The sequence below is a fragment of the Oryctolagus cuniculus genome, chromosome 21, assembly GCF_051225735.1.
Source record: "Oryctolagus cuniculus isolate XC-2025 breed Fujian yellow rabbit chromosome 21, ASM5122573v1, whole genome shotgun sequence".
In the NCBI taxonomy this organism is placed as follows: Eukaryota; Metazoa; Chordata; class Mammalia; order Lagomorpha; family Leporidae; genus Oryctolagus; species Oryctolagus cuniculus.
In genome coordinates this window covers 47,000,307-47,577,022 of record NC_142887.1, presented here as the reverse complement: position 1 = coordinate 47,577,022, position 576,716 = coordinate 47,000,307, and the positions used below count along the sequence as shown (strand labels likewise).

The window sequence follows — 576,716 nt, the reverse complement described above, 5'->3', positions numbered from 1 at the left end:
CCTACTCAGACCCAGAAAACATTTATGGAATTGCCACTCAAGAAACCACAAATATTCTGAGGCATCCAAAACAATGACAGCAAGCTGGAATTGCAGCAAGCCAACAGCTGTGCCCTGATTGAAAAAGAACCTTCCTCTTGTGCCCTGAACTCAATATGCCAGCCTCAAAACCAAAGCTCACATCAGAAAATTCATTACAAACCATGATAAATCAGAAAAATGAGACAAAAGCCAAAGAAATGCACGAGTTCTTCGTGATATTTGGCTGGATTTAGACACAAGGAAACTGGCTGTTTAAAGATTCATCACCCCTTCCACAGACAGACTTTGGAATTCTGATTGAATTCACCTCAAAATCGCACTCACACTCAATTTGGAGGGAATTAGAATCTGTCCCCTCAGCAGAAGGGTTCCATGTCATTTTCCAAAACACAGAAACTCATCTTGGTCGAGTTGCCTGTAGATTTCTAATCCTGAAAGGGCAATTTGCTGTGTTTTTTTTTCTTTCATAATGGCTACTCTGTCAAAATCTTGCTTGTATTGCATCAGAATACAAAATTTGGGAAGGTAGAAGGCAAAACCAACTCAGACCCAGAAAACATTTAGGAAATTGCCGCTCAAGAAACCACAAATTGGCTGAGGCACCCAAAACAATGACATCCAGCCAGAATTGGAGGAAGCCAACAGCTGTGCCCTGATTGAAAAAGAACCTCCCTCTTGTGCACAAAAATTCAATATGCCAGCCTCAAAACCAAAGCTCACATCAGAAAATTCATTACAAACCATGATAAATAAGAAAAATGAGACAAAAGCCAAAGAAATGCAGGAGTTTTTAGGGATATTGGGCTTGAATTATGGCCATGTAAACGGCTGTTTCCAGATTCATCCACACCTCCCAACTGAGTGTCTTTGGTTTCTGAATGAATTAACAAAAAAATCGCAGTGAAACTCGGTTTTGGAGGCAATTAATATCTGTCACCTCAGCCATAGTGTTCAATTTTATTTTCGAAAACACAAAAACTTACCTTGCTCGTGTTACCTGTACATATATAAGCTTCAAACACATATTTGTTGTGTTTTTTATTTCATAATGGCTACTCTGTCCAAACTCTTGTTTGTATTACGTCAGAATACAAAATTAGGAAGGAAGAAGGCAAAACCAACTCAGACCCAGAAAACATGTAGGAAATTGCCGCTAAAGAAACCAAAAACAGCTGAGGCACGCAAAACAATGACAGCAAGCCAGAATTGCAACAAGCCAACAGCTGTGTCCTGTTTGAAAAAGACCATTGATCCGGTCGTGTTGCCTATAGATTTCTAATCCTGAAAGGGCAATTTGCTGTGTTTTTTTTTTTTCTTTCATAATGGCTACTCTGTCCAAAATCTTGCTTATGTTGCGTCAGAATACAAAATTTGGGAATAAGAAGGCAAATCCGACTCAGACCCAGAAAACATTTAGGAAACTACAACACAAGAATCCACAAATCAGCTGAGGAACCCAAAACAATGACAGCAAGCAGAATTGGAGCACGCCAACAGCTGTGCCCTGATTGAAAAAGAACCTTCCTCTTGTGCCCTGAACTCCATATTGCAGCCTCAAAACCAAAGGTCACATCAGAAAATTCATTACAAACCATGATAAATAAGAAAAATCAGAAAAAAAGCCAAAGAAATGCAAGAATCCATAATGATATTGGGCTGGATTTAGTCGCATGGAAGCCAGCAGTTCCCGGATTCATCCACGCCTAAAGCTGACTGCCTGTGGAATTCTCACAGAATTAACCCCAAAATCGCAGTGAAACTCGGTTTGGAGGCAATTAATATCTGTCACCTCAGCCAAAGTTTTCCATTTCATTTTCCAAAACAAAAAAACTCACTTTGGTCGTGTTACCTGCAGATTTAAAATCTTGAAACGCTATTTGTTGTGCTGTTTATTTCATAATGACTACTCTGTACAAACTCTTCTTTGCATTGCATCAGAATACTAAATTTGGGAAGGAAGAAGGCAAAACCAACTCAGACCCAGAAAACATTTAGGAAATTGCCACTCAAGAAACCACAAATCAGCTGCGGCACCCAAAAGCTTGAAAGCAAGACAGAATTGGAGCAAGCCAACAGCTGTGCCCTGATTGAACAAGACCATTAATCCAGTGCCCAGAACTCCATATTGCAGCCTCAAAACCAAAGCTCCCATCAGAAAATTCATTACAAACCATGAAAAATAAGGGAAATCTGAGAAAGCCAAAGAAATTCAAGAGTCCTTTGTGATATTTGGCTGGATTTAGACAGAAGGAAATTGTCTGTTTCCGGATTCATCCCCCCCTTCCAAAGACAGACTTTGGAATTCTGACTGAATTCACCTCAAAATCGCACTCTCACTCAATTTGGAGGGAATTAGAATCTGTCCCCTCAGCAGAAGGGTTCCATGTCATTTTTCAAAACACAGAAACTCATCTTGGTCGTGTTGCCTGTAGATTTCTAATCCCGAAAGGGCAATTTGCTGTGTTTTTTTTTTCCTTCATAATGGCTACTCTGTCCAAAATCTTGCTTGTATTACGTCAGAATACAAAATTTGGGAATAAGAAGGCAAATCCGACTCAGACACAGAAAACATTTAGGAAACTGCAGCACAAGAATCCACAAATCAGCTGAGGAACCCACAACAATGACAGCAAGCAGAATTGCAGCAAGACAACAGCAGTGCCCTGATTGAAAAAGAACCTTCCTCTTGTGCCCTGAACTCAATATGCCAGCCTCAAAATCAAAGCTCATATCAGAAAATTCATTACAAACCATGATACATAAGAAAAATGAGAAAAAAGCCAAAGAAATGCAAGAATCCATAATGATATTGGGCTGGATTTAGTCGCAAGGATACGGGCTGTTCCCGGATTCATCCACCCCTCCAGCTGACTGCCTGTGGAATTCTGACTGAATTAACCTGAAAATCGCAGTGAAACTCACTTTGGAGGCAATTAATATCTGTCACCTCAGCCAAAGTGTTCCATTTGATTTTCCAAAACACAAAAACTCACCTTGGTTGTGTTACCTGTAGATTTCCAAGCTTCAAATGCCTATTTGTTGTGTTTTTTATTTCATAATGGCTACTCTGTCCAAACTCTTGTTTGTATTGCATCAGAATACAAAATTTGGGAATAAGAAGGCAAATCCTACTCAGACCCAGAAAACATTTAGGGAATTGCCACTCAAGAAACCACAAATATTCTGAGGCATCCAAAACAATGACAGCAAGCTGGAATTGCAGCAAGCCAACAGCTGTGCCCTGATTGAAAAAGAACCTTCCTCTTGTGCCCTGAACTCAATATGCCAGCCTCAAAACCAAAGCTCACATCAGAAAATTCATTGCAAACCATGATAAATAAGAAAAATGAGAAAAAAGCCAAAGAAATGCAGGAGTTCTTAGTGATGTTGGGCTTGATTTATTCCCTTGTTAATGGCTGTTTCCAGATTAATCCACACCTCCCAGCTGAGTGTCTGTGGTTTCTGTCTGAATTAACACGAAAATCGCAGTGAAACTCAGTTTGGAGGCAATTAATATCTGTCACCTCAGCCAAAGTGTTCCACTTCATTTTCCAAAACACAAAAACTCACCTTGGTCGAGTTACCTGTAGACTTCTAAGCTTCAAACACCTATTTGTTGTGTTGTTTATTTCATAATGACTACTCTGCCCAAACTCTTGTTTTTATTGCGTCAGAATACAAAATTTGGAAAGGAAGAAGTCAAAACCAATTCAGACCCAGAAAACATTTAGGAATTGCCGCTCAAGAAACCAAAAGTCAGCTGAGGTACCCAAAACAATGACAGCAAGGCAAAATGGGAGCAAGGCAACAACTGTGCCCTGGTTGAAAAAGACCATTTCTCCGGTGCCCTGAACTCCATATTCCAGCCTCAAAACCAAAGCTCACATCAGAAAATTCATTACAAACCTTGATAAATAAGGGAAATGTGAAAAAGCCAAAGAAATGCAAGAGTCCTTTGTGATATTTGGCTGGATTTAGACAGAAGGAAACTGGCTGTTTAAAGATTCATCCCCCCCTTCCACAGACAGACTTTGGAATTCTGATTGAATTCACCTCAAAATCGCACTCACACTCAATTTGGAGGGAATGAGAATCTGTCCCCTCAGCAGAAGGGTTCCATGTCATTTTCCAAAACACAGAAACTCATATTGGTCGAGTTGCCTGTAGATATCTAATCCTGAAAGGGCAATTTGCTGTGTTTTTTTTTTTTTTCTTTCATAATGGCTACTCTGTCAAAATCTTGCTTGTATTGCATCAGAATACAAAATTTGGGAATAAGAAGGCAAATCCTACTCAGACCCAGAAAACATTTAGGGAATTGCCACTCAAGAAACCACAAATATTCTGAGGCATCCAAAACAATGACAGCAAGCTGGAATTGCAGCAAGCCAACAGCTGTGCCCTGATTGAAAAAGAACCTTCCTCTTGTGCCCTGAACTCAATATGCCAGCCTCAAAACCAAAGCTCACATCAGAAAATTCATTACAAACCATGATAAATCAGAAAAATGAGACAAAAGCCAAAGAAATGCACGAGTTCTTCGTGATATTTGGCTGGATTTAGACACAAGGAAACTGGCTGTTTAAAGATTCATCACCCCTTCCACAGACAGACTTTGAAATTCTGATTGAATTCACCTCAAAATCGCACTCACACTCAATTTGGAGGGAATTAGAATCTGTCCCCTCAGCAGAAGGGTTCCATGTCATTTTCCAAAACACAGAAACTCATCTTGGTCGAGTTGCCTGTAGATTTCTAATCCTGAAAGGGCAATTTGCTGTGTTTTTTTTTCTTTCATAATGGCTACTCTGTCAAAATCTTGCTTGTATTGCATCAGAATACAAAATTTGGGAAGGTAGAAGGCAAAACCAACTCAGACCCAGAAAACATTTAGGAAATTGCCGCTCAAGAAACCACAAATTGGCTGAGGCACCCAAAACAATGACATCCAGCCAGAATTGGAGGAAGCCAACAGCTGTGCCCTGATTGAAAAAGAACCTCCCTCTTGTGCACAAAAATTCAATATGCCAGCCTCAAAACCAAAGCTCACATCAGAAAATTCATTACAAACCATGATAAATAAGAAAAATGAGACAAAAGCCAAAGAAATGCAGGAGTTTTTAGGGATATTGGGCTTGAATTATGGCCATGTAAACGGCTGTTTCCAGATTCATCCACACCTCCCAACTGAGTGTCTTTGGTTTCTGAATGAATTAACAAAAAAATCGCAGTGAAACTCGGTTTTGGAGGCAATTAATATCTGTCACCTCAGCCATAGTGTTCAATTTTATTTTCGAAAACACAAAAACTTACCTTGCTCGTGTTACCTGTACATATATAAGCTTCAAACACATATTTGTTGTGTTTTTTATTTCATAATGGCTACTCTGTCCAAACTCTTGTTTGTATTACGTCAGAATACAAAATTAGGAAGGAAGAAGGCAAAACCAACTCAGACCCAGAAAACATGTAGGAAATTGCCGCTAAAGAAACCAAAAACAGCTGAGGCACGCAAAACAATGACAGCAAGCCAGAATTGCAACAAGCCAACAGCTGTGTCCTGTTTGAAAAAGACCATTGATCCGGTCGTGTTGCCTATAGATTTCTAATCCTGAAAGGGCAATTTGCTGTGTTTTTTTTTTTTCTTTCATAATGGCTACTCTGTCCAAAATCTTGCTTATGTTGCGTCAGAATACAAAATTTGGGAATAAGAAGGCAAATCCGACTCAGACCCAGAAAACATTTAGGAAACTACAACACAAGAATCCACAAATCAGCTGAGGAACCCAAAACAATGACAGCAAGCAGAATTGGAGCACGCCAACAGCTGTGCCCTGATTGAAAAAGAACCTTCCTCTTGTGCCCTGAACTCCATATTGCAGCCTCAAAACCAAAGGTCACATCAGAAAATTCATTACAAACCATGATAAATAAGAAAAATCAGAAAAAAAGCCAAAGAAATGCAAGAATCCATAATGATATTGGGCTGGATTTAGTCGCATGGAAGCCAGCAGTTCCCGGATTCATCCACGCCTAAAGCTGACTGCCTGTGGAATTCTCACAGAATTAACCCCAAAATCGCAGTGAAACTCGGTTTGGAGGCAATTAATATCTGTCACCTCAGCCAAAGTTTTCCATTTCATTTTCCAAAACAAAAAAACTCACTTTGGTCGTGTTACCTGCAGATTTAAAATCTTGAAACGCTATTTGTTGTGCTGTTTATTTCATAATGACTACTCTGTACAAACTCTTCTTTGCATTGCATCAGAATACTAAATTTGGGAAGGAAGAAGGCAAAACCAACTCAGACCCAGAAAACATTTAGGAAATTGCCACTCAAGAAACCACAAATCAGCTGCGGCACCCAAAAGCTTGAAAGCAAGAATTGGAGCAAGCCAACAGCTGTGCCCTGATTGAACAAGACCATTAATCCAGTGCCCAGAACTCCATATTGCAGCCTCAAAACCAACGCTCCCATCAGAAAATTCATTACAAACCATGAAAAATAAGGGAAATCTGAGAAAGCCAAAGAAATTCAAGAGTCCTTTGTGATATTTGGCTGGATTTAGACAGAAGGAAATTGTCTGTTTCCGGATTCATCCCCCCCTTCCAAAGACAGACTTTGGAATTCTGACTGAATTCACCTCAAAATCGCACTCTCACTCAATTTGGAGGGAATTAGAATCTGTCCCCTCAGCAGAAGGGTTCCATGTCATTTTTCAAAACACAGAAACTCATCTTGGTCGTGTTGCCTGTAGATTTCTAATCCTGAAAGGGCAATTTGCTGTGTTTTTTTTTTCCTTCATAATGGCTACTCTGTCCAAAATCTTGCTTGTATTACGTCAGAATACAAAATTTGGGAATAAGAAGGCAAATCCGACTCAGACACAGAAAACATTTAGGAAACTGCAGCACAAGAATCCACAAATCAGCTGAGGAACCCACAACAATGACAGCAAGCAGAATTGCAGCAAGACAACAGCAGTGCCCTGATTGAAAAAGAACCTTCCTCTTGTGCCCTGAACTCAATATGCCAGCCTCAAAATCAAAGCTCATATCAGAAAATTCATTACAAACCATGATACATAAGAAAAATGAGAAAAAAGCCAAAGAAATGCAAGAATCCATAATGATATTGGGCTGGATTTAGTCGCAAGGATACGGGCTGTTCCCGGATTCATCCACCCCTCCAGCTGACTGCCTGTGGAATTCTGACTGAATTAACCTGAAAATCGCAGTGAAACTCACTTTGGAGGCAATTAATATCTGTCACCTCAGCCAAAGTGTTCCATTTGATTTTCCAAAACACAAAAACTCACCTTGGTTGTGTTACCTGTAGATTTCCAAGCTTCAAATGCCTATTTGTTGTGTTTTTTATTTCATAATGGCTACTCTGTCCAAACTCTTGTTTGTATTGCATCAGAATACAAAATTTGGGAATAAGAAGGCAAATCCTACTCAGACCCAGAAAACATTTAGGGAATTGCCACTCAAGAAACCACAAATATTCTGAGGCATCCAAAACAATGACAGCAAGCTGGAATTGCAGCAAGCCAACAGCTGTGCCCTGATTGAAAAAGAACCTTCCTCTTGTGCCCTGAACTCAATATGCCAGCCTCAAAACCAAAGCTCACATCAGAAAATTCATTGCAAACCATGATAAATAAGAAAAATGAGAAAAAAGCCAAAGAAATGCAGGAGTTCTTAGTGATGTTGGGCTTGATTTATTCCCTTGTTAATGGCTGTTTCCAGATTAATCCACACCTCCCAGCTGAGTGTCTGTGGTTTCTGTCTGAATTAACACGAAAATCGCAGTGAAACTCAGTTTGGATGCAATTAATATCTGTCACCTCAGCCAAAGTGTTCCACTTCATTTTCCAAAACACAAAAACTCACCTTGGTCGAGTTACCTGTAGACTTCTAAGCTTCAAACACCTATTTGTTGTGTTGTTTATTTCATAATGACTACTCTGCCCAAACTCTTGTTTTTATTGCGTCAGAATACAAAATTTGGAAAGGAAGAAGTCAAAACCAATTCAGACCCAGAAAACATTTAGGAATTGCCGCTCAAGAAACCAAAAGTCAGCTGAGGTACCCAAAACAATGACAGCAAGGCAAAATGGGAGCAAGGCAACAACTGTGCCCTGGTTGAAAAAGACCATTTCTCCGGTGCCCTGAACTCCATATTCCAGCCTCAAAACCAAAGCTCACATCAGAAAATTCATTACAAACCTTGATAAATAAGGGGAATGTGAAAAAGCCAAAGAAATGCAAGAGTCCTTTGTGATATTTGGCTGGATTTAGACAGAAGGAAACTGGCTGTTTAAAGATTCATCCCCCCCTTCCACAGACAGACTTTGGAATTCTGATTGAATTCACCTCAAAATCGCACTCACACTCAATTTGGAGGGAATGAGAATCTGTCCCCTCAGCAGAAGGGTTCCATGTCATTTTCCAAAACACAGAAACTCATATTGGTCGAGTTGCCTGTAGATATCTAATCCTGAAAGGGCAATTTGCTGTGTTTTTTTTTTTCTTTCATAATGGCTACTCTGTCAAAATCTTGCTTGTATTGCATCAGAATACAAAATTTGGGAATAAGAAGGCAAATCCTACTCAGACCCAGAAAACATTTAGGGAATTGCCACTCAAGAAACCACAAATATTCTGAGGCATCCAAAACAATGACAGCAAGCTGGAATTGCAGCAAGCCAACAGCTGTGCCCTGATTGAAAAAGAACCTTCCTCTTGTGCCCTGAACTCAATATGCCAGCCTCAAAACCAAAGCTCACATCAGAAAATTCATTGCAAACCATGATAAATAAGAAAAATGAGAAAAAAGCCAAAGAAATGCAGGAGTTCTTAGTGATGTTGGGCTTGATTTATTCCCTTGTTAATGGCTGTTTCCAGATTAATCCACACCTCCCAGCTGAGTGTCTGTGGTTTCTGTCTGAATTAACACGAAAATCGCAGTGAAACTCAGTTTGGATGCAATTAATATCTGTCACCTCAGCCAAAGTGTTCCACTTCATTTTCCAAAACACAAAAACTCACCTTGGTCGAGTTACCTGTAGACTTCTAAGCTTCAAACACCTATTTGTTGTGTTGTTTATTTCATAATGACTACTCTGCCCAAACTCTTGTTTTTATTGCGTCAGAATACAAAATTTGGAAAGGAAGAAGTCAAAACCAATTCAGACCCAGAAAACATTTAGGAATTGCCGCTCAAGAAACCAAAAGTCAGCTGAGGTACCCAAAACAATGACAGCAAGGCAAAATGGGAGCAAGGCAACAACTGTGCCCTGGTTGAAAAAGACCATTTCTCCGGTGCCCTGAACTCCATATTCCAGCCTCAAAACCAAAGCTCACATCAGAAAATTCATTACAAACCTTGATAAATAAGGGGAATGTGAAAAAGCCAAAGAAATGCAAGAGTCCTTTGTGATATTTGGCTGGATTTAGACAGAAGGAAACTGGCTGTTTAAAGATTCATCCCCCCCATCCACAGACAGACTTTGGAATTCTGATTGAATTCACCTCAAAATCGCACTCACACTCAATTTGGAGGGAATGAGAATCTGTCACCTCAGCAGAAGGGTTCCATGTCATTTTCCAAAACACAGAAACTCATATTGGTCGAGTTGCCTGTAGATATCTAATCCTGAAAGGGCAATTTGCTGTGTTTTTTTTTTTTTTCTTTCATAATGGCTACTCTGTCAAAATCTTGCTTGTATTGCATCAGAATACAAAATTTGGGAATAAGAAGGCAAATCCGACTCAGACACAGAAAACATTTAGGAAACTGCAGCACAAGAATCCACAAATCAGCTGAGGAACCCACAACAATGACAGCAAGCAGAATTGCAGCAAGACAACAGCAGTGCCCTGATTGAAAAAGAACCTTCCTCTTGTGCCCTGAACTCAATATGCCAGCCTCAAAACCAAAGCTCACATCAGAAAATTCATTACAAACCATGATAAATAAGAAAAATTAGACAAAAGCCAAAGAAATGCAGGAGTTTTTAGGGATATTGGGCTTGAATTATGGCCATGTAAACGGCTGTTTCCAGATTCATCCACACCTCCCAACTGAGTGTCTTTGGTTTCTGAATGAATTAACAAAAAAATCGCAGTGAAACTCGGTTTTGGAGGCAATTAATATCTGTCACCTCAGCCATAGTGTTCAATTTTATTTTCGAAAACACAAAAACTTACCTTGCTCGTGTTACCTGTACATATATAAGCTTCAAACACATATTTGTTGTGTTTTTTATTTCATAATGGCTACTCTGTCCAAACTCTTGTTTGTATTACGTCAGAATACAAAATTTGGGAAGGAAGAAGGCAAAACCAACTCAGACCCAGAAAACATGTAGGAAATTGCCGCTAAAGAAACCAAAAACAGCTGAGGCACGCAAAACAATGACAGCAAGCCAGAATTGCAACAAGCCAACAGCTGTGTCCTGTTTGAAAAAGACCATTGATCCGGTCGTGTTGCCTATAGATTTCTAATCCTGAAAGGGCAATTTGCTGTGTTTTTTTTTTTTTCTTTCATAATGGCTACTCTGTCCAAAATCTTGCTTATGTTGCGTCAGAATACAAAATTTGGGAATAAGAAGGCAAATCCGACTCAGACCCAGAAAACATTTAGGAAACTACAACACAAGAATCCACAAATCAGCTGAGGAACCCAAAACAATGACAGCAAGCAGAATTGGAGCACGCCAACAGCTGTGCCCTGATTGAAAAAGAACCTTCCTCTTGTGCCCTGAACTCCATATTGCAGCCTCAAAACCAAAGGTCACATCAGAAAATTCATTACAAACCATGATAAATAAGAAAAATCAGAAAAAAGCCAAAGAAATGCAAGAATCCATAATGATATTGGGCTGGATTTAGTCGCATGGAAGCCAGCAGTTCCCGGATTCATCCACGCCTAAAGCTGACTGCCTGTGGAATTCTCACAGAATTAACCCCAAAATCGCAGTGAAACTCGGTTTGGAGGCAATTAATATCTGTCACCTCAGCAAAAGTTTTCCATTTCATTTTCCAAAACAAAAAAACTGACTTTGGTCGTGTTACCTGCAGATTTAAAATCTTGAAACGCTATTTGTTGTGCTGTTTATTTCATAATGACTACTCTGTACAAACTCTTCTTTGCATTGCATCAGAATACTAAATTTGGGAAGGAAGAAGGCAAAACCAACTCAGACCCAGAAAACATTTAGGAAATTGCCACTCAAGAAACCACAAATCAGCTGCGGCACCCAAAAGCTTGAAAGCAAGACAGAATTGGAGCAAGCCAACAGCTGTGCCCTGATTGAACAAGACCATTAATCCAGTGCCCAGAACTCCATATTGCAGCCTCAAAACCAAAGCTCCCATCAGAAAATTCATTACAAACCATGAAAAATAAGGGAAATCTGAGAAAGCCAAAGAAATTCAAGAGTCCTTTGTGATATTTGGCTGGATTTAGACAGAAGGAAATTGTCTGTTTCCGGATTCATCCCCCCCTTCCAAAGACAGACTTTGGAATTCTGACTGAATTCACCTCAAAATCGCACTCTCACTCAATTTGGAGGGAATTAGAATCTGTCCCCTCAGCAGAAGGGTTCCATGTCATTTTTCAAAACACAGAAACTCATCTTGGTCGTGTTGCCTGTAGATTTCTAATCCTGAAAGGGCAATTTGCTGTGTTTTTTTTTTCCTTCATAATGGCTACTCTGTCCAAAATCTTGCTTATGTTGCGTCAGAATACAAAATTTGGGAATAAGAAGGCAAATCCGACTCAGACCCAGAAAACATTTAGGAAACTACAACACAAGAATCCACAAATCAGCTGAGGAACCCAAAACAATGACAGCAAGCAGAATTGGAGCACGCCAACAGCTGTGCCCTGATTGAAAAAGAACCTTCCTCTTGTGCCCTGAACTCCATATTGCAGCCTCAAAACCAAAGGTCACATCAGAAAATTCATTACAAACCATGATAAATAAGAAAAATCAGAAAAAAAGCCAAAGAAATGCAAGAATCCATAATGATATTGGGCTGGATTTAGTCGCATGGAAGCCAGCAGTTCCCGGATTCATCCACGCCTAAAGCTGACTGCCTGTGGAATTCTCACAGAATTAACCCCAAAATCGCAGTGAAACTCGGTTTGGAGGCAATTAATATCTGTCACCTCAGCCAAAGTTTTCCATTTCATTTTCCAAAACAAAAAAACTCACTTTGGTCGTGTTACCTGCAGATTTAAAATCTTGAAACGCTATTTGTTGTGCTGTTTATTTCATAATGACTACTCTGTACAAACTCTTCTTTGCATTGCATCAGAATACTAAATTTGGGAAGGAAGAAGGCAAAACCAACTCAGACCCAGAAAACATTTAGGAAATTGCCACTCAAGAAACCACAAATCAGCTGCGGCACCCAAAAGCTTGAAAGCAAGACAGAATTGGAGCAAGCCAACAGCTGTGCCCTGATTGAACAAGACCATTAATCCAGTGCCCAGAACTCCATATTGCAGCCTCAAAACCAAAGCTCCCATCAGAAAATTCATTACAAACCATGAAAAATAAGGGAAATCTGAGAAAGCCAAAGAAATTCAAGAGTCCTTTGTGATATTTGGCTGGATTTAGACAGAAGGAAATTGTCTGTTTCCGGATTCATCCCCCCATTCCAAAGACAGACTTTGGAATTCTGACTGAATTCACCTCAAAATCGCACTCTCACTCAATTTGGAGGGAATTAGAATCTGTCCCCTCAGCAGAAGGGTTCCATGTCATTTTTCAAAACACAGAAACTCATCTTGGTCGTGTTGCCTGTAGATTTCTAATCCTGAAAGGGCAATTTGCTGTGTTTTTTTTTTCCTTCATAATGGCTACTCTGTCCAAAATCTTGCTTGTATTACGTCAGAATACAAAATTTGGGAATAAGAAGGCAAATCCGACTAAGACACAGAAAACATTTAGGAAATTGCAGCACAAGAATCCACAAATCAGCTGAGGAACCCACAACAATGACAGCAAGCAGAATTGCAGCAAGACAACAGCAGTGCCCTGATTGAAAAAGAACCTTCCTCTTGTGCCCTGAACTCAATATGCCAGCCTCAAAATCAAAGCTCACATCAGAAAATTCATTACAAACCATGATACATAAGAAAAATGAGAAAAAAGCCAAAGAAATGCAAGAATCCATAATGATATTGGGCTGGATTTAGTCGCAAGGATACGGGCTGTTCCCGGATTCATCCACCCCTCCAGCTGACTGCCTGTGGAATTCTGACTGAATTAACCTGAAAATCGCAGTGAAACTCACTTTGGAGGCAATTAATATCTGTCACCTCAGCCAAAGTGTTCCATTTGATTTTCCAAAACACAAAAACTCACCTTGGTTGTGTTACCTGTAGATTTCCAAGCTTCAAATGCCTATTTGTTGTGTTTTTTATTTCATAATGGCTACTCTGTCCAAACTCTTGTTTGTATTGCATTAGAATACAAAATTTGGGAATAAGAAGGCAAATCCTACTCAGACCCAGAAAACATTTAGGGAATTGCCACTCAAGAAACCACAAATATTCTGAGGCATCCAAAACAATGACAGCAAGCTGGAATTGCAGCAAGCCAACAGCTGTGTCCTGATTGAAAAAGAACCTTCCTCTTGTGCCCTGAACTCAATATGCCAGCCTCAAAACCAAAGCTCACATCAGAAAATTCATTGCAAACCATGATAAATAAGAAAAATGAGAAAAAAGCCAAAGAAATGCAGGAGTTCTTAGTGATGTTGGGCTTGATTTATTCCCTTGTTAATGGCTGTTTCCAGATTAATCCACACCTCCCAGCTGAGTGTCTGTGGTTTCTGTCTGAATTAACACGAAAATCGCAGTGAAACTCAGTTTGGAGGCAATTAATATCTGTCACCTCAGCCAAAGTGTTCCACTTCATTTTCCAAAACACAAAAACTCACCTTGGTCGAGTTACCTGTAGACTTCTAAGCTTCAAACACCTATTTGTTGTGTTGTTTATTTCATAATGACTACTCTGCCCAAACTCTTGTTTTTATTGCGTCAGAATACAAAATTTGGAAAGGAAGAAGTCAAAACCAATTCAGACCCAGAAAACATTTAGGAATTGCCGCTCAAGAAACCAAAAGTCAGCTGAGGTACCCAAAACAATGACAGCAAGGCAAAATGGGAGCAAGGCAACAACTGTGCCCTGGTTGAAAAAGACCATTTCTCCGGTGCCCTGAACTCCATATTCCAGCCTCAAAACCAAAGCTCACATCAGAAAATTAATTACAAACCTTGATAAATAAGGGGAATGTGAAAAAGCCAAAGAAATGCAAGAGTCCTTTGTGATATTTGGCTGGATTTAGACAGAAGGAAACTGGCTGTTTAAAGATTCATCCCCCCCTTCCACAGACAGACTTTGGAATTCTGATTGAATTCACCTCAAAATCGCACTCACACTCAATTTGGAGGGAATGAGAATCTGTCACCTCAGCAGAAGGGTTCCATGTCATTTTCCAAAACACAGAAACTCATATTGGTCGAGTTGCTTGTAGATATCTAATCCTGAAAGGGCAATTTGCTGTGTTTTTTTTTTTTTCTTTCATAATGGCTACTCTGTCAAAATCTTGCTTGTATTGCATCAGAATACAAAATTTGGGAATAAGAAGGCAAAACCGACTCAGACCCAGAAAACATTTAAGAAATTGCCGCTAAAGAAACCACAAATCGGCTGAGGCACCCAAAACAATGACAGCAAGCCAGAATTGGAGCAAACCAACAGCTGTGCCCTGATTGAAAAAGAACCTTCCTCTTGTGCCCTGAACTCAATATGCCAGCCTCAAAACCAAAGCTGACATCAGAAAATTCATTACAAACCATGATAAATAAGAAAAATGAGAAAAAAGCCAAAGAAATGCAGGAGTTCTTAGTAATATTGGGCTTGATTTATTGCCATGTAAATGGCTGTTTCCAGATTCATCCAACCCTCCAGCTGACTGCCTGTGGAATTCTGACTGAATTAACCTGAAAATCACAGTGAAACTCAGTTTGGAGGCAATTAATATCTGTCACCTCAGCCAAAGTGTTCCATTTTATTTTCTAAAACACAAAAACTCACCTTGGTAGGATTACCTGTAGATGTCTAAGTTTCAACCTCCTATTTGTTGTGTGTTTTTTTTCATAATGGCTACTCTGTCCAAACTATTGTTTGTGTTGTGTCAGAATACAAAATTTGGGAAGGAAGACGGCAAAACCAACTCAGACCCAGAAAACATTTAGGAAATTGCCGCTCAAGAAACCAAAAGTCAGCTGAGGCACCAAAAACATGGACAGCAAGCCAGAATTGGAGCACTCCAACAGCTGTGCTCTGATTGAAAAAGAACCTTCCTCTTGTGCCCTGAACTCAACATGCCATCCTCAAAACCAAAGCTCACATCAGAAAATTCATTGCAAACGATGATAAATAAGAAAAATGAGAAAAAAGCCAAAGATATGCAGGAATTCTTAGTGATATTGGGCTTGATTTATTCCCTTATTGATGGCTCTTTCCAGATTCATCCACATGTCCCAGCTGAGTGTCTGTGGTTTCTGACTGAATTAAAATGAAATTCGCAGTAAAACTTGCTTTGGATGCAATTAATATGTGTCACCTCAGCCAAAGTGTTCCATTTGATTTTCCAAAACACAAAAACTCACCTTCGTCGTGTTACCTGTGGATTTTGAAGCTTCAACAGCCTATTTGTTGTGTTTTTTATTTCATAATGGCTACTCTGTCCAAACTCTTGTTTGTATTGCGTCAGAATACAAAATTTGGGAAGGAAGAAGGCAAAACCAACTCAGACCCAGAAAACATTTAGGAAATTGCTGCTAAAGAAACCACAAATCAGCTGAGGCACCCAAAACAATGACAGAAGCCAGAATTGTACCACACAAACAGTTGTGCCCTGATTGAAAAAGAACCATCCTCTTTTGCCCTGAACTCAATATGCCAGCCTGTGGATTTCTAAGCTTCAAACGCCTATTTGTTGTGTTTTTTAGTTCATAATGGCTACTCTGTCCAAACTCTTGTTTGTATTGCTTCAGAATACAAAATATGGGAAGGAAGGAGGAAAAACAAACTCAGACCCAGAAAACATTTAGGAAGTTGCCGCTCAAGAAACCAAAAGTCAGCTGAGACACCCAAAACAATGAAAGCAAGCCAGAATAGGAGCAAGCCAACAGCTGCGCCCTGATTGAAAAATAACCATCCTCTTGTGCCCTGAACTCAATATGCCGGCCTCAAAACCAAAGCTCACATCAGAAAATTCATTACAAACCACGATAAAAAAGGGAAATGTGAAAAAGCCAAAGAAATGCAAGAGTACTTTTTGATATTTTGCAGGATGTAGACAGAAAGAAACTGGCTGTTTCAGATTCAGCCCCCCCTTCCACGGACTGACTTTGGAATTCTGATTGAATTCACCTCAAAATCGCTCTCACACTCCATTTGGAGGGAATTAGAATCTGTCACCTCAGAAGAAGCTTTCCATGTCATTTTCCAAAACACAGAATCTCATCTTGGTTGTGTTGCCTATGGATTTCTAATCCTGAAAGGGCAATTTGCTGTGCTTTTTTTTTTTCTTTCATAATGCCTACTCTGTCCAAAATCTTGCTTGTATTGCATCAGAATACAAAATTTGGGAAGGAAGAAGGCAAAACCAACTCAGACCCCGAAAACATTTAGGAAATTGCCACACAAGAAACCACAAATCAGCTGAGGCACCCAAAGCAATGACAGAAAGCCAGAATTGGAGGAAGCCAACAGCTGTGCCCTGATTGAAAAAGAACCTTCCTCTTGTGCCCTGAACTCAATATGCCAGCCTCAAAACCAAAGCTCAGATCAGAAAATTCATTACAAACCATGATAAATAAGAAAAAAGAGAAAAAAGCCAAAAAAAATGCAAGAATCCATAATGATATAGGGCTTGATTTAGTCACTTGGAAACCGGCTGTTCCCGGATTCATCCACCCCTCCAGCTGACTGCCTGTGGAATTCTGACTGAATTAACCTGAAAATCGCAGTGAAACACAGTTTGGAGGCAATTAATATCTGTCACCTCAGCCAAAGTGTTCCATTTTATTTTCATAAACACAAAAACTCACCTTGGTCATGTTACCAGTAGATTTCTAAGCTTCAAAAGCCTATTTGTTGTGTTTTTTCTTTCATAATGGCTATTCTGTACAAACTCTTCTTTGCATTGCATCAGAATACAAAATTTGGGAAGGAAGAAGGCAAAGCCAACTCAGACCCTGAAAACATTTGGGAAATTGCCACACAAGAAACCACAAATCAGCTGAGGCACTCAAAACAATGACAGCAAGCCAGAAGTGGAGCAACCAACAGATGTATCCTGTTTGAAAAAGAACCATCCTCTTGTGCCGTGAAATCCACATGCCAGCCTCAAAACCAATGCTCACATCAGAAAATTCATTACAAACCATGATGAATAAGAAAAATGAGAAAGAAGCCAAAGAAATTCAAGAATCCATAATGATATTGGGCTTGATTTATTCGCACGGAAACCAGCTGTTCCCAGATTCATCCACCACTAAAGCTGACTGCCTGTGGAATTCTGACTGAATTAACCTGACAATCGCAGTGAAACTCAAGAAACCAAATTTCAGCTGAGGCACCCAAAACAAAGACAATAGCGAGAATTGGAGCACACCAACAGCTGTGCCCTGTTTGAAAAAGACCATTCCTCCGGTGCCCTGAACTCTATATTGCAGCCTCAAAACCAAAGCTCACATCAGGAAATTCATGACAAACCTGATAAATAAGGGAAATGTGAAAAAGCCAAAGAAATGCAAGAGTCCTTTGTGATATTTGGCAGGATTTAGACAGAAAGAAACTGGCTGTTTCCAGATTCATCCCCCCTTCCACAGACTGACTTTGGAATTCTGATTGAATTCACCTCAAAATCCCTCTCACACTCCATTTGGAGGGAATTAGAATCTGTCCCCTCAGCAGAAGCGTTCCATGTCATTTTACAAAACACAGAATCTCACCTTCGTTGTGTTGCCTATGGATTTCTAATGCTGAAAGGTCGATTTGCTGTTTTTTTTTTTTCTTTCATAATGGATACTCTGTCCAAAATCTTGCTTGTATTGCATCAGAATACAAAATTTGGGAAGGAAGAAGGCAAAAGCAACTCAGACCCCGAAAACATTTAGGAAATTGCCACAGAAGAAACCACAAATCTGCTGAGGCACCCAAAACAATCACAGCAAGCCAGAATTTGAGCAAGCCAACAGCTGTGCCCTGATTGAAAAAGAACCTTCCTCTTGTGCCCTGAACTCAATATGCCAGCCTCAAAACAAAGGCTCACATCAGAAAATTCATTACAAACCATGATAAATAAGAAAAAAGAGAAAAAAGCCAAAAAAATGCAAGAATCCATAATGATATAGGGCTTGATTTAGTCACTAGGAAACCGGCTGTTCCCGGATTCATCCACCCCTCCAGCTGACTGCCTGTGGAATTCTGACTGAATTAACATGAAAATCACAGTGAAACTCAGTTTGGAGGCAATTAATATCTGTCACCTAGCCAAAGTGTTCCATTCTATTTTCCACAACACAAAAACTCACCTTGGTCGTGTTACCTGTAGATTTGTAAGCTTCAAACACCTATTTGTTGTGTTTTTTATTTCATAATGGCTGCTCTGTCCAAACTCTTGTTTGTAATGAGACAGAATACAAAATTTGGGAAGGAAGAAGGCAAAACCAACTCAGACCCAGAAAACATGTAGGAAATTGTCACTCAAGAAACCAAATGTCAGCTGAGGCACCCAAAACAATGACAGCAAGCCAGAATTGGAGGAAGCCAACAGCTGTGCCCTGTTTTCAACAGACCATTCTTCCAGGGCCGTGAACTCCATATTGCAGCCTCAAAACCAAAGCTCACATCAGAATATTCATTACAAACCATGATAAATAAGAAAAATGAGAAAAAAGCCAAAGAAATGCAAGAATCCATAATGTTATTTGGCTTGATTGAGTTGCAAGGAAACCGGCTGTTCCCGGATTCATCCACCCCTCCAGCTGACTGCCTGTGCAATAATGACTGAATTAACCTGAAAATCACAGAGAAACTCATTTTGGAGGCAATTAATATCTGTCACCTCAGCCAAAGTGTTCCATTTGATTTTCAAAAGCACAAAACCTCACCTTGGTCGTGTTACCTGTAGATGCATAAGCTTCAAAAGCCTATTTGTTGTGTTTTTAATTTCATAATGGCTACTCTGCCAAAACTCTTGTTTGTATGGCGTCAGAATACAAAATTTGGGAACGAACAAGGCAAAACCAACTCAGACCCAGAAAACATTTAGGAAATTGCTGACCAAGAAACCAAAATTCAGCTGAGGCACCCAAAACAATGACAGTAAGCCAGAATTGGAGCAGGCCAACAGCTGTGCCCTGTTTGAAAAAGACCATTCCCTCGGTGCCCTGAACTCCATATTGCAGCCTCAAAACCAAAGCTCACATCAGAAAATTCATTACAAACCATGATAAATAAGAAAAATGAGAAAAAAGCCAAAGAAACACAAGCATCCATAATGATATTGGGCTTGATTTAGTCGCAAGGAAACTGGCTGTTCCCGGATTCATCCACCCCTGCAGCTGACTGCCTGTGGAATTCTGACTGAATTCACCTGAAAATCGCAGTGAAACTCAGTTTGGAGGCAATTAATATCTGTCACCTAGCCAAAGTGTTCCATTTGATTTTCCAAAACACAAAAACTCACCTTGGTCGTGTTACCTGTAGATTTCTAAGCTTCTAACGCTATTTGTTGTGTTTTTTATTTCATAATGGCAACTCTGCCGAAACTCTTGTTTGTATGGTGTCAGAATACAAAATTTGGGAAGGAAGAAGGCAAAACCAACTCAGACCCAGAAAACATGTAGGGAATTGCCACTCAAGAAACCACAAATTGGCTGAGGCACTCAAAAAAATGACAGCAAGCCAGAATTGGAGCAGGCCGACAGCTGTGCCCTGTTTCAAAAAGACCATTCCCCCGGTGCCCTGAACATCATATTGCAGCCTCAAAACCAATGCTCACATCAGAAAATTCATTACAAACCTTGATAAATAAGAAAACGGAGAAGAAGCCAAAGAAATGCAAGAATCCATAATGACATTGGGCTTGATTCAGTCGCAAGGAAACCGGCTGTTCCCAGATTCATCCACCCCTCCAGCTGACTGCCTGTGGAATTCTGACTGAATTAATCTGAAAATCGCAGTGAAACTCAGTTTGGAGGCAATTAATATCTGTCACCTCAGCCAAAGTGTTCCATTTGATTTTCCAAAACACAAAAACTCACCTTGCTCACGTTACCTGTAGATTTATAAGCTTCAAACGCCTATTTGTTGTGTTTTTTATTTCATAATGGCTACTCTGCCGAAACTCGTGTTTGTATTCGTCAGAATACAACATTTGCGAATGAAGAAGGCAAAACCAACTCAGACCCAGAAAACATTTAGGAAATTGCCACTCAACAAACCAAAATTGAGCTGAGGCATGCAAAACAATGACAGCAAGCCAGAATTGGAGCAAGCCAAGAGCTGTGCCCCGTTTAAAAAAAAAAAAAACCTTCCTCTTGTGCCCTGAACTCAATTTTCCAGACTTAAAACCAAATCTCACATCAGAAAATTCATTACAAAGCATGATAAATCTGAAAAATGAGAAAAAAGCCAAAGAAATGCAAGAGTCCTTTCTGATATTTGGCTGGATTTAGTCGCAAAGAAACCGGCTGTTCCCGGATTCATCCACCCCTCCTGCTGACTGCTGTGGAATTCTGACTGAGTTAACCTGACAATCGCAGTGAAACTCAGTTTGTAGGCAATTAATATCTGTCACCTCAGCCAAAGTGTTCCATTTGATTGTCCAAAACACAAAACCTCACCTTGGTCGTGTTACTTGCAGATTTCCAAGCTTCAGACGCCTATTTGTTGTGTTTTTTATTTCATAATGGCTACTCTGCCCAATCTCTTGTTTGTATGCAATACAATATTTGGGAAGGAAGAAGGCAAAAGCAACTCAGACCCAGAAAACATTTCGGAAATTGCTGCTCAAGAAACCAAATGTCAGCTGAGGCTCCCAAAACAATGACAGCAAGCCAGAATTGGAGCAAGCCAACAGCTTTGCCCTGATTGAAAAAGACCATTCTTCCGGTGCCCTGAACTCCATATTGCAGCCTCAAAACCAAATTCACATCAGAAATTTCATTACAAACCATGGTAAATAATGGAAATGTGAAAAAGCCAAAGAAATGCAAGAGTCCTTTGTGATACTTGGCGGGATTAGACACAAGGAAACTGGCTGTTTCCAGATTCATCCCCCCATCCACAGACTGACTTTGGACTTCTGATTGAATTCACCTCAAAATCCCAATCACATTCAATTTGGATGAATTAGTATCTGTCCCCTCAGCAGAAGGGTTCCATGTCATTTTCCAAACCACAGAAACTCATCTTGGTCATGTTGCCTGTAGTTTTCTAATCCTGAAAGGCCAATTTGCTGTGTTTTTTGTTTTCTTTCATAATGGCTACTCTGTCCAGAATCTTGCTTGTATTGCATGAGAATACACAATTTGGGAAGGAAGAAGGCAAAACCAACTCAGACCCAGAAAATATTCAGCAAACTGACACTCAAGAAACCATAAGTCAGCTGAGGCACCCAACAATGACAGCAAGCCAGAATTGGAGCAAGCCAACAACTGTGCCCTGATTGAAAAAGACCATTCCCCTTGTGCCCTGAACTCAATATACCAGCCTCAAAACCAAAGCTCACATCAGAAAATTCATTACAAATCATGATAAATAAGAAAAATGAGAAAAAAGCCAAAGAAATGCAAGAATCCATAATGATATTGGGCTTGATTCAGTCGCTAGGAAACCGGCTGTTCCCGGATTCATCCACCCCTCCAGCTCACTGCCTGTGGAATTCTGACTGAATTCACCTGAAAATCGCAGTGAAACTCAGTTTGGAGGCCATTAATGTCTGTCACCTCAGCCAAAGTGTTCCATTTGATTTTCCAAAACACAAAAACTCACCTTGGTCGTGTTACCTGTAGATTTCTAAGCTTCGAACACCCATTTGTTGTGTTTTTTCTTTCATAATGGCTGCTCTGTCCAAACTCTTGTTTGTAATGAGACAGAATACAAAATTTGGAAAGGAAGAAGGCAAAACCAACTCAGACCCAGAAAACATTTAGAAAATTGCCACTCAACAAACCAAAATTGAGCTGAGGCATGAAAACAATGACGGCAAGCCAGAATTGGAGCAAGCCAAGATCTGTGCCCTGTTTGAATAAAAAACCTTCCTCTTGTGCCCTGAACTCAATATGCCAGCCTTAAAACCAAATCTCACATCAGAAAATTCATTACAAAGCATGATAAATAAGAAAAATGAGAAAAAAGCCAAAGAAATGCAAGAGAACTTTCTGATATTTGGCTTGATGGAGTCGCAAGGAAACCGGCTGTTCCCGGATTCATCCACCCCTCCAGCTGACTGCCTGTGGAATTCTGACTGAATTAACATGAAAATCGCAGTGAAACTCAGTTTGGAGGCAATTAATATCTGTCACCTCAGCCCAAGTGTTCCATTTGATTTTCCAAAACACAAAACCTCACCTTGGTCGTGTTACCTGTAGATTTGTAAGCCTCAAATGCCTATTTGTTGTGTTTTTTATTTCATAATGGCTACTCTGCCAAAACTCTTGTTTGCATGGCATCAGAATACAACATTTGCGAATGAAGAAGGCAAAACCAACTCAGACCCAGAAAACATGTAGGAAATTGCCGCTCAAGAAAACACAAATCGGCTGAGGCACTCAATACAATGACAGCAAGCCAGAATTGGAGCAGGCCAACTGCTTTGCCCTGTTTGAAAAAGACCATTCCTCCGGTGCCCTGAACTCCATATTGCAGCCTCAAAACCAAAGCTCACATCAGAAAATTTATTACAAAGCATGATAAATAAGAAAAATGAGAAAAAAGCCAAGGAAATGCAAGAATCCATACAGATATTGGGCTTGATTTAGTCGCAAGGAAACCGGTTGTTCCAGGATTCATCCACCCCTCCAGCTGACTGCCTGTGGAATTCTGACTGAATTAACCTGAATATCGCAGTGAAACTCAGTTTGGAGGCAATTAATATCTGTCACCTCAGCCAAACTGTTCCATTTGATTTTCCAAAACACAAAAACTCAGCTTGGTCGTGTTTCCTGTAGATTTCTAAGCTTCCAACGCTATTTGTTGTGTTTTTTATTTCATAATGGCAACTCTGTCCAAACTCTTGTTTGTATGCCGTCAGAATACAAAATTTGGGAAGGAAGAAGGCAAAGCCAACTCAGACCCAGAAAACATGTAGGAAATTGCCGCTCAAGAAACCAAAAGTCACCTGAGGCACCCAAAACAATGACAGCAAGCCAGAATTGGAGCAGGCCAACAGCTGTGCCCTGTTTTCAAAAGACCATTCTTCCAGGGCCGTGAACTCCATATTGCAGCCTCAAATCCAAAGCTCACATCAGAATATTATTTACAAACCTTGATAAATAAGAAAACGGAGAAAAAAGCCAAAGAAATGCAAGAATCCATAATGCTATTTGGCTTGATTCAGGGGGGTGGAGCCAAGATGGCGGAATATTGAGGGCGCGCACCGATAGTCCGGGAAAATTTAGTTTAATGAAAGGGGAGTTAAGGTAGCCGCAGAAAATAGAACCAAGAAAAAATTGCAGGGGAAACCCTTCTGGATGGAGTAGCCGTGAATCGGAGGACCTACTGGGAGAACAAGGTCACCCACCGCGGGGAAGCCAAGTCGCGGGACTGAGCCGCAGAAGCCCCAGGGTCTGTGCGCCAGTGCTTCAAGGGGAGTGCATGCCACACAGACAATAGCGGGGAGACTTGGGATGCTCTGGGCACCGAGTCCACACATCGGCGCTGGAAGGGGAGGTGAGCTCAATAACCCGAGACATTGGTGGGGAAACGGGGGTCAGAATCTAGAGGGGGGCCGGAAAGTGCAGCAAACTTACTACCGGAAAGAAGGGAAAAAAAAAGCTTCGGGGTTTCTCTTCCCCCTAACCTTGCAAAGGTTACAAGGCTGCAAGGCTTGAAGAATTCCCAAGAGACAAAGAGCAGGCCTCCTCTCTGGATTTACATATCAATGGGGAAGAGTTAAGGAACTGAGTCACTACAATTCAGTAGCCTAGCCAACCCAGTGGGAGTCCAGAGGAGCCAAAGACTGGAAGCTAAATACCATCAATTCTGCACAGCCCTGCCCTGCGGTGTTACTTACCCCCTGAATAAATAAAATAAATAAATAAATAAAAAGAGAGAGATTTACCAAGCATAACCTGAGGGTGTCACCTTTGCACACCCTTAACCAGGAAGAACCAGGCAGAGCTCTCAGGCCGCACCTATCTCAAGCCTCCAAGGCTCCTCCAACAGCAGGCAGTCCACTTAACACAGACACAGTATAAAAAAAAAAAAAAAAAGAAAAAACCGCACAGTGACACAAGAAGAATTAACTATGCCGAGTAACAAACACAGAAATAGAGGGAGCAAGATCAACGATGACACTATGATGCCTCCAAATAAGCAAAACACCCCAAGCCAAGAGTATGAAGATGATGAGATAGAAGAAATGCAAGATACGGATTTCAAAAAATTTATGATAAGAACATTTAGAAGTTTTCAAAAGCAAATCCTTGAACTACAGAAATCCTTAATGGACAAGATTGAAAATCTCTCTCGTGAAAATGAAATTTTAAGGAAGAGTCAAAATGAAACTCAGAAACTAGTAGAACAGGAAAGTGTAATAGTCAAGAGAAATCAAAATGAAATGAAGAGCTCAATAGATCAAATGACAAACACATTAGAAAGCCTTAAAAACAGAATGGGTGAAGCAGAAGAGAGAATATCGGACTTAGAAGATAGAGCACAGGAAAACATACAGTCAAACCAAAGAAAAGAAGAGGAAATTAGAAACCTAAAAAATATTGTTGGGAATCTACAGGATACTATTAAAAAAACCAACATTCGAGTTCTAGGAGTTCCTGAAGGCATGGAGAGAGAGAAAGGATTGGAAGGCCTTTTTAGTGAGATACTAGCAGAGAACTTTCCAGGTTTGGAGAAGGACAGAGATATCCTAGTACAGGAAGCTCATAGAACCCCCAATAAACATGACCAAAAGAGATCCTCACCACGACACGTGGTAATTAAACTTACCACAGTGAAACATAAAGAAAAGATCCTAAAATGTGCAAGAGAGAAACGTCAGATTACTCTCAGAGGATCTCCAATCAGACTCACAGCTGACTTCTCATCAGAAACCCTACAAGCTAGGAGGGAATGGCGAGACATAGCACAGGTGCTAAGAGAGAAAAATTGCCAGCCCAGAATATTATATCCTGCCAAGCTCTCATTTGTGAATGAAGGTGAAATAAAGACCTTTCATAGCAAACAGAAATTGAAAGACTTTGTGGCCACTCGTCCGGCCCTGCAAAAGATACTTAAAGATGTGCTACACTCAGAAACACAGAAACACGGCCATCAATATGAAAGAAGGGAAAGGAAGAACACCTACCAGTAAAAGAGCATGGGAAGCTCAAAGCATATACTAGAAAATATTTCCGGGAAAATGGCAGGGCAAAGTCACTACATATCAATAGTCACATTGAACATTAATGGTCTGAATTCTTCAGTTAAAAGACACCGTTTGGCTGACTGGCTCACAGAACACAACCCAACTATTTGTTGCCTACAAGAAACACATCTCTCTAACAAAGAGGCATGCAGACTGAAAGTGAAAGGTTGGAAAAAGATATTCCATGCCAACAGAAACCAAAAAAAAGCAGGTGTAGCCCTATTAATATCAGACAAAATAAACTTTAATACAAAAACTGTTAAGAGAGACAAAGAGGGACACTATATAATGATTAAGGGTTCAATTCAACAGGAAGATGTAACTATTATAAATGTATATGCACCTAATTACAGGGCACCGTTCTATTTAAGATATGTTAAGGGACTTAAAGTGAGATTTAGATTCCAATACAATAGTACTGGGGGACTTCAATACTCCACTCTCAGAAATAGACAGATCATCCGGACAGAAGATCAACAAGGAAACAGCAGATTTAATTGACACTATTGCCCAAATGGATCTAACAGATATCTACAGAACTTTCAACCCTACATCTACAGACTTCACATTCTTCTCAGCAGCGCATGGAACCTTCTCTAGGATTGATCACATACTAGGCCATAAAGCAAGTCTCAGCAAATTTAAAAGAATTAGAATCATACCATGCAGCTTCTCAGACCACAGCGGGATGAAGCTGGAAATTAGCAACTCAGGAAACCCCAGAAAGTATGCAAACACATGGAGACTGAACAACATGCTCCTGAATGAACACTGGGTCATTCAAGAAATCAAAAGAGAAATCAAAAACTTTCTGGAAGTAAATGAAGACAACAACACAACATATCAAAACTTATGGGATACAGAAAAAGCAATATTGAGAGGCAAATTTATAGCAATAGGTGCCTATATCAAGAAATTGGAAAGGTACCAAATAAATGAGCTTTCAGCGCACCTCAAGGACCTAGAAAAACTGCAGCAAACCAAACCCAAATCTAGTAGGAGAAGAGAACTAATTAAAACCAGAGAAGAAATTAACAGGATTGAATCCAAAAAAACATTACAAAAAATCAGCCAAGCGAGAAGCTGGGTTTTTGAAAAAATAAACAAAATTGACACCCCATTGGCCCAACTAACTAAAAAAAGAAGAGAAAAGACCCAAATCAATAAAATCAGAGATGAAAAAGGAAACGTAACAACAGACACCACAGAAATAAAAAGAATCATCAGAAATTACTACAAGGACCTGTATGCCAGCAAACAGGAAAACCTATCAGAAATGGATAGATTCCTGGACACATGCAATCTACCAAAATTGAACCATGAAGACATCGAAAACCTAAATAGACCCATAACTGAAACAGAAATTGAAACAGTAATAAAGGCCCTCCCAACAAAGAAAAGCCCAGGACCAGATGGATTCACTGCTGAATTCTACCAGACATTTAAAGAAGAACTAATCCCATTTCTTCTCAAACTATTCAGAACAATCGAAAAAGAGGGAATCCTCCCAAATTCTTTCCATGAAGCCAGCATCACCTTAATCCCTAAGCCAGAGAAAGATGCAGCACTGAAAGAAAATTACAGACCAATATCCCTGATGAACATAGATGCAAAAATCCTCAATAAAATTCTGGCCAATAGAATACAACAACACATCAGGAAAATCATCCACCCAGACCAAGTGGGATTCATCCCTGGTATGCAGGGATGGTTCAACATTCGCAAATCAATCAATGTGATTCACCACATTAACAGACTGCAGAAGAAAAACCATACGGTTATCTCAATTGATGCAGAGAAAGCATTTGATAAAATTCAACACCCTTTCATGATGAAAACTCTAAGCAAATTGGGTATAGAAGGAACATTCCTCAATATAATCAAAGCAATTTATAAAAAACCCACAGCCAGCATCCTATTGAATGGGGAAAAGTTGGAAGCATTTCCACTGAAATCTGGCACCAGGCAGGGATGCCCACTCTCACCACTGCTATTTAACATAGTTCTGGAAGTTTTAGCCAGAGCCATCAGACAAGAAAAAGAAATCAAAGGAATACAAATCAAGAAGGAAGAAGTCAAACTATCCCTCTTTGCAGACGATATGATTCTGTACTTAGAGGATCCAAAGAACTCTACTAAGAGACTATTGGAACTCATAGAGGAGTTTGGCAAAGTGGCAGGATATAAAATCAATGCACAAAAATCAACAGCCTTTGTATACACAAGCAATGCCATGACTGAGAAAGAACTGCTAAGATCAATCCCATTCACAATAGCTACAAAAACAATCAAATACCTTGGAATAAACTTAACCAAGGACGTTAAAGATCTCTACGATGAAAATTACAAAACCTTAAAGAAAGAAATAGAAGAGGATACCAAAAAATGGAAAAATCTTCCATGCTCATGGATTGGAAGAATCAACATCATCAAAATGTCCATTCTCCCAAAAGCAATTTATAGATTCAATGAAATCCCAATCAAGATACCAAAGACATTCTTCGCAGATCTAGAAAAAATGATGCTGAAATTCATATGGAGGCACAAGAGACCTCGAATAGCTAAAGCAATCTTGTACAACAAAAACAAAGCCGGAGGCATCACAATACCAGACTTCAGGACATACTACAGGGCAGTTGTAATCAAAACAGCATGGTACTGGTACAGAAACAGATGGATAGACCAATGGAACAGAATTGAAACACCAGAAATCAACCCAAACATCTACAGCCAACTTATATTTGATCAAGGATCTAAAACTAATTCCTGGAGCAAGGACAGTCTATTCAATAAATGGTGCTGGGAAAACTGGATTTCCACGTGCAGAAGCATGAAGCAAGACCCCTACCTTACACCTTACACAAAAATCCACTCAACGTGGATTAAAGACCTAAATCTACGTCCTGACACCATTAAGTTATTAGAGAACATTGGAGAAACCCTTCAAGATATTGGCACAGGCAAAGAATTTCTGGAAAAGACCCGGGAGGCACAGACAGTCAAAGCCAAAATCAACTATTGGGATTGCATCAAATTGAGAAGTTTCTGTACTGCAAAAGAAACAGTCAGGAGAGTGAAGAGACAACCGACAGAATGGGAAAAAATATTTGCAAACTATGCAACAGATAAAGGGTTAATAACCAGAATCTACAAAGAGATCAAGAAACTCCACAAAAACAAAACCAACAACCCACTTAAGAGATGGGCCAAGGACTTCAATAGACATTTTTCAAAAGAGGAAATCCAAATGGCCAACAGGCACATGAAAAAATGTTCAAGGTCACTAGCAATCAGGGAAATGCAAATCAAAAGCACAATGAGGTTTCACCTCACCCCGGTTAGAATGGCTCACATACAGAAATCTACCAACAACAGATGCTGGCGAGGATGTGGGGAAAAAGGGACACTAACCCACTGTTGGTGGGAATGCAAACTGGTCAAGCCACTATGGAAATCAGTCTGGAGATTCCTCAGAAACCTGAATATAACCCTACCGTTCGACCCAGCCATCCCACTCCTTGGAATTTACCCAAAGGAGTTTAAATTGATAAACAAAAAAGCGGTCTGCACCCTAATGTTTATTGCAGCTCAATTCACAATAGCCAAGACCTGGAACCAACCTAAATGCCCATCAATGGTAGACTGGATAAAGAAATTATGGGATATGTATTCTTTAGAATACTATACCGCAGTAAGAAACAACGAAATCCAGTCATTTGCAACAAAATGGAGGAATCTGGAACACATCATGCTGAGTGAAATAAGCCAGTCCCAAAGGGACAAATACCATATGTTCTCCCTGATCGGTGACAACTGACTGAACACCAAAAAGGAAACCTCCTGAAGTGAAATGGACACTATGAGAAATGGTGACTTGATCAGCATAGCCCTGACTGCTAATGGACAACTTAATACATTATCCCTCATAGTATTTTTTTTGTCTGTTCTACTTAATATGACTGGTTTAATTCTGTAATTATCACACAGTTATTCTTAAGTGTTGAAAATTAACTGAAATGTGATCCCTGTTAAACATAAGAGTGGGAATAAGAGAGGGAAGAGATGTATAATTTGGGGCATGCTCGGGCTGACTTGCCCCAATTGGTAGAGTTGGAAACATACCAGGGGATTCCAATTCAATCCCATCAAGGTGGCATGTGCCAATGCCATCTCACTATTCCAAGTGATCAATTTCAGTTCACTATTGATCATAATGAAAGGACTAAGAGTCAAAGGGAGCACATAAACAAGTCTAGTATCTGCTAACACTAACCGATAGAATAAATAAAGGGGAGAGTGATCCAACATGGGAAGTGAGATACTCAGCAGACTCATAGAATGGCGGATGTCCTAAATAGCACTCTGGCCTCAGAATCAGCCCTAAAGGCACTCGCATCTGGCTGAAAAGCCCATGAGAGTATTTCAGGCATGGAAAGCCAAGACACTCTGGCAAAAAGATCTCTGTGAGTGAGATCCCAGTGGAAAGAACAGGTCTTCAAAGAGGGAGGTACCTTTCTCTGAAGGGAGGAGAGAACCTCCACTTTGACTATGACCGTGTCTAAACAAGATAAGAGTCGGAGAACTCAAGGGGCTTCCATAGCCTTGGAAACTCATGACTGGTGCATAGGGAGATTACTGATGCCATAAACAGGAGTGTCAATTTGTAAAGTCAACAACAGGAGTCACTGTGCACTTACTCCTCATGTAGGATCTCTGTCCTTAATGTGCTGTACACTGAGGCTTAATGCTATAACGAGTACTCAAACAGTATATTTCACTTTGTGTTTCTATGGGGGTGCAAACGATTGAAATCTTTACTTAATGTACACTAAACTGATCTTCTGTAAAAAAAAAAAAAAAAAGAAAGAAATTATCAATTCCCAACTTGACTCTCACTGGGATTAAACATGACAATAGGTCTGATCTGATTTCATCATCATTTAAAAAAAAATCATCTATTATTTTTCACTTTATGTTTCTGTGTGGGAGCAAACTGTTGAAATCTTTACTTAAGGTATACTAAGCTGATCTTCTGTATATTAAGATAATCGAAAATGAATCTTGATGTGAATGGACGGGGAGAGGGAGTGGGAAAGGGGAGGGTTGTGGGTGGGAGGGACGGTATGGGGGGGTAAGCCATTGTAATCCATAAGTCGTACTTTGGAAATTTATATTCATTAAATAAAAGATAAAAAAAAATTAAAAAAAAAACAAATGCAAAAAAAAAAATAAAAGGATCTGTGCTATCAAAAAAAAAAAAAAGGAGAAAAAAGCGAAAGAAATGCAAGAATCCATAATGATATTGGGCTTGATTCAGTCGCAAGGAAACCGGCTGTTCCCGGATTCATCCACCCTCCAGCTGACTGCCTGTGCAATAATGACTGAATTAACCTGAAAATCGCAGTGAAACTCAGGTTGGAATCCATTAATATCTGTCACCTCAGCCAAAGTGTTCCATTTGATTTTGCAAAACACAAAAACTCACCTTGTTCATGTTACCTGTAGATTTATAAGCTTCAAATGCCTATTTGTTGTGTTTTTTATTTCATAATGGCTACTCTGCCCAAACTCTTGTTTGTATTGCGTCCAAATACAAAATTTTGGTAGGAGGAAGGCAAAACCAACTCAGACCCAGAAAAAATTTAGGAAATTGCCACTCAAGAAACCAAAGGTCAGCTGAGGCACCCAAAACAATGACAGCAAGCCAGAATTGGAGCAAGCCAACAATGTGCCCTGATGGAAAAAGAAACATCCTCTTGTGCTCTGAACTCAAAATGTCAGCCTCAAAAGCAAAGTCCACATCAGAAAATTCATTACAAAGCATGATAAATAAGAAAAATGAGAATAAATCTAAAGAAATGCAAGATTCCATAATGATATAAGGCTTGATTTAGTCGCAAGGAAACCGGTTGTTCACGGATTCATCCACCCCTCCAGCTGACTGCCTGTGGAATTCTGACTGAATTAACCTGAAAATCACAGTGAAACTCAGTTTGGATGCAAATAATATCTGTCACCACAGCCAAAGTGTTCTATTTTATATTCCAAAACACAAAAACTCACCTTGGTCATGTTACCTGCAGATGTGTAAGCTTCAAATGCGTATTTGTTGTGTTTTTTATTTCATAATGGCTACTCTGTCCAAACTCTTGTTTGTATTGCGTCAGAAGACAACATTTGGGAAGGAAGAAGGCAAAACCAACTCAGACCCAGAAAACATTTAGGAAATTGCCGCTCAAGAAACCAAACTCAGGTGAGGCACCCAAACCAATGACAGTAAGCCAGAATTGGAGCAAGCAAAGATCCGTGCCCTGTTTGAATAAGACCCTTCTTCCGGTGCCCTGAACTCCATATTGCAGCCTGAAAAGCAAAGCTCACATCAGAAAATTCATTACAAACCATGATAAATAAGAAAAAGGAGAAAAAAGCCAAAGAAATGCAAGAATCCATAATGATATTGGGCTTGATCTAGTTGCAAGGAAATCGGGTCTTCCCAGATTCATCCCCCCCTCCAGCTGACTGCCTGTGGAATGCTGACTGAATTAACCTGAAAATCCCAGGGAAACTCAGTTTGGAGGCAACTAATATCTGTCACCTCAGCCAAAGTGTTCCATTTGATTTTCCAAAACACAAAAACTCACCTTGGTGGTGTTACCTGTAGATTTCTAAGCTTCAAACGCCGATTTGTTGTGTTTTTTATTTCATAATGGCTACTCTGCCCCAACTCTTGTTTGTATTGTGTCAGAATACAACATTTGGGAAGGAAGAAGGGAAAACCAACTCAGACCCAGAAACATTTAGGTAATTGCCACTCAACAAACCAAAATTGAGCTGAGGCACCCAAAATAATGACAGCAAGCCAGAATTGGAGCAAGTCAACAGCTGTGCCCTGATTGAAAAATAACCTTCCTCTAGTGCCCTGAACTCAATATGGCAGACACAAAACCAAAGCTCACATCAGAAAATTCATTACAAACCATGATAAATAAGAAAAATGAGAAGGAAGCCAAAAAAATGCAAGAATCCATAATGATATTGGGCTTGATTCAGTGGCAAGGAAATGGGCTGTTCCCGGATTCATCCACGCCTCCAGCTGACTGCCTGTGGAATTCTGACTGAATTAACCTGAAAATCGCAGTGAAACTCAGTTTGGAGTCAATTACTATCTGTCACCTCAGCCAAAGTGTTCCATTTGATTTTCCAAAACACAAAAACTCACCTTGGTGGTGTTACCTGTAGATTTCTAAGCTTCAATCGCCGATTTGTTGTATTTTTTATTTCATAATGGCTACTCTGCCCCAACTCTTGTTTGTATTGTGTCAGAATACAAAATTTGGGTAGGAGGAAGGCAAAAGCAACTCAGACCCAGAAACATTTAGGAAATTGCCGCTCACGAAAGCAAAAGTCAGCTGAGGCACCCAAAACAATGACAATAAGACAGAATTGGAGCAAGCAAAGAGCTGTGCCCTGATTGAAAAAGATCCTTCCTCTTCTGCAATTAACTCCATACTGCAGCCTCAAAAGCAAAGCTCACATCAGAAAATTCATTACAAACCATGATAAATAAGAAAAATGAGAATAAATCCAAAGAAATGGAAGATTCCATAATGATATTAGGTTTGATTTAGTCACAAGTAAAGCGGTTGTTCCCGGATTCATCCACCCCTACAGCTGACTGCCTGTGGAATTCTGACTGAATTAACCTGAAAATCACAGTGTAACTCAGTTTGGAGGCAATTAATATCTGTCACCACAGCCAAAGTGTTCCATTTTATATTCCAAAACACAAAAACTCACCTTGGTCATGTTACCAGTAGGTGTCTAAGCTTCAAACGCCAATTTGTTGTGTTTTTTATTTCATAATTGCTACTCTGTACAAACTCATGTTTGTACTGCATCAGAAGATAACATTTGGGAAGGAAGAAGGCAAAACCAACTCAGATCAGAAAGCATTTAGGAAATTGCCGCTCAAGAAACCAAACTCAGCTGAGGCACCCAAACCAATGACAGTAAGCCAGGCTGGAGCAAGCAAAGAGGTGTGACCTGATTGAAAATGAACCATCCTCTTCTGCCCTGAACTCCATATTGCATCCTCAAAATAAAGCTCACATCAGAAAATTCATTACAAACCATGATGAATAAGAAAAAGGTGAAAAAATCCAAAGAAATGCAAGAATCCATAATGATATTAGGCTTGATTTAGTCGTAAGTAAACCGGCTGTTCCCGGATTCATCCACCCCTCCAGCCGACTGCCTGTGGAATTCTGAATGAATTAACTTGAAAATCGCAGTGAAACTCAGTTTGGACGCAATTAATGTCTGTCACCTCAGCCAAAGTGTTCCATTTGATTTTCCAAAACACAAAAACTCACCTTGGTCGTGTTACCTGTAGATGTATAAGCTTCAAACGCCTATTAGTTGTGTTTTTTATTTCATAATGGCTACTCTGCCGAAACTCTTGTTAGTATTGCATCAGAATACAAAATTTGGGAAAGAAGAAGGCAAAACCAACTCAGACCCAGAAAACATTTAGGAAATTTTTGAACAAGAAACCACAATCGGCTGAGGCACCAAAAACAATGACAGCAAGCCAGAATTGGAGCAAGCCAACAGCTGTGCCCTGATTGAAAAAGAACCTTCCTCTAGTGCCTTGAACTCAATATGCCTGCCACAAAACAAAAGCTCACATCAGAAAATTCATTACAAACCATGATAAATAAGAAAACGGAGAAAAAAGCCAAAGAAATGCAAGAATCCATTATGATATAAGGCTTGATTTAGTCACAAGGAAACCGGCTGTTCCCGGATTCATCCACCCTTCCAGCTGACTGCCTGTAGAATTCTGAATGAATTAACCTGAAAATCACAGTGACACTCAATTTGTAGGATATTAATACCTGTCACCTCAGCCAAAGTGTTCCATTTGATTTTCCAAAACACAAAAACTCACCTTGGTCATGTTACCTGTAGATTTCTAAGCTTCAAACGACTATTTGTTGTGTTTTTTATTTAATAATGGCTACTCTATCCAAACTCGTGTATATATTGCAAAAGATTACAAAATTTGGGAAGGAAGAAGGCAAAACGAACTAAGATCCAGAAAACATTTAGGAAATTGCCGCTCAAGAAACGAAAAGTTAGCTGAGCCACCCAAAGCAATGACAACAAGCCTGAATTGGAGCAAGCCAACTGCTGTGCCCTGATTGAGAAAGACCATCCCGCCTGTGCCCTGAACTCAATATGCCAACCTCAAAACCAAAGCTCACATCAGAAAATTCATTACAAACCATGAAAATGAGAAAAAAGCCAAAGAAATGCAAGAATCCATAATGATATTGGGCTTGATTTAGTCGCAAGGAAACCGGCTGTTCCCGGATTCATCCACCCCTCCAGCTGACTGCCTGTGGAATTCTGACTGAATTCACCTGAAAATCGCAGTGAAACTCAGTTTGGAGGCAATTAATATCTGTCACCTCAGCCAAAGTGTTCCATTTGATTTTCCAAAACACAAAAACTCACCTTGGTTGTGTTACCTGTGGATTTCTAAGCTTCAAACGCCTATTTGTTGTTTTTTACTTCATAATGGCTACTCTGCCCAAACTCGTGTTTGTATTGCATCAGAATACAACATTTGCGAATGAAGAAGGCAAAACCAACTCAGACACAGAAAACATTCAGGAAATTGCCACTCAACAAACCAAAATTGAGCTGAGGCACCCAAAATAATGACAGCAAGTCAGAATAGGAGCAAGTCAACAGCTGTGCCCTGATTGAAAAAGAACCTTCCTCTTGTGCCCTGAACTCAATATGGCAGCCTCAAAACCAAAGCTCACATCAGAAAATTCATTACAAACCATGATAAATAAGAAAAATGAGAAAAAAGCCAAAGAATTCCAAGAATGCATAATGATATTGGGCTTGATTCAGTCGCAAGGAAACCGGCTGTTCCCGGATTCATGCACCCTCCAGCTGACTGTTTGGGGAATTCTGACTGAATTAATCTGAAAATCGCAGTGAAACTCAGTTTGGAGGCAATTAATATCTGTCACCTCAGCCAAAGTGTTCCATTTGATTTTCCAAAACACAAAAACTCACCTTGGTCGTGTTACCTGTAGATTTCTAAGCTTCAAACGCCTATTTGTGGTGCTTTTTATTTCATAATGACTACTTTAACCAAACACTTGTTTATATTGTGTCAGAATACAACATTTGGGAAGGAAGAAGGCAAAACCAACTCAGACCCAGAAATCATTTAGGAAATTGCCGCTCAAGAAACCAAAACACAGCTGAGTTACCCAAACCATTGACATTAAACCAGATTGGAGCAAGCAAAGAGGTGTGCCCTGATTGAAAAAGAACCATGCTCTTCTGCCCTGAAGTCCATATTTGCAGCCTCAAAATAAAGCTCACATCAGAAAATTCATTACAAACCATGATAAATAAGGAAACGGAGAAAAAAGCCAAAGAAATGCAAGAATCCATAATGATATTGCGCTTGATTTAGTAGCAAGGAAACCGGCTGTTCCCGGATTCATCCACCCCTCCAGCTGACTGCCTGTGGAATTCTGACTGAATTAACCTGAAAATCACAGTGAAACTCAGTTTGGAGGCAATTACTATCTGTCACCTCAGCCAAAGTGTTCCATTTGATTTTGCAAAACACAAAAACTCACCTTGGTTGTGTTACCTGTGGATTTCTAAGCTTCAAACGCCTATGTGTTGTGTTTTTTATTTCATAATGGCTACTCTGCCCAAACTCGTGTTTGTATTGCATCAGAATACAACATTTGCAAATGAAGAAGGCAAAACCAACTCAGACCCAGAAAACATTAAGAAAATTGCCACTCAACAAACCAAAATTGAGCTGAGTCACCCAAAATAATGACAGCAAGCCAGAATTGGAGCAAGCCAACAGCTGTGCCCTGATTGAAAAAGAACCTTCCTCTAGTGCCCTGAACTCAATATGGCAGCCTCAAAACCAAAGCTCACATCAGAAAATTCATTACAAACCATGATAAATAAGAAAAATGAGAAAAAAGCCAAAGCAATGCAAGAATCCATAATGATATTGGGCTTGATTTAGTCACAAGGAAATCGGCTCTTCCCAGATTCAACCCCACCTCCAGCTGACAGCCTGTGGAATTCTGACTGAATTTACCTGAAAATCGCAGTGAAACTCAGTTTGGAGGCAACTAATATCTGTCCCCTCAGCCAAAGTGTTCCATTTGATTTTCCAAAACACAAAAACTCACCTTGGTTGTGTTACCTGAAGATTTCTAAGCTTCAAACGCCTATTTGTTGTGTTTTTTATTTCATAATGGCTACTCTGCCCAAACTCTTCTTTGTATTGCGTCAGAATACAGAATTTGGTAATGAAGACGGCAAAACCAACTCAGACCCAGAAAACATTTAGGAAATTGCCGTTCAAGAAACCAAAAGTCAGCTGAGGCTCCCAAAACAATGACAGCAAGCCAGAATTGGAGGAAGTCTGCAGCTGTGCCCTGATTGAAAAAGACCATTCCTCCGGTGCCCTGAACTCAATATTGCAACCTCAAAACCAAATTCACATCAGAAATTTCATTACAACCATGATAAATAATGGAAATGTGAAAAAGCCAAAGAAATGCAAGAGTCCTTTGTGATACTTGGCGGGATTAGAAAGAAGGAAACTGGCTGTTTCTGGATTCATCCCCCCATGCACAGACTGACTTTGGACTTCTGATTGAATTCACCTCAAAATCGCACTCACACTCAATTTGGAGGGAATTAGAATCTGTCCCCTCAGCAGAAGGGTTCCATGTCATTTTCCAAAACACAGAAACTCATCTTGGTCGAGTTGCCTGTAGATTTCTAATGCTGAAAGGGCAATTTGCTGTGTTTTTTTTTCTTTCATAATGGCTACTCTGTCCACAATCTTGCTTGTATTGCATGAGAATACACAATTTGGGAAGGAAGAAGGCAAAACCAACTCAGACTTAGAAAATATTCAGCAAACTGACCCTCAAGAAACCAAAACTGAGCTGAGGCACCCAACAATGACAGCAAGCCAGAATTGGAGCAAGCCAACAGCTGTGCCCTGATTCAAAACGAACCTTCTTCTTGTGCCATGAACTCAATATGCCAGCCTCAAAACCAAAGCTGACATAAGAAAATTCATTACAAACCATGATAAATAAGAAAACTGAGAAAAAAGCTAAAGAAATGCAAGAATCCATAATGATATTGGGCTTGATTTAGTCGCAAGGAAACCGGCTGTTCCCGCATTCATCCACCCCTCCAGCTCACTGCCAGTGGACTTCTGACTGAATTAACCTGAAAATCGCAGTGAAACTCAGTTTGGAGGCAACTAATATCTGTCCCCTCTGCCAAAGTGTTCCATTTGATTTTCCAAAACACAAAAACTCACCTTGGTTGTGTTGCCTGTAGATTTCTAAGCTTCAAACGCCTATTTGTTGTGTTTTTTATTTCATAATGGTTACTCTGTCCAAACTCTTGTGTGTATTGCGTCAGAATACAAAATTTGGGAAGGAAGAAGGCAAAACCAACTCAGACCCAGAAAACATTTAGGAAATTGCCGTTCAGAAACACACATCAGCTGAGGCACCCAAAACAAGACAGCAAGCCAGAATTGGAGGAAGTCTGCAGCTGTGCCCTGATTGAAAAAGAATCTTCCCCTTGTGCCATGAACTCCATACTGCAGCCTCAAAACCAAAGCTCACATCAGAAAATTCATTACAAACCATGATAAATAAGAAAAATGAAAATAAACCCAAAGAAATGCAAGAATCCATAATGATATTGCGCTTGATTTACTCGCACGGAAACCAGTTGTTCCCAGATTTATCCACCCCTCCTGCTGACTGCCTGTGGAATTCTGACTGAATTAACCTGAAAGTCACAGTGAAACTCAGTTTGGAGGCAATTAATATCTGTCACCTCAGCCAAAGTGTTCCATTTGATTTTCCAAAACACAAAAACTCACCTTGGTCATGTTACCTGTAGATTTCTAAGCCTCAAACACCTATTTGTTGTGTTTTTTATTTCATAATGGCTACTCTGCCCAAACTCTTGTTTGTATTGCATCAGAATACAACATTTGCGAATGAAGAAGGCAAAACAACTCAGACCCAGAAAACATTTAGGAAATTGCCACTCAACAAACCAAAATTGAGCTGAGTCACCCAAAATAATGACAGCAAGCCAGAATTGGAGCAAGTCAACAGCTGTGCCCTGATTGAAAAAGAACCTTCCTCTAGTGCCCTGAACTCAATATTGCAGCCTCAAAACCAAAGCTCACATCAGAAAACTCATTACAAACCATGATAAATAAGAAAAATGAGAAAAAAGCCAAAGCAATGCAAGAATCCATAATGATATTGGGCTTGATTTAGTCACAAGGAAATCGGCTCTTCCCAGATTCATCCCCCCTCCAGCTGACTACCTGTGGAATTCTGACTGAATTAACCTGAAAATCGCAGTGAAACTCAGTTTGGAGGCAACTAATATCTGCCCCCTCAGCCAAAGTGTTCCATTTTCTTTTCTTTTCTTTTTTTTTTCTTTTCTTTTTTTTTTAACTTTTATTTAATGAATATATGTTTCCAAAGTACGAATAATGGATTACTATGGCTTCCCCCCCATACCGTCCCTCCCACCCACAACCCTCCCCTTTCCCACTCCCTCTCCCCTTCCATTCACATCAAGATTCATTTTCGATTATCTTAATATACAGAAGATCAGCTTAGTATACCTTAAGTAAAGATTTCAACAGTTTGCTCCCACACAGAAACATAAAGTGAAAAATAATAGATGATTTTTTTTAAATGATGATGAAATCAGATCAGACCTATTGTCATGTTTAATCCCAATGAGAGTCAAGTTGGGAGTTGATAGTTTCTTTCTTTTTTTTTTTTTTATACAGAGGATCAGTTTAGTATGCATTAAGTAAAGATTGCAACAGTTTGCACCCCCATAGAAACACAAAGTGAAATATATTATTTGAGTACTCATTATAGCATTAAATCTCAATGCACAGCACATTAAGGACAGAGATCCTACATGAGGAGTAAGTGCACAGTGACTCCTGTTGTTGACTTTACCAATTGACACTCCTGTTTATGGCATCAGTAATCTCCCTATGCACCAGTCATGAGTTTCCAAGGCTATGGAAGCCCTCTGAGTTCTCCGACTCTTATCTTGTTTAGACAAGGTCATAGTCAAAGTGGAGGTTCTCTCCTCCCTTCAGAGAAAGGTACCTCCTTCTTTGAAGACCTGTTCTTTCCACTGAGATCTCACTCACAGAGATCTTTTGCCAGAGTGTCTTGGCTTTCCATGCCTGAAATACTCTCATGGGCTTTTCAGCCAGATCTGAATGCCTTTAGGGCTGATTCTGAGGCCAGAGTGCTATTTAGGACATCTGCCATTCTATGAGTCTGCTGAGTATCTCACTTCCCATGTTGGATCACTCTCCCCTTTATTTATTCTATCGGTTATTGTTAGCAGGTACTAGACTTGCTTATGTGCTCCCTTTGACTCTTAGTCCTTTCATTATGATCAATTGTGAACTGAAATTGATCACTTGGACTAGTGAGATGGCATTGGTACATGCCACCTTGATGGGATTAAATTGGAGTCCCCTGGTATGTTTCTAACTCTAAAATTTGGGGCAAGTCAGCTTGAGCATGTCGCAAATTATACATGAGAAAAAAGCCAAAGAAATGCAAGAATCCATAATGATATTGGGCTTGATTCTTTCGCAAGGAAACCGGTTGTTCCCAGATTCATCCACACCTCCTGCTGACTGCCTGTGGAATTCTGACTGAATTAACCTGAAATTCACAGTGAAACTCAGTTTGGAGGCAATTAATATCTGTCACCTCAGCCAAAGTGTTCCATTTGATTTTCCAAAACACAAAAACTCACCTTGGTCATGTTACCTATAGATTTCTAAGCTTCAAACGCCTATTTGTTGTGTTTTTTATTTCATAATGGCTACTCTGTCCAAACTCTTGTTTGTATTGCTTCAGAATACAACATTTGGGAAGGAAGAAGGCAAAACCAACTCAGACCCAGAAAACATTAAGGAAATTGCGGCTCAAGAAACCAAAAGACAGCTGAGGTACCCAAACCAATGACATTAAACCAGATTGGAACAAGCAAAGAGGTGTGCCCTGATTGAAAAAGAACCAACCTCTTCTGCCCTGAAGTCCATATTGCAGCCTCAAAATAAAGCTCACATCAGAAAATTCATTACAAACCATGATAAATAAGAAAAAGGAGAAAAAAGCCAAAGAAATGCAAGAATCCATAATGATATTCGGCTTGATTTAGTCGCAAGGAAATCGGCTGTTCCCGTATTCATCCACCCCTCCAGCTGACTGACTGTGGAATTCTGACAGAATTAACCGGAAAATCGCAGTGAAACTCAGGTTGGAGGCAATTAATATCTGCCACCTCAGCCAAAGTGTTCCATTTGATTTTCCAAAACACAAAACCTCACCTTAGTCGTGTTACCTGTAGATTTCTAAACTTCCAATGCCTATTTGTTGTGCTTTTTATTTCATAATGGCTACTCTGTCCAAACTCTTGTTTCTATTGTGCCCAAATACAAAATTTGGGAAGGAAGACGGCAAAACCAACTCAGACCCAGAAAACATTTAGGAAATTGCCACTCAAGAAACCAAAAGTCAGCTGAGGCACCCAAAACAATGACAGCAAGCCATAATTGGCGCAAGCCCACAGCTGTGCCCTGATGGAAAAAGAACCTTCCTCTTCTGCTCTGAACTCCAAATGCCATCCTCAACCAAAGCTCACATCAGAAAATTCATTACAAACCATGATAATTAAGAAAAATGAGAAAAATGCCAAAGAAATGCAAGAATCCATAATGATATAGGGCTTGATTCAGTCGCAAGGAAACCGGCTGTTCCTGGATTCATCCACCCCTCCAGCTGAATGCCTGTGGAATTCTGATGGAATTAACCTGAAAATCGCAGGGAAACTCAGTTTGGAGGCAATTAATATCTCTCACCTCAGCCAAAGTGTTCCATTTTATTTTCCAAAACACAAAAACTCACCTTGGTCGTGTTACCTGTAGATTTCTAACCTTCAAACGCCTATTTGTTGTGTTTTTCATTACAAAATGGCTACTCTGCCCAAACTCTTGTTTATATGGCGTCAGAATACAAAATTTGGGAAGGAAGAAAGCAAAACCAACTCAGACCCAGAAAACATTTAGAGAATTACCGCTCAAGAAACCAAAAGTCAGCTGAGGCACCCAAAACAATGACAGTAAGCCAGAATTGGAGCAGGCCAACAGCTGTGACCTGTTTGAAAAAGACCATTCCTCTGTTGCCCTGAACTCCTTATTGCAGCCTCAAAACCAAAGCTCACATAATAAAATTCATTACAAACCATGATAAATAAGAAAAAGGAGAAAAATGCCAAAGAAATGCAAGAATCCATAATGATATTGGGCTTGATTTAGTCGCAAGGAAACCGGCTGTTCCCGGATTCATCCACCCCTCCAGCTGACTGCCTGTGGAATTCTGACTGAATTAACCTGAAAATCACAGTGAAACTCAGCTTGGAGGCAATTAATATCTGTCACCTCAGCCAAAGTGTTCCGTGTTATTTTCCAAAACACAAAACCTCACCTTGGTCATGTTACCTGTAGATTTGTAAGCTTCAAAGCCCTTTTTGCTATGGTTTTTATTTCATAATGGCTACTCTGCCCAAACTCTTCTTTGTATTGAGTCAGTTACAAAATTAGGGAAGGAAGAAGGCAAAAGCAACTCAGACTCAGAAAACATTTAGGAAATTGCCGCTCAAGAAACCACAAATTGGCTGAGGCACCCAAAACAATGATACTAAGAAAGAATTGGAGCAAGCCAACAGCTGTGCTCTGATTGAAAAAGAACCTTCCTCTTGTGCCCTGAACTCAATATGCCAGCCTCAAAACCAAAGCTCACATCAGAAAATTCATTACAAACCATGAAAAATAAGAAAAATGAGAAATGAGCAAAGAAATGCGCCAGTTCTTAGTGATATTGGGTAGGATTTAGTCACAAAGAAACCGGCTATTCCCGGATTCATCCACCCCTCCAGCTGACTGCCTGTGGAATTCTGACTGAATTAACCTAAAAATCGCAGTGAAACTCAGTTTGGAGGCAATTACTATCTGTCACCTCAGCCAAAGTGTTCCATTTGATTTTCCAAAACAGAAAAACTCACATTGGTCGTGTTACCTGTAGATTTCTAAGCTTCAAATGCCTATTTGTTTTGTTTTTTTCTTTCATAATGGCTACTCTGTCCAAACTCTTGTGTGTATTGCCTCAGAATACAAAATTTGGGAAGTAAGAAGGCAAAACCAACTCAGACCCACAAAACATTTACGAAATTGCCGCTCAAGAAAACACATCTGCTGAGGTACCCAAAACCTTGAAAGCAAGACAGAATTAGAGCAAGTCAACAGCTGTGCCTTTTTTGAAAAAGACCATTCCTCCCATGCCCTGAACTCCATATTCCAGCCTCGAAACCAAAGCTCACATCAGAAAATTCATTAGAAACCATGATACATAAGAAAAATGAGAAAAAAGCCAAAGAAATGCAGGAGTTCTTAGTGATATTGGGTTTGATTAATTCCCATGATAACAGCTATTTCCAGATTCATCCACACCTCCCAGCTGATTGTCTGTGGTTTCTGACTGAATTAACATGAAAATCACAGTGAACCTCAGTTTGGAGGCAATTAATATCTGTCACCTCAGGCAAAGTGTTCCATTTGATTTTCCAAAACACAAAAACTCAGCTTGTTCGTGTTACCTGTAGATTTGTAAGCTCGAACGCTTTTTGTTGTGTTTTTTATTTCATAATGGCTACTCTGCCCAAACACTTGTTTGTGTTGCGTCAGAATAAAAAATGTGGGAAGGAAGAAGGCAAAACCAACTCAGACCCAGAAAACATTTAGGAAATTGCCACTCAAGAAACCAAACATCAGCTGAGGCACCCAAAGCAATGACAGCAAGCCAAAATTGTAGCAAGCCAACAGCTGTGCCCTGATTGAAAAAGAACCTTCCTCTTGTGCCCTGAACTCCATATTGCAGCCTCAAAACCAAAGCTCACATCAGAAAATTCATAACAAACCATGATAAATAAGGGAAATGTGAAAAAGCCAAAGAAATGCAGGAGTCCTTTGTGATATTTGGCTGGATTTAGACACAAGGAAACTGGCTGTTTAAAGATTCATCACCCCTTCCACAGACAGACTTTGGAATTCTGATTGAATTCACCTCAAAATCGCACTCACACTCAATTTGGAGGGAATTAGAATCTGTCCCCTCAGCAGAAGGGTTCCATGTCATTTTCCAAAACACAGAAACTCATCTTGGTCGAGTTGCCTGTAGATTTCTAATCCTGAAAGGGCAATTTGCTGTGTTTTTTTTTTCTTTCATAATGGCTACTCTGTCAAAATCTTGCTTGTATTGCATCAGAATACAAAATTTGGGAATAAGAAGGCAAAACCAACTCAGACCCAGAAAACATTTAGGAAATTGCCGCTCAAGAAACCACAAATTGGCTGAGGCACCCAAAACAATGACATCCAGCCAGAATTGGAGGAAGCCAACAGCTGTGCCCTGATTGAAAAAGAACCTCCCTCTTGTGCACAAAAATTCAATATGCCAGCCTCAAAACCAAAGCTCACATCAGAAAATTCATTACAAACCATGATAAATAAGAAAAATGAGAAAAAAGCCAAAGAAATGCAGGATTTTTTAGGGATATTGGGCTTGAATTATGGCCATGTAAACGGCTGTTTCTAGATTCATCCACACCTCCCAACTGAGTGTCTTTGGTTTCTGAATGAATTAACAAAAAAATCGCAGTGAAACTCGGTTTTGGAGGCAATTAATATCTGTCACCTCAGCCATAGTGTTCAATTTTATTTTCGAAAACACAAAAACTTACTTGCTCGTGTTACCTGTACATATATAAGCTTCAACCACATATTTGTTGTATTTTTTATTTCATAATGGCTACTCTGTCCAAACTCTTGTTTGTATTACGTCAGAATACAAAATTTGGGAAGGAAGAAGGCAAAACCAACTCAGACCCAGAAAACATGTAGGAAATTGCCGCTAAAGAAACCAAAATCAGCTGAGGCACGCAAAACAATGACAGCAAGCCAGAATTGCAACAAGCCAACAGCTGTGTCCTGTTTGAAAAAGACCATTGATCTGGTCGTGTTGCCTATAGATTTCTAATCCTGAAAGGGCAATTTGCTGTGTTTTTTTTTTTTTTTTCTTTCATAATGGCTACTCTGTCCAAAATCTTGCTTATGTTGCGTCAGAATACAAAATTTGGGAATAAGAAGGCAAATCCGACTCAGACCCAGAAAACATTTAGGAAACTACAACACAAGAATCCACAAATCAGCTGAGGAACCCAAAACAATGACAGCAAGCAGAATTGGAGCACGCCAACAGCTGTGCCCTGATTGAAAAAGAACCTTCCTCTTGTACCCTGAACTCCATATTGCAGCCTCAAAACCAAAGGTCACATCAGAAAATTCATTACAAACCATGATAAATAAGAAAAATCAGAAAAAAAGCCAAAGAAATGCAAGAATCCATAATGATATTGGGCTTGATTTAGTCGCATGGAAGCCAGCAGTTCCCGGATTCATCCACGCCTAAAGCTGACTGCCTGTGGAATTCTCACAGAATTAACCTCAAAATCGCAGTGAAACTCGGTTTGGAGGCAATTAATATCTGTCACCTCAGCCAAAGTTTTCCATTTCATTTTCCAAAACAAAAAAACTCACTTTGGTCGTGTTACCTGCAGATTTAAAATCTTGAAACGCTATTTGTTGTGCTGTTTATTTCATAATGACTACTCTGTACAAACTCTTCTTTGCATTGCATCAGAATACTAAATTTGGGAAGGAAGAAGGCAAAACCAACTCAGACCCAGAAAACATTTAGGAAATTGCCACTCAAGAAACCACAAATTAGCTGCGGCACCCAAAACCTTGAAAGCAAGACAGAATTGGAGCAAGCCAACAGCTGTGCCCTGATTGAACAAGACCATTAATCCAGTGCCCAGAACTCCATATTGCAGCCTCAAAACCAAAGCTCCCATCAGAAAATTCATTACAAACCATGAAAAATAAGGGAAATCTGAGAAAGCCAAAGAAATTCAAGAGTCCTTTATGATATTTGGCTGGATTTAGACAGAAGGAAATTGTCTGTTTCCGGATTCATCCCCCCCTTCCAAAGACAGACTTTGGAATTCTGACTGAATTCACCTCAAAATCGCACTCTCACTCAATTTGGAGGGAATGAGAATCTGTCCCCTCAGCAGAAGGGTTCCATGTCATTTTTCAAAACACAGAAACTTATCTTGGTCGTGTTGCCTGTAGATTTCTAATCCTGAAAGGGCAATTTGCTGTGTTTTTTTTTTTTTCCTTCATAATGGCTACTCTGTCCAAAATCTTGCTTGTATTACGTCAGAATACAAAATTTGGGAATAAGAAGGCAAATCCGACTCAGACACAGAAAACATTTAGGAAACTGCAGCACAAGAATCCACAAATCAGCTGAGGAACCCACAACAAGGACTGCAAGCAGAATTGGAGCACGCCAACAGCTGTGCCCTGATTGAAAAAGAACCTTCCTCTTGTGCCCTGAACTCAATATGCCAGCCTCAAAACCAAAGCTCATATCAGAAAATTCATTACAAACCATGATACATAAGAAAAATGAGAAAAAAGCCAAAGAAATGCAAGAATCCATAATGATATTGGGCTTGATTCAGTCGCAAGGATACGGGCTGTTCCCGGATTCATCCACACCTCCAGCTGACTGCCTGTGGAATTCTGACTGAATTAACCTGAAAATCGCAGTGAAACTCAGTTTGGAGGCAATTAATATCTGTCACCTCAGCCAAAGTGTTCCATTTGATTTTCCAAAACACAAAAACTCACCTTGGTTGTGTTACCTGTAGATTTCCAAGCTTCAAACGCCTATTTGTTGTGTTTTTTATTTCATAATGGCTACTCTGTCCAAACTCTCGTTTGTATTGCATCAGAATACAAAATTTGGGAATAAGAAGGCAAATCCTACTCAGACCCAGAAAACATTTAGGGAATTGCCACTCAAGAAACCACAAATATTCTGAGGCATCCAAAACAATGACAGCAAGCTGGAATTGCAGCAAGCCAACAGCTGTGCCCTGATTGAAAAAGAACCTTCCTCTTGTGCCCTGAACTCAATATGCCAGCCTCAAAACCAAAGCTCACATCAGAAAATTCATTGCAAACCATGATAAATAAGAAAAATGAGAAAAAAGCCAAAGAAATGCAGGAGTTCTTAGTGATGTTGGGCTTGATTTATTCCCTTGTTAATGGCTGTTTCCAGATTAATCCACACCTCCCAGCTGAGTGTCTGTGGTTTCTGTCTGAATTAACACGAAAATCGCAGTGAAACTCAGTTTGGAGGCAATTAATATCTGTCACTTCAGCCAAAGTGTTCCACTTCATTTTCCAAAACACAAAAACTCACCTTGGTCGAGTTACCTGTAGACTTCTAAGCTTCAAACACCTATTTGTTGTGTTGTTTATTTCATAATGACTACTCTGCCCAAACTCTTGTTTTTATTGCGTCAGAATACAAAATTTGGAAAGGAAGAAGTCAAAACCAATTCAGACCCAGAAAACATTTAGGAATTGCCGCTCAAGAAACCAAAAGTCAGCTGAGGTACCCAAAACAATGACAGCAAGGCAAAATGGGAGCAAGGCAACAACTGTGCCCTGGTTGAAAAAGACCATTTCTCCGGTGCCCTGAACTCCATATTCCAGCCTCAAAACCAAAGCTCACATCAGAAAATTCATTACAAACCTTGATAAATAAAGGAAATGTGAAAAAGCCAAAGAAATGCAAGAGTCCTTTGTGATATTTGGCTGGATTTAGACAGAAGGAAACTGGCTGTTTAAAGATTCATCCCCCCCTTCCACAGACAGACTTTGGAATTCTGATTGAATTCACCTCAAAATCGCACTCACACTCAATTTGGAGGGAATGAGAATCTGTCCCCTCAGCAGAAGGGTTCCATGTCATTTTCCAAAACACAGAAACTCATCTTGGTCGAGTTGCCTGTAGATATCTAATCCTGAAAGGGCAATTTGCTGTGTTTTTTTTTTTTTTTCTTTCATAATGGCTACTCTGTCCAAACTCTGCTTGTATTGCATCAGAATACAAAATTTGGGAATAAGAAGGCAAAACCGACTCAGACCCAGAAAACATTTAAGAAATTACCGCTAAAGAAACCACAAATTGGCTGAGGCACCCAAAACAATGACAGCAAGCCAGAATTGGAGCAAGCCAACAGCTGTGCCCTGTTTGAAAAAGAACCTTCCTCTTGTGCCCTGAACTCAATATGCCAGCCTCAAAACCAAAGCTGACATCAGAAAATTCATTACAAACCATGATAAATAAGAAAAATGAGAAAAAGCCAAAGAAATGCAGGAGTTCTTAGTAATATTGGACTTGATTTATTGCCATGTAAATGGCTGTTTCCAGATTCATCAACCCCCCAGCTGACTGCCTGTGGAATTCTGACTGAATTAACCTGAAAATCACAGTGAAACTCAGTTTGGAGGCAATTAATATCTGTCACCTCAGCCAAAGTGTTCCATTTTATTTTCTAAAACACAAAAACTCACCTTGGTAGGATTACCTGTGGATGTCTAAGTTTCAACCTCCTATTTGTTGTGTGTTTTTTTTCATAATGGCTACTCTGTCCAAACTATTGTTTGTGTTGTGTCAGAATACATAATTTGGGAAGGAAGACGGCAAAACCAACTCAGACCCAGAAAACATTTAGGAAATTGCCGCTCAAGAAACCAAAAGTCTGCTGAGGCACCATAAACATGGACAGCAAGCCAGAATTGGAGCAAGTCAACAGCTGTGCTCTGATTGAAAAAGAACCTTCCTCTTGTGCCCTGAACTCAACATGCCAGCCTCAAAACCAAAGCTCACATCAGAAAATTCATTGCAAACGATGATAAATAAGAAAAATGAGAAAAAAGCCAAAGATATGCAGGAATTCTTAGTGATATTGGGCTTGATTTATTCCCTTATTGATGGCTGTTTCCAGATTCATCCACATGTCCCAGCTGAGTGTCTGTGGTTTCTGACTGAATTAAAATGAAATTCAAGTAAAACTTGCTTTGGATGCAATTAATATGTGTCACCTCAGCCAAAGTGTTCCATTTGATTTTCCAAAACACAAAAACTCACCTTCGTCGTGTTACCTGTGGATTTTGAAGCTTCAAAAGCCTATTTGTTGTGTTTTTTATTTCATAGTGGCTACTCTGTCCAAACTCTTGTTTGTATTGCGTCAGAATACAAAATTTGGGAAGGAAGAAGGCAAAACCAACTCAGACCCAGAAAACATTTAGGAAATTGCTGCTAAAGAAACCACAAATCAGCTGAGGCACCCAAAACAATGACAGAAGCCAGAATTGTACCACACAAACAGTTGTGCCCTGATTGAAAAAGAACCATCCTCTTGTGCCCTGAACTCAATATGCCAGCCTGTGGATTTCTAAGCTTCAAACGCCTATTTGTTGTGTTTTTTAGTTCATAATGGCTACTCTGTCCAAACTCTTGTTTGTTTTGCTTCAGAATACAAAATATGGGAAGGAAGGAGGAAAAACAAACTCAGACCCAGAAAACATTTAGGAAGTTGCCGCTCAAGAAACGAAAAGTCAGCTGAGACACCCAAAACAATGAAAGCAAGCCAGAATTGGAGCAAGCCAACAGCTGCGCCCTGATTGAAAAATAACCATCCTCTTGTGCCCTGAACTCAATATGCCGGCCTCAAAACCAAAGCTCACATCAGAAAATTCATTACAAACCATGATAAAAAAGGGAAATGTGAAAAAGCCAAAGAAATGCAAGAGTACTTTACTGATATTTGGCTGGATTTAGACACAAGGAAACTGGCTGTTTCCAGATTCATCGCCCCTTTCACTGACTGACTTTGGAATTCTGATTGAATTCACCTCAAAATCGCACTCACACTCATTTTCGAGGGAATTAGTATCTGTCCCCTCAGCAGAAAGGTTCCACGTCATTTTCCAAAACACAGAAACTCATCTTGGTCATCTTGCCTGTAGATTTCTAATCCTGAAAGGGTAATTTGATGTGTTTTTTTTTTTTTCATAATGGCTACTCTGCAAAAACTCTTGTTTGTATTGTGTCAGAATACAAAATTTGGGAAAGAAGAATGCAAAACTGACTCAGACACAGAAAACACTTTGAATGTTGCCGCTCAAGAACCACAGATCAGCTGAGGCATCCTAAACAATGACAGTAAGCCAGAATTGGAGAATACCAACAGCTGTTCCCTGATTGAAAAGTACGATCCTCTTGTTCCCTGAACTCAATATGCCAGCCTCAAAACCAAAGCTCACATCAGAAAATTCACTACAAACCATGATAAATAAGAAATATGAGAAAAAACCCAAAGAAATGCAAGAATTTATAATGATATTTGGTTGGATTCCGTCGCAAGGAAACTGTTGTTCCGGCATTCATCCACCCCTCCAGCTGACTGCCTGTGGAATTCTGACTAAATTAACCTGAGAATCGCAGTGAAACTCAGTTGGAGGCAATTAACATCTGTCACCTCAGCGAAAGTGTTCCAATTTATTTTCAAAAACACAAAACCTCACCTTGGTCGTGTTACCTGTAGATTTCTGAGCTTCAAACACATATTTGTTGTGTTTTTCATTTCATAATGGCTACACTGTCCAAACTCGTGTTTGTATTGCATCAGAATACGAAATTTGGGAAGGAAAAAGGCAAACCCAACTCAGAACCAGAAAACACTTAGGAAATTGCAGCTCAACACACCAAAATTGAGCTTACGCACCCAAAACAATGACAGCAAGCCAGAATTGGAGCAAGCCAACAACTGTGCCCTGATTGAAAAAGAACCTTCCTCTTGTGCCCTGAACTCCATATGCCAGCCTCAAAACCAAAGATGACATCAGAAAATTCATTACAAACCATGATAAACAAGAAAAATGAGAAAAAAAAATGCAAGAATCCGTAATGATATTGGGCTTGATTCAGTCGCAAGGAAACCGGCTCTTCCCAGATTCATTCCGCTCTCCAGCTGACTGCCTGTGGAATTCTGACTGAATTAACCTGAAAATCGCAGTGAAACTCAGTTTGGAGGCAATTAATAACTGTCACCTCAGCCAAAGTGTTCCATTTTATTTTCCAAAACACAAAAACTCACCTTGGTCGTGTTTCCTGTAGCATCAAATGCCAATTTGTTGTGTTTTTTATTTCAGAATGGCTACTCTGTATAAACACTTGTTTGTATGGCATCAGAATACAAAATTTGGGAAGTAAGAAGGCAAAACCAACTCAGACCCCGAAAACATTTAGGAAATTGCCACAGAAGAAACCAGAAATTGGCTGAGGCACCCAAAACAATGACAGCAAGCCAGAATTGGAGAACGCCAACAGCTGTGCCCTGATTGAAAAAGAACCTTCCTCTTAAGCCCTGAACTCAATATGCCAGCATCAAAACCAAAGATGACATCAGAAAATTCATGACAAACCATGATAAATAAGAAAAAGGAGAAAAAAAGCTAAAGAAATGCAAGAATCCATAATGATATTGGGCTTGATTTAGTCCCAAGGAAACCAGCTGTTCCCGGATTTATCCACCACTCCAGCTGTCTGCTTGTGGAATTTTGACGGAATTAACCTGAAAATCACAGTGAAACTCAGTTTGGAGGCAGTTAATATCTGTCATCTCAGCCAAAGTATTCCATTTTATTTTCCAAAACACAAAAACTAACCTTGGTCGTGTAACCTGTAGATTTTTAAGCTTCAGATGCCCATTTGTTGTGTATTGTATTTCATAATCGGTACTCTGCCCAAAGTCATGTTTGTATGGCATCGGAATAAAAAATTTGGGAAGGAGGAAGCTAAACCAAATCAGACCCAGGAAACATTTAGGAAATTGCCGCTCAACAAAGCAAAATTGAGCTGAGGCACCCAAAACAATGACAGCAAGCCAGAATTGAAGCAAGACAACAGCTGTGCCCTGTTTGAAAAAGACCATTCCTCCAGTACCCTGAACTCCATATTGCAGCCTCACAACCAAAGCTCATCTCAGAAAATTCATTACAAACCATGATAAATAATGGAAATGAGAAAAAGCCAAAGAAATGCAAGCCTATGGAATCCAAACTGAATTAACTGAATTAACCTGAAAATCGCAGTGAAACTAGTTTGGAGACAATTAATATCTGTCACCTCAGCCAAAGTGTTCCATTGTATTTTCCAAAACACAAAAACTCTCCTTGGTCATGTTACCTGCAGATTTGTAAGCTTCAAACACCTATTTGTTGTGTTTTTTTATTTTATAATGGTTACTCTGTCCAAAATCTTGCTTGTATTGCATCAGAATACAAAATTTGGGAAGGAAGAAGGCAAAGCCAACTCAGACCCAGAGAACATTTGGGAAATTGCCACACAAGAAACCACAAATCGGCTGAGGCCCCCAAAACAATGACAGCAAGCCAGAAGTGGAGCAAGCCAACAGCTGTGCCCTGATTGAAAAAGAACCATCCTCTTGTGCCCTGAACTCCATATTACAGCCTCAAAACCAAAGCTCACATCAGAAAATTCATTACAAACCGTGATAAATAAAAAAAAAGTGAAAAAATCCAAAGAAATGCAAGAATCCATAATGATATTGGGCTTGATTTAGTTGGAAGGAAACTTACTATTCCCGTATTCATCCACCCCTGCAGCTGACTGCCTGTGGAATTCAGACTGAATTAACCTGACAATCGCAGGAAGCTCATGAAAAAAATTCCAGCTGAGTCACCCAAAACAATGACAGCAAGCCAGAATTGGAGCAAGCCAACAGCTCTGCCCTGTTTGAAAAAGACCATTCCTCCGGTGCCCTGAACTCCATATTGCACCCTCAAAACCAAAGCTCACATCAGAAAATTCATTACAAACCATGATAAATAAGGGAAATGTGAAAAAGCCAAAGAAATGCAAGAGTCTTTGGGATATTTGGCAGGATTTAGACACAAAGAAACTGGCTGTTTCCAGATTCATCTCCCCCTTCCACAGACTGACTTTGGAATTCTGATTGAATTCACCTCAAAATCACACTCACACTCAATTTAGAGGGAATTAGAATCTGTCACCTCAGCAGAAGCGTTCCATATCATTTTCCAAAACACAGAATCTCATCTTGGTTGTGCTGCCTATGGATTTCTAATCCTGAAAGGGCAATTTGCTGTTTTTTTTTTTTCTTTCATAATGGCTACTCTGTCCAAAATCTTGCTTGTATTGCATCAGAATACAAAATTTGGGAAGCAAGAAGGCAAAACCAACTCAGACCCAGAAAACATTTAGGAAATTGCCACATAAGAAACCACAAATCAGCTGAGGCACCCAAAACAATGACAAGAAGCCAGAATTTGAGGAAGCCAAAAGCTGTGCCCTGATTGAAAAAGAACCTTCCTCTTGTGCCCTGAACTCAATATGCCAGCCTCAAAACCGAAGATCACATCAGAAAATTCATTACAAACCATGATAAATAAGAAAAAGGAGAAAAAATCCGGAGAAATGGAAAATCCATAATGATATTGGGCTTGATTTAGTCACTAGGAAACCGGCTGTTCCCGGATTCATCCACCCCTGCAACTGACTGCCTGTGGAATTCTGACTGAATTAACCTGAAAATAACAGTGAAACTCAGTTTGGAGGCAATTAATATCTGTCACCTCAGCCAAAGTGTTCCATTTGATTTTCCAAAACACAAAACCTCACCTTGGTCGTGTTACCTGTAGATTTCTAAGCTTCAAATGCCTATTTGTTGTGTTTTTTATTTCATAATGGCTACTCTGCCCAAACTCTTGTTTGTATGCCTTCAGAATACAAAATTTGGGAAGGAAGAAGGAAAAACCAACTCAGACCCAGAAATCATTTAGGAAAATGCCGATCAAGAAACCACAAATCGGCTGAGGTATTCAAAACAATGACAGCAAGCCAGAATAGGAGCAAGTCAACAACTGTGCCCTGATTGAAAAAGAAACTTCCTCTTGTGCCCTGAACTCCATATGCCAGCCTCAAAACCAAAGCTCACATCAGAAAATTCATTACAAACCATGGTAAATAAGAAAAATGAGAATAAAGCCAAAGAAATGCAAGAATCCGTAATGATATTGGGCTTGATTTAGTCGCAAGGAAACCGGTTGTTCCCGGATTCATCCATCCCTCCAGCTGAATGCCTGTGGAATTCTGACTGAATTAACCTGGAAATCGCAGAGAAACTCAGTTTGGAGGCAGTTAATATCTGTCACCTCAGCCAAAGTGTTCCATTTGATTTTCCAAAACACAAAAACTCACCTTGGTTGTGTTACCTGTAGATTTCTAAGCTTCAAATGCCTATTTGTTGTGTTTTTTTTATTTCATAATGGCTACTTTAACCAAACTCCTGTTTGTATTGCGTCAGAATACAAAATTAGGGAAGGAAGAAGGCAAAACCAACTCAGACCCAGAAATCATTTAGGAAATTGCCGCTCAAGAAACCAAAAGTCAGCTGAGGCACCCAAACCAATGACAGTAAGCCAGATTGCAGCAAGAAAAGAGGTGTGCCCTGATTACAAACAACCATCCTCTTCTGCCCAGAACTCCATATTGCAGCCTCAAAATAAAGCTCACATCAGAAAATTCATTACAAACCCGGATAAATAAGAAAAATGAGAAAAAAGCCAAAGAAATGCAAGAATCCATAATGATATTTTGCTTGATTTAGTCACAAGGAAATTGGCTCTTCCCAGATTCATACCCCCCTCCAGCTGACTGCCTGTGGAATTCTGACTGAATTAACCTGAAAATCGCAGTGAAACTCATTTTGGAGGCAATTAATGTCTGTCACCTCAGCCAAAGTGTTCCATTTGATTTTGCAAAACACAAAAACTCACCTTGGTCGTGTTACCTGTAGATTTCCAAGCTTCAAACGCGTATTTGTTGTGTTTTTTTTTATTTCATAATGGCTACTCTGTCAAAACTCTTGTTTGTATTGCCTCAGAATACAACATTTGGGAAGGAAGAAGGCAAAACCAACTCAGACCCAGAAAACATTTAGGAAATTGCCACTCAACAAACCAAATTTGAGCTGAGGCACCCAAAATAATGACAGCAAGGCAGAATTAGAGCAAGTCAACAGCTGTGCATTGACTGAGAAAGAACCTTCGTCTAGTGCCCTGAACTCCATATTGCAGCCTCAAAACCAAAGGTCACATCAGAAAATTCATTACAAACCATGATAAATAAGAAAAAAGAGAAAAAAGCCAAAGCAATGCAAGAATCCATAATGATATTTGGCTTGATTCAGTCGAAAGGAAATCGGCTCTTCCCAGATTCATCCACCCCTCCATCTGACTACCTGTGGAATTTGAGAGAATTAACCTAAAAATCGCAGTGAAACTCAGTTTGGAGGCAGTTAATATCTGTCTCCACAACCAAAGTGTTCCATTTTATTTGCCAAAACACAAAACCTCACCTTGGTCATGTTACCTGTAGATTTCTAAGCTTCGATCACCTATTTGTTGTGTTTTTTATTTCATAAGGGCTGCTCTGTCCAAACTCTTGTTTGTAATGCGACAGAATACAAAATTTGGGAAGGAAGAAGGCAAAACCAACTCAGACCCAGAAAACATTTAGGAAATTGCCACTCAACAAACCAAATTTGAGCTGAGGCACCCAAAATAATGACAGCAAGGCAGAATTAGAGCAAGTCAACAGCTGTGCATTGACTGAGAAAGAACCTTCGTCTAGTGCCCTGAACTCCATATTGCAGCCTCAAAACCAAAGGTCACATCAGAAAATTCATTACAAACCATGATAAATAAGAAAAAAGAGAAAAAAGCCAAAGCAATGCAAGAATCTATAATGATATTTGGCTTGATTCAGTCGAAAGGAAATCGGCTCTTCCCAGATTCATCCACCCCTCCATCTGACTACCTGTGGAATTTGAGAGAATTAACCTAAAAATCGCAGTGAAACTCAGTTTGGAGGCCATTAATATCTGTCTCCACAACCAAAGTGTTCCATTTTATTTTCCAAAACACAAAACCTCACCTTGGTCATGTTACCTGTAGATTTCTGAGCTTCAAACGACTATCTGTTGTGTTTTTTATTTCATAATGGCTACTTTAACCAAACTCTTGTTTGTATTGCGTCAGAATACAACATTTGGGAAGGAAGAAGGCAAAACCAACTCAGACCCAGAAAACATTTAGGAAATTGCCCCTGAAGAAAGCAAAAGTCAGCTGAGGTACCCAAACCAATGAAATTAAACCAGATTGGATCAAGCAAAGAGGTGTTTCCTGATTGAAAAAGAACCATCCTCTTCTGCCCTGAAGTCCATATTGCAGCCTCAAAACCAAAGCTCACATCAGAAAATTCATTACAAACCATGATAAATAAGAAAAAGGAGAAAAAAGCCAAGGAAATGCAAGAATTCATAATGATATTGGGCTTGATTTAGTCGCAAGGAAACCGGCTGTTCCCGGATTCATCCACCCCCCCAGCTGACTGCCTATGCAATAATGACTGAATTAACCTGAATATCGCAGTGAAACTCAGTTTGGAGGCAATTAATATCTGTCACCTCCGCCAAAGTGTTCCATTTGATTTTCCAAAACACAAAAACTCACCTTGGTCATGTTACCTGTAGATTTCTAAGCTTCAAATGCCTATTTGTTGTGTTTTTTATTTCATAATGGCTACTCTGCCCAAACTCTTGTTTGTAAGGCATCAGAAGAGAAAATTTGGGAAGGAAGGAGGCAAAACCAACTCAGACCCAGAAAACATTTAGGAAATTGTCGCTCAAGAAACCACAGATCAGCTAAGGCACTCAAAACAATGACAGCAAGCCTGATTTGGAGCAGGCCAACAGCTGTGCCCTGTTTGAAAAAGACCATTCTTTTAGTGCCATGAACTCCATATTGCAGCCTCAAAACCAAAGCTCACATCAGAAAATTCATTACAAACCATGTAAATAAGAAAACGGAGAAAAAAGCCAAAGAAATGCAAGAATCCATAATGATATTGGGCTTGATTTAGTCGCAAGGAAACAAGCTGTGCCCGGATTCATCCACCCCTGCAGTTGACTGCCTGTGGAATTCTGATTGAATTAACCTGAAAATTACAGTGAAACTCAGTTTGGAGGCAATTAATGTCTGTCACCTCAGCCAAAGTGTTCCATTTGATTTTCCAAACACAAAAAATTACCTTGGTCGTGTTACCTGTAGATTTCTAAGCTTCAAATGCCTATTTGTTGTGTTTTTTATTTCATAATGGCTACTCTGCCGAAACTCTTGTTTGTATGGCGTCAGAATACAAAATTTGGGAAGGAAGAAGGCAAAACCAACTCAGACCCAGAAAACATTCAGGAAATTGCCGATCAAGAAACCAAAAGTCACCTGAGGCACCCAAAACTATGACAGCAAGCCAGAATTGGAGCAGGCCAACAGCTGTGTCCTGTTTGAAAAAGACCATTCCCACGGAGCCCTTAACTCCATATTGCAGCCTCAAAACCAAAGCTCACATCAGAAAATTCATTACAAACCTTGATAAATAAGAAAACGGAGAAAGAAGCCAAAGAAATGCAAGAATCCATAATGACATTGGGCTTGATTCAGTCGCAAGGAAACCGGCTGTTCCCGGATCATTCACCCCTCCAGCTGACTCCCTGTGCAATTCTGACTGAATTAACCTGAAAATTGCAGTGAAACTCAGTTTGGAGGCAATTACTATCTGTCACCTCAGCCAAATTGTTTCATTTGATTTTCCAAAACACAAAACCTCACCTTGGTCATGTTACCTGTAGATTTCTAAGCTTTAAATGCCTATTTGTTGCGTTTTTTCTTTCATAATGGCTACTCTGCCCAAACTCTTGTTTGTAAGGCATCAGAATAGAAAATTTGGGAAGGAAGAAGGTAAAACGAACTCAGACCCAGAAAACATTTAGGAAATTGCCACTCAAGAAACCACAAATCAGCTGAGGCACCCAAAACAATGACAGCAAGCCAGAATTGGAGCAGGGCAACAGCTGTGCCCTGTTTGAAAAAGACCATTCTTTTAGTGCCATGAACTCCATATTGCAGCCTCAAAACCAAATTCACATCAGAAATTTCATTACAAACCATGATAAATAATGGAAATGTGAAAAAGCCAAAGAAATGCAAGAGTCCTTTGTGATACTTGGTGGGATTAGACACAAGGAAACTGGCTGTTTCCGGATTCATCCCCCCATCCACAGACTGACTTTGGAATTCTGATTGAATTCACCTCAAAATCCCACTCACATTCAATTTGGATGAATTAGTATCTGTCCCCTCAGCAGAAGGGTTCCATGTCATTTTCCAAACCACAGAAACTCATCTTGGTCATGTTGCCTGTAGATTTCTAATCCTGAAAGGCCAATTTGCTGTGTTTTTTGTTTTCTTTCATAATGGCTACACTGTCCAGAATCTTGCTTGTATTGCATGAGAATACACAATTTGGGAAGGAAGAAGGCAAAACCAACTCAGACCCAGAAAATATTCAGCAAACTGACCCTCAAGAAACCAAAAGTCAGCTGAGGCACCCAACAATGACAGCAAGCCAGAATTGGAGCAAGCCAACAACTGTGCCCTGATTGAAAAAGACCATTCCCCTTGTGCCCTGAACGCAATATACCAGCCTTAAAACCAAAGCTCACTTAAGAAAATTCTTTACAAACCATGATAAATTAGAAAAAGGAGAAAAAAGCCAAAGAAATGCAAGAATCCATAATGATATTGGGCTTGATTCAGTCGCAAGGAAACGGCTGTTCCCGGATTCATCCACCCCTCCAGCTGACTGCCTTTGGAATTCTGACTGAATTAACCTGGAAATCGCAGTGAAACTCAGTTTGGAGGCAATTAATATCTGTCACCTCAGCCGAAGTGTTCCATTTGATTTTCCAAAACACAAAAACTAACCTTGGTCGTGTTACCTGTAGATTTCTAAGCTTCGAACGCCTATTTGTTTTGTTTTTTTTTTATTTCATAATGGCTACGCAGCCCAAACTCTTGTTTGTATGGCAGCAGAAAAGAATTTTGGGAAGGAAGACGGCAAAACCAACTCAGACCCAGAAAACATTCAGGAAATTGCTGCTCAAGAAACCAAAAGTGAGCTGAGGCACCCAAAACAATGACAGCAAGCCAGAATTGGAGCTGGCCAACAGCTGTGCCCTGATTGAAAAAGACCATTCCCCCGGTGCCCTGAAGTCCATATTGCAGCCTCAAAACCAAAGCTCACATCAGAAAATTCATAACAAACCATGATAAACAAGAAAAAGGAGAAAAAAGCCAAAGAAATGCAAGAATCCATAATGATATTGGGCTTGATGTAGTCGCAAGGAAACTGGCTGTTCCCGGATTCATCCACCCCTCCAGCTGACTGCCTGTGGTATTCTGACTGAATTCACCTGAAAATCGCAATGAAACTCAGTTTGGAGGCAATTACTATCTGTCACCTCAGCCAAAGTGTTCCATATGATTTTCCAAAACACAAAACCTCACCTTGGTCATGTTACCTGTAGATTTCTAAGCTTCGATCACCTATTTGTTGTGTTTTTTATTTCATAATGGCTGCTCTGTCCAAACTCTTGTTTGTAATGCGACAGAATACAAAATTTGGGAAGGAAGAAGGCAAAACCAACTCAGACCCAGAAAACATTTAGGAAATTGCCACTCAACAAACCAAAATTGAGCTGAGGCATGCAAAACAAGACAGCAAGCCAGAATTGGAGCAAGCCAAGAGCTGTGCCCTGTTTAAAAAAAAAACCTTCCTCTTGTGCCCTGAACTCCATATTGCAGCCTCAAAACCAAATCTCACATCAGAAAATTCATTACAAAGCATGATAAATCCGAAAAATGAGAAAAAAGCCAAAGAAATGCAAGAGTCCTTTCTGATATTTGGCTGCATTTAGTCGCAAGGAAACCGGCTGTTCCAGGATTCATCCACCCCTCCTGCTGACTGCCTGTGGAATTCTCACTGAATTAACCTGAAAATCGCAGTGAAACTCAGCTTGGAGGCAATTAATATCTGTCACCTCAGCCAAAGTGTTCCATTTTATTTTCCAAAACACAAAAACTCACCTTGGTCGTGTTACGAGTAGACTTATAAGTTTCAAACGACTATTTGTTGTGTTTTTTATTTCATAATGACTACTCTGCCCAAACTCTTGTTTGTATCGTGTCAGAATACAAAATTTGGGAAGGAAGAAGGCAAAACCAACTCAGTCCCAGAAAACATTTAGGACATTGCCGCTCAAGAAACCAAAAGTCAGCTGAGGCTCCCAAAACAATGACAGCAAGCCAGAATTGGAGCAAGCCAACATCTGTACCCTGTTTGAAACAGACCATTCCTCCGGTGCCCTGAACTCTACATTGCAACCTCAAAACCAAAGCTCACATCAGAAATTTCATTACAAACCATGATAAATAAGGGAAATGTGAAAGAGCCAAAGAAATGCAAGAGTCCTTTGTGATACTTGGCGGGATTTAGAAACAAGGAAACTGGCTGTTTCCGGATTCATCCCCCCATCCACAGACTGACTTTGGAATTCTGATTGAATTCACCTCAAAATTGCACTCACACTCAATTTGGAGGAAATTAGTATCTGTCCCCTCAGCAGAAGGAGTCCAAGTCATTTTCCAAAACACAGAAACTCATCTTGATTGTGCTGCCTGTACAGTTCTAAACATGAAAGGCCAATTTGCTTTTTTTTTTTCTTTCATAATGGCTACTCTGTCAAAATCTTGCTTGTATTGCATCAGAATACAAAATTTGGGAATAAGCAGGCAAAACTAACTCAGACCCAGAAAACATTTAGCATATTGCCACTCAAGAATCCACAAATCAGCTGAGGCACCCAAAATAATGACAGCAAGCCAGAATTGGTGCAAACCAACAGCTGTGCCCTGATTGAAAAACAACCTTCCTCTTGTGCCCTGAACTGAATATGCCAGCTTAAAACCAAAGCTCACATCAGAAAACTCATTACAAACCATGATATATAAGAAAAATGAGAAAAAAGCCGAAGAAACGCAAGAATCCATAATGATATTGGGCTTGATTTATTCCTATGTAAACAGCTGTTTCCAGATTCATCCACAACTCCCAGCTGAGTGACTAGGGATTCTGACTGAATTAACCTCAAAATCGCAGTGAAATTCGGTTTGGAGACAATTAATATCTGTCACCTCAGCCAAAGTGTTCCATTTCATTTTCCAAAACAAAAAAACTCATTTTGGTCGTGTTACCTATAGATTTCTAAGCTTCAAACGCCTATTTCTTGTGTTGTTTATTTCATAATGGTTACTCTGAACAAACTCTTGCTTGTATTGCATCAGAATACAAAATTTGGGAAAGAAGAAGGCAAAACCAAATGAGACTCAGAAAACGTTTAGGAAATTGCCGCTCAAGAAACAAAAAGTCAGCTGAGGCACCCAAAACCATGACAGCAAGCCAGAATTGGAGCAAGCCAACAACTGTGCCCTGATTGAAAAAGGCCATTCTTCCGGTACCCTGAACTCCATATTCCAGCCTCAAAACCAAAGCTCACATCAGGAAATTCATTACAAACCATGATAAATAAGAAAAATGAGAAAAAAGCCAAAGAAATGCAAGAATCCATAATGATATTGGGCTTCATTTAGTCGCAAGGATACGGGCTGTTCCCGGATTCATCCACCCCTCCAGCTGACTGCCTGTGGAATTCTGACTGAATTCACCTGAAAATCGCAGTGAAACTCAGTTTGGAGGCAATATATATCTGTCACCTCAGCCAAAGTGTTCCATTGTATTTTCCAAAACACAAAAACTCACCTTGGTTGTGTTACCTGTAGATTTCCAAGCTTCAAACGCCTATTTGTTGTGTTTTTTATTTCATAATGGCTACTCTGTTCAAACTCTTGTTTGTATTGCATCAGAATACAAAATTTGGGAATAAGAAGGCAAATCCAACTCAGACCTAGAAAACATTTAGGGAATTGCCACTCAAGAAACCACGAATCTTCTGCAGCATCCAAAACAATGACAGCAAGCTGGAATTGGAGCAAGCCAACAGCTGTGCCCTGATTGAAACAGAACCTTCCTCTTGTGCCCTGAACTCAATATGCCAGCCTCAAAACCAAAGCTCACATCAGAAATTTCATTAAAAACCATGATAAATAAGAAAAATGAGACAAAAGCCAAAGAAATCCACGAGTTCTTAGTGATATTTGGCTGCATTTAGACACAAGGAAACTGGCTGTTTCAAGATTCATACACACCTTCCACTGACTGACTTTGGAATTCTGATTGATTTCACCTCAAAATCGCCCTCACACTAATTTGGAGGGAATTAGAATCTGTCCCCTCAGCAGAAGGGTTCCATGTCATATTCCCAAACACAGAAACTAATCTTGATCATGTTGCAAGTAGATTTCTAATCCTGAAAGGGCAATTTCTGTGTTTTTTTTTCTTTCATAATGGCTACTCTGTCCAAATCTTGCTTGTATTGCATCAGAATACAAAATATGGGGATAAGAAGGCAAAACCGACTCAGACCCAAAAAACATGAAGGAAATTGCCGCTCAAGAAACCACAAATCGGCTGAGGCACCCAAAACAATGACAGCAAGCCAGAATTGGAGCAAGCCAACAGCTGTGCCCTGATTGAAAAAGAACCTTCCTCTTGTGCCCTGAACTCCATATTGCAGCCTCAAAACCAAAGCTCACATCAGAAAATTCATTACAAACCATGATAAATAAGAAAAATGAGAAAAAAGCCAAAGAAATGCAGGAGTTCTTAGTGATGTTGGGCTTGATTTATTCCCTTGTTAATGGCTGTTTCCAGATTAATCCACACCTCCCAGCTGTGTGTCTGTGGTTTCTATCCGAATTAACACGAAAATCGTAGTGAAACTTGGTTTGGAGGCAATTAATATCTGTCACCTCAGCCAAAGTATTTAGGAATTGCCGCTCAAGAAACCAAAAGTCAGCTGAGGCACCCAAAACAATGACAGAAAGGCAAAATGGGAGCAAGGCAACAACTGTGCCCTGGTTGAAAAAGACCATTCCTCCAGTGCCCTGAACTCCATATTGCAGCCTCAAAACCAACGCTCACATCAGAAAATTCATTACAAACCATGATAAATAAGGGAAATGTGAAAAAGCCAAAGAAATGCAAGAGTACTTTGTGATATTTGGCTGGATTTAGACAGAAGGAAACTGGCTGTTTAAAGATTCATCCCCCCCTTCCACAGACTGACTTTGGAATTCTGATTGAATTCACCTCAAAATCGCACTCACACTCCATTTGGAAGGAATTAGAATCTGTCCCCTCAGCAGAAGGGTTCCATGTCATTTTCCAAAACACAGAAACTCATCTTGGTCGAGTTGCCTGTAGATTTCTAATCCTGAAAGGGCAATTTGCTGTGTTTTTTTTTTTTCTTTCATAATGGCTACTCTGCCAAAATCTTGCTTGTATTCCATCAGAATACAAAATTGGGGAATAAGAAGGCCAAACCGACTCAGACCCAGAAAACATTTAGGAAATTGCCGCTCAAGAAATCACAAATCGGCTGAGGCAAACAAAACAATGACAGCAAGCCAGAAATGGAGCAAGCCAACAGCTGTGCCCTGATTGAAAAAGAACCTTCCTCTTGTGCCCTGAGCTCAATATACCAGCCTCAAAACCAAAGCTCACATCAGAAAATTCATTACAAACCATGATAAATAAGGGAAATGTGAAAAAGCCAAAGAAATGCAGGAGTTCTTAGTAATATTGGGCTTGATTTATTGCCATGTAAATGGCTGTTTCCAGATTCATCCACACCTCCCAGCTGAGTGTCTGTGGTTTCTGACTGAATTAACCTGAAAATCGCAGTGAAACTCGGTTTGGAGGCAATTACTATCTGTCACCTCAGCCAAAGTGTTCCATTTTATTTTCCAAAACTCAAAAACTCACCTTAGTCTTCTTACCTGTAGATTTCAAAACTTCAAATGCCTATTTGTTTTGTTTTTTCTTTCATAATTGCTACTCTCTCCAAACTCTTGTTTGTATTGCGTCAGAATACAAAATTTGGCAAGGAAGAAGGCAAAACCAACTCAGACCCAGAAAACATTTAGGAAATTGCCACTCAAGAAACAAAAAGTCAGCTGAGGAACCCACAACAGTGACAGCAAGCCAGAATTGGAGAAAGCCAACAGCTGTGCCCTGATTGAAAAAGAACCATCCGCTTGTGCCCTGAACTCAATATGCCAGCCTCAAAACGAAAGCTCACATCAGAAAATTCATTACAAACCATGATAAATCAGACAAATGAGACAAAAGCCAAAGAAATGCACAAGTTCTTAGTGATATATGGCTGTATTTAGACACAAGGAAACTGGCTGTTTAAAGATTCATACCCACCTTCCACTGACTGACTTTGGAATTCTGATTGATTTCACCTCAAAATCGCACTCACACTCAATTTGGAGGGAATTAGAATCTGTCCCCTCAGCAGAAGGGTTCCATGTCATTTTCCAAAACACAGAAACTAATCTTTATCATGTTGCCAGTAGATTTCTAATCCTGAAAGGGCAATTTCTGTGTTTTTTTTTTTTTCTTTCATAATGGCTACTCTGTCCAAATCTTGCTTGTATTGCATCAGACTACAAAATATGGGAATAAGAAGGCAAAACCGACTCAGACCCAGAAAACATTAAGGAAATTGCCGCTCAAGAAACCACAAATCAGCTGAGGCTCCCAAAACAATGACAGCAACCAGAATTGGAGCAAGCCAACAGCTGAGCCCTGATTGAAAAAGAACCTTCCTCTTGTGCCCTGAACTCAATATGCCAGCCTCAAAACCAAAGCTCACATCAGAAAATTCATTACAAACCATGATGAATAAGGAAAATCAGAAAAAAGCCAAAGAAATGCAAGAATCCATAATGATATTGGGCTTGATTCAGTCACAAGGAAACCGGCTGTTCCCAGATGCATCCACCCCTCCAGCTGACTGCCTGTGGAATTCTGAGTGAATTAACCTGGAAATCGCAGTGAAACTCAGTTTGGAGTCAATTAATATCTGTCACCTCAGCCAAAGTGATCCATTTGATTTTCCAAAACACAAAAACTCACCTTGGTCCTGTTACCTGTAGATTTATATGCTTCGAACACCTTTTGTTGTGTTTTTTATTTCATAATGGCTACTCTGTCCAAACTCTTGTTTGCATTGTGTCAGAATGCAAAATTTGGGAAGGAAGAAGGCAAAACCAATTCAGACCCAGAAAACATTTAGGAAATTGCCACTCAGGAAAGCTGAAGTCAGCTGAGGCACCCAAAACAATGACAGCAAGCCAGAATTGGAGCAAGCCAACAGCTGTACACTGTTTGAAAAAGGCCACTCCTCCGGTGCCCTGAACTCCATATTGCAGCCTTAAAACCAAAGCTCACATCAGAAATTTCATTTCAAACCTTGTTAAATAAGGGAAATGTGAAAGAGCCAAGGAAATGCAAGAGTCCTTTGTGATATTTGGCTGGATTTAGACAGAAGGAAATTGCCTGTTTCAACATTCATCCCCCCTTCCATAGACTGACTTTGGAATTCTGATTGAATTCACCTCAAAATCTCACTCATACTGTATTTGGAGGGAATTAGAATCTGTCCCCTCAGCAGAACGGTTCCATGTCATTTTCCAAAACACAGAAACTCATATTGGTCGTGTTGCCTGTAGAATTCTAATCCTGAAAGGGCAATTTGCTGTGTTTTTTTTTTTTCTTTCATAATGGCTACTCTGTCCAAACTCTGCTTGTATTGCATCAGAATACAAAATTTGGGAAGGTAGAAGGCAAAACCAACTCAGACCCAGAAAACATTTAGGAAATTGCTGCTGAAGAAACCAAAAGTCAGCTGAGGCACCCAAAATAATGACAGCAAGCAAATTGGAGGAAGCCACTGCTGTGCCCTGATTGAAAAGAACCTTCCTCTTGTGCCCTGAACTCAATATGCCAGCCTCAAAACCAAAGCTCACATCAGAAAATTCATTACAAACCATGATAAATAAGAAAAAAGAGAAAAAGCCAAAGAAATGCAAGAATCCATAATGATATTGGGCTTTTTTAGTCACAAGGAAACCAACTGTTGCAGGATTCATCCACCCCTCCAGCTGACTGCCTGTGGAATTCTGACTGAATTAACCTGATATTCGCAGTGAAACTCAGTTTAGAGGCTATTGATATCTGTCACCTCAGCCAAAGTGTTCCATTTGATTTTCCAAAACACAAAAACTCACCTTGGTCATGTTACCTGTAGATTTCTAAGCTACAAATGCCTATTTGTTTTTGTATTTTCTTTCATAATGGCTACTCTGTCCAAACTCTTGTTTGTATTGCCTCAGAATACAAAATTTGGGAAGGAAGAAGGCAAAACCAATTCAGACCCAGAAAACATTTAGGAAATTGCCACTCAGGAAAGCTGAAGTCAGCTGAGGCACCCAAAACAATGACAGCAAGCCAGAATTGGAGCAAGCCAACAGCTGTACACTGTTTGAAAAAGGCCACTCCTCCGGTGCCCTGAACTCCATATTGCAGCCTTAAAACCAAAGCTCACATCAGAAATTTCATTTCAAACCTTGATAAATAAGGGAAATGTGAAAGAGCCAAGGAAATGCAAGAGTCCTTTGTGATATTTGGCTGGATTTAGCCAAAAGGAAATTGCCTGTTTCAACATTCATCCCCCCTTCCATAGATTGACTTTGGAATTCTGATTGAATTCACCTCAAAATCTCACTCATACTGTATTTGGAGGGAATTAGAATCTGTCCCCTCAGCAGAACGGTTCCATGTCATTTTCCAAAACACAGAAACTCATATTGGTCGTGTTGCCTGTAGAATTCTAATCCTGAAAGGGCAATTTGCTGTGTTTTTTTTTTTTCTTTCATAATGGCTACTCTGTCCAAACTCTGCTTATATTGCATCAGAATACAAAATTTGGGAAGGTAGAAGGCAAAACCAACTCAGACCCAGAAAACGTTTAGGAAATTGCTGCTGAACAAACCAAAAGTCAGCTGAGGCACCCAAAATAATGACAGCAAGCAAATTGGAGCAAGCCACAGCTGTGCCCTGATTGAAAAGAACCTTCCTCTTGTGCCCTGAACTCAATATGCCAGCCTCAAAACCAAAGCTCACATCAGAAAATTCATTACAAACCATGATAAATAAGAAAAAAGAGAAAAAGCCAAAGAAATGCAAGAATCCATAATGATATTGGGCTTTTTTAGTCACAAGGAAACCAACTGTTGCAGGATTCATCCACCCCTCCAGCTGACTGCCTGTGGAATTCTGACTGAATTAACCTGATATTCGCAGTGAAACTCAGTTTAGAGGCTATTGATATCTGTCACCTCAGCCAAAGTGTTCCATTTGATTTTCCAAAACACAAAAACTCACCTTGGTCATGTTACCTGTAGATTTCTAAGCTACAAATGCCTATTTGTTTTTGTATTTTCTTTCATAATGGCTACTCTGTCCAAACTCTTGTTTGTATTGCCTCAGAATACAAAATTTGGGAAGGAAGAAGGCAAAACCAACTCAGACCCAGAAAACATTTAGGAAATTGCCACTCAAGAAACCACAAATCGGCTGAGGCACCCAAAACAATGACAGCAAGCCAGAATTGGAGCAAGCCAACAGCTGTGCCCTGATTGAAAAAGAACCTTCCTCTTGTGCCCTGAACTCAATATGCCAGCCTCAAAACCAAAGCTCACATCAGAAAATTCATTACAAACCATGATAAATAAGAAAAAAGAGAAAAAAGCCAAAGAAATGCAAGACTCCTTTGTGATTTTTGACTGGATTTAGACACAAAGAAACTGGCTGTTTCCAGATTCATCCCCCCCTTCCACAGACTGACTTTGGAATTCTCATTGAATTCACCTCAAAATCGCTCTCACACTCCATTTGGAGGGAATTAGAATCTGTCACCTCAGCAGAAGCGTTCCCTGTCATTTTCCAAAACACAGAATCTCACCTTGATTGTGTTGCCTATGGATTTCTAATCCTGAAAGGTCAATTTGCTGTGTTTTTTTTTTTCTTTCATAATGGCTACTCTGTCCAAAAGCTTGCTTGTATTGCATCAGAAAACAAAATTTGGGAATAAGAAGGCAAAACCAACTCAGACCACGAAAACATTTAGCAAATTGCCACACAAGAAACCACAAATCAGCTGAGGCACCCAAAACAATGACAGCAAGCCAGAATTGGAGCACACCAACAGCTGTGCCCTGATTGAAAAAGAACCTTCCTCTTGTGCCATGAACTCAATATGCCAGCCTCAAAACCAAAGCTCACATCAGAAAATTCATTACAAACCATGATTAATAAGGGAAATGTGAAAAAGTCAAAGAAATGCAAGAGTCCTTTTTGATATTTGGCTGGATTTAGACACAAAGAAACTGGCTGTTTCCAGATTCATCCCCCCCTTCCACAGACTGACTCTGGAATTCTGATTGAATTCACCTCAAAATCGCACTCACACTCATTTTGGAGGGAATTAGAATCTGTCCCCTCAGCAGAAGGGTTACATGTCATTTTCCAAAACACAGAAACTCATCTTGGTCGTGTTGCCTGTAGATTTCTAATCCTGAAAGGGCAATGCGCAGTGTTTTTTTTTTTTTTTTCTTTCCTAATTGCTACTCTCCAAAATCTTGCTTGTATTGCATCAGAATACAAAATTTGGGAAAAAGAAGGCAAAACCGACTCAGACCCAGAAAACATTTAGGAAATTGCCACTCAAGAAACCACAAATCGGCTGAGGCACCCAAAACAATGACAGCAAGCCAGAATTGGAGCAAGCCAACAGCTGTGCCCTGATTGAAAAAGAACCTTCCTCTTGTGCCATGAACTCAATATGCCAGCCTCAAAACCAAAGCTCACATCAGAAAATTCATTACAAACCATGATAAATAAGAAAAAAGAGAAAAAAGCCAAAGAAATGCAAGAGTCCTTTCTGATATTTGGCAGGATTTAGACACAAAGAAACTGGCTGTTTCCAGATTCATCCCCCCTTTCCACAGACTGACTTTGGAATTCTGATTGAATTCACCTCAAAATCACACTCACACTCCATTTGGAGGGAATTAGAATCTGTCACCTCAGCAGAAGCATTCCATGTCATTTTCTAAAACACAGAATCTCATCTTGGTTGTGTTGCCTATGGATTTCTAATCCTTAAAGGTCAATTTGCTGTTTTTTTTTTTCTTTCATAATGGCTACTCTCCAAAATCTTGCTTGTATTGCATCAGAATACAAAATTTGGGAATAAGAAGGCAAAACCAACTCAGACCCCGAAAACATTTGGGAAATTGCCACACAAGAAACCGCAAATCAGCTGAGGCACCCAAAACAATGACAGCAAGCCAGAAGTGGAGCAAGCCAACAGCTGTGCCCTGATTGAAAAAGAACCTTCCTCTTGTGCCCTGAACTCAATATGCCAGCCTCAAAACCAAAGCTCACATCAGAAAATTCATTACAAACCATGATAAATAAGAAAAATAGAAAAAAAGCCAAAGAAATGCAAGAATCCATAATGTTATAGGGCTTGATTTAGTCTCTAGGCAACCGGCTGTTCCCGGATTCATCCACCCCTCCAGCTGACTGCCTGTGGAATTCTGACTGAATTAACCTGAAAATCACAGTGAAACTCAGTTTGGAGGCAATTAATATCTGTCACCTCAGCCAAAGTGTTCCATTTTTTTTTCCAAAACACAAAAACTCACCTTGGTCATGTTACCTGTAGATTTCTAAGCTTCAAATGCCTATTTGTTGTGTTTTTTATTTCATAATGGCTACTCTATACAAACTCTTCTTTGCATTGCATCAGAATACAAAATTTGGGAAGGAAGAAGGCAAAGCCAACTCAGACCCTGAAAACATTTGGGAAATTGCCACTCAAGAAACCACAAATCGGCTGAGGCACTAAAAACAATGACAGCAAGCCAGAAGTGGAGCAAGCCAACAGCTGTGCCCTGATTGAAAAAGAACCATCCTCTTGTGCCCGGAACTCCATATTGCAGCCTCAAAACCAAAGCTCACATCAGAAAATTCATTACAAACCATGATAAATAAGAAAAAAGAGAAAAAGCCAAAGAAATGCAAGAATCCATAATGATATTGGGTTTGATTTAGTTGCAAGGAAACCGGCTGTTCCCAGATTCATCCACCACTAAAGCTGACTGCCTGTGGAATTCTGACTGAATTAACCTGACAATCGCAGTGAAACTCAAGAAACCAAATTTCAGCTGAGGCACCCAAAACAAAGACAATAGCCAGAATTGGAGCACACCAACAGCTGTGCCCTGTTTGAAAAAGACCATTCCTCTGGTGCCCTGAACTCTAAATTGCAGCCTCAAATCCAAAGCTCACATCAGAAAATTCATTACAAACCATGATAAATAAGGGAAATGTGAAAAAGTCAAAGAAATGCAAGAGTCCTTTTTGATATTTGGCTGGATTTAGACACAAAGAAACTGGCTGTTTCCAGATTCATCCCCCCCTTCCACAGACTGACTCTGGAATTCTGATTGAATTCACCTCAAAATCGCACTCACACTCATTTTGGAGGGAATGAGAATCTGTCCCCTCAGAAGGGTTACATGTCATTTTCCAAAACACAGAAACTCATCTTGGTCGTGTTGCCTGTAGATTTCTAATCCTGAAAGGGCAATGCGCAGTGTTTTTTTTTTTTTTTTTTTTCTTTCCTAATGGCTGCTCTCCAAATTCTTGCTTGTATTGCATCAGAATACAAAATTTGGGAATAAGAAAGCAAAACCGACTCAGACCCAGAAAACGTTTTGGAAATTGCTACTCAAGAAACCAAAAGTCAGCTGAGGCACCCAAAACAATGACAGCAAGCCAGAAGTGGAGCACGCCAACAGCTGTGCCCTGATTGAAAAAGAACCATCCTCTTGTGCCCTGAACTCAATATGCCAGCCTCAAAACCAAAGCTCACATCAGAAAATTCATTACAAACCATGATAAATAAGAAAAAAGAGAAAAAGCCAAAGAAATGCAAGAATCCATAAGGATATTGGGTTTTTTTTTTTAGTTGCAAGGAAACCGGCTGTTCCCAGATTTATCCACCACTAAAGCTGACTGCCTGTGGAATTCTGACTGAATTAACCTGACAATCGCAGTGAAACTCAAGAAACCAAATTTCAGCTGAGGCACCCAAAACAAAGACAATAGCCAGAATTGGAGCACACCAACAGCTGTGCCCTGTTTGAAAAAGACCATTCCTCCGGTGCCCTGAACTCTATATTACAGCCTCAGAACCAAAGCTCACATCAGAAAATTCATTACAAAGCATGATAATTAAGGGAAATGTGAAAAAGCCAAAGAAATGCAAGAGTCCTTTGTGATATTTGGCAGGATTTAGACACAAAGAAACTGGCTGTTTCCAGATTCATCCCCCCCTTCCACAGACTGACTCTGGAATTCTGATTGAATTCACCTCAAAATCGCACTCACACTCATTTTGGAGGGAATAAGAATCTGTCCCCTCAGCAAAAGCGTTCCATGTCATTTTCCAAAACACAGAAACTCATCTTGGTCGTGTTGCCTGTAGATTTGTAATCCTGAAAGGGCAATGTGCTGTGTTTTTTTTTTTTCTTTCATAATGGCTACTCTCCAAAATCTTGCTTGTATTGCATCAGAATACAAAATTTGGGAATAAGAAGGCAAAACCGACTCAGACCCAGAAAACATTTAGGAAATTGCCACTCAAGAAACCACAAATCGGCTGAGGCACCCAAAACAATGACAGCAAGCCAGAATTGGAGCAAGCCAACAGCTGTGCTCTGATTGAAAAAGACCATTCCTCCGGTGCCCTGAACTCTATATTGCAGCCTCAAAACCAAAGCTCACATCAGAATATTCATTACAAAGCATGATAAATAAGGGAAATGTGAAAAAGCCAAAGAAATGCAAGAGTCCTTTGTGATATTTGGCAGGATTTAGACACCAAGAAACTGGCTTTTTCCAGATTCATCCCCCCCTTCCACAGACTGACTTTGGAATTCTGATTGAATTCACCTCAAAATCGCTCTCACACTCCATTTGGAGGGAATTAGAATCTGTCACCTCAGCAGAAGCGTTCCCTGTCATTTTCCAAAACACAGAATCTCATCTTGGTTGTGTTGCCTATGGATTTCTAATCCTGAAAGGTCAATTTGCTGTTTTTTTTTTTTGTTTGTTTCATAATGGCTACTCTGTCCAAAATCTTGCTTGTATTGCATGAGAATACACAATTTGGGAAGGAAGAAGGCAAAACCAACTCAGACCCCGAAAACATTTGGGAAATTGCCACACAAGAAACCACAAATCGGCTGAGGCACTCAAAACAATGACAGCAAGCCAGAAGTGGAGCAAGCCAACAGCTGTGCCCTGATTGAAAAAGAACCATCCTCTTGTGCCCTGAACTCCATATTGCAGCCTCAAAACCAAAGCTCACATCAGAAAATTCATTACAAACCATGATAAATAAGAAAAAAGTGAAAAAGCCAAAGAAATGCAAGAATCCATAATGATATTGGGTTTGATTTAGTTGCAAGGAAACCGGCTGTTCCCAGATTCATCCACCACTAAAGCTGACTGCCTGTGGAATTCTGACTGAATGAACCTGACAATCCCAGTGAAACTCAAGAAACCAAATTTCAGCTGAGGCACCCAAAACAAAGACAATAGCCAGAATTGGAGCACACCAACAGCTGTGCCCTGTTTGAAAAAGACCATTCCTCCGGTGCCCTGAACTCCATATTCCAGCCTCAAAACCAAAGCTCACATCAGAAAATTCATTACAAACCATGAGAAATAAGGGAAATGTGAAAAAGCCAAAGAAATGCAAGAGTCCTTTTTGATATTTGGCTGGATGTAGACACAAAGAAACTGGCTGTTTCCAGATTCATCCCCCCCTTCCACAGACTGACTTTGGAATTCTGATGGAATTCACCTCAAAATCGCACTCACACTCCATTTGGAGGGAATTAGAATCTGTCCCCTTAGCAGAAGGGTTACATGTCATTTTCCAAAACACAGAAACTCATCTTGGTCGTGTTGCCTGTAGATTTCTAATCCTGAAAGGTCAATGCGCTGTGTTTTTTTTTTTTTTTTTCCTAATTGCTACTCTCCAAAATCTTGCTTGTATTGCATCAGAATACAAAATTTGGGAAAAAGAAGGCAAAACCGACTCAGACCCAGAAAACATTTAGGAAATTGCCACTCAAGAAACCACAAATCGGCTGAGGCACCCAAAACAATGACAGCAAGCCAGAATTGGAGCAAGCCAACAGCTGTGCCCTGATTGAAAAAGAACCTTCCTCTTGTGCCCTGAACTCAATATGCCAGCCTCAAAACCAAAGCTCACATCAGAAAATTCATTACAAACCATGATAAATAAGAAAAAAGAGAAAAAAGCCAAAGAAATGCAAGACTCCTTTGTGATTTTTGACTGGATTTAGACACAAAGAAACTGGCTGTTTCCAGATTCATCCCCCCCTTCCACAGACTGACTTTGGAATTCTCATTGAATTCACCTCAAAATCGCTCTCACACTCCATTTGGAGGGAATTAGAATCTGTCACCTCAGCAGAAGCGTTCCCTGTCATTTTCCAAAACACAGAATCTCACCTTGATTGTGTTGCCTATGGATTTCTAATCCTGAAAGGTCAATTTGCTGTGTTTTTTTTTTTTTTCTTTCATAATGGCTACTCTGTCCAAAAGCTTGCTTGTATTGCATCAGAAAACAAAATTTGGGAATAAGAAGGCAAAACCAACTCAGACCACGAAAACATTTAGTAAATTGCCACACAAGAAACCACAAATCAGCTGAGGCACCCAAAACAATGACAGCAAGCCAGAATTGGAGCACACCAACAGCTGTGCCCTGATTGAAAAAGAACCTTCCTCTTGTGCCCTGAACTCAATATGCCAGCCTCAAAACCAAAGCTCACATCAGAAAATTCATTACAAACCATGATAAATAAGGGAAATGTGAAAAAGTCAAAGAAATGCAAGAGTCCTTTTTGATATTTGGCTGGATTTAGACACAAAGAAACTGGCTGTTTCCAGATTCATCCCCCCCTTCCACAGACTGACTCTGGAATTCTGATTGAATTCACCTCAAAATCGCACTCACACTCATTTTGGAGGGAATTAGAATCTGTCCCCTCAGCAGAAGGGTTACATGTCATTTTCCAAAACACAGAAACTCATCTTGGTCGTGTTGCCTGTAGATTTCTAATCCTGAAAGGGCAATGCGCAGTGTTTTTTTTTTTTTTTTTCTTTCCTAATTGCTACTCTCCAAAATCTTGCTTGTATTGCATCAGAATACAAAATTTGGGAAAAAGAAGGCAAAACCGACTCAGACCCAGAAAACATTTAGGAAATTGCCACTCAAGAAACCACAAATCGGCTGAGGCACCCAAAACAATGACAGCAAGCCAGAATTGGAGCAAGCCAACAGCTGTGCCCTGATTGAAAAAGAACCTTCCTCTTGTGCCCTGAACTCAATATGCCAGCCTCAAAACCAAAGCTCACATCAGAAAATTCATTACAAACCATGATAAATAAGAAAAAAGAGAAAAAAGCCAAAGAAATGCAAGAGTCCTTTCTGATATTTGGCAGGATTTAGACACAAAGAAACTGGCTGTTTCCAGATTCATCCCCCCTTTCCACAGACTGACTTTGGAATTCTGATTGAATTCACCTCAAAATCACACTCACACTCCATTTGGAGGGAATTAGAATCTGTCACCTCAGCAGAAGCATTCCATGTCATTTTCTAAAACACAGAATCTCATCTTGGTTGTGTTGCCTATGGATTTCTAATCCTTAAAGGTCAATTTGCTGTTTTTTTTTTTTTTCTTTCATAATGGCTACTCTCCAAAATCTTGCTTGTATTGCATCAGAATACAAAATTTGGGAAGGAAGAAGGCAAAACCAACTCTGACCCCGAAAACATTTGGGAAATTGCCACACAAGAAACCGCAAATCAGCTGAGGCACCCAAAACAATGACAGCAAGCCAGAAGTGGAGCAAGCCAACAGCTGTGCCCTGATTGAAAAAGAACCTTCCTCTTGTGCCCTGAACTCAATATGCCAGCCTCAAAACCAAAGCTCACATCAGAAAATTCATTACAAACCATGATAAATAAGAAAAATAGAAAAAAAGCCAAAGAAATGCAAGAATCCATAATGTTATAGGGCTTGATTTAGTCGCTAGGCAACCGGCTGTTCCCGGATTCATCCACCCCTCCAGCTGACTGCCTGTGGAATTCTGACTGAATTAACCTGAAAATCACAGTGAAACTCAGTTTGGAGGCAATTAATATCTGTCACCTCAGCCAAAGTGTTCCATTTTTTTTTCCAAAACACAAAAACTCACCTTGGTCGTGTTACCTGTAGATTTATATTCTTCAAATGCCTATTTGTTGTGTTTTTTATTTCATAATGGCTACTCTATACAAACTCTTCTTTGCATTGCATCAGAATACAAAATTTGGGAAGGAAGAAGGCAAAGCCAACTCAGACCCTGAAAACATTTGGGAAATTGCCACTCAAGAAACCACAAATCGGCTGAGGCACTCAAAACAATGACAGCAAGCCAGAAGTGGAGCAAGCCAACAGCTGTGCCCTGATTGAAAAAGAACCATCCTCTTGTGCCCGGAACTCCATATTGCAGCCTCAAAACCAAAGCTCACATCAGAAAATTCATTACAAACCATGATAAATAAGAAAAAAGAGAAAAAGCCAAAGAAATGCAAGAATCCATAATGATATTGGGTTTGATTTAGTTGCAAGGAAACCGGCTGTTCCCAGATTCATCCACCACTAAAGCTGACTGCCTGTGGAATTCTGACTGAATGAACCTGACAATCGCAGTGAAACTCAAGAAACCAAATTTCAGCTGAGGCACCCAAAACAAAGACAATAGCCAGAATTGGAGCACACCAACAGCTGTGCCCTGTTTGAAAAAGACCATTCCTCTGGTGCCCTGAACTCTAAATTGCAGCCTCAAAACCAAAGCTCACATCAGAAAATTCATTACAAACCATGATAAATAAGGGAAATGTGAAAAAGTCAAAGAAATGCAAGAGTCCTTTTTGATATTTGGCTGGATTTAGACACAAAGAAACTGGCTGTTTCCAGATTCATCCCCCCCTTCCACAGACTGACTCTGGAATTCTGATTGAATTCACCTCAAAATCGCACTCACACTCATTTTGGAGGGAATGAGAATCTGTCCCCTCAGCAGAAGGGTTACATGTCATTTTCCAAAACACAGAAACTCATCTTGGTCGTGTTGCCTGTAGATTTCTAATCCTGAAAGGGCAATGCGCAGTGTTTTTTTTTTTTTTTTCTTTCCTAATGGCTACTCTCCAAAATCTTGCTTGTATTGCATCAGAATACAAAATTTGGATATAAGAAGGCAAAACTGACGCAGACCCAGAAAACATTTAGGAAATTGCCACTCAAGAAACCACAAATCGGCTGAGGCACCCAAAACAATGACAGCAAGCCAGAAGTGGAGCAAGCCAACAGCTGTGCCCTGTTTGAAAAAGAACCTTCCTCTTGTGCCCTGAACTCAATATGCCAGCCTCAAAACCAAAGCTCACATCAGAAAATTCATTACAAACCATGATATATAAGGGAAATGTGAAAAAGCCAAAGAAATGCAAGAGTCCTTTGTGATATTTGGCAGGATTTAGACACAAAGAAACTGGCTGTTTCCAGATTCATCCCCCCCTTCCACAGACTGACTTTGGAATTCTGATTGAATTCACCTCAAAATCGCACTCACACTCCATTTGGAGGGAATTAGAATCTGTCACCTCAGCAGAAGCATTCCATGTCATTTTCCAAAACACAGAATCTCATCTTGGTTGTGTTGCCTATGGATTTCTAATCCTTAAAGGTCAATTTGCTAGGGCTTCCGGCAAGATGGCGGAATAGGAAGGGAGCACACTGATAGTCTGGGGAGAGATAGTTTAATAAAAGTGGAGATACTGCAGGTTCAAGGAAGAGTAGGGGAGGAAACAGCAGAAGAAACTCTTCCGGAACGCGTGACTCACAGCGGACCTGCGTGGAGAGCGTGGGAGCCCACAGTTCGGGACATCAGTGGCAGACTCAACACACCAGCGCTGGAACGCGAGGTGAGCCGAACCTCAATAGCCCGAGACACCGGCAGGCAAGCGGAGAGAGGAGACTAGAGGGAACGACCCCCTGGGGGGGAAGTTCACAAGGCTAACTGGAAGAGAGAGAGAGAGAAAAAAAAAAAAGGGTGACTAGTACGGACACGGGTTTCTCTCTCTCCGCTCACCTCTCAAGGGCGAGCAAGACAAAGAGCAGGCGCCATCTTGGACATACGTCATAAGCAGAGCGACCTCAGGTCTGCACCGGCCCTGAGCCTAGCAGAAAAACCTGACTCTGGGCGGTGCGAATTAACAGGAGATTAGGAGCTAGTAAATTTGTGGTGCTACTGAACTGAGACTGTGAAAAAAGAGACGGTGGGGGAGAGAACTCACGGAATTCACGTGAGCACTCTCCAGAGACGCTACAATTCCGTAACTTTGGCAACCCAGTGGGAGGCTGAAGGAGAATTTGAGCCCACTCTGAGGGCTGAACAGATTCCCTGTGGGGATCTTGGGAAAGAGCTTCCGATCTCTGGCTCCTGTGGGTATATCATTTGCCTGCTAACTACCTCCAACTTCGTTCAGCTGTGCTGAATTACTTCCCTTTTGAATCAAAAAAAAAAAAAAAAAAAAGAGAGAGAGAGAGAGATTTACCACGCCTAACCTGGGAGTGTCACCTTTGGCACAACAAACAGAGCTCTCAGGCCACACCCATCTCAAGCCCTAAGGCTCCATCAAAAACAGATAGTCCACTTAATCTAGAGTCATAGTATAACAAGAAAAAGCACCACAGTGAAGAAACCAAATATCTCCAATATGCCAAATAACAAACGCAAAAACCGAGGTAATAAAAACAAGGAAGTCACCATGACGCCCTCAAATGAAAAAGACACCCCAATTCAAGATTATGAAGATGATGACATAGAAGTAATGCAAGAAGCAGATCTCAAAAAATTGATAAGAACATTAAGAAGTTCTCAAAAACAAATTCTGGAACTACACAAATCCTTAATGGACAAGATAGAAAATCTCTCTCGTGAAAATGAAATATTAAGGAGGAATCAAAATGAAACAAAACAACTAGTACAACAGGAAACTGTGATAGTGACTGAAGTGAAGAATTCAATAGATCAAATGAAAAACACAATAGAGAGCCTTACAAACAGAATGGGTGAAGCAGAAGAGAGAATATCGGACTTAGAAGACAGAGAACAGGAAAGGATACAGTCAGACCAAAGAAAAGAAGAGGAAATTAGAAATCTGAAACATATTGTCGGGAATCTTCAGGATACTATTAAAAAACCCAACATTCGGGTTCTAGGAGTTCCTGAAGGCATGGAGAGGGAGAAAGGATTAGAAGGCCATTTTAGTGAGATATTAGCAGAAAATTTCCCAGGTTTGGAGAAGGACAGAGAAATCCTAGTACAGGAAGCCCACAGAACCCCTAATAAACACGACCAAAAGAGATCCTCACCACGACACATTGTAATTAAACTCTCCACAGTGAAACATAAAGAAAAGATCCTAAAATGTGCAAGAGAGAAACGTCAGATTACTCTCAGAGGATCTCCAATCAGACTCACAGCTGACTTCTCATCAGAAACTCTACAAGCTAGGAGGGAATGGCGAGATATAGCCCAGGTACTAAGAGAGAACAACTGCCAGCCCAGAATATTATATCCTGCAAAGCTATCATTTGTGAATGAAGGTGAAATAAAGACTTTTCATTGCAAACAGAAATTGAAAGAATTTGTTGCCACTCGTCCAGCCCTGCAAAAGATGCTTAAAGATGTGTTACACACAGAAACACAGAAACACGGTCATCAATATGAAAGAAGGTAAAGGAAGGAAACCAAGGAAGGAAACCTCACAGCAAAAGATCACAGGGAATTCAAAGCATATATTAGAACTTATCTTTGGCAAATGGCAGGGCAAAGTTACCACTTATCATTAGTCACATTGAACATGAATGGCCTGAACTGTCCAGTTAAAAGACACCGATTGGCTGATTGGGTTAAGGAACAAAACCCATCTATTTGCTGCTTACAAGAAACACATCTTTCCAACAAAGATCCATACAGACTGAAAGTGAAAGGCTGGAAAAAGATATACCATGCCAACAGAAATGAAAAAAGAGCGGGCGTAGCCATCTTAATATCGGACAACATAAACTTTACCACAAAAACTGTTAAGAGAGACAAAGAGGGACACTATATCATGATTAAGGGATCAATTCAACAGGAAGAAATAACAATTATCAATGTATATGCACCTAACTACAGGGCACCAGTTTATCTAAAAGATTTATTAACGGACTTAAAGGGAGACTTAGACCCCAATACAGTAGTACTGGGGGACTTCAATACTCCACTCTCAGAAATAGACAGATCATCCGGACAGAAGATCAACAAGGATACAGTAGATTTAAACGACACTATAGCCCAAATGGATCTAACAGATATATACAGAACTTTCAATCCTACAGCTAAAGATTTTACATTCTTCTCAGCAGTACATGGAAGCTTCTCTAGGATTGACCACATACTAGGCCATAAAGCAAGTCTCAGCAAATTCAAAAGAATTAGAATCATACCATGCAGCTTCTCAGACCATAAAGGAATGAAGTTGGAAATTAGTAACTCAGGAATCCCTAGAGCACACGCAAACACATGGAGATTGAACAACATGCTCCTGAATGAACAATGGGTCATAGAAGAAATTAAACGAGAAATCAAAAACTTTCTGGAAGTAAATGAGGATAACAGCACAACATACCAAAACTTATGGGACACAGCAAAAGCAGTGTTAAGAGGAAAATTTATATCAATAGGTGCCTACATCAAGAAATTGGAAAGACACCAAATAGATGAGCTTTCAATTCACCTCAAGGATCTAGAAAACCTACAGCAAATCAGACCCAAATCTAGTAGGAGAAGAGAAATAATTAAAATCAGAGAAGAAATCAACAGGATTGAATCAAGAAAAACATTACAAAAAATCAGCCAAGCGAGAAGCTGGGTTTTTGAAAAAATAAACAAAATTGACACCCCATTGGCCCAACTAACTAAAAAAAGAAGAGAAAAGACCCAAATCAATAAAATCAGAGATGAAAAAGGAAATGTAACAACAGACACCACAGAAATAAAAAGAATCATCAGAAATTACTACAAGGACTTGTATGCCAGCAAACAGGGAAACCTATCAGAAATGGATAGATTCCTGGACACATGCAACCTGCCTAAATTGAACCAGGAAGACATCGAAAACCTAAACAGACCCATAACTGAGACAGAAATTGAAACAGTAATAAAGGCCCTCCCAACAAAGAAAATCCCAGGACCAGATGGATTCACTGCTGAATTCTACCAGACGTTTAAAGAAGAACTAACTCCAATTCTTCTCAAACTATTCAGAACAATCGAAGAAGAGGGAGTCCTCCCAAATTCTTTCTATGAAGCCAGCATCACCTTAATTCCTAAGCCGGAAAGAGATGCAGCACTGAAAGAGAATTACAGACCAATATCCCTGATGAACATAGATGCAAAAATCCTCAATAAAATTCTCGCCAATAGAATGCAACAACACATCAGAAAGATCATCCACCCAGACCAAGTGGGATTTATCCCTGGTATGCAGGGATGGTTTAATGTGCGCAAGACAATCAATGTGATACACCACATTAACAGACTGCAGAAGAAAAACCATATGATTATCTCAATAGATGCCGAGAAAGCATTTGATAAAATACAACACCCGTTCATGATGAAAACTCTAAGCAAACTGGGTTTGGAAGGAACATTCCTCAATACAATCAAAGCAATCTATGAAAAACCCACAGCCAACATCCTATTGAACGGGGAAAAGTTGGAAGCATTTCCACTGAGATCTGGAACTAGACAGGGATGCCCACTCTCACCACTGCTATTCAATATAGTTCTGGAGGTTCTAGCCAGAGCTATTAGGCAAGAAAAAGAAATTAAAGGGATACAAATTGGGAAGGAAGAACTCAAACTATCCCTCTTTGCAGATGACATGATTCTGTATTTAGGGGACCCAAAGAACTCCACTAAGAGACTATTGGAACTCATAGAAGAGTTTGGCAAAGTAGCAGGGTATAAAATCAATGCACAAAAATCAACAGCCTTTGTATACACAGACAATGCCATGGCTGAGGAAGAACTTCTAAGATCAATCCCATTCACAATAGCTACAAAAACAATCAAATACCTTGGAATAAACTTAACCAAAGACGTTAAAGATCTCTACGATGAAAATTACAAAACCTTAAAGAAAGAAATAGAAGAGGATACCAAGAAATGGAAAAATCTTCCATGCTCATGGATTGGAAGAATCAATATCATCAAAATGTCCATTCTCCCAAAAGCAATTTACAGATTCAATGCAATACCAATCAAGATACCGAAGACCTTCTTCTCAGATCTGGAAAAAATGGTGCTGAAATTCATATGGAGGCACAAGAGACCTCGAATAGCTAAAGCAATCTTGTACAACAAAAACAAAGCCGGAGGCATCACAATACCAGATTTCAGGACATACTACAGGGCAGTTGTAATTAAAACAGCATGGTACTGGTACAGAAACAGATGGATAGACCAATGGAACAGAATTGAAACACCAGAAATCAACCCAAACATCTACAGCCAACTTATATTTGATCAAGGATCTAAAACTAATTCCTGGAGCAAGGACGGTCTATTCAATAAATGGTGCTGGGAAAACTGGATTTCCACGTGCAGAATCATGAAGCAAGACCCCTACCTTACACCTTACACAAAAATCCACTCAACATGGATTAAAGACCTAAATCTACGACCTGACACCATTAAGTTACTAGAGAACATTGGAGAAACCCTTCAAGATATTGGCACAGGCAAAGAATTTCTGGAAAAGACCCGGGAGGCACAGGCAGTCAAAGCCAAAATCAACTATTGGGATTGCATCAAATTGAGAAGTTTCTGTACTGCAAAAGAAACAGTCAGGAGAGTGAAGAGACAACCGACAGAATGGGAAAAAATATTTGCAAACTATGCAACAGATAAAGGGTTAATAACCAGAATCTACAAAGAGATCAAGAAACTCCACAAAAACAAAACCAACAACCCACTTAAGAGATGGGCCAAGGACCTCAATAGACATTTTTCAAAAGAGGAAATCCAAATGGCCAACAGGCACATGAAAAAATGTTCAAGGTCACTAGCAATCAGGGAAATGCAAATCAAAACCACAATGAGGTTTCACCTCACCCCGGTTAGAATAGCTCACATGCAGAAATCTACCAACAACAGATGCTGGCGAGGATGTGGGGAAAAAGGGACACTAACCCACTGTTGGTGGGAATGCAAACTGGTCAAGCCACTATGGAAGTCAGTCTGGAGATTCCTCAGAAACCTGAAGATAACCCTACCGTTCGACCCAGCCATCCCACTCCTTGGAATTTACCCAAAGGAATTTAAATTGGCAAACAAAAAAGAGGTCTGCACCCTAATGTTTATTGCAGCTCAATTCACAATAGCCAAGACCTGGAACCAACCTAAATGCCCATCAACGATAGACTGGATAAAGAAATTATGGGATATGTACTCTTTAGAATACTATACCGCAGTAAGAAACAACGAAATCCAGTCATTTGCAACAAAATGGAGGAATCTGGAACACATCATGCTGAGTGAAGTAAGCCAGTCCCAAAGGGACAAATACCATATGTTCTCCCTGATCGGTGACGACTGACTGAACACCAAGAGGGAAACCTGTTGGAGTGAGGTGGACACTATGGGAAATGGTGGCTTGATCAGCATGGCCCTGAATGTTAATGAACAACTTAATACATTATCCCTCTTAGTAGTTTTTTTATCTGTTCTACTTAATATGACTGGTTTAGATCTGTAATTGATGCACAGTTATTCTTAAGTGTTGAAAATTAACTGAAATGTGATCCCTGTTGAACATGGTGGTGGGAATGGGAGAGGGAAGAGATGTATAATTTGGGACATGCTCAGGCTGACTTGCCCCAAGTGGTGGAGTGGGAAGCATACCAGGGGATTCCAATTCAATCCCATCGAGGTGGCATGTACCAATGCCATCTCACTGTTCCAGGTGATCAGTTTCAGTTCACAGTTGGTCATGGTGAAGGGACTGGGAGTCTAAGGGAGCACATAGACAAGTCTAGTACCTCCTAATGCTAACTGATGGAGTAAATAAAGGGGAGAGTGATCCAACATGGGAAGTGAGATACTCAGCAGACTCATAGAATGGCAGATGTCCTAAATAGCACTCTGGCCTCAGAATCAGCCCTAAAGGCATTCAGAGCTGGCTGAAGAGCTCATGAGAGTATTTCAGGCATGGAAAGCCAAGACACTCTGGCAAAAGATCTCTGCGAGTGAGATCCCAGTGGAAAGAACAGGTCATCAAAGAAGGAGGTAGCTTTCTCTGAAGGGAGGAGAGAACCTCCACTTTGACTATGACCTTGTCTTGTCTAAACAAGATAAGAGTCGGAGAACTCAGAGGGCTTCCATAGCCTTGGAAACTCATGACTGGAGCATAGGGAGATTACTGATGCCATAGACAGGAGTGTCAATTGGTAAAGTCAACAACAGGAGTCACTGTGCACTTACTCCTCATGTAGGATCTCTATCCTTAATGTGCTGTGCATTGAGATTTAATGCTATAACGAGTACTCAAACAATATATTTCACTTTGTGTTTCTATGGGGGTGCAAACTGTTGAAATCTTTACTTAATGCATGCTAAACTGATCTTCTGTAAAAAAAAAAAAAAGAAAAGAAAAAAAGAAATTATCAATTCCCAACTTGACTCTCACTGGGATTAAACATGACAATAGGTCTGATCTGATTTCATCATCATTTAAAAAAAAATCATCTATTATTTTTCAATTTATGTTTCTGTGTGGGAGCAAACTGTTGAAATCCATACTTAATGTATACTAAGCTGATCTTCTGTATATTAAGATAATCGAAAATGAATCTTGATGTGAATGGAAGGGGAGAGGGAGTGGGAAAGGGGAGGGTTGTGGGTGGGAGGGACGGTATAGGGGGGAAGCCATTGTAATCCATAAGTCGTACTTTGGAAAATTATATACATTAAATAAAAGTTTAAAAAAAAAAAAAAAGGTCAATTTGCTGTTTTTTTTTTTTCTTTCATAATGGCTACTCTGTCCAAAATCTTGCTTGTATTGCATCAGAATACAAAATTTGGGAAGGAAGAAGACAAAACCAACTCAGACCCCGGAAACATTTAGGAAATTGCCACACAAGAAACCGCAAATCAGCTGAGGCACCCAAAACAATGACAGCAAGCCAGAAGTGGAGCAAGCCAACAGCTGTGCCCTGATTGAAAAAGAACCTTCCTCTTGTGCCCTGAACTCAATATGCCAGCCTCAAAACCAAAGCTCACATCAGAAAATTCATTACAAACAATGATAAATAAGAAAAATAGAAAAAAAGCCAAAAAAATGCAAGAATCCATAATGATATAGGGCTTGATTTAGTCGCTAGGCAACCGGCTGTTCCCGGATTCATCCACCCCTCCAGCTGACTGCCTGTGGAATTCTGACTGAATTAACCTGAAAATCACAGTGAAACTCAGTTTGGAGGCAGTTAATATCTGTCACCTCAGCCAAAGTGTTCCATTTTTTTTTCCATAACACAAAAACTCACCTTGGTCATGTTACCTGTAGATTTCTAAGCTTCAAATGCCTATTTGTTGTGTTTTTTATTTCATAATGGCTACTCTATACAAACTCTTCTTTGCATTGCATCAGAATACAAAATTTGGGAAGGAAGAAGGCAAAGCCAACTCAGACCCTGAAAACATTTGGGAAATTGCCACTCAAGAAACCACAAATCGGCTGAGGCACTCAAAACAATGACAGCAAGCCAGAAGTGGAGCAAGCCAACAGCTGTGCCCTGATTGAAAAAGAACCATCCTCTTGTGCCCTGAACTCCATATTGCAGCCTCAAAACCAAAGCTCACATCAGAAAATTCATTACAAACCATGATAAATAAGAAAAAAGTGAAAAAGCCAAAGAAATGCAAGAATCCATAATGATATTGGGTTTGATTTAGTTGCAAGGAAACCGGCTGTTCCCAGATTCATCCACCACTAAAGCTGACTGCCTGTGGAATTCTGACTGAATGAACCTGACAATCGCAGTGAAACTAAAGAAACCAAATTTCAGCTGAGGCACCCAAAACAAAGACAATAGCCAGAATTGGAGCACACCAACAGCGGTGTCCTGTTTGAAAAAGACCATTCCTCAGGTGCCCTGAACTCTATATTGCAGCCTCAAAACCAAAGCTCACATCAGAAAATTCATTACAAACCATGATAAATAAGGGAAATGTGAAAAAGCCAAAGAAATGCAAGAGTCCTTTGTGATATTTGGCTGGATTTAGACACAAAGAAACTGGCTGTTTCCAGATTCATCCCCTCTTCCACAGACTGACTCTGGAATTCTGATTGAATTCACCTCAAAATCGCACTCACACTCATTTTGGAGGGAATTAGAATCTATCCCCTCAGCAGAAGCGTTCTATGACATTTTCCAAAACACAGAAACTCATCTTGGTCGTGTTGCCTGTAGATTTCTAATCCTGAAAGGTCAATGCGCTGTGTTTTTTTTTTTTTTCTTTCATAATGGCTACTCTCCAAAACATGCGTGTATTGCATCAGAATACAAAATTTGGGAATAAGAAGGCAAAACCGACTCAGACCCAGAAAACATTTAGGAAATTGCCGCTCAAGAAACCACAAATCGGCTGAGGCACCCAAAACAATGACAGCAAGCCAGAATTGGAGCAAGCCAACAGCTGTGCCCTGATTGAAAAAGAACCTTCCTCTTGTGCCCTGAACTCAATATGCCAGCCTCAAAACCAAAGCTCACATCAGAAAATTCATTACAAACAATGATAAATAAGAAAAATGAGAAAAAAGCCAAAAAAATGCAAGAATCCATAATGATATTGGACTAGATTTAGTCTCAAGAAAACCGAATGTTCCCGCATTCATCCACACCTCCAGCTGATGCCTGTGGAATTCTGACTGAATTAACCTGAAAATCGTAGTGAAACTCAGTTTGGAGGGAATTAATATCTGTCACCTCAGCCAAAGTGTTCCATTTTATTTTCCAAAACACAAAAACTCACCTTGGTCGTGTTACCTGTAGATTTATATTCTTCAAATGCCTATTTGTAATGTTTTTTATTTCATAATGGCTACTCTGTCCAAACTCTTGTTTGTGTTGCGTCAGAATTACAAAATTTGGGAAGGAAGAAGGGAAAACCAACTCAGACCCAGAAAACATTTAGGAAATTGCCACACAAGAAACCACAAATCGGCTGAGGCACCCAAAACAATGACAGCAAGCCAGAATTGAAGCAGGCCAACAGCTGTGCCCTGTTTGAAAAAGACCATTCCTCCTGTGCACTGAACTCTATATTGCAGCCTCAAAACCAAAGCTCACATCAGAAAATTCATTACAAACCATGAAAAAAAGAAAAAAGAGAAAGAAGCCAAAGAAATGCAAGAGTCCTTTGTGATATTGGGCTTGATTTAGTTGCAAGAAAACCAGCTGTTCCCGGATTCATCCACCCCTCCTAGCTGACTGGCTGTGGAATTCTGATTGAATTCACCTGAAAATCGCACTCACTCTCGATTTGGAGGAAATTAATATCTGCCCCTCAGTGGAAGGGTTCTATGTCATTTTCCAAAACCCAAAAACTCATCTTGGTCATGTTGCCTATGATTTCTAATCATGAAAACCCAATATGTTCTGTTTTTCAATTTCCTAATGGATCCTCGTTCTAAACCCTTGTTTGTATTGCATCAGAATACACAATTTGAAAAGGAAAAAGGCAAAACCAACTCAGACCAACAAAACATTTAGGAAAAAGTCGCTCAAAGTGAAAAATTGCCTGAGGCACCCAAAGCAATTACAGAAAGCCAGAATTGGAGAGAAACAACAGCTGTGCCCTAATTGAAAAAGACCATTCCTCTGGTTCCCTGAACTCCTTAAGCCAGCCTCAAAACCACAACCCACATCAGAAAATTTATTACAAACCATGATAAATAAGAAAATGTGAAAAATGCAAAAAAGAAAAAGAAATGCAAGAGTCCTTCGTGATATGGCGCTTGTTTTAGTACAAGGAAACCAGCTGTTTCCGGATTCATCCACCCCTCCCAGCTGACTGACTGTGGAATTCTGATTGTATTCACCTGAAAAGAGAGAACATTTATAAGTATATTGGGACTGTGGAACCTGTCATTTACCAATCACATGTTAGACTGAATCATAGACCAAATATAGGGAAGAAATCCTATGCATGTAAACCTTGTGGGAATTCATTCAGTATTAAATACCCTCCATCACAGCACTCATATTGTGGAAAACCCTCATGTGTGTAATGATTGTGTGGAAACCACTCACCAGAAGTCAGATCTCATTAGACATCAGAGAATTCACACAGGGTTGAAATCTTACAAATCTAATGACTGTGGGAAGTTCTTTGGCCAGAAGAAACACCTCATAAATCATCAGAGAATTCACACAGGTGAGAAACCTTTTGAATGTAATGACTGTGGAAAATCCTTTGGCCAGAAGGCAAACCTCATAAATCATCAGAGAATTCACACAGGTGAGAAACCTTATGAATGCAATTACTATGGAAAATCCTTTGGCCAGAAGGCAAACCTCATAAATCATCAGAGAATTCACAGAGGGGAGAAACCTTATGAATGCAATCATTGTGGAAAAGCCTTTGCTGAGAAATCAAAGCTCACAAAGCATCAGACAATTTGTACTGGGGGAAACCTTATGATTGCAATGACTGTGGAAAAACCTTTGCTGAGAAGTCAAACCTCAGAAAGTATCAGAGCCTTCACACCATGGAGAAAGCTTATAAATGAAATGACTGTGGAAAAGCCTTTGGTCCCATCCTTGCATACCAAGGATAAATCCCACTTGGTCTGGGTGGATGATCTTTCTGATGCATTGTTGGATTCAATTGGCCAGAATTCTGTTGCAGATCTTTGCATGTATGTTCATCAGGGAAATTGGTCTATAATTACTTTCTTTGTTGCACTTTTTTCAAGTTTAGGAATGAAGGTGATGTTGGCTTCATAGAAAGAATTTGGGAGAATCGCCTCTCTCTCAATTGTTTTGAATAACTTGAGAAGAATTGCAGTTAGTGCTTTAAATGTCTGTTAGAATTCAGCAGTGAAGCCTTCCAGTTTTGGGGTTTTCTTGGTAGTGATGGTCTTTATTACTGGTATCATTTCCATCTGGTTATGTGTGTGTTTAGGTTTTCTATATCTTTGTTGCTCAATTTAGGTAGGTTTTATGGATGGAAGGATGGTGGAAAGCCTCTTTGCTGTACTTCATAACTCATAAGATATCAGAGTATCCACACAGGGAATTTTCTACTTGACCTTTTTGTGCAAGTTATATCTCATGAAATATTAGAGAATTCACCAAGGGGAGAAATGCATGAATATAATACATGTGAATAGCCTTTGTGGTGCAAATCAGACCTCATCAAACATAAAAGAATTCTCATGGGGAGCAATTTTATGAATGTAATGACTCAGAGCCTTTTACCATAATTCAGCCCTCATTGTACATCATCAAATTCATATAGGGAAAAACTCCTTTGAAAGTAAAATCCCTTTAATTAGAAGCCATACCTCATAAGACAACAGGGAATTCACGTGGGAGAGAAACCTTATGGGTGTAATGAGTGTTGGAAAGCTCTGCCCAAATCTCTCCTTATATCAGAATGCACAACATATATATCTAATGAATGAAATAAATGTGAGAAAGTCATTTCACATAGGTAATGCCTCATAATCCATCATGGAATTTGAACAAGGGAGAGACCTTAACAATATAATGAATGTGGAAGAGCTTTTCTCCAAAATTCATGTAAGTATTGTGACAAAACCTTTTGCTGGAAATCACATCCTATCCAACAGAGACTCATGTAAAGGAGAAAGCTTATAAATATTATTAGAGTCAGAAGTCAATGGTACATCAGAGAATTGACACAGGTGGTTTCTTAGGCGTATACTGATTGTGCAAAAACATTTTCTTTATTTCAGGCTTGTATAGACACAGAATTCACAAAAGGTGATAGTCTTTGCATGCTGTAAATACAATAAAACCTTTAGCCAGAAATTAGACATCAACAGACTTCAGAGAATTCATAAGGAACAAAAGTCTATGCAATGAATTTGGAAAATGTATTTCTGTTATAAATCAGTCTTCAATTCCCATGAATAGACTCACAAATGAGAAAACATGCATGCATAGAAAAGTTTTGTACCATAAATTATCTCTAGATGGTAAACTAATATATCACACAAAAGAAAAATCATGAGTGTAATGGAATTGGGAAACCCTTTGCTATAAGGCAGATTTCCAGAAAGCTTAGCAAGATTACAGAAAAGTCTCTGAAAATGTAACATGTCTGAAAGATTTGTTGGCATCACAAACTGGAGGATAGCTCAAGTGCATGTGTTTTTTGTGCCTGGCATCCAAATTGATATCTCTTTTTCTTTGATGAATTCCTTGTTTATTTATTTAGCAGATTTAGAGACAAAGGATTCCTGTCCATTGATTTACTACTATATGCCCACAATTGCCATGGTAAAGTATATGGCAAAAACTGAGTGCTGGGGGCTGTGAATCTGATTCATCACTGATAACATTGAAGACATTGGTTCCTGGTTCTTATGCTGCTATGCATGGAAATGTTTCTCTAATTTCATTTTCAAATAGTTCATTGTTAATATAAAGAAATGCTTCTAATTTTTAAAATTTCATTGAAATAATTTGTGATTAATGTGTCCTAGTCATGCATTATTACAGGGTGTAGTGCAATATTTGCACACATTTATGCAGTAAAAAGTGATCAAGCTAAGCAACTACAGTTTTATTAAGTTTTTAAAGAGTTATTTATTTGAAAGACAGAGTTACAGAGAGAAGTAGCAGCAGAGAGAGAGAGAGGTCTTCCTCTGCCGGTTCACTCCCCAGATGGCCACAATGGCCGGAGCTCTGCCAATCTGATTCCAGGAACCAGGAGCTTCTTCCAGATCTCCCACTTGGGTGCAGGGACCCAAGGACTTGGGCCATCTTCTACTGCTTTCCCAGGCCATAGCAGAGAGTTGGATCAGAAGAGGAGCAGCCAGGACTAGAACTGGTACCCACATGGGATGCTGGTGCTTCAGGCCAGGGTGTTAGCCCACTGTGCCACAATGCTGGCCCCCAAGCAACTACAGTTTCTAATTCTTCTCCATGATTTGAGACTACCAGCTCCTCTCCTTCAGTTCTTCACACAGAACCTAATATGGTTGAATGTAGTCATCTCATTATATTATGGAACACCAGAAGTTCTTTCTGCCTCTTTGATTTTTGATACCTATTATCCAATCCCCCTCTATCCCTAGCTGCTTCCCTTCTCAGCCTCTAGTAATCACAGTTCTGTGTTCAGATCCATTATTTTCTTTCACTTCCACATGCGACAAGGACCAGGTGACATTTGTGTTCCTGCTTCTGGCTTATTTCAATTAATTTAATAATATTTTGTTCTTTTTTTGTATCTAAAAGAGGTTGCCCTGTCCATTGTTTTTCATTGATGGACAGCTAGATTGGTTTCACATCCTGGCTGCAGTGAACTGTGTTATAGTGGCTGTGTTATGGGAAAATTGCTGTATCTTTGATATGCTCTCCTCCTTTCCTTCTAATAAAATTTCCTTATTCTATATAGCCAAGAGCAAGATAACTCTCACATGGTAGGTCAATTTTTATCTTAGTTTAATTTTTGTTATTTATTTGAAAGAGTTACAATAGAGGTAGAGACACAGAGAGGTCCTCCATTAGCTGGTTCGCTCTACAGATGACTACAAAGGCCAGAGTTATGCCATTATGAAACCTGGAGACAGGAGCTTCCTCTGGGTCTCCCACATGGGTGCATGGGCCCAAGGACTTGGGCCATCTTCTACTGCTATCCCAGGAGATAGCAGAGAGCTGTATTGGAAGAAGAGCAGCTGGAACTAGAACTGGCACCCAAATGGGATGCTGGCCCTTCAGGCCAGGGCTTTAACTCACTGCACAACAGCGCCAGCCCCAATTTTTATCCTTTTTAAGGAATGACCATACTGTTCTGCATAACATCTGTACTAACTTGTGTTTTCACCCACCATATATGATGGTTTTCTTTTCCCATGTGCTCTCTAGCATTTGTTATTTTTTATCAGTTTGGCATAAAAATGATATAGTATTGTTCATGTTTTTGTGTATTTTGAAATCAGTTAATTTGTTTATTAAATCTTTATTATTTGAAAGGTGGATTTAGAGAGAGAGGGAAAGACATAGATAGCTTTCATCTGCTGGCTCACACCCCAGAGAGTTTCAACAGTTGAGCCTGGGGCATGCTGGAGTCAGGAGCTTCATCCAAGTCTCCCACATGAGTGGCAAGGACCTGAGTCCTTCGTCCATCTTCTGCTGGTTTCCCAGGTGTTTAGCAGTGAGCTAAATTGGAAGTGGAGATTCCTAAACTCAAAGTGGAACTCAGATGTTATGCTGGCCTCACAGATTGCAGCTTTCCCCACTTGGCCACAATGCCAGCCCCTCTATCAATTTAATTCCTCAAAAATAGCTCAGTAATGTTGGCATCTATCTCATTTTGTTTTTTCTCTGTTATTATTCAACTTATTGATGTCTTATTTTTGTTCACATTATTCCTCTCAATTGCTCTACCTGAGGTGAGTAGGGCTGCTGTGTTGCTTAAATGAAGTGTATGCTTTAGATTACTCATTTAATGAGTGCATGTCATTCACATAGCACTTCACTGAAGTTCTACTATGTCCCAAATCCTCTTCTAGGCACAGAATTTAGACCACTTTTCTCTTAGGCCCAGATCTTGCCTTTAACATACTACTTGGAATTTAGTAGCTCATGAAATCTGCAGACTGCATAAATGAATGAATATTTTGAGGGCTGTGCTTTTGTGGAGGAACTTCATAGGAGACCGAAGGAATAAAATAAATCAAAAGTATCCACAGTATATAGAATGTATACTATTTTACAAGTCACAGAGAAGAAGAAGAAGAAGGAAAGTAGTAAGACTAGAAAGTTTGTGGCAAGACTAACAGGCGCTGGTCAAGAACTTAATAAGCACATTAGGAAAGCAGTAAGGTTTCTTTTTTTTTTTTTGAGGAAAAGTTTTTATTTCTAGTGATGAAATTGGCTACAGAACATTATGAAAGTTTAAAAATACAAAGATAAATTGTCTATAATTAATAGATTCAAAATTTGACAATCAGTGAATATCATTATTAGTCATTACCAACAACAGTTATTGATTTGAAAGGCAGAGTGACAGGAAGAGGGAACCACTGCTTCACTCCCCAGACACTTGCAATAGCCAAAGCTTGACCAAGCCAAAACCAGGAACTGGGAATTCATTCTGGATGTCCCATTTGGGTGCAGGGACCCAAGCACTTCTGCCATCCTCCGTCTCCTCCCAGGGTGCACACTAGCAGAAACTTGCCTCAAAGCAGAGAAGCTACCACTCAAGCCAGGCATTTGTATATGGGATGTGGGTGTGTGGTGGTGATAGCAAGCCCTCATGGATAAAAAAAAAAAAAAAAAAGTTATTTCTATGCCAAGGAAATTACTCTGTAGTCTTTCTCTTATAAACTACGTATTGCTGAACCTAGATAATTTTTCCTTTATTTAACAATGACATGAAAATGTCAGTTGAGTTGGCTTTCCTGAAGACCTTGTTTCTTGAATATTAGTGGCTAGCTGAGATAAATTCTTTTCATCTCTTTCTCGCTTCGGCAGCACATGTGCTCGCTTCGGCAGCACATATACTAAAATTGGAATGATACAGAGAAGATTAGCATGCCCCTGCGCAGTAAGGTTTCTTTACCTCCCTGTAGGCTCTGCTCTCCAGAGGTGAACAGGGTCCTCTAAACCCACTTGCTGCACACACAAACACCTGAGTGTTGTATTCTCCCACAGGTGTTGGAGACTGATATGGTGTTCTGATTTATATTTACATAATGGCTAGTGACATCGGGCATATTCACATGTTTTGACCATGTACATTTCTTCTGAGAAATGTCTATTCAGATCCTTGCCTGTTTCTTCACTGTATTTTTTGGAGTTTTTCCAATTCATGTAAATGTTCTGGAAATCTGTAAACATTCAGAGTTTTAATTTTTCCTGCCATCTGTTCATTGTATCTACACTCTGATGTTTACTTTGTTGTGAAGAAGTATCTTAGTTGGATATACTCAAATGTCTCTGTTTTTATTTTTGTGACTATTGCTATTGGAATCTTACCCAAAAGCTATTGTGTGTTGACAATATTTAGAGTTTCCCTATGTTTACTTGGGTTTGGGTCTTATGATTACATTTTAATTCACTGTGAGTTCACTTTCACATAGTGTAAGAGATGTTGGAGTCTCTTTTCAGGCTTCTACATATGGATAATCAAGTTCCTCTGCACCACTTGTGAAAGAGATTCTTCTTTCTCCAGTTCATTTTAGTTCCTTTGTTAAATATGAGTTGCTGGTAGAAATTTGGGTTTATTTCTATGCTACCAAGTCTTTTCCATTGAACTATGTGTCTGTTATTATATCAGTGCTAACACTTCTTCTTTTTTTTTTTTGCAGTATATTTATTTGAAAGGCAGAGTTACAGAGAGGTAGAGGCAGAGAGAGAGAGAGGTCTTCCATCCACTGGTTTACTCCCCAAATGGCCACAATGGCCGGAGCTCTGTTGATCTGAATCCAAGTGTCAGGAGCTTCTTCCAGGTCTCTATGCAGGTGCAGGGGCCCAAAGACTTTGGCCATTTTCTACTTTTTTCTCAAGCTATACCAGAGAGGGGAATAAGAAGTGGAGCAGCTGGGAAACATACTGGCACCCATATGAGATGCCGGCACTGCAGACGGTGACTTTACCTGCTTTGTCATAGTGCTGACCCCTGTAATATGTCTTAAAATATGGTGTGATGTCTCCAGCTTTTTTTTGCTTTATAATATTGCTTTAGATGTTAAGCATCTCTCATGTTTCTATGTGAATTTTAGCATCATTTTTTCTAGCTCTGAGAACATCGTTGGTATGTTGATTGGGATTACATTGAATTTGCAAATTGCTTTTGGTAGTATGGATATTTTGGTATTATTCTTCCCATTCACAAACATAAGTTTTCTGTGAGACTTTCAAAAAGCCTTGACAAAAATTGGACTTTATTACACAAAAATTCATCACTTTTTGGGATCATTTAAATCCATAATTTTGCACTAATATTTGATAAATAATTAAAGACTTTGAGCATTTTAGTAGGAGAAATTAAAATATTTATCAATTTATTCAAATATTGTTTAGATGTGATATTCAAATATTGTTTAGAGCCATTGTCTATATTCCCTCTAAATTACGATCTTTTTGCTTTTTGCCTGTTAAACTTGTCCCTTGATTCAAGAACCCTTTTTAATGTAATGTAAACTGAAAATGTCATTTCATAAGCTAAAAAAAATGACAAAGAAGGAAAAAGAAGGGAGGGAGGTTGAGTATATAATTATGTTCTCCGAATTTTTTCTATAAAACATATTGAATCATTTAAAAGCTAATTAAAATTAAACTCAAAATTGGACCATTATGACCAATATTTAAAACAAGTGATTAAAAACTGTAGATGTCTTCAATTTTGATTATCATTCTTCTTTAGAATATCTGAAAGAAATCCGGCTTCTCACTTTAAAATATACCAGTGTGTTAGAATTCAGTATTAAATGACTTTGTTTAAAAGTTTTATTTAATCTATTGCTTTAAGTAGTAATACTATGGCCATTGTAAAACAAAATCCTTATCATTTTTCATAAAACAGAAAGGGCCTTTAAAACATCATCACTAAAAATATTAAGAGACCTAAAATATAACATTCTTAAAACCCAAGTGATACCATTCAAAATTTTCAAATATGCAGGGATAGTTCATGTCAAGTAACTAAATAATTGTTAAGTGTATATATGGAATAGCTTCTATAAATTCTTTTGGCAAGGGCTGGCACTGTGGCATAGTGGGTGAGGCTGCCACCTGCAGTGCTGGTATTCCATAGGGGCATCAGTTCAAGACCTGGCTGCTCCACTTCCTATCCAGCTCTCTGCTATGGCCTGGGAAACACTATAAAATGGTGCAAGTCCTTGGGCCCCTGCACCTGCATAGGAGACCAGGAAGAGGCTCCTGGCTCCTGCCTTCCAGTCAGCACAGCTCCAGCCATGGAGGCCAACTGTGGAGTGAACCAGTGAATGGAAGACCACTCTCTCTGCCTGTCCTTCTCTCTCTGTGTAATTCTGACTTTCAAATAATATAAATAAATCTTTAAAAATTCTTTTGGCAAATAGATGAAGCTACTTGTTATACATTTCAAATAAATAGCAAACATACTAGAAAAATATATTGAATAAAATTTAAGCAACTCATAGCTATACACAGAAATTTCTCACCATAACAACATAGCAACCACTAAATTTCCAAATTCAATTTTCCACAACTTAGAATCTTTAACTCCAGAAGGAGTACAAAATTGACAGAACAGTGGCCTATGTATCAGGATACCTAATGCTAATACAGAATTATCCCTGCCACAACTTACCTATGTGACCTTGAACAATTCACTTTACTTCTCTGGGCTTGGCATTTAGCATCCTCATGTGATAAAGGAGGCTTGGATAAGATCAGTTGTACTCTATCTTGAGACTTCAATGATCTCTCAGTTTCCAAACAGGCACCTTAAGGGAAAGTAAACCTTTAGATCAAAGCTTACATTTTTAAATCTAAATATATTTTAAACTCTTTCTACAACTAGTACAAAACAACACATTCAAATGTGTACCATGCCACTTTTCAATATTTGGGAATAATTAATGCATCATTTTAGAGCATTGTCTTGAGGCCAGTGCTGTGGTGTAGCTAGTAAAGCCACTGCATGCAGTGGGGGCATCCCATATGGAGGCCGGTTCAAGTCCAGGCTGCTCCATTTTCCATTCAGCTGTCTGCTATAGCCTGGGAGAGCAGTAGGAAGTTGGCCCAAGTCCTTGGGCCCCTGAATCTGCATGGGAGACCCTGAAGAGGTCCTGGCTCCTGGTTTCAGATTGGCATATCTCTGACCTTTTAGGTCATCTGGGGAGTGAAAAAGCAGATGGAGGAACTCTCTCTCTTCCTCTTGTTCACTATCTGTGTAACTCGGACTTCCAAATAAATAAATAAATAAATCTTTTAAAAAATCAAAAGAATATTGTCTGGCACACAGTGAACCACTAAGTACAAGATATTATTAGGAATATTAGATTGAAATATTGAAATAAACTAGGCAATAAGCCTTAAGATGCAAATTAATACCAAGAAATATAATCTCAAATTTCTGTGTTCAACAAGGTAGTCTCTTTTCACTACTAACTTTATACTAAATAAGATATTTTGATATTTTGTTAAGAGTAAATTTATCGGGGGCCAGCGCCGTGGCTCACTTGGTTAATTCTCCACCTGTGGTGCTGGTATCCCTTATGGGCAAAGTGTTCTAGTCCTGGTTGCTCCTCTTTCAGTCCAGCTTTCTGCTATGGCCCGGGAAGGCAGTAGAGGATGGCCCAAGTGCTTGGGCCCTGCACCCGGATGGGAGACCAGGAGAAAGCACCTGACTCCTGGCTTTGGATGGGCACAGCTCCAACTGTGGCAGCCATCTGGGGACTGAACCAATGGAAGGAAGACCTTTCTGATTTCTCACTGTATATAACTCTACCTGTCAAATAAAAAAAATTATTAGTTTTTCATAAAAACTGCAGTATTGAAAAAGTTCTAAAATCCCTCTAATTCTAAATGTCTGTGACTGCTAACTCATTAGCACATATTGCATTCTTTACATCTGGGTAATCATGACAATTCACTTTTAAATGATTAACAGATCTGCTGTTATATATAAATACATGCTTTTCCGAAAATCATACAATAAGCAGGCTACATACTTTACTTCAAGTAGAACTGCCATATCCAGTCCTACAATTGTAAATAAGACAGTTTCAATTGTTCAGCATTATCAATTATAAATTCCAATCGTGTAGCAATACTCATAAGAATTTAGGGGGCCGATGCTGTGGAGTAGCAAGTAGAGCTGTGGCTTGCAGTGCTGACATTCCAATTGGGTGCCAGTTCAAGTCCTGGCTACTCAAATTACTATCCATCTTTTTAGGCAAGTAAGACTTACTATCCAGCAGTAGAGGATGGCCCAGGCCCTTGGGCTCCTGCACCTGCATAGGAGACCCAAAAGAAGCTGCTGGCTCCTGGCTTTGGATTGGCAGAGCTCCAGCCATTGTGGCCAAATGGGGAGTGAACCAGCGGTTGGAAGACTGCTCTCTCTCTCTCCTTCTCTGTGTAACTCTGATTTTCAAGTAAAATAAATGAATCTTTTTTTAAAAAGGATGAAATAAAAAGGAAGATGAAGATTACAAAATTGTTTAATTTTTTTAATAAATATAAATTTCCAAAGTACAGCTTTTGGATTACAGTGGCTTCCCCTCCCCCAAAACATCCCTCCCACCCATAATCCTCCTATTTCCTGCTTCCTCTCCCATCCCAGAAGATTACAAAATTGTATGAAGGACATTTGTACAGTAAACAAATATACTGATTTCCAATGCAATATTTGAATACTTGAAGCAGGAAGGCTAAGTACTTCTTTGCCAAAATAACATGTTTTCTCCAGTGTAAAACCCATTTGCCATCCCAATACACAAAGGGATTTGGGGCAAGAAGGAAAAAAGAAGTCCACACATGCAGAAATTTTAAGCAAAACAAAATAGAGAATGTATTTAGTTTCATGTAAATCACATGAGAATTAATAGTATTCTACCAATTTGCAACAAATATTTTTAACTTTAATGAATGAATGAACTTTCAGTTACATAGCAGGAAACTTCTACCCTCTCCCATAAAACTGAAAGAGAAACTTTTTAAAAGTAAAAACTGATGAAAGAATTCTGCAATACATGTTAATGTTAAGTAGCCCAGCAGAGTTTATTTAGAAATACAAACACACACACAGAAAATAAATACATTAAAATCTTACTGAATAGTCCAGTAATAGTTCAGGATCCAATATGTGTGCAAAAGATTCTGGATTTCCCAGTCACTTTGTATAGGAAATGATGTGCTTTGCTATGTAGCATGTAACTTTAGATTCCTGAACACCTCCACTTTGCTTCTTACCCTGAGTCCCAGCAAATACAGGAACACAGCTGTTGAGTCATTCATTTTCTGGATTTGGGAATATCAAAGAATTAATGAGTATAGAAAGTTGTACAGCAAAGACCAAGAATATCCAAGGGAGGTCAGGAAAATCAATTGAACAAGTCAAAATACTATGAATGTATACTGAATGCTCTGTTTTTAATATGTCTTACTTACCTAAAAAGACATGAGGGCTATTGCTCTCTCTCTTAATACAACTAAGGAGAAGATATCACCAATGCTCAAGAAAAATGAATACACAGCAGAGCTAATACAAAATCCCCAAATTCCAAAATAGAAAAACTGGATATGCACTCCTTACACACACCCTGAAGTGGCAATGAAGTAGAACAAATCTAAAATTAGAAAAAAATCTTTTTTTAAAGATTTATTTATTTATTTGAAAGTCAGAGTTGCACAGAGAGAGGTAGAGAAGAGAGAGGGGTCTTCCATCCACTGGTTCTCTCCCCAGTTGGCTGCAATGGCCAGAGTTGTGCCAATCCAAAGCCAGGAGCAAGGAGCTTCTTCCAGGTCTCCCACATGGGTGCAGGGGCCCAGGACTTGGGCCATCTTCTACTGCTTTCCCAGGCTATAGCAGAGATCTGGATCCATATGAGCTGCCAGCACTGCAAGTGGTGGCTCTACCCACTATGCCACACCACTGGCCCCGAAAATTCTTGTCAAATTAAGAACATTTAACCTTTGTTTTAGAGTGCATTATTAAAATATCTAAACTGGGGGAATACATAATTTCTTTCTTTAGAAATCAGAAGAGAAAAAGAACACTTCAAGCCTACTGTGACACCACACAGAAGGAATGGAGAATCATGATCTCAATTAGCCTAGGGACAGAATAAAAGGGAGGGAAATAGGAACAACAGAATTAAGATGAATAAGCTTTGACAGCTGAGGGAATCTGAATGTAAAGAAAAGGCATGCAGTTAACTGAAACAATAGAGATAATTCTGAGAGGAAAAAACATTGTTAAGTCATATTAATGGGGCCAGAGCTGTGACTTAGTAAAGTAAAAAAAAAATCTAAAATTTGTTTTTAAATTATATAATTAAAAAAGATAAAAAAGATGTTCAATCTTAAGTCTCTACAGCATAAGATATACATCAATTTTCCCAGGTTCTATTTGCATTTATTAACAAAGTTTCATGGGTGTAATCACTAAAGTGGCTCCAATAAGTCTTTTTATAAAAATTATTTTTTATTTTGACAGGCAGAGTGGACAGTGAGAGAGACAGAGAGAAAGGTCTTCCTTTTTCTGTTGGTTTACCCCCTAGTGACCGCTGCCGCCAGTGTGCTGCAGCTGGCACATGGCACTGATCCAAAGCCAGGAGCCAAGTGCTTCCTCCTGGTCTCCCATGCAGGTACGGGGCCCAAGCACTTTGGCCATCCTCCATTGCACTCCTGGGCCATAGCAGAGAGCTGGACTGGAAGTGGAGCAACTGGGACAGAATCTGGCTCTCCCAGCAGGACTAGAACTTGGTGTGCCTGCACCGCAGGTGGAGGATTAGCTTATTGAGCCATGGAGCCTGCCTCCAATAAGTCTTAACCTGGGATGCAACTAAATTTAACAAGGATACTCAATAGGAATTTTAGAAGAATTCCAAAATATGTATCAGAATAAAAATAAATACTTTACTTGGTACATCTCATTTTAACTATACTATTGTCTAAATTTCCAAATGTCAGATGTACTAAAAAAATCCCCAAAGCAGCAGAGTTGGTCCGACATGATGAGGAATAAAATAAAGAAAATGAGAATTCGCAGATCCCAGATTAAAATAACCAAGAAGGCCCAATAAAAGAAAACTCAATGTCTTCATACACTAACATTTATTACCTCAGATTTATTTAACAAAAAGGTGATTATTCCAGCTACATCCTATTAGGTAGCCCAATTTTACCTGCTAAATCCATTTAAAAAAAGCACCTCATGATATATTACTAAAATCATATTGCTATATGCCATCCACCATGTCCACTGTACCTTATACCTAATGTTAACAGATCTGATGAAAATCAGTAGATAAATGATGTGTCTTAACCACGTGTGGGAAATGTCTTTTGTTCAACGTTTTTCCAAAAACCCCTCAGTCTCAGTTTGCCTTCACCTTGAAAAGACACTTCTGAGGTTTACTAATCAGTCCAGCTTCTTCGGGCCTCCCTCCAATGAAAGGGGCTAAAATCCATCAAAATAAACTCTAGGCACTGTCCTTGTGCTCCCAGTGACTTTTTCACTCTAGGGGCTCACAAACCTTCTAAATTCTTTAGATCACCTGTGATGTCCATTAGTTCTCAAAGACTATGATGCAAGTAATTTCCCCTCTTGGAACCTTGTTATTAACTGTGCTGTATGAGAAATGAAGTCTCCTACACACCTTGTGCTTATGATTCTCCAAACCATGTTGCCTGCTAGGACTTTGGCCATGAATATAGGACAGCAATACCTGAACATGATTACTGAGATCTCCTTAATAAAGGATAGACTGGGGCCAGCACTGTGGTGCAGTGGTGTAATCCTTTACCTGCAATGCTGGCACCCCATATGAGCACCAGTTCTAGTCCCCATTTCTCCTTTTCCCATCCAGCTCTCTGCAATAGCCTGGGAAAGCAGTAGAAGCTGTTCCAAGTGCTTTGGTCCCTGCCAAAATATGGGAGACCTGGAAGCTCCTAGCTCAGATTGGCCCAGCTGCAGACATTGCAGTCATTAGGGGAGTAAATGAGCATATGGAAGACCTTTCTGTGTCTCTTCTTCTCACTCTCTGTAAGTAAACCTGTCAACTACATAAATAAATTCCTTATATATATATTTACATTTATTTATATATTTATGTATATAAATATATTCATATATAAAATATATTATAATTTATCATACAATATATTATATAATATATAATTATAAACAGATAATATTATATAATTTACTATATGTATTTTATATATATATATATATTATTGAGATGACTTCAATAGCCAGAGTGTGGCCAGGTTGAAACCAGGAGCTTTTCCTCTGATGTGTGTCCCAGGAACCCAGGTACTTGGAGCATCTTTCACTGCTTTTTCAATCCATTGGTAAGGAGCTGGATCAGAAATAATTATTTATATATAAATAACAAATTCATATATAATAATTATATACAATTATATATTTATAATAATTATATGCAATTCTATATTATGTATAGAAATATATAGTATAATATATAATATATTATAATATATAAATATATATATGATGGACCAAAATATGGTATTCTCCATTTGGCAGAAGGGACAGGCTCCAATATCTACTGTCTATGACAGTATGTCAGCATAATGCAGGAGGTAACCCCTCTACCAAATAAGAAAAGCTATTTCAGTTCAGCTGGACATCATTCTGCTGACTGTTGACCTTATTACTGTTAGTCTGGATGCTTTCATTGGTTGCAATCCAGAGACCCAATTTTCCCATAGATATAAACATCAGCAAACATGAAAATTTGGTAAGAAAAGCTTAAACTGAGAGTTATGATTAATAACTATTTTTTTTAATTTTTATTTAATGCATATAAATTTCCAAAGTACGACTTATGGATTACAATGGCTTCCCCCCCATACCGTCCCTCCCACCCACAACCCTCCCTTTTCCCACTCCCTCTCCCCTTCCATTCACATCAAGATTCATTTTTGATTATCTTAATATACAGAAGATCAGCTTAGTATACATCAAGTATGGATTTCAACAGTTTGCTCCCACACAGAAACATAAAGTGAAAAATAATAGATGATTTTTTTTTAAAATGATGATGAAATCAGAGCAGACCTATTGTCATGTTTAATCCCAGTGAGAGTCAAGTTGGGAATTGATAATTTCTTTTTTTTTTTTAACAGAGGATCAGTTTAGTATGCATTAAGTAAGGATTTCAACAGTTTGCACCCCCATAGAAACACAAAGTGAAATATATTGTTTGAGTACTCGTTATAGCATTAAATCTCAATGTACAGCACATTAAGGATAGAGATCCTACATGAGGAGTAAGTGCACAGTGACTCCTGTTGTTGACTTTACCAATTGACACTCCTGTCTATGGCATCAGTAATCTCCCTATGCTCCAGTCATGAGTTTCCAAGGCTATGGAAGCCCTCTGAGTTCTCCGACTCTTATCTTGTTTAGAAAAGGTCGTAGATAACCCTACGGTTCGACCCAGCCATCCCACTCCTTGGAATTTACCCAAAGGAATTTAAATTGGCAAACAAAAAAGAGGTCTGCACCCTAATGTTTATTGCAGCACAATTCACAATCGCTAAGACCTGGAACCAACCTAAATGCCCATCAACGATAGACTGGATAAAGAAATTATGGGATATGTACTCTTTAGAATACTATACCGCAGTAAGAAACAACGAAATCCAGTCATTTGCAACAAAATGGAGGAATCTGGAACACATCATGCTGAGTGAAATAAGCCAGTCCCAAAGGGACAAATACCATATGTTCTCCCTGATCAGTGACAACTGACTGAACACCAAGAGGGAAACCTGTTGGAGTGAGGTGGACACTATGGGAAACGGTGGCTTGATCAGCATAGCCCTGACTGTTAATGAACAACTTAATACATTATCCCTCTTAGTAGTTTTTTTTATCTGTTCTACTTAATATGACTGGTTTAGATCTGTAATTGATGCACAGTTATTCTTAAGTGTTGAAAATTAACTGAAATGTGATCCCTGTTGAACATGGTGGTGGGAATGGGAGAGGGAAGAGATGTATAATTTGGGACATGCTCAGGCTGACTTGCCCCAAGTGGTGGAGTTGGAAGCATACCAGGGGATTCCAATTCAATCCCATTGAGGTGGCATGTACCAATGCCATCTCACTGTTCCAGGTGATCAGTTTCAGTTCACAGTTGGTCATGGTGGAGGGACTGGGAGTCAAAGGGAGCACATAGACAAGTCTAGTACCTGCTAACGCTAACCGATGGAGTAAATAAAGGGGAGAGTGATCCAACATGGGAAGTGAGATACTCAGCAGACTCATAGAATGGCAGATGTCCTAAATAGCACTCTGGCCTCAGAATCAGCCCTAAAGGCATTTGGAGCTGGCTGAAAAGCTCATGAGAGTATTTCAGGCATGGAAAGCCAAGACACTCTGGCAAAAGATCTCTGCGAGTGAGATCCCAGTGGAAAGAACAGGTCATCAAAGAAGGAGGTACATTTCTCTGAAGGGAGGAGAGAACCTCCACTTTGACTATGACCTTGTCTAAACAAGATTAATAACTATTTTAACAAAATTTCTCAGAACCCATCTAATCCAAACCTTGGACAATTGGAAGACATTGTACTTGGCCCACCCATAATCAAAATGGATTCTAAATCCTTCAACTGCAAGGAGAGTATCATAGACATTAATGCTCCAAACGGATTCAGTTCTCTGCTAATGTGTCTGGAAAAGCAGCACCGGGTGACTCAAATATTGGGGCTCCTGCACCCTTGTGAGAGACCTGGAAGAAGCCCCTGGCTCCTGATATCAGTCTGGCCTAGCCACAGTCATTGCAGCCATTTGAGGAGTGAACAAACCAGGAGGAAGATCAATCTCTCCCATTCTCTCCATCTAGTGCTGCCTTTCAAATTCATAAAAGGATCTTTAAGAAAATAGATCACTTCAATAAATTTGCCATTGCTCAGTCATGATGACTTTTACTACCTTCAGTTCTTTTTCAAAAGATTTATTTATTGGAAAGGCAGATAGAGGAGCTGGTGGTTGTGGTGCAGTGGACAAAGCTGCTATCTGTTACATTGGCATCCTGTATGTGCACCAGTTTAAGTACCAGCTATTCCATTTCTGATCCAGCTCCTTACCAATGGACTGAAAAAGCAGGGAAAGATGGCCCAAGTGCCTGGGATGCTGCCACGCACATTGCAGGAAAAGCTCCTTGCTGCCATGCACATCGGAGGGAAAGCTCCTGGCTTCAACCTGGCCACACTCTGGCTATTAAAGTCATCTCAAAAATGAATTAGGTGGTGGAAGATTTCTGTCTCTCCCTCTCTCTGTAACTCTTTCAAGTAAGTAATTAAATATTTTAACATGATAAAAAAGGCAGAGACACACAGAGACAAAGAGAGAAGGAAAGAGAAGCAGAGAGATCTCCCATCTGCTGGTTCACTTTCTATATGGCTACCACTGTGCAAGACCAGGTTCTCAAGTCGCCATTGAGGTTACAGTTCTCCAATTTGACGACAGGAATGAAAGAATTTGAGCTATTATACATTGCTTCCCAGGGATATTAACATGAAGCTGATTAGGAAGTGTAGTACCCAAAACTCAGATTAGCACTGCAATATAGGATGTGGGCATCTGTTGTGACTGCTAACAAATTGGAAATCCTAGAGTAAAAATCAACAGATTCCTGGACATACACAATATACCAAAATTGAGTCATGAAGACACATAGAAAAGCTAAACAAATCAAAAACCAAGACAGAGATTGGATGAGTAATAAAGACCCTCCCAACAAGCAAAAGTCCAGGATCAGACAGCCTCACTATTGAATTCTACAGGACTTTTAAAGAACTAATGCTTCTCAAACTATTCAACACAATTGAAAGAGAGACAATCCTCTCAAACTCCTTCTATTAATCCTGCATCACCTTAATTCTTTAACTAGAAAAGATACAGTGGAGAGAGAGTACTATAGAAAAATATCCCTGATGGGGGCCAGTGCCATAGCACACTGGGTTGATCCTCCACCCGTGGAGACGGCATCCCATATGGGTGCCAGTTCTGGTCCCGGTTGCTGCTATTCCAGTCCAGCTTTCTGCACTGGACTGGGAGGGCAGTGGAGGATGGCCCAAGTGCCTGGGTCCCTGCACCCGCATGGGTGACCAGGGAGATGCTCCTGACTCTGGCTTCCGATTGGACCAGCACTACCTGTTGGGCCATATGGAGCATAAACAAGCAGATAAAATACTTATGTCTCTCTGCCTCTGCCTCTCCATCTCTGTAACTCAATCTTTCAAATAAATAATTCTTTTGAAAAGGTCAACAAACAATAAAGGCTGGTGGAGAGGGAGAGAAAAAGGTACCCTAATCCACTGTTGGTGGGAATGAAGCTAGTGCAACCATTATGGAAGGCAGTATCAAAGTTCCTCAGAAATCTGAAAACAAACATACCATGTGATCCTGCCATCTGACTACTGGGAATTTATCCGCATGAAATGAAATAGAATATGCACAGGCATGAGTTATCTGTACCCTCATGTTTATTACAGCTCAATTCACAATAGCTAACATGGAATCAACCCAGATGTCCATCAACTGGTGACTGGAACAAAAATATGAGCTATATATACAGTGTAAAATACTATTCAACCATAATTGAGAATGAAATCCCATCTTCTGTAACTAAATGGATGAACTGGAAACAAGTATGCTTCATGAAAGAAGCCAGTCCCCAAAAGACAAATACCATATGTTTTCTCTGACTGGTGGTAATTAATATATAGACAACAAAAAGCAGCATATGAGTTAAATTGACATTTTGAGATTTGAGTATTGTTCATAGCACTTTTCTGTACTCTTTGATAGAGTACACAACATATACTCATTGATATTTCTGCTACTACTTGCTGAATTCTTTATTTTGTAGAGGGTTAAAGCTTGTGATTCTAAAATAAAATCAAAGCATGCAGCTGTCAAAATTAAAAGAAAATAAAACAAGAAGGAGGGAGTTGGAAATATGAGAACAAGGGAAGATAGGATAGGATGTTATCAGTTTGCTCTTCAATCTGTATATATAAATTACATGAAATTTGTTCACTTAATATGCATTTAAAAATATAAACTTAACACTGGAAGAAAAAGACCTGAGATCAGTGTTTTCTGGATTACCACTAATAAAATTTAGTCTTCATTTATGTCTGACCATATTTAATTTCTTATTTATTTATTTTATAAGAAAATTAACATCACCATTCCTAACAAGTCCATCCTGCTTCATGCATATCTATCAGTTCCCACTATGCTAATAATTTCTCATGAACTTAAATCCATATCATCTTAAAAAGATGCAATGTGGGGCTGGCGCTGTGGCATAGCAGATAAAGTTGTTGCCTGCAGTGCTGGCAAGCCATGTGGGTGCCAGTTCAAGTCGTGGCTGCTCCACTTCTGAACCAGCTCTCTGCTATGGCCTGGGAAAGCATTAGAAGGTGGCCCAAGTCCTTGGGGCCTTGCACACATGTGAAAGACCCTGAAGAAGCTCCTGGCTTCAGATTGACACAGACCAGTCATTGCGGCCAACTGGGAGTAAACCAGCTGATGGAAGACCTCTCTGTCTCTGTCTGTCTCTCTCTCTCTCTCTACCTCTCCTCTATTTGTGCAACTCTTTCAAATAAATAAATTAATATTTAAGAAAAAAGCCTGATTCATGTTATTATTTATGTGTTTTAGAGGCTTTGCAGATGTTGATTACATGTGCCATGAAAACCCATTAAAATGCAAATCCTATAAGAGGCAACTCCATGTGCACTAAACTGGTAAAATCCAGTGCATGTGTTGAGAAAAACACACTAGCAATACATTTCAAAAAGCTGTGAAATATTATAAGTGGCTGTCAAAAGCTAAAAATCTGACAATGACTCATTATGTCATTTATTTATATATAATGCTGAGAAAATCAGAAGTATTTGTTAAAACTTCTGCTAAAATGCACTAGATTTATAATTTTTAAATGCATCTTTCCTAGATGTAATGCAGTCCTGTACTACTTTAGAGTATCAGAAATTTAAAATGTTGGACCGGTGCTGTGGTGGAGCAGGTTAACACCCTGGTCTGAAGCGCCAGCATCCCATATGGGGGCCGGTTCAATACTCAGCTGCTCCACTTCTGATCCTGCTCTCTGCTATCGCCTGGCAAAGTAGTAGAAGATGGCCCAAGTCTTTGGGCCCCTGTACCCATCTGGGAGACCGGGAACTAGCTCCTGGCTCCTGGCTTCAGATCAGCACAGCTCTGGAAGTTGCAATCAATTAGGGAGTGAACACCAGATGGAAGACCTCTCTCTTTCTCTCTGTCTCTCCTCTCTGTCTGTAACTCGACTTGTACATAAATAAATAAATCTTTAAAACAATTAAGAAATTTAACATGTGAAAGGTTTTTAAAAAATGTATTTCTTTATTGTGAGGCAGAGTTACAGATATAGAGAGGAAGAGAAAGAGAGGTCTTCTATCGACTGGTTCACCCCTAAATGGCCAGAATGGCTGGAGCTGGGCCGATCTGAAGCCAGGTGCCAGAAGCCAGGAGTCAGCAGCTTCCTCCAGGTCTCTCACATGGGTGCAGGGGCCCAAGAACTCAGGGCATATTGCACTGCTTTCCTAGGCCATTAGTAAAGAGCTGGATTGGAAGTGCAGGAGCAGGGACTCAAACTGGTGCCCATGTGGGATGCTGGTGCTGCAGGTGGATGCTTAATCTACTATGCCACAGAGTGGGCCCAGGGAATGGTTTTAGGAAGACATCTTTCATGTAGACTAGGCTGCAATATTGCAAGGTAAGGTTTAGCTTTTATTCCCACACATCAGTATTCATCTTTTAGCAACTATAAATACTGAATATCATACATATAGACATAAATATAGGTAACTGAAGATTTTGTTGTCATTCTTTCTAATTCTCTTTTTAATGTCTGCTAATAGGTCATCTTATGGATTATTATATTGATGTTACCCATACACAACCATCAGGCATTTCCACTGTTGAATGTGTTTATGAGTACAGGTAGATTTGTGTGTACATGAATGCACATTTGATGGAGATAGCACTGACAGTAATACCGTGAGAAATCCTAACGCTGATTCCAAACTTTCTGTCCTCCGCAGAGATGGCTGTCATTGAAGTAGACCACAGGGCCCCTTTTGCTGTTATGGACTGAAATGTGCCTCCCTAAAACTCTAACACGGAAGTGCTAACCAGCAACATGACTCTACCTGAAGAAAGTGCTTTTAAGCAGATCAAATGGTAGATGTGTCTGTCACATCGGAGAAAGGCTTCTGGAAAAATCGAGCCTATTTAAGCACCTTGATCTGATATTTTCAAGCTCTACAACTCTGAGAAGTAAAATTCCATGATTTAAATCATATTCTCTGTGGTATTTTCTTAGCAAATTAATATATCCTCATTTCTGCCAGCATTTTCTATTGTCATCCAGAAGGTCCTAGTGATTAGCAGAGAAATATAGAAACTAAAAACTGTGATTTTAGATTACCAAGTATCTACTAACACAAAAAGATCCCAGAAGCCACCTACTACCATCGTCCAGGACCCAGAAAAAAAACAGGAAGGAGTCAAGTTGCAGGGCAGTAGAAAAAAGTGAATAATGAAAGATCACAGCAGAAGTAAATAAGGAAGTGTTTGGTGCTGTGGTGTAGTGGATTAAAGCCTTGACCTGCTGTGCATGCATCCCATATGTTGCTGCTAGGAGACCAGGTGCTCCACTTCCAATCCAGCTCCCTACTAATGCACCTGGGAAATTGGTGGAAGATGGACCGTGTTCTACGGTGCTGGCACCCACATGAGAGACTTGGAAGAAGCATCTGGCCTTTCCAATAAATAAATAAATCTTAAAAATATAGAAACAGTGTTAGCACTGTTGGAAAACAGACTCATAGTTCAGTGTAAAAGTATAGGCAGCTGAAATAAACCGACTTTTCTACAGGCAACTCCTATTTAACAAAGGAAAGAAAACAAACAGGAGAAAGAAGAACCCCTTTAGCATATGGTTTAAAGGAAAGTGATTATCCATATGTAGAAGCCTGAAAATATACCCAAAACCTCATACACTATGTAAAAGCAACTCAAGGTGAATTAAAAGTCTAAATATAAAACCAGAAACTAAGTAAACATATGAGAAACTATAAAACATAAGCATAGATAACAGTTTTGGGTAAGATTCCAAAAGCACAAGTAACAAAAATAAAATATAGAAATTTGAGCATATCATATTAAGATACATCTTCACAACAAAGTAATCAACAGAGTGAACATACAATGGACAGAATGGCAGGAAACATTGAAAACTCTGATTATGACAAAAGATTGATAGCCAGAACATACATATATAGAACTGGGAAAATCTCCAAATAAGAAGCAAAATGTACAGCTAAGAAATGGGCAAGGATCAAAACAGATGTTTCTCAGAAGAAGAAATCTCAATGGTCAAGACATAGATGAACATGCCCAATATCACTAGCCATTAGGGAAATGTAAATCAAAACCAATAGCAGACTCCATCTGTGGGAGAAGACAATGCTTGGGTTTTCATTTGTGCAACAAGTGGGTTTAGAGGACCCTGTTCACCATAAGAGGGCAGAGTCTACATGGAAGTAAGGAAACCTTAATGTTTTCCTAATGGGCTTGTTAAATTCTTGACCAGTGCCTATTACCTTTGCCGCAAACTTTCCAGTCTCACTACTTTCCTGCTTCTTCCTCTTCGCTGTGGCTTGCAAAAACAGTGTACCTTCTATATACGGAGGATACTTTTGTTTTGTTTTATTCCTCCTATCTCATGATGTTCCTCTAAGAAATCACAACCCTCCAAGTATTCATTAATTTATGCAGTCTGCAGTTTTCATGGGCTACTACATGGCAAAGTACTAGGTTAAAGGAAAGGTATAGGTCAGGAACTGAGCAAAGTTCACAATGATGAAGCCATTGGGGAAATGAACCTGATGGAAGACCTCTCTCTCTCTCTCTCTCTCTCTCTCTGCCTCTCCTTCTCTCTCTGTGTAACTCTGATTTTCAAATAAATAAATAAATCTTTAAAAACTAACAAAATATACTAAAAACCTGGTGGCAACACCTTTCTATCAGAACATGTGAAGCACTCAAACACAGTTTGTCCCAGAAAGTCAACCATAAGGGCATATCGTCTACTGCACTTGTGGACATCTCTGAGGGAGGTAAGGGGCACTTATTTCTTCCCCTCTTCTTTCTTACCACTCTCACAGTTATAACTTCTATCGATGCTTCCAAAGACCAGTCTCTATGAAATTGTAGAACTAATATCCTCCCATGTCAAAAGTGTCATGGGTTTAAACACAGAACCCAAAATAAGATAAGTAACTGGCCTTCTTAATTACACAGTGTGGAATGTAAGATTCTCAGTGGAGCACTGGGTAATATAAAGTGCTGGGCAGAGAAAAACTGTTACTTATCTGTATTTATGATGCTGTAATTCTCCTCTTTATGCAAACTCAGATTAAAAGAGCTCCCGTTAGTGGGCAGCACTGTTGCATAGTGGGTAAAGCTACTGCTGCCTTGTCAGCATCCTATATGGGTGCCGGTTGGGATCCTGGCTGCTGCACTTCCCATCCAGCTCTCTGCTGTGGACTGGGAAAACAGTAGAAGTTGGCCCAAACCCCTCATCTCCTGCACCCACCTATGAGACCTGGACAAAGTTCTGCCTTTCAAATAAATAAATAATTATTTAAAAAAACAGCTTCATCTCAGAAGGAGCTCCTGGCTACTGGCTCCAAATTGGCATACCTCCAGCTATTGCTGCCAATTGGGGAATGAACCATCGGATGGAAGACCTCTCTCTCTTTCTCTCTCTCTCTCTCTCCTCTCTGTGTAACTCTTTCAAATGAATAAATAAATCTTTAAAAAAGTAGCTCCAGTTATTGACAACACAGTAGACTTGCATTAATTTTGGTTCCCTTCTCACTTTGCAAAGGGATCAGTGGCAGGTCAAAACAGTTGACAGCCTTGCTAACAGGAGAAGAGATAGCTGAAGACAGAAAATGAAAAGCAGCCAAATACATCATCAAAGAAAGAGAAGTGGACCCCATCCAACACAAACCTTTAAAAGTGGATGCTCACAATTAATGAGTGAAACAGCTGCCCACTGAAATCTTGTCTAGGGAGGGAAGATGTCCTAAGTTCTGCTTTTGTAAACTCCAGTCATAAATCTGTCCTAATAAATCTGTCCCTGGCATCTCTTTTACAAACATACTGGACCCACTGACCATTGGAAATGTGGTTCTAATCATGTAGGCTGCCATTTAAACCCACCAATGCTGTAACAGCTAAGAAACTTGAATTTGATGCTCAATTCTCAGGAAATCATTCCAGCTGAGCCTAGGGCCATTAATAGAAACTCCTTGGATCCTCCACTGTCTCTGTGCCTGTTTGAAAGAAGGGAGATTTCCCACCCCATGTTTCTGGAACAGCTTCAAATTCCACATTGGAAAAATTTGATAATTAATACTTGAGAGGGATCAACACACAAAGCAGCTATTCACGCTTCACACTGCTCCCCACCAGGAAGATGAGGTGCAGGATGAGAGCAGTGGGGCAGATCCTAGACAGATCCTCCTGCCCACCCCTCTGCTGCCCCAGGCTCCCTCCTGAGGGCCATCCAGCCCCACCCTGCAGGAACCAGCCCAGGAAACATCAAGAGACCAGGCCAGACTGCATTCTGAGACCACCCACAGTGGGAACCCGGCTTATTTAACTGTGGAGATCAGGAGTCTTTCTGCCTTCCTTCCCTGTGAGTGCAGGTTCCCAGAACACTGCCCCCTCTCTCCTGTAACCACTAAATAAAGCACATTAGGGACAGTTTAGGTGAGGTACTGCAGGAGAGAGTCCGGGCACTTTGAGCCTGGGAAATAGAGGTGGGAGACAGAGCAGCCCGGGTCCCAGCCCTGACCTCGGGAGAAGCTGCCAGGATCACTGGCACACTTCTCCCACATGTGTCTCCGCCCCTTCCTGCATGCCAAACCTGCAGCAGAAAGTCCCTGGAGCAGGTACCCTTTCTTCCAGATACACGGGGAGTGAAATTGGGAGTGTGGAGAAGAGAGTCCCTGGCATGTGGGACCCACAGTTGGTGGATGAAGAGGGAAGAAGCAGCAGGAGGCAGGCTCAGGGTGAGCACTCGGAAACTGCCTGGGATCGCACGTGCAGAGCAGGAGTTGCAGTAAATGCCAGAGAAGGAGCAGCATAGCCCCCAGGGTTGACACTGATCAAGGAATGAACTCCCCTGGTCCAACTCTGAGCCCCAGGGACTGGCAGTGGCAGGTGCATGCCCACAGGTATTTGGAAAGCAGAATACCTCGGAGCTACTGGGAACTCTGGGAAATGGAGTCCAGGCTGCAGCATCCCTAGAGACACCAGCTGTTCCTCCGAAAAGCTGCAGTCAGGGGTGGGTGCCCACAACCAGAGGGCATTTGCTTTTGTTAAGTCCCTCCTTCCTTTCCTTCCCACACCAAAATCTCAGGGATCAGTTGCTGTTCCTTTCCTGCATCAAATCTGAAAGAGTGACACTCACTTCTGCTAACTGACCCCAAATCCTGGCTCCCTCATAACCTCTGTCTCTTCCAGAAAAATCTTATTTACTACTTTGGCCCTAGAAATCATAAATGACTATGATAGAATGTAACTTTTAACAGAGGTGTAGAAGGCATGGTTTAATATCCAGTTTTGAGAATACAATTTTCATTTGTGTTTTATTGATGTTTATACTTCTTTTAAGATTCATTTTTTTATTTAGAAGTCAGAGTAACAGAGAAGGAGAGGCACAGAGAGAGAGAGAGAGAGAGAGAGAGGTGTTTTCCATCTCCTGCTTCACTCCTCAATTGGCAGCAGCAGCACAGCGCTGACCCCTTATAGTTCTTTACAAATCATTTTACACTGTCTTTTTATTCATCTAGTAAAGAGACAGAAGAATGGACACAGAGCTAACTCTATCCAAAATATTGCTTGTATTGCATCAGAATACAAAATTTGGGAAGGAAGAAGGCAAAACTGACTCAGACCCAGAAAACATGTAGGAAATTGCCACTCAAGAAACCAAAAGTCAGCTGAGGCACCCAAAACAAGGACAGCAAGCCAGAATTGGAGCAAGCCAACAGCTGTGCCCTGATTGAAAAAGACCATTCCTCTTGTGCCCTGAACTCAATATTGCCGCCTCAAAACAAAAGCTCACATCAAAAAATTCATTACAAACCATGATACATAAGAAAAAAGAGAAAAAAGCCAAAGAAATGCAAGAATCCATAATGATATTGGGCTTGATTTAGTCGCAGGGAAACCGGCCGTTCCCGGATTCATTCACCCCTCCAGCTGACTGCTTGTGGAATTCTGACTGAATTAACCTGAAAATCACAGTGAAACTCAGTTTGGAGGCAATTAATATCTGTCACCTCAGCCAAAGTGTTCCATTTGATTTTCCAAAACACAAAAACTCACCTTGGTCATGTTGCCTGTAAATTTCTAAGCTTCAAATACCTATTAGCTGTCTTTTTTAATTCATAATGGCTACTCTGTCCAAACTCTTGTTTGTATTGCGTCAGAATACAACATTTGGGAAGGAAGAAGGCAAAACAAACTGAGACACAGAAAACATTTAGGAAATTGCCGCTCAAGAAACCACAAATCGGCTGAGGCACCCAAAACAATGACAGCAAGCCAGAATTGGAGCAAGCCAACAGCTTTACCCTTTTTGAAAAAGAACCTTCCTCTTGTGCCCTGAACTCCATATTGCAGCCTCAAAACCAAAGCTCACATCAGAAAATTCATTACAAACCATGATAAATAAGAAAAATGAGAAAAAAGCCAAAGAATTCCAAGAATGCATAATGATATTGGGCTTGATTCAGTCGCAAGGAAACCGGCTGTTTCCGGATTCATCCACCCCTCCAGCTGATGGCCTGTGGATTTCTGACTGAATTAACCTGAAAATCGCAGGGAAACTCAGTTTGGAGGCAATTAATATCTGTCACCTCAGCCAAAGTGTTCCATTTGATTTTCCAAAACACAAAAACTCACCTTGGTTGTGTTACCTGTAGATTTCTAAGCTTCAAACGCCTATTTGTTTTGTGTTTTATTTCATAATGGCTACTCTGCCCACAGTCTTGTTTGTATTGCGTCAGAATACAAAATTTGGGAAGGAAGAAGTTAAAACCGACTCAGACCCAGAAAATATTTAGCAAATTACTGCTCAAGAAACCACAAATCGGTTGAGGCACCCAAAACAATGACAGCAAGCCAGAATTGAAGCAGGCCAACAGCTGAGCCCTGTTTGAAAAAGTCCATTCCTCCGGTGCCCTGAAGTCCATATTGCAGCCTCAAAACCAAAGCTCACATCGGAAAATTCATTACAAACCATGATAAATAAGAAAAAGGAGAAAAAAGCCAAAGAAATGGAAGAATCCATAATGAAATCAGAGTTGATATAGTCGCAAGGAAACCGGCTGTTCCCGGATTCATCCACTGCTCCAGCTGACTGCCTGTGGAATTCTGACTGAATTAACCTGAAAATCGCAGTGAAACTCAGTTTGGAGGCAATTAATATCTGTCACTTCAACCAAACTGTTCCATTTCATTTTCTAAAACACAAAAACTCACCTTGGTCGTGTTACCTGTAGATTTCTAAGCTTCAAACGCCTATTAGTTGTGTTTTTTATTTCATAATGGCTACTCTGCCCAAACTCTTGTTTGTTTGGCGTCAGAATACAAAATTTCGGAAGGAATAAGGCAAAACCAACTCAGACCCAGAAAACATTTAGGAAATTGCCGCTCAAGAAACCAAAATTCAGCTGAGCCACCCAAAGCAATGACAGCAAGCCAGAATTAGAGCAAGCCAACAGCTGTGCCCTATTTGAAAAAGAACCTTCCTCTTCTGCCCTGAACTCAATATGCCAGCCTCAGAACCAAAGCTCACATCAGAAAATTCATTACAAACCATGATAAATAAGAAAAAGGAGAAAAAACCAAAAGAAAAGCAAGAATCCATAATGATATTGGGCTTGATTCAGTCGCAAGGAAACCGGCTGTTCCCGGAATCATCCACCCCTCCAGCTGGCTGCCTGTGTAATTCTGACTGAATTAACCTGAAAATCGCAGTGAAACTCAGTTTGGAGGCAATTAATATCTGTCACCTCAGCCAAAGTGTTCCATTTGATTTTCCAAAACACAAAAACTCACCTTGGTCGTGTTACCTGTAGATTTCTAAGCTTCAAACGCCTATGTGTTGTGTTTTTTATTTCATAATGGCTACTATGCCCACAGTCTTGTTTGTATGGCGTCAGAATAGAAAATTTCGAAGGAAGAAGGGAAAACCAACTCAGACCCAGAAAACATTTAGGAAATTGCCGCTCACAAACCACATATCGGCTGAGGCACCAAAACAATGACAACAAGCCAGAATTGGAGCAGGCCAACAGCTGTGCCCTGTTTGAAAAAGACCATTCCCCCGGTGCCCTGAACTCCATATTGCCGCCATAAAACCAAAGCTCACATCAGAAAATTCGTTACAAACCATGATAAATAAGAAAAATGAGAAAAAAGCCAAAGAAATGCAAGAATCCATAATGACATTTGGCCTTATTAGTCACAAGGAAACCGGCTGTCGCTGGATTCATCCTCTGCTCCAGCTCACTGCCTGTGGAATTCTGACTGAATTAACCTGAAAATCGCAGTGAAACTCAGTTTGTAGGCAATTAATATCTGTCACCTCAGCCAAAGTGTTCCATTTGATTTTCCAAAACACAAAAACTCACCTTGGTCGTGTTACCTGTAGATTTCTAAGCTTCAAATGCCTATTTGTTGTGTTTTTTATTTCATAATGGCTACGCTGCCCAAACTCTTGTTTGTATGGCGTCAGAATACAAAATTTGGGAAGGAAGAAGGCAAAACCAACTCAGGCCCAGAAAACATTTAGGAAATTGCCACTCAAGAAACCAAGTCAGCTGAGGCACCCACAACAATGACAGCAAGCCATAATTGGAGCAAGCCAACAGCTGTACCCTGTTTGAAAAAGAACCTTCCTCTTGTACCCTGAACTCAATATGCCAGCCTCAGAACCAAAGCTCACATCAGAAAATTCATTACAAACCATGATAAATAAGAAAAAGGAGAAAAAAGACAAAGAAATGCAAGAATCCGTAATGATATCGGGCTTGATATAGTCGCAAGGAAACCGGCTGCTCCCGGATTCATCCACCCCTCCAGCTGACTGCCTATGGAATTCTTACTGAATTAACCTCAAAATAGCAGTGAAACTCATTTTGGAGACAATTAATATTTGTCACCTCAGCTAAAGTGTTCCATTTTATTTTGCAAAACACAAAAACTCACCTTGGTCGTGTTACCTGTAGATTTCTAAACTTCAAATGCCTATTTGTTGTGTTTTTTATTTCATAATGGCTATTCTACCCAAACTCTTGTTTGTATGGCATCAGAATACAAAATTTGGGAAGGAAGACGGGAAAAACAACTCAGACCCAGAAAACATTTCGCAAATTGCCACTCAAGAAACCACAAATCAGCTGAGGATCCCAAACAATGAAAGCAAGCCAGAATTGAGGTAGGCCAATAGCTGTGCCCTGTTTGAAACAGAACATTCCTCTTGCTCCCTGAACTCCATTTTGCAGCCTCAAAACCAAAGCTCATATCAGAAAATTCATTACAAACCATGATAAATAAGAAAAAGGAGAAAAAAGCCAAAGAAATGCAAGAATCCGTAATGTTATTGGGCTTGATTTAGTCACATGGAAGCCGGCTGTTCGCGGATTCATTCACCCCTCCAGTTGACTGCCTGTGGAATTCTGACTGAATTAACCTGAAAATCGCAGTGAAACTCAGTTTGGAGGCAATTAATATCTGTCACCTCAGCCAAAGTGTTCCATTTTATTTTCCAAAACACAAAAAATCACCTTGGTCATGTTACCTGTAAATTTCTAAGCTTCAAACGCCTATTTGTTGTGTTTTTTATTTCATAATGGCTACTCTGCCCAAACTCTTGTTTGTTTGGCGTCAGAATACAAAATTTCAGAAGGAAGAAGGCAAAACCAACTCAGACCCAGAAAATATTCAGGAAATTGCCGCTCAAGAAACCAAAAGTTAGCTGAGGCACCCAAAGCAATGACAGCAAGCCAGAATTAGAGCAAGCCAACAGCTGTGCCCTCTTTGAAAAAGAACCTTCCTCTTCTGCCCTGAACTCAATATGCCAGCCTCAAAACCAAAGCTCACATCAGAAAATTCATTACAAACCATGATAAATAAGAAAAAGCAGAAAAAAGAAAAGAAAAGCAAGAATCCATAATGATATTGGGCTTGATTCAGTCGCAAGGAAACCGGCTGTTCCTGGAATCATCCACCCCTCCAGCTGACTGCATGTGTAATTCTGACTGAATTAACCTGAAAATCACAGTGAAACTCACTTTGGAGGCAATTAATATCTGTCACCTCAGCCAAAGTGTTCCATTTGATTTTCCAAAACACAAAAACTCACCTTGGTTGTGTTACCTGTAGATTTACAAGCTTCAAATGCCTATTTGTTGTGTTTTTCTATTTCATAATGGCTACTCTGCCGAAACTCTTGTTTGTATGGCGTCAGAATACAAAATTTGGGTAGGAAGAAGGCAAAACCAACTCAGACCCAGAAAACATTTAGGAAATTGCCGCTCACAAACCACATATCGGCTGAGGCACCCAAAACAATGACAGCAAGCCAGAATTGGAGCAGGTCAACAGCTGTGCCCTGTTTGAAAAAGACCATTCCCCCGGTGCCCTAAACTCCATATTGCAGCCACAAAACCAAAGCTCACATCAGAAAATTCATTACAAACCATGATAAATAGGAAATCAGAGAAAAAAGCCAAAGAAATGCAAGAATCCATAATGATATTGAGCTTGATTCAGTCAAAAGGAAACCGGCTGTTCCCGGATTCATCCACCCGTCCAGCTGACTGCCTGTGGAATTCTGACTGAATTAACTTGAAAATCACAGTGAAACTCAGTTTGGAGGCAATTAATATCTGTCACCTCAGCCAAAGTGTTCCATTTGATTTTCCAAAACACAAAAACTCACCTTGGTCGTGTTACCTGTAGATTTCTAAGCTTCAAATGCCTATTTGTTGTGTGTTTCATTTCATAATGGCTACTCTCCCCAAACTCTTGTTTGTATGCCGTCAGAATACAAAATTTGGGAAGGAAGAAGGCAAAACCAACTCAGACCCAGAAAACATTTATGAAATTGCCCCTCAGAATCCACAAATCGGCTGAGGTACTCAAAACAATGACAGGAAGCCAGAATTGGAGCAGGCCAACAGCTGTGCCCTGTTTGAAAAAGACCATTCCTCTGGTGCCCTGAACTACATATTCAGCCACAAACCAAAGCTCACATCAGAAAATTCATTACAAACCATGATAAATAAGAAAACAGAGAAAAAAGCCAAAGAAATGCAAGAATCCATAGTGACATTTGGCCTTATTAGTCACAAGGAAACCGGCTGTTCCCGGATTCATCCTCTGCTCCAGCTCACTGCCTGTGGAATTCTGACTGAATTCACCTGAAAATTGCAGTGAAACTCAGTTTGGAGCCAATTACTATCTGTCACCTCAGCCAAAGTGTTCCATTTGTTTTTCCAAAACACAAAAACTCACTTTGGTCAAGTTACCAGTAGATTTTGTAGGTTTAAACGCCTATTTCTTGTGTTTTTTTATTTCATAATGGCTAATCTACCCAAACTCTTGTTTGTGTGCCATCAGAATACATAATTTGGGAAGGAAGAAGGCAAAACCAACTCAGACCCCGAAAACATTTAGGAAATCGCCGCTCAAGAAACCACAAATCGGCTGAGGCACTCAAAACAATGACAGCAAGCCAGAATTGGAGCAGGCCAACAGCTGTGCCCTGTTTGAAAAAGACCATTCCTCCGTTACCCTGAACTCCATATTGCAGCCTCAAAACCAAAGCTCACATCAGAAAATTCATTACAAACCATGATAAATAATGGAAATGTGAAAAAGCCAAAGAAATGCAAGAGTCCTTTGTGATACTTGGCGGGATTAGACAAAAGGAACCTGGCTGTTTCCAGATTCATCCCCCCATGCACAGACTGACTTTGGACTTCTGATTGAATTCACCTCAAAATCCCACTCACATTCAATTTGGATGAATTAGTATCTCTCCCCTCAGCAGAAGGATTCCATATCATTTTCCAAACCACAGAAACTCATCTTGGTCATGTTGCCTGTAGATTTCTAATCCTGAAAGGCCAATTTGCTGTGTTTTTTGTTTTCTTTCATAATGGCTACTCTGTCCACAATCTTGCTTGTATTGCATGAGAATACACAATTTGGGTATGAAGAAGGGAAAACCAACTCAGACCCAGAAAATATTCAGCAAACTGACCCTCAAGAAAGCAAAAGTCAGCTGAGGCACCCAACAATGACAGCAAGCCAGAATTGGAGCAAGCCAACAACTGTGCCCCAATTGAAAAAGAACCATTCTCTTGTGCCATGAACTCCATATTGCAGCCTCAAAACCAAAGCTCACATCAGAAAATTCATTACAAACCATGATAAATAAGGGAAATGTGAAAAAGCCAAAGAAATGCAAGAGTTCTTTGTGATATTTGGCTGGATTTAGACACAAGGAAACTGGCTGTTTCAGGATTCATCCCACCCTTAAACAGACTGACTTTGGAATTCTGATTGAATTCACCTCAAAATTGCACTCACACTCAATTTGGAGGAAATTAGTATCTGTCCCCTCGGCAGAAGGAGTCCAAGTCATTTTCCAAAACACAGAAACTCATCTTGATTGTGTTGCCTGTACAGTTCTAAACATGAAAGGCCAATTTGCTTTGTTTTTTTTTTTTTCTTTCATAATGGCTACTCTGTCAAAATCTTGCTTGTATTGCATCAGAATACAAAATTTGGGAATAAGAATGCAAAACTAACTCAGACCCAGAAAACATTTAGGATATTGCCACTCAAAAATCCACAAATCAGCTGAGGCACCCAAAACAATGACAGCAAGCCAGAATTGGAGCAGGCCAACAGCTGTGTCCTGATTGAAAAACAACCTTCCTCTGGTGCCCTGAACTGAATATGCCAGCTTAAAACCAAAGCTCACATCAGAAAACTCATTACAAACCATGATACATAAGAAAAATGAGAAAAAAGCCAAAGAAACGCAAGAATCCATAATGATATTGGGCTTGATTTAGTCAAAAGGAAACCGGGTATTCCCAGATTCATCCACCCCTCCAGCTGACTGCCTGTGGAATTCTGACGGAATTATCCGGAAAATCGCAGGGAAACTCAGTTTGGAGGCAATTAATATCTGTCACCTCAGCCAAAGTGTCCCATTTTATTTTCCAAAACACAAAAACTCACCTTGGTCGTATTACCTGTGGATTTCTAAGCTTCAAACGCCTATTTATTGTGTTTATTTTATGGCAAAATGGCAAGTCTGTCCAAACTCTTGTTTGTATTGGGTCAGAATACAAAATTTTGGAGGAAGAAGGAAAACCAACTCAGACGAACAAAACATTTAGGAAATTGATGCTCAAGAAACCTCAAATCGGCGGAGGCAACCAAAACAATGACAGTAAACCAGAATTGGAGTAACCCAGCAGCTGTGCCCTGATTGAATAAGAACTTTCCTCTTGTGCCCTGAACTCCATATGCCAGCCTCAAAACCGAAGCTCACATCAGAAAATTCATTACAAACCATGATAAATCAGAAAAATGAGACAAAAGCCAAAGAAATGCAAGAATCCATAATGATGTTGGGCTGGATTTAGTTTCAAGGAAACCGGCTGTTCCCAGATTCATCCACCCCTCCAGCTGACTGCCTGTGGAATTCTGACTGAATTAACCGGAAAATCGCAGTGAAACTCAGTTTGGAGGCAATTAATATATGTCACCTCAGCCAAACTGTTCCATTTGATTTTCCAAAACACAAAAACTCACCTTGGTCATGTTGCCTCTGGATTTCGAAGCTTCAAAACCTATTTGTTGCGTTTTTATTTCATAATGGCCACTCTGCCCAAACTCTTGTTTGTATTGCGTCAGAATACAAAATTTGGGAAGGTAGAAGGCAAAACCAACTCAGACCCAGAAAACTTTTAGGAAATTGCTGCTCAAAAAACCTCAAATTGGCGGAGGCACCCAAAACAATGACAGCAAGCCAGAATTGGAGCAGGCCAACAGCTGTGCTCTGTTTGAAAAAGACCGTTCCCCCGGTGCCCTGAACTCCATATTACAGCCTCAAAACCAAAGCTCACACCAGAAAATTCATTACAAACCATGATAAATAAGAAAAATGAGAAAAAAGCCAAAGAAATCAACAATCCATAATGATATTGGGCTTCATTTAGTCGCAAGAAAACGGGCTGTTCCCGGATTCAACCACCCCTCCTGCTGACTGCCTGTGGAATTCTGACTGAATTAACCTGAAAATTGCAGTGAAACTCAGTTTGGAGGCAATTAATATCTGTCACCTCAGCCAAAGTGTTCCATTTTATTTTCCAAAACACAAAAACTCACCTTTGTTGTGTTACCTGTAGATTTCTAAGCTTCAAAAGCCTATTTGTGGTGTTTTTTATTTCATAATGGCTACCCTGCCGAAACTCTTGTTTGCATGGCGTCAGAATACAAAATTTGGGAAGGAAGAAGGCAAAACCAACTCAGACCCAGAAAACATTTAGGAAATTGCCGCTCAAGCAACAAAGGGCCGCTGAGGAACCCAAAACTTTGAAAGCAAGACAGAATTGGAGCAAGCCAACAGCTTTGCCCTGATTGAAAAAGACCATTCCTCCGGTGTCCTGAACTCGATATTGCAACCTCAAAACCAAACCTCAGATCAGAAAATTCATTACAAATCATGATAAATAAGAAAAATCAGAAAAAATCCAAAGAAATGCAGGAGTTCTTAGTGATATTGGGCTTGATTTATTCCCTTGTTAATGGCTGTTTCCAGATTCTTCTACACCTCCCAGCTGAGTGTCTGTGGTTTCTGCTGAATTAAAATGAAATTCGCTGTGAAACTCGGTTTGGAGGCAATTAGTATCTGTCACCTCAGCAAAAGTGTTCCATGTCTTTTTACAAAACACAAAATCTCACCTTGGTCGTGTTACCTGTAGCTTTCCAAAGCCTATTTGATGTGTTTTTTATTTCATAATGTCTATTCTGTCCAAAATCTTGCTTGTATTGCGTCAGAATACAAAATTTGGGAAGTAAGAGGACAAAACCATCTGAGACTCAGAAAACGTTTAGGAAATTGCCACTCAAGAAACCTCAAATCGGCGGAGGCACCCAAAACAATGACAGCAAGCCAGAATTGGAGCAAGCCAGCAGCTCTGCCCTGATTGAAAAAGACCATTCCTCCGGTGCCCTGATCTCCATATTGCAGCCTCAAAACCAAAGCTCACATCAGAAAATTCATTACAAACCTTCATACATAAGAAAAATGAGAAAATACCCCAAAATGCAAGAATCCAGAATGATATTGGGCTGGATTTGTTCGCAAGGAAACCGGCTGTTCCCGGATTCATCCAACCCTGCAGCTGACTGCCTGTGGAATTCTGACTGAATTAACCTGAAAATCGCAGTGAAACTCAATTTGGAAGCAATTAATAACTGTCACCTCAGCTAAAGTGTTCCACTTTATTTTCTAAAACACAAAAACTCACCTCGGTCGTGTTACCTGTAGATTTCTAAGCTTCAAACGCCTATTTGTTGTGTTTTTTGTTTCATAATGGCTACTCTGCCCAAACTCTTGTTTGTATGTGGGCAGAATACAAATATTGGGAAGGAATAAAGCAAAACCAACTCAGACCCAGAAAACATTTAGGAAATTGCCGCTCAAGCAACAAAGGGCCGCTGAGGAACCCAAATCTTTGAAAGCAAGACAGAATTGGAGCAAGCCAACAGCTTTGCCCTGATTGAAAAAGACCATTCCTCCGGTGTCCTGAACTCGATATTGCAACCTCAAAACCAAACCTCAGATCAGAAAATTCATTACAAACCATGATAAAAAAAGAAAAATCAGAAAAAATCCAAAGAAATGCAGGAGTTCTTAGTGATATTGGGCTTGATTTATTCCCTTGTTAATGGCTGTTTCCAGATTCTTCTACACCTCCCAGCTGAGTGTCTGTGGTTTCTGACTGAATTAAAATGAAATTCGCTGTGAAACTCGGTTTGGAGGAAATTAATATCTGTCACCTCAGCAAAAGTGTTCCATCTCTTTTTACAAAACACAAAATCTCACCTTGGTCGTGTTACCTGTAGCTTTCAAAAGCCTATTTGATGTGTTATTTATTTCATAATTTCTACTCTGTCCAAAGTCTTGTTTGTATGCCATCAGAAAAGAAAATTTGGGAAGGAAGACGGCAAAACCAACTCAGACCCAGAAAACATTTAGGAAATTGCCACTCAAGAAACCGAAAGTCAGCTGAGGCACCCAAATAAATGGCAGCAAGCCAGAATTGGAGCAGGCCAACAGCTGTGCCCTGATTGAAAAAGACCATTCCTCCGGTGCCCTGAACTCCATATTGCAGCCTCAAAACCAAAGATCACATCAGAAAATTCATTACAAACCATGATAAATAAGAAAAATGAGAAAAAAGCCAAAGAAATGCAAGAATCCATAATGATATTGGGCTTGATTTAGTCGCAAGGAAACCGGCTGTTCCCGGATTCATCCACCCCTCCAGCTGACAGCTTGTGGAATTCTGACTGAATTAACCTGAAAATCGCAGTGAAACTCAATTTGGAGGCAATTAATATCTGTCACCTCAGCCAAAGTGTTCCATTTGATTTTCCAAAACACAAAAGCTCACCTTGGTTGTGTTACCTGTAGATTTCTAAGCTTAAAACGCCTATTTGTTGTGTTTTTTATTTCATAATGGCTACTCTGCCCAAACTTTTGTTTCTATTGCGTCAGATTACAAAATTTGGGAAGGAAGAAGGCAAAACCAACTCAGACCCAGAAAACATTTAGGAAATTGCCGCTCAAGAAAAAAACGGCCGCTGAGGAACCCAAAACAATGACAGCAAGCCAGAATTGGAGCAGGTCAACAGCTGTGCCCTGTTTGAAAAAGACCATTCCCCCGGTGGCCTGAACTCCATATTGCAGCCTCAAAACCAAAGCTCACATCAGAAAATTCATTACAAACCATGATAAATAACAAAAATGAGAAAAAAGCCAAATAAATGCAAGAATCCAGAATGATATTCGGCTTGATTTAGTTGCAAGGAAACCAGCTGTTCCCGGATTCATCCACCCCTCCAGCTGACTGCCTGTGGAATTCTGACTGAATTAACCTGAAAATCGCAGGGAAACTCAGTTTGGAGGCAATTAATATCTGTCACCTCAGTCAAAGTGTTCCATTTGATTTTCCAAAACACAAAAACTCACCTTGGTTGTGTTACCTGTAGATTTCTAAGCTTCAAACACATATTTGTCGTGTTTTTTTATTTCATAATGGCTACTCTGCCCAAACTCTTGTTTGTATTGCGTCAGATTACAAAATTTGGGAAGGAAGAAGGCAAAACCAACTCAGACCCAGAAAACATTTAGGAAATTGCCGCTCAAGAAACAAAGGGCCACTGAGGAAGCCAAAACCTTGAAAGCAAGACAGAATTGGAGCAAGCCAACAGCTGTGCCCTGATTGAAAAAGACCATTCCTCCGGTGTCCTGAACTCGATATTGCAGCCTCAAAACCAAAGCTCAGATCAGAAAATTCATTACAAACCATGATAAATAAGAAAAATCAGAAAAAATCCAAAGAAATGCAGGAGTTCTTAGTGATATTGGGCTTGATTTATTCCCTTGTTAATGGCTGTTTCCAGATTCTTCTATACCTCCCAGCTGAGTGTCTGTGGTTTCTGACTGTATTAAAATGAAATTCGCTGTGAAACTCGGTTTGGAGGCAATTAATATCTGTCACCTCAGCAAAAGTGTTCCATATCTTTTTCCAAAACACAAAATCTCACCTTGGTCTTGTTACCTGTAGCTTTCAAAAGCCTATTTGATGTGTTTTTTATTTCATAATGTCTATTCTGTCCAAAATCTTGCTTGTATTACGTCAGAATACAAAATTTGGGAAGGAAGAGGACAAAACCAACTGAGACTCAGAAACCATTTAGGAAATTGCCACTCAAGAAACCTCAAATCGGCGGAGGCACCCAAAACAATGACAGCAAGCCAGAATTGGAGCAAGCCAGCAGCTGTGCCCTGATTGAAAAAGACCATTCCTCCGGTGCCCTGAACTCCATATTGCAGCCTCAAAACCAAAGCTCACATCAGAAAATTCATTACAAACCATGATAAATAAGAAATATCAGAATAAAGCCAAAGAAATGCAAGAATCCATAATGATATTGGGCTTCATTTAGTTTCAAGGAAACCGGCTATTCCCGGATTCATCCACCCCTCCAGCTGACTGCCTGTGGAATTCTGACTGAATTAACCTGAACGGAGGCAGTTAATATCTGTCACCACAGCCAAAGTGTGCCATTTTATTTTCCAAAACACAAAATCTCACCTTGGTCGTGTTACCTGTATCTTCAAAAGCCTATTTGTTGTGTTTTTTATTTCCTAATGGCTACTCTGTCCAAACTCTTGTTTGTATTGTGTCAGAATACAAAATTTGGGAAGGAAGAAGGAAAACCAACTCAGACCAAGAAAACATTTAGGATATTGATGCTCAAGAAACTTCAAATCGGTGGAGGCACCCAAAACAATGACAGCAAGCCAGAATTGGAGCAAGCCAACAGCTGTGACCTGATTGAATAAGAACCTTCCTCTTGTGCCCTGAACTCCATATGCCAGCCTCAAAACCAAAGCTCACATCAGAAAATTCATTACAAACCACTAAAATTAAGAAAAATGAGAAAAAGGCCAAAGAAATTCAAGAATTCATAATTATATTGGGCTTGATTTTGTCGCAAGGAAACCGTATATTCCCAGATTCATCCACCTCTCCAGCTGATGCCTGAGGAATATTGACTGAATTAACCTGAACGGAGGCAGTTAATATCTGTCCCCACAGCCAAAGTGTTCCATTTCATTTTCCAAAACAAAATCTCACCTTGGTCGTGTTACCTGTAGCTTTCAAAAGCCTATTTCATGTGTTTTTTATTTCATAATGGCTATTCTGTCCAAACTCTTGTTTCTGTTGTGTCAGAATACAAAATTTGGGAAGTAAGAGGACAAAACCAACTGAGACTCAGAAACCGTTTAGGAAATTGCCACTCAAGAAACCTCAAATCGGCGGAGGCACCCAAAACAATGACAGCAAGCCAGAATTGGAGCAGGCCAACAGCTGTACCCTGATTGAAAAAGATCATTCCTCCGGTGTCCTGAACTCCATACTGCAGCCTCAAAACCAAAGCTCACATCAGAAAATTCATTACAAACCATGATAAATAAGAAAAATGAGAAAATAGACAAAGAAATGCAAGAATCAAGAATGATATTGGGCTGGATTTAGTTGCAAGGAAACCGGCTGTTCCGGGATTCATCCACCCTTCCAGCTGACTGCCTGTGGAATTCTGACTGAATTAACCTGAACGGAGGCAGTTAATATCTGTCACCACAGCCAAAGTGTGCCATTTTATTTTCCAAAACACAAAATCTCACCTTGGTCGTGTTACCTGTATCTTCAAAAGCCTATTTGTTGTGTTTTTTATTTCCTAATGGCTACTCTGTCCAAACTCTTGTTTGTATTGTGTCAGAATACAAAATTTGGGAAGGAAGAAGGAAAACCAACTCAGACCAAGAAAACATTTAGGATATTGATGCTCAAGAAACTTCAAATCGGCGGAGGCACCCAAAACAATGACAGCAAGCCAGAATTGGAGCAAGCCAACAGCTGTGACCTGATTGAATAAGAACCTTCCTCTTGTGCCCTGAACTCCATATGCCAGCCTCAAAACCAAAGCTCACATCAGAAAATTCATTACAAACCACTAAAATTAAGAAAAATGAGAAAAAGGCCAAAGAAATTCAAGAATTCATAATGATATTGGGCTTGATTTTGTCGCAAGGAAACCGTATATTCCCAGATTCATCCACCTCTCCAGCTGATGCCTGAGGAATATTGACTGAATTAACCTGAACGGAGGCAGTTAATATCTGTCACCTCAGCCAAAGTGTTCCATTTCATTTTCCAAATCAAAATCTCACCTTGGTCGTGTTACCTGTAGCTTTCAAAAGCCTATTTCATGTGTTTTTTATTTCATAATGGCTATTCTGTCCAAACTCTTGTTTCTGTTGCGTCAGAATACAAAATTTGGGAAGGAAGATGACAAAACCAACTGAGACTCAGAAACCGTTTAGGAAATTGCCACTCAAGAAACCTCAAATCGGCGGAGGCACCCAAAACAATGACAGCAAGCCAGAATTGGAGCAGGCCAACAGCTGTACCCTGATTGAAAAAGACCATTCCTCCGGTGCCCTGAACTCCATACTGCAGCCTCAAAACCAAAGCTCACATCAGAAAATTCATTACAAACCATGATAAATAAGAAAAATGAGAAAATAGACAAAGAAATGCAAGAATCAAGAATGATATTGGGCTGGATTTAGTTGCAAGGAAACCGGCTGTTCCGGGATTCATCCACCCTTCCAGCTGACTGCCTGTGGAATTCTGACTGAATTAACCTGAACGGAGGCAGTTAATATCTGTCACCACAGCCAAAGTGTGCCATTTTATTTTCCAAAACACAAAATCTCACCTTGGTCGTGTTACCTGTATCTTCAAAAGCCTATTTGTTGTGTTTTTTATTTCCTAATGGCTACTCTGTCCAAACTCTTGTTTGTATTGTGTCAGAATACAAAATTTGGGAAGGAAGAAGGAAAACCAACTCAGACCAAGAAAACATTTAGGATATTGATGCTCAAGAAACTTCAAATCGGCAGAGGCACCCAAAACAATGACAGCAAGCCAGAATTGGAGCAAGCCAACAGCTGTGACCTGATTGAATAAGAACCTTCCTCTTGTGCCCTGAACTCCATATGCCAGCCTCAAAACCAAAGCTCACATCAGAAAATTCATTACAAACCACTAAAATTAAGAAAAATGAGAAAAAGGCCAAAGAAATTCAAGAATTCATAATGATATTGGGCTTGATTTTGTCGCAAGGAAACCGTATATTCCCAGATTCATCCACCTCTCCAGCTGATGCCTGAGGAATATTGACTGAATTAACCTGAACGGAGGCAGTTAATATCTGTCACCTCAGCCAAAGTGTTCCATTTCATTTTCCAAAACAAAATCTCACCTTGGTCGTGTTACCTGTAGCTTTCAAAAGCCTATTTCATGTGTTTTTTATTTCATAATGGCTATTCTGTCCAAACTCTTGTTTCTGTTGCGTCAGAATACAAAATTTGGGAAGGAAGAGGACAAAACCAACTGAGACTCAGAAACCGTTTAGGAAATTGCCACTCAAGAAACCTCAAATCGGCGGAGGCACCCAAAACAATGACAGCAAGCCAGAATTGGAGCAGGCCAACAGCTGTACCCTGATTGAAAAAGACCATTCCTCCGGTGCCCTGAACTCCATACTGCAGCCTCAAAACCAAAACTCACATCAGAAAATTCATTACAAACCATGATAAATAAGAAAAATGAGAAAATAGACAAAGAAATGCAAGAATCAAGAATGATATTGGGCTGGATTTAGTTGCAAGGAAACCGGCTGTTCCCGGATTCATCCACCCTTCCAGCTGACTGCCTGTGGAATTCTGACTGAATTAACCTGAACGGAGGCAGTTAATATCTGTCACCACAGCCAAAGTGTGCCATTTTATTTTCCAAAACACAAAATCTCACCTTGGTCGTGTTACCTGTATCTTCAATAGCCTATTTGTTGTGTTTTTTATTTCCTAATGGCTACTCTGTCCAAACTCTTGTTTGTATTGTGTCAGAATACAAAATTTGGGAAGGAGGAAGGAAAACCAACTCAGACCCAGAAAACATTTAGGAAATTGCCGCTCAAGAAACCACAAATCGGCGGAGGCACCCAAAACAATGACAGCAAGCCAGAATTGGAGCAAGCCAACAGCTGTGCCCTGATTGAAAAAGAACCTTCCTCTTGTGCCCTCAACTCCATATGCCAGCCTCAAAACCAAAGCTCACATCAGAAAATTCATTACAAACCATGATAACTAAGAAAAATGAGAAAAAAAGCCAAAGAAATGCAAGAATCCAGAATGATATTGGCCTTGATACTGTCGCAAGGAATCCGGCTGTTCCCAGATTCATCCACCCCTCCAGCTGACAGCCTGTGGAATTCTGACTGAATTAACCTGAACGAAGGCAGTTAATATCTGTCACCACAGCCTAAGTGTTCCATTTTATTTTTTCAAAACAAAATCTCACCTTGGTCGTGTTACCTGTAGCTTAAAACACCTATTTGATGTGTTTTTTATTTCATAATGGCTACTCTGTCCAAACTCTTGTTTGTATTGCATCAGAATACAAAATTTGGGAAGGAAGAAGGCAAAACCAACTCAGACCCAGAAAACGTTTAGGAAATTGCCATTCAAAAATCCAAATTCAGCTGAGGCACCCAAAACAATGACAGCAAGCCAGAATTGGAGCAGGCCAACAGCTGTGCCCTGTTTGGAAAAGACCATTCCCCCGGTGGCCTGAACTCCATATTGCAGCCTCAAAACCAAAGCTCACATCAGAAAATTCATTACAAATCATGATAAATAACAAAAATGAGAAAAAAGGCAAAGAAATGCAAGAATCCAGAATGATATTGGGCTTGATTCAGTTGCAAGGAAACTGGCTGTTCCCGGATTCATCCACCCCTCCATCTGACTGCCTGTGGAATTCTGATTGAATTAACCTGAAAATCGCAGTGAAACTCTGTTTGGAGGCAATTAATATCTGTCACCTCAGCCAAAGTGTTCCATTTTATTTTCCAAAACACAAAAGCTCACCTTGGTCGTGTTACCTGTAGATTTCTAAGCTACAAATGCCTATTTGTTGTGTTTTTCATTACAAAATGGCTACTCTGTCCAAACTCTTGTTTCTACTGCGGCAGAATACAAAATTTGGGAAGGAAAAAGGCAAAACCAACACAGACCCAGAAAACTTTCAGGAAAATGCCACACAAGAAACCAAATTTGGAGTGAATTAGAATCTGTCCCCTCAGCAAAAGGGTTCCATGTCATTTTCCAAAACACAGAAACACATCTTGTTCATATTGCCTACATTTCTCATTCTGAAAGGGCAATTTGATGTGTTTTTTTTTTTCTTTCATAATGGCTACTCTGTCCAAAATCTTGCTTGTATTGCATCAGAATACAAAATTTGGGAATAAGAAGGCAAAACCGACTCAGACCCAGAAAACATTTAGGAAATTGGCCCTCAAGAAACCACAAATCTCCTGAGGCACCCAAACAATGACAGCAAGCCAGAATTGGAGCAGGCCAACAGCTGTGACCTGATTGAAAAAGAACCTTCCACTTGTGCCCTGAACTCAATATGCCAGCCTCAAAACCAAAGCTCACACCAGAAAATTCATTACAAACCATGATAAATAAGAAAGATGAGAAAAAAGCCAAAGAAATGCAAGAATCCATAATGATATTGGGCTTGATTTAGTCGCAAGGAAATCGGCTGTTCCCAGATTCATCCACAGCTCCAGCTGACTGCCTGTGGAATTCCGACTGAATTTATCAGAAAATCGCAGTGAAACTCAGTTTGGAGGCAATTAATATCTGTCCCCTCAGCCAAAGTGTTCCATTTTATTTTCCAAAACAAAAAAAATCATATTGGCGTGTTACCAGCAGATTTATAATCTGTAAATGTCTATTTGTTGCATTGTGTCAGAATACAAAATTTGGGAAGGAATAAGGCAAAACTAACTCAGACCCAGAAAAAATTTAGAAAATTGCCGCTCAAGAAACCAAAAGTCAGCTGAAACCCCAAAACCAATGACAGCAACCCAGAATTGGAGCAAGCTAACAGCTGTGCCCTGTTTTAAAAAGACCATTCTTCCGGTGCCCAAAACTCCATATTGCCGTCTCAAAACCAAAGCTCACATCAGAATATTCATTACAAACCTTGATAATAAGGGAAATGTGAAAAAGTCAAATAAATGCAAGAGTCCTTTGTGATATTTGGCTGGATTTAGACACAAGGAAACTGGCTGTTTCCAGATTCATCAACCCCTTCCACAGACTGACTTTGGAATTCTGATGGAATTCACCTCAAAATCGCACTCACACTCAATTGGAAGGTAATTAGAATCTGTCCCCTCAGCAGAAGTGTTCCAAGTCATTATCCAAAACACAGAAACTCATCTTGGTCTTGTTCCCTGTAGCTTTTGAATCCTGAAAGGGCTTTTTGCCGTATTTTCTTTTTTTTCATAATAGCTACTCTGTCCAAAATCTTGCTTGTATTGCATCAGAATACAAAATTTGGGAATAACAAGGCAAAACCAACTCAGACCCAGAAAACATTTAGTAAATTACCACTCAAGTAACCACAAATCGGCTGAAGCACCCAAAACAATGACAGCAAGCCAGAATTGGAGCAAGCCAACAGCTGTGCCCTGATTGAAAAAGAACCATCCTCTTGTGCCCTGAACTCAATATGCCAACCTCAAAAACAAAGCGCACATCAGAAAATTCATTACAAACCATCATACATAACAAAAATGAGAAAAAAGCCAAAGAAATGCAAGAATCCATAATGATATTGGGGTTGATTTAGTTGTAAGGAATCCGGCTATTCCTGGATTCGTCCACCCCTCGAGGTGACTGCCTGTGCAATTCTCACTGAATTAACCTGAAAATCACAGGGAAACTCAGTTTGGAGGCAATTAATATATGTCACCTGAGCCAAAGTGTTCCATTTTATTTTCCAAAACACAAAAACTCACCTTGGTCGTGTTACCTGTAGATTTCTAAGCTTCAAACGCCTATTTGTTGTGTTTTTTATTTCATAATGGCTACTCTGTCCAAACTCTTGTTTGTATTGAGTCAGAATAAAAAATTTGGGAATAAGAAGAAAAAACCGTGTCAGACCCAGAAAACATTTAGGAAATTGCCACTCAAGAAACCTCAAATTTGCTGAGGCACCCAAAACAATGACAGCAAGCCACAATTAGAGCAAGCCAACAGCTGTGCCCTGATTGAAAAAGAACATTTCTCTTGTGCCCGGAAGTTCTTATTGCAGCCTCAAATCCAAAGCTCACATCAAAAATTCATTACCAACCATGATAAATAAGAAAAAAGAGAAAAAAGCTAAAGAAATGCAAGAATCCATAATGATATTGGGCTTGATTTAGTCGTAAGAAATCTGGCTAGTCCTGGATTCATCCACCCCTCCAGGTGACTGCCTGTGCAATTCTCACTGAATTAACCTGAAAATCACAGTGAAACTCAGTTTGGAGGCAATTAATATCTGTCACCTCAGCCAAAGTGTTCCATTTGATTTTTCCAAAACACAAAAACTCACCTTGGTCGTGTTACCTGTAGATTTCTAAGCTTCAAACGCCTATGTGTTGTGTTTTTTATTTCATAATGGCTACTCTGTCCAAACTCTAGTTTATATTGCGTCAGAATACAAAATTTGGGAAGGAAGAAGGCAAAACCAACTCAGACCCAGAAAACGTTTAGGAAATTGCCATTCAAAAATCCAAATTCAGCTGAGGCACCCAAAACAATGACAGCAAGCCAGAATTGGAGCAGGCCAACAGCTGTGCCCTGTTTGGAAAAGACCATTCCCCCGGTGGCCTGAACTCCATATTGCAGCCTCAAAACCAAAGCTCACATCAGAAAATTCATTACAAATCATGATAAATAACAAAAATGAGAAAAAAGGCAAAGAAATGCAAGAATCCAGAATGATATTGGGCTTGATTCAGTTGCAAGGAAACTGGCTGTTCCCGGATTCATCCACCCCTCCATCTGACTGCCTGTGGAATTCTGATTGAATTAACCTGAAAATCGCAGTGAAACTCTGTTTGGAGGCAATTAATATCTGTCACCTCAGCCAAAGTGTTCCATTTTATTTTCCAAAACACAAAAGCTCACCTTGGTCGTGTTACCTGTAGATTTCTAAGCTACAAATGCCTATTTGTTGTGTTTTTCATTACAAAATGGCTACTCTGTCCAAACTCTTGTTTCTACTGCGGCAGAATACAAAATTTGGGAAGGAAAAAGGCAAAACCAACACAGACCCAGAAAACTTTCAGGAAAATGACACACAAGAAACCAAATTTGGAGTGAATTAGAATCTGTCCCCTCAGCAAAAGGGTTCCATGTCATTTTCCAAAACACAGAAACACATCTTGTTCATATTGCCTACATTTCTCATTCTGAAAGGGCAATTTGATGTGTTTTTTTTTTTTCTTTCATAATGGCTACTCTGTCCAAAATCTTGCTTGTATTGCATCAGAATACAAAATTTGGGAATAAGAAGGCAAAACCGACTCAGACCCAGAAAACATTTAGGAAATTGGCACTCAAGAAACCACAAATCTCCTGAGGCACCCAAACAATGACAGCAAGCCAGAATTGGAGCAGGCCAACAGCTGTGACCTGATTGAAAAAGAACCTTCCACTTGTGCCCTGAACTCAATATGCCAGCCTCAAAACCAAAGCTCACACCAGAAAATTCATTACAAACCATGATAAATAAGAAAGATGAGAAAAAAGCCAAAGAAATGCAAGAATCCATAATGATATTGGGCTTGATTTAGTCGCAAGGAAATCGGCTGTTCCCAGATTCATCCACAGCTCCAGCTGACTGCCTGTGGAATTCCGACTGAATTTATCAGAAAATCGCAGTGAAACTCAGTTTGGAGGCAATTAATATCTGTCCCCTCAGCCAAAGTGTTCCATTTTATTTTCCAAAACAAAAAAAAATCATATTGGCGTGTTACCAGCAGATTTACAATCTGTAAATGTCTATTTGTTGCATTGTGTCAGAATACAAAATTTGGGAAGGAATAAGGCAAAACTAACTCAGACCCAGAAAAAATTTAGAAAATTGCCGCTCAAGAAACCAAAAGTCAGCTGAAACCCCAAAACCAATGACAGCAACCCAGAATTGGAGCAAGCTAACAGCTGTGCCCTGTTTTAAAAAGACCATTCTTCCGGTGCCCAAAACTCCATATTGCCATCTCAAAACCAAAGCTCACATCAGAATATTCATTACAAACCTTGATAATAAGGGAAATGTGAAAAAGTCAAATAAATGCAAGAGTCCTTTGTGATATTTGGCTGGATTTAGACACAAGGAAACTGGCTGTTTCCAGATTCATCAACCCCTTCCACAGACTGACTTTGGAATTCTGATGGAATTCACCTCAAAATCGCACTCACACTCAATTGGAAGGTAATTAGAATCTGTCCCCTCAGCAGAAGTGTTCCAAGTCATTATCCAAAACACAGAAACTCATCTTGGTCTTGTTCCCTGTAGCTTTTGAATCCTGAAAGGGCAATTTGCCGTATTTTCTTTTTTTTCATAATGGCTACTCTGTCCAAACTCTAGTTTATATTGCGTCAGAATACAAAATTTGGGAAGGAAGAAGGCAAAACCAACTCCGACCAAGAAAACATTTAGGAAATTGCCGCTCAAGAAACCAAAAGTCAGCTGAGGCACCCAAAACAAGGACAGCAAGCCAGAATTGGAGCAAGCCAACAGCTGTGCCCTGTTTGAAAAAGAACCTTCCTCTTGTGCCCTGAACTCAATATGCCAGCCTCAAAACCAAAGCTCACATCAGAAAATTCATTACAAACCATGATAAATAAGAAAAATGAGAAAAAAGCCAAAGAAATGCAGGAGTTCTTAGTGATATTGGGCTTCATGTATTCCCATGTAAACTGCTGTTTCCAGATTCTTCCACACCTCCCAGCTGAGTGAATGTGTATTCTGACTGAATTAACCTGCAAATCGCAGTGAAACTCACTTTGGAGGGAATTAGAAATTGTCCCCTCAGCAGAAGTGTTCCATGACCCTTTCTAAAACACAAAAACTCACCTTGGTCGTGTTACCTATCGATTTCTAAGCTTCAAACGCGTAATGTTGTGTTTTTAATTTCATAATGGCTACTCTGTCCAAACTCTTGTTTGTATTGCGTCAGAATAGAAAATTTGGGAAGGAAGAAGGCAAAACCAACTCAGACCAAGAAAACCTTCAGAAAATGAGGATCAAAAAACAACAACGCTGAGGCACCCAAAACCTTTAAAGCAAGACAGAATTGTAGCAAACCAATAGCTGTGCCCTGATTGAAAAAGAACCTTCCTCTTGTGCCCTGAACCCAATATGCCAGCCTCAAAACCAAAGCTCACATCAGAAAATTCATTACAAACCATGATAAAAAGAAAAATGAGAAAATAGCCAAGGAAATGCAAGAATCCATAATGATATTGGGCTTGATTCAGTCACAACGAAACCGGCTGTTCCCAGATCCATCCACCCTTCCAGCTGACTGCCTGTGGACTTCTGACTGAATTAACCTGAAAATCACAGTGAAACTCAGTTTGGAGACTATTAATATCTGTCACCTCAGCCAAAGTGTTCCATTTTATTTTCCAAAACACAAAAACTCACCTTAGTCGTGTTACCTGTAGATTTCTAAGCTTCAAATGCCTATTTGTTGTGCTTTTAATTTCATAATGGCTACTCTGTCTAAACTCTTGTTTATATTTCTTCAGAATAAAAAATTTGGGAAGGAAGAAGGCAAAACCAACTCAGAACCAGTAAACATTTAGGAAATTGCCACTGAGGAAACGACAAATTGGCTGAGGCACCCAAACCAATGACAGCAAGCCAGAATTGGAGCAAGGCAACAGCTGTGCCCTGATTAAAAAAGACCATTCCTCAGGTTCCCTGAACTCCATATTGCAGCCTCAAAACCAAAGAACACATCAGCAAATTCATTACAAACCATGATAAATAAGAAAAATGAGAAAATAGACAAAGACATGCAAGAATCCATAATGATATTGGGCTGGATTTAGTCGCAAGGAAACCGGCTGTTCCCGGATTCATCCACCCCTCCAGCTGACTGCCTGTGGAATTCTCACTGAATTCACCTGAAAATCACAGTAAAACTCAGTTTGGAGGCAATTAATATCTGTCACCTCAGCCAAAGTCTTCCATTTCATTTTCCAAAACACAAAACCTCACCTTGGTTGAGTTACCTGTAGATTTATAAGCTTCCAACGCCTATTTGTTGTATTTTTTATTTCATAATGGCTACTCTGTCCAAACTCTTGTTTTATTGTGTCAGAATACAAAATTTGGGAAGGAAGAAGGAAAACCAACTCAGACCAAGAAAACATTTAGGATATTGATGCTCAAGAAACTTCAAATCGGCGGAGGCACCCAAAACAATGACAGCAAGCCAGAATTGGAGCAAGCCAACAGCTGTGACCTGATTGAATAAGAACCTTCCTCTTGTGCCCTGAACTCCATATGCCAGCCTCAAAACCAAAGCTCACATCAGAAAATTCATTACAAACCACTAAAATTAAGAAAAATGAGAAAAAGGCCAAAGAAATTCAAGAATTCATAATGATATTGGGCTTGATTTTGTCGCAAGGAAACCGTATATTCCCAGATTCATCCACCTCTCCAGCTGATGCCTGAGGAATATTGACTGAATTAACCTGAACGGAGGCAGTTAATATCTGTCCCCACAGCCAAAGTGTTCCATTTCATTTTCCAAAACAAAATCTCACCTTGGTCGTGTTACCTGTAGCTTTCAAAAGCCTATTTCATGTGTTTTTTATTTCATAATGGCTATTCTGTCCAAACTCTTGTTTCTGTTGTGTCAGAATACAAAATTTGGGAAGTAAGAGGACAAAACCAACTGAGACTCAGAAACCGTTTAGGAAATTGCCACTCAAGAAATCTCAAATCGGCGGAGGCACCCAAAACAATGACAGCAAGCCAGAATTGGAGCAGGCCAACAGCTGTACCCTGATTGAAAAAGACCATTCCTCCGGTGCCCTGAACTCCATACTGCAGCCTCAAAACCAAAGCTCACATCAGAAAATTCATTACAAACCATGATAAATCAGAAAAATGAGACAAAAGCCAAAGAAATGCACGAGTTCTTAGTGATATTTGGCTGGATTTAGACACAAGGAAACTGGCTGTTTAAAGATTCATCCCAACCTTCCACAGACTGACTTTGGAATTCTGATTGATTTCACCTCAAAATTGCACTCACACTCAATTTGGAGGGAATTAGAATCTGTCCCCTCAGCAGAAGGGTTCCATGTCATTTTCCAAAACACAGAAACTAATCTTGATCACGTTGCCAGTAGATTTCTAATCCTGAAAGGGCAATTTCTGTGTTTTTTTTTTTTCTTTCATAATGGCTACTCTGTCCAAATCTTGCTTGTATTGCATCAGAATACAAAATATGGGAATAAGAAGGAAAAACCGACTCAGACCCAGAAAACATTCAGGAAATTGCCGCTCAAGAAACCACAAATCGGCTGAGGTTCCCAAAACAATGACAGCAAGCCAGAATTGGAGCAAGCCAACAGCTGTGCCCTGATTGAAAAAGAACCTTCCTCTTGTGCCCTGAACTCAATATGCCAGCCTCAAAACCAAAGCTCACATCAGAAAATTCATTACAAATCATCATAAATAAGAAAAAAGAGAAAAAAGCCAAAGAAATGCAAGAATCCATAATCATAGTGGCTTGAATTAGTTGCAAGGAAACCGGCTGTTCCCGGATTCATCCACCCCTCCAGCTGACTGCCTGTGGAATTCTGACTGAATTAACCTGAAAATCGCAGTAAGACTCGGTTTGGAGGCAATAATATCTGTCACCTCAGCCAAAGTGTTCCATTTGATTTTCCAAATCACAAAAACTCACCTTGGTCGTGTTACCCTTAGATTCATAAGCTTCAAACGCTAATTTGTTTTTTTTTTTTTTATTTCATGATGGCTACTCTGTCCAAACTCTTGTTTGTATTGCGTCAGAATACAAAATGTGGGAAGGAAAAGGGAAAACCAACTCAGACCCAGAAAACATTTAGGAAATTGCCGCTCAAGAAACCACAAATCGGCTGAGGCACCCAAAACCTTGAAAGCAAGACAGAATTGGAGCAAGCCAACAGCTGTGCCCTGATTGAACAAGACCATTAATCCAGTGCCCTGAACTCCATATTCCATCCTCAAAACCAAAGCTCACATCAGAAAATTCATTAGAAACCATGATAAATAAGGGAAATCTGAGAAAGCCAAAGAAATTCAAGAGTCCTTTTTGGTATTTGGCTGGATTTAGACAGAAGGAAACTAGCTGTTTCCGGATTCATCCCCCCCTTCCACAGACAGACTTTGGAATTCTGATTGAATTCACCTCAAAATCGCACTCACACTCAATTTGGAGGGAATTAGAATCTGTCCCCTCAGCAGAAGGGTTCCATGTCATTTTCCAAAACACAGAAACTCATCTTGGTCGAGTTGCCTGTAGATTTCTAATCCTGAAAGGGCAATTTGCTGTGTTTTTTTTTTTTCTTTCATAATGGCTACTCTGTACAAATCTTGCTTATGTTGCATCAGAATACAAAATTTGGGAATAAGAAGGCAAATCCGACTCAGACCTAGAAAACATTTAGGAAACTGCAACACAAGAATCCACAAATCAGCTGAGGCACCCAAAACAATGACAGCAAGCAGAATTGCAGCAAGACAACAACTGTGCCCTGATTGAAAAAGAACCTTCCTCTTGTGCCCTGAACTCAATATGCCAGCCTCAAAACCAAAGCTCACATCAGAAAATTCATTACAAACAATGATAAATAAGAAAAATCAGAAAAAATGCCAAAGAAATGCAAGAATCCATAATGTTATTGGGCTTGATTTAGTCGCAAGGAAGCCAGCAGTTCCGGATTCATCCACGCCTAAAGCTGACTGCCTGTGTAATTCTCACAGAATGAACCCGAAAATCGCAGTGAAACTCCGTTTGGAGGCAATTAATATCTGTCACCTCAGCCAAAGTGTTCCATTTGATTTTCCAAAACAAAAAAACTCACTTTGGTCGTGTTACCTGCAGATTTAAAATCTTGAAAAGCCTATTTGTTGTGTTGTTTATTTCATAATGGCTACTCTGTACAAACTCTTCTTTGCATTGTATCAGAATACTAAATTGGGGAAGGAAGAAGGCAAAACCAACTCAGACCCAGAAAACATTTAGGAAATTGCCACTCAAGAAACCACAAATGAGCTGAGGCACCCAAAACCTTGAAAGCAAGACAGAATTGGAGAAAGCCAACAGCTGTGCCCTGATTGAACAAGACCATTAATCCAGTGCCCAGAACTCCACATTGCAGCCTCAAAACCAAAGCTCCCATCAGAAAATTCATTACAAACCATGATAAATAAGGGAAATCTGAGAAAGCCAAAGAAATTCAAGAGTCCTTTGTGGTATTTGGCTGGATTTAGACACAAAGAAACTGGTTGTTTAAAGATTCATCCCCCCTTCCACAGACAAACTTTGGAATTCTGATTGAATTCACCTCAAAATTGCACTCACACTCAATTTGGAGGGAATTAGAATCTGTCCCCTCAGCAGAAGTGTTCCATGTCATTTTCCAAAACACAGAAACTCATCTTGGTCGAGTTGCCTGTAGATTTCTAATCCTGAAAAAGCAATTTGCTGTGTTTTTTTTTTTTTTCTTTCATAATGGCTACTCTGTCCAAAATCTTGCTTGTATTGCATCAGAATACAAAATTTGTGAAGGAAGAAGGCAAAACCGACTCAGACCCAGAAAACATTTAGGAAATTGCCGCTCAAGAAACCACAAATCGGCTGAGGCACCCAAAACAATGACAGCAAGCCAGAATTGCAGCAAGCCAACATCTGTGCCCTGATTGAAAAAGAACCTTCCTCTTGTGCCCTGAGCTCAATATACCAGCATCAAAACCAAAGCTCACATCAGAAAATTCATTACAAACCATGATAAATCAGAAAAATGAGAAAAAAGCCAAAGAAATGCAGGAGTTCTTAGTAATATTGGGCTTGATTTATTGCCATGTAAACGGCTGTTTCCAGATTCATCCACACCTCCCAGCTGAGTGTCTGTGGTTTCTGACTGAATTAACCTGAAAATCGCAGTGAAACTCGGTTTGGAGGCAATTAATATCTGTCACCTCAGCCAAAGTGTTCCATTTTATTTTCCAAAACTCAAAAACTCACCTTAGTCTTCTTACCTGTAGATTTCTAAGCTTCAAATGCCTATTTGTTTTGTTTTTTATTTCATCATTGCTAGTCTGTCCAAACTCTTGTTTGTATTGCGTCAGAATACAAAATTTGGGATTAAGAAGGAAAAACCGTGTCAGACCCAGAAAACATTTAGGAAATTGCCACTCAAGAAACCAAAAGTCAGCTGAGGAACCCACAACAATGACAGCAAGGCAGAATTGGAAAAAGCCAACAGCTGTGCCCTGATTGAAAAAGAACCTTCCTCTTGTGCCCTGAACTCAATATGCCAGCCTCAAAAGCAAAGCTCACATCAGAAAATTCATTACAAACCATGATAAATAAGAAAAATGAGAAAAAAGCCAAAGAAATGCAGGAGTTCTTAGGGATATTGGGCTTGAATTATGGCCATGTAAACGGCTGTTTCCAGATACATCCACACCTCCCAACTGAGTGTCTTTGGTTTCTGAATGAATTAACAAAAAAATCGCAGTGAAACTCGGTTTTGGAGGCAATTAATATCTGTCACCTCAGCCAGAGTGTTCAATTTTACCTTCGAAAACACAAAAACTTACCATGCTCGTGTTACCTGTACATATATAAGCTTCAAACGCATATTTGTTGTGTTTTTTATTTCATAATGTCTACTCTGTCCAAACTCTTGTTTGTATTACGTCAGAATACAAAATTTGGAAAGGAAGAAGGCAAAACCAACTCAGACCCAGAAAACATTTAGGAAATTGCCGCTCAAGAAACCACAAATCAGCTGAGGCACCCAAAACCTTGAAAGCAAGACAGAATTGGAGCAAGCCAACAGCTGTGCCCTGTTTTAAAAAGACCATTCCTCCGGTGCCCTGAACTCCATATTGCAGCCTCAAAACCAAAGCTCACATCAGAAAATTCATTACAAACCATGATAAATAAGGGAAATCTGAGAAAGCCAAAGAAATTCAAGAGTCCTTTGTGGTATTTGGCTGGATTTAGACACAAAGAAACTGGCTGTTTCCAGATTCATCCCCCCCTTCCACAGACAGACCTTGGAATTCTGATTGAATTCACCTCAAAATCGCACTCACACTCAATTTGGAGGGAATTAGAATCTGTCCCCTCAGCAGAAGTGTTCCATGTCATTTTCCAAAACACAGAAACTCATCTTGGTCGAGTTGCCTGTAGATTTCTAATCCTGAAAGGGCAATTTGCTGTGTATTTTTTTTTTCTTTCGTAATGGCTACTCTGCCAAAATCTTGCTTGTATTGATTCAGAATACAAAATTTGGAAATAAGAAGGCCAAACCGACTCAGACCCAGAAAACATTCAGGAAATTGCCGCTCAAGAAACCACAAATCGGCTGAGGCACCCAAAACAATGACAGCAAGCCAGAATTGGAGCAAGCCAACAGCTGTGCCCTGATTGAAAAAGAACCTTCCTCTTGTGCCCTGAGCTCAATATACCAGCCTCAAAACCAAAGCTCACATCAGAAAATTCATTACAAACCATGATAAATAAGAAAAATGAGAAAAAAGCCAAAGAAATGCTAGAATCCATAATGATATTGGGCTTGATTTAGTCGCAAGGAAATTGGCTGTTCCCAGATTCATCCACCCCTCCAGCTGACTGCCTGTGGAATTCTGACTGAATTAACCTGAAAATCGCAGTGAACCTCAGTTTGGAGGCCATTAATATCTGTCACCTCAGCCAAAGTGTTCCATTTTATTTGCCAAAACACAAAACCTCATCTTGTCCTGTTACCTGTAGATTTCTGAGCTTCAAACGCCTATTTGTAGTGTTTTTTATTTCATAATGGCTACTCTGCCCAAACTCTTGTTTGTATTGCGTCAGAATACAAAATTTGGGAAGGAAGAAGGCAAAACCAACTGAGACCCAGAAAACATTTAGGAAATTGCCGCTCAAGAAACCACAAATCGGCTGAGGCACTCAAAACAATGACAGCAAGCCAGAATTGGAGCAGGCCAACAGCTGTGCCCTGTTTGAAAAAGACTATTCCTCCGGTGCCCTGAACTCCATATTGCAGCCTCAAAACCAAAGCTCACATCAGAAAATTCATTACAAACCTTGATAAATAAGAAAAATGAGAAAAAAGCCAAAGAAATGCAAGAATCCATAATGATATTGGGCTTGGTTCAGTCGCAAGGAAACCGGCTGTTCCTGGATTCATCCACCCCTCCAGCTGACTGCCTGTGGAATTGTGACTGAATTAACCTGAATATCGCAGTGAAACTCCGTTTGGAGGCATTAAATAACTGTCACCTCAGCCAAAGTGTTCCATTTGATTTTCCAAAACACAAAAACTCCCCTTGGTCATGTTACCTGTAGATTTCTAAGCTTCAAAAGCCTATTTGTTGTGTTTTTTATTTCATAATAGCTACTCTGCCCAAACTCTTGTTTGTATTGTGTCAGAATACAACATTTGGGAAGGAAGAAGGCAAAACCAACTCAGACCCAGAAAACATTTTGGAAATTGCCGCTCAAGAACCACTAATCGGCTGAGGCACTCAAAACAATGACAGCAAGCCAGAATTGGAGCAGGCCAACAGCTGTGCCGTGTTTGAAAATGACCATTGCCCCGGTGCCCTGAACTCCATATTGCAGCCTCAAAACCAAAGCTGACATCAGAAAATGCATTACAAACCATGATAAATAAGAAAAATGAGAAAAAAGCCAAAGAAATGCAAGAATCCATAATGATATTGGCTTTTAGTTAGTCGCAAGGAAACTGGCTGTTCCTGGATTCATCCACCCCTCCAGCGGACTGCCTGTGGAATTCTGACAGAATTAACCTGAAAATCGCAGTGAAACTCAGTTTGGAGGCAATTAATATCTGTCACCTCAGACCATTTTATTATCTAAAACTCAAACACTCACCGTGCTCGTGTTACCTGTAGATTTCTAAGCTTCAAACGCCTATTAGTTGTATTTTTTATTTCATAATGGCTACTCTGTCCAGAAAACATTTAAAATTTCCGCTCAAGAAACCACAAATCGGCTGAGGTACTTAAGACAATGACAGCAAGGCAGAATTGGAGCAGGCCAACAGCTGTGCCCTGTTTGAAAAAGACCATTCCTCCGGTGCCCTGAACTCAATATGCCAGCCTCAAAACCAAAGCTCACATCAGAAAATTCATTACAAACCATGATAAATAAGAAAAGGGAGAAAAAAGCCAAAAAATGCAAGAATCCATAATGATATTGGGCTTGAGTTAGTCGCAAGGAAACCGGCTGTTCCCGGATTCATCCACCCCTTCAGCGGACTGCCTGTGGAATTCTGACTGAATTAACCTGAATATCGCAGTGAAACTCAGTTTGGAGGCAATTAATATCTGTCACCTAGCCAAAGTGTTCCATTGTATTTTCCAAAACACAAAAACTCCCCTTGGTCGTGTTACCTGTAGATTTCTAAGCTTCAAAAGCCTATTTGTTGTGTTTTTTATTTCATAATAGCTACTCTGCCCAAACTCTTGTTTGTATTGTGTCAGAATACAACATTTGGGAAGGAAGAAGGCAAAACCAACTCAGACCCAGAAAACATTTTGGAAATTGCCGCTCAAGAACCACTAATCGGCTGAGGCACTCAAAACAATGACAGCAAGCCAGAATTGGAGCAGGCCAACAGCTGTGCCGTGTTTGAAAATGACCATTGCCCCGGTGCCCTGAACTCCATATTGCAGCCTCAAAACCAAAGCTGACATCAGAAAATGCATTACAAACCATGATAAATAAGAAAAATGAGAAAAAAGCCAAAGAAATGCAAGAATCCATAATGATATTGGCTTTTAGTTAGTCGCAAGGAAACTGGCTGTTCCTGGATTCATCCACCCCTCCAGCGGACTGCCTGTGGAATTCTGACAGAATTAACCTGAAAATCGCAGTGAAACTCAGTTTGGAGGCAATTAATATCTGTCACCTCAGACCATTTTATTATCTAAAACTCAAACACTCACCGTGCTCGTGTTACCTGTAGATTTCTAAGCTTCAAATGCCTATTAGTTTTATTTTTTATTTCATAATGGCTACTCTGTCCAGAAAACATTTAAAATTTCCGCTCAAGAAACCACAAATCGGCTGAGGTACTTAAGACAATGACAGCAAGGCAGAATTGGAGCAGGCCAACAGCTGTGCCCTGTTTGAAAAAGACCATTCCTCCGGTGCCCTGAACTCAATATGCCAGCCTCAAAACCAAAGCTCACATCAGAAAATTCATTACAAACCATGATAAATAAGACAAATGAGAAAAAAGACAAAGAAATGCAAGAATCCATAATGATATTGGGCTGGATTTACTCGCAAGGATACCGGCTGTTCCCAATTCATCCACCCCTCCAGCTGACTGCCTGTGGAATTGTGACTGAATTCACCTGAAAATCGCAGTGAAACTCAGTTTGGAGGCAATTTATATCTGTCACCTCAGCCAACGTGTTCCATTTGATTTTCCAAAACACAAAAACTCACCTTGGTCATGTTACCTGTAGATTTCTAAGCTTCAAATGCCTATTTGCTGTGTTTTTCATTACAAAATGGCTGCTCTGCCCAAACTCTTGTTTGTGTGGCGTCAGAATACAAAATTTGGAAAGGAAGAAGGCAAAACCAACTCAGACCCTGAAAACATGCAGGAAATTGCTGCTCAAGAAACCAAAAGTCAGCTGAGGCACTTAAAACAATGACAGCAAGCCAGAATTGGAGCAGGCCAAGAGCTGTGCCCTGTTTGAAAAAGGCCATTCCTCCGGTGCCCTGAACTGCATATTGCAGCCTCAAAACCAAATCTCACATCAGAAAATTCATTACAAACCTTGATAAATAAAAAATGAGAAAAAAGCCAAAGAAATGCAAGAATCCATAATGATATTAGGCTTGTTTAATTCGCATGGAAACCGGCTGTTCCCAGATTCATCCACCCCTCCAGCTGACTGCCTGTGGAATTCTGACTGAATTAACCTGAAAATCGCAGTGAAACTCAGTTTGGTAGCAATTACTATCTGTCACCTCAGCCAAAGCGTTCCATTTTATGTTCCAAAACACAAAAACTCACCATGGTCGTGCTACCTGTAGATTTCTAAGCTTCAAAATCCTATTTCTTGTGGTTTTTATTTCATAATGGCTACTCTGCCCAAACTCTTGTTTGTATGGCATCAGAAAAGATAATTTGGGAAGGCAGACAGCAAAACCAACTCAGACCCAGAAAACCCATAATGATATTGGGCTGGATTTATTCGCAAGGATACCGGCTGTGCCCAGATTCATCCACCCCTCCAGCTGACTGCCTGTGGAATTGTGACTGAATTCACCTGAAGTCAGCCGCGGCACCCAAAACAATGACGGGAAGCAAGAATTGGAGCAGGCCAACAGCAGTGCCCTGTTTGAAAAAGACCATTCCTCTTGTGCCCTGAACTCCATATGCCAGCCTCAAAACCAAAGCTCACCTCAGAAAATTCATTACAAACCATGATAAATAAGAAAAATAAGAAAAAGGCCAAAGAAATGCAAGAATCCATTATGATATTGGGCTTGATTCACTCGAAGGAAACAGGCTGTTCCAGGATTCATCCACCCCTGCAGCTGACTGCCTGTGGTATTCTGACTGAATTAACCTGAAAATCACAGTGAAACTCAGTTTGGAGGCAATTAATATCTGTCACCTCAGCCAAAGTGTTCCATTTGATTTTCTAAAACACAAAAACTCACCTTGGTCGTATTACCTGTAGATTTCTAAGCTTTAAACGCATATTTGTAGTGTTTTTTATTTCATAATGGCTACTCTGCCGAAACTCTTGTTTGCATGCCATCAGAAAAGAAAATTTGGGAAGGAAGAAGGCAAAACCAACTCAGACCCAGCAAACATTTAGGAAATTGCCGCTCAAGAAACCAAAATTCAGCTGAGGCACCCAAAGAAATGACAGCAAGCCTATTTGGAGCAGGCCAACAGCTATGCCCTGTTTGAAAAAGAGTATTCCTCCGGTACCCTGAACTCCATATGCCAGCCTCAAAACCAAAGCTCACATCAGAAAATTCATTACAAACCATGATAAATAAGTAAAATGAGAAAAAAGCCAAAGAAATGCAAGAATCCATAATGATATTAGGCTTGATTTAGTCGCAAGGAAACCGGCTGTTCCCAGATTCATCCACCACTCCTGCTGACTGCCTGTGGAATTCTGACTGAATTAACCAGAAAATCGCAGTGAAACTCACTTTGGAGGCAATATATATCTGTGACCTCAGCCAAAGTATTCCATTTGATTTTGCAAAACATAAAAACTCACCTTGGTTATGTTACCTGTAGATTTCTAAGCTTCAAAGGCCTATTTGTAATGTTTTTTAATTCATAATGGCAACTCTGTCCAAACTATTGGTTGTATCGTGTCAGAATACAATATTTGGGAAGGAAGAAGGCAAAACCAACTAAGATCCAGAAAACATTTAGTAAATTGCCACTCAAGAAACCAAAAGTCAGCTGAGGCACCCAAAACAATGACAGCAAGCCAGAAGTGGAGCATGCCAACAGCTGTGCCCTGATTGAAAAAGAACCTTCCTCTGGTGACCTGAACTCAATATGCCAGCCTCAAAACCAAAGCTCACATCAAAAAATTCATTACAAACCATGATAAATAAGAAAAATGAGAAAAAAGCGAAAGAAATGCAAGAATCCATAATGATATTGGGCTGGATTTAGTCGCCAGGAAACCGGCTATTCCCGGATTCAACTACCGCTCCTGCTGATTGCCTGTGGAATTCTGACTGAATTCACCTGAAAATCGCAGTGAAACTCAGTTTGGAGGCAATTAATATCTGTCTCCTCAGGCAAAGTGTTCCATTTGATTTTCCAAAACACAAAAACTCACCTTGGTCGTGTTACCTGTAGATTTCTAAGCTTCAAACGCCTATTTGCTGTGTTTTTCATTACAAAATGGCTACTCTGCCCAAACTCTTGTTTGTATTGTGGCAGAATACAAAATTTGGGAAGGAAGAAGGCAAAACCAACTCAGACGCAGAAAATATTTAGGATATTGCCGCTCAAGAAACCACAAATCGTCTGAGGCTCCCAAAACAATGACAGCAAGCCAGAATTGGAGCAGGCCAAGAGCTGTGCCCTGTTTGAAAAAGACCATTCCCAGCCGGCTCCGCGGCTCATTAAGCTAATCCTCCACCTAGCGGCCCCAGCACACCAGGTTCTAGTCCTGGTCTGGGTGCGGATTCTGTCCCGGTTGCCCCTCTTCCAGGCCAGCCCTCTGCTGTGGCCAGGGAGTGCAGTGGAGGATGGCCCAAGTGCTGGGGCACTGCACCCCATGGGAGACCAGGAAAAGCACCTGGCTCCTGGTTCCTGCAATTGGATCAGCGCGGTGCGCCCGCCGCAGCACACTGGCCGCGGCGGCCATTGGAGGGTGAACCAACGGCAAAGGAAGAAATTTCTCCCTGTCTCTCTCTCTCTCACTGTCCACTCTGCCTGTCAAGAAAAAAAAAAAAGGAAAAAGACCATTCCCCCGGATCCTGAACTCCATATTGCAGCTTCAAAACCAAAGCTCACCTCAGAAAATTCATTACAAACCATGATAAATAAGAAAAATAAGAAAAAGGCCAAAGAAATGCAAGAATCCATTATGATATTGGGCTTGATTCACTCGAAGGAAACAGGCTGTTCCAGGATTCATCCACCCCTGCAGCTGACTGCCTGTGGTATTCTGACTGAATTAACCTGAAAATCACAGTGAAACTCAGTTTGGAGGCAATTAATATCTGTCACCTCAGCCAAAGTGTTCCATTTGATTTTCCAAAACACAAAAACTCACCTTGGTCGTGATACCTGTAGATTTCTAAGCTTCAAACGGCTATTTGTTGTGTTTTTTATTTCATAATACCTACTCTGTCCAAACTCTTGTTTGTATTGCATCAGAATACAAAATTTGGGAAGGAAGAAGGCAAAACCAACACAGACCCAAAAAACATCTAGTAAATTGACACACTAGAATCCACAAATTTGCTGAAGCACTCAAAACATTGACAGCAAGCCAGAATTGGAGGAGGCCAACAGCTGTGCCCTGATTGAAAAGAACCATCCTCTTGTTCCCTGAACCCAATATGCCAGCCTTAAAACCAGAGCTCACATCAGAAAATTTATTACAAACCATGATACATAAGAGAAATGAGAAAAAGCCAAAGAAATGCAAGAATCCATTATGATATTGGGCTTGATTTAGTCGCAAGGAAACCGGCTGTTCCTGGATTCATCCACCCCTGCAGCTGAATGCCTGTGGAATTCTGATGGAATTAACCTGAAAATCGCAGGGAAACTCAGTTTGGAGGCAATTAATATCTCTCACCTCAGCCAAAGTGTTCCATTTTATTTTCCAAAACACAAAAACTCACCTTGGTCGTGTTACCTGTAGATTTCTGAGCTTCAAACGCCTATTTGTTGCACTTTTTATTTCATAATAGCTACTCTGTCCAAACTCTTGTTTGTATTGCATCAGAATACAAAATTTGGGAAGTAAGAAGGCAAAACCAACTCAGACCCAGAAAATATTTAGGAAATTACTGCTAAAGGAACCAAAAGTAAGCTGTGGCATGCAGAACAATGACAGCAAGACAGAATTGGAGCAAGCCAACAGCTGTGCCCTTTTTGAAAAATAACCTTCCTCTTGTGCCCTGAACTCCATATTGCAGCCTCAAAACCAAAGCTCACATCAGAAAATTCATTACAAACCATGATAAATAAGAAAAATGAGAAAAAAGCCAAAGAAATGCTAGAATCCATAATGATATTGGGCTTGATTTAGTCGCAAGGAAATTGGCTGTTTCAGGATTCATCCCACCCTTAAACAGACTGACTTTGGAATTCTGATTGAATTCACCTCAAAATGGCACTCACACTCAATTTGGAGGAAATTAGTATCTGTCCCCTCAGCAGAAGGGGTCCATGTCACTATCCAAAACAAAGAAACTCATCTTGATTGTGTTGCCTCTACAGTTCTAATCCTGAAAGGCCAATTTGCTTTGTTTTTTTTTTTTTCTTTCATAATGGCTACTCTGTAAAAATCTTGCTTGTATTGCATCAGAATACAAAATTTGGGAATAAGAAGGCAAAAGTAACTCAGACCCAGAAAACATTTAGGATATTGCCACTCAAGAATCCACAAATCAGCTGAGGCACCCAAAACAATGACAGCAAGCCAGAATTGGAGCAACCCAACAGCTGTGCCATGATTGAAAAACAACCCTCCTCTTGTGCCCTGAACTCAATATGCCAGCTTAAAACCAAAGCTCACATCAGAAAATTCATTACAAACCATGATAAATAAGAAAAATGAGAAAAAGCCAAAGAAATGCAAGAATCCATAATAATATTGGGCTTGATTTAGTAACAAGGAAATCGGCTCGTCCAAGATTCATCCCCCCCTCCAACTGACTGCCTGTGGAATTCTGATTGAATTAACCTGAAAATCGCAGTGACAATCAGTTTGGAGGCAATTACTATCTGTCACCTCAGCCAAAGTGTTCCACTTTATTTTCCAAAACAGAAAAACTCACTTGGTCTTGTTACCTGTAAATGTATAAGCTTCAAACGCCTATTTGTTGTGTTTTTTATTTCATAATGGCTACTCTGTCCAAACTCTTGTTTGTATTGCCTCAGAATACAAAATTTGGGAAGGAAGAAGGCAAAACCAACTCAGACCCAGAAAACATTTAGGAAATTGCCGCTCAAGAAACCAAAATCAGCTGAGGCACCCAAAACAATGACAGCAAGCCAGAATTGGAGCAAGCCAACAGCTGTGCCCTGTTTGAAATAGAACCGTCCTCTTGTGCCCTGAACTCAATATGCCAGCCTCAAAACCAAAGCTCACATCAGAAAATTCATTACAAACCATGATAAATAAGAAAAATGAGAAAAAAGCCAAAGAAATGCAAGAATCCATAATGATATTGGACTTCATTTAGTCACAAGGAAACCGGCTATTACCGGATTCATCCACCCATCCAGCTGACTGACTGTGGAATTCTGACTGAATTAAGCTGAATGGAGGCAGTTAATATCTGTAGCACAGCCAAAGTGTTCCATTTTATTTTCCAAAACACAAAATCTCACCTTGGTCATGTTGCCTGTAGATTTCTAAGCTTCAAACGCCTATTTGTTGTGTTTTTTATTTCATAATGGCTACTCTGTCCAAACTCTTGTTTATATTGTGTCAGAATACAAAATTTGGGAAGAAAGCAGGCAAAACCAACTGAGACTCAGAAAACATTTACCGAATTTCCGCTCAAGAAACCAAAAGTCAGCTGAGGCACCGAAAACAATGAAAGCAAGCCAGAACTTGAGCAAGCCAACAGCTGTGCCCTGATTGAAAAAGACCATTAATCCAGTGCCCTGAACTCCATATTGCAGTCTCAAAACCAAAGCTCACATCAGAAAATTCATTACAAACCATGATAAATAAGAAAAATGAGAAAAAAGCCAAAGAATTGCAAGAATCCATAATGATATTGGGATTGATTTAGTCGTAAGAAAACCGGCTGTTCCCGGATTCATCCACCCCTCCAGCTGACTGCCTGTGGATTTCTGACTGAATTAACCTGAAAATCACAGTGAAACTCTGTTTGGAGGCAATTAATATCTGTCACCTCAGCCAAAGTGTTCCATTGTATTTTCCAAAACACAAAAACTCACCTTGGTCGTGTTACCTGTAGATGTATAAGCTTCAAACGCCTATTTGTTTTGTTGCTTATTTCATAATGGCTACTGTAAACAAACTCTTGTTTGTATTGCATCAGAATACAAAATTTGGGAAGAAAGAAGGCAAAATCAACTCAGACCCAGTAATCATTTAGGAAAATGCCGTTCAAGAAACCAAAAGTCAGCTGAGACACCCAAAACAATGACAGCAAGCCAGAAGTGGAGCAAGCCAACAGCTCTGCCCTGTTTGAAAAAGACCATTCCTCCGGTGCCCTGAACTCCATATTGCCGCCTCAAAAGCAAAGCTCACATCCGAAAATTCATTACAAACCAGGATAAATAAGGGAAATGTGAAAAAAACAAAGAAATGCAAGAGTCCTTTGTGATATTTGGCTGGATTTAGACACAAGGAAACCGGCTGTTCCCGCATTCATCCACCACTCCAGCTGACTGCCTGTGGAATTCTGACTGAATTCACCTGAAAATCGCAGTGAAACTCAGTTTGGAGGCAATTAATATCTGTCACCTCAGCCAAAGTGTTTCATTTGATTTTCCAAAACACAAAACCTCACCTTGGTCATGTTACCTGTAGATTTCTAAGCTTCAAATGCCTATTTGCTGTGTTGTTTATTTCAAAATGGCTACTCTGTCCAAACTCTTGTTTGTATTGCGTCAGAATACAAAATTTGGGAAGGAAGAAGGCAAAACCAACTGAGATTCAGAAAACATTTAGGAAATTGCCGCTCAAGAAACTGAAGGACACTGAGGCACCCAAAACCTTGAAAGGAAGACAGAATTGGAGTAAGCAAACAGCTGTTACCTGATTGAAAAAGACCATTCCTCTGGTGCCCTGAACTCCATCTTGCAGGTTCAAAACCAAAGCTCACATCAGAAAATTTATTACAAACCATGAAAAATAAGAAAAATCCTAAAAAATCCAAAGAAATTCAGGAGTTCTTAGTGATATTGGGCTTGAATCATTCCCTTGTTAATGGCTGTTTCCAGATTCATCCATACCTCCCAGCTGAGTGTCTGTGGTTTCTGACTGAATTAACATGAAAATCGCAGTGAAACTCGGTTTGGAGGCAATTACTATCTGTCACCTCGGCCAAAGTGTTCCATTTGATTTTCCAAAACACAAAAACTCACCTTGGTCGTGTTACCTGTAGATTTCTAAGCTTCAAATGCATATTTGTTGTGTTGTTTATTTCATAATGGCTACTCTGTCCAAACTCTTGTTTATATTGCGTCAGAATACAAAATTTGGGAAGGAAGAAGGTAAATCCAACTGAGACTCAGAAAACATTTAGGAAATTGCCGCTCAAGAAACCAAAAGTCAGCTGAGGCACCAAAAAAATGACAGCAATCCAGAACTTGAGCAAGCCAACAGCTGTGCCCTGATTGAAAAAGACCATTAATCCAGTGCCTGAACACCATATTCAAGCCTCAAAACCAAAGCTCACATCAGAAAATTCATTACAAACCATGATAAATAAGAAAAATGAGAAAAAAGCCAAAGAAATGCAAGAATCCATAATGTTATTGGGCTTGATTTAGTTGCAAGGAAACCGGCTGTTCCCGGATTCATCCACCCCTCCAGCTGACTGCCTGTGGAATTCTGACTGAATTCACCTGAAAATTGCAGTGAAACTCAGTTTGGAGGCAATTAATATCTGTCACCTCAGCCAAAGTTTCCATTTTATTTTCCAAAACACAAAAACTCACCTTGGTCGTGTTACCTGTAGATTTCTAAGCTTCAAACACCTATTTGTTGTGTTTTTTATTTCATAATGGCTACCGTGCCCAAACTCTTGTTTGTATTGTGGCAGAATACAAAATTTGGGAAGGAAGAAGCCAAAACCAACTCAGACCCATAAAACATTTAGGAAATTGCCACTCAAGAAACCAAAAGTCAGCTGAGGCACCCAAAACAATGACAGCAAGGCAAAATGGGAGCAAGGCGACAACTGTGCCCTGTTTGAAAAAGACCATTCCTCCTGTGCCCTGAACTCCATATTCCAGCCTCAAAACCAAAGCTCACAGCAGAAAATTCATTACAAAGCATGATAAATAAGGGAAATGTGAAAAAGCCAAAGAAATGCAGGAGTCCTTTGTGATATTTGGCTGGATTCAGACACAAGGAAACTGGCTGTTCCTACATTCATACCCCCTTCCACAGACAGACTTTGGAATTCTGATTGAATTCACCTCAAAATCGCACTCACACTCAATTTGGAGGGAATCAGGGTCTGTCCCCTCATCAGAAGGGTATCATGTCATTTTCCAAAACACAGAAACTCATCTTGGTCGAGTTGCCTGTAGATTTCTAATCCTGAAAGGGCAATTTGCTGTGTTATTTTTTCTTTCATAATGGCTACTCTGTCAAAATCTTGCTTGTATTGCATCAGAATACAAAATTTGGGAAGGAAGAAGGTAAAACCGACTCAGACCCAGAAAATATTTAGCAAATTACCGCTCAAGAAACCACAAATCGGCCGAGGCACCCAAAACAATGACAGCAAGCCAGAATTGGAGCAAGCCAACAGCTGTGCCCTGATTGAACAAAACCATTAATCCAGTGCCCTGAACTCCATATTCCAGCCTCAAAACCAAAGCTCACAAAAAATAATCATTACAAACAATGATAAATAAGGGAAATCTGAGAAAGCCAAAGAAATTCAAGAGTCCTTTGTGGTATTTGGCTGGATTTAGACAGAAGGAAACTGGCTGTTTCTGGATTCATCCCCCCCTTCCACAGACTGACTTTGGAATTCTGACTCAATTCACCTCAAAATCGCACTCACACTCAATTTGGAGGGAATTACTATCTGTCCCCTCAGCAGAAGTGTTCCATGTGAATTTCCAAAACACAGAAACTCATCTTGGTCGTGTTGCCTGTAGATTTCTAATCCTGAAAGGGCAATTTACTGTGTTTTTTTTTTCTTTCATAATGGCTACTCTGTCCAAAATCTTGCTTGTATTGCGTCAGAATACAAAATTTGGGAATAAGAAGGCAAATCCGATCAGAACCAGAAAACATTTAGTAAACTGCAGAAAAAGAATCCACAAATCAGCTGAGGCACCCAAAACCATGACAGCAAGCCAGAATTGGAGCAAGCCAACAGCTGTGCCCTGATTGAAAAAGAACCTTCCTCTTGTGCCCTAAATTCAATATGCCAGCCACAAAACCAAAAATCACATCAAAAAATTCTTTTCAAACCATGATAAATAGGAAAAATCAGAAAAAAGCCAAAGAAATGCAAGTTTTATTAGTGATATTGGGCTTGATTTATTCCTAAGTAAACAGCTGTTTCCAGATTCATCCACAACTCCCAGCTGAGTGAATAGGGATACTGACTGAATTCACCTCAAAATGGTAGTGAAATTCGGTTTGGAGACAATTAATATCTGTCACCTCAGCCAAAGTGTTCCATTTTATTTTCCAAAACAAAAAAACTCACTTTGGTCATGTTACCTATAGATTTCCAAGCTTCAAACGCCTATTTGTTGTGTTTTTTATTTCATATTGGCTACTCTGTCCAAAATCTTCCTTGTATTGCATCACATACAAAATTTGGGAAGGTAGAAGGCAAAGCCAACTCAGAAACAGAAAACATTTAGGAAATTGCCACTCAAGAAACCAAAAGTCAGCTGAGGCACCCAAAACCATGACAGCAAGCCAGAATTGGAGGAGGCAATCAGCTGAGTCCTGATTGAAAAAGGCCATTCTTCCGGGACCCTGAACTCCATATTCCAGCCTCAAATCCAAAGCTGACATCAGGAAATTCATTACAAACCACGATACATAAGAAAAATGAGAAAAAAGCCAAGAAATGCAAGAATCCATAATGATATTGAGCTGGATTTAGTCGCAAGGAAACGGGCTGTTCCCGGATTCATCCACCCCTCCAGCTGACTGCCTGTGGAATTCTGACTGAATTAACCTGAAAATCGCAGTGAAACTCAGTTTGGAGGCAATTAATATCTGTCACCTCAGCCAAAGTGTTCCATTTTATTTTCCATAACACAAAAACTCACCTTGGTCGTGTTATCTGTAGATTTCTAAGCTTCAAAAACCTATGTGTAGTGTTTTTTATTTCATAATGGCTGCTCTGGCCAAACTCTTGTTTGTATTGTGTCAGAATACAAAATTTGGGAAGGAAGAAGGCAAAACCAACTCAGACCCAGAAAACATTTAGGAAATTGCCGCTCAAGAAATCACAAATCAGCTGAGGCACCCAAAAAAATGTCAGGATGCCAGAATTGGAACACGGCAACAGCTGTGCCCTGATTGAAAAAGAACCTTCCTCTTGTGCCCTGAACTCCATATTGCAGCCTCAAAACCAAAGCTCACATCAGAAAATTCATTACAAACCATGATAAATAAGAAAAATCAGAAAAAAGCCAAAGAAATGCAGGAGTTCTTAGTGATATTGGGCTTGATTTATTCTCTTTTTGCTGGCTGGTTGCAGATTCATCAACAACTCCCAGCTGAGTGTCTGTGGTTTCTGACTGAATTAACATGAAAATCGCAGTGAAACTCGGTTTGGAGGCAATTAATATCTGTCACTTCAGCCAAAGTGTTCCATTTGATTTTCCAATACACAAAAACTCACCTTGGTCATGCTACCTGCAGATTTCTAAGCTTCAAATGCAATTTGTTGTGTTGTTTATTTCATAATGGCTACTGTGCCCAAACTCTTGTTTGTATTGTGTCAGAATGCAAAATTTCAAAAGGGAGAAGGCAAAACCAACTCAGAACCAGAAAACATTTAGGAAATTTTCACTCAAGAAACCAAAAGTCAGCTGAGGCACCCAAAACAATGACAGCAAGCCAGAAGTGGAGCAAGCCAACAGCTCTGCCCTGATTGAAAAAGAACCTTCCTCTTGTGCCCTGAACTCCATATTCCATCCTCAAAACCAAAGCTCACATCAGAAAATTCATTACAAACCATGATAAATAAGAAAAAAGAGAAAAAAGCCAAAAACATGCAAGAATCCATAATGATATAGGGCTTGATTTAGTCGCTAGGAAACCGGCTGTTCCCGGATTCATCCACCCCTCCAGCTGAAAGCCTGTGGAATTCTGACTGAATTAACCTGAAAATCACAGTGTAACTCAGTTTGGAGGCAATTAATATCTGTCACCTCAGCCAAAGTGTTCCATTTTATTTTCGTAAACACAAAAACTCACCTTGGTCATGTTACCTGTAGATTTCTAAGCTTCAAACGCCTATTTGTTGTGTTTTTTCTTTCATAATGGCTATTCTGTACAAACTCTTCTTTGCATTGCATCAGAATACAAAATTTGGGAAGGAAGAAGGCAAAGCCAACTCAGACCCAGAAAACATTTGGGAAATTGCCACACAAGAAACCACAAATCGGCTGAGGTACTCAAAATAAGGACAGCAAGCCAGAACTGCAGCCAGCCAACAGCTGTGCCCTGATTGAAAAAGAACCATCCTCTTCTGCCCTGAACTCAATATGCCAGCCTCAAAACCAAAGCTCACATCAGAAAATTCATTACAAACCATGATAAATAAGAAAAAAGAGAAAAAAGCCAAAGAAATGCAAGAGTACTTTGTGATATTTGGCTGGATTTAGACACAAGGAAACTGGATGTTTCCAGATTCATCCCCCCCTTCCACAGACTGACTTTGGAATTCTGATTGAATTCACCTCAAAATTGCACTCACAATCATTTGGGAGGGAATTAGAATCTGTCCCCTCAGCAGAAGCGTTCTATGTCATTTTCCAAAACACAGAAACTCATCTTGGTCGTGTTGCCTGTAGATTTCTAATCCTGAAAGGGCAATGCGCTTTTTTTTTTTCTTTCATAATGGCTACTCTCCAAAATCTTGCTTGTATTGCATCAGAATACAAAATTTGGGAATAAGAAGGCAAAACCGACTCAGACCCAGAAAACATTTAGGAAATTGGCACTCAAGAAGCCACAAATCGGCTGAGGCACCCAAAACAATGACAGCAAGCCAGAATTGGAGCAAGCCAACCGCTGTGCCCTGGTTGAAAAAGAACCTTCCTCTTGTGCCCTGAAGTCAATATGCCAGCCTCAAAACCAAAGCTCACATCAGAAAATTCATTACAAACCATGATAAATAAGGGAAATGTGAAAAAGCCAAAGAAATGCAAGAGTCCTTTGTGATATTTGGCAGGATTTAGACACAAGGAAACTGGCTGTTTCCAGATTCATCCCCCCCTTCCACAGACCGACTTTGGAATTCTGATTGAATTCACCTCAAAATCGCTCTCACACTCCATTTGGAGGGCATTAGAAGCTGTCCCCTCAGCAGAAGCGTTCCATGTCATTTTCCAAAACACAGAATCTCACCTTGGTTGTGTTGCCTATGGATTTCTAATCCTGAAAGGTCAATTTGCTGTGTTTTTTTTTTTTTCTTTCATAATGGCTACTCTGTCCAAAATCTTGCTTGTATTGCATCAGAATACAAAAATTGGGAAGGAAGAAGGCAAAACCAACTCAGACCCCGAAAACATTTAGGAAATTGCCACACAAGAAACCACAAATCTGCTGAGGCACCCAAAACAATGACAGCAAGCCAGAAGTGGAGCAAGCCAACAGCTGTGCCCTGATTGAAAAAGAACCTTCCTCTTGTGCCCTGAACTCAATATGCCAGCCTCAAAACCAAAGCTCACATCAGAAAATTCATTACAAACCATGATAAATAAGAAAAAAGAGAAAAAAGCCAAAAACATGCAAGAATCCATAATGATATAGGGCTTGATTTAGTCGCTAGGAAACCGGCTGTTCCCGGATTCATCCACCCCTCCAGCTGACAGCCTGTGGAATTCTGACTGAAATAACCTGAAAATCACAGTGAAACTCAGTTTGGAGGCAATTAATATCTGTCACCTCAGCCAAAGTGTTCCATTTTATTTTCGTAAACACAAAAACTCACCTTGGTCATGTTACCTGTAGATTTCTAAGCTTCAAACGCCTATTTGTTGTGTTTTTTCTTTCATAATGGCTATTCTGTACAAACTCTTCTTTGCATTGCATCAGAATACAAAATTTGGGAAGGAAGAAGGCAAAACCAACTCAGACCCTGAAAACATTTGGGAAATTGCCACACAAGAAACCACAAATCGGCTGAGGCACTCAAAACAATGACAGCAAGCCAGAAGTGGAGCAAGCCAACAGCTGTGCCCTGATTGAAAAACAACCTTCCTCTTGTGCCCTGAACTCAATATGCCAGCCTCAAAACCAAAGCTCACATCAGAAAATTCATTACAAACCATGATAAATAAGAAAAAAGAGAAAAAAGCCAAAAAAATGCAAGAATCCATAATGATATTGGGTTTGATTTAGTTGCAAGGAAACCGGCTGTTCCCAGATTCATCCACCACTAAAGCTGACTGCCTGTGGAATTCTGACTGAATTAACCTGACAATCGCAGTGAAACTCAAGAAACCAAATTTCAGCTGAGGCACCCAAAACAAAGACAATAGCCAGAATTGGAGCACACCAACAGCTGTGCCCTGTTCGAAAAAGACCATTCCTCAGGTGCCCTGAACTCTATATTGCAGCCTCAAAACCAAAGCTCACATCAGAAAATTCATTACAAACCATGATAAATTAGGGAAATGTGAAAAAGCCAAAGAAATGCAAGAGTCCTTTGTGATATTTGGCAGGATTTAGACACAAAGAAACTGGCTGTTTCCAGATTCATCCCCCCCTTCCACAGACTGACTTTGGAATTCTGATTGAATTCACCTCAAAATCGCTCTCACACTCCATTTGGAGGGAATTAGAATCTGTCCCCTCAGCAGAAGCGTTCCATGTCATTTTCCAAAACACAGAACCTCATCTTGGTTGTGTTGCCTATGGATTTCTAATCCTGAAAGGTCAATTTGCTGTGTTTTTTTTTTTTTTCTTTCATAATGGCTACTCTGTCCAAAATCTTGCTTGTATTGCATCAGAATACAAAATTTGGGAAGGAAGAAGACAAAACCAACTCAGACCCCGAAAACATTTAGGAAATTGCCACACAAGAAACCACAAATCAGCTGAGGCACCCAAAACAATGACAGCAAGCCAGAAGTGGAGCAAGCCAACAGCTGTGCCCTGATTGAAAAAGAACCTTCCTCTTGTGCCCTGAACTCAATATGCCAGCCTCAAAACCAAAGCTCACATCAGAAAATTCATTACAAACCATGATAAATAAGGGAAATGTGAAAAAGCCAAAGAAATGCAAGAGTCCTTTGTGAATTTTGGCTGGATTTAGACACAAAGAAACTGGCTGTTTCCAGATTCATCCCCCCCTTCCACAGACTGACTCTGGAATTCTGATTGAATTCACCTCAAAATCGCTCTCACACTCCATTTGGAGGGAATTAGAATCTGTCCCCTCAGCAGAAGCGTTCCATGTCATTTTCCAAAACACAGAATCTCATCTTGGTTGTGTTGCCTATGGATTTCTAATCCTGAAAGGTCAATTTGCTGTGTTTTTTTTTTTTCTTTCATAATGGCTACTCTGTCCAAAATCTTGCTTGTATTGCATCAGAATACAAAATTTGGGAAGGAAGAAGGCAAAACCAACTCAGGCCCAGAAAACATTTAGGAAATTGCCACTCAAGAAACCAAGTCAGCTGAGGCACCCACAACAATGACAGCAAGCCAGAAGTGGAGCAAGCCAACAGCTGTACCCTGTTTTAAAAAGAACCTTCCTCTTTTACCCTGAACTCAATATGCCAGCCTCAGAACCAAAGCTCACATCAGAAAATTCATTACAAACCATGATAAATAAGAAAAAGGAGAAAAAAGAGAAAGAAATGCAAGAATCCGTAATGATATCGGGCTTGATATAGTCGCAAGGAAACTGGCTGTTCCCGGATTCATCCACCCCTCCAGCTGACTGCCTATGGAATTTTGACTGAATTAACCTCAAAATAGCAGTGAAACTCATTTTGGAGACAATTAATATTTGTCACCTCAGCTAAAGTGTTCCATTTTATTTTGCAAAACACAAAAACTCACCTTGGTCGTGTTACCTGTAGATTTCTAAACTTCAAATGCCTATTTGTTGTGTTTTTTATTTCATAATGGCTATTCTACCCAAACTCTTGTTTGTATGGCGTCAGAATACAAAATTTGGGAAGGAAGAAGGGAAAAACAACTCAGACCCAGAAAACATTTAGCAAATTGCAACTCAAGAAACCACAAATCAGCTGAGGATCCCAAACAATGAAAGCAAGCCAGAATTGAGGCAGGCCAATAGCTGTGCCCTGTTTGAAACAGAACATTCCTCTTGCTCCCTGAACTCCATTTTGCAGCCTCAAACCAAAGCTCATATCAGAAAATTCATTACAAACCATGATAAATAAGAAAAAGGAGAAAAAAGCCAAAGAAATGCAAGAATCCGTAATGTTATTGGGCTTGATTTAGTCACATGGAAGCCGGCTGTTCGCGGATTCATTCACCCCTCCAGTTGACTGCCTGTGGAATTCTGACTGAATTAACCTGAAAATCGCAGTGAAACTCAGTTTGGAGGCAATTAATATCTGTCACCTCAGCCAAAGTGTTCCATTTGATTTTGCAAAACACAAATCTCACCTTGGTCGTGTTACCTGTAGATTTCTAAGCTTCAAACGCCTATTTGTTGTGTTTTTCTATTTCATAATGACTACTCTGCCGAAACTCTTGTTTGTATGGCGTCAGAATACAAAATTTGGGTAGGAAGAAGGCAAAACCAACTCAGACCCAGAAAACATTTAGGAAATTGCCACTCAAGAAACCAAAAGTCAGCTGAGGCACCCAAAACAATGACAGCAAGCCAGAATTGGAGCAGGCCAACTGCTGTGCCCTGTTTGAAAAAGACCATTCCCCCGGTGCTCTGAACTCCATATTGCAGCCATAAAACCAAAGCTCACATCAGGAAATTCATTACAAACCATGATAAATAGGAAATCAGAGAAAAAAGCCAAAGAAATGCAAGAATCCATAATGACATTTGGCCTTATTAGTCACAAGGAAACCGGCTGTAGCTGGATTCATCCTCTGCTCCAGCTCACTGCCTGTGGAATTCTGACTGAATTAACCTGAAAATCGCAGTGAAACTCAGTTTGGAGGCAATTAATATCTGTCACCTCAGCCAAAGTGTTCCATTTTATTTTCCAAAACACAAAAACTCACCTTGGTCATGTTACCTGTAGATTTCTAAGCTTCAAATGCCTATTCGTTGTGTTTTTTATTTCATAATAGCTACTCTGCCCAAACTCTTGTTTGTATGGCGTCAGAATACAAAATTTGGGAAGGAAGAAGGCAAAACCAACTCAGACCCAGAAAACATTTAGGAAATTGCCACTCAAGAAACCAGAAATCGGCTGAGGCATCCAAAACAATGACAGCAAGCCATAATTGGAGCAAGCCAACAGCGGTACCCTGTTTGAAAAAGAACCTTCCTTTTTTACCCTGAACTCAATATGCCAGCCTCAGAACCAAAGCTCACATCAGAAAATTCATTACAAACCATTATAAATAAGAAAAATGAGAAAAAAGCCAAAGAAATGCAAGAATCCATAATGATATTGGGCTTGATTTAGTCGCAAGGAAACCGGCTGTTCCTGGATTCATCCACCCATCCAGCTGAATGCCTATGGAATTCTGACTGAATTAACCAGAAAATCGCAGTGAAACTCATATAGGAGACAATTAATATCTGTCACCTAAGCTAAAGTGTTCCATTTTATTTTGCAAAACACAAAAACTCACCTTGGTCGTGTTACCTGTAGATTTCTAAGCTTCAAACGCCTATTTCTTGTGTTTTTTATTTCATAATGGCTATTCTACCCAAACTCTTGTTTGTATGGCGTCAGATACAAAATTTGGGAAGGAAGAAGGCAAAACCAACTCAGACCCAGAAAACATTTCGCAAATTGCCACTCAAGAAACCACAAATCAGCTGAGGATCCCAAAACAATGAAAGCAAGCCAGAATTGGAGCAGGCCAACAGCTGTGCCCTGTTTGAAAAAGAACCTTCCTCTTCTGCCCAGAACTCAATATGCCAGCCTCAGAACCAAAGCTCACATCAGAACATTCATTACAAACCATGATAAATAAGAAAAAGGAGAAAAAAGCAAAAGAAAAGCAAGAATCCATAATGATATAGGGCTTGATTTAGTCGCTAGGAAACCTGCTGTTCCAGGAATCATCCACCCCTCCAGCTGACTGCCTGTGGAATTCTGACAGAATTATCCTGAAAATCGCAGGGAAACTCAGTTTGGAGGCAATTAATATCTGTCACCTCAGCCAAAGTGTTCCATTTGATTTTGCAAAACACAAATCTCACCTTGGTCGTGTTACCTGTAGATTTCTAAGCTTCAAACCCCTTTTATTTAGTTTTTCTATTTCATAATGCCTACTCTGCCGAAACTCTTATTTGTATGGCGTCAGCATACAAAATTTGTGAAGGAAGAAGGCAAAACCAACTCAGACCCAGAAAACATTTAGGAAATTGCCACTCACAAACCACATATCGGCTGAGGCACCCAAAACAATGACAGCAAGCCAGAATTGGAGCAGGTCAACAGCTGTGCCCTGTTTGAAAAAGACCATTCCCCCGGTGCCCTAAACTCCATATTGCAGCCACAAAACCAAAGCTCACATCAGAAAATTCATTACAAACCATGATAAATAGGAAATCAGAGAAAAAAGCCAAAGAAATGCAAGAATCCATAATGACATTTGGCCTTATTAGTCACAAGGAAACCGGCTGTTCCCGGATTCATCCTCTGCTCCAGCTGACTGCCTGTGGAATTCTGACTGAATTAACCTGAAAATCGCAGTGAAACTCAATTTGGAGGCAATTACTATCTGTCACCTCAGCCAAAGTGTTCCATTTGATTTTCCAAAACACAAAAACTCACCTTGGTCATGTTACCTGTAGATTTCTAAGCTTCAAACGCCTATTTGTTGTGTTTTTTATTTCATAATGGCTACTCTGCCCAAACTGTTGTTTGTATGGCGTCAGAATACAAAATTTGAGAAGGAAGAGGGCAAAACCAACTCAGACCCCGAAAACATTTAGGAAATTGCTGCTCAGAATCCACAAATCGGCTAAGGCACCCAAAACAATGACAGCAAGCCAGAATTGAAGCAGGCCAACAGCTGTGCCCTGTTTGAAAAAGACCATTCCTCTGGTGACCTGAACTCCATATTGCAGCCTCAAAACCAAAGCTCACATCAGAAAATTCATTACAATCCATGATAAATAAGAAAACATAGAAAAAATCCAAAGAAATGCAAGAATCCATAATGACATTTGGCCTGAATAGTCACAGGGAAACCGGTTGTTCCCGGATTCATCCACACCTCCAGCTGACAGCCTGTGGAATTCTGACTGAATTAACCTGAAAATCGCAGTGAAACTCAGTTTGGAGGCAATTAATATCTGTCACCTCAGCCAAAGTGTTCCATTTGATTTTCCAAAACACAAAAACTCACTTTGGTCATGTTACTTGTAGATTTTGAAGGTTTAAATGCCTATTTGTTGTGTTTTTTATTTCATAGTAGCTACTCTGCTGAAACTCTTGTTTCTATGGCATCAAAATACATAATTTGGGAAGGAAGAAGGCAAAACCAACTCAGACCCAGAAAACATTTAGGAAATTGCCACTCAAGAAACCAAAAGTCAGCTGAGGCACCCAAAACAATGATAGCAAGCCAGAATTGGAGCAAGCCAACAGCTGTACCCTGATTGAAAAAGAACCTACCTCTTCTGCCCTGAACTCCATATTGCAGCCTCAAAACCAAAGCTCACATCAGAAAATTCATTACAAACCATAAAAAATAAGAAAAATGAGAAAAAAGACAAGGAAATGCAAGAATCCATAATATTGGGCTTGATTCAGTCGCAAGGAAACCGGCTGTTCCCGGATTCATCCAGCCCTCCAGCTGACTGCCTGTGGATTTCTAACTGAATTAACCTGAAAATAACAGTGAAACTCCGTTTGGAGGCAATTAATATCTGTCACCTCAGCCAAAGTGTTCCATTTTATTTTCCAAAACACAAAAACTCACCTTGGTCATGTTACCTGTAGATTTCTAAGCTTCAAACGCCTATTTGTTGTGTTTTTTATTTCATAATGGCTATTCTGCCCAAACTCTTGTTTGTATGGCAGCAGAAAAGAAAATTTGGATACGAAGACGGTAAAACCAACTCAGACCCAGAAAACATTTAAAAAATTGCCGCTCAAGAAACCAAAATCAGCTGAGGCAGCCAAAACAATGAAGGCAAGCCAGAATTGGAGCAAGCCACAGCTGTACCCTGTTTAAAATGACCATACTTCCAGTGCCGTGAACTCCATACTGCAGCCTCAAAACCAAAGCTCACATCAGAAAATTCATTACAAACCATGATAAATAAGAAAACATAGAAAAAAGCCAAAGAAATGCAAGAATTCATAATGATATTGGGCTTGATTCAGTCGCAAGGAAACCGGCTGTTCCCGGATTCATCCACCCCTCCAGCTGACTGCCTGTGCAATTCTGACTGAATTAACCTGAAAATTGCAGTGAAACTCAGTTTGGAGGCAATTAATATCTGTCACCTCAGCCAAAGTGTTCCATTTGATTTTCCAAAACACAAAACCTCACCTTGGTCGTGTAACCTGTAGATTTCTAAGCTTCTAACACCTATTTGTTGTGTTTTTTATTTCATAATGGCTGCTTTGTCCAAACTCTTGTTTGTAATGCAACAGAATACAAAATTTTGGAAGGAAGAAGGCAAAACCAACTCAGACCCAGAAAACATTTAGGAAATTGCCACTCAACAAACCAAAATTGAGCTGAGGCATGCAAAACAATGACAGCAAGCCAGAATTGGAGCAAGCCAAGGGCTGTGCCCTGTTTAAAAAAAAAAAACCTTCCTCTTGTGCCCTAAACTCCATATTGCAGCCTCAAAACCAAATCTCACATCAGAAAATTCATTACAAAGCAGGATAAATCAAAAAATGAGGAAAATGCCAAAGAAATACAGGAGACCTTTCTGATATTGGGCTGGATTTAGTCGCAAGGAAACCAGCTGCTCCCAGATTCATCCACCCCTCCAGCTGACAGCTTGTGGAATTCTGACTGAATTAACCTGAAAATCGCAGTGAAACTCAATTTGGAGGCAATTAATATCTGTCACCTCAGCCAAAGTGTTCCATTTGATTTTCCAAAACACAAAAACTCACCTTGGTTGTGTTACCTGTAGATTTCTAAGCTTCAAACGCCTATTTGTTGTGTTTTTTATTTCATAATGGCTACTCTGAACAAACTTTTGTTTCTATTGCGTCAGATTACAAAATTTGGGAAGGAAGAAGGCAAAACCAACTCAGACCCAGAAAACATTTAGGAAATTGCCGCTCAAGAAACAAAGGGCCGCTGAGGAAGCCAAAACCTTGAAAGCAAGACAGAATTGGAGCAAGCCAACAGCTGTGCCCTGATTGAAAAAGACCATTCCTCCGGTGTCCTGAACTCGATATTGCAACCTCAAAACCAAACCTCAGATCAGAAAATTCATTACAAACCATGATAAATAAGAAAAATCAGAAAAAATCCAAAGAAATGCAGGAGTTCTTAGTGATATTGGGCGTGATTTATTCCCTTGTTAATGGCTGTTTCCAGATTCTTCTATACCTCCCAGCTGAGTGTCTGTGGTTTCTGACTGAATTAAAATGAAATTCGCTGTGAAACTCGGTTTGGAGGCAATTAATATCTGTCACCTCAGCAAAAGTGTTCCATCTCTTTTTACAAAACACAAAATCTCACCTTGGTCGTGTTACCTGTATCTTCAAAAGCCTATTTGTTGTGTTTTTTATTTCCTAATGGCTACTCTGTCCAAACTCTTGTTTGTATTGTGTCAGAATACAAAATTTGGGAAGGAAGAAGGAAAACCAACTCAGACCCAGAAAACATTTAGGAAATTGCCACTCAAGAAACCACAAATCGGCTGAGGCACCCAAAACAATGACAGCAAGCCAGAATTGGAGCAAGCCAACAGCTGTGCCCTGATTGAAAAAGAACCTTCCTCTTGTGCCCTGAACTCAATATGCCAGCCTCAAAACCAAAGCTCACATCAGAAAATTCATTACAAACCATGATAAATAAGAAAAATGAGAAAAAAAGTCAAAGAAATGCAAGAATCCAGAATGATAATGGCCTTGATACTGTCGCAAGGAAACCGGCTGTTCCCAGATTCATCCACCCCTCCAGCTGACAGCCTGTGGAATTCTGACTGAATTAACCTGAACGAAGGCAGTTAATATCTGTCACCACAGCCTAAGTGTTCCATTTTATTTTTTCAAAACACAAAATCTCACCTTGGTCGTGTTATCTGTAGCTTAAAACACCTATTTGTTGTGTTTTTTATTTCATGATGGCTACTCTGTCCAAACTCTTGTTTGTATTGCGTCAGAATACAAAATTTGGGAAGGAAGAAGGCAAAACCAACTCAGACCCAGAAAACGTTTAGGAAATTGCCATTCAAAAATCCAAATTCAGCTGAGGCACCCAAAACAATGACAGCAAGCCAGAATTGGAGCAGGCCAACAGCTGTGCCCTGTTTGGAAAAGACCATTCCCCCGGTGGCCTGAACTCCATATTGCAGTCTCAAAACCAAAGCTCACATCAGAAAATTCATTACAAATCATGATAAATAACAAAAATGGGAAAAAAGGCAAAGAAATGCAAGAATCCAGAATGATATTGGGCTTGATTCAGTTGCAAGGAAACTGGCTGTTCCCGGATTCATCCACCCCTCCATCTGACTGCCTGTGGAATTCTGACTGAATTAACCTGAAAATCGCAGTGAAACTCTGTTTGGAGGCAATTAATATCTGTCACCTCAGCCAAAGTGTTCCATTTTATTTTCCAAAACACAAAAGCTCACCTTGGTCATGTTACCTGTAGATTTCTAAGCTACAAATGCCTATTTGTTGTGTTTTTCATTACAAAATGGCTACTCTGTCCAAACTCTTGTTTCTACTGCGGCAGAATATAAAATTTGGGAAGGAAAAAGGCAAAACCAACACAGACCCAGAAAACTTTCAGGAAAATGCCACACAAGAAACCAAATTTGGAGGGAATTAGAATCTGTCCCCTCAGCAAAAGGGTTCCATGTCATTTTCCAAAACACAGAAACACATCTTGTTCATATTGCCTACATTTCTCATTCTGAAAGGGCAATTTGATGTTTTTTTTTTTTTTTTCTTTCATAATGGCTACTCTGTCCAAAATCTTGCTTGTATTGCATCAGAATACAAAATTTGGGAATAAGAAGGCAAAACCGACTCAGACCCAGAAAACATTTAGGAAATTGGCACTCAAGAAACCACAAATCTCCTGAGGCACCCAAACAATGACAGCAAGCCAGAATTGGAGCAGGCCAACAGCTGTGACCTGATTGAATAAGAACCTTCCTCTTGTGCCCTGAACTCAATATGCCAGCCTCAAAACCAAAGCTCACATCAGAAAATTCATTACAAACCATGATAAATAAGAAAAATGAGAAAATAGACAAAGACATGCAAGAATCCATAATGATATTGGGCTAGATTTAGTCGCAAGGAAACCGGCTGTTCCCGGATTCATCCACCCCTCCAGCTGACTGCCTGTGGAATTCTCACTGAATTCACCTGAAAATCACAGTGAAACTCAGTTTGGAGGCAATTAATATCTGTCACCTCAGCCAAAGTCTTCCATTTCATTTTCCAAAACACAAAACCTCACCTTGGTTGAGTTACCTGTAGATTTCTAAGCTTCCAACGCCTATTTGTTGTGTTTTTTATTTCATAATGGCTACTCTGCCCAAACTCTTGTTTGTATGGCGTCAGAATACAAAATTTGGGAAGAAGGCAAAACGAACTCAGACCCAGAAAACATTTAGGAAATTGCCGCTCAAGTAACCAAAAGTCAGCTGAGGCACCCAAAACAAGGACAGCAAGCCAGAATTGGAGCAAGCCAACAGCTGTGCCCTGATTGAAAAAGAACCTTCCTCTTGTGCCCTGAACTCAATATGCCAGCCTCAAAACCAAAGCTCACATCAGAAAATTCATTACAAACCATGATAAATAAGGGAAATGTGAAAAAGCCAAAGAAATGCAAGAGTCCTTTGTGATATTTGGCTGGATTTAGACACAAGGAAACTGGCTGTTTAAAGATTCATCCCCCCCTTCCACAGACTGAGTTTGGAATTCTGATTGAATACACCTCAAAATCGCATTCACACTCAATTTGGAGGGAATTAGAATCTGTCCCCTCAGCAGAAGTGTTCCATGTCATTTTGCAAAACACAGAAACTCATCTTGCTCATGTTGCCTGTAGATTTCTAATCCTGAAAGGGTAATTTGGTGTGTTTTTTTTTTTCTTTCATAATGGCTACTCTGTCCAAAATCTTGCTTGTATTGCATCAGAATACAAAATTTGGGAATAAGAAGGAAAAACCAACTCAGACCCAGAAAACATTTAGGAAATTACCACTCAAGAATCCACAAATTGGCTGAGGGACACAAAAAAATGACAGCAAGCCAGAAGTGGAGCAAGCCAACAGCTGAGCCCTGTTTGAAAAAGACCATTCCTCTGGTGCCCTGAACTCAATATGCCAGCCTCAAAACCAAAGATCACACAAGAAAATTCATTACAAACCATGATGAATAAGAAAAATGAGAAAAAAGCCGAAGAAATGCAAGAATGCATAATGATATTGGGCTTGATTTAGTCTCAAGGAAACCGGCTGTTCCCGGATTCATCCAACCCTAAAGCTGACTGCCTGTAGACTTCTGACTAAATTAACCTGAAATTCGCAGTGAAACTCAGTTTGGAGGCAATATATAACTGTCACCTCAGCCAAAGTGTTCCATTTTATTTTCCAAAACACAAAAACTCACCTTGTTCTTGTTACCTGTAGATTTATAAGATTCAAATGCCTATGTGTTGTGTTTTTTATTTCATAATGGCTACTCTGTCCAAAATCTTGTTTGTATTGCGTCAGAATACAAAATTTGGGGAGGAAGAAGGCAAAACCAACTCAGACCCAGAAAACATTTAGGAAATTGCCACTCAAGAAACCTCAAATCGGCTGGGGCACCTAAACCAATGACAGCAAGCCAGAATTGGAGCAAGCCAACAGCTGTGCCCTGATTGAAAAAGAACCATTCTCTTGTGCACTGAACTCCATATTGCAGCCTCAAAACCAAAGCTCACATCAGAAAATTCATTATTCTGTCCAAACTCTTGTTTGTATTGCATCAGAATACAAAATTTGGGAAGGAAGAAGGCAAAACCAACTCAGACCCAGAAAACATTTAGAAAATTGCCTCTCAAGAAACCAAACACCGCTGAGGCACCCAAAAACTTAAAACAAGACAGAATTGGAACAAGCCAACAGCTGTGCCCTGATTAAAAAAGAACCTTCCTCTTGTGCCCTGAACTCAATATGCCAGACTCAAAACCAAAGCTCACATCAGAAAATTCATTACAAAGCATGATAAATAAGAAAAAAGAGAAAAAAGGCAAAGAAATGCAGGAGTTCTTAGTAATATTGGGCTTGATTTATTGCAATGTAAACGGCTGTTTCCAGATTCATCCACATCTCCCAGCTGAATGTCTGTGGTTTCTGACTGAATTAACCTGAAAATCGCAGTGAAACTCGGTTTGCAGGCAATTAATATCTGTCACCTCAGGCAAAGTGTTCCATTTTATCTTCCAAAACTCAAAAACTCACCTTAGTCTTCTTACCTGTAGATTTCAAAACTTCAAATGCCTATTTGTTTTGTTTTGTATTTCATAATGGCTACTCTGCCCAAGCTCTTGTTTGTATTGCGTCAGAATACAAAATTTGGCAAGGAAGAAGGCAAAACCGACTCAGACCCAGAAAACATTTAGGAAATTGCCACTCAAGAATCCAAAAGTCAGCAGAGGAACCTACAACAATGACAGCAAGCCAGAATTGGAGCAAGCCAACAGCTGTGCCCTGATTGAAAAAGAACCTTCCTCTTGTGCCCTGAGCTCAATATAGCAGATTCAAAACGAAAGCTCACATCAGAAAATTCATTACAAACCATGATAAATAAGAAAAATGAGAAAAAAGCCAAAGAAATGCAGGAGTTCTTAGTAATATTGGGCTTGATTTATTGCCATGTAAACGGCTGTTTCCAGATTCATCCACACCTCCCAGCTGAGTGTCTGTGGTTTCTGACTGAATTAACCTGAAAATCGCAGTGAAACTCGGTTTGGAGGCAATTAATATCTGTCACCTCAGCCAAAGTGTTCCATTTTATTTTCCAAAACTCAAAAACTCACCTTAGTCTTCTTACCTGTAGATTTCTAAGCTTCAAATGCCTATTTGTTGTGTTTTTTATTTCATCATTGCTACTCTGTCCAAACTCTTGTTTGTATTGCGTCAGAATACAAAATTTGGGAATAAGAAAGCAAAACCGTGTCAGACCCAGAAAACATTTAGGAAATTGCCACTCAAGAAACCAAAAGTCAGCTGAGGAACCCACAACAATGACAGCAAGCCAGAATTGGAGAAAGCCAACAGCTGTGCCCTGATTGAAAGAGAACCTTCCTCTTGTGCCCTGACCTCAATATGCCAGCCTCAAAAGCAAAGCTCACATCAGAAAATTCATTACAAACCATGATAAATAAGAAAAATGAGAAAAAAGCCAAAGAAATGCAGGAGTTCTTAGGGATATTGGGCTTGAATTATGGCCATGTAAACGGCTGTTTCCAGATACATCCACACCTCCCAACTGAGTGTCTTTGGTTTCTGAATGAATTAACAAAAAAATCGCAGTGAAACTCGGTTTTGGAGGCAATTAATATCTGTCACCTCAGCCAGAGTGTTCAATTTTATTTTCATAAACACAAAAACTTACCTTGCTCGTGTTACCTGTACATATATAAGCTTCAAACGCCTATTTTTGTGTTTTTTATTTCATAATGGCTACTCTGTCCAAACTCTTGTTTGTATTACGTCAGAATAGAAAATTTGGAAAGGAAGAAGGCAAAACCAACTCAGACCCAGAAAACATGTAGGAAATTGCCGCTAAAGAAACCAAAAACAGCTGAGGCACGCAAAACAATGACAGCAAGCCAGAATTGCAACAAGCCAACAGCTGTGTCCTGTTTGAAAAAGACCATTGATCCGGTGCCCTGAACTCAATATGCCAGCCTCAAAACAAAAGCTCACATCAGAAAATTCATTACAAACCATGATAAATCAGAAAAATGAGACAAAAGCCAAAGAAATGCACGAGTTCTTAGTGATATTTGGCTGGATTTAGACACAAGGAAACTGGCTGTTTAAAGATTCATCCCCCCCTTCCACTGACTGACTTTGGAATTCTGATTGATTTCACCTCAAAATTGCACTCACACTCAATTTGGAGGGAATTAGAATCTGTCCCCTCAGCAGAAGGGTTCCATGTCATTTTCCAAAACACAGAAACTAATCTTGATCACGTTGCCAGTAGATTTCTAATCCTGAAAGGGCAATTTCTGTGATTTTTTTTTCTTTCATTATGGCTACTCTGTCCAAATCTTGCTTGTATTGCATCAGAATACAAAATATGGGAATAAGAAGGCAAAACCGACTCAGACCCAGAAAACATTAAGGAAATTGCCGCTCAAGAAACCACAAATCGGCTGAGGTTCCCAAAACAATGACAGCAAGCCAGAATTGGAGCAAGCCAACAGCTGTGCCCTGATTGAAAAAGAACCTTCCTCTTGTGCCCTGAACTCAATATGCCAGCCTCAAAACCAAAGCTCACATCAGAAAATTCATTACAAATCATCATAAATAAGAAAAAAGAGAAAAAAGCCAAAGAAATGCAAGAATCCATAATCATAGTGGCTTGAATTAGTTGCAAGGAAACCGGCTGTTCCCGGATTCATCCACCCCTCCAGCTGACTGCCTGTGGAATTCTGACTGAATTAACCTGAAAATCGCAGTAAGACTCAGTTTGGAGGCAATAACATCAGTCACCTCAGCCAAAGTGTTCCATTTGATTTTCCAAATCACAAAAACTCACCTTGGTCATGTTACCCTTAGATTTATAAGCTTCAAACGCTAATTTGTTTTTTTTTTTTTTATTTCATAATGGCTACTCTGTCAAAACTCTTGTTTGTATTGCGTCAGAATACAAAATGTGGGAAGGAAGAAGGGAAAACCAACTCAGACCCAGAAAACATTTAGGAAATTGCCGCTCAAGAAACCACAAATCGGCTGAGGCACCCAAAACCTTGAAAGCAAGACAGAATTGGAGCAAGCCAACAGCTGTGCCCTGATTGAACAAGACCATTAATCCAGTGCCCTGAACTCCATATTCCATCCTCAAAACCAAAGCTCACATCAGAAAATTCATTAGAAACCATGATAAATAAGGGAAATCTGAGAAAGCCAAAGAAATTCAAGAGTCCTTTTTGGTATTTGGCTGGATTTAGACCCAAAGAAACTGGCTGTTTCCGGATTCATCCCCCCCTTCCACAGACAGACCCTGGAATTCTGATTGAATTCACCTCAAAATCGCACTCACACTCAATTTGGAGGGAATTAGAATCTGTCCCCTCAGCAGAAACGTTCCATGTCATTTTCCAAAACACAGAAACTCATCTTGGTCGTGTTGCCTGTAGATTTCTAATCCTGAAAGGGCAATTTGCTGTGTTGTTTTTTTCTTTCATAATGGCTACTCTGTCCAAATCTTGCTTATGTTGCATCAGAATACAAAATTTGGGAATAAGAAGGCAAATCCGACTCAGACCTAGAAAACATTTAGGAAACTGCAACACAAGAATCCATAAATCAGCTGAGGCACGCAAAACAATGACAGCAAGCAGAATTGCAGCAAGACAACAGCTGTGCCCTGATTGAAAAAGAACCTTCCTCTTGTGCCCTGAACTCAATATGCCAGCCTCAAAACCAAAGCTCACATCAGAAAATTCATTACAAACCATGATAAATAAGGGAAATCTGAGAAAGCCAAAGATATTCAAGAGTCCTTTGTGGTATTTGGCTGGATTTAGACACAAAGAAACTGGTTGTTTAAAGATTCATCCCCCCCTTCCACAGACTGAGTTTGGAATTCTGATTGAATTCACCTCAAAATCGCATTCACACTCAATTTGGAGGGAATTAGAATCTGTCCCCTCAGCAGAAGGGTTCCATGTCATTTTATAAAACACAGAAACTCATCTTGGTCGAGTTGCCTGTAGATTTCTAATCCTGAAAGGGCAATTTGCTGTGTTTTTTTTTTTCTTTCATAATGGCTACTCTGCCAAAATCTTGCTTGTATTGAATCAGAATACAAAATTTGGGAAGGAAGAAGGCAAAACCGACTCAGACCCAGAAAACATTTAGGAAATTGCCGCTCAAGAAACCACAAATCGGCTGAGGCACCCAAAACAATGACAGCAAGCCAGAATTGCAGCAAGCCAACATCTGTGCCCTGATTGAAAAAGAACCTTCCTCTTGTGCCCCGAGCTCAATATACCACCCTCAAAACCAAAGCTCACATCAGAAAATTCATTACAAACCATGATAAATAAGAAAAATGAGAAAAAAGCCAAAGAAATGCAAGAATCCATAATGATATTGGGATTGATTTAGTCATAAGGAATCCGGCTATTCCTGGATTTGTCCACCCCTCGAGGTGACTGCCTGTGCAATTCTCACTGAATTAACCTGAAAATCACAGGGAAACTCAGTTTGGAGGCAATTAATATATGTCACCTGAGCCAAAGTGTTCCATTTTATTTTCCAAAACACAAAAACTCACCTTGGTCGTGTTACCTGTAGATTTCTAAGCTTCAAACGCCTATTTGTTGTGTTTTTTATTTCATAATGGCTACTCTGTCCAAACTCTTGTTTGCATTGAGTCAGAATAAAAAATTTGGGAATAAGAAGAAAAAACCGTGTCAGACCCAGAAAACATTTAGGAAATTGCCACTCAAGAAACCTCAAATTTGCTGAGGCACCCAAAACAATGACAGCAAGCCACAATTAGAGCAAGCCAACAGCTGTGCCCTGATTGAAAAAGAACATTTCTCTTGTGCCCGGAAGTTCTTATTGCAGCCTCAAATCCAAAGCTCACATCAAAAATTCATTACCAACCATGATAAATAAGAAAAAAGAGAAAAAAGCCAAAGAAATGCAAGAATCCATAATGATATTGGGCTTGATTTAGTCGTAAGAAATCCGGCTAGTCCTGGATTCATCCACCCCTCCAGCTGACTGCCTGTGGAATTCTCACTGAATTAACCTGAAAATCACAGTGAAACTCAGTTTGGAGGCAATTAATATCTGTCACCTCAGCCAAAGTGTTCCATTTGATTTTCCAAAACAGAAAAACGCACCTTGGTTGTGTTACCTGTAGATTTCTAAGCTTCAAACGCCTATGTGTTGTGTTTTTTATTTCATAATGGCTACTCTGTCCAAACTCTAGTTTATATTGCGTCAGAATACAAAATTTGGGAAGGAAGAAGGCAAAACCAACTCAGACCCAGAAAACATTTCGCAAATTGCCGCTCAAGAAACCAAATGTCAGCTGAGGCACCCAAAACAAGGACAGCAAGCCAGAATTGGAGCAAGCCAACAGCTGTGCCCTGATTGAAAAAGAACCTTCCTCTTGTGCCCTGAACTCAATATGCCAGCCTCAAAACCAAAGCTCACATCAGAAAATTCATTACAAACCATGATAAATAAGAAAAATGAGAAAAAAGCCAAAGAAATGCAGGAGTTCTTAGTGATATTGGGCTTCATTTATTCCCATGTAAACTGCTGTTTCCAGATTCTTCCACACCTCCCAGCTGAGTGAATGTGTATTCTGACTGAATTAACCTGGAAATCGCAGTGAAACTCACTTTGGAGGGAATTAGAAATTGTCCCCTCAGCAGAAGTGTTCCATGACACTTTCTAAAACACAAAAACTCACCTTGGTCGTGTTACCTATTGATTTCTAAGCTTCAAATGCGTAATGTTGTGTTTTTAATTTCATAATGGCTACTCTGTCCAAACTCTTGTTTGTATTGCGTCAGAAAATTTGGGAAGGAAGAAGGCAAAACCAACTCAGACCCAGAAAACATTCAGAAAATGTGGATCAAAAAACAACAACGCTGAGGCACCCAAAACCTTTAAAGCAAGACAGAATTGTAGCAAACCAATGGCTGTGCCCTGATTGAAAAAGAACATTCCTCTTGTGCCCTGAACCCAATATGCCAGCATCAAAACCAAAGCTCACATCAGAAAATTCATTACAAACCATGATGAAAAGAAAAATGAGAAAATAGCCAAGGAAATGCAAGAATCCATAATGATATTGGGCTTGATTTAGTCTCAAGGAAACCGGCTGTTCCCGGATTCATCCAACCCTAAAGCTGACTGCCTGTAGACTTCTGACTAAATTAACCTGAAATTCGCAGTGAAACTCAGTTTGGAGGCAATATATAACTGTCACCTCAGCCAAAGTGTTCCATTTTATTTTCCAAAACACAAAAACTCACCTTGTTCTTGTTACCTGTAGATTTATAAGATTCAAATGCCTATGTGTTGTGTTTTTTATTTCATAATGGCTACTCTGTCCAAAATCTTGTTTGTATTGCGTCAGAATACAAAATTTGGGGAGGAAGAAGGCAAAACCAACTCAGACCCAGAAAACATTTAGGAAATTGCCACTCAAGAAACCTCAAATCGGCTGGGGCACCTAAACCAATGACAGCAAGCCAGAATTGGAGCAAGCCAACAGCTGTGCCCTGATTGAAAAAGAACCATTCTCTTGTGCACTGAACTCCATATTGCAGCCTCAAAACCAAAGCTCACATCAGAAAATTCATTATTCTGTCCAAACTCTTGTTTGTATTGCGTCAGAATACAAAATTTGGGAAGGAAGAAGGCAAAACCAACTCAGACCCAGAAAACATTTAGAAAATTGCCTCTCAAGAAACCAAACACCGCTGAGGCACCCAAAAACTTAAAACAAGACAGAATTGGAACAAGCCAACAGCTGTGCCCTGATTAAAAAAGAACCTTCCTCTTGTGCCCTGAACTCAATATGCCAGACTCAAAACCAAAGCTCACATCAGAAAATTCATTACAAACCATGATAAATAAGAAAAAAGAGAAAAAAGGCAAAGAAATGCAGGAGTTCTTAGTAATATTGGGCTTGATTTATTGCAATGTAAACGGCTGTTTCCAGATTCATCCACATCTCCCAGCTGAATGTCTGTGGTTTCTGACTGAATTAACCTGAAAATCGCAGTGAAACTCGGTTTGCAGGCAATTAATATCTGTCACCTCAGCCAAAGTGTTCCATTTTATCTTCCAAAACTCAAAAACTCACCTTAGTCTTCTTACCTGTAGATTTCAAAACTTCAAATGCCTATTTGTTTTGTTTTTTATTTCATAATGGCTACTCTGCCCAAGCTCTTGTTTGTATTGCGTCAGAATACAAAATTTGGCAAGGAAGAAGGCAAAACCGACTCAGACCCAGAAAACATTTAGGAAATTGCCACTCAAGAATCCAAAAGTCAGCAGAGGAACCTACAACAATGACAGCAAGCCAGAATTGGAGCAAGCCAACAGCTGTGCCCTGATTGAAAAAGAACCTTCCTCTTGTGCCCTGAGCTCAATATAGCAGATTCAAAACGAAAGCTCACATCAGAAAATTCATTACAAACCATGATAAATAAGAAAAATGAGAAAAAAGCCAAAGAAATGCAGGAGTTCTTAGTAATATTGGGCTTGATTTTTTGCCATGTAAACGGCTGTTTCCAGATTCATCCACACCTCCCAGCTGAGTGTCTGTGGTTTCTGACTGAATTAACCTGAAAATCGCAGTGAAACTCGGTTTGGAGGCAATTAATATCTGTCACCTCAGCCAAAGTGTTCCATTTTATTTTCCAAAACTCAAAAACTCACCTTAGTCTTCTTACCTGTAGATTTCTAAGCTTCAAATGCCTATTTGTTGTGTTTTTTATTTCATCATTGCTACTCTGTCCAAACTCTTGTTTGTATTGCGTCAGAATACAAAATTTGGGAATAAGAAAGCAAAACCGTGTCAGACCCAGAAAACATTTAGGAAATTGCCACTCAAGAAACCAAAAGTCAGCTGAGGAACCCACAACAATGACAGCAAGCTAGAATTGGAGAAAGCCAACAGCTGTGCCCTGATTGAAAGAGAACCTTCCTCTTGTGCCCTGACCTCAATATGCCAGCCTCAAAACCAAAGCTCACATCAGAAAATTCATTACAAACCATGATAAATAAGAAAAATGAGAAAAAAGCCAAAGAAATGCAAGAATACATAATGATATTGGGATTGATTTAGTCGTAAGGAATCCGGCTATTCCTGGATTCGTCCACCCCTCGAGGTGACTGCCTGTGCAATTCTCACTGAATTAACCTGAAAATCACAGGGAAACTCAGTTTTGAGGCAATTAATATATGTCACCTGAGCCAAACTGTTCCATTTTATTTTCCAAAACACAAAAACTCACCTTGGTCGTGTTACCTGTAGATTTCTAAGCTTCAAACGCCTATTTGTTGTGTTTTTTATTTCATAATGGCTACTCTGTCCAAACTCTTGTTTGTATTGAGTCAGAATAAAAAATTTGGGAATAAGAAGAAAAAACCGTGTCAGACCCAGAAAACATTTAGGAAATTGCCACTCAAGAAACCTCAAATTTGCTGAGGCACCCAAAACAATGACAGCAAGCCACAATTAGAGCAAGCCAACAGCTGTGCCCTGATTGAAAAAGAACATTTCTCTTGTGCCCGGAAGTTCTTATTGCAGCCTCAAATCCAAAGCTCACATCAAAAATTCATTACCAACCATGATAAATAAGAAAAAAGAGAAAAAAGCCAAAGAAATGCAAGAATCCATAATGATATTGGGCTTGATTTAGTCGTAAGAAATCCGGCTAGTCCTGGATTCATCCACCCCTCCAGGTGACTGCCTGTGCAATTCTCACTGAATTAACCTGAAAATCACAGTGAAACTCAGTTTGGAGGCAATTAATATCTGTCACCTCAGCCAAAGTGTTCCATTTGATTTTCCAAAACAGAAAAACGCACCTTGGTTGTGTTACCTGTAGATTTCTAAGCTTCAAACGCCTATGTGTTGTGTTTTTTATTTCATAATGGCTACTCTGTCCAAACTCTAGTTTATATTGCGTCAGAATACAAAATTTGGGAAGGAAGAAGGCAAAACCAACTCAGACCCAGAAAACATTTCGCAAATTGCCGCTCAAGAAACCAAATGTCAGCTGAGGCACCCAAAACAAGGACAGCAAGCCAGAATTGGAGCAAGCCAACAGCTGTGCCCTGATTGAAAAAGAACCTTCCTCTTGTGCCCTGAACTCAATATGCCAGCCTCAAAACCAAAGCTCACATCAGAAAATTCATTACAAACCATGATAAATAAGAAAAATGAGAAAAAAGCCAAAGAAATGCAGGAGTTCTTAGTGATATTGGGCTTCATTTATTCCCATGTAAACTGCTGTTTCCAGATTCTTCCACACCTCCCAGCTGAGTGAATGTGTATTCTGACTGAATTAACCTGGAAATCGCAGTGAAACTCACTTTGGAGGGAATTAGAAATTGTCCCCTCAGCAGAAGTGTTCCATGACACTTTCTAAAACACAAAAACTCACCTTGGTCGTGTTACCTATTGATTTCTAAGCTTCAAATGCGTAATGTTGTGTTTTTAATTTCATAATGGCTACTCTGTCCAAACTCTTGTTTGTATTGCGTCAGAAAATTTGGGAAGGAAGAAGGCAAAACCAACTCAGACCCAGAAAACATTCAGAAAATGTGGATCAAAAAACAACAACGCTGAGGCACCCAAAACCTTTAAAGCAAGACAGAATTGTAGCAAACCAATGGCTGTGCCCTGATTGAAAAAGAACCTTCCTCTTGTGCCCTGAACTCAATATGCCAGCCTCAAAACCAAAGCTCACATCAGAAAATTCATTACAAACCATGATAAAAAGAAAAATGAGAAAATAGCCAAGGAAATGCAAGAATCCATAATGATATTGGGCTTGATTCAGTCACAACGAAACCGGCTGTTCCCAGATCCATCCACCCTTCCAGCTGACTGCCTGTGGACTTCTGAATGAATTAACATGAAAATCGCAGTGAAACTCAGTTTGGAGACTATTAATATCTGTCACCTCAGCCAAAGTGTTCCATTTTATTTTCCAAAACACAAAAACTAACCTTAGTCGTTTTACCTGTAGATTTCTAAGCTTCAAAAGCCTATTTGTTGTGCTTTTAATTTCATAATGGCTACTCTGTCTAAACTCTTGTTTATATTTCTTCAGAATACAAAATTTGGGAAGGAAGAAGGCAAAACCAACTCAGAACCAGTAAACATTTAGGAAATTGCCACTGAGGAAACGACAAATTGGCTGAGGCACCCAAACAAATGACAGCAAGCCAGAATTGGAGCAAGGCAACAGCTGTGCCCTGATTAAAAAAGACCATTCCTCAGGTTCCCTGAACTCCATATTGCAGCTTCAAAACCAAAGAACACATCAGCAAATTCATTACAAACCATGATAAATAAGAAAAATGAGAAAATAGACAAAGACATGCAAGAATCCATAATGATATTGGGCTAGATTTAGTCGCAAGGAAACCAGCTGTTCCCGGATTCATCCACCCCTCCAGCTGACTGCCTGTGGAATTCTCACTGAATTCACCTGAAAATCACAGTGAAACTCAGTTTGGAGGCAATTAATATCTGTCACCTCAGCCAAAGTCTTCCATTTCATTTTCCAAAACACAAAACCTCACCTTGGTTGAGTTACCTGTAGATTTCTAAGCTTCCAACGCCTATTTGTTGTGTTTTTTATTTCATAATGGCTACTCTGCCCAAACTCTTGTTTGTATGGCGTCAGAATACAAAATTTGGGAAGAAGGCAAAACGAACTCAGACCCAGAAAACATTTAGGAAATTGCCGCTCAAGTAACCAAAAGTCAGCTGAGGCACCCAAAACAAGGACAGTAAGCCAGAATTGGAGCAAGCCAACAGCTGTGCCCTGATTGAAAAAGAACCTTCCTCTTGTGCCCTGAACTCAATATGCCAGCCTCAAAACTAAAGCTCACATCAGAAATTTCATTACAAACCATGATAAATAAGGGAAATGTGAAAAAGCCAAAGAAATGCAAGAGTCCTTTGTGATATTTGGCTGGATTTAGACAGAAGGAAACTGGCTGTTTAAAGATTCATCCCCCCCTTCCACAGACTGAGTTTGGAATTCTGATTGAATTCACCTCAAAATCGCATTCACACTCAATTTGGAGGGAATTAGAATCTGTCCCCTCAGCAGAAGTGTTCCATGTCATTTTCCAAAACACAGAAACTCATCTTGCTCATGTTGCCTGTAGATTTCTAATCCTGAAAGGGTAATTTGGTGTGTTTTTTTTTTTCTTTCATAATGGCTACTCTGTCCAAAATCTTGCTTGTATTGCATCAGAATACAAAATTTGGGAATAAGAAGGCAAAACCAACTCAGACCCAGAAAACATTTAGGAAATTACCACTCAAGAATCCACAAATTGGCTGAGGGACACAAAAAAATGACAGCAAGCCAGAAGTGGAGCAAGCCAACAGCTGAGCCCTGTTTGAAAAAGACCATTCCTCTGGTGCCCTGAACTCAATATGCCAGCCTCAAAACCAAAGATCACACAAGAAAATTCATTACAAACCATGATGAATAAGAAAAATGAGAAAAAAGCCGAAGAAATGCAAGAATGCATAATGATATTGGGCTTGATTTAGTCTCAAGGAAACCGGCTGTTCCCGGATTCATCCAACCCTAAAGCTGACTGCCTGTAGACTTCTGACTAAATTAACCTGAAATTCGCAGTGAAACTCAGTTTGGAGGCAATATATAACTGTCACCTCAGCCAAAGTGTTCCATTTTATTTTCCAAAACACAAAAACTCACCTTGTTCTTGTTACCTGTAGATTTATAAGATTCAAATGCCTATGTGTTGTGTTTTTTATTTCATAATGGCTACTCTGTCCAAAATCTTGTTTGTATTGCGTCAGAATACAAAATTTGGGGAGGAAGAAGGCAAAACCAACTCAGACCCAGAAAACATTTAGGAAATTGCCACTCAAGAAACCTCAAATCGGCTGGGGCACCTAAACCAATGACAGCAAGCCAGAATTGGAGCAAGCCAACAGCTGTGCCCTGATTGAAAAAGAACCATTCTCTTGTGCACTGAACTCCATATTGCAGCCTCAAAACCAAAGCTCACATCAGAAAATTCATTATTCTGTCCAAACTCTTGTTTGTATTGCGTCAGAATACAAAATTTGGGAAGGAAGAAGGCAAAACCAACTCAGACCCAGAAAACATTTAGAAAATTGCCTCTCAAGAAACCAAACACCGCTGAGGCACCCAAAAACTTAAAACAAGACAGAATTGGAACAAGCCAACAGCTGTGCCCTGATTAAAAAAGAACCTTCCTCTTGTGCCCTGAACTCAATATGCCAGACTCAAAACCAAAGCTCACATCAGAAAATTCATTACAAACCATGATAAATAAGAAAAAAGAGAAAAAAGGCAAAGAAATGCAGGAGTTCTTAGTAATATTGGGCTTGATTTATTGCAATGTAAACGGCTGTTTCCAGATTCATCCACATCTCCCAGCTGAATGTCTGTGGTTTCTGACTGAATTAACCTGAAAATCGCAGTGAAACTCGGTTTGCAGGCAATTAATATCTGTCACCTCAGCCAAAGTGTTCCATTTTATCTTCCAAAACTCAAAAACTCACCTTAGTCTTCTTACCTGTAGATTTCAAAACTTCAAATGCCTATTTGTTTTGTTTTTTATTTCATAATGGCTACTCTGCCCAAGCTCTTGTTTGTATTGCGTCAGAATACAAAATTTGGCAAGGAAGAAGGCAAAACCGACTCAGACCCAGAAAACATTTAGGAAATTGCCACTCAAGAATCCAAAAGTCAGCAGAGGAACCTACAACAATGACAGCAAGCCAGAATTGGAGCAAGCCAACAGCTGTGCCCTGATTGAAAAAGAACCTTCCTCTTGTGCCCTGAGCTCAATATAGCAGATTCAAAACGAAAGCTCACATCAGAAAATTCATTACAAACCATGATAAATAAGAAAAATGAGAAAAAAGCCAAAGAAATGCAGGAGTTCTTAGTAATATTGGGCTTGATTTTTTGCCATGTAAACGGCTGTTTCCAGATTCATCCACACCTCCCAGCTGAGTGTCTGTGGTTTCTGACTGAATTAACCTGAAAATCGCAGTGAAACTCGGTTTGGAGGCAATTAATATCTGTCACCTCAGCCAAAGTGTTCCATTTTATTTTCCAAAACTCAAAAACTCACCTTAGTCTTCTTACCTGTAGATTTCTAAGCTTCAAATGCCTATTTGTTGTGTTTTTTATTTCATCATTGCTACTCTGTCCAAACTCTTGTTTGTATTGCGTCAGAATACAAAATTTGGGAATAAGAAAGCAAAACCGTGTCAGACCCAGAAAACATTTAGGAAATTGCCACTCAAGAAACCAAAAGTCAGCTGAGGAACCCACAACAATGACAGCAAGCCAGAATTGGAGAAAGCCAACAGCTGTGCCCTGATTGAAAGAGAACCTTCCTCTTGTGCCCTGACCTCAATATGCCAGCCTCAAAAGCAAAGCTCACATCAGAAAATTCATTACAAACCATGATAAATAAGAAAAATGAGAAAAAAGCCAAAGAAATGCAGGAGTTCTTAGGGATATTGGGCTTGAATTATGGCCATGTAAACGGCTGTTTCCAGATACATCCACACCTCCCAACTGAGTGTCTTTGGTTTCTGAATGAATTAACAAAAAAATCGCAGTGAAACTCGGTTTTGGAGGCAATTAATATCTGTCACCTCAGCCAGAGTGTTCAATTTTATTTTCATAAACACAAAAACTTACCTTGCTCGTGTTACCTGTACATATATAAGCTTCAAACGCCTATTTGTTGTGTTTTTTATTTCATAATGGCTACTCTGTCCAAACTCTTGTTTGTATTACGTCAGAATAGAAAATTTGGAAAGGAAGAAGGCAAAACCAACTCAGACCCAGAAAACATGTAGGAAATTGCCGCTAAAGAAACCAAAAACAGCTGAGGCACGCAAAACAATGACAGCAAGCCAGAATTGCAACAAGCCAACAGCTGTGTCCTGTTTGAAAAAGACCATTGATCCGGTGCCCTGAACTCAATATGCCAGCCTCAAAACCAAAGCTCACATCAGAAAATTCATTACAAACCATGATAAATCAGAAAAATGAGACAAAAGCCAAAGAAATGCACGAGTTCTTAGTGATATTTGGCTGGATTTAGACACAAGGAAACTGGCTGTTTAAAGATTCATCCCCCCCTTCCACTGACTGACTTTGGAATTCTGATTGATTTCACCTCAAAATTGCACTCACACTCAATTTGGAGGGAATTAGAATCTGTCCCCTCAGCAGAAGGGTTCCATGTCATTTTCCAAAACACAGAAACTAATCTTGATCACGTTGCCAGTAGATTTCTCATCCTGAAAGGGCAATTTCTGTGTTTTTTTTTTTTCTTTCATTATGGCTACTCTGTCCAAATCTTGCTTATATTGCATCAGAATACAAAATATGGGAATAAGAAGGCAAAACCGACTCAGACCCAGAAAACATTAAGGAAATTGCCGCTCAAGAAACCACAAATCGGCTGAGGTTCCCAAAACAATGACAGCAAGCCAGAATTGGAGCAAGCCAACAGCTGTGCCCTGATTGAAAAAGAACCTTCCTCTTGTGCCCTGAACTCAATATGCCAGCCTCAAAACCAAAGCTCACATCAGAAAATTCATTACAAATCATCATAAATAAGAAAAAAGAGAAAAAAGCCAAAGAAATGCAAGAATCCATAATCATAGTGTCTTGAATTAGTTGCAAGGAAACCGGCTGTTCCCGGATTCATCCACCCCTCCAGCTGACTGCCTGTGGAATTCTGACTGAATTAACCTGAAAATCGCAGTAAGACTCAGTTTGGAGGCAATAATATCAGTCACCTCAGCCAAAGTGTTCCATTTGATTTTCCAAATCACAAAAACTCACCTTGGTCATGTTACCCTTAGATTTATAAGCTTCAAACGCTAATTTGTTTTTTTTTTTTTTTATTTCATAATGGCTACTCTGTCAAAACTCTTGTTTGTATTGCGTCAGAATACAAAATGTGGGAAGGAAGAAGGGAAAACCAACTCAGACCCAGAAAACATTTAGGAAATTGCCGCTCAAGAAACCACAAATCGGCTGAGGCACCCAAAACCTTGAAAGCAAGACAGAATTGGAGCAAGCCAACAGCTGTGCCCTGATTGAACAAGACCATTAATCCAGTGCCCTGAACTCCATATTCCATCCTCAAAACCAAAGCTCACATCAGAAAATTCATTAGAAACCATGATAAATAAGGGAAATCTGAGAAAGCCAAAGAAATTCAAGAGTCCTTTGTGGTATTTGGCTGGATTTAGACACAAAGAAACTGGCTGTTTCCGGATTCATCCCCCCCTTCCACAGACAGACCCTGGAATTCTGATTGAATTCACCTCAAAATCGCACTCACACTCAATTTGGAGGGAATTAGAATCTGTCCCCTCAGCAGAAGCGTTCCATGTCATTTTCGAAAACACAGAAACTCATCTTGGTCGTGTTGCCTATAGATTTCTAATCCTGAAAGGGCAATTTGCTGTGTTTTTTTTTTCTTTCATAATGGCTACTCTGTCCAAATCTTGCTTGTATTGATTCAGAATACAAAATTTGGGAATAAGAAGGCAAATCCGACTCAGACCTAGAAAACATTTAGGAAACTGCAACACAAGAATCCACAAATCAGCTGAGGCACCCAAAACAATGACAGCAAGCAGAATTGCAGCAAGACAACAGCTGTGCCCTGATTGAAAAAGAACCTTCCTCTTGTGCCCTGAACTCAATATGCCAGCCTCAAAACCAAAGCTCACATCAGAAAATTCATTAGAAACCATGATAAATAAGGGAAATCTGAGAAAGCCAAAGATATTCAAGAGTCCTTTGTGGTATTTGGCTGGATTTAGACACAAAGAAACTGGTTGTTTAAAGATTCATCCACCCCTTCCACAGACAGACTTTGGAATTCTGATTGAATTCACCTCAAAATCGCATTCACACTCAATTTGGAGGGAATTAGAATCTGTCCCCTCAGCAGAAGTGTTCCATGTCATTTTATAAAACACAGAAACTCATCTTGGTCGAGTTGCCTGTAGATTTCTAATCCTGAAAGGGCAATTTGCTGTGTTTTTTTTTTTTTCTTTCATAATGGCTACTCTGCCAAAATCTTGCTTGTATTGCATCAGAATACAAAATTTGGGAAGGAAGAAGGCAAAACCGACTCAGACCCAGAAAACATTTAGGAAATTGCCGCTCAAGAAACCACAAATCGGCTGAGGCACCCAAAACAATGACAGCAAGCCAGAATTGCAGCAAGCCAACATCTGTGCCCTGATTGAAAAAGAACCTTCCTCTTGTGCCCTGAGCTCAATATACCAGCCTCAAAACCAAAGCTCACATCAGAAAATTCATTACAAACCATGATAAATAAGAAAAATGAGAAAAAAGGCAAAGAAATGCAGGAGTTCTTAGTAATATTGGGCTTGATTTTTTGCCATGTAAACGGCTGTTTCCAGATTCTTCCACACCTCCCAGCTGAGTATCTGTGGTTTCTGACTGAATTAACCTGAATATCGCAGTGAAACTCGGTTTGGAGGCAATTAATATCTGTCACCTCAGCCAAAGTGTTCCATTTAATCTTCCAAAACTCAAAAACTCACCTTAGTCTTCTTACCTGTAGATTTCAAAACTTCAAATGCCTATTTGTTTTGTTTTTTATTTCATAATGGCTACTCTGCCCAAGCTCTTGTTTGTATTGCGTCAGAATACAAAATTTGGCAAGGAAGAAGGCAAAACCAACTCAGACCCAGAAAACATTTAGGAAATTGCCACTCAAGAATCCAAAAGTCAGCTGAGGAACCTACAACAATGGCAGCAAGCCAGAATTGGAGCAAGCCAACAGCTGTGCCCTGATTGAAAAAGAACCTTCCTCTTGTGCCCTGAGCTCAATATACAAGCCTCAAAACCAAAGCTCACATCAGAAAATTCATTACAAACCATGATAAATAAGAAAAATGAGAAAAAAGCCAAAGAAATTCAGGAGTTCTTAGGGATATTGGGCTTGAATTATGGCCATGTAAACGGCTGTTTCCAGATACATCCACACCTCCCAACTGAGTGTCTTTCGTTTCTGAATGAATTAACAAAAAAATCGCAGTGACAATCAGTTTGGAGGCAATTACTATCTGTCACCTCAGCCAGGGTGTTCAATTTTACTTTCGAAAACACAAAAACTTACCTTGCTCGTGTTACCTGTACATATATAAGCTTCAAACGCCTATTTGTTGTGTTTTTTATTTCATAATGTCTACTCTGTCCAAACTCTTGTTTGTATTACGTCAGAATAGAAAATTTGGAAAGGAACAAGGCAAAACCAACTCAGACCCAGAAAACATGTAGGAAATTGCCACTAAAGAAACCAAAAACAGCTGAGGCACGCAAAACAATGACAGCAAGCCAGAATTGCAACAAGCCAACAGCTGTGTCCTGTTTGAAAAAGACCATTGATCCGGTGCCCTGAACTCAATATGCCAGCCTCAAAACCAAAGCTCACATCAGAAAATTCATTACAAATCATGATAAATCAGAAAAATGAGACAAAAGCCAAAGAAATGCACGAGTTCTTAGTGATATTTGGCTGGATTTAGACACAAGGAAACTGGCTGTTTAAAGATTCATCCCCCCCTTCCACTGACTGACTTTGGAATTCTGATTGATTTCACCTCAAAATTGCACTCACACTCAATTTGGGGGGAATTAGAATCTGTCCCCTCAGCAGAAGGGTTCCATGTCATTTTCCAAAACACAGAAACTAATCTTGATCATGTTGCCAGCAGATTACTAATCCTGAAAGGGCAATTTCTGTGTTTTTTTTTTCTTTCATAATGGCTACTCTGTCCAAATCTTGCTTGTATTGCATCAGAATACAAAATATGGGAATAAGAAGGCAAAACCGACTCAGACCCAGAAAACATTAAGGAAATTGCCGCTCAAGAAACCACAAATCGGCTGAGGCACCCAAAACAATGACAGCAAGCCAGAATTGGAGCAAGCCAACAGCTGTGCCCTGATTGAAAAAGAACCTCCCTCTTGTGCCCTGAACTCAATATTGCAGTCTCAAAACCAAAGCTCACATCAGAAAATTCATTACAAACCATGATAAATAAGAAAACGGAGAAAAAGCCAAAGAAATGCAAGAATCCATATGATAGTGGGCTTGATTTAGTTGCAAGGAAACCGGCTGTTCCCAGATTCATCCACAGTTCCAGCTGACTGCCTGTGGAATTCCGACTGAATTAACCTGAAAATCACAGTAAGACTCAGTTTGGAGGCAATAATATCAGTCACCTCAGCCAAAGTGTTCCATTTGATTTTCCAAATCACAAAAACTCACCTTGGTCATGTTACCCTTAGATTTATAAGCTTCAAACGCTAATTTGTTGTTTTTTTTTTTTTATTTCATAATGGCTACTCTGTCAAAACTCTTGTTTGTATTGCGTCAGAATACAAAATGTGGGAAGGAAGAACGGAAAACCAACTCAGACCCAGAAAACATTTAGGAAATTGCCGCTCAAGAAACCACAAATCGGCTGAGGCACCCAAAACCTTGAAAGCAAGACAGAATTGGAGCAAGCCAACAGCTGTGCCCTGATTGAACAAGACCATTAATCCAGTGCCCTGAACTCCATATTCCATCCTCAAAACCAAAGCTCACATCAGAAAATTCATTAGAAACCATGATAAATAAGGGAAATCTGAGAAAGCCAAAGAAATTCAAGAGTCCTTTGTGGTATTTGGCTGGATTTAGACAGAAGGAAACTGGCTGTTTCCGGATTCATCCCCCCCCTTCCACAGACAGACCTTGGAATTCTGATTGAATTCACCTCAAAATCGCACTCACACTCAATTTGGAGGGAATTAGAATCTGTCCCCTCAGCAGAAGTGTTCCATGTCATTTTCCAAAACACAGAAACTCATCTTGGTCGAGTTGCCTGTAGATTTCTAATCCTGAAAGGGCAATTTGCTGTTTTTTTTTTTTCTTTCATAATGGCTACCCTGTCCAAAATCTTGCTTATGTTGCATCAGAATACAAAATTTGGGAATAAGAAGGCAAATCCGACTCAGACCCAGAAAACATTTAGGAAACTGCAACACAAGAATCCACAAATCAGCTGAGGCACCCAAAACAATGACAGCAAGCAGAATTGCAGCAAGACAACAGCTGTGCCCTGATTGAAAAAGAACCTTCCTCTTGTGCCCTGAACTCAATATGCCAGCCTCAAAACCAAAGCTCACATCAGAAAATTCATTACAAACCATGATAAATAAGAAAAATCAGAAAAAAAGCCAAAGAAATGCAAGAATGCATAATGATATTGGGCTTGATTTAGTCGCAAGGAAGCCAGCAGTTCCCAGATTCATCCACGCCTAAAGCTGACTGCCTGTGGATTTCTCACAGAATGAACCCGAAAATCACAGTGAAACTCCGTTTGCAGGCAATTAATATCTGTCACCTCAGCCAGAGTGTTCAATTTTACTTTCGAAAACACAAAAACTTACCTTGCTCGTGTTACCTGTACATATATAAGCTTCAAACGCATATTTGTTGTGTTTTTTATTTCATAATGGCTACTCTGTCCAAACTCTTGTTTGTATTACGTCAGAATACAAAATTTGGAAAGGAACAAGGCAAAACCAACTCAGACCCAGAAAACATTTAGGAAATTGCCGCTCAAGAAACCACAAATCAGCTGAGGCACCCAAAACCTTGAAAGCAAGACAGAATTGGAGCAAGCCAACAGCTGTGCCCTGTTTGAAAAAGACCATTCCTGCGGTGCCCTGAACTCCATATTGCAGCCTAAAAACCAAAGCTCCCATCAGAAAATTCATTACAAACCACGATAAATAAGGGAAATCTGAGAAAGCCAAAGAAATTCAAGAGTCCTTTGTGGTATTTGGCTGGATTTAGACAGAAGGAAACTGGCTGTTTCCAGATTCATCCCCCCCTTCCACAGACAGACCTTGGAATTCTGATTGAATTCACCTCAAAATCGCACTCACACTCAATTTGGAGGGAATTAGAATCTGTCCCCTCAGCAGAAGTGTTCCATGTCATTTTCCAAAACACAGAAACTCATCTTGGTCGAGTTGCCTGTAGATTTCTAATCCTGAAAGGGCAATTTCCTGTGTATTTTTTTTTTCTTTCGTAATGGCTACTCTGCCAAAATCTTGCTTGTATTGATTCAGAATACAAAATTTGGGAATAAGAAGGCCAAACCGACTCAGACCCAGAAAACATTTAGGAAATTGCCGCTCAAGAAACCACAAATCGGCTGAGGCACCCAAAACAATGACAGCAAGCCAGAAGTGGAGCAAGCCAACAGCTGTGCCCTGATTGAAAAAGAACCTTCCTCTTGTGCCCTGAGCTCAATATACCAGCCTCAAAACCAAACCTCACATCAGAAAATTCATTACAAACCATGATAAAGAAGAAAAATGAGAAAAAAGCCAAAGAAATGCAAGAATCCTTAATGATATTGGGCTTGATTTAGTCACAAGGAAACCGGCTGTCCCCAGATTCATCCATACCTCCAGCTGTCTGCCTGTGGAATTCTGACTGAATTACCCTGAAAATCGCAGTGAAACTCAGTTTGGAGTCAATTAATATCTGTGACCTCAGCCAAAGTGTAACATTTTTTTTTCCAAAACACAAAAACTCACCTTGGTCATGTAACCTGTAGATTTTTAAGCTTCAAATGCCCATTTGTTGTGTTTTGTATTTCATAATCGGTACTCTGCCCAAACTCATGTTTGTATGGTGTCAGAATACAAAATTTGGGAAGGAGGAAGGCAAAACCAAATCAGACCAAGAAAACATTTAGGAAATTGCCGCTCAACAAACCAAAATTGAGCTGAGGCACCCAAAACAATGACAGCAAGCCAGAATTGGAGCAAGCCAACAGCTGTGCCCTGTTTGAAAAAGACCATCCCTCCAGTACCCTGAAGTCCATATTCCAGCCTCAAAACCAAAGCTCACATCAGAAAATTCATTACAAACCATGATAAATAAGGGAAATGAGAAAAAGCCAAAGAAATGCAAGCCTGTGAAATCCTAACTGAATTAACTGAATTAATCTGAAAATCGCAGTGAAACTCGGTTTTGGAGGCAATTAATATCTGTCACCTCAGCCAGAGTGTTCAATTTTAATTTCAAAAACAAAAAATCATACCTTGGTCTTGTGACCAGTACATATATAAGCTTCAAACGCTTATTTGTTGTGTTTTTTATTTCATAATGGCTACTCTGTCCAAACTCTTGTTTGTATTACGCCAGAATACAAAATTTGGGAAGGAAGAAGGCAAAACCTACTCAGAGCCAGAAAACATGTAGGAAATTGCCGCTCAAGAAACCACAAATGGGCTGAGGCACCCAAAACCTTGAAAGCAAGCCAGAATTGGAGCAAGCCAACAGCTGTGCCCTGATTGAACAAGACCATTAATCCAGTGCCCTGAACTCCATCTTCCAGCCTCAAAACCAAAGCTCACAAAAAAAAAAATCATTACAAACAATGATAAATAAGGGAAATCTGAGAAAGCCAAAGTAATTCAAGAGTCCTTTGTGGTATTTGGCTGGATTTAGACAGAAGGAAACTGGCTGTTTCCGGATTCATCCCCCCCTTCCACAGACTGACTTTGGAATTCTGACTCAATTCACCTCAAAATCGCACTCACACTCAATTTGGAGGGAATTAGTATCTGTCCCCTCAGCAGAAGTGTTCCATGTCATTTTCCAAAACACAAAAACTCATCTTAGTCGTGTTGCCTGTAGACTTCTAATCCTGAAAGGGCAATTTACTGTGTTTTTTTTTTTTTCTTTCATAATGGCTACTCTGTCCAAAATCTTGCTTGTATTGCGTCAGAATACAAAATTTGGGAATAAGAAGGCAAATCCGATCAGAACCAGAAAACATTTAGGAAACTGCAGAAAAAGAATCCACAAATCAGCTAAGGAATCCAAAACAATGACAGCAAGCAGAACTGGAGCACGCCAACAGCTGTGCCCTGATTGAAAAAGAACCTTCCTCTTGTGCCCTAAACTCAATATGCCAGCCACAAAACCAAAGCTCACATCAGAAAATTCATTTCAAACCATGATAAATAGGAAAAATCAGAAAAAAGCCAAAGAAATGCAAGTTTTCTTAGTGATATTGGGCTTGATTTATTCCTAAGTAAACAGCTGTTTCCAGATTCATCCACAACTCCCAGCTGAGTGAATAGGGATTCTAACTGAATTAACCTCAAAATGGCAGTGAAATTCGGTTTGGAGACAATTAATATCTGTCACCTCAGCCAAAGTGTTCCATTTTATTTTCCAAAACAAAAAAACTCACTTTGGTCATGTTTCCTATAGATTTCAAAGCGTCAAACGCCTATTTGTTGTGTTTTTTATTTCATAATGGCTACTCTGTCCAAAATCTTGCTTGTATTGCATCAACATACAAAATTTCGGAAGGTAGAAGGCAAAGCCAACTCAGACCCAGAAAACATTTAGGAAATTGCCGCTCAAGAAACCAAAAGTCAGCTGAGGCTCCCAAAACCATGACAGCAAGCCAGAATTGGAGCAAGCCAACAGCTGTGCCCTGATGGAAAAAGGCCATTCCTCCGGTGCCCTGAACTCCATATTGCAGCTTCAAAACCAAAGCTGACATCAGAAAATTCATTACAAACCATGATAAATAAGACAAATGAGAAAAAAGACAAAGAAATGCAAGAATCCATAATGATATTGGGCTGGATTTATTCGCAAGGATACCGGCTGTTCCCAGTTCATCCACCCCTCCAGCTGACTGCCTGTAGAATTGTGACTGAATTCACCTGAAAATCGCAGTGAAACTCAGTTTGGAGGCAATTTATATCTGTCACCTCAGCCAACGTGTTCCATTTTATGTTCCAAAACACAAAACCTCACCTTGGTCATGTTACCTGTAGATTTCTAAGCTTCAAATGCCTATTTGCTGTGTTTTTCATTACAAAATGGCTGCTCTGCCCAAACTCTTGTTTGTATGGCGTCAGAATACAAAATTTGGGAAGGAAGAAGGCAAAAACCTCTCAGACACAGAAAACATTTACGAAATTGCCGCTCAAGAAAACAAAAGTCAGCTAAGGCACCCAAAACAATGACAGCAAGGCAGAATTGGAGCAAGTCAACAGCTGTGCCCTTTTTGAAAAATAACCTTCCTCTTGTGCCCTGAACTCCATATTGCAGCCTCAAAACCAAAGCTGACATCAGAAAATTCATTACAAACCATGATAAATAAGAAAAATGAGAAAAAAGCCAAAGAAATGCTAGAATCCATAATGATATTGGGCTTGATTTAGTCGCAAGGAAATTGGCTGTACCCAGATTCATCCACACCTCCAGCTGACTGCCTGTGGAATTCTGACTGAATTAACCTGAAAATCACAGTGAAACTCGATTTGGAGGCCATTAATATCTGTCACCTCAGCCAAAGTGTTCCATTTGATTTGCCAAAACACAAAACCTCATCTTGTCCTGTTACCTGTAGATGTCTGAGCTTCGAACGCCTATTTGTAGTGTTTTTTATTTCATAATGGCTACTCTGCCCAAACTCTTGTTTGTATTGCATCAGAATACAAAATTTGGGAAGGAAGAAGGCAAAACCAACTCAGACCCAGAAAACATTTAGGAAATCGCCGCTCAAGAAACCACAAATCGGCTGAGGCACTCAAAACAATGACAGCAAGCCAGAATTGGAACAGGCCAACAGCTGTGCCCTGTTTGAAAAAGACTATTCCTCCGGTGCCCTGAACTCCATATTGCAGCCTCAAAACCAAAGCTGACATCAGAAAATTCATTACAAACCAGGATAAATAAGAAAAATGAGAAAAAAGCCAAAGAAATGCAAGAATCCATAATGATATTGGGCTTGGTTCAGTCGCAAAGGAAACCGGCTGTTCCCGGATTCATCCACCCCTCCAGCTGACTGCCTGTGGAATTCTGACTGAATTCACCTGAATATCGCAGTGAAACTCCATTTGGAGGCAGTAAATAACTGTCACCTCAGCCAAAGTGTTCCATTTGATTTTCCAAAACACAAAAACTCCCCTTGGTCGTGTTACCTGTAGATTTCTAAGCTTCAAAAGCCTATTTGTTGTGTTTTTTATTTCATAATAGCTACTCTGCCCAAACTCTTGTTTGTATTGTGTCAGAATACAAAATTTGGGAAGGAAGAAGGCAAAACCATCTCAGACCCAGAAAACATTTTGGAAATTGCCGCTCAAGAAACCACTAATCGGCTGAGGCACTCAAAACGATGACAGCAAGCCAGAATTGGAGCAGGCCAACAGCTGTGCCGTGTTTGAAAAAGACCATTGCCCCGGTGCCATGAACTCCATATTGCAGCCTCAAAACCAAAGCTGACATCAGAAAATGCATTACAAACCATGATAAATAAGAAAAATGAGAAAAAAGCCAAAGAAATGCAAGAATCCATAATGATATTGGGCTTGATTTAGTTGCAAGGAAACCGGCTGTTCCTGGATTCATCCACCCCTCCAGCTGACTGCCTGTGGAATTCTGACTGAATTAACCTGAAAATCGCAGTGAAACTCAGTTTGGGGGCAATTAATATCTGTCACCTCAGACCATTTTATTATCCAAAACACAAAAACTCACCTTGCTCGTGTTACCTGTAGATTTCTAAGATTCAAACGCCTATTAGTTGTATTTTTTATTTCATAATGGCTACTCTGTCCAGAAAACATTTAAAATTTCCGCTCAAGAAGCCACAAATCGGCTGAGGTACTTAAAACAATGACAGCAAGGCAGAATTGGAGCAGGCCAACAGCTGTGCCCTTTTTGAAAAAGACCATTCCTCCGGTGCGCTGAACTCAATATGCCAGCCTCAAAACCAAAGCTCACATCAGAAAATTCATTACAAACCATGATAAATAAGAAAAAGGAGAAAAAAGCCAAAAAATGCAAGAATCCATAATGATATTGAGCTTGAGTTAGTCGCAAGGAAACCGGCTGTTCCCGGATTCATCCACCCCTTCAGCGGACTGCCTGTGGAATTCTGACTGAATTAACCTGAATATCGCAGTGAAACTCAGTTTGGAGGCAATTAATATCTGTCACCTAGCCAACGTGTTCCATTGTATTTTCCAAAACACAAAAACTCCCCTTGGTCGTGTTACCTGTAGATTTCTAAGCTTAAAACGCCTATTTGTAGTGTTTTTTATTTCATAATGGCTACTTTAAACAAACTCTTGTTTGTATTGCGTCAGAATACAAAATTTGGGAAGGAAGAAGGCAAAACCAACTCAGACCCAGAAAACATTTAAGAAATTGCCGCTCAAAAAACCACAAATCGGCTGAGGCACTCAAAACAATGACAGCAAGGCAGAATTGGAGCAGGCCAACAGCTGTGCCGTGTTTGAAAAAGACCATTCCTCCGGTGCCCTGAACTCCATATTGCAGCCTCAAAACCAAAGCTCACATCAGAAAATTCATTACAAACCATGAAAAATAAGGAAAATGAGAAAAAAGCCAAAGAATTCCAAGAATGCATAATGATATTGGGCTTGATTTAGTCTCAAGGAAACCGGCTGTTCCTGGATTCATCGACCACTGCAGCTGACTGCCTGTGGAATTCTGACTGAATTCACCTGAAAATCGCAGTGAAACTCAGTTTGGAGGCAATTAATATCTGTCACCTCAGACCATTTTATTATCCAAAACACATAACCTCACCTTGGTCGTGTTACCTGTAGATTTCTAAGCTTCAAACGCCTATATGCTATGTTTTTCATTACAAAATGGCTACTCTGCAAAAACTCTTGTTTGTATTGCGTCAGAATACAAACTTTGGGAAGGAAGAAGGCAAAATCAACTCAGACCCAGAAAACATGTAGGAAATTGCCGCTCAAGAAACCACTAATCGGCTGAGGCACTCAAAACAATGACAGCAAGCCAGAATTAGAGCATACTAACAGCTGTGCCCTGATTGAAAAAGACCATTCCCCCGGTGCCCTGAACTCCATATTGAAGCCTCATAACCAAAGCTGACATCACAAAATTCATTACAAACCATGATAAATAAGAAAAATGCGAAAAATCCAAAGAAATGCAAGAATCCAAAGCAATGACAGCAAGCCAGAATTAGAGCAGACTAACAGCTGTACCCTGTTTAAAATGACCATACTTCCAGTGCCGTGAACTCCATACTGCAGCCTCAAAACCAAAGCTCACATCAGAAAATTCATTTAAACCATGATAAATAAGAAAGATGAGAAAAAAGCCAAAGAAATGCAAGAATTCATAATGATATTGGGCTTGATTCAGTCGCAAGGAAACCGGCTGTTCCCGGAATCATCCACCCCTCCAGCTGACTGCCTGTGCAATTCTGACTGAATTAACCTGAAAATCGCAGTGAATCTCAGTTTGGAGGCAATTAATATCTGTCACCTCAGGCAAAGTGTTCCATTTGATTTTCCAAAACACAAAAACTCACCTTGGTCGTGTTACCTGTAGATTTCTAAGCTTCAAACGCCTATGTGTTGTGTTTTTTATTTCATAATGGCTACTCTACCCAAACTCTTCTTTCTATGGCGTCAGAATACAAAATTTGGGAAGGAAGGGGGCAAAACCAACTCAGACCCAGAAAACATGTAGGAAATTGCCGCTCAAGAATCCACAAATCGGCTGAGGCACTCAAAACAATGACAGCAAACCAGAATTGGAGCAGGCCAACAGCTGTGCCCTGTTTGAAAAAGACCATTCCTCCGTTACTCTGAACTCCATATTGCAGCCTCAAAACCAAAACTCACATCAGAAAATTCATTAGAAACGATGATAAATATGAAAACGAAGAAAAAAGCCAAAGAAATGCAAGAATCCATAATGCTATTGGGCTTGATTGAGTCGCAAAGAAACCGGTTGTTCCCGGATTCATCCACCCCTCCAGCTGACAGCCTGTGGAATTCTGACTGAATTAACCTGAAAATCGCATTGAAACTCTTTTTGGAGGCAATTAATATCTGTCACCTCAGCCAAAGTGTTCCATTTGATTTTCCAAAACACAAAAACTCACCTTGGTCGTGTTACCTGTAGATTTCTAAGCTTCAAATGCCTATTTGTTATGTTTTTTATTTCATAATGGCTACTCTGCTGAAACTCTTGTTTGTATTGCGTCGGAATACAAAATTTGACAAGGAAGAAGGCAAAAGCAACTCAGACCCAGAAAACATTCAGAAAATTGCCGCTCAAGAAACCACAAATAAGCTGAGGCACCCAAAATAAAATGACAGCAAGCCAGAATTGGAGCAGGCCAACAGCTGTGCCCTGTTTGAAAAGGACCATTCCTCCGGTGCCCTGAACTCAAAATGCCAGCCTCAAAACCAAAGCTCACATCCGAAAATTCATTACAAACCATGATAAATAAGAAAGATGAGAAAAAAGCCAAAGAAATGCAAGAATCCACAATGATATTGGGCTTGATTTAGTCGCAAGGAAACCATCTTTCCCGGATTCATCCACCCCTCCAGCTGACTGCCTGTGGAATTCTGACAGAATTAACCTGAAAATCGCAGTGAAACTCAGTTTGGAGGCAATTAATATGTGTCACCTCAGCCAAAGTGTTCCATTTGATTTTCCAAAACACAAAATCTCACCTTGGTCGTGTTACCTGTAGATTTCTAAGCTTCAAACTCCTATTTCTTGTGTTTTTTTTTATTTCATAATGGCTACTCTGTCCAACCTCTTGTTTGTATGGCTTCAGAATACAAAATTTGGGAAGGAAGAAGGCAAAACCAACTCTGACCCAGAAAACATTTAGGAAATTGCCACTCAACAAACCAAAAATCAGCTGAGGCACCCAAAACAATGACAGCAAGCCAGAACTGGAGCAAGCAAATGGCTGTGCCCTGTTTGAAAAAGAACCTTCCTCTTGTGCCCTGAACTCCATATTGCAGACTCAAAACCAAAGCTCACATCAGAAAATTCACTACAAACCATGATACATAAGAAAAATGAGAAAAAAGCCAAAGAAATGCAAGAATCCATAATGATATTGGGCTTGAGTTAGTCGCAAGGAAACCGGCTGTTCCCGGATTCATCCACCCCTTCAGCGGACTGCCTGTGGAATTCTGACTGAATTAACCTGAATATCGCAGTGAAACTCAGTTTGGAGGCAATTAATATCTGTCACCTAGCCAAAGTGTTCCATTGTATTTTCCAAAACACAAAAACTCCCCTTGGTCGTGTTACCTGTAGATTTCTAAGCTTAAAACGCCTATTTGTAGTGTTTTTTATTTCATAATGGCTACTTTAAACAAACTCTTGTTTGTATTGCGTCAGAATACAAAATTTGGGAAGGAAGAAGGCAAAACCAACTCAGACCCAGAAAACATTTAAGAAATTGCCGCTCAAAAAACCACAAATCGGCTGAGGCACTCAAAACAATGACAGCAAGGCAGAATTGGAGCAGGCCAACAGCTGTGCCGTGTTTGAAAAAGACCATTCCTCCGGTGCCCTGAACTCCATATTGCAGCCTCAAAACCAAAGCTCACATCAGAAAATTCATTACAAACCATGAAAAATAAGGAAAATGAGAAAAAAGCCAAAGAATTCCAAGAATGCATAATGATATTGGGCTTGATTTAGTCTCAAGGAAACCGGCTGTTCCTGGATTCATCGACCACTGCAGCTGACTGCCTGTGGAATTCTGACTGAATTCACCTGAAAATCGCAGTGAAACTCAGTTTGGAGGCAATTAATATCTGTCACCTCAGACCATTTTATTATCCAAAACACATAACCTCACCTTGGTCGTGTTACCTGTAGATTTCTAAGCTTCAAACGCCTATATGCTATGTTTTTCATTACAAAATGGCTACTCTGCAAAAACTCTTGTTTGTATTGCGTCAGAATACAAACTTTGGGAAGGAAGAAGGCAAAATCAACTCAGACCCAGAAAACATGTAGGAAATTGCCGCTCAAGAAACCACTAATCGGCTGAGGCACTCAAAACAATGACAGCAAGCCAGAATTAGAGCATACTAACAGCTGTGCCCTGATTGAAAAAGACCATTCCCCCGGTGCCCTGAACTCCATATTGAAGCCTCATAACCAAAGCTGACATCACAAAATTCATTACAAACCATGATAAATAAGAAAAATGCGAAAAATCCAAAGAAATGCAAGAATCCAAAGCAATGACAGCAAGCCAGAATTAGAGCAGACTAACAGCTGTACCCTGTTTAAAATGACCATACTTCCAGTGCCGTGAACTCCATACTGCAGCCTCAAAACCAAAGCTCACATCAGAAAATTCATTTAAACCATCATAAATAAGAAAGATGAGAAAAAAGCCAAAGAAATGCAAGAATTCATAATGATATTGGGCTTGATTCAGTCGCAAGGAAACCGGCTGTTCCCGGAATCATCCACCCCTCCAGCTGACTGCCTGTGCAATTCTGACTGAATTAACCTGAAAATCGCAGTGAATCTCAGTTTGGAGGCAATTAATATCTGTCACCTCAGGCAAAGTGTTCCATTTGATTTTCCAAAACACAAAAACTCACCTTGGTCGTGTTACCTGTAGATTTCTAAGCTTCAAACGCCTATGTGTTGTGTTTTTTATTTCATAATGGCTACTCTACCCAAACTCTTCTTTCTATGGCGTCAGAATACAAAATTTGGGAAGGAAGGGGGCAAAACCAACTCAGACCCAGAAAACATGTAGGAAATTGCCGCTCAAGAATCCACAAATCGGCTGAGGCACTCAAAACAATGACAGCAAACCAGAATTGGAGCAGGCCAACAGCTGTGCCCTGTTTGAAAAAGACCATTCCTCCGTTACTCTGAACTCCATATTGCAGCCTCAAAACCAAAACTCACATCAGAAAATTCATTAGAAACGATGATAAATATGAAAACGAAGAAAAAAGCCAAAGAAATGCAAGAATCCATAATGCTATTGGGCTTGATTGAGTCGCAAAGAAACCGGTTGTTCCCGGATTCATCCACCCCTCCAGCTGACAGCCTGTGGAATTCTGACTGAATTAACCTGAAAATCGCATTGAAACTCTTTTTGGAGGCAATTAATATCTGTCACCTCAGCCAAAGTGTTCCATTTGATTTTCCAAAACACAAAAACTCACCTTGGTCGTGTTACCTGTAGATTTCTAAGCTTCAAATGCCTATTTGTTATGTTTTTTATTTCATAATGGCTACTCTGCTGAAACTCTTGTTTGTATTGCGTCGGAATACAAAATTTGACAAGGAAGAAGGCAAAAGCAACTCAGACCCAGAAAACATTCAGAAAATTGCCGCTCAAGAAACCACAAATAAGCTGAGGCACCCAAAATAAAATGACAGCAAGCCAGAATTGGAGCAGGCCAACAGCTGTGCCCTGTTTGAAAAGGACCATTCCTCCGGTGCCCTGAACTCAAAATGCCAGCCTCAAAACCAAAGCTCACATCCGAAAATTCATTACAAACCATGATAAATAAGAAAGATGAGAAAAAAGCCAAAGAAATGCAAGAATCCACAATGATATTGGGCTTGATTTAGTCGCAAGGAAACCATCTTTCCCGGATTCATCCACCCCTCCAGCTGACTGCCTGTGGAATTCTGACAGAATTAACCTGAAAATCGCAGTGAAACTCAGTTTGGAGGCAATTAATATGTGTCACCTCAGCCAAAGTGTTCCATTTGATTTTCCAAAACACAAAATCTCACCTTGGTCGTGTTACCTGTAGATTTCTAAGCTTCAAACTCCTATTCCTTGTGTTTTTTTTTATTTCATAATGGCTACTCTGTCCAACCTCTTGTTTGTATGGCTTCAGAATACAAAATTTGGGAAGGAAGAAGGCAAAACCAACTCTGACCCAGAAAACATTTAGGAAATTGCCACTCAACAAACCAAAAATCAGCTGAGGCACCCAAAACAATGACAGCAAGCCAGAACTGGAGCAAGCAAATGGCTGTGCCCTGTTTGAAAAAGAACCTTCCTCTTGTGCCCTGAACTCCATATTGCAGACTCAAAACCAAAGCTCACATCAGAAAATTCACTACAAACCATGATACATAAGAAAAATGAGAAAAAAGCCAAAGAAATGCAAGAATCCATAATGATATTGGGCTTGATTTAGTCTCAAGGAAATCAGCTCTTCCCAGATTCATCCCCCCCTCCAGCTGACTACCTGTGGAATTCTGACTGAATTAACCTGAAAATCACAGTGAAACTCAGTTTGGAAGCAATTAATATCTGTCACCTCAGCCAAAGTGTTCCATTTGATTTTCCAAAACACAAAAACTCACCATGGTCGAGTTACCTGTAGATTTCTAAGCTTCAAAAGCATATTTGTTGTGGTTTTTATTTCATAATGGCTACTTTAACCAAACTCTTTTTTGTATTGCGTAAGAATACAAAATTTGACAAGGAAGAAGGCAAAACCAACTCAGACCCAGAAAACATTTAGGAAATTGCCGCTCAAGAAACCAAAAGTCAACAGAGGTACCCAAACCAATTACATTAAACCAGAATTGGAGCAAGCAAAGAGCTGTGCCCTGATTGAAAAAGAACCATCCTCTTCTGCCCTGAACTCCATCTTCCAGACTCAAAACCAAAGCTCACATCAGAAAATTCATTACACACCATGATAAATAAGAAAAATGAGAATAAATCCAAAGAAATGCAAGATTCCATAATGATATTAGGTTTGATTTAGTCGCAAGGAAACCGGTTGTTCCCAGATTCATCCACCCCTCCAGCTGACTGCCTGTGGAATTCTGACTGAATTAACCTGAAAATCACAGTGAAACTCAGTTTGGAGGCAATTAATATCTGTCACCACAGCCAAAGTGTTCCATTTTATATTCCAAAACACAAAAACTCACCTTGGTCATGTTACCAGTAGATGTCTAAGCTTCAAACGCCTATTTGTTGTGTTTTTATTTCATAATGGCTACTCTGTCTAAACTCTTGTTTGTATTGCGTCAGAAGCAACATTTGAAGGAAGAAGGCAAAACCAACTCAGACCCAGAAAACATTTAGGAACTTGCCGCTCAAGAAAGCAAACTCAGCTGAGGCCCCCAAACCAATGACAGTAAGCCAGAATTGGAGCAAGCAAAGGTCTGTGCCCTGATTGAATATGGCCATTCCTCCGGTGCCCTGAACTCCATCTTGCAGACTCAAAACCAAAGCTCACATCAGAAAATTCATTACAAACCATCATAAATAAGAAAAATGAGAAAAAAGCCAAAGAAATGCAAGAATCCATAATGATATTGGGCTTGATTCAGTCACAAGGAAACCGGCTGTTCCCAGATTCATCCACCCCTCCATCTGGCTACCTGTGGAATTCGACTGAATTAACCTGAACATCGCAGTGAAACTCAGTTTGGAGGCAATTAATATCTGTCACCTCAGTCAAAGTGTTCCATTAGATTTTCCAAAACACAAAAACTCACCTTGGTCGTGTTTTCTATACATGTATAACCTTGAAATGCTTGTTTGTTGTGTTTTTTATTTCATAATGGCTACTCTGCCGAAACTCTTGTTTGTATTGCATCAGAATACAAAATTTGGGAAGGAAGAAGGAAAAACCAACTCAGACCCAGAAAACATTTAGGAAAATGCCGCTCAAGAAACCACAAATCGGCTGAGGCACCCAAAACAATGACAGCAAGCCAGAATTGGAGCAAGCCAACAGCTATGCCCTGATTGAAAATGACCATTCCTCTTGTGCCCTGAACTCCATATGCCAGCCTAAAAACCAAAGCGCACATCAGAAAATTCATTACAAACCATGATAAATAAGAAAAATAAGAGCCAAAGAAATGCAAGAATCCATAATGATATTGGGCTGGATTTAGTCGCAAGGAAACCGGCTGTTGCCGGATTCATCTACCCCTCCAGGTGACTGCCTGTGGAATTCTGACTGAATTAACCTGAATATCGCAGTGAAACTCAGTTTGGAGGCAATTAATATCTGTCACCTAGCCAAAGTGTTCCATTTGACTTTCCAAACCACAAAAACTCACCTTGGTCGTGTTACCTGTAGATTTCTAAGCTTCAAACGCCTATTGGTTGTGTTTTTCATTCCATAATGGCTACTCTGTCCAAACTCTTGTTTGTATGCCGTCAGAATACAAAATTTGGGAAGGAAGAAGGCAAAACCAACTCAGACCCAGAAAACATTTAGGAAATTTCCACTCAAGAAACCAAAAGTCAGCTGAGGCTCCCAAAATAATGACAGCAAGCCAGAATTGGAGCAAGCCAACAGCTGTGCCCTGATGGAAAAAGGCCATTCCTCCGGTGCCCTGAACTCCATATTGCAGCTTCAAAACCAAAGCTGACATCAGAAAATTCATTACAAACCATGATAAATAAGACAAATGAGAAAAAAGACAAAGAAATGCAAGAATCCATAATGATATTAGGCTTGTTTTATTCGCATGGAAACCGGCTGTTCCCAGATTCATCCACCCCTCCAGCTGACTGCCTGTGTAATTCTGACTGAATTAACCTGAAAATCGCAGTGAAACTCAGTTTGGTAGCAATTACTATCTGTCACCTCAGCCAAAGCGTTCCATTTTATGTTCCAAAACACAAAAACTCACCATGGTCGTGCTACCTGTAGATTTCTAAGCTTCAAAATCCTATTTCTTGTGGTTTTTATTTCATAATGGCTACTCTGCCCAAACTCTTGTTTGTATGGCATCAGAAAAGATAATTTGGGAAGGCAGACAGCAAAACCAACTCAGACCCAGAAAACCCATAATGATATTGGGCTGGATTTATTCGCAAGGATACCGGCTGTGCCCAGATTCATCCACCCCTACAGCTGACTGCCTGTGGAATTGTGACTGAATTCACCTGAAGTCAGCCGCGGCACCCAAAACAATGACGGGAAGCAAGAACTGGAGCAGGCCAACAGCTGTGCCCTGTTTGAAAAAGACCATTCCTCTTGTGCCCTGAACTCCATATGCCAGCCTCAAAACCAAAGCTCACATCAGAAAATTCATCACGAACCATGATAAATAAGAAAAAGGAGAAAAAAGCCAAAGAAATGCAAGAATCCATAATGATATTCAGCTTGATTTCGTCACAAGGAAACCGGCTGTTCCCGGATTCATCCACCCCTCCAGCGGACTGCCTGTGGAATTCTGACGGAATTCACCTGAAAATCGCAGTGAAACTCAGTTTGGAGGCAATTACTATCTGTAACCTCAGCCAAAGTGTTCCATTTGATTTTCTAAAACACAAAAACTCACCTTGGTCGTATTACCTGTAGATTTCTAAGCTTTAAACGCATATTTGTAGTGTTTTTTATTTCATAATGGCTACTCTGCCGAAACTCTTGTTTGCATGCCATCAGAAAAGAAAATTTGGGAAGGAAGAAGGCAAAACCAACTCAGACCCAGCAAACATTTAGGAAATTGCCGCTCAAGAAACCAAAAGTCAGCTGAGGCACCCAAAGAAATGACAGCAAGCCAGATTTGGAGCAGGCCAACAGCTATGCCCTGTTTGAAAAAGAGTATTCCTCCGGTACCCTGAACTCCATATGCCAGCCTCAAAACCAAAGCTCACATCAGAAAATTCATTACAAACCATGATAAATAAGTAAAATGAGAAAAAAGCCAAAGAAATGCAAGAATCCATAATGATATTGGGCTTGATTGAGTCACAAGGAAACCGGCTGTTCCCAGATTCATCCACCACTCCTGCTGACTGCCTGTGGAATTCTGACTGAATTCACCTGAAAATCGCAGTGAAACTCACTTTGGAGGCAATATATATCTGTGACCTCAGCCAAAGTATTCCATTTGATTTTCCAAAACATAAAAACTCACCTTGGTTATGTTACCTGTAGATTTCTAAGCTTCAAAGGCCTATTTGTAGTGTTTTTTAATTCATAATGGCAACTCTGTCCAAACTATTGGTTGTATCGTGTCAGAATACAATATTTGGGAAGGAAGAAGGCAAAACCAACTAAGATCCAGAAAACATTTAGTAAATTGCCACTCAAGAAACCAAAAGTCAGCTGAGGCACCCAAAACAATGACAGCAAGCCAGAATTGGAGCATGCCAACAGCTGTGCCCTGATTGAAAAAGAACCTTCCTCTGGTGACCTGAACTCAATATGCCAGCCTCAAAACCAAAGCTCACATCAAAAAATTCATTAAAAACCATGATAAATAAGAAAAATGAGAAAAAAGCGAAAGAAATGCAAGAATCCATAATGATATTGGGCGGGATTTAGTCGCCAGGAAACCGGCTATTCCCAGATTCATCCACCGCTCCTGCTGATTGCCTGTGGAATTCTGACTGAATTCACCTGAAAATTGCAGTGAAACTCAGTTTGGAGGCAATTAATATCTGTCTCCTCAGGCAAAGTGTTCCATTTGATTTTCCAAAACACAAAAACTCACCTTGGTCGTGTTACCTGTAGATTTCTAAGCTTCAAACGCCTATTTGCTGTGTTTTTCATTACAAAATGGCTACTCTGCCCAAACTCTTGTTTGTATTGTGTCAGAATACAACATTTGGGAAGGAAGAAGGCAAAACCATCTCAGACCCAGAAAACATTTAGGATATTGCCGCTCAAGAAACCACAAATCATCTGAGGCTCCCAAAACAATGACAGCAAGCCAGAATTGGAGCAGGTCAAGAGCTGTGCCCTGTTTGAAAAAGACCATTCCCAGCCGGCTCCGCGGCTCATTAAGCTAATCCTCCACCTAGCGGCCCCAGCACACCAGGTTCTAGTCCCGGTCTGGGTGCGGATTCTGTCCCGGTTGCCCCTCTTCCAGGCCAGCCCTCTGCTGTGGCCAGGGAGTGCAGTGGAGGATGTCCCAAGTGCTGGGGCACTGCACCCCATGGGAGACCAGGAAAAGCACCTGGCTCCTGGTTCCTGCAATTGGATCAGCGCGGTGCGCCCGCCGCCGCACACTGGCCGCGGCGGCCATTGGAGGGTGAACCAACGGCAAAGGAAGAAATTTCTCCCTGTCTCTCTCTCTCTCACTGTCCACTCTGCCTGTCAAGAAAAAAAAAAAAGGAAAAAGACCATTCCCCCGGATCCTGAACTCCATATTGCAGCTTCAAAACCAAAGCTCACCTCAGAAAATTCATTACAAACCATGATAAATAAGAAAAATAAGAAAAAGGCCAAAGAAATGCAAGAATCCATTATGATATTGGGCTTGATTCACTCGAAGGAAACAGGCTGTTCCAGGATTCATCCACCCCTGCAGCTGACTGCCTGTGGAATTCTGATGGAATTAACCTGAAAATCGCAGGGAAACTCAGTTTGGAGGCAATTAATGTCTGTCACCTCAGCCAAAGTGTTCCATTTTCTTTTCCAAAACACAAAAACTCACCTTGGTCGTGTTACCTGTAGATTTCTGAGCTTCAAACGCCTAGTTGTTGTACGTTTTATTTCATAATAGCTACTCTGTCCAAACTCTTGTTTGTATTGCATCAGAATACAAAATTTGGGAAGGAAGAAGGCAAAACCAACTCAGACCCAGAAAATATTTAGGAAATTACTGCTCAAGAAACCAAAAGTAAGCTGAGGCATGCAGAACAATGACAGCAAGACAGAATTGGAGCAAGCCAACAGCTGTGCCCTGATTGAAAAAGAACCTTCCTCTTGTGCACTGAACTCAATATGCCAGCCTCAAAACCAAAGCTCACATCAGAAAATTCATTACAAACCACGATAAATAAGGGACATCTGAGAAAGCCAAAGAAATTCAAGAGTCCTTTGTGGTATTTGGCTGGATTTAGACACAAGGAAACTGGCTGTTTCAGGATTCATCCCACCCTTAAACAGACTGACTTTGGAATTCTGATTGAATTCACCTCAAAATTGCACTCACACTCAATTTGGAGGAAATTAGTATCTGTCCCCTCAGCAGAAGGGGTCCATGTCACTTTCCAAAACACAGAAACTCATCTTCATTGTGTTGCCTGTACAGTTCTAATCCTGAAAGGCCAATTTGCTTTGTTTTTTTTTTTTCTTTCATAATGGCTACTCTGTAAAAATCTTGCTTGTATTGCATCAGAATACAAAATTTGGGAATAAGAAGGCAAAAGTAACTCAGACCCAGAAAACATTTAGGATATTGCCACTCAAGAATCCACAAATCAGCTGAGGCACCCAAAACAATGACAGCAAGCCAGAATTGGAGCAACCCAACAGCTGTGCCCTGATTGAAAAACAACCCTCCTCTTGTGCCCTGAACTCAATATGCCAGCTTAAAACCAAAGCTCACATCAGAAAATTCATTACAAACCATGATAAATAAGAAAAATGAGAAAAAGCCAAAGAAATGCATGAATCCATAATGATATTGGGCTTGATTTAGTCACAAGGAAATCGGCTCGTCCAAGATTCATCCCCCCCTCCAGCTGACTGCCTGTGGAATTCTGACTGAATTACCCTAAAATCGCAGTGACAATCAGTTTGGAGGCAATTACTATCTGTGACCTCAGCCAAAGTGTTCCACTTTATTTTCCAAAACACAAAAACTCACTTGGTTTTGTTACCTGTAGATGTATAAGCTTCAAACGCCTATTTGTTGTGTTTTTTATTTCATAATGGCTACTCTGTCAAAACTCTTGTTTGTATTGCCTCAGAATACAAAATTTGGGAAGGAAGAAGACAAAACCAACTCAGACCCCGAAAACATTTAGGAAATTGCCGCTCAAGAAACCAAAATCAGCTGAGGCACCCAAAACAATGACAGCAAGCCAGAATTGGAGCAAGCCAACAGCTGTGCCCTGTTTGAAATAGAACCATCCTCTTGTGCCCTGAACTCAATATGCCAGCCTCAAAACCAAAGCTCACATCAGAAAATTCATTACAAACCATGATACAAAAGAAAAATGAGAAAAATCCAAAGCAATGCAAGAATCCATAATGATATTGGGCTTGATTTAGTCACAAGGAAACCAGATGTTCCCGGATTCATCCACCCCTCCAGCTGACTGCCTGTGGAATTCTGACTGAATTAACCTGAAAATCGCAGTGAAACTCAGTTTGGAGGCAATTAATATCTGTCACCTCAGCCAAAGTGTTCCATTTGATTTTCCAAAACAGAAAAACGCACCTTGGTTGTGTTACCTGTAGATTTCTAAGCTTCAAACGCCTATGTGTTGTGTTTTTTATTTCATAATGGCTACTCTGTCCAAACTCTAGTTTATATTGCGTCAGAATACAAAATTTGGGAAGGAAGAAGGCAAAACCAACTCAGACCCAGAAAACATATCGCAAATTGCCGCTCAAGAAACCAAATGTCAGCTGAGGCACCCAAAACAAGGACAGCAAGCCAGAATTGGAGCAAGCCAACAGCTGTGCCCTGATTGAAAAAGAACCTTCCTCTTGTGCCCTGAACTCAATATGCCAGCCTAAAAACCAAAGCTCACATCAGAAAATTCATTACAAACCATGATAAATAAGAAAAATGAGAAAAAAGCCAAAGAAATGCAGGAGTTCTTAGTGATATTGGGCTTCATTTATTCCCATGTAAACTGCTGTTTCCAGATTCTTCCACACCTCCCAGCTGAGTGAATGTGTATTCTGACTGAATTAACCTGGAAATCGCAGTGAAACTCACTTTGGAGGGAATTAGAAATTGTCCCCTCAGCAGAAGTGTTCCATGACACTTTCTAAAACACAAAAACTCACCTTGGTCGTGTTACCTATCGATTTCTAAGCTTCAAATGCGTAATGTTGTGTTTTTAATTTCATAATGGCTACTCTGTCCAAACTCTTGTTTGTATTGCGTCAGAAAATTTGGGAAGGAAGAAGGCAAAACCAACTCAGACCCAGAAAACATTCAGAAAATGTGGATCAAAAAACAACAACGCTGAGGCACCCAAAACCTTTAAAGCAAGACAGAATTGTAGCAAACCAATGGCTGTGCCCTGATTGAAAAAGAACCTTCCTCTTGTGCCCTGAACCCAATATGCCAGCATCAAAACCAAAGCTCACATCAGAAAATTCATTACAAACCATGATAAATAAGAAAAATGAGAAAAAAGCCAAAGAATTGCAAGAATCCATAATGATATAGGGCTTGATTTAGTCGTAAGGAAACCGGCTGTTCCCGGATTCATCCACCCCTCCAGCTGACTGCCTGTGGATTTCTGACTGAATTAACCTGAAAATCACAGTGAAACTCAGTATGGAGGCAATTAATACCTGTCACCTCAGCCAAAGTGTTCCATTGTATTTTCCAAAACACAAAAACTCACCTTGGTCGTGTTACCTGTAGATGTCTAAGCTTCAAACGCCTATTTGTTTTGTTGCTTATTTCATAATGCTACTGTAAACAAACCCTTGTTTGTATTGCGTGAGAATACAAAATTTGGGAAGAAAGAAGGCAAAATCAACTCAGACCCAGTAATCATTTAGGAAAATGCCGTTCAAGAAACCAAAAGTCAGCTGAGACACCCAAAACAATGACAGCAAGCCAGAAGTGGAGCAAGCCAACAGCTCTGCCCTGTTTGAAAAAGACCATTCCTCCGGTGCCCTGAACTCCATATTGCCGCCTCAAAAGCAAAGCTCACATCAGAAAATTCATTACAAACCAGGATAAATAAGGGAAATTTGAAAAAAAACAAAGAAATGCAAGAGTCCTTTGTGATATTTGGCTGGATTTAGACACAAGGAAACCGGCTGTTCCCGGATTCATCCACCACTCCAGCTGACTGCCTGTGGAATTCTGACTGAATTAACCTGAAAATCGCAGGGAAACTCAGTTTGGAGGCAATTAATATCTGTCACCTCAGCCAAAGTGTTTCATTTGATTTTCCAAAACACAAAAACTCACCTTGGTCATGTTACCTGTAGATTTCTAAGCTTCAAACACATATTTGTTGTGTTTTTTACTTCATAATGGCTACTGTACCCAAACTCTTGTTTCTATTGCGTAAGAATACAAAATTTGGGAAGGAAGAAGGCAAAACCAACTGAGAATCAGAAAACATTTAGGAAATTGCTACACAAGAAACCACAAATCGGCTGAGGCACCCAAAACAATGACAGCAAGCCAGAAGTGGAGCAAGCCAACAGCTGTGCCCTGATTGAAAAAGAACCTTCCTCTTGTGCCCTGAACTCAATATGCCAGCCTCAAAACCAAAGCTCAAACCAGAAAATTCATTACAAACCATGATAAATCAGGGAAATGTGAAAAAGCCAAAGAAATGCAAGAGTCCTTTGTGATAATTATCTGGAATTACACAATAGAAAACTGGCTATTTCCAGATTCATCCCCCCCTTCCACAGACTGACTTTGCAATTCTGATTGAATTCACCTCAAAATCGCACTCACACTCAATTTGGAGGGAATTAGAATCTGTCCCCTCAGCAGAAGGGTTCCATGTCATTTTCCAAAACACAGAAACTCATCTTGTTCATGTTGCCTGTAGATTTCTAATCCTGAAAGGGTAATTTGCTGTGTTTTTTTTTTCTTTCATAATGGCTACTCTGTCCAAAATCTGCTTGAATTGCATCAGAATACAAAATTAGGGAATAAGAAGGCAAAACCAACTGAGACCCAGAATACATTTAGGAAATTACCACCCAAGAATCCACAAATCGCCTGAGGGACACAAAAAAATGACAGCAAAGCAGAATTGAAGTAAACCAACAGCTGTGCCCTCATTGAAAAATACCATTCCTCTGGTGCCTTGACATCAACATGCCAGCCTCAAAACCAAAGGTCACATCAGAAAATTCATTACAAACTATGATAAATAAGAAAAATCAGAAAAAAGCCAAAGAAATGCAAGAATCCATAATGATATTGGACTTCATTTAGTCGCAAGGAAACCGGCTGTTCCCGGATTCATCCACCCCTCCATGGGAATGCCTGTGGACTTCTGACTGAATTATCCTGAAAATCGCAGTGAAACTCACTTTGGAGACTATTAACATCTATCACCTCAGCCAAAGTGTTCCATTTGATTTTCCAAAACACTAAAACTCAACTTGGTCATGTTACCTGTAGCTTCAAATGCCTATTTGTTTTCTTTTTTATTTCATTATGGCTACTCTTCCAAACTATTGTTTGCATTGTGTCAGAATAAAAAATTTGGGAATAAGAAGGCAAAACCAACTCTGAACCAGTAAACATTTAGGAAATTGCCACTGAAGAAACCAGAAATCGGCTGAGGCACCCAAACCAATGACAGCAAGCCAGAATTGGAGCAAGGCAACAGCTGTTCCCTGATTAAAAAAGAACTCTCCTCTTGCACCCTGAACTCAATATGCCAGCCTGAAAACCAAAGCTCACATCTGAAAATTCATTACAAACCATAATTAATAAGAAAAATGAGAAAAAAAGCCAAAGAAATGCACGAGTTCTTAGTGATATTGTGCTGGATTTAGTCGCAAGGCAACCGGCTGTTCTCGGATTCATCCACCCCTCCAGCTGACTGCCTGTGGAGTTCTGACTGAATTATCCTGAAAATCGCAGTGAAACTCAGTTTGGAGGCAATTAATATCTGTCACCTCAGCCAAAGTTTCCATTGTATTTTCCAAAACAGAAAAACTCACCTCGGTCTTGTTACCTGTAGATTTATAAGCTTCAAAGCCCTATTTGCTGTGGTTTTTATTTCCTAATGGCTACTCTGTCCAAACTCTTGTTCGTATTGCGTCAGAATACAAAATTTGGGAAGGAAGACGGCAAAAGCAACTCAGACCCAGAAAACATTTAGGAAATTGCCACTCAAGAAACCACAAATTGGCTGAGGCACCCAAAACAATGATAGCAAGAAAGAATTGGAGCAAGCCAACAGCTGTGCCCTGTTTGAAAAAGAACCTTCCTCTTGTGCCCTGAACTCAATATGCCAGCCTCAAAATCGATGCTCACATCAGAAAATTCATTACAAACCAGGATGAATAAGAAAAATGAGAAATGAGCAAAGAAATGCGCCAGTTCTTAGTGATATTGGGTAGGATTTAGTAACAAGGAAACCGGCTGTTCCCGGATTCATCGAACCCTCCAGGTGACTGCCTGTGGAATTCTGACTGAATTAACCTGATATTCGCAGTGAAACTCAGTTTAGAGTCTATTGAAATCTGTCACCTCAGCCAAAGTGTTCCATTTGATTTTCCCAAACACAAAAACTCACCTTGCTCGTGTTACCTGTAGATTTCTAAGCTTCAAATGCATATTTGTTGTGTTGTTTATTTCATAATGGCTACTCTGTCCAAACTCTTGTTTATATTGCGTCAGAATACAAAATTTGGGAAGGAAGAATGCAAATCCAACTGAGACTCAGAAAACATTTAGGAAATTGCCGCTCAAGAAACCTAAAGTCAGCTGAGGCACCAAAAAAATGACAGCAATCCAGAACTTGAGCAAGCCAACAGCTGTGCCCTGATTGAAAAAGACCATTAATCCAGTGCCTGAACTCCATATTCAAGCCTCAAAACCAAAGCTCACATCAGAAAATTCATTACAAACCATGATAAATAAGAAAAATGAGAAAAAAGCCAAAGAAATGCAAGAGTCCTTTGTGATATTGGGCTTGATTTAGTTGCAAGGAAACCGGCTGTTCCCGGATTCATCCACCCCTCCAGCTGACTGCCTGTGGAATTCTGACTGAATTCACCTGAAAATCACAGTGAAACTCAGTTTGGAGGCAATTAATATCTGTCACCTCAGCCAAAGTGTTCCATTGTATTTTCCAAAACACAAAAACTCCCCTTGGTCGTGTTACCTGTAGATTTCTAAGCTTCAAACACCTATTTGTTGTGTTTTTTATTTCATAATGGCTACCGTGCCCAAACTCTTGTTTGTATTGTGGCAGAATACAAAATTTGGGAAGGAAGAAGCCAAAACCAACTCAGACCCATAAAACATTTAGGAAATTGCCGCTCAAGAAACCAAAAGTCAGCTGAGGCACCCAAAACAATGACAGCAAGGCAAAATGGGAGCAAGGCGACAACTGTGCCCTGTTTGAAAAAGACCATTCCTCCTGTGCCCTGAACTCCATATTCCAGCCTCAAAACCAAAGCTCACAGCAGAAAATTAATTACAAACCATGATAAATAAGGGAAATGTGAAAAAGCCAAAGAAATTCAGGAGTCCTTTGTGATATTTGGCTGGATTCAGACACAAGGAAACTGGCTGTTCCTAGATTCATACCCCCTTCCACAGACAGACTTTGGAATTCTGATTGAATTCACCTCAAAATCGCACTCACACTCAATTTGGAGGGAATTAGGATCTGTCCCCTCAGCAGAAGGGTATCATGTCATTTTCCATAACACAGAAACTCATCTTGGTCGAGTTGCCTGTAGATTTCTAATCCTGAAAGGGCAATTTGCTGTGTTATTTTTTCTTTCATAATGGCTACTCTGTCAAAATCTTGCTTGTATTGCATCAGAATACAAAATTTGGGAAGGAAGAAGGTAAAACCGACTCAGACCCAGAAAATATTTAGCAAATTACCGCTCAAGAAACCACAAATCGGCTAAGGCACCCAAAACAATGACAGCAAGCCAGAATTGGAGCAAGCCAACAGCTGTACCCTGATTGAACAAAACCATTAATCCAGTGCCCTGAACTCCATCTTCCAGCCTCAAAACCAAAGCTCACAAAAAATAATCATTACAAACAATGATAAATAAGGGAAATCTGAGAAAGCCAAAGAAATTCAAGAGTCCTTTGTGGTATTTGGCTGGATTTAGACAGAAGGAAACTGGCTGTTTCTGGATTCATCCCCCCCTTCCACAGACTGACTTTGGAATTCTGACTCAATTCACCTCAAAATCGCACTCACACTCAATTTGGAGGGAATTAGTATCTGTCCCCTCAGCAGAAGTGTTCCATGTGAATTTCCAAGACACAGAAACTCATCTTGGTCGTGTTGCCTGTAGATTTCTAATCCTGAAAGGGCAATTTACTGTGTTTTTTTTTTCTTTCATAATGGCTACTCTGTCCAAAATCTTGCTTGTATTGCGTCAGAATACAAAATTTGGGAATAAGAAGGCAAATCCAATCAGAACCAGAAAACATTTAGGAAACTGCAGAAAAAGAATCCACATATCAGCTGAGGCACCCAAAACAATGACAGCAAGCAGAATTGGAGCACGCCAACAGCTGTGCCCTGATTGAAAAAGAACCTTCCTCTTGTGCCCTAAACTCAATATGCCAGCCACAAAACCAAAGCTCACATCAAAAAATTCTTTTCAAACCATGATAAATAGGAAAAATCAGAAAAAAGCCAAAGAAAAGCAAGTTTTCTTAGTGATATTGGGCTTGATTTATTCCTAAGTAAACAGCTGTTTCCAGATTCATCCACAACTCCCAGCTGAGTGAATAGGGATTCTGACTGAATTCACCTCAAAATGGTAGTGAAATTCGGTTTGGAGACAATTAATATCTGTCACCTCAGCCAAAGTGTTCCATTTTATTTTCCAAAACAAAAAAACTCACTTTGGTCATGTTACCTATAGATTTCCAAGCTTCAAACGCCTATTTGTTGTGTTTTTTATTTCATAATGGCTACTCTGTCCAAAATCTTCCTTGTATTGCATCACATACAAAATTTGGGAAGGAAGAAGGCAAAGCCAACTCAGACACAGAAAACATTTAGGAAATTGCCACTCAAGAAACCAAAAGTCAGCTGAGGCACCCAAAACCATGACAGCAAGCCAGACTTGGAGGAGGCAATCAGCAGAGTCCTGATTGAAAAAGGCCATTCTTCCGGGACCCTGAACTCCATATTCCAGCATCAAAACCAAAGCTCACATCAGGAAATTCATTACAAACCACGATACATAAGAAAAATGAGAAAAAAGCCAAGAAATGCAAGAATCCATAATGATATTGAGCTGGATTTAGTCGCAAGGAAACGGGCTGTTCCCGGATTCATCCACCCCTCCAGCTGACTGCCTGTGGAATTCTGACTGAATTAACCTGAAAATCGCAGTGAAACTCAGTTTGGAGGCAATTAATATCTGTCACCTCAGCCAAAGTGTTCCATTTGATTTTCCAAAACACAAAAACTCACCTTGGTCATGTTATCTGTAGATTTCTAAGCTTCAAAAACCTATGTGTAGTGTTTTTTATTTCATAATGGCTGCACTGGCCAAACTCTTGTTTGTATTGTGTCAGAATACAAAATTTGGGAAGGAAGAAGGCAAAACCAACTCAGACCCAGAAAACATTTAGGAACTTGCCGCTCAAGAAACCACAAATCAGCTGAGGCACCCAAAAAAATGTCAGGATGCCAGAATTAGAACACGGCAACAGCTGTGCCCTGATTGAAAAAGAACCTTCCTCTTGTGCCCTGAACTCAATATGCCAGCCTCAAAACCAAAGCTCACATCAGAAAATTCATTACAAACCATGATAAATAAGAAAAATCAGAAAAAAGCCAAAGAAATGCAGGAGTTCTTAGTGATATTGGGCTTGATTTATTCTCTTATTGCTGGCTGGTTGCAGATTCATCAACAACTCCCAGCTGAGTGTCTGTGGTTTCTGACTGAATTAACATGAAAATCGCAGTGAAACTCGGTTTGGAGGCAATTAATATCTGTCACCTCAGCCAAAGTGTTCCACTTTACTTTCCAATAAACAAAAACTCACCTTGGTCATGCTACCTGCAGATTTCTAAGCTTCAAACGCAATTTGTTGTGTTGTTTATTTCATAATGGCTACTGTGCCCAAACTCTTGTTTGTATTGTGTCAGAATGCAAAATTTCAAAAGGGAGAAGGCAAAAGCAACTCAGACCCAGAAAACATTTAGGAAATTTTCACTCAAGAAACCAAAATTCAGCTGAGGCACCCAAAACAATGACAGCAAGCCAGAATTGGAGCATGCCAACAGCTGTGCCCTGATTGAAAAAGAACCTACCTCTTGTGCCCTGAACTCAATATGCCAGCCTCAAAACCAAAGCTGACATCAGGAAATTCATTACAAACCATGATACATAAGAAAAATGAGAAAAAAGCCAAAGAAATGCAAGAATCCCTAATTATATTGGGCTTGATTTAGTCACAAGGAAACCGGCTGTTCCCGGATTCATTCGCCCCTCAAGCTGACGGCCTGTGGAATTCTGACTGAATTAACCTGAAAATCGCAGTGAAACTCAGTTTGGAGGCAATTAATATCTGTCACCTCAGCCAAAGTGTTCCATTTGATTTTCCAAAACAGAAAAACTCACCTTGGTTGTTTTACCTGTAGATGTCTAAGTTTCAACATCCTATTTCTTGCGTGTTTTATTTCATAATGGCTACTCTGTCCAAACTCTTGTTTGTATTGCATCAGAATACAAAATTTGGGAAGGAAGAAGGCAAAGCCAACTCAGACCCAGAAAACATTTAGGAAATTGCCGCTCAAGAAGCCAAAAGTCACTGAGGCACCCAAAACAATGACAGCAAGCCAGAAGTGGAGCAAGCCAACAGCTGTGCCCTGATTGAAAAAGAACCTTCCTCTTGTGCCCTGAACTCAATATGCCAGCCTCAAAACCAAAGCTCACATCAGAAAATTCATTACAAGCCATGATAAATAAGAAAAAAGAGAAAAAAGCCAAAGAAATGCAAGAATCCATAATGATATAGGGCTTGATTTAGTCGCTAGGAAACCGGCTGTTCCTGGATTCATCTACCCCTCCAGCTGACTGCCTGTGGAATTCTGACTGAATTAACCTGAAAATCACAGTGAAACTCAGTTTGGAGGCAATTAATATCTGTCACCTCAGCCAAAGTTTTCCATTTGATTTTCCAAAACACAAAAACTCACCTTGGTAGTGTTACTTGTAGATTTCTAAGCTTCAAACGCCTATTAGTTGTGTTATTTCTTTCGTAATGGCTATTCTGTACAAACTCTTCTTTGCATTGCATCAGAATACTAAATTTGGGAAGGAAGAAGGCAAAGCCAACTCAGACCCTGAAAACATTTGGGAAATTGCCACACAAGAAACCACAAATCGGCTGAGGCACTCAAAACAATGACAGCAAGCCAGAAGTGGAGCAAGCCAACAGCTGTGCCCTGATTGAAAAAGAACCATCCTCTTGTGCCCTGAACTCCATATTGCAGACTCAAAACCAAAGCTCACATCAGAAAATTCATTACAAACCATGATAAATAAGAAAAAAGAGAAAAAAGCCAAAGAAATGCAAGAATCCATAATGATATTGGGTTTCATTTAGTTGCAAGGAAACCGGCTGTTCCCAGATTCATCCACCACTAAAGCTGACTGCCTGTGGAATTCTGACTGAATTAACCTGACAATCTCAGTGAAACTCAAGAAACCAAATATCAGCTGAGGCACCCAAAACAAAGACAATAGCCAGAATTGGAGCAGGCCAACAGCTGTGCCCTGTTTGAAAAAGACCATTCCTCCGGTGCCCTGAACTCAAAATGCCAGCCTCAAAACCAAAGCTCACATCAGAAAATTCATTACAAACCATGATAAATAAGGGAAATGTGAAAAAGCCAAAGAAATGCAAGAGTCCTTTGTGATATTTGGCTGGATTTAGACACAAAGAAACTGGCTGTTTCCAGATTCATCCCCCCCTTCCACAGACTGACTTTGGAATTCTGATTGAATTCACCTCAAAATTGCTCTCACACTCCATTTGGAGGGAATTAGAATCTGTCACCTCAGCAGAAGCGTTCCATGTCATTTTCCAAAACACAGAATCTCATCTTGGTTGTGTTGCCTATGGATTTCTAATCCTGAAAGGTCAATTTGCTGTGTTTTTTTTTTTTTTCTTTCATAATGGCTACTCTGTCCAAAATCTTGCTTGTATTGCATCAGAATACAAAATTTGGGAAGGCAGAAGGCAAAACCAACTCAGACCCCGAAAACATTTAGGAAATTGCCACACAAGAAACCACAAATCAGCTGAGGCACCCAAAACAATGACAGCAAGCCAGAAGTGGAGCAAGCCAACAGCTGTGCCCTGATTGAAAAAGAACTTCCTCCGGTTCCCTGAACTGCATATTGCAGCCTCAAAACCAAAGCTCACATCAGAAAATTCATTACAAATCATGATAAATAAGAAAAAAGAGAAAAATCCAAAGAAATGCAAGAATCCATAATGATATTGGGTTTGATTTAGTTGCAAGGAAACCGGCTGTTCCCAGATTCATCCACCACTAAAGCTGACTGCCTGTGGAATTCTGACTGAATTAACCTGACAATCGCAGTGAAACTCAAGAAACCAAATTTCAGCTGAGGCACCCAAAACACTGACAGGAAGCCAGAATTAGAGCACGCAAACAGCTGTGCCCTGTTTGAAAAAGACCATTCCTCCGGTGCCCTGAACTCTATATTGCAGCCTCAAAACCAAAGCTCACATCAGAAAATTCATTACAAACCATGATAAATAAGGGAAATGTGAAAAGCCAAAGAAATGCAAGAGTTCTTTTTGATATTTGGCTGGATTCAGATAAAAGGAAACTGGCTGTTTCCAGATTCATCCCAACCTTCCACAGACTGACTTTGGAATTCTGATTGAATTCACCTCAAAATCGCACTCACAGTCAATTTGGAGTGAATTAAAATCTGTCCCCTCAGCAGAAGGGTTCCATGACTTTTTCCAAAACACAGAAACTCATCTTGGGCGTGTTGCCTGTAGATTTCTAATCCTGAAAGGGCAATGCGCTGTGTTTTTTTTTTTTTTTTCTTTCATAATGGCTACTCTCCAAAATCTTGCTTGTATTGCATCAGAATACAAAATTTGGGAATAAGTAGGCAAAACCGACTCAGACCCAGAAAACATTTAGGAAATTGGCACTCAAGAAACCACAAATCAGCTGAGACACCCAAAACAATGACAGCAAGCCAGAATTGGAGCAAGCCAACAGCTGTGCCCTGATTGAAAAAGAACCTTCCTCTTGTGCCTGAACTCAATATGCCAGACTCAAAACCAAAGCTCACATCAGAAAATTCATTACAAACCATGATAAATAAGAAAAAAGAGAAAAAAGCCAAAAAAATGCAAGAATCCATAATGATATAAGGCTTGATTTAGTCACAAGGAAACTGGCTGTTCCCGGATTTATCCACCCCTCCAGCTGACTGCCTGTGGAATTCTGACTGAATTAACCTGAAAATCACAGTGAAACTCAGTTTGGAGGCAATTAATATCTGTCACGTCAGCCAAAGTGTTCCATTTTATTTTCATAAACACAAAAACTCACCTTGGTTATGTTACCTGTAGATTTCTAAGCTTCAAACGCCTATTTGTTGTGTTTTTTATTTCATAATGGCTATTCTGTACAAACTCTTCTTTGCATTGCATCAGAATACAAAATTTGGGAAGGAAGAAGGCAAAGCCAACTCAGACCCAGAAAACATTTGGGAAATTGCCACACAAGAAACCACAAATCTGCTGAAGTACTCAAAATAAGGACAGCAAGCCAGAACTGCAGCCAGCCAACAGCTGTGCCCTGATTGAAAAAGAACCATCCTCTTCTGCCCTGAACTCAATATGCCAGCCTCAAAACCAAAGCTCACATGAGAAAATTAATTACAAACCATGATAAATAAGAAAAAAGAGAAAAAAGCCAAAGAAATGCAAGAGCACTTTGTGATATTTGGCTGGATTTAGACACAAGGAAACTGGCTGTTTCCAGATTCATCCCCCCCTTCCACAGACTGACTTTGGAATTCTGATTGAATTCACCTCAAAATCGCACTCACACTCATTTGGGATGGAATTAGAATCTGTCCCCTCAGCAGAAGCGTTCTATGTCATTTTCCAAAACACAGAAACTCATCTTGGTCGTGTTTCCTGTAGATTTCTAATCCTGAAAGGGCAATGCGCTTTTTTTTTTTTTCTTTCATAATGGCTACTCTCCAAAATCTTGCTGGAATTGCATCAGAATACAAAATTTGGGAATAAGAAGGCAAAACCGACTCAGACCCAGAAAACATTTAGGAAATTGGCACTCAAGAAACCACAATTCGGCTGAGGCACCCAAAACAATGACAGCAAGCCAGAAGCGGAGGAAGCCAACAGCTGTGCCCTGATTGAAAAAGAACCTTCCTCTTGTGCCCTGAACTCAATATGCCAGCCTCAAAACCAAAGCTCACATCAGAAAATTCATTACAAACCATGATAAATAAGAAAAAAGAGAAAAAAGGCAAAAAAAACAAATTTCAGCTGAGGCACCCAAAACAAAGACAATAGCCAGAATTGGAGCACACCAACAGCTGTGCCCTGTTTGAAAAAGACCATTCCTCAGGTGCCCTGAACTCTATATTGCAGCCTCAAAACCAAAGCTCACATCAGAAAATTCATTACAAACCATGATAAATTAGGGAAATGTGAAAAAGCCAAAGAAATGCAAGAGTCCTTTGTGATATTTGGCAGGATTTAGACACAAAGAAACTGGCTGTTTCCAGATTCATCCCCCCCTTCCACAGACCGACATTGGAATTCTGATTGAATTCACCTCAAAATCGCTCTCACACTCCATTTGGAGGGCATTAGAATCTGTCCCCTCAGCAGAAGCGTTCCATGTCATTTTCCAAAACACAGAATCTCACCTTGGTTGTGTTGCCTATGGATTTCTAATCCTGAAAGGTCAATTTGCTGTGTTTTTTTTTTTCTTTCATAATGGCTACTCTGTCCAAAATCTTGCTTGTATTGCATCAGAATACAAAAATTGGGAATAAGAAGGCAAAACCAACTCAGACCCCGAAAACATTTAGGAAATTGCCACACAAGAAACCGCAAATCAGCTGAGGCACCCAAAACAATGACAGCAAGCCAGAAGTGGAGCAAGCCAACAGCTGTGCCCTGATTGAAAAAGAACCTTCCTCTTGTGCCCTGAACTCAATATGCCAGCCTCAAAACCAAAGCTCACATCAGAAAATTCATTACAAACCATCATAAATAAGAAAAAAGAGAAAAAAGCCAAAAAAATGCAAGAATCCATAATGATATAGGGCTTGATTTAGTCGATAGGAAACCGGCTGTTCCCAAATACATCCAACCCTCCAGCTGACAGCCTCTGGAATTCTGACTGAATTAACCTGAAAATCACAGTGAAACTCAGTTTGGAGGCAATTAATATCTGTCACCTCAGCCAAAGTGTTCCATTTTATTTTCATAAACACAAAAACTCACCTTGGTCATGTTACCTGTAGATTTCTAAGCTTCAAACGCCTATTTGTTGTGTTTTTTCTTTCATAATGGCTATTCTGTACAAACTCTTCTTTGCATTGCATCAGAATACAAAATTTGGGAAGGAAGAAGGCAAAGCCAACTCAGACCCTGAAAACATTTGGGAAATTGCCACACTAGAAACCACAAATCGGCTGAGGCACTCAAAACAATGACAGCAAGCCAGAAGTGGAGCAAGCCAACAGCTGTGCCCTGATTGAAAAACAACCTTCCTCTTGTGCCCTGAACTCAATATGCCAGCCTCAAAACCAAAGCTCACATCAGAAAATTCATTACAAACCATGATAAATAAGAAAAAAGGGAAAAAAGCCAAAAAAATGCAAGAATTCATAATGATATTGGGTTTGATTTAGTTGCAAGGAAACCGGCTGTTCCCAGATTCATCCACCACTAAAGCTGACTGCCTGTGGAATTCTGACTGAATTAACCTGACAATCACAGTGAAACTCAAGAAACCAAATTTCAGCTGAGGCACCCAAAATAAAAGACAATAGCCAGAATTGGAGCACACCAACAGCTGTGCCCTGTTTGAAAAAGACCATTCCTCAGGTGCCCTGAACTCTATATTGCAGCCTCAAAACCAAAGCTCACATCAGAAAATTCATTACAAACCATGATAAATAAGGGAAATGTGAAAAAGCCAAAGAAATGCAAGAGTCCTTTGTGATATTTGGCTGGATTTAGACACAAAGAAACTGGCTGTTTCCAGATTCATCCCCCCCTTCCACAGACTGACTTTGGAATTCTGATTGAATTCACCTCAAAATCGCACTCACACTCATTTGGGAGGGAATTAGAATCTGTCCCCTCAGCAGAAGCGTTCTATGTCATTTTCCAAAACACAGAAACTCATCTTGGTCGTGTTGCCTGTAGATTTCTAATCCGGAAAGGGCAATGCGCTGTGTTTTTTTTTTTTTCTTTCTTTCATAATGGCTACTCTCCAAAATCTTGCTTGTATTGCATCAGAATACAAAATTTGGGAATAAGAAGGCAAAACCGACTCAGACCCAGAAAACATTTAGGAAATTGGCACTCAAGAAACCACAAATCGGCTGAGGCACCCACAACAATGACAGCAAGCCAGAAGTGGAGCAAGCCAACACCTGTGCCCTGATTGAAAAAGAACCTTCCTCTTGTGCCCTGAACTCAATATGCCAGCCTCAAAACCAAAGCTCACATCAGAAAATTCATTACAAACCATGATAAATAAGGGAAATGTGAAAAAGCCAAAGAAATGCAAGAGTCCTTTGTGATATTTGGCAGGATTTAGACACAAAGAAACTGGCTGTTTCCAGATTCATCCCCCCCTTCCACAGACTGACTTTGGAATTCTGATTGAATTCACCTCAAAATCGCTCTCACACTCCATTTGGAGGGAATTAGAATCTGTCACCTCAGCAGAAGCGTTCCATGTCATTTTCCAAAACACAGAATCTCATCTTGGTTGTGTTGCCTATGGATTTCTAATCCTGAAAGGTCAATTTGCTGTGTTTTTTTTTTTTTCTTTCATAATGGCTACTCTGTCCAAAATCTTGCTTGTATTGCATCAGAATACAAAATTTGGGAAGGAAGAAGACAAAACCAACTCAGACCCTGAAAACATTTAGGAAATTGCCACACAAGAAACCACAAATCAGCTGAGGCACCCAAAACAATGACAGCAAGCCAGAAGTGGAGCAAGCCAACAGCTGTGCCCTGATTGAAAAAGAACCTTCCTCTTGTGCCCTGAACTCAATATGCCAGCCTCAAAACCAAAGCTCACATCAGAAAATTCATTACAAACCATGATAAATAAGGGAAATGTGAAAAAGCCAAAGAAATGCAAGAGTCCTTTGTGATATTTGGCAGGATTTAGACACAAAGAAACTGGCTGTTTCCAGATTCATCCCCCCCTTCCACAGACTGACTTTGGAATTCTGATTGAATTCACCTCAAAATCGCTCTCACACTCCATTTGGAGGGAATTAGAATCTGTCACCTCAGCAGAAGCGTTCCATGTCATTTTCCAAAACACAGAATCTCATCTTGGTTGTGTTGCCTATGGATTTCTAATCCTGAAAGGTCAATTTGCTGTGTTTTTTTTTTTTCTTTCATAATGGCTACTCTGTCCAAAATCTTGCTTGTATTGCATCAGAATACAAAATTTGGGAAGGAAGAAGACAAAACCAACTCAGACCCTGAAAACATTTAGGAAATTGCCACACAAGAAACCACAAATCAGCTGAGGCACCCAAAACAATGACAGCAAGCCAGAAGTGGAGCAAGCCAACAGCTGTGCCCTGATTGAAAAAGAACCTTCCTCTTGTGCCCTGAACTCAATATGCCAGCCTCAAAACCAAAGCTCACATCAGAAAATTCATTACAAACCATGATAAATAAGGGAAATGTGAAAAAGCCAAAGAAATGCAAGAGTCCTTTGTGATATTTGGCAGGATTTAGACACAAAGAAACTGGCTGTTTCCAGATTCATCCCCCCCTTCCACAGACTGACTTTGGAATTCTGATTGAATTCACCTCAAAATCGCTCTCACACTCCATTTGGAGGGAATTAGAATCTGTCACCTCAGCAGAAGCGTTCCATGTCATTTTCCAAAACACAGAATCTCATCTTGGTTGTGTTGCCTATGGATTTCTAATCCTGAATGGTAAATGTGCTGTGTTTTTTTTTTTTCTTTCATAATGGCTACTCTGTCCAAAATCTTGCTTGTATTGCATCAGAATACAAAATTTGGGAAGGAAGAAGGCAAAACCAACTCAGACCCAGAAAACATTTAGTAAATTGCCACACAAGAAACCACAAATCAGCTGAGGCACCCAAAACAATGACAGCAAGCCAGAAGTGGAGCAAGCCAACAGCTGTGCCCTGATTGAAAAAGAACCTTCCTCTTGTGCCCTGAACTCAATATGCCAGCCTCAAAACCAAAGCTCACATCAGAAAATTCATTACAAACCATGATAAATAAGAAAAAAGAGAAAAAAGCCAAAGAAATGCAAGAGTCCTTTGTGATATTTGGCAGGATTTAGACACAAAGAAAGTGGCTGTTTCCAGATTCATCCCCCCCTTCCACAGACTGACTTTGGAATTCTGATTGAATTCACCTCAAAATCGCTCTCACACTCCATTTGGAGGGAATTAGAATCTGTCACCTCAGCAGAAGCGTTCCATGTCATTTTCCAAAACACAGAATCTCACCTTGGTTGTGTTGCCTATGGATTTCTAATCCTGAATGGTAAATTTGCTGTGTTTTTTTTTTTTTCTTTCATAATGGCTACTCTGTCCAAAATCTTGCTTGTATTGCATCAGAATACAAAATTTGGGAAGGCAGAAGGCAAAACCAACTCAGACCCCGAAAACATTTAGGAAATTGCCACACAAGAAACCACAAATCAGCTGAGGCACCCAAAACAATGACAGCAAGCCAGAAGTGGAGCAAGCCAACAGCTGTGCCCTGATTGAAAAACAACCTTCCTCTTGTGCCCTGAACTCAATATGCCAGCCTCAAAACCAAAGCTCACATCAGAAAATTCATTACAAACCATGATAAATAAGAAAAAAGAGAAAAAAGCCAAAGAAATGCAAGAGTCCTTTGTGATATTTGGCAGGATTTAGACACAAAGAAAGTGGCTGTTTCCAGATTCATCCCCCCCTTCCACAGACTGACTTTGGAATTCTGATTGAATTCACCTCAAAATCGCTCTCACACTCCATTTGGAGGGAATTAGAATCTGTCACCTCAGCAGAAGCGTTCCATGTCATTTTCCAAAACACAGAATCTCACCTTGGTTGTGTTGCCTATGGATTTCTAATCCTGAATGGTAAATTTGCTGTGTTTTTTTTTTTTCTTTCATAATGGCTACTCTGTCCAAAATCTTGCTTGTATTGCATCAGAATACAAAATTTGGGAAGGCAGAAGGCAAAACCAACTCAGACCCCGAAAACATTTAGGAAATTGCCACACAAGAAACCACAAATCAGCTGAGGCACCCAAAACAATGACAGCAAGCCAGAAGTGGAGCAAGCCAACAGCTGTGCCCTGATTGAAAAACAACCTTCCTCTTGTGCCCTGAACTCAATATGCCAGCCTCAAAACCAAAGCTCACATCAGAAAATTCATTACAAACCATGATAAATAAGAAAAAAGAGAAAAAAGCCAAAGAAATGCAAGAGTCCTTTGTGATATTTGGCAGGATTTAGACACAAAGAAAGTGGCTGTTTCCAGATTCATCCCCCCCTTCCACAGACTGACTTTGGAATTCTGATTGAATTCACCTCAAAATCGCTCTCACACTCCATTTGGAGGGAATTAGAATCTGTCACCTCAGCAGAAGCGTTCCATGTCATTTTCCAAAACACAGAATCTCACCTTGGTTGTGTTGCCTATGGATTTCTAATCCTGAATGGTAAATTTGCTGTGTTTTTTTTTTTTCTTTCATAATGGCTACTCTGTCCAAAATCTTGCTTGTATTGCATCAGAATACAAAATTTGGGAAGGCAGAAGGCAAAACCAACTCAGACCCCGAAAACATTTAGGAAATTGCCACACAAGAAACCACAAATCAGCTGAGGCACCCAAAACAATGACAGCAAGCCAGAAGTGGAGCAAGCCAACAGCTGTGCCCTGATTGAAAAACAACCTTCCTCTTGTGCCCTGAACTCAATATGCCAGCCTCAAAACCAAAGCTCACATCAGAAAATTCATTACAAACCATGATAAATAAGAAAAAAGAGAAAAAAGCCAAAGAAATGCAAGAGTCCTTTGTGATATTCGGCCGGATTTAGACACAAAGAAACTGGCTGTTTCCAGATTCATCCCCCCCTTCCACAGACTGACTTTGGAATTCTGATTGAATTCACCTCAAGATCGCACTCACACTCTATTTGGAGGGAATTAGAATCTGTCACCTCAGCATAAGCGTTCCATGTCATTTTCCGAAACACAGAATCTCATCTTGGTTGTGTTGCCTATGGATTTCTAATCCTGAAAGGTCAATTTGCTGTGTTTTTTTTTTTTTCTTTCATAATGGCCACTCTGTCCAAAATCTTGTTTGTATTGCATCAGAATACAAAATTTGGGAAGGAAGAAGACAAAACCAACTCAGACCCCGAAAACATTTAGGAAATTGCCACACAAGAAACCACAAATCAGCTGAGGCACCCAAAACAATGACAGCAAGCCAGAAGTGGAGCAAGCCAACAGCTGTGCCCTGATTGAAAAAGAACCTTCCTCTTGTGCCCTGAACTCAATATGCCAGCCTCAAAACCAAAGCTCACATCAGAAAATTCATTACAAACCATGATAAATAAGAAAAAAGAGAAAAAAGCCAAAGAAATGCAAGAATCCATAATGATATTGGGTTTGATTTAGTTGCAAGGAAACCGGCTGTTCCCAGATTCATCCACCACTAAAGCTGACTGCCTGTGGAATTCTGACTGAATTAACTTGACAATCCCAGTGAAACTCAAGATACCAAATTTCAGCTGAGGCACCCAAAACAAAGACAATAGCCAGAATTGGAGCACACCAACAGCTGTGCCCTGTTTGAAAAAGACCATTCCTCAGGTGCCCTGAACTCTATATTGCAGCCTCAAAACCAAAGCTCACATCAGAAAATTCATTACAAACCATGATAAATAAGGGAAATGTGAAAAAGCCAAAGAAATGCAAGAGTCCTTTGTGATATTTGGCTGGATTTAGACACAAAGAAACTGGCTGTTTCCAGATACATCCCCCCCTTCCACAGATTGACTTTGGAATTCTGATTGAATTCACCTCAAAATCGCACTCACACTCATTTGGGAGGGAATTAGAATCTGTCCCCTCAGCAGAAGCGTTCTATGTCATTTTCCAAAACACAGAAACTCATCTTGGTTGTGTTGCCTGTAGATTTCTAATCCTGAAAGGGCAATTTGCTGTGTTTATTTTTTTTTTTCTTTCATAATGGCTACTCTGTCCAAAATCTTGCTTGTATTGCATCGGAATACAAAATTGGGAATAAGAAGGCAAAACCGACTCAGACCCAGAAAGCATTTAGAAAATTGCCACTCAAGAAACCACAAATCGGCTGAGGCACCCAAAACAATGACAGCAAGCCAGAAGTGGAGCAAGCCAACAGCTGTGCCCTGATTGAAAAAGAACCTTCCTCTTGTGCCCTGAACTCAATATGCCAGACTCAAAACCAAAGCTCACATCAGAAAATTCATTACAAACCATGATAAATAAGAAAAAAGAGAAAAAAGCCAAAGAAATGCAAGAGTCCTTTGTGATATTTGGCAGGATTTAGACACAAAGAAACTGGCTGTTTCCAGTATCATCCCCCCCTTCCACAGACTGACTCTGGAATTCTGATTGAATTCACCTCAAAATCGCTCTCACACTCCATTTGGAGGGAATTAGAATCTGTCACCTCAGCAGAAGCGTTCCATGGCATTTTCCAAAACACAGAATCTCACCTTGGTTGTGTTGCCTATGGATTTCTAATCCTGAAAGGTCAATTTGCTGTGTTTTTTTTTTTTCTTTCATAATGGCCACTCTGTCCAAAATCTTGCTTGTATTGCATCAGAATACAAAATTTGGGAAGGAAGAAGGCAAAACCAACTCAGACCCCAAAAACATTTAGGAAATTGCCACACAAGAAACCACAAATCAGCTGAGGCACCCAAAACAATGACAGCAAGCCAGAAGTGGAGCAAGCCAACAGCTGTGCCCTGATTGAAAAAGAACCTTCCTCTTGTGCCCTGAACTCAATATGCCAGCCTCAAAACCAAAGCTCACATCAGAAAATTCATTACAAACCATGATAAATAAGAAAAATGGAAAAAAGCCAAAAAATGCAAGAATCCATAATGATATAGGGCTTGATTTAGTCGCTAGGAAACCGGCTGTTCCCAGATTCATCCACCCATCCAGCTGACTGCCTGTGGAATTCTGACTGAATTAACCTGAAAATCACAGTGAAACTCGGTTTGGAGGCAATTAATATCTGTCACCTCAGCCAAAGTGTTCCATTTTATTTTCATAAACACAAAAACTCACCTTGGTCATGTTACCTGTAGATTTCTAAGTTTCAAACGCCTATTTGTTGTGTTTTTTTATTTCATAATGGCTATTCTGTACAAACTCTTCTTTGCATTGCATCAGAATACAAAATTTGGGAAGGAAGAAGGCAAAGCCAACACAGACCTGAAAACATTTGGGAAATTGCCACACAAGAAACCACAAATCGGCTGAGGCACTCAAAACAATGACAGCAAGCCAGAATTGGAGCAAGTCAACAGCTGTGCCCTGATTGAAAAAGAACCATCCTCTTGTGCCCTGAACTCAATATGCCAGCCTCAAAACCAAAGCTCACATCAGAAAATTCATTACAAACCATGATAAATAAGAAAAAAGAGAAAAAAGCCAAAGAAATGCAAGAATCCATAATGATATTGGGTTTGATTTAGTTGCAAGGAAACCGGCTGTTCCCAGATTCATCCACCACTAAAGCTGACTGCCTGTGGAATTCTGACTGAATTAACCTGACAATCACAGTGAAACTCAAGAAACCAAATTTCAGCTGAGGCACCCAAAACAAAGACAATAGCCAGAATTGGAGCACGCCAACAGCTGTGCCCTGTTTGAAAAAGACCATTCCTCAGGTGCCCTGAACTCTATATTGCAGCCTCAAAACCAAAGGTCACATCAGAAAATTCATTACAAACCATGATAAATAAGGGAAATGTGAAAAAGCCAAAGAAATGCAAGAGTCCTTTGTGATATTTGGCTGGATTTAGACACAAAGAAACTGGCTGTTTCCAGATTCATCCCCCCCTTCCACAGACTGACTTTGGAATTCTGATTGAATTCACCTCAAAATCGCTCTCACACTCATTTGGGAAGGAATTAGAATCTGTCCCCTCAGCAGAAGCGTTCTATGTCATTTTCCAAAACACAGAAACTCATCTTGGTTGTGTTGCCTGTAGATTTCTAATCCTGAAAGGGCAATGCGTTTTTTTTTTTTTTCTTTCATAATGGCTACTCTCCAAAATCTTGCTTGTATTGCATCAGAATACAAAATTTGGGAATAAGAAGGCAAAACCGACTCAGACCCAGAAAATATTTAGGAAATTGGCACTCAAGAAACCACAAATCAGCTGAAGCACCCAAAACAATGACAGCAAGCCAGAAGTGGAGCAAGCCAACAGCTGTGCCCTGATTGAAAAAGAACCTTCCTCTTGTGCCCTGAACTCAATATGCCAGACTCAAAACCAAAGCTCACATCAGAAAATTCATTACAAACCATGATAAATAAGGGAAATGTGAAAAAGCCAAAGAAATGCAAGAGTCCTTTGTGATATTTGGCAGGATTTAGACACAAAGAAACTGGCTGTTTCCAGATTCATCCCCCCCTTCCACAGACTGACTCTGGAATTCTGATTGAATTCACCTCAAAATCGCTCTCACACTCCATTTGGAGGGAATTAGAATCTGTCCCCTCAGCAGAAGCGTTCCATGGCATTTTCCAAAACACAGAATCTCACCTTGGTTGTGTTGCCTATGGATTTCTAATCCTGAAAGGTCAATTTGCTTTGTTTTTTTTTTTTTCTTTCATAATGGCTACTCTGTCCAAAATCTTGCTTGTATTGCATCAGAATACAAAATTTGGGAAGGAAGAAGGCAAAACCAACTCAGACCCCGAAAACATTTAGGAAATTGCCACACAAGAAACCACAAATCAGCTGAGGCACCCAAAACAATGACAGCAAGCCAGAAGTGGAGCAAGCCAACAGCTGTGCCCTGATTGAAAAAGAACCTTCCTCTTGTGCCCTGAACTCAATATGCCAGCCTCAAAACCAAAGCTCACATCAGAAAATTCATTACAAACCATGATAAATAAGAAAAATGGAAAAAAGCCAAAAAATGCAAGAATCCATAATGATATAGGGCTTGATTAGTCGCTAGGAAACCGGCTGTTCCCAGATTCATCCACCCCTCCAGCTGACTGCCTGTGGAATTCTGACTGAATTAACCTGAAAATCACAGTGAAACTCAAGAAACCAAATTTCATCTGAGGCACACAAAACAAAGACAATAGCCAGAATTGGAGCACACCAACAGCTGTGCCCTGTTTGAAAAAGACCATTCCTCCAATGCCCTGAACTCTATATTGCAGTCTCAAAACCAAAGCTCACATCAGAAAATTCATTACAAACCATGATAAATAAGAAAAAAGAGAAAAAAGCCAAAAAATTGCAAGAATTCATAATGATATAGGGCTTGATTTAGTTGCTAGGAAACCGGCTGTTCCCAGATACATCCACCCCTCCAGCTGACAGCCTGTGGAATTCTGACTGAATTAACCTGAAAATCACAGTGAAACTCATTTTGGAGGCAATTAATATCTGTCACCTCAGCCAAAGTGTTCCATTTTATTTTCATAAACACAAAAACTCACCTTGGTCATGTTACCTGTAGATTTCTAAGCTTCAAACGCCTATTTGTTGTGTTTTTTCTTTCATAATGGCTATTCTGTACAAAGTCTTCTTTAAATTGCATCAGAATACAAAATTTGGGAAGGAAGAAGGCAAAGCCAACTCAGACCCTGAAAACATTTGGGAAATTGCCACACAAGAAACCACAAATCGGCTGAGGCACTCAAAACAATGACAGCAAGCCAGAAGTGGAGCAAGCCAACAGCTGTGCCCTGATTGAAAAAGAACCATCCTCTTGTGCCCTGAACTCCATATTGCAGCCTCAACCAAAGCTCACATCAGAAAATTCATTACAAACCATGATAAATAAGAAAAAAGAGAAAAAAGCCAAAGAAATCTAAGAATCCATAATGATATTGATTTGATTTAGTTGCAAGGAAACCGGCTGTTCCCAGATTCATCCACCACTAAAGCTGACTGCCTGTGGAATTCTGACTGAATTAACCTGACAATCCCAGTGAAACTCAAGAAACCAAATTTCAGCTGAGGCACCCAAAACAAAGACAATAGCCAGAATTGGAGCACACCAACAGCTGTGCCCTGTTTGAAAAAGACCATTCCTCCGGTGCCCTGAACTCTATATTGCAGCCTCAAAACCAAAGCTCACATCAGAAAATTCATTACAAACCATGATAAATAAGGGAAATGTGAAAAAGCCAAAGAAATGCAAGAGTCCTTTGTGATATTTGGCTGGATTTAGACACAAAGAAACTGGCTGTTTCCAGATTCATCCCCCCCTTCCACAGACTGACTTTGGAATTCTGATTGAATTCACCTCAAGATCGCTCTCACACTCCATTTGGAGGGAATTAGAATCTGTCCCCTCAGCAGAAGCGTTCCATGTCATTTTCCAAAACACAGAAACTCATCTTGGTTGTGTTGCCTGTAGATTTCTAATCCTGAAAGGGCAATGCGCTGTGGTTTTTTTTTTTTTTTTCTTTCATAATGGCTACTCTCCAAAATCTTGCTTGTATTGCATCAGAATACAAAATTTGGCAATAAGTAGGCAAAACCGACTCAGACCCAGAAAACATTTAGGAAATTGCCACTCAAGAAACCAGAAATCGGCTGAGGCACCCAAAACAATGACAGCAAGCCAGAAGTGGAGCAAGCCAACAGCTGTGCCCTGTTTGAAAAAGAACCTTCCTCTTGTGCCCTGAACTCAATATGCCAGCCTCAAAACCAAAGCTCACATCAGAAAATTCATTACAAACCATGATAAATAAGGGAAATGTGAAAAAGCCAAAGAAATGCAAGAGTCCTTTGTGATATTTGGCAGGATTTAGACACAAAGAAACTGGCTGTTTCCAGATTCATCCCCCCCTTCCACAGACTGACTCTGGAATTCTGATTGAATTCACCTCAAAATCGCACTCACACTCCATTTGGAGGGAATTAGAATCTGTCCCCTCAGCAGAAGCGTTCCATGTCATTTTCCAAAACACAGAATCTCATCTTGGTTGTGTTGCCTATGGATTTCTAATCCTGAAAGGTCAATTTGCTGTGTTTTTTTTTTTCTTTCATAATGGCTACTCTGTCCAAAAGCTTGCTTGTATTGCATCAGAATACAAAATTTGGGAATAAGAAGGCAAAACCAACTCAGACCCCGAAAACATTTAGGAAATTGCCACACAAGAAACCACATATCAGCTGAGGCACCCAAAACAATGACAGCAAGCCAGAAGTGGAGCAAGCCAACAGCTGTGCCCTGATTGAAAAAGAACCTTCCTCTTGTGCCCTGAACTCAATATGCCAGCCTCAAAACCAAAGCTCACATCAGAAAATTCATTACAAACCATCATAAATAAGAAAAAAGAGAAAAAAGCCAAAAAAATGCAAGAATCCATAATGATATAGGGCTTGATTTAGTCACTAGGAAACCGGCTGTTCCCGGATTCATCCACCCCTCCAGCTGACTGCCTGTGGAATTCTGACTGAATTAACCTGAAAATCACAGTGAAACTCAGTTTGGAGGCAATTAATATCTGTCACCTCAGCCAAAGTCTTCCATTTTATTTTCATAAACACAAAAACTCACCTTGGTCATGTTACCTGTAGATTTCTAAGCTTCAAACACCTATTTGTTGTGTTTTTTATTTCATAATGGCTATTCTTTACAAACTCTTCTTTGCATTGCATCAGAATACAAAATTTGGGAATAAGAAGGCAAAGCCGACTCAGACCCAGAAAACATTTAGGAAATTGCCACTCAAGAAACCAGAAATCGGCTGAGGCACCCAAAACAATGACAGCAAGCCAGAAGTGGAGCAAGCCAACAGCTGTGCCCTGATTGAAAAAGAACCTTCCTCTTGTGCCCTGAACTCAATATGCCAGCCTCAAAACCAAAGCTCACATCAGAAAATTCATTACAAACCATGATAAATAAGAAAAAAGAGAAAAAAGCCAAAAAAATGCAAGAATCCATAGTGATATAGGGCTTGATTTAGTCACTAGGAAACCGGCTGTTCCCGGATTCATCCAACCCTCCAGCTGACTGCCTGTGGAATTCTGACTGAATTAACCTGAAAATCACAGTGAAACTCAGTTTGGAGGCAATTAATATCTGTCACCTCAGCCAAAGTGTTCCATTTGATTTTCCAAAACACAAAAACTCACCTTGGTCATGTTACCTGTAGATTTCTAAGCTTCAAACGCCTATTTGTTGTGTTTTTTCTTTTATAATGGCTATTCTGTACAAAGTCTTCTTTAAATTGCATCAGAATACAAAATTTGGGAAGGAAGAAGGCAAAGCCAACTCAGACCCTGAAAACATTTGGGAAATTGCCACACAAGAAACCACAAATATTCTGAGGCACTCAAAACAATGACAGCAAGCCAGAAGTGGAGCAAGCCAACAGCTGTGCCCTGATTGAAAAAGAACCATCCTCTTGTGCCCTGAACTCCATATTGCAGCCTCAACCAAAGCTCACATCAGAAAATTCATTACAAACCATGATAAATAAGAAAAAAGTGAAAAAGCCAAAGAAATGCAAGAATCCATAATGATATTGGGTTTGATTTAGTTGCAAGGAAACCGGCTGTTCCCAGATTTATCCACCACTAAAACTGACTGCCTGTGGAATTCTGACTGAATTAACCTGACAATCCCAGTGAAACTCAAGAAACTAAATTTCAGCTGAGGCACCCAAAACAAAGACAATAGCCAGAATTGGAGCAAACCAACAGCTGTGCCCTGTTTGAAAAAGACCATTCCTCAGGTGCCCTGAACTCTATATTGCAGCCTCAGAACCAAAGCTCACATCAGAAAATTCATTACAAACCATGATAAATAAGGGAAATGTGAAAAAGCCAAAGAAATGCAAGAGTCCTTTGTGATATTTGGCTGGATTTAGACACAAGGAAACTGGCTGTTTCCAGATTCATCCCCCCCTTCCACAGACTGACTTTGGAATTCTGATTGAATTCACCTCAATATCGCTCTCACACTCATTTTGGAGGGAATTAGAATCTGTCCCCTCAGCAGAAGCGTTCTATGTCATTTTCCAAAACACAGAAACTCATCTTGGTTGTGTTGCCTGTAGATTTCTAATCCTGAAAGGGCAATGCGCTGTGTTTTTTTTTTTTTTCTTTCATAATGGCTACTCTCCAAAACATGCTTGTATTGCATCAGAATACAAAATTTGGGAATAGGAAGGCAAAACCGACTCAGACCCAGAAAACATTTAGGAAATTGGCACTCAAGAAACCACAAATCGGCTGAGGCACCCAAAACAATGACAGCAAGCCAGAATTGGAGCAAGCCACCCGCTGTGCCCTGGTTGAAAAAGAACCTTCCTCTTGTGCCCTGAACTCAATATGCCAGCCTCAAAACCAAAGCTCACATCAGAAAATTCATTACAAACCATGATAAATAAGAAAAATGAGAAAAAAGCCAAAAAAATGCAAGAATCCATGATGATATTGGACTTGATTTAGTCTCAAGAAAACCGAATGTTCCCGGATTCATCCACACCTCCAGCTGATGCCTGTGGAATTCTGTCTGATTTAACCTGAAAATCACAGTGAAACTCATTTTGGAGGCAATTAATATCTGTCACCTCAGCCAAAGTGTTCCATTTGATTTTCCAAAACACAAAAACTCACCTTGGTCGTGTTACCTGTAGATTTATATTCTTCAAATGCCCATTTGTAATGTTTTTTATTTCATAATGGCTACTCTGTCCAAACTCTTGTTTGTGTTGTGTCAGAATACAGAATTTGGGAATGAAGAAGGCAAAGCCAACTCAGACCCCGAAAACATTTAGGAAATTGCCACACAAGAAACCACAAATTGGCTGAGGCACCCAAAACAATGACAGCAAGCCAGAATTGAAGCAGGCCAACAGCTATGCCCTGTTTGAAAAAGACCATTCCTCCTGTGCACTGAACTCTATATTGCAGCCTCAAAACCAAAGCTCACATCAGAAAATTCATTACAAACCATGATAAAAAGAAAAAAGAGAAAGAAGCCAAAGAAATGCATTGAGTCCTTTATGATATTGGGCTTGATTTAGTTGCAAGGAAACCAGCTGTTCCCGGATTCATCCACCCCTCCTAGCTGACTGGCTGTGGAATTCTGATTGAATTCACCTGAAAATCGCACTCACTCTCGATTTGGAGGAAATTAATATCTGCCCCTCAGTGGAAGGGTTCTATGTCATTTTCCAAAACCCAAAAACTCATCTTTGTCATGTTGCCTATGATTTCTAATCATGAAAACCCAATATGTTCTGTTTTTCAATTTCCTAATGGATCCTCGTTCTAAACCCTTGTTTGTATTGCATCAGAATACACAATTTGAAAAGGAAAAAGGCAAAACCAACTCAGACCAACAAAGCATTTAGGAAAAAGTCGCTCAAAATGAAAAATTGCCTGAGGCACCCAAAGCAATTACAGAAAGCCAGAATTGGAGAGAAACAACAGCTGTGCCCTAATTGAAAAAGACCATTCCTCTGGTTCCCTGAACTCCTTAAGCCAGCCTCAAAACCACAACCCACATCAGAAAATTTATTACAAACCATGATAAATAAGAAAATGTGAAAAATGCAAAAAAGAAAAAGAAATGCAAGAGTCCTTCGTGATATGGCGCTTGTTTTAGTACAAGGAAACCAGCTGTTTCTGGATTCATCCACCCCTCCCAGCTGACTGACTGTGGAATTCTGATTGTATTCACCTGAAAAGAGAGAACATTTATAAGTATATTGGGACTGTGGAACCTGTCATTTACCAATCACATGTTAGACTGAATCATAGACCAAATATAGGGAAGAAATCCTATGCATGTAAACCTTGTGGGAATTCATTCAGTATTAAATACCCTCCATCACAGCACTCATATTGTGGAAAACCCTCATGTGTGTAATGATTGTGTGGAAACCACTCACCAGAAGTCAGATCTCATTAGACATCAGAGAATTCACACAGGGTTGAAATCTTACAAATCTAATGACTGTGGGAAGTTCTTTGGCCAGAAGAAACACCTCATAAATCATCAGAGAATTCACACAGGTGAGAAACCTTTTGAATGTAATGACTGTGGAAAATCCTTTGGCCAGAAGGCAAACCTCATAAATCATCAGAGAATTCACACAGGTGAGAAACCTTATGAATGCAATTACTATGGAAAATCCTTTGGCCAGAAGGCAAACCTCATAAATCATCAGAGAATTCACAGAGGGGAGAAACCTTATGAATGCAATCATTGTGGAAAAGCCTTTGCTGAGAAATCAAAGCTCACAAAGCATCAGACAATTTGTACTGGGGGAAACCTTATGATTGCAATGACTGTGGAAAAACCTTTGCTGAGAAGTCAAACCTCAGAAAGTATCAGAGCCTTCACACCATGGAGAAAGCTTATAAATGAAATGACTGTGGAAAAGCCTTTGGTCCCATCCTTGCATACCAAGGATAAATCCCACTTGGTCTGGGTGGATGATCTTTCTGATGCATTGTTGGATTCAATTGGCCAGAATTCTGTTGCAGATCTTTGCATGTATGTTCATCAGGGAAATTGTTCTATAATTACTTTCTTTGTTGCACTTTTTTCAAGTTTAGGAATGAAGGTGATGTTGGCTTCATAGAAAGAATTTGGGAGAATCGCCTCTCTCTCAATTGTTTTGAATAACTTGAGAAGAATTGCAGTTAGTGCTTTAAATGTCTGTTAGAATTCAGCAGTGAAGCCTTCCAGTTTTGGGGTTTTCTTGGTAGTGATGGTCTTTATTACTGGTATCATTTCCATCTGGTTATGTGTGTGTTTAGGTTTTCTATATCTTTGTTGCTCAATTTAGGTAGGTTTTATGGATGGAAGGATGGTGGAAAGCCTCTTTGCTGTACTTCATAACTCATAAGATATCAGAGTATCCACACAGGGAATTTTCTACTTGACCTTTTTGTGCAAATTATATCTCATGAAATATTAGAGAATTCACCAAGGGGAGAAATGCATGAATATAATACATGTGAATAGCCTTTGTGGTGCAAATCAGACCTCATCAAACATAAAAGAATTCTCATGGGGAGCAATTTTATGAATGTAATGACTCAGAGCCTTTTACCATAATTCAGCCCTCATTGTACATCATCAAATTCATATAGGGAAAAACTCCTTTGAAAGTAAAATCCCTTTAATTAGAAGCCATACCTCATAAGACAACAGGGAATTCACGTGGGAGAGAAACCTTATGGGTGTAATGAGTGTTGGAAAGCTCTGCCCAAATCTCTCCTTATATCAGAATGCACAACATATATATCTAATGAATGAAATAAATGTGAGAAAGTCATTTCACATAGGTAATGCCTCATAATCCATCATGGAATTTGAACAAGGGAGAGACCTTAACAATATAATGAATGTGGAAGAGCTTTTCTCCAAAATTCATGTAAGTATTGTGACAAAACCTTTTGCTGGAAATCACATCCTATCCAACAGAGACTCATGTAAAGGAGAAAGCTTATAAATATTATTAGAGTCAGAAGTCAATGGTACATCAGAGAATTGACACAGGTGGTTTCTTAGGCGTATACTAATTGTGCAAAAACATTTTCTTTATTTCAGGCTTGTATAGACACAGAATTCACAAAAGGTGATAGTCTTTGCATGCTGTAAATACGATAAAACCTTTAGCCAGAAATTAGACATCAACAGACTTCAGAGAATTCATAAGGAACAAAAGTCTATGCAATGAATTTGGAAAAAGTATTTCTGTTATAAATCAGTCTTCAATTCCCATGAATAGACTCACAAATGAGAAAACATGCATGCATAGAAAAGTTTTGTACCATAAATTATCTCTAGATGGTAAACTAATATATCACACAAAAGAAAAATCATGAGTGTAATGGAATTGGGAAACCCTTTGCTATAAGGCAGATTTCCAGAAAGCTTAGCAAGATTACAGAAAAGTCTCTGAAAATGTAACATGTCTGAAAGATTTGTTGGCATCACAAACTGGAGGATAGCTCAAGTGCATGTGTTTTTGTGCCTGGCATCCAAATTGATATCTCTTTTTCTTTGATGAATTCCTTGTTTATTTATTTAGCAGATTTAGAGACAAAGGATTCCTGTCCATTGATTTACTACTATATGCCCACAATTGCCATGGTAAAGTATATGGCAAAAACTGAGTGCTGGGGGCTGTGAATCTGATTCATCACTGATAACATTGAAGACATTGGTTCCTGGTTCTTATGCTGCTATGCATGGAAATGTTTCTCTAATTTCATTTTCAAATAGTTCATTGTTAATATAAAGAAATGCTTCTAATTTTTAAAATTTCATTGAAATAATTTGTGATTAATGTGTCCTAGTCATGCATTATTACAGGGTGTAGTGCAATATTTGCACACATTTATGCAGTAAAAAGTGATCAAGCTAAGCAACTACAGTTTTATTAAGTTTTTAAAGAGTTATTTATTTGAAAGACAGAGTTACAGAGAGAAGTAGCAGCAGAGAGAGAGAGAGGTCTTCCTCTGCCGGTTCACTCCCCAGATGGCCACAATGGCCGGAGCTCTGCCAATCTGATTCCAGGAACCAGGAGCTTCTTCCAGATCTCCCACTTGGGTGCAGGGACCCAAGGACTTGGGCCATCTTCTACTGCTTTCCCAGGCCATAGCAGAGAGTTGGATCAGAAGAGGAGCAGCCAGGACTAGAACTGGTACCCACAGGGCATGCTGGTGCTTCAGGCCAGGGTGTTAGCCCACTGTGCCACAATGCTGGCCCCCAAGCAACTACAGTTTCTAATTCTTCTCCATGATTTGAGACTACCAGCTCCTCTCCTTCAGTTCTTTACACAGAACCTAATATGGTTGAATGTAGTCATCTCATTATATTATGGAACACCAGAAGTTCTTTCTGCCTCTTTGATTTTTGATACCTATTATCCAATCCCCCTCTATCCCTAGCTGCTTCCCTTCTCAGCCTCTAGTAATCACAGTTCTGTGTTCAGATCCATTATTTTCTTTCACTTCCACATGCGACAAGGACCAGGTGACATTTGTGTTCCTGCTTCTGGCTTATTTCAATTAATTTAATAATATTTTGTTCTTTTTTTGTATCTAAAAGAGGTTGCCCTGTCCATTGTTTTTCACTGATGGACAGCTAGATTGGTTTCACATCCTGGCTGCAGTGAACTGTGTTATAGTGGCTGTGTTATGGGAAAATTGCTGTATCTTTGATATGCTCTCCTCCTTTCCTTCTAATAAAATTTCCTTATTCTATATAGCCAAGAGCAAGATAACTCTCACATGGTAGGTCAATTTTTATCTTAGTTTAATTTTTGTTATTTATTTGAAAGAGTTACAATAGAGGTAGAGACACAGAGAGGTCCTCCATTAGCTGGTTCGCTCTACAGATGACTACAAAGGCCAGAGTTATGCCATTCTGAAACCTGGAGACAGGAGCTTCCTCTGGGTCTCCCTCATGGGTGCATGGGCCCAAGGACTTGGGCCATCTTCTACTGCTATCCCAGGAGATAGCAGAGAGCTGTATTGGAAGAAGAGCAGCTGGAACTAGAACTGGCACCCAAATGGGATGCTGGCCCTTCAGGCCAGGGCTTTAACTCACTGCACAACAGCGCCAGCCCCAATTTTTATCCTTTTTAAGGAATGACCATACTGTTCTGCATAACATCTGTACTAACTTGTGTTTTCACCTACCATATATGGTGGTTTTCTTTTCCCATGTGCTCTCTAGCATTTGTTATTTTTTATCAGTTTGGCATAAAAATGATATAGTATTGTTCATGTTTTTGTGTATTTTGAAATCAGTTAATTTGTTTATTAAATCTTTATTATTTGAAAGGTGGATTTAGAGAGAGAGGGAAAGACATAGATAGCTTTCATCTGCTGGCTCACACCCCAGAGAGTTTCAACAGTTGAGCCTGGGGCATGCTGGAGTCAGGAGCTTCATCCAAGTCTCCCACATGAGTGGCAAGGACCTGAGTCCTTCGTCCATCTTCTGCTGGTTTCCCAGGTGTTTAGCAGTGAGCTAAATTGGAAGTGGAGATTCCTAAACTCAAAGTGGAACTCAGATGTTATGCTGGCCTCACAGATTGCAGCTTTCCCCACTTGGCCACAATGCCAGCCCCTCTATCAATTTAATTCCTCAAAAATAGCTCAGTAATGTTGGCATCTATCTCATTTTGTTTTTTCTCTGTTATTATTCAACTTATCGATGTCTTATTTTTGTTCACATTATTCCTCTCAATTGCTCTACCTGAGGTGAGTAGGGCTGCTGTGTTGCTTAAATGAAGTGTATGCTTTAGATTACTCATTTAATGAGTGCATGTCATTCACATAGCACTTCACTGAAGTTCTACTATGTCCCAAATCCTCTTCTAGGCACAGAATTTAGACCACTTTTCTCTTAGGCCCAGATCTTGCCTTTAACATACTACTTGGAATTTAGTAGCTCATGAAATCTGCAGACTGCATAAATGAATGAATATTTTGAGGGCTGTGCTTTTGTGGAGGAACTTCATAGGAGACCGAAGGAATAAAATAAATCAAAAGTATCCACAGTATATAGAATGTATACTATTTTACAAGTCACAGAGAAGAAGAAGAAGAAGGAAAGTAGTAAGACTAGAAAGTTTGTGGCAAGACTAACAGGCGCTGGTCAAGAACTTAATAAGCACATTAGGAAAGCAGTAAGGTTTCTTTTTTTTTTTTTTTGAGGAAAAGTTTTTATTTCTAGTGATGAAATTGGCTACAGAACATTATGAAAGTTTAAAAATACAAAGAGAAATTGTCTATAATTAATAGATTCAAAATTTGACAATCAGTGAATATCATTATTAGTCATTACCAACAACAGTTATTGATTTGAAAGGCAGAGTGACAGGAAGAGGGAACCACTGCTTCACTCCCCAGACACTTGCAATAGCCAAAGCTTGACCAAGCCAAAACCAGGAACTGGGAATTCATTCTGGATGTCCCATTTGGGTGCAGGGACCCAAGCACTTCTGCCATCCTCCGTCTCCTCCCAGGGTGCACACTAGCAGAAACTTGCCTCAAAGCAGAGAAGCTACCACTCAAGCCAGGCATTTGTATATGGGATGTGGGTGTGTGGTGGTGATAGCAAGCCCTCATGGATAAAAAAAAAAAAAAAAAAAAAAAAAAAAAAGACAAAGTTATTTCTATGCCAAGGAAATTACTCTGTAGTCTTTCTCTTATAAACTACGTATTGCTGAACCTAGATAATTTTTCCTTTATTTAACAATGACATGAAAATGTCAGTTGAGTTGGCTTTCCTGAAGACCTTGTTTCTTGAATATTAGTGGCTAGCTGAGATAAATTCTTTTCATCTCTTTCTCGCTTCGGCAGCACATGTGCTCGCTTCGGCAGCACATATACTAAAATTGGAACGATACAGAGAAGATTAGCATGCCCCTGCGCAGTAAGGTTTCTTTACCTCCCTGTAGGCTCTGCTCTCCAGAGGTGAACAGGGTCCTCTAAACCCACTTGCTGCACACACAAACACCTGAGTGTTGTATTCTCCCACAGGTGTTGGAGACTGATATGGTGTTCTGATTTATATTTACATAATGGCTAGTGACATCGGGCATATTCACATGTTTTGACCATGTACATTTCTTCTGAGAAATGTCTATTCAGATCCTTGCCTGTTTCTTCACTGTATTTTTTGGAGTTTTTCCAATTCATGTAAATGTTCTGGAAATCTGTAAACATTCAGAGTTTTAATTTTTCCTGCCATCTGTTCATTGTATCTACACTCTGATGTTTACTTTGTTGTGAAGAAGTATCTTAGTTGGATATACTCAAATGTCTCTGTTTTTATTTTTGTGACTATTGCTATTGGAATCTTACCCAAAAGCTATTGTGTGTTGACAATATTTAGAGTTTCCCTATGTTTACTTGGGTTTGGGTCTTATGATTACATTTTAATTCACTGTGAGTTCACTTTCACATAGTGTAAGAGATGTTGGAGTCTCTTTTCAGGCTTCTACATATGGATAATCAAGTTCCTCTGCACCACTTGTGAAAGAGATTCTTCTTTCTCCAGTTCATTTTAGTTCCTTTGTTAAATATGAGTTGCTGGTAGAAATTTGGGTTTATTTCTATGCTACCAAGTCTTTTCCATTGAACTATGTGTCTGTTATTATATCAGTGCTAACACTTCTTCTTTTTTTTTTGCAGTATATTTATTTGAAAGGCAGAGTTACAGAGAGGTAGAGGCAGAGAGAGAGAGAGGTCTTCCATCCACTGGTTTACTCCCCAAATGGTCACAATGGCCGGAGCTCTGTTGATCTGAATCCAAGTGTCAGGAGCTTCTTCCAGGTCTCTATGCAGGTGCAGGGGCCCAAAGACTTTGGCCATTTTCTACTTTTTTCTCAGGCTATACCAGAGAGGGGTATAAGAAGTGGAGCAGCTGGGAAACATACTGGCACCCATATGAGATGCCGGCACTGCAGACGGTGACTTTACCTGCTTTGTCATAGTGCTGACCCCTGTAATATGTCTTAAAATATGGTGTGATGTCTCCAGCTTTTTTTTGCTTTATAATATTGCTTTAGATGTTAAGCATCTCTCATGTTTCTATGTGAATTTTAGCATCATTTTTTCTAGCTCTGAGAACATCGTTGGTATGTTGATTGGGATTGCATTGAATTTGCAAATTGCTTTTGGTAGTATGGATATTTTGGTATTATTCTTCCCATTCACAAACATAAGTTTTCTGTGAGACTGTCAAAAAGCCTTGACAAAAATTGGACTTTATTACACAAAAATTCATCACTTTTTGGGATCATTTAAATCCATAATTTTGCACTAATATTTGATAAATAATTAAAGACTTTGAGCATTTTAGTAGGAGAAATTAAAATATTTATCAATTTATTCAAATATTGTTTAGATGTGATATTCAAATATTGTTTAGAGCCATTGTCTATATTCCCTCTAAATTACGATCTTTTTGCTTTTTGCCTGTTAAACTTGTCCCTTGATTCAAGAACCCTTTTTAATGTAATGTAAACTGAAAATGTCATTTCATAAGCTAAAAAAAATGACAAAGAAGGAAAAAGAAGGGAGGGAGGTTGAGTATATAATTATGTTCTCCGAATATTTTCTATAAAACATATTGAATCATTTAAAAGCTAATTAAAATTAAACTCAAAATTGGACCATTATGACCAATACTTAAAACAAGTGATTAAAAACTGTAGATGTCTTCAATTTTGATTATCATTCTTCTTTAGAATATCTGAAAGAAATCCGGCTTCTCACTTTAAAATATACCAGTGTGTTAGAATTCAGTATTAAATGACTTTGTTTAAAAGTGTTATTTAATCTATTGCTTTAAGTAGTAATACTATGGCCATTGTAAAACAAAATCCTTATCATTTTTCATAAAACAGGAAGGGCCTTTAAAACATCATCACTAAAAATATTAAGAGACCTAAAATATAACATTCTTAAAACCCAAGTGATACCATTCAAAATTTTCAAATATGCAGGGATAGTTCATGTCAAGTAACTAAATAATTGTTAAGTGTATATATGGAATAGCTTCTATAAATTCTTTTGGCAAGGGCTGGCACTGTGGCATAGTGGGTGAGGCTGCCACCTGCAGTGCTGGTATTCCATAGGGGCATCAGTTCAAGACCTGGCTGCTCCACTTCCTATCCAGCTCTCTGCTATGGCCTGGGAAACACTATAAAATGGTGCAAGTCCTTGGGCCCCTGCACCTGCATAGGAGACCAGGAAGAGGCTCCTGGCTCCTGCCTTCCAGTCAGCACAGCTCCAGCCATGGAGGCCAACTGTGGAGTGAACCAGTGAATGGAAGACCACTCTCTCTGCCTGTCCTTCTCTCTCTGTGTAATTCTGACTTTCAAATAATATAAATAAATCTTTAAAAATTCTTTTGGCAAATAGATGAAGCTACTTGTTATACATTTCAAATAAATAGCAAACATACTAGAAAAATATATTGAATAAAATTTAAGCAACTCATAGCTATACACAGAAATTTCTCACCATAACAACATAGCAACCACTAAATTTCCAAATTCAATTTTCCACAACTTAGAATCTTTAACTCCAGAAGGAGTACAAAATTGACAGAACAGTGGCCTATGTATCAGGATACCTAATGCTAATACAGAATTATCCCTGCCACAACTTACCTATGTGACCTTGAACAATTCACTTTACTTCTCTGGGCTTGGCATTTAGCATCCTCATGTGATAAAGGAGGCTTGGATAAGATCAGTTGTACTCTATCTTGAGACTTCAATGATCTCTCAGTTTCCAAACAGGCACCTTAAGGGAAAGTAAACCTTTAGATCAAAGCTTACATTTTTAAATCTAAATATATTTTAAACTCTTTCTACAACTAGTACAAAACAACACATTCAAATGTGTACCATGCCACTTTTTAATATTTGGGAATAATTAATGCATCATTTTAGAGCATTGTCTTGAGGCCAGTGCTGTGGTGTAGCTAGTAAAGCCACTGCATGCAGTGGGGGCATCCCATATGGAGGCCGGTTCAAGTCCAGGCTGCTCCACTTTCCATTCAGCTGTCTGCTATAGCCTGGGAGAGCAGTAGGAAGTTGGCCCAAGTCCTTGGGCCCCTGAATCTGCATGGGAGACCCTGAAGAGGTCCTGGCTCCTGGTTTCAGATTGGCATATCTCTGACCTTTTAGGCCATCTGGGGAGTGAACCAGCAGATGGAGGACCTCTCTCTCTTCCTCTTGTTCACTATCTGTGTAACTCTGACTTCCAAATAAATAAATAAATAAATCTTTTAAAAAATCAAAAGAATATTGTCTGGCACACAGTGAACCACTAAGTACAAGATATTATTAGGAATATTAGATTGAAATATTGAAATAAACTAGGCAATAAGCCTTAAGATGCAAATTAATACCAAGAAATATAATCTCAAATTTCTGTGTTCAACAAGGTAGTCTCTTTTCACTACTAACTTTATACTAAATAAGATATTTTGATATTTTGTTAAGAGTAAATTTATCGGGGGCCAGCGCCGTGGCTCACTTGGTTAATTCTCCACCTGTGGTGCTGGTATCCCTTATGGGCAAAGTGTTCTAGTCCTGGTTGCTCCTCTTTCAGTCCAGCTTTCTGCTATGGCCCGGGAAGGCAGTAGAGGATGGCCCAAGTGCTTGGGCCCTGCACCCGGATGGGAGACCAGGAGAAAGCACCTGACTCCTGGCTTTGGATGGGCACAGCTCCAACTGTGGCAGCCATCTGGGGACTGAACCAATGGAAGGAAGACCTTTCTGATTTCTCACTGTATATAACTCTACCTGTCAAATAAAAAAAAATATTAGTTTTTCATAAAAACTGCAGTATTGAAAAAGTTCTAAAATCCCTCTAATTCTAAATGTCTGTGACTGCTAACTCATTAGCACATATTGCATTCTTTACATCTGGGTAATCATGACAATTCACTTTTAAATGATTAACAGATCTGCTGTTATATATAAATACATGCTTTTCCGAAAATCATACAATAAGCAGGCTACATACTTTACTTCAAGTAGAACTGCCATATCCAGTCCTACAATTGTAAATAAGACAGTTTCAATTGTTCAGCATTATCAATTATAAATTCCAATCGTGTAGCAATACTCATAAGAATTTAGGGGGCCGATGCTGTGGAGTAGCAAGTAGAGCTGTGGCTTGCAGTGCTGACATTCCAATTGGGTGCCAGTTCAAGTCCTGGCTACTCAAATTACTATCCATCTTTTTAGGCAAGTAAGACTTACTATCCAGCAGTAGAGGATGGCCCAGGCCCTTGGGCTCCTGCACCTGCATAGGAGACCCAAAAGAAGCTGCTGGCTCCTGGCTTTGGATTGGCAGAGCTCCAGCCATTGTGGCCAAATGGGGAGTGAACCAGCGGTTGGAAGACTGCTCTCTCTCTCTCTCTCTCCTTCTCTGTGTAACTCTGATTTTCAAGTAAAATAAATGAATCTTTTTTTAAAAAGGATGAAATAAAAAGGAAGATGAAGATTACAAAATTGTTTAATTTTTTTAATAAATATAAATTTCCAAAGTACAGCTTTTGGATTACAGTGGCTTCCCCTCCCCCAAAACATCCCTCCCACCCATAATCCTCCTATTTCCTGCTTCCTCTCCCATCCCAGAAGATTACAAAATTGTATGAAGGACATTTGTACAGTAAACAAATATACTGATTTCCAATGCAATATTTGAATACTTGAAGCAGGAAGGCTAAGTACTTCTTTGCCAAAATAACATGTTTTCTCCAGTGTAAAACCCATTTGCCATCCCAATACACAAAGGGATTTGGGGCAAGAAGGAAAAAAGAAGTCCACACATGCAGAAATTTTAAGCAAAACAAAATAGAGAATGTATTTAGTTTCATGTAAATCACATGAGAATTAATAGTATTCTACCAATTTGCAACAAATATTTTTAACTTTAATGAATGAATGAACTTTCAGTTACATAGCAGGAAACTTCTACCCTCTCCCATAAAACTGAAAGAGAAACTTTTTAAAAGTAAAAACTGATGAAAGAATTCTGCAATACATGTTAATGTTAAGTAGCCCAGCAGAGTTTATTTAGAAATACAAACACACACACAGAAAATAAATACATTAAAATCTTACTGAATAGTCCAGTAATAGTTCAGGATCCAATATGTGTGCAAAAGATTCTGGATTTCCCAGTCACTTTGTATAGGAAATGATGTGCTTTGCTATGTAGCATGTAACTTTAGATTCCTGAACACCTCCACTTTGCTTCTTACCCTGAGTCCCAGCAAATACAGGAACACAGCTGTTGAGTCATTCATTTTCTGGATTTGGGAATATCAAAGAATTAATGAGTATAGAAAGTTGTACAGCAAAGACCAAGAATATCCAAGGGAGGTCAGGAAAATCAATTGAACAAGTCAAAATACTATGAATGTATACTGAATGCTCTGTTTTTAATATGTCTTACTTACCTAAAAAGACATGAGGGCTATTGCTCTCTCTCTTAATACAACTAAGGAGAAGATATCACCAATGCTCAAGAAAAATGAATACACAGCAGAGCTAATACAAAATCCCAAAATTCCAAAATAGAAAAACTGGATATGCACTCCTTACACACACCCTGAAGTGGCAATGAAGTAGAACAAATCTAAAATTAGAAAGAAATCTTTTTTTAAAGATTTATTTATTTATTTTAAAGTCAGAGTTGCACAGAGAGAGGCAGAGAAGAGAGAGGGGTCTTCCATCCACTGGTTCTCTCCCCAGTTGGCTGCAATGGCCAGAGTTGTGCCAATCCAAAGCCAGGAGCAAGGAGCTTCTTCCAGGTCTCCCACATGGGTGCAGGGGCCCAGGACTTGGGCCATCTTCTACTGCTTTCCCAGGCTATAGCAGAGATCTGGATCCATATGAGCTGCCAGCACTGCAAGTGGTGGCTCTACCCACTATGCCACACCACTGGCCCCGAAAATTCTTGTCAAATTAAGAACATTTAACCTTTGTTTTAGAGTGCATTATTAAAATATCTAAACTGGGGGAATACATAATTTCTTTCTTTAGAAATCAGAAGAGAAAAAGAACACTTCAAGCCTACTGTGACACCACACAGAAGGAATGGAGAATCATGATCTCAATTAGCCTAGGGACAGAATAAAAGGGAGGGAAATAGGAACAACAGAATTAAGATGGATAAGCTTTGACAGCTGAGGGAATCTGAATGTAAAGAAAAGGCATGCAGTTAACTGAAACAATAGAGATAATTCTGAGAGGAAAAAACATTGTTAAGTCATATTAATGGGGCCAGAGCTGTGACTTAGTAAAGTAAAAAAAAAAATCTAAAATTTGTTTTTAAATTATATAATTAAAAAAGATTAAAAAAAGATGTTCAATCTTAAGTCTCTACAGCATAAGATATACATCAATTTTCCCAGGTTCTATTTGCATTTATTAACAAAGTTTCATGGGTATAATCACTAAAGTGGCTCCAATAAGTCTTTTTATAAAAATTATTTTTTATTTTGACAGGCAGAGTGGACAGTGAGAGAGACAGAGAGAAAGGTCTTCCTTTTTCTGTTGGTTTACCCCCTAGTGACCGCTGCCGCCAGTGTGCTGCGGCTGGCACATGGCGCTGATCCAAAGCCAGGAGCCAAGTGCTTCCTCCTGGTCTCCCATGCAGGTACGGGGCCCAAGCACTTTGGCCATCCTCCATTGCACTCCTGGGCCATAGCAGAGAGCTGGACTGGAAGTGGAGCAACTGGGACAGAATCTGGCTCTCCCAGCAGGACTAGAACTTGGTGTGCCTGCACCGCAGGTGGAGGATTAGCTTATTGAGCCATGGAGCCTGCCTCCAATAAGTCTTAACCTGGGATGCAACTAAATTTAACAAGGATACTCAATAGGAATTTTAGAAGAATTCCAAAATATGTATCAGAATAAAAATAAATACTTTACTTGGTACATCTCATTTTAACTATACTATTGTCTAAATTTCCAAATGTCAGATGTACTAAAAAAATCCCCAAAGCAGCAGAGTTGGTCCGACATGATGAGGAATAAAATAAAGAAAATGAGAATTCGCAGATCCCAGATTAAAATAACCAAGAAGGCCCAATAAAAGAAAACTCAATGTCTTCATACACTAACATTTATTACCTCAGATTTATTTAACAAAAAGGTGATTATTCCAGCTACATCCCATTAGGTAGCCCAATTTTACCTGCTAAATCCATTTAAAAAAAGCACCTCATGATATATTACTAAAATCATATTGCTATATGCCATCCACCATGTCCACTGTACCTTATACCTAATGTTAACAGATCTGATGAAAATCAGTAGATAAATGATGTGTCTTAACCACGTGTGGGAAATGTCTTTTGTTCAACGTTTTTCCAAAAACCCCTCAGTCTCAGTTTGCCTTCACCTTGAAAAGACACTTCTGAGGTTTACTAATCAGTCCAGCTTCTTCGGGCCTCCCTCCAATGAAAGGGGCTAAAATCCATCAAAATAAACTCTAGGCACTGTCCTTGTGCTCCCAGTGACTTTTTCACTCTAGGTGCTCACAAACCTTCTAAATTCTTTAGATCACCTGTGATGTCCATTAGTTCTCAAAGACTATGATGCAAGTAATTTCCCCTCTTGGAACCTTGTTATTAACTGTGCTGTATGAGAAATGAAGTCTCCTACACACCTTGTGCTTATGATTCTCCAAACCATGTTGCCTGCTAGGACTTTGGCCATGAATATAGGACAGCAATACCTGAACATGATTACTGAGATCTCCTTAATAAAGGATAGACTGGGGCCAGCACTGTGGTGCAGTGGTGTAATCCTTTACCTGCAATGCTGGCACCCCATATGAGCACCAGTTCTAGTCCCCATTTCTCCTTTTCCCATCCAGCTCTCTGCAATAGCCTGGGAAAGCAGTAGAAGCTGTTCCAAGTGCTTTGGTCCCTGCCAAAATATGGGAGACCTGGAAGCTCCTAGCTCAGATTGGCCCAGCTGCAGACATTGCAGTCATTAGGGGAGTAAATGAGCATATGGAAGACCTTTCTGTGTCTCTTCTTCTCACTCTCTGTAAGTAAACCTGTCAACTACATAAATAAATTCCTTATATATATATTTACATTTATTTATATATTTATGTATATAAATATATTCATATATAAAATATATTATAATTTATCATACAATATATTATATAATATATAATTATAAACAGATAATATTATATAATTTACTATATGTATTTTATATATATATATATATTATTGAGATGACTTCAATAGCCAGAGTGTGGCCAGGTTGAAACCAGGAGCTTTTCCTCTGATGTGTGTCCCAGGAACCCAGGTACTTGGAGCATCTTTCACTGCTTTTTCAATCCATTGGTAAGGAGCTGGATCAGAAATAATTATTTATATATAAATAACAAATTCATATATAATAATTATATACAATTATATATTTATAATAATTATATGCAATTCTATATTATGTATAGAAATATATAGTATAATATATAATATATTATAATATATAAATATATATATGATGGACCAAAATATGGTATTCTCCATTTGGCAGAAGGGACAGGCTCCAATATCTACTGTCTATGTCAGTATGTCAGCATAATGTAGGAGGTAACCCCTCTACCAAATAAGAAAAGCTATTTCAGTTCAGCTGGACATCATTCTGCTGACTGTTGACCTTATTACTGTTAGTCTGGATGCTTTCATTGGTTGCAATCCAGAGACCCAATTTTCCCATAGATATAAACATCAGCAAACATGAAAATTTGGTAAGAAAAGCTTAAACTGAGAGTTATGATTAATAACTATTTTTTTAATTTTTATTTAATGCATATAAATTTCCAAAGTACGACTTATGGATTACAATGGCTTCCCCCCCATACCGTCCCTCCCACCCACAACCCTCCCCTTTCCCACTCCCTCTCCCCTTCCATTCACATCAAGATTCATTTTTGATTATCTTAATATACAGAAGATCAGCTTAGTATACATCAAGTATGGATTTCAACAGTTTGCTCCCACACAGAAACATAAAGTGAAAAATAATAGATGATTTTTTTTAAATGATGATGAAATCAGAGCAGACCTATTGTCATGTTTAATCCCAGTGAGAGTCAAGTTGGGAATTGATAATTTCTTTTTTTTTTTTTTTTTTTAACAGAGGATCAGTTTAGTATGCATTCAGTAAGGATTTCAACAGTTTGCACCCCCATAGAAACACAAAGTGAAATATATTGTTTGAGTACTCGTTATAGCATTAAATCTCAATGTACAGCACATTAAGGATAGAGATCCTACATGAGGAGTAAGTGCACAGTGACTCCTGTTGTTGACTTTACAAATTGACACTCCTGTCTATGGCATCAGTAATCTCCCTATGCTCCAGTCATGAGTTTCCAAGGCTATGGAAGCCCTCTGAGTTCTCCGACTCTTATCTTGTTTAGACAAGGTCATAGTCAAAGTGGAGGTTCTCTCCTCCCTTCAGAGAAAGGTACCTCCTTCTTTGATGACCTGTTCTTTCCACTGGCATCTCACTCGCAGAGATCTTTTGCCAGAGTGTCTTGGCTTTCCATGCCTGAAATACTCTCATGAGCTTTTCAGCCAGCTCCGAATGCCTTTAGGGTTGATTCTGAGGCCAGAGTGCTATTTAGGACATCTGCCATTCTATGAGTCTGCTGAGTATCTCACTTCCCATGTTGGATCACTCTCCCCTTTATTTACTCCATCAGTTAGCGTTAGCAGGTACTAGACTTGTCTATGTGCTCCCTTTGACTCCCAGTCCCTTCACCATGACCAACTGTGAACTGAAACTGATCACCTGGAACAGTGAGATGGCATTGATACATGCCACCTCGATGGGATTGAATTGGAATCCCCTGGTATGCTTCCAACTCCACCACTTGGGGCAAGTCAGCCTGAGCATGTCCCAAATTATACATCTCTTCCCTCTCCCATTCCCACCACCATGTTCAACAGGGATCACATTTCAGTTAATTTTCAACACTTAAGAATAACTGTGCATCAATTACAGATCTAAACCAGTCATATTAAGTAGATCAGATAAAAAAACTACTAAGAGGGATAATGTATTTAGTTGTTCATTAACAGTCAGGGCTATGCTGATCAAGCCACCATTTCCCAAAGTGTCCACCTCACTCCAACAGGTTTTCCTCTCGGTGTTCAGTCAGTCGTCACCGATCAGGGAGAACATATGGTATTTGTCCCTTTGGGACTGGCTTATTTCACTCAGCATGATGTGTTCCAGATTCCTCCATTTTGTTGCAAATGACTGGATTTCGTTGTTTCTTACTGCGGTATAGTATTCTAAAGAGTACATATCCCATAATTTCTTTATCCAGTCTATCGTTGATGGGCATTTAGGTTGGTTCCAGGTCTTAGCTATTGTGAATTGAGCTGCAATAAACATTAGGGTGCAGACCTCTTTTTTGTTTGCCAATTTAAATTCCTTTGGGTAAATTCCAAGGAGTGGGATGGCTGGGTCGAACGGTAGGGTTATCTTCAGGTTTCTGAGGAATCTCCAGACTGACTTCCATAGTGGCTTGACCAGTTTGCATTCCCACCAACAGTGGGTTAGTGTCCCTTTTTCCCCACATCCTCGCCAGCATCTGTTGTTGGTAGATTTCTGCATGTGAGCCATTCTAACTGGGGTGAGGTGAAACCTCATCTCTCCCATTCTCTCCATCTAGTGCTGCCTTTCAAATTCATAAAAGGATCTTTAAGAAAATAGATCACTTCAATAAATTTGCCATTGCTCAGTCATGATGACTTTTACTACCTTCAGTTCTTTTTCAAAAGATTTATTTATTGGAAAGGCAGATAGAGGAGCTGGTGGTTGTGGTGCAGTGGACAAAGCTGCTATCTGTTACATTGGCATCCTGTATGTGCACCAGTTTAAGTACCAGCTATTCCATTTCTGATCCAGCTCCTTACCAATGGACTGAAAAAGCAGGGAAAGATGGCCCAAGTGCCTGGGATGCTGCCACGCACATTGCAGGAAAAGCTCCTTGCTGCCATGCACATCGGAGGGAAAGCTCCTGGCTTCAACCTGGCCACACTCTGGCTATTAAAGTCATCTCAAAAATGAATTAGGTGGTGGAAGATTTCTGTCTCTCCCTCTCTCTGTAACTCTTTCAAGTAAGTAATAAAATATTTTAACATGATAAAAAAGGCAGAGACACACAGAGACAAAGAGAGAAGGAAAGAGAAGCAGAGAGATCTCCCATCTGCTGGTTCACTTTCTATATGGCTACCACTGTGCAAGACCAGGTTCTCAAGTCCCCATTGAGGTTACAGTTCTCCAATTTGACGACAGGAATGAAAGAATTTGAGCTATTATACATTGCTTCCCAGGGATATTAACATGAAGCTGATTAGGAAGTGTAGTACCCAAAACTCAGATTAGCACTGCAATATAGGCTGTGGGCATCTGTTGTGACTGCTAACAAATTGGAAATCCTAGAGTAAAAATCAACAGATTCCTGGACATACACAATATACCAAAATTGAGTCATGAAGACACATAGAAAAGCTAAACAAATCAAAAACCAAGACAGAGATTGGATGAGTAATAAAGACCCTCCCAACAAGCAAAAGTCCAGGATCAGACAGCCTCACTATTGAATTCTACAGGACTTTTAAAGAACTAATGCTTCTCAAACTATTCAACACAATTGAAAGAGAGACAATCCTCTCAAACTCCTTCTATTAATCCTGCATCACCTTAATTCTTCAACTAGAAAAAGATACAGTGGAGAGAGAGTACTATAGAAAAATATCCCTGATGGGGGCCAGTGCCATAGCACACTGGGTTGATCCTCCACCCGTGGAGACGGCATCCCATATGGGTGCCAGTTCTGGTCCCGGTTGCTGCTATTCCAGTCCAGCTTTCTGCACTGGACTGGGAGGGCAGTGGAGGATGGCCCAAGTGCCTGGGTCCCTGCACCCGCATGGGTGACCAGGGAGATGCTCCTGACTCTGGCTTCCGATTGGACCAGCACTACCTGTTGGGCCATATGGAGCATAAACAAGCAGATAAAATACTTCTGTCTCTCTGCCTCTGCCTCTCCATCTCTGTAACTCAATCTTTCAACTAAATAATTCTTTTGAAAAGGTCAACAAACAATAAAGGCTGGTGGAGAGGGAGAGAAAAAGGTACCCTAATCCACTGTTGGTGGGAATGAAGCTAGTGCAACCATTATGGAAGGCAGTATCAAAGTTCCTCAGAAATCTGAAAACAAACATACCATGTGATCCTGCCATCTGACTACAGGGAATTTATCCGCATGAAATGAAATAGAATATGCACAGGCATGAGTTATCTGTACCCTCATGTTTATTACAGCTCAATTCACAATAGCTAACATGGAATCAACCCAGATGTCCATCAACTGGTGACTGGAACAAAAATATGAGCTATATATACAGTGTAAAATACTATTCAACCATAATTGAGAATGAAATCCCATCTTCTGTAACTAAATGGATGAACTGGAAACAAGTATGCTTCATGAAAGAAGCCAGTCCCCAAAAGACAAATACCATATGTTTTCTCTGACTGGTGGTAATTAATATATAGACAACAAAAAGCAGCATATGAGTTAAATTGACATTTTGAGATTTGAGTATTGTTCATAGCACTTTTCTGTACTCTTTGATAGAGTACACAACATATACTCATTGATATTTCTGCTACTACTTGCTGAATTCTTTACTTTGTAGAGGGTTAAAGCTTGTGATTCTAAAATAAAATCAAAGCATGCAGCTGTCAAAATTAAAAGAAAATAAAACAAGAAGGAGGGAGTTGGAAATATGAGAACAAGGGAAGATAGGATAGGATGTTATCAGTTTGCTCTTCAATCTGTATATATAAATTACATGAAATTTGTTCACTTAATATGCATTTAAAAATATAAACTTAACACTGGAAGAAAAAGACCTGAGATCAGTGTTTTCTGGATTACCACTAATAAAATTTAGTCTTCATTTATGTCTGACCATATTTAATTTCTTATTTATTTATTTTATAAGAAAATTAACATCACCATTCCTAACAAGTCCATCCTGCTTCATGCATATCTATCAGTTCCCACTATGCTAATAATTTCTCATGAACTTAAATCCATATCATCTTAAAAAGATGCAATGTGGGGCTGGCGCTGTGGCATAGCAGATAAAGTTGTTGCCTGCAGTGTTGGCAAGCCATATGGGTGCCAGTTCAAGTTGCGGCTGCTCCACTTCTGAACCAGCTCTCTGCTATGTCCTGGGAAAGCATTAGAAGGTGGCCCAAGTCCTTGGGGCCTTGCACACATGTGAAAGACCCTGAAGAAGCTCCTGGCTTCAGATTGACACAGACCAGTCATTGCGGCCAACTGGGAGTAAACCAGCTGATGGAAGACTTCTCTGTCTCTGTCTGTCTGTCTCTCTCTCTCTACCTCTTCTCTATTTGTGCAACTCTTTCAAATAAATAAATTAATATTTAAGAAAAAAGCCTGATTCATGTTATTATTTATGTGTTTTAGAGGCTTTGCAGATGTTGATTACATGTGCCATGAAAACCCATTAAAATGCAAATCCTATAAGAGGCAACTCCATGTGCACTAAACTGGTAAAATCCAGTGCATGTGTTGAGAAAAACACACTAGCAATACATTTCAAAAAGCTGTGAAATATTATAAGTGGCTGTCAAAAGCTAAAAATCTGACAATGACTCATTATGTCATTTATTTATATATAATGCTGAGAAAATCAGAAGTATTTGTTAAAACTTCTGCTAAAATGCACTTGATTTATAATTTTTAAATGCATCTTTCCTAGACGTAATGCAGTCCTGTACTACTTTAGAGTATCAGAAATTTAAAATGTTGGACCGGTGCTGTGGTGGAGCAGGTTAACACCCTGGTCTGAAGCGCCAGCATCCCATATGGGGGCCGGTTCAATACTCAGCTGCTCCACTTCTGATCCTGCTCTCTGCTATGGCCTGGCAAAGTAGTAGAAGATGGCCCAAGTCTTTGGGCCCCTGTACCCATCTGGGAGACCGGGAACTAGCTCCTGGCTCCTGGCTTCAGATCAGCACAGCTCTGGAAGTTGCAATCAATTAGGGAGTGAACACCAGATGGAAGACCTCTCTCTTTCTCTCTGTCTCTCCTCTCTGTCTGTAACTCGACTTGTACATAAATAAATAAATCTTTAAAACAATTAAGAAATTTAACATGTGAAAGGTTTTTAAAAAATGTATTTCTTTATTGTGAGGCAGAGTTACAGATATAGAGAGGAAGAGAAAGAGAGGTCTTCTATCGACTGGTTCCCCCCTAAATGGCCAGAATGGCTGGAGCTGGGCCGATCTGAAGCCAGGTGCCAGAAGCCAGGAGTCAGCAGCTTCCTCCAGGTCTCTCACATGGGTGCAGGGGCCCAAGAACTCAGGGCATATTCCAGAGCTTTCCTAGGCCATTAGTAAAGAGCTGGATTGGAAGTGCAGGAGCAGGGACTCAAACTGGTGCCCATGTGGGATGCTGGTGCTGCAGGTGGATGCTTAATCTACTATGCCACAGAGTGGGCCCAGTGAATGGTTTTAGGAAGACATCTTTCATGTAGACTAGGCTGCAATATTGCAAGGTAAGGTTTAGCTTTTATTCCCACACATCAGTATTCATCTTTTAGCAACTATAAATACTGAATATCATACATATAGACATAAATATAGGTAACTGAAGATTTTGTTGTCATTCTTTCTAATTCTCTTTTTAATGTCTGCTAATAGGCCATCTTATGGATTATTATATTGATGTTACCCATACACAACCATCAGGCATTTCCACTGTTGAATGTGTTTATGAGTACAGGTAGATTTGTGTGTACATGAATGCACATTTGATGGAGATAGCACTGACAGTAATACTGTGAGAAATCCTAACGCTGATTCCAAACTTTCTGTCCTCCGCAGAGATGGCTGTCATTGAAGTAGACCACAGGGCCCCTTTTGCTGTTATGGACTGAAATGTGCCTCCCTAAAACTCTAACACGGAAGTGCTAACCAGCAACATGACTCTACCTGAAGAAAGTGCTTTTAAGCAGATCAAATGGTAGATGTGTCTGTCACATCGGAGAAAGGCTTCTGGAAAAATCGAGCCTATTTAAGCACCTTGATCTGATATTTTCAAGCTCTACAACTCTGAGAAGTAAAATTCCATGATTTAAATCATATTCTCTGTGGTATTTTCTTAGCAAATTAATATATCCTCATTTCTGCCAGCATTTTCTATTGTCATCCAGAAGGTCCTAGTGATTAGCAGAGAAATATAGAAACTAAAAACTGTGATTTTAGATTACCAAGTATCTACTAACACAAAAAGATCCCAGAAGCCACCTACTACCATCGTCCAGGACCCAGAAAAAAAACAGGAAGGAGTCAAGTTGCAGGGCAGTAGAAAAAAGTGAATAATGAAAGATCACAGCAGAAGTAAATAAGGAAGGGTTTGGTGCTGTGGTGTACTGGGTTAAAGCCTTGACCTGCTGTGCATGCATCCCATATGTTGCTGCTAGGAGACCAGGTGCTCCACTTCCAATCCAGCTCCCTACTAATGCACCTGGGAAATTGGTGGAAGATGGACCGTGTTCTACGGTGCTGGCACCCACATGAGAGACTTGGAAGAAGCATCTGGCCTTTCCAATAAATAAATAAATCTTAAAAATATAGAAACAGTGTTAGCACTGTTGGAAAACAGACTCATAGTTCAATGTAAAAGTATAGGCAGCTGAAATAAACCGACTTTTCTACAGGCAACTCCTATTTAACAAAGGAAAGAAAACAAACAGGAGAAAGAAGAACCCCTTTAGCATATGGTTTAAAGGAAAGTGATTATCCATATGTAGAAGCCTGAAAATATACCCAAAACCTCATACACTATGTAAAAGCAACTCAAGGTGAATTAAAAGTCTAAATATAAAACCAGAAACTAAGTAAACATATGAGAAACTATAAAACATAAGCATAGATAACAGTTTTGGGTAAGATTCCAAAAGCACAAGTAACAAAAATAAAATATAGAAATTTGAGCATATCATATTAAGATACATCTTCACAACAAAGTAATCAACAGAGTGAACATACAATGGACAGAATGGCAGGAAACATTGAAAACTCTGATTATGACAAAAGATTGATAGCCAGAACATACATATATAGAACTGGGAAAATCTCCAAATAAGAAGCAAAATGTACAGCTAAGAAATGGGCAAGGATCAAAACAGATGTTTCTCAGAAGAAGAAATCTCAATGGTCAAGACATAGATGAACATGCCCAATATCACTAGCCATTAGGGAAATGTAAATCAAAACCAATAGCAGACTCCATCTGTGGGAGAAGACAATGCTTGGGTTTTCATTTGTGCAACAAGTGGGTTTAGAGGACCCTGTTCACCATAAGAGGGCAGAGTCTACATGGAAGTAAGGAAACCTTAATGTTTTCCTAATGGGCTTGTTAAATTCTTGACCAGTGCCTATTACCTTTGCCGCAAACTTTCCAGTCTCACTACTTTCCTGCTTCTTCCTCTTCGCTGTGGCTTGCAAAAACAGTGTACCTTCTATATACGGAGGATACTTTTGTTTTGTTTTATTCCTCCTATCTCATGATGTTCCTCTAAGAAATCACAACCCTCCAAGTATTCATTAATTTATGCAGTCTGCAGTTTTCATGGGCTACTACATGGCAAAGTACTAGGTTAAAGGAAAGGTATAGGTCAGGAACTGAGCAAAGTTCACAATGATGAAGCCATTGGGGAAATGAACCTGATGGAAGACCTCTCTCTCTCTCTCTCTCTCTGCCTCTCCTTCTCTCTCTGTGTAACTCTGATTTTCAAATAAATAAATAAATCTTTAAAAACTAACAAAATATACTAAAAACCTGGTGGCAACACCTTTCTATCAGAACATGTGAAGCACTCAAACACAGTTTGTCCCAGAAAGTCAACCATAAGGGCATATCGTCTACTGCACTTGTGGACATCTCTGAGGGAGGTAAGGGGCACTTATTTCTTCCCCTCTTCTTTCTTACCACTCTCACAGTTATAACTTCTATCGATGCTTCCAAAGACCAGTCTCTATGAAATTGTAGAACTAATATCCTCCCATGTCAAAAGTGTCATGGGTTTAAACACAGAACCCAAAATAAGATAAGTAACTGGCCTTCTTAATTACACAGTGTGGAATGTAAGATTCTCAGTGGAGCACTGGGTAATATAAAGTGCTGGGCAGAGAAAAACTGTTACTTATCTGTATTTATGATGCTGTAATTCTCCTCTTTATGCAAACTCAGATTAAAAGAGCTCCCGTTAGTGGGCAGCACTGTTGCATAGTGGGTAAAGCTACTGCTGCCTTGTCAGCATCCTATATGGGTGCCGGTTGGGATCCTGGCTGCTGCACTTCCCATCCAGCTCTCTGCTGTGGACTGGGAAAACAGTAGAAGTTGGCCCAAACCCCTCATCTCCTGCACCCACCTATGAGACCTGGACAAAGTTCTGCCTTTCAAATAAATAAATAATTATTTAAAAAAACAGCTTCATCTCAGAAGGAGCTCCTGGCTACTGGCTCCAAATTGGCATACCTTCAGCTATTGCTGCCAATTGGGGAATGAACCATCGAATGGAAGACCTCTCTCTCTTTCTCTCTCTCTCTCTCTCCTCTCTGTGTAACTCTTTCAAATGAATAAATAAATCTTTAAAAAAGTAGCTCCAGTTATTGACAACACAGTAGACTTGCATTAATTTTGGTTCCCTTCTCACTTTGCAAAGGGATCAGTGGCAGGTCAAAACAGTTGACAGCCTTGCTAACAGGAGAAGAGATAGCTGAAGACAGAAAATGAAAAGCAGCCAAATACATCATCAAAGAAAGAGAAGTGGACCCCATCCAACACAAACCTTTAAAAGTGGATGCTCACAATTAATGAGTGAAACAGCTGTCCACTGAAATCTTGTCTAGGGAGGGAAGATGTCCTAAGTTCTGCTTTTGTAAACTCCAGTCATAAATCTGTCCTAATAAATCTGTCCCTGGCATCTCTTTTACAAACATACTGGACCCACTGACCATTGGAAATGTGGTTCTAATCATGTAGGCTGCCATTTAAACCCACCAATGCTGTAACAGCTAAGAAACTTGAATTTGATGCTCAATTCTCAGGAAATCATTCCAGCTGAGCCTAGGGCCATTAATAGAAACTCCTTGGATCCTCCACTGTCTCTGTGCCTGTTTGAAAGAAGGGAGATTTCCCACCCCATGTTTCTGGAACAGCTTCAAATTCCACATTGGAAAAATTTGATAATTAATACTTGAGAGGGATCAACACACAAAGCAGCTATTCACGCTTCACACTGCTCCCCACCAGGAAGATGAGGTGCAGGATGAGAGCAGTGGGGCAGATCCTAGACAGATCCTCCTGCCCACCCCTCTGCTGCCCCAGGCTCCCTCCTGAGGGCCATCCAGCCCCACCCTGCAGGAACCAGCCCAGGAAACATCAAGAGACCAGGCCAGACTGCATTCTGAGACCACCCACAGTGGGAACCCGGCTTATTTAACTGTGGAGATCAGGAGTCTTTCTGCCTTCCTTCCCTGTGAGTGCAGGTTCCCAGAACACTGCCCCCTCTCTCCTGTAACCACTAAATAAAGCACATTAGGGACAGTTTAGGTGAGGTACTGCAGGAGAGAGTCCGGGCACTTTGAGCCTGGGAAATAGAGGTGGGAGACAGAGCAGCCCGGGTCCCAGCCCTGACCTCGGGAGAAGCTGCCAGGATCGCTGGCACACTTCTCCCACATGTGTCTCCGCCCCTTCCTGCATGCCAAACCTGCAGCAGAAAGTCCCTGGAGCAGGTACCCTTTCTTCCAGATACACGGGGAGTGAAATTGGGAGTGTGGAGAAGAGAGTCCCTGGCATGTGGGACCCACAGTTGGTGGATGAAGAGGGAAGAAGCAGCAGGAGGCAGGCTCAGGGTGAGCACTCGGAAACTGCCTGGGATCGCACGTGCAGAGCAGGAGTTGCAGTAAATGCCAGAGAAGGAGCAGCATAGCCCCCAGGGTTGACACTGATCAAGGAATGAACTCCCCTGGTCCAACTCTGAGCCCCAGGGACTGGCAGTGGCAGGTGCATGCCCACAGGTATTTGGAAAGCAGAATACCTTGGAGCTACTGGGAACTCTGGGAAATGGAGTCCAGGCTGCAGCATCCCTAGAGACACCAGCTGTTCCTCCGAAAAGCTGCAGTCAGGGGTGGGTGCCCACAACCAGAGGGCATTTGCTTTTGTTAAGTCCCTCCTTCCTTTCCTTCCCACACCAAAATCTCAGGGATCAGTTGCTGTTCCTTTCCTGCATCAAATCTGAAAGAGTGACACTCACTTCTGCTAACTGACCCCAAATCCTGGCTCCCTCATAACCTCTGTCTCTTCCAGAAAAATCTTATTTACTACTTTGGCCCTAGAAATCATAAATGACTATGATAGAATGTAACTTTTAACAGAGGTGTAGAAGGCATGGTTTAATATCCAGTTTTGAGAATACAATTTTCATTTGTGTTTTATTGATGTTTATACTTCTTTTAAGATTCATTTTTTTATTTAGAAGTCAGAGTAACAGAGAAGGAGAGGCACAGAGAGAGAGAGAGAGAGAGAGGTGTTTTCCATCTCCTGCTTCACTCCTCAATTGGCAGCAGCAGCACAGCGCTGACCCCTTATAGTTCTTTACAAATCATTTTACACTGTCTTTTTATTCATCTAGTAAAGAGACAGAAGAATGGACACAGAGCTAACTCTGTCCAAAATCTTGCTTGTATTGCATCAGAATACAAAATTTGGGAAGGAAGAAGGCAAAACTGACTCAGACCCAGAAAACATGTAGGAAACTGCCACTCAAGAAACCAAAAGTCAGCTGAGGCACCCAAAACAAGGACAGCAAGCCAGAATTGGAGCAAGCCAACAGCTGTGCCCTGATTGAAAAAGACCATTCCTCTTGTGCCCTGAACTCAATATTGCCGGCTCAAAACAAAAGCTCACATCAGAAAATTCATTACAAACCATGATAAATAAGAAAAAAGAGAAAAAAGCCAAAGAAATGCAAAAATCCATAATGATATTGGGCTTGATTTAGTCGCAGGGAAACCGGCCGTTCCCGGATTCATTCACCCCTCCAGCTGACTGCTTGTGGAATTCTGACTGAATTAACCTGAAAATCACAGTGAAACTCAGTTTGGAGGCAATTAATATCTGTCACCTCAGCCAAAGTGTTCCATTTGATTTTCCAAAACACAAAAACTCACCTTGGTCATGTTGCCTGTAAATTTCTAAGCTTCAAACACCTATTAGTTGTCTTTTTTAATTCATAATGGCTACTCTGTCCAAACTCTTGTTTGTATGGTGTCAGAATACAAAATTTGGGAAGGAAGAAGGCAAAACCAACTCAGACCCAGAAAACATTTAGGAAATTGCCGCACAAGAAACCAAAAGTCAGCTGAGGCACCCAAAACAATGACAGCAAGCCAGAATTGGAGCAAGCCAACAGCTGTGCCCTGTTTGAAAAAGACCATTCCTCTGTTACCCTGAACTCCATATTGCCGCCTCAAAACCAAAGCTCATATCAGAAAATTCATTACAAACCATGATAAATAAGGGAAATGTGGAAAAACCAAAGAAATGCAAGAGTCCTTTGTAATATTGGACTGGATTTAGACACAAGGAAACTGGCTGTTTACAGATTCGTCCCCCTTCCACAGACTGACTTTGGAACCTGATTGAATTCATCTCAAAATCGCACTCACACTCAATTTGGAGGGTATTAGTATCTGTCCCCTCAGCAGAAGGGTTCCATATCATTTTCCAAAACACAGAAACTCATCTTGGTCGTGTTGCCTGTAGATTTCTAATCCAAAAAGGACAATGCGCTGTGTTTTTTTTTTTTGCTTTCATAATGTCTACTCTGTCCAAAATCTTGCTTCTATTGCATCAGAATACAAAATTTGGAAATAAGAAGGCAAAACCGACTCAGACCCAGAAAATATGTAGGAAATTGCCACTCAAGAAACCACAAATCGGCTGAGGCACCCAAAACAATGACAGGAAGCCAGAATTGGAGCAAGCCAACAGCTGTGCCCTGTTTGTAAAAGACCATTCCTCTTGTGCCCTGAACTCAATATTGCCACCTCAAAACCAAAGCTCACATTAGAAAATTCATTACAAACCATGATAAATAAGGGAAATGTGAAAAAGCCAAAGAAATGCAAGAGTCCTTTGTGATATTTGGCTGGATTTAGACACAAGGAAACTGGCTGGTTCCAGATTCATTGCCCCCTTCCACAGACTGACTTTGGAATTCTGAGTGAATTGACCACAAAATCGCACTCACACCCCCTTTTTAGGGAGTTAGAATCTGTCCCCTCAGGAAAAGGGTTCCATGTCATTTCCCAAACACAGAAACTCATATTGGTCGTGCTGCCTGTAGATTTCTACTCCCGAAAGGGCAATTTTCTGTGTTTTTTTTTTTTTCTTTCCTAATGGCCGAGGCACCCAAAACAAGGACAGCAAGCCAGAATTGGAGCAAGCCAACAGCTGTGCCCTGATTGAAAAAGACCATTCCTCTCGTGCCCTGAACTCAATTTGCCAGCCTCAAAACCAAAGCTCACATCAGAAAATTCATTACAAACCATGATAAATAATAAAAAGGAGAAAAAAGCCAAAGAAATGCAAGAATCCATAATGATATCGGAGTTGATATAGTCGCAAGGAAACCGGCTGTTCCCAGATTCATCCAATGCTCCAGCTGACTGCCTGTGGAATTCTGACTGAATTAACCTGAAAATCGCAGGGAAACTCAGTTTGGAGGCAATTAATATCTTTCACCTCAGCCAAACTGTTTCATTTTATTTTGCAAAACACAAAAACTCACCTCGGTCGTGTTACCTGTAGAATATAATCTTCAAACGCCAATTTGTAGTGTTATTTTTATTTCATAATGGCTACTCTGTCCAAACTCTTGTTTGTATTGCGTCAGAATACAACATTTGGGAAGGAAGAAGGCAAAACAAACTCAGACCCAGAAAACATTTACGAAATTGCCGCTCAAGAAACCACAAATTGGCTGAGGAACTCAAAACTACGACAGCAAGCCAGAATTTGAGCAAGCCAGCAGCTGTGCCCTGATTGAAAAAGAACCTTCCTCTTGTGCCCTGAACTCAATATAGCAGCCTCAAAACCAAAGCTTACAACAGAAAATTCATTACAAACCATGATAAATAAGAAAAAGGAGAAAAAAACAAAAAAAATGCAAGAATCCATAATGATATTGTTCTTGATTAAGTTGCAAGGAAACCAGCTGTTCCCGGGTTCATCCACCCCTCCAGCTGACTGCCTGTGGAATTCTGACTGAATTAACCTGAAAATCGCAGTGAAACTCAGTTTGGAGGCAATTAATATCTGTCACTTCAGCCAACGTGTTCCATTTGATTTTCTAAAACACAAAACCTCACCTTGGTCGTGTTACCTGTAGATTTCTAAGGTTCAAACGCCTATTTGTTGTCTTTTTTAATTCATAATGGCTACTCTGTCCAAACTCTTGTTTGTATTGCGTCAGAATACAACATTTGGGAAGGAAGAAGGCAAAACCAACTCGGACCCAGAAAACATTTAGGAAATTGCCGCTCAAGAAATACAAATCGGCTGAGGCACCCAAAACAATGACAGCAAGCCAGAATTGGAGCAAGCCAACAGCTTTACCCTTTTTGAAAAAGAACCTTCCTCTTGTGCCCTGAACTCCATATTGCAGCCTCAATACCAAAGCTCACATCAGAAAATTCATTACAAACCATGATAAATTAGAGAAAAGAGAAAAAAGCCAAAGAAATACCAGAATCCATAATGATATTGGGCTTGATTTAGTCGCAAGGAAACCGGCTGTTCCCGGATTCATCCACCCCTCCAGCTGACGGCCTGTGGATTTCTGACTGAATTAACCTGAAAATCGCAGGGAAACTCAGTTTGGAGGCAATTAATATCTGTCACCTCAGCCAAAGTGTTCCATTTGATTTTCCAAAACACAAAACCTCACCTTGGTCGTGTTACCTGTAGATTTCTAAGCTTCAAACGCCTATTTGTTTTGTGTTTTATTTCATAATGGCTACTCTGCCCACAGTCTTGTTTGTATGGCGTCAGAATACAAAATTTGAGAAGCTAGAAGGGAAAAGCAACTGAGACCCAGAAAACATTTAGGAAATTGCTGCTCAAGAAACCACAAATCGGCTGAGGCACCCAAAACAAAGACAGCAAGCCAGAATTGAAGCAGGCCAACAGCTGTGCCCTGCTTGAAAAAGACCATTCCTCCGGTGCCCTGAAGTCCATATTAGAGCCTCAAAACCAAAGCTCCCATCAGAAAATTCATTACAAACCATGATAAATAAGAAAAAGGAGAAAAAAGCCAAAGAAATGGAAGAATCCATAATGAAATCAGAGTTGATATAGTCGCAAGGAAACCGGCTGTACCCGGATTCATCCACTGCTCCAGCTGACTGCCTGTGCAATTCTGACTGAATTAACCTGAAAATCGCAGTGAAACTCAGTTTGGAGGCAATTAATATCTGTCACCTCAGCCAAAGTGTTCCACTTGATTTTCCAAAACACAAAAACTCACCTTGGTCGTGTTACCTGTAGATTTCTAAGGTTCAAACGCCTATTAGTTGTGTTTTTTATTTCATAATGGCTGCTCTGCCCAAACTCTTGTTTGTATGGCGTCAGAATACAACATTTGGGAAGGAAGAAGGCAAAACCAACTCAGACCCAGAAAACATTTAGGAAATTGCCGCTCAAGAAACCAAAAGTCAGCTGAGCCACCCAAAGCAATGACAGCAAGCCAGAATTAGAACAAGCCAACAGCTGTGCCCTGTTTGAAAAAGAACCTTCCTCTTCTGCCCTAAACTCAATATGCCAGCCTCAGAACCAAAGCTCACATCAGAAAATTCATTACAAACCATGATAAATAAGAAAAAGGAGAAAAAACCAAAAGAAAAGCAAGAATCCATAATGATATTGGGCTTGATTCAGTCGCAAGGAAACCGGCTGTTCCCGGAATCATCCACCCCTCCAGCTGACTGCCTGTGTAATTCTGACTGAATTAACCTGAAAATCGCAGTGAAACTCAGTTTTGAGGCAATTAATATCTATCACCTCAGCCAAAGTGTTCCATTTGATTTTCCAAAACACAAGAACTCACCTTGGTCGTGTTACCTGTAGATTTCTAAGGTTCAAACGCCTATTAGTTGTGTTTTTTATTTCATAATGGCTACTCTCCCCAAACTCTTGTTTGTATGCCCTCAGAATACAAAATTTGGGAAGGAAGAAGGCAAAACCAACTCAGACCCAGAAAACATTTAGGAAATTGCCGCTCACAAACCACATATCGGCTGAGGCACCCAAAACAATGACAGCAAGCCAGAATTGGAGCAGGCCAACAGCAGTGCCCTGTTGAAAAAGACCATTCCCCCGGTGCCCTGAACTACATATTGCCGCCATAAAACCAAAGCTCACATCAGAAAATTCGTTACAAACCATGATAAATAAAAAAATGAGAAAAAAGCCAAAGAAATGCAAGAATCCATAATGATATTTGGCCTTATTAGTCACAAGGAAACCGGCTGTAGCTGGATTCATCCTCTACTCCAGCTCACTGCCTGTGGAATTCTGACTGAATTAACCTGAAAATCGCAGTGAAACTCAGTTTGGAGGCAATTACTATCTGTCACCTCAGCCAAAGTGTTCCATTTGATTTTCTAAAACACAAAAACTCACCTTGGTCATGTTACCTGTAGATTTCTAAGCTTCAAATGCCTATTTGTTGTGTTTTTTATTTCATAATGGCTACTCTGCCCAAACTGTTGTTTGTATGGCGTCAGAATACAAAATTTGGGAAGGAAGAAGGCAAAACCAACTCAGGCCCAGAAAACATTTAGGAAATTGTCACTCAAGAAACTAAGTCAGCTGAGGCACCCAAAACAATGACAGCAAGCCAGAATTGGAGCAAGCCAACAGCTGTACCCTGTTTGAAAAAGAACCTTCCTCTTTTACCCTGAACTCAATATGCCAGCCTCAGAACCAAAGCTTACATCAGAAAATTCATTACAAACCATGATAAATAAGAAAAAGGAGAAAAAAGACAAAGAAATGCAAGAATCCGTAATGATATCGGGCTTGATATAGTCGCAAGGAAACCGGCTGCTCCCAGATTCATCCACCCATCCAGCTGACTGCCTATGGAATTCTGACTGAATTAACCTCAAAATACAGTGAAACTCATTTTGGAGACAATTAATATTTGTCACCTCAGCTAAAGTGTTCCATTTTATTTTGCAAAACACAAAAACTCACCTTGGTCGTGTTACCTGTAGATTTCTAAACTTCAAATGCCTATTTGTTGTGTTTTTTATTTCATAATGGCTATTCTACCCAAACTCTTGTTTGTTTGGCGTCAGAATACAAAATTTGGGAAGGAAGAAGGCAAAGCCAACTCAGACCCAGAAAATATTCAGGAAATTGCCGCTCAAGAAACCAAAAGTTAGCTGAGGCACCCAAAGCAATGACAGCAAGCCAGAATTAGAGCAAGCCAACAGCTGTGCCCTGTTTGAAAAAGAACCTTCCTCTTCTGCCCTAAACTCAATATGCCAGCCTCAGAAACAAAGCTCACATCAGAAAATTCATTACAAACCATGATAAATAAGAAAAAGGAGAAAAAAGAAAAGAAAAGCAAGAATCCATAATGATATTGGGCTTGATTCAGTCGCAAGGAAACCGGCTGTTCCCGGAATCATCCACACCTCCAGCTGACTGCCTGTGTAATTCTGACTGAATTAACCTGAAAATCGCAGTGAAACTCACTTTGGAGGCAATTAATATCTGTCACCTCAGCCAAAGTGTTCCATTTGATTTTGCAAAACACAAATCTCACCTTGGTCGTGTTACCTGTAGATTTCTAAGCTTCAAACGCCTATTTGTTGTGTTTTTCTATTTCATAATGGCTACTCTGCCGAAACTCTTGTTTGTATGGCGTCAGAATACAAAATTTGGGTAGGAAGAAGGCAAAACCAACTCAGACCCAGAAAACATTTAGGAAATTGCCGCTCACAAACCACATATCGGCTGAGGCACCCAAAACAATGACAGCAAGCCAGAATTGGAGCAGGCCAACTGCTGTGCCCTGTTTGAAAAAGACCATTCCCCCGGTGCTCTGAACTCCATATTGCAGCCATAAAACCAAAGCTCACATCAGAAAATTCATTACAAACCATGATAAATAGGAAATCAGAGCAAAAAGCCAAAGAAATGCAAGAATCCATAATGATATTTGGCCTTATTAGTCACAAGGAAACCGGCTGTAGCTGGATTCATCCTCTGCTCCAGCTCACTGCCTGTGGAATTCTGACTGAATTAACCTGAAAATCGCAGTGAAACTCAGTTTGGAGGCAATTACTATCTGTCACCTCAGCCAAAGTGTTCCATTTTATTTTCCAAAACACAAAAACTCACCTTGGTCATGTTACCTGTAGATTTCTAAGCTTCAAATGCCTATTTGTTGTGTTTTTTATTTCATAATAGCTACTCTGCCCAAACTCTTGTTTGTATGGCGTCAGAATACAAAATTTGGGAAGGAAGAAGGCAAAACCAACTCAGACCCAGAAAACATTTAGGAAATTGCCACTCAAGAAACCAAGGCAGCTGAGGCACCCACAACAATGACAGCAAGCCATAATTGGAGCAAGCCAACAGCGGTACCCTGTTTGAAAAAGAACCTTCCTCTTTTACCCTGAACTCAATATGCCAGCTTCAGAACCAAAGCTCACATCAGAAAATTCATTACAAACCATGATAAATAAGAAAAATGAGAAAAAAGCCAAAGAAATGCAAGAATCTGTAATGATATCGGGCTTGATATAGTCGCAAGGAAACCGGCTGTTCCCAGATTCATCCACCCATCCAGCTGACTGCCTATGGAATTCTGACTGAATTAACCTCAAAATAGCAGTGAAACTCATATAGGAGACAATTAATATCTGTCACCTCAGCTAAAGTGTTCCATTTTATTTTGCAAAACACAAAAACTCACCTTGGTCGTGTTACCTGTAGATTTCTAAGCTTCAAACGCCTATTTCTGGTGTTTTTTATTTCATAATGGCTATTCTACCCAAACTCTTGTTTGTATGGCGTCAGAATACAAAATTTGGGAAGGAAGAAGGCAAAACCAACTCAGACCCAGAAAACATTTCGCAAATTGCCACTCAAGAAACCACAAATCAGCTGAGGATCCCAAAACAATGAAAGCAAGCCAGAATTGGGGCAGGCCAATAGCTGTGCCCTGTTTGAAACAGAACCTTCCTCTTGCTCCCTGAACTCCATATTGCAGCCTCAACCAAAGCTCATATCAGAAAATTCATTACAAACCATGATAAATAAGAAAAAGGAGAAAAAAGCCAAAGAAATGCAAGAATCCGTAATGTTATTGGGCTTGATTTAGTCACATGGAAGCCAGCTGTTCGCGGATTCATTCACCCCTCCAGTTGACTGCCTGTGGAATTCTGACTGAATTAACCTGAAAATCGCAGTGAAACTCAGTTTGGAGGCAATTAATATCTGTCACCTCAGCCAAAGTGTTCCATTTTATTTTCCAAAACACAAAAAATCAACTTGGTCGTGTTATCTGTAGATTTCTAAGCTTCAAATGCCTATTTGTTGTGTTTTTCATTTCATAATGGCTACTCTGCCCAAACTCTCGTTTGTTTGGCGTCAGAATACAAAATTTGGGAAGGAAGAAGGCAAAACCAACTCAGACCCAGAAAACATTTAGGAAGTTGCCACTCAAGAAACCAAGTCAGCTGAGGCACCCAAAGCAATGACAGCAAGCCAGAATTGGAGCAAGCCAACAGCTGTGCCCTGTTTGAAAAAGAACCTTCCTCTTCCGCCCAGAACTCAATATTCCAGCCTCACAATCAAAGCTCACATCAGAACATTCATTACAAACCATGATAAATAAGAAAAAGGAGAAAAAAGCAAAAGAAAAGCAAGAATCCATAATGATATAGGGCTTGATTTAGTCGCTAGGAAACCGGCTGTTCCAGGAATCATCCACCCCTCCAGCTGACTGCCTGTGGAATTCTGACAGAATTATCCTGAAAATCGCAGGGAAACTCAGTTTGGAGGCAATTAATATCTGTCACCTAGCCAAAGTGTTCCATTTGATTTTGCAAAACACAAATCTCACCTTGGTCGTGTTACCTGTAGATTTCTAAGCTTCAAACCCCTTTTGTTGAGTTTTTCTATTTCATAATGCCTACTCTGCCGAAACTCTTATTTGTATGGCGTCAGCATACAAAATTTGGGAAGGAAGAAGGCAAAACCAACTCAGACCCAGAAAACATTTAGGAAATTGCCACTCACAAACCACATATCGGCTGAGGCACCCAAAACAATGACAACAAGCCAGAATTGGAGCAGGCCAACTTCTGTGCCCTGTTTGAAAAAGAGCCTTCCTCTTGCACCCTGAACTCCAAATTGCAGCCTCAAAACCAAAGCTCACATCAGAAAATTCATTACAAACCATGATAAATAAGAAAAAGGAGAAAAAAGCCTAAGAAATGCTAGAATCCATAATGATATTGGGCTTGATTCAGTCACAAGGAAACCGGCTGTTCCCGGATTCATCCACCCCTCCAGCTGACTGCCTGTTCAATTCTGACTGAATTAACATGAAAATCGCAGTGAAACTCAGTTTGTAGGAAATTAATATCTGTCACCACAGCCAAAGTGTTCGATTTTATATTCCAAAACACAAAAACTCACCTTGGTCATGTTACCTGTAGATTTCTAAGCTTCAAATGCCTGTTTCTTTTGTGTTTCATTTCATAATGGCTACTCTCCCCAAACTCTTGTTTGTATGCCCTCAGAATACAAAATTTGGGAAGGAAGAAGGCAAAACCAACTCAGACCCAGAAAACATTTAGGAAATTGCCGCACTGAATCCACAAATCGGCTGAGGTACTCAAAACAATGACAGGAAGCCAGAATTGGAGCAGGCCAACAGCTGTGCCCTGTTTGAAAAAGACCATTCCTCTGGTTCCCTGAACTCCATATTCAGCCACAAACCAAAGCTCACATCAGAAAATTCATTACAAACCATGATAAATAAGAAAACAGAGAAAAAAGCCAAAGAAATGCAAGAATACATAATGATATTCGGCTGGATTTAGTCACAAGGAAACCGGCTGTTCCCAGATTCATCCTCTGCTCCAGCTCACTGCCTGTGGAATTCTGACTGAATTCACCTGAAAATCCCAGTGAAACTCAGTTTGGAGCCAATTACTATCTGTCACCTCAGCCAAAGTGTTCCATTTGTTTTTCCAAAACACAAAAACTCACTTTGGTCAAGTTACCAGTAGATTTTGTAGGTTTAAACGCCTATTTCTTGTGTTTTTTATTTCATAATGGCTAATCTGCCCAAACTCTTGTTTGTGTGCCATCAGAATTCATAATTTGGGAAGGAAGAATGCAAAACCAACTCAGACCCCGAAAACATTTAGGAAATTGCCGCTCAAGAAACCAAAAATCAGCTGAGGCACCCAAAACAATGACAGCAAGCCAGAATTGAAGCAGGCCAACAGCTGTGCCCTGTTTGAAAAAGACCATTCCTCTGGTGCCCTGAACTCCATATTGCAGCCTCAAAACCAAAGCTCACATCAGAAAATTCATTACAACCCATGATAAATAAGAAAACATAGAAAAAATCCAAAGAAATGCAAGAATCCATAATGACATTTGGCCTGAATAGTCACAAGGAAACCGGCTGTTCCCGGATTCATCCACACCTCCAGCTGACTGCCTGTGGAATTCTGACTGAAATAACCTGAAAATCACAGTGAAACTCCGTTTGGAGGCAATTACTATCTGTCACCTCAGCCAAAGTGTTCCATTTTATTTTCCAAAACACAAAAACTCACCTTGGTCATGTTACCTGTAGATTTCTAAGCTTCAAACGCCTATTTGTTGTGTTTTTTATTTCATAATGGCTATTCTGCCCAAACTCTTGTTTGTATGGCAGCAGAAAAGAAAATTAGTATACGAAGACGGTAAAACCAACTCAGACCCAGAAAACATTTAAAAAATTGCCGCTCAAGAAACCAAAATCAGCTGAGGCACCCAAAACAATGAAGGCAAGCCAGAATTGGAGCAAGCCACAGCTGTACCCTGTTTAAAATGACCATACTTCCAGTGCCGTGAACTCCATACTGCAGCCTCAAAACCAAAGCTCACATCAGAAAATTCATTTAAACCATGATAAATAAGAAAGATGAGAAAAAAGCCAAAGAAATGCAAGAATTCATAATGATATTGGGCTTGATTCAGTCGCAAGGAAACCGGCTGTTCCCGGATTCATCCACCCCTCCAGCTGACTGCCTGTGGAATTCTGACTGAATTAACCTGAAAATCGCAGTGAAACTCAGTTTGGAGGCAATTAATATCTGTCACCTCAGCCAAAGTGTTCCATTTGATTTTCCAAAACACAAAAACTCCCCTTGGTCATGTTACCTGTAGATTTATAAGCTTCAAATGCCTATTTGTTGTGTTTTTATTTCATAATGGCTACTCTCCCCAAACTCTTGTTTGTATGGCATCAGAGTACAACATTTGGGAAGGAAGAAGGCAAACCCAATTCAGACCCAGAAAACATTTAGGAAATTGCCGCTCAAGAAACTAAAAGTCAGCTGAGGCACCCAAAACAATGACAGCAAGCCAGAATTGGAGCAGGCCAACAGCTGTGCCCTGTTTGAAAAAGACCATTCCTCCGTTACCCTGAACTCCATATTGCAGCCTCAAAACCAAAGCTCACATCAGAAAATTCATTACAAACCATGATGAATAATGGAAATGTGAAAAAGCCAAAGAAATGCAAGAGTCCTTTGTGATACTTGGCGGGATTAGACAAAAGGAACCTGGCTGTTTCCAGATTCATCCCCCCATCCACAGACTGACTTTGGACTTCTGATTGAATTCACCTCAAAATCCCACTCACATTCAATTTGGATGAATTAGTATCTCTCCCCTCAGCAGAAGGGTTCCATATCATTTTCCAAACCACAGAAACTCATCTTGGTCATGTTGCCTGTAGATTTCTAATCCTGAAAGGCCAATTTGCTGTGTTTTTTGTTTTCTTTCATAATTTCTACTCTGTCGACAATCTTGCTTGTATTGCATGAGAATACACAATTTGGGTATGAAGAAGGGAAAACCAACTCAGACCCAGAAAATATTCAGCAAACTGACCCTCAAGAAACAAAAAGTCAGCTGAGGCACCCAACAATGACAGCAAGCAGAATTGGAGCAAGCCAACAACTGTGCCCCAATTGAAAAAGAACCATTCTCTTGTGCCATGAACTCCATATTGCAGCCTCAAAACCAAAGCTCACATCAGAAAATTCATTACAAACCATGATAAATAAGGGAAATGTGAAAAAGCCAAAGAAATGCAAGAGTCCTTTGTGATATTTGGCAGGATTTAGACACAAGGAAACTGGCTGTTTCAGGATTCATCCCACCCTTAAACAGACTGACTTTGGAATTCTGATTGAATTCACCTCAAAATTGCACTCACACTCAATTTGGAGGAAATTAGTATCTGTCCCCTCGGCAGAAGGAGTCCAAGTCATTTTCCAAAACACAGAAACTCATCTTGATTGTGTTGCCTGTACAGTTCTAAACATGAAAGGCCAATTTGCTTTGTTTTTTTTTTTTCTTTCATAATGGCTACTCTGTCAAAATGTTGCTTGTATTGCATCAGAATACAAAATTTTGGAAGGAAGAAGGAAAACCAACTCAGACGAACAAAACATTTAGGAAATTGATGCTCAAGAATCCACAAATCAGCTGAGGCACCCAAAACAATGACAGCAAGCCAGAATTGGAGCAGGCCAACAGCTGTGCCCTGATTGAAAAACAACCTTCCTCTGGTGCCCTGAACTGAATATGCCAGCTTAAAACAAAAGCTCACATCAGAAAACTCATTACAAACCATGATACATAAGAAAAATGAGAAAAAAGCCAAAGAAATGCAAGAATCCATAATGATATTGGGCTTGATTTAGTCAAAAGGAAACCGGCTATTCCCAGATTCATCCACCCCTCCAGCTGACTGCCTGTGGAATTCTGACGGAATTATCCGGAAAATCGCAGGGAAACTCAGTTTGGAGGCAATTAATATCTGTCACCTCAGCCAAAGTGTCCCATTTTATTTTCCAAAACACAAAAACTCACCTTGGTCGTATTACCTGTGGATTTCTAAGCTTCAAACGCCTATTTATTGTGTTTTTTTTTATGGCAAAATGGCAAGTCTGTCCAAACTCTTTTTTGTATTGGGTCAGAATACAAAATTTTGGAAGGAAGAAGGAAAACCAACTCAGACGAACAAAACATTTAGGAAATTGATGCTCAAGAAACCTCAAATCGGCGGAGGCAACCAAAACAATGACAGTAAGTCAGAATTGGAGTAACCCAGCAGCTGTGCCCTGATTGAATAAGAACCTTCCTCTTGTGCCCTGAACTCCATATGCCAGCCTCAAAACCGAAGCTCACATCAGAAAATTCATTACATACCATGATAAATCAGAAAAATGAGACAAAAGCCAAAGAAATGCAAGAATCCATAATGATGTTGGGCTGGATTTAGTTTCAAGGAAACCGGCTGTTCCCAGATTCATCCACCCCTCCAGCTGACTGCCTGTGGAATTCTGACTGAATTAACCGGAAAATCGCAGTGAAACTCAGTTTGGAGGCAATTAATATATGTCACCTCAGCCAAACTGTTCCATTTGATTTTCCAAAACACAAAAACTCACCTTGGTCATGTTACCTCTGGATTTCTAAGCTTCAAAACCTATTTGTTGTGTTTTTTATTTCATAATGGCCACTCTGCCCAAACTCTTGTTTGTATTGCATCAGAATACAATATTTGGGAAGGAAGAAGGCAAAACCAACTCAGACCCAGAAAACTTTTAAGAAATTGCTGCTCAAAAAACCTCAAATTGGCGGAGGCACCCAAAACAATGACAGCAAGCCAGAATTGGAGCAGGCCAACAGCTGTGCTCTGTTTGAAAAAGACCGTTCCCCCGGTGCCCTGAACTCCATATTACAGCCTCAAAACCAAAGCTCACATCAGAAAATTCATTACAAACCATGATAAATAAGAAAAATGAGAAAAAAGCCAAAGAAATCAAGAATCCATAATGATATTGGGCTTCATTTAGTCGCAAGGAAATGGGCTGTTCCCGGATTCATCCACCCCTCCTGCTGACTGCCTGTGGAATTCTGACTGAATTAACCTGAAAATCCCAGGGAAACTCAGTTTGGAGGCAATTACTATCTGTCACCTCAGCCAAAGTGTTCCATTTGATTTTCCAAAACACAAAAACTCACCTTTGTTGTGTTAGCTGTAGATTTCTAAGCTTCAAAAGCCTATTTGTGGTGTTTTTCTATTTCATAATGGCTACTCTGCCGAAACTCTTGTTTGCATGGCGTCAGAATACAAAATTTGGGAAGGAAGAAGGCAAAACCAACTCAGACCCAGAAAACATTTAGGAAATTGCCGCTCAAGAAACCACAAATCGGCTGAGGCACTCAAAACAATGACAGCAAGCCAGAATTGGTGCAGGCCAACAGCTGTGCCCTGTTTGAAAAAGACCATTCCTCAGGTGCCCTGAACTCCATATTGCAGCCTCAAAACCAAAGCTCACATCAGAAAATTTATTACAAAGCATGCTATATCAGAAATAGGAGAAAAAAGCCAAAGAAATGCAAGAATCAAGAATGATATTGGGCTTGATTTAGTCGCAAGGAAACCGGCTGTTCCCGGATTCATCCACACCTCCAGCTGACTGCCTGTGGATCTGCCTGAATTCACCTGAAAATCGCAGTGAAACTCAGTTTGGAGGCAATTAATATCTGTCACCTCAGCCAAAGTGTTCCATTTTATTTTCCAAAACACAAAAACTCACCTTGCTCGTGTTACCTATGGATTTATAAGCTTCAAAACCTATTTGTTGTGATTTTATTGCATAATGGCTACTCTGCCGAAACTCTTGTTTGTATGGCGTCAGAATACAACATTTGGGAAGGAAGAAGGCAAAACCAACTCAGACCCTGAAAACATGTAGTAAATTGTCGCTCAAAAGACCAATAATCAGCTGAGGCACCCAAAACAATGACAGCAAGGCAGAATAGGAGCAAGTCAACAGCTGTGCACTTTTTGAAAAATAACCTTCCTCCGGTGCCCTGAACTCCATATTGCAGCCTCAAAACCAAAGCTCACATCAGGAAATTCATTACAAACCATGATAAATAAGAAAAATGAGACAAAAGCCAAAGAAATGCAAGAATCCATAATGATATTGGGCTTGATTGAGTCGCAAGGAAATTGGCTGTTCCCAGATTCATGCACCCCTCCAGCTGATGCCTGTGGAATTATGACTGAATTAACAGGAAAATCGCAGTGAACCTCAGTTTGGAGGCAATTAATATCTGTCACCTCAGCCAAAGTGTTCCATTTTATTTTCCAAAATCAAAAACTCACCTTGGTCTCGTTACGAGTAGACTTATAAGCTTCAAACGCCTATTTGTTGTGTTTTTTATTTCATCATGACTACTCTGTCCAAACTCTTGTTTGTATTCCATCAGAATACAATATTTGGGAAGGAAGAAGGCAAAACCAACTCAGACCCAGAAAACATTTAGGACATTGCCGCTCAAGATACGAAAAGTCAGCTGAGGCTCCCAAAACAATGACAGCAAGCCAGAATTGGAGGAAGCCAACATCTGTACCCTGTTTGAAAAAGACCATTCCTCAGGTGCCCTGAACTCAATATTGCAACCTCAACACCAAAGCTCACATCAGAAAATTCATTACAAACCATGATAAATTATAAAAAGGAGAAAAAAGCCAAAGAAATGCAAGAATAAAGAATGATATTGGGCTTGATTTAGTCGCAAGGAAACCGGCTGTTCCCGGATTCATCCACACCTCCAGCTGACTGCCTGTGGACTTCTGACTGAATTCACCTGAAAATCGCAGTGAAACTCAGTTTGGAGGCAATTAATATCTGTGACCTCAACAAAGTGTTCCATTTTATTTTCCAAAACACAAAAACTCACCTTGCTCGTGTTACCTGTATTTTTCTAAGCTTCAAACGCCTTTTTGTTGTGTTTTTTATTTCATAATAGCTACTCCGCCCAAACTCTTGTTTGTATTGCGTCAGAATACAACATTTGGGAAGGAAGAAGGCAAAACCAACTCAGACCCAGAAAACCTTTAGGAAATTGCCGCTCAAGAAACCACAAATCAGCTGAGGCACCCAAAACAATGACAGCAAGCGAGAATTGGAGCAGCACAACAGCTGTGCCGTGTTTGAAAAAGACCATACCTCTGGTGCCCTGAAGGCCATATTACAGCCTCAAAACCAAAGCTGACATCACAAAATTCATTACAAACCATGATAAATAAGAAAAATGAGAAAAAAGCCAAAGAAACGCAAGATCCATAATGACATTGGACTTGATTCAGTCGCAAGGAAATGGGCTGTTCCCGGATTCATCCACCCCTCCAGCTGACTGCCTGTGGAATTCTGACTGAATTAACCTGAAAATCGCAGTGAAACTCAGTTTGGAGGCAATTAATATCTGTCACCTCAGCCAAAGTGTTCCATTTGATTTTCCAAAACACAAAAACTCACCTTGGTCGTGTTACCTGTAGATTTCTAAGCTTCTAACACCTATTTGTTGTGTTTTTTATTTCATAATGGCTGCTCTGTCCAAACTCTTGTTTGTAATGCGACAGAATACAAAATTTGGGAAGGAAGAAGGCAAAACCAACTCAGACCCAGAAAACATTTAGGAAATTGCCACTCAACAAACCAAAATTGAGCTGAGGCATGCAAAACAATGACAGCAAGCCAGAATTGGAGCAAGCCAAGAGCTGTGCCCTGTTTAAAAAAAAAAAACCTTCCTCTTGTGCCCTAAACTCCATATTGCAGCCTCAAAACCAAATCTCACATCAGAAAATTCATTACAAAGCAGGATAAATCAAAAAATGAGAAAAATGCCATAGAAATACAGGAGACCTTTCTGATATTGGGCTGGATTTAGTCGCAAGGAAACCGGCTGCTCCCAGATTCATCCACCCATCCTGCTGACTGCCTGTGGAATTCTCACTGAATTAACCTGAAAATCGCAGTCAAACTCAGTTTGGAGGCCATTAATATCTGTGACCTCAACAAAGTCTTCCATTTTATTTTCCAAAACACAAATACTCACCTTGGTCGTGTTTCGAGTAGACTTATAAGCTTCAAACGCCTATTTGTTGTGTTTTTTATTTCATAATGACTGCTCTGTCCAAACTCTTGTTTGTATTCCATCAGAATACAAAATTTGGGAAGGAAGAAGGCAAAACCAACTCAGACCCTGAAAACATTTAGGACATTGTGGCTCAAGAAACCAAAAGTCAGCTGAGGCTCCCAAAACAATGACAGCAAGCCAGAATTGGAGCAAGCCAACATCTGTACCCTGTTTGAAAAAGACCATTCCTCAGGTGCCCTGAACTCAATATTGCAACCTCAAAACCAAAGCTCACATCAGAAAATTCATTACAAACCATGATAAATAAGAAAAAGGACAAAAAAGCCAAAGAAATGCAAGAATAAAGAATGATATTGGGCTTGATTTAGTCGCAAGGAAACCGGCTGTTCCCGGATTCATCCACACCTCCAGCTGACTGCCTGTGGACTTCTGACTGAATTCACCTGAAAATCGCAGTGAAACTCAGTTTGGAGGCTATTAATATCTGTGACCTCAACAAAGTGTTCCATTTTATTTTCCAAAACACAAAAACTCACCTTGGTCGTGTTACCTGTATTTTTCTAAGCTTCAAACGCCTTTTTGTTGCGTTTTTTATTTCATAATGGCTACTCCGCCCAAACTCTTTTTTGTATTGCGTCAGAATACAACATTTGGGAAGGAAGAAGGCAAAACCAACTCAGACCCAGAAAACCTTTAGGAAATTGCCGCTCAAGAAACCACAAATCGGCTGAGGCACTCAAAACAATGACAGCAAGCCAGAATTGGAGCAGCACAACAGCTGTGCCCTGTTTGAAAAAGACCATACCTCTGGTGCCATGAACGCCATATTACAGCCTCAAAACCAAAGCTGACATCACAAAATTCATACAAACCATGATAAATAAGAAAAATGAGAAAAAAGCCAAAGAAACGCAAGATCCATAATGACATTCGGCTTGATTTAGTCGCAAGGAAACCAGCTGTTCCCGGATTCATCCACCCCTCCAGCTGACTGCCTGTGGAATTCTGACTGAATTAACCTGAAAATCGCAGTGAAACTCAGTTTGGAGGCAATTAATATCTGTCACCTCAGCCAAAGTGTTCCATTTGATTTTCCAAAACACAAAAACTCACCTTGGTCGTGTTACCTGTAGATTTCTAAGCTTCTAACACCTATTTGTTGTGTTTTTTATTTCATAATGGCTGCTCTGTCCAAACTCTTGTTTGTAATGCGACAGAATACAAAATTTGGGAAGGAAGAAGGCAAAACCAACTCAGACCCAGAAAACATTTAGGAAATTGCCACTCAACAAACCAAAATTGAGCTGAGGCATGCAAAACAAGGACAGCAAGCCAGAATTGGAGCAAGCCAAGAGCTGTGCCCTGTTTAAAAAAAAAAAAAACCTTCCTCTTGTGCCCTAAACTCCATATTGCAGCCTCAAAACCAAATCTCACATCAGAAAATTCATTACAAAGCAGGATAAATCAAAAAATGAGAAAAATGCCAAAGAAATACAGGAGACCTTTCTGATATTGGGCTGGATTTAGTCGCAAGGAAACCGGCTGCTCCCAGATTCATCCACCCCTCCTGCTGACTGCCTGTGGAATTCTCACTGAATTAACCTGAAAATCGCAGTCAAACTCAGTTTGGAGGCCATTAATATCTGTGACCTCAACATAGTGTTCCATTTTATTTTCCAAAACACAAATACTCACCTTGGTCGTGTTTCGAGTAGACTTATAAGCTTCAAACGCCTATTTGTTGTGTTTTTTATTTCATAATGACTGCTCTGTCCAAACTCTTGTTTGTATTCCATCAGAATACAAAATTTGGGAAGGAAGAAGGCAAAACCAACTCAGACCCTGAAAACATTTAGGACATTGTGGCTCAAGAAACCACAAATCGGCTGAGGCACCCAAAACAATGACAGCAAGCCAGAATTGGAGCAAGCCAACATCTGTACCCTGTTTGAAAAAGACCATTCCTCCGGTGCCCTGAACGCCATATTGCCACCTCAAAACCAAAGCTCACATCAGAAAATTTATTACAAACCATGATAAATAAGAAAAAGGAGAAAAAAGCCAAAGAAATGCAAGAATCCTTAATGATATTGGGCTTGATTTAGTCGCAAGGAAACCAGCTGTTCCCGGATTCATCCACCCCTCCAGCTGACTGCCTGTGGAATTATGACTGAATTAACCTGAAAATCGCAGTGAAACTCAGTTTGGAGGCAATTAATATCTGTCACCTCAGCCAAAGTGTTCCATTTGATTTTCCAAAACACAAAACTTCACTTTGGTCGTGTTACCTGTAGATTTCTAAGCTTCAAACGCCTTTTTGTTGTGTTTTTTATTTCCTAATGGCTACTCTGCTGAAACTCTTGTTTGTATTCCGTCAGAATACAAATTTGGGAAGGAAGAAGGCAAAACCAACTCAGACCCAGAAAACCTTTAGGAAATTGCCGCTCAAGAAACCACAAATCGGCTGAGGTACTCATAACAATGACAGCAAGCCAGAATTGGAGCAGCACAACAGCTGTGCCCTGTTTGAAAAAGACCATACCTCTGGTGCCCTGAACTCCATATTGCAGACTCAAAACCAAAGCTGACATCAGAAAATTCATTACAAACCATGATAAATAAGAAAAATGAGAAAAAAGCCAAAGAAATGCAAGAATCCATAATGACATTGGGCTTGATTCAGTCGCAAGGAAACGGGCTGTTCCCAGATTCATCCACCCCTCCAGCTGACAGCTTGTGGAATTCTGACTGAATTCACCTGAAAATCGCAGTGAAACTCAGTTTGGAGGCAATTAATATCTGTCACCTCAGCCAACGTGTTCCATTTGATTTTCCAAAACACAAAAACTCACCTTGGTCGTGTTACCTGTAGATTTCTAAGCTTAAAACGCCTATTTGTAGTGTTTTTTATTTCATAATGGCTACTCTGCCCAAACTTTTGTTTCTATTGCGTCAGATTACAAAATTTGGGAAGGAAGAAGGCAAAACCAACTCAGACCCAGAAAACATTTAGGAAATTGCCGCTCAAGCAACAAAGGGCCGCTGAGGAACCCAAAACTTTGAAAGCAAGACAGAATTGGAGCAAGCCAACAGCTGTGCCCTGATTGAAAAAGACCATTCCTCCGGTGTCCTGAACTCGATATTGCAACCTCAAAACCAAACCTCAGATCAGAAAATTCATTACAAACCATGATAAATAAGAAAAATCAGAAAAAATCCAAAGAAATGCAGGAGTTCTTAGTGATATTGGGCTTGATTTATTCCCTTGTTAATGGCTGTTTCCAGATTCTTCTATACCTCCCAACTGAGTGTCTGTGGTTTCTGCTGAATTAAAATGAAATTCGCTGTGAAACTCGGTTTGGAGGCAATTAATATCTGTCACCTCAGCAAAAGTGTTCCATGTCTTTTTACAAAACACAAAATCTCACCTTGGTCGTGTTACCTGTAGCTTTCAAAAGCCTATTTGACGTGTTTTTTATTTCATAATGTCTATTCTGTCCAAACTCTTGTTTGTATTGCGTCACAATACAAAATTTGGGAAGTAAGAGGACAAAACCATCTGAGACTCAGAAAACGTTTAGGAAATTGCCACTCAAGAAACCTCAAATCGGCGGAGGCACCCAAAACAATGACAGCAAGCCAGAATTGGAGCAAGCCAGCAGCTGTGCCCTGATTGAAAAAGACCATTCCTCCGGTGCCCTGATCTCCATATTGCAGCCTCAAAACCAAAGCTCACATCAGAAAATTCATTACAAACCTTCATACATAAGAAAAATGAGAAAATACCCAAAAATGCAATAATCCAGAATGATATTGGGCTGGATTTGTTCGCAAGGAAACCGGCTGTTCCCGGATTCATCCAACCCTGCAGCTGACTGCCTGTGGAATTCTGACTGAATTAACCTGAAAATCGCAGTGAAACTCAGTTTGGAAGAAATTAATAACTGTCACCTCAGCTAAAGTGTTCCACTTTATTTTCTAAAACACAAAAACTCACCTCGGTCGTGTTACCTGTAGATTTCTAAGCTTCAAACGCCTATTTGTTGTGTTTTTAGTTTCATAATGGCTACTCTGCCCAAACTCCTGTTTGTATTTGGGCAGAATACAAATATTGGGAAGGAAGAAAGCAAAACCAACTCAGACCCAGAAAACATTTAGGAAATTGCCGCTCAAGCAACAAAGGGCCGCTGAGGAACCCAAATCTTTGAAAGCAAGACAGAATTGGAGCAAGCCAACAGCTGTGCCCTGATTGAAAAAGACCATTCCTCCGGTGTCCTGAACTCGATATTGCAACCTCAAAACCAAACCTCAGATCAGAAAATTCATTACAAACCATGATAAAAAAGAAAAATCAGAAAAAATCCAAAGAAATGCAGGAGTTCTTAGTGATATTGGGCTTGATTTATTCCCTTGTTAATGGCTGTTTCCAGATTCTTCTACACCTCCCAGCTGAGTGTCTGTGGTTTCTGACTGAATTAAAATGAAATTCGCTGTGAAACTCGGTTTGGAGGCAATTAATATCTGTCACCTCAGCAAAAGTGTTCCATGTCTTTTTACAAAACACAAAATCTCACCTTGGTCGTGTTACCTGTAGCTTTCAAAAGCCTATTTGATGTGTTTTTTATTTCATAATGTCTACTCTGTCCAAAGTCTTGTTTGTATGCCATCAGAAAAGAAAATTTGGGAAGGAAGAAGGCAAAACCAACTCAGACCCAGAAAACATTTAGGAAATTGCCACTCAAGAAACCGAAAGTCAGCTGAGGCACCCAAATAAATGGCAGCAAGCCAGAATTGGAGCAGGCCAATAGCTGTGACCTGTTTGAAAAAGACCATTCCTCCGGTGCCCTGAACTCCATATTGCAGCCTCAAAACCAAAGATCACATCAGAAAATTCATTACAAACCATGATAAATAAGAAAAATGAGAAAAAAGCCAAAGAAATGCAAGAATCCATAATGATATTGGGCTTGATTTAGTCACAAGGAAACCGGCTGTTCCCGGATTCATCCACCCCTCCAGCTGACAGCTTGTGGAATTCTGACTGAATTAACCTGAAAATCGCAGTGAAACTCAATTTGGAGGCAATTAATATCTGTCACCTCAGCCAAAGTGTTCCATTTGATTTTCCAAAACACAAAAACTCACCTTGGTTGTGTTACCTGTAGATTTCTAAGCTTCAAACGCCTATTTGTTGTGTTTTTTATTTCATAATGGCTACTCTGTCCAAACTCTTCTTTGTATTGCGTCAGAATACAAAATTTGGGAAGGAAGAAGGCAAAACCAACTCAGACCCAGAAAACATTTAGGAAATTGCCGCTCAAGAAACAAAGGGCCGCTGAGGAAGCCAAAACCTTGATAGCAAGACAGAATTGGAGCAAGCCAACAGCTGTGCCCTGATTGAAAAAGACCATTCCTCCGGTGTCCTGAACTCGATATTGCAACCTCAAAACCAAACCTCAGATCAGAAAATTCATTACAAACCATGATAAATAAGAAAAATCAGAAAAAATCCAAAGAAATGCAGGAGTTCTTAGTGATATTGGGCTTGATTTATTCCCTTGTTAATGGCTGTTTCCAGATTCTTCTATACCTCCCAGCTGAGTGTCTGTGGTTTCTGACTGAATTAAAATGAAATTCGCTGTGAAACTCGGTTTGGAGGCAATTAATATCTGTCACCTCAGCAAAATTGTTCCATATCTTTTTCCAAAACACAAAATCTCACCTTGGTCGTGTTACCTGTAGCTTTCAAAAGCCTATTTGATGTGTTTTTTATTTCATAATGTCAATTCTGTCCAAAATCTTGCTTGTATTACGTCAGAATACAAAATTTGGGAAGGAAGAGGACAAAAACAACTGAGACTCAGAAAACGTTTAGGAAATTGCCACTCAAGAAACCTCAAATCGGCGGAGGCACCCAAAACAATGACAGCAAGCCAGAATTGGAGCAAGCCAGCTACTGTGCCCTGATTGAAAAAGACCATTCCTCCGGTGCCCTGAACTCCATATTGCAGCCTCAAAACCAAAGCTCACATCAGAAAATTCATTACAAACCATGATAAATAAGAAATATCAGAATAAAGCCAAAGAAATGCAAGAATCCATAATGATATTGGGCTTCATTTAGTTGCAATGAAACCGGCTATTCCCGGATTCATCCACCCCTCCAGCTGACTGCCTGTGGAATTCTGACTGAATTAACCTGAACGGAGGCAGTTAATATCTGTCACCACAGCCAACTTGTTCCATTTGATTTTCCAAAACACACAATCTCACCTTGGTCGTGTTACCTGTATCTTCAAAAGCCTATTTGTTGTGTTTTTTATTTCCTAATGGCTACTCTGTCCAAACTCTTGTTTGTATTGTGTCAGAATACAAAATTTGGGAAGGAAGAAGGAAAACCAACTCAGACCAAGAAAACATTTAGGATATTGATGCTCAAGAAACTTCAAATCGGCGGAGGCACCCAAAACAATGACAGCAAGCCAGAAGTGGAGCAGGCCAAGAGCTGTGCCCTGTTTGAAATACACCATTCCCAGCCGGCTCCGTGGCTCATTAAGCTAATCCTCCACCTAGCGGCCCCAGCACACCAGGTTCTAGTCCCGGTCTGGGTGCGGATTCTGTCCCGGTTGCCCCTCTTCCAGGCCAGCCCTCTGCTGTGGCCAGGGAGTGCAGTGGAGGATGGCCCAAGTGCTGGGGCACTGCACCCCATGGGAGACCAGGAAAAGCACCTGGCTCCTGGTTCCTGCAATCGGATCAGCGCGGTGCGCCCGCCGCAGCACACTGGCCGCGGCGGCCATTGGAGGGTGAACCAACGGCAAAGGAAGAAATTTCTCCCTGTCTCTCTCTCTCACTGTCCACTCTGCCTGTCAAGAAAAAAAAAAAAGGAAAAAGACCATTCCCCCGGATCCTGAACTCCATATTGCAGCTTCAAAACCAAAGCTCACCTCAGAAAATTCATTACAAACCATGATAAATAAGTAAAATAAGAAAAAGGTCAAAGAAATGCAAGAATCCATTATGATATTGGGCTTGATTCACTCGAAGGAAACAGGCTGTTCCAGGATTCATCCACCCCTGCAGCTGACTGCCTGTGGTATTCTGACTGAATTAACCTGAAAATCACAGTGAAACTCAGTTTGGAGGCAATTAATATCTGTCACCTCAGCCAAAGTGTTCCATTTGATTTTCCAAAACACAAAAACTCACCTTGGTCATGTTACCTGTAGATTTCTAAGCTTCAAACGGCTATTTGTTGTGTTTTTTATTTCATAATACCTACTCTGTCCAAACTCTTGTTTGTATTGCATCAGAATACAAAATTTGGGAAGGAAGAAGGCAAAACCAACACAGACCCAAAAAACATCTAGTAAATTGACACACTAGAATCCACAAATTTGCTGAAGCACTCAAAACATTGACAGCAAGCCAGAATTGGAGGAGGCCAACAGCTGTGCCCTGATTGAAAAGAACCATCCTCTTGTTCCCTGAACCCAATATGCCAGCCTTAAAACCAGAGCTCACATCAGAAAATTTATTACAAACCATGATACATAAGAGAAATGAGAAAAAGCCAAAGAAATGCAAGAATCCATAATGATATTGGGCTTGATTTAGTCGCAAGGAAACCGGCTGTTCCTGGATTCATCCACCCCTGCAGATGAATGCCTGTGGAATTCTGATGGAATTAACCTGAAAATCACAGGGAAACTCAGTTTGGAGGCAATTAATATCTGTCACCTCAGCCAAAGTGTTCCATTTTCTTTTCCAAAACACAAAAACTCACCTTGGTCGTGTTACCTGTAGATTTCTGAGCTTCAAACGCCTATTTGTTGTACGTTTTATTTCATAATAGCTACTCTGTCCAAACTCTTGTTTGTATTGCATCAGAATACAAAATTTGGGAAGGAAGAAGGCAAAACCAACTCAGACCCAGAAAATATTTAGGAAATTACTACTCAAGAAACCAAAAGTAAGCTGAGGCATGCAGAACAATGACAGCAAGACAGAATTGGAGCAAGCCAACAGCTGTGCCCTGATTGAAAAAGAACCTTCCTCTTGTGCCCTGAACTCAATATGCCAGCCTCAAAACCAAAGCTCACATCAGAAAATTCATTACAAACCACGATAAATAAGGGAAATCTGAGAAAGCCAAAGAAATTCAAGAGTCCTTTGTGGTATTTGGCTGGATTTAGACACAAGGAAACTGGCTGTTTCAGGATTCATCCCACCATTAATCAGACTGACTTTGGAATTCTGATTGAATTCACCTCAAAATTGCACTCACACTCAATTTGGAGGAAATTAGTATCTGTCCCCTCAGCAGAAGGGGTCCATGTCACTTTCCAAAACACAGAAACTCATCTTGATTGTGTTGCCTGTACAGTTCTAATCCTGAAAGGCCAATTTGCTTTGTTTTTTTTTTTCTTTCATAATGGCTACTCTGTAAAAATCTTGCTTGTATTGCATCAGAATACAAAATTTGGGAATAAGAAGGCAAAAGTAACTCAGACCCAGAAAACATTTAGGATATTGCCACTCAAGAATCCACAAATCAGCTGAGGCACCCAAAACAATGACAGCAAGCCAGAATTGGAGCAACCCAACAGCTGTGCCCTGATTGAAAAACAACCCTCCTCTTGTGCCCTGAACTCAATATGCCAGCTTAAAACCAAAGCTCACATCAGAAAATTCATTACAAACCATGATAAATAAGAAAAATGAGAAAAAGCCAAAGAAATGCAAGAATCCATAATGATATTGGGCTTGATTTAGTCGCATGGAAATCGGCTCGTCCAAGATTCATCCCCCCCTCCAGCTGACTGCCTGTGGAATTCTGACTGAATTAACCTGAAAATCGCAGTGACAATCAGTTTGGAGGCAATTACTATCTGTCACCTCAGCCAAAGTGTTCCACTTTATTTTCCAAAACACAAAAAGTCACTTGGTCTTGTTACCTGTAGATGTATAAGCTTCAAACGCCTATTTGTTGTGTTTTTTATTTCATAATGGCTACTCTGTCAAAACTCTTGTTTGTATTGCCTCAGAATACAAAATTTGGGAAGGAAGAAGGCAAAACCAACTCAGACCCATAAAACATTTAGGAAATTGCCGCTCAAGAAACCAAAATCAGCTGAGGCACCCAAAACAATGACAGCAAGCCAGAATTGGAGCAAGCCAACAGCTGTGCCCTGTTTGAAATAGAACCATCCTCTTGTGCCCTGAACTCAATATGCCAGCCTCAAAACCAAAGCTCACATCAGAAAATTCATTACAAACCATGATACAAAAGAAAAATGAGAAAAATCCAAAGCAATGCAAGAATCCATAATGATATTGGGCTTGATTTAGTCACAAGGAAACCAGATGTTCCCGGATGCATCCACCCCTCCAGCTGACAGCCTGTGGAATTCCGACTGAATTAACCTGAAAATTGCAGTGAAACTCAGTTTGGAGGCAATTACTATCTGTCACCTCAGCCAAAGTGTTCCATTTTCTTTTCCAAAACACAAAAACTCACCTTGGTCGTGTTACCTGTAGATTTCTGAGCTTCAAACGCCTATTTGTTGTACGTTTTATTTCATAATAGCTACTCTGTCCAAACTCTTGTTTGTATTGCATCAGAATACAAAATTTGGGAAGGAAGAAGGCAAAACCAACTCAGACCCAGAAAATATTTAGGAAATTACTGCTCAAGAAACCAAAAGTAAGCTGAGGCATGCAGAACAATGACAGCAAGACAGAATTGGAGCAAGCCAACAGCTGTGCCCTGATTGAAAAAGAACCTTCCTCTTGTGCACTGAACTCAATATGCCAGCCTCAAAACCAAAGCTCACATCAGAAAATTCATTACAAACCACGATAAATAAGGGAAATCTGAGAAAGCCAAAGAAATTCAAGAGTCCTTTGTGGTATTTGGCTGGATTTAGACACAAGGAAACTGGCTGTTTCAGGATTCATCCCACCATTAATCAGACTGACTTTGGAATTCTGATTGAATTCACCTCAAAATTGCACTCACACTCAAATTGGAGGAAATTAGTATCTGTCCCCTCAGCAGAAGGGGTCCATGTCACTTTCCAAAACACAGAAACTCATCTTGATTGTGTTGCCTGTACAGTTCTAATCCTGAAAGGCCAATTTGCTTTGTTTTTTTTTTTTTCTTTCATAATAGCTACTCTGTAAAAATCTTGCTTGTATTGCATCAGAATACAAAATTTGGGAATAAGAAGGCAAAAGTAACTCAGACCCAGAAAACATTTAGGATATTGCCACTCAAGAATCCACAAATCAGCTGAGGCACCCAAAACAATGACAGCAAGCCAGAATTGGAGCAACCCAACAGCTGTGCCCTGATTGAAAAACAACCCTCCTCTTGTGCCCTGAACTCAATATGCCAGCTTAAAACCAAAGCTCACATCAGAAAATTCATTACAAACCATGATAAATAAGAAAAATGAGAAAAAGCCAAAGAAATGCAAGAATCCATAATGATATTGGGCTTGATTTAGTCGCATGGAAATCGGCTCGTCCAAGATTCATCCCCCCCTCCAGCTGACTGCCTGTGGAATTCTGACTGAATTAACCTGAAAATCGCAGTGACAATCAGTTTGGAGGCAATTACTATCTGTCACCTCAGCCAAAGTGTTCCACTTTATTTTCCAAAACACAAAAAGTCACTTGGTCTTGTTACCTGTAGATGTATAAGCTTCAAACGCCTATTTGTTGTGTTTTTTATTTCATAATGGCTACTCTGTCAAAACTCTTGTTTGTATTACCTCAGAATACAAAATTTGGGAAGGAAGAAGGCAAAACCAACTCAGACCCATAAAACATTTAGGAAATTGCCGCTCAAGAAACCAAAATCAGCTGAGGCACCCAAAACAATGACAGCAAGCCAGAATTGGAGCAAGCCAACAGCTGTGCCCTGTTTGAAATAGAACCATCCTCTTGTGCCCTGAACTCAATATGCCAGCCTCAAAACCAAAGCTCACATCAGAAAATTCATTACAAACCATGATACAAAAGAAAAATGAGAAAAATCCAAAGCAATGCAAGAATCCATAATGATATTGGGCTTGATTTAGTCACAAGGAAACCAGATGTTCCCGGATGCATCCACCCCTCCAGCTGACTGCCTGTGGAATTCCGACTGAATTAACCTGAAAATTGCAGTGAAACTCAGTTTGGAGGCAATTACTATCTGTCACCTCAGCCAAAGTGTTCCATTTTCTTTTCCAAAACACAAAAACTCACCTTGGTCGTGTTACCTGTAGATTTCTGAGCTTCAAACGCCTATTTGTTGTACGTTTTATTTCATAATAGCTACTCTGTCCAAACTCTTGTTTGTATTGCATCAGAATACAAAATTTGGGAAGGAAGAAGGCAAAACCAACTCAGACCCAGAAAATATTTAGGAAATTACTGCTCAAGAAACCAAAAGTAAGCTGAGGCATGCAGAACAATGACAGCAAGACAGAATTGGAGCAAGCCAACAGCTGTGCCCTGATTGAAAAAGAACCTTCCTCTTGTGCACTGAACTCAATATGCCAGCCTCAAAACCAAAGCTCACATCAGAAAATTCATTACAAACCACGATAAATAAGGGAAATCTGAGAAAGCCAAAGAAATTCAAGAGTCCTTTGTGGTATTTGGCTGGATTTAGACACAAGGAAACTGGCTGTTTCAGGATTCATCCCACCATTAATCAGACTGACTTTGGAATTCTGATTGAATTCACCTCAAAATTGCACTCACACTCAAATTGGAGGAAATTAGTATCTGTCCCCTCAGCAGAAGGGGTCCATGTCACTTTCCAAAACACAGAAACTCATCTTGATTGTGTTGCCTGTACAGTTCTAATCCTGAAAGGCCAATTTGCTTTGTTTTTTTTTTTTTCTTTCATAATAGCTACTCTGTAAAAATCTTGCTTGTATTGCATCAGAATACAAAATTTGGGAATAAGAAGGCAAAAGTAACTCAGACCCAGAAAACATTTAGGATATTGCCACTCAAGAATCCACAAATCAGCTGAGGCACCCAAAACAATGACAGCAAGCCAGAATTGGAGCAACCCAACAGCTGTGCCCTGATTGAAAAACAACCCTCCTCTTGTGCCCTGAACTCAATATGCCAGCTTAAAACCAAAGCTCACATCAGAAAATTCATTACAAACCATGATAAATAAGAAAAATGAGAAAAAGCCAAAGAAATGCAAGAATCCATAATGATATTGGGCTTGATTTAGTCGCATGGAAATCGGCTCGTCCAAGATTCATCCCCCCCTCCAGCTGACTGCCTGTGGAATTCTGACTGAATTAACCTGAAAATCGCAGTGACAATCAGTTTGGAGGCAATTACTATCTGTCACCTCAGCCAAAGTGTTCCACTTTATTTTCCAAAACACAAAAAGTCACTTGGTCTTGTTACCTGTAGATGTATAAGCTTCAAACGCCTATTTGTTGTGTTTTTTATTTCATAATGGCTACTCTGTCAAAACTCTTGTTTGTATTACCTCAGAATACAAAATTTGGGAAGGAAGAAGGCAAAACCAACTCAGACCCATAAAACATTTAGGAAATTGCCGCTCAAGAAACCAAAATCAGCTGAGGCACCCAAAACAATGACAGCAAGCCAGAATTGGAGCAAGCCAACAGCTGTGCCCTGTTTGAAATAGAACCATCCTCTTGTGCCCTGAACTCAATATGCCAGCCTCAAAACCAAAGCTCACATCAGAAAATTCATTACAAACCATGATACAAAAGAAAAATGAGAAAAATCCAAAGCAATGCAAGAATCCATAATGATATTGGGCTTGATTTAGTCACAAGGAAACCAGATGTTCCCGGATGCATCCACCCCTCCAGCTGACTGCCTGTGGAATTCCGACTGAATTAACCTGAAAATTGCAGTGAAACTCAGTTTGGAGGCAATTACTATCTGTCACCTCAGCCAAAGTGTTCCATTTGATTTTCCAAAACACAAAATCTCACCTTGGTCGTGTTACCTGTAGCTTCAAACGCCTATTTGTTGTACGTTTTATTTCATAATAGCTACTCTGTCCAAACTCTTGTTTGTATTGCATCAGAATACAAAATTTGGGAAGGAAGAAGGCAAAACCAACTCAGACCCATAAAACATTTAGGAAATTGCCGCTCAAGAAACCACAAATCGGCTGAGGCACCCAAAACAATGACAGCAAGCCAGAATTGGAGCAACCCAACAGCTGTGCCCTGATTGAAAAAGTTCCTTCCTTTTGTGACCTCAACTCCATATTGCAGCCTCAAAACCAAAGCTCACATCAGAAAATTCATTACAAACCATGATACATAAGAAAAATGAGGAAAAAGCCAAAGAAATGCAAGAATCCATAATGATATTGGACTTCATTTAGTCACAAGGAAATCGGCTATTACCGGATTCATCCACCCATCCAGCTGACTGACTGTGGAATTCTGACTGAATTAAGCTGAATGGAGGTAGTTAATATCTGTCACCACAGCCAAAGTGTTCCATTTTATTTTCCAAAACACAAAATCTCACCTTGGTCATGTTGCCTGTAGATTTCTAAGCTTCAAACGCCTATTTGTTGTGTTTTTTATTTCATAATGGCTACTCTGTCCAAACTCTTGCTTATATTGTGTCAGAATACAAAATTTGGGAAGAAAGCAGGCATAACCAACTGAGACTCAGAAAACATTTAGGAAATTGCCGCTCAAGAAACCAAAAGTCAGCTGAGGCACCGAAAACAATGAATGCAAGCCAGAACTTGAGCAAGCCAACAGCTGTGCCCTGATTGAAAAAGACCATTAATCCAGTGCCCTGAACTCCATATTGCAGTCTGAAAACCAAAGCTCACATCAGAAAATTCATTACAAACCATGATAAATAAGAAAAATGAGAAAAAAGCCAAAGAACTGCAAGAATCCATAATGATATTGGGCTTGATTTAGTCGTAAGGAAACCGGCTGTTCCCAGTTCATCCACCCCTCCAGCTGACTGCCTGTGGATTTCTGTGAATTAACCTGAAAATCACAGTGAAACTCAGTTTGGAGGCAATTAATATCTGTCACCTAGCCAAAGTGTTCCATTGTATTTTCCAAAACACAAAAACTCACCTTGGTCGTGTTACCTGTAGATGTATAAGCTTCAAACGCCTATTTGTTTTGTTGCTTATTTCATAATGGCTACTGTAAACAAACCCTTGTTTGTATTGCGTCAGAATACAAAATTTGGGAAGAAAGAAGGAAAAATCAACTCAGACCCAGTAATCATTTAGGAAAATGCCGTTCAAGAAACCAAAAGTCAGCTGAGACACCCAAAACAATGACAGCAAGCCAGAAGTGGAGCAAGCCAACAGCTCTGCCCTGTTTGAAAAAGACCATTGCTCCGTGCCCTGAACTCCATATTGCCGCCTCAAAAGCAAAGCTCACATCAGAAAATTCAATACAAACCAGGATAAATAAGGGAAATGTGAAAAAAACAAAGAAATGCAAGAGTCCTTTGTGATATTTGGCTGGATTTAGACACAAGGAAACCGGCTGTTCCCGGATTCATCCACCACTCCAGCTGACTGCCTGTGGAATTCTGACTAAGTTAACCTGAAAATCGCAGTGAAACTCAGTTTGGAGGCAATTAATATCTGTCACCTCAGCCAAAGTGTTTCATTTGATTTTCCAAAACTCAAAAACTCACCTTGGTCATGTTACCTGTAGATTTCTAAGCTTCAAACACATATTTGTTGTGTTTTTTACTTCATAATGGCTACTGTGCCCAAACTCTTGTTTCTATTGCGTAAGAATACAAAATTTGGGAAGGAAGAAGGCAAAACCAACTGAGAATCAGAAAACATTTAGGAAATTGCTACACAAGAAACCACAAATCGGCTGAGGCACCCAAAACAATGACAGCAAGCCAGAATTGGAGCAAGCCAACAGCTGTGCCCTGATTGAAAAAGAACCTTCCTCTTGTGCCCTGAACTCAATATGCCAGCCTCAAAACCAAAGCTCACATCAGAATATTCTTTACAAACCATGATAAATAAGAAAAATGAGAAAAAAGCCAAGGAAATGCAAGAGTCCTTTGTGATATTTGGCTAGATTTAGTTGCAAGGAAACTGGCTGTTTCCAGATTCATCCCCCCCTTCCACAGACTGACTTTGGAATTCTGATTGAATTCACTGCAAAATCGCACTCACACTCAATTTGGAGGGAATTAGTATCTGTCCCCTCAGCAGAAATGTTCTATGTCATTTTCCAAAACAAGGAAACTCATCTTGGTGGTATTGCCTGTAGATTTCTAATCCTGAAAGGGCAATTCTTTATGCTTTTTTTTTTCTTTCATAATGGCTACTCTGTCCAAAATCTTCCTTATATTGCATCAGAATACAAAATTTGGGAATAAGAAGGCAAAACCGACTCAGACCCAGAAAACATTTAGGAAATTGGCACTCAAGAAACCACAAATCAGCTGAGGCACCCAAAACAATGACAGCAAGCCAGAATTGGAGCAAGCCAACAGCTGTGCCCTGATTGAAATACAACCCTCCTCTTGTGCCCTGAACTCAATATGCCAGCTTAAAACCAAAGCTCACATCAGAAAATTCATTACAAACCATGATAAATAAGAAAAATGAGAAAAAAGGCAAAGAAATGCAAGAATCCATAATGATATTGGGCTGGATTTAGTCACAAGGAAACCGGCTGTTTCCGGATTCATCCACACCTCCCAGCTGAGTGTCTGTGGTTTCTGACTGAATTAACATAAAAATCGCAGTGAAACTCAGTTTGGAGGCAATTACTATCTGTCACCTCAGCCAAGGTATTCCATTTGATTTTCCAAAACACAAAAACTCACCTTGGTCGTGTTACCTGTAGATTTCTAAGCTTCAAACACTTATGTGTTGTGTTGTTTATTTCATAATGGCTACTCTGTCCAAACTCTTTTTGTACTGCGACAGAATACAAAATTTGGGAAGGAAGAAGGCAAAACCAACTCAGACCCAGAAAACATTCAGGAAATTGCCTCTCAAGAAACCAAAAGTCAGCTGAGGCACCCAAAACAATGACAGCAAGCCAGAATTGGAGTAAGCCAACAGCTGTGCCCTGATTGAAAAAGAACCTTCCTCTTGTGCCCTGAACTCAATATGCCAGCCTCAAAACCAAAGCTCAAACCAGAAAATTCATTACAAACCATGATAAATAAGGGAAATGTGAAAAAGCCAAAGAAATGCAAGAGTCCTTTTTGATAATTATCTGGAATTACACAATAGAAAACTGGCTATTTCCAGATTCATCCCCCCCTTCCACAGACTGACTTTGGAATTCTGATTGAATTCACCTCAAAATCGCACTCACACTCAATTTGGAGGGAATTAGAATCTGTCCCCTCAGCAGAAGGGTTCCATGTCATTTTCCAAAACACAGAAACTCATCTTGCTCATGTTGCCTGTAGATATCTAATCCTGAAAGGGTAATTTGCTGTGTTTTTTTTTCTTTCATAATGGCTACTCTGTCCAAAATCTGCTTGAATTGCATCAGAATACAAAATTAGGGAATAAGAAGGCAAAACCAACTGAGACCCAGAAAACATTTAGGAAATTACCACCCAAGAATCCACAAATCGCCTGAGGGACATAAAAAAATGACAGCAAAGCAGAATTGAAGTAAGCCAACAGCTGTGCCCTCATTGAAATATACCATTCCTCTGGTGCCTTGAACTCAACATGCCAGCCTCAAAAACAAAGGTCACATCAGAAAATTCATTACAAACTATGATAAATAAGAAAAATCAGAAAAAAGCCAAAGAAATGCAAGAATCCATAATGATATTGGACTTCATTTAGTCGCAAGGAAACCGGCTGTTCCCGGATTCATCCACCCCTCCATGGGAATGCCTGTGGACTTCTGACTGAATTATCCTGAAAATCGCAGTGAAACTCAGTTTGGAGACTATTAATATCTATCACCTCAGCCAAAGTGTTCCATTTGATTTTCCAAAACACAAAAACTCAACTTGGTCATGTTACCTGTAGCTTCAAATGCCTATTTGTTTTCTTTTTTATTTCATGATGGCTACTCTGTCCAAACTATTGTTTGCATTGTGTCAGAATAAAAAATTTGGGAATAAGAAGACAAAACCAACTCTGAACCAGTAAACATTTAGGAAATTGCCACTGAAGAAACCAGAAATCGGCTGAGGCACCCAAACCAATGACAGCAAGCCAGAATTGGAGCAAGGCAACAGCTGTTCCCTGATTAAAAAAGAACTGTCCTCTTGCACCCTGAACTCAATATGCCAGCCTGAAAACCAAAGCTCACATCTGAAAATTCATTACAAACCATAATTAATAAGAAAAATGAGAAAAAAAGCCAAAGAAATGCACGAGTTCTTAGTGATATTGTGCTGGATTTAGTCGCAAGGCAACCGGCTGTTCTCGGATTCATCCACCCCTCCAGCTGACTGCCTGTGGAGTTCTGAGTGAATTATCCTGAAAATCGCAGTGAAACTCAGTTTGGAGGCAATTAATATCTGTCACCTCAGCCAAAGTTTCCATTGTATTTTCCAAAACAGAAAAACTCACCTTGGTCATGTTACCTGTAGATTTCTAAGCTACAAACACCTATCTGTTGTGTTTTTTATTTCATAATGGCTACTCTGCCGAAACTCTTGTTTGTATTGTGGCAGAATACAAAATTTGGGAAGGAAGAAGGCAAAACCAACTCAGACCCAGAAAACATTTAGGAAATTGCCACACAAGAAACCACAAATTGGCTGAGGCACCAAAACCAATGATAGCAAGTCAGAATTGGAGCAAGCCAACAACTGTGCCCTGATTGAAAAAGAACATCCTCTTGTGCCCTGAACTCAATATGCCAGCCTCAAAACCACAGCTCACATCAGAAAATTCATTACAAACCATGATAAATAAGGAAAATCAGAAAAAAGCCAAAGAAATGCAAGAATCCATAATGATATTGGGCTTGATTCAGTCACAAGGAAACCGGCTGTTCCCAGATGCATCCACCCCTCCAGCTGACTGCCTGTGGAATTCTGAGTGAATTAACCCGAAAATCGCAGTGAAACTCAGTTTGGAGGCAATTAATATCTGTCACCTCAGCCAAAGTGATCCATTTGATTTTCCAAAACACAAATACTCACCTTGGTCCTGTTATCCGTAGATTTATATGCTTCGAACACCTTTTGTTGTGTTTTTTATTTCATAATGGCTACTCTGTCGAAACTCTTGTTTGCATTGTGTCAGAATGCAAAATTTGGGAAGGAAGAAGGCAAAACCAATTCAGACCGAGAAAACATTTAGGAAATTGCCACTCAGGAAACCTGAAGTCAGCTGAGGCACCCAAAATAATGACAGCAAGCCAGAATTGGAGCAAGCCAACAGCTGTGCCCTGATTGAAAAAGACCATTCCTCCGGTGCCCTGAACTCCATATTGCAGCCTTAAAACCAAAGCTCACATCAGAAATTTCATTTCAAACCTTGATAAATAAGGGAAATGTGAAAGAGCCAAGGAAATGCAAGAGTCCTTTGTGATATTTACTGGATTTAGAGAAAAGGAAACTGCCTGTTTCAACATTCATCCCCCCTTCCATAGACTGACTTTGGAATTCTGATTGAATTCACCTCAAAATCTCACTCACACTGTATTTGGAGGGAATTAGAATCTGTCCCCTCAGCAGAACGGTTCCATGTCATTTTCCAAAACACAGAAACTCATATTGGTCGTGTTGCCTGTAGAATTCTAATCCTGAAAGGGCAATATGCTGTTTTTTTTTTTTTTTTCATAATGGCTACTCTGTCCAAACTCTGCTTGTATTGCATCAGAATACAAAATTTTTGAAGGTAGAAGGCAAAACCAACTCAGACCCAGAAAACATTTAGGAAATTGCTGCTGAAGAAACCAAAAGTCAGCTGAGGCACCCAAACCAATGACAGCAAGCCAATTGGAGCTAGCCAACAGCTGTGCCCTGATTGAAAAAGAACCTTCCTCTTGTGCCCTGAACTCAATATGCCAGCCTCAAAACCAAAGCTCACATCAGAGAATACATTACAAACCATGATAAATAAGAAAAATGAGAAAAAAGCCAAAGAAATGCAAGAATCCATAATGATATTGGGCTTTTTTAGTCTCAAGGAAACCGGCTGTTCCCGGATTCTTCCATCCCTCCAGCTGACTGCCTGTGGAATTCTGACTGAATTAACCTGTAAATCGCAGTGAAACTCAGTTTGGATGCAATTAATATCTGTCACCTCAGCCAAAGTGTTCCATTTGATTTTCCAAAACACAAAAACTCACCTTGGTCGTGTTACCTGTAGATTTCTTAGCTTCAAATGCCTATTTGTTTTCTTTTTTATTTCATGATGGCTACTCTGTCCAAACTCTTGTTTGTATTGCCTCAGAATACAAAATTTGGGAAGGAAGAAGGCAAAACCAACTCAGACCCAGAAAACATTTAGGAAATTTCCGCTCAATAAACCACACATCTGCTGAGGCACCCAAAACCATGACAGAAAGATAGAATTGGAGCTAGCCAACAGCTGTGCCCTGTTTGAAAAAGACCATTAATCCAGTGCCCTGAACTCAACATGCCAGCCTCAAAACCAAAGCTCACATCAGAAAACTCATTACAAACCATGATAAATAAGAAAAATGCAAAAAAAGCGAAGAAATGCAAGAATCCATAATGATATTGGGCTTGATTTAGTCGCAGGGAAACCGTCTGTTTTTGTTGTGTTTTTTATTTCATACTGGCTACTGTGCCCAAACTCTTGTTTGCATTGTGTCAGAATACAAAATGTGGAAAGGAACAAGACAAAACCAACTCAGACCAAGGAAACATTTATGAAATTGCCGCTTAAGAAACCAAAAGTCAGCTGAGGCACCCAAAGCAATGACAGCAAGCCAAAATTGGAGCAAGCCAACAGCTGTGCCCTGATTGAAAAAGAACCTTCCTCTTGTGCCCTGAACTCCATATTGCATCCTCAAAACTAAAGCTCACATCAGAAAATTCATTACAAACCATGATAAATAAGGGAAATGTGAAAAAGCCAAAGAAATGCAAGAGTTCTTTGTGATATTTGGCTGGATTAGACACAAGGAAACTGACTGTTTCCAGATTTGTCCCCCCCTTCCACAGACTGACTTTGGAATTCTGATTGAATTCACCTCAAAATCGCACTCACACTCAATTTGGAGGGAATTAGAATCTGTCGCCTCAGCAGAAGGGTTCCATGTCACTTTCCAAAACAAAGAAACTCATCTTGATCATGTTGCCTGTAGATTTCTTATCCTGAAAGGGCAATTTGCTGTGTTTTTTTTTTTTTTCTTTCATAATGGCTACTCTGTCCAAAATCTTACAAACCTTGATAAATAAGAAAAATGAGAAAAAAGCCGAAGAAATACAAGAAGCTTTGTGGTATTTGGCTGGATTTAGTCGCAAGGAAACCGGCTGTTCCCAGATTCATCCACCCCTCCAGGTGATGGCCTGTGGAATTCTGACCTAACTAACCTGAAAATCGCAGTGAAACTCAGTTTGGAGGCAATTAATATCTGTCACCTCAGCCAAAGTGTTCCATTTGATTTTCCAAAACACAAAACCTCACCTTGCTCTTGTTACCTGTAGATTTCTAAGCTTCACAAGCCTATTTGTTGTGTTTTTTATTTCATAATGGCTGCTCTCCCCAAAATCTTGTTTGTATTGCGTCAGAATACAAAATTTGGGAAGGAAGAAGGCAAAACCAACTCAGACCCAGAAAACTTTTAGGAAATTGAGGCTCAAAAAGCAAAAGTCAGCTGAGGCATCCAAAACAATGACAGCAAGCCAGAATTGGAGCAAGCCAACAGCTGTGCTCTGATTGAAAAAGAACCTTCTTCTTGTGCCCTGAACTCCATATTGCAGCCTCAAAACCAAAGCTCACATCAGAAAATTCATTACAAACCATGAAAAATAAGGAAAATGAGAAAAAAGCCAAAGAAATGCAAGAATCCATAATGATATTGGGCTTCATTGAGTCGCAAGGAAACCGGCTGTTCCCGGATTCATCAACCCTCAGCTGACTGCCTGTGGAATTCTGACTGTATTATCCTGAAAATCACAGTGAAACTCAGTTTGGAGGCAATTAATATTTGTCACCTCAGCCAAAGTGTTCCATTGTATTTTGCAAAACACAAAACCTCACCTTGCTCTTGTTACCTGTAGATTTCTAAGCTTCACAAGCCTATTTGTTGTGTTTTTTATTTCATAATGGCTGCTCTCCCCCAAAATCTTGTTTGTATTGCGTCAGAATACAAAATTTGGGAAGGAAGAAGGCAAAACCAACTGAGATTCAGAAAACATTTAGGAAATTGCCGCTCAAGAAACTGAAGGACACTGAGGCACCCAAAACCTTGAAAGGAAGACAGAATTGGAGTAAGCCAACAGCTGTTACCTGATTGAAAAAGACCATTCCTCCGGTGCCCTGAACTCCATCTTGCAGGTTCAAAACCAAAGCTCACATCAGAAAATTCATTACAAACCATGAAAAATAAGAAAAATCCTAAAAAATCCAAAGAAATTCAGGAGTTCTTAGTGATATTGGGCTTGAATCATTCCCTTCTTAATGGCTGTTTCTAGATTCATCCATACCTCCCAGCTGAGTGTCTGTGGTTTCTGACTGAATTAACATGAAAATCGCAGTGAAACTCGGTTTGGAGGCAATTACTATCTGTCACCTCAGCCAAAGTGTTCCATTTGATTTTCCAAAACACAAAAACTCACCTTGGTCGTGTTACCTGTAGATTTCTAAGCTTCAAATGCATATTTGTTGTGTTGTTTATTTCATAATGGCTACTCTGTCCAAACTCTTGTTTATATTGCGTCAGAATACAAAATTTGGGAAGGAAGAAGGCAAATCCAACTGAGACTCAGAAAACATTTAGGAAATTGCCACTCAAGAAACCTAAAGTCAGCTGAGGCACCAAAAAAATGACAGCAATCCAGAACTTGAGCAAGCCAACAGCTGTGCCCTGATTGAAAAAGACCATTAATCCAGTGCCTGAACTCCATATTCAAGCTTCAAAACCAAAGCTCACATCAGAAAATTCATTACAAACCATGATAAATAAGAAAAATGAGAAAAAAGCCAAAGAAATGCAAGAATCCATAATGATATTGGGCTGGATTTAGTTGCAAGGAAACCGGCTGTTCCCGGATTCATCCACCCCTCCAGCTGACTACCTGTGGAATTCTGACTGAATTAACCTGAAAATCACAGTGAAACTCAGTTTGGAGGCAATTAATATCTGTCACCTCAGCCAAAGTTTCCATTTTATTTTCCAAAACACAAAAACTCACCTTGGTCGTGTTATCTGTAGATTTCTAAGCTTCAAACACCTATGTGTAGTGTTTTTTATTTCATAATGGCTGCACTGGCCAAACTCTTGTTTGTATTGTGTCAGAATACAAAATTTGGGAAGGAAGAAGGCAAAACCAACTCAGACCCAGAAAACATTTAGGAAATTGCCGCTCAAGAAATCACAAATCAGCTGAGGCACCCAAAAAAATGTCGGGATGCCAGAATTGGAACACGCCAACAGCTGTGCCCTGATTGAAAAAGAACCTTCCTCTTGTGCCCTGAACTCAATATGCCAGCCTCAAAACCAAAGCTCACATCAGAAAATTCATTACAAACCATGATACATAAGAAAAATGAGAAAAAAGCCAAAGAAATGCAAGAATCCCTAATTATATTGGGCTTGATTTAGTCGCAAGGAAACCGGCTGTTCCCGGATTCATTCGCCCCTCAAGCTGACGGCCTGTGGAATTCTGACTGAATTAACCTGAAAATCGCAGTGAAACTCAGTTTGGAGGCAATTAATATCTGTCACCTCAGCCAAAGTGTTCCATTTGATTTTCCCAAACAGAAAAACTCACCTTGGTTGTTTTACCTATAGATGTCTAAGTCTCAACATCCTATTTGTTGTGTGTTTTATTTCATAATGGCTACTCTGTCCAAACTCTTGTTTGTATTGCATCAGAATACAAAATTTGGGAAGGAAGAAGGCAACACCAAATCAGACCCAGAAAACATTTAGGAAATTGCCGCTCAAGAAGCCAAAAGTCACTGAGGCACCCAAAATAATGACAGCAAGCCAGAAGTGGAGCAAGCCAACAGCTGCGCCCTGATAGAAAAAGAACCTTCCTCTTGTGCCCTGAACTCAATATGCCAGCCTCAAAACCAAAGCTCACATCAGAAAATTCATTACAAGCCATGATAAATAAGAAAAAAGAGAAAAATGCCAAAGAAATGCAAGAATCCATAATGATATAGGGCTTGATTTAGTCGCTAGGAAACCGGCTGTTCCTGGATTCATCTACCCCTCCAACTGACTGCCTGTGGAATTCTGACTGAATTAACCTGAAAATCACAGTGAAACTCAGTTTGGAGGCAATTAATATCTGTCACCTCAGCCAAAGTGTTCCATTTTATTTTCCAAAACACAAAAACTCACCTTGGTCGTGTTACCTGTAGATTTCTAAGCTTCAAACGCCTATGTGTTGTGTTTTTTATTTCATACTGGCTACTCTGTCCAAACTCTAGTTTATATTGCGTCAGAATACAAAATTTGGGAAGGAAGAAGGCAAAACCAACTCCGACCAAGAAAACATTTAGGAAATTGCCGCTCAAAAAACCACAAATCGGCTGAGGCACTCAAAACAATGACAGCAAGCCAGAAGTGGAGCAAGCCAACAGCTGTGCCCTGATTGAAAAAGAATCATCCTCTTGTGCCCTGAACTCCATATTGCAGCCTCAAAACCAAAGCTCACATCAGAGAATTCATTACAAACCATGATAAATAAGAAAAAAGAGAAAAAAGCCAAAGAAATGCAAGAATCCATAATGATATTGGGTTTGATTTAGTTGCAAGGAAACCTGCTGTTCCCAGATTCATCGACCACTAAAGCTGACTGCCTGTGGAATTCTGAGTGAATTAACCTGACAATCTCAGTGAAACTCAAGAAACCAAATTTCAGCTGAGGCACCCAAAACAAAGACAATAGCCAGAATTGGAGCAAGCCAACAGCTGTGCCCTGTTTGAAAAAGACCATTCCTCTGGTGCCCTGAACTCAAAATGCCAGCCTCAAAACCAAAGGTCACATCAGAAAATTCATTACAAACCATGATAAATAAGGGAAATGTGAAAAAGCCAAAGAAATGCAAGAGTCCCTTGTGATATTTGGCAGGATTTAGACACAAAGAAACTGGCTGTTTCCAGATTCATCCCCCCCTTCCACAGACTGACTTTGGAATTCTGATTGAATTCACCTCAAAATTGCTCTCACACTCCCTTTGGAGGGCATTAGAATCTGTCACCTCAGCAGAAGCGTTCCATGTCATTTTCCAAAACACAGAATCTCATCTTGGTTGTGTTGCCTATGGATTTCTAATCCTGAAAGGTCAATTTGCTGTGTTTTTTTTTTTCTTTCATAATGGCTACTCTTCAAAATTTTGCTTATATTGCATCAGAATACAAAATTTGGGAAGGAAGAAGGCAAAACCAACTCAGACCCAGAAAACATTTAGGAAATTGCCACACAAGAAACCACAAATCAGCTGAGGCACCCAAAACAATGACAGCAAGCCAGAAGTGGAGCAAGCCAACAGCTGTGCCCTGATTGAAAAAGAACCTTCCTCTTGTGCCCTGAACTCAATATGCCAGCCTCAAATCTAAGCTCACATCAGAAAACTCATACAAACCATGATAAATAAGGGAAGTGTGAAAAAGCTGAAGAAATGCAAGCCTGTGGAATCCTAACTGAATTAACTGAATTAACCTGAAAATCGCAGTGAAACTCAGTTTGGAGGCAATTAATATCTGTCACCTCAGCCAAAATGTTCCATTTCATTTTCCAAAACACAAAAACAACTTGGTCATGTTACCTGTAGATTTGTATGCTTCAAACACCTATTTGTTGTGTTTTTTATTTCATAATGGCTACTCTGTCCAAAATCTTGCTTGTATTGCATCAGAATACAAAATTTGGGAAGGAAGAAGGCAAAGCCAACTCAGACCCAGAAAACATTTAGGAAATTGCCACACAAGAAACCACAAATCAGCTGAGGCACCCAAAACAATGACAGCAAGCCAGAAGTGGAGCAAGCCAACAGCTGTGCCCTGATTGAAAAAGAACCTTCCTCTTGTACCCTGAACTCAATATGCCAGCCTCAAAACCAAAGCTCACATCAGAAAATTCATTACAAGCCATGATAAATAAGAAAAAAGAGAAAAAAGCCAAAAAAATGCAAAAATCCATAATGATATAGGGCTTGATTTAGTCGCTAGGAAACCGGCTGTTCACGGATTCATCCACCCCTCCAGCTGCTGCCTGTGGAATTCTGAATGAATTAACCTGAAAATCACAGTGAAACTCAGTTTGGAGGCAATTAATATCTGTCACCTCAGCCAAAGTGTTCCATTTTATTTTCCAAAACACAAAAACTCACCTTGGTCATGTTACCTGTTGATTTCTAAGCTTCAAACGCCTATTAGTTGTGTTTTTTATTTCATAATGGCTACTCTGTCGAAAATCTCGCTTGTATTGCATCAGAATACAAAATTTGGGAAGGAAGAAGGCAAAGCCAACTCAGACCCAGAGAACATTTAGTAAATTGCCACACAGGAAACCACAAATTGGCTGAGGAACCCAAAACAATGACAGCAAGCCAGAATTGCAGCAAGCCAACAACTGTACCCTCTTTGAAAAAGACAGGTCCTCCAGTACCCTGAACTCCATATTTCAGCCTAAAAACCAAGCTCACATCAGAAAATTCATTACAAACCATGATAAATCAGGGAAATGTGAAAAAGCCAAAGAAATGCAAGAGTCCTTTTTGATATTTGGCTGGATTCAGATACAAGGAAACTGGCTGTTTCCAGATTCATACCCCCCTTCCACAGACTGACTTTGGAATTCTGATTGAATTCATCTCAAAATCGCACTCACACTCAATTTGGAGGGAATTAGAATCGGTCCCCTCAGCAGAAGGGTTCCTTGTCATTTTCCAAAACACAGAAACTCATCTTGGTTGTGTTGCCTGTAGATTTATAATCCTGAAAGGGCAATTCGCTGTTTTTTTTTTTTTTTTCTTTCATAATGGCTACTCTCCAAAATCTTGCTTGTATTGCACCAAATTAAAAATTTGGAAATAATTTGGGAAGGCAAAACCGACTCAGACCCAGAAAACATTTAGGAAATTGGCACTCAAGAAACCACAAATCGGCTGAGGCACCCAAAACAATGACAGCAAGCCAGAATTGGAGCAAGCCAACAGCTGTGCCCTGATTGAAAAAGACCCTCCTCCGGTTCCCTGAACTGCATATTGCAGCCTCTAAACCAAAGCTCACATCAGAAAATTCATTACAAATCATGATAAATAAGAAAAAAGAGAAAAATCCAAAGAAATCCAAGAATCCATAATGATATTGGGTTTGATTTAGTTGCAAGGAAACCGGCTGTTCCCAGATTCATCCACCACTATAGCTGACTGCCTGTGGAATTCTGACTGAATTAACCTGACAATCCCAGTGAAACTCAAGAAACCAAATTTCAGCTGAGGCACCCAAAACACTGACAGGAAGCCAGAATTAGAGCACGCAAACAGCTGTGCCCTGTTTGAAAAAGACCATTCCTCCGGTGCCCTGAACTCTATATTGCAGTCTCAAAACCAAAGCTCTCATCAGAAAATTCATTACAAACCATGATAAATCAGGGAAATGTGAAAAAGCCAAAGAAATGCAAGAGTTCTTTTTGATATTTGGCTGGATTCAGATAAAAGGAAACTGGCTGTTTCCAGATTCATCCCCCCCTTCCACAGACTGACTTTGGAATTCTGATTGAATTCACCTCAAAATCGCACTCACACTCAATTTGGAGTGAATTAAAATCTGTCCCCTCAGCAGAAGGGTTCCATGACTTTTTCCAAAACACAGAAACTCATCTTGGGCGTGTTGCCTGTAGATTTCTAATCCTGAAAGGTCAATGCGCTGTGTTTTTTTTTTTTTCTTTCATAATGGCTACTCTCCAAAATCTTGCTTGTATTGCATCAGAATACAAAATTTGGGAATAAGTAGGCAAAAACGACTCAGACCCAGAAAACATTTAGGAAATTGGCACTCAAGAAACCACAAATCAGCTGAGACACCCAAAACAATGACAGCAAGCCAGAATTGGAGCAAGGCAACAGCTGTGCCCTGATTGAAAAAGAAACTTCCTCTTGTGCCTGAACTCAATATGCCAGCCTCAAAACCAAAGCTCACATCAGAAAATTCATTACAAACCATGATAAATAGGACAAAAGAGAAAAAAGCCAAAAAAATGCAAGAATCCATAATGATATAAGGCTTGATTTAGTCACAAGGAAACCGGCTGTTCCCGGATTCATCCACCCCTCCAGCTGACTGCCTGTGGAATTCTGACTGAATTAACCTGAAAATCACAGTGAAACTCAGTTTGGAGGCAATTAATATCTGTCACCTCAGCCAAAGTGTTCCATTTTATTTTCATAAACACAAAAACTCACCTTGGTTATGTTACCTGTAGATTTCTAAGCTTCAAACGCCTATTTGTTGTGTTTTTTATTTCATAATGGCTATTCTGTACAAACTCTTCTTTGCATTGCATCAGAATACAAAATTTGGGAAGGAAGAAGGCAAAGCCAACTCAGACCCAGAAAACATTTGGGAAATTGCCACACAAGAAACCACAAATCTGCTGAGGTACTCAAAATAAGGACAGCAAGCCAGAACTGCAGCCAGCCAACAGCTGTGCCCTGATTGAAAAAGAACCATCCTCTTGTGCCCTGAACTCAATATTGCAGCCTCAAAACCAAAGCTCACATCAGAAAATTCATTACAAACCATGATAAATAAGAAAAAAGAGAAAAAAGCCAAAGAAATACAAGAGTACTTTGTGATATTTGGCTGGATTTAGACACAAGGAAACTGGCTGTTTCCAGATTCATCCCCCCCTTCCACAGACCGACTTTGGAATTCTGATTGAATTCACCTCAAAATCGCACTCACACTCATTTGGGAGGGAATTAGAATCTGTCCGCTCAGCAGAAGCGTTCCATGGCATTTTCCAAAACACAGAATCTCACCTTGGTTGTGTTGCCTATGGATTTCTAATCCTGAAAGGTCAATTTGCTGTGTTTTTTTTTTTTTCTTTCATAATGGCTACTCTCCAAAATCTTGCTTGTATTGCATCAGAATACAAAATTTGGGAATAAGAAGGCAAAACCGACTCAACCCAGAAAACATTTAGGAAATTGGCACTCAAGAAACCACAAATCGGCTGAGGCACCCAAAACAATGACAGCAAGCCAGAATTGGAGCAAGCCAACAGCTGTGCCCTGATTGAAAAACAACCTTCCTCTTGTGCCCTGAACTCAATATGCCAGCCTCAAAACCAAAGCTCACATCAGAAAATTCATTACAAACCATGATAAATAAGGGAAATGTGAAAAAGCCAAAGAAATGCAAGAGTCCTTTGTGATATTTGGCAGGATTTAGACACAAAGAAACTGGCTGTTTCCATATTCATCCCCCCATTCCACAGACCGACTTTGGAATTCTGATTGAATTCACCTCAAAATCGCTCTCACATTCCATTTGGAGGGTATTAGAATCTGTCCCCTCAACAGAAGCGTTCCATGTCATTTTCCAAAACACAGAATCTCACCTTGGTTGTGTTGCCTATGGATTTCTAATCCAGAAAGGTCAATTTGCTGTGTTTTTTTTTTTTTTCTTTCATAATGGCTATTCTGTAGAAACTCTTCTTTGCATTGCATCAGAATACAAAATTTGGGAAGGAAGAAGGCAAAGCCAACTCAGACCCTGAAAACATTTGGGAAATTGCCACACAAGAAACCGCAAATCGGCTGAGGCACTCAAACAATGACAGCAAGCCAGAAGTGGAGCAAGCCAACAGCTGTGCCCTGATTGAAAAAGAACCTTCCTCTTGTGCCCTGCACTCAATATGCCAGCCTCAAAACCAAAGCTCACATCAGAAAATTCATTACAAACCATGATAAATAAGAAAAAAGAGAAAAAAGCCAAAGAAATGCAAGAATCCATAATGATATTGGGTTTGATTTAGCTGCAAGGAAACCGGCTGTTCCCAGATTCATCCACCACTAAAGCTGACTGCCTGTGGAATTCTGACTGAATTAACCTGACAATCGCAGTGAAACTCAAGAAACCAAATTTCAGCTGAGGCACCCAAAACAAAGACAATAGCCAGAATTGGAGCACACCAACAGCTGTGCCCTGTTTGAAAAAGACCATTCCTCAGGTGCCCTGAATTCTATATTGCAGTCTGAAAACCAAAGCTCACATCAGAAAATTCATTACAAACCATGATAAATAAGGGAAATGTGAAAAAGCCAAAGAAATGCAAGAGTCCTTTGTGATATTTGGCTGGATTTAGACACAAAGAAACTGGCTGTTTCCAGATTCATCCCCCCCTTCCACAGACTGACTCTGGAATTCTGATTGAATTCACTTCAAAATCGCTCTCACACTCCATTTGGAGGGAATTACAATCTGTCCCCTCAGCAGAAGCGTTCTATGTCATTTTCCAAAACACAGAAACTCATCTTGGTCGTGTTGCCTGTAGATTTCTAATCCTGAAAGGGCAATGCGCTTTTTTTTTTTTTCTTTCATAATGGCTACTCTTCAAAATTTTGCTTGTATTGCATCAGAATACAAAATTTGGGAATAAGAAGGCAAAACCGACTCAGACCCAGAAAACATTTAGGAAATTGGCACTCAAGAAACCATAAATCAGCTGAGGCACCCAAAACAATGACAGCAAGCCAGAAGTGGAGCAAGCCAACAGCTGTGCCCTGATTGAAAAAGAACCTTCCTCTTGTGCCCTGAACTCAATATGCCAGCCTCAAAACCAAAGCTCACATCAGAAAATTCATTACAAACCATGATAAATAAGGGAAATGTGAAAAAGCCAAAGAAATGCAAGAGTACTTTGTGATATTTGGCAGGATTTAGACACAAAGAAACTGGCTGTTTCCATATTCATCCCCCCCTTCCACAGACCGACTTTGGAATTCTGATTGAATTCACCTCAAAATCGCTCTCACACTCCATTTGGAGGGTATTAGAATCTGTCCCCTCAGCAGAAGCGTTCCATGTCATTTTCCAAAACACAGAATCTCACCTTGGTTGTGTTGCCTATGGATTTCTAATCCTGAAAGGTCAATTTGCTGTGTTTTTTTTTTTTTCTTTCATAATGGCTACTCTGTCCAAAATCTTGCTTGTATTGCATCAGAATACAAAATTTGGGAAGGAAGAAGGCAAAACCAACTCAGACCCCGAAAACATTTAGGAAATTGCCACACAAGAAACCACAAATCAGCTGAGGCACCCAAAACAATGACAGCAAGCCAGAAGTGGAGCAAGCCAACAGCTGTGCCCTGATTGAAAAAGAACCTTCCTCTTGTGCCCTGAACTCAATATGCCAGCCTCAAAACCAAAGCTCACATCAGAAAATTCATTACAAACCATGATAAATAAGAAAAAAGAGAAAAAAGCCAAAGAAATGCAAGAATCCATAATGATATTGGTTTTGATTTAGTTGCAAGGAAACCGGCTGTTCCCAGATACATCCACCCCTCCAGATGACAGCCTGTGGAATTCTGACTGAATTAACCTGAAAATCACAGTGAAACTCAGTTTGGAGGCAATTAATATCTGTCACCTCAGCCAAAGTGTTCCATTTTATTTTCATAAACACAAAAACTCACCTTGGTCATGTTACCTGTAGATTTCTAAGCTTCAAACGCCTATTTGTTGTGTTTTTTCTTTCATAATGGCTATTCTGTACAAACTCTTCTTTGCATTGCATCAGAATACAAAATTTGGGAAGGAAGAAGGCAAAGCCAACTCAGACCCTGAAAACATTTGGGAAATTGCCACACAAGAAACCACAAATCGGCTGAGGCACTCAAAACAATGACAGCAAGCCAGAAGTGGAGCAAGCCAACAGCTGTGCCCTGATTGAAAAAGAACCTTCCTCTTGTGCCCTGAACTCAATATGCCAGCCTCAAAACCAAAGCTCACATCAGAAAATTCATTACAAACCATGATAAATAAGAAAAAAGAGAAAAAAGCCAAAGAAATGCAAGAGTCCTTTGTGATATTTGGCAGGATTTAGACACAAAGAAACTGGCTGTTTCCAGATTCATCCCCCCCTTCCACAGACTGACTTTGGAATTTTGATTGAATTCACCTCAAAATCGCTCTCACACTCCATTTGGAGGGAATTAGAATCTGTCCGCTCAGCAGAAGCGTTCCATGGCATTTTCCAAAACACAGAATCTCACCTTGGTTGTGTTGCCTATGGATTTCTAATCCTGAAAGGTCAATTTGCTGTGTTTTTTTTTTTTTTTTCTTTCATAATGGCTACTCTGTCCAAAATTTTGCTTGTATTGCATCAGAATACAAAATTTGGGAAGGAAGAAGACAAAACCAACTCAGACCCCGAAAACATTTAGGAAATTGCCACACAAGAAACCACAAATCAGCTGAGGCACCCAAAACAATCACAGCAAGCCAGAAGTGGAGCAAGCCAACAGCTGTGCCCTGATTGAAAAAGAACCTTCCTCTTGTGCCCTGAACTCAATATGCCAGCCTCAAAACCAAAGCTCACATCAGAAAATTCATTACAAACCATGATAAATAAGAAAAAAGAGAAAAAAGCCAAAAAAATGCAAGAATCCATAATGATATAAGGCTTGATTTAGTTGCTAGGAAACCGGCTGTTCCCGGATTCATGCACCCTCCAGCTGACTGCCTGTGGAATTCTGACTGAATTAACCTGAAAATCACTGTGAAACTCAGTTTGGAGGCCATTCATATCTGTCACCTCAGCCAAAGTGTTCCATTTTATTTTCATAAACACAAAAACTCACCTTGGTCATGTTACCTGTAGATTTCTAAGCTTCAAACGCCTATTTGTTGTGTTTTTTCTTTCATAATGGCTATTCTGTACAAACTCTTCTTTACATTGCATCAGAATACAAAATTTGGGAAGGAAGAAGGCAAAGCCAACTCAGACCCTGAAAACATTTGGGAAATTGCCACACAAGAAACCACAAATCGGCTGAGGCACTCAAAACAATGACAGCAAGCCAGAAGTGGAGCAAGCCAACAGCTGTGCCCTGATTGAAAAAGAACCATCCTCTTGTGCCCTGAACTCAATATTGCAGCCTCAAAACCAAAGCTCACATCAGAAAATTCATTACAAACCATGATAAATAAGAAAAAAGAGAAAAAAGCCAAAAAAATGCAAGAATCCATAATGATATAGGGCTTGATTTAGTTGCAAGGAAACCGGCTGTTCCCAGATTCATCCACCACTAAAGCTGACTGCCTGTGGAATTCTGACTGAATTAACCTGACAATCGCAGTGAAACTCAAGAAACCAAATTTCAGCTGAGGCACCCAAAACAAAGACAATAGCCAGAATTGGAGCAAGCCAACAGCTGTGCCCTGTTTGAAAAAGACCATTCCTCCGGTGCCCTGAATTCTATATTGCAGCCTCAAAACCAAAGGTCACATCAGAAAATTCATTACAAACCATGATAAATAAGGGAAATGTGAAAAAGCCAAAGAAATGCAAGAGTCCTTTGTGATATTTGGCTGGATTTAGACACAAAGAAACTGGCTGTTTCCAGATTCATCCCCCCCTTCCACAGACTGACTTTGGAATTCTGATTGAATTCACCTCAAAATCGCTCTCACACTCATTTGGGAGGGAATTAGAATCTGTCCCCTCAGCAGAAGCGTTCTATGTCATTTTCCAAAACACAGAAACTCATCTTGGTTGTGTTGCCTGTAGATTTCTAATCCTGAAAGGGCAATGCGCTTTTTTTTTTTTTTTTCATAATGGCTACTCTCCAAAATCTTGCTTGTATTGCATCAGAATACAAAATTTGGGAATAAGAAGGCAAAACCGACTCAGACCCAGAAAACATTTAGGAAATTGGCACTCAAGAAACCACAAATCGGCTGAGGCACCCAAAACAATGACAGCAAGCCAGAATTGGAGCAAGCCAACAGCTGTGCCCTGATTGAAAAAGAACCTTCCTCTTGTGCCCTGAACTCAATATGCCAGCCTCAAAACCAAAGCTCACATCAGAAAATTCATTACAAACCATGATAAATAAGGGAAATGTGAAAAAGCCAAAGAAATGCAAGAGTCCTTTGTGATATTTGGCAGGATTTAGACACAAAGAAACTGGCTGTTTCCAGATTCATCCCCCCCTTCCACAGACTGACTTTGGAATTCTGATTGAATTCACCTCAAGATCGCTCTCACACTCCATTTGGAGGGAATTAGAATCTGTCACCTCAGCAGAAGCGTTCCATGTCATTTTCCAAAACACAGAATCTCATCTTGGTTGTGTTGCCTATGGATTTCTAATCCTGAAAGGTCAATTTGCTGTGTTTTTTTTTTTTCTTTCATAATGGCTACTCTTCAAAATTTTGCTTGTATTGCATCAGAATACAAAATTTGGGAAGGAAGAAGACAAAACCAACTCAGACCCCAAAAACATTTAGTAAATTACCACACAAGAAACCACAAATCAGCTGAGGCACCCAAAACAATGACAGCAAGCCAGAAGTGGAGCAAGCCAACAGCTGTGCCCTGATTGAAAAAGAACCTTCCTCTTGTGCCCTGAACTCAATATGCCAGCCTCAAAACCAAAGCTCACATCAGAAAATTCATTACAAACCATGATAAATAAGAAAAAAGAGAAAAAAGCCAAAAAAATGCAAGAATCCATAATGATATAGGGCTTGATTTAGTCGCTAGGAAACCGGCTGTTCCCGGATTCATCCACCCCTCCAGCTGACTGCCTGTGGAATTCTGTCTGAATTAACCTGAAAATCACAGTGAAACTCATTTTGGAGGCAATTAATATCTGTCACCTCAGCCAAAGTATTCCATTTTATTTTCATAAACACAAAAACTCACCTTGGTCGTGTTACCTGTAGATTTATATTCTTCAAATGCCCATTTGTAATGTTTTTTATTTCATAATGGCTACTCTGTCCAAACTCTTGTTTGTGTTGCGTCAGAATACAGAATTTGGGAATGAAGAAGGCAAAGCCAACTCAGACCCAGAAAACATTTAGGAAATTGCCACACAAGAAACCACAAATCGGCTGAGGCACCCAAAACAATGACAGCAAGCCAGAATTGGAGCAAGCCAACCGCTGTGCCCTGGTTGAAAAAGAACCTTCCTCTTGTGCCCTGAACTCAATATGCCAGCCTCAAAACCAAAGCTCACATCAGAAAATTCATTACAAACCATGATAAAAAGAAAAAAGAGAAAGAAGCCAAAGAAATGCATTGAGTCCTTTATGATATTGGGCTTGATTTAGTTGCAAGGAAACCAGCTGTTCCCGGATTCATCCACCCCTCCTAGCTGACTGGCTGTGGAATTCTGATTGAATTCACCTGAAAATCGCACTCACTCTCGATTTGGAGGAAATTAATATCTGCCCCTCAGTGGAAGGGTTCTATGTCATTTTCCAAAACCCAAAAACTCATCTTTGTCATGTTGCCTATGATTTCTAATCATGAAAACCCAATATGTTCTGTTTTTCAATTTCCTAATGGATCCTCGTTCTAAACCCTTGTTTGTATTGCATCAGAATACACAATTTGAAAAGGAAAAAGGCAAAACCAACTCAGACCAACAAAGCATTTAGGAAAAAGTCGCTCAAAATGAAAAATTGCCTGAGGCACCCAAAGCAATTACAGAAAGCCAGAATTGGAGAGAAACAACAGCTGTGCCCTAATTGAAAAAGACCATTCCTCTGGTTCCCTGAACTCCTTAAGCCAGCCTCAAAACCACAACCCACATCAGAAAATTTATTACAAACCATGATAAATAAGAAAATGTGAAAAATGCAAAAAAGAAAAAGAAATGCAAGAGTCCTTCGTGATATGGCGCTTGTTTTAGTACAAGGAAACCAGCTGTTTCCGGATTCATCCACCCCTCCCAGCTGACTGACTGTGGAATTCTGATTGTATTCACCTGAAAAGAGAGAACATTTATAAGTATATTGGGACTGTGGAACCTGTCATTTACCAATCACATGTTAGACTGAATCATAGACCAAATATAGGGAAGAAATCCTATGCATGTAAACCTTGTGGGAATTCATTCAGTATTAAATACCCTCCATCACAGCACTCATATTGTGGAAAACCCTCATGTGTGTAATGATTGTGTGGAAACCACTCACCAGAAGTCAGATCTCATTAGACATCAGAGAATTCACACAGGGTTGAAATCTTACAAATCTAATGACTGTGGGAAGTTCTTTGGCCAGAAGAAACACCTCATAAATCATCAGAGAATTCACACAGGTGAGAAACCTTTTGAATGTAATGACTGTGGAAAATCCTTTGGCCAGAAGGCAAACCTCATAAATCATCAGAGAATTCACACAGGTGAGAAACCTTATGAATGCAATTACTATGGAAAATCCTTTGGCCAGAAGGCAAACCTCATAAATCATCAGAGAATTCACAGAGGGGAGAAACCTTATGAATGCAATCATTGTGGAAAAGCCTTTGCTGAGAAATCAAAGCTCACAAAGCATCAGACAATTTGTACTGGGGGAAACCTTATGATTGCAATGACTGTGGAAAAACCTTTGCTGAGAAGTCAAACCTCAGAAAGTATCAGAGCCTTCACACCATGGAGAAAGCTTATAAATGAAATGACTGTGGAAAAGCCTTTGGTCCCATCCTTGCATACCAAGGATAAATCCCACTTGGTCTGGGTGGATGATCTTTCTGATGCATTGTTGGATTCAATTGGCCAGAATTCTGTTGCAGATCTTTGCATGTATGTTCATCAGGGAAATTGTTCTATAATTACTTTCTTTGTTGCACTTTTTTCAAGTTTAGGAATGAAGGTGATGTTGGCTTCATAGAAAGAATTTGGGAGAATCGCCTCTCTCTCAATTGTTTTGAATAACTTGAGAAGAATTGCAGTTAGTGCTTTAAATGTCTGTTAGAATTCAGCAGTGAAGCCTTCCAGTTTTGGGGTTTTCTTGGTAGTGATGGTCTTTATTACTGGTATCATTTCCATCTGGTTATGTGTGTGTTTAGGTTTTCTATATCTTTGTTGCTCAATTTAGGTAGGTTTTATGGATGGAAGGATGGTGGAAAGCCTCTTTGCTGTACTTCATAACTCATAAGATATCAGAGTATCCACACAGGGAATTTTCTACTTGACCTTTTTGTGCAAGTTATATCTCATGAAATATTAGAGAATTCACCAAGGGGAGAAATGCATGAATATAATACATGTGAATAGCCTTTGTGGTGCAAATCAGACCTCATCAAACATAAAAGAATTCTCATGGGGAGCAATTTTATGAATGTAATGACTCAGAGCCTTTTACCATAATTCAGCCCTCATTGTACATCATCAAATTCATATAGGGAAAAACTCCTTTGAAAGTAAAATCCCTTTAATTAGAAGCCATACCTCATAAGACAACAGGGAATTCACGTGGGAGAGAAACCTTATGGGTGTAATGAGTGTTGGAAAGCTCTGCCCAAATCTCTCCTTATATCAGAATGCACAACATATATATCTAATGAATGAAATAAATGTGAGAAAGTCATTTCACATAGGTAATGCCTCATAATCCATCATGGAATTTGAACAAGGGAGAGACCTTAACAATATAATGAATGTGGAAGAGCTTTTCTCCCAAATTCATGTAAGTATTGTGACAAAACCTTTTGCTGGAAATCACATCCTATCCAACAGAGACTCATGTAAAGGAGAAAGCTTATAAATATTATTAGAGTCAGAAGTCAATGGTACATCAGAGAATTGACACAGGTGGTTTCTTAGGCGTATACTGATTGTGCAAAAACATTTTCTTTATTTCAGGCTTGTATAGACACAGAATTCACAAAAGGTGATAGTCTTTGCATGCTGTAAATACGATAAAACCTTTAGCCAGAAATTAGACATCAACAGACTTCAGAGAATTCATAAGGAACAAAAGTCTATGCAATGAATTTGGAAAATGTATTTCTGTTATAAATCAGTCTTCAATTCCCATGAATAGACTCACAAATGAGAAAACATGCATGCATAGAAAAGTTTTGTACCATAAATTATCTCTAGATGGTAAACTAATATATCACACAAAAGAAATATCATGAGTGTAATGGAATTGGGAAACCCTTTGCTATAAGGCAGATTTCCAGAAAGCTTAGCAAGATTACAGAAAAGTCTCTGAAAATGTAACATGTCTGAAAGATTTGTTGGCATCACAAACTGGAGGATAGCTCAAGTGCATGTGTTTTTGTGCCTGGCATCCAAATTGATATCTCTTTTTCTTTGATGAATTCCTTGTTTATTTATTTAGCAGATTTAGAGACAAAGGATTCCTGTCCATTGATTTACTACTATATGCCCACAATTGCCATGGTAAAGTATATGGCAAAAACTGAGTGCTGGGGGCTGTGAATCTGATTCATCACTGATAACATTGAAGACATTGGTTCCTGGTTCTTATGCTGCTATGCATGGAAATGTTTCTCTAATTTCATTTTCAAATAGTTCATTGTTAATATAAAGAAATGCTTCTAATTTTTAAAATTTCATTGAAATAATTTGTGATTAATGTGTCCTAGTCATGCATTATTACAGGGTGTAGTGCAATATTTGCACACATTTATGCAGTAAAAAGTGATCAAGCTAAGCAACTACAGTTTTATTAAGTTTTTAAAGAGTTATTTATTTGAAAGACAGAGTTACAGAGAGAAGTAGCAGCAGAGAGAGAGAGAGGTCTTCCTCTGCCGGTTCACTCCCCAGATGGCCACAATGGCCGGAGCTCTGCCAATCTGATTCCAGGAACCAGGAGCTTCTTCCAGATCTCCCACTTGGGTGCAGGGACCCAAGGACTTGGGCCATCTTCTACTGCTTTCCCAGGCCATAGCAGAGAGTTGGATCAGAAGAGGAGCAGCCAGGACTAGAACTGGTACCCACAGGGCATGCTGGTGCTTCAGGCCAGGGTGTTAGCCCACTGTGCCACAATGCTGGCCCCCAAGCAACTACAGTTTCTAATTCTTCTCCATGATTTGAGACTACCAGCTCCTCTCCTTCAGTTCTTTACACAGAACCTAATATGGTTGAATGTAGTCATCTCATTATATTATGGAACACCAGAAGTTCTTTCTGCCTCTTTGATTTTTGATACCTATTATCCAATCCCCCTCTATCCCTAGCTGCTTCCCTTCTCAGCCTCTAGTAATCACAGTTCTGTGTTCAGATCCATTATTTTCTTTCACTTCCACATGCGACAAGGACCAGGTGACATTTGTGTTCCTGCTTCTGGCTTATTTCAATTAATTTAATAATATTTTGTTCTTTTTTTGTATCTAAAAGAGGTTGCCCTGTCCATTGTTTTTCACTGATGGACAGCTAGATTGGTTTCACATCCTGGCTGCAGTGAACTGTGTTATAGTGGCTGTGTTATGGGAAAATTGCTGTATCTTTGATATGCTCTCCTCCTTTCCTTCTAATAAAATTTCCTTATTCTATATAGCCAAGAGCAAGATAACTCTCACATGGTAGGTCAATTTTTATCTTAGTTTAATTTTTGTTATTTATTTGAAAGAGTTACAATAGAGGTAGAGACACAGAGAGGTCCTCCATTAGCTGGTTCGCTCTACAGATGACTACAAAGGCCAGAGTTATGCCATTCTGAAACCTGGAGACAGGAGCTTCCTCTGGGTCTCCCTCATGGGTGCATGGGCCCAAGGACTTGGGCCATCTTCTACTGCTATCCCAGGAGATAGCAGAGAGCTGTATTGGAAGAAGAGCAGCTGGAACTAGAACTGGCACCCAAATGGGATGCTGGCCCTTCAGGCCAGGGCTTTAACTCACTGCACAACAGCGCCAGCCCCAATTTTTATCCTTTTTAAGGAATGACCATACTGTTCTGCATAACATCTGTACTAACTTGTGTTTTCACCTACCATATATGGTGGTTTTCTTTTCCCATGTGCTCTCTAGCATTTGTTATTTTTTATCAGTTTGGCATAAAAATGATATAGTATTGTTCATGTTTTTGTGTATTTTGAAATCAGTTAATTTGTTTATTAAATCTTTATTATTTGAAAGGTGGATTTAGAGAGAGAGGGAAAGACATAGATAGCTTTCATCTGCTGGCTCACACCCCAGAGAGTTTCAACAGTTGAGCCTGGGGCATGCTGGAGTCAGGAGCTTCATCCAAGTCTCCCACATGAGTGGCAAGGACCTGAGTCCTTCGTCCATCTTCTGCTGGTTTCCCAGGTGTTTAGCAGTGAGCTAAATTGGAAGTGGAGATTCCTAAACTCAAAGTGGAACTCAGATGTTATGCTGGCCTCACAGATTGCAGCTTTCCCCACTTGGCCACAATGCCAGCCCCTCTATCAATTTAATTCCTCAAAAATAGCTCAGTAATGTTGGCATCTATCTCATTTTGTTTTTTCTCTGTTATTATTCAACTTATTGATGTCTTATTTTTGTTCACATTATTCCTCTCAATTGCTCTACCTGAGGTGAGTAGGGCTGCTGTGTTGCTTAAATGAAGTGTATGCTTTAGATTACTCATTTAATGAGTGCATGTCATTCACATAGCACTTCACTGAAGTTCTACTATGTCCCAAATCCTCTTCTAGGCACAGAATTTAGACCACTTTTCTCTTAGGCCCAGATCTTGCCTTTAACATACTACTTGGAATTTAGTAGCTCATGAAATCTGCAGACTGCATAAATGAATGAATATTTTGAGGGCTGTGCTTTTGTGGAGGAACTTCATAGGAGACCGAAGGAATAAAATAAATCAAAAGTATCCACAGTATATAGAATGTATACTATTTTACAAGTCACAGAGAAGAAGAAGAAGAAGGAAAGTAGTAAGACTAGAAAGTTTGTGGCAAGACTAACAGGCGCTGGTCAAGAACTTAATAAGCACATTAGGAAAGCAGTAAGGTTTCTTTTTTTTTTTTTTGAGGAAAAGTTTTTATTTCTAGTGATGAAATTGGCTACAGAACATTATGAAAGTTTAAAAATACAAAGAGAAATTGTCTATAATTAATAGATTCAAAATTTGACAATCAGTGAATATCATTATTAGTCATTACCAACAACAGTTATTGATTTGAAAGGCAGAGTGACAGGAAGAGGGAACCACTGCTTCACTCCCCAGACACTTGCAATAGCCAAAGCTTGACCAAGCCAAAACCAGGAACTGGGAATTCATTCTGGATGTCCCATTTGGGTGCAGGGACCCAAGCACTTCTGCCATCCTCCGTCTCCTCCCAGGGTGCACACTAGCAGAAACTTGCCTCAAAGCAGAGAAGCTACCACTCAAGCCAGACATTTGTATATGGGATGTGGGTGTGTGGTGGTGATAGCAAGCCCTCATAGATAAAAAAAAAAAAAAGACAAAGTTATTTCTATGCCAAGGAAATTACTCTGTAGTCTTTCTCTTATAAACTACGTATTGCTGAACCTAGATAATTTTTCCTTTATTTAACAATGACATGAAAATGTCAGTTGAGTTGGCTTTCCTGAAGACCTTGTTTCTTGAATATTAGTGGCTAGTTGAGATAAATTCTTTTCATCTCTTTCTCGCTTCGGCAGCACATGTGCTCGCTTCGGCAGCACATATACTAAAATTGGAACGATACAGAGAAGATTAGCATGCCCCTGCGCAGTAAGGTTTCTTTACCTCCCTGTAGACTCTGCTCTCCAGAGGTGAACAGGGTCCTCTAAACCCACTTGCTGCACACACAAACACCTGAGTGTTGTATTCTCCCACAGGTGTTGGAGACTGATATGGTGTTCTGATTTATATTTACATAATGGCTAGTGACATCGGGCATATTCACATGTTTTGACCATTTACATTTCTTCTGAGAAATGTCTATTCAGATCCTTGCCTGTTTCTTCACTGTATTTTTTGGAGTTTTTCCAATTCATGTAAATGTTCTGGAAATCTGTAAACATTCAGAGTTTTAATTTTTCCTGCCATCTGTTCATTGTATCTACACTCTGATGTTTACTTTGTTGTGAAGAAGTATCTTAGTTGGATATACTCAAATGTCTCTGTTTTTATTTTTGTGACTATTGCTATTGGAATCTTACCCAAAAGCTATTGTGTGTTGACAATATTTAGAGTTTCCCTATGTTTACTTGGGTTTGGGTCTTATGATTACATTTTAATTCACTGTGAGTTCACTTTCACATAGTGTAAGAGATGTTGGAGTCTCTTTTCAGGCTTCTACATATGGATAATCAAGTTCCTCTGCACCACTTGTGAAAGAGATTCTTCTTTCTCCAGTTCATTTTAGTTCCTTTGTTAAATATGAGTTGCTGGTAGAAATTTGGGTTTATTTCTATGCTACCAAGTCTTTTCCATTGAACTATGTGTCTGTTATTATATCAGTGCTAACACTTCTTCTTCTTTTTTTTTTTTTTTTGCAGTATATTTATTTGAAAGGCAGAGTTACAGAGAGGTAGAGGCAGAGAGAGAGAGAGGTCTTCCATCCACTGGTTTACTCCCCAAATGGCCACAATGGCCGGAGCTCTGTTGATCTGAATCCAAGTGTCAGGAGCTTCTTCCAGGTCTCTATGCAGGTGCAGGGGCCCAAAGACTTTGGCCATTTTCTACTTTTTTCTCAGGCTATACCAGAGAGGGGTATAAGAAGTGGAGCAGCTGGGAAACATACTGGCACCCATATGAGATGCCAGCACTGCAGACGGTGACTTTACCTGCTTTGTCATAGTGCTGACCCCTGTAATATGTCTTAAAATATGGTGTGATGTCTCCAGCTTTTTTTTGCTTTATAATATTGCTTTAGATGTTAAGCATCTCTCATGTTTCTATGTGAATTTTAGCATCATTTTTTCTAGCTCTGAGAACATCGTTGGTATGTTGATTGGGATTGCATTGAATTTGCAAATTGCTTTTGGTAGTATGGATATTTTGGTATTATTCTTCCCATTCACAAACATAAGTTTTCTGTGAGACTGTCAAAAAGCCTTGACAAAAATTGGACTTTATTACACAAAAATTCATCACTTTTTGGGATCATTTAAATCCATAATTTTGCACTAATATTTGATAAATAATTAAAGACTTTGAGCATTTTAGTAGGAGAAATTAAAATATTTATCAATTTATTCAAATATAGTTTAGATGTGATATTCAAATATTGTTTAGAGCCATTGTCTGTATTCCCTCTAAATTACGATCTTTTTGCTTTTTGCCTGTTAAACTTGTCCCTTGATTCAACAACCGTTTTTAATGTAATGTAAACTGAAAATGTCATTTCATAAGCTAAAAAAAATGACAAAGAAGGAAAAAGAAGGGAGGGAGGTTGAGTATATAATTATGTTCTCCGAATTTTTTCTATAAAACATATTGAATCATTTAAAAGCTAATTAAAATTAAACTCAAAATTGGACCATTATGACCAATATTTAAAACAAGTGATTAAAAACTGTAGATGTCTTCAATTTTGATTATCATTCTTCTTTAGAATATCTGAAAGAAATCCAGTTTCTCACTTTAAAATATACCAGTGTGTTAGAATTTAGTATTAAATGACTTTGTTTAAAAGTGTTATTTAATCTATTGCTTTAAGTAGTAATACTATGGCCATTGTAAAACAAAATCCTTATCATTTTTCATAAAACAGGAAGGGCCTTTAAAACATCATCACTAAAAATATTAAGAGACCTAAAATATAACATTCTTAAAACCCAAGTGATACCATTCAAAATTTTCAAATATGCAGGGATAGTTCATGTCAAGTAACTAAATAATTGTGAAGTGTATATATGGAATAGCTTCTATAAATTCTTTTGGCAAGGGCTGGCACTGTGGCATAGTGGGTGAGGCTGCCACCTGCAGTGCTGGTATTCCATAGGGGCATCAGTTCAAGACCTGGCTGCTCCACTTCCTATCCAGCTCTCTGCTATGGCCTGGGAAACACTATAAAATGGTACAAGTCCTTGGGCCCCTGCAACTGCATAGGAGACCAGGAAGAGGCTCCTGGTTCCTGCCTTCCAGTCAGCACAGCTGCAGCCATGGAGGCCAACTGTGGAGTGAACCAGTGAATGGAAGACCACTCTCTCTGCCTCTCCTTCTCTCTCTGTGTAATTCTGACTTTCAAATAATATAAATAAATCTTTAAAAAATTCTTTTGGCAAATAGATGAAGCTATTTGTTATACATTTCAAATAAATAGCAAACATACTAGAAAAATATATTGAATAAAATTTAAGCAACTCATAGCTATACACAGAAATTTCTCACCATAACAACATAGCAACCACTAAATTTCCAAATTCAATTTTCCACAACTTAGAATCTTTAACTCCAGAAGGAGTACAAAATTGACAGAACAGTGGCCTATGTATCAGGATACCTAATGCTAATACAGAATTATCCCTGCCACAACTTACCTATGTGACCTTGAACAATTCACTTTACTTCTCTGGGCTTGGCATTTAGCATCCTCATGTGATAAAGGAGGCTTGGATAAGATCAGTTGTACTCTATCTTGAGACTTCAATGATCTCTCAGTTTCCAAACAGGCACCTTAAGGGAAAGTAAACCTTTAGATCAAAGCTTACATTTTTAAATCTAAATATATTTTAAACTGTTTCTACAACTAGTACAAAACAACACATTCAAATGTGTACCATGCCACTTTTCAATATTTGGGAATAATTAATGCATCATTTTAGAGCATTGTCTTGAGGCCAGTGCTGTGGTGTAGCTAGTAAAGCCACTGCATGCAGTGGGGGCATCCCATATGGAGGCCGGTTCAAGTCCAGGCTGCTCCATTTTCCATTCAGCTGTCTGCTATAGCCTGGGAGAGCAGTAGGAAGTTGGCCCAAGTCCTTGGGCCCCTGAATCTGCATGGGAGAACCTGAAGAGGTCCTGGCTCCTGGTTTCAGATTGGCATATCTCTGACCTTTTAGGTCATCTGGGGAGTGAAAAAGCAGATGGAGGAACTCTCTCTCTTCCTCTTGTTCACTATCTGTGTAACTCGGACTTCCAAATAAATAAATAAATAAATCTTTTAAAAAATCAAAAGAATATTGTCTGGCACACAGTGAACCACTAAGTACAAGATATTATTAGTAATATTAGATTGAAATATTGAAATAAACTAGGCAATAAGCCTTAAGATGCAAATTAATACCAAGAAATATAATCTCAAATTTCTGTGTTCAACAAGGTAGTCTCTTTTCACTACTAACTTTATACTAAATAAGATATTTTGATATTTTGTTAAGAGTAAATTTATCGGGGGCCAGCGCCGTGGCTCACTTGGTTAATTCTCCACCTGTGGTGCTGGTATCCCTTATGGGCAAAGTGTTCTAGTCCTGGTTGCTCCTCTTTCAGTCCAGCTTTCTGCTATGGCCCGGGAAGGCAGTAGAGGATGGCCCAAGTGCTTGGGCCCTGCACCCGAATGGGAGACCAGGAGAAAGCACCTGACTCCTGGCTTTGGATGGGCACAGCTCCAACTGTGGCAGCCATCTGGGGACTGAACCAATGGAAGGAAGGCCTTTCTGATTTCTCACTGTATATAACTCTACCTGTCAAATAAAAAAAAATTATTAGTTTTTCATAAAAACTGCAGTATTGAAAAAGTTCTAAAATCCCTCTAATTCTAAATGTCTGTGACTGCTAACTCATTAGCACATATTGCATTCTTTACATCTGGGTAATCATGACAATTCACTTTTAAATGATTAACAGATCTGCTGTTATATATAAATACATGCTTTTCCGAAAATCATACAATAAGCAGGCTACATACTTTACTTCAAGTAGAACTGCCATATCCAGTCCTACAATTGTAAATAAGACAGTTTCAATTGTTCAGCATTATCAATTATAAATTCCAATCGTGTAGCAATACTCATAAGAATTTAGGGGGCCGATGCTGTGGAGTAGCAAGTAGAGCTGTGGCTTGCAGTGCTGACATTCCAATTGGGTGCCAGTTCAAGTCCTGGCTACTCAAATTACTATCCATCTTTTTAGGCAAGTAAGACTTACTATCCAGCAGTAGAGGATGGCCCAGGCCCTTGGGCTCCTGCACCTGCATAGGAGACCCAAAAGAAGCTGCTGGCTCCTGGCTTTGGATTGGCAGAGCTCCAGCCATTGTGGCCAAATGGGGAGTGAACCAGCGGTTGGAAGACTGCTCTCTCTCTCTCCTTCTCTGTGTAACTCTGATTTTCAAGTAAAATAAATGATTTTTTTTAAAAAAAGGATGAAATAAAAAGGAAGATGAAGATTACAAAATTGTTTAATTTTTTTAATAAATATAAATTTCCAAAGTACAGCTTTTGGATTACAGTGGCTTCCCCTCCCCCAAAACATCCCTCCCACCCATAATCCTCCTATTTCCTGCTTCCTCTCCCATCCCAGAAGATTACAAAATTGTATGAAGGACATTTGTACAGTAAACAAATATACTGATTTCCAATGCAATATTTGAATACTTGAAGCAGGAAGGCTAAGTACTTCTTTGCCAAAATAACATGTTTTCTCCAGTGTAAAACCCATTTGCCATCCCAATACACAAAGGGATTTGGGGCAAGAAGGAAAAAAGAAGTCCACACATGCAGAAATTTTAAGCAAAACAAAATAGAGAATGTATTTAGTTTCATGTAAATCACATGAGAATTAATAGTATTCTACCAATTTGCAACAAATATTTTTAACTTTAATGAATGAATGAACTTTCAGTTACATAGCAGGAAACTTCTACCCTCTCCCATAAAACTGAAAGAGAAACTTTTTAAAAGTAAAAACTGATGAAAGAATTCTGCAATACATGTTAATGTTAAGTAGCCCAGCAGAGTTTATTTAGAAATACAAACACACACACAGAAAATAAATACATTAAAATCTTACTGAATAGTCCAGTAATAGTTCAGGATCCAATATGTGTGCAAAAGATTCTGGATTTCCCAGTCACTTTGTATAGGAAATGATGTGCTTTGCTATGTAGCATGTAACTTTAGATTCCTGAACACCTCCACTTTGCTTCTTACCCTGAATCCCAGCAAATACAGGAACACAGCTGTTGAGTCATTCATTTTCTGGATTTGAGAATATCAAAGAATTAATGAGTATAGAAAGTTGTACAGCAGAGACCAAGAATGTCCAAGGGAGGTCACGTAAATCAATTGAACAAGTCAAACTACTATGAATGTATACTGAATGCTCTGTTTTTAATATGTCTTACTTACCTAAAAAGACATGAGGGCTATTGCTCTCTCTCTTAATACAACTAAGGAGAAGATATCACCAATGCTCAAGAAAAATGAATACACAGCAGAGCTAATACAAAATCCCCAAATTCCAAAATAGAAAAACTGGATATGCACTCCTTACACACACCCTGAAGTGGCAATGAAGTAGAACAAATCTAAAATTAGAAAAAAATCTTTTTTTAAAAGATTTATTTATTTATTTGAAAGTCAGAGTTGCACAGAGAGAGGCAGAGAAGAGAGAGGGGTCTTCCATCCACTGGTTCTCTCCCCAGTTGGCTGCAATGGCCAGAGTTGTGCCAATCCAAAGCCAGGAGCAAGGAGCTTCTTCCAGGTCTCCCACATGGGTGCAGGGGCCCAGGACTTGGGCCATCTTCTACTGCTTTCCCAGGCTATAGCAGAGATCTGGATCCATATGAGATGCCAGCACTGCAAGTGGTGGCTCTACCCACTATGCCACACCACTGGCCCTGAAAATTCTTGTCAAATTAAGAACATTTAACCTTTGTTTAGAGTGCATTATTAAAATATCTAAACTGGGGGAATACATAATTTCTTTCTTTAGAAATCAGAAGAGAAAAAGAACACTTCAAGCCTACTGTGACACCACACAGAAGGAATGGAGAATCATGATCTCAATTAGCCTAGGGACAGAATAAAAGGGAGGGAAATAGGAACAACAGAATTAAGATGAATAAGCTTTGACAGCTGAGGGAATCTGAATGTAAAGAAAAGGCATGCAGTTAACTGAAACAATAGAGATAAGTCTTAGAGGAAAAAACATTGTTAAGTCATATTAATGGGGCCAGAGCTGTGACTTAGTAAAGTAAAAAAAAAAAATCTAAAATTTGTTTTTAAATTATATAATTAAAAAAGATAAAAAAGATGTTCAATCTTAAGTCTCTACAGCATAAGATATACATCAATTTTCCCAGGTTCTATTTGCATTTATTAACAAAGTTTCATGGGTGTAATCACTAAAGTGGCTCCAATAAGTCTTTTTATAAAAATTATTTTTTATTTTGACAGGCAGAGTGGACAGTGAGAGAGACAGAGAGAAAGGTCTTCCTTTTTCTGTTGGTTTACCCCCTAGTGACCGCTGCGGCCAGTGTGCTGCAGCTGGCACATGGCACTGATCCAAAGCCAGGAGCCAAGTGCTTCCTCCTGGTCTCCCATGCAGGTACGGGGCCCAAGCACTTTGGCCATCCTCCATTGCACTCCTGGGCCATAGCAGAGAGCTGGACTGGAAGTGGAGCAACTGGGACAGAATCTGGCTCTCCCAGCAGGACTAGAACTTGGTGTGCCTGCACCGCAGGTGGAGGATTAGCTTATTGAGCCATGGAGCCTGCCTCCAATAAGTCTTAACCTGGGATGCAACTAAATTTAACAAGGATACTCAATAGGAATTTTAGAAGAATTCCAAAATATGTATCAGAATAAAAATAAATACTTTACTTGGTACATCTCATTTTAACTATACTATTGTCTAAATTTCCAAATATCAGATGTACTAAAAAAATCCCCAAAGCAGCAGAGTTGGTCCGACATGATGAGGAATAAAATAAAGAAAATGAGAATTCGCAGATCCCAGATTAAAATAACCAAGAAGGCCCAATAAAAGAAAACTCAATGTCTTCATACACTAACATTTATTACCTCAGATTTATTTAACAAAAAGGTGATTATTCCAGCTACATCCCATTAGGTAGCCCAATTTTACCTGCTAAATCCATTTAAAAAAAGCACCTCATGATATATTACTAAAATCATATTGCTATATGCCATCCACCATGTCCACTGTACCTTATACCTAATGTTAACAGATCTGATGAAAATCAGTAGATAAATGATGTGTCTTAACCACGTGTGGGAAATGTCTTTTGTTCAACGTTTTTCCAAAAACCCCTCAGTCTCAGTTTGCCTTCACCTTGAAAAGACACTTCTGAGGTTTACTAATCAGTCCAGCTTCTTTGGGCCTCCCTCCAATGAAAGGGGCTAAAATCCATCAAAATAAACTCTAGGCACTGTCCTTGTGCTCCCAGTGACTTTTTCACTCTAGGGGCTCACAAACCTTCTAAATTCTTTAGATCACCTGTGATGTCCATTAGTTCTCAAAGACTATGATGCAAGTAATTTCCCCTCTTGGAACCTTGTTATTAACTGTGCTGTATGAGAAATGAAGTCTCCTACACACCTTGTGCTTACGATTCTCCAAACCATGTTGCCTGCTAGGACTTTGGCCATGAATATAGGACAGCAATACCTGAACATGATTACTGAGATCTCCTTAATAAAGGATAGACTGGGGCCAGCACTGTGGTGCAGTGGTGTAATCCTTTACCTGCAGTGCTGGCACCCCATATGAGCACCAGTTCTAGTCCCCATTTCTCCTTTTCCCATCCATCTCTCTGCAATAGCCTGGGAAAGCAGTAGAAGCTGTTCCAAGTGCTTTGGTCCCTGCCAAAATGTGGGAGACCTGGAAGCTCCTAGCTCAGATTGGCCCAGCTGCAGACATTGCAGTCATTAGGGGAGTAAATGAGCATATGGAAGACCTTTCTCTCTGTCTCTTCCTCTCACTGTCTGTAAGTACACCTGTCAAATACGTAAATAAATTCTATATATATATATATTTACATTTATTTATATATATTTATGTATATAAATATATTCATATATAAAATATATTATGCTTTATCATATATTATATAATATATAATAATTATAAACAGATAATATTATATAATTTATTATAACTATTATATATATCATATATATATATTATTGAGATGACTTCAATAGCCAGAGTGTGGCCAGGTTGAAGCCAGGAGCTCCTCCTCCAATGTGTGTGGCAGCAACCCAGGCACTTGGACCATCTTTCACTGGTTTTTCAATCCATTGGTATGGAGCTGGATCAGAAATAATTATATATTTATATATAAATAAATTCATATATAATATTTATATATAATTATATATTATATATTTATGATAATTATATGTAATTCTATATTATGTATAGAAATATATAATATATATTATAATATATAAATATATATATGATGGATCAAAATGCAGCATTCTCCATTTGGCAGAAGAGACAGGCTCCAATATCTACTGTCTATGTCAGTATGTCAGTATAATGCAGGAGGTAACCCCTCTACCAAATAAGAAAAGCTATTTCAGTTCAGCTGGACATCATTCTGCTGACTGTTGACCTTATTACTGTTAGTCTGGATGCTTTCATTGGTTGCAATCCAGAGACCCAATTTTCCCATAGATATAAACATCAGCAAACATGAAAATTTGGTAAGAAAAGCTTAAACTGAGAGTTATGATTAATAACTATTTTAACAAAATTTCTCAGAACCCATCTAATCCAAACCTTGGACAATTGGGAGCTGTTGTACTTGGCCCACCCATAATTGAAATGGATTCTAAATCCTTCAACTGCAAGGAGAGTATCATAGACATTAATGCTCCAAACGGATCCAGTTCCCTGCTAATGTGTCTGGAAAAGCAGCACAGGGTGACTCAAATATTGGGGCTCCTGCACCCATGTGAGAGACCTGGAAGAAGCCCCTGGCTCCTGATATCAGTCTGGCCTAGCCACAGTCACTGCAGCCATTTGAGGAGCGAACAAACCAGGAGGAAGATCCATCTCTCCCCCTCTCTCTTTCTAGTGCTGCCTTTCAAATTCATAAATAGACCTTTAAGAAAGTCGATCACTTCAATAAATTTGTCATTGCTCAGTCATGATTACTTTTACTACCTTAAATTCTTTTTCAAAAGATTTATTTATTGGAAAGGCAGAAAGAGGAGCTGGTGGTTGTGGTGCAGTGGACAAAGTTGCTATCTGTTACATTGGCATCCTCTACGTGCACCAGTTCAAGTACCAGCTATTCCATTTCTGATCCAGCTCCTTACCAATGGACTGAAAAAGCAGGGAAAGTTGGCCCAAGTGGCTGGGATGCTGCCACGCACATTGCAGGAAAAGCTCCTGGCTTCAACCTGGCCACACTCTGGCTATTAAAGTCATCTCAAAAATGAATTAGGTGGTGGAAGATTTCTGTCTCTCCCTCTCTCTGTAACTCTTTCAAATAAGTAATTAAATATTTTAATATGATAAAAAATGGCAGAGAGACACAGAGACAAAGAGAGAAGGAAAGAGAAGCAGAGAGATCTCCCATCTGCTGGTTCACTTTCTATATGGCTACCACTGTGCAAGACCAGGTTCTCAAGTCCCCATTGAGGTTACAGTTCTCCAAATTAGATGACAAGAAGGAAAGAATTTGAGCTATTATCCATTGCTTCCCAGGGATATTAACATGAAACTGATTTGGAAGTGGAGTACCCAAAACTCAGATTAGCACTGCAATATATGATGCGGGCATCTGTTGTGATGGTTAACAAATTGGAAAACCTAGAGGAAAAATCAACAGATTCCTGGACATACACAATATACCTAAATTGAGTCATGAAGACACATAGAAAAGCTAAACAAATCAAAAACCAAGACAGAGATTGGATGAGTAATAAAGACCCTCCCAACAAGGAAAAGTCCAGGATCAGACAGCCTCACTATTGAATTCTACAAGTCTTTTAAAGAACTAATGCTTCTCAAACTATTCAACACATTTGAAAGAGAGACAATCCTCTCAAACTCCTTCTATTAATCTGACAATGACTCATTCTATCATTTATTTATACATAATGTTGAGAAAATCAGAAGTATTTGTTTGGACTTCTGCTAAAATGCACTAGATTTATAATTTTTAAATACATCTTTCCTAGATGTAATGCAGTCCTTTGCTACTTTAGAGTATCAGAAATTTAAAATGTTGGACTGGTGCTGTGGTGGAGCAGGTTAACACCCTCGCCTGAAGCTCCAGCATCCCATATGGGGGCCGGTTCAATACTCAGCTGCTCCACTTCTGATCCTGCTCTCTGCTATGGCCTGGCAAAGTAGTAGAAGATGACCCAAGTCCTTGGGCCCCTGTACCCATCTGGGAGACCTGGAACTAGCTCCTGGCTCCTGGCATCGGATCAGCACAGCTATGGCAGTTGCAATCAATTAGGGAGTGAACATCAGATGGAAGACCTCTCTCTTTCTCTCTGGTTCTCCTCTCTGTCTGTAACTCGACTTGTACATAAATAAATAAATAAATCTTTAAAACAATTAAGAAATTTAAAAAGGGAAAAGTTTTTAAAAAATGTATTTCTTTATTGTGAGGCAGAGTGACAGATATAGAGAGGAAGAGAAAGAGAGGTCTGCTATCCACTGGTTCACCCCTAAATGGCCAGAATGGCTGGAGCTGGGCCGATCTGAAGCCAGGTGCCAGAAGCCAGGAGTCAGCAGCTTCCTCCAGGTCTCTCACATGGGTGCAGGGGCCCAAGCACTCAGGGCATATTCCACTGCATTCCTAGGCCATTAGCAAAGAGCTGGATTGGAAGTGCAGGAGCAGGGACTCAAACTGGTGCCCATGTGGGATGTTGGTGCTGCAGGTGGATGCTTAATCTACTATGCCACAGAGTGGGCCCAGGGAAAGGTTTTAGGAAGACATCTTTCATGTAGACTAGGCTGCAATATTGCAAGGTAAGGTTTAGCTTTTATTTCCACACATCAGTATTCATCTTTTAGCAACTATAAATACTGAATATCATACATATAGACATAAATATAGGTAACTGCAGATTTTGTTGTCATTCTTTCTAATTCTCTTTTAATGTCTGCTAATAGGCCATCTTATGGATTATTATATTGATGTTATCTGTACACAACCATCAGGCATTTCCACTGTTGAATGTGTTTATGTGTACAGGTAGTTTTGTTTGTGTGTACATGAATGCACATTAGATGGAGATAGCACTGACAGTAATAATGTGAGAAATCCTAATGCTGATTTCAAACTTTCTATCCTCCGCAGAGATGGCTGTCATTGAAGTAGACCACAGGGCCCCTTTGCTGTTGTGGACTGAAATGTGCCTCCCTAAAACTCAAACACTGAAGTGCTAACCACCAACATAACTCTACCTGAAGAAAGTGCTTTTAAGCAGATCATATGATAGATGTGTCTGTCACATCAGAGAAGGGCTTCTGGAAAAATCGAGCCTATTAGCACCTTGATCTGATATTTTCAAGCTCTACAACTCTGAGAAGTAAAATTCCATGATTTAAATCATATTCTCTGTGGTATTTTCTTAGCAAATTAATATATCCTCATTTCTGCTAGCATTTTCTGCTGTCATCTAGAAGGTCCTCGTGATTAACAGAGAAATATAGAAAGTAAAAACTATGATTTTAGATTACCAAGCACCTACTAACATAAAAAAGATATCCCAGAAGCAACCTACTACCATCCTCCAGGACCCAGAAAAAAAAAAAAATACAGGAATGAGTCAAGTTGTGGGGCAGTAGAAAAGTGAATAATGAAAGATCACAGCAGAAGTAAATAAGGAAGGGTTTGATGCTGTGGTGTAGTAGGTTAATGCCTTGTCCTGCTGTGCATGTATCCCATATGTTGTTGCTCGAAGACCAGGTTCTCCACTTCCAATCCAGCTCCCTACTAATGCACCTGGGAAATTGGTGGAAGATGGACCATGTTCTTGGGTGCTGGCACCCACATGAGAGACTTGGAAGAAGCATCTGGCCTTTCAAATAAAGAAATCTTAAAAAAAATAGAAGCAGTGTTAGCACTGTTGGAAAAACAGACACATAGTTCAATGGAAAAAATAGGCAGCTGAAATAAACTGACTTTTCTACAGCCAACCCCTATTTAATAAAGGAAAGAAAACAAACAGGAGAAAGAAGAATCCCCTTAGCAAATGGTTTAAAGGAAAGTGATTATCCATATGTAGAAGCCTGAAAAGATACCCCAACACCTCATACACTATGTAAAAGCAACTCAAGGTTAATTAAAAGTCTAAATATAAAACCAAAACCTTGAGAGCTTGTTTTGAGGTTCTAGCAGGGGAGCGCAGCTACTCGTATACCCTTGACCGAAGACCGGTCCTCCTCTAGCGGGGAAGGTCGTCCTCTTCGACCCAGCACGCAGCTTCAGGAGGGACGCACATGGAGTGGTGAGGGAGGAAGGGGACACCCGCCTAGCCAGCCAGATCAGCCGAATCAACCCTGGCGATCAATGGGGTGACAGATGTCGCAGCCAGATCGCCCTCACATCCTGAGTTCATGCCGGAGCTGAGGGAAGGAAGCAATGCCGTCGGATCTGGCCGCTCTGCGGGAGTCTGAGGAACAACTCACACCAGGTGGCCGCCGTTCCGTCGTCATGGGTAAAGGAGACCCCAACAAGCCAAGGGGCAAAATGTCCTCCTATGCCTTCTTTGTGCAGACGTGCCGGGAAGAGCACAAGAAGAAACACCCTGACTCTTCGGTCAATTTCGCAGAATTCTCTAAGAAATGCTCGGAGAGATGGAAGACCATGTCTGCAAAGGAAAAGTCCAAGTTTGAAGATATGGCAAAAAGTGAAAAAGCTCGTTATGACAGGGAGATGAAAAATTACATTCCTCCCAAGGGTGATAAGAAGGGAAAGAAAAAGGATCCCAGTGCTCCTAAAAGACCACCATCTGCCTTATTTCTCTTTTGCTCTGAACATCGCCCAAAGATCAAAAGTGAACACCCTGGCCTGTCCATTGGGGACACTGCAAAAAAATTGGGTGAGATGCGGTCTGAACACTCAGCCAAAGATAAACAACCATATGAACAGAAAGCAGCTAAGCTAAAGGAGAAATATGAAAAGGATATTGCTGCATACCGTGCCAAGGGCAAAAGTGAAGCGGGAAAGAAGGGCCCTGGTAGGCCCACAGGCTCAAACAAGAAGAATGAACCTGAAGATGTGGAGGAAGAAGAGGAAGAAGAAGAAGATGAAGATGATGAGGAAGAGGATGAAGATGAAGAATAAATGGCTATCCTGTAATGATGAGTGTGGAGTGTGCGTGTGTGCTCAGGCAGTTGTTTTGCTAAGAATGTGAATTCAAGTGCAGCTCAATATTAGCTTCAGTATAAAAAAACTGTACAGATTTTTGTATAGCTGATAAGATTCTTTGTAGAGAAAATACTTTTTTTAAAAAATGCAGGTTGTAGCTTTTTGAGGGGCTACTACATACAGTTAGATTTTAAAGCTTCTGATGTTGAATGTTCCTAAATATTTAATGGTTTCTTTAATTTCTTGACTTGTGTATGGTAGCGCAGCAAAGTTGTAGGAATTAGTATCATTTGTAAATTTGGATTTTTTGTTAGGATGTTGCATTCTGTGTTGTTTTTTTAAAAAAAATTTTGTAATAAAATTATGTATGTTAAAAAAACAACCCAAAACCTAAGTAAACATATGAGAAACTGTAAAACATTAGCAGAGACAACAGTTTGCATAAGATTCCAAAAGCACAAGTAACAAAAATAAAATATACAAATTTGAGCATATCAAATTAAGATACATCTTCACAACAAAGTAATCAACAGAGTGAAGATACAATGGACGGAATGGCAGGAAACATTGAAAACTCTGACTATGACAAAAGATTGATAGCCAGAACATACATATATAGAACTGGAAAAACTCCAAACAAGAAGCAAAATGTACACGTAAGAAATGGGCAATGATCAGAATAGATGTTTCTCAGAAGAAGAAATCTCAATGGTCAAGACATAGATGAACATGCCCAATATCACTAGCCATTAGGGAAATGTAAATCAAAACCAATAGCAGACTCCATCTGTGGGAGAAGACAATGCTTGGGTTTTCATTTGTGCAACAAGTGGGTTTAGAGGACCCTGTTCACCATTAGAGGGCAGAGTCTACATGGAAGTAAAGAATCCTTAATACTTTCCTAATGGGAGAAGAGGAAGCCTGAGACCTCGCAAGCGGGAAGTGGTCCAGAAACTGCTCAGGTGTGGGTGTAGGTGGCTGAGCAACAGGCAGTCCTGCCTTGATTCCCCACAAAGATACAGGGGAAACCCTTCTGGATGGAGCAGGCGTGAATCGGAGGACCTACTGGGAGAACAAGGTCGCCCACCGCGCGGAAGCCAAGTCGCGGGACCCAGACGCAGAAGCCCCAGGGTCTGCGCGACAGTGCTCCAAGGGGAGTGCATGCCACACAGACAACAGCGGGGAGACTTGGGACGCTCAGGGCTCCGAGTCCACACATCGGCGCTGGAAGGGGAGGTGAGCTCAATAACCCGAGACATTGGTGGGGAAACGGGGGTCAGAATCTAGAGGGGGGCCGGAAAGTGCAGCAAACTCACTACCGGAAAGAAGGAAAAAAAAAAGCTTTGGGGTTTCTCTTCCCCCTAACCTTGCAAAGGTTACAAGGCTGCAAGGCTTGAAGAATTCCCAAGAGACAAAGAGCAGGACTCCTCTTTGGATTTACATATCAATGGGGGAGAGTTAAGGAACTGAGTCACTACAATTCAGTAGCCTAGCCAACCCAGTGGGAGTCCAGAGGAGCCAAAGACTGGAAGCTAAATACCATCAATTCTGCACAGCCCTGCCCTGCGGTGTTACTTACCCCCTGAATAAATAAAATAAATAAATAAATAAAAAGAGAGAGATTTACCACGCATAACCTGAGGGTGTCACCTTTGCACACCCTTAACCAGGAAGAACCAGGCAGAGCTCTCAGGCCGCACCCATCTCAAGCCTCCAAGGCTCCTCCAACAGCAGGCAGTCCACTTAACACAGACACAGTATAAAAAAAAAAAAAAAAAGAAAAAACCGCACAGTGACACAAGAAGAATTAACTATGCCGAGTAACAAACACAGAAATAGAGGGAGCAAGATCAACGATGACACTATGATGCCTCCAAATAAGCAAAACACCCCAAGCCAAGAGTATGAAGATGATGAGATAGAAGAAATGCAAGATACGGATTTCAAAAAATTTATGATAAGAACATTTAGAAGTTTTCAAAAGCAAATCCTTGAACTACAGAAATCCTTAATGGACAAGATTGAAAATCTCTCTCGTGAAAATGAAATTTTAAGGAAGAGTCAAAATGAAACTCAGAAACTAGTAGAACAGGAAAGTGTAATAGTCAAGAGAAATCAAAATGAAATGAAGAGCTCAATAGATCAAATGACAAACACATTAGAAAGCCTTAAAAACAGAATGGGTGAAGCAGAAGAGAGAATATCGGACTTAGAAGATAGAGCACAGGAAAACATACAGTCAAACCAAAGAAAAGAAGAGGAAATTAGAAACCTAAAAAATATTGTTGGGAATCTACAGGATACTATTAAAAAAACCAACATTCGAGTTCTAGGAGTTCCTGAAGGCATGGAGAGAGAGAAAGGATTGGAAGGCCTTTTTAGTGAGATACTAGCAGAGAACTTTCCAGGTTTGGAGAAGGACAGAGATATCCTAGTACAGGAAGCTCATAGAACCCCCAATAAACATGACCAAAAGAGATCCTCACCACGACACGTGGTAATTAAACTTACCACAGTGAAACATAAAGAAAAGATCCTAAAATGTGCAAGAGAGAAACGTCAGATTACTCTCAGAGGATCTCCAATCAGACTCACAGCTGACTTCTCATCAGAAACCCTACAAGCTAGGAGGGAATGGCGAGACATAGCACAGGTGCTAAGAGAGAAAAATTGCCAGCCCAGAATATTATATCCTGCCAAGCTCTCATTTGTGAATGAAGGTGAAATAAAGACCTTTCATAGCAAACAGAAATTGAAAGACTTTGTGGCCACTCGTCCGGCCCTGCAAAAGATACTTAAAGATGTGCTACACTCAGAAACACAGAAACACGGCCATCAATATGAAAGAAGGGAAAGGAAGAACACCTACCAGTAAAAGAGCATGGGAAGCTCAAAGCATATACTAGAAAATATTTCCGGGAAAATGGCAGAGCAAAGTCACTACGTATCAATTGTCACATTGAACATTAACGGTCTGAATTCTTCAGTTAAAAGACACCGTTTGGCTGACTGGCTCACAGAACACAACCCAACTATTTGTTGCCTACAAGAAACACATCTCTCTAACAAAGAGGCATGCAGACTGAAAGTGAAAGGTTGGAAAAAGATATTCCATGCCAACAGAAACCAAAAAAAAAGCAGGTGTAGCCATATTAATATCAGACAAAATAAACTTTAATACAAAAACTGTTAAGAGAGACAAAGAGGGACACTATATAATGATTAAGGGTTCAATTCAACAGGAAGATGTAACTATTATAAATGTATATGCACCTAATTACAGGGCACTGGTCTATTTAAAAGATATGTTAAGGGACTTAAAGGGAGATTTAGATTCCAATACAATAGTACTGGGGGACTTCAATACTCCACTCTCAGAAATAGACAGATCATCTGGACAGAAGATCAACAAGGAAACAGCAGATTTAATTGACACTATTGTCCAAATGGATCTAACAGATATCTACAGAACTTTCAACCCTACATCTACAGACTTCACATTCTTCTCAGCAGCGCATGGAACCTTCTCTAAGATTGATCACATACTAGGCCATAAAGCAAGTCTCAGCAAATTTAAAAGAATTAGTATCATACCATGCAGCTTCTCAGACCACAGTGGGATGAAGCTGGAAATTAGCAACTCAGGAAACCCCAGAAAGTATGCAAACACATGGAGACTGAACAACATGCTCCTGAATGAACACTGGGTCATTCAAGAAATCAAAAGAGAAATCAAAAACTTTCTGGAAGTAAATGAAGACAACAACACAACATATCAAAACTTATGGGATACAGCAAAAGCAGTATTGAGAGGCAAATTTATAGCAATAGGTGCCTACATCAAGAAATTGGAAAGGTACCAAATAAATGAGCTTTCAGCGCACCTCAAGGACCTAGAAAAACTGCAGCAAACCAAACCCAAATCTAGAAGGAGAAGAGAAATAATTAAAACCAGAGAAGAAATTAACAGGATTGAATCCAAAAAAACATTACAAAAAATCAGCCAAGCGAGAAGCTGGGTTTTTGAAAAAATAAACAAAATTGACACCCCATTGGCCCAACTAACTAAAAAAAAGAAAAGACCCAAATCAATAAAATCAGAGATGAAAAAGGAAACGTAACAACAGACACCACAGAAATAAAAAAGAATCATCAGAAATTACTACAAGGACCTGTATGCCAGCAAACAGGAAAACCTATCAGAAATGGATAGATTCCTGGACACATGCAATCTACCAAAATTGAACCATGAAGACATCGAAAACCTAAATAGACCCATAACTGAAACAGAAATTGAAACAGTAATAAAGGCCCTCCCAACAAAGAAAAGCCCAGGACCAGATGGATTCACTGCTGAATTCTACCAGACATTTAAAGAAGAACTAATCCCATTTCTTCTCAAACTATTCAGAACAATCGAAGAAGAGGGAATCCTCCCAAATTCTTTCTATGAAGCCAGCATCACCTTAATCCCTAAGGCAGAGAAAGATGCAGCACTGAAAGAGAATTACAGACCAATATCCCTGATGAACATAGATGCAAAAATCCTCAATAAAATTCTGGCCAATAGAATACAACAACACATCAGGAAAATCATCCACCCAGACCAAGTGGGATTCATCCCTGGCATGCAGGGATGGTTCAACATTCGCAAATCAATCAATGTGATTCACCACATTAACAGACTGCAGAAGAAAAACCATATGGTTATCTCAATTGATGCAGAGAAAGCATTTGATAAAATTCAACACCCTTTCATGATGAAAACTCTAATCAAATTGGGTATAGAAGGAACATTCCTCAATATAATCAAAGCAATTTATAAAAAACCCACAGCCAGCATCCTATTGAATGGGGAAAAGTTGGAAGCATTTCCACTGAAATCTGGCACCAGGCAGGGATGCCCACTCTCACCACTGCTATTTAACATAGTTCTGGAAGTTTTAGCCAGAGCCATCAGACAAGAAAAAGAAATCAAAGGAATACAAATCAAGAAGGAAGAAGTCAAACTATCCCTCTTTGCAGACGACATGATTCTGTACTTAAAGGATCCAAAGAACTCTACTAAGAGACTATTGGAACTCATAGAGGAGTTTGGCAAAGTGGCAGGATATAAAATCAATGCACAAAAATCAACAGCCTTTGTATACACAAGTAATGCCATGACTGAGAAAGGACTGCTAAGATCAATCCCATTCACAATAGCTACAAAAACAATCAAATACCTTGGAATAAACTTAACCAAGGACGTTAAAGATCTCTACGATGAAAATTACAAAACCTTAAAGAAAGAAATAGAAGAGGATACCAAAAAATGGAAAAATCTTCCATGCTCATGGATTGGAAGAATCAACATCATCAAAATGTCCATTCTCCCAAAAGCAATTTATACATTCAATGCAATCCCAATCAAGATACCAAAGACATTCTTCGCAGATCTAGAAAAAATGATGCTGAAATTCATATGGAGGCACAAGAGACCTCAAATAGCTAAAGCAATCTTGTACAACAAAAACAAAGCCGGAGGCATCACAATACCAGACTTCAGGACATACTACAGGGCAGTTGTAATCAAAACAGCATGGTACTGGTACAGAAACAGATGGATAGACCAATGGAACAGAATTGAAACACCAGAAATCAATCCAAACACCTACAGCCAACTTATATTTGATCAAGGATCTAAAACTAATTCCTGGAGCAAGGACAGTCTATTCAATAAATGGTGCTGGGAAAACTGGATTTCCACGTGCAGAAGCATGAAGCAAGACCCCTACCTTACACCTTACACAAAAATCCACTCAACGTGGATTAAAGACCTAAATCTACGTCCTGACACCATTAAGTTATTAGAGAACATTGGAGAAACCCTTCAAGATATTGGCACAGGCAAAGAATTTCTGGAAAAGACCCGGGAGGCACAGACAGTCAAAGCCAAAATCAACTATTGGGATTGCATCAAATTGAGAAGTTTCTGTACTGCAAAAGAAACAGTCAGGAGAGTGAAGAGACAACCGACAGAATGGGAAAAAATATTTGCAAACTATGCAACAGATAAAGGGTTAATAACCAGAATCTACAAAGAGATCAAGAAACTCCACAAAAACAAAACCAACAACCCACTTAAGAGATGGGCCAAGAACCTCAATAGACATTTTTCAAAAGAGGAAATCCAAATGGCCAACAGGCACATGAAAAAATGTTCAAGGTCACTAGCAATCAGGGAAATGCAAATCAAAAGCACAATGAGGTTTCACCTCACCCCGGTTAGAATGGCTCACATACAGAAATCTACCAACAGCAGATGCTGGCGAGGATGTGGGGAAAAAGGGACACTAACCCACTGTTGGTGGGAATGCAAACTGGTCAAGCCACAATGGAAATCAGTCTGGAGATTCCTCAGAAACCGTTCGACCCAGCCATCCCACTCCTTGGAATTTACCCAAAGGAGTTTAAATTGATAAACAAAAAAGCGGTCTGCACACTAATGTTTATTGCAGCACAATTCACAATAGCCAAGACCTGGAACCAACCTAAATGCCCATCAATGGTAGACTGGATAAAGAAATTATGGGATATGTATTCTTTAGAATACTATACCGCAGTAAGAAACAACGAAATCCAGTCATTTGCAACAAAATGGAGGAATCTGGAACACATCATGCTGAGTGAAGTAAGCCAGTCCCAAAGGGACAAATACCATATGTTCTCCCTGATCGGTGACAACTGACTGAACACCAAAAAGGAAACCTCCTGAAGTGAAATGGACACTATGAGAAATGGTGACTTGATCAGCATAGCCCTGACTGCTAATGGACAACTTAATACTTTATCCCTCATAGTATTTTTTTTTGTCTGTTCTACTTAATATGACTGGTTTAATTCTGTAATTATCACACAGTTATTCTTAAGTGTTGAAAATTAACTGAAATGTGATCCCTGTTAAACATAAGAGTGGGAATAAGAGAGGGAAGAGATGTATAATTTGGGGCATGCTCGGGCTGACTTGCCCCAATTGGTAGAGTTGGAAACATACCAGGGGATTCCAATTCAATCCCATCAAGGTGGCATGTGCCAATGCCATCTCACTATTCCAAGTGATCAATTTCAGTTCACAATTGATCATAATGAAAGGACTAAGAGTCAAAGGGAGCACATAAACAAGTCTAGTATCTGCTAACACTAACCGATAGAATAAATAAAGGGGAGAGTGATCTAACATGGGAAGTGAGATACTCAGCAGACTCATAGAATGGCGATGTCCTAAATAGCACTCTGGCCTCAGAATCAGCCCTAAAGGCACTCGCATCTGGCTGAAAAGCCCATGAGAGTATTTCAGGCATGGAAAGCCAAGACACTCTGGCAAAAAGATCTCTGTGAGTGAGATCCCAGTGGAAAGAACAGGTCTTCAAAGAGGGAGGTGCCTTTCTCTGAAGGGAGGAGAGAACCTCCACTTTGACTATGACCTTGTCTTGTCTAAACAAGATAAGAGTCGGAGAACTCAAGGGGCTTCCATAACCTTGGAAACTCATGACTGGTGCAAAGGGAGATTACTGATGCCATAAACAGGAGTGTCAATTTGTAAAGTCAACAACAGGAGTCACTGTGCACTTACTCCTCATGTAGGATCTCTGTCCTTAATGTGCTGTACACTGAGGCTTAATGCTATAACGACTACTCAAACAGTATATTTCACTTTGTGTTTCTATGGGGGTGCAAACGATTGAAATCTTTACTTAATGTACACTAAACTGATCTTCTGTAAAAAAAAAAAAAAAGAAATTATCAATTCCCAACTTGACTCTCACTGGGATTAAACATGACAATAGGTCTGATCTGATTTCATCATCATTTAAAAAAAAATCATCTATTATTTTTCACTTTATGTTTCTGTGTGGGAACAAACTGTTGAAATCCTTACTTAAGGTATACTAAGCTGATCTTCTGTATATTAAGATAATCAAAAATGAATCTTGATGTGAATGGAAGGGGAGAGGGAGTGGGAAAGGGGAGGGTTGTGGGTGGGAGGGACGGTATGGGGGGGAAAACCATTGTAACCCATGAGTCGTACTTTGGAAATTTATATTCATTAAATAAAAGATAAAAAAAAGAAAATAAAAAAAATAAAAAAATACTTTCCTAATGGGCTTGTTGAATTCTTGACTAGTGCCTATTACCTTTGCCACAACCTTTCCAGTCTCACTACTTTCCTTCTTCTTCCTCTTCTCTATAGCTTGCAAAAACAGTATATCTTCTATATACGGAGGATACTTTTGTTTTGTTTTATTCCTTCTGTCTCATGATGTTCCTCTAAGAAATCACAACCCTCCAAATATTCATTCATTTATGCAGTCTGCAGTTTTCATGGGCTACTACATGGCAAAGTACTAGGTTAAAGGAAAGGTATAGGTCAGGAACTGAGCAAAGTTCACAATGATGTAGTATTATCTGGGGAAATGAACCTGATGGAAGACATATCTCTCTCTCTCTCTCTCTCTCTCTCTCTCTCTCTCTCTGTCTCTCCTTCTCTCTCTGTGTAGCTCTGATTTTCAAATAAATAAATAAATCTTTAAAAACTAACTAAATAAATATACTAATAACCTGGTGGCAACACCTTTCTATAAGAACATGTGAAGCACTCAAACACAGTTTGTCCCAGAAAGTCAGCCATAGTTTTCAAGGGCACATCTTCTACTCCATCTGTGGACATCTCTGAGTGGAGTAAGGGGCACTTATTTCTTCCCCTCTTCTTCCTTACCACTCTCACAGTTATAACTTCTATTGATGCTTCCACAGAGCAGTCTTTATGAAATTGTAGAACTAATATCCTCCCATTTTAAAAATGTCATGGGTTTAACCACAGAACCCAAAATAAGACAATTAACTGACCTTCTTAATTACACAGTGTGGAATGTAAGATTCTCAGTGGATCACTGGGTAACTGTAAAGTACTGGGCAGAGAAAAAGATGTTACTTATCTGTATTTATGATGTTGTAATTCTCCACTTTATGCAAACTCAGATTAAAAGGGCTCCAGTTAGTGGGCAACACTGTTGCATAGTGGGTAAAGCTACTGCCTGCAGTGTCAGCATCCTATATGGGTGCCGGTTGGGATCCTGGCTGCTGCACTTCCCATCCAGCTCTCTGCTGTGGCCTGGGAAAACAGTAGAAGATGGCCCAAATCCCTCATCTTCTGCACCCACCTATGAGACCTGGACAAAGCTCCTGGCTTCTGGTTTTGGATCCAAACAGCTCCAGCCATTGATTTCTGTTTCTACCACTCTGTAACTCTGCCTTTCAATTAAATAAATAATTATTTTAAAAAACAGCTTCATCCCAGAAGAAGCTCCTGGCTTCAGACTGGCACAGCTCCAGCTGTTGCTGCCAATTGGGGAGTGAACCATCGGACAGAAGACGTCTCTCTCTCTTTCTCTCTCTCTCCTCTCTCTGTGTAACTCTTTCAAATGAATAAATAAATCTTTAAAAAAGTAGCTCCAGTTATTGACAACACAGTAGACTTGCATTAATTTTAGTTCCCTTCTCACTTTGCAAAGGGATCAGCGTCAGGTCAAAACAGTTGACAGCCTTGCTAACAGGAGAAGAAATAGCTGAAGACAGAAAATGAAAAGCAGCCAAATAAATCATCAAAGAAAGAGAAGTGGACCACATCCAACACAAACCTTTAAAAGTGGATGCTCACAATTAACGAGTGAAACAGCTGCCCACTGAAATCTTATCTAGGGAGGGAAGATGTCCTAAGTTCTGCTTCTGTAAACTCCAGTCATAAATCTATCCTAATAAATCTGTCCCCGGCATCTCTTTTACAAACATACTGGACCCACTGACCATTGGAAATGTGGACCTAAGTCATGAAGGCTGCCATTTAAACCCACCAATGCTGTAACAGCTAAGAAACTTGAATTTGATGCACAATTCTCAGGAAATCATTCCAGCTGAGCCTAGGGCCATTAATAGAAACTCCTTGGATCCTCCACTGTCTCTGTGCCTGTTTGAAAGAAGGGAGTTTTCCCACCCCAGGTTTCTGGAACAGCTTCAAATTCCACATTGGAAAAGTCTGATAATTAATACTTGAGAGGGATCAATGCACACTTCACACTGCTCCCCACCAGGAAGATGAGGTGCAGGATGAGAGCAGTGGGGCAGAACCTAGTCAGATCCTCCTGCCCACCCCTCTGCTGCCCCAGGCTCCCTGCTGAAGGCCACCCAGACCCACCCTGCAGGAACCAGTCCAGTAAACATCAAGAGGCCTGGCCAGACTGCATTCTGAGACCACCCACAGTGGGAACCCAGCTTATTTAACTGTGGAGAGCTGGAGTCTTTCTGCCTTCCTTCCCTGCGTGTGCATGTTCCCAGAATGCTGCCCCCTCTCTCCTGTAACCACTAAATAAAGCGCATTAGGGACAGTTTGGGTGAGGTCCTGCAGGAGAGATTCCAGGCACTGGGAGCCTGGGAAGTGGAGGTGGGAGACAGAACAGCCCGGGTCCCAGTCCTGACCTCGGGGGAAGCTGCCATGATCTATGGCTCCCTGGCACCCACCCTTCTCCCACACATGTCCTGCCCCTTCCTGCATGCCAAACCTGCAGCAGAAAGTCCCTGGAGGAGGTACCCTTTCTTCTGGACACACGGGGAGCGATTCGGGGAGTGGCGGGAAGAGACTCCCTGGTAAGTGGGACCCACAGGTGAATGATGAAGAGGGAAGATGCAGCAGGAGGCAGGCTCGGGGTGAGCACTTGGAAACTCCCTGGGATCGCACGTGCAGAGCAGGAGATGCAGTAAATGCCAGAGAAGGAGAAGCACAGCCCCCAGGGCTGACCCTGATCAGGGAATGAACTCCCTCTGTTCCAACTCAGGCCCCAGGGAATGGCAGCAGCATGCACATGTGCACAGGCATTCAGAAGGCATAATACATCTGAGCTCCTGGGAACTCTGGGAAATGGAGTCCAGGCTGCAGCATCCCTAGAGACACCAGCTGGCCCTCCCAAAGGCTGTAGTCAGGGGTGGGTGCCCACAACCAGAGGGCCTTTGCTTTTATTCAGTCCCTCCTTCCTTTCCTTCCCACACCAAAATCTCAGGGATCAGTTGCTTTCTTCCTTTCCTGAATCAAATCTGAAAGAGTGACACTCACTGCTGCTAACTGACCCCAAATCCTGGCTCCCTCATAACCTCTGTCTCTTCCAGAAAAATCTTATTTACTACTTTGGCCCTAGAAATCATAAATGACTATGATAGAATGTAGCTTTTAACAGAGGTGTAGAAGGCATGGTTTAATATCCAGTTTTGAGAATACAATTTTCATTTGTGTTTTATTGATGTTTATAGTTCTTTTAAGATTTATTGATTTATTTGGAAGTCAGAGTTACAGAGAAGGAGAGGCAGAGACAGAGAGAGAGAGAGAGGTTTACCATCTGCTGGTTCACTCCCCAATTGGCAGCAGCAGCACAGCACCGACCCCTTATAGTTCTTTTCAAATCATTTTAAACTGTCTTTTTATTCATCTAGTACAGAGACAGAAGAATGGACACAGAGCTAACATAGCTGCATATTCAAAGAGACAGGTTAAGGGTTTAAATGCCTTATATCATAGCATTTATACCTTAGATTAATTCTGGGGACAGTATTATCTGGAGTTTACAAAATAGAAACTGAATGGAAAGAGCTTAGAAAAGCATGGTGTTTTTTAATATCATAAAAAAGTCTATGTTAAAGGCCAATCAAGGGGCCAGCACTGTGGCATAGCATGTAAAGCATTGACATTCCATATGGGTGGAGGTTGAACCCGGCTACTCTGCTTTCGATCCAACTCTCTGCTATGGCCAGGGAAAGCGGTGGAAGATGGCCCAAGTCCTTGGGCAGCTGCATCTGTGTGGGAGACCCAGAAGAAGCTCCTGACTGCTGGCATTGGAGCTGTACAGCTCCAGCCATTGTGACCAATTGGTGAGTGAACCAAAAGATGGAAGATGCTTCTCTCTCTCTCTCTCTCTCCCCTTCCTCTCTGTGTAACTGTGACTTTCAAATAAATAAATAACTGTTTTTTAGAATGTCAATCAATATATAATACTAGCTTAAAGATATTTCTTTTGTCTTGTGTCTCAGTTTTTAAAATCTGATTTATCAAATGGAAAAATGTGAGAGAGATGAAGAGTACCTACAAAAATAATTTACTGTAATTATTTACTGTAATAATTTACTGTAATGATGTACTGTAATTTATGGTAATAATGTACTGTAAAGAACCACATAGGATTATAACTTGTCTAGAAAACAAAGGAGATTCAAAGTTGCTATTTTTCATGGTTATTTGTTCTTATTTTTAATATCAAGATAGTATATAAATATTATGCACTCCTAGGTATTTGTGTGTTGTTTGATATGTTTTATTTTTTAATCAGAAATTCAAAGAGATAACTGGGTAACATGGAGTTCTGTGTTTCTGATTACTTCTCTCAATTAGAGATCATGGGATTAGAGTTAGTGCTAGATTAAGAATGCTTCAATCTTTATCCACTGACTTCACCCCAGCATTTACTATGTTAAACAATATTCTTTGGGTAGATGGCTCTTTCTTGCCAGACTGTAAACTTCATGGGGTCTAGAAACATATTTGCTTTGACACTAAAACTCAGCATCTTGACAGTCAGTCTTTTAGTTGAATAAATACATGATATACAAAATAAATATTTCTGCCCCTCAAGAACTGCCTAAGAGAGAAGAAAATAGAAATCAATTTGATGACTCTCAGTATTAGGTGAATATATAATTTGTCATTCTGACATAAGCCTTGTCATAAAAAGGGCATATGAATAATCACACAGAGTTGAAGTGTATGAACACCTAGGGCCAAGTGGATTAAAAGTTCAGCCTAGCTATGTAAGGCATTCCATGTCAATAGGAGAGGAAGGAGGAAGAGGGGAGGGAGTGTAGGTGGGAAGGTGGTTACGGTGGGAAGAATCACCATGCTCATTACTTAGCAGCAAAGAGAGAATCTGTGATCATTTGTTGCTTAAGAAAGGGTGATAGGCATTATTTAATTATAATGCAGGCATCAGTGTTCTTCTGTCTCTGAAATAGGAAGTCTATAACTCAGAATTCCTTGCTGTTTCATCAAAAACAATTCAAAACAAAAACCTAATTAAGCATAAGTGGAAGTTACGCATTAGAAGTCTATTCCAATCTCTAGGAGGTTCAGGGGTTGGAAAATTCATCTAAAATCTTGCTGAAAAATGTCCCACACATTTTCCATGAACACTACCCTTAAGCATAAGCTTTTTTTAAAAAAAAAGATTTATTTATTTGAAAGTCAGAATTACAGAGAGAGGAGAGGCAGAGAGAGAGAGAGAGAGAGAGAGAGAGAGAGAGAATCGTCCATCTGCTGGTTTACTCCCCAATTGGATGCAATGGCCAGAGCAGAGCTGATCCAAAGCCAGGAGCTAGGAGCTTCTTCCAGGTCTCCCATGTGGGTTCAGGGGTCCAAGGACATGGGCCATTTTCTACTGCTTTCTCAGGCCACAGCACACCTGGATTGGAAGTGGAGCAGGCTGGACTCCAACCGGTGACCATATGGGATGCTGGCACTGCAGGAGGCAGCCTCACCTGCTATACCACAGCACCAGCCCCCATAAGCCCTATCTTCTGCAGAACCAGCACCCCAGACACCAGCCACCACATGGCATCCCATGGCACATTCAACCCTGGCAATGTTCTGCAGCTCTTGCTCCTCTCCACTTTCACTGGAAGAATCTGTAACTCCTTGTTTTCATGCAAGTAATTCTGATTCAGATGATGCCCCTGACACAATTGGCTGGCAAGTGCCATGGCATGTGTCCACGGCCTAGCTAAATGCAAAGCTGGAACATTTCACTGCCATGGTGAGACACGGACTCCATCTAATGAAGTAGGGGATTTTTCAGGGAGTCTAGAGAATCAAATATGACAAAATGACAAATCTTAACCAAAGAGTGCCGTGGTACAGATGAAGAGAACCCAAAACGTATTTTTCTATCTTTTCTTTTCTGAGTTAAGTGCCTAAAAACAAAGCCAATGAGGGTTAAACAGACCCATTCTGAAAATTCCTTAACATCTTCATTTTCATCCAAATTAATATATTACTTGAAGGAAATAAATTTTACATAAATGAAAATGCAGCACCACAGACAATTGTACAGAACATAGCCCTTCAGTTAGCTTCAAACCATCTGGGTGCATTAATGTGTTCTTCCAGAACCCAAGCTGCAGTACAATAGAACCACAGCCTCTGACATTCCTCCTCCACCCTGATGGATCTTGGGTTTTCCTCCCACCTCCCCTCTCCTGTGAATACATCAGTAGCAGGACAAATGGAATCCAAAGATACGATGATGTTATTTAACATGGAATAAACATAGTGTTTTAGTCAGTACAATCCTCAATACTACAATAATAATTCCGAGTTCACTGATTATGAAAGTAAGTATATGAAATCTATTCCTAAGTAATCACACCATCGAGAGCTGAATGTAGACTTTCAGAGGGAAAGAAACAGAGAATTGTGTAGAGATGTGTATCTCTATAATACAGATCTACCGCTGTACTTTATAGACAGTACACCATGTTTGTATTTTCTTGTTTTTTGTGGGTTTTTTTTTTTTTTGCAGTCTGGAATAGTTTATTACATCCAGCTTGTCACTTTGGAAATTTTATGATTAGACACTAATATACAACAAATTTTGAATCCTTACAGACAATATAGAGCACCCTAGGCCCTCCCAAGGGCAGAAAACAGACCAAGAGCTCATAGACTAGCTGCAACTGCAAGAAGCAGATGAAGATAACGTCAGAAAGATACATATTCCTGCAGTGTGGCTGCTGAGCAGTTCTGCCCTTATGGATCTCATCTCTGTTTCAGATCATTAAAGAAAGTTACATGCTTTCTGACATTTCTAAAGATTTCAATAATGAGAATCTAATATATGTTCACTATGCTAAGAGCTTCAGAACAGCTCAAAGATGTGGGCCATCTATTGCTTTCCCAGGCCATAGCAGAGAGCTGGATCAGAAGAGGAGCAGCTGGGACTAGAACCGGAGCCCATATGGGATGCTGGCACTTGAGACCAGTGCTTTAACCTGCTGTGCCACAGCACTGGCCACAACGTAGTATTTCTAATAGAAGAGATGGTTAAGTCATTAACTCCTCTAAAATACAAGTTAAGTATTAGTTTTGAAACTCTGATTCATTCATGAGAAAAACAAAAGGTTAATTTTCACTCTTTGCTTCTGGGTATGTAAATTTTCTTCTAAGAAATTAATCATGACTTTTACATTTCAGACCCTATTATGAGTAAGTAGAGAATATTGTGGGGTCATATGCTCATTCTATCAAAGGAACATTTCTCCAATTAAAGAAAACATTATGGGCATCCCATATGGGCACTGGTTTGAGTCCTTGCTGCTCCACTTCTGATCTAGCTCCTGGCTATGTCCTGAGAAAGCAGTAGAAAATGTCCCAAGTGCTTGGGCCCATGCACATGCATGGGAGAACTTGAAGCTTTTAGCTCCTGGCTTCAGATCAGCGCAGCTCCAGCCATTGCAACCAGCTGGGGAGTAAACCATCAGATGGAAGACCTCTCTCTCTCTCTCTCTCTGTGTGTGTGTGTGTGTGTGGGTGGGTGTTTGTAACTCTTTCAAATAAATAAACAAATCTTTAAAAAAAAAAAGCCAGGGGTCAGGGAAATTTCATCGAGGTCTCTCGCTTGGGTGCAAGACTCAAGGATTTCTACCATATTCTACTGTTTTCCCAGTATGTTTTCAGAGACCTGCATCAGAAGTAGAACATGCAATGGTGCCCATAGAGGATGCTAGTGCTGCAGGTGTTGCTATAACCCATTTTGCCACAGTGCTGGCCCTGTAACAATTTTTAATTCCTAGGAATTAACAGGGAAGAAAGAAGTATGGCAGGATACCTTTTTTAAAAAAAATATTTTATTCATTTGAAAAAGTTATATGGAGAGGTAGAGAGTGAGCTGATCAGAAGCCAGGAGCCAGGAGCTTTTTCTGGGTCTCCACATGAGCAAAAGGGCCTAAGGACTTGGGCCATCCTATAATGTTTTCCCAGGTGCATTAGCAGGAGGCTGGACTGGAAGTGGAGCAGCTGGGACTCTACCAGCACTCATATGGGATGCCTGTATTTCAGGCCAGGGCTTTAACCTGATGTGCCATAGTGCTAGCTCCAACAGGTGACCTTTTACGCTCAATAATCTCTTCTTGGTATTGGCAGCAGTTTGTAATTTTTTGTTTATTTGCCTTCTTCTTAATCTATATTTTTAAAAAAATTACAAAAAGTTCCAGCACCCTGAGAACCTCCATCACAAGGGCATACAATCAGATGTTTGTCCAGAAAAGGGTGGTGTAGATGCAACGTGGAAAATGCAAGGTGAGTTGATTCATCTTTCTCAGGCTGTGGTTTCCATGGGCAACTTTTACAACCAACTGCCTTATTTGTTCCTCTTCCACAGAGTGGAAAACACGTTAAGTCATCCTATTTAGCCAAAAGCCAGTGGCAGCACTTCAATATGTCATCAATCCAGGGCCAGCGTTGTGGCACAAAGGAGTAAGTTGCCAACTGCAACAGCAGCATGCCTTATGGCACTGCTTTGAGACTCACCTCCTTCACTTCTCGTCCAGCTCTTTGCTTGGGAAAGCAGCAAAGATTGCCCAAGTGTTTGGGTTCCTGCACCCCCATGGGGGACTGGGGCAGACTTCCAGGGTCCTGGCTTCGGCCTGGCTCAGCCCCAGCTTTTGTGGCCATCTGGAAGTGAGCCAGCAGATGAAAGATAGATCTCTCTCTCTCTCTCTCTCTCTTCCTTTTACCTAAACATACATTACATACATAAATGAAGATGCATCAATGTAGCAACTTTTTGAGGAAAAGTCTTCTGATTATTGCAGGTACTGTCTCAATGCATAAAAATATTCAGACACAAAAATTATAAACTGATTTATATTTATATTTCTCAACCACATACTTTTCAGAAAAAATTGTCTGCCACTCAGCATCAGGTATCAGTCTGAAAGCATTCATTAAAAAATCAAGTAATTTAACTAAACACAAAAACCTCTAGTATAGGCTGCATATAAACCAGTGGCTTCCATGGGTATACACAGATTGATTTTTGTTAATTTACAGGGATCACTGCACTTCCCTGGCACGGAGCTGTCTGAAGAGTTTAAACACTGATTGGTGTGGCATTATTTCTGATATTTGCTTATTATCCAGAGTGCATTTATTCAATATCTATCATGAACTCCACACTCTATATATAAATCTATTTCAAATATGTTGATATTTAATGGTACTTACACACTTAAAAACTGAGCTAATCCTCCTAACTTCTCTCTGGAATAGCTATGCCTTTGACATTGCCTTTTTTCACACATATGGAAATGCATATATGCTTCTGTATGGTACTTCAGAATTTATAAAAGGCTTTTCAGGTAAAATTTACATAACATCATGTGAAAGTGGCCAAAGGACACAGTCTTCTCATTACAGAGGGGAGAGGTATGAAGTCACTCTCTGAACAGTTACTCAGATTCTGTCAATCAGGTTCAGAACCTTATTAGGTATCAGATACACATCTAGATTTTTTCCCTACTGTCTCTTTGTCAGAATTCCCAGCTTATGAGTGAACTTCAGTCTGAATGAATGCTAATATTCAAGGTTCTAAGTGAAAAAATTACTGAGGTTTGTATTGGTGAGGAAAGCATGTATCTAAATGTTACTTGTATTTAATAATAAGTATTGAATCATGAAACTGAATATAAGATTATGCAAATTTTTAAGATGAAGAGCATATATTTAAAACCACATTCTTACATTTTGCAAACGTGTTGAAACAGCTTACTGGAGCATGTGTTTGGCATAGTGGTAAAGCCTTCCACATCCCAGTCAGAATTCTCAGGGCTCAAGCCCTAGCCCTGCTTCTGCTTCTGGCTTCCTGCTAACAGAACCCTGGGAGGCAGCAGCTGATGGCTCAAGTACTTGAGTCCCTGCCACCTGTGTGGGAGACCCACACTGAGTTCCTGGCTTCAGCCTGACCCAGCTCTGGTTGGTGCAGACATTTGAGGAATGAGCAATAAATGGAAGGGCTCTCTCTGCCTTGCAAATAAACAAAAATAACTATACAGACATTTCCTTAAGGTGTCTTGCTCACTTTTAAATGATTTCCCTTTTCACAGTAAAATGCCTTACTGTCCTCTTTAGTTACAATGCATGTTTTGCTCTCCATGTCCACTCCTGAGCTCCAAGTACTGGCAGCTCACCCTAGCATGCTGACTGGTTCCAATGTTCAAGTACTCATCTCCCATTCTCTTTTGGTGGGTCTACTGGAAAGAAAGGAGAGTATCTACAGTAGTTAATATCTTACTGTTGCTCTTGCTGTCCACCTGCAGGCCTGAAGGATGATCAGCTGAATACACACTGTGATGTTCTGGACGTAGTTTCCAAACTTCAGTCACTTTGCAGTGGAGGGACTCTGTCCTCGTCAATCACCTGAAAGCCTGCAGGAGTAGGGAGAAGCTGTGTTTGAAGAATTCACAAATACAGTGCATTGAAGCCAACCACTACCACCCCCACCACACCCCTACTTCAGGTTCTGGAAAATCCCAAACCAGGAGTTTGGGACCAGCAGTGGTTCAGGAGGTGACCTCAACTCCTTACTCTGAACAGCTCCAAAGTGCCTGGTGCACCCAGCGGGAGCTCAGCGCCTCGACCTCCCACCCTCCTGCCCTTGCCACCAGGACGCCCAGCTCCCAGAGCCTCCAGGAGGCCTGCAGCAGACCAGCAGGTCCAGGCGCGCTGGGTTGTGCATCCAGAGCAATCCCAAAATACAGGCCCAGCTCAAGTGTCACCTCCCCACAAAGTCTCTGTATCCTACTCCCTCCCGGAAGGCTGCGGGCCAGCACTCAGAACTGGGAGTCGCGGCATTTGGGGTTCACCCATGCTCCCATGAAGGAAGATGCCCCCATGGGAACCCCGCTCCACCTGTGGGCAGGGCTGGGGAAGGAGGGCTGAGTAAGCCTCCACCCTAGGACTGCAGCCTGGGAAAGTCCAGGGCCCCAGCGCCCTTGCCGGGGATGGGGTCTCACTAAGTGTGCTCTGAGCCAGGGCCTCAGCCATCAGCAGCTCTCTTGCTTCCAGAATCTGCTGCAGGACAGCTCAGGCTCCACCCAGCGGGGAACCTCGGGCCAATCCTTCCTGCCCTGGGGCAGGACCAGTGCTGCCAGACCCGCCCCATGTAGGCTGGCTATAAAGGCGGTGGTCATTGTTGGGCAGCTGGTAGTTGCCACCTCTCCCGCTGGCCCTGCTGGCTGAGGCTTGCAGCACGTGCTGCGCTTGGGGAAGTAATGAAGGCCAAGTCTCATCAGGAAAACCAAGTGCGCGGTGCTGATTTACTCACTGACACAGCATCTGTGTGGTCTGTATGGGCAGACAGGGGGAAGGGTTTCGTAGGAGGGCGCTGTTGGCACACTGGGCCTCATGCAGCTGCCTGCTATAGGCATCCAGGGCAGCAGAGTCCTGCAGGGTCCCTAGAGTCCTGGCCATGCTGTGCCTTCCATCATCCACCCTCCTGCACTGATGCTGGGGGAAGTGCTTCTGCGGTTGATATCTCATTTGAATCCATGGTCATTTTCTCATGATGGGCTGATCTCACACAGTGACAATCATGAGACAAATCACTGTTCTGCAGCATCTTCCTACCAGGAGCATTGCAGGTAGACAGGGGGCCACGGGTGACCAATGGCACCTCCTGTGCATGGTCTCTGGCCCATCCAGGACTAAAGGTGGAAAGGGAAGGAGAGGAGTAGGCTCAAGGCAGTACTGCTGCAGGTTCCATCAGGTGCAAAATGTCTCCCAATTGTGATTAACCTTGCAGGGAAACTGTCTCCTTTTGTGGGCCAGAGACAGCATCTGCCTTATTAGCTGTGCAGTGTATTGATAATTAAAATTTGGGCAGTCCTATCTTTAGTGCTCACAGCATAGTTACATTCTGAGGAACTGATGAAACTGCTCAGTACTTCGGGGCTGAGTGTAATATTAGGTGGGCAAGCCTGTTGTTGGCTTTTGGTTTATAGCTATTGGGCGACTTTATTTGGTAAAAATGCTTTCAGGCTCAGTAGTGTATTCAAGGATGACCACTTACTGAATTGTCTTTTTTTTTTTTTTTTTTTTTTTTTTTTTGTAAGAATAAGAGTACTGAAGACCGGGTTGAGCTACCTATGGCAAAACTCCACCATTCCTGGGAAGGCCACAATTGGCAAGAAAAGCAGGTAGCAAGCTTTCACCAAGTAAGTTGAGATTCCTGTGTTTGCAATCTGAAGAGCTCACTGCTGAGCTGGGAGGGGAACTGCTCTGAGCACAACTCATTAGAGAACTGCTCTTGCAGACCTTCCCCGAAGGAAGCACTGTTGTGGTCAGAAGCATTCCAGGAGCTGCTGGCCAGCAATTGTGAATTAGGCTTGAATTGAATCCATTGCAAGTATCACAAGAGTGCAGAAAGGCTGTGTCCTCAAATCAGCAGCTCAACAGGGAGAATTTGACTTAACCTAGAAGGTCTGTTTATCTCCGCTTATTTTGCAGCATATTCACACCAGGTGGGGAAGATAAATCACCCTTCAGCTCTGCAATGGCAGTGCTCTTGGTTGAGGCTGAGGATGCTTTTCATTGCATGCAGTATTTGCAAGAGACTTAGTTCCCTGAGGATTTATGCCTCTCCTGTAAATACATTTTTGGCACTAAAACAAACTGAAGTATTTCTGTTTTAGTAGTATGGAACCAATGAAGTATTTTGCCTACAGGCATCTTTGTCTTTAAAGAGCTAAATCCGCAGGATTACAGGATTGAGTAAAAACGAGAATAGCTAATCCTAGTACTAGAAAAGTACAAGGGATTATTTGATCATTAGCTTCCTCATATTCCTCATGTTTCTTTTTATTTTTCTGCCTGCTCTTCCCTACATACAGATGGTCTGGCTGTATTGGAGGCTTTTCTAAAAACTGAATTCTGTGAAGAAAATATAGGCTACTGGCTGGCTTGTGAAAACTTCCAAGAAAGATCCACCCACCCCAGAAGCCATCCTTATATGCAAGAAAAATATATACACTCTTCTTAGAAAAAGGCCCAAAAGAGGTAAGACACAATTCCTCATTTCAGCATAAAGAGTACACTCTTGACATCAAGATGCAACAAAAGAAGTAAAGACATAAGACTAAAGCAAGGGCCAGGGAATCTGAAAAGCTTCCTCTCCTGGTATCCTGTCTTTCAAATAAATCTCCCCAGACCTGGCAGGTGGAGCTCATCACACATTACCGCTTCTAATTTTCACTTTCAAAGAGCAGAGCCCCCTTCTCTAACAAAGGATAATGAGTGATCTTTGTCTCAGATGAACATGCTTTCAAACCAGAACTCTTATTATCCAAAATATAAAAGAAGCTATGACTCCCAGCTTTACAACTGCCTCGAAAAGGGTGTATTGCTTGATGGAGAATAACTTTCTGAAGTTGTATTTATTGGCAAGGCAGAGTTACAGAGAGAAAAAGAGAGGGAAAGACAGCGGTCCATCTGCTGGCTCACTCCCTAAATGGCCACAATGGCCAGGGCTGGGCCAGGCTGAAGCCAGCAGCTTCCTCCAGGTCTCCCATGTGGGGGCAGAGGACCAAGTGCTTGGGACATTCTCTGCTGCTTTACCCAGCAAGGAGCTAGGGAAGAAGTAGAGCAGCTGGGAGTCAAACTGGCATCCATGTGGGATGTTAGTGCTGCAGGCAGAAGTGTAACTTGCTATGCCACAACACCAGCCCCCAGAAAGAACTCTTATCCCTGGTCTTTCTTTTGAGTCAGAATGCTACCAGGATTTGTGTTGAAAACCACAGATCACCACAGAACCCCATGAGAAGAAAAAGGAGCCCCAGAGTAGAGGACATGTTCTGTTTCCTAAGGCAGAAGTTTTTGACTGCCAGAGACGAACATTCAGTTCAGCCTGGGTGTTTGGGAAACATCCCTCACAACTGTTGATTCCAGTTCAGGTAGTAAATCAGGAAGCTGGTGACTATCCAGGAGATGCCTGTATCAGAACAGCTTCCACCACCGTGAAGACACAGGCAGGAAATACATGGTCTGAGTGGGGTGGGTCTCACTGGAAAAGCAGGACTCTGAGATGGAAGATAATGCAATGGAATGCTGTTGTTCCAGACTCACTTAAAATCAATAGGTCTGGGATTCTGTGGTCTTAGCTACCTAGCTCTACATCTTTCCTTAAATCCATCCATATTACCACATGGTTTTAGTTCTAGGTTTTAAGTCCAAACTAATGTAACATGTTTATTATGTAGAATCATCCATTCTATTGTTGTGTATTGCTGAAGCTGAAGTGATGTTTGAATTGTTAAATGGTATATAAAATAGTGAGTGCTCATGTGTAGAAAACCACAGTGGCTGTTCCAAGTGCCAAACACTCTTGAAGGCAGTTAAGCTTTGAAGTGGTCTTTGAATATTTGAATACATTTATTTTGATAACTAATGTCATTGAATACTCAGAGTCCAGGTGTGAGTTGATTTGATTTTTGTAACTGGAAATATGACCAACATAAGATCTTTGTAGTAGAGAAGAAGCATGCATTACTGAATCTGTTCAGGGATCACAAAGTGACCTGAATTGACCAGTTTGGGGAGGAAATACCTGAGGCACCACTGGAGCCTGGGCCGGGCTGCTGTGGGTGGGGCAGAAGGAGAGGGGAGATGCCTGGGACCTGCGGGCCAAGGCTGCAGGTGTTCCTATTGGCCCCTGGTCACCCGTGGGGCCTCAGACCCTCTCACAATGGAACCGCACATGCACCTCAGATCGTTTTTACCCCTAATTCCACTTTAAAGAAGTTTATCAAGGCTGGCACCATGGTTTGGGGGTGCAACCAGAACTGCAAGGCCTGCATCACAGTTGCTGATTCAAATCCCTGCCGCCCAAATTCCTGTCCCACTCCAGCCAACAGGTGCAGTGGTGATGGACAGGTGCTTGGACCCCACACCACATGGGAGAACTGGAAGGGGGCTCATCGGCCTTCAGCCTCACCCAAACATTGGGGGATCAAACCAGCAGATGGAAGACCCCTGTCTCTATGCCTTTCAAATAAATCTCTTAAAATAAATAAAAAAGAAATGCAAAAATAAAAAAGAACCAGCTAAATAGAAGTGAACTGTATGGAGACAAACACCAATATTACATTACTCAACTCTCCACTGCTCCAATGAACAAAGAAGACAAATAAGAGGGATATAGGCCTCCCCTTTTTTGTTATGCTTCCCTTGGTTCTAACTAGCATGGGCTTCCAGAAAATGCACAAGGAATCCATTCTCTTCTGTGGTCAATACATGATCTCAGAATTTCCCTTATTCATTTGCCTAACAGATTTTGATTATGTTACTCTAAGGAAAGGGAAGGCAACAAAACTGCCCTTTTCCCCCATTTTAAAAATCTATTATTTATTTGAAAGGCAGAGTTACAAAGAAGTGGTAGAGACAGATCTTCCATCTGCTGGTTCACTTCCCAAATTGACCTCAGCTGAGCCAATCTAAAGCCAGGTGCTTCTTGCAGGCCTCCCACATGAATGCAGTAGTTCAAGCACTTGGGCCACCTTCTGATGCTTTCCCAGGCACATTAGCAGGGAGCTAGATTGTAGGTGGAGCAGCTGGGACTTGAATCAGCACCCATATGGGATGCTGGCACAGCAGGCCATGGCTTTACCCACTGTGTTGGTACTGTGTGTGTTTGTGTGTGTGTATGTATTTTTATTTCAAAGACTCATTTATTTATTTGAAAGGCAAGGTTAGAGAGGGAGAGACATAAGAAAAGAGATCTTTCAACCTCTGGTTCACTCCCCAAATGTCCACAACAGCAGAGGCTGGTCCAAGCCAAAGCCTGGAGGCTGAACAGCAGATAATCTTTAGTTATTAATTTAAAATGAATAGGCTGTAGCTGGTGCTGTGGCATATAAGCTGAAGCCACCACCTGCAGTGCTGGCATCCCCTATGGGCACTGGTTCATATCCCAGCTGCTCTGCTTCTAATCTAGCTCCCTGCTAATGTGCCTGGGAAAGCAGCAGGAGATGGCCCAAATACTTGGGCCCCTGAATCCATGTGGGAGAACTGGAAGAAGCACCTGGCTTTGGATTAGCCCAGCTCCAGCTGCTTGCAGCCACGTGGGGAGTAAAACAGCAGACAGAACATCTCTGTCTATTTCTGTGTCTCTCTCTATAATTCTGTCTTTCAAATTAATAAATAAATCTTTAAAAAGGGTTTATTAACATATACTATAATCCAATCCAGGAACAGTAAGAGAAGCATTAAATATTGCTACCTATATTTTTATTTATTTTTTTATTTTTAAATTTTTTAAACTTTTATTTAGTAAATATAATTTTCCAAAGTACAGTTTATGGATTACAAAGGCTTCCCCCCCATAACTTCCCTCCCAACAGCACCCCTCCCATCTCCCACTCCCTCTCCCATTCCATTCATATCAAGATTAATTTTCAATTATCTTTATACACAGAAGATCGATTTAGTTTATATTCAGTTAAGATTTCATCAGTTTGCAGAACACAGAACATAAAGTGTAAAATACTGTTTGAGTACTAGTTATAGCATTACTTCACATTGGACAACACATTAAGGACAGAGATCCCACATAAGGAGTAAGCACGCAGTTATTCCTGTTGTTGACTTAACAATCTGACACTCTTGTTTATGGCATCCGAAATCTCCCTGGGCTCTAGTCATGAGTTGCCAAGGCTATGGAAGCCTCTTGAGTTCACTGAGTTCGATCTTACTTAGACAAGGTCATAGTCAAAGTGGAAGTTCTCTCCTCCCTTCAGAGAAAGGTACCTCCTTCTTTGATGGCCTGTTCTTTCTACTGGGATCTCACTCACAGAGATCTTTTATTTAGGTCCTTTTTTTTTTCTTTTTTGCCAGAGTGGCTTTCTGCTGCTCCTCCGCACGCAGAGGAGCCACACCGGACCGGACGCTTGTTGTTCCCTTTTTTTACAAGTCCTTTCTATAGTAAAGTAAGAATAAGTAAACAGCAAACTCCCAAAGCAAGAATGAGTAGAGAGAAGTGAGAAAGAATGAAGTAACGAACTTCCCCGCGAACTCTCCAATGCACTCTCCAATCAACCCACACCACCATGCCATCTCTCTCCTCCTATATAGTCCTCTCCACCAATCCGTGCTCTGCTACCCACACGCCGAGCGTGCCACTCTCCTCCAATCAGGAGTGGCTCTTGCAGCTTATCAAGTTGGTAAGGGGCAGCTGGGTAGAAGCTGTATGCTCCTCTCCCAGCACCACATTGTGGGAGAGCAGATGCATAGAATAAGTCTTAATTCCAGTAACAGTATAGTCCGAGTTGCTCCCCACAGATCCCCCTTTCTTTTTAATTTTTTGGCGTTGATACGCGCCTGTGTAAAGTTCAGCGTGATCTTCATGCTATTGACTGTCTTGTTTGTCATGCTACTTCAGAGTTCCTTGAAAAATGTCCCATATTCAAGATCCCAGGGATTGGTTATTCATTGTTTTTCTTCCTCAAATAGAGTTTTTTTCTTCTAGCTCTTCTGCCGGTAGGTTTACCAACCGAATTCTTCTCTCAGGGGTCCATATTGGTTGTGCCGCACCCTGTGGAAAAAAACAAACGGCGCCTCGTATTCTTCTGAGTAAGGGGAACGGGCCTTTCCATTGGTTGTCCTGTAAATCCTTCCACATTATCCACTGTATTGATTCCTTATCAGCTGATTGAGCATGCATTTCTGCAGGTGTTTTACCGTTCTTTTTCTTGTTCAAAAAATTAATTGTATAAAGAGCTAGGGCCAAGGCATCCTTGTTGGATGTGGCCATTTCCCCTATTCCCCCTTTTTGTTTAATTATTAAATTTTTTAAATATAAGTGAGTGCGTTCTACCACAGCTTGCCCTTGTGGATTGTATGGAATACTGGTAATATGGGAGATTCCGAATTCTTTCAAAAATGCAGCAAAACGAGTTGATGTATACGCTGGGCCGTTATCCATTTTGATCACATGAGGAACTCCCCAGGCTGCAAAAGCCTGCAAGCAGTGTTGGATTACTTGTTGTACTCCTTCTTTATTCATGGCTGTGGCCATAACTACACCTGAATATGTATCTACAGTGACGTGAACACAGCTTTGTCGCCCAAAAGAGGGGATATGTGTAACGTCCATCTGCCAGATATGTCCTGGTTTAAGGCCACGGGGATTGGCTCCCGCAGGAATCTTTGGAACTATGGTAACAACGCACTTTTCACAGGATCTAATAATATCTTCTGCTTGCTTGCAGGGAATATTAAATTTAAAACTTAAAGTGTGGGTGTTAACATGCCATTTAGAGTGATATTCTTTAGCTTGTTCCAAAGCGGTGCATGCAAGCAAGAATCTTGAATAATGATCTGCCATCATGTTTCCTCGAGTAAGTGGGCCAGGTAAATTAGAATGAGCTCTTATGTGGCCTATGTAAATAGCATGCTCTCTTTGATTTAATAACCCCTGAATTTCACTTAAATAAGAATAGACTGAGGAGGATTTAAGAATAAGGCACTGTGTAGCAAGCATCTGAACTGCATTCACCACATATGCACTATCAGACAAAATATTCATGGGTGCGCTCTCTCTGCGTAATACTGTTGCGATAATAGCTAATTCTGCATGTTGTGGAGAAGGGGATGCTGTTAAGACAAAATATCGTTGATTGTTAAATATAGCTGTTCCTGTTCCGCCTTTAGCTCCATCCGTAAATATGGTAACTGCCCCTTGAATTGGATCCCTTCGCACCTTCTGCACCCGTTTTATTGAAACCTGTGTGCAGAAGTTAACAAATGGATGGCGAGGGTAGTGATTGTCAATCTCTATTTGTAGAATGAGAACTATGTATGCCCATTGCCAGCATTCCCTTGTAAAGGCTTCTACTGCCTCTTGAGCAAAGGGAACTACACATCGCTTTGGAGTCTTCCCCGCCATTTCTGTCACCTTTTTTATTGCTGTTAATATCAAATCAGCCACTGCTATGCCTTGGGTGTATAGTACACGCGGTGCATGTGAATGTGGGTATACAAACAACAAGGGTTCTCCTTGCCAAATGACTGCGAAGGGATACAGCTGTTCCATAAAAATTAATATTTCTAGGGCTTGTTGTGGATCACATCTTTCCATCTGCATTGCTTTAATTTGTTTTTCGATTTTCTGTAACGCCAAGCGGGCTTCTTTTGTCAATCTACGAGGGGAATCAAGCTGGGCATCTCCTTCTAAAATATTGAATAATGGCATCATATCTTCGGTGGTTAATTTACAATAGGGCCTCAACCAATTTAAATTGCCACATAATTTTTGGAAGTCATTAAGGGTCTGCAACCCATCTATTGCAATTTCAAATTCTAATGGGGTCACCTTTTCAGAAGTTACTTTAAGCCCTAAGTACTGTACTACTTCCCCTTTTTGTATCTTCTCTGGCGCTACTTGTAACCCAACTTTTTCCAAATATAATAGCAGCAGCTTATATGCTTCCATAAGGTGACTTTCACTTTCAGCCGTTATTAACAAGTCATCCATGTAGTGTAAAATTTGTACTTTTGGGCACTGTTGTCGAACCGGCTCTACTGCCTGGTCAACATATAGCTGGCATATGGCAGGACTGTTAGTCATTCCTTGGGGAAGCACCTTCCATTCATATCTTTTGTCGGGACCTTGATGATTAATGGAAGGTACGGTGAAAGCAAACCTCTGAATGTCTTGTTCATGTAGAGGTATGCTAAAAAAGCAGTCCTTCAGATCGAGTACTATTAATGGCCAATGCTTTGGGATCATAGTAGGAACCGGGAGTCCAGGTTGTAATGCCCCCATGGGTTGCATCTGCTGATTAACAGCCCGTAAATCATGCAACAACTGGTATTTCCCCGATTTTTTCTTTATCACGAATACTGGCGTATTCCATGGGGAGGTTGATGGTTGCAAATGGCCTGCCTCTAATTGTTGTAACACTATATCATTTACCGCAGCCAACTTTTCCTGGGTAAGGGGCCACTGTGGTATCCACTTTGGCTTGTTGTCCAGCCATGACAATGGTAGCGGCTGCATCTCAGTGGCCCCCACGAAAAACCCGTGTCCTGTCTTTTAAAATCGCCTTTGGGCTGGGCTAGGTCCCTTCTGCCTTCTCTGGAGCCTAATCCTCTCTCCTGATATCCCTTTTTATACATAATACGCCGTCCTGTAGAACTCTCCAATTGGTCCTCATTTGTTAATGTCAGTCCCAATTGTTCTAAAATGTCTCTTCCCCATAATGTGATGGGGAGTGCACTAACATAAGGTTGCACATTTCCCTTGTTCCCTTCTTGATCCTGCCAATGAAGCACCTGAGCACTTCTTGATGGTGTCATGGCCGCACCTAGGCCTACTAAAGTATTATCTCCTGGCTGAAGGGGCCATGACTTCGGCCAATCATTTTCTGAAATTATACTTACATCTGCACCTGTATCTAGCAGGCCCTGAATCGACTTTCCTCTAATGGTTAAGGTCCACAGAGGTCGATCTGCTAAAGATAGGGACAAGGCTGTAAATTTCTCCCCTTGGGGTCCATGAACATCCTGCGCTCCAATCATGATCAGCATTTGAGCCACAGGTTCTTCTGGCTTGATTTGAATAATACCCTTTGTAGATTGTATTAGCACTTTTAACTTATCAAAAGGTAATTGAATGACTCCGGTAATGACCATTAGGCCTCTTAAAGCATTTGTTTCTTTTCCTATGATTATTCCAAGTCCCTTATGCTCCGCTGAAATTGTTTCTGCCCTCGCCTCTATGGCTTGTGGCCCCATTTGAGGTGTTAGTACCGAATATTCGGTGGCTCGTAACTCTGCACAGTAAATATTTGGTTTTTGTATTGTTGGGACCGTGGCACCCACCAATTGTTTTGGCCCCAGGGTGCAGGGGCCCACATTCCGTTTTTTTGCTGCTGTCCATATACACCTGATCTTCTTATGGGGCCCGGCTCATTTGGCATCCTCAGGGGATTGCCTGCGCTATTCATTTTAAAGTAACATTCACTGACCCAATGATTCCCTCTTCTACAGCGTGGGCAAAGGCCTGGTCTTCTCGAGTTCTCTATGCCCTGCCGATCTCGGGCTGGAAATTTCACCCTACATTCCCTCATTAGATGCCCTTCTCAACCACATCTAAAGCATATTCGTCCCCTCATGTTCTGTCTAAATTGTCGGGTTACAGCTACTGCAGCATGTGATCCAGAAGCTACATCATCCATGACATCCCTACAGATTTTCAAAAAGGTAGGGATGTCTTTATGCTGCCATGGTCTAAGAGCTTCACGACATGTTTTATTGGCCTGTTCATACGCCAATCTTCTGACTAAGGGCATTGCTTCTTCCACAGTTTCAAAAATGTTTCCTGCTGCTTCCATTAATCTGTTCACGAAGTCAGCGTAAGGTTCAGTAGGGCCCTGTACTATCTTAGTTAGGCTGTGTCTTATTTCTCCTTTTCTGGGTATCACCTTCCAGGCTCTTCTTGCTATCTCTCTCACTTGTAAGAGGACAGCTGTTGGTAATCGGGCCTGCTCATCAGGATTGGCAAATCGCCCTTCTCCATTTAACATTTCCTCATCCCATGCTTGATTCCCTGCTTGATAGTTCTGCTTTGAATATTCTCGCGCGAATTCTTTATAAGCAGCTAACCATAAGAGGAAGTCACCCCCACCCAACACCGCCTTTACTAAGTTTCTCCAATCCTCGGGTATTAGGCCTTGCTGCCCAATGTTATCAAGGATTGCCTGAGTGTAACTTGCATGGGGCCCATACAATTGTACTGATTGTTGCAACTCTTTAAGTAATTTATGGTCAAGAGGTGTCCAACCCCTGTTTTCCTGTTGATCCTGAATTACAGGAAACACCTGGCCTGGTTCCTGGTACTGCTCCCAAGCAGGTTTTCTATAAACAGCTCCCCTTTGCTTGCTTTCGGTTCTCGGCCTTTCTATCTCCTCCTGCATACCTACTCCCTCCATCACTCCTTTTTCCTCCTCCCACTCTTCTTCAATCTCATGTGGAAAAAAGGGGCTTTTCTTTACAGGAGGAAACTTTGGTAGTACTAATGGGCGATACCGGGGTGGTGATTCATCCTTTATGGTTGAATTTGCCAGCCTTGTAGGGCCAGGATATATTCTTGGCATCTCTCTCGGGGGCGAGGTTCCCTCTTCAGCTTCCTTCTCCCCCACGTAAGCTTCCTGGCTCTCTAAATCCTTCTTTGATTTTCTTCTCACCTGTTCATTACAATAGCTGCTCTCCTGGCTGCCCTGCCATAATTCTTCCTGCAATTCACTCCCCTCATTAAGCAACAACTCGATCCCTTCCGTGGGGTCCTGAAGCACCTGATCAACGAGTTGCCACAGCTTCAGCACTTCTATCGATTCCCCAGCCTCGCGTAATTTCCATCCCACCTGCCTCCACTGCTGTAGAAACCAGGGGGACATCTCCACGACTGCTCTTATGAAAGCATGAATTTTCCTCCCCCCTCGTTTCCCTCGCTTAGAAGAAAAGCTGCGAGGAGGTGGGGAGTAGGAAGAGAGAGAAACCACATTCAGCCCACAATGGATGATCTTTAGGGAGAAATAGAGAATGGTGCCTAGCAGGAGGAAGAGGTAGCCAGTGGGCAAAGAGTAGCCAAAGAACTCCATTGTCTGTACCGTCTGTGACATGTTGGAGCGGTGGGCGTAATGGAAGACTGAGTCTCCCAGACGTTCCCAGTTAATACCTCTTTCCTAGCTTCTAATTTTCTTCCCCCACGGCTTTTTTCCTGGGTTCTAACTAGCTTTTCACCGGCACTCTTTCTGTCTGGCCTTCCCCTAGGCTCTTTGCTAGTCTCTCTCTCCGGTAATTTCCCACTTCTTCCCGTTTTTTCCCTCCTAGGTTTCCTATCTGAGTCACGGCACCATTTGCTGCTCCTCCGCATGCGGAGGAGCCACACCGGACCGGACGCTTGTTGTTCCCTTTTTTAACAAGTCCTTTCTATAGTAAAGTAAGAATAAGTAAACAGCAAACTCCCAAAGCAAGAATGAGTAGAGAGAAGTGAGAAAGAATGAAGTAACGAACTTCCCCGCGAACTCTCCAACGCACTCTCCAACCAACCCACACCACCATGCCATCTCTCTCCTCCTATATAGTCCTCTCCACCAATCCGTGCTCTGCTACTCACATGCTGAGCCCGCCGCTCTCCTCCAATCAGGAGCGGCTCTTGCAGCTTATCAAGTTGGTAAGGGGCAGCTGGGTAGAAGCTGCACGCTCCTCTCCCAGCGCCACATTGTGGGAGAGCAGATGCATAGAATAAGTCTTAATTCCAGTAACAGTATAGTCCGAGTTGCTCCCCACAGCTTTCCATACCTAAAATACTCTCATGGGCTCTTCAGCCAGATCTGAGTGCCTTAAGGGCTGATTCTGAGGCCAGAGTGCTGTTTAGGACATCTGCTATTCTACGAGACTGCTGTGTATCGCACTTCCCATGCTACCTATATTTTATATAGTCTAAGTATTGTATAAACTGAAATATACAACACTAGGAGTATGCTATCAGTAATTACACTGCCAATCTCAGTGATTATAAATAAGAATGTTAGCAACTATACTGATTCTGAACAGTGATTCAATGTTTCTGTTTTTAAATTTAAAAATGCCCATGAACTTGAATGTTTCTGTGTAGCTCCTAATAGAACTACAAGCCTTAGAAGTTCTATGCTGTTTAACATTTCATCTTCAGTGCGAACTTGATTATTACACTGCCAGTTTATAAAACACTTCACAGTCATGTGAACCTTACCATAAGATAGGACTGTGTAGAATAAATCCTTTAACTACAAAGACAATCTTATCTCACAAGGGAGGAAGATCCAGAGGGGTCAAATGACTTGCTAATGTCACTTAGCTCTGTTGGCACAGAAACAAGGAAAGCTCTCAGCTTCCTGCCACCTCCCCTTACACCACCTGCCTCAACTAGACGAGCCTGTAATTTTAAGGATGCTCAGGTCCCATGAGTTTAAATGAATTTTTCAAGGTTACATGACAAGTACCAAAGCCAGAAGCAAAAATTATTGCTTCCATCTTTCTCTTCCTTGTCCACAATGGAAGTTTGATGTACACTTATGCATTATTCAAATATCATTTACAACCAAGAAGCATTATTTTTCCCCAAAAATAACAATGACACTACTTTTTCCATTGAGGAAGTTATTTTAATGGATGATGCAAACATACTTGTTTTGTTTTTTACTTTGAGATGCAAAGAAATGAACAAGTAGACAGAGAAGTGGTATTCACCCTCTAGTTAACTGCTGAAATGTCCACAGCGGTCAGGGCTGGCCCAGGAGCAGGGAACCTAATCATCTGAACCATCACTTGCTAGCTACCAGGGTCTACATTATCTGAAAGTTGGAGTCAGGGGCTGGAACCGGGAATCAAACCCAAAAACTCCAATGTGGGACACAGACATCTGAACCATAAGGCTGCACCCTGGCTTCCAGACTTGTTTTTTCACCAGTCCTCTGAAAAGGAAAGTTAATTACAACCTGAAATCCAAGACTCTGGAGTCCTCAGGTGTGTGTGTCTATGCATGAGAGTTAGTTGGGTAGATCAAGAGTCTGCAGTTTAGAGAGAACAGAAGAGTGAAACATGTGTCAGAGGATGTCAGCATTGGAGAGGTGGCTGTGCTCTAGTCAGAGGCTGAGGAGGACAAGTCCACAGAGAGCAGCAGCACCAAGGGAGAATGCTATACTAGCAAGTAAGGAGAAAAAATGTTGAAAAATAAATATGTGAAAAGGATTTATTTATCTGGAAGATGGAGTTATAAAGAAGGAGAGACAGGGAGGGGGAGAGAGAGATCTTCCATCTGCAGGTCAACCCACCAAATGGACACAATGTCTGGGACTGGGTCAGATCAAAGCCAGGATCTGGAACTCCACCCAAGTCTCCCTCATGGGTGGCAGGGACTCAAGAACTTGGGTTGTCTGCTGCTTTCTCAGATGCATTGCCAGAGAGCTGGATGGGAAGTACAGCAGCTGAGACACAAACAGTGGCCATATGGGATGCCAGCATCAGTGGCAACAGATTATCCTAATGCATCACAACACTGGCTCCAACAAATGAACTTAGGTAAACAAGTCCAAATGCCAGGGAAACATCAGATAAAATGCCAAGGATGAGCATTGTGGTGCAGCAGGGTAAACCACTACTTAGGAGGCATACCTCATTCTTAAGTATGAGGATGTCTTTTAACCACTTTTGTACAAGAGAGTACAAGCCAGAACACCATAGCATCTTCCAGATTCGGCACTGCCTGTTCTCAGGGGGCCCCCCACAAACTCCTGTGCTTCCCCTGGGCAGTTTGTTTTGGCTGAAGCCAGCCAGAACCCTGGGGTCATTGGAGTAGGAAATGGGATTAAAGGATTTCATGCTGCAAAACTGCTCCAAGCCAGTTTTTTCACTGAGAGACAGAGACCCAGAATGACCTCCCCGGAGCTCACAAGACCATGCCTGGACACCTGCCAGGGAAAAAGTTGGAAAAAAAAAAATCCAGATTCTGGAATCTTCTGGAACATTCTAGAATATTCTAGAATTTTCCCAGAATGTCCTAGAGATTTTGTAGGATGTTCCAGAATGTTCCAAAATGCCACCTAGTTATCCTAGGGGGATTCTGGGATGCAGGTCTGAGTGGAAATTCCCCAGCCAGGTGCAGCGGGTGTCCTGGTGCTGTGCCCAGCCCGGCTGACATTTACACAGCGCACATAGCCTAAGCACCTGCACACATGGGAGGGGAGTCAAGGGGGTGTGGCCACTCCAGGACATCCTGTGCTGATCTCTGGGGGCCGTAGTAATTTCCAGCCCATCAGAAGAGGTTCTCGGCCCCCCAAGATGGTCACTGGGCAATCTGGAATGTTCTAGGACATTCTACAAAAATCTAGAAATACTGAGAACATTCTAAAAAATTCCAGGACCCCCAAAGACTTTCACTGCATGTTCTGGGAACATTCTAGAAAATTCTGAGAATATTCACCATTGTTTCTAGAACATTTCTAAAACCCCAATGATGCCTACCTGGTGTTCAGGAAAAATTCCAAGAACATTCTGGAAACATTCTGGAAAAATTTCTGAGAGCATTCTTGAAAATTCTGAGTGTATTCTAGAACGTTTTAGTAAATTCTATGACCCCCGAAGACACTCAGCAGGTATTCTAGAAAAAGTTTAAGAACATTCTAGAAAGTTCTAAAAAAAAACTCCATAAAATTCTAGAATATTCTAAGACCTGAGAAACACTCGCCTAGTGTCCTTGAAACATTCTAGAAAATTCTGGAAAATCCCTAGCCCCAGAGAATCCATAATGGAAGCTCATGGAAGCTCCTGGAACATTCTGGAATGCCCCGGGACCTCATCCCATCCCAGTGCCACCTGGATGTTTGCACAACCTCAGCCCTGCCCACTTCTCCCAAGCCCTGGCTATAAAGAGATGCCTGGTAGCAGCCGGTTCCAGACGACGAAAAGACGATGATGATGAAGGCTCTCATTCTTGCCCTTGTGGTGGGCGTGGCCTGTGCCCAGGTATCAATTACTCGCATCATTTGTGCAATGTTCCATAATGTCCTAGAATGTTCCAGAATGTTCCAGATGATTGCAATAGACTCTCTAGCAGGCCCTACGGGAGCAACTGGAATGTTCCAGAATATTCCAGGATGTTCTAGAACACATCCAGACAATTCCACAATGTTCTAGAATGTTCCAGAATCTTTCCAATTTTGTTTCTAACAATTCTAGGATGTTCTGGAATGTTCTAGAATCTCTCCCCCAGAATATTACAGAACATTCTGGAATGTTACAGACAGTCCCAGTAGACTCTAGCAGGCCCTAGGGAAGCATCCAGAGTGTTCCAGAAAAATTCCATAATGTTCTAGAATGTTCCAGAATGTTCTAGAAAATGCCTCTGGAACGTCCCAGCATGCCCCAGGATGTCCCAGCATGCTCCACAATGCCCTGAAACATTCCACCATGTTCCAGCATGCCCTGGCACACCCTGAATGCCCACCTCTCCCCCTGAAGTTGAAGGCCAGAACTACTTCAAGTTCCTGGTGCAGGAGAATGGCCACATCTTCTTTCTCAATCAGAATGTGGGCACCGATGGCACTGCCACCTGCGTCACCCTTACTGCTGGTGAGCCCCCTGCACACACATGTGGATACAGCCAGCACCTGCTAGAAAGAGAGTCTGACCCTGACTGTATACACAGACCCTGAGTGTATGCAACCAGTCCAGAGCTTGACCCTGACTGTATACATGGATCCTGAGTGTATACAGTCGGCTCCTACTAGGGACACACATTGCAACCTGAAAGCCTGACCCTGCTGTATACAGTTAGCACCCACTAGAGAGAGATACATTCTGACCGTGACCGTATACAATCAGTGCCTACTATGCAGAATAACTTTGACCCTGGTGCATCCTAGAGGGGCTTGGCCAGCTGTATACTGGTGGCACACACTAGAGAGAGAGCCTGACCCTGGCTGTGTTCAGGCAGCACCTACTAAATACAAGATCCTCAACCCCAGCACACCCTAGAGGGGGGCTCGGCCAGCTGTATACAGTCAGTGCATACTAAGTAGATCCCATCCTGTCCGGGGTGGGCTTGGCTGACTGTATACAGTCAGCACCCACTAGATGGGGCAAGCACATACAGTCAGCACCTACTAGATATCTGGGGCAGGTTTTGCTGAATGTATACAGTCAGTGCTTACTGAACAGAACCATCCCAGCCCCATCCTATCCTGGGTGATTTTGGTTGACTGTATACAGTCAGCACACACTAGAAGGAGCCATCCTGACTGTGACTGTATACAGTTGGTGCAGACCCAGTGGTAGTTAGTGGGCACCCTCTAGACAGAGGCACCCTCGGTGTACACAGCACGGAGCCCATGCTGCCTGAGGTGCGTCTGGCTGGCTGTATACAGTCAGCGCCCACTAGACAGGGCAAGTGTATACAGCTGGCGCCACCCACAGCCCAGGACCAGGAGCTGAGGCGATAAGCACCTGGCACAGTTCTTGGTGTTAATGAAGGAGAACGGGATCCCCGGGAGAACATGGAGTGTGTGGCCAGCATGGGTGAGCTGGGGGTGTGGCCAGTGTGGAGGGTTCATGGCCAGGATGGGCATGGCTGTCACGAGTGAGCCAGGGGTGTGGCCAGGGTGGAGGCATGGCTGTGAGCTGGGGGCATGGCTGACATGGATGAGAATCAGGTGTGGTCTGGGTGGAGGGGAATGAACTGGTGGGTGTGGCCTGGGTGGAACATTCCAGGGGGTTCCAGAAAAATCTAGAAAACTCTAGAACGTTCCATGGAGCCACCAGGCCATCCCATGCTGACTCAGCCAATTTCTCCTCCCTGACAGACACCTGTCCCCAGTGATGATGCTGACGCCCAGGTGAGCAGTGTGGTGCCAGCCAGTCCTCACACCTTCCCAGGGGAACATTCTAGAGTGTTTCCGAAATATCCCAGAATGTTCTAGATGTTCAGGCAACAGGAATATTCTGGAACATTCCAGAGCATTCTGCGACATTTCCAGAATGCTCCACATTTTTTTTCTCCTCCCCAACAGGTAAAAAGCCAACGTCTCCCTGCCCCTCACTTGCAATCTCTGCTGGAAGCTTCTGGAATGTTCTGGGATGTTTTCAGAATGTTCCAGAATGTTCTGGAATGTCCCATAAGCCTCTGTCCCCAGCTCGCTCTCAGTTTCTCTTTCTCATTGATGTCATAAACTGATTGCACACGACTGTGGATTCTGTGGTCTCTCTGGAATGCTCCCACATCTGGCTCCCAGAGGCCCTTGGGGCCCCCATGTCTGGCTCAGAATCCCCTGGGAGAAACCACGCCCTCACTTCTGGCTCCCAGAAACCCCTAGGTCCCCTACTCCAGCGCCATCTTCCCCACCACCCACACCTTGTGGGAACATGGGGTTGGGGATCAGGACTATCAATCACCATAGCCCTGCCCATTTCCAGGCCCCAAGCCTGCACCAGGGGCTGCATTGGTGTCTCTAAAGCTCCATACAGGTCTCCATCTGGGTCTCAAAGGCTCCATATGGGTCCCCAGGGGCTCCATACGGGTCTCTAGGGCTTCATCCGGGTCTCCAGAGCTCTATCCAAGTCCCCATGGCTCCATCCATATCTCCAGGGGCTCCATCCAGATCTCTAAGGCTCCATCCAGGTCTCTAGCAGGTGCATGGGCCCACCAGGAGCTCCATCCAGGTCTCTAGGGCTCCATCTGGGTCTCGGGGGCTACAACCAGTTCTCTAACAGGTGCACAGGGCTCCATCCGGGTCCCCATGGCTCCATCCATATCTCTAGAGGCTCCATCTGAGTCTCTAGCAGGTGCCTGGGGCTCCCAGGAGCCCCATCTGGGTCTTTAGGGCTCCATCTGGGTCTCCAGGGGCTGCATCTGGGTCTCTAACAAGTGCACAGGGGCTCCATCTGAGTCTTTAGGGGCTCCATCTGGGTCTCCAGGGATCCATCCAGGTCTCTAAGGCTCCATCTGGATCCCCAAGGCTCTACCCATATCTCTAGGGGCTCGATCTGGGTCTCTAGGGGCTCCATCCAAATCTCTAACAGGTGCATTGGGCCCCAAGGAGCTCCATCCAGGTCTCTAGGGCTCCATCTGGGTCTCTAGCAAGTGCCTGGGGCTCCCAGGAGCTCCATCCAGGTCTTTAAGGCTCCATCCGAGTCTGCAGGAGCTCCATCTGGGTCTCCAGGGATTCATCCAGGTCTCTAAGGCTCCATCTGGGTCCCCAAGGCTCTACCCATATCTCTAGGGGCTCCATCTGGGTCTCTAGAGGCTCCATCTGGGTCTCTAGCAGGTGCCGGGGGCTCCCAGGAGCTCCTTCCAGGTCTTTAGGGCTCCATCCAGGTCTCCAGGGGCTCCATCTGGGTATCTAGGGGCTCCATACAGGTCTCCAGGGCTCCATTGGGTCTCCAGGGGTTGCATCCAGGTCTCTAGCAAGTGCACCGGGCCTCCATCTGGGTCCCCAGGGCTTCATCCAGGTCCCCAGCAGGTGCCCAGGGCCCCCAGGAGCTCCATTTCCAGTCCAGCTGGAACCCTCCCCCCAAAGCTGGGGACCCCCAAGGCCCCTGGGCCAGAACCGTGGAAAATGCAGAGACTGTGGGAACATGGCTAGGCAACTCCATGAAGGCATCCTCCACGCCTCTGGCTTTCTCTCGTTGCTACGCAACCCCGTGCAGGCTTGCCCGGGGCTGCGGGGCTTAACCCAGTTGCTAGGCAATCCCTCAAAGGTGCGTTCAGGGCCTCTGGCTTAAGCAAGTTGCTAGGCAATCCCACTCATGCACACTAATTATTTAATTATTTTTAAATTAATTTTAAAAGAATTTTAATGAATTTTTTTTTTATTTTTTGACAGGCAGAGTGGGCAGCGAGAGAGTGAGACAGAGAGAAAGGTCTTCCTTTGCCATTGGTTCACCCTCCAATGGCTGCTGCCGCCAGCGCGCTGCGGCCAGTGCACCACGCTGATCCGATGGCAGGCGCCAGGTACTTCTCCTGGTCTCCCATGGGGTGCAGGGCCCAAGCACTTGGGCCATCCTCCACTGCACTCCTGGGCCACAGCAGAGAGATGGACTGGAAGAGGAGCAACTGGGACAGAATCCGGTGCCCCGACTGGGACTAGAACCCGGTGTGCTGGTGCTGAAAGGCGGAGGATCAGCCTAGTGTGCCGCGGCGCCAGCCAATTTTAATGAATTTTTAAATGGAATTTGAATGTCTTTTTACATTTTTAATTTTTACTTAATTTTTAATTTTTAATGAATTTTTAAATGAAATTTTTAAGAAATGTATTTTTAGATTTTCTGATGACAGCCATATTGGAGTCTGGCAAATTCTCGTTCTGACATCAGCAGCAGAATGTTGGATCCTGGCAAATTCTCATTATGACAGGAATGACAGGCATCTTGGAGGCTCGCAAATTTTTCTGACAGGAGTGGCAGCCATGTTGGAGTCTGGCAGTGTGTTTTCTGATGTCAGTGGTGGCCATCTTGGATTCTGGCAATTGTTTTGACAGGAGCTATAGCCATATTGGATCCTGACAAAATTTCTCTGACAAAAACTCAAGGGAGTCCCTGTAAGAAAAGGTGTCTTTCGGACCCAGGACCAATTTGCTGAGAGAAACTTGTATGAGAATTAAAATGTTTTTCCTGAGTGACAGGTCTATTCTGAGTGATGGACAGGTTTCTGAGTGATGGACAAGGGTGACTGGGTGATGGACAGGTGTCCCCGCCAAGAGCCCTGGGACCCCCAGAGACCCTCAGAGACCCCCAGAGATGCTGAAAGACCCTGAGAGAACCCCAGAGACAACTGGGACCCACAGAGACCCCCAGGGACCAACAGAGACCCTCTGGGAAGTGACTATAAGAACCTGGAAGTACACCAGAAGTACCCAAAAATGGGTATAAACAGAACCAAAGTGACTGAAAATGGGTATACAATGGCCGGAAGTGGACCGGAAGTGACTTAGGAACCCAGAAGTAGACTAAAGTGAGTCTGAGAACCCTGAAGTGACATAAATTAGCTGGAAGTTAGTGACTGTAGGAATCGGGAAGTTGACTGGAATTGACTCTGGGAATGCAGAAGTGGACTGGAAGTGGGTCTAGAATGACCAGAAGTGGGTTTAGGAAATTGAAAGTGGACCAGAAATGAATGCAAAGAGGGGAGGGAAGGAAGGAAGGGATGAGTCATGCTGAGACTCCTGCTGAGTCATCAGGAAATTCTGCTGAATCATCACTAGCACACACCTTGTGAGCCATCATTATACACACCCACTTAATCCTCATTATCCCAGACCTGGTGAGTCATTGAGAAACTTCTGCTGAGTCACCATTTTATACCTGCTGAGTCATTATTACCTACCAGGCATCCTTACCCACAAAGGTAGACAACTACACCTGCCAAGTCATACTCTTAGGCCAGTGAGTCGCACTTCTAAAATTGCTGAATCATGCTTCCAGACCTCCTGAGTTGTGCTTCTAAACTTGGTGAGTCATGCTTCAAACATGAACCCTAACCCAAATCCCATCCCCACCCTAACCTTGACATCAAACCTAACCTGCTGAGTCATGGCACCAGGCCAGCTGAGTCATGCTTCTACCCCTAAATCTAACCCAAGGTTGCAACGAAGGAAGGAGGGGCCCCTTGCACCTGCTGGGACTAGATGGAGGTCCTGAGCACCCCATGCACCTGCTGGAAACCAGGATGGAGCCCCTGGGGACCCAAATTGAGCTCTGGAGACCCAGATGGAGCACTGAAGAACCAGATGGAGCCATGGAAACCCAGATGAGGCTCCTAGAGACTGTATGGATCCCTGTGCACCTGCTAGAGACCCAGATGGAGCCCTAGAGACCTGGACGGAGGCCCCGGCACTTGGATGGAGGACCTGGGGACTTGGCTGGTGGCCTGGAGACCCGGATGGAGACCAGGAGATCTGTATGAAGGCCCTAGAGACTGAATGGAGCCCTGGGGACCCAGATGGGGCAATGTATACCTGCTAGAGACTAGGATGGAGCTGCTGGGGACCACCCTATCTCTCAGGACCCCTTGACAGGGCTCAGGTCTCTAAAGAGAACATGTGGGGACCAGGGAGGTGGTAATGATGAGTCAGCAGAAATTTCATGATGACTCAGAAGGTATGGTAATGATGACCCAGCAGAAATTTCATGATGACTCAGCATAAATGGATGGTGCTGACTCAGGAGCGAGGAAATGGATGGACAGGAGGAAGTGGTGGCCCTTTGTGAACTTCTGGCTGTGGGAGACCCTGAGGAAGTGTGCTCCCAGCACTGAAGGATGCAGGATCTCTGTACTTGCGAACTCCAGATAGCTGGGTCTGGGGAGAGTGCAGGGGTGACCTGCGCAGGCCCTGCTGCAGCCACCCTGGGACCTTGAGGCCAACCCATGGGTGCCACAGGGCCCCTCAGGGTCTCTCCCAGCCAGTGCTGTGCCAATCCTCCCTTCTTATCTCTGGCTCTCAACTGATTCTGGGATTTTTCCAACCCGGAGGTGGGGGCACCAGACCAGAGGTCAGGGAATGGTGGGGGGTGAGGGCCACCAGGTGCCCCGTGCACCCTGTGGGAGCCAACCCATGACCCCACCACATGGCTGTGGAGGAAGGCTGGCTGCAGGGTTTCTGGAGGCCCCAGGGCTGGGAGTGAACCCTAGTACACATGACTGCTAGAGGGCACAGAGAATGCAGCTACTCCCCCTCAGTGTGGGGTGACCCTGGCACTTCCCTGCCAAGGGTGGAAGCAGATGCTGAGCTAGTCTTAGAGCACTGCTCTCTCCAGTCCTGTTATCCATGGGTTCTCAGTCTGGGAAGACAGGTTTCAAAGTGTTTTCAGAAGACTTGGCATCCTAAGAACTGCTGGAAACTCACAGTCACAGTCAGTGTCATTCTAGAGCAAAGGTGCATTCGATGTGAATAACCAGGTTTGTGTTTTGAGTCTGCAATCCTTTCAGTCTATATGTTAGGTCCCTATGTTGTTACCTGTTTCCAAGTGATTGCAAGACATTGCTGTGAAAATTAAAAAAAAAGAAGTGATAGGAAATAAATTGAGATATTAAATTTTGTGTTTTTTATTTTTATTTTTTGGCAAAGTTAGACAGTGAGAGACAGAAAGATCTTCCTTCCATTGGTTCACCCCCCAAATGGCTGCTACGGCCAGTGTGCAGCACTGATCCAAATCCAGCTGCCAGATACCTCCTCATGGTCTCTCATATGGGTGCAGGGCCCAGGCAGTTCGGCCATCTTCCACTGCCTTCCCAGGCCACAGCAGAGAGCTGGACTGCAAGAGGAGCAGCCAGGACTAGAACCCGGTGCCCATATAAGATGCTGGCACTACATGTGGAGGATTAACCAAGTGAGCCACGGCACTGGCCCCAATTTTGTGTTTTTCCACACCCCCTGGTCCCTCAGTCTTCCAGAGGCAGTCACAGATTTTGTTATGATTATCTGTACTTCTTACTTCTAAAGTAGGCTTTACGGACACATATTAGCCTCAGAGACAAGGAGTCTGTCACGTGGCATCTTTAAATGGTGGTTGCTCAAAGGGAGGCTTTATCATGACAAACAGACAGTGGAGAAGTAGAATTCTGATGCATGAATGGCCTCCCTAGACACAGTCTTATTCCATGTGCCTTCATAAGTCTCCATCCCCTGTGTCTCCAGCACCTCTTTTTAAAAAAGATTTATTTGAAAATTACATAGAGGGCCAGTGCCATGGCTCACTAGGCTAATCCTCTGGCTGTGGCACTGGCACTCTAGGTTCTAGTCTTGCTTGCTCCACTTCCAGTCCAGTTCTCTGCTGTGGCCCGGGAAGGCAGTGGAGGATGGCTCAACTTACTTGGACCCTGCACCCGCATGGAGACCAGGAGGGAACACCTGGCTCCTGGCTTTGGATTGCCACTATGCACTGGCCGTGGCAACCATTTGGGGTGTGAATCAATGGAAGGAAGATCTTTATCTCTCTCTCGCTGCCTAACTCTGTCCAAAAAAACCCCATGAAATTTAATATCTCAAGTTATTTCCTTATCACATAGAGGGAGAGACAGAGGCATAGAGAGACAGAAAGAGCTTCCATCCTCTGGCTCACTCCCCAATTGGTTGCAATGGCCAGGGTTGGGCCCGTCTGAAGCCAGGAGTCAGGCCTTTGGAGCTTCTTCTGGGTCTCCTACGTGGGTGGCAGAGGACAAAACAGTAAGGCCATCTTCCACTGCTTTCCCAGGTCTTTGGCAGGGAGCTGGATCTGAACGGGAACAGCCAGCATACAAACCAGCACCCATATGGAATGCCAACATTATAGGTAGTGGTGTAACCCACTGCACCACAATGCCAGACCCTCCATCACATCTTTCCTTGAGTGTCCATCTGTGCCTGCATCCCAAGCCAGCTGTCAGGTCCTCCAGCCCCTCTGCATGAAGCTGTGATCTCCCATCAGTTATCTGCATCTCTACTCCAGAGTATTATCCTGCTACCCTGGAGTGACTTCATAGCCTGAGCCTTCAGCTCATGGCAGCCTTCAGATACCTCTCTGCCCTTTGCTTGAAGTCATTGTCTTCCTTGGGCTTCTAGATCCCCTATGACTTCAGCCTCGGCTTTTTTCTTGTGTCCCCATGCTAAATGCCTGCACCCTAAACATCTCATGTGTCTTCATCTCCTGTTCTCTTCCCAGGGTCTCCACGCACTTTGAAGGTTTGGTTATGTGGTTAACTGTTGAGGAACAATGTGGTTTTCTATGAGCTTTAGCCATTGTGAATAAAGCTGCTATATATATTTTCATGTCAGCTTTTATCAAGGCATACGTTTTCACACCAGCTCTGTAAATATATTAGAACATGTATGGTGTATGACACGGTATTGGATTCCTAATAACATGCCAAGATGTCTGATAAAGCATCTACCCCATGATGCATTCTCACCAGGAATGAATGAGATGTCATGCTACTCTATCCTTGAAAGCATTTGTAATGTGTGTTTTTAAGTGTAACCATCCTGATACACAGTGTATCCATCTTGTTGCTGTCTAAATGTGCTCTTCCTTTATGTACAGTACATTTCTTTTTCTCAGAATTCTCTAATATTCAGATTGGTTTATATGCTTTTTTATTTATTTGACAGATAGAGTTAGACAGTGAGAAAGAAAGAGACAGAGAGAAAGGTCTTCCTTCCATTGGTGCATCCCCCAATGGCCACTATGGCTGGAACTATGCTGATCCGAAGCCAGGAGCCAGGTGCTTCCTCCTGGTCTCTGATGTGGGTGCAGAGCCCAAGCACTTGGGCCATCCTCCACTGCACTCCCAGGCCACAACAGAGAGCTCGACTGGAAGAGGAGCAACTGGGACTAGAACCCTGTGCCCATATGGGATGCCAGCACTACAAGTGGAGGATTAACCAAGTGAGCCATGGTGCCAGCCCCATATATGTTTATTTTATTATGCATTTTACGTGTGTCTCTATGTATTCTGGCAGTATTTAAATTTGAAGGCATTTATTTTCCTGTTACTGAGTTCTCCAAGTTTTTGTTAAATTTGCATACAATTCCTTCAAGTGTGTATTTTTCTTTTTTATACGATTAATTTATTTATTTGAAAGGAACAGTTACAAAGAGGGAGACACATAGTGAGACAGAGAGACAGATCTTTCATCACTGGTTCACTCTAAAAATGACCACAATGGCTAGTTCTGTGCCAGACTGAAGCCAGAAGCCTGGAACTCCATCTGGGTCTCCCATGTGGATGACAGGGGCCCAAGCACTTGGGTCACCTTCTGCTGCTTCCCCAGACACATTAGCAGGGAGCTGGATGGGATGTGGAGTTGAACTAGTGCTCATATGGGATGCCAGTGTCACAGAGCATGGCTTAACCTGCTGTGTGACAATACCAGCCACTGTTTTGCCTTTGATAATAGGCATTCTAACTGGAGTAACTTGGTGTCTAATTGTGGTTTTGATTTGTATTTGTATTTCCCTGTTAATTAGTGATGCTGAACATTTTTCATGTACTTCTTGGCCATTTGTATGCCTTTCTTTGACAAATGAGCATTTAGATCTAATGCCAATTTTAAAATCTGTTCATTTTTCATTGAGTTTTTAAAATGTCTTAAAGGGTGTATACACCTTAATAGGTGTATATTTTCTAAATATTTTCTCCAATTTCATATTGTCTCTTTGTTATGTTGATTATTTTGTTTGCTTTGCAGAAGTTTTTTAATTTGGTAAAATTCCAGGGCCAGTGCCGTGGCTCACTTGCTGCAGTGCCGGCATTCCATATGGGCACTGGGTTCTAGTCCCAGTTGCTCCTCTTCCAGTCCAGCTCTCTGCTGCATCCCAGAATGGCAGTGGAGGATGGCCCAAGTGCTTGGGCCCTGCACCCATATGGGAGACCACAAGGAAGCACCTTGCTCCTGGCTTTGCTCCTGGCACAGCGCCAGCCATAGTGGCCATTTGGGGAGTGAACCAATGGAAGGAAGATCTTTCTCTTTGTCTCTGTCTCTCACTGTCTATAACTCTACCTGTTAAATAAATAAAAAAGTGCATTTGACTATTTTTGCTTTTTTCTTCTAGTGCTTTGTTGTCGTATCCTTCAAATACTTACTCAATCCAATGTCCTGAAGCATTTTTTTCCTAGTACTTTCAGATCTTACATTTAAGTCTTTAAATAATTTTGAATTGAGTGTAAAATTATTTATTTGAGAGCAGATAAACAAAAAGAGAGAGCTCTCATGTTGATTGACTCCACAAATGCCCACAAAGGACAGGACTGGGCCAAACAGAAGCCAATAGTGTGGAATTCAACCCAGCTTTCCTGCATGGTGGAAGGAACCCAGTACTTGAGTTATCCCTACTCCCTCCCAGTATCTGCATTAGCAGGAAACTAGAGTCAGGAGTCAGAGCTGGGTATCTACTAGGTACTTTGATATGAGACACTAGCATCTTAACTGACATCTTAATGCCTAGGGTAAATGAACACCTTTGAGTTCAGTTTTGTATATGATGAGAGATAAAGTTTAAATCTTCTATGTGTGAATATTCAATATTCAAAGCACCATTCATTGAAAAGACTGTCCTTTCTGCAGTGAATATTCTTAGCATTTCTGCTGAAGATCAGCTCGTAGGAGATGTTTACCTTTAGGCTCTCCAAAATTTTTTATTAATATAAAGAGAACAGATATCATGTATTTTATAAATACAATGCTAAGAAGATATCCATAGTCCCCTCACTCCCTCCATCAATCCCCACTCACCTTTCCTTTTTCTCTATAAGTTTTGCAAAAACATAAATTCAAAAAAACATGATTTCACAATTTTCTTTTGAACCTTGGGTTTAGTGCACCACTAACCATACTATTCAACAAATAAAAAAAAATCCAAAACCACAGTTTGACTAGAGTATTCACAAGGGCTAAAAACAATAATCAAATCATAAATCTATTTCATTCTTATTTATTCTTGTATCCTATATTAATCAGAACTTATCAGGGAAGAAATGACATTCATCTTTCTTGAATTGCTCATTTCAATAAGCATAATGGTTTGCAGTTGCATTCATGTATTGCAAAGACAGGGTTTCATTCTTTTTTATGACTGAGCAGTATTCCATACTACTCATTTTCTTTTTCCAGACATCAGTTAATGGGAATCTGATTTGATTGCTTATCTTAATTATTGCCAATTGAGGTGCAGTAAACATGGGGGTTATAAATAACTCTTCCAAAGCCTGATTTCATCTAGTTTGGGTAAATTCCCATGGGTGGGATTGCTGGGTCATATAGTAGATCTATTTTCAGATTTCTGAGGAATATCCTTACTGTCTTCCATAATGGTTGTACTACTTTACATTCCTATGAACAGCGTATAAGTGTGCCTTTTCTCCAACATCCTTACCAGCATTTATTATTTTTTTTCATTTTTGGGTGATAGACATTCTAACTGGGATGAGATGAAACTTTATGGTGTTTTTGCATTTCCCTGATGGTTAGTGATGCTGAGTATCTTTTCATGTGTCTGTAGGCCATTTGTATTGATTGCATCCTTTGAAAATTTTCTGTGCATGTCCTTTGCCCATTTCTTAACTGCATTATTTTATTGAAGTTGAGTCTCTTAAGATCTTTATGAACATCAGATTGTTGTACCTGAGTGAGTGCAAACAAAAGAGCTCCACAGATTGATAAAATTTGGTGGTCCTTTATTGCGGGTGGTGGAGAGTGGGCTCATGCCCTAAAGAACTCTCGACCCTGAAGCCCAAAGCAACAGGGTTTACAAAGGCAAAAACCACAAAATCGGGAGGGGAATTCATGCTTGCTAGGAATAGGGGGGAATACATGGTTACTGGTTACTGGTTACTGACCTAAAACCTATGTGAAACTAGTATCAATTATAATCTAGTATCAATAAGCTAGTATCAATAAGCTAGTATCAATTATATTGACAACACCAGTTACAATCTTAACAATTCCAATTATAATCTTGACATTAATCCAGGTATTGGTTTTAATCATACGTAGGACTTAGACAAATTACAGTTTTTATCATTAACCCAGGTGTAGTCTATCCACTTCCAAGCTTGAGCGATCATGCTAGGGGGTTTCTGTGCTCTGCCAAGTGAGATGTAGTGGACTGCTATTATTCAACTGTTTTAGATCATAGTCTCAGACCAGAGTCTCATGGTGTGGGGGGGGGCACCTTCCCAGAATGGAGTCTCAAGTGCTCCAAAATGGAGTCCCTACTGTCAAGGTGTTATGTCAAGATATTAACCCTTTATCAGTTATATAGTTTGCAAATATTTTCTACCACTCTTCACTTTGCTTAGTGTTTCCTTTGCAGCACAAATCTTCTAAGCTTGATGTAATCCCTTTTGTCTCTTTCTGCTTTCATTGCCTGTGCTTCTGGGGTCTTTACCAAGAAGTCTTTCCTATGCTAATATCTTGCAGTTTTCCCAATATTTTCCTCTAGTAATTTGTTGATATCAGGCCATAGATTTAGAGTCATGATCAGTTGTGAGTTGATTTTTGTATGGGTGTAAGTACAGGTTTTGTTTCATATGTCTGCATGTTGAGATCCAATTTTCCCAACACTATTTGTTGAAGAGACTGTCCTTTCTCCAGGGATTGATTTTAGCTCATTTGTCAAAGACTAGTTGGTTGTAGCTGCATGGATTAATTTTTTTGGTTTATATTTTGTTTCATTGGTATACATGTCTTTTTCTGTTCCAGTCCCAGGCTGTTTTGTTTGTAACTGCCCTGTAGTATGTCTTGAAATCTGGTCTTCTGATACTTCCAACTTTTTCTTGTTTAATGTTGCTTTAGTTATTTGGGGGTCTCTTGTGTTTCTACACAAATTTAAGCATTCTTTTTTTCTAGATCTGAGAAGAATGTTCTTGGAGTTTTGATTGGGGTCTCATTGAATCTATAAATCGCTTTGGGTAGTATGAACATTTTGATGATATTATTTTTTCCAGTGCACAAACATGAAATATTTTTCCATTTTTGTGTGTGTTCTTCTATTTCTTCCTTTAATGTTTTTCAATTTTCATTGTGAAGATCTTTCAAATTCTTAGTTAAATTTATTCCAAGGTATTTAATTTTTTAGTAGGTATTATGGTTGGTATTGTACTTACAAGTTCTCAGCCTGAATTCATCAAATACAAATATATTTAGCTTATCCAATTCCCAAAGGATTCAAAGTTCACTTTTTTGGTACATTATAAAAATTGTATAAGGAGTTGTTAATTATCCATCCCAGATAATAATTCCTGTCAGATCCTTCATAGAAAGGTACAATTATAAATGTGGATGTTAGTTATAAGTGTAGGTGTTGATGAATCTGCCATAGTTTACTGTGGTATTTTTGGTTAAATTTTAAGTCATTCCTGATTACAAACTGATGAGTATCATAACATTTGTGGCAGTGAAGTGTGCTCATAACTTAACATTCCTACTTTCTCTGAATTCTGAATGGTTCAAGCTGGACATGGAAAGAAGTCAAAATGTAAGCTTTCTAGCCCACAGAGTTGTTGGTCTTGGTGCTTAGCAACAAAGATTCCTTTCCATTGCCCTAGTACATTACATTGCATCCTTACCTAGTCACTTACAGAGCACAGGTTTTTTGCTAAATTTACAGTATAAAAAAGGGCAGACAAGAACCCATGTTCTCATAGGCATCCTAGAAAAGTGCTAAATAAAGAAAAAGGGGGGTGGTAGCTCATTGCCTCTTTCATCTCTCCATTCATGCAAGTCATTCATAAATCCCACATAGAGGAACAAGTGAGCAGGGGTCAGGAGCAGTGCTCTAATGTTTAGGCATTTTACTTTGTGGAGGGGGTTGTATCCTTGTCAGCCTACATTCAAAAAAGATACTCTGTCCCAGGAAAACAAGAAGACTAGGAAAGTCAGCATACCCAAATTGTTTCTTTTAATTTTAAAGACTCTCTTGTGTCCAACTGTGGTCACTATGTTAAAAGGAATATTTAGAAGACTGTGAACATTTTGAATGTTGAGCAAGGAGTTGCTCTCCTATGACATGGGTGAATCTATTGTAAGAACAATATGCATGAGTACATTCTTATAGAATATTTCTGCAGTGGTTTTTGAGTTCTTACAGATTTGAGTTTTATAAAATGATGCCAAATCATTATATTTACTTGTTTACTCAAGAGACACAAATATTTTTCTTTAAAGTGAAGAAACAAATTGTAAATGTTGAGAAGCAATTAATTTTGGGATGTGTTAATTTGGAATAACCAGTAAGGATGGCTAATATATATATATATATATATACATATATATATGTACAAATTTAAAATGCAAACCAAGAAGTGAAAAATGTTTTTGTTACTTTAAAAATGAACGTTATAAATTCTCTCCTTAAACTATATTTCACCAGGTACGTGGCTCACAAGGCTAATCCTCCGCCTGCAGTGCTGGCACCCCAGGTTCTAGTCCCGGTTGCTCCTCTTCCAGTCCATCTCTCTGCTGTGGCCCAGGAGAGCAATGGAGGATGGCCCAAGTGCTTGGGCCCTGCACCCACATGGGAGATCAGGAGGCCATAGTGGCCATTTGGTGGGTGAACCAATGGAAGGAAGACCTTTCTCTCTGTCTCTCTCACTGTCTAACTCTGCCTGGCAAAAAATAAATAAATAAATAAATAAATAAATTTTGCCTTGTACACTCTCAGTTCTTATTCTGAAGATGTTAAAGTGTATCACATTTTTATTGAGAAGCAAAGAAAAATGTTCCATTTTAGAATATTAAAAACATACAATTTAAATTTTGCTGAACAGTTTGTAATAGTTGAATTTATATTTTTAGGCATAAATATGTTTTCTTATTGATGTATTATGACAGATATATTATTTTCATGGTAGTGGAATGTATGAGGTAAATGATCCAACAGATTTGTTTTCATTAGATCAAACTTTCCATGGGGTACCTAAACTTAGAATGAGTTTGATATCACAACACTATTTACATTCTCTGTAAGAAAAATAAAGGACATTTGTCCCTAGATTTCAAATCACAGAATGAGATAGTCCAATTTATTTTTGGTTCTCAGTGAGGTATTGCTGTGTTTTATAACACCATGCTTTCATGAAAGATAGATTTTTATTCAAAAGTTCACATTTGTACCACATTTTTTTTCTGTAGGTCTAAAATTTTTCTAAAGGTCAATCTTTCTATAAAAAAGTTCATATGTGTTGCCTGATGTAATCAATTTCTTTTTTTCTAGATTTATTTTTATTTATTTGAAAGACAGAGTTATATAGAGAGGTAGAGACAGAGAGAAAAGTCTTCAATCTGCTGGTTCACTTCCCAATTGGCTGCAAAAGCCGGAGCTGAGCTGATCTGAAGCCCGGAGCCAGGAGCTTTTCTCAGGTCTCCCACATGGGTGCAGGGGCCCAAGGACTCGAGCCATCCTCTGATGCTTTCCCAGGTGCATTAGCAAGGAGCCAGATCAGAAGTGGAGCAACTGGAACTCAAACCAGCACCCATATGGGATGCTGGCACCCTAGGTTGGGGTTTTAACATGCTGTGCCCTGTAATCAATTTCTAAAGTGTATACACTGACAAGAAGAATTACACAAAGTACACTCATCTAACAAGGCATATCTTTGCTAAATTTAAAGACAATGGCTTTACCTGCTACACGTAATGCTAGCCTCAAGTATTTGCTTTGGAGCAATACTCATCTGCAGTTTTCATAGGTTTTATCAGAAAGTATCATTTGATAGTAAATCCTTTTAGTGAATATATGAAATAGATCAAACATTGAATTTGTGAAAAAAAATGGCTGCCATTCAGATCATGCCAAGTCTAAGGCTTTGCCACTTCATGATTATATATCCTTGGGCAAACCAGTTACTTACCTCTTCATGCCTCAGTTGCATTTTCTTTAAAGTTAAAATAACAGGAGCTACCTCCATTTTTCTGGAAACATAAAATTCAGGAAACATCACCTGGTATAAAATAAATGTTAGCAATTATTATTATTATCTATTCACATTTTCCTAAATAAAGGTATTTAAATATCTGTGCCTTTATGCTTAATGTTGTAGTGTACACATTTAGATACAACTCAAAATTTATTTGAAATTATATACATTCAAGTTTTGTAAAACTTCATATTTTGCTTGACATGGTAACTCAAACTAGATTCAATTCCTTTTAATTTGATGAGTGAGCCATTTCTTATCTAATTCCCTGGATAATGTAACTTATTCACTCATTTGTGCTTTGTGATGATACCTGCCTCTTTGTCAAAACAGTAACTAAACTGCATCCTTTTTGGTCAAAAATAAATCAATAGAGTAAATTGGTATTTAAAGAAAGGGACTATTCTTTGGCAGTAATCTTAAACTAGCACATTGATGCACTTTGGTAAGTGCATTGGAGACTTGCTGATTGTGTATGTACATTTGTGAATGTATGTATGGTACATGGGTGTGTGTGTGTGTGTGTGTGTGTGTGCTCAATTTAAAGCTACAATAAAATTGTAGCATTATCCAAAGAAATAATTCTAGAAAATCATAGTTTGCAATGATTTTTGCTCTTTGGAGATTATGATGTTTAGATGATGCCTAAAGTTTCTGTGAATTTTTTTCAGAATTCTAGTAATATACAACACTGAAATTCATAAAGAAGGGGAAAATAGTTGGGTTCAAAGATATCATTAGACTACAGAACCAATCAGCCATAATTCAGGCCTCCAAATTAAACTACTTGTATGAGAAAATTTAAGTAGTTGTACTGATGTCACATATTGTTTGCAAACAAATGTATCTTTTTAAAAATTATTTATCTATTTACTTATTTATTTGAAAGCCAGAGTTACACAGAGAGAGAAGAAGAGGCAGAAAGAAGAGAGATAGGTCTTCCATCTGCTGGTTCACTCCCCAATTGGCTGCAATGACTAGAGCTGCACTGACCCAAAGCCAGGAGCCAGGAGCATCTTCTGGGTCCCCCATGCGAGTTCTGGGGCTCATGGACTTAGACCATCTTGCATTGCTTTCCCAGGCCTTAGCAGAGAGCTGGCTCAGAAATGGAGCAGCCGGGACTCAAACCGGCATCCATTTGGGATGCTAGCACTGTCAGGCTGCAGCTTTACCCGCTATGCCACAGTGCCAACCCCAAATGTATATTAATATTACTGTATTTGGTAAACACATAACATTAGTGTTAAAAGAATAAATAATTATAAACCTCAGTGAAGGCAATTTGTCATTAGGTAACAAAACCATGCAATGCATTCAATTGATTTCTAGTCTAGATATTTTTTCATAAAGAAATTTTAAACAAAATTATATTGATGCCAAAATATTCACAATAGAATGATTCCCTGAAGTGCAAACATATGGTAATCATTTACATTGGATGATTGCTTGATAAAATACATCGATAAATTTCATGTAGTCTATCATTTAATAAATCCTTTAAATTAATTGAATTAGTTTGAGGATATGCTTTGAAGAGCGTCTATAAAATGTGTAGGGCAATAATTTATACTGACAATCATAACTTCCCCCACCCACCCATAACCCTCCTATTTCCTGCTCCCTCTCCCATCCCAGAAGATTACAAAATTGTATGAAGGACATTTGTACAGTAAACAAATATACTGATTTCCAATGCAATATTTGAATACTTGAAGCAGGAAAGCTAAGTACTTCTTTGCCAAAATAACATGTTTTGTCCAGTGTAAAACCCATTTGCCATCCCAATACACAAAGGGATTTGGGGCAAGAAGGAAAAAAGAAGTCCACACATGCGGAAATTTTAAGCAAAACAAAATAGAGAATGTATTTAGTTTCATGAAAATCACACAAGAATTAATAGTATTCCACCCATTTCCAACAAATATTTTTAACTTATTGAATGAATGAATTTTCAGTTACATAGCAGAAAGCTTCTACCCTCTCCCATAAAACTGAAAGAGAAATTTTTTAAAAGTAAAAACTGATTAAAGAATTCTGCAATACATGTTAATGTTAAGTAGCCCAGCAGAGTTTATTTAGAAATACAAACACACACACAGAAAATAAATACATTAAAATCTTACTGAATAGTCCAGTAATAATTCAGGATCCAATATGTGTGCAAAAGATTCTGGATTTCCCACTCACTTTGTATAGGAAATGATGTGCTTTGCTATGTAGCATGTACCTGTAGATTCCTGAACACCTCCACTTTGCTTCTTACCCTGAGTCCCAGCAAATACAGGAACACAGCTGTTGAGTCATTCATTTTCTGGATTTGAGAATATCAAAGAATTAATGAGTATAGAAAGTTGTACAGCAGAGACCAAGAATGTCCAAGGGAGGTCACGTAAATCAATTGAACAAGTCAAACTACTATGAATGTATACTGAATGCTCTGTTTTTAATATGTCTTACTTACCTAAAAAAGACATGAGGGCTATTGCTCTCTCTCTTAATACAACTAAGGAGAAGATATCACCAATGCTCGAGAAAAATGAATACACAGCAGAGCTAATACAAAATCCCAAAAATCCAAAATAGAAAAAACTGGATATGCACTCTTTACACACACCCTGAAGTGACAATGAAGTAGAACAAATCTAAAATTAGAAAAAAATCTTTTTTTAAAGATTTATTTATTTATTTTAAAGTCAGAATTACACAGAGAGAGGCAGAGAAGAGAGAGGGGTCTTCCATCCACTGGTTCACTCCCCAGTTGGCTGCAATGGCCAGAGTTGTGCCAATCCAAAGCCAGGAGCAAGGAGCTTCTTCCAGGTCTCCCACATGGGTGCAAGGGCCAAGGACTTGGGCCATCTTCTACTGCTTTCCCAGGCTATAGCAGAGATCTGGATCCATATGAGCTGCCAGCACTACAAGTGGTGGCTCTACCCACTATGCTACACCACTGGCCCCGAAAATTCTTGTCAAATTAAGAATATTTAACCTTTGTTTTAGAATGAATAATTAAAATATCTAAACTGGGGGAATACATCATTTCTTTCTTTAGAAATCAGAAGAGAAAAAGAACACCTCAAGGCTACTCTGACACCACACAGAAGGAATGGAGAATCATGACCTCAATTAGCCTAGGGACAGAATAAAAGGGAGGGAAATAGGAACAACAGAATTAAGATGAATAAGCTTTGACAGCTGAGAGAATCTGAATGTAAAGAAAAGGCATCCAGTTAACTGAAACAATAGAGATAAGTCTGAGAGGAAAAAACATTGTTAAGGCATATTAATGGGGCCAGAGCTGTGGCTTAGTAAAGTAAAAAAAAATCTAAAATTTGTTTTTAAATTATATAATTAAAAAAGATAAAAAAGATGTTCAATCTTAAGTCTCTACAGCATAAGATATACATCAATTTTCCCAGGTTCTATTTGCATTAATTAACAAAGTTTCATGGGTATAATCACTAGAGTGGCTCCAATAAGTCTTTTTTATAAAAATTATTTTTTAGTTTGGCAGGCAGAGTGGACAGTGAGAGAGAGACAGAGAGAAAGGTCTTCCTTATTCTGTTGGTTTACCCCCCCAGTGGCCACTGCGGCCAGTGTGCTGTGGCTGGCACACTGCGCTGATCCAAAATCAGGAGCCAGGTGCTTCCTCCTGATCTCCCATACAGGTGCAGGGCCCAAGCACTTGTGCATCCTCCACTGCACTCCTGGGCCATAGCAGAGAGCTGGACTGGAAGAGGAGCAACTGGGACAGAATCTGGCTCTCCCAGCAGGACCAGAACTCAGTGTGCCTGCGCTGCAGGTGGAGGATTAGCCTATTGAGCCATGGCACCTGTCTCCAATAAGTCTTAACCTGGGATGCAAGTAAATTTAACAAGGATACTCAATAGGAATTTTAGAAGAATTCCAAAATATGTATCTGAATAAAAATAAGTACTTTATTTGGTACATCTCATATTAACTATACTATTGTCTAAATTTCCAATTGTCAGATGTACTAAAAAAATCCCAGAAGCAGCAGAGTTGGTCCAACATGATGAAGAATAAAATAAAATTTTTCAGTTAAAACTTGCCTAGAGAAAATGAGAATTCACAAATCCCAGATTAAAATAACCAAGAAGGCCCAATAAAAGAAAACTCAATGTCATCATACACTAACATTTATTACCTCAGATTTATTTAGTAAAAAGGTGATTATTCCAGCTATATCCCATTAGGTAGCCCAATTTTACCTGCTAAATCCATTAAAAGAAAAAGCACCTCATGATATATTACTAAAATCATATTGCTATATGCCATCCACCATGTCCCCTGTACCTTATACTTAATGTTAACAGATCTGATGAAATCAATAAATAAATGATGTGTCTTAACCAAGTGTGGGAAATGCATTTTGCTCCAAGTTTTTCCAAAAACCCCCCAGTCTCAGTTTGCCTTCACCTTGAAAAGACATTTCTGAGGTTTACAAATCAGTCCAGCTTCATTGGGCCTCCCTCCAATGAAAGGGGCTAAAATCCATCAAAATAAACTCTAGGCACTGTCCTTGTGCTCCCAGCAGTCATTAGGGGAGTAAATGAGCATATGGAAGACCTTTCTCTGTCTCTTCCTCTCACAGTCTGTAAGTACACCTGTCAAATACATAAATAAATAATTTATATATATACATTTATTTATATATTTATGTATATAAATATATTCAATATAAAATATATTATAGTTTAACATACAATATATTATATAATATATAATAATTATAAACAGATTTTATATAATTTATTATTAATATTATATATAATATACATATATATTATTGAGATGACTTCAAACCAGCGTGTGTCCAGTTTGAAACCAGGAGCTTCTCCTCCGCTCTGTGTCGCAGCAACCCAGGCACTTGAACCATCTTTCACGGCTTTTTCAATCCATTGGTAAGGAGCTGGATCAGAAATAATTATATATTTATATATAAATAATAAATTCATATATAATTATATATTTATAATAATTATATGTAATTCTATATTATGTATAGAAATATATAATATAATATATATTATAATATATAAATATATATATGATGGACCAAAATATGGTATTCTCCATTTGGCAGAAGGGACAGGCTCCAATATCTACTGTCTATGTCAGTATGTCAGCATAATGCAGGAGGTAACCCCTCTACCAAATAAGAAAAGCTATTTCAGTTCAGCTGGACATCATTCTGCTGACTGTTGACCTTATTACTGTTAGTCTGGATGCTTTCATTGGTTGCAATCCAGAGACCCAATTTTCCCATAGATATAAACATCAGCAAACAAGAAAATTGGGTAAGAAAAGCTTAAGCTCAGAGTTATGATTAATAACTATTTTAACAAAATTTCTCAGATCCCATCTAATCCAAACCTTGGACAATTGGGAGCTGTTGTACTTGGCCCACCCATAATTGAAATGGATTCTAAATCCTTCAACTGCAAGGAGAGTATCATAGACATTAATGCTCCAAATGGATCCAGTTCCCTGCTAATGTGTCTGGAAAAGCAGCACAGGGTGACTCAAATATTGGGGCTCCTGCACCCATGTGAGAGACCTGGAAGAAGCCCCCAGCTCCTGATATCAGTCTGGCCTAGCCACAGTCATTGCAGCCATTTGAGGAGTGAACAAACCAGGAGGAAGATCCATCTCTCCCACTCTCTCTTTCTAGTGCTGCCTTTCAAATTCATAAATAGATCTTTAAGAAAATAGATCACTTCAATAAATTTGCCATTGCTCAGTCATGATGACTTTTACTACCTTCAGTTCTTTTTCAAAAGATTTATTTATTGGAAAGACAGAAAGAGGAGCTGGTGGTTGTGGTGCAGTGGACAAAGTTGCTATCTGTTACATTGGCATCCTGTATGTGCACCAGTTCAAGTACCAGCTATTCCATTTCTGATCCAGCTCCTTACCAATGGACTGAAAAAGCAGGGAAAGATGGCCCAAGTGCCTGGGATGCTGCCACACACATCAGAGGAAAAGCTCCTGGCTTCAACCTGGCCACACTCTGGCTATTAAAGTAATCTCAAAAATGAATTAGGTGGTGGAAGATTTCTGTCTCTCCCTCTCTCTGTAACTCTTTCAAATAAGTAATTAAATATTTTAACATGATAAAAAAGGCAGAGAGACACAGAGAAAAAGAGAGAAGGAAAGAGAAGCAGAGAGGTCTCCCACCTGCTGGTTCACTTTCTATATGGCTACAACTGTGCAAGACCAGGTTCTCAAGTCCCCATTGAGGTTACAGTTCTCCAAATTAGATGACAGGAAGGAAAGTATTTGAGCTATTATCCGTTGCTTCCTAGGGGTATTAACATGAAGCTGATTTGGAAGTGTAGTACCCAAAACTCAGATTAGCACTGCAATATAGGATGTGGGCATCTGTTGTGACTGCTAACAAATTGGAAAACCTAGAGGAAAAATCAACAGATTCCTGGACATATACAATATACCAAAATTGAGTCATGAAGACACATAGAAAAGCTAAACAAACCAAAAACCAAGACAGAGATTGGATGAGTAATAAAGACCCTCCCAACAAGGAAAAGTCCAGGATCAGACAGCCTCACTATTGAATTCTACAGGACTTTTAAAGAGCTAATGCTTCTCAAACTATTCAACTCAATTGAAAGAGAGACAATCCTCTCAAACTCCTTCTATTAATCCTGCATCACCTTAATTCTTCAACTAGAAAAAGATACAGTGGAGAGAGAGTACTATAGAAAAATATCCCTGATGGGGGCCAGTGCCATGGCACAGTGGGTTGATCCTCCACCCGTGGAGCCAGCATCCCCTATGGGTGCCAGTTCTGGTCCCGGTTGCTCCTCTTCCAGTCCAGCTTTCTGCTCTGGACTGGGAGGGCAGTGGAGGATGGCCCAAGTGCCTGGGTCCCTGCACCCACTTGGGTGACCAGGGAGATGCTCCTAACTCTGGCTTCCGATTGGGCCAGCACCACCTGTTGTGCCATATGGAGCATAAACAAGCAGATAAAATACTTATGTCTCTCTGCCTCTGCCTCTGCCTCTCCCTATAATTAACTACACCTTTCAAATAAATAATTCTTTGGAAAAAGTCAACAAACAATAAAGGATGGTGGAGAGGGAGAGAAAAAGGTACCCTAACCCACTGTTGGTGGGAATGAAGCTAGTACAGCCATTATGGAAGGCAGTATCAAAGTTCCTCAGAAATCTGAAAACAAACGTACCATATGATCCTGCCATCTGACTCCTAGGAATTTATCCACATGAAATGAAATAGAATATGCATAGGCATGAGTTATCTGTACCTCATGTTTATTACAATTCAATTCACAATAGCTAACATGGAATCAACCCAGAAGTCCATCAACTGGTGACTGGAAAAAGAATATGAGCTATAAATACAGTGTAAAATACTATTCAGCCATAATTGTGAATGAAATCCTATCTTCTGTAACTAAATGGATGAACTGGAAAAAAGTATGCTTCATGAAAGAAGCCAGTCCCCAAAAGACAAATACCATATGTTTTCTCTGACTGGTGGTAATTAATATATAGACAACGAAAAGTAGCATATGAGTTAATATGACATTTTGAGATTTGAGTATTGTCCATAGCACTTTTCTGTACTCTTTGATAGAGTACACAACATATACTCATTGATATTTCTGCTACTACTTGCTGAATTCTTTACTTTGTAGAGGGTTAAAGCTTGTGATTCTAAAATAAAATCAAAGCATGCAGCTGTCAAAATTAAAAGAAAATAAAACGAGAAGGAGGGAGTTGGAAATATGAGACCAAGGGAAGATAGGATAGGATGTTATCAGTTTGCTCTTCAAACTGTATATATAAATTACATGAAATTTGTTCACTTAATATGCATTTAAAAATATAAACTTAACACTAGAAGAAAAAACCTGGGATCTGTGTTTTCTGGATCACCACTAATAAATTTTAGTCTTCATTTATGTCTGACCATATTTAATTTCTTATTTATTTATTTTATAAGAAAATTAACATCACCATTCCTAACAAGTCCATCCTGCTTCATCCATATCTATCAGTTCCCACTATGCTAATAATTTCTCATGAACTTAAATCCATATCATCTTAAAGTGATGTAATGTGGGGCTGGTGCTGTGGCATAGCAGATAAAGTTGCTGCCTGCAGTGCTGGCAAGCCATATGGGTGCCAGTTCAAGTCGTGGCTGCTCCACTTCTGAACCAGCTCTCTGCTATGGCCTGGGAAAGCATTAGAAGGTGGCCCAAGTCCTTGGGGCCTTGCACACATGAGAGATCCGGAAGTAGCTCCTGGCTTCGGATTGACACAGACCAGCCATTGCGGCCAACTGGGAGTAAACCAGCAGATGGAAGACCTCTCTGTCTCTGTCTGTCTGTCTGTCTGTCTCTTTCTCTACCTCTCCTCTATTTGTGCAGCACTTTCAAATAAATAAATAAATCTTTAAGAAAAAAACCTGATTCATGTTATTATTTATGTGTTTTAGAGGCTTTCCAGATGTTGATTACATGTGCCATGGAAACCCATTAAAATGCAAATCCTATAAGAGGCAACCCTTATAGGTAAAATCCAGTGGATGTGTTGAGAAAAACACACTAGCAATACATTTCAAAAAGCTGTGAAATATTATAAGTTGCTGTCAAAAGCTAAAAATCTGACAATGACTCATTATGTCATTTAGTACATAATGCTGAGAAAATCAGAAGTATTTGTTAAAACTTCTGCTAAAATGCACTAGATTTATAATTTTTAAATGCATCTTTCCTAGATATAATGCAGTCCTGTACTACTTTAGAGTATCAGAAATTTAAAATGTTGGACTGGTGCTGTGGTGGAGCAGGTTAACACCCTGGACTGAAGTGCCAGCATCCCATATGGGGGCCGGTTCAATACTCAGCTGCTCCACTTCTGATCCTGCTCTCTGCTATGGCCTGGCAAAGTAGTAGAAGATGACCCAAGTCCTTGGGCCCCTGTACCCATCTGGGAGACCTGGAAGTAGCTCCTGGCTCCTGGCTTCAGATCAGCACAGCTCTGGCAGTTGCAATCAATTAGGGAGTGAACATCAGATGGAAGACCTCTCTCTTTCTCTCTGGCTCTCCTCTCTGTCTGTAACTCAACTTGTAAATAAATAAATAAATGAATCTTTAAAACAATTAAGAAATTTAACATGTGAAAGGTTTTTAAAAAATGTATTTCTTTATTGTGAGGCAGAGTTACAGATATAGAGAGGAAGAGAAAGAGAGGTCTTCTATCGACTGGTTCACCCCTAAATGGCCAGAATGGCTGGAGCTGGGCCGTTTGGAAGCCAGGTGCCAGAAGCCAGGAGCCAGCAGCTTCCTCCAGGTCTCTCACATGGGTGCAGGGGCCCAAGCACTCAGGGCATATTCCAGAGCTTTCCTAGGCCATTAGTAAAGAGCTGGATTGGAAGTGCAGGAGCAGGGACTCAAACTGGTGCCCATGTGGGATGCTGGTGCTGCAGGTGGATGCTTAATCTACTATGCCACAGAGTGGGCCCAGGGAAAGGTTTTAGGAAGACACCTTTCATGTAGACTAGGCTGCAATATTGCAAGGTAAGGTTTAGCTTTTATTTCCACACATCAGTATTCATCTTTTAGCAACTATAAATACTGAATATCATACATATAGCCATAAATATAGGTAATTGCAGATTTTGTTGTCATTCTTTCTAATTCTTTTTTTAATGTCTCCTAATAGGCCATCTTATGGATTATTATATTGATGTTACCTGTACACAACCATCAGGCATTTCCACTGTTGAATGTGTTTATGTGTACAGGTAGTTTTGTTTGTGTGTACATGAATGCACATTTGATGGAGATAGCAGACAGTAATACTGTGAGAATTCCTAACGCTGATTTTAAACTTTCTGTCCTCCGCAGAGATGGCTGTCATTGAAGTAGACCACAGGGCCCCTTTTGCTGTTGTGAACTGAAATGTAGATTAAATGATAGATGTGTCTGTCACATCGGAGAAATACTTCTGAAAAAATCGAGCCTATTTAAGCACCTTGATCTACATTTTCAACCTCCACAACTCTGAGAAGTAAAATTCCATGATTTACATCATATTTTCTGTGGTATTTTCTTAACAAATTTATATATCCTCATTTCTGCCAGCATTTTCTGCTGTCATCTAGAAGGTCCTTGTGAGTAGCAGAGAAATATAGAAACTAAAAACTGTGATTTTAGATTACCAAGTATCTACTAACACAAAAAAGATATCCCAGAAGCAACCTACTACCATCCTCCAGGACCCAGAAAAAAAAAAAAAAGGAATGAGTCAAGATGCAGGGCAGTAGAAAAAAGTGAATAATGAAAGATCACATCAGAAGTAAATAAGGAAGGGTTTGATGCTGTGGTGTAGTGGGTTAAAGCCTTGACCTGCTGTGCATGCATCCCATATGTTGCTGTTAGGAGACCAGGTGCTCCACTTCCAATCCAGCTCCCTACTAATGCACCTGGGAAATTGGTGGAAGATGGACCGTGTTCTTGGGTGCTGGCACCCACATGAGAGACTTGGAAGAAGCATCTGGCTTTTCCAATAAATAAATAAATCTTAAAAAAATAGAAGCAGTGTTAGCACTGTTGGAAAAACAGACACATAGTTCAATGGAAAAGAATAGGCAGCTGAAATTTACCGACTTTTCTACAGGTAACTCCTATTTAACAAAGGAAAGAAAACAAACAGGAGAAAGAAGAATCCCTTTCGCAAATGGTTTAAAGGAAAGTGATTATCCATATGTAGAAACCTGAAAAGATACCCCAACACCTTATACACTATGTAAAAGCAACTCAAGGTGAATTAAAAGTCTAAATATAAAACCAAAAACTAAGTAAACATATGAGAAGCTGTAAAACATTAGCATAGACAACAGTTTTGGGTCAGATTCCAAAAGCACAAGTAACAAAATAAAATATACAAATTTGAGCATATCAAATTAAGATACATCTTCACAACAAAGTAATCAACAGAGTGAAGATACAATGGACAGAATGGCAGGAAACATTGAAAACTCTGACTATGACAAAAGATTGATAGCCAAAACATACTTATATAGAACTGGAAAAACTCCAAACAAGAAGCAAAATGTACAGTTCAGAAATGGAGAATGATCTGAATAGATGTTTCTCAGAAGAAGAAATCTCAATGGTCAAGACATAGATGAACATGCCCAATATCACTAGCCATTAGGGAAATGTAAATCAAAACCAATAGCAGACTCCATCTGTGGGAGAAGACAATGCTTGGGCTTTCATTTGTGCAACAAGTGGGTTTAGAGGACCCTGTTCACCATTAGAGGGCAGAGTCTACATGGAAGTAAGGAAACCTTAATGTTTTCCTAATGGGCTTGTTAACTTCTTGACCAATGCCTATTACTTTTGCCACAAACTTTCCAGTCTTACTACTTTCCTGCTTCTTCCTCTTCGCTGTGGCTTGCAAAAACAGTATACCTTCTATATACGGAGGATACTTTTGTTTTGTTTTATTCCTTCTGTCTCATGATGTTCCTCTAAGAAATCACAACCCTCCAAGTATTCATTCATTTATGCAGTCTGCAGTTTTCATGGGCTACTACATGGCAAAGTACTAGGTTAAAGGAAAGGTATAGGTCAGGAACTGAGCAAAGTTCACAATGATGAAGCCATTGGGGAAATGAACCTGATGGAAGACCTCTCTCTCTCTCTCTCTCTCTCTCTGCCTCTCCTTCTCTCTCTGTGTAACTTTGATTTTCAAATAAATAAATAAATTTTAAAAACTAACTAAATATACTAATAACTTGGTGGCAACACCTTTCTATCAGAACATGTGAAGCACTCAAACACAGTTTGTCCCAGAAAGTCAGCCATAGTTTTCAAGGGCATGTCTTCTACTCCATTTGTGGACACCTCTGTGTGGCGTAAGGGCACTTATTTCTTCCCTTCTTCTTTCTTACCACTCTCACAGTTATAACTTCTATCGATGCTTCCACAGACCAGTCTCTATGAAATTGTAGAACTAATATCCTCCCATGTCAAAAATGTCATGGGTTTAAACACAGAACCCAAAATAAGACAAGTAACTGACCTTCTTATTTACACAGTGTGGAAAGTAAGATTCTCAGTGGATCACTGGGTAACTGTAAAGTACTGCGCAGAGAAAAACTGTAACTTATCTGTATTTATGATGCTGTAATTCTCCACTTTATGCATACTCAGATTAAAAGAGCTCCCGTTAGTGGGCAGCACTGTTGCATAGTGGGTAAAGCTACTGCCTGCAGTGTCAGCATCCTATATGGGTGCCGGTTATGATCCTGGCTGCTGCACTTCCCATCCAGCTCTCTGCTGTGGCCTGGGAAAACAGTAGAAGATGGCCCAAATCCCTCATCTCCTGCACCCACCTATGAGACCTGGACAAAGCTCCTGGCTTCTGGTTGTGGATCCAAACAGCTCCAGCCATCTATCTCTGTTTCTGCCACTCGGTAACTCTGCCTTTCAATTAAATAAATAATTATTTAAAAAAACAGCTTCATCCCAGAAGAAGTTCCTGGCTACAGGCTTCAGACTGGCACAGCTCCAGCTGTTGCTGCCAATTGGGGAGTGAACCATCGGACGGAAGACGTCTCTCTCTCTCTCTCTCTCTGTCTCTCTCCTCTCTCTGTGTAACTCTTTCAAATGAATAAATAAATCTTTAAAAATGTAGCTCCAGTTATTGACAACACAGTAGACTTGCATTAATTTTAGTTCCCTTCTCACTTTGCAAAGGGATCAGCGTCAGGTCAAAACAGTTGACAGCCTTGCTAACAGGAGAAGAAATAGCTGAAGACAGAAAATGAAAAGCAGCCAAATAAATCATCAAAGAAAGAGAAGTGGACCACATCCAACACAAACCTTTAAAAGTGGATGCTCACAATTAACGAGTGAAACAGCTGCCCACTGAAATCTTATCTAGGGAGGGAAGATGTCCTAAGTTCTGCTTCTGTAAACTTCAGTCATAAATCTGTCCTAATAAATCTGTCCCCAGCATCTCTTTTACAATCATACTGGACCCACTGACCATTGGAAATGTGGTCCTAAGTCATGTAGGCTGCCATTTAAACCCACCAATGCTGTAACAGCTAAGAAACTTGAATTTGATGCTCAGTTCTCAGGAAATCATTCCAACTGAGCCTAGGGCCATTAATAGAAACTCCTTGGATCCTCCACTGTCTCTGTGCCTGTTTGAAAGAAGAGAGTTTTCCCACCCCAGGTTTCTGGAACAGCTTCAAATTCCACATTGGAAAAATCTGATAACTAATATGAGAGGGATCAACACACAAAGCAGCTATTCATGCTTCACACTGCTCCCCACCAGGAAGATGAGATGCAGGATGAGAGCAGTGGGGCAGATCCTAGTCAGATCCTTCTTCCCACCCCTCTGCTGCCCCAGGCTCCCTGCTGAAGGCCATCCTGCCCCACCCTGCAGAAACCAGCCCAGGAAACATCAAGAGGCCCAGCCCAACTGTATCCTAAGACCACCCACAGTGGGAACCCAGCTTATTTAACTGTGGAGAGCCAGAGTCTTTCCGCCTTCCTTCTCTGCGTGTGCAGGTTTCCAGAACGCTGCCCTCTCTCTCCTGTAACCACTAAATTAAGCACATTAGGGACAGTTTGGGTGAGGTTCTGCAGGAGAGAGTCCAGGCACTGGGAGCCTGAGAAGCAGAGGTGGGAGACAGAACAGCCCAGGTCCCAGCCCTGACCTCGGGGGAAACTGCCAGGATCTCTGGTGCCCTGGCACCCACCCTTCTCCCACACATGTCCCCACCCCATCCTGCACACCAAACCTGCAGCAGAAAGTCCCCGAGCAGGTAAGCTTTCTTCCAGAAACACGGGGAGCAAAGCAGGGAGTGTGGGGAACAGAGTCCCTGGTAACTGGGACCCACAGGTGGACAATGAAGAGGGAAGAAGCAGCAGGAGGCAGGCTCAGGTGAGCACTTGGAAACTGCCTGGGATTGCACGTGCAGAGCAGGTGATGCAGTAAATGAGAGAGAAGGAGCACCACAGCCCCCAGGGCTGACCCTGATCAGGGAATGAACTCCCTCTGGTCCAACTCAGACCCCCAGGGACTGGCAGTTTTACACACATGTGCACAGGCATTCGGGAAGCAGAATATGTTGGAGCTCCTGGGAACTCTGGGAAATGGAGTCCAGTCCGCAGCATCCATAGAGACACCAGCTGGCCCTCCCCAAAGGCTGCAGTCGGGGGTGGGTGCCCACAACCAGAGGGCATTTCCTTTTGTTCAGTCCCTCCTTCCTTTCCTTCCCAACCCAAAATCTCAGGGATCAGTTGCTGTTCTTCCTTTCCTGAATCAAATCTGAAAGAGTGACACTCACTGCTGCTAACTGACCCCAAATCCTGGCTCCCTCATAACCTCTGTCTCTTCCAGAAAAATCTTATTTACTACTTTGGCCCTAGAAATCATAAATGACTATGATAGAATGTAACTTTTAACAGAAGTGAGGAAGGCATGGTTTAATATCCAGTTTTGAGAATACAATTTTCATTTGTGTTTTATTGATGTTTATAGTTCTTTTAAGATTTGTTGATTTATTTGGAAGTCAGAGTTACAGAGAAGGAGAGGCAGAGAGAGAGAGAGAGAGAGAGAGAGAGAGGTGTTTTCCATCTGCTGGTTCACTCCCCAATTGGCAGCAGCACCACAGCGCTGACCCCTTATAGTTCTTTTCAAATCATTTTACACTTTCTTTTTATTCATCTAGTACAGAGACAGAAGAATGGACACAGAGCTAACATAGCTGAGTATTCAAGGAGACAGGTTAAGGGGTTAAATGCCTCATATCATATCATTTATACCTTAGATTAATTCTGGGGACAGTATTATCTGGAATTTACAAAGTAGAAACTGAATGGAAAGAGCTTAGAAAAATACGGTGTTTTTTAATATCATTAAAAAGTCTAAGATAAAGGCTAACCAAGGGGCCAGCACTGTGAAATAGCAGGTAAAGCTACTGCCAGCATGGACATTCCATATGGGTGGAGGTTGAGCCCGGCTAGTCTGCTTTCAATCCAACTCTCTGCTATGGCCAGGGAAAGTGGTGGAAGATGGCCGAAGTCCTTGGGCAGCTGCACCTGTGTGGGAGACCCAGAAGAAGCTCCTGGCTGCTGGCATTGCAGCAGTACAGCTCCAGCCATTGTGACCAACTGCTGAGTGATCCAAAAGATGGAAGATGTCTCTCTCTCTCTCTCTCTCGCCTTCTACTCTGTGTAACTCTGACTTTCAAATAAATAAATAAATCTTTTTTAGAGAGCCAATCAACATATAACACTAGCATAAAAATCTTTCTTTTGTCTTGGGTCTCAGTTTTTATAATCTGATTTCTCAAATGGAAAAATGTGAGAGAGATGAAGTGTACCTACAAAAATAATTTACTATAGTTATTTACTGTAATAATTTACTGTAATGATGTACTGTAATTTACTGTAATAATTTACTGTAAAGAACCACATAGGATTATAACTTGTCTAGAAAACAAAGGAGATTCAAAGTTGCTATTATTTAATGGTTATTTTTTCTTATTTTTAATATCAAGATAGTATATAAATATTATGCACTCCTGGGTATTTCTGTGTTGTTTGATATGTTTTATTTTTAAGCAGAAATTCAAAGAGATAACTGGCTAACATGGAGTTCTGTGTTTCTGATTACTTCTCTCAATTAGAGATCATGGGATTAGAGTTGGTGCTAGATTAAGAATGCTTCAATCTTTATCCACTGGCTTCACACCAGCATTTACTATGTTAAAAAATATTCTTTGGGTAGATTGCTCTTTCTTGCCAGACTGTAAACTTCATGGGGTCTAGAAACATATTTGCTTTGACACTAAAACTCAGCATCTTGACAGTCAGTCTTTTAGTTGAATAAATACATGATATACAAAATAAATATTTCTGCCCCTCAAGAACTGCCTAAGAGAGAAGAAAATAGAAATCAATTTGATGACTCTCAGTATTAGGTGAATATATAATTTGTCGTTCTGACATAAGCTTGGTCATAAAAAGGGAATATGAATAATTACACACAGTTGAAGTGTATGAACACCTAGGGCCAGCGGGTTAAATGTTCACCCTAGCAATGTAAGGCATTCCATGTCAATAGGAGAGGAAGGAGGAAGAGGGGAGGGGGTGTAGGTGGGAAGGTGGTTACGGAGGGAAGAATCACCATGCTCATTACTTAGCAGCAAAGAGAGAATCTGTGATCATTTGTTGCTTAAGAAAGGGTGATAGGCATTATTTAATTATAATGCAGGCATCAGTGTTTTCCTGTCTCTGAAATAGGAAGTCTATAACTCAGAATTCCTTGCTGTTTCATCAAAAACAATTCAAAACAAAAACCTAATTAAGCATAAGAGGAAGTTACGCATTAGAAGTCTATTCTAATCTCTAGGAGGTTCAGGGGTTGGAAAATTCATCCAAAATCTTGCTGCCAAATGTCCCATACATTTTCCATGACCACTACCCATCAGCATAAGCTCTTTTAAAAAAAAGAAAGATTTATTTATTTGAAAGTCAGAGTTACACAGAGAGAAGAGAGGCAGAGAGAGAGAGAGAGAGAGAGAGAGAGAGAGAGAGAATCTTCCATCTGCTGGTTTACTCCCCAATTGGATGCAATGGCCAGAGCTGAGCTGATCCAAACCCAGGAGTTAGGAGCTTCTTCCAGGTCTCCCATGTGGGTTCAGGAGTCCAAGGATGTGGGCAATATTCTAATGCTGTCTCAGGCCATAGTAGAGCTGGATCAGAAATGGAGCAGCGGGACTTGAACCAGTGACCATATGGGATGCTGGCACTGCAGGCGGCAGACTTACCTGCTACACCACAGCACCAGCCCCCATAAGCCCTATCTTCTGCAGAACCAGCACCCCAGACACCAGCCACCACATGGCATCCCATGGCACACTCACCCCTGGCAATGTGCTGCAGCTCCTGCTCCTCTCCACTTTCACTGGAAGAATCTGCAACTCCTTTTTTTCATGCAAGTAATTCTGATTCAGATGATGACCCTGACACAATTGGCTGGCAAGTGCCATGGCATGTGTCCATGGCCTAGCTAAATGCAAAGCTGGAACATTTTAAACTTTTCACTGCCATGGTGAGACACGGACTCCATCTAATGAAGTAGGGGATTTTTCAGGGAGTCTAGAGAATCAAATATGACAAAATGACAAATCTTAACCAAAGAGTGCCGTGGTACAGATGAAGAGAACCCAAAATGTATTTTTCTATCTTTTCTTTTCTGAGTTAAGTGCCTAAAAACAAAGCCAATGAGGGTTAAACAGACCCATTCTGAAAATTCCTTAACATCTTCATTTTCATCCAAATTAATATATTGCTTGAAGAAAATAAATTTTACATAAATGAAAATGCAGTACCACAGACAAGTGTACAGAACATAGGCCCTCAGTTAGCTTCAAACCATCTGGGTCCATTAATGTGTTCTTCCAGAATCAAAGCTGCAGTACAATAGAACCACAGCCTCTGACATTCCTCCTCCACCCCAATGGATCTTGGGTTTTCCTCCCACCTCCCCTCTCCTGTGAATACATCAGTAGCAGAACAAATGGAATCCAAAGATACGATGATGTTATTTAACATGGAATAAACACAGTGTTTTAGTCAGTATAATCCTCAATACTACACTAATAATTCCGAGTTCACTGATTATGAAAGTAAGTATAAGAAATCTCTTCCTAAGTAATCATAACATCGAGAGCTGAATGTAGACTTTCAAAGTGAAAGAGAGAATAGTGTAGAGATGTGTATCTCTATAATACAGATTTACCGCTGTAATTTATAGACAGTACACCATGTTTGTATTTTTTTTTGTAGTCCTGCATATTTTATTACATGCAGCTTGTCACTTTGGAAATTTTATGATTAGACACTAATATGCAACAAATTTTGAATCCTTACAGATAATATAGAGCACCCTAGGCCCTCCCAAGGGCAGAAAACAGACCAAGAGCTCATAGACTGGCTGCAACTGCAAGAAGCAGATGAAGATATCGTCAGAAAGATACATATTCCTGCAGTGTGGCTGCTGAGCAGTTCTGCCCTTATGGATCTCATCTCTGTTTCAGATCGTTAAAGAAAGTTACATGCTTTCTGACATTTCTAAAGATTTCACTAATGAGAATCTAAGATATCTTCACTACGCTAAGAGCCTCAGAACAGCCCAAAGACTTGGGCCATCTTCTACTGCTTTCCCAGGCCATAGCAGAGAGCTGGATCAGAAGAGTAGCAGCCGGGACTAGAACCGGAGCCCATATGGGATGCTGGCATTCAGGCCAGTGCTTTAACCTACTGTGCCACAGCACTGGCCACAACATAGTATTTCTAATAGAAGAGATGGTTAAGTCATTAACTCCTCTAAAATACAAGTTAAGTATTAGTTTTGAAACTCTGATTCATTCATGAGAAAAACAAAAGGTTAATTTTCTCTCTTTGCTTCTGGGTATGTAAATTTTCTTCTAAGAAATTAATCATGACTTTTACATCTCAGACCCTATTATGAGTAAGTAGAGAATATTGTGGGGTCATACGCTCATTCTATCAAAAGAACATTTCTCCAATTAAAGAAAACATTATGGGAATCCCATATGGGAACTGGTTTGAGTCCTTGCTCCTTGCTGCTCCACTTCTGATCCAGCTACTTGCTATGGCCTGGGAAAGCAGTAGAAAATGGCCCAAGTGCTTGGGCCCATGCACATGCATGGGAGGCCAGAGCTATGGCCCAGCAGATTAACACCCTGGCCTGAAGCACTGTCATCCCATAAGGGCACTGGTTCAAGACCGGGCTGCTCAACTTCTGATCAAGCTTTTAGCTTATGGCCTGGGAAAGCAGTAGGAGAAGGCCCAAGTCCTTGGGCCCAAGCCTAAGTGGGAGACATGGAAGAAGTTCCTCGTTCCTGGCTTCAGATCAGTACAGCTCCAGCCATTACAACCAGTTGGGGAGTAAACCATCAGATGGAAGACTTCCCTCCCTCTCTCTCTCTTTCTCTCTCTCTCTCTCTCTCTGTGTGTGTGTAACTCTTTCAAATAAATAAACAAATCTTTAAAAAAAAAAGCCAGGAGTCAGGGAAATTTCATCCAGGTCCCTTGCTTGGGTGCAGGACCCAAGGATTTACCATATTCTGCTGCTTTCCCAGGTATGTTAGCAGGGAGCTGGATCAGAAGTAGAACATGCAATTGGTGCCCATAGAGGATGCTAGTGCTGCAGTTGTTGGTATAACCCATTTTGCCACAGTGCTGGCCCCATAACAATTTATAATTCCTAGTAATTAACAGGGAAGAAAGAAGTATGGCAGGATACCTTTTTTTTAGAAAAATTATTTTATTTATTTGAAAAAGTTATATAGATAGGGAGAGAGAGAGAGAGAGAGAGAGAGAGAGAGAATCTTCTGTCTGCTGGTTCACTGCCCAAATGGCTACAATGGACAGAGCTGAGCTGAACTGAAGCCAGGAGCAAGGAGTTTCTTCTGGGTCTCCCACATGTGCAAAAGGTCTCAAGGACTTGGGCCATCCTCTACTGCTTTCCCAGGTGCATTAGCAGAAGGCTGGACTGGAGGTGGAGCAGCCGGAACTCTACCAGCACTCATATGGGATGCCTGTATTTCAGGCCAGGGCTTTAACCTGATGTGCCACAGTGCTGGCTCCAACAGGTGACCTTTTACTCTCAATAATCTCCTCTTGGTATTGGCAGCAGTTTGTAATTTTTTGTTTATTTGCCTTCTTCTTAATCTATATTTTTAAAAAATTACAAAATGTTCCAGCACCCTGAGAACCTCCATCACAAGGGCATACCATCAGATGTTTGTCCAGAAAAGGGTGGTGTAGATGCAAGGTGGAAAATGCAAGGTGAGTTGATTCATCTTTCTCAGGCTGTGGTTTCCATGGGCAACTTTTACAACCAACTGCCTTATTTGTTCCTCTTCCACAGAGTGGAACACATGTTAAGTCATCCTATTTAGCCAAAAGCCAGTGGCAGCACTTCAATATGTCATCAATCCAGGGACAGCATTGTGGTACAAAGAGGTAAGTTGCCAACTGCAACAGCAGCATGCCTTATGGCACTGCTTTGAGACTCACCACCTTCACTTCTCATTCAGCTCTTTGCTTGGGAAAGCAACAAAGATTGCCCAAGAGTTTGGGTTCCTGCACCCCCATGGGGGACTGGGACAGAGTTCCAGGGTCCTGGCTTCAGCCTGGCTCAGCCCCAGCTATTGTGGCCATCTGGAAGTGAGCCAGCAGATGGAAGATAGAGATCTCTCTCTCTATTACTTTTACCTAAGCATACATTACATACATAAATGAAGATGCATCAATATAGCAACTTGTTGAGGAAAAGTCTTCTGATTATTGCAGGTTTTGTTTCAATGCAGAAAAATCTTCAGACACAAAAATTATAAACTGATTTATATTTATATTTCTCAACCACATACTTTTCAGAAAAAATTGTCTGCCACTCAGCATCAGGTATCAGTCTGAAAGCATTCATTAAAAAATCAAGTAATTTTACTAAGCACAAAAACCTCTAGTATAGACTGCATATAAACCAGTGGCTTCCATGGGTATACACAGATTGATTTTTGTTAATTTACGGGGATCACTGCACTTCCCTGGCATGGAGCTGTCTGAAGAGTTTAAACACTGATGGGTGTGGCATTATTTCTGATATTTGCTTATTATCCAGAGTGCATTTATTAAATATCTATCTTGAACTCCACACTCTATAAATCTATTTCAAATATGTAGATATTTAATGGTACTTACACATTTACAAACTGAGCTAATCCTCCTAACTTCTCTCTGGAATAGCTATGCCTTTGACATTGCCTTTTTTCACACATATGGAAATGCATAATATGCTTCTGTATGGTACTTCAGAATTTATAAAAGGCTTTTCAGGTAAGATTTACATAACATCATGTGAAAGTGGCCAAAGGACACAGTCTTCTCATTACAGAGGGGAGAGGTATGAAGTCACTCTCTGAACAGTTACTCAGATTCTATCAGTCAGGTTCAGAATCTTATTAGGTATCAGATACACATCTAGATTTTTTTCCCTACTGTCTCTTTGTCAGAATTCCCAGCCTATGAGTGAACTTCATCTGAATGAATGCTAATATTCAAGGTTCTAAGTGAAAAAATTACTGAGGTTTGTATTGGTGAGGAAAGCATGTGTCTAAATGTTACCTGTATTTAATAATAAGTATTGAATCATATGAAACTGAATATAAGATTATGCAAATTTTTAAGATGAAGAGCATATATTTAAAACCACATTCTTACATTTTGCAAACGTGTTGAAACAGCTTACTGGAGCATGTGTTTGGCATAGTGGTAAAGCCTTCCACATCCCAGTCAGAATGCTCAGGGCTCAAGCCCTAGCCCTGCTTCTGCTTCTGGCTTCCTGCTAACAGAACCCTGGGAGGCAGCAGCTGATGGCTCAAGTACTTGAGTCCCTGCCACCTGTGTGGGAGACCCACACTGAGTTCCTCGCTTCAGCCTGACCCAGCTCTGGTTGGTGCAGACATTTGAGGAATGAGCAGGAAATGGAAGGGCTCTCTCTGCCTTTCAAATAAACAAAAATAACTATACAGACCTTTTCTTAAGGTGTCTTGTTCACATCTAAATGATTTCCCTTTTCACAGTAAAATGCCTAACTGTCCTCTTTAGTAACAATGCATGTTTTGCTCTCCATGTCCACTCCTGAGCTCCAAGTACTGGCAGCTCACCCTAGCATGCTGACTGGTTCCAATGTTCAAGTACTCATCTCCCATTCTCTTTTGGTGGGTCTACCGGAAAGAAAGGAGAGTATCTACAGTAATTAATATCTTACTGTGGCTCTTGCTGTCCACCTGCAGGCCTGAAGGATGACCACCTGAATACACACTGTGATGTTCTGGACGTAGTTTTCAAACTTCAGTCACTTTGCAGCTGAGGGACTCTGTCCTCGTCAATCACTTGAAAGCCTGCAGGAGTAGGGAGAAGCTGTGTTTGAAGAATTCACAAATACAGTGCATTGAAGCCAACCACTACCACCCCCACCACACCCCTACTTCAGGGTTCTGGCAAATCCCAAACCAGGAGTTTGGGACCAGCAGTGGTTCAGGAGGTGACCTCAACTCCTTACTCTGAACAGCTCCAAAGAGCCTGGTGCACCCAGCGGGAGCTCAGCACCTCGAACTCCCACCTCCTGCCCTTGCCACCAGGATGCCCGGCTCCCAGAGCCTCCAGGAGGCCTGCAGCAGACCCGCAGGTCCAGGTGCACTGGGATGTGCGTCCAGAACTAACCCAAAATACAGGCCCAGCTTAAGTGTCACCTCCCCACAAAGTCACTGTCACCTACTCCCTCCCGGAAGGCTGCAGGCCAGCACCCGGCACCGGGTGTCATGGCATTTGGGGTTCACCCGCTCTCCCTCAAAGGAAGATGCCCCCGTGGGAACCCCGCTCCACCTGCGGCAGGGCTGGGGGTGGAAGGGCCGAGCCAGCCTCCACCCTAGGACTGCAGCCTGGGAAAGTCCAGGGCCCCAGTGCCCTTGCCAGGCATAGGGTCTCTCTAAGTGTACTCTGAGCCAGGGCCTCAGCCATCAGCAGCTCTCTTGCTTCCAGAATCTGCTGCAGGGCAGTTCAGGCTCAGTCCAGCAGGGGGCCTCAGGACAATCGTTGCTGCCCTGAGGCAGGACCAGTGCTGCAAGACCCGCCCCATGCTAGGCTGGCTATAGAGGCGGTGGACATTGGTGGGCAGCTGGTAGTTGCAGTGTGTGCGCATGACATGGGTGGTGTTAGGTTCTTGGCTGTCCCGTTTCGTGCCTTGGGGCTAAAATGCCGGTGGTGGCCCCTGAGTCAGGAGGGGCAGGAGAAGAAGAGACAGACCTGGTGAGTGTGACTGCCCACCTCTCCTGCCAGCCCTGCTGGCTGAGGCTTGCAGCACGTGCTGCACTTGGGGAAGCAATGAAGGCCAAGTCTCAGCAGGAAAACCAAGTGCGCGGTGCTGATTTACTCACTGACACAGCATCTGTGTGGTCTGCATGGGCAGACAGGGGGAAGGGTTTGGTAGAAGGGTGCTGGAGGTGCACTGGGCCTTTGTGCTGCTGCCTGCTGTAGGCATCCAGGGCAGCAGAGTCCTGCGGGGTCCCTAGAGATCCTGGCCATGCTGTGCCTTCCATCATCCACCCTCCTGCACTGATGCTGGGGGAAGTGCTTCTGTGGTTGATATCTCATTGGAATCCATGGTCATTTTCTCATGATGGGCTGATCTCACACAGTGACAATCATGGAACAAATCACTGTTCTGTGGCATCTGCCTCCCAGGAGCATTGCAGGTGGACAGGGGGAAACGGGTGACTGGTGGCACCTCCTGTGCATGGTCTCTGTCCCATCCTGGACCGAAGGTGGAAAGGGAAGGAGAGGAGCTGGCTCAAAGCAGTCCCGCTGCGGGTTCCATTAGGTGCAAAATGTCTCCCGATTGCGGTTAACCTTGCAGAGAAACTGTCTCCTTTTGTGGGCAAGTGACAGCATCTGCTTTATTAGCTGTGCAGTGTATTGATAATTAAAATTTGGGCATCCCTATCTATAGTCCTCACAGCATAGTTACATTCTGAGGAAGTGATGAAACTGCTCAGTACTTCGGGGCTGAGTGTAATATTAGGTGGGCAAGCCTGTTGTTGGCTTTTGGTTTATAGCTATTGGGCGACTTTATTTGGTAAAAATGCATTCAGGCTCAGTAGTGTATTCAAGGATGACCACTTAGTGAATTGTCTTTTTTTTTTTTTTTTGTAAGAATAAGAGTATTGAAGACTGGGTTGAGCTACCTATGGCAAAACTCCACCATTCCTGGGAAGGCCACAATTGGCAAGAAAAGCAGGTAGCAAGCTTTCACCAAGTAAGTTGAGATTCCTGTGTTTGCAATCTGAAGAGCTCACTGCTGAGCTGGGAGGGGAACTGCTCTGAGCACAACTCATTAGAGAACTGTTCTTGCAGACCTTCCCCGAAGGAAGCACTGTTGTGGTCAGAAGCATTCCAGGAGCTGCTGGCCAGCAATTGTGAATTAGGCTTGAATTGAATCCACTGCAAGTATCACAAGAGTGCAGAAAGGCTGTGTCCTCAAATCAGCAGCTCACCAAGGAGAATTTGACTTAACCTAGAAGGTCTGTTTATCTCCGCTTATTTCTCAACATATTCACACCAGGTGGGGAAGATAAATCACCCTTCAGCTCTGCAATGGCAGTGCTCTTGGTTGAGGCTGAGGATGCTTTTCATTGCATGCAGTGTTTGCAAGAGACTTAGTTCCCTGAGGATTTATGCCTCTCCTGTAAATACATTTTTGGCATTAAAACAAACTGAAGTATTTCTGTTTTAGTAGTATGGAACCAACTTAAGTATATTGCCTACTGGCATCTTTGTCTTTAAAGAGCTAAATCCACAGGATTACAGGATTGAGTAAAAACAAGAGAATAGCTAATCCTAGTACTAGAAAAGCACAAGGGAATGTTTGATCATTAGCTTCCTTATATTCCTCATGTTTCTTTTTATTTTTCTGCCTGCTCTTCCCTACATACAGATGGTCTGGCTGTATTGGAAGCTTTTTTAAAAACTGAATTCTGTGAAGAAAATATAGGCTACTGGCTAGCTTGTGAAAACTTCCAAAAAAATCCACCCACCCCAGAAGCTATCCTTATATGCAAGAAAAATATATACACTCTGCTTAGAAAAAGGCCCAAAAGAGGTTAGACACAATTCCTCATTTCAGCATAAAGTGTACACTCTTGACATCAAGAAGCAACAAAAGAAGTAAAGACATAAGACTAAAGCAAGGGCCAGGGAATCTGAAAAGCTTCCTCTCCTGATGCCCTGACTTTCAAATAAGTCTCCCCAGACCTGGCAGGTGGAGCTCATCACACATTACAGCTTCTGATTTCCACTTTCAAAGAGCAGAGCCCCCTTTTCTAACAAAGGATAATGAGTGATCTTTGTTTCAGATGAACATGCTTTCAAACCAAAACTCTTATTATCCAAAATATAAGAGAAGCTATGACTCCCAGCTTTACAACTGCCTCGAAAAGGGTGTATTGCTTGATGGAGAATAACTTTCTGAAGTTGTATTTATTGGCAAGGCAGAGTTACAGAGAGAAAAAGAGAGGGAAAGACAGCGGTCCATCTGCTGGCTCACTCCCTAAATGGCCACAATGGCCAGGGCTGGGCCAGGCTGAAGCCAGCAGCTTCCTCCAGGTCTCCCATGTGGGGGCAGAGGACCAAGCGCTTGGGCCATTCTCTGCTGCTTTACCCAGCAAGGAGTTGTGGAAGAAGTAGAGCAGCTGGGAGTCAAACTGGCATCCATGTGGGTTGTTAGTGCTGCAGGCAGCAGTGTAACTTGCTATGCCACAACACCAGCCCCCAGAAAGAACTCTTATCCCTGGTCTTTCTTTTGAGTCAGAATGCTCCCAGGACTTGTGTTGAAAACCACAGATCACCACAGAACCCCATGAGAAGAAAAAGGAGTCCCAGAGTAGAGGACATGTTCTGTTTCCTACGGCAGAAGTTTTTGACTGCCAGAGACGAACATTCAATTCAGCCTGGGTGTTTGGGAAATATACCTCGCAACTGGGGATTCCAGTTCAGGTAGTAAATCAGGAAGCTGGTGACTGTCCAGGAGATGCCTGTATCAGAACAGCTTCCACCACCGTGAAGACACAGGCAGGAAATACGTGGTCTGAGTGGGGTGGGTCTCACTGGAAAAGCAGGACTCTGAGATGGAAGATAATGCAATGGAATGCTGTTGTTCCAGACTCACTTAAAATCAATAGGTCTGGGATTCTGTAGCCTTAGCTACCTAGCTCTACATCTTTCCTTAAATCCATCCATATTACCACATGGTTTTAATTCTAGGTTTTAAGTCCAAACTAATGTAACATGTTTATTATGTAGAATCATCCATTCTATTGTTGTGTATTGCTGAAGCTGAAGTGATGTTTGAATTGTTAAATGGTATATAAAATAGTGAGTGCTCATGTGTAGAAAACCACAGTGGCTGTTCCAAGTGCCAAACACTCTTGAAGGCAGTTAAGCTTTGAAGTGGTCTTTGAATATTTGAATACATTTATTTTGATAACTAATGTCATTGAATACTCAGAGTCCAGGTGTGAGTTGATTTGATTTTTGTAACTGGAAATATGACCAACATAAGATCTTTGTAGTAGAGAAGAAGCATGCATTACTGAATCTGTGCAGGGAGAACTGACAGCCCCCAGAGCTGAGATGAGGGTGGCAAGGAAGATGCTCTTTTCTAAACCTAAGTCACAGCACATCTTTAGAACGACCCAGGGTTAAAATTACTAACAGAATCTTTAATTAAACATTAAGGTATTTGATGAGAATAGAACATTGACCTAAATCCCTTCTTGAGGATTAAGAACCAGCTAAATAGGAGGCTGCGGTGGTGACCTCGAAGGGGTTGGAGCCTGGGGTCAGGGGTCGTGGGTCCCAATGGCTGGTCCAGAATCATCACGGGCTACCTGGGTCGTGGGCCAGCACCATGGCTCGGGGCTCCAGAGGTCGGGGGAAGCCTGCTGGGCCCCTTCTTGCTTCCTTCTTTGGGCAGAAGTCAGGCATCACAAAGTGACCTAAAGTGACCAGTTTGGTGCCGAAATCCCTGAGGCACCACTGGAGCCCGGGGCCAGGCCTGCAGGCAGGGCAGAAGCAGAGGGGAGACACCGGGACCTGGGGGCCAAGGCTTCAGGTGTTTCTGTTGGCCCCCAGGCACCCACGGGGCCTCAGCCTCTCTCACAACAGAAATGTGCATGCACCTCAGACCATTTTTACCCTTAATTCCACTTTAAAGAAAGGTTCATCGAGGATGGACTCATGGCATGGGGGTGCAACCACAGCCTGCATGGCCCACATCATGGGCACCAGTTCCATTCCCTGACGCCCTACTTCCTCTCCAACTCCAGCCAACGAGTGCAGTGGTGATGGACAGGTGCTTGGACCCCACACCACATGGAGATGGGAGGGGGCTCATGGGCCTTCAGCCTCACCCAAACATTGGGGAATCAAACCAGCAGATCGAAGACCCCTGTCTCTATGCCTTTCAAATAAATCTCTTAAAATAAATAAAAAAGAAATGCAAATAAAAAGAACCAGCTAAATAGACATGAACTGTATGGAGACAAACACCAATATTACATTACTCAACTCTCCACTGCTCCAATGAACAAAGAAGACAAATAAGAGGGATATAGGCCTCCCCTTTTTTGTTATCCTTCCCTTGGTTCCAACTAGCATGGGCTTCCAGAAAATGCGCAAGGAATCCATTCTCTTCTATGGTCAATACATGATCTCAGAATTTCCCTTATTCATTTGCCTAACAGATTTTGATTATGTCACTCTAGGTAAAGGGAAGGCAAGAAAACTGCCCTTTTCCCCCATTTTTAAAATCTATTATTTATTTGAAAGGCAGAGTTATAGAGAAGGGGTAGAGACAGATCTTCCATCTGCTGGTTCACTTCCCAAATTGGCCTCAGCTGAGCCAATCTAAAGTCAGGCGCTTCTGCCAGGCCTCCCACATGAATGCAGTGGTTCAAGCACTTGGGCCACCTTCTGATGCTTTCCCAGGCACATTAGCAGGGAGCTAGATTGGAAGTGGAGCAGCTGGGACTTGAATCAGCACCCATATGGGATGCTGGCACAGCAGGCCATGGCTTTACCCACTGTGTTGGTACCGTGTGTTTGTGTGTGTGTATGTGTGTGTGTGTATGTATGCATGTATTTTTATTTCAAAGACTCATTTATTTATTTGAAAGGCAAGGTTAGAGAGGGAGAGACATAAGAAGAGAGATCTTTCAACCTCTGGTTCACTCCCCAAATGTCCACAACAGCAGAGGCTGGGCCAAGCCAAAGCCTGGAGGCTGAACAGCAGATAATCTTTAGTTATTAATTTAAAATGAATAGGCTGTAGCTGGTACTGTGGCATATAAGGTAAAGCCACCACCTGCAGTGCTGGCATTCCCTATGGGCACTGGTTCATGTCCCAGCTGCTCTGCTTCTAATCTAGCTCCCTGCTAATGTGCCTGGGAAAGCAGCAGGAGATGGCCCAAATACTTGGGTGCCTGAATCCATGTGAGAGAGCTGGAAGAATCACCAGGCTTTGGATTAGCCCAGCTCCAGCTGCTTGCAGCCACATGGGGATTAAAACAGCAGACAGATCATCTCTATTTATGTGTCACTCTTTATAATGCTGTCTTTCAAATAAATAAATAAATAAACCTTTAAAAAAGGTTTATTAATGTATGCTATAATCCAATCCAGGAACAGTAAGAGAAGCATTAAATATTGCTACCTATATTTTTATTTTTTAATTTTTTTAAACTTTTATTTAGTGAATATAATTTTCCAAAGTACAGTGTATGGATTACAAAGGCTTCCCCCCATAACTCCCCTCCCACCAGCACCCCGCCCATCTCCCACTCCCTCTCCCATTCCATTTACATCAAGATTCTTTTCCAATCATATTTATACAAAGAAGATCGATTTAGTTTATATTAAGTTTTCATCAGTTTGCAGCACACAGAACACAAAGTGTAAAATACTGTTTGAGTACTAGTTATAGCATTACTTCACATTGGACAACACATTAAGGACAGAGATCCCACATAAGGAGTAAGCACACAGTGATTCCTGTTGTTGACTTAACAATCTGACACTCTTGTTTATGGCATCAGAAATCTCCCTGGGCTCTAGTCATGAGTTGCCAAGGCTATGGAAGCCTCTTGAGTTCACTGACTTCGATCTTATTTAGACAAGGTCATAGTCAAAGTGGAAGTTCTCTCCTCCCTTCAGAGAAAGGTACCTCCTTCTTTGATGGCCCGTTCTTTCTACTGGGATCTCACTCACAGAGATCTTTTATTTAGGTCCTTTTCTTTTCTTTTTTTCTTTTTTTGCCAGAGTTTCTTTCCATACCTAAAATACTCTCATAGGCTCTTCAGCTAGATCTGAGTGCCTTAAGGGCTGATTCTGAGGCCAGAGTGCTGTTTAGGACATCTGCCATTCTACAAGACTGCTGTGTATCGCACTTCCCATGCTACCTATATTTTATATAGTCTGAGTATTGTATAAACTAAAATATACAACACTAGGAGTATGCTATCAGTAATTACACTGCCAATCTCAGTGATTATAAATAAGAATTTTAGCAACTATACTGATTCTGAACAGTGATTCAATGATTCTGTTTTTAAATTTAAAAATGCCCATGAACTTGAATGTTTCTGTGTAGCTCCTCATAGAACTACAAGCTTTAGAATTTCTATGCTGTTTAGCATTTCATCTTCAGTGCGAACTTGATTATTACACTGCCAGTTTATAAAACACTTCACAGTCATGTGAGCCTAACCATAAGATAGGACTGTGTAGAATAAATCCTTTAACTATAAAGACAATCTTATCTCACAAGGGAGGAAGATCCAGAGGGGTCAAATGACTTGCTAATGTCACTTAGCTCTGTCAGCACAGAAACAAGGAAAGCTCTCAGCTTCCTGCCACCTCCCCTTACACCACCTGCCTCAACTAGATGAACCTGTAATTTTAAGGACACTCAGGCACCATGAGTTTAAATGAATTTTTCAAGGTTACATGACAAGTACCAAAGCCAGAAGCAAAAATTATTGCTTCCATCTTTCTCTTCCTTGTCCACAATGGAAGTCCGATGTACAGTTATGCATTATTCTAATATCACAACCAAGAAGCATTATTTTTCCCCAATTTAACAATGAAACTTTTTTTCCATTGAGGAAGTTATTTTAATGGATGATACAAACATACTTTTTTGTTTTTTAATTGGAGATGCAAAGAAATGAACAAGTAGACAGAGAAGTAGTATTCACCCTCTAGTTCACTGCTGAAATGTCCCCAGTGGCCAGGGCTGTCCCAGGAGTAGGGAACCCAATCATCTGAGCCATTTCTTGCTAGCTCCCAGGGTCTACATTATCAGGAATTTGGAGGCAGGTACTGGAACCAGGAATCAAACCAAGAAACTCCAATATGAGACATAGGCATTTGAACCACAAGGCTACACCCTGGCTTCCAGACTTGTTTTTTCACCAGTCCTCTGAAAAGGAAAGTTAATTACAACCTGAAATCCAAGACTCTGGAGTCCTCAGGTGTGTGCTTCTATGCAAGTTGATGCATTAGAGTTACATATGTTGCCCAAGAGTCTGCAGTTTAGAGAGAACAGAAGAGTGAAACATGTGTCAGAGGATGTCAGCATTGGAGAGGTGGCTGTGCTCTAGTCAGAGGCTGAGGAGGACAAGTCCACAGGGAGCAGCAGCTTGATTTAGTCACAAGGAAACCGGCTGTTTCTGGATTCATCCACCCCTCCCAGCTGACTGGCTGTGGAATTCTGATTGAATTCACCTGAAAACCCCACTCCCACTCGATTTGGAGGGAATTAATATCTGTCCCCTAAGTAAAAGGGTTCCATTTCTTTTTCCAAACCACAAAAAATCATGTTGGTTGCGTTGCCTGTAAATTTCTAAGCATGAAACACCAATTTTTTTTTTTTTTAATTTCATAATAGCTACTCTGTCTGAACTCTTGTTTGTATTGCATCAGAATACAAAATCTTGGGAGGAAGAAGGCAAAACCAACTCAGACCCAGAAAACATTTAGAAAATTGCTGCTTAAGTACCAAAATTAGCAGAGGCACACAAAACAGTGACAGAAAGCCAGAATTGGAGCAAGCCAACAGCTATGCCCTGATTCAAAAAGACGGTTCCTGCTGTACCCTGAACTCCTTATTCCAGCCTCCAAACCAAAGCTAACATCAGAAAATTCATTACAAACCATGATAAATAAGAAAACTGTGAAAAAAGCCAAAGAAATGCAAGAGTCCTTAGTGATATTGGGCTTGATTTAGTCACAAGGAAACCGGCTGTTTCTGGATACATCCACCCCTCCCAGCTGACTTGCTGTGGAATTCTGATTGAATTAACCTGAAAATCACAGTCAAACTCGATTTGGAGGAAATTAATATCTGTCCCCACAGCAAATTGGTTCCATTTCATTTTCCAAAACACAAAAATTCATCTTAGTTATCCTGCCTGTAGATTTCTAAGCCTGAAAAGCCTATTTATTATGTTTTTTATTTCATAATGGATCCTCTGTCTAACTTCTTGTTTGTACTGCATCAGAATACAAAATTTGGGATGGAAGAAGGCAAAAGAAACTCAGACCAAGAAAACATTTAGAAAATTGCTGCTCAAAACCAAAAATTGGCTGAGGCACCCAAAACAATGACAGCAAGCCAGAATTGGAGCAAGCCAACATCTGTGCCCTGATTGAAAAAGACCATTCCTCCCGTGCCCTGGACTCCATATTCCAGTCTGAAAACTAAAGCTCACATCAGAAAATTCATTACAAATCATGATAAATAAGACAAATGTGAAAAAAGCCAAAGAAATGCAAGAGTCCTTTGTGATATTAGGCTTGATTTAGTCCCATGTAAACTGGCTGTTTCTGGATTCATCCACCCCTCCCAGCTGAATGGCTGTGGAATTCTGATTGAATTCACCTGAAAATCGCACTCACACCTGATTTGGTGGGAATTAATATCTGGTGCTGGTTCTGCGGGCTGGGGCTTTAACCCACTGTGCGATAGCACTGGCCCCTGTAAGTGGTTTTCTTAATTATTCCCAGCTTTCTGTCTGTTTTGTTTTTAGATTTATAATAATTTCTTAATGAAAATGGATGTAGGAAGGTAAATTTTATTCTCAGGGAATATATAGAAACAAGATGTATGATGAATTTGTCATGACTATCAATCATTGCATTTATCCAAGAAAAGGCAATGTCATCTCTCATTTTCTGTTGCCATAGCAAAATATATATTTGTTATATGATTTCAATTGAAGTCAAGGATAATATTCTAAATTTTGGGGTCATAATGTCCAACACATTCTTTAGTGTTATACAGATGATGTAGTGGGCAGTGTTTTAGTCCCACCCTGGAAATAAACACTTAGCATTCTGCAAGAGAATTACTTACCTAGGGCTAAACCACAAATCAGTGACATTTATTATTTTTTTTGACAGGCAGAGTGGACAGTGAGAGAGAGAGAGACAGAGAGAAAGGTCTTCCTTTGCCGTTGGTTCACCCTCCAATGGCCACCATGGCCAGTGCACAGCAGCCGGCCCACTGTGCTGATCTGATGGCAGGAACCAGGTACTTATCCTGGTCTCCCATGGGATGCAGGGCCCAAGGACTTGGGCCATCCTCCACTGCACTCCCTGGTCACAGCAGAGAGCTGGCCTGGAAGAGGGGCAACTGGGACAGAATCTGGCACCCCGACTGGGACTAGAATGAAGTGTGCCAGCGCCACAAGGTGGAGGATTAGCCTAGTGAGCCGCGGCGCTGGCTGCATTTATTTTTTTTAATTGTTAGAGTAATGCAGTCCTTAATAGTTTGAGGAGATGAACTTGATTCCCAGCTAGAGTAAGAACACTGTGGGGAAAATAATCTACTGCATGTTCTTTCACGTTTTAAGATTGTATTTAACAATTTATTTATTTATTTAAAAGAGTTACACAGAGAGAGGAGAGGCAGAGAGAAAGAGACAGAGGAGAGATCTTTCATTCAAAATTTCACTCTCCAATTGGCTGCACTGGCCGGGCTGCACCCATCTAAAGCCAGGAGCCAGGAGAATTTTCTGGGTATCCCACACGGCTTCAAAGGCCCAAATCCTTGGGCCTTCTTCTACTGCTTTCCCAGGTCATAGCAGAGAGCTGGATCAAAATTAGAGCAGCTGGGTCTTGAAACGGTGCCCATATGGGATGCTGGTGCTTTAGGCCAGGGCATTAACCCACTGTGCCACAGTGCCAGCCCCAAGGTTTATTTATTAACTTATTTGAAAGGCAGAGTAATAGAGATAGGGAGAGATGGGTAGTGAGAAAGAGATATCTTCCATCTGCTGGTTCATTCAACAAATGGCCACAATGGTTGGCCAGGCCAAAGCCAGGAGTCTGGAACTCTATCTGGGTCTCCCATATTTGTGGAATTGGCCCAAATACTCAGGCCATCTTTCACTGCTCTTTCAGCCACTTTAGCAGGGAACTCAATTGGAAGTGGAGCACCAAGGACTCAAATTGTCTGTCCACATGGGATGCCTGAATTGCAGGTGGAGATCTACCTGCTGTACCACAATGCTGGTGCCTACTGCAGGTTCTCAAAGCTCTCTGTATTTCCCTCAGTCACAAATGCAGATTATAGTACAGAATTTCTCAGGTTCTGTTCTTGGGTAAATAACTCCATAGCTTTTACTTTAATTTGTTATCATGTTATTTCAGTTCTTTAAATGTTTATGAGTAGAATAATTATAGAAAAAGCAAAAGCTACTTTCTATTCTTTCTTGAATCTCCTCCCTTACTTAAAATATTTATGAGCCTGATAGAGAAAGAAATTGATGGAGTGAGAGAAAGCTAGAAAGCTCCCATGCACTTCTTCACTGCCTAAATAAAAATATCAAACAGAGGTGGGGCACAACTGAAGCCAAGAGTCAGGAATGGAATCTAGGCCTCCCTCTTGGTTGGCATCACCATTGCTTCCCCTGGTCTGCATTAGCTGGGAGCTGGAAACTGGAGCTGGCACTGAAATCCAACTTTGGAAATTTGATGCAGAGAGAGAGTATCTGAGCTGGCATCATAAACACTAAGTTAAATGCCTACTGTCTCTTTTAAAAATTTTTTTCTCTGCCATAATTGCATTGACTGTGTATAGTGTTTTTCTGGAAATTCTTCATTGTTCAATCCCTTCATAACTTCCCTGATGGTTTCTTGTCTTTTTTCCTGAATACTTCTACATTCTTCTGAACACTGCTCATTCCAGAGTGACTCTTGTCCCCCTTTCAGCCTACTGTGCAATTGCCCTTGACATAGTCTGGCCTTTGTGAACAGAAATTCCTGTTTCCCTCCAGCTTGGGCAATTTTCACAGCCTTTATACCATAGGTTTGATCCCCTGTGGAATGCTTCTGTGTGGCTGCCCAAATGCTCATAAATCTGAAATGAAATGGCATTCTTGCTTCTTCATCCATACCCATGTAGAAGATATACAACTGCCATTGTTTGTTAGGTGACAGAGTTGACATGTTGACCAGGAGTGTTCTGTCACAGGGGATGATAGCATTTGAAGACCTGGCTGTGTACTTTACCTGGGAGGAATGGCAGAACATGAACCAAGCTCAGAAAATCCTGTACAGGGATGTGATGCTGGAGACCTACAGCAGCCTGTTCTCCCTGGGTGAGTGACACTCATCACATGCCCAATGGTAACATTTTCTTGCTATTTGACAACTAAGTGAGCACTATTCATAAAGTTGAATGAGGGACAGGTATAGAATTTGAGTCCATGAAGAATCTGAATATCTATCACCTGGGAAGGATTTCACATTGGAACATTTGTTGCATAGCTCCTGGACCAAGCTGTACTCCTTTCATTAACCCAAGATAGTGATTTCACAAAGTCTATATTGTTTCCATTAGTAGGGCACTGCAGGACCAAACCTGACTTGATCTTCAAGTTGGAGCAAGGAGCAGAGCCATGGATGGGGGAAGAATGCCTACATCAGAGCCTTCCATATCAGTGTGTACATAACGGGCAGGGAGGCCAAAGCAGAAGCAGTGCAACAGATATTGACTGGTGTTCTTTCCACGAGTTTTTCCCAAGTCTTACTCCTGAAGACAGCTGGTCCTGTGATTCAGACACAGACATTCTACAGTATCTATGGAGATCAGTATCTCTGGTAAAGGCAAAGGAAATGAAGTTTTCTGTGAAAATCAACAAACCTCCAGAAACTCAAATTATCACAGAGGAGTGTTTATAGAAAGAAACAAGAGGAGGCAACCAGGGCTGATTTCTTCACAATGAGTTAGAAATCAATTTTCAATAATTGAGCAGACTCTGGGTTGCAGGAATAAATTATTTCAACTGGTGGGAATGTATAGCCAAGGTGGTATATTGGAACTTTCTGTAACTGTTGTAGTTATTAGAAGATTAGGATGTCAGGTTTCCTTAGAAATATGGGGAAACTATAATAGTGCAGATAAAACAGAGATTTTCATTAGAAAAATCCCACAAATGCTGTTTGCCTGGGAAGACAGAACACAAGACAACCACATATTCAAATCTTGTCCCATGAATGTGATCCTGCTTAGAGTATAGACACATTTCACTCTTTACCTTCAAGGAAATGATCTAGTAAAACTTCCCCATATTTATGGTTGAAATATCACAGAAGTACAAAACCCACAATTTTTCTAAAAATGAATTGAAAAAGGGGCTGGCACCGTGGCTCACATGGTTAATCCTCCCCCTGCAGCACCAGCATCCCATATGGGCCCCGGGTTCTAGTCCTGGTTGCTCCTCTTCCAGTCCAGCTCTCTGCTGTGGCCCGGGAGGGCAGTGGAGGATGGCCCAAATGCTTGGGCCCCTGCACCTACAATGGAGATAAGGAGGAAGCACCTGGCTCCTGGATTTGGATTGGCATAGATCCAAATGTATTTGCCATTTGAGGGGTGAGCCAATGGAAGGAAGATCTTTGTCTCTGTCTCTCACAGTCTAACTCTCACAAATAAAGAAATAAAAATACATTAAAAATGAACTGAAGAAATGGACAGGGAAAAATTGGTTTCTAGATTACAGGTGAATATATTTATTAAATATTAGTCCATTCTGTGAAGTCTTATTCATTTTTGTGAAAGTAGAAAGTGAGAGAGAAACAGTGAGGAATAGATTTTCTATTAACTCTCTCCCCAAATACTATCAACAGTTATGACTAATCTGAAGCCAGAAGCCTGGAATTTCACCTACTCATCTCTATCACAGGGTCCCAAGCACATGAACCATTATCTGCTGCTTTCCAGTATCTATTATCTCAGAGCTGTATTGGAAGCAGAGTAGCCTCGGCTTAAACTGGCACTGTTTTGAGATACAGGCATCCCAAGCAGTGATTTAAGACATCTTACCACAAAAACCATTCAATCATACTTGGAAAAAATTCTGGTAGTAAACAGGATCATGGATGAACATTGGAAAATCTATGGATACAATTTAATATATTAATGTATAATGGAGAAAACCTGTATATTCATAAATATGTATCTTCTAATCATTTTTTGAAAATCTTATGATGGAATGAGGATATAAGCCTGAGCCATTCTCCCTCATTGCCCAAAGTAGATAAACTTTGGAATGTATTCCTTGCCCTTGAAACTCAATTGGGTCTCACAGCCTATTGCCTTCATACCCCACCCTGCATTATTTTCCAGGTTCCTAAGGCCCCCACCCAGTTCCTGGAATTCCCCTCCACTGCTGCCCCCTACCCTCATGCCCAGCCTTAGCCCTCCTCAAAAAGGTCTGGCCCCTGGGAATTGGGGCCTTCATGCTCCATCTTGTACAGGCAGTTGGTCACCCACCTCTGTGGATTAATTTTCTCTGAATAAATTCTGTCTGGCTGTAAATTCATACACTTTCTCCTCTATTCTACAACTCTTTTCCTAACATTTTGGTGCCCTGTGTGAGGAGGCACAAATGCAGAACTTTTCCTAACATCTTATCCCTCTTAAATACAAGTAACTTCATTCCTTTTACACGAGTATGCTAGAAGAAACAATTATATTTGATGTAGTGACATCATTTTTTTCTCACTTCAGTTGCCATGAAACTGGATGAACTGATTAAGACCAACCAGAAAAGTCTGGAGAAAAATCTGCATCAGGATGTTATGACAAATAATAAGACATTAACTCCCAAGGGAGTTGAATTCAGAAAAACACTTAATTTAAGTATAAGCCATATTCCAAAACTGAGTATCAAAAAGAGAAACTATTCAGGAATAAAACCTGAAGAATGCAGTATATGTCACAATATGTGTCCCCATTGTGGGCCTGATCAACTACAAGCTGGAGAGAAATTTTGTGCTACTAAGGTACCTGGGAACACTCTCCAGTTCTGTGAACCTCTTAATCAACAGCACAATATTCAGATCAAGGAGCAGGCACTTGAACAAATTGGACAAGGGAAAGTCTTCAAAAGCAAGAATATATTCTGTGAATCTGAGAAGCTTTTTATGGTAGAAACCTGTAATAAGTCAATTGCCACTATTGGCAAGACAACTCAAATAGTACAAGATTTCCATAAGAATTCTAACCTCAGTATACATCAACAAAGTCCCAAAAGAGAGAACGTTTATAAGTATATTGGGCCTGTGGAACCTGTTATTTACCAATCACATGTTAGACTGAATCATAGACCAAATATAGGGAAGAAATCCTATGCATGTAAACCTTGTGGGAAGTCATTCAGTATTAAATTCTGCCATACCCTCCATCACAGCACTCATATAAGTGGAAAACCCTCATGTGTGTAATGATTGTGGAGAAACCACTCACCAGAAGTCAGATCTCATTAGACATCAGAGAATTCACACAGGGTTGAAATCTTATAAATGTAATGACTGTGGGAAGTTCTTTGGCCAGAAGAAACACCTCATAAATCATCAGAGAATTCACACAGGTGAGAAACCTTATGAATGTAATGACTGTGGAAAATCCTTTGGCCAGAAGGCAAACCTCCTAAATCATCAGAGAATTCACACAGGGGAGAAACCTTATGAATGTAATCATTGTGGAAAAGCTTTTGGCCAGAAATCAACACTCACAAATCATCAGAGAAGTCACACAGGGGAGAAACCTTATGAATGCAATGACTGTGGAAAAACCTTGGGCCAGAAGTCAAACCTCATAAATCATCAGAGAAGTCACACAGGGGATAAGCGTTTATGAGTGCAATGACTATGGAAAACTCTTTGGCCAGAAGCCACACCTCATAAATCATCAGAGAATTCACACAGGGGATACGCCTTATGAATGCAGTGACTGCAGAAAAGCCTTTGGCCAGAAGGCAAACCTCAGAAAGCATCAGAGAATTCACACAGGGGAGAAACCTTATGAATGCAATTACTGTGGAAAAACCTTAGGCCAGAATTCAAACCTCAGAAAGCATCAGAGAATTCACACAGAAGACAAGCATTATGAATGCAATGCCTGCGGAAAAAGCTTTGGCCAGAAATCACAACTCAAAATGCATCAGAGAAGTCACACAGGGGAGAAACCTTATGAATGCAATAATTGTGGAAAAGCCTTTGCTGAGAAGTCAAAGCTCACAAAGCATCAGACAATTTGTACTGGGGGAAACCTTATGAGTGCAATGACTGTGGAAAAACCTTTGCTGAGAAGTCAAACCTCAGAAAGTATCAGAGCCTTCACACCATGGAGAAAGCTTATAAATGAAATGACTGTGGAAAAGCCTTTGGTCCCATCCTTGCATACCAAGGATAAATCCCACTTGGTCTGGGTGGATGATCTTTCTGATGCATTGTTGGATTCAATTGGCCAGAATTCTGTTGCAGATCTTTGCATGTATGTTCATCAGGGAAGTTGGTCTATAATTACTTTCTTTGTTGCACTTTTTTCAGGTTTAGGAATGAAGGTGATGCTGGCTTCATAGAAAGAATTTGGGAGAATCACCTCTCTCTCAATTGTTTTGAATAACTTGAGAAGAATTGCAGTTAGTGCTTTAAATGTCTGTTAGAATTCAGCAGTGAAGCCTTCCAGTTTTGGGGTTTTCTTGGTAGTGATGGTCTTTATTACTGGTATCATTTCCATCTGGTTATGTGTGTGTTTAGGTTTTCTATATCTTTGTTGCTCAATTTAGGTAGGTTTTATGGATGGAAGGATGGTGGAAAGCCTCTTTGCTGTACTTCATAACTCATAAGATATCAGAGTATCCACACAGGGAATTTTCTACTTGACCTTTTTGTGCAAGTTATATCTCATGAAATATTAGAGAATTCACCAAGGGGAGAAATGCATGAATATAATACATGTGAATAGCCTTTGTGGTGCAAATCAGACCTCATTAAACATAAAAGAATTCTCATGGGGAGCAATTTTATGAATGTAATGACTCAGAGCCTTTTACCATAATTCAGCCCTCATTGTACATCATCAAATTCATATAGGGAAAAACTCCTTTGAAAGTAAAATCCCTTTAATTAGAAGCCATACCTCATAAGACAACAGGGAATTCACGTGGGAGAGAAACCTTATGGGTGTAATGAGTGTTGGAAAGCTCTGCCCAAATCTCTCCTTATATCAGAATGCACAACATATATATCTAATGAATGAAATAAATGTGAGAAAGTCATTTCACATAGGTAATGCCTCATAATCCATCATGGAATTTGAAGAAGGGAGAGACCTTAACAATATAATGAATGTGGAAGAGCTTTTCTCCAAAATTCATGTAAGTATTGTGACAAAACCTTTTGCTGGAAATCACATCCTATCCAACAGAGACTCATGTAAAGGAGAAAGCTTATAAATATTATTAGTGTGAAAAGGTTGTTTGTCAGAAGTCAATGGTACATCAGAGAATTGACACAGGTGGTTTCTTAGGAGTATACCGATTGTGTAAAAACATTTTCTTTATTTCAGGCTTGTATAGATACAGAATTCACAAAAGGTGATAGTCTTTGCATGCTGTAAATACGATAAAACCTTTAGCCAGAAATTAGACATCAACAGACTTCAGAGAATTCATAAGGAACAAAAGTCTATGCAATGAATTTGGAAAAAGTATTTCTGCTATAAATCAGTCTTCAATTCCCATGAATAGACTCACAAATGAGAAAACATGCATGCATACAAAAGTTTTGTACCATAAATTATCTCTAGATGGTAAACTAATATATCACACAAAAGAAATATCATGAGTATAATGGAATTGGGAATCGCTTTGCTATAAGGCAGAGTTCCAGAAAGCTTAGCAAGATTACAGAAAAGTATCTGAAAATGTAACATGTCTGAAAGATTTGTTGGCATCACAAACTGGAGGATAGCTCAAGTGCATGTGTTTTTGTGACCTGGCATCCAAATTGATATCTCTTTTTCTTTGATGAATTCCTTGTTTATTTATTTAGCAGATTTAGAGACAAAGGATTCCTGTCCATTGATTTACTACTATATGCCCACAATTGCCATGGTAAGGTCTATGGCAAAAACTGAGTGCTGGGGGCTGTGAATCTGATTCATCACTGATAACATTGAAGACATTGGTTCCTGGTTCTTATGCTGCTATGCATGGAAATGTTTCTCTAATTTCATTTTCAAATAGTTCATTGTTAATATAAAGAAATGCTTCTAATTTTTAAAATTTCATTGAAATAATTTGTGATTAATGTGTCCTAGTCATGCATTATTACAGGGTGTAGTGCAATATTTGCACACATTTATGCAGTAAAAAGTGATCAAGCTAAGCAACTACAGTTTTATTAATTTTTAAAGAGTTATTTATTTGAAAGACAGAGTTACAGAGAGAAGTAGCAGCAGAGAGAGAGAGAGGTCTTCCTCTGCCGGTTCACTCCCCAGGTGGCCCAATGGCCGGAGCTCTGCCAATCTGATGCCAGGAACCAGGAGCTTCTTCCAGATCTCCCACTTGGGTGCAGGGACCCAAGGACTTGGGCCATCTTCTACTGCTTTCCCAGGCCATAGCAGAGAGTTGGATCAGAAGAGGAGCAGCCAGGACTAGAACTGGTACCCACAGGGGATGCTGGTGCTTCAGGCCAGGGTGTTAGCCCACTGTGCCACAATGCTGGCCCCCAAGCAACTACAGTTTCTAATTCTTCTCCATGATTTGAGACTACCAGTTCCTCTCTTTCAGTTCTTTACACAGAACCTAATATGGTTGAATGTAGTCATCTCATTATATTATGGGGCACCAGAAGTTCTTTCTGCCTCTTTGTATTTTGTTACCTATTATCCAATCCCCCTCTATCCCTAGCTGCTTCCCTTCTCAGCCTCTAGTAATCACAGTTCTGTGTTCAGATCCATTATTTTCTCTCATTTCCACATGTGACAAGGACCAGGTGACATTTGTGTTCCTGCTTCTGGCTTATTTCAATTAATTTAATAATATTTTGTTCTTTTTTTGTATCTAAAAGAGGTTGCCCTGTCCATTGTTTTTCACTGATGGACAGCTAGATTGGTTTCACATCCTGGCTGCAGTGAACTGTGTTATAGTGGCTGTGTTATGGGAAAATTGCTGTATCTTTGATATGCTCTTCTCCTTTCCTTCTAATAAAAGTTCCTTATTCTATATAGCCAAGAGCAAGATAACTCTCACATGGTAGGTCAATTTTTATCTTATTTTAAATTTTTGTTATTTATTTGAAAGAGTTACAATAGAGATAGGGACACAGAGAGGTCCTCCATTAGCTGGTTCGCTCTACAGATGACTACAAAGGCCAGAGTTATGCCATTCTGAAACCTGGAGACAGGAGCTTCCTCTGGGTCTCCCACATGGGTGCATGGGCCCAAGGACTTGGGCCATCTTCTACTGCTATCCCAGGAGATAGCAGAGAGCTGGATTGGAAGAAGAGCAGCTGGAACTAGAACTGGCACCCAAATGGGATGCTGGCCCCTCAGGCGCTGCACAACAGCACCGGCCCAATTTTTATCCTTTTTAAGGAATGGCCATACTGTTCTGCATAACATCTGTACTAACTTGTGTTTTCATCCACCATATATGATGGTTTTCTTTTCCCATGTGCTCTCTAGCATTTGTTATTTTTTATCAGTTTGGCATCAAGATGATATAGTATTGTTCATGTTTTTGTGTATTTTGAAATCAGTTAATTTGTTTATTAAATCTTTGTTTATTTGAAAAGTGGATTTAGAGAGAGGAGGAAAGACAGAGATAGCTTTCATCTGCTGGCTCACACCCCAGAGAGTTTCAAAGTTGAGCCTGGGGCATGCTGAAGTCAGGAGCTTCATCCAAGTCTCCCACATCAGTGGCAAGGACCCAAGTCCTTCGTCCATCTTCTGCTGATTTCCCAGGTGTTTAGCAGTGAGCTAAATTGGAAGTGGAGATTCCTAAGCTCAAAGTGGAACTCACATGATATGCTGGCCTCACAGATTGCAGCTTACCCCACTTAGCCACAATGCCAGCCCCTCTATCAATTTAATTCCTCAAAAATAGGTCAGTAATGTTGGCATCTATCTCATTTTGTTTTTTCTCTGTTATTATTCAACTTATTGATGTCTTATTTTTGTTCACATTATTCCTCTCAATTGCTCTACCTGAGGTGAGTAGGGCTGCTGTGTTGCTTGAATGCAGTGTATGCTTTAGATTACTCATTTACTGAGTGCATGTCATTCACATAGCACTTCACCGAAATTCTACTATGTCCCAAATCCTCTTCTAGGCACAGAATTCAGACCACTTTTCTCTTAGGCCTAGATCTTGCCTTTAACATACTATTTGGAATTTAGTAGCTCATGAAATCTGCAGACTGCATAAATGAATGAATATTTTGAGGGCTGTGTTTTTGTGGAGGAACTTCATAGGAGACCGAAGGAATAAAATAAATCAAAAGTATCCACAGTATACAGAATGTATACTATTTTACAAGCCACAGAGAAGAGGAAGAAGAAGGAAAGTAGTGAGACTAGAAAGTTTGTGGCAAGACTAACAGGCACTGGTCAAGAACTTAATAAGCCCATTAGGAAAGCAGTAAGGTTTCTTTGTCTCCCCGTAGACTCTGCTCTCCAGAGGTGAACAGGGTCCTCTAAACCCACTTGCTGCACACACAAACACCTGAGTGTTGTATTCTCCCACAGGTGTTGGAGACTGATATGGTGTTCTGATTTATATTTACATAATGGCTAGTGACATCGGGCATATTCACATGTTTTGACCATTTACATTTCTTCTGAGAAATGTCTATTCAGATCCTTGCCTGTATTTTTTGGAGTTTTTCCAATTCATGTAAATGTTCTGGAAATCTGTAAACATTCAGAGTTTTAATTTTTCCTGCCATCTGTTCATTGTATCTACACTCTGATGTTTACTTTGTTGTGAAGAAGTATCTTAGTTGGATATACTCAAATGTCTCTGTTTTTATTTTTGTGACTATTGCTATTGGAATCTTACCCAAAAGCTATTGTGTGTTGACAATATTTAGAGTTTCCCTATGTTTACTTGGGTTTGGGTCTTATGATTAGATTTTTCATTCACTGTGAGTTCACTTTCACATAGTGTAAGTGATGTTGGAGTCTATTTTCAGGCTTCTACATTTGGATCATCAAGTTCCTCTGCACCACTTGTGAAAGAGATTCTTCTTTCTCCAGTTCATTTTAGTTCCTTTGTTAAATATGAGTTGCTGGTAGAAATTTGGGTTTATTTCTATGCTACCTAGTTTTTTCCATTGAACTATGTGTCTGTTCTTATATCAGTGCTAACACTTCTTCTTTTTGTGTTTTTTTTTTTTTTTGCAGTTTATTTATTTATTTGAAAGGCAGAGTCACAGAGAGGTAGAGGCAGAGAGAGAGAGAGGTCTTCCATCCACTGGTTTACTCCCCAAATGGCCACAATGGCCGGAGCTCTGTTGATCTGAATCCAAGTGTCAGGAGCTTCTTCCAGGTCTCTATGCAGGTGCAGGGGCCCAAAGACTTTGGCCATTTTCTACTTTTTTCTCAGGCTATACCAGAGAGGGGTATACGAAGTGGAGCAGCTGGGAAACATACTGGCACCCATATGAGATACCGGCACTGCAGACGGTGACTTTACCTGCTTTGTCATAGTGCTGACCCCTGTAATATGTCTTAAAATATGGTGTGATGTCTCCAGCTTTTTTTTGCTTTATAATATTTCTTTAGATGTTAAGCATCTCTCATGTTTCTATATGAATTTTAGCATCATTTTTTCTAGCTCTGAGAACATCGTTGGTATGTTGATTGGGATTGCATTGAATTTGCAAATTGCTTTTGGTAGTATGGACATTTTGATATTATTCTTCCCATTCACAAACATAAGTTTTCTGTGAGACTGTTAAAAAGCCTTGACAAAAATTGGACTTTATTACACAAAAATTCATCACTTTTTGGGATCATTTAAATCCATAATTTTGCACTAATATTTGATAAATAATGAAAGACTTTCTCTGAGCATTTTAGTAGGAGAAATTAAAATATTTATTTTATCAATTTATTCAAATATTGTTTAGATGTGATATTCAAATATTGTTTAGAGCCATTGTCTGTATTCCCTCTAAATTACGATCTTTCTGCTTTTTGCCTGTTAAACTTGTCCCTTGATTCAACAACCCTTTTTAATGTAATGGAAATGGAAAATGTCATTTCATAAGCTAAAAAAAAATGACAAAGAAGGAAAAAGAAGGGAGGGAGGTTGAATATATAATTATGTTCTCTTAATTTTTTCTATGAACCGTACTGAATCTTTTAAAAGCTAATGAAAATTAAAACTCTAAATTGGACGATTATGACCAATATTTAAAACAAGTGATTAAAAACTGTAGATGTCTTCAATTTTGATTATCATTCTTATTTAGAATATCTGAAAGAAATCCGGCTTCTCACTTAAAATATACCAGTGTTTTAGAATTCAGTATTAAATGACTTTGTTTAAAAGTGTTATTTAATCTATTGCTTTAAGTGGTAATACTATGGCCATTGTAAAACAAAATCCTTATCATTTTCCATAAAACAGAAAGGGCCTTTAAAACATCATCACTAAAAATATTAAGAGACCTAAAATATAACATTCTTAAAACCCAAGTGATACCATTCAAAATTTTCAAATATGCAGGGATAGTTCATGTCAAGTAACTAAATAATTGTGAAGTGTATATATGGAATAGCTTCTATAAATTCTTTTGGCAAGGGCTGGCACTGTGGCATAGTGGGTGAGGCTGCCACCTGCAGTGCTGGTATTCCATAGGGGCATCAGTTCAAGACCTGGCTGCTCCACTTCCTATCCAGCTCTCTGCTATGGCCTGGGAAAGCATTATAAAATGGTGCAAGTCCTTGGGCCCCTGCACCTGCATAGGAGACCAGGAAGAGGCTCCTGGCTCCTGCCTTCCAGTTGGCACAGCTCCAGCCATGGAGGCCAACTGTGGAGTGAACCAGTGAATGGAAGACCACTCTCTCTGCCTCTCCTTCTCTGTCTGTGTAATTCTGACTTTCAAATAATATAAATAAATCTTTAAAAAATTCTTTTGGCAAATAGATGAAGCTACTTGTTGTACATTTCAAATAAATAGCAAACATACTAGAAAAATATATTGAATAAAATTTAAGCAACTCATAGCTATACACAGAAATTTCTCACCATAACAACATAGCAACCACTAAATTTCCAAACTTAATTTTCCACAACTTAGAATCTTTAACTCCAGAAGGAGTACAAAATTGACAGAACAGTGGCCTATGTATCAGGATACCTAATGCTAATACAGAATTATCCCTGCTACAACTTACCTGTGTGACCTTGAACAATTCACTTTACTTCTCTGGGCCTTGGCATTTAGCATCCTCATGTGATAAAGGAGGCTTGGATAAGATCAGTTGTACTCTATCTTGAGACTTCAACGATCTCTCAGTTTCGAACAGGCACCTTAGGGGAAAGTAAACCTTTAGATCAAAGCTTACATTTTTAAATCTAAATATATTTTAAACTGTTTCTACAACTAGTACAAAACAACACATTCAAATGTGTACCATGCCACTTTTCAATATTTGGGAATAATTAATGCATCATTTTAGAGCATTGTCTTGAGGCCAGTGCTGTGGTGTAGCCAGTAAAGCCACTGCATGCAGTGGGGGCATCCCATATGGAGGCTGGTTCAAGTCCCAGCTGCTCCACTTTCCATCCAGCTGTCTGCTATAGCCTGGGAGAGCAGTAGGAAGTTGGCCCAAGTCCTTGGGCCCCTGAATCTGCATGGGAGACCCTGAAGAGGTCCTGGCTCCTGGCTTCAGATTGGCATATCTCTGACCTTTTAGGCCATCTGGGGAGTGAACCAGCAGATGGAGGACCTCTCTCTCTCTTTTCCTCTGGTTCACTATCTGTGTAACTCTGACTTCCAAATAAATAAATAAATCCTTTAAAAAATCAAAAGAATATTGTCTGGCACACAGTGAACCACTAAGTACAAGATATTATTAGTAATATTAGATTGAAATGTTGAAATAAACTAGGCAATAAGCCTTAAGATGCAAATTAATACCAAGAAATATAATCTCAAATTTCTGTGTTCAACAAGGTAGTCTCTTTTTCACTACTAACTTTATACTGAATAAGATATTTTGATATTTTGTTAAAAGTAAATTTATCGGAGGCCAGCGCCATGGCTTACTTGGTTAATTCTCTGCCTGTAGTGCGGGTATCCCATATGGGCAAAGGGTTCTAGTCGTGGTTGCTCCTCTTTCAGTCCAGCTCTCTGCTATGGCCCAGGAAGGCAGTGGAGGATGGCCCAAGTGCTTGGGCCCTGCACCCAGATGGGAGACCAGGAGTAAGCACCTGACTCCTGGCTTTGGATGGGCACAGCTCCAACTGTGGCAGCCATTTGGGGAGTGAACCAACGGAAGGAAGACCTTTCTGTCTTTCTGTCTATAACTCTACCTGTCAAATAAAAAAAATTATTAGTTTTTCATAAAAACTGCAGTATTGAAAAGGTTCTAAAATCCCTCTAATTCTAAATGTCTGTGACTGCTAACTCATTAGCACATATTGCATTCTTTACATCTGGGTAATCATGATAATTCACTTTTAAATGATTAACAGATCTGCTGTTATATATAAATACATGCTTTTCCAAAAATCATACAATAAGCAGGCTACATAATTTACTTCAAGTAAAATTGCCATATCCAGTCCTACAATTGTAAATAAGACAGTTTCAATTGTTCAGCATTATCAATTATAAATTCCAATAGCGTAGCAATAGTCATAAAAATAAAGGATCCGATGCTGTGGTGTAGCAAGTAAAGCTGTGGCTTGCAGTGCTGACATCCCACATGGGTGCCAGTTCAAGTCCTGGCTACTCAAATTACTATCCATCTTTTTAGGCAAGTAAGACTTACTATCCAGCAGTAGAGGATGGCCCAGGCCCTTGGGCTCCTGCACCTGCATAGGAGACCCAAAAGATGCTGCTAGCTCCTGGCTATGGATCGGCAAAGCTCCAGCCATTGTGGCCAAATGGGGAGTGAACTGGCGGTTGGAAGACTGCTCTCTCTCTCTCTCTCTCTCCTTCTCTGTGTGTGTAACACTGAATTTCAAGTAAAATAAATGAATCTTTTTTTAAAAAGGACGAAATAAAAAGGAAGATGAATATTATAAAATTGTTTAACTTTTATTTAATAAATATAAATTTCCAAAGTATAGCTTTTGGATTACAGTGGGTTCCCCTACCCCATAACTTCCCTCCCACCCATAACCCTCCTATTTCCTGCTCCCTCTCATATCCCAGAATATTACAAAATTGTATAAAAGACATTTGTACAGTAAACAAATATACTGATTTCTAATGTAATATTTGAATACTTGAAGCAGCAAGGCTAAGTACTTCTTAGCCAAAATAACATGTTTTGTCCAGTGTAAAACCCATTTACCATCCCAATACACAAAGGGATTTGGGGCAATAAGGAAAAAAGAAGTCCACACATGCAGAAATTTTAAGCAAAACAAAATAGAGAATGTATTTAGTTTCATGAAAATCACACGAGAATTAATAGTATTCCACTCATTTCCAATAAATATTTTTAAGTTTAATGAATGAATGAATTTTCAGTTACATAGCAGAAAGCTTCTACCCTCTCCCATAAAACTGAAAAAGAAACTTTTTAAAAGTAAAAACTGATGAAAGAATTCTGCAATACATGTTAATGTTAAGTAGCGCAGCAGAGTTTATTTAGAAATACAAACACACACACAGAAAATAAATACATTAAAATCTTACTGAATAGGTCAGTAATAGTTCAGGATCCAATATAGTGTGCAAAAGATTCTGGATTTCCCAGTCACTTTGTATAGGAAATGATGTGCTTTGCTATGTAGCATGTACCTGTAGATTCCTGAACACCTCCACTTTGCTTCTTACCCTGAGTCCTAGCAAATACAGGAACACAGCTGTTGAATCATTCATTTTCTGGATTTGGGAATATCAAAGAATTAATCAGTATAGAAAATTGTACAGCAGAGACCAAATATCCAAGGAAGTTCAGGAAAATGAATTGAACAAGTCAAACTACTATGAATGTATACTGAATGCTCTGTTTTAATATGTCTTACTTACCTAAAAAGACATGAGGGCTATTGCTCTCTCTCTCTTAATACAACTAAGGAGAAGATATCACCAATGCTCAAGAAAAATGAATAGACAGCAGAGCTAATACAAAATCCCAAAAATCTAAAATAGAAAAACTGGATATGCACTCTTTACACATACAATGAAGTGACAATGAAGTAGAACAAATCTAAAATTAGAAAAACTTCTTTTTTTAAAGATTTATTTATTTATTTGAAAGTCAGAGTTACACAGAGAGGCAGAGAAGAGAGAGGGGTCTTCCATTCACTGGTTTACTGCCCAGTTGGCTGCAATGGCCAGAGTTGCTCCGATCCAAAGCCAGGAGCAAGGAGCTTCTTCCAGGTCTCCCACATGGGTGCAGGGGCCAAGGACTTGGGCCATCTTCTACTGCTTTCCCAGGCTATAGCAGAGATCTGGATCCATATGAGATGCCAGCACTGCAAGTGGTGGCTCTACCCACTACGCCACACCGCTGGCCCCAAAAATTCTTGTCAAATTAAGAACATTTAACCTTTGTTTTAGAGTGCATTATTAAAATATCTAAACTGGGGGAATACATAATTTCTTTCTTTAGAAATCAGAAGAGAAAAAGAACACCTCAAGGCTACTCTGACACCACACAGAAGGAATGGAGAATCATGACCTCAATTAGCCTAGGGACAGAATAAAAGGGAGGGAAACAGGAACAACAGAATTAAGATGAATAAGCTTTGACAGCTGAGAGAATCTGAATGTAAAGAAAAGGCATCCAGTTAACTGAACCAATAGAGATAAGTCTGAGAGGAAAAAACATTGTTAAGACATATTAATGGGGCCAGAGCTGTGGCTTAGTAAAGTCAAAAAAAATCAAAAATTTGTCGTTAAATTATATAATTAAAAAAGATAAAAAAAGATATTCAATCTTAAGTCTCTATAGCATAAGATATACATCAATTTTCCCAGGTTCTATTTGCATTTATTAACAAAGTTACATGGGTATAATCACTACAGTGACTCCAATAAGTCTTTTTATAAAAATTATTTTTTATTTTGACAGGCAGAATGGATAGTGAGAGAGACAGAGAGAAAGGTCTTCCTTTTTTTCTGTTGGATTACCCCCCAGTGGCTGCTGCAGCCAGTTTGCTGGACTTGAAGAGGAGCAACTGGGACAGAATCTGGCACTCCCAGCAGGACTAGAACTTGGTGTGCCTGTGCTGCAGGTGGAGGATTAGCCTATTGAGCCATGGCACCAGCCTCCAATAACTCTTAACCTGAGATGCAACTAAACTTAACAAGGATACTCAATAGGAATTTTAGAAGAATTCCAAAATATGTATCAGAATAAAAATAAATACTTTTCTTGGTACATCTCATATTAACTATACTATTGTCCAAATTTCCAATTGTCAGAATTACAAAAAAAATCCCAGAAGCAGCAGAGTTGGTCCAACATGATGAGGAATACAATTAAGTTTTTCAGTTACAACTTACCTAGAGAAAATGAGAATTCTCAGATCCCAGATTAAAATAACCAAGAAGGCCCAATAAAAGAAAACTCAATGTCTTCATACACTAACATTTATTACCTCAGATGTGTTTAACAAAAAGGTGATTATTCCAGCTATATCCCATTAGGTAACCCAATTTTAGCTGCTAAATCCAATTAAAAAAAAAGCACCTCATGATATATTACTAAAATCATATTGCTATATACCATCCACAATGTCCACTGAACCTTATACCTAATGTTAACAGATCTGATGAAAATCAATAGATAAATGATGTGTCTTAACCAAGTGTGGCAAATGCGTTTTGTTCAAAGTTTTTCCAAAAATCCTGAGTCTCAGTTTGCCTTCACCTTGAAAAGACACTTCTGAGGTTTACAAATCAGTCTAGCTTCTTTGGGCCTCACTCCAATGCAAGGGGCTAAAATCCATCAAAATAAACTCTAGGCACTGTCCTTGTGCTCCCAGTGACTTTTTCACTCTAGGGGCTCACAAACCTTCTAAATTCTTTAGATCACCTGTGATGTCCATTAGTTCTCAAAGACTACGATGCAAGTAATTTCCCCTCTTGGAACCTTGTTATTAACTGTGCTGTATGAGAAATGAAGTCTCCTACACACCTTGTGCTTACGATTCTCCAAACCATGTTGCCTGCTAGGACTTTGGCCATGAATATAGGACAGCAATACCTGAACATGATTACTGAGATCTCCTTAATAAAGGATAGACTGGGGCCAGCACTGTGGTGCAGTGGTGTAATCCTTTACTTGCAATGCTGGCACCCCATATGAGCACCAGTTCTAGTCCCCATTTCTCCTTTTCCCATCCAGCTCTCTGCAATAGCCTGGGAAAGCAGTAGAAGCTGTTCCAAGTGCTTTGGTCCCTGCCAAAATATGGGAGACCTGGAAACTGCTAGCTCAGATTGGCCCAGCTGCAGACATTGCAGTCATTGGCGGAGTAAATGAGCATATGGAAGACCTTTCTCTCTGTCTCTTCCTCTCACTGTCTGTAAGTAAACCTGTCAAATACATAAATAAATTCTTTATATATATATTTACATTTATTTATATATATTTATGTATATAAATATATTCATATATAAAATATATTATAATTTAGCATATAATATCTTATATGTGTTAATTAAAAATAGATAATATTATATAATTTATTATAAGTATTATATATAATATATATTTTTTAATAACTACTTTAACAAAATTTCTCAGAACCCATCTAATCCAAACCTAGGACAATTGGGAGCTGTTGTACTTGGCCCACCCATAATTGAAATGGATTCTAAATCCTTCAACTGCAAGGAGAGTATCATAGACATTAATGCTCCAAACGGATCCAGTTCCCTGCTAATGTGTCTGGAAAAGCAGCACAGGGTGACTCAAATATTGGGGCTCCTGCACCCTTGTGAGAGACCTGGAAGAAGCCCCTGGCTCCTGATATCAGTCTGGCCTAGCCACAGTCATTGCAGCCATTTGAGGAGTGAACAAACCAGGAGGAAGATCAATCTCTCCCACTCTCTCTTTCTAGTGCTGCCTTTCAAATTCATAAAAGGATCATTAAGAAAATAGATCACTTCAATAAATTTGCCATTGCTCAGTCATGATGACTTTTACTACCTTCAGTTCTTTTTCAAAAGATTTATTTATTGGAAAGGCAGATAGAGGAGCTGGTGGTTGTGGTGCAGTGGACAAAGCTGCTATCTGTTACATTGCCATCCTCTCCGTGCACCAGTTCAAGTACCAGCTATTCCATTTCTGATCCAGCTCCTTACCAATGGACTGAAAAAGCAGGGAAAGATGGCCCAAGTGCCTGGGATGCTGCCACGCACATTGCAGGAAAAGCTCCTGGCTTCAACCTGGCCACACTCTGGCTATTAAAGTCATCTCAAAAATGAATTAGGTGGTGGAAGATTTCTGTCACTCCCTCTCTCTGTAACTCTTTCAAATAAGTAATTAAATATTTTAATATGATTAACAAAAAGGCAGAGAGACACATAGATAAAAAAGAAGGAAAGAGAAGCAGAGAGATCTCCCATCTTCTGGTTCACTTTCTATATGGCTACAACTGTGCAAGACCAGGTTTCAAATCCCCATTGAGGTTACAGTTCTCCAAATTAGATGACAGGAAGGAAACAATTTGAGCTATTATCCGTTGCTTCCTAGGGGTATTAACATGAAATTGGTTTGGAAGTGGAGTACCCAAAACTCAGATTAGCACTGCAATATAGGATGTGGGCATCTGTTGTGACTGCTAACAAATTGGAAATCCTAGAGGAAAAATCAACAGATTCCTGGACATACACAATATACCAAAATTGAGTCATGAAGACACATAGAAAAGCTAAACAAACCAAAAACCAAGACAGAGATTGGATGAGTAATAAAGACCCTCCCAACAAGCAAAAGTCCAGGATCAGACAGCCTCACTATTGAATTCTACAGGACTTTTAAAGAACTAATCATTCTCAAATTATTCAACACAATTGAAAGAGAGACAATCCTCTCAAACTCCTTCTATTAATCCTGCATCACCCTAATTCTTCAACTAGAAAAAGATACAGTTGAGAGAGAGTACTATAGAAAAATATCCCTGATGGGGGCCAGTGCCATAGCACACTGGGTTGATCCTCCACCCGTGGAGACAGCATCCCCTATGGGTGCCAGTTCTGGTCCCGGTTGCTGCTATTCCAGTCCAGCTTTCTGCTCTGGACTGGGAGGGCAGTGGAGGATGGCCCAAGTGCCTGGGTCCCTGCACCCGCATGGGTGACCAGGGAGATGCTCCTAACTCTGGCTTCCGATTGAACCAGCACCACCTGTTGTGCCATATGGAGCATAAACAAGCAGATAAAATACTTCTGTCTCTCTGCCTCTGCCTCTCCCTATAATTAACTACACCTTTCAAATAAATAATTCTTTTGAAAAAGTCAACAAACAATAAAGGCTGGTGGAGAGGGAGAGAAAAAGGTACCCTAACCCACTGTTGGTGGGAATGAAGCTAGTACAGCCATTATGGAAGGCAGTATCAAAGTTCCTCAGAAATCTGAAAACAAACATACCATATGATCCTGCCATCTGACTCCTAGGAATTTATCCACATGAAATGAAATAGAATATGCATAGGCATGAGTTATCTGTACCCTCATGTTTATTACAGCTCAATTCATAATAGCTAACATGGAATCAACCCAGAAGTCCATCAACTGGTGACTGGAAAAAGAATATGAGCTCTATATACAGTGTAAAATACTATTCAGCCATAATTGTGAATGAAATCCTATCTTTTGTAACTAAATGGATGAACTGGAAACAAGTATGCTTCATGAAAGAAGCCAGCCCCCAAAAGACAAATACCATATGTTTTCTCTGACTGGTGGTAATTAATATATAGACAACGAAAAGTAGCATATGAGTTAAATTGATATTTTGAGATTTGAGTATTGTTCATAGCACTTTTCTGAACTCTTTGATAGAGTAAACAACATATACTCATTGATATTTCTGCTACTACTTGCTGAATTCTTTATTTTGTAGAGGGTTAAAGCTTGTGATTCTAAAATAAAATCAAAGCATGCAGCTGTCAAAATTAAAAGAAAATAAAACGAGAAGGAGGGAGTTGGAAATATGAGACCAAGGGAAGATAGGGTAGGATGTTATCAGTTTGCTCTTCAATCTGTATATATAAATTACATGAAGTTTGTTCACTTAATATGCATTTAAAAATATAAACTTAACACTGGAAAAAAAAGACCTGAGATCAGTGTTTTCTGGATCACCATTAAAAAAATTTAGTCTTCATTTATGTCTGACCATATTTAATTTCTTATTTATTTATTTTATAAGAAAATTAACATCACCATTCCTAACAAGTCCATCCTGCTTCATCCATATCTATCAGTTCCCACTATGCTAATAATTTCTCATGAACTTAAATCCATATCATCTTAAAGTGATGTAATGTGGGGCAGGCGCTGTGGCATACCAGATAAAGTTGCTTCCTGCAATGCTGGCAAGCCATGTGGGTGCCAGTTCAAGACATGGCTGCTCCACTTCTGAACCAGCTCTCTGCTATGGCCTTGGAAAGCAGTAGAAGGTGGCCCAAGTCCTTGGGGCCTTGCACACATGAGAGATCCGGAAGTAGCTCCTGGCTTCGGATTGACACAGACCAGCCATTGCGGCCAACTGGGAGTAAACCAGCAGATGGAAGACCTCTATGTTTCTGTCTGTCTGTCTCTCTCTCTACCTCTCCCCTATTTGTGCAACTCTTTCAAATAAATAAATCTTTAAGAAAAAAGCCAGAATCATGTCATTATTTATGTGTTTTAGAGGCTTTGCAGATGTTGATTACATGTGCCATGAAAACCCATCAAAATGCAAATCCTATAAGAGGCAACTCCATGTGCACTAAACTGGTAAAATCCAGTGCATGTGTTGAGAAAAACACACTAGCAATACATTTCAAAAAGCTGTGAAATATTATAAGTGGCTGTCAAAAGCTAAAAATCTGACAATGACTCATTATGTCATTTATTTATACATAATGCTGAGAAAATCAGAAGTATTTGTTAAAAATTCTGCTAAAATGCACTAGATTTATAATTTTTAAATGCATCATTCCTAGATGTAATGCAGTCCTGTGCTACTTTAGAGTATCAGAAATTTAAAATGCTGGACTTGTGCTGTGTTGGAGCAGGTTAACACCCTGGCCTGAAGCACCAGCATCCCATATGGGGGCCGGTTCAATACTCAGCTGCTCCACTTCTGATCCTGCTCTCTGCTATGGACTGGGAAAGTAGTAGAAGGTGGCCCAAGTCCTTGGGCCCCTGTACCCATCTGGGAGACCTGGAACTAGCTCCTGGCTCCTGGCATCGGATCAGCACAGCTCTGGCAGTTGCAATCAATTAGGGAGTGAACATCAGATGGAAGACCTCTCTCTTTCTCTCTGGCTCTTCTCTCTGTCTGTAACTCAACTTGTAAATAAATAAATAAATCTTTAAAACAATTAAGAAATTTAAAAAGGGAAAGGTTTTTAAAAATGTATTTATTTATTGTGAGGCAGAATTACAGATATAGAGAGGAAGAGAAGGAGAGGTCTTCTATCGACTGGTTCCCCCCTAAATGGCCAGAATGGCTGGAGCTGGGCCGATCTGAAGCCAGGTGCCAGAAGCCAGGAGCCAGCAGCTTCCTCCAGGTCTCTCACATGGGTGCAGGGGCCCAAGAACTCAGGGCATATTGCACTGCTTTCCTAGGCCATTAGTAAAGAGCTGGATTGGAAGTGCAGGAGCAGGGACTCAAACTGGTGCCCATGTGGGATGCTGGTGCTGCAGGTGGATGCTTAATCTACTATTCCACAAAGTGGGCCCAGTGAATGGTTTTAGGAAGACATCTTTCATGTAGACTAGGCTGCAATATTGCAAGGTAAGGTTTAGCTTTTATTCCCACACATCAGTATTCATCTTTTAGCAACTATAAATACTGAATATCATACATATAGACATAAATATAGGTAATTGCAGATTTTTTTGTCATTCTTTCTAATTCTCTTTTTAATGTCTGCTAATAGGCCATCTTATGGATTATTATATTGATGTTACCCATACACAACCATCAGGCATTTCCACTGTTGAATGTGTTTATGAGTACAGGTAGATTTGTGTGTACATGAATGCACATTTGATGGAGATAGCACTGACAGTAATACTGTGAGAAATCCTAACGCTGATTCCAAACTTTCTGTCCTCCGCAGAGATGGCTGTCATTGAAGTAGACCACAGGGCCCCTTTTGCTGTTGTGAACTGAAATGTGCCTCCCTAAAACTCAAACACTGAAGTGCTAATCACCAACATGACTTTACCTGAGGAAAGTGCTTTTAAGCAGATCAAATGATAGATGTGTCTGTCACATCGGAGAAAGGCTTCTGGAAAACTCGAGCCTATTAGCACCTTGATCTGATATTTTCTACCTCTACAACTCTGAGAAGTAAAATTCTATGATGTAAATCATATTCTCTGTGGTATTTTCTTAGCAAATTAATATATCCTCATTTCTGCCAGCATTTTCTGCTGTCATCTAGAAGGTCCTCGTGATTAGCAGAGAAATATAGAAACTAATAACTATGATTTTTGATTACCAATTATCTACTAACACAAAAAAGATATCCCAGAAGCAACCTACTACCATCCTCCAGGACCCAGAAAAAAAAAAAAAAAGGAATGAGTCAAGATGCAGGGCAGTAGAAAAAAGTGAATAATGAAAGATCACAGCAGAAGTAAATAAGGAAGGGTTTGATGCTGTGGTGTAGTGGGTTAAAGCCTTGACCTGCTGTGCATGCATCCCATATGTTGCTGCTAGGAGACCAGGTGCTCCACTTCCAATCCAGCTCCCTACTAATGCACCTGGGAAATTGGTGGAAGATGGACCGTGTTCTACAGTTCTGGCACCCACATGAGAGACTTGGAAGAAGCATCTGGCCTTTCAAATAAATAAATAAATCTTAAAAAAAATAGAAGCAGTGTTAGCACTATTGGAAAACAGACAAATAGTTCAATGGAAAAGAATAGGCAGCTGAAATTTACCGACTTTTCTACAGGCAACTCCTATTTAACAAAGGAAAGAAAACAAACAGGAAAAAGAAGAATCCCTTTAGCATATGGTTTAAAGGAAAGTGATTATCCATATGTAGAAGCCTGAAAATATACCCAACACCTCATACACTATGTAAAAGCAACTCATGGTGAATTAAAAGTCTAAATATAAAACCAAAAACTAAGTAAACATATGAGAAACTATAAAACATAAGCATAGACAACAGTTTTGGGTAAGATTCCAAAAGCACAAGTAACAAAAATAAAATATAGAAATTTGAGCATATCAAATTAAGATACATCTTCACAACAAAGTATTCAACAGAATGAACACACAATGGACAGAATGGCAGGAAACATTGAAAACTCTGACTATGACAAAAGATTGATAGCCAGAACATACATATATAGAACTGGAAAAACTCCAAACAAGAAGTAAAATGTACACTTAAGAAATGGGCAATGATCAGAATAGATGTTTCTCAGAAGAGGAAATCTCAATGGTCAAGACATAGATGAACATGCCCAATATCACTAGCCATTAGGGAAATGTAAATCAAAACCAATAGCAGACTCCATCTGTGGGAGAAGACAATGCTTGGGTTTTCATTTGTGCAACAAGTGGGTTTAGAGGACCCTGTTCACCATAAGAGGGCAGAGTCTACATGGAAGTAAGGAAACCTTAATGTTTTCCTAATGGGCTTGTTAAATTCTTGACCAGTGCCTATTACCTTTGCCGCAAACTTTCCAGTCTCACTACTTTCCTGCTTCTTCCTCTTCTCTGTGGCTTGCAAAAACAGTGTACCTTCTATATACGGAGGATACTTTTGTTTTGTTTTATTCCTCCTATCTCATGATGTTCCTCTAAGAAATCACAACCCTCCAAGTATTCATTAATTTATGCAGTCTGCAGTTTTCATGGGCTACTACATGGCAAAGTACTAGGTTAAAGGAAAGGTATAGGTCAGGAACTGAGCAAAGTTCACAATGATGAAGCCATTGGGGAAATGAACCTGATGGAAGACCTCTCTCTCTCTCTCTCTCTCTCTCTCTCTCTCTGCCTCTCCTTCTCTCTCTGTGTAACTCTGATTTTCAAATAAATAAATAAATCTTTAAAAACTAACTAAATAAATATACTAATAACCTGGTGGCAACACCTTTCTATCAGAACATGTGAAGCACTCAAACACAGTTTGTCCCAGAAAGTCAGCCATAGTTTTCAAGGGCACGTCTTCTACTCCATTTGTGGACACCTCTGTGTGGCGTAAGGGACACTTATTTCTTCCCCTCTTCTTTCTTACCACTCTCACAGTTATAACTTCTATCGATGCTTCCACAGACCAGTCTCTATGAAATTGTAGAACTAATATCCTCCCATGTCAAAAATGTCATGGGTTTAAACACAGAACCAAAATAAAACAAGTAACTGGCTTTCTTAATTACACAGTGTGGAAAGTAAGATTCTCAGTGGATCACTGGGTAACTGTAAAGTACTGCGCAGAGAAAAACTGTAACTTATCTGTATTTATGATGCTGTAATTCTCCACTTTATGCATACTCAGATTAAAAGAGCTCCCGTTAGTGTGCAGCACTGTTGCATAGTGAGTAAAGCTACTGCCTTCAGTGTCAGCATCTTATATGGGTGCTGGTTGGGATCCTGGCTGCTGCACTTCCCATCCAGCTCTCTGCTGTGGCCTGGGAAAACAGTAGAAGATGGCCCAAATCCCTCATCTCCTGCACCCACCTATGAGACCTGGACAAAGCTCCTGGCTTCTGGTTGTGGATCCAAACAGCTCCAGCCATCTATCTCTGTTTCTGCCACTCGGTAACTCTGCCTTTCAATTAAATAAATAATTATTTAAAAAAACAGCTTCATCCCAGAAGAAGTTCCTGGCTACAGGCTTCAGACTGGCACAGCTCCAGCTGTTGCTGCCAATTGGGGAGTGAACCATCGGACGGAAGACGTCTCTCTCTCTCTCTCTCTCTGTCTCTCTCCTCTCTCTGTGTAACTCTTTCAAATGAATAAATAAATCTTTAAAAATGTAGCTCCAGTTATTGACAACACAGTAGACTTGCATTAATTTTAGTTCCCTTCTCACTTTGCAAAGGGATCAGTGGCAGGTCAAAACAGTTGACAGCCTTGCTAACAGGAGAAGAGATAGCTGAAGACAGAAAATGAAAAGCAGCCAAATACATCATCAAAGAAAGAGAAGTGGACCCCATCCAACACAAACCTTTAAAAGTGGATGCTCACAATTAACGAGTGAAACAGCTGCCTACTGAAATCTTGTCTAGGGAGGGAAGATATCCTAAGTTCTGCTTCTGTAAACTCCAGTCATAAATCTGTCCTAATAAAGCTGTCCCTGGCATCTCTTTTACAAACACACTGGACCCACTGACCATTGGAAATTGTGGTCCTAAGTCATGTAGGCTGCCATTTAAACCCACCAATGCTGTAACAGCTAAGAAACTTGAATTTGATGCTGAGTTCTCAGGAAATCATTCCAGCTGTGCCTAGGGCCATTAATAGAAACTCCTTGGATCCTCCCCTGTCTCTGTGCCTGTTTGAAAGAAGGGAGTTTTCCCACCCCAGGTTTCTGGAACAGCTTCAAATTCCACATTGGAAAAATCTGATAACTAATACTTGAGAGGGATCAATGCATAAAGCAGCTATTCACGCTTCACACTGCTCCCCACCAGGAAGATGAGGTGCAGGATGAGAGCAGTGGGGCAGATCCTAGTCAGATCCTTCTTCCCACCCCTCTGCTGCCCCAGGCTCCCTGCTGAAGACCATCCAGCCCCACCCTGCAGGAACCAGCCCAGGAAACATCAAGAGACCAGGCCAGACTGCATTCTGAAAACACCCACAGTTGGAACCCAGCTTATTTAACTGTAGAGAGTGGGAGTCTTTCTGCCTTTCTTCCCTGCATATGCAAGTTCCCAGAACGCTGCCCTCTCTCTCCTGTAACCACTAAATAAAGCACATTAGGGACAGTTTGGATGAGGTTCTGCAGGAGAGAGTCCAGCCTGAGAAGCAGAGGTGGGAGACAGAACAGCCCAGGTCCCAGCCCTGACCTCAGGGGAAGTTGCCAGGATCACTGGTGCCCTGGCACCCACCCTTCTCCCACACATGTCCCCACTCCTTACTGCATGTCAAACCTGCAGCAGAAAGTCCCTGGAGCAGGTACGCTTTCTTCCAGAAACATGGGGAGCGAAGCGGGCAGTGTGGGGAAGAGAGTCCCTGGTACATGGGACCCACAGGCAGAAGATGAAGAGGGAAGAAGCAGTAGGAGGCAGGCTCAGGGTGAGCACTTGGAAACTGCCTGGGATTGCACGTGCAGGGCAGGAGTTGCAGTAAATGCCAGAGAAGGAGCAGCACAGCCCCTAGGGCTGACCCTGATCAGGGAATGAACTCCCTCTGGTCCAACTCAGACCCCCAGGGACTGGCTGTTAGCAGGCACATGGGCACAGGCATTTGGAAGGCAGAATAGGTCGGAGCTCCTGGGAACTCTGGGAAATGGAGTCCAGGCTGCTGCATTCATAGAGACACCAGCTGGCCCTCCCCAAAGGCTGCAGTCGGGGGTGGGTGCCCACAACCAGAGGGCATTTCCTTTTGTTCAGTCCCTCCTTCCTTTCCTTCCCCTCCAAAAATCTCAGGGATCAGTTGCTGTTCTTCCTTTCCTGAATCAAATCTGAAAGAGTGACACTCACTGCTGCTAACTGACCCCAAATCCTGGCTCCCTCATAACCTCTGTCTCTTCCAGAAAAATCTTATTTACTACTTTGGCCCTAGAAATCATAAATGACTATGATAGAATGTAACTTTTAACAGAGGTGAGGAAGGCATGGTTTAATATCCAGTTTTGAGAATACAATTTTCATTTGTATTTTATTGATGTTTATAGTTCTTTTAAGATTTATTGATTTATTTGGAAGTCAGAGTTACAGAGAAGGAGAGGCACACAGAGAGAGAGAGAGAGGTGTTTTCCATCTGCTGGTTCACTCCCCAATTGGCAGCAGCACCACAGCACCGACCCCTTATAGTTCTTTTCAAATCATTTTACACTGTCTTTTTATTCATCTAGTACAGAGACAGAAGAATGGACACAGAGCTAACATAGCTGAGTATTCAAGGAGACAGGTTAAGGGGTTAAATGCCTCATATCATATCATTTATACCTTAGATTAATTCTGGGGACAGTATTATCTGGAGTTTACAAAGTAGAAACTGAATGGAAAGAGCTTAGAAAAATACGGTGTTTTTTAATATCATTAAAAAGGCCAATCAAGGGGCCAGCACTGTGAAATAGCAGGTAAAGCTACTGCCAGCATGGACATTCCATATGGGTGGAGGTTGAGCCCGGCTAGTCTGCTTTCAATCCAACTCTCTGCTATGGCCAGGGAAAGCAGTGGAAGATGGCCCAAGTCCTTGGGCAGCTGCACCTGTGTGAGAGACCCAGAAGAACCCCCTGGCTGCTGGCATTGGAGCTGTACAGCTCCAGCCATTGTAACCAATTGGTGGGTGAACCAAAAGATGGAAGATGTCTCTCTCTCTCTCTCTCCCTTTCTACTCTGTGTAACTCTGACTTTCAAATAAATAAATAAATCTTTTTTTAGAGAGCCAATCAACATATAACACTAGCATAAAAATCTTTCTTTTGTCTTGGGTCTCAGTTTTTAAAATCTGATTTCTCAAAGGGAAAAAATGTGAGAGAGATGAAGTATACCGACAAAAATAATTTACTGTAATTATTTACTGTAATTATATATTGTAATGATGTACTGTAATTTACTGTAAAGAACCATATAGGATTATAACTTGTCTAGAAAACAAAGGAGATTCAAAGTTGCTATTATTTCATGGTTGTTTTTTCTTATTTTTAATATCAAGATAGTATATAAATATTATGCACTCCTAGGTATTTGTGTGTTGTTTGATATGTTTTATTTTTAAGCAGAAATTCAAAGAGATAACTGGCTAACATGGAGTTCTGTGTTTCTGATTACTTCTCTCAATTAGAGATCATGGGATTAGAGTTGGTGCTAGATTAAGAATGCTTCAATTTTTATCCACTGACTTCACACCAGCATTTACTATGTTAAACAATATTCTTGGGGTAGATGGCTCTTTCTTGCCAGACTGTAAACTTCATGGGGTCTAGAAACATATTTGCTTTGACACTAAAACTCAGCATCTTGACAGTCAGTCTTTTAGTTGAATAAATACATGATATACAAAATAAATATTTCTGCCCCTCAAGAACTGCCTAAGAGAGAAGAAAATAGAAATCAATTTGATGATTCTCAGTATTAGGTGAATATATAATTTGTCGTTCTGACATAAGCTTGGTCATAAAAAGGGCATATGAATAATTACACACAGTTGAAGTGTATGAACACCTAGGGCCAAGCGGGATAAATGTTCACCCTAGCTATGTATGGCACTCCATGTCAATAGGAGAGGAAGGAGGAAGAGGGGAGGGAGTGTAGGTGGGGAGGTGGTTACGGAGGGAAGAATCACCATGCTCATTACTTAGCAGCAAAGAGGGAATCTGTGATCATTTGTTGCTTAAGAAACGGTGATAGGCATTATTTAATTATAATGCAGGCATCAGTGTTCTCCTGTCTCTGAAATAGGAAGTCTATAACTCAGAATTCCTTGCTGTTTCATCAAAAACAATTCAAAACAAAAACCTAATTAAGCATAAGAGGAAGTTATGCATTAGAAGTCTATTCTAATCTCTAGGAGGTTCAGGGGTTGGAAAATTCATCCAAAATCTTGCTGCCAAATGTCCCATACATTTTCCATGACCACTATCCATAACCATAAGCTCTTTAAAAAAAGATTTATTTATTTGAAAGTCAGAGTTACACAGAGAGAGGAGAGGCACAGAGAGAGAGAGAGAGAGAGAGAGAGAGAATCTTCCATCTGCTGGTTTACTCCCCAATTGGATGCAATGGCCAGAGCTGAGCTGATCCAAAGCCAGGAGCTAGGAGTTTCTTCCAGGTCTCCCATGTGGGTTCAGGGGTGCAAAGACGTGGGCCATCTTATATTGCTTTCTCAGGCCATAGCACAGCTGGATCATAAGAGGAGCAGCTGGGACTTGAACCAGTGACCATATGGGATGCTGGCACTGCAGGAGGCAGCCTTACCTGCTACACCACAGCACCAGCCCCCATAAGCCCTATCTTCTGCAGAACCAGCACCCCAGACACCAGCCACCACATGGCATCCCATGGCACACTCACCCCTGGCAATGTGCTGCAGCTCCTGCTCCTCTCCACTTTCACTGGAAGAATCTGCAACTCCTTGTTTTCATGCAAGTAATTCTGATTCAGATGATGCCCCTGACACAATTGGCTGGCAAGTGCCATGGCATGTGTCCACGGCCTAGCTAAATGCAAAGCTGGAACATTTTAAACTTTTCACTACCATGGTGAGACACGGACTCCATCTAATGAAGTAGGGGATTTTTCAGGGAGTCTAGAGAATCAAATATGACAAAATGACAAATCTTAACCAAAGAGTGCTGTGGTACAGATGAAGAGAACCCAAAATGTATTTTTCTATCTTTTCTTTTCTGAGTTAAGTGCCTAAAAACAAAGCCAATGAGGGTTAAACAGACCCATTCTGAAAATTCCTTAACATCTTCATTTTCATCCAAATTAATATATTGCTTGAAGAAAATAAATTTTACATAAATGAAAATGCAGTACCACAGACAAGTGTACAGAACATAGGCCCTCGGTTAGCTTCAAACCATCTGGGTCCATTAATGTGTTCTTCCAGAACCCAAGCTGCAGTACAATAGAACCACAGCCTCTGACATTCCTCCTCCACCCCAATGGATCTTGGGTTTTCCTCCCACCTCCCCCTCCTGTGAATACATCAGTAGCAGAACAAATGGAATCCAAAGATACGATGATGTTATTTAACATGGAATAAACATAGTGTTTTAGTCAGTACAATCCTCAATACTACACTAATAATTCCGAGTTCACTGATTATGAAAGTAAGTATAAGAAATCTCTTCCTAAGTAATCATAACATCGAGAGCTGAATGTAGACTTTCAAAGTGAAAGAGAGAATAGTGTAGAGATGTGTATCTCTATAATACAGATTTACCGCTGTACTTTATAGACAGTACACCATGTTTGTATTTTTTTTTTGCAGTCTAGCATAGTTTATTATATCCAGCTTGTCAGTTTGGAAATTTTATGATTAGACACTAATATGCAACAAATTTTGAATCCTTACAGATAATATAGAGCACCCTAGGTCCTCCCAAGGGCAGAAAACAGACCAAGAGCTCATAGACTGGCTGCAACTGCAAGAAGCAGATGAAGATATCGTCAGAAAGATACATATTCCTGCAGTGTGGCTGCTGAGCAGTTCTGCCCTTATGGATCTCATCTCTGTTTCAGATCATTAAAGAAAGTTGATGCTTTATGAAATTTCTAAAGATTTCACTAATGAGAATCTAAGATATCTTCACTACGCTAAGAGCCTCAGAACAGCCCAAAGACTTGGGCCATCTATTGCTTTCCCAGGCCATAGCAGAGAGCTGGATCAGAAGAGGAGCAGCTGGGACTAGAACCGGAGCCCATATGGGATGCTGGCACTTGAGACCAGTGCTTTAACCTGCTGTGCCACAGCACTGGCCACAATGTAGTATTTCTAATAGAAGAGATGGTTAAGTCATTAACTCCTCTAAAATACAAGTTAAGTATTAGTTTTTAAACTCTGCTTCATTCATGAGAACAACAAGATTTTCTCTCTTTGCTTCTGGGTATGTAAATTTTCTTCTAAGAAATTAATCATGACTTTTACATCTCAGACCCTATTATGAGTAAGTAGAGAATATTGTGGGGTCATACGCTCATTCTATCAAAGGAACATTTCTCCAATTAAAGAAAACATTATGGGCATCCCAGATGGGCACTGGTTGGAGTCCTTGCTGCTCCACTTCTGATCCAGCTCCTTGCTATGGCCTGGGAAAGCAGTAGAAAATGGCCCAAGTGCTTGGGCCCATGCACATGCATGGGAGACCTTGAAGCTCCTGGCTCTTGGCTTCAGATGAGCCCAGCTCCAGCCGTTGCAGCCAACTGGAAAGTGAACCAGCAGATGGAAGACTTCTCTCTCTCTATGCAACTCTGCCTTTCAAATAAATAAATCAATCTTTGGGAAAAAAAAAGATGTCCAAGTCTTACATCAGAGTACTGGGCTTCAGTGCCTAGCTCTGGTTCCTAACTCCAGCTTCATGCAAATACTGATCCTATAAGGCAGCACTGATGGCTCAAGTATTCAGGTTTCTGCCCACACATGGGAGATTAAGAATGAGTTCATGGGCTGGCGCCATGGCTCACTTGGTAAATCCTCTGCCTGCAGCACCAGCATTCCATTTGTGTGCCGTGTTCTAGTCCTGGTTATTCTTCTTCCAGTCCAGCTCTCTGCTGTGGCATGGGAGGGCAGTGGAGGATGGCCCAAGTGCTTAGGCTCCTGCACCTTCATGGAAAACCAGGAAGAAGCACCTGGCTACGGGCTTTGAATTGGCATAGTGCCAGCTGTAGTGGCCATTTGGGGAATGAACCAGCAGATGGAAGACCTTTCTTTCTGTTTCTCTCACTGTCTTTATCTCTACCTGTCAAATAATCAAAAAAATTGAGTTCACACTCCTGGCTTCAGCCTGACCCAGTTCTGGCTGTTGCAGGCATTTGGGGGAGTAAAGCAGAGAATCAGAGTGCATTTTCATTCTCTCTCCCTCTGCCTCCTAATTAAGTAAAAAAAATTAAAGACACTCAAACTGGACTAAAGGAAATAATATAGGTAAGTGTTCCACTTCTTTCATATGACCAACAACTAGGTACTAAAAGTTTTCAGTTTTTCCACTCACCACATCCTTTGCCCATGGCATTTAATTTCCTAGGTTTTAATTTTTCTTTTCCCTAGGTAAAATGTGACCACTTGGTGCCAGTGCTGTAGCATGAGGTAAGACACTGCCTGCAATGCCGGTAACCCATATGGGTGCTATCTGAGTCTCAGCAGCTCCCCTTCCAATCCGGCTTCCTGCTAATGGTCCCAGAAAAGCAACAGAAGATAACTGGGGCCCTGCCACCCACATGGGACACCCAGATGAAGTTCCTGTCTTCAGTCTGGCCCAGCCCAGGCCACTGCAGCCACCTGAGGAGTAAACCAGCAGATAGATAATCTGTCTCTTCCACTCTGCTACATTTTCAAATATATGCATCAATCTTCCTTTAAAAAATAAAAACAAAAACCATTTAAGCTTTCAAAGGTATACAAGAAAGAAGTTTACAGCACTGATAAATTCAGGACCTAAACCATCTTCATGAGTGAAAAAAGCAAAGCAAAGAGCAATATACAGAATGATACTGAGTGGGTTTTTAAAAGCATATATTTTGATCCCTAAATTTCTAAACCATGAACATGATTATTACATAAATATATTTATATATTTTTAAGAATTGTTTTATTTACTTGAGAAAGGTCTTCCATCTGTGGCTTCACTCCCCAAATTACTGAAAACCTGGGGCTGGGCCAGGGCAAAGCCAGGAGTAGGGGCCAATGCTATGGCACAGCAGATTTACAACCTTAGCTTGAAGCACTGGCTCCCATAAGGGTGCTGGTGAAAGACGGGGCTGCTCCACTTCTGATCAAGCTTACAGCTTATGGTCTGGGAAAGCAGTAGGAGATGGCCCAAGTCCTTGGGCCCCTGCACCTAAGTGGGAGACCTGGAAGAAGCTCCTGGTTCCTGGCTTCAGATCAGCACAGCTCCAGCCATTGCAACCAGTTGGGGAGTAAACCATCAGATGGAAGACCTCCCTCTCTCTCTCTCTCTGTGTGTGTGTGTGTGTGTGTGTGTGTGTAACTCTTTCAAATAAATAAACAAATCTTTAAAAAAAAAAGCCAGGAGTCAGGGAAATTTCATCCAGGTCCCTCGCTTGGGTGCAGGACCCAAGGATTTGTACCATATTCTTCTGCTTTCCTAGGTATGTTAGCAGGGAGCTGGATCAGAAGTAGAACATGCAATTGGTGCCCATAGAGGATGCTAGTGCTGCAGTTGTTGGTATAACCCATTTTTGCCACAGTGCTGGCCCCGACAATTTTTAATTCCTAGGAATTAACAGGGATGAAAGAAGTATGGCAGGATACCTTTTTATCAGAAAAAATATTTTATTTATTTGAAAATGTTATATAGAGATGTAGAGAGAGAGAGAGAGAGAGAGAGAAAGAGAGAGAGAATCTTCTGTCTGCTGGTTCACTGCCCAAATGGCTACAATGGACAGAGCTGAGCTGATCTGAAGCCAGGAGCAAGGAGCTTTTTCTGGGTCTCCCACATGAGCAAAAGGGCCCAAGGACTTGGGCCATCCTCTACTGCTTTCCCAGGTGCATTAGCAGGAGGCTGGACTGGAAGTGGAGCAGCTGGAACTCTACCAGCTCTCATATGGGATGCCTGTATTTCAGGCCAGGGCTTTAACCTGATGTGCCACAGTGCTGGCTCCAACAGGTGACCTTTTACTCTCAATAATCTCCTCTTGGTATTGGCAGCAGTTTGTAATTTTTTGTTTATTTGCCTTCTTCTTAATCTATATTTTTAAAAAATTACAAAAAGTTCCAGCACCCTGAGAACCTCCATCACAATGGCGTACAATCAGATGTTCATCCACAAAGTGTGGTGTAGATGCAAGGTGGAAAATGCAAGGTGAGTTGATTCATCTTTCTCAGGCTGTGGTTTCCATGGGCAACTTTTACAACCAACTGCCTTATTTGTTCCTCTTCCACAGAGTGGAACACATGTTAAGTCATCCTATTTAGCCAAAAGCCAGTGGCAGCACTTCAATATGTCATCAATCCAGGGCCAGCATTGTGGCACAAAGGAGTAAGTTGCCAACTGCAACAGCAGCATGCCTTATGGCACTGCTTTGAGACTCACCTCCTTCACTTCTCATCCAGCTCTTTGCTTGGAAAAGGAGCAAAGATTGCCCAAGAGTTTGGGTTCCTGCACCCACATGGGGGACTGGGACAGAGTTCCAGGGTCCTGGCTTCAGCCTGGCTAGCCCCAGCTATTGTGGCCATCTGGAAGTGAGCCAGCAGATGAAAGATAGAGATCTCTCTCTCTCCCTCTCTCTCTCTCTCTTCCTTTTACCTAAGCATACATTACATAAATAAATGAAAATGCATCAATATAGCAACTTTTTGAGGAAAAGTCTTCTGATTATTGCAGGTATTGTCTCAATGCATAAAAATATTCAGACACAAAAATTATAAACTGATTTATATTTATATTTCTCAACCACATACTTTTCAGAAAAAATTGTCTGCCATTCAGCATCAGGTATCAGTCTGAAAGCATTCATTAAAAAATCAAGTTATTTTACTAAACACAAAAACATCTAGTATAGGCTGCATATAAACCAGTGGCTTCCATGGGTATACACAGATTGATTTTTGTTAATTTACAGGGATCACTGCACTTCCCTGGCATGGAGCTGTCTGAAGAGTTTAAACACTGATTGGTGTGGCATTATTTCTGATATTTGCTTATTATCCAGAGTGCATTTATTAAATATCTATCTTGAACTCCACACTCTATAAATCTATTTCAAATATGTAGATATTTAATGGTACTTACACACTTACGAACTGAGCTAATCCTCCTAACTTCTCTCTGGAAAAGCTATGCCTTTGACATTGCTTTTTTTCACTCATATGGAAATGCATAATATGCTTCTGTATGGTACTTCAGAATTTATAAAAGGCTTTTCAGGTAAGATTTACATAACATCATGTGAAAGTGGCCAAAGGACACAGTCTTCTCATTACAGAGGGGAGAGGTATGAAGTCACTCTCTGAACAGTTACTCAGATTCTGTCAGTCAGGTTCAGAATCTTATTAGGTATCAGATACACATCTAGATTTTTTTCCCTACTGTCTCTGTCAGAATTCCCAGCCTATGAGTGAACTTTAGTCTGAATGAATGCTAATATTCAAGGTTCTAAGTGAAAAAATTACTGAGGTTTGTATTGGTGAGTAAAGCATGTGTCTAAACATTACATGTATTTAATAATAAGTACTGAATCACATGAAACTGAATATAAGATTATGCAAATTTTTAAGATGAAGAGCATATATTTAAAACCACATTCTTACATTTTGCAAACGTGTTGAAACAGCTTACTGGAGCATGTGTTTGGCATAGTGGTAAAGCCTTCCACATCCCAGTCAGAATGCCCAGGGCTCAAGCCCTAGCCCTGCTTCTGCTTCTGGCTTCCTGCTAACAGAACCCTGGGAGGCAGCAGCTGATGGCTCAAGTACTTGAGTCCCTGCCACCTGTGTGGGAGACCCACACTGAGTTCCTCGCTTCAGCCTGAACCAGCTCTGGTTGGTGCAGACATTTGAGGAATGAGCAGTAAATGGAAGGGCTCTCTCTGCCTTTCAAATAAACAAAAATAACTATACAGACCTTTTCTTAAGGTGTCTTGCTCACTTCTAAATGATTTCCCTTTTCACAGTAAAATACCTAACTGTCCTCTTTAGTAACAGTGCATGTTTTGCTCTCCATGTCCACTCCTGAGCTCCAAGTACTGGCAGCTCACCCTAGCAAACTGACTGGTTCCAATGTTCAAGTACTCATCTCCCATTCTCTTTTGGTGGGTCTACCGGAAAGAAAGGAGAGTATCTACAGTAATTAATATCTTACTGTTGCTCTTGCTGTCCACCTGCAGACCTGAAGGATGACCAGCTGAATACACACTGTGAAGTTCTGGACGTAGTTTCCAAACTTCAGTCACTTTGCAGCAGAGGGACTCTGTTCTCATCAATCACCTGAAAGCCTGCAGGAGTAGGGAGAAGCTGTGTTTGAAGAATTCACAAATACAGTGCATTGAAGCCAACCACTACCACCCCCACCACACCCCTACTTCAGGGTTCTGGCAAATCCCAAACCAGGAGTTTGGGACCAGCAGTGGTTCAGGAGGTGACCTCAACTCCTTACTCTGAACAGCTCCAAAGTGCCTGGTGCACCCAGCGGGAGCTCAGCGCCTCGACTTCCCGCCCTCCTGCCCTCCCCACCAGGAATTCGGCTCCCAGAGCCTCCAGGAAGCCTGCAACAGACCCGCAGTCAGGAATGTGTGTCCAGAGCTAACCCAAAATACAGGCCCAGCTCAAGTGTCACTTCCCCACAAAGTCACTGTCTTCTACTCCCTCCCGGACGGGTGTAGGCCAGCACCCAGCACTCGCAGTTGCAGCATTTGTGGTTCACCCATTCTCCCTTGAGGGATGATGCCCCCGTGGGAACCCTGCTCCACCTGCGGGCAGGGCTGGGGGAAGAAGGGCTGAGCCAGCCTCCACCCTAGGAAAGTCCAGAGCCCCAGCGCCCTTGCCGGTCATGGGTTCTCCCTGAGTGTGCTCTGAGCCAGGGCCACAGCCATCAGCAGCTCTCTTGCTTCCAGAATCTGATGCTGGGCAGCTCAGGCTCAGCCCAGCAGGGGGCATCAGGCCAATCATTGCTGCCCTGGGGCAGGACTAGAGCTGCAAGACCCACCCCATGATAGGCTGGCTATGAAGGCAGTGGTCATTGGTGGGCAGCTAGTAGTTGCGGTGTGTGTGGGTGATGTGGGTGGTGTTAGGTTCTTGGCCGTCCCATTTTGTACCTTGTGGCTAGAATGCAGGTGGTGGCCCGAGAGTCAGGAGGGGCAGGAGAAGAAGAGAGAGACCTTGTGAGTGCAACTGTCCACCTCTCCCACCAGCCCTGCTGGCTGAGGCTTGCAGCATGTGCTGCAGTTGGGGAAGCAATGAAGGCTGAGTCTCAGCAGGAAAACCAAGTGCGTGGTGCTAATTTGCTCGCTGACGCAGCATCTATGTGGTCTGCATGGGCAGACAGGGGGAAGGGTTTGGTAGGAGGGTGCTGGAGGCACACTGGGCCCTTGTGCAGCAGGGGGGTGGTAGCTCATTGCCTCTTTCATCTCTCCATTCATGCAAGTCATTCATAAATCCCACATAGAGGAACAAGTGAGCAGGGGTCAGGAGCAGTGCTCTAATGTTTAGGCATTTTACTTTGTGGAGGGGGTTGTATCCTTGTCAGCCTACATTCAAAAAAGATACTCTGTCCCAGGAAAACAAGAAGACTAGGAAAGTCAGCATACCCAAATTGTTTCTTTTAATTTTAAAGACTCTCTTGTGTCCAACTGTGGTCACTATGTTAAAAGGAATATTTAGAAGACTGTGAACATTTTGAATGTTGAGCAAGGAGTTGCTCTCCTATGACATGGGTGAATCTATTGTAAGAACAATATGCATGAGTACATTCTTATAGAATATTTCTGCAGTGGTTTTTGAGTTCTTACAGATTTGAGTTTTATAAAATGATGCCAAATCATTATATTTACTTGTTTACTCAAGAGACACAAATATTTTTCTTTAAAGTGAAGAAACAAATTGTAAATGTTGAGAAGCAATTAATTTTGGGATGTGTTAATTTGCAATAACCAGTAAGGATGGCTAATATATATATATACATATATATATGTACAAATTTAAAATGCAAACCAAGAAGTGAAAAATGTTTTTGTTACTTTAAAAATGAACGTTATAAATTCTCTCCTTAAACTATATTTCACCGGGTACGTGGCTCACAAGGCTAATCCTCCGCCTGCAGTGCTGGCACCCCAGGTTCTAGTCCCGGTTGCTCCTCTTCCAGTCCATCTCTCTGCTGTGGCCCAGGAGAGCAATGGAGGATGGCCCAAGTGCTTGGGCCCTGCACCCACATGGGAGATCGGGAGGCCATGGTGGCCATTTGGTGGGTGAACCAATGGAAGGAAGACCTTTCTCTCTGTCTCTCTCACTGTCTAACTCTGCCTGGCAAAAAATAAATAAATAAATAAATAAATTTTGCCTTGTACACTCTCAGTTCTTATTCTGAAGATGTTAAAGTGTATCACATTTTTATTGAGAAGCAAAGAAAAATGTTCCACTTTAGAATATTAAAAACATACAATTTAAATTTTGCTGAACAGCTTGTAATAGTTGAATTTGTATTTTTAGGCATAAATGTGTTTTCTTCTTGATGTATTATGACAGATATATTATTTTCATGGTAGTGGAATGTATGAGGTAAATGATCCAACAGATTTGTTTTCATTAGATCAAACTTTCCATGGGGTACCTAAACTTAGAATGAGTTTGATATCACAACACTATTTACATTCTCTGTAAGAAAAATAAAGGACATTTGTCCCTAGATTTCAAATCACAGAATGAGATAGTCCAATTTATTTTTGGTTTTCCGTGATGTATTGCTGTGTTTTATAATACCATACATTCATGAAAAATAGATTTTTATTCAAAAGTTCACATTTGTGCCACTTTTTTTTCTGTAGGTCTAAAATTTTTCTAAAGGTCAATCTTTCTATAAAAAAGTTTATATGTGTTGCCTGATGTAATCAATTTCTTTTTTTCTAGATTTATTTTTATTTATTTGAAAGACAGAGTTATGTAGAGAGGTAGAGACAGAGAGAAAAGTCTTCAATCTGCTGGTTCACTTCCCAATTGGCTGCAAAAGCCGGAGCTGAGCTGATCTGAAGCCCGGAGCCAGGAGCTTTTCTCAGGTCTCCCACACAGGTGCAGGGGCCCAAGGACTTGAGCCATCCTCTGATGCTTTCCCAGGTGCATTAGCAAGGAGCCAGATCAGAAGTGGAGCAACTGGAACTCAAACCAGCACCCATATGGGATGCTGGCACCCTAGGTTGGGGTTTTAACATGCTGTGCCACAGCACTGGCCCCTGTAATCAATTTCTAAAGTGTATACACTGACAAGAAGAATTACACAAAGTACACTCATCTAACAAGGCATATCTTTGCTAAATTTAAAGACAATGGCTTTACCTGCTACACGTAATGCTAGCCTCAAGTATTTGCTTTGGAGCAATACTCATCTGCAGTTTTCATAGGTTTTATCAGAAAGTATCATTTGATAGTAAATCCTTTTAGTGAATATATGAAATAGATCAAACATTGAATTTGTGAAAAAAAATGGCTGCCATTCAGATCATGCCAAGTCTAAGGCTTTGCCACTTCATGATTATATATCCTTGGGCAAACCAGTTACTTACCTCTTCATGCCTCAGTTGCATTTTCTTTAAAGTTAAAATAACAGGAGCTACCTCCATTTTTCTGGAAACATAAAATTCAGGAAACATCACCTGGTATAAAATAAATGTTAGCAATTATTATTATTATCTATTCACATTTTCCTAAATAAAGGTATTTAAATATCTGTGCCTTTATGCTTAATGTTGTAGTGTACACATTTAGATACAACTCAAAATTTATTTGAAATTATATACATTCAAGTTTTGTAAAACTTCATATTTTGCTTGACATGGTAACTCAAACTAGATTTAATTCCTTTTAATTTGATGAGTGAGCCATTTCTTATCTAATTCCCTGGATAATGTAACTTATTCACTCATTTGTGCTTTGTGATGATACCTGCCTCTTTGTCAAAACAGTAACTAAACTGCATCCTTTTTGGTCAAAAATAAATCAATAGAGTAAATTAGTATTTAAAGAAAGGGACTATTCTTTGGCAGTAATCTTAAACTAGCACATTGATGCACTTTGGTAAGTGCATTGGAGACTTGCTGATTGTGTATGTACATTTGTGAATGTATGTATGGTACATGGGTATGTGTGTGTGTGTGTGTGTGTGCTCAATTTAAAGCTACAATAAAATTGTAGCATTATCCAAAGAAATAATTCTAGAAAATCATAGTTTGCAATGATTTTTGCTCTTTGGATATTATGATGTTTAGATGATGCCTAAAGTTTCTGTGAATTTTTTTCAGAATTCTAGTAATATACAACACTGAAATTCATAAAGAAGGGGAAAATAGTTGGGTTCAAAGATATCATTAGACTACAGAACCAATCAGCCATAATTCAGGCCTCCAAATTAAACTACTTGTATGAGAAAATTTAAGTAGTTGTATTGATGTCACATATTGTTTGCAAACAAATGTATCTTTTTAAAAATTATTTATCTATTTACTTATTTATTTGAAAGCCAGAGTTACACAGAGAGAGAAGAAGAGGCAGAAAGGAGAGAGGGAGGTCTTCCATCTGCTGGTTCACTCCCCAATTGGCTGCATGACTAGAGCTGCACCGACCCAAAGCCAGGAGCCAGGAGCATCTTCTGGGTCCCCCATGCGAGTTCTGGGGCTCATGGACTTGGACCATCTTCCAGTGCTTTCCCAGGCCTTAGCAGAGAGGTGGCTCAGAAATGGAGCAGCTGGGACTCAAACTGGCATCCATTTGGGATGCTAGCACTGCCAGGCTGCAGCTTTACCCGCTATGCCACAGTGCCAACCCCAAATGTATATTAACATTACTGTATTTGGTAAACACATAACATTAGTGTTGAAAGAATAAATAATTATAAACCTCAGTGAAGGCAATTTGTCATTAGGTAACAAAACCATGCAATGCATTCAACTGAATTCTAGTCCAGATATTTTTTCATAAAGAAATTTTAAACAAAATTATATTGATGCCAAAATATTCACAATAGAATGATTCCCTGAAGTGCAAACATATGGTAATCATTTACATTGGATGATTGCTTGATAAAATACATCGATAAATTTCATGTAGTCTATAATTTAATAAATCCTTTAAATTAATTGAATTAGTTTGAGGATATGCTTTGAAGAGTGTCTATAAAAAGTGTAGGGCAATAATTTATACTGACAATCATAACTTCCCCCACCCACCCATAACCCTCCTATTTCCTGCTCCCTCTCCCATCCCAGAAGATTACAAAATTGTATGAAGGACATTTGTACAGTAAACAAATATACTGATTTCCAATGCAATATTTGAATACTTGAAGCAGGAAGGCTAAGTACTTCTTAGCCAAAATAACATGTTTTGTCCAGTGTAAAACCCATTTGCCATCCCAATACACAAAGGGATTTGGGGCAAGAAGGAAAAAAGAAGTCCACACATGCAGAAATTTTAAGCAAAACAAAATAGAGAATGTATTTAGTTTCATGTAAATCACACGAGAATTAATAGTATTCTACCAATTTCCAACAAATATTTTAACTTTAATGATGAATGAATTTTCAGTTACATAGCAGAAAACTTCTACCCTCTCCCATAAAACTGAAAGAGAAACTTTTTAAAAGTAAAAACTGATGAAAGAATTCTGCAATACATGTTAATGTTAAGTAGCGCAGCAGAGTTTATTTAGAAATACAAACACACACACAGAAAATAAATACATTAAAATCTTACTGAATAGTCCAGTAATAGTTCAGGATCCAATATGTGTGCAAAAGATTCTGGATTTCCCAGTCACTTTGTATAGGAAATGATGTGCTTTGCTATGTAGCATGTAACTTTAGATTCCTGAACACCTCCACTTTGCTTCTTACCCTGAGTCCCAGCAAATACAGGAACACAGCTGTTGAGTCATTTATTTTCTGGATTTGGGAATATCAAAGAATTAATGAGTATAGAAAGTTGTACAGCAAAAACCAAGAATATCCAAGGGAGTTCAGGAAAATCAATTGAACAAGTCAAAATACTATGAATGTATACTGAATGCTCTGTTTTTAATATGCCTTACTTACCTAAAAAGACATGAGGGCTATTGCTCTCTCTCTTAATACAACTAAGGAGAAGATATCACCAATGCTCAAGAAAAATGAATAGACAGCAGAGCTAATACAAAATCCCAAAAATCCAAAACAGAAAAACTGGATATGCACTCTTTACACATACAATGAAGTGGCAATGAAGTAGAACAAATCTAAAATTAGAAAAAAATCTTTTTTTAAAGATTTATTTATTTATTTTAAAGTCAGAATTACACAGAGAGAGGCAGAGAAGAGAGAGGGGTCTTCCATCCACTGGTTCACTCCCCAGTTGGCTGCAATGGCCAGAGTTGCACCGATCCAAAGCCAGTAGCAAGGAGCTTCTTCCAGGTCTCCCACATGGGTGCAGGGGCCAAGGACTTGGGCCATCTTCTACTGCTTTCCCAGGCTATAGCAGAGATCTGGATCCATATGAGATGCCAGCACTGCAAGTGGTGGCTCTACCCACTACGCCACACCGCTGGCCCCAAAAATTCTTGTCAAATTAAGAACATTTAACCTTTGTTTTAGAATGAATTATTAAAATATCTAAACTGGGGGAATACATAATTTCTTTCTTTAGAAATCAGAAGAGAAAAAGAACACTTCAAGGCTACTGTGACACCACACAGAAGGAATGGAGAATCATGACCTCAATTAGCCTAGGGACAGAATAAAAGGGAGGGAAATAGGAACAACAGAATTAAGATGAATAAGCTTTGACAGCTGAGAGAATCTGAATGTAAAGAAAAGGCATCCAGTTAACTGAACCAATAGAGATAAGTCTGAGAGGAAAAAACATTGTTAAGACATATTAATGGGGCCAGAGCTGTGGCTTAGTAAAGTCAAAAAAAATCTAAAATTTGTTTTTAAATTATATAATTAAAAAAGATAAAAAAGATGTTCAATCTTAAGTCTCTACAGCATAAGATATACATCAATTTTCCCAGGTTCTATTTGCATTAATTAACAAAGTTTCATGGGTATAATCACTAGAGTGGCTCCAATAAGTCTTTTTATAAAAATTATTTTTTAGTTTGACAGGCAGAGTGGACAGTGAGAGAGAGAGACAGAGAGGAAGGTCTTCCTTTTTCTGTTGGTTTACCCCCCAGTGGCCGCTGCGGCCAGTGTGCTGCAGCCGGCACACTGCGCTGATCCAAAAGCAGGAGCGGGGTGCTTCCTCCTGATCTCCCATGCAGATGCAGGGCCCAAGCACTTGGGCCATCCTCCACTGCACTCCTGGGGCATAGCAGAGAGCTGGACTGGAAGAGGAGCAACTGGGACAGAATCTGGTGCTCCCACCAGGACTAGAACTCGGTGTGCCTACACCGCAGGTGGAGGATTAGCCTATTGAGCCATGGCGCCTGTCTCCAATAAGTCTTAACCTGGGATGCAACTAAATTTAACAAGGATACTCAATAGGAATTTTAGAAGAATTCCCAAAATATGTTATCTGAATAAAAATAAGTACTTTACTTGGTACATCTCATATTAACTATACTATTGTCTAAATTTCCAATTGTCAGGTGTACTAAAAAAATCCCAGAAGCAGCACAGTAGGTCCAACATGATGAAGAATAAAATAAAGATTTTCAGTTACAACTTGCCTAGAGAAAATGAGAATTCACAGATCCCAGATTAAAATAGCCAAGAAGGCCCAATAAAAGAAAACTCAATGTATTCATATACTAACATTTATTACCTCAGATTTATTTAACAAAAAGGTGATTATTCCAGCTATATCCCATTAGGTAGCCCAATTTTACCTGCTAAATCCATTAAAAGAAAAAAGCACCTCATGATATGCTACTAAAATCATATTTCTATATGAAATCCACCATGTCCCCTGTACCTTATATTTAATGTTAACAGATCTGATGAAAATCAATAGATAAATGATGTGTCTTAACCAAGTGTGCAAATGCATTTTGCTCCAAGTTTTTCCAAAAACCCCTCAGTTTAAGTTTGCCTTCACCTTGAAAAGACACTTCTGAGGTTTACAAATCAGTCCAGCTTCTTTGGGCCTCCCTCCAATGAAAGGGCTAAAATCCATCAAAATAAACTCTAGGGACTGTCCTTGTGCTCCCAGTGACTTTTTCACTCTAAGGGCTCACAAACCTTCTAAATTCTTTAGATCACCTGTGATGCCCATTAGTTCTCAAAGACTATGATGCAAGTAATTTCCCCTCTTGGAACCTTGTTATTAACTGTGTTGTATGAGAAATGAAGTCTCCTACACACCTTGTGCTTATGATTCTCCAAACCATGTTGCCTGCTAGGACTTTGGCCATGAATATAGGACAGCAATACCTGAACATGATTACTGAGATCTCCTTAATAAAGGATAGACTGGGGCCAGCACTGTGGTGCAGTGGTGTAATCCTTTACCTGCAATGCTGGCACCCCATATGAGCACCAGTTCTAGTCCCCATTTCTCCTTTTCCCATCCAGCTCTCTGCAATAGCCTGGGAAAGCAGTAGAAGCTGTTCCAAGTGCTTTGGTCCCTGCCAAAATATGGGAGACCTGGAAGCTCCTAGCTCAGATTGGCCCAGCTGCAGACATTGCAGTCATTAGGGGAGTAAATGAGCATATGGAAGACCTTTCTCTCTGTCTCTTCTTCTCACTCTCTGTAAGTAAACCTGTCAACTACATAAATAAATTCTTTATATATATATTTACATTTATTTATATATTTATGTATATAAATATATTCATATATAAAATATATTATAATTTATCATACAATATATTATATAATATATAATTATAAACAGATAATATTATATAATTTATTATATGTATTATATATATATATATATATATATATATTATTGAGATGACTTCAATAGCCAGAGTGTGGCCAGGTTGAAACCAGGAGCTTTTCCTCTGATGTGTGTCCCAGGAACCCAGGTACTCGGAGCATCTTTCACTGCTTTTTCAATCCATTGGTAAGGAGCTGGATCAGAAATAATTATTTATATATAAATAACAAATTCATATATAATAATTATATACAATTATATATTTATAATAATTATATGCAATTCTATATTATGTATAGAAATATATAATATAATATATAATATAATATATATTATAATATATAAATATATATATGATGGACCAAAATATGGTATTCTCCATTTGGCAGAAGGGACAGGCTCCAATATCTACTGTCTATGACAGTATGTCAGCATAATGCAGGAGGTAACCCCTCTACCAAATAAGAAAAGCTATTTCAGTTCAGCTGGACATCATTCTGCTGACTGTTGACCTTATTACTGTTAGTCTGGATGCTTTCATTGGTTGCAATCCAGAGACCCAATTTTCCCATAGATATAAACATCAGCAAACATGAAAATTTGGTAAGAAAAGCTTAAACTGAGAGTTATGATTAATAACTATTTTAACAAAATTTCTCAGAACCCATCTAATCCAAACCTTGGACAATTGGAAGACATTGTACTTGGCCCACCCATAATCAAAATGGATTCTAAATCCTTCAACTGCAAGGAGAGTATCATAGACATTAATGCTCCAAACGGATCCAGTTCTCTGCTAATGTGTCTGGAAAAGCAGCACAGGGTGACTCAAATATTGGGGCTCCTGCACCCTTGTGAGAGACCTGGAAGAAGCCCCTGGCTCCTGATATCAGTCTGGCCTAGCCACAGTCATTGCAGCCATTTGAGGAGTGAACAAACCAGGAGGAAGATCAATCTCTCCCATTCTCTCTATCTAGTGCTGCCTTTCAAATTCATAAAAGGATCTTTAAGAAAATAGATCACTTCAATAAATTTGCCATTGCTCAGTCATGATGACTTTTACTACCTTCAGTTCTTTTTCAAAAGATTTATTTATTGGAAAGGCAGATAGAGGAGCTGGTGGTTGTGGTGCAGTGGACAAAGCTGCTATCTGTTACATTGGCATCCTGTATGTGCACCAGTTCAAGTACCAGCTATTCCATTTCTGATCCAGCTCCTTACCAATGGACTGAAAAAGCAGGGAAAGATGGCCCAAGTGCCTGGGATGCTGCCACGCACATTGCAGGAAAAGCTCCTTGCTGCCATGCACATCGGAGGGAAAGCTCCTGGCTTCAACCTGGCCACACTCTGGCTATTAAAGTCATCTCAAAAATGAATTAGGTGGTGGAAGATTTCTGTCTCTCCCTCTCTCTGTAACTCTTTCAAGTAAGTAATTAAATATTTTAATATGATAAAAAAGGCAGAGACACACAGAGACAAAGAGAGAAGGAAAGAGAAGCAGAGAGATCTCCCATCTGCTGGTTCACTTTCTATATGGCTACCACTGTGCAAGACCAGGTTCTCATGTCCCCATTGAGGTTACAGTTCTCCAATTTGACGACAGGAATGAAAGAATTTGAGCTATTATACATTGCTTCCCAGGGATATTAACATGAAGCTGATTTGGAAGTGTAGTACCCAAAACTCAGATTAGCACTGCAATATAGGCTGTGGGCATCTGTTGTGACTGCTAACAAATTGGAAATCCTAGAGGAAAAATCAACATATTCCTGGACATACACAATATACCAAAATTGAGTCATGAAGACACATAGAAAAGCTAAACAAACCAAAAACCAAGACAGAGATTGGATGAGTAATAAAGACCCTCCCAACAAGGAAAAGTCCAGGATCAGACAGCCTCGCTATTGAATTCTACAGGACTTTTAAAGAACTAATGCTTCTCAAACTATTCAACACAATTGAAAGAGAGACAATCCTCTCAAACTCCTTCTATTAATCCTGCATCACCTTAATTCTTTAACTAGAAAAGATACAGTTGAGAGAGAGTACTATAGAAAAATATCCCTGATGGGGGCCAGTGCCATAGCACACTGGGTTGATCCTCCACCCGTGGAGACGGCATCCCATATGGGTGCCAGTTCTGGTCCCGGTTGCTGCTATTCCAGTCCAGCTTTCTGCACTGGACTGGGAGGGCAGTGGAGAATGGCCCAAGTGCCTGGGTCCCTGCACCCGCATGGGTGACCAGGGAGATGCTCCTGACTCTGGCTTCCGATTGGACCAGCACTACCTGTTGGGCCATATGGAGCATAAACAAGCAGATAAAATACTTCTGTCTCTCTGCCTCTGCCTCTCCATCTCTGTAACTCAATCTTTCAAATAAATAATTCTTTTGAAAAGGTCAACAAACAATAAAGGCTGGTGGAGAGGGAGAGAAAAAGGTACCCTAACCCACTGTTGGTGGGAATGAAGCTAGTGCAACCATTATGGAAGGCAGTATCAAAGTTCCTCAGAAATCTGAAAACAAACATACCATGTGATCCTGCCATCTGACTACTGGGAATTTATCTGCATGAAATGAAATAGAATATGCACAGGCATGAGTTATCTGTACCCTCATGTTTATTACAGCTCAATTCACAATAGCTAACATGGAATCAACCCAGATGTCCATCAACTGGTGACTGGAACAAAAATATGAGCTATATATACAGTGTAAAATACTATTCAACCATAATTGAGAATGAAATCCCATCTTCTGTAACTAAATGGATGAACTGGAAACAAGTATGCTTCATGAAAGAAGCCAGTCCCCAAAAGACAAATACCATATGTTTTCTCTGACTGGTGGTAATTAATATATAGACAACAAAAAGCAGCATATGAGTTAAATTGACATTTTGAGATTTGAGTATTGTTCATAGCACTTTTCTGTACTCTTTGATAGAGTACACAACATATACTCATTGATATTTCTGCTACTACTTGCTGAATTCTTTATTTTGTAGAGGGTTAAAGCTTGTGATTCTAAAATAAAATCAAAGCATGCAGCTGTCAAAATTAAAAGAAAATAAAACGAGAAGGAGGGAGTTGGAAATATGAGACCAAGGGAAGATAGGATAGGATGTTATCAGTTTGCTCTTCAAACTGTATATATAAATTACATGAAATTTGTTCACTTAATATGCATTTAAAAATATAAACTTAACACTGGAAGAAAAAACCTGGGATCTGTGTTTTCTGGATCACCACTAATAAATTTTAGTCTTCATTTATGTCTGACCATATTTAATTTCTTATTTATTTATTTTATAAGAAAATTAACATCACCATTCCTAACAAGTCCATCCTGCTTCATCCATATCTATCAGTTCCCACTATGCTAATAATTTCTCATGAACTTAAATCCATATCATCTTAAAAAGATGCAATGTGGGGCTGGCGCTGTGGCATAGCAGATAAAGTTGTTGCCTGCAGTGCTGGCAAGCCATGTGGGTGCCAGTTCAAGTCGTGGCTGCTCCACTTCTGAACCAGCTCTCTGCTATGGCCTGGGAAAGCATTAGAAGGTGGCCCAAGTCCTTGGGGCCTTGCACACATGTGAAAGACCCTGAAGAAGCTCCTGGCTTCAGATTGACACAGACCAGTCATTGCGGCCAACTGGGAGTAAACCAGCTGATGGAAGACCTCTCTGTCTCTGTCTGTCTCTCTCTCTCTCTCTACCTCTCCTCTATTTGTGCAACTCTTTCAAATAAATAAATTAATATTTAAGAAAAAAGCCTGATTCATGTTATTATTTATGTGTTTTAGAGGCTTTGCAGATGTTGATTACATGTGCCATGAAAACCCATTAAAATGCAAATCCTATAAGAGGCAACTCCATGTGCACTAAACTGGTAAAATCCAGTGCATGTGTTGAGAAAAACACACTAGCAATACATTTCAAAAAGCTGTGAAATATTATAAGTGGCTGTCAAAAGCTAAAAATCTGACAATGACTCATTATGTCATTTATTTATATATAATGCTGAGAAAATCAGAAGTATTTGTTAAAACTTCTGCTAAAATGCACTTGATTTATAATTTTTAAATGCATCTTTCCTAGATGTAATGCAATCCTGTACTACTTTAGAGTATCAGAAATTTAAAATGTTGGACTGGTGCTGTGGTGGAGCAGGTTAACACCCTGGACTGAAGTGCCAGCATCCCATATGGGGGCCGGTTCAATACTCAGCTGCTCCACTTCTGATCCTGCTCTCTGCTATGGCCTGGCAAAGTAGTAGAAGATGGCCCAAGTCTTTGGGCCCCTGTACCCATCTGGGAGACTGGGAACTAGCTCCTGGCTCCTGGCTTCAGATCAGCACAGCTCTGGCAGTTGCAATCAATTAGGGAGTGAACACCAGATGGAAGACCTCTCTCTTTCTCTCTGTCTATCCTCTCTGTCTGTAACTCGACTTGTACATAAATAAATAAATCTTTAAAACAATTAAGAAATTTAACATGTGAAAGGTTTTTAAAAATGTATTTCTTTATTGTGAGGCAGAGTTACAGATATAGAGAGGAAGAGATAGAGAGGTCTTCTATCAACTGGTTCACCCCTAAATGGCCAGAATGGCTGGAGCTGGGCCGATCTGAAGCCAGGTGCCAGAAGCCAGGAGTCAGCAGCTTCCTCCAGGTCTCTCACATGGGTGCAGGGGCCCAAGAACTCAGGGCATATTGCACTGCTTTCCTAGGCCATTAGTAAAGAGCTGGATTGGAAGTGCAGGAGCAGGGACTCAAACTGGTGCCCATGTGGGATGCTGGTGCTGCAGGTGGATGCTTAATCTACTATGCCACAGAGTGGGCCCAGTGAATGGTTTTAGGAAGACATCTTTCATGTAGACTAGGCTGCAATATTGCAAGGTAAGGTTTAGCTTTTATTCCCACACATCAGTATTCATCTTTTAGCAACTATAAATACTGAATATCATACATATAGACATAAATATAGGTAACTGAAGATTTTGTTGTCATTCTTTCTAATTCTCTTTTTAGTGTCTGCTAATAGGTCATCTTATGGATTATTATATTGATGTTACCCATACACAAGCATCAGGCATTTCCACTGTTGAATGTGTTTATGAGTACAGGTAGATTTGTGTGTACATGAATGCACATTTGATGGAGATAGCACTGACAGTAATACTGTGAGAAATCCTAACGCTGATTCCAAACTTTCTGTCCTCCGCAGAGATGGCTGTCATTGAAGTAGACCACAGGGCCCCTTTTGCTGTTATGGACTGAAATGTGCCTCCCTAAAACTCTAACACGGAAGTGCTAACCAGCAACATGACTCTACCTGAAGAAAGTGCTTTTAAGCAGATCAAATGGTAGATGTGTCTGTCACATCGGAGAAAGGCTTCTGGAAAAATCGAGCCTATTTAAGCACCTTGATCTGATATTTTCAAGCTCTACAACTCTGAGAAGTAAAATTCCATGATTTAAATCATATTCTCTGTGGTATTTTCTTAGCAAATTAATATATCCTCATTTCTGCCAGCATTTTCTATTGTCATCCAGAAGGTCCTAGTGATTAGCAGAGAAATATAGAAACTAAAAACTGTGATTTTAGATTACCAAGTATCTACTAACACAAAAAGATCCCAGAAGCCACCTACTACCATCGTCTAGGACCCAGAAAAAAAACAGGAAGGAGTCAAGTTGCAGGGCAGTAGAAAAAAGTGAATAATGAAAGATCACAGCAGAAGTAAATAAGGAAGGGTTTGGTGCTGTGGTGTACTGGGTTAAAGCCTTGACCTGCTGTGCATGCATCCCATATGTTGCTGCTAGGAGACCAGGTGCTCCACTTCCAATCCAGCTCCCTACTAATGCACCTGGGAAATTGGTGGAAGATGGACCATGTTCTACGGTGCTGGCACCCACATGAGAGACTTGGAAGAAGCATCTGGCCTTTCCAATAAATAAATAAATCTTAAAAATATAGAAACAGTGTTAGCACTGTTGGAAAAAAGACTCATAGTTCAATGTAAAAGTATAGGCAGCTGAAATAAACCGACTTTTCTACAGGCAACTCCTATTTAACAAAAGAAAGAAAACAAACAGGAGAAAGAAGAACCCCTTTAGCATATGGTTTAAAGGAAAGTGATTATCCATATGTAGAAGCCTGAAAATATACCCAAAACCTCATACACTATGTAAAAGCAACTCAAGGTGAATTAAAAGTCTAAATATAAAGCCAGAAACTAAGTAAACATATGAGAAACTATAAAACATAAGCATAGATAACAGTTTTGGGTAAGATTCCAAAAGCACAAGTAACAAAAATAAAATATAGAAATTTGAGCATATCATATTAAGATACATCTTCACAACAAAGTATTCAACAGAGTAAAGATACAATGGACAGAATGGCAGGAAACATTGAAAACTCTGACTATGACAAAAGATTGATAGCCATAACATACATATATTGAACTGGGAAAATCTCCAAATAAGAAGCAAAATGTACAGCTAAGAAATGGGCAAGGATCAGAACAGATGTTTCTCAGAAGAAGAAATCTCAATGGTCAAGACATAGATGAACATGCCCAATATCACTAGCCATTAGGGAAATGTAAATCAAAACCAATAGCAGACTCCATCTGTGGGAGAAGACAATGCTTGGGTTTTCATTTGTGCAACAAGTGGGTTTAGAGGACCCTGTTCACCATAAGAGGGCAGAGTCTACATGGAAGTAAGGAAACCTTAATGTTTTCCTAATGGGCTTGTTAAATTCTTGACCAGTGCCTATTACTTTTGCCGCAAACTTTCCAGTCTCACTACTTTCCTGCTTCTTCCTCTTCTCTGTGGCTTGCAAAAACAGTGTACCTTCTATATATGGAGGATACTTTTGTTTTGTTTTATTCCTTCTGTCTCATGATGTTCCTCTAAGAAATCACAACCCTCCAAGTATTCATTAATTTATGCAGTCTGCAGTTTTCATGGGCTACTACATGGCAAAGTACTAGGTTAAAGGAAAGGTATAGGTCAGGAACTGAGCAAAGTTCACAATGATGAAGCCATTGGGGAAATGAACCTGATGGAAGACCTCTCTCTCTCTCTCTCTCTCTCTCTGCCTCTCCTTCTCTCTCTGTGTAACTCTGATTTTCAAATAAATAAATAAATCTTTAAAAACTAACAAAATATACTAATAACCTGGTGGCAACACCTTTCTATCAGAACATGTGAAGCACTCAAACACAGTTTGTCCCAGAAAGTCAACCATAGGGCATATCTTCTACTGCACTTGTGGACATCTCTGAGGGGGGTAAGGGGCACTTATTTCTTCCCCTCTTCTTTCTTACCACTCTCACAGTTATAACTTCTATCGATGCTTCCAAAGACCAGTCTCTATGAAATTGTAGAACTAATATCCTCCTATGTCAAAAGTGTCATGGGTTTAAACACAGAACCCAAAATAAGATAAGTAACTGGCCTTCTTAATTACACAGTGTGGAATGTAAGATTCTCAGTGGAGCACTGGGTAATATAAAGTGCTGGGCAGAGAAAAACTGTTACTTATCTGTATTTATGATGCTGTAATTCTCCTCTTTATGCAAACTCAGATTAAAAGAGCTCCCGTTAGTGGGCAGCACTGTTGCATAGTGGGTAAAGCTACTGCCTGCCTTGTCAGCATCCTATATGGGTGCCGGTTGGGATCCTGGCTGCTGCACTTCCCATCCAGCTCTCTGCTGTGGACTGGGAAAACAGTAGAAGTTGGCCCAAATCCCTCATCTCCTGCACCCACCTATGAGACCTGGACAAAGTTCTGCCTTTCAAATAAATAAATAATTATTTAAAAAATCAGCTTCATCTCAGAAGGAGCTCCTGGCTACTGGCTCCAAATTGGCATACCTCCAGCTATTGCTGCCAATTGGGGAATGAACCATCGGATGGAAGACCTCTCTCTCTTTCTCTCTCTCTCTCCTCTCTCTGTGTAACTCTTTCAAATGAATAAATAAATCTTTAAAAAAGTAGCTCCAGTTATTGACAACACAGTAGACTTGCATTAATTTTGGTTCCCTTCTCACTTTGCAAAGGGATCAGTGGCAGGTCAAAACAGTTGACAGCCTTGCTAACAGGAGAAGAGATAGCTGAAGACAGAAAATGAAAAGCAGCCAAATACATCATCAAAGAAAGAGAAGTGGACCCCATCCAACACAAGCCTTTAAAAGTGGATGCTCACAATTAATGTGTGAAACAGCTGCCCACTGAAATCTTGTCTAGGGAGGGAAGATGTCCTAAGTTCTGCTTTTGTAAACTCCAGTCATAAATCTGTCCTAATAAATCTGTCCCTGGCATCTCTTTTACAAACATACTGGACCCACTGACCATTGGAAATGTGGTTCTAATCATGTAGGCTGCCATTTAAACCCACCAATGCTGTAACAGCTAAGAAACTTGAATTTGATGCTCAATTCTCAGGAAATCATTCCAGCTGAGCCTAGGGCCATTAATAGAAACTCCTTGGATCCTCCACTGTCTCTGTGCCTGTTTGAAAGAAGGGAGATTTCCCACCCCATGTTTCTGGAACAGCTTCAAATTCCACATTGGAAAAATTTGATAATTAATACTTGAGAGGGATCAACACACAAAGCAGCTATTCACGCTTCACACTGCTCCCCACCAGGAAGATGAGGTGCAGGATGAGAGCAGTGGGGCAGATCCTAGACAGATCCTCCTGCCCACCCCTCTGCTGCCCCAGGCTCCCTCCTGAGGGCCATCCAGCCCCACCCTGCAGGAACCAGCCCAGGAAACATCAAGAGACAAGGCAGACTGCATTCTGAGACCACCCACAGTGGGAACCCGGCTTATTTAACTGTGGAGATCAGGAGTCTTTATGCCTTCCTTCCCTGTGAATGCAGGTTCCCAGAACACTGCCCCCTCTCTCCTGTAACCACTAAATAAAGCACATTAGGGACAGTTTAGGTGAGGTACTGCAGGAGAGAGTCCGGGCACTTTGAGCCTGGGAAATAGAGGTGGGAGACAGAGCAGCCCGGGTCCCAGCCCTGACCTCGGGAGAAGCTGCCAGGATCGCTGGCACACTTCTCCCACATGTGTCTCCGCCCCTTCCTGCATGCCAAACCTGCAGCAGAAAGTCCCTGGAGCAGGTACCCTTTCTTCCAGATACACGGGGAGTGAAATTGGGAGTGTGGGGAAGAGAGTCCCTGGCATGTGGGACCCACAGTTGGTGGATGAAGAGGGAAGAAGCAGCAGGAGGCAGGCTCAGGGTGAGCACTCGGAAACTGCCTGGGATCGCACGTGCAGAGCAGGAGTTGCAGTAAATGCCAGAGAAGGAGCAGCATAGCCCCCAGGGTTGACACTGATCAAGGAATGAACTCCCCTGGTCCAACTCTGAGCCCCAGGGACAGGCAGTGGCAGGTGCATGCCCACAGGTATTTGGAAAGCAGAATACCTCGGAGCTACTGGGAACTCTGGGAAATGGAGTCCAGGCTGCAGCATCCCTAGAGACACCAGCTGTTCCTCCAAAAAGCTGCAGTCAGGGGTGGGTGCCCACAACCAGAGGGAATTTGCTTTTGTTAAGTCCCTCCTTCCTTTCCTTCACACACCAAAATCTCAGGGATCAGTTGCTGTTCCTTTCCTGCATCAACTCTGAAAGAGTGACACTCACTTCTGCTAACTGACCCCAAATCCTGGCTCCCTCATAACCTCTGTCTCTTCCAGAAAAATCTTATTTACTACTTTGGCCCTAGAAATCATAAATGACTATGATAGAATGTAACTTTTAACAGAGGTGTAGAAGGCATGGTTTAATATCCAGTTTTGAGAATACAATTTTCATTTGTGTTTTATTGATGTTTATACTTCTTTTAAGATTCATTTTTTTATTTAGAAGTCAGAGTTACAGAGAAGGAGAGGCACAGAGAGAGAGAGAGAGAGAGAGAGGTGTTTTCCATCTGCTGGTTCACTCCCCAATTGGCAGCAGCACCACAGCGCCGACCCCTTATAGTTCTTTTCAAATCATTTTACACTGTCTTTTTATTCATCTAGTACAGAGAGAGAAGAATGGACACAGAGCTAACTCTGTCCAAAATCTTGCTTGTATTGCATCAGAATACAAAATTTGGGAAGGAAGAAGGCAAAACTGACTCACACCCAGAAAACATGTAGGAAATTGCCACTCAAGAAACCAAAAGTCAGCTGAGGCACCCAAAACAAGGACAGCAAGCCAGAATTGGAGCAAGCCAAGAGCTGTGCCCTGATTGAAAAAGACCATTCCTCTTGTGCCCTGAACGCAATATTGCCGCCTCAAAACAAAAGCTCACATCAGAAAATTCATTACAAACCATGATACATAAGAAAAAAGAGAAAAAAACCAAATAAATGCAAGAATCCATAATGATATTGGGCTTGATTTAGTCGCAGGGAAACCGGCCGTTCCCGGATTCATTCACCCCTCCAGCTGACTGCCTGTGGAATTCTGACTGAATTAACCTGAAAATCACAGTGAAACTCAATTTGGAGGCAATTAATATCTGTCACATCAGCCAAAGTGTTCCATTTGATTTTCCAAAACACAAAAACTCACCTTGGTCATGTTACCTCTAAATTTCTAAGCTTCAAATGCCTATTAGTTGTCTTTTTTAATTCATAATGGCTACTCTGTCCAAACTCTTGTTTGTATGGTGTCAGAATACAAAATTTGGGAAGGAAGAAGGCAAAACCAACTCAGACCCAGAAAACATTTAGGAAATTGCCGCTCAAGAAACCAAAAGTCAGCTGAGGCACCCAAAACAATGACAGCAAGCCAGAAGTGGAGCAAGCCAACAGCTGTGCCCTGTTTGAAAAAGACCATTCCTCCGGTGCCCTGAACTCTATATTGCCGCCTCAAAACCAAAGCTCATATCAGAAAATTCATTACAAACCATGATAAATAAGGGAAATGTGGAAAAACCAAAGAAATGCAAGAGTCCTTTGTAATATTGGACTGGATTTAGACACAAGGAAACTGGCTGTTTCCAGATTCATCCCCCTTCCACAGACTGACTTTGGAATCTGATTGAATTCATCTCAAAATCGCACTCACACTCAATTTGGAGGGTATTAGTATCTGTCCCCTCAGCAGAAGGGTTCCATTTCATTTTCCAAAACACAGAAACTCATCTTGGTCGTGTTGCCTGTAGATTTCTAATCCTGAAAGGCCAATTTGCTGTGTTTTTTTCTTCTTTCCTAACGGCTACTCTGTCCAAAATCTTGCTTCTATTGCATCAGAATACAAAATTTGGGAATAAGAAGGCAAAACTGACTCAGACCCAGAAAATATGTAGGAAATTGCCACTCAAGAAACCGAAAATCAGCTGAGGCACCCAAAACAATGACAGGAAGCCAGAATTGGTGCAAGCCAACAGCTGTGCCCTGTTTGAAAAAGACCATTCCTCTTGTGCCCTGAACTCAATATTGCCACCTCAAAACCAAAGCTCACATCACAAAATTCATTACAAACTATGATAAATAAGGGAAATGTGAAAAAGCCAAAGAAATGCAAGAGTCCTTTGTGATATTTGGCTGGATTTAGACACAAGGAAACTGGCTGGTTCCAGATTCATTGCCCCCTTCCACAGACTGACTTTGGAATTCTGAGTGAATTGACCTCAAAATGGCACTCACACTCAATTTTTAGGGAGTTAGAATCTGTCCCCTCAGGAAAAGGGTTCCATGTCATTTCCCAAACACAGAAACTCATCTTGGTCGTGTTGCCTGTAGATTTCTACTCCCGAAAGGGCAATTTGCTCTGTTTTTTTTTTTTTCTTTCCTAATGACTACTCTGTCCAAAATCTTGCTTGTATTGCGTCAGAATACAAAATTTGAGAATAAGAAGGCAAAACCGATTCAGACCCAGAAAATATTTAGGAAATTGGCACTCAAGAAATCACAAATCAGCTGAGGCACCCAAAACAATGACAGCAAGCCAGAATTGGAGCAAGCCAACAGCTGTGCCCTGTTTGAAAAAGACCAATTCTCTTGTGCCCTGAACTCAAAATAGCAGGCTCAAAACCAAAGGTCACATCAGAAAATTCATTACAAACCATGATACATAAGAAAAATGAGAAAAAAGCCAAAGAAATGCAAGAATCCATAATGATATTGGGCTTGATTTAGTCGCAAGGAAACTGGCCGTTCACGGATTCATCCACCCCTCCAGCTGACTGCCTGTGGAATTCTGACTGAATTAACCTGAAAATCACAGTGAAACTCAATTTGGAGGCAATTAATATCTGTCACCTCAGTCAAAGTGTTCCATTTGATTTTCCAAAACACAAAAACTCACCTTGGTCGTATTACCTATAGATGTCTAAGTTTCAAAAGCCTATTTGTTGTGTTTTTTTATTTCATAATGGTTACTCTGACAAACTCTTGTTTGTATGGCATCAGAATACAAAATTTGGGAAGATAGACGGCAAATCCAACTCAGACCCAGAAAACATTTAGGAAATTGCCGCTCAAGACACCACAAATCGGCTGAGGCACCCAAAATAATGACAGTAAGCCAGAATTGAAGCAGGCCAACAGCTGTGCCCTGTTTGAAAAAGACCATTCCTCTTGTGCCCTGAACTCAATATGCCAGCCTCAAAACCAAAGCTGACATCAAAAAATTCATGAGAAACCATGATAAATAAGAAAAATGAGAAAAAAGCCAAAGAAATGCAAGGATTCATAATGATATTGTGCTTGATTTAGTCACAAGGAAACCGGCTGTTCCCGGATTCATCCACCCCTCCAGCTGACTGCCTGTGGAATTCTGACTGAATTAACCTGAAAATCACAGTGAAACTCAGTTTGGAGGCAATTAATATCTGTCACCTCAACCAAAGTGTTCCATTTGATTTTGCAAAACACAAAAACTCACCTTGGTCATGTTACCTCTAAATTTCAAAGCTTCAAATGCCTATTTGTTGTGTTTTTTATTTCATAATGGCTACTATGCCGAAACTCTTGTTTGTATGGCATCAGAATACAAAATTTGGGAAGGAAGACCAAAAACCCAACTCAGACCCAGAAAACATTTAGCAAATTGCTGCTCAAGAAACCAAAAGTCAGCTGAGGCACCCAAAACAATGACAGCAAGCCAGAATTGGAGCAGGCCAACCGCTGTGCCATGTTTGAAAAAGACCATTCCTCCGGTGCCCTGAACTCCATATTGCAGCCTCAAAACAAAAGATCACCTCAGAAAATTCATTAAAATCCATGATAAATAAGAAAACGGAGAAAAAAGCCAAAACAATGCAAGAATCCATAATGATATTGGGCTTGATTGAATCACAAAGAAACCGGCTGTTCCCGGATTCATTCACCCCTCCAGCTAACTGCCTGTGGAATTCTGACTGAATTAACCTGAATATCGCAGTGAAACTCAGTTTGGAGGCAATTACTATCTTTCACCTCAGCCAAAGTGTTCCATTTGATTTTCCAAAACACAAAAACTCACCTTGGTCATGTTACCTGTACATTTCTAAGCTTCAAACGCCTATTTGTTGTGTTTTTTTATTTCATAATGGCTACTCTGACAAACTCTTGTTTGTATGGCGTCAGAATACAAAATTTGGGAAGGAAGAAGGCAAAACCAACTCAGACCCAGAAAACATTTAGCAAATTGCTGCTCAAGAAACACACATCAGCTGAGGCACCCAAAACAATGACAGCAAGCCAGACTTGGAGCAGGCCAACAGCTGTGCCCTGTTTGACAAAAAACCTTCCTCTTGCACCCAGAACTCCATATGCCAGCCTCAAAAACAAAGCTCACATCAGAAAATTCATTACAAACCATGATAAATCAGAAAAAGGATAAAAAAGCCAAAGAAATACAAGAATCCATAATGATATTGGGCTTGATTCAGTCGCAAGGAAACCGGCTGTTACCAGATTCATCCACCCCTCCAGCTGACTGCCTGTGGAATTCTGACTGAATTCACCTGAAAATCGCAGTGAAACTCACTTTGGAGGCAATTAATATCTGTCACCTCAGCCAAAGTGTTCCATTTGATTTTCCAAAACTCAAAAACTCACCTTGGTCGTGTTACCTGTAGATTTCTAAGCATCAAATGCCTATTTGTTGTGTTTTTTTATTTCATAATGGCTACTCTGCCCAAACTCTTGTTTGTATGGCATCAGAAAAGAAAATTTGGGAAGGAAGAAGGCAAAACCAACTCAGACCCAGAAAACAATTAGGAAATTGCCACTCAACAAACCAAAATTAAGCTGAGGCAACCAAAATAATGACAGCAAGCAAGAATTGGAGCAAACCAACAGCTTTGCCCTTTTTTAAAAAGAACCTTCCTCTAGTGCCCTGAACTCCATATTGCATCCTCAAAACCAAAGCTCACATCAGAAAATTCATTACAAACCCTGAAAAATAAGAAAAATGAGAAAAAAGCCAAAGAAATGCAAGAATCCATAATGATATTGTGCTTGATTTAGTCACAAAGAAACCGGCTGTTCCCGTATGCATCCACCCCTCCACCTGACTGCCTGTGGAATTTTGAGTCAATTAACCGGAAGATCGCAGTGACACTCAGTTTGGAGGCAATTAGTATCTGTCACCTCAGCTAAAGTGTTCCATTTTATTTTCCAAAACACAAAAACACACCTTGGTCATGTTACCTCTAAATTTCTAAGCTTCAAACGCCTATTTGTAGTGTTTTTTATTTCATAATGGCTACTCTCCCCAAACTCTTGTTTGTATGGCGTCAAAATACAACATTTGGGAAGGAAGAAGGCAAAACCAACCCAGACCCTGAAAATATTTAGGAAATTGCCGCTCAAGAAACCAAAATCAACTGAGGCACCCAAAGCAATGACAGCAAGCCAGAATTGGAGCAGGCCAACAGCTGTGCCCTGAATGAAAAAGGACCTTCCTCTTGTGCCGTGAACTCCATATTGCAGCCTCAAAACCAAAGCTCACATCAGAAAATTCATTACAACCATGATATATAAGAAAAATGAGAAAAAAAAACAAAGAAATGCAAGAATCCATAATGATATTGGGCTTGATTTAATCACAAGGAAACTGGCTGTTCCTGGTTTCATTCACCCCTCCAGCTGACTGCCTGATGAATTCTGACTGAATTAACCTGAAAATCGCAGTGAAACTCAGTTTGGAGGCAATTAATATCTGGCACCTCAGCCAAAGTGTTCCATTGTATTTCCCAACACACAAAAACTCACCTTGGTCGTGTTACCTGTAGATTTCTAAGCTTCAAACGCCGATTGGTTGTGTTTTTTATTTAATAATGTCTACTCTGTCCAAACTCTTGTTTGTATGGCATCAGAAAAGAAAATTTGAGAAGGAAGACAGCAAAACCAACTCAGACCCAGAGAACATTTAGGAAATTGCCGCTCAACAAACCACAAATCAGCTGATGCACCAAAACAATGAAGGCAAGCCAGAATTGGAGCAAATCAACAGCTGTACCCTGTTTGAAAAAGCCCATTCTTCCAGTGCCGTGAACTCCATATTGCAGCCTCAAAACCAAAGCTCACATCAGAAAATTCATTACAAACCATGATAAATAAGAAAAATGAGAAAAAAGCCAAAGAAATGCTAGAATCCTTAATGATATTGGGCTGGATTTAGTCGCAAGGAAACCGGCTGTTCCCGGATTCATCCACCCCTCCAGCTGACTGCCTGTGGAATTCTGACTGAATTAACCTGAAAATCACAGTGAAGCTCAGTTTGGAGGCAATTAATATCTGTCACCTCAGCCAAAGTGTTCCATTTGATTTTCCAAAACACAAAAACTCACTTTGGTCATGTTACCGGTAGATTTATAAGCTTCAAATGCCTATTTGTTGAGTTTTTTGTTTCATAATGGCTACTCTGCCGAAACTCTTGTTTGTATGGCGTCAGAATACAAAATTTGGGAAGGAAGAAGGCAAAACCAACTCAGACCCAGAAAGCATTTAGGAAATTACCACTCGGAATCCACAAATCGGCTGAGGCACCCAAAACAATGACAGGAAGCCAGAATTGAAGCAGGCCAACAGCTGTGCCCTGTTTGAAAAAGATCATTCCTCCGATGCCCTTAACTCCATATTGCAGCCACAAAACCAAAGCTCACATCAGAATATTCATTACAAACCATGATAAATAAGAAAACGGAGAAAAAAACCCAAAAAAATGCAAGAATTCATAATGACATTTGGCCTTATTAGTCACAAGGAAACCAGCTGTTCCCAGATTCATCCACCCCTCCAGCTGACAGCCTGTGGAATTCTGACTGAATTCACCTGAAAATCGCAGTGAAACTCAGCTTGGAGGCAATTATTATCTGTCACCTCAGACCATTTTATTTTCCAAAACACAAAAACTCACCTTCGTCGTGTTACCTGCAGGTTTATAAGCTTCAAAACATATTTGTTATGTTTTTTATTTCATAATGGCTACTCTGTCCAAACTCTTGTTTGTAAGGCATCAGAATACAAAATTTGTTAAGAAGAAGGCAAAACGAACTCAGACCCAGAAAACATTTAGGAAGTTGCTGATCAAGAAACCAAAATTCAGCTGAGGCACCCAAAACAATGACAGTAAGCCAGAATTGGAGCAGGCCAACAGCTGTGCCCTGTTTGAAAAAACAATTCCCCCAGTGTCCTGAACTCCATATTGCAGCCTCAAAACCAAAGCTCACCTCAGAAAATTCATTACAAACCATGATAAATAAGAAAAATGAGAAAAAAGCCAAAGAAATGCAAGCATCCATAATGATATTGGGCTTGATTTAGTCGCAAGGAAACTGGCTGTTCCCGGATTCATCCACCCCTGCAGCTGACTGCCTGTGGAATTCTGACTGAATTCACCTGAAAATCGCACAGAAACCCATCTTGGTCGAGTTGCCTGTAGATTTCTAATCCTGAAAGGGCAATTTGCTGTGTTTTTTTTTTTTCTTTCATAATGGCTACTCTGCCAAAATCTTGCTTGTATTGCATCAGAATACAAAATTTGGGAAGGAAGAAGGCAAAACCGACTCAGACCCAGAAAACATTTAGGAAATTGCCGCTCAAGAAACCACAAATCGGCTGAGGCACCTAAAACAATGACAGCAAGCCAGAATTGCAGCAAGCCAACATCTGTGCCCTGATTGAAAAAGAACCTTCCTCTTGTGCCCTGAGCTCAATATACCAGCCTCAAAACCAAAGCTCACATCAGAAAATTCATTACAAACCATGATAAATAAGAAAAATGAGAAAAAAGCCAAAGAAATGCAGGAGTTCTTAGTAATATTGGGCTTGATTTATTGCCATGTAAATGGCTGTTTCCAGATTCATCCACACCTCCCAGCTGAGTGTCTGTGGTTTCTGACTGAATTAACCTGAATATCGCAGTGAAACTCGGTTTGGAGGCAATTAATATCTGTCACCTCAGCCAAAGTGTTCCATTTTATCTTCCAAAACTCAAAAACTCACCTTAGTCTTCTTACCTGTAGATTTCAAAACTTCAAATGCCTATTTGTTTTGTTTTTTATTTCATAATGGCTACTCTGCCCAAGCTCTTGTTTGTATTGCGTCAGAATACAAAATTTGGCAAGGAAGAAGGCAAAACCAACTCAGACCCAGAAAACATTTAGGAAATTGCCACTCAAGAAACCAAAAGTCAGCTGAGGAACCCACAACAATGACAGCAAGCCAGAATTGGAGAAAGACAACAGCTGTGCCCTGATTGAAAAAGAACCTTCCTCTTGTGCCCTGAACTCCATATGCCAGCCTCAAAACCAAAGCTCACATCAGAAAATTCATTACAAACCATGATAAATAAGAAAAATGAGAAAAAAGCCAAAGAAATGCAGCAGTTCTTAGGGATATTGGGCTTGAATTATGGCCATGTAAACGGCTGTTTCCAGATACATCCACACCTCCCAACTGAGTGTCTTTGGTTTCTGAATGAATTAACAAAAAAATCGCAGTGAAACTCGGTTTTGGAGGCAATTAATATCTGTCACCTCAGCCAGAGTGTTCAATTTTACTTTCGAAAACACAAAAACTTACCTTGCTCGTGTTACCTCTACATATATAAGCTTCAAACGCATATTTGTTGTGTTTTTTATTTCATAATGGCTATTCTGTCCAAACTCTTGTTTGTATTACGTCAGAATACAAAATTTGGAAAGGAAGAAGGCAAAACCAACTCAGACCCAGAAAACATGTAGGAAATTGCCGCTAAAGAAACCAAAAACAGCTGAGGCACGCAAAACAATGACAGTAAGCCAGAATTGCAACAAGCCAACAGCTGTGTCCTGTTTGAAAAAGACCATTGATCCGGTGCCCTGAACTCAATATGCCAGCCTCAAAACCAAAGCTCACATCCGAAAATTCATTACAAACCATGATAAATCAGAAAAATGAGACAAAAGCCAAAGAAATGCACGAGTTCTTAGTGATATTTGGCTGGATTTAGACACAAGGAAACTGGCTGTTTAAAGATTCATCCCCCCTTCCACTGACTGACTTTGGAATTCTGATTGATTTCACCTCAAAATTGCACTCACACTCAATTTGGAGGGAATTAGAATCTGTCCCCTCAGCAGAAGGGTTCCATGTCATTTTCCAAAACACAGAAACTAATGTTGATCATGTTGCCAGTAGATTTCTAATCCTGAAAGGGCAATTTCTGTGTTTTTTTTTTTTTCTTTCATAATGGCTACTCTGTCCAAATCTTGCTTGTATTGCATCAGAATACAAAATATGGGAATAAGAAGGCAAAACCGACCCAGACCCAGAAAACATTAAGGAAATTGCCGCTCAAGAAACCACAAATCGGCTGAGGCACCCAAAACAATGACAGCAAGCCAGAATTGGAGCAAGCCAACAGCTGTGCCCTGATTGAAAAAGAACCTTCCTCTTGTGCCCTGAATTCAATATGCCAGCCTCAAAACCAAAGCTCACATCAGAAAATTCATTACAAACCATGATAAATAAGAAAAAAGAGAAAAAAGCCAAAGAAATGCAAGAATCCTTAATGATATTGGGCTTGATTTAGTCGCAAGGAAACCGGCTGTCCCCAGATTCATCCATGCCTCCAGCTGTCTGCCTGTGGAATTCTGACTGAATTACCCTGAAAATCGCAGTGAAACTCAGTTTGGAGTCAATTAATATCTGTGACCTCAGCCAAAGTGTAACATTTTTTTTTGCAAAACACAAAAACTCACCTTGGTCATGTAACCTGTAGATTTTTAAGCTTCAAATGCCCATTTGTTGTGTTTTGTATTTCATAATCGGTACTCTGCCCAAACTCATGTTTGTATGGCGTCAGAATACAAAATTTGGGAAGGAGGAAGGCAAAACCAAATCAGACCAAGAAAACATTTAGGAAATTGCCGCTCAACAAACCAAAATTGAGCTGAGGCACCCAAAACAATGACAGCAAACCAGAATTGGAGCAAGCCAACAGCTGTGCCCTGTTTGAAAAAGACCATTCCTCCAGTACCCTGAACTCCATATTCCAGCCTCAAAACCAAAGCTCACATCAGAAAATTCATTACAAACCATGATAAATAACGGAAATGAGAAAAAGCCAAAAAATGTAAGCCTGTGGAATCCTAACTGAATAAACTGAATTAATCTGAAAATCGCAGTGAAACTCGGTTTTGGAGGCAATTAATATCTGTCACCTCAGCCAGAGTGTTCAATTTTAATTTCGAAAACAAAAAATCATACCTTGGTCTTGTGACCAGTACATATATAAGCTTCAAACGCATATTTGTTGTGTTTTTTATTTCATAATGGCTACTCTGTCCAAACTCTTGTTTGTATTACGCCAGAATACAAAATTTGGGAAGGAAGAAGGCAAAACCTACTCAGAGCCAGAAAACATGTAGGAAATTGCCGCTCAAGAAACCACAAATGGACTGAGGCACCCAAAACCTTGAAAGAAAGCCAGAATTGGAGCAAGCCAACAGCTGTGCCCTGATTGAACTAGACCATTAATCCAGTGCCCTGAACTCCATATTCCAGCCTCAAAACCAAAGCACACAAAAAAAAAATCATTACAAACAATGATAAATAAGGGAAATCTGAGAAAGCCAAAGTAATTCAAGAGTCCTTTGTGGTATTTGGCTGGATTTAGACAGAAGGAAACAGGCTGTTTCCGGATTCATCCCCCCCTTCCACAGACTGACTTTGGAATTCTGACTCAATTCACCTCAAAATCGCACTCACACTCAATTTGGAGGGAATTAGCATCTGTCCCCTCAGCAGAAGTGTTCCATGTCATTTTCCAAAACACAAAAACTCATCTTAGTCGTGTTGCCTGTAGACTTCTAATCCTGAAAGGGCAATTTATTGTGTTTTTTTTTTTCTTTCATAATGGCTACTCTGTCCAAAATCTTGCTTGTATTGCATCAGAATACAAAATTTGGGAATAAGAAGGCAAATCTGACTCAGACCCAGAAAACATTTAGGAAACTGCAGAAAAAGAATCCACAAATCAGCTAAGGAATCCAAAACAATGACAGCAAGCAGAACTGGAGCACGCCAACAGCTGTGCCCTGATTGAAAAAGAACCTTCCTCTTGTGCCCTAAACTCAATATGCCAGCCACAAAACCAAAGCTCACATCAGAAAATTCATTTCAAACCATGATAAATAGGAAAAATCTGAAAAAAGCCAAAGAAATGCAAGTTTTCTTAGTGATATTGGGCTTGATTTATTCCTAAGTAAACAGCTGTTTCCAGATTCATCCACAACTCCCAGCTGAGTGAATAGGGATTCTGACTGAATTAACCTCAAAATGGCAGTGAAATTCGGTTTGGAGACAATTAATATCTGTCACCTCAGCCAAAATGTTCCATTTTATTTTCCAAAACAAAAAAACTCACTTTGGTCATGTTTCCTATAGATTTCAAAGCGTCAAACGCCTATTTGTTGTGTTTTTTATTTCATAATGGCTACTCTGTCCAAAATCTTGCTTGTATTGCATCAACATACAAAATTTCGGAAGGTAGAAGGCAAAGCCAACTCAGACCCAGAAAACATTTAGGAAATTGCCACTCAAGAAACCAAAAGTCAGCTGAGGCTCCCAAAACCATGACAGCAAGCCAGAATTGGAGCAGGCAATCAGCTGAGTCCTGATTGAAAAAGGCCATTCTTCCGGTACCCTGAACTCCATATTCCAGCCTCAAAACCAAAGCTCACATCAGGAAATTCATTGCAAACCACGATACATAAGAAAAATGAGAAAAAAGCCAAGAAATGCAAGAAACCATAATGATATTGAGCTGGATTTAGTTGCAAGGAAACCAGCTGTTCCCGGATTCATCCAACACTCCAGCTGACTGCGTGTGGAATTCTGAATGAATTAACCTGAAAATTGCAGTGAAACTCAGTTTGGAGGTAATTAATATCTGTCACCTCAGCCAAAGTGTTCCATTTTATTTTCCAAAACACAAAAACTCACCTTGGTCTTGTTACCTGTAGATTTCCAAGCTTCAAATGCCTATTTGTTGTGTTGTTTATTTCATAATGGCTACTCTGTCCAAACTCTTCTTTGCATTGCATCAGAATACAAAATTTGGGAATAAGAAGGCAAATCCAACTCAGACACAGAAAACATTTATGAAATTGCCACTCAAGAAACCACGAATCTTCTGAAGCATCCAAAACAATGACAGCAAGCCGGAATTGGAGCAAATCAACAACTGTGCCCTGATTGAAACAGAACCATCCTCTTGTGCCCTGAAGTCAATATGCCAGCCTCAAAACCAAAGCTCACATCAGAAAATGCATTACAAACCATTACAAATAAGAAAAATGAGAAAAAAGCCAAAGAAATGCAAGAATCCATAATGATATTGGACTTGATTTAGTCGCAAGGAAACCGGATGTTCCTGCATTCATCCACCCCTCCAGCTGACTGCCTGTGGAAATATGACTGAATTAACCGGAAAATCGCAGTGAACCTCAGTTTGGAGGCAATTAATATCTGTCACCTCAGCCAAAGTGTTCCATTTGATTTTTCAAAACACAAAAACTCACCTTGGTCATGTTTCCTGTAGATTTCTAAGCTTCAAACGCCTATTTGTTGTGTTTTTTATTTCATAATCGCTACTCTGTCTGAACTCATGTTTGTATTGCGTCACAATACAAAATTTGGGAAGGAAGAAGGCAAAAACCTCTCAGACACAGAAAACATTTAGGAAATTGCCGCTCAAGAAACCAAAAGTCAGCTAAGGCACCCAAAACAATGACAGCAAGGCCGAATTGGAGCAAACCAACAGCTGTGCCCTTTTTGAAAAATAACCTTCCTCTTGTGCCCTGAACTCCATATTGCAGCCTCAAAACCAAAGCTCACATCAGAAAATTCATTACAAACCATGATAAATAAGAAAAATGAGAAAAAAGCCAAAGAAATGCTAGAATCCATAATGATATTGGGCTTGATTTAGTCGCAAGGAAATTGGCTGTTCCCAGATTCATCCACCCCTCCAGTTGACTGCCTGTGGAATTCTGACTGAATTAACCTGAAAATCGCAGTGAAACTCAGTTTGGAGGCAATTAATATCTGTCACCTCAGCCAAAGTGTTCCATTTTATTTGCCAAAACACAAAACCTCATCTTGTCCTGTTACCTGTAGATTTCTGAGCTTCGAACACCTATTTGTAGTGTTTTTTATTTCATAATGGCTACTCTGCCCAAACTCTTGTTTGTATTGTGTCAGAATACAACATTTGGGAAGGAAGAAGGCAAAACCAACTCAGACCCTTAAAACATTTTGGAAATTGCCGCTCAAGAAACCACTAATTGGCTGAGGCACTCAAAACAATGACAGCAAGCCAGAATTGGAGCAGGCCAACAGCTGTCCGTGTTTGAAAAAGACCATTGCCCCGGTGCCCTGAACTCCATATTGCAGCCTCAAAACCAAAGCTGACATCAGAAAATGCATTACAAACCATGATAAATAAGAAAAATGAGAAAAAAGCCAAAGAAATGCAAGAATCCATAATGATATTGGGCTTGATTTAGTCGCAAGGAAACCGGCTGTTCCTGGATTCATCCACCCCTCCAGCTGACTGCCTGTGGAATTCTGACTGAATTAACCTGAAAATCGCAGTGAAACTCAGTTTGGGGGCAATTAATATCTGTCACCTCAGACCATTTTATTATCCAAAACACAAAAACTCACCTTGCTCGTGTTACCTGTAGATTTCTAAGATTCAAACGCCTATTAGTTGTATTTTTTATTTCATAATGGCTACTCTGTCCAGAAAACATTTAAAATTTCCGCTCAAGAAGCCACAAATCGGCTGAGGTACTTAAAACAATGACAGCAAGGCAGAATTGGAGAAGGCCAACAGCTGTGCCCTGTTTGAAAAAGACCATTCCTCCGGTGCCCTGAACTCAATATGCCAGCCTCAAAACCAAAGCTCACATCAGAAAATTCATTACAAACCATGATAAATAAGAAAACGGAGAAAAAAGCCAAAAAATGCAAGAATCCATAATGATATTGGGCTTGAGTTAGTCGCAAGGAAACCGGCTGTTCCCGGATTCATCCACCCCTTCAGCGGACTGCCTGTGGAATTCTGACTGAATTAACCTGAATATCGCAGTGAAACTCAGTTTGGAGGCAATTAATATCTGTCACCTAGCCAAAGTGTTCCATTGTATTTTCCAAAACACAAAAACTCCCCTTGGTCATGTTACCTGTAGATTTCTAAGCTTAAAACGCCTATTTGTAGTGTTTTTTATTTCATAATGGCTACTTTAAACAAACTCTTGTTTGTATTGCGTCAGAATACAAAATTTGGGAAGGAAGAAGGCAAAACCAACTCAGACCCAGAAAACATTTAAGAAATTGCCGCTCAAAAAAACCACAAATCGGCTGAGGCACTCAAAACAATGACAGCAAGGCAGAATTGGAGCAGGCCAACAGCTGTGCCGTGTTTGAAAAAGACCATTCCTCCGGTGCCCTGAACTCCATATTGCAGCCTCAAAACTAAAGCTCACTTCAGAAAATTCATTACAAATCATGAAAAATAAGGAAAATGAGAAAAAAGCCAAAGAATTCCAAGAATGCATAATGATATTGGTCTTGATTTAGTCTCAAGGAAACCGGCTGTTCCTGGATTCATCGACCACTGCAGCTGACTGCCTGTGGAATTCTGACTGAATTCACCTGAAAATCGCAGTGAAACTCAGTTTGGAGGCAATTAATATCTGTCACCTCAGACCATTTTATTATCCAAAACACATAACCTCACCTTGGTCGTGTTACCTGTAGATTTCTAAGCTTCAAATGCCTATATGCTATGTTTTTCATTACAAAATGGCTACTCTGCAAAAACTCTTGTTTGTATTGCGTCAGAATACAAAATTTGGGAAGGAAGAAGGCAAAATCAACTCAGACCCAGAAAACATGTAGGAAATTGCCGCTCAAGAAACCAAAAATCAGCTGAGGCACTCAAAGCAATGACAGCAAGCCAGAATTAGAGCAGACCAACAGCTGTGCCCTGATTGAAAAAGACCATTCCCCCGGTGCCCTGAACTCCATATTGCAGCCTCATAACCAAAGCTGACATCACAAAATTCATTACAAACCATGATAAATAAGAAAAATGCGAAAAATCCAAAGAAATGCAAGAATCCATAATGATATTGGGCTTGATTTAGTCGCAAGGAAACGGGCTGTTCCCGGATTCATCCACCCCTCCAGCTGACTGCCTGTGGAATTCTGACTGAATTAACCTGAAAATCGCAGTGAAACTCAGTTTGGAGGCAATTAATATCTCTCAAATCAGCCAAAGTGTTCCATTGTATTTTCCAAAACACAAAAACTCACCTTGGTCATGTTACCTGTAGATTTCTAAGCTTCAAACGCCTATGTGTTGTGTTTTTTATTTCATAATGGCTACTCTACCCAAACTCTTCTTTCTATGGCGTCAGAATACAAAATTTGGGAAGGAAGGGGGCAAAACCAACTCAGACCTAGAAAACATGTAGGAAATTGCCGCTCAAGAATCCACAAATCGGCTGAGGCACTCAAAAGAATGACAGCAAACCAGAATTGGAGCAGGCCAACAGCTGTACCCTGTTTGAAAAAGACCATTCCTCCGTTACTCTGAACTCCATATTGCAGCCTCAAAACCAAAACTCACATCAGAAAATTCATTAGAAACGATGATAAATATGAAAACGAAGAAAAAAGCCAAAGAAATGCAAGAATCCATAATGATATTGGGCTTGATTGAGTAGCAAAGAAACTGGTTGTTCCCGGATTCATCCACCCCTCCAGCTGACAGCCTGTGGAATTCTGACTGAATTAACCTGAAAATCGCATTGAAACTCTTTTTGGAGGCAATTAATATCTGTCACCTCAGCCAAAGTGTTCCATTTGATTTTCCAAAACACAAAAACTCACCTTGGTCGTGTTACCTGTAGATTTCTAAGCTTCAAACGCCGATTGGTTGTGTTTTTTATTTCATAATGGCTACTCTGCTGAAACTCTTGTTTGTATTGCGTCAGAATACAAAATTTGACAAGGAAGAAGGCAAAAGCAACTCAGACCCAGAAAACATTCAGAAAATTGCCGCTCAAGAAACCACAAATCGGCTGAGGTACTTAAAACAATGACAGCAAGGCAGAATTGGAGAAGGCCAACAGCTGTGCCCTGTTTGAAAAGGACCATTCCTCCGGTGCCCTGAACTCAAAATGCCAGCCTCAAAACCAAAGCTCACATCCGAAAATTCATTACAAACCATGATAAATAAGAAAGATTAGAAAAAAGCCAAAGAAATGCAAGAATCCACAATGATATTGGGCTTGATTTAGTCGCAAGGAAACCATCTTTCCCGGATTCATCCACCCCTCCAGCTGACTGCCTGTGGAATTCTGACAGAATTAACCTGAAAATCGCAGTGAAACTCAGTTTGGAGGCAATTAATATGTGTCACCTCAGCCAAAGTGTTCCATTTGATTTTCCAAAACACAAAATCTCACCTTGGTCGTGTTACCTGTAGATTTCTAAGCTTCAAACTCCTATTTCTTGTGTTTTTTTTTATTTCATAATGGCTATTCTGTCCAACCTCTTGTTTGTATGGCGTCAGAATACAAAATTTGGGAAGGAAGAAGGCAAAACCAACTCTGACCCAGAAAACATTTAGGAAATTGCCACTCAACACACCAAAAATCAGCTGAGGCACCCAAAACAATGACAGCAAGCCAGAACTGGAGCAAGCAAATGGCTGTGCCCTGTTTGAAAAAGAACCTTCCTCTTGTGCCCTGAACTCCATATTGCAGACTCAAAACCAAAGCTCACATCAGAAAATTCACTACAAACCATGATACATAAGAAAAATGAGAAAAAAGCCAAAGAAATGCAAGAATCCATAATGATATTGGGCTTGATTCAGTCACAAGGAAACCGGCTGTTCCCAGATTCATCCACCCCTCCATCTGGCTACCTGTGGAATTCGACTGAATTAACCTGAACATCGCAGTGAAACTCAGTTTGGAGGCAATTAATATCTGTCACCTCAGTCAAAGTGTTCCATTTGATTTTCCAAAACACAAAAACTCACCTTGGTCGTGTTTTCTGTACATGTATAACCTTGAAATGCTTGTTTGTTGTGTTTTTTATTTCATAATGGCTACTTTGACCAAACTCTTGTTTATATTGCATCAGAATACAAAATTTGGGAAGGAAGAAGGAAAAACCAACTCAGACCCAGAAAACATTTAGGAAAATGCCGCTCAAGAAACCACAAATCGGCTGAGGCACCCAAAACAATGACAGCAAGCCAGAATTGGAGGAAGCCAACACTTATGCCCTGATTGAAAATGCCATTCCTCTTGTGCCCTGAACTCCATATGCCAGCCTACAAACCAAAGCGCACATCAGAAAATTCATTACAAACCATGATAAATAAGAAAAATAAGAGCCAAAGAAATGCAAGAATCCATAATGATATTGGGCTTGATTTAGTCGCAAGGAAACCGGCTGTTCCCGGATTCATCTAGCCCTCCAGGTGACTGCCTGTGGAATTCTGACTGAATTAACCTGAATATCGCAGTGAAACTCAGTTTGGAGGCAATTACTATCTGTCACCTAGCCAAAGTGTTCCATTTGACTTTCCAAAACACAAAAACTCACCTTGGTCGTGTTACCTGTAGATTTCTAAGCTTCAAACGCCTATTGGTTGTGTTTTTCATTCCATAATGGCTACTCTGTCCAAACTCTTGTTTGTATGCCGTCAGAACACAAAATTTGGGAAGGAAGAAGGCAAAACCAACTCAGACCCAGAAAACATTTAGGAAATTTCCACTCAAGAAACCAAAAGTCAGCTGAGGCTCCCAAAATAATGACAGCAAGCCAGAATTGGAGCAAGCCAACAGCTGTGCCCTGATGGAAAAAGGCCATTCCTCCGGTGCCCTGAACTCCATATTGCAGCTTCAAAACCAAAGCTGACATCAGAAAATTCATTACAAACCATGATAAATAAGACAAATGAGAAAAAAGTCAAAGAAATGCAAGAATCCATAATGATATTGGGCTTGATTTATTCGCAAGGATACCGGCTGTTCCCAGTTCATCCACCCCTCCAGCTGACTGCCTGTGGAATTGTGACTGAATTCACCTGAAAATCGCAGTGAAACTCAGTTTGGAGGCAATTTATATCTGTCACCTCAGCCAACGTGTTCCATTTGATTTTCCAAAACACAAAACCTCACCTTGGTCATGTTACCTGTAGATTTCTAAGCTTCAAATGCCTTTTTGCTGTGTTTTTCATTACAAAATGGCTGCTCTGCCCAAACTCTTGTTTGTATGGCGTCAGAATACAAAATTTGGGAAGGAAGAAGGCAAAACCAACTCAGACCCTGAAAACATGCAGGAAATTGCTGCTCAAGAAACCAAAAGTCAGCTGAGGCACTTAAAACAATGACAGCAAGCCAGAATTGGAGCAGGCCAACAGCTGTGCCCTGTTTGAAAAAGGCCATTCCTCCGGTGCCCTGAACTCCATATTGCAGCCTCAAAACCAAAGCTCACATCAGAAAATTCATTACAACCATGATAAATAAAAAATGAGAAAAAAGCCAAAGAAATGCAAGAATCCATAATGATATTGGGCTTGATTTAGTCGCAAGGAAACCGGCTGTTCCCAGATTCATCCACCCCTCCAGCTGACTGCCTGTGGAATTCTGACTGAATTAACCTGAAAATCGCAGTGAAACTCAGTTTGGTAGCAATTAATATCTGTCACCTCAGCCAAAGCGTTCCATTTTATGTTCCAAAACACAAAAACTCACCATGGTCGTGCTACCTGTAGATTTCTAAGCTTCAAAATCCTATTTCTTGTGGTTTTTATTTCATAATGGCTACTCTGCCCAAACTCTTGTTTGTATGGCATCAGAAAAGATAATTTGGGAAGGCAGACAGCAAAACCAACTCAGACCCAGAAAACCCATAATGATATTGGGCTGGATTTATTCGCAAGGATACCGGCTGTGCCCAGATTCATCCACCCCTCCAGCTGACTGCCTGTGGAATTGTGACTGAATTCACCTGAAGTCAGCCGCGGCACCCAAAACAATGACGGGAAGCAAGAATTGGAGCAGGCCAACAGCTGTGCCCTGTTTGAAAAAGACCATTCCTCTTGTGCCCTGAACTCCATATGCCAGCCTCAAAACCAAAGCTCACATCAGAAAATTCATCACGAACCATGATAAATAAGAAAAAGGAGAAAAAAGCCAAAGAAATGCAAGAATCCATAATGATATTCAGCTTGATTTCGTCACAAGGAAACCGGCTGTTCCCGGATTCATCCACCCCTCCAGCGGACTGCATGTGGAATTCTGACGGAATTCACCTGAAAATCGCAGTGAAACTCAGTTTGGAGGCAATTACTATCTGTCACCTCAGCCAAAGTGTTCCATTTGATTTTCTAAAACACAAAAACTCACCTTGGTCGTATTACCTGTAGATTTCTAAGCTTTAAACGCATATTTGTAGTGTTTTTTATTTCATAATGGCTACTCTGTCCAAACTCTTATTGTATGCCGTCAGAATACAAAATTTGGGAAGGAAGAAGGCAAAACCAACTCAGACCCAGCAAACATTTAGGAAATTGCCGCTCAAGAAACCAAAATTCAGCTGAGGCACCCAAAGAAATGACAGCAAGCCAGATTTGGAGCAGGCCAACAGCTATGCCCTGTTTGAAAAAGAGTATTCCTCCGAAACCCTGAACTCCATATGCCAGCCTCAAAACCAAAGCTCACATCAGAAAATTCATTACAAACCATGATAAATAAGTAAAATGAGAAAAAAGCCAAAGAAATGCAAGAATCCATAATGATATTGGGCTTGATTCAGTCACAAGGAAACCGGCTGTTCCCAGATTCATCCACCACTCCTGCTGACTGCCTGTGGAATTCTGACTGAATTAACCAGAAAATCGCAGTGAAACTCACTTTGGAGGCAATATATATCTGTGACCTCAGCCAAAGTATTCCATTTGATTTTGCAAAACATAAAAACTCACCTTGGTTATGTTACCTGTAGATTTCTAAGCTTCAAACGCCTATTTGTTGTGTTTTTTAATTCATAATGGCAACTCTGTCCAAACTATTGGTTGTATCGTGTCAGAATACAATATTTGGGAAGGAAGAAGGCAAAACCAACTAAGATCCAGAAAACATTTAGTAAATTGCCACTCAAGAAACCAAAAGACAGCTGAGGCACCCAAAACAATGACAGCAAGCCAGAATTGGAGCATGCCAACAGCTGTGCCCTGATTGAAAAAGAACCTTCCTCTGGTGACCTGAACTCAATATGCCAGCCTCAAAACCAAAGCTCACATCAAAAAATTCATTACAAACCATGATAAATAAGAAAAATGAGAAAAAAGCGAAAGAAATGCAAGAATGCATAATGATATTGGGCTGGATTTAGTCACCAGGAAACCCGCTATTCCCGGATTCATCCACACCTCCCAGCTGAATGTCTGTGGTTTCTGACTGAATTAACCTGAAAATCGCAGTGAAACTCAGTTTGGAGGCAATTAATATCTGTCTCCTCAGGCAAAGTGTTCCATTTGATTTTCCAAAACACAAAAACTCACCTTGGTCGTGTTACCTGTGGATTTCTAAGCTTCAAACGCCTATTTGCTGTGTTTTTCATTACAAAATGGCTACTCTGCCCAAACTCTTGTTTGTATTGCATCAGAATACAAAATTTGGGAAGGAAGAAGGCAAAACCAACTCAGACGCAGAAAACATTTAGGATATTGCCGCTCAAGAAACCACAAATCGTCTGAGGCTCCCAAAACAATGACAGCAAGCCAGAATTGGAGAAGGCCAAGAGCTGTGCCCTGTTTGAAAAAGAGCATTCCCAGCCGGCTCCGCGGCTCATTAAGCTAATCCTCCACCTAGCGGCCCCAGCACACCAGGTTCTAGTCCCGGTCTGGGTGCGGATTCTGTCCCGGTTGCCCCTCTTCCAGGCCAGCCCTCTGCTGTGGCCAGGGAGTGCAGTGGAGGATGGCCCAAGTGCTGGGGCACTGCACCCCATGGGAGACCAGGAAAAGCACCTGGCTCCTGGTTCCTGCAATCGGATCAGCGGGGTGCGCCCGCCGCAGCACACTGGCCGCGGCGGCCAATGGAGGGTGAACCAACAGCAAAAGAAGAAATTTCTCCCTGTCTCTCTCTCTCACTGTCCACTCTGCCTGTCAAGAAAAAAAAAAAAAAGGAAAAAGACCATTCCCCCGGATCCTGAACTCCATATTGCAGGTTCAAAACCAAAGCTCACCTCAGAAAATTCATTACAAACCATGATAAATAAGAAAAATAAGAAAAAGGCCAAAGAAATGCAAGAATCCATTATGATATTGGGCTTGATTCACTCGAAGGAAACAGGCTGTTCCAGGATTCATCCACCCCTGCAGCTGACTGCCTGTGGTATTCTGACTGAATTAACCTGAAAATCACAGTGAAACTCAGTTTGGAGGCAATTAATATCTGTCACCTCAGCCAAAGTGTTCCATTTGATTTTCCAAAACACAAAAACTCACCTTGGTCGTGTTACCTGTGGATTTCTAAGCTTCAAACGCCTATTTGTTGTGTTTTTTATTTCATAATACCTACTCTGTCCAAACTCTTGTTTGTATTGCATCAGAATACAAAATTTGGGAAGGAAGAAGGCAAAACCAACACAGACCCAAAAAACATCTGGTAAATTGACACACTAGAATCCACAAATTTGCTGAAGCACTCAAAACATTGACAGCAAGCCAGAATTGGAGGAGGCCAACAGCTGTGCCCTGATTGAAAAGAACCATCCTCTTGTTCCCTGAACCCAATATGCCAGCCTTAAAACCAGAGCTCACATCAGAAAATTTATTACAAACCATGATACATAAGAGAAATGAGAAAAAGCCAAAGAAATGCAAGAATCCATAATGATATTGGGCTTGATTTAGTCGCAAGGAAACCGGCTGTTCCTGGATTCATCCACCCCTGCAGCTGAATGCCTGCGGAATTCTGATGGAATTAACCTGAAAATCGCAGTGAAACTCAGTTTGGAGGCAATTAATATCTGTCACCTCAGCCAAAGTGTTCCATTTGATTTTCCAAAACACAAAAACTCACCTTGGTCGTGTTACCTGTAGATTTCTGAGCTTCAAACGCCTATTTGTTGCACTTTTTATTTCATAATAGCTACTCTGTCCAAACTCTTGTTTGTATTGCATCAGAATACAAAATTTGGGAAGGAAGAAGGCAAAACCAACTCAGACCCAGAAAATATTTAGGAAATTACTGCTCAAGGAACCAAAAGTAAGCTGAGGCATGCAGAACAATGACAGGAAGACAGAATTGGAGCAAGCCATCAGCTGTGCCCTGATTGAAAAAGAACCATTCTCTTGTACCCTGAAATCCATTTTGCAGCCTCAAAACCAAAGCTCACATCAGAAAATTCATAACAAACCATGATAAATAAGGGAAATGTGAAAAAGCCAAAGAAATGCAAGAGTCCTTTGTGATATTTGGCTGGATTTAGACACAAGGAAACTGGCTGTTTCAGGATTCATCCCACCTTTAACCAGACTGACTTTGGAATTCTGATTGAATTCACCTCAAAATTGCACTCACACTCAATTTGCAGGAAATTAGTATCTGTCCCCTCAGCAGAAGGGGTCCATGTCACTATCCAAAACAAAGAAACTCATCTTGATTGTGTTGCCTGTACAGTTCTAATCCTGAAAGGCCAATTTGCTTTGTTTTTTTTTTTTCTTTCATAATGACTACTCTGTAAAAATCTTGCTTGTATTGCATCAGAATACAAAATTTGGGAATAAGAAGGCAAAAGTAACTCAGACCCAGAAAACATTTAGGATATTGGCACTCAAGAATCCACAAATCAGCTGAGGCACCCAAAACAATGACAGCAAGCCAGAATTGGAGCAACCCAACAGCTGTGCCCTGATTGAAAAACAACCCTCCTCTTGTGCCCGGAACTCAATATGCCAGCTTAAAACCAAAGCTCACATCAGAAAATTCATTACAAACCAGGATAAATAAGAAAAATGAGAAACAGCCAAAGAAATGCAAGAATCCATAATGATATTGGGCTTGATTTAGTCGCAAGGAAATCGGCTCGTCCAAGATTCATCCCCCCCTCCAACTGACTGCCTGTGGAATTCTGACTGAATTAACCTGAAAATCGCAGTGAAACTCTGTTTGGAGGCAATTACTATCTGTCACCTCAGCCAAAGTGTTCCACTTTATTTTCCAAAACACAAAAACTCACTTGGTCTTGTTACCTGTTGATGTATAAGCTTCAAACGCCTATTTGTTGTGTTTTTTATTTCATAATGGCTACTCTGTCAAAACTCTTGTTTGTATTGCCTCAGAATACAAAATTTGGGAAGGAAGAAGGCAAAACCAACTCAGACCCATAAAACATTTAGGAAATTGCCGCTCAAGAAACCAAAATCAACTGAGGCACCCAAAACAATGACAGCAAGCCAGAATTGGAGCAAGCCAACAGCTGTGCCCTGTTTGAAATAGAACCATCCTCTTGTGCCCTGAACTCAATATACCAGCCTCAAAACCAAAGCTCACATCAGAAAATTCATTACAAACCATGATACAAAAGAAAAATGAGAAAAATCCAAAGCAATGCAAGAATCCATAATGATATTGGCCTTGATTTAGTCACAAGGAAACCCGATGTTCCCGGATGCATCCACCCCTCCAGCTGACTGCCTGTGGAATTCCGACTGAATTAACCTGAAAATTGCAGTGAAACTCAGTTTGGAGGCAATTACTATCTGTCACCTCAGCCAAAGTGTTCCATTTGATTTTCCAAAACACAAAATCTCACCTTGGTCGTGTTACCTGTAGCTTCAAATGCCTATTTGTTGTGTTTTTTTATTTCATAATGGCTACTCTGTCCAAACTCTTGTTTGTATTGCGTCAGAATACAAAATTTGGGAAGGAAGAAGGCAAAACCAACTGAGACCCAGAAAACATTTAGGAAATTGCCGCTCAAGAAACCACAAATCGGCTGAGGCACCCAAACCAATGACAGCAAGCCAGAATTGGAGCAAGCCAACAGCTGTGCCCTGATTGAAAAAGTTCCTTTCTTTTGTGACCTCAACTCAATATGCCAGCCTAAAAACCAAAGCTCACATCAGAAAATTCATTACAAACCATGATAAATAAGAAAAATGAGAAAAAAGCCAAAGAAATGCAAGAATCCATGATGATATTGGAATTCATTTAGTCACAAGGAAACCGGCTATTACCGGATTCATCCACACATCCAGCTGACTGCCTGTGGAATTCTGACAGAATTAAGCTGAATGGAGGCAGTTAATATCTGTCACCACAGCCAAAGTGTTCCATTTTATTTTCCAAAACACAAAATCTCACCTTGGTCATGTTGCCTGTAGATTTCTAAGCTTCAAACGCCTATTTGTTGTGTTTTTTATTTCATAATGGCTACTCTGTCCAAACTCTTGTTTATATTGTGTCAGAATACAAAATTTGGGAAGAAAGCAGGCAAAACCAACTGAGACTCAGAAAACATTTACCGAATTTCCGCTCAAGAAACCAAAAGTCAGCTGAGGCACCGAAAACAATGAAAGCAAGCCAGAACTTGAGGAAGCCAACAGCTGTGCCCTGATTGAAAAAGACCATTAATCCAGTGCCCTGAACTCCATATTGCAGTCTCAAAACCAAAGCTCACATCAGAAAATTCATTACAAACCATGATAAATAAGAAAAATGAGAAAAAAGCCAAAGAATTGCAAGAATCCATAATGATATTGGGCTGGATTTAGTCGTAAGGAAACCGGCTGTTCCCGGATTCATCCACCCCTCCAGCTGACTGCCTGTGGATTTCTGACTGAATTAACCTGAAAATCAGAGTGAAACTCTGTTTGGAGGCAATTAATATCTGTCACCTCAGCCAAAGTGTTCCATTGTATTTTCCAAAACACAAAAACTCACCTTGGTCGTGTTACCTGTAGATGTATAAGCTTCAAACGCCTATTTGTTTTGTTGCTTATTTCATAATGGCTACTGTAAACAAACTCTTGTTTGTATTGCATCAGAATACAAAATTTGGGAAGAAAGAAGGCAAAATCAACTCAGACCCAGTAATCATTTAGGAAAATGCCGTTCAAGAAACCAAAAGTCAGCTGAGACACCCAAAACAATGACAGCAAGCCAGAAGTGGAGCAAGCCAACAGCTCTGCCCTGTTTGAAAAAGACCATTCCTCCGGTGCCCTGAACTCCATATTGCCGCCTCAAAAGCAAAGCTCACATCAGAAAATTCATTACAAACCAGGATAAATAAGGGAAATGTGAAAAAAAAAAAGAAATGCAAGAGTCCTTTGTGATATTTGGCTGGATTTAGACACAAGGAAACCGGCTGTTCCCGGATTCATCCACCACTCCAGCTGACTGCCTGTGGAATTCTGACTGAATTAACCTGAAAATCGGAGTGAAACTCAGTTTGGAGGCAATTAATATCTGTCACCTCAGCCAAAGTGTTTCATTTGATTTTCCAAAACACAAAACCTCACCTTGGTCATGTTACCTGCAGATTTCTAAGCTTCAAATGCCTATTTACTGTGTTGTTTATTTCAAAATGGCTACTCTGTCCAAACTCTTGTTTGTATTGCGTCAGAATACAAAATTTGGGAAGGAAGAAGGCAAAACCAACTGAGATTCAGAAAACATTTAGGAAATTGCCGCTCAAGAAACTGAAGGAAACTGAGGCACCCAAAACCTTGAAAGGAAGACAGAATTGGAGTAAGCCAACAGCTGTTACCTGATTGAAAAAGACCATTCCTCTGGTGCCCTGAACTCCATCTTGCAGGTTCAAAACCAAAGCTCACATCAGAAAATTTATTACAAACCATGAAAAATAAGAAAAATCCTAAAAAATCCAAAGAAATTCAGGAGTTCTTAGTGATATTGGGCTTGAATCATTCCCTTGTTAATGGCTGTTTCCAGATTCATCCATACCTCCCAGCTGAGTGTCTGTGGTTTCTGACTGAATTAACATGAAAATCGCAGTGAAACTCGGTTTGGAGGCAATTACTATCTGTCACCTCAGCCAAAGTGTTCCATTTGATTTTCCAAAACACAAAAACTCACCTTGGTCATGTTACCTGTAGATTTCTAAGCTTCAAATGCATATTTGTTGTGTTGTTTATTTCATAATGGCTACTCTGTCCAAACTCTTGTTTATATTGCATCAGAATACAAAATTTGGGAAGGAAGAAGGCAAATCCAACTGAGACTCAGAAAACATTTAGGAAATTGCCGCTCAAGAAACCAAAAGTCAGCTGAGGCACCAAAAAAATGACAGCAATCCAGAACTTGAGCAAGCCAACAGCTGTGCCCTGATTCAAAAAGACCATTAATCCAGTGCCTGAACTCCATATTCAAGCCTCAAAACCAAAGTTCACATCAGAAAATTCATTACAAACCATGATAAATAAGAAAAATGAGAAAAAAGCCAAAGAAATGCAAGAATCCCTAATGATATTGGGCTTGATTTAGTTGCAAGGAAACCGGCTGTTCCCGGATTCATCCACCCCTCCAGCTGACTGCCTGTGGAATTCTGACTGAATTCACCTGAAAATTGCAGTGAAACTCAGTTTGGAGGCAATTAATATCTGTCACCTCAGCCAAAGTTTCCATTTTATTTTCCAAAACACAAAAAATCACCTTGGTCGTGTTACCTGTAGATTTCTAAGCTTCAAACACCTATTTGTTGTGTTTTTTATTTCATAATGGCTACCGTGCCCAAACTCTTGTTTGTATTGTGGCAGAATACAAAATTTGGGAAGGAAGAAGCCAAAACCAACACAGACCCATAAAACATTTAGGAAATTGCCGCTCAAGAAACCAAAAGTCAGCTGAGGCACCGAAAACAATGACAGCAAGGCAAAATGGGAGCAAGGCGACAACTGTGCCCTGTTTGAAAAAGACCATTCCTCCTGTGCCCTGAACTCCATATTCCAGCCTCAAAACCAAAGCTCACAGCAGAAAATTCATTACAAACCATGATAAATAAGGGAAATGTGAAAAAGCCAAAGAAATGCAGGAGTCCTTTGTGATATTAGGCTGGATTCAGACACAAGGAAACTGGCTGTTCCCAGATTCATACCCCCTTCCACAGACAGACTTTGGAATTCTGATTGAATTCACCTCAAAATCGCACTCACACTCAATTTGGAGGGAATCAGGATCTGTCCCCTCAGCAGAAGGGTATCATGTCATTTTCCAAAACACAGAAACTCATCTTGGTCGAGTTGCCTGTAGATTTCTAATCCTGAAAGGGCAATTTGCTGTGTTATTTTTTCTTTCATAATGGCTACTCTGTCAAAATCTTGCTTGTATTGCATCAGAATACAAAATTTGGGAAGGAAGAAGGTAAAACCGACTCAGACCCAGAAAATATTTAACAAATTACCGCTCAAGAAACCACAAATCGGCTGAGGCACCCAAACCAATGACAGCAAGCCAGAATTGGAGCAAGCCAACAGCTGTGCCCTGATTGAACAAAACCATTAATCCAGTGCCCTGAACTCCATATTCCAGCCTCAAAACCAATGCTCTAAAAAAATTATCATTACAAACAATGATAAATAAGGGAAATCTGAGAAAGCCAAAGAAATTCAAGAGTCCTTTGTGGTATTTGGCTGGATTTAGACAGAAGGAAACAGGCTGTTTCTGGATTCATCCCCCCCTTCCACAGACTGACTTTGGAATTCTGACTCAATTCACCTCAAAATCGCACTCACACTCAATTTGGAGGGAATTACTATCTGTCCCCTCAGCAGAAGTGTTCCATGTGAATTTCCAAAACACAGAAACTCATCTTGGTCGTGTAGCCTGTAGATTTCTAATCCTGAAAGGGCAATTTCTGTGTTTTTTTTTTTTCTTTCATAATGGCTACTCTGTCCAAAATCTTGCTTGTATTGCGTCAGAATACAAAATTTGGGAATAAGAAGGCAAATCCGATCAGAACAAGAAAACATTTAGGAAACTGCAGAAAAAGAATCCACAAATCAGGTGAGGCACCCAAAACCATGACAGCAAGCCAGAATTGGAGCAAGCCAACAGCTGTGCCCTGATTGAAAAAGAACCTTCCTCTTGTGCCCTAAACTCAATATGCCAGCCACAAAACCAAAGATCACATCAAAAAATTCTTTTCAAACCATGATAAATAGGAAAAATCAGAAAAAAGCCAAAGAAATGCAAGTTTTCTTAGTGATATTGGGCTTGATTTATTCCTAAGTAAACAGCTGTTTCCAGATTCATCCACAACTCCCAGCTGAGTGAATAGGGATTCTGACTGAATTCACCTCAAAATGGTAGTGAAATTCGGTTTGGAGACAATTAATATCTGTCACCTCAGCCAAAGTGTTCCATTTTATTTTCCAAAACAAAAAAACTCACTTTGGTCATGTTACCTATAGATTTCCAAGCTTCAAACGCCTATTTGTTGTGTTTTTTATTTCATAATGGCTACTCTGTCCAAAATCTTCCTTGTATTGCATCACATACAAAATTTGGGAAGGTAGAAGGCAAAGCCAACTCAGAAACAGAAAACATTTAGGAAATTGCCACTCAAGAAACCAAAAGTCAGCTGAGGCACCCAAAACCATGACAGCAAGCCAGAATTGGAGGAGGCAATCAGCTGAGTCCTGATTGAAAAAGGCCATTCTTCCGTGACCCTGAACTCCATATTCCAGCCTCAAAACCAAAGCTGACATCAGGAAATTCATTACAAATCACGATACATAAGAAAAATGAGAAAAAAGCCAAGAAATGCAAGAATCCATAATGATATTGAGCTGGATTTAGTCGCAAGGAAACGGGCTGTTCCCGGATTCATCCACCCCTCCAGCTGACTGCCTGTGGAATTCTGACTGAATTAACCTGAAAATCGCAGTGAAACTCAGTTTGGAGGCAATTAATATCTGTCACCTCAGCCAAAGTGTTCCATTTTATTTTCCATAACACAAAAACTCACCTTGGTCGTGTTATCTGTAGATTTCTAAGCTTCAAACACCTATGTGTAGTGTTTTTTATTTCATAATGGCTGCTCTGGCCAAACTCTTGTTTGTATTGTTTCAGAATACAAAATTTGGGAAGGAAGAAGGCAAAACCAACTCAGACCCAGAAAACATTTAGGAAATTGCCGCTCAAGAAATCACAAATCAGCTGATGCACCCAAAAAAATGTCAGGATGCCAGAATTGGAACACGCCAACAGCTGTGCCCTGATTGAAAAAGAACCTTCCTCTTGTGCCCTGAACTCAATATGCCAGCCTCAAAACCAAAGCTCACATCAGAAAATTCATTACAAACCATGATAAATAAGAAAAATCAGAAAAAAGCCAAAGAAATGCAGGAGTTCTTAGTAATATTGGGCTTGATTTATTCACTTATTGCTGGCTGGTTGCAGATTCATCCACACCTCCCAGCTGAGTGTCTGTGGTTTCTGACTGTATTAACATGAAAATCGCAGTGAAACTCGGTTTGGAGGCAATTAATATCTGTCACCTCAGCCAAAGTGTTCCACTTTATTTTCCAATACACAAAAACTCACCTTGGTCATGCTACCTGCAGATTTCTAACCTTCAAAAGCAATTTGTTGTGTTGTTTATTTCATAATGGCTACTGTGCCCAAACTCTGGTTTGTATTGTGTCAGAATGCAAAATTTCAAAAGGGAGAAGGCAAAAGCAACTCAGACCCAGAAAACATTTAGGAAATTTTCACTCAAGAAACCAAAAGTCAGCTGAGGCACCCAAAACAATGACAGCAAGCCAGAATTGGAGCACGCCAACAGCTGTGCCCTGATTGAAAAAGAACCTTCCTCTTGTGCCCTGAACTCAATATGCCAGCCTCAAAACCAAAGCTCACATCAGAAAATTCATTACAAACCACGATACATAAGAAAAATGAGAAAAAAGCCAAAGAAATGCAAGAATCCCTAATTATATTGGGCTTGATTTAGTCGCAAGGAAACCGGCTGTTCCCGGATTCATTCGCCCCTCAAGCTGACGGCCTGTGGAATTCTGACTGAATTAACCTGAAAATCGCAGTGAAACTCAGTTTGGAGGCAATTACTATCTGTCACCTCAGCCAAAGTGTTCCATTTGATTTTCCAAAACAGAAAAACTCACCTTGGTTGTTTTACCTGTAGATGTCTAAGTTTCAACATCCTATTTGTTGTGTGTTTTATTTCATAATGGCTACTCTGTACAAACTATTGTTTGTATTGCATCAGAATACAAAATTTGGGGAGGAAGAAGGCAACACCAAATCAGACCCAGAAAACATTTAGGAAATTGCCGCTCAAGAAGCCAAAAGTCACTGAGCACCCAAAACAATGACAGCAAGCCAGAAGAGGAGCAAGCCAACAGCTGTGCCCTGATTCAAAAAGAACCTTCCTCTTGTGCCCTGAACTCAATATGCCAGCCTCAAAACCAAAGCTCACATCAGAAAATTCATTACAAACCATGATAAATAAGAAAAAAGAGAAAAAAGCCAAAGAAATGCAAGAATCCATAATGATATAGGGCTTGATTTAGTCGCTAGGAAACCGGCTGTTCCTGGATTCATCTACCCCTCCAGCTGACTGCCTGTGGAATTCTGAGTGAATTAAACGGAGAAACACAGTGAAACTCAGTTTGGAGGCAATTAATATCTGTCACCTCAGCCAAAGTGTTCCATTTGATTTTCCAAAACACAAAAACTCACCTTGGTAGTGTTACTTGTAGATTTCTAAGCTTCAAACGCCTATTAGTTGTGTTTTTTCTTTCGTAATGGCTATTATGTACAAACTCTTCTTTGCATTGCATCAGAATACAAAATTTGGGAAGGAAGAAGGCAAAGCCAACTCAGACCCTGAAAACATTTGGGAAATTGCCACACAAGAAACCACAAATCGGCTGAGGCACTCAAAACAATGACAGCAAGCCAGAAGTGGAGCAAGCCAACAGCTGTGCCCTGATTGAAAAAGAACCATCCTCTTGTGCCCTGAACTCCATATTGCAGCCTCAAAACCAAAGCTCACATCAGAAAATTCATTACAAACCATGATAAATAAGAAAAAAGAGAAAAAAGCCAAAGAAATGCAAGAATCCATAATGATATTGGGTTTGATTTAGTTGCAAGGAAACCGGCTGTTCCCAGATTCATCCACCACTAAAGCTGACTGCCTGTGGAATTCTGACTGAATTAACCTGACAATCGCAGTGAAACTCAAGAAACCAAATATCAGCTGAGGCACCCAAAACAAAGACAATAGCCAGAACTGGAGCAGGCCAACAGCTGTGCCCTGATTGAAAACGACCATTCCTCCGGTGCCCTGAACTCAAAATGCCAGCCTCAAAACCAAAGCTCACATCAGAAAATTCATTACAAACCATGATAAATAAGAAAAATCAGAAAAAAGCCAAAGAAATGCAGGAGTTCTTAGTAATATTGGGCTTGATTTATTCACTTATTGCTGGCTGGTTGCAGATTCATCCACACCTCCCAGCTGAGTGTCTGTGGTTTCTGACTGTATTAACATGAAAATCGCAGTGAAACTCGGTTTGGAGGCAATTAATATCTGTCACCTCAGCCAAAGTGTTCCACTTTATTTTCCAATACACAAAAACTCACCTTGGTCATGCTACCTGCAGATTTCTAACCTTCAAAAGCAATTTGTTGTGTTGTTTATTTCATAATGGCTACTGTGCCCAAACTCTGGTTTGTATTGTGTCAGAATGCAAAATTTCAAAAGGGAGAAGGCAAAAGCAACTCAGACCCAGAAAACATTTAGTAAATTTTCACTCAAGAAACCAAAAGTCAGCTGAGGCACCCAAAACAATGACAGGAAGCCAGAATTGGAGCACGCCAACAGCTGTGCCCTGATTGAAAAAGAACCTTCCTCTTGTGCCCTGAACTCAATATGCCAGCCTCAAAACCAAAGCTCACATCAGAAAATTCATTACAAACCACGATACATAAGAAAAATGAGAAAAAAGCCAAAGAAATGCAAGAATCCCTAATTATATTGGGCTTGATTTAGTTGCAAGGAAACCGGCTGTTCCCAGATTCATCCACCACTAAAGCTGACGGCCTGTGGAATTCTGACTGAATTAACCTGAAAATCGCAGTGAAACTGAGTTTGGAGGCAATTAATATCTGTCACCTCAGCCAAAATGTTCCATTTCATTTTCCAAAACACAAAAACAGCTTGGTCATGTTACCTGTAGATTTGTATGCTTCAAATGCCTATTTGTTGTGTTTTTTATTTCATAATGGCTACTCTGACCAAAATCTTGCTTGTATTGCATCAGAATACAAAATTTGGGAAGGAAGAAGGCAAAGCCAACTCAGACCCAGAAAACTTTTAGGAAATTGCAGCTCAAAAAACCAAAAGTCAGCTGAGGCACCCAAAACAAGGACAGCAAGCCAGAATTGGAGCAAGCCAACAGCTGTGCCCTGATTGAAAAAGAACCTTCCTCTTGTACCCTGAACTCAATATGCCAGCCTCAAAACCAAAGCTCATATCAGAAAGTTCATTACAAACCATGATAAATAAGAAAAAAGAGAAAAAAGCCAAAAAAATGCAAGAATCCATAATGATATAGGGCTTGATTTAGTCACTAGGAAACCAACTATTCACGGATTCATCCACCCCTCCAGCTGCTGCCTGTGGAATTCTGAATGAATTACCCTGAAAATCGCAGTGAAACTCAGTTTGGAGGCAATTAATATCTGTCACCTCAGCCAAAGTGTTCCATTTTATTTTCCAAAACACAAAAACTCACCTTGGTCATGTTACCTGTTGATTTCTAAGCTTCAAACGCCTATTAGTTGTGTTTTTTATTTCATAATGGCTACTCTTTCGAAAATCTCGCTTGTATTGCATCAGAATACAAAATTTGGGAAGGAAGAAGGCAAAGCCAACTCAGACCCAGAGAACATTTAGGAAATTGCCACACAGGAAACCACAAATTGGCTGAGGAACCCAAAACAATGACAGCAAGCCAGAATTGCAGCAAGCCAACAACTGTACCCTCTTTGAAAAAGACAGGTCCTCCAGTACCCTGAACTCCATATTGCAGCCTCAAAACCAAGCTCACATCAGAAAATTCATTACAAACCATGATAAATCAGGGAAATGTGAAAAAGCCAAAGAAATGCAAGAGTCCTTTGTGATATTTGGCTGGATTCAGATACAAGGAAACTGGCTGTTTCCAGATTCATCCCCCCCTTCCACAGACTGACTTTGGAATTCTGATTGAATTCACCTCAAAATCGCACTCACACTCAATTTGGAGGGAATTAGAATCTGTCCCCTCAGCAGAAGTGTTCCTTGTCATTTTCCAAAACACAGAAACTCATCTTGGTCGTGTAGCCTGTAGATTTCTAATCCTGAAAGGGCAATGCGCTGTTTTTTTTTTTTTTTTCTTTCATAATGGCTACTCTCCAAAATCTTGCTTGTATTGCATCAGAATACAAAATTTGGGAATAAGTAGGCAAAACCGACTCAGACCCAGAAAACATTTAGGAAATTGGCACTCAAGAAACCACAAATCAGCTGAGACACCCAAAACAATGACAGCAAGGCAGAATTGGAGCAAGCCAACAGCTGTGCCCTGATTGAAAAAGAACCTTCCTCTTGTGCCTGAACTCAATATGCCAGCCTCAAAACCAAAGCTCACATCAGAAAATTCATTACAAACCATGATAAATAAGAAAAAAGAGAAAAAAGCCAAAAAAATGCAAGAATCCATAATGATATAAGGCTTGATTTAGTCACAAGGAAACCGGCTGTTCCCGGATTCATCCATCCCTCCAGCTGACTGCCTGTGGAATTCTGACTGAATTAACCTGAAAATCACAGTGAAACTCAGTTTGGAGGCAGTTAATATCTGTCACCTCAGCCAAAGTGTTCCATTTTATTTTCATAAACACAAAAACTCACCTTGGTTATGTTACCTGTAGATTTCTAAGCTTCAAACGCCTATTTGTTGTGTTTCTTATTTCATAATGGCTATTCTGTACAAACTCTTCTTGGCATTGCATCAGAATACAAAATTTGGGAAGGAAGAAGGCAAAGCCAACTCAGACCCAGAAAACATTTGGGAAATTGCCACACAAGAAACCACAAATCGGCTGAGGTACTCAAAATAAGGACAGCAAGCCAGAACTGCAGCCAGCCAACAGCTGTGCCCTGATTGAAAAAGAACCATCCTCTTCTGCCCTGAACTCAATATGCCAGCCTCAAAACCAAAGCTCACATCAGAAAATTCATTACAAACCATGATAAATAAGAAAAAAGAGAAAAAAGCCAAAGAAATGCAAGAGTCCTTTGTGATATTTGGCTGGATTTAGACACAAGGAAACTGGATGTTTCCAGATTCATCCCCCCCTTCCACAGACTGACTTTGGAATTCTGATTGAATTCACCTCAAAATCGCACTCACACTCATTTGGGAGGGAATTAGAATCTGTCCCCTCAGCAGAAGCGTTCTATGTCATTTTCCAAAACACAGAAACTCATCTTGGTCGTGTTGCCTGTAGATTTCTAATCCTGAAAGGGCAATGCGCTTTTTTTTTTTTTCTTTCATAATGGCTACTCTCCAAAATCTTGCTTGTATTGCATCAGAATACAAAATTTGGGAATAAGAAGGCAAAACCGACTCAGACCCAGAAAACATTTAGGAAATTGGCACTCAAGAAACCACAAATCGGCTGAGGCACCCAAAACAATGACAGCAAGCCAGAATTGGAGCAAGCCAACAGCTGTGCCCTGATTGAAAAAGAACCTGCCTCTTGTGCCCTGAACTCAATATGCCAGCCTCAAAACCAAAGCTCACATCAGAAAATTCATTACAAACCAAGATAAATAAGGGAAATGTGAAAAAGCCAAAGAAATGCAAGAGTCCTTTGTGATATTTGGCAGGATTTAGACACAAAGAAACTGGCTGTTTCCAGATTCATCCCCCCCTTCCACAGACCGACTTTGGAATTCTGATTGAATTCACCTCAAAATCGCTCTCACACTCCATTTGGAGGGCATTAGAATCTGTCCCCTCAGCAGAAGCGTTCCATGTCATTTTCCAAAACACAGAATCTCACCTTGGTTGTGTTGCCTATGGATTTCTAATCCTGAAAGGTCAATTTGCTGTGTTTTTTTTTTTTTCTTTAATAATGGCTACTCTGTCCAAAATCTTGCTTGTATTGCATCAGAATACAAGAATTGGGAAGGAAGAACGCAAAACCAACTCAGACCCCGAAAACATTTAGGAAATTGCCACACAAGAAACCACAAATCTGCTGAGGCACCCAAAACAATGACAGCAAGCCAGAAGTGGAGCAAGCCAACAGCTCTGCCCTGATTGAAAAAGAACCTTCCTCTTGTGCCCTGAACTCAATATGCCAGCCTCAAAACCAAAGCTCACATCAGAAAATTCATTACAAACCATTATAAATAAGAAAAAAAGAGAAAAAAGCCAAAAACATGCAAGAATCCATAATGATATAGGGCTTGATTTAGTTGCAAGGAAACCGGCTGTTCCCAGATTCATCCACCACTAAAGCTGACTGCCTGTGGAATTCTGACTGAATTAACCTGACAATCGCAGTGAAACTCAAGAAACCAAATTTCAGCTGAGGCACCCAAAACAAAGACAATAGCCAGAATTGGAGCAGGCCAACAGCTGTGCCCTGTTTGAAAAAGACCATTCCTCCGGTGCCCTGAACCCTATATTGCAGCCTCAAAACCAAAGCTCACATCAGAAAATTCATTACAAACCATGATAAATTAGGGAAATGTGAAAAAGCCAAAGAAATGCAAGAGTCCTTTGTGATATTTGGCTGGAATTAGACACAAAGAAACTGGCTGTTTCCAGATTCATCCCCCCCTTCCACAGACTGACTTTGGAATTCTGATTGAATTCACCTCAAAATCGCACTCACACTCATTTGGGAGGGAATTAGAATCTGTCCCCTCAGCAGAAGCGTTCTATGTCATTTTCCAAAACACAGAAACTCATCTTGGTCGTGTTGCCTGTAGATTTCTTATCCTGAAAGGGCAATGCGCTGTGTTTTTTTTTTTTTTTCTTTCTTTCATAATGGCTACTCTCCAAAATCTTGCTTGTATTGCATCAGAATTCAAAATTTGGGAATAAGAAGGCAAAACCGACTCAGACCCAGAAAATATTTAGGAAATTGGCACTCAAGAAACCACAAATCGGCTGAGGCACCCAAAACAATGACAGCAAGCCAGAAGTGGAGCAAGCCAACAGCTGTGCCCTGATTGAAAAAGAACCTTCCTCTTGTGCCCTGAACTCAATATGCCAGCCTCAAAACCAAAGCTCACATCAGAAAATTCATTACAAACCATGATGAATAAGAAAAAAGAGAAAAAAGCCAAAAAAATGCAAGAATCCATAATGATATTGGGTTTGATTTAGTTGCAAGGAAACCGGCTGTTCCCAGATTCATCCACCACTAAAGCTGACTGCCTGTGGAATTCTGACTGAATTAACCTGACAATCGCAGTGAAACTCAAGAAACCAAATTTCAGCTGAGGCACCCAAAACAAAGACAATAGCCAGAATTGGAGCAGGCCAACAGCTGTGCCCTGTTTGAAAAAGACCATTCCTCCGGTGCCCTGAACTCAAAATGCCAGCCTCAAAACCAAAGCTCACATCAGAAAATTCATTACAAACCATGATAAATAAGGGAAATGTGAAAAAGCCAAAGAAATGCAAGAGTCCTTTGTGATATTTGGCAGGATTTAGACACAAAGAAACTGGCTGTTTCCAGATTCAACCCCCCCTTCCACAGACTGACTTTGGAATTCTGATTGAATTCACCTCAAAATCGCTCTCACACTCCATTTGGAGGGAATTAGAATCTGTCCCCTCAGCAGAAGCGTTCCATGTCATTTTCCAAAACACAGAATCTCATCGTGGTTGTGTTGCCTATGGATTTCTAATCCTGAAAGGTCAATTTGCTGTGTTTTTTTTTTTTCTTTCACAATGGCTACTCTCCAAAATCTTGCTTGTATTGCATCAGAATACAAAAATTGGGAAGGAAGAAGGCAAAACCAACTCAGACCCCGAAAACATTTAGGAAATTGCCACACAAGAAACCACAAATCAGCTGAGGCACCCAAAACAATGACAGCAAGCCAGAAGTGGAGCAAGCCAACAGCTGTGCCCTGATTGAAAAAGAACCTTCCTCTTGTGCCCTGAACTCAATATGCCAGCCTCAAAACCAAAGCTCACATCAGAAAATTCTTACAAACCATGATAAATAAGGGAAATGTGAAAAAGCCAAAGAAATGCAAGCCTGTGGAATCCTAACTGAATTAACTGAATTAACCTGAAAATCGCAGTGAAACTGAGTTTGGAGGCAATTAATATCTGTCACCTCAGCCAAAATGTTCCATTTCATTTTTCAAAACACAAAAACAGCTTGGTCATGTTACCTGTAGATTTGTATGCTTCAAACACCTATTTGTTGTGTTCTTTATTTCATAATGGCTACTCTGACCAAAATCTTGCTTGTATTGCATCAGAATACAAAATTTGGGAAGGAAGAAGGCAAAGCCAACTCAGACCCAGAAAACTTTTAGGAAATTGCAGCTCAAAAAACCAAAAGTCAGCTGAGGCACCCAAAACCATGACAGCAAGCCAGAATTGGAGCAAGCCAACAGCTGTGCCCTGATTGAAAAAGAACCTTCCTCTTGTACCCTGAACTCAATATGCCAGCCTCAAAACCAAAGCTCATATCAGAAAGTTCATTACAAACCATGATAAATAAGAAAAAAGAGAAAAAAGCCAAAGAAATGCAAGAATCCATAATGATATAGGGCTTGATTTAGTCGCTAGGAAACCAGCTGTTCACGGATTCATCCACCCCTCCAGCTGCTGCCTGTGGAATTCTGAATGAATTAACCTGAAAATCGCAGTGAAACTCAGTTTGGAGGCAATTAATATCTGTCACCTCAGCCAAAGTGTTCCATTTTATTTTCCAAAACACAAAAACTCACCTTGGTCATGTTACCTGTTGATTTCTAAGCTTCAAACGCCTATTAGTTGTGTTTTTTATTTCATAATGGCTACTCTGTCGAAAATCTCGCTTGTATTGCATCAGAATACAAAATTTGGGAAGGAAGAAGGCAAAGCCAACTCAGACCCAGAAAACATTTTGGAAATTGCAACACAAGAAACCACAAATCGGCTGAGGTACTCAAAATAAGGACAGCAAGCCAGAACTGCAGCCAGCCAACAGCTGTGCCCTGATTGAAAAAAACCATCCTCTTCTGCCCTGAACTCAATATGCCAGCCTCAAAACCAAAGCTCACATCAGAAAATTCATTACAAACCATGATAAATAAGAAAAAAGAGAAAAAAGCCAAAGAAATGCAAGAGTCCTTTGTGATATTTGGCTGGATTTAGACACAAGGAAACTGGATGTTTCCAGATTCATCCCCCCCTTCCACAGACTGACTTTGGAATTCTGATTGAATTCACCTCAAAATCGCACTCACACTCATTTGGGAGGGAATTAGAATCTGTCCCCTCAGCAGAAGCGTTCTATGTCATTTTCCAAAACACAGAAACTCATCTTGGTCGTGTTGCCTGTAGATTTCTAATCCTGAAAGGGCAATGCGCTGTGTTTTTTTTTTTTTTTTCTTTCTTTCATAATGGCTACTCTCCAAAATCTTGCTTGTATTGCATCAGAATACAAAATTTGGGAATAAGAAGGCAAAACCGACTCAGACCCAGAAAACATTTAGGAAATTGGCACTCAAGAAACCACAAATCAGCTGAGACACCCAAAACAATGACAGCAAGGCAGAATTGGAGCAAGCCAACAGCTGTGCCCTGATTGAAAAAGAACCTTCCTCTTGTGCCCTGAACTCAATATGCCAGCCTCAAAACCAAAGCTCACATCAGAAAATTCATTACAAACCATGATAAATAAGGGAAATGTGAAAAAGCCAAAGAAATGCAAGAGTCCTTTGTGATATTTGGCAGGATTTAGACACAAAGAAACTGGCTGTTTCCAGATTCAACCCCCCCTTCCACAGACTGACTTTGGAATTCTGATTGAATTCACCTCAAAATCGCTCTCACACTCCATTTGGAGGGAATTAGAATCTGTCCCCTCAGCAGAAGCGTTCCATGTCATTTTCCAAAACACAGAATCTCATCGTGGTTGTGTTGCCTATGGATTTCTAATCCTGAAAGGTCAATTTGCTGTGTTTTTTTTTTTTCTTTCACAATGGCTACTCTCCAAAATCTTGCTTGTATTGCATCAGAATACAAAAATTGGGAAGGAAGAAGGCAAAACCAACTCAGACCCCGAAAACATTTAGGAAATTGCCACACAAGAAACCACAAATCAGCTGAGGCACCCAAAACAATGACAGCAAGCCAGAAGTGGAGCAAGCCAACAGCTGTGCCCTGATTGAAAAAGAACCTTCCTCTTGTGCCCTGAACTCAATATGCCAGCCTCAAAACCAAAGCTCACATCAGAAAATTCTTACAAACCATGATAAATAAGGGAAATGTGAAAAAGCTGAAGAAATGCAAGCCTGTGGAATCCTAACTGAATTAACTGAATTAACCTGAAAATCGCAGTGAAATTGAGTTTGGAGGCAATTAATATCTGTCACCTCAGCCAAAATGTTCCATTTCATTTTTCAAAACACAAAAACAGCTTGGTCATGTTACCTGTAGATTTGTATGCTTCAAACACCTATTTGTTGTGTTCTTTATTTCATAATGGCTACTCTGACCAAAATCTTGCTTGTATTGCATCAGAATACAAAATTTGGGAAGGAAGAAGGCAAAGCCAACTCAGACCCAGAAAACTTTTAGGAAATTGCAGCTCAAAAAACCAAAAGTCAGCTGAGGCACCCAAAACCATGACAGCAAGCCAGAATTGGAGCAAGCCAACAGCTGTGCCCTGATTGAAAAAGAACCTTCCTCTTGTACCCTGAACTCAATATGCCAGCCTCAAAACCAAAGCTCATATCAGAAAGTTCATTACAAACCATGATAAATAAGAAAAAAGAGAAAAAAGCCAAAGAAATGCAAGAATCCATAATGATATAGGGCTTGATTTAGTCGCTAGGAAACCAGCTGTTCACGGATTCATCCACCCCTCCAGCTGCTGCCTGTGGAATTCTGAATGAATTAACCTGAAAATCGCAGTGAAACTCAGTTTGGAGGCAATTAATATCTGTCACCTCAGCCAAAGTGTTCCATTTTATTTTCCAAAACACAAAAACTCACCTTGGTCATGTTACCTGTTGATTTCTAAGCTTCAAACGCCTATTAGTTGTGTTTTTTATTTCATAATGGCTACTCTGTCGAAAATCTCGCTTGTATTGCATCAGAATACAAAATTTGGGAAGGAAGAAGGCAAAGCCAACTCAGACCCAGAAAACATTTTGGAAATTGCAACACAAGAAACCACAAATCGGCTGAGGTACTCAAAATAAGGACAGCAAGCCAGAACTGCAGCCAGCCAACAGCTGTGCCCTGATTGAAAAAAACCATCCTCTTCTGCCCTGAACTCAATATGCCAGCCTCAAAACCAAAGCTCACATCAGAAAATTCATTACAAACCATGATAAATAAGAAAAAAGAGAAAAAAGCCAAAGAAATGCAAGAGTCCTTTGTGATATTTGGCTGGATTTAGACACAAGGAAACTGGATGTTTCCAGATTCATCCCCCCCTTCCACAGACTGACTTTGGAATTCTGATTGAATTCACCTCAAAATCGCACTCACACTCATTTGGGAGGGAATTAGAATCTGTCCCCTCAGCAGAAGCGTTCTATGTCATTTTCCAAAACACAGAAACTCATCTTGGTCGTGTTGCCTGTAGATTTCTAATCCTGAAAGGGCAATGCGCTGTGTTTTTTTTTTTTTTTCTTTCTTTCATAATGGCTACTCTCCAAAATCTTGCTTGTATTGCATCAGAATACAAAATTTGGGAATAAGAAGGCAAAACCGACTCAGACCCAGAAAACATTTAGGAAATTGGCACTCAAGAAACCACAAATCGGCTGAGGCACCCAAAACAATGACAGCAAGCCAGAAGTGGAGCAAGCCAACAGCTGTGCCCTGATTGAAAAAGAACCTTCCTCTTGTGCCCTGAACTCAATATGCCAGCCTCAAAACCAAAGCTCACATCAGAAAATTCATTACAAACCATGATAAATAAGGGAAATGTGAAAAAGCCAAAGAAATGCAAGAGTCCTTTGTGATATTTGGCAGGATTTAGACACAAAGAAACTGGCTGTTTCCAGATTCATCCCCCCCTTCCACAGACCGACTTTGGAATTCTGATTGAATTCACCTCAAAATCGCTCTCACACTCCATTTGGAGGGAATTAGAATCTGTCCCCTCAGCAGAAGCGTTCCATGTCATTTTCCAAAACACAGAATCTCACCTTGGTTGTGTTGCCTATGGATTTCTAATCCTGAAAGGTCAATTTGCTGTGTTTTTTTTTTTTTTCTTTCATAATGGCTACTCTGTCCAAAATCTTGCTTGTATTGCATAAGAATACAAGAATTGGGAAGGAAGAAGGCAAAACCAACTCAGACCCCGAAAACATTTAGGAAATTGCCACACAAGATACCACAAATCTGCTGAGGCACCCAAAACAATGACAGCAAGCCAGAAGTGGAGCAAGCCAACAGCTGTGCCCTGATTGAAAAAGAACCTTCCTCTGGTGCCCTGAACTCAATATGCCAGCCTCAAAACCAAAGCTCACATCAGAAAATTCATTACAAACCATGATAAATAAGAAAAAAGAGAAAAAAGCCAAAAACATGCAAGAATCCATAATGATATAGGGCTTGATTTAGTCGCTAGGAAACCGGCTGTTCCCGGATTCATCCACCCCTCCAGCTGACAGCCTGTGGAATTCTGACTGAATTAACCTGAAAATCACAGTGAAACTCAGTTTGGAGGCAATTAATATCTGTCACCTCAGCCAAAGTGTTCCATTTGATTTTCCAAAACACAAAAACTCACCTTGGTAGTGTTACCTGTAGATTTCTAAGCTTCAAACGCCTATTTGTTGTGTTTTTTCTTTCATAATGGCTATTCTGTACAAACTCTTCTTTGCATTGCATCAGAATACAAAATTTGGGAAGGAAGAACGCAAAACCAACTCAGACACTGAAAACATTTGGGAAATTGCCACACAAGAAACCACAAATCGGCTGAGGCACTCAAAACAATGACAGCAAGCCAGAAGTGGAGCAAGCCAACAGCTGTGCCCTGATTGAAAAACAACTTCCTCTTGTGCCCTGAACTCAATATGCCAGCCTCAAAACCAAAGCTCACATCAGAAAATTCATTACAAACCATGATAAATAAGAAAAAAGAGAAAAAAGCCAAAAAAATGCAAGAATCCATAATGATATTGGGTTTGATTTAGTTGCAAGGAAACCGGCTGTTCCCAGATTCATCCACCACTAAAGCTGACTGCCTGTGGAATTCTGACTGAATTAACCTGACAATCGCAGTGAAACTCAAGAACCAAATTTCAGCTGAGGCACCCAAAACAAAGACAATAGCCAGAATTGGAGCAGGCCAACAGCTGTGCCCTGTTTGAAAAAGACCATTCCTCCGGTGCCCTGAACTCAAAATGCCAGCCTCAAAACCAAAGCTCACATCAGAAAATTCATTACAAACCATGATAAATTAGGGAAATGTGAAAAAGCCAAAGAAATGCAAGAGTCCTTTGTGATATTTGGCTGGAATTAGACACAAAGAAACTGGCTGTTTCCAGATTCATCCCCCCCTTCCACAGACTGACTTTGGAATTCTGATTGAATTCACCTCAAAATCGCACTCACACTCATTTGGGAGGGAATTAGAATCTGTCCCCTCAGCAGAAGCGTTCTATGTCATTTTCCAAAACACAGAAACTCATCTTGGTCGTGTTGCCTGTAGATTTCTAATCCTGAAAGGGCAATGCGCTGTGTTTTTTTTTTTTTTCTTTCTTTCATAATGGCTACTCTCCAAAATCTTGCTTGTATTGCATCAGAATACAAAATTTGGGAATAAGAAGGCAAAACCGACTCAGACCCAGAAAACATTTAGGAAATTGGCACTCAAGAAACCACAAATCGGCTGAGGCACCCAAAACAATGACAGCAAGCCAGAAGTGGAGCAAGCCAACAGCTGTGCCCTGATTGAAAAAGAACCTTCCTCTTGTGCCCTGAACTCAATATGCCAGCCTCAAAACCAAAGCTCACATCAGAAAATTCATTACAAACCATGATAAATAAGGGAAATGTGAAAAAGCCAAAGAAATGCAAGAGTCCTTTGTGATATTTGGCAGGATTTAGACACAAAGAAACTGGCTGTTTCCAGATTCATCCCCCCCTTCCACAGACCGACTTTGGAATTCTGATTGAATTCACCTCAAAATCGCTCTCACACTCCATTTGGAGGGAATTAGAATCTGTCCCCTCAGCAGAAACGTTCCATGTCATTTTCCAAAACACAGAATCTCATCTTGGTTGTGTTGCCTATGGATTTCTAATCCTGAAAGGTCAATTTGCTGTGTTTTTTTTTTTCTTTCATAATGGCTACTCTGTCCAAAATCTTGCTTGTATTGCATCATACAAACCCTTGTTTGTATGGCGTCAGAATACAAAATTTGGGAAGGAAGAAGGCAACACCAAATCAGACCCAGAAAACATTTAGGAAATTGGCACTCAAGAAACCACAAATCGGCTGAGGCACCCAAAACAATGACAGCAAGCCATAATTGGAGCAAGCCAACAGCTGTACCCTGTTTGAAAAAGAACCTTCCTCTTTTACCCTGAACTCAATATGCCAGCCTCAGAACCAAAGCTCACATCAGAAAATTCATTACAAACCATGATAAATAAGAAAAAGGAGAAAAAAGACAAAGAAATGCAAGAATCCGTAATGATATCGGGCTTGATATAGTCGCAAGGAAACCGGCTGCTCCCGGATTCATCCACCCCTCCAGCTGACTGCCTATGGAATTTTGACTGAATTAACCTCAAAATAGCAGTGAAACTCATTTTGGAGAAAATTAATATTTGTCACCTCAGCTAAAGTGTTCCATTTTATTTTCCAAAACACAAAAACTCACCTTGGTCGTGTTACCTGTAGATTTCTAAACTTCAAATGCCTATTTGTTGTGTTTTTTATTTCATAATGGCTATTCTACCCAAACTCTTGTTTGTATGGCGTCAGAATACAAAATTTGGGAAGGAAGAAGGGAAAAACAACTCAGACCCAGAAAACATTTAGCAAATTGCCACTCAAGAAACCACAAATCAGCTGAGGATCCCAAACAATGAAAGCAAGCCAGAATTGAGGCAGGCCAATAGCTGTGCCCTGTTTGAAACAGAACATTCCTCTTGCTCCCTGAACTCCATTTTGCTGCCTCAAAACCAAAGCTCATATCAGAAAATTCATTACAAACCATGATAAATAAGAAAAAGGAGAAAAAAGCCAAAGAAATGCAAGAATCCGTAATGTTATTGGGCTTGATTTAGTCACATGGAAGCCGGCTGTTCGCGGATTCATTCACCCCTCCAGTTGACTGCCTGTGGAATTCTGACTGAATTAACCTGAAAATCGCAGTGAAACTCAGTTTGGAGGCAATTAATATCTGTCACCTCAGCCAAAGTGTTCCATTTGATTTTGCAAAACACAAATCTCACCTTGGTCGTGTTACCTGTAGATTTCTAAGCTTCAAACGCCTATTTGTTGTGTTTTTCTATTTCATAATGGCTACTCTGCCGAAACTCTTGTTTGTATGGCATCAGAATACAAAATTTGGGTAGGAAGAAGGCAAAACCAACTCAGACCCAGAAAACATTTAGGAAATTGACGCTCACAAACCACATATCGGCTGAGGCACCCACAACAATGACAGCAAGCCAGAATTGGAGCAGGCCAACTGCTGTGCCCTGTTTGAAAAAGACCATTCCCCCGGTGCTCTGAACTCCATATTGCAGCCATAAAACCAAAGCTCACATCAGAAAATTCATTACAAACCATGATAAATAGGAAATCAGAGAAAAAAGCCAAAGAAATGCAAGAATCCATAATGACATTTGGCCTTATTAGTCACAAGGAAACCGGCGGTAGCTGGATTCATCCTCTGCTCCAGCTCACTGCCTGTGGAATTCTGACTGAATTAACCTGAAAATCGCAGTGAAACTCAGTTTGGAGGCAATTAATATCTGTCACCTCAGCCAAAGTGTTCCATTTTATTTTCCAAAACACAAAAACTCACCTTGGTCATGTTACCTGTAGATTTCTAAGCTTCAAATGCCTATTTGTTGTGTTTTTTATTTCATAATAGGTACTCTGCCCAAACTCTTGTTTGTATGGCGTCAGAATACAAAATTTGGGAAGGAAGAAGGCAAAACCAACTCAGACCCAGAAAACATTTAGGAAATTGCCACTCAAGAAACCACAAATCGGCTGAGGATTTCAAAACAATGAAAGCAAGCCAGAATTGGGGCAGGCCAATTGCTGTGCCCTGTTTGAAAAAGAGCCTTCCTCTGGTGCCCTGAACTCCATATTGCAGCCTCAAAACCAAAGCTCACATCAGAAAATTCATTACAAACCATGATAAATAAGAAAAAGGAGAAAAAAGCCAAAGAAATGCAAGAATCCGTAATGTTATTGGGCTTGATTTAGTCACATGGAAGCCGGCTGTTCGCGGATTCATTCACCCCTCCAGTTGACTGCCTGTGGAATTCTGACTGAATTAACCTGAAAATCGCAGTGAAACTCAGTTTGGAGGCGATTAATATCTGTCACCTCAGCCAAAGTGTTCCATTTTATTTTCCAAAACACAAAAAATCACCTTGGTCGTGTTACCTGTAGATTTCTAAGCTTCAAATGCCTATTTGTTGTGTTTTTCATTTCATAATGGCTACTCTGCCCAAACTGTTGTTTGTTTGGCGTCAGAATACAAAATTTGGGAAGGAAGAAGGCAAAACCAACTCAGACCCAGAAAATATTTAGGAAATTGCCACTCAAGAAACCAAGTCAGCTGAGGCATGCAAAACAATGACAGCAAGCCAGAATTGGAGCAAGCCAACAGCTGTGCCCTGTTTGAAAAAGAACCTTCCTCTTCTGCCCAGAACTCAATATGCCAGCCTCAGAACCAAAGCTCACATCAGAGCATTCATTACAAACCATGATAAATAAGAAAAAGGAGAAAAAAGCAAAAGAAAAGCAAGAATCCATAATGATATAGGGCTTGATTTAGTCGCTAGGAAACCGGCTGTTCCAGGAATCATCCACCACTCCAGCTGACTGCCTGTGGAATTCTGACAGAATTATCCTGAAAATCGCAGGGAAACTCAGTTTGGAGGCAATTAATATCTGTCACCTCAGCCAAAGTGTTCCATTTGATTTTGCAAAACACAAATCTCACCTTGGTCGTGTTACCTGTAGATTTCTAAGCTTCAAACCCCTTTTGTTGTGTTTTTTATTTCATAGTGGCTACTCTGCTGAAACTCTTGTTTGTATGGCATCAGAATACAAAATTTGGGAAGGAAGAAGGCAAAACCAACTCAGACCCAGAAACATTTAGGAAATTGCCGCTCAGAATACACAAATCAGCTGAGGCACCCAAAACAATGACAGCAAGCCAGAATTGGAGCAGGCCAACTTCTGTGCCCTGTTTGAAAAAGAGCCTTCCTCTTGCACCCTGAACTCCAGATTCCAGCCTCAAAACCAAAGCTCACATCAGAAAATTCATTACAAACCATGATAAAGAAGAAAAAGGAGAAAAAGCCAAAGAAATGCAAGAATCCATAATGATATTGGGCTTGATTCAGTCACAAGGAAACCGGCTGTTCCCCGATTCATCCACTCCTCCAGCTGACTGCCTGTGGAATTCTGACTGAATTAACCTGAAAATCGCAGTGAAACTCAGTTTGGAGGCAATTAATATCTGTCACCACAGCCAAAGTGTTCCATTTTATATTCCAAAACACAAAAACTCACCTTGGTCATGTTACCTGTAGATTTCTAAGCTTCAAATGCCTGTTTGTTTTGTGTTTCATTTCATAATGGCTACTCTCCCCAAACTCTTGTTTGTATGCCGTCAGAATACAAAATTTGGGAAGGAGGAAGGCAAAACCAACTCAGACCCAGAAAACATTTAGGAAATTGCCGCACAGAATCCACAAATCGGCTGAGGTACTCAAAACAATGACAGGAAGCCAGAAGTGGAGCAGGCCAACAGCTGTGCCCTGTTTGAAAAAGACCATTCCTCTGGTGCCCTGAACTCCATATTCAGCCACAAACCAAAGCTCACATCAGAAAATTCATTACAAACCATGATAAATAAGAAAACAGAGAAAAAAGCCAAAAAATGCAAGAATCCATAGTGACATTTGGCCTTATTAGTCACAAGGAAACCGGCTGTTCCCGGATTCATCCTCTGCTCCAGCTCACTGCCTGTGGAATTCTGACTGAATTCACCTGAAAATCCCAGTGAAACTCAGTTTGGAGCCAATTACTATCTGTCACCTCAGCCAAAGTGTTCCATTTGTTTTTCCAAAACACAAAAACTCACTTTGGTCAAGTTACCAGTAGATTTTGTAGGTTTAAACGCCTATTTCTTGTGTTTTTTATTTCATAATGGCTAATCTGCCCAAACTCTTGTTTGTGTGCCATCAGAATACATAATTTGGGAAGGAAGAAGGCAAAACCAACTCAGACCCAGAAAACATTTAGGAAATTGCCGCTCAAGAAACCAAAAATCAGCTGAGGCACCCAAAACAATGACAGCAAGCCAGAATTGAAGCAGGCCAAAAGCTGTGCCCTGTTTGAAAAAGACCATTCCTCTGGTGCCCTGAACTCCATATTGCAGCCTCAAAACCAAAGCTCACATCAGAAAATTCATTACAATCCATGATAAATAAGAAAACATAGAAAAAATCCAAAGAAATGCAAGAATCCATAATGACATTTGGCCTGAATAGTCACAAGGAAACCGGCTGTTCCCGGATTCATCCACACCTCCAGCTGACAGCCTGTGGAATTCTGACTGAATTAACCTGAAAATCGCAGTGACAATCAGTTTGGAGGCAATTACTATCTGTCACCTCAGCCAAAGTGTTCCATTTTTTTTTCCAAAACACAAAAACTCACCTTGGTAATGTTACCTGTAGATTTCTAAGCTTCAAATGCCTATTTGTTGTGGTTTTTATTTCATAATTGCTACTCTGTCCAAACTCTTGCTTGTAAGGCATCAGAATACAAAATTAGGGAAGGAAGAAGGAAAAACCAACTCAGATGCACAAAACATTTAGGAAATTGCCGCTCAAGAAACCACAAATTAGCTGAGGTATCGAAAACAATGACAGCAAGCCAGAATTGGAGCAAGACAACAGCTGTGCCCTGATTGAAATAGAACCTTCCTCTTGTGCCATGAACTCCATATTGCAGCCTCAAAACCAAAGCTCACATCAGAAAATTCATTACAAACCATAAAAAATAAGAAAAATGATAAAAAAGCCAAAGAAATGGAAGAATACATAATGATATTGGGCTTGATTTAGTCGCAAGGAAAGTGGCTGTTCCCAGATACATCCACCCCTCCAGCTGACAGCCTGTGGAATTCTGAGTGAATTAACCGGAGAAACACAGTGAAACTCAGTTTGCAGGCAATTAATATCTGTCACCTCAGCCAAAGTGTTCCATTTGATTTTCCAAAACACAAAACCTCACCTTGGTCGTGTTACCTGTAGATTTCAAAGCTTCAAATGCCTATTTGTTGTGTTTTTATTTCATAATGGCTACTCTCCCCAAACTCTTGTTTGTATGGCATCAGAGTACAACATTTGGGAAGGAAGAAGGCAAACCCAATTCAGACCCAGAAAACATTTAGGAAATTGCCGCTCAAGAAACTAAAAGTCAGCTGAGGCACCCAAAACAATGACAGCAAGCCAGAATTGGAGCAGGCCAACAGGTGTGCCCTGTTTGAAAAAGACCATTCCTCCGTTACCCTGAACTCCATATTGCAGCCTCAAAACCAAAGCTCACATCAGAAAATTCATAACAAACCATGATGAATAATGGAAATGTGAAAAAGCCAAAGAAATGCAAGAGTCCTTTGTGATACTTGGCGGGATTAGACAAAAGGAACCTGGCTGTTTCCAGTTTCATCCCCCCATCCACAGACTGACTTTGGACTTCTGATTGAATTCACCTCAAAATCCCACTCACATTCAATTTGGATGAATTAGTATCTCTCCCCTCAGCAGAAGGGTTCCATATCATTTTCCAAAACACAGAAACTCATCTTGGTCATGTTGCCTGTAGATTTCTAATCCTGAAAGGCCAATTTGCTGTGTTTTTTGTTTTCTTTCATAATGGCTACTCTGTCGACAATCTTGCTTGTATTGCATGAGAATACACAATTTGGGTATGAAGAAGGGAAAACCAACTCAGACCCAGAAAATATTCAGCAAACTGACCCTCAAGAAACCAAAAGTCAGCTGAGGCACCCAACAATGACAGCAAGCCAGAATTGGAGCAAGCCAACAACTGTGCCCCAATTGAAAAAGAACCATTCTCTTGTGCCCTGAACTCCATATTGCAGCCTCAAAACCAAAGCTCACATCAGAAAATTCATTACAAACCATGATAAATAAGGGAAATGTGAAAAAGCCAAAGAAATGCAAGAGTCCTTTGTGATATTTGGCTGGATTTAGACACAAGGAAACTGGCTGTTTCAGGATTCATCCCACCCTTAAACAGACTGACTTTGGAATTCTGATTGAATTCACCTCAAAATTGCACTCACACTCAATTTGGAGGAAATTAGTATCTGTCCCCTCGGCAGAAGGAGTCCAAGTCATTTTCCAAAACACAGAAACTCATCTTGATTGTGTTGCCTGTACAGTTCTAAACATGAAAGGCCAATTTGCTTTGTTTTTTTTTTTTTTTTCTTTCATAATGGCTACTCTGTCAAAATCTTGCTTGTATTGCATCAGAATACAAAATTTGGGAATAAGAATGCAAAACTAACTCAGACCCAGAAAACATTTAGGATATTGCCACTCAAGAATCCACAAATCAGCTGAGGCACCCAAAACAATGACAGCAAGCCAGAATTGGAGCAGGCCAACAGCTGTGCCCTGATTGAAAAACAACCTTCCTCTGGTGCCCTGAACTGAATATGCCAGCTTAAAACCAAAGCTCACATCAGAAAACTCATTACAAACCATGATACATAAGAAAAATGAGAAAAAAAGCCAAAGAAACGTAAGAATCCATAATGATATTGGGCTTGATTTAGTCAAAAGGAAACCGGGTATTCCCAGATTCATCCACCCCTCCAGCTGACTGCCTGTGGAATTCTGACGGAATTATCCGGAAAATCGCAGGGAAACTCAGTTTGGAGGCAATTAATATCTGTCACCTCAGCCAAAGTGTCCCATTTTATTTTCCAAAACACAAAAACTCACCTTGGTCGTATTACCTGTGGATTTCTAAGCTTCAAACGCCTATTTATTGTGTTTTTTTTTTATGGCAAAATGGCAAGTCTGTCCAAACTCTTTTTTGTATTGGGTCAGAATACAAAATTTTGGAAGGAAGAAGGAAAACCAACTCAGACGAACAAAACATTTAGGAAATTGATGCTCAAGAAACCTCAAATCGGCGGAGGCAACCAAAACAATGACAGTAAGCCAGAATTGGAGTAACCCAGCAGCTGTGCCCTGATTGAATAAGAACCTTCCTCTTGTGCCCTGAACTCCATATGCCAGCCTCAAAACCGAAGCTCACATCAGAAAATTCATTACAAACCATGATAAATCAGAAAAATGAGACAAAAGCCAAAGAAATGCAAGAATCCATAATGATGTTGGAATGGATTTAGTTTTAAGGAAACTGGCTGTTCCCAGATTCATCCACCCCTCCAGCTGACTGCCTGTGGAATTCTGACTGAATTAACCGGAAAATCGCAGTGAAACTCAGTTTGGAGGCAATTAATATATGTCACCTCAGCCAAACTGTTCCATTTGATTTTCCAAAACACAAAAACTCACCTTGGTCATGTTACCTCTGGATTTCTAAGCTTCAAAACCAATTTGTTGTGTTTTTTATTTCATAATGGCCACTCTGCCAAACTCTTGTTTGTATTGCGTCAGAATACTAAATTTGGGAAGGAAGAAGGCAAAACCAACTCAGACCCAGAAAACTTTTAAGAAATTGCTGCTCAAAAAACCTCAAATTGGCGGAGGCACCCAAAACAATGACAGCAAGCCAGAATTGGAGCAGGCCAACAGCTGTGCTCTGTTTGAAAAAGACCGTTCCCCCGGTGCCCTGAACTCCATATTACAGCCTCAAAAACAAAGCTCACATCAGAAAATTCATTACAAACCATGATAAATAAGAAAAATGAGAAAAAAGCCAAAGAAATGCAAGAATCCATAATGATATTGGGCTTCATTTAGACGCAAGAAAACGGGCTGTTCCCGGATTCATCCACCCCTCCAGCTGACTGCCTGTGGAATTCTGACTGAATTAACCTGAAAATCGCAGTGAAACTCAGTTTGGAGGCAATTAATATCTGTCACCTCAGCCAAAGTGTTCCATTTTATTTTCCAAAACACAAAAACTCACCTTTGTTGTGTTACCTGTAGATTTCTAAGCTTCAAAAGCCTATTTGTGGTGTTTTTTATTTCATAATGGCTACCCTGCCGAAACTCTTGTTTGCATGGCGTCAGAATACAAAATTTGGGAAGGAAGAAGGCAAAACCAACTCAGACCCAGAAAACATTTAGGAAATTGCCGCTCAAGAAACCACAAATCGGCTGAGGCACTCAAAACAATGACAGCAAGCCAGAATTGGTGCAGGCAAACAGCTGTGCCCTGTTTGAAAAAGACCATTCCTCCGGTGCCCTGAACTCCATATTGCAGCCTCAAAACCAAAGCTCACATCAGAAAATTCATTACAAAGCATGCTATATCAGAAAAAGGAGAAAAAAGCCAAAGAAATGCAAGAATCCATAATGATATTGGGCTTGATTTAGTCGCAAGGAAATTGGCTGTTCCCAGATTCATCCACCCCTCCAGCTGATGCCTGTGGAATTATGAATGAATTAACCGGAAAATCGCAGTGAACCTCAGTTTGGAGGCAATTAATATCTGTCACCTCAGCCAAAGTGTTCCATTTGATTTTTCAAAACACAAAAACTCACCTTGGTCGTGAACCTGTAGATTTCTAAGCTTCAAACGCCTATTTGTTTTGTTTTTTATTTCATAATCGCTACTCTGTCTGAACTCATGTTTGTATTGCGTCACAATACAAAATTTGGGAAGGAAGAAGGTAAAAACCTCTCAGACCCATAAAACATTTAGGAAATTGCCGCTCAAGAAACCAAAAGTCAGCTGAGGCACCCAAAACAATGACAGCAAGGCAGACTTGGAGCAAGTCAACAGCTGTGCCCTTTTTGAAAAATAACCTTCCTCTTGTGCCCTGAACTCCATATTGCAGCCTCAAAACCAAAGCTCACATCAGAAAATTCATTACAAACCATGATAAATAAGAAAAAGGAGACAAAAGCCAAAGAAATGCTAGAATCCATAATGATATTGGGCTTGATTTAGTCGCAAGGAAATTGGCTGTTCCCAGATTCATCCACCCCTCCAGCTGACTGCCTGTGGAATTATGACTGAATTAACCTGAAAATCGCAGTGAACCTCAGTTTGGAGGCAATTAATATCTGTCACCTCAGCCAAAGTGTTCCATTTTATTTTCCAAAATCAAAAACTCACCTTGGTCTCGTTACGAGTAGACTTATAAGCTTCAAACGCCTATTTGTTGTGTTTTTTATTTCATAATGACTACTCTGTCCAAACTCTTGTTTGTATTCCATCAGAATACAAAATTTGGGAAGGAAGAAGGCAAAACCAACTCAGACCCAGAAAACATTTAGGACATTGCCGCTCAAGATACCAAAAGTCAGCTGAGGCTCCCAAAACAATGACAGCAAGCCAGAATTGGAGCAAGCCAACAGCTGTACCCTGTTTGAAAAAGACCATTCCTCAGGTGCCCTGAACTCAATATTGCAACCTCAAAACCAAAGCTCACATCTGAAAATTCATTACAAACCATGATAAATAAGAAAAAGGAGAAAAAAGCCAAAGAAATGCAAGAATCAAGAATGATATTGGGCTTGATTTAGTCGCAAGGAAACCGGCTGTTCCCGGATTCATCCACACCTCCAGCTGACTGCCTGTGGACTTCTGACTGAATTCACCTGAAAATCGCAGTGAAACTCAGTTTGGAGGCAATTAATATCTGTGACCTCAACAAAGTGTTCCATTTTATTTTCCAAAACACAAAAACTCACCTTGCTCGTGTTACCTGTATTTTTCTGAGCTTCAAACGCCTTTTTGTTGTGTTTTTTATTTCATAATGGCTACTCCGCCCAAACTCTTGTTTGTATTGCGTCAGAATACAACATTTGGGAAGGAAGAAGGCTAAACCAACTCAGACCCAGAAAACCTTTAGGAAATTGCCGCTCAAGAAACCACAAATCGGCTGAGGCACTCAAAACAATGACAGCAAGCCAGAATTGGTGCAGGCAAACAGCTGTGCCCTGTTTGAAAAAGACCATTCCTCCGGTGCCCTGAACTCCATATTGCAGCCTCAAAACCAAAGCTCACATCAGAAAATTCATTACAAAGCATGCTATATCAGAAAAAGGAGAAAAAAGCCAAAGAAATGCAAGAATCCATAATGATATTGGGCTTGATTTAGTCGCAAGGAAATTGGCTGTTCCCAGATTCATCCACCCCTCCAGCTGATGCCTGTGGAATTATGACTGAATTAACCGGAAAATCGCAGTGAACCTCAGTTTGGAGGCAATTAATATCTGTCACCTCAGCCAAAGTGTTCCATTTGATTTTTCAAAACACAAAAACTCACCTTGGTCGTGAACCTGTAGATTTCTAAGCTTCAAATGCCTATTTGTTGTGTTTTTTATTTCATAATCGCTACTCTGTCTGAACTCATGTTTGTATTGCGTCACAATACAAAATTTGGGAAGGAAGAAGGTAAAAACCTCTCAGACCCATAAAACATTTAGGAAATTGCCGCTCAAGAAACCAAAAGTCAGCTGAGGCACCCAAAACAATGACAGCAAGGCAGACTTGGAGCAAGTCAACAGCTGAGCCCTTTTTGAAAAATAATCTTCCTCTTGTGCCCTGAACTCCATATTGCAGCCTCAAAACCAAAGCTCACATCAGAAAATTCATTACAAACCATGATAAATAAGAAAAAGGAGACAAAAGCCAAAGAAATGCTAGAATCCATAATGATATTGGGCTTGATTTAGTCGCAAGGAAATTGGCTGTTCCCAGATTCATCCACCCCTCCAGCTGACTGCCTGTGGAATTATGACTGAATTAACCTGAAAATCGCAGTGAACCTCAGTTTGGAGGCAATTAATATCTGTCACCTCAGCCAAAGTGTTCCATTTTATTTTCCAAAATCAAAAACTCACCTTGGTCTCGTTACGAGTAGACTTATAAGCTTCAAACGCCTATTTGTTGTGTTTTTTATTTCATAATGACTACTCTGTCCAAACTCTTGTTTGTATTCCATCAGAATACAAAATTTGGGAAGGAAGAAGGCAAAACCAACTCAGACCCAGAAAACATTTAGGACATTGCCGCTCAAGATACCAAAAGTCAGCTGAGGCTCCCAAAACAATGACAGCAAGCCAGAATTGGAGCAAGCCAACAGCTGTACCCTGTTTGAAAAAGACCATTCCTCAGGTGCCCTGAACTCAATATTGCAACCTCAAAACCAAAGCTCACATCTGAAAATTCATTACAAACCATGATAAATAAGAAAAAGGAGAAAAAAGCCAAAGAAATGCAAGAATCAAGAATGATATTGGGCTTGATTTAGTCGCAAGGAAACCGGCTGTTCCCGGATTCATCCACACCTCCAGCTGACTGCCTGTGGACTTCTGACTGAATTCACCTGAAAATCGCAGTGAAACTCAGTTTGGAGGCAATTAATATCTGTGACCTCAACAAAGTGTTCCATTTTATTTTCCAAAACACAAAAACTCACCTTGCTCGTGTTACCTGTATTTTTCTGAGCTTCAAACGCCTTTTTGTTGTGTTTTTTATTTCATAATGGCTACTCCGCCCAAACTCTTGTTTGTATTGCGTCAGAATACAACATTTGGGAAGGAAGAAGGCTAAACCAACTCAGACCCAGAAAACCTTTAGGAAATTGCCGCTCAAGAAACCACAAATCGGCTGAGGCACTCAAAACAATGACAGCAAGCCAGAATTGGTGCAGGCAAACAGCTGTGCCCTGTTTGAAAAAGACCATTCCTCCGGTGCCCTGAACTCCATATTGCAGCCTCAAAACCAAAGCTCACATCAGAAAATTCATTACAAAGCATGCTATATCAGAAAAAGGAGAAAAAAGCCAAAGAAATGCAAGAATCCATAATGATATTGGGCTTGATTTAGTCGCAAGGAAATTGGCTGTTCCCAGATTCATCCACCCCTCCAGCTGATGCCTGTGGAATTATGACTGAATTAACCGGAAAATCGCAGTGAACCTCAGTTTGGAGGCAATTAATATCTGTCACCTCAGCCAAAGTGTTCCATTTGATTTTTCAAAACACAAAAACTCACCTTGGTCGTGAACCTGTAGATTTCTAAGCTTCAAATGCCTATTTGTTGTGTTTTTTATTTCATAATCGCTACTCTGTCTGAACTCATGTTTGTATTGCGTCACAATACAAAATTTGGGAAGGAAGAAGGTAAAAACCTCTCAGACCCATAAAACATTTAGGAAATTGCCGCTCAAGAAACCAAAAGTCAGCTGAGGCACCCAAAACAATGACAGCAAGGCAGACTTGGAGCAAGTCAACAGCTGAGCCCTTTTTGAAAAATAACCTTCCTCTTGTGCCCTGAACTCCATATTGCAGCCTCAAAACCAAAGCTCACATCAGAAAATTCATTACAAACCATGATAAATAAGAAAAAGGAGACAAAAGCCAAAGAAATGCTAGAATCCATAATGATATTGGGCTTGATTTAGTCGCAAGGAAATTGGCTGTTCCCAGATTCATCCACCCCTCCAGCTGACTGCCTGTGGAATTATGACTGAATTAACCTGAAAATCGCAGTGAACCTCAGTTTGGAGGCAATTAATATCTGTCACCTCAGCCAAAGTGTTCCATTTTATTTTCCAAAATCAAAAACTCACCTTGGTCTCGTTACGAGTAGACTTATAAGCTTCAAACGCCTATTTGTTGTGTTTTTTATTTCATAATGACTACTCTGTCCAAACTCTTGTTTGTATTCCATCAGAATACAAAATTTGGGAAGGAAGAAGGCAAAACCAACTCAGACCCAGAAAACATTTAGGACATTGCCGCTCAAGATACCAAAAGTCAGCTGAGGCTCCCAAAACAATGACAGCAAGCCAGAATTGGAGCAAGCCAACAGCTGTACCCTGTTTGAAAAAGACCATTCCTCAGGTGCCCTGAACTCAATATTGCAACCTCAAAACCAAAGCTCACATCTGAAAATTCATTACAAACCATGATAAATAAGAAAAAGGAGAAAAAAGCCAAAGAAATGCAAGAATCAAGAATGATATTGGGCTTGATTTAGTCGCAAGGAAACCGGCTGTTCCCGGATTTATCCACACCTCCAGCTGACTGCCTGTGGACTTCTGACTGAATTCACCTGAAAATCGCAGTGAAACTCAGTTTGGAGGCAATTAATATCTGTGACCTCAACAAAGTGTTCCATTTTATTTTCCAAAACACAAAAACTCACCTTGCTCGTGTTACCTGTATTTTTCTGAGCTTCAAACGCCTTTTTGTTGTGTTTTTTATTTCATAATGGCTACTCCGCCCAAACTCTTGTTTGTATTGCGTCAGAATACAACATTTGGGAAGGAAGAAGGCTAAACCAACTCAGACCCAGAAAACCTTTAGGAAATTGCCGCTCAAGAAACCACAAATCGGCTGAGGCACTCAAAACAATGACAGCAAGCCAGAATTGGAGCAGCACAACAGCTGTGCCCTGTTTGAAAAAGACCATACGTCTGGTGCCCTGAACGCCATATTACAGCCTCAAAACCAAAGCTCACATCAGAAAATTCATTACAAACCATGATAAATAAGAAAAATGAGAAAAAAGCCAAAGAAACGCAAGAATCCATAATGACATTGGGCTTGATTCAGTCGCAAGGAAATGGGCTGTTCCCGGATTCATCCACCCCTCCAGCTGACTGCCTGTGGAATTCTGACTGAATTAACCTGAAAATCGCAGTGAAACTCAGTTTGGAGGCAATTAATATCTGTAACCTCAGCCAAAGTGTTCCATTTCATTTTCAAAAACACAAAAACTCACCTTGGTCGTGTTACCTGTAGATTTCTAAGCTTCTAACACCTATTTGTTGTGTTTTTTATTTCATAATGGCTGCTCTGTCCAAACTCTTGTTTGTAATGCGACAGAATACAAAATTTTGGAAGGAAGAAGGCAAAACCAACTCAGACCCAGAAAACATTTAGGAAATTGCCACTCAACAAACCAAAATTGAGCTGAGGCATGCAAAACAATGACAGCAAGCCAGAATTGGAGCAAGCCAAGAGCTGTGCCCTGTTTAAAAAAAAAAAAAAACCTTCCTCTTGTGCCCTGAACTCCATATTGCAGCCTCAAAACCAAATCTCACATCAGAAAATTCATTACAAAGCAGGATAAATCAAAAAATGAGAAAAATGCCAAAGAAATACAGGAGACCTTTCTGATATTGGGCTGGATTTAGTCGCAAGGAAACCGGCTGCTCCCAGATTCATCCACCCCTCCTGCTGACTGCCTGTGGAATTCTCACTGAATTAACCTGAAAATCGCAGTCAAACTCAGTTTGGAGGCCATTAATATCTGTGACCTCAACAAAGTGTTCCATTTTATTTTCCAAAACACAAATACTCACCTTGGTCGTGTTTCGAGTAGACTTATAAGCTTCAAACGCCTATTTGTTGTGTTTTTTATTTCATAATGACTGCTCTGTCCAAACTCTTGTTTGTATTCCATCAGAATACAAAATTTGGGAAGGAAGAAGGCAAAACCAATTCACACCCTGAAAACATTTAGGACATTGTGGCTCAAGAAACCACAAATCGGCTGAGGCACCCAAAACAATGACAGCAAGCCAGAATTGGAGCAAGCCAACATCTGTACCCTGTTTGAAAAAGACCATTCCTCCGGTGCCCTGAACGCCATATTGCCGCCTCAAAACCAAAGCTCACATCAGAAAATTTATTACAAACCATGATAAATAAGAAAAAGGAGAAAAAAGCCAAAGAAATGCAAGAATCAAGAATGATATTGGGCTTGATTTAGTCGCAAGGAAACCGGCTGTTCCCGGATTCATCCACCCCTCCAGCTGACTGCCTGTGGACTTCTGACTGAATTCACCTGAAAATCGCAGTGAAACTCAGTTTGGAGGCTATTAATATCTGTGACCTCAACAAAGTGTTCCATTTTATTTTCCAAAACACAAAAACTCACCTTGGTCGTGTTACCTGTATTTTTCTAAGCTTCAAACGCCTTTTTGTTGTGTTTTTTATTTCATAAATGCTACTCTGCCCAAACTCTTGTTTGTATTGCGTCAGAATACAACATTTGGGAAGGAAGAAGGCAAAACCAACTCAGACCCAGAAAACCTTTAGGAAATTGCCGCTCAAGAAACCACAAATCGGCTGAGGCACTCAAAACAATGACAGCAAGCCAGAATTGGAGCAGCACAACAGCTGTGCCCTGTTTGAAAAAGACCATACCTCTGGTGCCCTGAACTCCATATTGCAGACTCAAAACCAAAGCTGACATCAGAAAATTCATTACAAACCATGATAAATAAGAAAAATGAGAAAAAAGCCAAAGAAATGCAAGAATCCATAATGACATTGGGCTTGATTCAGTCACAAGGAAACGGGCTGTTCCCGGATTCATCCATCGCTCCAGCTGACTGCCTGTGGAATTCTGACTGAATTAACCTGAAAATCGCAGTGAAACTCAGTTTGGAGGCAATTAATATCTGTCACCTCAGCCAAAGTGTTCCATTTGATTTTCCAAAACACAAAAACTCACCTTGGTTGTGTTTCCTGTAGATTTCTAAGCTTCAAACGCCTATGTGTTGTGTTTTTTATTTCATAATGGCTACTCTGCCCAAACTTTTGTTTCTATTGCGTCAGATTACAAAATTTGGGAAGGAAGAAGGCAAAACCAACTCAGACCCAGAAAACATTTAGGGAATTGCCGCTCAAGAAACAAAGGGCCGCTGAGGAAGCCAAAACCTTGAAAGCAAGACAGAATTGGAGCAAGCCAACAGCTGTGCCCTGATTGAAAAAGACCATTCCTCCGGTGTCCTGAACTCGATATTGCAACCTCAAAACCAAACCTCAGATCAGAAAATTCATTACAAATCATGATAAATAAGAAAAATCAGAAAAAATCCAAAGAAATGCAGGAGTTCTTAGTGATATTGGGCTTGATTTATTCCCTTGTTAATGGCTGTTTCCAGATTCTTCTACACCTCCCAGCTGAGTGTCTGTGGTTTCTGCTGAATTAAAATGAAATTCGCTGTGAAACTCGGTTTGGAGGCAATTAATATCTGTCACCTCAGCAAAAGTGTTCCATGTCTTTTTCCAAAACACAAAATCTCACCTTGGTCGTGTTACCTGTAGCTTTCAAAAGCCTATTTGATGTGTTTTTTATTTCATAATGTCTATTCTGTCCAAACTCTTGTTTGTATTGTGTCACAATACAAAATTTGGGAAGTAAGAGGACAAAACCATCTGAGACTCAGAAAACGTTTAGGAAATTGCCACTCAAGAAACCTCAAATCGGCGGAGGCACCCAAAACAATGACAGCAAGCCAGAATTGGAGCAAGCCAGCAGCTGTGCCCTGATTGAAAAAGACCATTCCTCCGGTGCCCTGATCTCCATATTGCAGCCTCAAAACCAAAGCTCATATCAGAAAATTCATTACAAACCTTCATACATAAGAAAAATGAGAAAATACCCAAAAATGCAAGAATCCAGAATGATATTGGGCTGGATTTGTTCGCAAGGAAACCGGCTGTTCCCGGATTCATCCAACCCTGCAGCTGACTGCCTGTGGAATTCTGACTGAATTAACCTGAAAATCGCAGTGAAACTCAGTTTGGAAGCAATTAATAACTGTCACCTCAGCTAAAGTGTTTCACTTTATTTTCTAAAACACAAAAACTCACCTCGGTCGTGTTACCTGTAGATTTCTAAGCTTCAAATGCCTATTTGTTGTTTTTTTTGTTTCATAATGGCTACTCTGCCCAAACTCTTGTTTGTATTTGGGCAGAATACAAATATTGGGAAGGAAGAAAGCAAAACCAACTCAGACCCAGAAAACATTTAGGAAATTGCCGCTCAAGCAACAAAGGGCCGCTGAGGAACCCAAATCTTTGAAAGCAAGACAGAATTGGAGCAAGCGAACAGCTGTGCCCTGATTGAAAAAGACCATTCCTCCGGTGTCCTGAACTCGATATTGCAACCTCAAAACCAAACCTCAGATCAGAAAATTCATTACAAACCATGATAAAAAAGAAAAATCAGAAAAAATCCAAAGAAATGCAGGAGTTCTTAGTGATATTGGGCTTGATTTATTCCCTTGTTAATGGCTGTTTCCAGATTCTTCTACACCTCCCAGCTGAGTGTCTGTGGTTTCTGACTGAATTAAAATGAAATTCGCTGTGAAACTCGGTTTGGAGGCAATTAATATCTGTCACCTCAGCAAAAGTGTTCCATGTCTTTTTACAAAACACAAAATCTCACCTTGGTCGTGTTACCTGTAGCTTTCAAAAGCCTATTTGATGTGTTTTTTATTTCATAATGTCTACTCTGTCCAAAGTCTTGTTTGTATGCCTCAGAAAAGAAAATTTGGGAAGGAAGACGGCAAAACCAACTCAGACCCAGAAAACATTTAGGAAATTGCCACTCAAGAAACCGAAAGTCAGCTGAGGCACCCAAATAAATGGCAGCAAGCCAGAATTGGAGCAGGCCAACAGCTGTGACCTGTTTGAAAAAGACCATTCCTCCGGTGCCCTGAACTCCATATTGCAGCCTCAAAACCAAAGATCACATCAGAAAATTCATTACCAACCATGATAAATAAGAAAAATGAGAAAAAAGCCAAAGAAATGCAAGAATCCATAATGATATTGGGCTGGATTTAGTTGCAAGGAAACCGGCTGTTCCCGGATTCATCCACCCCTCCAGCTGACAGCTTGTGGAATTCTGACTGAATTAACCTGAAAATCGCAGTGAAACTCAATTTGGAGGCAATTAATATCTGTCACCTCAGCCAAAGTGTTCCATTTGATTTTCCAAAACACAAAAACTCACCTTGGTTGTGTTACCTGTAGATTTCTAAGCTTCAAACGCCTATGTGTTGTGTTTTTTATTTCATAATGGCTACTCTGCCCAAACTTTTGTTTCTATTGCGTCAGATTACAAAATTTGGGAAGGAAGAAGGCAAAACCAACTCAGACCCAGAAAACATTTAGGAAATTGCCGCTCAAGAAACAAAGGGCCGCTGAGGAAGCCAAAACCTTGAAAGCAAGACAGAATTGGAGCAAGCCAACAGCTGTGCCCTGATTGAAAAAGACCATTCCTCCGGTGTCCTGAACTCGATATTGCAACCTCAAAACCAAACCTCAGATCAGAAAATTCATTACAAATCATGATAAATAAGAAAAATCAGAAAAAATCCAAAGAAATGCAGGAGTTCTTAGTGATATTGGGCTTGATTTATTCCCTTGTTAATGGCTGTTTCCAGATTCTTCTATACCTCCCAGCTGAGTGTCTGTGGTTTCTGACTGAATTAAAATGAAATTCGCTGTGAAACTCGGTTTGGAGGCAATTAATATCTGTCACCTCAGCAAAAGTGTTCCATATCTTTTTCCAAAACACAAAATCTCACCTTGGTCGTGTTACCTGTAGCTTTCAAAAGCCTATTTGATGTGTTTTTTATTTCATAATGTCTATTCTGTCCAAAATCTTGCTTGTATTACGTCAGAATACAAAATTTGGGAAGGAAGAGGACAAAAACAACTGAGACTCAGAAAACGTTTAGGAAATTGCCACTCAAGAAACCTCAAATCGGCGGAGGCACCCAAAACAATGACAGCAAGCCAGAATTGGAGCAAGCCAACAGCTGTGCCCTGATTGAAAAAGACCATTCCTCCGGTGCCCTGAACTCCATATGCCAGCCTCAAAAGCAAAGCTGACATCAGAAAATTCATTACAAACCATGATAAATAAGAAATATCAGAATAAAGCCAAAGAAATGCAAGAATCCATAATGATATTGGGCTTCATTTAGTTGCAAGGAAACCGGCTATTCCCGGATTCATCCACCCCTCCAGCTGACTGCCTGTGGAATTCTGACTGAATTAACCTGAACGGAGGCAGTTAATATCTGTCACCACAGCCAACTTGTTCCATTTGATTTTCCAAAACACAAAATCTCACCTTGGTCGTGTTACCTGTATCTTCAAAAGCCTATTTGTTGTGTTTTTTATTTCCTAATGGCTACTCTGTCCAAACTCTTGTTTGTATTGTGTCAGAATACAAAATTTGGGAAGGAAGAAGGAAAACCAACTCAGACCAAGAAAACATTTAGGATATTGATGCTCAAGAAACTTCAAATCGGCGGAGGCACCCAAAACAATGACAGCAAGCCAGAATTGGAGCAAGCCAACAGCTGTGACCTGATTGAATAAGAACCTTCCTCTTGTGCCCTGAACTCCATATGCCAGCCTCAAAACCAAAGCTCACATCAGAAAATTCATTACAAACCACTAAAATTAAGAAAAATGAGAAAAAGGCCAAAGAAATTCAAGAATTCATAATGATATTGGCCTTGATACTGTCGCAAGGAAACCGGCTGTTCCCAGATTCATCCACCTCTCCAGCTGATGCCTGAGGAATATTGACTGAATTAACCTGAACGGAGGCAGTTAATATCTGTCACCACAGCCAAAGTGTTCCATTTCATTTTCCAAAACAAAATCTCACCTTGGTCGTGTTACCTGTAGCTTTCAAAAGCCTATTTGATGTGTTTTTTTATTTCATAATGGCTATTCTGTCCAAACTCTTGTTTCTGTTGCGTCAGAATACAAAATTTGGGAAGGAAGAGGACAAAACCAACTGAGACTCAGAAAACGTTTAGGAAATTGCCACTCAAGAAACCTCAAATCGGCAGAGGCACCCAAAACAATGACAGCAAGCCAGAATTGGAGCAGGCCAACAGCTGTGCCCTGATTGAAAAAGACTATTCCTCCGGTGCCCTGAACTCCATACTGCAGCCTCAAAACCGAAGCTCACATCAGAAAATTCATTACAAACCATGATAAATAAGAAAAATGAGAAAATAGACAAAGAAATGCAAGAATCAAGAATGATATTGGGCTGGATTTAGTTGCAAGGAAACCGGCTGTTCCCGGATTCATCCACCCATCCAGCTGACTGCCTGTGGAATTCTGACTGAATTAACCTGAACGGAGGCAGTTAATATCTGTCACCACAGCCAAAGTGTTCCATTTTATTTTCCAAAACACAAAATCTCACCTTGGTCGTGTTACCTGTATCTTCAAAAGCCTATTTGTTGTGTTTTTTATTTCCTAATGGCTACTCTGTCCAAACTCTTGTTTGTATTGTGTCAGAATACAAAATTTGGGAAGGAAGAAGGAAAACCAACTCAGACCCCGAAAACATTTAGGAAATTGCCACTCAAGAAACCACAAATCGGCTGAGGCACCCAAAACAATGACAGCAAGCCAGAATTGGAGCAAGCCAACAGCTGTGCCCTGATTGAAAAAGAACCTTCCTCTTGTGCCCTGAACTCAATATGCCAGCATCAAAACCAAAGCTCACATCAGAAAATTCATTACAAACCATGATAAATAAGAAAAATGAGAAAAAAAGTCAAAAAAATGCAAGAATCCAGAATGATATTGGCCTTGATACTGTCGCAAGGAAACCGGCTGTTCCCAGATTCATCCACCCCTCCAGCTGACAGCCTGTGGAATTCTGACTGAATTAACCTGAACGAAGGCAGTTAATATCATTCACCACAGCCTAAGTGTTCCATTTTATTTTTTCAAAACACAAAATCTCACCTTGGTCGTGTTATCTGTAGCTTAAAACACCTATTTGATGTGTTTTTTATTTCCTAATGGCTACTCTGTCCAAACTCTTGTTTGTATTGCGTCAGAATACAAAATTTGGGAAGGAAGAAGGCAAAACCAACTCAGACCCAGAAAACGTTTAGGAAATTGCCACTCAAGAAACCACAAATCGGCTGAGGCACCCAAAACAATGACAGCAAGCCAGAATTGGAGCAGGCCAACAGCTGTGCCCTGTTTGGAAAAGACCATTCCCCCGGTGGCCTGAACTGTATATTGCAGCCTCAAAACCAAAGCTCACATCAGAAAATTCATTACAAATCATGATAAATAACAAAAATGGGAAAAAAGGCAAAGAAATGCAAGAATCCAGAATGATATTGGGCTTGATTCAGTTGCAAGGAAACTGGCTGTTCCCGGATTCATCCACCCCTCCATCTGACTGCCTGTGGAATTCTGACTGAATTAACCTGAAAATCGCAGTGAAACTCAGTTTGGAGGCAATTAACACCTGTCACCTCAGCCAAAGTGTTCCATTTTATTTTCCAAAACACAAAAGCTCACCTTGGTCGTGTTACCTGTAGATTTCTAAGCTACAAATGCCTATTTGTTGTGTTTTTCATTACAAAATGGCTACTCTGTCCAAACTCTTGTTTCTACTGCGGCAGAATACAAAATTTGGGAAGGAAAAAGGCAAAACCAACACAGACCCAGAAAACTTTCAGGAAAATGCCACACAAGAAACCAAATTTGGAGGGAATTAGAATCTGTCCCCTCAGCAAAAGGGTTCCATGTCATTTTCCAAAACACAGAAACACATCTTGTTCATATTGGCTACATTTCTCATTCTGAAAGGGCAATTTGATGTGTTTTTTTTTTCTTTCATAATGGCTACTCTGTCCAAAATCTTGCTTGTATTGCATCAGAATACAAAATTTGGGAATAAGAAGGCAAAACCGACTCAGACCCAGAAAACATTTAGGAAATTGGCACTCAAGAAACCACAAATCTCCTGAGGCACCCAAACAATGACAGCAAGCCAGAAGTGGAGCAGGCCAACAGCTGTGACCTGATTGAAAAAGAACCTTCCACTTGTGCCCTGAACTCCATATGCCAGCCTCAAAACCAAAGCTCACACCAGAAAATTCATTACAAATCATGATAAATAAGAAAGATGAGAAAAAAGCCAAAAAAATACAAGAATCCATAATGATATTGGGCTTGATTTAGTCGCAAGGAAATTGGCTGTTCCCAGATTCATCCACAGCTCCAGCTGACTGCCTGTGGAATTCGGACTGAATTTATCAGAAAATCGCAGTGAAACTCAGTTTGGAGGCAATTAATATCTGTCACCTCAGCCAAAGTGTTCCATTTTATTTTCCAAAACAAAAAAAATCATATTGGCGTGTTACCAGCAGATTTATAATCTGTAAATGTCTATTTGTTACATTGTGTCAGAATACAAAATTTGGGAAGGAATAAGGCAAAACTAACTCAGACCCAGAAAAAATTTAGAAAATTGCCGCTCAAGAAACCAAAAGTCAGCTGAAACCCCAAAACCAATGACAGCAACCCAGAATTGGAGCAAGCTAACAGCTGTGCCCTGTTTTAAAAAGACCATTCTTCCGGTGCCCTGAACTCCATATTGCCGTCTCAAAACCAAAGCTCACATCAGAATATTCATTACAAACCTTGATAATAAGGGAAATGTGAAAAAGTCAAATAAATGCAAGAGTCCTTTGTGATATTTGGCTGGATTTAGACACAAGGAAACTGGCTGTTTCCAGATTCATCAACCCCTTCCACAGACTGACTTTGGAATTCTGATGGAATTCACCTCAAAATCGCACTCACACTCAATTGGAAGGTAATTAGAATCTGTCCCCTTAGCAGAAGTGTTCCAAGTCATTATCCAAAACACAGAAACTCATCTTGGTCTTGTTCCCTGTAGCTTTTGAATCCTGAAAGGGCAATTTGCCGTATTTTCTTTTTTTTCATAATGGCTACTCTGTCCAAAATCTTGCTTGTATTGCATCAGAATACAAAATTTGGGAATAACAAGGCAAAACCAACTCAGACCCAGAAAGCATTTAGTAAATTACCACTCAAGTAACCACAAATCGGCTGAAGCACCCAAAACAATGACAGCAAGCCAGAATTGGAGCAAGCCAACAGCTGTGCCCTGATTGAAAAAGAACCATCCTCTTGTGCCCTGAACTCAATATGCCAACCTCAAAAACAAAGCGCACACCAGAAAATTCATTACAAATCATCATACATAACAAAAATGAGAAAAAAGCCAAAGAAATGCAAGAATCCATAATGATATTGGGATTGATTTAGTCGTAAGGAATCCGGCTATTCCTGGATTCGTCCACCCCTCGAGGTGACTGCCTGTGCAATTCTCACTGAATTAACCTGAAAATCACGGGGAAACTCAGTTTGGAGGCAATTAATATATGTCACCTGAGCCAAAGTGTTCCATTTTATTTTCCAAAACACAAAAACTCACCTTGGTCGTGTTACCTGTAGATTTCTAAGCTTCAAATGCCTATTTGTTGTGTTTTTTATTTCATAATGGCTACTCTGTCCAAACTCTTGTTTGTATTGAGTCAGAATAAAAAATTTGGGAATAAGAAGAAAAAACCGTGTCAGACCCAGAAAACATTTAGGAAATTGCCACTCAAGAAACCTCAAATTTGCTGAGGCACCCAAAACAATGACAGCAAGCCACAATTGGAGCAAGCCAACAGCTGTGCCCTGATTGAAAAAGAACATTTCTCTTGTGCCCGGAAGTTCTTATTGCAGGCTCAAATCCAAAGCTCACATCAAAAATTCATTACCAACCATGATAAATAAGAAAAATGAGAAAAAAGCCAAAGAAATGCAAGAATCCATAATGATATTGGGCTGGATTTAGTCGTAAGAAATCCGGCTAGTCCTGGATTCATCCACCGCTCCAGGTGACTGCCTGTGGAATTCTGACTGAATTAACCTGAAAATCACAGTGAAACTCAGTTTGGAGGCAATTAATATCTGTCACCTCAGCCAAAGTGTTCCATTTGATTTTCCAAAACACAAAAACTCACCTTGGTTGTGTTACCTGTAGATTTCTAAGCTTCAAACGCCTATGTGTTGTGTTTTTTATTTCATAATGGCTACTCTGTCCAAACTCTAGTTTATATTTCTTCAGAATACAAAATTTGGGAAGGAAGAAGGCAAAACCAACTCCGACCAAGAAAACATTTAGGAAATTGCCGCTCAAGAAACCAAATGTCAGCTGAGGCACCCAAAACAAGGACAGCAAGCCAGAATTGGAGCAAGCCAACAGCTGTGCCCTGATTGAAAAAGAACCTTCCACTTGTGCACTGAACTCAATATGCCAGCCTCAAAACCAAAGCTCACATCAGAAAATTCATTACAAACCATGATAAATAAGAAAAATGAGAAAAAAGCCAAAGAAATGCAGGAGTTCTTAGTGATATTGGGCTTCATTTATTCCCATGTAAACTGCTGTTTCCAGATTCTTCCACACCTCCCAGCTGAGTGAATGTGTATTCTGACTGAATTAACCTGGAAATCGCAGTGAAACTCACTTTGGAGGGAATTAGAAATTGTCCCCTCAGCAGAAGTGTTCCATGACACTTTCTAAAACACAAAAACTCACCTTGGTCATGTTACCTATCGATTTCTAATCTTCAAATGCGTAATGTTGTGTTTTTAATTTCATAATGGCTACTCTGTCCAAACTCTTGTTTGTATTGCGTCAGAAAATTTGGGAAGGAAGAAGGCAAAACCAACTCAGACCCAGAAAACATTCAGAAAATGTGGATCAAAAAACAACAACGCTGAGGCACCCAAAACCTTTAAAGCAAGACAGAATTGTAGCAAACCAATGGCTGTGCCCTGATTGAAAAAGAACCTACCTCTTGTGCCCTGAACCCAATATGCCAGCATCAAAACCAAAGCTCACATCAGAAAATTCATTACAAACCATGATAAAAAGAAAAATGAGAAAATAGCCAAGGAAATGCAAGAATCCATAATGATATTGGGCTTGATTCAGTCACAACGAAACCGGCTGTTCCCAGATCCATCCACCCTTCAGCTGACTGCCTGTGGACTTCTGAATGAATTAACCTGAAAATCACAGTGAAACTCAGTTTGGAGACTATTAATATCTGTCACCTCAGCCAAAGTGTTCCATTTTATTTTCCAAAACACAAAAACTCACCTTAGTCATGTTACCTGTAGATTTCTAAGCTTCAAACGCCTATTTGTTGTGCTTTTAATTTCATAATGGCTACTCTGTCTAAACTCTTGTTTATATTTCTTCAGAATACAAAATTTGGGAAGGAAGAAGGCAAAAGCAACTCAGAACCAGTAAACATTTAGGAAATTGCCACTGAGGAAACGACAAATTGGCTGAGGCACCCAAACCAATGACAGCAAGCCAGAATTGGAGCAAGGCAACAGCTGTGCCCTGATTAAAAAAGACCATTCCTCAGGTTCCCTGAACTCCATATTGCAGCCTCAAAACCAAAGAACACATCAGCAAATTCATTACAAACCATGATAAATAAGAAAAATGAGAAAATAGACAAAGACATGCAAGAATCCATAATGATATTGGGCTAGATTTAGTCGCAAGGAAACCGGCTGTTCCCGGATTCATCCACCCCTCCAGCTGACTGCCTGTGGAATTCTCACTGAATTCACCTGAAAATCACAGTGAAACTCAGTTTGGAGGCAATTAATATCTGTCACCTCAGCCAAAGTCTTCCATTTCATTTTCCAAAACACAAAACCTCACCTTGGTTGAGTTACCTGTAGATTTCCAAGCTTCAAACGCCTATTTGTTGTGTTTTTTATTTCATAATGGCTACTCTGCCCAAACTCTTGTTTGTATGGCGTCAGAATACAAAATTTGGGAAGAAGGCAAAACCAACTCAGACCCAGAAAACATTTAGGAAATTGCCGCTCAAGTAACCAAAATCAGCTGAGGCACCCAAAACAAGGACAGCAAGCCAGAATTGGAGCAAGCCAACAGCTGTGCCCTGATTGAAAAAGAACCTTCCTCTTGTGCCCTGAACTCAATATGCCAGCCTCAAAACTAAAGCTCACATCAGAAATTTCATTACAAACAATGATAAATAAGGGAAATGTGAAAAAGCCAAAGAAATGCAAGAGTCCTTTGTGATATTTGGCTGGATTTAGAAAGAAGGAAACTGGCTGTTTAAAGATTCATCCCCCCCTTCCACAGACTGAGTTTGGAATTCTGACTCAATTCACCTCAAAATCGCACTCACACTCATTTGGGAGGGAATTACTATCTGTCCCCTCAGCAGAAGTGTTCCATGTCATTTTCCAAAACACAGAAACTCATCTTGCTCATGTTGCCTGTAGATTTCTAATCCTGAAAGGGTAATTTGGTGTGTTTTTTTTTTCTTTCATAATGGCTACTCTGTCCAAAATCTTGCTTGTATTGCATCAGAATACAAAATTTGGGAATAAGAAGGCAAAACCAACTCAGACCCAGAAAACATTTAGGAAACTGCAACACAAGAATCCACAAATTGGCTGAGGGACACAAAAAAATGACAGCAAGCCAGAAGTGGAGCAAGCCAACAGCTGAGCCCTGTTTGAAAAAGACCATTCCTCTGGTGCCCTGAACTCAATATGCCAGCCTCAAAACCAAAGATCACACAAGAAAATTCATTACAAACCATGATGAATAAGAAAAATGAGAAAAAAGCCGAAGAAATGCAAGAATCCATAATGATATTGGGCTTGATTTAGTCTCAAGGAAACCGGCTGTTCCCGGATTCATCCAACCCTAAAGCTGACTGCCTGTAGACTTCTGACTAAATTAACCTGAAATTCGCAGTGAAACTCAGTTTGGAGGCAATATATAACTGTCACCTCAGCCAAAGTGTTCCATTTTATTTTCCAAAACACAAAAACTCACCTTGTTCGTGTTACCTGTAGAGTTATAAGCTTGAAATGCCTATGTGTTGTGTTTTTTATTTCATAATGGCTACTCTGTCCAAACTCTTGTTTGTATTGCGTCAGAATACAAAATTTGGGGAGGAAGAAGGCAAAACCAACTCAGACCCAGAAAACATTTAGGAAATTGCTGCTCAAGAAACCTCAAATCGGCTGGGGCACCTAAACCAATGACAGCAAGCCAGAATTGGAGCAAGCCAACAGCTGTGCCCTGATTGAAAAAGAACCATTCTCTTGTGCACTGAACTCCATATTGCAGCCTCAAATCCAAAGCTCACATCAGAAAATTCATTATTCTGTCCAAACTCTTGTTTGTATTGCGTCAGAATACAAAATTTGGGAAGGAAGAAGGCAAAACCAACTCAGACCCAGAAAACATTTAGAAAATTGCCTCTCAAGAAACCAAACACCGCTGAGGCACCCAAAAACTTAAAACAAGACAGAATTGGAACAAGCCAACAGCTGTGCCCTGATTGAAAAAGAACCTTCCTCTAGTGCCCTGAACTCAATATGCCAGACTCAAAACCAAAGCTCACATCAGAAAATTCATTACAAACCATGATAAATAAGAAAAAAGAGAAAAAAGGCAAAGAAATGCAGGAGTTCTTAGTAATATTGGGCTTGATTTATTGCCATGTAAACGGCTGTTTCCAGATTCATCCACACCTCCCAGCTGAATGTCTGTGGTTTCTGACTGAATTAACCTGAAAATCGCAGTGAAACTCGGTTTGGAGGCAATTAATATCTGTCACCTCAGCCAAAGTGTTCCATTTTATCTTCCAAAACTCAAAAACTCACCTAAGTCTTCTTACCTGTAGATTTCAAAACTTCAAATGCCTATTTGTTTTGTTTTTTATTTCATAATGGCTACTCTGCCCAAGCTCTTGTTTGTATTACGTCAGAATACAAAATTTGGCAAGGAAGAAGGCAAAACCGACTCAGACCCAGAAAACATTTAGGAAATTGCCACTCAAGAATCCAAAAGTCAGCGGAGGAACCTACAACAATGACAGCAAGCCAGAATTGGAGCAAGCCAACAGCTGTGCCCTGATTGAAAAAGAACCTTCCTCTTGTGCCCTGAGCTCAATATAGCAGATTCAAAACCAAAGCTCACATCAGAAAATTCATTACAAACCATGATAAATAAGAAAAATGAGAAAAAAGCCAAAGAAATGCAGGAGTTCTTAGTAATATTGGGCTTGATTTATTGCCATGTAAACGGCTGTTTCCACATTCATCCACACCTCCCAGCTGAGTGTCTGTGGTTTCTGACTGAATTAACCTGAAAATCGCAGTGAAACTCGGTTTGGAGGCAATTAATATCTGTCACCTCAGCCAAAGTGTTCCATTTTATTTTCCAAAACACAAAAACTCACCTTGTTCGTGTTACCTGTAGAGTTATAAGCTTGAAATGCCTATGTGTTGTGTTTTTTATTTCATAATGGCTACTCTGTCCAAACTCTTGTTTGTATTGCGTCAGAATACAAAATTTGGGGAGGAAGAAGGCAAAACCAACTCAGACCCAGAAAACATTTAGGAAATTGCTGCTCAAGAAACCTCAAATCGGCTGGGGCACCTAAACCAATGACAGCAAGCCAGAATTGGAGCAAGCCAACAGCTGTGCCCTGATTGAAAAAGAACCATTCTCTTGTGCACTGAACTCCATATTGCAGCCTCAAATCCAAAGCTCACATCAGAAAATTCATTATTCTGTCCAAACTCTTGTTTGTATTGCGTCAGAATACAAAATTTGGGAAGGAAGAAGGCAAAACCAACTCAGACCCAGAAAACATTTAGAAAATTGCCTCTCAAGAAACCAAACACCGCTGAGGCACCCAAAAACTTAAAACAAGACAGAATTGGAACAAGCCAACAGCTGTGCCCTGATTGAAAAAGAACCTTCCTCTAGTGCCCTGAACTCAATATGCCAGACTCAAAACCAAAGCTCACATCAGAAAATTCATTACAAACCATGATAAATAAGAAAAAAGAGAAAAAAGGCAAAGAAATGCAGGAGTTCTTAGTAATATTGGGCTTGATTTATTGCCATGTAAACGGCTGTTTCCAGATTCATCCACACCTCCCAGCTGAATGTCTGTGGTTTCTGACTGAATTAACCTGCAAATCGCAGTGAAACTCGGTTTGGAGGCAATTAATATCTGTCACCTCAGCCAAAGTGTTCCATTTTATCTTCCAAAACTCAAAAACTCACCTAAGTCTTCTTACCTGTAGATTTCAAAACTTCAAATGCCTATTTGTTTTGTTTTTTTTTTTTTTTCATAATGGCTACTCTGCCCAAGCTCTTGTTTGTATTACGTCAGAATACAAAATTTGGCAAGGAAGAAGGCAAAACCGACTCAGACCCAGAAAACATTTAGGAAATTGCCACTCAAGAATCCAAAAGTCAGCGGAGGAACCTACAACAATGACAGCAAGCCAGAATTGGAGCAAGCCAACAGCTGTGCCCTGATTGAAAAAGAACCTTCCTCTTGTGCCCTGAGCTCAATATAGCAGATTCAAAACCAAAGCTCACATCAGAAAATTCATTACAAACCATGATAAATAAGAAAAATGAGAAAAAAGCCAAAGAAATGCAGGAGTTCTTAGTAATATTGGGCTTGATTTATTGCCATGTAAACGGCTGTTTCCACATTCATCCACACCTCCCAGCTGAGTGTCTGTGGTTTCTGACTGAATTAACCTGAAAATCGCAGTGAAACTCGGTTTGGAGGCAATTAATATCTGTCACCTCAGCCAAAGTGTTCCATTTTATTTTCCAAAACTCAAAAACTCACCTTAGTATTCTTACCTGTAGATTTCTAAGCTTCAAATGCCTATTTGTTGTGTTTTTTATTTCATCATTGCTACTCTGTCCAAACTCTTGTTTGTATTGCGTCAGAATACAAAATTTGGGAATAAGAAGCAAAAACCGTGTCAGACCCAGAAAACATTTAGGAAATTGCCACTCAAGAAACCAAAAGTCAGCTGAGGAACCCACAACAATGACAGCAAGCCAGAATTGGAGAAAGCCAACAGCTGTCCCTGATTGAAAGAGAACCTTCCTCTTGTGCCCTGAACTCAATATGCCAGCCTCAAAAGCAAAGCTCACATCAGAAAATTCATTACAAACCATGATAAATAAGAAAAATGAGAAAAAAGCCAAAGAAATGCAGGAGTACTTAGGGATATTGGGCTTGAATTATGGCCATGTAAACGGCTGTTTCCAGATTCATCCACACCTCCCAACTGAGTGTCTTTGGTTTCTGAATGAATTAACAAAAAAATCGCAGTGAAACTCGGTTTTGGAGGCAATTAATATCTGTCACCTCAGCCAGAGTGTTCAATTTTATTTTCATAAACACAAAAACTTACCTTGCTCATGTTACCTGTACATATATAAGCTTCAAACGCCTATTTGTTGTGTTTTTTATTTCATAATGGCTACTCTGTCCAAACTCTTGTTTGTATTACGTCAGAATAGAAAATTTGGAAAGGAAGAAGGCAAAACCAACTCAGACCCAGAAAACATGTAGGAAATTGCCGCTAAAGAAACCAAAAACAGCTGAGGCACGCAAAACAATGACAGCAAGCCAGAATTGCAACAAGCCAACAGCTGTGTCCTGTTTGAAAAAGACCATTGATCCGGTGCCCTGAACTCAATATGCCAGCCTCAAAACCAAAGCTCACATCAGAAAATTCATTACAAACCATGATACATCAGAAAAATGAGACAAAAGCCAAAGAAATGCACGAGTTCTTAGTGATATTTGGCTGGATTTAGACACAAGGAAACTGGCTGTTTAAAGATTCATCCCCCCCTTCCACTGACTGACTTTGGAATTCTGATTGATTTCACCTCAAAATTGCACTCACACTCAATTTGGAGGGAATTAGAATCTGTCCCCTCAGCAGAAGGGTTCCATGTCATTTTCCAAAACACAGAAACTAATCTTGATCACGTTGCCAGTAGATTTCTAATCCTGAAAGGGCAATTTCTGTGTTTTTTTTTTTTTCTTTCATTATGGCTACTCTGTCCAAATCTTGCTTGTATTGCATCAGAATACAAAATATGGGAATAAGAAGGCAAAACCGACTCAGACCCAGAAAACATTAAGGAAATTGCCGCTCAAGAAACCACAAATCGGCTGAGGTTCCCAAAACAATGACAGCAAGCCAGAATTGGAGCAAGCCAACAGCTGTGCCCTGATTGAAAAAGAACCTTCCTCTTGTGCCCTGAACTCAATATGCCAGCCTCAAAACCAAAGCTCACATCAGAAAATTCATTACAAATCATCATAAATAAGAAAAAAGAGAAAAAAGCCAAAGAAATGCAAGAATCCATAATCACAGTGGCTTGAATTAGTTGCAAGGAAACCTGCTGTTCCCGGATTCATCCACCCCTCCAGCTGACTGCCTGTGGAATTCTGACTGAATTAACCTGAAAATCGCAGTAAGACTCAGTTTGGAGGCAATAATATCAGTCACCTCAGCCAAAGTGTTCCATTTGATTTTCCAAATCACAAAAACTCACCTTGGTCATGTTACCCTTAGATTCATAAGCTTCAAACGCTAATTTGTTTTTTTTTTTTTTTTTATTTCATGATGGCTACTCTGTCCAAACTCTTGTTTGTATTGCGTCAGAATACAAAATGTGGGAAGGAAGAAGGGAAAACCAACTCAGACCCAGAAAACATTTAGGAAATTGCCGCTCAAGAAACCACAAATCGGCTGAGGCACCCAAAACCTTGAAAGCAAGACAGAATTGGAGCAAGCCAACAGCTGTGCCCTGATTGAACAAGACCATTAATCCAGTGCCCTGAACTCCATATTCCATCCTCAAAACCAAAGCTCACATCAGAAAATTCATTAGAAACCATGATAAATAAGGGAAATCTGAGAAAGCCAAAGTAATTCAAGAGTCCTTTTTGGTACTTGGCTGGATTTAGACACAAAGAAACTGGCTGTTTCCGGATTCATCCCCCCCTTCCACAGACAGACTTTGGAATTCTGATTGAATTCACCTCAAAATCGCACTCACACTCAATTTGGAGGGAATTAGAATCTGTCCCCTCAGCAGAAGGGTTCCATGTCATTTTCCAAAACACAGAAACTCATCTTGGTCGTGTTGCCTATAGATTTCTAATCCTGACAGGGCAATTTGCTGTGTTTTTTTTTTCTTTCATAATGGCTACTCTGTCCAAATCTTGCTTATGTTGCATCAGAATACAAAATTTGGGAATAAGAAGGCAAATCCGACTCAGACCCCGAAAACATTTAGGAAACTGCAACACAAGAATCCACAAATCAGCTGAGGCACCCAAAACAATGACAGCAAGCAGAATTGCAGCAAGACAACAGCTGTGCCCTGATTGAAAAAGAACCTTCCTCTTGTGCCCTGAACTCAATATGCCAGCCTCAAAACCAAAGCTCACATCAGAAAATTCATTACAAACCATGATAAATAAGGGAAATCTGAGAAAGCCAAAGAAATTCAAGAGTCCTTTGTGGTATTTGGCTGGATTTAGACACAAAGAAACTGGTTGTTTAAAGATTCATCCCCCCCTTCCACAGACAGACTTTGGAATTCTGATTAAATTCACCTCAAAATCGCACTCACACTCAATTTGGAGGGAATTAGAATCTGTCCCCTCAGCAGAAGGGTTCCATGTCATTTTCCAAATCATAGAAACTCATGTTGGTCGAGTTGCCTGTAGATTTCTAATCCTGAAAGGGCAATTTGCTGTGTTTTTTTTTTTTTTTCTTTCATAATGGCTACTCTGCCAAAATCTTGCTTGTATTGCATCAGAATACAAAATTTGGGAAGGAAGAAGGCAAAACCGACTCAGACCCAGAAAACATTTAGGAAATTGCCGCTCAAGAAACCACAAATCTGCTGAGGCACCCAAAACAATGACAGCAAGCCTGAATTGCAGCAAGCCAACATCTGTGTCCTGATTGAAAAAGAACCTTCCTCTTGTGCCCTGAGCTCAATATACCAGCCTCAAAAGCAAAGCTCACATCAGAAAATTCATTACAAACCATGATAAATAAGAAAAATGAGAAAAAAGCCAAAGAAATGCAGGAGTTCTTAATAATATTGGGCTTGATTTATTGCCATGTAAACGGCTGTTTCCAGATTCATCCACACCTCCCAGCTGAATGTCTGTGGTTTCTGACTGAATTAACCTGAAAATCGCAGTGAAACTCGGTTTGGATGCAATTAATATCTGTCACCTCAGCCAAAGTGTTCCATTTTATCTTCCAAAACTCAAAAACTCACCTTAGTCTTCTTACCTGTAGATTTCAAAACTTCAAATGCCTATTTGTTGTGTTTTTTATTTCATAATGGCTACTCTACCCAAGCTCTTGTTTGTATTGCGTCAGAATACAAAATTTGGCAAGGAAGAAGGCAAAACCAACTCAGACCCAGAAAACATTTAGGAAATTGCCACTCAAGAATCCAAAAGTCAGCTGAGGAACCTACAACAATGGCAGCAAGCCAGAATTGGAGCAAGCCAACAGCTGTGCCCTGATTGAAAAAGAACCTTCCTCTTGTGCCCTGAGCTCAATATACTAGCCTGAAAACCAAAGCTCACATCAGAAAATTCATTACAAACCATGATAAATAAGAAAAATGAGAAAAAAGCCAAAGAAATGCAGGAGTTCTTAGTAATATTGGGCTTGATTTATTGCCATGTAAACGGCTGTTTCCAGATTCATCCACACCTCCCAGCTGAGTGTCTGTGGTTTCTGACTGAATTAACCTGAAAATCGCAGTGAAACTCGGTTTGGAGGCAATTAATATCTGTCACCTCAGCCAGAGTGTTCAATTTCACTTTCGAAAACACAAAAACTTACCTTGCTCGTGTTACCTGTACATATATAAGCTTCAAACGCATATTTGTTGTGTTTTTTATTTCATAATGGCTACTCTGTCCAAACTCTTGTTTGTATTACGTCAGAATAGAAAATTTGGGAAGGAAGAAGGCAAAACCAACTCAGACCCAGAAAACATGTAGGAAATTGCCACTAAAGAAACCAAAAACAGCTGAGGCACGCAAAACAATGACAGCAAGCCAGAATTGCAACAAGCCAACAGCTGTGTCCTGTTTGAAAAAGACCATTGATCCGGTGCCCTGAACTCAATATGCCAGCCTCAAAACCAAAGCTCACATCAGAAAATTCATTACAAACCATGATAAATCAGAAAAATGAGACAAAAGCCAAAGAAATGCACGAGTTCTTAGCGATATTTGGCTGGATTTAGACACAAGGAAACTGGCTGTTTAAAGATTCATCCCCCCCTTCCACTGACTGACTTTGGAATTCTGATTGATTTCACCTCAAAATTGCACTCACACTCAATTTGGAGGGAATTAGAATCTGTCCCCTCAGCAGAAGGGTTCCATGTCATTTTCCAAAACACAGAAACTAATCTTGATCATGTTGCCAGCAGATTTCTAATCCTGAAAGGGCAATTTCTGTGTTTTTTTTTTTCTTTCATAATGGCTACTCTGCCAAAATCTTGCTTGTATTGCATCAGAATACAAAATTTGGGAAGGAAGAAGGCAAAACCGACTCAGACCCAGAAAACATTAAGGAAATTGCCGCTCAAGAAACCACAAATCGGCTGAGGCACCCAAAACAATGACAGCAAGCCAGAATTGGAGCAAGCCAACATCTGTGCCCTGATTGAAAAAGAACCTTCCTCATGTGCCCTGAGCTCAATATACCAGCCTCAAAACCAAAGCTCACACCAGAAAATTCATTACAAACCATGATAAATAAGAAAAATGAGAAAAAAGCCAAAGAAATGCACGAGTTCTTAGTAATATTGGGCTTGATTTATTGCCATATAAACGGCTGTTTCCAGATTCATCCACACCTCCCAGCTGAGTATCTGTGGTTTCTGACTGAATTAACCTGAATATCGCAGTGAAACTCGGTTTGAGGCAATTAATATCTGTCACCTCAGCCAAAGTGTTCCATTTTATCTTCCAAAACTCAAAAACTCACCTTAGTCTTCTTACCTGTAGATTTCAAAACTTCAAATGCCTATTTGTTGTGTTTTTTATTTCATAATGGCTACTCTGCCCAAGCTCTTGTTTGTATTGCGTCAGAATACAAAATTTGGCAAGGAAGAAGGCAAAACCAACTCAGACCCAGAAAACATTTAGGAAATTGCCACTCAAGAATCCAAAAGTCAGCTGAGGAACCTACAACAATGACAGCAAGCCAGAATTGGAGCAAGCCAACAGCTGTGCCCTGATTGAAAAAGAACCTTCCTCTTGTGCCCTGAGCTCAATATACCAGTCTCAAAACCAAAGCACACATCAGAAAATTCATTACAAACCATGATAAATAAGAAAAATGAGAAAAAGCCAAAGAAATGCAGGAGTTCTTAGTAATATTGGGCTTGATTTATTGCCATGTAAACGGCTGTTTCCAGATTCATCCACACCTCCCAGCTGAGTGTCTGTGGTTTCTGACTGAATTAACCTGAAAATCGCAGTGAAACTCGGTTTGGAGGCAATTAATATCTGTCACCTCAGCCAAAGTGTTCCATTTTATTTTCCAAAACTCAAAAACTCACCTTAGTCTTCTTACCTGTAGATTTCTAAGCTTCAAATGCCTATTTGTTTTGTTTTTTATTTCATCATTGCTAGTCTGTCCAAACTCTTGTTTGTATTGCGTCAGAATACAAAATTTGGGAAGGAAGAAGGCAAAACCAACTCAGACCCAGAAAACATGTAGGAAATTGCCACTCAAGAAACCAAAAGTCAGCTGAGGAACCCACAACAATGACAGCAAGCCAGAATTGGAGAAAGCCAACAGCTGTGCCCTGATTGAAAAAGAACCTTCCTCTTGTGCCCTGAACTCAATATGCCAGCCTCAAAAGCAAAGCTCACATCGGAAAATTCATTACAAACCATGATAAATAAGAAAAATGAGAAAAAAGCCAAAGAAATGCAGGAGTTCTTAGGGATATTGGGCTTGAATTATGGCCATGTAAACGGCTGTTTCCAGATTCATCCACACCTCCCAACTGAGTGTCTTTGGTTTCTGAATGAATTAACAAAAAAATCGCAGTGAAACTCGGTTTTGGAGGCAATTAATATCTGTCACCTCAGCCAGAGTGTTCAATTTTACTTTCGAAAACACAAAAACTTACCTTGCTCGTGTTACCTGTACATATATAAGCTTCAAACGCATATTTGTTGTGTTTTTTATTTCATAATGGCTACTCTGTCCAAACTCTTGTTTGTATTACGTCAGAATAGAAAATTTGGGAAGGAAGAAGGCAAAACCAACTCAGACCCAGAAAACATGTAGGAAATTGCCACTAAAGAAACCAAAAACAGCTGAGGCACGCAAAACAATGACAGCAAGCCAGAATTGCAACAAGCCAACAGCTGTGTCCTGTTTGAAAAAGACCATTGATCCGGTGCCCTGAACTCAATATGCCAGCCTCAAAACCAAAGCTCACATCAGAAAATTCATTACAAACCATGATACATCAGAAAAATGAGACAAAAGCCAAAGAAATGCACGAGTTCTTAGTGATATTTGGCTGGATTTAGACACAAGGAAACTGGCTGTTTAAAGATTCATCCCCCCCTTCCACTGACTGACTTTGGAATTCTGATTGATTTCACCTCAAAATTGCACTCACACTCAATTTGGAGGGAATTAGAATCTGTCCCCTCAGCAGAAGGGTTCCATGTCATTTTCCAAAACACAGAAACTAATCTTGATCATGTTGCCAGCAGATTTCTAATCCTGAAAGGGCAATTTCTGTGTTTTTTTTTTTTCTTTCATAATGGCTACTCTGTCCAAATCTTGCTTGTATTGCATCAGAATACAAAATATGGGAATAAGAAGGCAAAACTGACTCAGACCCAGAAAACAATAAGGAAATTGCTGCTCAAGAAACCACAAATCGGCTGAGGCACCCAAAACAATGACAGCAAGCCAGAATTGGAGCAAGCCAACAGCTGTGCCCTGATTGAAAAAGAACCTCCCTCTTGTGCCCTGAACTCAATATTGCAGCCTCAAAACCAAAGCTCACATCAGAAAATTCATAACAAACCATGATAAATAAGAAAATGGAGAAAAAGCCAAAGAAATGCAAGAATCCATAATGATAGTGGGCTTGATTTAGTTGCAAGGAAACCGGCTGTTCCCAGATTCATCCACAGCTCCAGCTGACTGCCTGTGGAATTCCGACTGAATTAACCTGAAAATCGCAGTAAGACTCAGTTTGGAGGCAATAATATCAGTCAGCTCAGCCAAAGTGTTCCATTTTATTTTCCAAATCACAAAAACTCACCTTGGTCATGTTACCCTTAGATTTATAAGCTTCAAACGCTAATTTGTTTTTTTTTTTTTTTATTTCATAATGGCTACTCTGTACAAACTCTTCTTTGCATTGCATCAGAATACTAAATTTGGGAAGGAAGAAGGCAAAACCAACTCAGACCCAGAAAACATTTAGGAAATTGCCGCTCAAGAAACCACAAATCAGCTGAGGCACCCAAAACCTTGAAAGCAAGACAGAATTGGAGCAAGCCAACAGCTGTGCCCTGATTGAACAAGACCATTAATCCAGTGCCCAGAACTCCATATTGCAGCCTCAAAACCAAAGCTCCCATCAGAAAATTCATTACAAACCATGATAAATAAGGGAAATCTGAGAAAGCCAAAGAAATTCAAGAGTCCTTTGTGGTATTTGGCTGGATTTAGACAGAAGGAAACTGGCTGTTTCCAGATTCATCCCCCCCTTCCACAGACAGACCTTGGAATTCTGATTGAATTCACCTCAAAATCGCACTCACACTCAATTTGGAGGGAATTAGAATCTGTCCCCTCAGCAGAAGGGTTCCATGTCATTTTCCAAAACACAGAAACTCATCTTGGTCGCGTTGCCTGTAGATTTCTAATCCTGAAAGGGCAATTTGCTGTGTTTTTTTTTTTTTCTTTTATAATGGCTACTCTGCCAAAATCTTGCTTGTATTGCATCAGAATACAAAATTTGGGAATCAGAAGGCAAAACCGACTCAGACCCAGAAAACATTTAGGAAATTGCCGCTCAAGAAACCACAAATCGGCTGAGGCACCCAAAACAATGACAGCAAGCCAGAATTGGAGCAAGCCAACAGCTGTGCCCTGATTGAAAAAGAACCTTCCTCTTGTGCCCTGAACTCAATATACCAGCCTCAAAACCAAAGCTCACATCAGAAAATTCATTACAAACCATGATGAATAAGAAAAATGAGAAAAAAGCCAAAGAAATGCAGGAGTTCTTAGTAATATTGGGCTTGATTTATTGCCATGTAAACGGCTGTTTCCAGATTCATCCACACCTCCCAGCTGAGTGTCTGTGGTTTCTGACTGAATTAACCTGAATATCGCAGTGAAACTCGGTTTGGAGGCAATTAATATCTGTCACCTCAGCCAAAGTGTTCCATTTTATTTGCCAAAACTCAAAAACTCACCTTAGTCTTCTTACCTGTAGATTTCAAAACTTCAAATGCCTATTTGTTTTGTTTTTTATTTCATAATGGCTACTCTGCCCAAGCTCTTGTTTGTATTGCGTCAGAATACAAAATTTGGCAAGGAAGAAGGCAAAACCAACTCAGACCCAGAAAACATGTAGGAAATTGCCACTCAAGAAACCAAAAGTCAGCTGAGGAACCCACAACAATGACAGCAAGCCAGAAGTGGAGAAAGCCAACAGCTGTGCCCTGATTGAAAAAGAACCTTCCTCTTGTGCCCTGAACTCAATATGCCAGCCTCAAAAGCAAAGCTCACATCGGAAAATTCATTACAAACCATGATAAAGAAGAAAAATGAGAAAAAAGCCAAAGAAATGCAGGAGTTCTTAGGGATTTTGGGCTTGAATTATGGCCATGTAAACGGCTGTTTCCAGATTCATCCACACCTCCCAACTGAGTGTCTTTGGTTTCTGAATGAATTAACAAAAAAACCGCAGTGAAACTCGGTTTTGGAGGCAATTAATATCTGTCACCTCAGCCAGAGTGTTCAATTTTACTTTCGAAAACACAAAAACTTACCTTGCTCGTGTTACCTGTACATATATAAGCTTCAAACGCATATTTGTTGTGTTTTTTATTTCATAATGGCTACTCTGTCCAAACTCTTGTTTGTATTACGTCAGAATAGAAAATTTGGGAAGGAAGAAGGCAAAACCAACTCAGACCCAGAAAACATGTAGGAAATTGCCACTAAAGAAACCAAAAACAGCTGAGGCACGCAAAACAATGACAGCAAGCCAGAATTGCAGCAAGCCAACAGCTGTGTCCTGTTTGAAAAAGACCATTGATCCGGTGCCCTGAACTCAATATGCCAGCCTCAAAACCAAAGCTCACATCAGAAAATTCATTACAAACCATGATAAATCAGAAAAATGAGACAAAAGCCAAAGAAATGCACGAGTTCTTAGCGATATTTGGCTGGATTTAGACACAAGGAAACTGGCTGTTTAAAGATTCATCCCCCCCTTCCACTGACTGACTTTGGAATTCTGATTGATTTCACCTCAAAATTGCACTCACACTCAATTTGGAGGGAATTAGAATCTGTCCCCTCAGCAGAAGGGTTCCATGTCATTTTCCAAAACACAGAAACTAATCTTGATCATGTTGCCAGCAGATTTCTAATCCTGAAAGGGCAATTTGCTGTGTTTTTTTTTTCTTTCATAATGGCTACTCTGTCCAAATCTTGCTTGTATTGCATCAGAATACAAAATATGGGAATAAGAAGGCAAAACTGACTCAGACCCAGAAAACAATAAGGAAATTGCCGCTCAAGAAACCACAAATCGGCTGAGGCACCCAAAACAATGACAGCAAGCCAGAATTGGAGCAAGCCAACAGCTGTGCCCTGATTGAAAAAGAACCTCCCTCTTGTGCCCTGAACTCAATATTGCAGCCTCAAAACCAAAGCTCACATCAGAAAATTCATAACAAACCATGATAAATAAGAAAATGGAGAAAAAGCCAAAGAAATGCAAGAATCCATAATGATAGTGGGCTTGATTTAGTTGCAAGGAAACCGGCTGTTCCCAGATTCATCCACAGCTCCAGCTGACTGCCTGTGGAATTCCGACTGAATTAACCTGAAAATCGCAGTAAGACTCAGTTTGGAGACAATAATATCAGTCACCTCAGCCAAAGTGTTCCATTTTATTTTCCAAATCACAAAAACTCACCTTGGTCATGTTACCCTTAGATTTATAAGCTTCAAACGCTAATTTGTTGTTGTTTTTTTTTTTATTTCATAATGGCTACTCTGTCAAAACTCTTGTTTGTATTGCGTCAGAATACAAAATGTGGGAAGGAAGAAGGGAAAACCAACTCAGACCCAGAAAACATTTAGGAAATTGCCGCTCAAGAAACCACAAATCAGCTGAGGCACCCAAAACCTTGAAAGCAAGACAGAATTGGAGCAAGCCAACAGCTGTGCCCTGATTGAACAAGACCATTAATCCAGTGCCCTGAACTCCATATTGCAGCCTCAAAACCAAAGCTCCCATCAGAAAATTCATTACAAACCATGATAAATAAGGGAAATCTGAGAAAGCCAAAGAAATGCACGAGTTCTTAGCGATATTTGGCTGGATTTAGACACAAGGAAACTGGCTGTTTAAAGATTCATCCCCCCCTTCCACAGACAGACCTTGGAATTCTGATTGAATTCACCTCAAAATCGCACTCACACTCAATTTGGAGGGAATTAGAATCTGTCCCCTCAGCAGAAGGGTTCCATGTCATTTTCCAAAACACAGAAACTCATCTTGGTCGTGTTGCCTATAGATTTCTAATCCTGAAAGGGCAATTTGCTGTGTTTTTTTTTTTCTTTCATAATGGCTACTCTGTCCAAAATCTTGCTTATGTTGCATCAGAATACAAAATTTGGGAATAAGAAGGCAAATCCGACTCAGACCCAGAAAACATTTAGGAAACTGCAACACAAGAATCCACAAATCAGCTGAGGCACCCAAAACAATGACAGCAAGCAGAATTGCAGCAAGACAACAGCTGTGCCCTGATTGAAAAAGATCCTTCCTCTTGTGCCCTGAACTCCATATTGCAGCCTCAAAACCAAAGCTCACATCAGAAAATTCATTACAAACAATGATAAATAAGAAAAATCAGAAAAAAAGCCAAAGAAATGCAAGAATCCATAATGATATTGGGCTTGATTTAGTCGCAAGGAAGCCAGCAGTTCCCAGATTCATCCACGCCTAAAGCTGACTGCCTGTGGAATTCTCACAGAATGAACCCGAAAATCACAGTGAAACTCCGTTTGGAGGCAATTAATATCTGTCACCTCAGCCAAAGTTTTCCATTTTATTTTACAAAACAAAAAAAATCACTTTGGTCGTGTTACCTGCAGATTTAAAATCTTGAAACGCCTATTTGTTGTGTTGTTTATTTCATAATGGCTACTCTGTACAAACTCTTCTTTGCATTGCATCAGAATACTAAATTTGGGAAGGAAGAAGGCAAAACCAACTCAGACCCAGAAAACATTTAGGAAATTGCCGCTCAAGAAACCACAAATCAGCTGAGGCACCCAAAACCTTGAAAGCAAGACAGAATTGGAGCAAGCCAACAGCTGTGCCCTGATTGAACAAGACCATTAATCCAGTGCCCAGAACTCCATATTGCAGCCTCAAAACCAAAGCTCCCATCAGAAAATTCATTACAAACCATGATAAATAAGGGAAATCTGAGAAAGCCAAAGAAATTCAAGAGTCCTTTGTGGTATTTGGCTGGATTTAGACAGAAGGAAACTGGCTGTTTCCAGATTCATCCCCCCCTTCCACAGACAGACCTTGGAATTCTGATTGAATTCACCTCAAAATCGCACTCACACTCAATTTGGAGGGAATTAGAATCTGTCCCCTCAGCAGAAGGGTTCCATGTCATTTTCCAAAACACAGAAACTCATCTTGGTCGCGTTGCCTGTAGATTTCTAATCCTGAAAGGGCAATTTGCTGTGTTTTTTTTTTTTTCTTTTATAATGGCTACTCTGCCAAAATCTTGCTTGTATTGCATCAGAATACAAAATTTGGGAATCAGAAGGCAAAACCGACTCAGACCCAGAAAACATTTAGGAAATTGCCGCTCAAGAAACCACAAATCGGCTGAGGCACCCAAAACAATGACAGCAAGCCAGAATTGGAGCAAGCCAACAGCTGTGCCCTGATTGAAAAAGAACCTTCCTCTTGTGCCCTGAACTCAATATACCAGCCTCAAAACCAAAGCTCACATCAGAAAATTCATTACAAACCATGATAAAGAAGAAAAATGAGAAAAAAGCCAAAGAAATGCAGGAGTTCTTAGGGATATTGGGCTTGAATTATGGCCATGTAAACGGCTGTTTCCAGATTCATCCACACCTCCCAACTGAGTGTCTTTGGTTTCTGAATGAATTAACAAAACAATCGCAGTGAAACTCGGTTTTGGAGGCAATTAATATCTGTCACCTCAGCCAGAGTGTTCAATTTTACTTTCGAAAACACAAAAACTTACCTTGCTCGTGTTACCTATACATATATAAGCTTCAAACGCATATTTGTTGTGTTTTTTATTTCATAATGGCTACTCTGTCCAAACTCTTGTTTGTATTACGTCAGAATACAAAATTTGGAAAGGAACAAGGCAAAACCAACTCAGACCCAGAAAACATTTAGGAAATTGTCGCTCAAGAAACCACAAATCAGCTGAGGCACCCAAAACCTTGAAAGCAAGACAGAATTGGAGCAAGCCAACAGCTGTGCCCTGATTGAAAAAGAACCATTCTCTTGTGCACTGAACTCCATATTGCAGCCTCAAAACCAAAGCTCACATCAGAAAATTCATTATTCTGTCCAAACTCTTGTTTGTATTGCGTCAGAATACAAAATTTGGGAAGGAAGAAGGCAAAACCAACTCAGACCCAGAAAACATTTAGAAAATTGCCTCTCAAGAAACCAAACACCGCTGAGGCACCCAAAAACTTAAAACAAGACAGAATTGGAACAAGCCAACAGCTGTGCCCTGATTGAAAAAGAACCTTCCTCTAGTGCCCTGAACTCAATATGCCAGACTCAAAACCAAAGCTCACATCAGAAAATTCATTACAAACCATGATAAATAAGAAAAAAGAGAAAAAAGGCAAAGAAATGCAGGAGTTCTTAGTAATATTGGGCTTGATTTATTGCCATGTAAACGGCTGTTTCCAGATTCATCCACACCTCCCAGCTGAATGTCTGTGGTTTCTGACTGAATTAACCTGAAAATCGCAGTGAAACTCGGTTTGGAGGCAATTAATATCTGTCACCTCAGCCAAAGTGTTCCATTTTATCTTCCAAAACTCAAAAACTCACCTTAGTCTTCTTACCTGTAGATTTCAAAACTTCAAATGCCTATTTGTTTTGTTTTTTATTTCATAATGGCTACTCTGCCCAAGCTCTTGTTTGTATTGCGTCAGAATACAAAATTTGGCAAGGAAGAAGGCAAAACCAACTCAGACCCAGAAAACATTTAGGAAATTGCCACTCAAGAATCCAAAAGTCAGCTGAGGAACCTACAACAATGGCAGCAAGCCAGAATTGGAGCAAGCCAACAGCTGTGCCCTGATTGAAAAAGAACCTTCCTCTTGTGCCCTGAGCTCAATATACCAGCCTCAAAACCAAAGCTCACATCAGAAAATTCATTACAAACCATGATAAATAAGAAAAATGAGAAAAAAAGTCAAAGAAATGCAGGAGTTCTTAGGGATATTGGGCTTGAATTATGGCCATGTAAACGGCTGTTTCCAGATTCATCCACACCTCCCAACTGAGTGTCTTTGGTTTCTGAATGAATTAAAAAAAAAATGCAGTGAAACTCGGTTTTGGAGGCAATTAATATCTGTCACCTCAGCCAGAGTGTTCAATTTTACTTTCGAAAACACAAAAACTTACCTTGCTCGTGTTACCTGTACATATATAAGCTTCAAACGCCTATTTGTTGTGTTTTTTATTTCATAATGGCTACTCTGTCCAAACTCTTGTTTGTATTACGCCAGAATACAAAATTTGGAAAGGAAGAAGGCAAAACCAACTCAGACCCAGAAAACATTTAGGAAATTGCCACTAAAGAAACCAAAAACAGCTGAGGCACGCAAAACAATGACAGCAAGCCAGAATTGCAACAAGCCAACAGCTGTGTCCTGTTTGAAAAAGACCATTGATCCGGTGCCCTGAACTCAATATGCCAGCCTCAAAACCAAAGCTCACATCAGAAAATTCATTACAAACCATGATAAATCAGAAAAATGAGACAAAAGCCAAAGAAATGCACGAGTTCTTAGTGATATTTGGCTGGATTTAGACACAAGGAAACTGGCTGTTTAAAGATTCATCCCCCCTTCCACTGACTGACTTTGGAATTCTGATTGATTTCACCTCAAAATCGCACTCACACTCAATTTGGAGGGAATTAGAATCTGTCCCCTCAGCAGAAGGGTTCCATGTCATTTTCCAAAACACAGAAACTAATGTTGATCATGTTGCCAGTAGATTTCTAATCCTGAAAGGGCAATTTCTGTGTTTTTTTTTTCTTTCATAATGGCTACTCTGTCCAAATCTTGCTTGTATTGCATCAGAATACAAAATATGGGAATAAGAAGGCAAAACCGACTCAGACCCAGAAAACATTAAGGAAATTGCCGCTCAAGAATCCACAAATCAGCTGAGGCACCCAAAACAATGACAGCAAGCCAGAATTGGAGAAAGCCAACAGCAGTGCCCTGTTTGAAAAAGACCATTCCTCCAGTACCCTGAACTCCATATTCCAGCCTCAAAACCAAAGCTCACATCAGAAAATTCATTACAAACCATGATAAATAAGGGAAATGTGAAAAAGCCAAAGAAATGCAAGCCTGTGGAATCCTAACTGAATTAACTGAATTAATCTGAAAATCGCAGTGAAACTCGGTTTTGGAGGCAATTAATATCTGTCACCTCAGCCAGAGTGTTCAATTTTAATTTCGAAAACAAAAAATCATACCTTGGTTTTGTGACCAGTACATATATAAGCTTCAAACGCATATTTGTTGTGTTTTTTATTTCATAATGGCTACTCTGTCCAAACTCTTGTTTGTATTACGCCAGAATACAAAATTTGGGAAGGAAGAAGGCAAAACCTACTCAGAGCCAGAAAACATGTAGGAAATTGCCGCTCAAGAAACCACAAATGGGCTGAGGCACCCAAAACCTTGAAAGCAAGCCAGAATTGGAGCAAGCCAACAGCTGTGCCCTGATTGAACTAGACCATTAATCCAGTGCCCTGAACTCCATATTCCAGCCTCAAAACCAAAGCTCACAAAAAAAAATCATTACAAACAATGATAAATAAGGGAAATCTGAGAAAGCCAAAGTAATTCAAGAGTCCTTTGTGGTATTTGGCTGGATTTAGACAGAAGGAAACAGGCTGTTTCCGGATTCATCCCCCCCTTCCACAGACTGACTTTGGAATTCTGACTCAATTCACCTCAAAATCGCACTCACACTCAATTTGGAGGGAATTAGTATCTGTCCCCTCAGCAGAAGTGTTCCATGTCATTTTCCAAAACACAAAAACTCATCTTAGTCGTGTTGCCTGTAGACTTCTAATCCTGAAAGGGCAATTTACTGTGTTTTTTTTTTTCTTTCATAATGGCTACTCTGTCCAAAATCTTGCTTGTATTGCGTCAGAATACAAAATTTGGGAATAAGAAGGCAAATCCGACTCAGACCCAGAAAACATTTAGGAAACTGCAGAAAAAGAATCCACAAATCAGCTAAGGAATCCAAAACAATGACAGCAAGCAGAACTGGAGCACGCCAACAGCTGTGCCCTGATTGAAAAAGAACCTTCCTCTTGTGCCCTAAACTCAATATGCCAGCCACAAAACCAAAGCTCACATCAGAAAATTCATTTCAAACCATGATAAATAGGAAAAATCTGAAAAAAGCCAAAGAAATGCAAGTTTTCTTAGTGATATTGGGCTTGATTTATTCCTAAGTAAACAGCTGTTTCCAGATTCATCCAAAACTCCCAGCTGAGTGAATAGGGATTCTGACTGAATTAACCACAAAATAGCAGTGAAATTCGGTTTGGAGACAATTAATATCTGTCACCTCAGCCAAAGTGTTCCATTTTATTTTCCAAAACAAAAAAACTCACTTTGGTCATGTTTCCTATAGATTTCAAAGCGTCAAACGCCTATTTGTTGTGTTTTTTATTTCATAATGGCTACTCTGTCCAAAATCTTGCTTGTATTGCATCAACATACAAAATTTCGGAAGGTAGAAGGCAAAGCCAACTCAGACCCAGAAAACATTTAGGAAATTGCCACTCAAGAAACCAAAAGTCAGCTGAGGCTCCCAAAACCATGACAGCAAGCCAGAATTGGAGCAGGCAATCAGCTGAGTCCTGATTGAAAAAGGCCATTCTTCCGCTACCCTGAACTCCATATTCCAGCCTCAAAACCAAAGCTCACATCAGGAAATTCATTACAAACCACGATACATAAGAAAAATGAGAAAAAAGCCAAGAAATGCAAGAAACCATAATGATATTGAGCTGGATTTAGTTGCAAGGAAACGGGCTGTTCCCAGATTCATCCAACACTCCAGCTGACTGCGTGTGGAATTCTGACTGAATTAACCTGAAAATTGCAGTGAAACTCAGTTTGGAGGCAATTAATATCTGTCACCTCAGCCAAAGTGTTCCATTTTATTTTCCAAAACACAAAAACTCACCTTGGTCTTGTTACCTGTAGATTTCCAAGCTTCAAATGCCTATTTGTTGTTTTGTTTATTTCATAATGCCTACTCTCCAAACTCTTCTTTGCATTGCATCAGAATACAAAATTTGGGAATAAGAAGGCAAATCCAACTCAGACACAGAAAACATTTATGAAATTGCCACTCAAGAAACCACGAATCTTCTGAGGCATCCAAAACAATGACAGCAAGCTGGAATTGGAGCAAATCAACAACTGTGCCCTGATTGAAACAGAACCATCCTCTTGTGCCCTGAACTCAATAAGCCAGCCTCAAAACCAAAGCTCACATCAGAAAATGCATTACAAACCATTACAAATAAGAAAAATGAGAAAAAAGCCAAAGAAATGCAAGAATCCATAATGATATTGGACTTGATTTAGTCGCAAGGAAACCGGATGTTCCCGCATTCATCCACCCCTGCAGCTGACTGCCTGTGGAATTCTGACTGAATTAACCTGAAAAATGCAGTGAAACTCAGTTTGAAGGCAATTAATATCTGTCACCTCAGCCAAAGTGTTCCATTTTATTTTCCAAAACTCAAAAACTCACCTTGGTCATGATACCTGTAGAATCATAACCTTCAAACGCCTATTTGTTGTGTTTTTTATTTCATAATCGGTACTCTGTCTGAACACATGTTTGTATTGCGTCACAATACAAAATTTGGGAAGGAAGAAGGCAAAAACCTCTCAGACACAGAAAACATTTAGGAAATTGCAGCTCAAGAAACCACAAGTCAGCTAAGGCACCCAAAACAATGACAGCAAGGCAGAATTGGAGCAAGTCAACAGCTGTGCCCTTTTTGAAAAATAACCTTCCTCTTGTGCCCTGAACTCCATATTGCAGCCTCAAAACCAAAGCTCACATCAGAAAATGCATTACAAACCATGATAAATAAGAAAAATGAGAAAAAAGCCAAAGAAATGCTAGAATCCATAATGATATTGGGCTTGATTTAGTCGCAAGGAAATTGGCTGTTCCCAGATTCATCCACCCCTCCAGCTGACTGCCTGTGGAATTCTGACTGAATTAACCTGAAAATCGCAGTGAAACTCAGTTTGGAGGCCATTAATATCTGTGACCTCAGCCAAAGTGTTCCATTTTATTTGCCAAAACACAAAACCTCATCTTGTCCTGTTACCTGTAGATTTCTGAGCTTCAAACGCCTATTTGTAGTGTTTTTTATTTCATAATGGCTACTCTGCCCAAACTCTTGTTTGTATTGCGTCAGAATAAAAAATTTGTTAAGGAAGAAGGCAATACCAACTCAGACCCAGAAAACATTTAGGAAATTGCCGCTCAAGAAACCACAAATTGGCTGAGGCACTCAAAACAATGACAGGAAGCCAGAATTGGAGCAGGCCAACAGCTGTGCCCTGTTTGAAAAAGACTATTCCTCCGGTGCCCTGAACTCCATATTGCAGCCTCAAAACCAAAGCTGACATCAGAAAATTCATTACAAACCATAATAAATAAGAAAAATGAGAAAAAAGCCAAAGAAATGCAAGAATCCATAATGATATTGGGCTTGGGTCAGTCACAAGGAAACCGGCTGTTCCCAGATTCATCCACCCCTCCAGCTGACTGCCTGTGGAATTCTGACTGAATTAACCTGAATATCGCAGTGAAACTCCGTTTGGAGGCAGTAAATAACTGTCACCTCAGCCAAAGTGTTCCATTTGATTTTCCAAAACACAAAAACTCCCCTTGGTCGTGTTACCTGTAGATTTCTAAGCTTCAAAAGCCTATTTGTTGTGTTTTTTATTTCATAATAGCTACTCTGCCCAAACTCTTGTTTGTATTGTGTCAGAATACAACATTTGGGAAGGAAGAAGGCAAAACCAACTCAAGACCCAGAAAACATTTAGGAAATTGCCGCTCAAGAAACCAAAAACAGCTGAGGCATGCAAAACAATGACAGCAAGCCAGAATTGCAACAAGCCAACAGCTGTGTCCTGTTTGAAAAAGACCATTGCCCCGGTGCCCTGAACACTATATTGCAGCCTCAAAACCAAAGCTGACATCAGAAAATGCATTACAAACCATGATAAATAAGAAAAATGAGAAAAAAACCAAAGAAATGCAAGAATCCATAATGATATTGGGCTTGATTTAGTCTAAAGGAAACCGGCTGTTCCTGGATTCATCCACCCCTCCAGCGGACTGCCTGTGGAATTCTGACAGAATTAACCTGAAAATCGCAGTGAAACTCAGTTTGGAGGCAATTAATATCTGTCACCTCAGACCATTTTATTATCTAAAACACAAACACTCACCTTGCTCGTGTTACCTGTAGATTTCTAAGGTTCAAACGCCTATTAGTTGTATTTTTTATTTCATAATGGCTACTCTGTCCAGAAAACATTTAAAATTTCCGCTCAAGAAACCACAAATCGGCTGAGGTACTTAAAACAATGACAGCAAGCCAGAATTGGAGCAGGCCAACAGCTGTGCCCTTTTTGAAAAAGACCATTCCTCCGGTGCCCTGAACTCAATATGCCAGCCTCAAAACCAAAGCTCACATCAGAAAATTCATTACAAACCATGATAAATAAGAAAACGGAGAAAAAAGCCAAAAAATGCAAGAATCCATAATGATATTGTGCTTGAGTTAGTCGCAAGGAAACCGGCTGTTCCCGGATTCATCCACCCCTTCAGCGGACTGCCTGTGGAATTCTGACTGAATTAACCTGAATATCGCAGTGAAACTCAGTTTGGAGGCAATTAATATCTGTCACCTAGCCAAAGTGTTCCATTGTATTTTCCAAAACACAAAAACTCCCCTTGGTCGTGTTACCTGTAGATTTCTAAGCTTAAAACGCCTATTTGTAGTGTTTTTTATTTCATAATGGCTACTTTAAACAAACTCTTGTTTGTATTGCGTCAGAATACAAAATTTGGGAAGGAAGAAGGCAAAACCAACTCAGACCCAGAAAACATTTAAGAAATTGCCGCTCAAAAAACCACAAATCGGCTGAGGCACTCAAAACAATGACAGCAAGGCAGAATTGGAGCAGGCCAACAGCTGTGTCCTGTTTGAAAAACACCATTCCTCCGGTGCCCTGAACTGCATATTGCAGCCTCAAAACCAAAGCTCACATCAGAAAATTCATTTAAACCATGATAAATAAGAAAGATGAGAAAAAAGCCAAAGAAATGCAAGAATCCATAATGATATTGGGCTTGATTGAGTTGCAAGGAAACCGGCTGTTCCCGGATTCATCAACCCCTCCAGCTGACTGCCTGTGGAATTCTGACTGAATTTACCTGAAAATCGCAGTGAAACTCAGTTTGGAGGCAATTAATATCTGTCACCTCAGCCAAAGTGTTCCATTTTATTTTCCAAAACACAAAAACTCACCTTGCTCGTGTTACCTGTAGATTTATAAGGTTCAAAGACTATTTGTTGTGTTTTGTATTTCACACTGGCTACTCGCCCCAAACTCTTGTTTGTATGGCGTCAGAATACAAAATTTGGGAAGGAAAAAGGCAAAACCAACTCAGACTCAGAAAACATGTAGGAAATTGCAGCTCAAGAAACCAAAAGTCAGCTGAGGCACTCAAAACAATAACAGCAAGCCAGAATTGGAGCAGGCCAAAAGCTGTGCCCTGTTTGAAAAAGACCATTCCTCCGGTGCCCTGAACTCCATATTGCAGCCTCAAAACCAAAGCTCACATCAGGAAATTCATTACAAACCATGAAAAATAAGGAAAATGAGAAAAAAGCCAAAGAATTCCAAGAATGCATAATGATATTGGGCTTGATTTAGTCTCAAGGAAACCGGCTGTTCCAGGATTCATCGACCACTGCAGCTGACTGCCTGTGGAATTCTGACTGAATTCAGCTGAAAATCGCAGTGAAACTCAGTTTGGAGGCAATTAATGTCTGTCACCTCAGCCAAAGTGTTCCATTTGATTTTCCAAAACACAAAAACTCACCTTGGTCGTGTTACCTGTACAGTTCTAAGCTTTAAACGACTATTTGTTGTGTTTTTTATTTCATAATGGCTACTTTAACCAAACTCTTGTTTGTATTGCATCAGAATACAACATTTGGGAAGGAAGAAGGCAAAACCAACTCACACCCAGAAATCATTTAGGAAATTGCCGCTCAAGAAACCAAAAGTCAGCAGAGGTACCCAAACCAATTACATTAAACCAGAATTGGAGCAAGCAAAGAGCTGTGCCCTGATTGAAAAATATTCATCCTCTTCTGCCCTGAACTCCATCTTCCAGACTCAAAACCAAAGCTCACATCAGAAAATTCATTACAAACCATGATAAATAAGAAAAATGAGAAAAAAGCCAAAGAAATGCAAGAATCTATAATGATATTGGGCTTGATTCAATCGCAAGGAAACCGGCTATTCCCAGATTCATCCACCCCTCCAGCTGACTGCCTATGGAATTCTGACTGAATTCACCTGAAAATTGCAGTGAAACTCAGTTTGGAGGCAATTAATATCTGTCACCTCAGCCAAAGTGTTCCATTTTATTTTCCAAAACACAAAAACTCACCTTGCTCGTGTTACCTGTCGATTTCTAAGCTTCAAATGATTATTTTGTGTTTTTTATTTCATAATGGCTACTCTGCCGAAACTCTTGTTTGTATTGCGTCAGTATACAAAATTTGGGAAGGAAGAAGGCAAAACCAATTCAGGCCCAGAAAACATGTAGTAAATTGCCGCTCAAAAGACCAGTAATCGGCTGAGGCACCCAAAACAATGACAGCAAGCCAGAATTGGAGCAGGCCAACAGCTGTGCCCTGTTTGAAAAAGACCATTCCTCTGTTACCCTGAAATCCATATTGCAGCCTCAAAACCAAAGCTCACATCAGAAAATTCATTACAAACCATGATAAATAAGAAAACGAAGAAAAAAGCCAAAGAAATGCAAGAATCCATATTGATATTGGGCTTGATTGAGTCGCAAGGAAATTGGCTGTTCCCAGATTCATCCACCCCTCCAGCTGACTGCCTGTGGAAATATGACTGAATTAACCGGAAAATCGCAGTGAACCTCAGTTTGGAGGCAATTAATATCTGTCACCTCAGCCAAAGTGTTCCATTTGATTTTTCAAAACACAAAAACTCACCTTGGTCATGTTACCTGTAGATTTCTAAGCTTCAAACGCCTATTTGTTGTGTTTTTTATTTCATAATCGGTACTCTGTCTGAACTCATGTTTGTATTGCGTCACAATACAAAATTTGGGAAGGAAGAAGGCAAAAACCTCTCAGACACAGAAAACATTTAGGAAATTGCCGCTCAAGAAACCAAAAGTCAGCTAAGGCACCCAAAACAATGACAGCAAGGCAGAATTGGAGCAAGCCAACAGCTGTGACCTTTTTGAAAAATAACCTTCCTCTTGTGCCCTGAACTCCATATTGCAGCCGCAAAACCAAAGCTGACATCAGAAAATGCATTACAAACCATGATAAATAAGAAAAATGAGAAAAAAGCCAAAGAAATGCTAGAATCCATAATGATATTGGGCTTGATTTAGTCGCAAGGAAATTGGCTGTTCCCAGATTCATCCACACCTCCAGCTGACTGCCTGTGAAATTCTGACTGAATTAACCTGAAAATCGCAGTGAAACTCGGTTTGGAGGCCATTAATATCTGTCACCTCAGCCAAAGTGTTCCATTTTATTTGCCAAAACACAAAACCTCATCTTGTCCTGTTACCTGTAGATTTCTGAGCTTCAAACGCCTATTTGTAGTGTTTTTTATTTCATAATGGCTACTCTGCCCAAACTCTTGTTTGTATTGCGTCAGAATACAAAATTTGGGAAGGAAGAAGGCAAAACCAACTCAGACCCAGAAAACATTTAGGAAATCGACGCTCAAGAAACCACAAATCGGCTGAGGCACTCAAAACAATGACAGCAAGCCAGAATTGGAGCAGGCCAACAGCTGTGCCCTGTTTGAAAAAGACTATTCCTCCGGTGCCCTGAACTCCATATTGCAGCCTCAAAACTGAAGCTGACATCAGAAAATTCATTACAAACCATGATAAATAAGAAAAATGAGAAAAAAGCCAAAGAAATGCAAGAATCCATAATGATATTGGGCTTGGTTCAGTCGCAAAGGAAACCGGCTGTTCCCGGATTCATCCACCCCTCCAGCTGACTGCCTGTGGAATTCTGACTGAATTAACCTGAATATCGCAGTGAAACTCCGTTTGGAGGCAGTAAATAACTGTCACCTCAGCCAAAGTGTTCCATTTGATTTTCCATAACACAAAAACTCCCCTTGGTCGTGTTACCTGTAGATTTCTAAGCTTCAAAAGCCTATTTGTTGTGTTTTTTATTTCATAATAGCTACTCTGCCCAAACTCTTGTTTGTATTGTGTCAGAATACAACATTTGGGAAGGAAGAAGGCAAAACCATCTCAGACCCAGAAAACATTTTGGAAATTGCCGCTCAAGAAACCACTAATCGGCTGAGGCACTCAAAACAATGACAGCAAGCCAGAATTGGAGCAGGCCAACAGCTGTGCCATGTTTGAAAAAGACCATTGCCCCGGTGCCCTGAACTCCATATTGCAGCCTCAAAACCAAAGCTGACATCAGAAAATGCATTACAAACCATGATAAATAAGAAAAATGAGAAAAAAGCCAAACAAATGCAAGAATCCATAATGATATTGGGCTTGATTTAGTCGCAAGGAAACCGGCTGTTCCTGGATTCATCCACCCCTCCAGCTGACTGCCTGTGGAATTCTGACTGAATTAACCTGAAAATCGCAGTGAAACTCAGTTTGGGGGCAATTAATATCTGTCACCTCAGACCATTTTATTATCCAAAACACAAAAACTCACCTTGCTCGTGTTACCTGTAGATTTCTAAGATTCAAACGCCTATTAGTTGTATTTTTTATTTCATAATGGCTACTCTGTGCAGAAAACATTTAAAATTTCTGCTCAAGAAGCTACAAATCGGCTGAGGTACTTAAAACAATGACAGCAAGCCAGAATTGGAGCAGGCCAACAGCTGTGCCCTGTTTGAAAAAGACCATTCCTCTGGTGCCCTGAACTCAATATGCCAGCCTCAAAACCAAAGCTCACATCAGAAAATTCATTACAAACCATGATAAATAAGAAAACAGAGAAAAAAGCCAAAAAATGCAAGAATCCATAATGATATTGGGCTTGAGTTAGTCGCAAGGAAACCGGCTGTTCCCGGATTCATCCACCCCTTCAGCGGACTGCCTGTGGAATTCTGACTGAATTAACCTGAATATCGCAGTGAAACTCAGTTTGGAGGCAATTAATATCTGTCGCCTAGCCAAAGTGTTCCATTGTATTTTCCAAAACACAAAAACTCCCCTTGGTCGTGTTACCTGTAGATTTCTAAGCTTCAAAAGCCTATTTGTTATATTTTTTATTTCATAATAGCTACTCTCCCCAAACTCTTGTTTGTATTGTGTCAGAATACAACATTTGGGAAGGAAGAAGGCAAAACCAACTCAGACCCTTAAAACATTTTGGAAATTGCCGCTCAAGAAACCACTAATCGGCTGAGGCACTCAAAACGATGACAGCAAGCCAGAATTGGAGCAGGCCAACAGCTGTGCCGTGTTTGAAAAAGACCATAGCCCCGGTGCCCTGAACTCCTTATTGCAGCCTCAAAACCAAAGCTGACATCAGAAAATGCATTACAAACCATGATAAATAAGAAAAATGAGAAAAAAGCCAAAGAAATGCAAGAATCCATATTGATATTGGGCTTGATTTAGTCGCAAGGAAACCGGCTGTTCCTGGATTCATCCACCCCTCCAGCTGACTGCCTGTGGAATTCTGACTGAATTAACCTGAAAATCACAGTGAAACTCAGTTTGGGGGCAATTAATATCTGTCACCTCAGACCATTTTATTATCCAAAACACAAAAACTCACCTTGCTCGTGTTACCTGTAGATTTCTAAGATTCAAACGCCTATTAGTTGTATTTTTTATTTCATAATGGCTATTCTGTCCAGAAAACATTTAAAATTTCCGCTCAAGAAGCCACAAATCGGCTGAGGTACTTAAAACAATGACAGCAAGCCAGAATTGGAGCAGGCCAACAGCTGTGCCCTTTTTGAAAAGGACCATTCCTCCGGTGCCTTGAACTCAATATGCAAGCCTCAAAACCAAAGGTCACATCAGAAAATTCATTACAAACCATGATAAATAAGAAAGATGAGAAAAAAGCCAAAGAAATGCAAGAATCCACAATGATATTGGGCTTGATTTAGTCGCAAGGAAACCGGCTGTTCCCAGATTCATCTACCCCTCCAGGTGACTGCCTGTGGAATTCTGACTGAATTAACCTGAATATCGCAGTGAAACTCAGTTTGGAGGCAATTAATATCTGTCACCTAGCCAAAGTGTTCCATTTGACTTTCCAAAACACAAAAACTCACCTTGGTCGTGTTACCTGTAGATTTCTAAGCTTCAAACGCCTATTGGTTGTGTTTTTCATTCCATAATGGCTACTCTGTCCAAACTCTTATTGTATGCCGTCAGAATACAAAATTTGGGAAGGAAGAAGGCAAAACCAACTCAGACCGTGAAAACATTTAGGAAATTTCCACTCAAGAAACCAAAATTCAGCTGAGGCTCCCAAAATAATGACAGCAAGCCAGAATTGGAGCAAGCCAACAGCTGTGCCCTGATGGAAAAAGGCCATTCCTCCGGTGCCCTGAACTCCATATTGCAGACTCAAAACCAAAGCTGACATCAGAAAATTCATTACAAACCATCATAAATAAGAAAAATGAGAAAAAAGACAAAGAAATGCAAGAATCCATAATGATATTGGGCTGGATTTATTCGCAAGGATACCGGCTGTTCCCAGATTCATCCACCCCTCCATCTGGCTACCTGTGGAATTCGACTGAATTAACCTGAACATCGGAGTGAAACTCAGTTTGGAGGCAATTAATATCTGTCACCTCAGTCAAAGTGTTCCATTTGATTTTCCAAAACACAAAAACTCACCTTGGTCGTGTTTTCTGTACATGTATAACCTTGAAATGCTTGTTTGTTGTGTTTTTTATTTCATAATGGCTACTCTGCCGAAACTCTTGTTTGTATTGCATCAGAATACAAAATTTCGGAATAAGAAGGCAAAACCAACTCAGACCCAGAAAACATTTAGGAAATCGACCCTCAAGAAACCACAAATCGGCTGAGGCACCCAAAACAATGACAGCAAGCCAGAATTGGAGCAAGCCAACAGCTATGCCCTGATTGAAAATGACCATTCCTCTTGTGCCCTGAACTCCATATGCCAGCCTAAAAACCAAAGCGCACATCAGAAAATTCATTACAAACCATGATAAATAAGAAAAATAAGAGCCAAAGAAATGCAAGAATCCATAATGATATTGGGCTTGATTTAGTCGCAAGGAAACCGGCTGTTCCCGGATTCATCTACCCCTCCAGGTGACTGCCTGTGGAATTCTGACTGAATTAACCTGAATATCGCAGTGAAACTCAGTTTGGAGGCAATTAATATCTGTCACCTAGCCAAAGTGTTCCATTTGACTTTCCAAAACACTAAAACTCACCTTGGTCGTGTTACCTGTAGATTTCTAAGCTTCAAATGCCTATTGGTTGTGTTTTTCATTCCATAATGGCTACTCTGTCCAAACTCTTGTTTGTATGCCGTCAGAATACAAAATTTGGGAAGGAAGAAGGCAAAACCAACTCAGACCCAGAAAACATTTAGGAAATTTCCACTCAAGAAACCAAAATTCAGCTGTGGCTCCCAAAATAATGACAGCAAGCCAGAATTGGAGCAAGCCAACAGCTGTGCCCTGATGGAAAAAGGCCATTCCTCCGGTGCCCTGAACTCCATATTGCAGCTTCAAAACCAAAGCTGACATCAGAAAATTCATTACAAACCATGATAAATAAGAAAAATGAGAAAAAAGACAAAGAAATGCAAGAATCCATAATGATATTGGGCTGGATTTATTCGCAAGGATACCGGCTGTTCCCAGTTCATCCACCCCTCCAGCTGACTGCCTGTGGAACTGTGACTGAATTCACCTGAAAATCGCAGTGAAACTCAGTTTGGAGGCAATTTATATCTGTCACCTCAGCCAACGTGTTCCATTTGATTTTCCAAAACACAAAACCTCACCTTGGTCATGTTACCTGTAGATTTCTAAGCTTCAAATGCCTATTTGCTGTGTTTTTCATTACAAAATGGCTGCTCTGCCCAAACTCTTGTTTGTATGGCGTCAGAATACAAAATTTGGGAAGGAAGAAGGCAAAACCAACTAAAACCCTGAAAACATGCCGGAAATTGCTGCTCAAGAAACCAAAAGTCAGCTGAGGCACTCAAAACAATGACAGCAAGCCAGAATTGGAGCAGGCCAACAGCTGTGCCCTGTTTGAAAAAGGCCATTCCTCCGGTGCCCTGAACTGCATATTGCAGCCTCAAAACCAAATCTCACATCAGAAAATTCATTACAAACCTTGATAAATAAAAAATGAGAAAAAAGCCAAAGAAATGCAAGAATCCATAATGATATTAGGCTTGTTTTATTCGCATGGAAACCAGCTGTTCCCAGATTCATCCACCCCTCCAGCTGACTGCCTGTGGAATTCTGACTGAATTAACCTGAAAATCGCAGTGAAACTCAGTTTGGTAGCAATTAATATCTGTCACCTCAGCCAAAGCGTTCCATTTTATGTTCCAACACACAAAAACTCACCATGGTCGTGCTACCTGTAGATTTCTAAGCTTCCAAATCCTATTTCTTGTGGTTTTTATTTCATAATGGTTACTCTGCCCAAACTCTTGTTTGTATGGCATCAGAAAAGATAATTTGGGAAGGCAGACAGCAAAACCAACTCAGACCCAGAAAACCCATAATGATATTGGGCTGGATTTATTCGCAAGGATACCGGCTGTGCCCAGATTCATCCACCCCTACAGCTGACTGCCTGTGGAATTGTGACTGAATTCACCTGAAGTCAGCCGCGGCACCCAAAACAATGACGGGAAGCAAGAATTGGAGCAGGCCAACAGCTGTGCCCTGTTTGAAAAAGACCATTCCTCTTGTGCCCTGAACTCCATATGCCAGCCTCAAAACCAAAGCTCACATCAGAAAATTCATCACGAACCATGATAAATAAGAAAAAGGAGAAAAAAGCCAAAGAAATGCAAGAATCCATAATGATATTCAGCTTGATTTCATCACAAGGAAACCGGCTGTTCCCGGATTCATCCACCCCTCCAGCGGACTGCCTGTGGAATTCTGACGGAATTCACCTGAAAATTGCAGTGAAACTCAGTTTGGAGGCAATTACTATCTGTAACCTCAGCCAAAGTGTTCCATTTGATTTTCTAAAACACAAAAACTCACCTTGGTCGTATTACCTGTAGATTTCTAAGCTTTAAACGCATATTTGTAGTGTTTTTTATTTCATAATGGCTACTCTGCCGAAACTCTTGTTTGCATGCCATCAGAAAAGAAAATTTGGGAAGGAAGAAGGCAAAACCAACTCAGACCCAGCAAACATTTAGGTAATTGTCGCTCAAGAAACCAAAAGTCAGCTGAGGCACCCAAAGAAATGACAGCAAGCCAGATTTGGAGCAGGCCAACAGCTATGCCCTGTTTTAAAAAGAGTATTCCTCCGGTACCCTGAACTCCATATGCCAGCCTCAAAACCAAAGCTCACATCAGAAAATTCATTACAAACCATGATAAATAAGTAAAATGAGAAAAAAGCCAAAGAAATGCAAGAATCCATAATGATATTGGGCTTGATTGAGTCGCAAGGAAACCGGCTGTTCCCAGATTCATCCACCACTCCTGCTGACTGCCTGTGGAATTCTGACTGAATTAACCAGAAAATCGCAGTGAAACTCACTTTGGAGGCAATATATATCTGTGACCTCAGCCAAAGTATTCCATTTGATTTTCCAAAACATAAAAACTCACCTTGGTTATGTTACCTGTAGATTTCTAAGCTTCAAAGGCCTATTTGTAGTGTTTTTTAATTCATAATGGCAACTCTGTCCAAACTATTGGTTGTATCGTGTCAGAATACAATATTTGGGAAGGAAGAAGGCAAAACCAACTAAGATCCAGAAAACATTTAGTAAATTGCCACTCAAGAAACCAAAAGTCAGCTGAGGCACCCAAAACAATGACAGCAAGCCAGAATTGGAGCATGCCAACAGCTGTGCCCTGATTGAAAAAGAACCTTCCTCTGGTGACCTGAACTCAATATGCCAGCCTCAAAACCAAAGCTCACATCAAAAAATTCATTACAAACCATGATAAATAAGAAAAATGAGAAAAAAGCGAAAGAAATGCAAGAATCCATAATGATATTGGGCTGGATTTAGTCGCCAGGAAACCGGCTATTCCTGGATACATCCACCACTCCTGCTGACTGCCTGTGGAATTCTGACTGAATTAACCAGCAAATCGCAGTGAAACTCACTTTGGAGGCAATATATATCTGTGACCTCAGCCAAAGTATTCCATTTGATTTTCCAAAACATAAAAACTCACCTTGGTCGTGTTACCTGTAGATTTCTAAGCTTCAAACGCCTATTTGCTGTGTTTTTCATTACAAAATGGCTACTCTGCCCAAACTCTTGTTTGTATTGTGGCAGAATACAAAATTTGGGAAGGAAGAAGGCAAAACCAACTCAGACGCAGAAAACATTTAGGATATTGCCGCTCAAGAAACCACAAATCGTCTGAGGCTCCCAAAACAATGACAGCAAGCCAGAATTGGAGCAGGCCAAGAGCTGTGCCCTGTTTGAAAAAGAGCATTCCCAGCCGGCTCCGCGGCTCATTAAGCTAATCCTCCACCTAGCGGCCCCAGCACACCAGGTTCTAGTCCCGGTCTGGGTGCGGATTCTGTCCCGGTTGCCCCTCTTCCAGGCCAGCCCTCTGCTGTGGCCAGGGAGTGCAGTGGAGGATGGCCCAAGTGCTGGGGCACTGCACCCCATGGGAGACCAGGAAAAGCACCTGGCTCCTGGTTCCTGCAATCGGATCAGCGCGGTGCGCCCGCCGCAGCACACTGGCCGCAGCGGCCATTGGAGGGTGAACCAATGGCAAAGGAAGAAATTTCTCCCTGTCTCTCTCTCTCACTGTCCACTCTGCCTGTCAAGAAAAAAAAAAAAAGGAAAAAGACCATTCCCCCGGATCCTGAACTCCATATTGCAGCTTCAAAACCAAAGCTCACCTCAGAAAATTCATTACAAACCATGATAAATAAGAAAAATAAGAAAAAGGCCAAAGAAATGCAAGAATCCATTATGATATTGGGCTTGATTCACTCGAAGGAAACAGGCTGTTCCAGGATTCATCAACCCCTGCAGCTGACTGCCTGTGGTATTCTGACTGAATTAACCTGAAAATCACAGTGAAACTCAGTTTGGAGGCAATTAATATCTGTCACCTCAGCCAAAGTGTTCCATTTGATTTTCCAAAACACAAAAACTCACCTTGGTCGTGTTACCTGTAGATTTCTAAGCTTCAAACGGCTATTTGTTGTGTTTTTTATTTCATAATACCTACTCTGTCCAAACTCTTGTTTGTATTGCATCAGAATACAAAATTTGGGAAGGAAGAAGGCAAAACCAACACAGACCCAAAAAACATCTAGTAAATTGACACACTAGAATCCACAAATTTGCTGAAGCACTCAAAACATTGACAGCAAGCCAGAATTGGAGGAGGCCAACAGCTGTGCCCTGATTGAAAAGAACCATCCTCTTGTTCCCTGAACCCAATATGCCAGCCTTAAAACCAGAGCTCACATCAGAAAATTTATTACAAACCATGATACATCAGAGAAATGAGAAAAAGCCAAAGAAATGCAAGAATCCATAATGATATTGGGCTTGATTTAGTCGCAAGGAAACCGGCTGTTCCTGGATTCATCCACCCCTGCAGATGAATGCCTGTGGAATTCTGATGGAATTAACCTGAAAATCGCAGGGAAACTCAGTTTGGAGGCAATTACCATCTGTCACCTCAGCCAAAGTGTTCCATTTTCTTTTCCAAAACACAAAAACTCACCTTGGTCGTGTTACCTGTAGATTTCTGAGCTTCAAACGCCTATTTGTTGTACGTTTTATTTCATAATAGCTACTCTGTCCAAACTCTTGTTTGTATTGCATCAGAATACAAAATTTGGGAAGGAAGAAGGCAAAACCAACTCAGACCCAGAAAATATTTAGGAAATTACTGCTCAAGAAACCAAAAGTAAGCTGAGGCATGCAGAACAATGACAGCAAGACAGAATTGGAGCAAGCCAACAACTGTGCCCTGATTGAAAAAGAACCTTCCTCTTGTGCACTGAACTCAATATGCCAGCCTCAAAACCAAAGCTCACATCAGAAAATTCATTACAAACCACGATAAATAAGGGAAATCTGAGAAAGCCAAAGAAATTCAAGAGTCCTTTGTGGTATTTGGCTGGATTTAGACACAAGGAAACTGGCTGTTTCAGGATTCATCCCACCCTTAAACAGACTGACTTTGGAATTCTGATTGAATTCACCTCAAAATTGCACTCACACTCAATTTGGAGGAAATTAGTATCTGTCCCCTCAGCAGAAGTGTTCCATGTCACTTTCCAAAACACAGAAACTCATCTTGATTGTGTTTCCTGTACAGTTCTAATCCTGAAAGGCCAATTTGCTTTGTTTTTTTTTTTTTCTTTCATAATGGCTACTCTGTAAAAATCTTGCTTGTATTGCATCAGAATACAAAATTTGGGAATAAGAAGGCAAAAGTAACTCAGACCCAGAAAACATTTAGGATATTGCCACTCAAGAATCCACAAATCAGCTGAGGCACCCAAAACAATGACAGCAAGCCAGAATTGGAGCAACCCAACAGCTGTGCCCTGATTGAAAAACAACCCTCCTCTTGTGCCCTGAACTCAATATGCCAGCTTAAAACCAAAGCTCACATCAGAAAATTCATTACAAACCATGATACATAAGAAAAATGAGAAAAAGCCAAAGAAATGCAAGAATCCATAATGATATTGGGCTTGATTTAGTCACAAGGAAATCGGCTCGTCCAAGATTCATCCCCCCCTCCAGCTGACTGCCTGTGGAATTCTGACTGAATTACCCTAAAATCGCAGTGACAATCAGTTTGGAGGCAATTACCATCTGTCACCTCAGCCAAAGTGTTCCACTTTATTTTCCAAAACACAAAAACTCACTTGGTCTTGTTACCTGTAGATGTATAAGCTTCAAACGCCTATTTGTTGTGTTTTTTATTTCATAATGGCTACTCTGTCAAAACTCTTGTTTGTATTGCCTCAGAATACAAAATTCGGGAAGGAAGAAGGCAAAACCAACTCAGACCCATAAAACATTTAGGAAATTGCCGCTCAAGAAACCAAAATCAGCTGAGGCACCCAAAACAATGACAGCAAGCCAGAATTGGAGCAAGCCAACAGCTGTGCCCTGTTTGAAATAGAACCATCCTCTTGTGCCCTGAACTCAATATGCCAGCCTCAAAACCAAAGCTCACATCAGAAAATTCATTACAAACCATGATACAAAAGAAAAATGAGAAAAATCCAAAGCAATGCAAGAATCCATAATGATATTGGGCTTGATTTAGTCACAAGGAAACCAGATGTTCCCGGATGCATCCACCCCTCCAGCTGACTGCCTGTGGAATTCCGACTGAATTAACCTGAAAATTGCAGTGAAACTCAGTTTGGAGGCAATTACTATCTGTCACCTCAGCCAAAGTGTTCCATTTGATTTTCCAAAACACAAAATCTCACCTTGGTCGTGTTACCTGTAGCTTCAAATGCCTATTTGTTGTGTTTTTTATTTCATAATGGTTACTCTGTCCAAACTCTTGTTTGTATTGCGTCAGAATACAAAATTTGGGAAGGAAGAAGGCAAAACCAACTGAGACCCAGAAAACATTTAGGAAATTGCCGCTCAAGAAACCACAAATCGGCTGAGGCACCCAAAGCAATGACAGCAAGCCAGAATTGGAGCAACCCAACAGCTGTGCCCTGATTGAAAAAAGTTCCTTCCTTTTGTGACCTCAACTCCATATTGCAGCCTCAAAACCAAAGCTCACATCAGAAAATTCATTACAAACCATGATAAATAAGAAAAATGAGAAAAAAGCCAAAGAAATGCAAGAATCCATAATGATATTGGACTTCATTTAGTCACAAGGAAACCGGCTATTACCGGATTCATCCACCCATCCAGCTGACTGACTGTGGAATTCTGACTGAATTAAGCTAAATGGAGGCAGTTAATATCTGTCACCAGAGCCAAAGTGTTCCATTTTATTTTCCAAAACACAAAATCTCACCTTGGTCATGTTGCCTGTAGATTTCTAAGCTTCAAACGCCTATTTGTTGTGTTTTTTATTTCATAATGGCTACTCTGTCCAAACTCTTGTTTATATTGTGTCAGAATACAAAATTTGGGAAGAAAGCAGGCAAAACCAACTGAGACTCAGAAAACATTTAGGAAATTGCTGCTCAAGAAACCAAAAGTCAGCTGAGGCACCGAAAACAATGAAAGCAAGCCAGAACTTGAGCAAGCCAACAGCTG

General features: G+C 40.4%; 3 long non-coding RNA genes and 3 pseudogenes across 6 annotated transcripts; 3 read left to right on the top strand and 3 right to left on the bottom strand.

Annotated features, from left to right (window-relative positions):
• Window positions 1-92,354: 92,354 nt before the first annotated feature.
• On the bottom strand, window positions 92,355-234,079 carry LOC149119980 (uncharacterized). 2 transcript variants are annotated; one of them, XR_016227027.1, is made up of 3 exons: window positions 233,983-234,079; window positions 95,736-95,871; window positions 92,355-92,693 (listed from the first exon to the last, which is right to left on the bottom strand). It is a non-coding gene; the product is annotated as an uncharacterized LOC149119980 (long non-coding RNA). The 2 variants fall into 2 exon arrangements; XR_016227026.1 differs by lacking the exon at window positions 233,983-234,079 and adding an exon at window positions 147,188-147,618.
• LOC149119981 (U6 spliceosomal RNA) lies at window positions 92,920-92,987 on the top strand (annotated as a pseudogene).
• Window positions 234,080-240,029: 5,950 nt separating the features above from the next.
• On the bottom strand, window positions 240,030-311,477 carry LOC149119978 (uncharacterized). 2 transcript variants are annotated; one of them, XR_016227024.1, is made up of 3 exons: window positions 311,353-311,477; window positions 243,519-243,654; window positions 240,030-240,460 (listed from the first exon to the last, which is right to left on the bottom strand). It is a non-coding gene; the product is annotated as an uncharacterized LOC149119978 (long non-coding RNA). The 2 variants fall into 2 exon arrangements; XR_016227025.1 differs by lacking the exon at window positions 311,353-311,477 and adding an exon at window positions 277,839-277,927.
• LOC149119979 (U6 spliceosomal RNA) lies at window positions 240,705-240,772 on the top strand (annotated as a pseudogene).
• A 6,309-nt stretch (window positions 311,478-317,786) lies between the features above and the next one.
• On the bottom strand, window positions 317,787-572,906 carry LOC149119977 (uncharacterized). Of its 2 annotated transcripts, none has more exons than XR_016227022.1 (3): window positions 572,665-572,906; window positions 320,882-321,017; window positions 317,787-317,829 (listed from the first exon to the last, which is right to left on the bottom strand). It is a non-coding gene; the product is annotated as an uncharacterized LOC149119977 (long non-coding RNA). The 2 variants fall into 2 exon arrangements; XR_016227023.1 differs by lacking the exon at window positions 572,665-572,906 and adding an exon at window positions 518,816-518,900.
• On the top strand, window positions 318,058-318,125 carry LOC138848165 (U6 spliceosomal RNA; annotated as a pseudogene).
• Window positions 572,907-576,716: the final 3,810 nt, after the last annotated feature.